Source organism: Ochotona princeps, chromosome 2 (genome assembly GCF_030435755.1).
Source record: "Ochotona princeps isolate mOchPri1 chromosome 2, mOchPri1.hap1, whole genome shotgun sequence".
Classification (NCBI taxonomy): domain Eukaryota; kingdom Metazoa; phylum Chordata; class Mammalia; order Lagomorpha; family Ochotonidae; genus Ochotona; species Ochotona princeps.
The window spans coordinates 13,522,658-14,069,463 of record NC_080833.1 but is presented as its reverse complement, the minus strand read 5'-3'; the positions used below and the strand labels follow the sequence as shown (position 1 = coordinate 14,069,463).

Here is a 546,806-nt window from a genome sequence, read left to right as displayed (position 1 = left end):
GAGGGAGCTGCCCAGGGGACCACACAGAGAGTCTGGGAGGGAGGAGGATTGGAATAGCGGCTGCCTGCCTCTGCTGTCTGGGCCAGGAGCAGTTTGTAACATGCCCTTAGGAGAATGCCCAAGCCTCATCCCAGGGCCAGATTTAGGCAGTTTGTCCTGCCCCAGCCCTGCTCCAATCTCACCCAGCCCTTATGCAACCTCCTTTGCTCTCAGTCCTCTCCCCTTCCCCAGGCTGTCTCTACCCCAACTACTTGCCCCCACCCACCCCTGCTCCTAGCCCTCCCCCAGCAGTCAGTCCTGTTTCCTGCACCTGGCCCAGAGCTTGTCCTCCAGCCCCAAGTACCCTGAGAGGAAGCCCCTGCCCCCACACAAAGGCCCAGGGAAGGAGCCCACCTCGGAAGCTGTCCAGCACATGCTGCCCCCATTTTGTCCTTTTTTTCTCCAGGGACTGGTGAGCCGGCTCCAAGCTGCAAGACAGAGCGTGTCGCTTCCTATGTTCGGCCCTGGAGGTGGCTGCAGGCCAAGGGGAAGGTCAAGACTGGCTGCTGGCAGCTAGATCCCATGGCCAGAGCTGACTCCTGCAGGCCCAACCTCAGCTGTCCTGTGGCCTTTGCTACAACAGAGGCAGGGAAGAAGTCATTCCTGAGAACCAGGACTGCAGCTTGGCAGTGCCCAGGGTGGCAGAGTGCTCTCCTGCATCCTCAGTGCACCTTTCTGCAACTTCATCCTTCCTCCTGCCGGGCCCTTGGTCTGTCCATTTCCCTGTCTCTCATGGATGCATCTGAGATGGGTCTTGGAGATCCCCTACTAGAGGACTGCACCCATTATTATTCAGTTAGAGGCAAATGCAGGTGCCTTCGGGTGTTTTAGAACTTGGGCAACGGCAGGCTAGTCTTGACCAACTATGGTTCTTGATTCTAGCAAGAACTTTAAAGACTTGAGGATGTCTGTTGCTTCCATGCAAATGTATGGATGGCCCAGGACCCAAAGTCAGCAACCTTGCCATATCTTTGTGCCCAGAGTATACCCTGGGATTGCCTCCTGACAGCTGGCCTTGGGCTCTGTGCTTGCCCTAGACCTGTGTTAACAGGTGGCCTTTTGGCAGGTCAAAGCCGCAGGCAAGGGCAGAGAGGTTCCACAAATTGGCCTCTTATTGCCTATAGACATCCCTGACAGGAATGGGAGGGGAGGATTTGGATGTTGTTTTCAGGAAGTGCTTGAGAGGGAACAAGGTCTTCAGTTTTATCTCCTGCCAAGTCTCCCCCTCCAGGCCTCTCTGCTTTTGCAAAACACAGGGTGGAGAATTCCGCTTTGGGAACAGGCATTGTGGTGAAAGTGTCATGGTTAAGTCACTGCTTGCAATATCTGCATTTATGTTGGGGTCCAGTTGAGTCCTGGCTGCTCCACTGAGAAAGCAGCAGAAAATGGCTTGAGTCCTTGGGCTCCTGCAACCACTTGTGAGGCATGGATGAAACTCTTGCCTCGTGGCTTCTGCCTGGTCCAGCCCCAGCCATTGCAGCTAAATTGGAGGAAAGAACCAACAAATGGAAGATTCATCTCTCTCTGTGTCTCTCTCTTTCTAACTCTGCCTTTTAAATGATTTTTTTTAAGTCATTTTAAAAAATCCTAATTTTTGGGCCAAATTCCTAAACTCACCATCCACTTGGGGGACAGGACCCAGGAATACAGCAATCTCACCCTCAGCAGAGCCCAGGTCCCGCCTCTTTCAAACGGGCCTGTGTCAAAGGAAGCAGTCTTCTTTCTCACAGGGATGTACTGCTGTCCTGAGAAGTGGCCAGCCAATCCTGAATGTTTCCCACGTGGCCTCCAGGACATATGGTTTGGACCCTAGACTCAATAAGGCTATGGTGTAGCTAAGTATTTCCTTGCCCATTCCCCAGCCAGGAACTGTGACCACCTTCATGTACCACCTCCTCAGCTTACAACCTCTCACTTCTGCTTCCAGTTTGTTCAACAGGTTGAAAGTTTCAAATAATCAAAAAGCCAACTTCTCAAGCTGGTTGAGAAAGGTAAAGGAGACAGGTGAGTATGTGGCAGCCTTTAAGACACCAGAACACCCTCTAGGTGTGCTTGGGTCCCAGTCCCAGCTCCACTTTGCATTGCAGCTTCCTGCTAACACTCCGGGGGAGGCCCAGGTGATGGCTCAGGTGCCTGAGTCCCTGCTGTTCACATGGGATGTGAAAGTTGCCTTCCTGACTCCTGACTTCTCCCTGGTCCAACCCTGACTGTTGCAGGCATTTGATGTGTGAACCAGTGGATGACAAGTATCTTTCTCTCTTTTTAAAAAAGATTTATTTTGCATCCAGCATGGTAGCCTAGTGGCTAAAGTCCTCACCTTGCATGCACCAGGATCCCATATGGGTTCTGATTTGTGTCCTGGCCGCCCTGCTTCCCATCCAGCTCCCTGCTTGTAGCCTGGGAAAGCAGTTGAGGACGGCCCAAAGCATTGGGACCCTCCACCCATGTGGGAGACCCGGAAGAGGTTCCTGGTTCCTGGCTTTAGATCGGCACAGCACCGGCTGTTGTGGTCACTTGGGGAGTGAATCATCGGATGGAAGATCTTCCTCTCTGTTTCTCCTCTCTGTATATCTGACTTTGTAATAAAAATAAAATCTTCAAAAAATTTTTTCAAAAAAGAGAGAATTACTTATTTTATTGGAAAGTCAGATAAAACAGAGAGGAAGATCTTCCATCCATTGATTCACTCCCCAAATGGCTGCAACAGCTGGAGCTGATCTGATCTGAAGCCAGGAGCCAAGAGCTTCTCTCAGGTCTGCCACATAGGTGCAGCGTCCCAAGGCTTTGGGCTGTCCTCAACTGCTTTCCCAGGCCACAAGCAGGGAGCTGGATGGGAAGTGGAGCTGCTGAGATTAGAACCGGCGCTTATATGGGATCCCGGGGCTTTTAAGGCGAGGACTTTAGCCGCTAGGCCATGCCACCGGGCCCAAATAATTCTTTTTTCAAAAAAAATATTTATTTTTATTTATATGAAAGGGGAGAAGAAATATAGATAAAGAGATGGAGAGAGAGCTTCTATTACCTAGTTTGCTTCCAAATGGCCATAACAGCCTAAGCTGAGCCGGGCAGAACCTAGAAGCAGGAAGCTTACACCAGATCTCCTACTCGAGTACAGGAGACAGCACTTGGACCATCCTTCACTGCTTTCCCAGACACATTGGCAGGGGGCTGGATCAGAAGTGAAGCAGCCAAGACTCAAACCAGCACCTATATGGGATGCAGACACCACAGGCAGTGGCTTTATCCACTAAATCACCATCTGTGCTGGCCCCATCTTGCTCTCTCTCATATCTTTCTGTATTTCAATAATATAAATAGATAATTTTTAAAAAGGGAGAGAAGGTAGCCTACTTGCTCTCACTGGGTAGAAAAAGCTACAGGTGCTCAGTGATGGCACCAGGGCACTTTCCATTTCTCAGCCCCTCTGCCTCCTTCTTGGATCCCTTCTCACCTTATTGAGTCCTCAAGCATAGGCACATCTTGGAACTGAACCAGGGAATAGGAGATCTCTCTGTCTCTTTCTCTCTTTTGCTCTCTGTAACTCCGCCTTTCAAATAAAAATACTCCCCAAGAAACTGTTGAATTTATCTGGACAATAAGATGCTGGACTCGATGCTTGGTATATGTTTGCAAAGAAAGAATCTTGACTTCATTTGAACTGTAATACTGCAACAAAGTGGAGGAATCCACCATGGGGGGAGGGCACGGGGAGGGGTTGGGGGGATCCCAGAGCCTATGAAACTGTGTCACATAATGCAACGTAATTAATAAAAAAAAATCAATCATGAAAGGGGGCCTTTTTGATGAGGTCTCCAGAAGACAACGAAGGCAGGGTTAGATCTGTCTTCAATCCAACCATTTCCTCTCTGAGTGTCTCTACACTTGCTTTTCTCTGCTCTCCCAGAGGCCCATGTTCTCCTCCTCTCGCCTTTGCAGCAAGATCTGGGCTCCCCGGGATTCCCAGAGCCAGAGGTACAAGGGGAATGCCATTGCAGTCCCCAGGAGACTTTGGACCAATCAGAGCACACATCCCACGCCTGGTCTAGTCAACCATGGATCGGGGCAGAGCATGTAGCGCCATTAGGGCACCTCCCACTGAGGAGGAGACATCCCTCTGCCTTCTGTTCCAAGCCACGTTTCTTTGATTGTCCATCTCATGCGCTCATCGTCACTCTGCCACATGGCTGACTGCGTCAGGTGCAGCTGGTCCTTAGACATGTCCCTGACCCCAAGAGTGGAGCTGGACCCATCAGAGCCCCAGTCCGAATCTGAACCGAGTGACTCTGGGGAACGGCAGTAGTTAGCCAGAAGGGGTGGAAAGTCAGGTTGTCCAGGGACCAATGAGAGCCAGGAAAAACCTTGGAGAAAGAAAGTGGCAAGAAGCTGGGCGGAGAGTGGCCTGCAGCCCAGAACAGATGTGGTAGCGTCCATCTCTCTTTCCAGCTCCCACTCGCGCTACAGGAGAGGCCTGATGGGGTTCAACTTTCCCGGATCAGTGAAGATCCCTGGAAATTCCCACTGCCGCCTCACAACTCTGCCATCCACATGTTGGGTGCACGTTGCCAAAAATGCAGCAAGAAGAAAAACTCACATTGCTGCTTCTCTCTAAAACAAACCACAAGGAACCCAGCTTCTTTCTCCATGGCCCCCGTGTCCCACCTCACTTCCACAGGCAGGTGTATGGTACCTGTAACCTGCAGAGTCATGTCCATTTAAGGGTACCTTGGCTCCTGGCTGACACCATGAGGCTCTCCTTGTTTTCTCATCACCTGGCCTCCGGCAGGAGCAAGAGAACACACAGCAACTCACCAAAAATGGCCTGTAGAAACAACCATTGTGGTCACAACCCAAGTTTGAGGGCCAGCATCTCCTGGGCAGAAAGGAACGGTGCACAGAACTGGCTGTAGGGGCTGGAGGAGGAGCCTTCTCCAGGCCTCAGAGCTGGGCTGGTCATAGCATGACCCATTGGCAGCCAGGTGGGAATCTCAGGGACACTTCCTCTGGTGAGCAGGCTCTGACATCTCTGAACTCTGCACACAGAGCAGAGGTGTGTCAGCATCTTGCACAAATGCAACTACTGGGTTCTGGTTCACCTCCACGACCCTGTTGAGCTGCTTGAGACCTGCCACCAGCCCCTTCTCTACCCTAGCAAATCTCCAGGAAATATTTGTTCTGATTCACTGAGGAGTTTTGTTTTGTTTTGTTTGTTTGCTTGGTTTTTTCGGGGGGGGGAGGGTGGGACGCACCTGCCACATTCCAGAATCTCCCATAGTTAAGTCACGAGCATATCCTGTCCCTCCCTTATAGGAATGAACAAGGGGAGTGTCCTTATTCATGAGACAACAGGGTTGGATCAGGCTGGTCTCGGGTCCGCCCTGCAGGTCCAGGAATGTATCTGGCTATACCTTTGTGTGTTCTGACAGCAGGTGGTGGGCTGTTCCATTCCCTACTCTTTCTTGGGCCACTTACCATAACTGCAAAGACACACAATGTTTCCTGGTCTTTTGTGTCACCGAGGCTGATAGTCACCTGCTTGAATGCGGTGGGTGTCACAGAGATGGTGTCAGCCTCTGGGGCTGATGGAGTGGGCAGTACCCAATGACCTGACAGTAATACATCCACATAGCTTCGAAGGCCAGCTGCTGCAGCAGCCCCTCAGCTAAGCCGGTTCACATGTCCACATCACCCTCCTTGGCTACAAGTGGTTATTCTAAAAAATTTTTTAAAAAAATGTGCCCAGTGTATATGGAAAATGCAAAAACCCTGAAAATCCAAAACAAAACCCAAGAACAAAAGTTCATCTTGACAACTCTATGTAGAATTTTGTAATCAGGAAATGTGTCAGAATAAGTTAGTTGTAATTTTGGCATCAGTGTTGGGTGTGTTTGGGATATAATCTTGTTTATATACTGGATTCCATAGGAAGGGATTGGTAAAGTGGCCCACTATGCTTGGAATATCTAGGACCTAAAGCAAACCCTATTTAGGGACTCAATCCCCAATGTTGAGACCAGTGTCCCCACATCAATGTATTTCTTTCTCTCTCTTCCCGCCCCTCACCGCAGGAAATCTTGTGTGTTTTATCACTGTCCCCTGAAATATCTCAAGCCCTTAGTTGCGAAACAATGTTAAACTCATCCAGCGTGCACTGAGCCCAAGCGATTTTGTTTATATTAATTTTTTTTCCCAGGAGGTGGAGTGGAAGGGAGGGACTCACCCCAAGCATCAAACAATACTCAAGTTGTTCCTTGTACTTTTATCCCAGGCAGGTCTTTTACCAGTTGATTCAGGATTGAAAGGAAAGTCCTCTAATCTTCATGGCATTTTGGAACTAGGTGGGACAGTGATTCCACCAGACAATTGCAAGTCTGTGGCGCCACCAGTGTGGGGGCAGTGTCTTTCTGCTTCTAGAGAGTTCTCTGAAGTCCAGTGGGAAAGCCACTTACCTCTACCGCAGCTGTCAGCATGCCTACCTCACCCCCGTATTATCACTTTTTCCGAATGCTTTTCTTAGCGGATGCATCTTTGTTTCTGAGCAGCAATCCATTTATTTCAGAATTAAACAGCTTAGATTTATTTTAGACCTTAATGGCTTAGATTTATTTTAGAATGCACTTGCTATCATAAATGGAAAACCAATCTCATTTGCCATACATAGAAAGGAAACACGACTGAAGGTTCCAATGAATACCAAATGCGTCACTAGATTTGAGCTTAAATCTGGTGCCTGCTGCAGACTTTACAAAGAGTAGCAAAGTGTGGAAGATTTATTGGCTCAGTGAGACGGCAGCAAAATGGAGACAAGAAAAGCTTCTCAGGGTGGGATGCGAGGTTCTTCAAAACCAGCTTCCCATGGAGGTGCTCAGATGGTTTTTTGCTGAGGAGCTCCCTACGGGATGGACACAGCCATATCTGCACCCTCACACCTTGCTGATGCCTTACATATTGAGCACCCAGCAAATACTGCCTGTTTCTGGCTGTTCTGTGCACAGGGGCTGCCTGCCAGGGTGTCACAGGCCTACATGGTTGCTGCCTCTTCCTGTGAGCAAAAGGAGAGACAGAGCCTTACAGTCTCAACATGCTCCCAGGCACTGGGGTCTCCCAAGCAGAGGGACCTATGGTGAGGCACCTGGAGACCGCCTCCCAGGAGAGGTGGGAAGGCCAACGTCTGCCCAGAGACAACCACGCCCCAGCACAGTACGTGTGCATATCTGCTGACAGCTTCGGTGTTTGTTTTCATTTCTTTTTAATTAATCCAAAAGCAGAAAGACAGGAGCTCCTATTTGCTGGGTCATTCCCCAAATACTTGAAACTCAATCCAAGTCTCCGACATGGGTGATGGGAAACTCAATTACGTTTTGAAATTGTATTGGTTTTTATTTTATTTGAAAGGCAAAGAGACAGAGATCTTCCACCTGCTGGTTCACTCCCCAAATGTCCATAGTAGCCAGGACTGGGTCAGGAACTCAATCCAGATCTCCTATTGGGTGGCACAGACCCAAGAATGTGAGCCATCATCTGCTATCTCTCAGGACACACATTAGCAGGACGCTGATCAGAAACAGGCAGGTCTCAAATCCAGAAACCTTGATATGGGATGCAGGCAGCCCAAGCAGCGCTTTAACCGCTTCCCTAGAGTCTTTCTCAATACTTGATTACAGCAGTCATTGTTGCTGCTCCCTGCTTAAGCAGGAAGCCGAGTCAGAAACCGGAGCTGGGAGTTGAACCCAGGCACTCTTACACGGAACATACATGGGCTCCTATCTTTTGCTGCTACGCCACAATGCTGATCCCTAGCTATCACTGCAATTCTAAGACTTTACCCAGGGCCCAGCCAGCTGTTGCTTTCCCTTCTGCCAACACTCACAGCTGCACAGCCTCTGGGGCAGGTGGCCAGGTGTCAGCCGGGGATGTGGTTATTGACCCCTGGCTCTTGGATTATATCCTTTCATCTCCAGGGATGAAGGGGGAGAGGCTTGGAATTTGAAATTTAGCTTTATCAATTAAATTTAGCTTTATCAGTTACAACAGCCTCAATTTCACTTCATTTCTGAGCCCCAGAGAGATTCAGAATGAACCTGGCCTCATTCCTATTGTGTATGAGATGGGGAGGGTTCAAGCTAAGGGGTCAGACAGGCTGGGGCTTGCCTCCTCATCTCTGCCACTTGCAAACTCTGTGCCCTTGGCATCCAGTGCCAGCTGCCTGCTCTATTTCGTCTCTGACTTTCTGCTAATGCACCTAGAAAGGTAGAGGATGATGGCTCAGGTACACGGGCCCATGTGGGAGACCAGAATGGAATTCCTGGCTTCTGGCTTCAGCCTGGCCTAGCCCTGGCTTTTGCGGTTGTTTGGGAGACTGAACCAGTGAGTGTAAGATTTCTATCTCTCTTTCTCTCAAATAAATAACTTTTTTAAAAAGGGTGGTGGATTGATTGGCTCTTCAAATCGGCTTTGCCTGGCACACAGTAGATCATTAAAAAAAAAAAGTTTACCTTCCCTTCCATTTTGCTGTGTAGCAGGAGGGAAGGGAAACGTGGCCAGTGTATCTGGGGTGGAGCAGAGATGGAGGAGAGAATGGTAAACCTGTGGCCCCCACCTCAGGCACAGCGCTGAGCACTGACTGTGAGCCTGGCCAGTCAGAGCGCCTGCCTGGCTGTGGCCCAGGAAGCTGGCGTGATCTCTGAAGATGGTTTTCTGGCTTCGTTCTTGCGGGCTCCTATCTTCCATATGGGGTGTGAAGTTCTGCAGAACACCCAGGCCGGATGTAACCAGACTTACAGCCGTGGAGCTGTTCTAAGCCCCACCCCCACAGCCCACTGGAAGTGTCTTGAGAGCAGCAGGTGTTCTGCACAGCATCCTTTCCTCCCACACTCATGGAGCTGCCTGGTGGCAACCAGCCACTTTACCTCAGAGGACCCCAGTTTCTTCAACTCAAAACGAAGATCATAGCACCTCACTTGGGCCCAAGTCCCTGGTCCTGGCTCCCCTGGGAGTCCCTCTCTGTCCATGACTCACCCCTGAAACCCAGGCATCTTCCTTGTCCTTCCTGTGTTTAGTCCACTCCCTATATTTTTTTCTTTTTTTTTTTAAGATTTATTTATTTTTATTACAAAGTCAGTTACACAGAGAGGAGGAGAGACAGAGGAAGATCTTCCGTCCAATGATTCACTCCCCAAGTGACCACAACGGCCGGAGCTGAGCCAATTCGAAGCCAGGAGCCAGGAGCTTCTTCTGGTTCTCCCACATGGGTGGAGGGTCCCAAAGCTTTGGGCCGTCCTTGACTGCTTTCCCAGGCCACAAGCAGTGAGCTGGATGGGAAGCAGAGCTGCTGGGATTAGAACTGGCACCCATATCCCATCCCGGTGTGTGCAAGGCGAGGACTATAGCCGCTAGGCCACGCCGCTGGGCCCCACTCCCTATATTTCTAAATTGGAACTGTTGCAGGGTGCGAGCGAGATCACACCAGACATGTCTAAGGCTTATTAAGGAGTCTTTATTAACCAAGCTTGGTGATAATAGAGCACAATAGCAAATCACAAGTCCATACGTCAACCCAACCGATCATAATCCAACCAATCATAATCCCAAAAGAAACAAGTGGTCATCATCCTTTTTTTTTTTTTTTTTTTTTTTTTAAGATTTTATTATTGGAAAGCCAGATATACAGAGAGGAGGAGAGAAAGAGAGGAAGATATTCCGTCCGATGATTCACTCCCCAAGTGAGCCGCAACGGGCTGGTGCGCGCCAATCTGATGCCGGGAACCTGGAACCTCTTCCAGGTCTCCCACACGGGTGCAGGGTCCCAAGGCTTTGGGCCGTCCTCGACTGCTTTCCCAGGCCACAAGCAGGGAGCTGGATGGGAAGTGGAGCTGCCGGGATTAGAACCGGTGCCCATAGGGGATCCCGGGGCGTTCAAGGTGAGGACCTTAGCCGCTAGGCCACGCCGCCGGGCCCAATGGTCATCATCCTGAAGTCCATCCATTAAGCTGAAGACCTATGTCCCAGCTTCCCCAGCAATATAAGTTATCCTAAGAGACATGCAGCAAATAACCGGGACACACTTACAAAGAACCTGGACACACTTACAAAGCTGCAGACATTCACCTTTCCCTGGCTTTTCTGCCAACATTCTACTACTGCTTGGTCTCATCCCTCGTGGAGCTCCAGATAGTACACAAAGCAGAAACAACATTATTATAACCATTGCCTCATTCAAGCAGTACACAGGGACCATGCTCAGCGGATTACCTGTCCTGGGTCAGCCAAGAGTCGAGGTGCTAGCGTAATAGAAGCACCTGGCCAGAGAGTGAGAGCCCCTGCTTCATAGGCCTTTTAAAGGGGCTTGTGAGGGGAGTGGTTACACAACAATGCAATACCGTCCCCTCTCAATTGATAGGTGAGTCACAGGTGGGCAGAAGCGAATACCTGAGTGATGTGGGCTAAGGAGTTGATTAGTGCTCGTTGGGTTGGCAGGAACAGGAATTGGGCTTGTAGCTAAAAACACCTGGACTAATTGGACTTCTAATATCCTGGCTCATTTAGGATGTGAGGAAAGTGGTTGAGGATGGAATTAACATTCCATTGCTATTAGGACCCACCTTCAGGACAGAGGATAGGGGACCCAGCCAAATTTCATTTGCCCACTGTCAATGGGTGCTGGCTATCACTGGCTGCACCCCATAACAGAACAAAGCCCCCATCTTCAGCACCCCTATCCTGGTCCAGGAACCAGCTGCCTACCCAGATGACAGCAAGGCTGCCAGGGGCTTCAGCATGACAGCTTTCTCTTCCAAGGACAGATATGATCAGGGCTGAACCCAACCCCACCCTGAGGAAGGACCACCTCTGCCTCCTCCTTGTTCTTGCTCTGCACACTTGATTCTCACCAAGGCTGACTGGGCCCTGCGAGCTCTCACCACCCTCAGACACATCTGCCCCTTGCTGTCCTGACCTGGGCTTTCCTTTAGTTCCTGAATGCACCATGTGGCCTTTTGCACATCCTGTCTCTTCTGTCTGGGAAACCCCTCTCTGTTCCCTCATTCTTTAACTCAGTTCTCAGCTAAAGAAGCACCTGTTCCCAGATGCCCTCCCTGATCAGCAGCCAGGAGAGAGGTGGAGCCCTTGTCTTTCCTCTCTCATCTTCCTACTTCCCTCTCTCTTTTTCTAATGTTTACATCGTTGAGAAAGATGTATGCCCATTGGACTCACTGATAGGTGGGAAGGGTCAAGGAATAGGGGAAAGTGATCAGACCATTGTCTCCAATTTTCTTTTTCCTCTTACTGTATCTGGGGCAGAGGGAGAGAGGGTGGAGGGCTGCTCCCAGCATCCTAACCACATCAGTTCCCAGGGATGTGAAACTGCCACTTGATGTAATCCCAGGGTCCCCGAGGTGGAACATATCCCGAGGGTACTGCTTAAGTGGTTTCAGTAGCTCTGAGATGTGGTTGATTTCATTGCTCCAAGTTTGAAGGACAAGAGCTGCCTGGCCTCTGGAGGCACATGGAAGAAGAGCTTCCCACTTCTCTTAACTGTAGCCTTCATGCAGGCAGGGCCCATGCCACTGTGACACAGAGTTCTCCTGGAACACTGTTGCTGTTCAACACGTCTGTTGCACACCCAAGTGCCTGATAAAGTGAACTTTGAGAGTAAAATAAGGAGGAAGAAGGAGAAAATGAGAAGGAGTTGATGTTGCTAGGTACCCACACAGTAGCAGGAACCTGAGAGAACTTGTTCTCATTTTAAATATTTATTTTATTTTTGATGATGTTTACATAGTTGATCAGGGTGGGAAAGGTTATGGATCAGGGGAAAATGGGTAAGACCATTGTTAACACTTTTTTTCTTCTTCCTGTATCTGGGGGAGGGGAGGATACAATGGGAGAGACCACTCCCAGCCACCCCAGTACCCAGTGTCATTCCAGGGTCCCCATTGTGGAGCATGTTGAGGGTTCCGTTCAACTGATTTAGACAGTTCTGAGATGCTGTTGATACTGCTGCTCCCAGGATGAGGAAATTCTTCCAAGGTCAGTTGGCTAACATAGTCCACCTCAGAGTCTTCATTCACCCAGAAGTTTGTTAAGTTTCTTTGGGGTAGTTGATCAGTTTGTTCTGCCTTCCTTTCTCTGCAAACCAAAAGGCAACATGGCCCAGCCCCATCCTGCCCACCACACACTCGGCCCTCACACACACCATGGGGAGCTGAAACCCCCACTGAACGCCCCCCCTCTCCAAACTCTGGCTCCTGTGCCTGCTAGCATGTACAGTGAACTGGTCCAGTCTGTCCCACATCCCATCCAGCTCTCGTAAACATCATTGGGCATTGAAGCTTAACTCAACCCAACCAACTCCACCCCCCAGCCCACACTTGTGCCAGTGGGTGGCATTACATGTCCAGCCAGGTCTTCCTCAAGTCCTAGTTCTCATACTTACCCAGTTGATCTGCCCCCAGTCTCAGCTCTTACGCTCATCAGCAGGAGCAGTGGCCCAGCAGAGTCCCCATTACTCCCCTACTAGGTTCTTATACCTCCCCCAAGTCTCACATGGGCTAGTGGGTGCTGTGGTCCAGTCTGGCATGGCCCATCTCACCTCAGCATTTCCCAGAAGGTGCTGTAGCCTAGCCCAGCCTGGTCTGCCCCCATTTCAGCTCACACTGGCAGGTGCTGCCGCCCAACCTGGCACAATCAGTCCTCAGTTCCAGCTCTAATGTGAACTAGCTAGTGATGTGACCAGACCCGGCCTGTCTTGCACTGCATCCTGGCTCTCAGATCTGCCAGTGGGTGTTATAAACTGGCCCAGCCTGACCCGCCCCCATACCTAAGCCACATGTATACCAACAGGTACTATAACCTGGTCTGGTCTGGGCTGCTCCTTGCCTTGGTTCTTGTGCTTCACCTGCAGAGACTGCACCCTGACAAAGAAGTTCCCCAAGCTCCTTATTGGGTCTCCTCCCTGTGGCAGATCTCGCACGTACTGGTGGGCCCAGACTAACTTAGTTCATCTCCTGTCCTGGCAGGAACAATTGCCTTGCCCAACTGGCCCTCTCCCAATCTCGTTCTTACTGTTGGATGTTGCAGCCAAGTCACACCTAGTCCACATCCTGACAGAGCTCTGACATGGCCCAGTTGGATTGTGCAGCCTGGCCCAATCCAGCCTGCCCTCAGTCCCAGCTCTCGCTGGCAAGTGCTACAGTCTGGCCCTGCCCATCTGCTTCCATCCCTGGCTCATGCAAACTGGTAGGTGTGATAGCCTAGCCCAGCGTGCCCCACTTTCCAGCCTGGCTCCTGCACTTGCTAATGAGCCTGGTCCTGCCTGGTCCACCCTCTTCCAAAACCAACCCACACACTGACTACAGGTGGAGCTATATTGGCAGTGAAAATCTGAGCAAGTGGAGACGCTAAAGTGGACTGTGTCAACAAGTGGATTCTGAAGAATTTTCATCATGCTTGAAGTGGTGAGACTGACAGCAATTCAGAAGAGCTGAACTATTGAAACCACTTGAGCAGTGCCCTCAGAGTGTGCCCCAGATCAGAGAACTGTATGATGGTTGGGAGGGTGAGTGTGGTTTTTACCTTTGTCTCTCCCCTTCCCCCAGAAATAGGAAGGAAAAAAAATGTGGAAACAATGGTCTTACCCACTTTCCTGTAGCCATTGACCCTTTGAGCCCTAATCAACTATGTAAAGATCATCAAAATATATTTTTAAAGAGCTACCTTATTTTATTGGAAAATCAGATATACAGACAGAAGGAGAGACAGAGAGGAAGATCTTCCCTCCAATGATTCACTCCCCAAGCGGCCACAATGGCCAGAGCTGTGCCGATCCGAAGCCGGGAACCCAGAGCTCCCCCCAGGTCTTCCACACGGGTGCAGGGTCTTGGGACCCTGGGCCGCCCTTGACTGCTTTCCCAGGCACAAGCAGGAAGCTGGATGGGAAATAGGGCTGCTAGGATTAGAACCGGCACCCATATGGTATCCTGGTGCATGCAAGGCAAGGTCTTCAGCCACTAGGCTATTGTGCTGGGCCCCTTGATGCACTCTTGTCTCCACATCACCTGGACTCCCCCAGGAGGTGGCCAGGCCCCTGGATAACAGTCTTCGCTGCTAAGTTTTCTAAAACTACCTCCTCCTTCTCCATGATTTTTCTTTTCTTGGGAAGTGTGCTTTGCAGAGCAAACATTCTTAACAAGGATTCTTAAAAGCATTGGAGATTTTTATTTCCTCTTGCATGAATCATATGTTTGCTATTGTTTCTAAACCATCAGAGGCACAGCTGGGGCAAGGCGGGGTCCAGGGACCTTGTGGAGCAGTGCAGTCCTCTGTCCTGGACATCCATGATGGGCTGGTGCTGTCCATGTCTGTGCGCATTTGTACCCAGAGCCCGCAGCACCTGGAGTAAACACCATGTAAATGATAGGCTTGGGGCGGTTTGCGTCACTGTGGGCTGCTGATCATGACAGCTTCCCGCCTGGTTAGGGATGTTGATGATGGAAAAGGTACTGTGGATGTGGGAGGGAGAGGGAGGGGAACGCAGTGTGCCCGCTCCTCACTGGGGCTGTGAGCTTGAAACGGCCCTAAAAAATAGTCTCATTTTTCAAAAAAGCAGAAAGGATATGACTAATTCAGTTTTCCAAGACAGAAAATCTCAACCTGAAAAAATAAATAGAATAGCAGGTGAGATACTCATATAGTAGAATATTAGTCAGTGATAAAAGTATAATGAACTGCCCGACATGGTAGCCTAGTGGCTAAAGTCCTCACCTTGCATGCACCAGGATCCCATGTAGGAACCTGTTTGTGTCCTGGCTGCTCCACTTACCTTCCAGCTCACTGCTTGTGGCCTGGGAAAGCAGTCGAGGATGGCCCAGGGCCTTGGGACCCTGCACCCACGTAGGAGACCTGGAGGAGCTCCTGGCTCCTGGCTTTAGAATGGCTCAGCTCCAGCTGTTGTGGCTGCTTGGGGAGTGAACCATCGGATGGAAGATCTCCCTCTCTGTCTCTCCTCCTCTCTGTATATCCACCTTTCCAATAAAAATAAATACATCTTAAAAAAAAAAAAAAAAAAGATGCCCGTGTCGGTGCTGATCCCAGGATAGACATGGTCTGCACCAGTTCAGACTCACCGGATCCAGTCCCCAGCATGACGACAACAAAATCTAGGTTTGCAAGCAGCATCCCTGGTGGTCCTATAGTCAGTGCAATTGCTGGGGCCTCATGCTTGCTACCACCACCCTGCAACTCCAGGCTGTCCTGCTTACAAGCACAGAGCCTCTGACACTGGGCCAGTGCCTGGCCTGGCACAACCTGGGATTCTTGTTAATGGCACAGGTCTTGGAGTGAGGCAGATGGAGGTGCAAATTTCAGCCTCTCTGCTTTCTTGCTTAGCTAATTGGATTACACAGTGCAAGATTGGTTTGCCATATTAAAAAATCAATCACCATAGTAATACAATGAAGGAAGAAGACTATCATTTCAATTGATGCAGAAAAATCATTTGAGAAGATCCCACATTCTGCCATAAGAAAAATGCTCACCAAGCTAGAAGGAGCAGTCAACTTTCTTCCACCTGCCACAGGGGAGCAGTTATGCCAGGTTCACAGCCAGCATTCTCCTGCCTGTCTTCCCCTCAAGTCAGGAATGATTCAGAGAGACTTGATCACCCCACTTCCATTCTATATAGTACTGCAGGCTCCAGGCACAGCACCCAGGTCAGAAAAAATGGGAGACAAATGGCACAGTGGCCTAGTAGCTAAAGTCCTTGCCTTGCATGCACCAGGATCCCATGTGGGCACTTGTTCTAATCCCGTCAGCCCTGCTTCCCATCCAGCTCCCTGCTTGTGACCTGGGAAAACAGTCGAGGATGGCCCAAAGCCTTGGGACCCTGCACCCGTGTTGGAGACCCTGGAGAGGCTCCTGGTTTCGGGTCAGCTCAGCTCTGGCCGTTGTGGACACTTGGAGAGTGAATCAACAGACGGAAGATCTTCCTCTCTGTCTCTCCTCCTCCTCGCTGTATATCTGCCTTTCCAATAAAAATAAACAAACCTGTGCCAATATAGGATGCCATCATTAAAGGAGGCAGCTTTGTATACCACGTCACAATGCTGGCTTCTTAAAAATGTTTATTGTTTTGCTTTGTTTTGTGTTATTTTACTAATTAAGATATTGACAGCAATGGGAAGTCTGAATATATTCCCATCTTCACAATGAATGATGTGGATATAATATGTTAAAAATCTGCCACAAATTACACTGCACTTTTTAACGTTTATGAAATGATTTACACAAAAACACTAAATTTCTGTAGTAGTAGTTCATATGTTTTCTGGTATAAATCCTGGGATCACTAAGAGAAGATATTGAACTGTCGCCAAAACAAACAACAAATCATTTTAAAATCGGTACTCGTCAAAATCAAATTTAGAAAAAGAAAAATTAAATGTGATAACATATATAATCATATTAATAAAATATATTTTTAAAAACAAACAAACAAAAAAAAAAGAAATTGGAGGCATCTAAGTTGGGAAGGAAGAAATGAGAGTTGATATGCAAATGATAGGATCTTGCACAGAAATTCCTAAGGAATCAACTAAAAGATCAGTACACAAAAGCTCAGCCAAGTTGTAAAGCCAACATACAGAAATAAATTGTTTTTATATACTAGCAATACATTCCCCAAACCATCTCATTATATTAGCCTCAAAAAGAATAAATTACTGTAGAATAAATATCAAGAAGGTACAAGACTTACACCTGAAACTATAAATCATAACAAATCTCCTTAAAGCAGAATAACAAGACGACTCACATTCACAGGTAGAGAGGGTGTTCAGAATAGATAAATTTCCGAAAGAAAGGACCACAACTTGTGAGCAGAAAAGGGAAGTCCATTATATCCACATGATGAACTGTTGTTCAGGATGAAGTATATGCCAACATATTGAAAAGTCCTGAGAACGCAATACTAAGCCGGAGAGGTCAAGTGTCACAGGCCACAGAGCCTATCCAGGACAGTCAAATCCAGGGTTGTGGTTGCCTAGGGCTGGAGTCGTGGGGAGGAGGTGGCACTGTTGGGTGGTACAGCGAGTCCTGGCGTCAACTAAATGACGGAAATGTTCGAGAACTGGACCTTTGTTATGCCATGGTTATGGTCTGAAAGTCAGTGTGCCCCAAGATCCCGATGTTGGAACCTAGGTGAGACCTTCGGAGTGGAGGGATCCCTCCGCCCTCACGTGGGGATGGAGGGACCCAGAGGCCCTAGATACCTACCAAGGACACAGGGGGTGACGGAGACAGAACCACACCTGACCCCAGCACTGCGGGACCTGATCGCCTGTGCCAAGGTGAGCAACCCATCTCTGTGGCTTGGGAATGACCCTGATATTTTCTCACAGCAGCAGGAATGGAAGATTCCTAGCCTCTCATGCCCTGCCCCTCTGTCCTTCAAGAAAAGGAATAAAATGTAGAAGTCGCCTAGGCCAGGTGTACCTCTCTGCTGGTGTTCAAATGTCTTTTGTTTCTGAAAAAAGATGGCATGAGAGCTCCTGTGCCCTCCGGTGGCAGTTTGGCATTGGTCTCTGTGTCTTTATTTATTTATTTTGAGTTGTTGCAGTCTGGGAAGCCCCAAATTTGGGAATCACTCACCCAAAAAGCACTTGGCAAAATGCCAAGCAGCCCAAGTCCCACACGAGCCAGCCAAGTCCAGGATTCCGTGAATTGAAATCTGGGACATTTGCATGTCTGGTACCTGTCAGTGCAGGCTCCCAGCACTGATTTGCATGTGGGAGGCAGTTCCTAGAAGGGCATTTGCATTATCTCCTGTTTATTTGTTGCAGTGAGTACTTCTCTGAAACTGGCATTTTCTTCTTTTATTCATCTGATCTGTTGGACCCAGACTTGGGACTGGAGAGGGGCAGGACTGGACCCCTGCCAGTGCTGGGTTGCCCTGTTTCCAAGGAGACTGCATGACAGCTCAGAATGCTACCCCCCATGTCCTTGCTGTGTGACCCAGGACAACTCACTTCATCTCTCCAAGTTCCTGTTCCCTTATCTGCTAGAATAATAATCACATTCCGAAGTCAGATAGTTCCTGTGTGTGTGTGTCTCTGTGTGTATATGTGTGTGTTTAAGATTTGCTTTATTTTTATTTGAAAGGCAAAGTTACAGAGAGATATTCCATCTGCTGGTCACTTCCCAAATGGCCACAATGGCCAGAGCTGAGCCAATCCAAAACCAGGAGCCAAGAGCCTCTTCCAGGTCTTCCATGTGAATGTAGGAGCCCAAGGATTCAGGCTTTCCCATGCTGCTTTTCCAGGACTTAAGAAGAGAGCTGGATCAAAAGTAGAGTAGCTGGAACATGAATTAGTGCCCATGTCAGATGCCAACACTGCAGGCAGACACTTAGCCTGATACACCACAGCACTGGTCCCTAGTTTCTGTTTTGATGGCCAAGTTTAAGGCTCAATTTTCTTGGACCAGTATGTCATACTTACCTTGTAACATGGGGGTGAGTATTAACACAAAATCCCTGGCACTGAGCTAGGAGCTTGGTGCGGCGCTGGCTAATGTTGGCCACTCCTTTTTATTTCAAAGCCACAGTCTCTGATCTGTGATCTGCAGTTCAGAACGTGCTGAAAAACAAAAGGCTTTTGTTAAACCTCAGTTAGTGGCAAAACTCAGCCTGAAATGATGCCAAGCTGTTTCCAACATTGTTTATGAACACATGGATGGGGAGTGGCCTACAATATGGACACATCACCTTTCCACAATCTGGAACATTCTCAATTTTGAGTCTCTCTAGTCCTAGAAAGTAAAAATATATGTATTTATTTTTATTTATTTGAATGGCAGAGTTATAGAGAAAGGGAGGGAAGGAGAAAGAAAGGAGAGAGAAAGAGATTTTGCATCTGCTTGCTCGTTCCCCAAATGTTGGCAACAGCCAGGACTGGGCCAGGCTAAAACCAGGAGCCTAGAATTCCATCTGGGTCTCTCCTGCAGGTGTAGGGGCCTCAAGCACTTGAGTCATCCTCTAATGCTTTCCCTGGCACATTAGCAGGAGCTAGCTCAGAAATGGAGCAACTGGGATTCAAACTGGCAATCATATGGGACACCCACACCATAAGCAGAGGTTTAACTTGCTGAGCCACAATGCCAGACCCTGACCCCAGGGGGGCTTTTTATATAAACTATATTTAATTTATAACGTCACTACAAATGGAAAGGAACTGCACAGCCATGTAGGCCACTGACCAGGTAAGAGAAGTGTCCCTGCCCTCACTCCTGTGTCCTGGGCGACTAAAGGGACAAGGACACGCCACTCCTTGCTGTCAGGCCACAGCAGGCCCAGGGAATGGAAAGAATGTCCTGGGAGTGTTATTTGAGTGGTAGGTAATTGACATGGACACAAGGGTGGGAAAGGTGTGACTTCCGGCTTTTGCCCACGTGTCCTGATTCTGACCCTCATCTAGTGAATTCCTGTAGCTGGCCAGAAACTTTCCCTCCAGGGGCGTGGCTGTGTCTCTCACATCAACCTGATTGGATTATTGGATTCATTGTACAAAAAGTGACAAACTTCATTTGTTCTCACACAGGCTCTTCGTGTTCTCCCTATATAAATTCTGAGGCCTGTTGGCTGTCCACATCTATCTCAGAGTGTCCACAGACTTGGGTGTTTGTTACAAAATTTGGCCTGAAATGTTCAAATCACCTGTCTTTCTTCCCCTTGGAGGGTATTTGAGGTCTTTCATTGGATTAGGTGAGCTATCTTTTTTATGTGCATCTAGGTGGGTTTTTTTAAGATTTATTTATTTTTATTGGAAAGGCGGATATACAGAGAGGAGGAGAGACAGAGAGGAAGATTTTCCATCTGATGGCTCACTCCCCAAGTGGCCACAACAGCCGGAGCTGAGCCAATCCGAAGCCAAGAGCCAGGAGCTTCCTCCAGGTCTCCCACACGGGTGCAGGGTCCCAAAGCTTTGGGCTGTCCTCAACTGCATTCCCAGGTCACAGGCAGGGAGCTGGATGGGAAGCAAGGCTTTTGGGATTAGAACCTGCACCCATATGGGATCCCAGCGTATTCAAGGTGAGGGCTTTAACCGCTACACTATCGCGCCAGGCCCTGGGTATGTTTTTGTTGTTGTTGTTGTTTTGTTTTGTTTTGTTTTTGTAAGATTTATTTATTTTTATACAAAGTCAGATATACAGAGAGGAGGAGAGACAGAGAGGAAGATTTTCCGTCTGATGGCTCACTCCCCAAGTGACCACAACAGCCGGAGCTGAGCCAATCCGAAGCCAAGAGCCAAGAGCTTCCTCCAGGTCTCCCACATGGGTGCAGGGTCCCAAGGCTTTGGGCTGTCCTCAACTGCTTTCCCAGGTCACAGGCAGGGAGCTGGATGGGAAGCAAGGCTTTTGGGATTAGAACCGGCACCCATATGGGATCCCAGCGTGTTCAAGGTGAGGACTTCAACCGCTACACTATCCCACCTGGCCCTGGGTATGTTTTTTTGTTGTTGTTGTTTTGCTTTTTTTTAAAGATTTATTTATTTTTATTACAAAGTCAGATATGCAGAGAGGAAGATCTTCCGTCTGATGATTCACTCCCCAAGTGAGTCGCAACAGCCGGTGCTGCGCCGATCCAAAGCCGGAAACCAGGAACCTCCTCCAGGTCTCCCATGTGGTTGCAGGGTCCCAAAGCTTTGGGCCATCCTCCACTGCTTTCCCAGGCCACAAGCAGGGAGCTGGTTGGGAAGTGGAGCTGCCGGGGTGAGAACCAGCGCCCACATAGCATCCCAGGGCATTCAAGGCGAGGACTTTAGCCACTAGGCCACGCCACTGGGCCCCCTGGGTATATTTTTTAACCTTGCACTGGAATCAGCAACAGAGGTGGCCCAGTTCTGCAACATGTGCTCTGAGACTGAACCACACATCCATGGAACGTTCCCTGATATCAGGGATCCTATTGGTCTAAGGGGAGCCCACACTCCTGGCCAGGCCACTTCACCCAGCCTATCTCTCATGCTCACCTGTGGCATCAGCAGCCTGACCTAGCCCACCCCCCATCCCATACCAGTGCAAGCTGCAAGACCGGGCTGAGTTCCCAGACCTGGCTTCCATATGAGTCAGGAGGTGCAACAGCCTGGCTGGCCTACCCCCCGTCCTGACTACTGAGTACATCAGTGGCTGCAATGGCCTGGATGGAGAAATCTCTAAGAAATCCTATTCGGCCAGTCCCCAGACCTAGCTCTTACTTGTAACAACAGGTACGGTAACTTGACCCAGCCTACCCAACAACCCTGGCTGGGTTCTGATATGGGGAGATGAGCAGGTGGTGGTAAGATATGATAAAGCCATATGATGAAATGGCCATGGCCAAAGCCAAGGAGTGTTGGGTACATAGGACCTACCTAGGGCATCTTGGTTACAGCAGAAATCAGCACTGGCTGAGATAGCCATGAGGGGACTTACTGGAAGTGTATTGGGTAAGTCCCAGAGCACTGATGCGGGGAGAACGAGACTCAAAAACCTCAGGGCTGGGCTCGGTGGTGTGGCCTAGCTGCTAAAGTCCTCGCCTTCAGCTCTGGGATCCCATATGGGCGCCGGTTCTAATCCCAGCAGCTCCACTTCCCATCCAGCTCCCTGCTTGTGGCCTGGGAAAGCAGTGGAGGACAACCCAAAGCCTCGGGACCCTGCAACCACATGGGAGACCTGGAAGAAGTTCCTGGTTTCCGGCTTTGGATTGGCGCAGCACCGGCTGTTGCGCTCACTTGGGGAGTGAATCATCGGACGGAAGATCTTCCTCTCTGTCTCTCCTTCTCTCTGCATATCTGACTTTGTAATAAAATAAATAAATCTTTTTTAAAAATTAATTAAAACATTGTTAAAGATTTATTTGTTTATTTGCATGAAAGGGAAAGAGAGTATGAGGGAGATCTTCTATCTGTTGATTCACTCCCCAGATGGCCACAGCAACCAGGGCTGGACCAAGATAAAGCCAGCAAACCAGAACTCTGTTCACATCTCTCATATGGGTGGCAAGAGGCCAAGTAGTTGGATCATTGTCTTTTGTTTTCTCAGGTACATATGTAGGAAGCTATATCCAAAGTGGGGCAGCCCAGGACTCAAACCAGTACTCTAACTTGGGATTCAGGCATCCCAAGTGTCATTTAACCCACAGTACCAGCCCCTGAAAAACTGCTTAAAGAAATGATCCAAACTATACTTTTTTTTAAGATTTATTTTATTTTTATTGCAAAGTCAGATATACAGAGAGGAGGAGAGACAGAGAGGAAGATCTTCCATCCAGTGATTCACTCCCCAGGTGACCACAACGGCTGGTGCTGTGCCGATCTGAAGCCAGGATCTAGGAACTTCTCCTAGGTCTTCCTCATGGGTGCAGGGTCCCAAGGCTTTGGGCCATCCCCAACTGCTTTCCCAGGCTACAGGCAGGCAGCTGTATAGGAAGCAAGGTATTTGGGATTAGAACCAGAGCCCATATGGGATCTCGGCGTATTCAAGGTGAGGACTTTTGCCGCTAGGCCACCGTGCCGGGCCCACAACTATACTCTTTGACAACAAAGGAACTGAAGGTAAAATGAAAAAAAAAATAAAAATTGGGATCAACTCCCCAATCTATACAGATATTAGCTTAGTAGTAAGCTTCCTGGATCATGGGATATGTGGGTGCTTGATTTCCTGGAAACATTGCCATGTTGTCACCCAGCTGGCAGTGCCAGGCTCCACCTACCTCCACCCCAACACAGCTTTGCTGAATCCTCATCCATGCTGAGCTCATTCATCAGCTCTGGGTTCTGCAAGCCTAGCCAGTGTGACATGGTATCTCTACCTTGCACACTGTGGGTTTCTGACCTCCTTCCTTCCCGTGAGTCATCTGGTCATACTCTTTGCTCATCTCTCCCTCACAGTTTTGACTTCTTTTCTTATTGATATAAGGAGGTCAGTGTATATTCTAGATATTGTTAATCTGTTGCCAGCTTTTGACATGGCAAACATCCTTTGCAAATCACTTTTCCATCTGTTCATTTTGTCTAAGGGTCCCACGCCGAACAGAAATATTTGATGTAATCAAACCCAGCATTTTGTTGAGCTTTGGAGGCCTAGTTGAAGAGGTATCTTCCCTGTCTCTACACCACGAAGATGTTCCACACTCTACATCTGGAGTTCACCTTGCATGCAGTCAAGGGTAGGGATTATGTTTCAGGATGTTTTTGCTTCCACGCAGTGAGTTGGTTTTCCCATTACCACTCTTGGTGTTTGGTGCTGCCTTCACTCTGTGTCCAATCCACCCATCTGGATTTACATCTATTTACCCATTTCTACATTTTGCTCTGATGACTTCTTCCACTGGATCTTTCTTCTGTACAGCTGACTGCTCTTTGTGGGACGGTTGAGAACAAGCAACTGACAACCTTACAATGTGAAACTGCCCTACCCATGAGCATGGGATGGGCACCTGTAAGGGCATCGCTAAGAGCTGGAGGAAAACGTGAAATGAAAACACAGATCCCTTCCTGCCTGCTCATCCTGGGACTGTGCTGCTATCTTCATTTCAAATTTGTCTCCACAATGTTCTTTTTATTTTGTTTTATTTTTATTGGAAAGCCAGATTTACAGGCAGAAAGATCTGCTGTCTGTTGGTTTACTCCCCAAGTAGCCACAATGGCAGAAACTGAGTTAATCTGAAGCCAGGAGCCAAGAGCTTCTTCCAGGTCTCCCATGTCAATACACGGTCTTAAGGCCTTAGGCCATCTTGTACTGCTTTCCCAGGGCATAAGCAGGGAGCTGGATGGGAAGTACAGCATCCAGGCCGTGAACCAGCACCCATATGGGACTCCAGTGCACACAAGGTGAAGATTTCAGCCACTGAGCCATCATACTGGGCCCTCCTTGATGTTCTTTACAGCAAAACAAATCACATGGGTTGTACTTAGGTTTTTGGGTCTTTTTGTCTCCTCTGATGCAGAACAATAGCTCCTCCATCTCTGACTTTATGACCTTCACACTTGAAGGTCATTCACAGGCCAGCTGTTTCTTGAATGTTCCTCGCTTTCGATCTGTCTGCTAATCCTCATGATTAGATTTGGGCCATGTGTCCTGGGGATGAGCGTCACAGAGGTGAGCGGCATTATCACTGCGACCTTATCTGATGGCCTGAGTCCTACAGCTGCCGCTGTTGGCTGGTGAGGCCGATAGGACCAGGTCTTGCCTCCCTGAAGGCTCTCCTTTTCCCTTGCAGTTAAAAGTATTTTCTGACGCTGTTCTTCAGCATTGTGTAAATACACCATTCCCCACGGCTATCCTGGCACATGATTTTGCCTTGTTTGGCCTCGTGCTGCCCTTATGGAAGCTGTACTCAGTGCCTCCCAGCGTGGTCCAGGGGCCGTCCTCTCAGCTGGAGGCATGCTGTGGGTTATCTCCAACATTCCCTGAGAACCTTCTGGCCGTATTTCTCTTCTACTGTCTCTGCTCCGATCCTGACATCAGTGCTTTGCCCAAGAGGCCAGATTCTTTGGAGACGAAGGTTCTCAGCAGCCTGCCAGACGTGCGTGCTCGCTGCCTCGGGCTCGCCCACCTCCAGGCTGTGTCTGTGGGCAAAGCTGAGCAGCACATACCGCCATGAGCACCCCATGTGGCTGCCCCTCTCCACGGGCACACACCTTGTGGCACTCCCACCAAATGGCTCTGAGGCAAAATTTTCAGACAGGAAAGGGAGACAGAGGACAAGGAAGAGGACTCGAATTCTGAGATCCTTTAATGTTGTGTTTTTGTTATTTTCCAGTTGGTTATTGCTGGCATGGAAAAATGTTATTAATTTTCATAGCTGGGTTTTTCGATGGTAATGATTGCATAGGTTTTGCTATGTTTGCGACTGTGTAATCTGTAAATAATAACCATTTTACCTCTTCCCTTCCACTCCTTGTACTTGTTTTCTTAGCAGTGTCAGCAAAAACTCCAGGGCTGCTAAATTGGAGCCATGAGGTCAGGCATCCCTGAGTTGTTTCTGAACTTGGAGGCACCTGAAGTTTGTCCTTTAACACTATATTTGCTAATAGGGATTATCATATGCAGATGTGAGGATACAATGCAGTGTGCATCTCTACTTCCAAATAAAAAATGGACTCCCAATGAAACTGTCAAATACATCTTGACAATAGGATGCTGGACTTTCTGCCATTGTCCATACCTACAATGTCAGAATAAAACTAAAGCGCAAAATGACAGACTTAAGACTGTTTATGAAGGACTATACTACTGTAATAATATGGGGGGGTCCGGGAGGGGGGAACTTGATGGGGGGGAAGAAATCCCAGAGCCTATGGAATTGTATCATAAAATAGTTTTTAATTAATTAATTTTTAAAAAGAATATGTTTGCCCCTGAGCAGGCATGATGGGGCTGGTATTGTGCCATAGTAGGTAGAGCTGTCACTTGTGACACCAGTATCCCATGTGGGCACCGGTTCAAGTCCCAACAGCTCCATTTCCTATCCAGCTCCCTGCTAATCGTCTGGGAAAAGCAGCAGAAGATGGCAAAGAGTTTGGGCCCCTGCCACCTTGGTGGAAGAGCTGGACGAAGCTGAGGGCTCTTGGCTTTGGCCTGGCCCAGCCGTGGCCCTTGTGGCCATCTGGGGAGTGAATCAGCAAATGAAGAGCTCCTTCTCTTTTTTTTTTCCCTCTATCTCCTCTCTCTCTGTAACTGCCTTTCAAATAAATAGTTCTTTAAAAAAAACCTCCACTTGGGACACTCTGATATATTGGAGTACCCAGGTTCGAGTCTTGGTTCCACTCCTGACTCTAGCTTCTTTTTAACATTCACCCAAGCAGCCTGTGAGTGACGGCCCTTGCCAGATGCGTGCCACTCACAGGGGGAGGTCCAGCCTGAGTTCCCAGCTCCCAGTTTCAGCCTGCCCCAGTCCAGATATGTGAGAAGAGAATCAGTGGATGAGTTCTCTCTCTCTCCTTCCTTTAAAAAAAAAAAAAAAAAAATGAAAAAAATTTTTTTCAAATGCTTGCCCTAAATTTTGGCTGGAAATTTCTCTCTGATCTTCTCATATGTTTTGGATTGCTAGTTTGCTGAGAACTGTACCATCACAGTCGTGACTGGATTTGTTAGAAGCCCTTTGTGTGCTGTATGTGAGCCTTTGGAGAAAAATCACATGATTTTTGCTTCAGTCCACTAATTAACGCAGAAATTTTGACAGGTGAATTTGATGATGGCTTATTCTCCATTCTTGTCTGGGATAAGCCCCATCTGGTTGTCATTTAGAGAAAAACAAGCAGAGGATTTAGCTAACCAGTCCTTTGTTTAAGATGTTCGCCTTTGTGTTCATAGGTGAAACAAACCTGTAATTTTCTCGTCTTGCTTTGGTTCTAGTTCTGAGAGTAAGATTATAGCACCTTGTGAAATGAGCTAAACAACCCCCTTTTGCCTTGTCTGATCTTTGCGGTTCAGAGCTGAGACATCAGGCTCAACGAATGTCGCACAGGGAGCTGGTAATGTTTTCTGTCCCAAAGGACCCATCTTGGAGCAGGCACTGCCCCTCCCCTGGCCGACATGAGCTCATCTGTGCTCCATGTTGCTGATCCCGGAGAGGAATTTCCCAGTTCCCAGGTTCCAGTCCTTCCTTTGCACAGGGTGTCACCTCCCTGACCTTGCATACCCGCTTCCTCCTCCGAAAAACAGAGTCACAGGATCTAGTGATGTTAAGGACTGTCCCAGTCCCGGCAATTCAGGCGTAGTAACTTTTGGATGCTTCAGGAGAAGTACCAGGGGTAAAAACAGGAAACAGTGAAGAAAAGACGTCTCTTCCCACCGGAGTTGTGGTGGGTTGGCTTCACCATGTGGGTGTCATTTTGAGTCCTAGCTGCTCTACTTCCAATCCAGCTTCCTGCTCACGTGCCAGCAAAGACAGCAGAGATGCCCCAGAGACTCGGGCCGCTGTACGTACGTAGGAGAAGGAATGAGTTCCTGGCTCCCAGCTTCGGCTTGCCCAGCTCTAGTCACTGGAGCCATTTGAGGAATGAAGTGAACTGTGGACTGAAGATCTCTGTCCTCTCTGGCAACTCTGCCTTCCAACTAAATTAAATACCAAAAAGAACAGGACATCTTAGTGGCAGAGACGGTGCTGTCCTCATGGTCAGTCATGGGTTTGTAATAGACTGGGCTGCATCTGCTACCTGGACCTCAGCAGAGAGGGGAGGTTCGGGCTTTGTGTCCTCTGAGACAATAGGCAAGGGCTAGAAGAGACAGAGGAGGGGAATGGAGGGGGAGAAGGAGGAGGAAGAAGCGGCCTTATTACCCCTGGCAAGGCAGGTGAGCCTGGTGGGTCACTGCCCCCACCCCAGGGTCTACCTGGCCCTTCAAAGGGTGTGGGGCCAGGAGGAACCCATTAGTGCTGCCTCCAGGACTCTGCCTCTGGGGCCCCAGCTTTCTTGGGTTGATTTTCCCCTTCAGCACCCACCCATTCCAAGGCTCCCAACTACTCTCCTTGCCTGGCCCAGCTCCACTTTCAAACTCCCAGTCCCCAAAGCCTCTTTTACTTTCCAGCTCCCAATTGCACATCCCAGGCTGAGCTCTGCCTTCCAACCTGAGCACATGACCCTGTCCCTGCCTGCTCTGCCCCAAGCAAGGCTCATTCTCTGTGCCCTTTGACCCACCACAGGACTCTGAGCTGGGCTGGAACATGATTTGCATTTGTGTCCCTCCTGGCTCATCCCAGGCTGCTGCTCCTCTCCCCTCCTAAAACAGGTGCATCCATTCCCACCCCCTCCATGAGCTTCCCCTGCAGCTCTCCATCCTTCCTGAGCACCCTGTACATGCCCAGCCCCATTTCCTGCCCAACTGGAGTTCCACGCAGTCCCTAGAGTACTGCAATCCCAAAGGTGGCCCAAAGTCCTTCCCTGGATGGATGTCTGCTTCCCCCTGCTGGCCAATTTGTTGTAAACCTCAGCGGTTTCCAGGTCCATGGATGTCATCTGACCCAACCAGTCCTTCCATTTTTACCCCCACTCTTTATCCTATTGGATCTACCCAGCAACTCCACCAGGTGGCCTTGATTATTGTCCCCATTTTGCAGATAGGAAACAGGTACTGAGACAGTCGCTTAACTAAGGGGTAGATCTGCTTTTGAATCCAATGCACTTGGTAATAAGAACAGAATTAGCAGACAAGAACCCAGCTCTACCTGAAGTTTCCAAAACTGGACTCCTCTTTTACACAATCCACTCTGGCTGCCCCACACCCACAACAGTTCTCCTGAGCACACACAACCTGCATGACCTCTCAGTAGCGGACTCTCAACCTGCCCACAACACAGGAAAACCTTTGCACCTGCCCCACTCTCTGTGCCCTAGTGCTCCAGGCACTTCAATCTTGAACTAGTCAGCCCTCTCTCCTGCACCCCCTAGCCCACTCTCACAATCAGACCTCTCCCACGGGCATTTTAAAAGCTTACTTGTTGTGGTATTGTGCTTACAGTGAGTTAAGTCGTGTACCTGCGATGACAGGATACCATAGGGGCACTGGTTCTTGTCGTGGCTTCTCCACTGCTGATCCAGCTCCCTGCTAATGCACCTAGGAGAATGTCCCAAGTGCTTGGGGTCCCTGCGCCTACACAAGAAACCAAGACACAGCTCCTGGCTCCTGGCTTTGATCTGTACCAGCCCTGACCTTTGCAGCCATTTGGGGGTTGAACAAGTGGATGGAAGATTCTCTTTCTCCCTCTTCTTTCTGTAACTCTGTTTTTCAGATAAATAAATCTTTAAGGGGAAAAAAAATAAGCAGGGTAGTTGGCCTGGTTCTTTCTTTTTTTTTTTAGATTTATTTATTTTTATTATAAAGTCAGATATACAGAGAGGAGGAGAGACAGAGAGGAAGATCTTCCGTCCGATGATTCACTCCCCAAGCGACCACAACGGCCAGTGCTGTGCCAATCCAAAGTCAGGAGCCAGGAGCTTCTTCTGGGTCTCCCAGGCAGGTGCAGGGTCCCAAATCTTTGGGCCATCCACAACTGCTTTCCCAGGCCACAAGCAGGGAGCTGGATGGGAAGTGGGGTCGCCGGGATTAGAACCGGCGACCATATGGAATCCCAGGGCATTCAAAGCGAGGACTTTTGCTGCTAGGCCACGCCGCTGGGCCCTGGCCTGGTTCTTAAAACGCTGCTTAAGGACACCTGAGCCCCATATTGAGGCGCCTGAGTTCAGTTCCCAGCTTCCTACTGACCAGGGAGCAAGTGGGGACAGCCACATAGTTGGGTTCCTGCCACCCACATGAGAGAAGTGGGTTGCGTTCTCAATGCCCAGCCCACTCCCTGGTACCGTGGCCATTTGGGGAATGAGCCAGAAGATAGAGTGCTCTCTCTTTCTGTTGCTTACTCTCTCAGCTTTTCAAATAAACAAATAAATAATCTTTTTAAAAATAAATAGGGCCCGGCGTGGTAGCCTAGCAGGTAAAGTCCTCGCCTTGTACATGCCAGGATCCCATATAGGCGCCAGTTCTAATTCCCGGTGGCCTCACTTCCCATGCAGCTCCCTGCTTGTGGCCTGGGAAAGCAGTCGAGGATGGCCCAAAGCCTTGGGACTCTATACCTGCGTGGGAGATCCGGGAGAGGTTCCAGGCTCCTGGCTTCAGATCAGCTCAGCTCTGGCCATTGTGGCTACTTGGGGAGTGAATCATCGGACGGAAGATCTTCCTCTCTGTCTCTCTGCCTCTCTGTGTATCTGACTTTCCAATAAAAGTAAATAAATCTTTAAAACAAAGTTTTAGGGCCCGGCGGCGTGGCCTAGCGGCTAAAGTCCTCACCTTGAATGCACTGGGATCCCATATGGGTGCCGGTTTTAACCCCGGCAGCTCTACTTCCCATCCAGTTCCCTGCTTGTGGCCTGGGAAAGCAGTCGAGGACAGCCCAATGCATTGGGACACTGCACCCGCGTGGGAGACCCGGAAGAGGTTCCAGGTTCCCGGCTTCGGATAGGCGCAGCACCGGCCTGTTGCGGCTCACTTGGGGAGTGAATCATCGGATGGAAGATCTTCCTCTCTGTCTCTCCTCCTCTCTCTGTATATCTGACTTTGTAATAAAAATAAATAAATCTTAAAAAAAAAGTTTTAAAAATAAACAACTCACCCCCACTAAACTCCTCTTTGTCCTCACAGCCCAGTTCCTGAAAGAGCCACCTGTACCCACTCACCTCCCCCTTACCAGGCTGCTTAGCCCCCAACATCCGGCCACTCCTCTCCAGAACCCCTGGCCATTCCACTCTCTTCGTGGTGCCAAGCCCAGCCACATTGCTCAGGCCAGGTGCTGGATTTCTTTATCGGCCACCATGTCTGGAGCCACCATGTCCCTCTCTCTTCCTTCCCTTCCCACCCCCCACCATGGGCTGGTCTGTCCTGCTCTATCTCCTTAACAGGCAGCTTGTCACTCACCCAGCCATGAGATGCATGCTCCCCAACACTTGCTCCTGGGTCCTCTCCTCTGCTTCTTGGGTGATCTCAGGCAAACCCACCACTGGCTCCCCAGTGAAGACCTGGGCCCAGGGGACACACAGCCTCACATGGAGACACTTGGAACTGTCACACTGGGGAGGGTGTTACTGGCACCGAGAGGCGAAGGCCAGGGCTGTTACTAAATGCCCCACAGTGCCCAGGACAACCCCCAACCCCACCCTACTGAAGAATCACATGGTCACAGTAAAGAGCCCAGCTCTGGTCCAACCTCTGTGCCATATCTCCACCTACAGGTTCTAAACGCTCCTCAAACTGAGGTTTGCCCAAGTCAAATTTACAAAGTCCCTGTCCTGGCTCCCCAAAAGGCATCCCTCCATTGTGCCAGTCCTGCTGCCTGAACCGTAAGACTGGGGTACCCTAGTTTCTGGGCTTCATCTACACCAGGCGTTGCCTGTACCAGGCATGTGATCCTGGTTGGCCTTGGCTTCTAGAACACCTGCCTGGGCCCCCAGCCCAGGCTCCAGGGCCCAGCAATCTGCTCACAGGGCCACAGCCAAGTGCTCCCTCAGATCATGACATCGGCCTGTTGGAAAGATTGGTGGTCTCCTTTGACCTTGGGGACAGATCCAGGTTGCTCATTCGTCCTGCAAGGCACCCGTGTCCTGGCCCCAGGCTGCTTCCCAGTTTGCTTACCCCTTCTCTGCACTCCAGCCCCCACGACCCTAATGTATAGTTTTCCTTATCTGCCAGGCTCCCTCCCACCCCAGAGCCTTTGCTTAGCCTGTCCCCAGGCTTGCAATCAGTCCCTTCACCTAGTGAACTGTAGGGAGGCCCTCCATGACCTCAGACTCCAGTGAGAGCTGAGAATCCCTCTGAAAGGATTCCCTCCCATAATCCATAGCTCACCTTATAAAGCCCCCGACTCATCCATGCCTTCAAGACGCAGCTCTGTGCCCTGTGGGATGGACCACGACTGTGCTGGCTCACCAGTCCCCACCAAAGGCCAGGCCCAAGGGATGCCCACTGCAGTCCTGAGGGGACAGAGTAAGGAGAAAACCGCCCTCTCCGCCAGCCACACTGGGAACCACACCAAGGAACAGCCTCTGAGTCACCCAGGCTTTCTTCTCCCCCACAAAGCATTTCTTCCACTCTTCCTCACCGCCAAAGCAGTCCATGTTTGTCACGGAAAAAAATCAGAAAACACAAACAAGCCAAAGGCTTGTTGTTTTTGCTATTTTGCACACAGCTTTCTTTGCAAAACATGAACAGTAAGTACAGTCTCAGCATGCGTCAGCAGCTGCGTCTCTGTCACGCTGTCCCTGCATGAACAGCCAAAGGAACATGCACACGCACACGTGTAATAGCTTGTTGTGCATCAGAGCAGACAGTCTTGTGACCAGCATGACAGCTCCAGTTAAGCCATTGCCAACACCATCATCCTATATCTGAGGTCTGCTCTACTTCCAATCCAGCTGTCTTCTAATGCACTTGAGAGAGCTGCAGAGGAGGGGCCAAACCTCGGGCCCCTGCCTCTCCTGTGGGAGACCCGGATGGAATTCTGGACTTTTGGTTTGAGGCTGGCCCAATCCCAGCCATCTAGGGATTGAACCGGGACATGGAAGATCTCTCCCTCTTTATCTATTCCTCTCTGTCACTAGCCTTTCTAATAAATAAACCTTTAATTAAACAAACATTTCAATCTCTCAATGAACCTGCTGCAGTTTGGTATCTGGGAAGCATTATAAAATGCAGATTTCTTTCTTTAAATAAAGATTTAGCTATTTTTATTGGAAAGGCAGATTTATAGAGAGAAGGAGAGAGAAAGAAAGATCTTCCATCCACTGATTCACTCCCCAAGTGGCCACAATGGCCAGCGCTAAGCTGATCTGAAAGCCAGGAGCCAGGAACTCCTTCCATGTCTTCCATGTGGGTACAGGGTCCCAAGGCTTTGGGCCATCCTCGACTGCTTTCCCAGGCCACAAGCAGGGAGCTGGATGGGAAATGGAGCAGCCAGGACATAAACTGGTGCCCAAATGGGATCCCAACACATCCAAAGTGAGGATTTAGCCACTAGGCCATCATGCTAGCCCTATAAAATTCAGATTTTGAGCCTGGGGGTTCTGAGTTGGAAAGAGCTGGGTGGGTCCCAAGCCCTGCTGCCCCATCTCCCCTAGAGATTCTGGTGGGTTTGCCAGGTTGGCCACCACTGAGAAAGCCAGTCCTCTTCTATTGGTCATGAGGGTGGGATCTGGCAGTTTTCATTTCAATTGTGCAGCAATTAGAAACCTGAGACCCCTCCTCCACTGGCTCAGAAAGGTGGTTCCCAGGGCTGGCTGTCACTCACTAAGGCTGACATCACAGGGTCAATTCCTCAAATTGTCTCTCTGCTTAATTAAGCTGTGATGGACTTCACCTGGGAGAGGTTAGGTGCGGCCCTGGAGTGAAGCATGGTTTTCTTCCATATCTATGCATTCTACCTTTTGAATGATTTGATCTTGTGCTGAATGGCAGGCATTACTTTTGTGATTAAAAAAGAAAAATGGGGTAAGAGGTGACACTGTGGCATAGTCAACTCAGCCTCTGCCTGTGGTACCAACATCCCATATAGGCACTGGTTTGAGACCCGGCTGCTCCACTTCTGGGCCAACTCCTTGTTAATGGAAGGCAGCAGAGAACGATCCAAGTGCTTGGGTCCCGGCAAGGAGGAGAGACTCCGGCTCCTGGCTGCAGACGAGAACAGCTTCTGGCATTGCAAACATTTGGGGAGTAAACTTACTGGTTCCCCCCCACTCACTCTCTGTAACTCTGACTTTCAAAACAAAACAAAACAAAATCTTGAAAAAAAAAAAAAAGAAGAAGAAAAAGTGAGGACAAAACCGCCACCACCTGTGCTCCTGGCATCACATATGGGTGTCGGTTCAAGCTCTGGCTGCTTCACTTCTGATCCAGCTTCCTAACTAGTATCTCTGGGAGGTCAGCAAAAGATGGTGCAAGTCCTTGGGCCCCTCTACCCACATGGGAGACCTGGAAGAAGCTCTTGGCTTTGACCTGGCCCAGCTCTGGCCATTTCAACCATTTAAACCAGCAGACAGAAGACCTCATTCTGTGCCTCTCCCTCCCTCTGTAACTCTGCATTTCAAAGAAATAAATCTTTAAAGGAGAGAAAGCTGGGGCCAGGCATTTGGCATAGCAGTCACGCGGCCAGTTAGAATGCCCACATCCCACATCAGGGACTGCGTATGAGTCCCAGCTCCATGTCTGATTCCAGCTTCCACCTAGGCAGACCCCGGGAGCAGCAGGAGATGGCTCAAGGAGCAGGATGGAGTTTTTCCTAGCTCCTGGGTCTGGCTGGGCCAGCCCTGCTCGTTATGGGAATTTGGGGAATGAATCAGCAGAATAGATCTCTCGTCTTCTCTCCCTGTCTCAGATAAATAAACAGAAGCCTTGAAAGAATGAAGAACTAACAGGCTATTGTGAAATGTTCAGTGGGCTCCTAGCCCAGATCTGTTTGCTGAGTTCAGATCCAGCTCTCTGTATCTTGTTTGACAAACCCCCTTAGCTATTGAACAGACATGAGTGGCCAGGGTGCACCCCATATCGGAGTTCCTGAGGTCCAGTCCCAACTCTGCCTCCATTTCTGATCCAGCTCCCTGCTAATGCTCCTGGGAAAGCAGCACAGGATGACCCAAGTCCTTGGGCCCCTCACCCACGTGGAAGACCCAGAAGACACCCCTGACTCCTGGTTTTGGACTGGCTGTTACAACCATTTGAGAAATAAATCAGCAAACTGAAGATCTCTTGCTTCCTCCCCCTCTCTCTCTCTCTCTCTCTCTCTACTTTTCTATGTATCTCTGCCTTTCAAATACACACAGAATGAATTTTAAAAAGGTGCCTTCCTGCAGCTAATTAAGCTGACCATCTCCCCTAGGCCATGGGCGCCTGGTGTGCAGTGGCTGCAGACAGCATTCTCCTTGGTAGTGTATGTAGCCTGTTCCTTGTACGGGTTGCTCTAAGGGACCTCGGAGACAGTCCTTCACAGTGGCCAAGCCTGCTTCTGACCTCATGCTGTTCCTCATCTAGGCTGCAGACAGGTATGCGGGGTGCTTTTGGAAAGCCCCAGGGCACAGTCGCCAGGGTTCACATTGGCCAAGTCATCATGTCCATCCGCACCAAGCTGCAGAACAAGGAACATGTGGTTGAGGCCCTATGCAGGGCCAAGTTCAAGTTTCCTGGTCGCCAGAAGATCCACATCTCCAAGAAGTGGGGCTTTACTAAGTTCAATGCAGATGAATTTGAAGACATGGTGGCCGAGAAGCGGCTCATCCCTGATGGCTGTGGGGTCAAATACATCCCGAACCGTGGTCCCTTGGACAAGTGGTGAGCTCTCCACTCGTGAGGCCTCTGCTGTTCTGTGCTCCTAAATCTGACCAAAATAAATCTTGATTGTTGATTTGAAAAAAAAAAAAAAAAAAAAGGTGCCTTAACGTGACAGTGAGAAGAATGTCTTCCCCCAAAAATCAAGTAAATAAATAAATCTTAATAAAAAGAAGCCTCAGATCAAATTTCAACCCCACTCAGGATCTTAGATAACTCCCTGTTGGGCAGTAGCCCGCCTCTCAATTGTAATTTCACTTCATGTGGTTTCAGAGATCTGTGGTCAAGTGTGGTACAAAACATTCAACATAAAATTCTGGAAATAAGCTTTAAACCATACGTAAGCTTTAAACCATCCCCCCTGGGAGTGGACTCAGCCTATATCCAGTAGCTCCACCCTGTATATGTTACTCTCTCGTTAATGACTTAGCTGGCTCACTTAACAGCAACATATATAAGGATTGTAGCTTCCAGTTACCACCTGCAACTTCCAACACCTAGGTACTTAGAATAAAGCCCAAAGACTTTGGAAAGATTTATTTATTTTGTTGAAAGTCAACATTACAGAGAGGGAGAGACAGGGAAAGAAAGAGATCTTTCATCTACCGTTTTACTTCCAAGATGTCAGCAACAGCCAGCGCTGGGCCAGACTCAAGTCAGGAGTCAGGAGCTTCTGAGTCTCCCGCAGGAGTCCAGACACTTAGACCGTCTTCTGCTACTTTTCCCAGGCTGTTAGCAGGGACTAGAAGTGAAGCAGCTGGGATGAGAACTGGCACTCATACGGGATATTGGTGTTGAGGCGTTGAGCTAAGTCATCACACCAGTGCTCAATCTCAATCTCAATCTTTTTTTTTTAAGATTTATTGATTTATTTTATTGGAAAGTTAGATGTACAGAAAGAAGGAGAGACAGAAAGAAAGATTTTTCCATCTGCTATTTCACTCCCCAAGTGGCTGCAACAGCTGGAGCTGAGCTCATCCAAAGCCAGGAACCAGGAGCTTCTTCCGGATTTCCCATGTGGGTACAGGGTCCCAAAGTTTTGGACCATCCTCAACTGCTTTCCCAGGCCACAAGCAGTGAGCTGGATGGGAAGTGGAGCAGCTGGGATTAGTACTGGAACCCACATGGGATCCCAGCAAATGCAGGGCAAGGACTTTAGCCATTAGGCTACCACACCGGCCCCCACCCAGCTTTTTTTTTTTTTTTTTTTTTTTTTTAAAGATTGATTTGCTTTGGACCCGGCAGCGTGGCCTAGCGGCTAAAGTCCTCACCTTGAACGCGCTGAGATCCCATATACGTGCTGATTCTAATCCAGGCAGCTCCACTTCCCATCCAGCTCCCTGCTTGTGGCCTGGGAAAGCAGTCGAGGATGGCACAATGCTTTGGGACCCTGCACCCATGTGGGAGACCTGGAGGAAGCTCCTGGCTTTGGATCGGCACAGCACCAGCCATTGCGCTCATTGGGGTGTGAACCATTGGACGGAAGAGCTTCTTGTCTCTCCTCCTCTCTGTATATCTGACTTTTTAATACAAATAAATCAATCTTTCAAAAAGATTGATTTATTTTTATTGGAAAGGCAGATTTTACAGAGAATAATAGAGAGAAAAGGTCTTCTATCCGCTGCTCACTCCTCAAATGGCCTCAGTGGCTAGGGCTGATCCAAAGCTGAGAGCCAGGAGTTTCTTCTGGGTCTCTCATGTGGATGCAGGGTTCCAAGGACTTGAGCCATCTTCTGCTGCTTTCCCAGGCCATAAATTGAGAGCTGGATCAGAAATAGAGCAGCAGGGACACAAACTGACACCAAGGGTAGAGGATTAGCCTGCTGCACTGCACCACTGCGCTGACTCCATGAAACCCCAATCTTAAAGATGTCCCATAGGCCCCCTGCATAAAATCTGGATTCTTCCCCTGCCCCCACTCAATTCCTTTCTCTGACCTTCATCTGGGCTGTAGCAGCCCTGGCCTGCAGGTGCTACAGAGCTCCATCCAGCTGTGCCTGCAAACTTCAAAAACATTCTCCCCTACACGACACTTCCCGAGGATGTCCTGTTGCTGAAGAGAGGTTCTCAAACCCAGTCTAGGCTAGGGTCCCCTCCATCCTGGCTCCCAGCCAGCCCTGTTGCCCCCCACCTTGATTTGTACCTGCAAGGCAGGGGCAGTGAAGACTTGCAGTTGCTGGGAGGGGTGCTCCATGGCGCTGTCCTCGGTACACAGCCAAGCTATTCTTCCACTTGTTCCCAAGGGAAACATAGAGGCCACAACACATAGTCGTTTGCCTCACATCACCCAACAAGCCATGGAGTTGCTGGGTCACCACGGGCCTGCCATGTACCTTTGCCATTCCTGTGGCCAGAAGATCTCCTAGGTGCTTTATCCACAGTGGCCATTCTGGAGGTGGACAAGACATTCTCCCTACATCAATGCACAGATAAGGGCACCCATCCGGACATGTCAGTCACATGACCCACCCTAGATCCCTGGATGGATAAAGTGGACACTGAGTTCATTCCTGGACTTCTCTAGTTTCTCTCCCTGTTTTTTTTAAGCAACTTGTATGTTTGCATGTATGTGTATATGCACACATACATGTATGCATGCAACTATGTATGTATTTGAGAGGGAGATGGAAAGCTCCCATCCACTTTCGAGTGTCCATAATGGCCAGGGCTGGGCTAGCCTGAAGCCAGGAGCCAGGAATTCCATCCAGGTCTCCCGCTAGGGTAGCGGGAGCCCAATGACTTGAGCTATCCCCTGCCACCTTCCAGTGTTTGTGTTAGCAGGAGGCTGGCATTGAATTTGGGGACTCAGATGTGGGACACAGGGCTCTTAACTACTGGGCCAAATATCCACCCCCTCTGTTCTTCCTACTTTAACTAACCACATGTTATAATTAACTTATTTTATTTGAAAGGGAGAGAGGTATACAGAGAGAGAAAGAGAGAAAGAAAGAGCACTCCCCAAATGGCCACAACAGTCAAGGCTGGGCCAGGCTGAAGCCAGGAGCCAAGAGCACCATCCAGCTGCCGACTCCAGGATGTACATTAGCAGGAAGTTGAAATTAGAGCTGAGCTGGGATTGGACCCAGGAACCCTGATACAGAGCGCAGGTGCCCCAAGCGGTGTCTGGATCACTCTGTCAAATACCTGCCCAGTCCCACAAGCTTTTAATAAGCACCTACTAAATGCCAGGCACTGAACTGGGGGCCAGGGAGGTAGAGGGGGCCGGCAGACATCTCAGCCAGCAGACAGGACGCCCACATGAATGCAGGAGGCAGACAGGAAACGGAGAGTCCAGCACAGTTGCAGTTTGGTATCAGCTTTGGAGGTGTGCCAAGCATCCCGGGGCCCCATCCCTGGCAGTGCCTGGTTTCCAGGAACACCTATGAGCTCCCTTCAGATTACCACTAGAGGGCTGCCACGCTCCGTGTCAGAGGGCTCTGCCTGCCTACCCAGTTTCTTCCTGTTTGCCCCCAGAATCTCATATCAGGAAGGGGAGAGAGGGGGATTTAAAGGAGATCCTGGTTGGTTCCCCAGCCGGGTGCCTTCAGGAATCAGCTCTGGCTAATATTTTGTTTTTTTTCCTATTTTGTCTTATGTTCCTTTGACTTACTTTTCAAAACAGCTTTATTGATCTATAATTCATGCCCCATGAAAGTCTGCCCTCTGAAAATGCACACCGGAAGACCCCTAGGATATTTGCAGAATTGTACAAACATGACCTGGTCCAAGTTCAGAGCATTTCCACCTCCAAGGGCAGTTGTGCCCACTAGCAGTCCCCCTGCTCACCACTCCCTTCCCGCCCAGCCCAAGGCCAGCATGCACCCCCCTTCCTACCCAACAGAGGTGCCAGCTCTGCACACACCCCACAGACAGCCTCTGTCACATAACACATACACCTCTTTATGGCTGGGTCATGCTCCATTGTGTGCATGGACCACATCTCATCCACTCATTAATCAGCCGCTGCACACTGGGCATGCTATTTCCACGCTTTGACTTTTACAAATAATGCTACTGTGAACACTGGTGTGTAAAGGCCTGTTTTTGTTTTGCTCTTACTTAAAAAAAACTTACCCTTAGCCTTTTGCCTTTCCAATGAGGCTCCCATTATATATTCACCAATCTGCAGTTGCTGCCACTAACTCCAGAACATTCCATCACCCCACAAGAATGGGACAGTACTCATTAGCACTCACTCCACTTCCCCCTCTGGCTCCTGGCAACCACTGATCTTGCTGCCTCTGGGGAGTTACCTGTTCTAGCCGTTTCACACCCAGGAGGTCATGCAGTATGTGGCCGTTGGGTCTTGCTCCTTCTTCAAAGAATGCTTTTGAGATTCAAAGAATGAGTTATTTTTCACTCATTTTTCTGGCTGAGCTTTGGAATAGCCCTGGATGTCCTTGATAGCTGGTAGACATTTCCCGTGTCAGCCATTAAGAAATGTGCACCTTGAGCACCCGTGAGCATCAATGCTGTGTGTACATAAGGCCTTGCTCCTCCTGGGTGTGAACCTAGGAATGCCATGGCTAGGTCACGTGTTAACCGCTTAACCCTTCAAGAAGGAGCCAAGGTCAGAGTGTCTGAGGTCTAATATCTGCTCATTCACTCCCAGAAGTCTGGAATTCCATCTGGATCTCCCATACAGATGCGGGAGCCTAAGCACTTAGGACATCATCTGTGGCCTTCCCAGGTACATTAGCAGGGAGCTGGGTCAGAATGCAGCAGCAATGGGGACTTCAGCTAGAGCTCCTATTGGATGCTGGCATCACAGACAATGGCTTAAGCCACTGTGCCACAATACTGGCCCCTAGCCCTACTCTGTACCACTTAGCCACACAACCAGCAATGCATGAAAGTCCAAACTCCTTCTCATCCTTACCTGTGTGACGAGGGTCATTCTAGTGGGTGCAAAGTGCCAGCTCATTGTTCCAGAAGTTTCCCCTAGGCACTTGCTCTGGGCCAGGCCCTGCTCTCCAAGTTAGGGGTTGAGCAGTGAGTGGGATGATGGCCCCTGCCTTTCTGAGGATGCAAAATCTATGCTAAGTGTAGACATTCCAGGGGAAAGAAACACGAGGACCAGCTCAGGAAGTGGTGAGTGCTGTGAAACTAAAATGGAGGGTCCCCTCTGGAAGATGATGTCCATGATGGATGTAGCTGGTCAGGAGGACATGGTGGCAAGGCTTTGATCCCAGAGTCCAGCACTTTGGTACTTCCTAGAAACCCCAGATCGCTGGAGCTCAGAGCATTAAGGGAGCAGGGAGGTGACAGAGGTGGCTGGCAGCAGGTCCCTGAGGCCCCCCGCAGGCTACAGGGAAGACTCAGAATTTGAATCTTCACTTAGCATGAAACCATTGAAGGGCTGCGAGTTGGAGACTTGTGCCTACCAGGATGGCCTGAATCCTGGACCCTGAGGAGCGGCAAGCAAGGACATGGAGCTGCCAAAATCTCGTTCCTGCTGGTGAGGATGCAAAATGGTGCAGTTACATTGGAAGAAAGGGTCATGGCGACTGGCTGGCAAGCAAGCCAGCCAAGACGCTCCTTGGTATCTCCCTGAGGGCAGTGAGGGCCCACGCCCACGCAGAGACCAACACCAAGATGCTCACAGAAGCTTTGGCCGCAGCGGAGAAGGGCTGGAAGCTTCAGCAGCGGCAAAAGGCAATAGGACCTCCCCACAGCGCGAGAGTATTCAGTGCCAAAGGAAAATGGGCTCTCCGGCCAGGAAAAGACGCGGAGCAAGGATACTTAAGACAAACTGAAATAAGAAATCTGAGAAGGTTGCACGCTGCAGGATTCCCATGATGTGGCATTCTGGCAAAGGCGAAACTGCCCACCGAAGGAAGCCGCAGACTGCCTGGGGAGGGAGCGGGGAGGGATGAAAAAGAACAGGGCACCGGGGACCCTAGGGGACAGAGAGAGGCCACTCAGGTGACATGGGAAGGGCCGCACAGGTCGCCCACCTGTCCCAGCCCCCATCCTGACGCAAGTTACAGACCCTGGTCACCACGAGTTGGTCAGTTCTAACAAGTGTGCCGCCCGCCTGCGGCTGTTGACACGTAGGAGGCTGTGCGAGACGGGATGAGGGCCTAAGGGAGATCTCATCTTCCTCGCAGTTTTGCTGTGAACCTAAAACTGCTCTAAAAATGTATTTTTTTTTTTTACCTCCGCCCCCGCCGCCCAAGTGCAAAAAATAAAACCTCCCTCTTGCTGTGAGCAGAAAAGGTGGAGCAGGGACAGGTGCGTGGCCGGCTGCTGCACAGCCAAGGAAGTGTGCAGCTGGGAGCAGGGGCCGGACCTAACAAAGTGTGGAGGATCTGACTTCCCAGGCATTGGAGCAGAGCGCTGAAGGGAGAAAAGCTTCTTCCCTTCACGGCCAGTGGATGTTTGGCTTTCTGATTCAGATGTTTGTGTTCCAGGGCTGGCTTTGTGGCATGAGTTAAACTGAGTACAACAGCATCCTACATGGGCACTGGCTGACATCCCAGCTGCTCCACTTCCCATCAAGGTCCCTGCTGCTGATCTGGGAAAGCAATGGAGAATGGTCCAAACACTTGGCCTCTGCACCTGTGTGAGAGACCTGGAAAAAGCTCCTGGCTCCTGGCTCCTGGCTCCTGGCTCCTGCCTTTGGCTCCTGGCCCCTGGCCCTTGGTCCCTGGCTCCTGGCTCCTGGCCCCTGGCTCGTGCCTTTGGCCTGGACCAGCCTTGGCAGTTGCAGCCATTTGGGAGTGAGCCAGTGGATGAAGATCTCTCTCTCTCGCTCGCTCTCCTCTCTGTTTCTAAATCAGCCTTTCCAATAGAATAAAATAAATCTTTTTTACTATTACTAAAGATTTGTTCATTTTTATTGGAAAGTTAGATTTACAGAGAGGAGAGACAAAGAAAGATCTTCCAGTCGCTGGTTTGCTCCCCAAGTGGCTGCAACGGCCAGAACTGAGCTGATCCAAAACCAGGAGCCAGCGGTCTTTTCTGGGTCTCTTATGCAGGTGCAGGGGCCCAAGGCTTTCCCAGGCCACAAGCAGGAAGCTGGATGGGAAGTGGAGCAAGTGATGACTCAATTACTTAGGTCCCTACCACCTATGTGGGAAGCCTAATTTGAGTTCCTGGCCTCTGGCTTTGGCCTGGCCTAACCCAGGCTGTTGCAGGCATTTGGGGAGTGAGCCAGTCAGATGGAAAAGATCCCTATTGGTCTCCTTGCTTTCAAAATAGATAAAAATGAATACATACATTTTAAACATTGTTAAAATATTTATTTATTTTTATTGCAAAGTCAGATATACAGAGAGGAGGAGAGACAGAGAGGAAGATCTTCCATCCAATGATTCACTCCCCAAGTGGCCACAACGGCCGGTGCTGTGCCGATCTGAAACCAGGAACCAGGAACTTCTTCCAGGTCTCCCACGTGGGTACAGGGTCCCAAGGCTTTGGGCCGTCCTCAACTGCTTTCCCAGGCCACAAGCAGGGAGCTGGATGGGAAGCGGGGCTGCCGAGATTAGAATTGGCTCCCACATGGGATCCCGGAGCGTTCAAAGTGAGGACTTTTGCCCCTAGGCCACAGTGCAGGGCCATTGCTATTTTTTTTAAATTATTACTTGAAAATCAGAGTTACAGAGAGAGGAAGTGAAGAGAGCAAGACAGAGTGGGAGAGAGAGAATCTCTCCTGGACAGAAACTTTCAGAGTGATGGCTAGTGTGTGGCACTGCCCTTGGCACTATGGGGACAAGGTGCCCCCTCACTGCCCACCCTCAGAAACTCAGTTCTCCTGCCCAGGGCCACTGCCAGTCAGCCTAGAACCCTTGACGTCTCCCCTAGCCCACCCAGTAGGCCCCTGATTAAGTTTCTCAAATATGAGTGACACAGCCAGGTTCTCGAAGGTTCTCCTGGCTGGAGAGTGTAGATGCCAACCTCTTGCATCATGCAACACCGTAAAACAAAGAGTGAGGGACCAACCCCTCAGATCCTCTACAACCAGAAGCTCGACTGAACAGTAAACCAGCAATGCCCTGTGGGCTGCATGTTGTTGACTCCTGGAAACAGAATCACACCCTTCAAGGGCTTCAGTGGCAGGGCCAGGGGACTCTTTTTTTTAAGTTTATATGTTTATTTTTATGTATTCCAAAGGCAGAGCAACAAGGAAAGATCGTGGAGGATCAAAGACAGCTATTGTCCACCCACTGGTTCACTCTCCAAATGACCACAAAGACCTAGACCAGGCCAAAGCCAGGAGCCAGGAGCTTCAGCCCTGTCTCCTTTGGAATGGCAGAGCCCAAACACCTGCTCCATCTTCACTGCCTCCCAGGGCATTAGGGTTAAAAGGAGAGAAGCCAGGGCTCGAACCAGCACTTGTCTGGGATGCCAGCATCACTGGCAGTGGTTTAACCCTCTGCATCTGAAAGCTAGTCCCCAGGGCTGCTAGCCAGGAGGCGCCGCTGCTACCTACAGCAAACATGTTGAAACATCCCCACACTGTATCTCACCATCTCTGGTTATGGGAAAACATTTGTTTTTATAATTTTGTGATTGACGTTATTGTGATTAACAGGGTGTGTGTGTGTGTTATTTTGGTGGGGGTGGGGCTGTTACTTGAGAGTAACAAATTCTTGGTTCAGACCCAAAATATCTCCCAGGTGCGTGGGCTGAGCTCATGGTGCTGGAGCACAAACCGCCAAGCGCAGGCCTGCCTCTTCCCTTCCGCATGCACCCCAGGCAGAGTGGGGCAACCAGCACCAGCCTGACAGGTACAAACCAACCAGGCTGCCAAGACTGGGGCGGGGGAGACAGCCCTGGGTCACGTGGCTGGGCCATTCAGAGGAGTCCCAATGTGCTGCTGTAATTGTTCGTAGATTATCATGCAAATGAAAACCTCAGATCAGGAAGATTTTTTTTTAATTAATTTATTTGGAAGTCAAAGTGATGGAATAGAGAGCCCGAGAGAGAGGGAGAGAGAGAGAGAGATCTTCCTTCTGCCATTCACCTTCTAAATGGCCACAATGGCTGAAACAATACTCTGGCAACAGCTAATGCTAGGTGGGGCCGAAGCCTGGAGGCTGGAATTACATCTGTCTCTCCGTAGGCAGCAGGAGTCCAAGCACTTGGGCCATCCTCCACTGCCTTCTAGGTGCGTGAGCAGGGAGCTAGATTCGAAGTGGGGCAGCTGAGGTTAGAACTGGGTCTCTGATTTGGAATGCCAGGTTGCGGGCAACAGCTTTGCTCACTGAACCAGATCCCCAGGCCCTCAAAACCTCAATCTAGAAAAATTCCAATGGGGTTAGGGACTTCAACTGGAGGAATGGATAGGGTTGGGTGTTCCCCCAAGAATGTAATGGGAGATTTGGTCCCTAAGGTGATGTCATGGGGGTGGGGGGAGACTGTGGACCCTGAAAGAGGTAAGACCTAGTGGGAGTCACCAATCTTCATGGAGGAAGGCCTTGTTCCTCATTTCTGCAATCCTCTCCGAGGCTGTCAGAAAAAGAACCACCCTGATCCACCCAGGGCCTCCTCCAGAGCCTGCACTCTGCTGCTTGCACTCCAGAATGATGATTTAAACTTTTTTTTTTTTATATATTTATTATTTAACTTCAGTAATTACATTGTATTATGTGACACAATTACATAGATACTTGGGTTCTCCCCAACCCTCCCCAAACCCTCCCACCATGGTGGATTCCTCCACCTTGTTGCATAACCACAGCTCAAGTTCAGTTGAGATTCCCCCATTGCAAGCGTATACCAAACATAGAGTCCAGCATCTTATTGTCCAGTCAAGTTCAACGGCTTCTTAGGTATATACCCTCTCTGGTCTGAAGACAGAGCCAGCAGACTATCATCCCAGTCAATTGAAAGCTCCAACATACCATCAGCACAAATTTACATCATTATGGAATTAATTGACATAGTAATGAGTAACCAATATGGTAAAAGTAAATGCGAGTTCTTAACCACCTTCTGTGACCACCTCATTGACATTTCAATTTTAGTTTATACACAACATATAACATACATAACATAACATGTTATACATAACATCATATCATCTTAAATTAAGGCAAACATGTGGTATTTAACCTTTTGGGATTGGCTCATTTCCCTTAGCATTATGGTTTCCAGTTTGGCCCATTTGGCCACAAAGAACTGCATTTTGTTTTTTTTAATAGCTGAGTAGTATTCCATGGAGTAGATGAACCATAGCTTTCTTATCCAATCTTCTGTTGATGGGCATTTTGGTTGCTTCCATGTTTTTGCAATTACTGATTGTGCTGCTATGAGCATAGGAGTGCATGTTGGTATGGAGAATATTCAAACAACTCAAATTCAACATACCGTATGATCCAGCAATAGCACTCCTAGGAATATATCCAGAACACTTGTTTTATGATAAACTTTTTTTTTTTAAAGATTTATTCATTTGTAAGTCAGTTAGAGAGGACGAAACGGAGATCTTCCATCTGCTGGTTCACTGCCCAGATGGGAGGGCTGAAGCTAGGCTCTGGATTGGAAGTGCTGCAGTTGGGGCATGAGCTGGTATCCATGCAGGATACTAGTGTCACAGCTTTACCCACTGTGCCACAGAGCCAGCACTCTTCCTGGGCCTTGCACTGGATCTTGCTGCACTTCAGTAACTCGCACAGTTCTGCACTTTGGGTGTGGCATTATGGTTTCTAAACACGTTCTTGTTGCTCCACATCTCCCCCCTTGGTTCGCTGATGTGCCAGGCATGGTTGATTCTGTGGAGTGGCAGGCTGAGCTCTTGATCCACTCCATTGATGACGAGCATTTGGGTGGTTTCTAACGCTTTGCTTTTGCAAACTGTGCTACAGAACATTCTGGCACAAGTCTTTTGCTACACAGCAGCAGTGGCATGGTTGCTGAGTGGTAGAGCACACACAGTTGAACAACCTTCCTTTTTTGCTGACTCTGCCTCAAATCAAGAGCATTTTTTCCACTCAATCAATTCACTGCGTCATTATGTTCCTAATGAGATAGGGATTCAGTCGATTTTTAAAACCTACTTATAACAGGTTTAATTAGTTTCTATTTTTTTTTCCTGTTAAAATCTACTCTGTGAGGTGGCTATCTTGGTAGATAAGTTTTTAAATCAAAACCTTTAATCATTGCTCTAGGGAGCATGCCACAGCAAAACTGGACTGAAGGGGATGGATTTTTTTAAATTTTTTTTTACATTTTATTATTATTGCCATCATTTTATGATACAGCTCCATATTCCCTTATCCCCTCCCCAATTCCCTCCCCCCCACCTAGTTCCTCTATATCATTACTAAGATATAGTTCTTCATACTCAGTCATATGTCCATCATTGCGGGCATGGACAAAGTCAGAGAGTCCAGAATCCTATTGTCAAGATATAGTAAACAGTTTCATTGTAAGTCCATCTTTGTCTGGAAGCAGAAATGCATACCACACTGTAGGGGATGGATCTTTTTAAGACCAGCTGCCCTGAAGCAAATATCCCTGAGCTTGCCTGCCTCGGAGCTGGCCACATACCTCCTTCCGTGTAAGCACTTGCCTCTAGGAATCTTTTAAAACATTTTAAAATTTATTGTATCTAGTTGAAAGACAGTAGGAAGGGATGGAGAGGACATGGAAAGAGACCCGCTCTTTATTCTACAAATACTTGCAACAGGTTGGACTGACCAGACAGAAGCCAGGAGCCAAGAAGCCAGTTAGGTCTCCCATGTGGGTGGCTGGGACCCAAGTACTTGAGCCATCACCTACTCTTCCCAGTGTGTACATTAGCAGGAAGCTGGAGTCCAGAGCCAGAGCCAGTACTCAGATATGGGAATGGAGGCAGGTGTCTTCACCATTAGGTTGCACACCTGCCCCCAAATGATGCTTTAATATCATAGCCCAGGCTCTCCTGCTAGGTGATGGAGGAATTAACCCAGGTAGAAGGGACTATCCATGTATTGTCTATAAAAGGTTGCTAAAGAGGTTATCTACACAGCTGTGCTCAAGTGACAAACCCTTTTCGTAGCTTAACACCAGAGCAAATGGTATTTCGCAAATAGCAATGGCCTTCATTCTTCAATCATGAGTCAGAGGCAGAACCTTGTGTGTTCCTTTTCACTTTGGCTGGGAGGATGCTCAGAGCAGTGTTAGCTGGCTATAAGGTCCTGGAAGGCAGGGGTTGGCATCCATCTCCCTCGACCTCCTGGGGCTAGTACAGTTCCTGCATGGCTTGTTGCTGTTCACCCAGAGGAGGGGCAGCCCCTAGGTGTCTCCTGTGGGGTTTCCCAGATGAGTGGCACAATATTTGCAAATTCATTAACTTTACTAAGTACTTTTCAAATGCCAGGCAATTAACTGAAATCCTGGGAACTCTTCAGTAAATAAAAGACATGCTGCTACTGCCTGTGTTTCTCCTGGGCCTGTAAGGTGTGACAAAAGCACACACTTAGTGTTCAACCCAGCAACCCCACTTCTGGGTATTTGGGTATCCACCCAGGGGAAATGAAAACACATGTGCTCACACAGCCAGGGTTGCAAATATTGACAGCAGCATTCATTCAGAGACAAAACCAGGAAGCAACCCCAAAATCCAAAAGGCAAACAGATGACAACACGCAGTGCAGCCATGTGCAAGATGTTCCTGGCAGGAAAGGGCAGGTCCAATGACAAGAACAAGAACCTGTGAGCTTCTGCTACGTGAAAGAAGCCAGACGCGCACAGGCACATACTGTGGAACCCTGTTTCTGGGAAGTGTCTAGAAAAGGTGATACTAGAGACAGAAAGCAGATCCCCGACTGTCTGGAGACTCAAGGGAAAGCAGGGAGGATCTGCCAACAGGGATGAGGGGTATTTCTGGAGGGATGAAAGTGTCCTGCGCCGGACTGGGGGGTGGCCACAGGGCTGTGAAGGTGCTGAGCATCACAGAGTCCCCCCGCTTCTGATGGGTGGATACTGTGGCGTAAGTTAGACCTCCATAAGGAGATGCACAGTGAACCCTGCAGTGCCATGGGTTCAGCTGATGCTTGGGACCCTATCAGGTGCTGGGTCCAGTCCCAACCACTCTGCCATTCCAGCTCTCTGCTAATGCAATGGGGGAAAGTAACACATGGTGGCTCACGCGTTTGGGTTCCCACACCCCATATGGGAGACGCAGGTAAAGTTCTGGGCTCCTGGCTTTGTCTTAACCTACCTCTGATGCTTGCAGTCATCGGAGGAGAAAAGTAGAGGATGAGAGATTGTCTCTTTCTGTCACTCTGCCCTTCAGATAAATAAATAAATAAATAAATAAATAAATAAATAAATATAAGTGAGCAAAAAAGATGTGGTGCCTACATTGGGAACCTCATGACTAACTGGGCTGAGAGACAATAGACAGGCCATTCAGCAATGAGGAATAGAATGGCCCATTCTGGGGCTCAGAGCCATGGCCTAGTGACTAAAGTCCTCATCTCACACATGCCAGGATCCCATATGGGTGCTGGTTCTAGTCCCAGCTGCTCCACTTTGCGTCCAACTCCCTGCTTGTGGCCTGAGAAAGCAGCAGAGGACAGCCCAAAGCCTTGAACCCTGCAGAAGCTCCTGTAGGTGTGCCAGAAGAAGCTCCTGGTTTCTGGTTTTAACCTGGCTCAGTCCTGGCCATTGTGGCTATTTGGGGAGTGAAGCAGCTGATAGAAGTCCTCTCTATCTCTCCTTCTGTCTCTATCTTTCCTAACTCTACCTTTAAAACAAAAATATAATAAATCTTTTTTTTTTTTTAAAGAATGGCTCATCCTAAAAAAAAAAAAAAAAAAAAAAAAAAAAAGAAGAAAAAGAAAAGAAAAAGAATGGTTCACCCTGAGTCCGATGAGGGCGATGGGTGGGGGAATGGGGATGGAAAAGCAAGAGAGCCTCCTTCGGGGGGGCCCAAGGAGGCCTTCAGGGAGTGACATCCAGACTGAGACTTAAAAGGAAGAGAGACAGGGACCAGTCCAGGGGAGGGGGATGGGACAGGTTGGTAGAAACTTGAATGTTCTAGAAGCTGATGAGCCAGACCCTGATGCCTTCAGAGAGGGGCAGGGACCTGCCCAAGACCACACACCAGTGCAGGAGCAATGGGGCCAGCCTTGGCAACAAGGGCTGTTGATGCTAGGAGTCGGCACCAACCCTCCTGCCAGTACAAGCTTGCAGCAAGTGCTGCCACTGTAATCACACACATGCTGGCTGCATGTTCACACTGGCCCGCCACTCACTGCCTGGGGCCTCGGGCATGTTGAGTAGTGGAGGCCCTTGGGCCCATGCTCAGCAAGAAGTCAACCAAGGTGAGGTGACTTCATGTTGTCCCGACACCTGCTGTCCAAACAGCATGAGTCACAGGCAAGGATGGCTGAGACTGGTCTTGCCCAGGCCTGGGCTGCCAGAAGATCCACAGAATGCAAGCAGTCCTGGCCCTGCCGCTCACATGTTCTGCCTTGTCTGGGGCCTCTCCCAAGGGGGCTACAGTTCCCCAGCGTGGCCAGGCCTCATATCGCTGCTCCCTCACTGCCTGAGCACTCAGGGAATGGAGCCTTGCTGGCAAAGATTGGGTTTTATTGACAAGGGGTGGGACCCAAGCATGGACACATTTTTTAACTATTTTGAAGAGATTTTCCATTCGTTGGTTCACTCCCCCAAATGCTTGCAAGGTCCTAGTCTCAGCCAGGCTGAAGCTAAGAGCCAGCTGCCAGAAATTCCATCTGGATCTCTCATGTGGGAGGCAGTAACTACTTGAGGTATCACCTGTTGCCTCCCAGGGAAGTTGATACCAGGAGGAGAGACAGGACCCAAACCCAGGCACTGCAACATAAGATGCAGGCACCTGAAGAACACTCTGACCGTGATGATAAACACCTGCTCCTGGCATTGGTACCTTTTAAAATCTCCCTGGGGCTGGCAATATGGCACAGTGGGTGGGCTAAGCCACTGCTAGTGTTGCTGGCATTCCATACAAGAGTGACTGCTTGAGTTGTTTCCTACCCAGCTCCCAGTAGGTCATGATCCATATACTTGGGTCCCTGTCCTGTCCCCTGTGTGGGACACTGGATGGAGTTCCTGGTTCCTGACTTCAGCCTGGCCCAGGCATTAGGGAATGAACCAGCTTATGGAAGATTATTGCTATGCTATGCTCTCTTTCTCTCTCTCTCTCTCTCTCTCCCTCCTTTTCCCCCATCCCCACCCCATGCTTTCCTTTTTTTTTTTTTAAGATTTATTTTATTTTTATTGGAAAGGTGGATATACAGAGAGGAGGAGAGACAGAGAGGAAGATCTTCAGTCCTATGATTCACTCCCCAAGTGACCATAACGGCCAGTGCTGTGCCGATCCAAAGCCAGGAGCCAGGAACTTTCTCTGGGTCTCCCATGTGGGTGCAGGGTCCCAAGGCTTTGGGCCATCCTCGACTGCTTTCCCAGGCCACAAGCAGGGAGCTGGATGGGAAGTGGGGATGCTGGGATTAGAAACGGCACCCATATGGGATCCCGGGCACGTTCGAGGCAAGTACTTTAGCTGCTAGACCACCTCGCCGGGCTCCATGCTTTGCTTTACCAATGCACCAGTTTTTTTTCTTTTTTTTTTTTTTTTAAGATTTATTCATTTTATTACAGTCAGATATACAGAGACAAGGAGAGACAGAGAGGAAGATCTTCCGTCTGATGGTTCACTCCCCAAGTGAGCCGCCACGGCCGGTGCGCCGATCCGAAGCCGGGAACCAGGAACCTCTTCCAGGTCTCCCACACAGGTGCAGGATCCCAAGGCATTGGGCCATCCTCAACTGCTTTCCCAGGCCACAAGCAGGGAGCTGGATGGGACGTGGAGCAGCCGGGATTAGAACCGGTGCCCATATGGGATCCCGGGGCATTCAAGGCGAGGACTTCAGCCACTAGCCCACGCCGCCGGGCCCATTGCACCAGTTTTATTTAGAGCAGTCCCCACATGTTCTGAATAAAGCAGCAGAGTTGAGGACTGCTGTTCCATCTGCTTCATTTAACAAAAGACGAGACTGAGACTTCGGAGATTCTGCCTGGTTCTCCCCGAGGCCAAGGTTGCTGCAGGTGCGGGCTGACTTCTCCCCTTCCCGGGAGAGAAGAAGCCTTAACAAAGAGCAGGAACCTTACACTCCCAGGTGCGGCGCTGTTTTGTGCAGGCTGTGTGACCTGTGGCAAGTTCCTTGGCCCCTCTGACCTTCAGGGTCATCACTAAAACAGAGGTCACGTGAAGTCCAGCACTGTAGGCAGAAAGCAGGCTCTTGAGAGACAGGCTGTTTCTTAGCCAGAGCCCGCCTCTGCAGGCTGATGGATGTTTGTGGAGCGTCATCCACGTGCTGATGCTGGATGGGAACTGGAGGATGGGAGCTAGGCAGGGCAGTGAACCCCCTGAGAATTGAACCTAGGGGGCGCAGATTGGGAAGCCCTTGTCACAACCTGGAGATGACGTGAGAAGCCCACGGGAAGCAGCCGACAGGCCAAGGAATGCATTTGAGGCAGGAAAGCCTGGGACGGGAAGACTTCCAGCACCAGTCCTCCTCGGCACGGAAAGTTTAGCCTCACCACAGGTAGGGCAGGTCCGAGTCTGTGCAGGCGTGGCTCAGGGACGTGCATTTACATGGGCCACATATTATATGGTCATGGGGCTTACGTTCCTTTAGGGTGGGGACCTTAGTGTTACAATGAAACAAAGGGGTTGGCAAGTACGTCTTAAAAAAAGTATTTATTTATTTAAAAGGCAACATCACACACACACACACACACACACACACACACACACGGATCTTCTACCCATTGGTTCACTCCCTAATATGGCTCTAACAGGTGTGCATGGGCCCACGCTGAGGCCAGGAGCATCTGGAACTGCGGCTTAACCTGCTGTGCTTCCCGCCCTTATATTGTTCATTTCACGGTGAGCATTGATGACCTTTGAAATAAAATGACATTTGAAAAAGGAAAGCTAAACATTTTTTTTCAGGTTATTTTTTTCATTATACGGGCAAGGACAGAGGTTTGAGCATCATTGCCTGCCTCCCAGGGTGTGCCTCAGCGGAATGCAAGAACTGAAGCTGGACTAGAACCCAGGCCTGCCCATCTGGGATATGGACACCCCAAAGGAGGCCTAACTTTTATTTGTTTCAAAATTAAGTAAGGAAATGATGGGAGGAAGACTCATACCAGGGGAAGGGAGCATCGAAGCCCAGTCCAGGGGTCATGCATTCAAATCATGTAATGTGCCCTGTGTGGGACCCAGGCAGCAACCATTGCTGGACAGAAAGGATTTCCTGTCCCCGCAGAAAGTCACCTGCTCCATTGAATCACAGTTGCAGGTGGCCCAAGGGGGATGCTAGAGGAGGGAGGGACTTGCTGGGCCTCACTCTCTTCACTCTCTCTGTGGCTGCCCAGGACAGGAGGCTGGATCTCCTGGGATTGTCATGAGTCAGGAAGTAACCAATAGGGTCTGACAAGCCGCCACTCCCAGGTCTTTGCCTGGTCTCTTTGTGGGCTCCTGCAGCGTGCTGGGGTGATTCCCCTGGGAACCCCAGGCTGAGGGTCCCGCCCAGTGATAGGAGAGGAGACATCTGTAATTCATCCCACTCACAGGCCCGGGGACTGCCCAGCTCTGTCTGACCTGGCACTTTGCATCAGTTCACAAGCAGATCAGCCAGTAGGAGGGGATGGTGTGGATACCTGCTGTGTGTCAGACATTGCAGAACATCTATCCCAGACAAGATGGGAAGGGCAGAGCTGAAGACACTTGGTGCCAATAACAGCAACTGCCACAAATTAGAAACCTGTGCCGAGTGAGTCTTGAGTCTGGGATGCCTGGGACTGAACCCACATTGGCACACCAGGTGCCTTGGGGTCTGTGGTCTGACTGGTCAGCACCAGTGGCTTTCAAGACTGGCAATGAGACTGAAGTACTCTCAGGGAAAGTCAGTCCATTTCTGCTGGAGTTGCTGAGAGTTTGATGCAAGTCTGGTACTTCTGGCAGCCATTTTGTCATCATGAGGAGCAACCAGCCCACACCATCAGACCAGCAGAAAGAGAAGCAATCTTGAGAGCTAGAGAGATGCTATTGGACCCTGATGACATCACCTGAGTATCTCAAGAAACCAGCTGTGTCTGAGGCTGCATTTGGCCTTGTTCTCAGGAGTGATATGCTGGGGTGCAGGGTTGTTCTTTTAGGTTCTGGTTAATGTAACTTGGCTTTTCTGTCAGATTGAACCCTGGTGCTCTGACCAGGCAATCTCTGTGCTAAGAGGCCTGGGTACTTGGAGGTCATGCCCCTTGACATCCCCTTCAGTCTCTAGGACTCTAACTTGCCACCTCAGAACCCACACCTGTGGCAGAGTGCACAGCGAGCCCACGCCTGCCTGAGAGGGAGCAGAATCCCCTCCCCCAAGAGGATCCCCGCCAAGGGGTTGGGCCTCCTCAAGCAGGTGGCCTCCCCTCTCTGAACATCCATGTTCTCACCTGTAGAATGGACTGGAAATGGGGTGGCAATCACAACCTCTAGCATACAAAACTCTGTGAATCACAAAGACAGCACCAACAAGTAACAGGCACAGTCTGTGCTGTGTGATACCCATTTCCATTACAAACTGGCAGTTCCCAGAAAGCTGTTCAGAGGAGGGAGTCTCTGAGGCTGCTGAAGGGATTGAAGGCTGGAGGCAGGACTGGCAGCAAGCTTCCTCGTTGGCTTCTCCTTTGCAGCACAGGACCAGGGGCTGTCTCTCACCAGGGCAGTGGGTAGTGCGCAGTATGCAGGCATCCCTTCTGCTGGAGACCTTGGTCCAGGCCAGGTCTGCCACCAGCCCAAAGTGGCTTCCTGCAGGCTTCCCTCATTTCTGCCAATGTGCCCCTTTCAGAAGCTTCCTCACCTTGTCCATGTCACATCCCCAGTACTCAATTCAGCGCCTGCCCTGATGACAGAACATTGCAGAACATGCATGTGTGTGTGAATAAAATGTGACCATGTTATCTGGCCTCTCGTATTTACTTTTGGAACTTATTTTTGGTGTGTATCAGACAGAAGAGCATATAAACCCCAAGGTGATTGATTTGTGATCTCTCACAAACTGAACACACTCCTGTGACTAAATAACCCAGAAGCTTCCCTAGTGTCTCCAGAAATTCCCTCTCCAGGGCCTGGCGTGGTAGCCTAGTAGTTAGAGTCCTTGCCTTTTATGCACCAGGATCCCAGGTAGGTGCTTGTTTGTGTCCTGGTTGTTACACCTCCTTTCTAGGTCCCTGCTTGTGGCCTGGGAAGGCAATAGAGGATGGTCCAAGGCCTTGGGACCCTGCACCTGTGGGGGAAGCCCAGAGGAGGCTCCTGGTTCCTGGCTCTTGGTTTTGAATCGACTCAGCTCCAGCCATTGTGGCCACAGGTGGAAAATCTTTCTGTCTTTCCTTGTCTCTGTAAATCTGCTTTTCCAATAAAAATAAATAAATCTTTAAAAATTAAAAAAAAATCCCTCTCCAAAGGTAATTTCAAGTCTGACTGCTTTCCTTTAAGGATTTATTTGTTTATTTGAAAATCAGAATTATAAACAGGGAGACAGAGGCAAACAAAGACAAAGAGAGATCTTTATCGAGATGGTTACAGTGGCAGGGGTTGGGCCAGGTTGAAGCCAGGCTCCAGGAGCTTCTTCCAGGTCTCCCGCACCGGTGCAGGGGCCCCAACACTTGAGCCACCTTCCTGTGCCTAGAGGTCCATGAGCTGGGAGCTAGATGGGAAGTGGAACAGCCCCAATTTGAACCTGTGCCCGTAAGGGATGCCGATATTGCAGGTGGCAACTTGCTACTCCACAGTGCTGGCACACAGGCCTGAACTTCAGGCTAATTTTGCTGAATTTTGAATCCATGTGGGAGACCTGCAGGGACTTCCTGGCTCCTGGCTCTGGCTTGGTGCAGCCCTGGTTGTGGCAGGCATTTGGGGAGTGAATCAGCAAGTAAAAAGTATTTGTCGTCTCTTTCTCTCTCTGCCTATCACATAAGATGAAAATAAAGACGTTAAGGAGTTCAAGAGAGGGGAGGAGGATGCCGCGGTCACAGTGCCAGCTGACAGACAAGATCACTGGGTTTCAGATCTGAATACTACCCCAGCCACCAGGTTACAGTTCTCAGGATGGGGCAGCCAATGGAGAGAGTGGGTTTGGACTCAGGGTCCAGTCTCCTGTGGTCCCCTCTTGCGTTTCCCTCAGAACAGAGGAATTGCAGGTGCTGTTGATCAGGAGGGCTGTGCCCACAGGGCTTCCTCCGCCTTCAGTTCCCACACACAGGCCTGGAGCTCATGGTCCCCTTTGGACCCTGGCTCCAGGTCTAGGCTTTTTTGCCCTCACGCCAGGGGCCACTGAGCCAGCAGCCGGACAGAGGCACTGCCAGGCACTCCCCTGAGATTCTCTTTCTCCAGATCCATTTGTGTCTCTTCCTAGTCTGTGCCTCTCTCTGGGTTAGCTAGCAGGCAGGGACCTTGGATCTTCCTTCCTCTAGTCTCCTTCCAATGTACATCCTAGTGCCTCCGGCAGGGAAGCCTTGGTCCCTCCTGCACCTGTTTGCCTTCCTGTAGTTTCTCAGCTCTGCACCAAGCATCACAAAAGCCACTCAACAAAGTCACACACTGAACACACACACTTCAAGGTTTCTCTCTTTCTTGAAAACTGGGTCACAGAGTTGTGCCAAGTCAGGTTGTGCCCAAGGAGGTTGGGTTGCATCCCCCTTCTGTGTGTACACACAACACAGGACACAGGGGTGCTCTCCTCCCTTGTCCACAAGAGACACACAGCTTCTCTGCTCTTCAGCAACTTGTGTGCACACAACACACACAGAGGACAGACGCAGAGGCACACACCACACAAAACCTCCTGGCACACACAGCTTTCTCTCACTTCCTCTTTCACTGACACTCACACAGGTCCCCGGGGGCGGGGAGACAGCCTCTCTCCTGCTTAGGTACCGGTTCAAGGCCAGAGCCACCACCTCCCAGTTCTGCCTCCCCCCTGCCCTCTTCCTTACCCTTCTCATGTGTAGGCACACAGAGCACCCAAATACAGTCAGCGTCCACACGTTGATTCTGCTTCCCTTTTCTGTGTCCTGTTGCCCCTCACTTGACACACACGCAGAATAAACACACACGCACATGTCTGCCTAGAACAGACACAATCATCCCATAAGCAACCAGCCACCCACAAATACACACAGTGCTCGCACACAGCACGCTAACGCTTGCAGGCGCCCGGCAGGAGACAAAGGTCGCCTAGGACCGAGTGCCAGCACCGGACGCAGCAGAACCTTCCCTCGGCTGGCCCCCTAAAGCCGATCGCCGCGTGGCCGGGACCTAGCATCTCAGATCCGCCCGCCCTCCCGGGGTCTCCGCGCAGCCCGGACCAAGAGCGTCAGGCGCGCCAAGAGTTAAAAAACCCGCGGGGCGGGATTGGCTGCACCGCCCCGGCCCACGCCCCCGTGCCCCGTGATTGGCCCACTGCGGGCCCCGCCCCCAGGCAGGGTCCCCCGAGCCGCGCGCCCGCCGGCCCGTGAGGAGCCGAGCGCGCCGCCGGGGCCGCAACCGCGCCGTCGGAGCAGCGCGCTGAGAGCGGGAACCCAAGCCGGAGCCGCCCGTGCCATCCGCCAGCAAGAGCCGGGCCGGGGCGGGACGAGCTATGGTGAGTCCCTCTCAGCCTCCGGGTAGTGCGAGCGGCGCCGCGGGTGGCACCTGGGGCGGCTCGGGCAGCTGGGGGGCTGGGCGCTGGCTCTCGGCTGGCAGGCGCGAGGCGGAGAGCGCCCGTCTGGGCTCGGCGCCCCGGCCACGCTGCCCTCGGGTCCGTGAGGGGGCGGCTGGCCGTGACTGGCTGTGGCTCGGGGTGGCCACTTCGGCCTGGGGACAGTCGGGTGTGCTCTGCCTTGGGGTATCCGGAAGTCCCCGGACCCGGCCTGGCGTGGACTCCCTGGGCAGCCAGGTTGGGTTGCATTCTCCAGGGCGTCTGGATGCACTGGAACCTGAGCGCCCCTGGACGCTGAGCTGAGTTCGGTCCGAGAGGCTGAGAAAGGAGCGTTGTGGATAGCCGGGAGTGCTGGGGCTGGGGGGAGGCTCTGAGGCACCGCTGTTCCCCGTCAGAGCTCAGGGGATACTTGGGGGCCCTACACCCAGAGAGCCCAGCTGCCCAGCATCTCCCAGGAGTGAGTCCTCAGGCTGGGATGGGCAGAGGTACCAGGGAGAAGGGGGAGTTGGAGAGGGGAGGATGGCAAGGTCTGTATAAGCCTCAGATAGCTTGATCCAGGCTGGGCTGTTTGGGGACCCAGGTCTCTGGTGCCTCCAGACCCTGTACTCACCGGCCTATTCCTGGGTGGAGGCAACTCCTGCTTTCCCCCAGGGACAGCACCCCTACCACTCAAAGTTGTTCTCTCTGTTAGTCCTGTGCAATGTCCTGTGTGATGGGTGTAGGCCATCAGGAGGACCTGAGGAGGGCGTGTGTCAATGATCTCTGTGCCTGCATGGGGACAGGGTGGGACTTCTTGGAGAGCTGACAAAAGTCCCCAGGGACTGCCTAGCAAACCCCTGCATGCTGTTGCATGGGGCAGGAGTCCCTTGCAACTTCCCTTTCTAGTACCTGCACCCCTCCCAAGCCCCACCCTTTTAAACAATCTGAGGGGCCAGATCTCACTTCCCACATACCAGCAACAAACAGGGCTGGGCCAAGCCAAAGCTAGAAAGCCAGCAGCCCTGTGCTGCTCTGCCATGTTGGTGGCCCTGGCTCCAGGACTTGGGCCATCTTCTTCTGCCTTTCCAGTTCCCTTAACTAGGAACTGGGTTGGAAGTGCAGCAGCTGGGACTTGAACTGCCACTCAGAAATGACATTCCAGCATCACCAACAGCAGCTTAATTTGTTGTGCCGCAATGACAACTCTTGCTTCTTACCCAGCTAGTATCTTCCACCCTTGGACCCTTCACTGGCCCTTCTAGAGTCAGAAGCATCCAAGGATGCTTCGAGACTGTCTGGGATGGGACCTGCCTCCTGGGTGATGCTCACCCTGGCATGCTTTCCTCGAATGTTCTGGGTGGCAAGCCACCACATGCTACCTGTTGTCCAGCGGCAGGCTTTGTGATTATGTCATCCACTGTCTCTCAGCCCAGCCTAGTCCATGTCATTCAGAGAGAACGTTTTCTTTCTCACCTTGGGCGGCACTTTTCAGAGCTTGCCAGCCCGAGAAGCCCCTCAGCCCACTGGGAGGACCTTTGGCATCAGACCGACTATGTTGGCATGGCAGCTGTTCCCTTTGGTCGAGGGGCCCTGTCTCCCTGAGCTCATTTCGGCCTCGGTGAGGTCTCCACACTCCTGCCCCAGGGAGGGTGAGCCGACTCCTGGGGTGCCTCAGAGAGCCTGTCTGTGCCGCTGAGAACAGCTGCTGCCTTTCTTTTGCAACCTTGAGCGCAAGGTGGGAAGGTCTTCCTGATGCCTGACCCATTTGCTAGTCTGGAAGGATTAAAGGTGGTCACTGTTGTAGGGGAAGCAGGGGACAGTTCAGCGGAGGTTTGCCGAGCACTTGCCATGTGGCAAACCTCAGGTGAGGGAAAAAGACAGAAGCACTGTGTGAAGGGGGCTTCCTGTGGTTCATGGTGTCCACTCTGGTCCTTGGGTGGGGTGGCCTGTCCCCAGGAGAGGCAGGGCTGTCCCACCACACAGGAGCACCCTCCTAGCTGCAGAGATGAGAAGTAGCTTCACAGAACAGATAGTGTCTGAGCCGGATAAAAAGGTCCGATGGGGAAGACCCAAGTGACAGAGGAGCAGAGGCTTGAGGACACAGAAAGTGCCCTTTGGAAGGCCACAGTGAGGCTGGCCTGTCGTCGGGGCAGGAGGAGAGCAGGGCAGAGGAGAGAGAGTGGGAGAGCAAGTGTCTTGGCAGGGCCAAGAGCACAGGCACGAGGCGGCTGGGTTGCTGTCCACTGTCCCTGCTGACGCACAGTGTGGGCGGGGTGGGGGCTGACGTCAGGCCTCCCTGGCCCCTGTCATTTTTGTTTCCCCTAAACACTGGTCCCTGGATGATTATCCTGAGATGGGGTGATCTGGGACCGCCAGCGTTGCTCCCCTGGATCTCATGCCTCGTGGGCTCCTGCTCCTCCAGTGTGGCCAAGCTGCCTCTCCACGGCCCCAAAGGGGGCTCTTTTGAAGACAGTGGGCTGCTTCCTGTTGTCCTGCAGAGTCTCCCTGCTGGAACCTGGCTCCCCCACCCAGGTCTCTCCCCCTTTGGCTGGACCTCAGGCTGCTCAGTGGCCCAGATGTCCCTGTTTCACGTGTCCTGCTTTGGCTTGTCCTCACACCACCCAACAACAGACACAGAACGGGGAGTGTTACAAAGTGAGAGCCTGAGCTGGCCCCCGGCTGACTGGCTAGCTGAGGAGTAAGCCAGGCACCCAAGTCGGGGTGGTCTGCAGTGCTGGTGCCTTGAGAATGTTCCTGCACATTCCAGGCTGGGGGCTGAGTTTAGGCTGGGAGGTGGGGGCTGGGAATGCCTTTTATTGTGCAGCCTTGGAATCCTGTGTGACCTTGGGTCAGCCATTTATACCGCGCTTTGCCTGCTCCCCAGGATAGCAGAGGGTCTGGAGGGTGTGGAAACATGCAGAGACTGCTAAGAAAGTAAGCAAGGTGTTCTTATTTTGGGATGGGACATAGCCAAGCAGGCCGCACCTCCCTGCTGCTCTATGACCTTGCCAGAACCTGCACTTTTTTTTTTTTTTTTGTAAGATTTTTTTTTTTAATTGGAAAGTCAGATATACAGAGAGGAGGAGAGACAGAAAGGAAGATCTTCCGTCCAATGATTCATTCCCCAAGCAGCCGTAACGGCTGGAGCTGCACCGATCCGAAGCCAGGAGTCAGGAGCCTCTTCTGGGTCTCCCACATGGGTGTATGGTCCCAAGACTTTGGGCCATCCTCAACTGCTTTCCCAGGCCACATGCAGAGAGCTGGATGGGAAGTGGGGCTGCCAAGATTAGAACTGGTGCCCATATGGGATCCTGGTGCGTGCAAGTCAAGGATTTTAGCCGCTAGGCTACTGCACTGGGCCCAGCTTGCACTTTCTGTGCTGGTAACTAATGAGTTACTTATGTTTCCTTGAATTGCTAGAGTTTTTTTTTTTTTTAAAACAAAGGTGTTGTTATTTTATTTTTATTTATTTGTTAAAGAATAAATGCTTTGCTTTCCAGACAGAAATTGTAGAGACCAGGCACTGTGAGAGAAACAAGATTTGACTGGGATTTTACTTGGGCCCTTACCAGCTCTCCTGCAGTGTACATTTTGGTGTCTGTGGTGAAGCAGGAACCATCAGCAGATATTTACAATTTTCTGTTCTTTTCAGTTCTCTCTTTTTAAATGATTAAGAGGGTCTTAATTTAATTTTCGTTTTTAAGTAAATTTGAGAGGCTTGGTCCTTGCAGAGATCTCCCCCAAATGCCAGTAGCAGCCCGTGCTGCGCCAGGCTGAAGCCAGGAGCTGCTGACTCCATCTGGATCTCCCGTGTGGGTGGCAGGGGTCCGGGGGCTTGGATCATCCCCTGCTGCCTCACAGTTACCTTAGCAGGCAGCTGGACTACATGCAGAGTAGCTGGGATTTGAGCTCTGATAATAGCAGGTGGTGTCTCAAGTGCCTGCTTAACCCCTTCTACCACAATACCTGCCCCACTTCTTTTCTCTTTAGTTGACTAAGGGAGCACCCTGCCATAGTTACAGTGCTTCATTCATTCATTCATTCATTCATTCACCAGGCAGTAGAGCATGAGCAATGCGAACCAGACTCACAGGTCTCCCTCCCGCAGCCTGATGGGCAGCAGATGCAGAGCAGAAAATTACAAGTATCATCACTGTTGCCTGGGAGACAGGGAGGCCACGGGAGCAGAGGGGAGCCCGGCCTGGGGATTGGAAAAGGTCCCCTGAGGACATGCCATTAAGCTGTGGACTCAACACGCTGAGGTGCCCGAAAGAACGGAAGAACGTGCGGGCCCCTGCAGGATGCGGGTTGGGCTGGTCTGGACGGCAGGGGAAGGTGCTGAGGCGGAAGCTGGTATGGGGGCCAGTGCACTTGGAAAGGGTTGTGTGAAGGGCCCTTCATCCTAAGGGCCAGGGTAACAGCCCAGGAGCTGGGTGGGAGCAAGGGCCGTGACTTGGTCAGGTTTGCCTTTTGAAATGTTGTAGGGGGCCTGGCGGCGTGGCCTAGTGGCTAAAGTCCTCGCCTTGAATGCCCCGGGATGCTTGTGGCCTGGGAAAGCAGTCGAGGACGGCCCAATGCCTTGGGATCCTGTACCTGCGTGGGAGACCTGGAAGAGGTTCCTGGTTTCCGGCTTCGGATCGGCGTGCACCGGCCGTTGCGCTCATTTAGGGAGTGAATCATCGGACGGAAGATCTTCCTCTCTGTCTCTCCTCCTCTATGTATATCTGACTTTGTAATAGAAATAAATAAATGTTGTAGGTTGTTCGGGAAGAAAGGGCAGGAGGAGAGAGACTGCAGGCAGGGCCCCAGTTAGAGGCAGCACCAGGAGAGGTGACTGTGGCCTTGACATTGACCACTGGCCTTCAGCCTCTCACCCCATTCCCTATTCCTTCCGGCCTCGAGGCTGTAGGATCCAACAGACAAGGAACGAGCAGTGACAGGTAGCAGCCTTGGTTGCGGTACCTGGCTGGGGACATGTTTCAGGATGGCTTCTGCAAGAGTTGGCGATACCTGGGGGAGGGACACATCTGAGGAAGAGCTGCTTGGTCCTTGCAGTTATAATGGGCATTGCACCACAAAGCTGAATGCTCAGACAGCGCCAGCCACACCTGCTGCCAGGGTGATGCGGGTGGCCAGCACTCGGTTCCTGCCCTTTCCCTGAGCTGGAGCTGCCCTTTCCCTGGCATCTAGGCTGTGCATGGGCTGTCTCATCCCACTGGTGAGTTTAAGGATTGCTGCCACCTCCACACAGGCTCCCAGGGTTTCTGAAGGAGGTTTAAACACAGGAGCACAGTTTTGGAACGCATTAGGCGATGTGAGGGTGCGAGAGGAGCTGGGCCTGCCTGCTGGACCCCACAGTCTCCACAGAGGCCTTTTGTTAAAGGGACCTCCAGCCCCTGCCTTGGTCTGGGTTGGCTGAGGGACCAAGTGAGTGGACACTGGAGCCCTGGCTCTGTCATGGGAGCTTTCTGATCTCCACTCACCCTGGAGTCATGAGATCCATGTTTTGAGTTGTGTATGCCAAGATCACTTATGAACCTAGAGACTGGGACTGGTAGGCCCCCTTCCTCAGGATTCTGGCCTCAGTCCCAAGCTGCCGCTCGTTGGGAGGAGAAAGCCGTCCCTCCTTGAAAGGCCCCCCGCCCTGTGGAGCCAGAGGCAGCAGGGGCTACCTGGGCTGGACCTCTGCCAGGCTGGGATTCTGCATCCTTACCTTGCACCTTGATGCAACACTTGACAGTGAGCATGGACTGCTAGTAAGTCCACTGCCAATCAGGGCAGAGCTAGCATTCAAACCCAGGCTGTGTACTACCAACCCATACCCTACTCAGACAGCTCTTCTGTGCCTTGTACTGCCCAGGAGCCCCCAGTTGGAGACAGCCCAGGCTTCCTGGCCAAGGCCCCTGTGAGCAAGGCCAGAAAGAACAACCTGGCTTAGGAGCCACTTTCCCTGCATCCTCCTAGCCCAGCCTCCACCACCCAGCTTCCTCCCCACTGGCTCCTTCCTTAGCTAGGGCAGCAGCCAGGGAGGAGTCGTGTTGCAGTGTAAACACAGTCCTGTCAATATTTACTTCTGCCTGGAACCTGAGCCTTCTCCCTCCCCATGCACCTGCACGTGGCCTGCCTGGCTTGTAATTGAAAGCAAGGCCAAGGGTAGAGCCTTGGCTTCCAGCCAAGCTCTGCCACTAACAGTTCATGTGGCCGCTCCCTCCCTCGGCCTCAGTCTTCCCATCTGTAAGAGGATGTGGGTGGAACAGGGGCCTCCAAGTGTTTCAGCCCTGGCCTGTAGGATGACCCATAGGACTCCAGGTCACACAGTCCTGGCTTTGTATCTCCATGCTGGAAGACTTTGCAGGCTTCAATTTCCACATCTGTGAGATGGGATCCTAGTGGGCTGTAAGGACTAATGAGATGACATTCACAGCACTCAGCATAGCTCTTGGCCCGGGATAATAACAGAATACATTATGTGTATGGAGGGGAGCGGGGTGGAAAGAAGAAGGCTGTTGTTCCAAATAAGTGCTTTCAGAGCCTTGGGATCCAGGCCACACACGGGTTGCATCATTTGGGGACTGGAGCCAAGGGTGGGGTTCTGGGCCCCCCCACCTTCCTGGCACCCTGAGGCCACAGCTGGGCTGGGGGAGCCCAAGGGTTGAGAAGGCCCCTTGGCCAGCTTTACACTCCCAGATGCCCAGCCTTTGGAGTCCCTTGTTCCTGGGCAGAGGTCCAGGCCTGTGGTGACCTCAGAGATGTGTGGCCGTGAGAGGGGTGAGGGAGGTCGGGAGGGGAGGAAGGACGCATTTCCTAGGCAGCTGTGTCGTAGAAACCCAGCCAGCATACGCAGGAGCTGTCTCCTCTGGCTCTGGCATGGGGTGTGACCAGGTCCATGCAGTGTGTGTGTGGGGGGGGCGGAGAGGGGGGTGGCGAGGACGCCAGAGTTTGTGGCTTCTCTCCATGGCAATATGCTGTCACCCCAGGTAGTAATCTCCTATAGAAAGGAAGAGCAAAATTTGGTTCTGTTAGGTGAAACCCAGCCCAGTACTGGCATGTCCAAGGCTCCATAGCTACCAGCGGCTTTGTGAGTGGGTGGGTGTTGTGGTGGTAGGGGAGACCATGCCCCAGAGGCCAGGCCTGTCCTGAGGGTGGGGGCGGGGGCTGTGCAGCTGATGACATAGATGAAGGTACATGCCTACAACAGCCTGGCGTTTACAGATGTGTGCACCTGCTCCCTCCCCCACCCCGAGCAAATGGAGAACATTTTCTCTCTTCCTCTGTCCCCGGTGCCCCTGCAGGAGGCATTTGCTCCCGTGCCTGTGTCCCTCCTGTGTGACCTGGCTGTGAACCTGATCTGCATGATTCATAGGCATGTATTTTGTTGGGTCAAGTTTCTGCCAGTTTCAGTCTGTTTTGATTGCTGTTGTTTTAAACTTTTAAAACTTAAATTTATTGTTTCTTTTCCTTGTAAGGCAGTGAGCAAAAGAGACAGAGAAAGAGGGAGAGGACTATACCATCGACTGGTTTACTCTCCAAATGCCTGCAGCAGCTGGAGTTGGGCCAGCCCCACATCAGAAGCCAGGAACTCCTCTTGGGCCATCCTCATCTGCTGTCTTCCCAGGCACATTAGCCAGTAGCTGGACTGAAAGTGTGAAGAAGCAGGGACTTGAATGTGGCACTGATGTGGAATGGGGCGGGGGGCTTCACCTGCTACACCCCAGCTGGCAGCTGCCCCCATGTGTCTCTGCAGCTCTAGGCCCTCGCCTGCTCTCAGGCACACCCTTGGAAGCTACATCTCAGGGTGCACCAGAGAATGCCTCTCAAAGGAGGTAAATGCAATGGCTCAGGCCCTCTCTGCTGCCCTGTCCCTCCCCCAGGACCTGGTAGCTTGGTGGCTGGCATCCTGCCTACACCCTAGACCCTGGACTCTGGACTTCACTTGGTGCTGCCTGGGGCAGGGCAGGGCTCCTGGGCTTGGAGACCCTGGTCATAAGCATCCATAAGGGGTTAGCTGGGTGACCTTAGGCAAGGTCCTTCCTTGCCTGTCACCCACGCTGAGGGGGTGTAGGCTCCAGCTCCCAGCACTTGGGGATTCCCGTTGTGGGTGCCTGTGGGTGCCGTTGCTCCCTGTAGCTTGAGCACCTCCAGGTGGTTCTGCCTCCCAGAACCATGCAGGAGGGCTATTGGGGTGGGAAAGGGAGGTTCCCTAGTCAGCCTTCCCTCCCTGCCATCTCCTTGTACATCAGACCTCCCTATGGAGACCTCCTCCCTACCCCCTTCATGGCAGCCTTCCCGCAGGGTGGTGTGGGGGGGTGGGGCACCGGTGCTTTAGGAAGGCCTCCCTCCATGGGAGGCAGAGCAAACCCGGCAGCCAAACTCCCACCTCAAGGAGTCATCCTCTAGGGAGGGAGCCAGACAGGAAGCCATGAAGCTAACAAATCAAGTAGCTGACCCAAAGAGAAACAAGAAGAGAAAATGGGGTGATTGCAAGGGTTGAGGAGCTGCTCCAGATGGGTGGCCAGGGAAGAACCAGCATCTGAGCAGGATCCTGAAGATTGCGTGGGGGGGCAACTGGGTGAAATTATGGGAGGGTGGAGTTCCTGGCAGAAAGGCCTGAGGCAGGAGTGAGCAAATTCCGGCGAGTTGCTGGCAGGAAGGGAGTCAGGGGAAAGGGGTTGTAGGGGGGAGTTGGTGTTTCATTGTGAGAGTGACTGGAAGCCTCTGGAAGCTCCCCGGGGCGGCTGGCACCCTGTGGTTTGGGTTTAGAAAGGCCCTGGTAGTTGTGTGCAGGATGGGCTGTAGAGGGCAGGAGTGAGGCACGAGGCCGGTACTTGGAGGGGGTGGGGCGGCTCAGTGTTAACCTGTGCTTGGGGGCAAGGAAGCGTGTGTTTCTCCATGATCTGCTTCAGGGGATGGGGGGAGGTTGCCCGGCATCCTGGATGCTTGGCATGCCTCTGGCCCAGGGCAGGTGGACCAGGAAGGCCTGTCCTTCATAGCACACATGAACTTGCCACTCAAGGTGAGCAGGGGTGTGTGTTCTTTGGGTCAGAGGGCACAGAGCTGGGGCATCCCTCTGAGTAGTGGAGCACAGGAAGTGGTGGCGCCAGGACCACCCTCACTGGGCCTCCCTTGAGGGAATTCTGTGGCTTTGTGGTTCTAGGAAGGTGACCTCACTGTCCCTTGCCCAAGTGTCCAGTGGTGATTACTCACATCCCACTGGGCTTCCGGTGTGGTGGGCAGGGGAGAAGCAGAGAGGGAGGGCATGAGAGTTCACTGTGGCTGGGTCTGAGTGGAAACAGGACTTCATGTTATCTAGACCAACTTCCTCATGAGGACACACAGAAAGGGAAAGAGACAGCTTGAGGCACCCAGCCAGCTTCAACATTGATCTGTGGACTCGGAATCCAGTGTCCTGGCATCCTATTTCGGTGCTGGTTGAGTCCTGGCTGCTCCACTTTGTATCCAACTGCCTGCTGATGTACCCGGGAAGACAGCAAATGAGCCAAGTGTTTTGGTCCTGCACCTACGTGGGAGACCCAGAAGTAGCTGTTGACTGGTGTTGGCTTGGCCCAACCCCCACTATTGCTGCCCTTTTGGGGGTGAACCAGTGGATGGAAGATTTTCTCTCTTTATCTAGCTCTGCCTTTCAAATAAAATTTTAAAAAGATTTATTTTTTTTTCTTGGAAAGTCAGATTTACAGAGGACGAGAGACAAAGATCTTCTGTCCACTGGTTCACTCCCCAAGTGGCTAGCTACAATGGCCAGAGCTCAGCCGATCTGAAGCCACAAACCAGGAGCTGCTTCTGGGTCTCCCATGTGGGTGCAGAGTCTCCCACTTGGACCATCCTCTTCTGCTTTCCCAGGCCACAGGCAGGGAGCTGGACAGGAACTGGAGCAGCCGGGATATGAACCAGTACCCATATGAGATTTTGGTGCATTCAAGGTGAGGACTTTAGCTACTAGGCTACTGCACCAGGCCCTCAAATAAATTTTAGAAGAAGATAATATATATTTTAAAAGTATATTTATTTTATTTTAAGTTTTTCGGCAGACTGTCCGAGACACATTCATTTCACTTCCCTGTTACAGTTTAGGCACTTTTTTTGTTCAGTGATTTATTTATTGAAAAGATAGATTTTTACAGAGGAAAGATTTTTATGGAGGACAGAGATTTTCCATCTGCTGGTTCATTCCACAAATGGCTGCAATGGCTGGAACTGAGCCAGTCCAAAGCCAGGAGCTGGGAGCTTTTTCTGGATCTCCCACATGGGTGCAGGGTCCCAAGGACTTGGGCCATCCTCCACTGTTTTCCCAGGCTGCAACCAGGATATTGGATGGGAAGTGGAGCCACGGGGACATGAACCAGCCCCCTTATGGCATCCTGACACTTGCAAAGAGAAATTAGCCAATTGAGTCACCATGCCGGGCCCGAGGCACCTTTTTACTGGGCCTTTGGTCACCACCAGCACCCATACTCACGCCCACACACAGCCCTGGTGAGCTAGCAGCTGGGTTGCCTGCCACCTGCCTGAGTGGGGGAGGGGGAGGAGGCCCAGGGTGAGACTCCACAGTTCCCCTCTTGCTCCCAGCAGTGCTTGTCCCAGCTGTGTGGCCCAGAGGCTGAGAGCAGGCAAGCTAGGACTGACGGAGTTTGAGCCCTGCATGCACCTTTAACAACTTCCTGGTTACAAAGTGCTTTTGAGCAGTGACTTCCTCTTGCAGGCTTGGGATTTCTTGCTGTGCAGCCAGGAGAGCCCTTCCCTTCCAGGTGATCCAGGTGTAACCCTGAGAGCAGGTGCCGCCGATGTTCGTTGCTGGAGGGAGAAATGGGCTGCACTGACAGGGGTATTGGCAGCCCTTCGCTCTCCCCTTGCCATCCCGTGTTCCCACAGCCCCTGTGCCTCCACCCTGGACCGCCTGACCTTGAGGTTGCCTGGGGCTGGAGTTTCTGTTCTTTCTCCTCTCCCTGCTCTGACACAGATCCAGAGCCCCAGGGCTGGCTCAGGCCACCTGGCATTCGGTTCCAGCTCTGCCATGTGCTTGAGCAGCCCTGGACACATGACTGAAATCACAGCCTCTGTTTCTGCATAAATAAAGTGGGTAGAGTGCTAGTGCCAGCCTGTCACAGGTGGCTTAAGTAAGCAGTGGGATTCTTGAGAAGGGCCAGGATCAGTGCCTGCCATACATTTAAGTGCCTTGGGGATTGTTGACTGATTTATTGCTGGAAAGAATCCCGCTGGAGCAAATGCCCTGCTTTTTTCTCTCTGCATTCCTGGCGGCATCTGACAGGGATGGCTTGGAGCATTCAGGCTCTCTGGGGATTTGTACCCTGGGCACTAGAGAGCTGCTTTTCTGCTGAAACAGGTGTCTGTGTGTGTGTACGCGTGCCTTGGTCCAGGCTGTGCTGTCAGCCTGTTTGGCACAGCGATAGTTGACAATGTGCCAGGTGGCAGAAGGCACAGAAGGTCTGCCCTCAGCAGGTGCAGTAGTCCATGGAAGAACTTAGGGAAAAATGGCCATGATGTTACTTTTATTTGGGATTTATTTTTATTTATTTATTTTTATTGGAAAGGCAGATATACAGAGAGAAGGAGAGACAGAAAGAAAGATCTTTCATCTGCTGGTTCATTCCCCAAGTGGCTGCAACAGCCAAAGCTGTTGAAACCAAAAAGCCAGGAACCAGGAAGTTCTTCCTGTTCTCCCATACAGGTGCAGGGTCCCAAGGCTTTGGGCCGTCCTCGACTGCTTTCCCAGGCCACAAGCAGGGAGCTGGAAGGGAAGTGGAGCACCTGGGATACAAACTCATACCCATATGGGATTCTGACAGATGCAAGGCGAGGATTAATCTACTAGGCTACCACACTGGGCCCAAATTTTTTTTTAAAGATTTATTTATTTTATTGGAAAGGCATATATACAGAGAGATGGAGAGACAGAGAGAAAGATCCTCTGTACTGATTCACTCCCTAAGTGACTACAATGGCCAGAGCTGAGCTGATCTGAAACCAGAAGCCAGGAACCTCCTCTGTACCTCCCACACAGGCACAGGGTCCCAAGACCCTGGGCCATCCTCAGCTACCTTCCCAGGCCATAAGCAGGGAGCTGGATAGGAAGTAGAGCAGCCAGGAAATGAACTGGCATCCACGTGGGATCCAGGTATATGCTAGGGAGGGGCTTTGGCCACTAAGCCACCACACCGGGTTCTGTGATGTTAAATTAAAAAAATATATATTTTTTAAAGCAGCAGGTATTGGTCCTGGTGTGGTGCCTCAGTGGCTAAATCCTTGCCTGACATGCGCCGGAATCCCATATGGGTGCTAGTTTATATCTCAGCTGATCTACTTCCCGTTTAGTTCCTTGCTTATGGCCTAAGAAATCAATAGAAGATGGTCCAAAGTCTTGGGAACCTACACCCTCTTGGGAGACCCAGAAGAAGTTCCTGGCTCCTGGGTTTGGACCGGCTCAGCTCTAGCCATTGTGGCCATTTGGGGAGTGGACCAGTGGATGAAAGAGCAAAGAGTCAGGTGTTTAGGCTAGCAGTTAAGATGCCTAAGTCTCACACTCGAACATGTGTTTGAGTCCCAGTTCTGGTTCCTGACTCTTAACACAGTCCCTGGGAGGCAGCGAGGGCAGCTCGAGGAGTTGGTGGAGACCTGCCGTTGTTCCCAGCTCCTGGCTCTGACCCCCTCAACCACTAAGGGCATGAAGGTATGAGCCAGCAGATGGGAGCTTGGCCTGTTTGTCACTCTGCCCCTCAAAGTAATTGCCTTTTTTTTAATGACCTTGATATTCCTTGAAAATGGCTAGCCTGGGGCTGGGCTAGTTGCTGCTTGAAGACTTCCTGAGACTGATGCTACTTGACTATTCCTGGGGGGAGAAATGATGCAATTTTTGATCTTTTGTTTCTGTTGTGTTTTCCATCTTAACTGTAATTTAGTAATAGTGGTGTTTATTGAGTGTTCACTGTGCTAGGGAGAATGCCAAATATTTTATGTTATAAATTCACTTAATCCTCACATCAGCCTCATGAGGTATTTATTACCCTAATATTCCTATCATACAGATGGGAAAGCTGAGGTACAGTGAATGGTAGAGCTAGCTTTGAACCCCAATAGTCTGGCCACTCCCAAGTTCTTACCACCACTTCCCTCCCCAGGCCACAGTGTTTCCTGTGCACAGCTCTCCCTCCACACACCCCCGCTTCCTCTGTCAGGGGCTCCAAGCACCTCACCTTCCCTGGGTGCCCACTGCAGCCAATAAAGATGAGGAAGCCACATGAGGTCTTTCTATGCAGCCTCCACCAACTTCAGTGCCAGGATGGGCAGGCGGGAATCTTCAGGAAGGGGAGTCTGGAAGTTTCACACCCCAGAAAACAAAGAGCCTGACCGAGGGGGAAGAACGGGACTGGTTGGGAGGCAGATGGCCAATGAGTTGGAGGTCAAGGTGAGCCAACCGCTTGTGAAGTCCATCTTCTGTGCTGGGCCTAGGGGCAGTGCCCTTCAGAAGCACCCAAGCCTGTGGGAGAGTAGACAGGTGAGCAGGTGAATCATGGGGCCCTTTAAGACCCAGAGGGATGGACAGTTAACTTGGCCCAGAGAAGGGTTGTTGGAGTTGGGTCTTGAAGGGGAGGTAGGAGTTTGCCAGCCAAGCAAAGCCAGGAGTGGTAGAATCGGAGCGGGATCCTGGGGAGGGGCGGCCAGTGGGAGGATGGGGAGATGTGGTGGTTCGGGTTCAGCTGTCACTGGGGGCATCCACACCCTCTGTCACGGTACCTGGCTGTACGCCTGATTGTGTTCTGCCCAGCTTCCTAGTAACGCTGACTGTGGGAGGCAACAGATCATGGCTCAAGTACTTGGACCTCTGCCACCTGTGTGGGAGACCTGGACTAAGTCCTGGGTTCCTGGTGTCAGCATGGTCTGGCCCTGGCTATTATGGGCTTTGGGGAGTGAACCAGCAAATGAATGTGTGTGCGTGTGTGTGCGCGTGTGTCTTGAAAATAAATGTGAAGGCCAACACATTGGCTGAACTGGCTAATCCTCCCTTTGCAAGTGCTGGGATCCCATATGGATGTCGGTTCATGTCCCCAGCTGCCCCGCTTCTTGTGGCCTGGGAAAGCAGTCTAGCATGGTCCAAAGCCTTGCGACCCTGCACCCATGTGGGAGACCGGGAGGAGGTTCCGGACCCCTGGCTTTGGACTGCCTCAGCTTCGGCTGTTGTGGCCACTTGAGAAGTTAACTAGCGGATTGAAGTTCTTTGTGTTTCCTTTTCCCTGTGAATCTGCCTTTCCAATAAAATAAATAAATCAAATGCTCTCCCCTGAATTAAAAAAAAAAAGTAGAAGAAAAATAAGGACAGCAATCCATTTAAGAAAGAGAGAACTCAACCCTGGGCCAACTGGCTCTGGAGTCTACGTGCTCCTGCTCCTGCTATGCTTGGCTGTGCCGCCTGCTGCCCTGCAAGGTCTGGCCTTGGCACATGCGCTTTGCTGGGCCCTGGTCTAGCAGTGTGAGCCCTGGACAGCTCTCCACTTTCTCCTCCATTCAGCTCATGCTTCTGTCACTCACAGACTCCACCGTGTACCCTGCTACAAGGATGTTTGGCAGTTGCCCAGGCTTGCAGCAAGGGCCTCCTCTGCCTGTCTGGGTGGCCGGGACTTGTAGGGTTGAGTGCACAGGAATTTCACTCCAGGTGTGCTTGTACCAGGCACAGGGAGACCGAGAGGCATTTCCTATGGGGTTTTTCAGTTGTCTTCCCCTGCCCCTCCATTCTTAGCACTTGGAACATGCTTTATATAAAGTACCTGCTCAGTCATTTCAACAGCCCCAGCAGGGAGAGATTGTTTATTGCCATTTTCAACATGAGGGAGTGAATCTTGCAGGTTGAGCCATGTGCTGCTAAGCAAGAAAGCAGAGAAGCTGAAATTTGCACCTCCATCTGCCTCACTCCAAGACCTGTGCCATTAACAAGAATCCCACGTTGTGACAGGCCAGGCACTGGCCCAGTGTCAGAGGCTCTGTACTTGTAAGCAGGACAGCCTGGAGTTGCAGGGTGGTGGTAGCAAGCATGAGGCCCCAGCAATTGCACTGACTATAGGACCACCAGGGATGCTGCTTGCAAACCTAGATTTCGTTGTCGTCATGCTGGGGACTGGATCCGGTGAGTCTGAACTGGTGCAGACCATGTCTATCCTGGGATCAGCACCGACACGGGCATCTTTTTTTTTTTTTTAAAGATTTATGTATATTTATTGGAAAGGTGGATATACAGAGAGGAGGAGAGACAGAGAGGGAGATCTTCCATCCGATGGTTCACTCCCCAAGCAGCCACAACAGCTGGAGCTGAGCCATTCCAAAGCCAGGAGCCAGGAGCTCCTCCAGGTCTCCTACGTGGGTGCAGGGTCCCAAGGCTCTGGGCCAGAAGCAGGGAGCTGGAAGGGAAGTTGGGCCGCCAGATTAGAACTGGCGCCCACATGGGATCCTGTGCATGCAAGGTGAGGACTTTAACCACTACGCTATTGCGCGGGGCCCGTGACACGGGCATCTTGTGTTGTTGCTTCAGCCATCAGGCTCTCGCCTGGGGTTGGGGTGGAGGGCAGTGGAATGGATGAGGAAGTAGGCAAGGGTCTCGAGAATGACTGGCACCGTCGTGATGAAGAGCTTGCAGCCAGGGTGGTTTAATGTTCACGTCGGCTGGGTGGGGAAGCTGAAGCTTAGAGAAGTCAGGCAGCTGTCCCAGAGCCAGTTTGTTGTGCCAGTGCTGGCGTTAGAACCCAGGGCCAGAGATGGCGGGGCTACAGATAACAAGGCTTGGTGAGGGCTTGGCAGGGGGTCGATCCTGAGGCTTTGACAGTGAGCACACAGAGCCCTGAAAGGTTGTATGAGCCATGCGGTCACACAGCCGAGCAGCTGTGTCCAGAGACCGTACGGTGCCAGGTGTCCAGTGCTCCAGCAGAACCCCAACCCAGCTCCCAAGCTCCTGGTAACTACCTCATTTCTGACGCCTGTCCCCCAGTGTCCAGTGTGTGGCTGCTTCCAGGGAGTGTCTGTCTTTGAAGCAGCCATGGAGGAAGGAAGACCCTTTGCCCTCCAGATTCTTTCCCTGTGACCTCTGACCTCAGAGAGCCCAGGGCCCTGGGGATCCTGTTGTCCCCTGGCTTTGACCAAGTTCCAGCGAAGTGGGGGTCACGACACACCATGGCCCCTCACTGGGCAGGAAGGAGGGAATTTCCCAGAATCTAAGGAGATGCCCCCACTATGGCCTGGCTCCTGTTTGGGGGGGTTGCTCTCCTAGGTCTCCCTCATCCCACTGTGCCCCTCCCCCAGAAGTGGAACTGATGTTTTTTTCCTTTCCCTGTGTGTTTGGGATGAGGGTGTCTGAAAGGCTCAGGTTGGACGGGGTTCAGCCCTGTCGCCTCCTGCCTCCCTCCTGGCCTCTCTGGCGCATGCCCTCCGGGTCTGGGGGAACTACACTTTCCTTTTAGGGAGCTCCCCCCTGCATCTCCGTCCCTATTTTCCTGAGCAAAGCTTTGGTTGTTTCCTTGGGACTAAAACCCCCTTTTCTGGTCCCTTGGATACAGGGCCTTCGCTTTCCTCAGGCCCCTTGCCCCTGGCTGTGGACACTGAACCTGAGCCCAGTCCTTCTCCATAGCCCTGGTTCTGGATGCTTTGGGTACATGAGCTAGGCTCAGGAAGTGACTATCTCATGGTGGGGTGCTCCATTGAGGAAACTCTTTTTTTTTTTTTAAACTTTATTTTTCCAGTAGCTGCTCTGTTCAGTTAAACAAATGATACTAACTTAAACTTATAATTACATTATCAGTAAGTTAATCCATTTAAGGAATCATTATGAGATATAATATACTTGTATATTTAGGTATACATTTGTAAAAAGGATAAAGGACTATATCAAAATTATCAAAGACTTGTATAAAGGAAAAGGCACTGTTACAGAGAGAGAGAGAGAAATAAAGGAAAATCTGGACCCTTAAACCACTCTTTAAAGATCTGAAATTAATAGTATTTCCTATAACATAATGAATTCGTACAACTTGGTAAGTGTAGAAGGATGGTAGAATGTTTTTTTTTTTAAACTGATGTGGTTAACTTTTATAAAATGTCAGACATACTTAAAGCTGGAACATATTCAATCTTTAGTGTTGAAGCTAGCAAGACCTTCCATAATAATGGAAATCCGGACAATCAATTCCATGTCTCAAAGACCAAGGTATAATATTTAAATAATTATCCATTAATTCAAGGGAAGCCAATCCTATTCTAATTATATTCTAAAAGCAGAACTGTATCACTTGAATGATTACACTGGGAAACCACCTGTGTCACTTTGCTTGGCGTTATTTTGCTCTACAGTGAGTAACCACGTGTTACAGCACAGTACGTTAAGCTGTCGCTTGTGATACCTGCTGACTTCCCATAGGTGCTCCAACCAGCTCAAGTTGTCTATGCTACTTCCAGTTCAGCTCCCTGAGCCTGGGAAAGCAGCAGATGAAGACCCATGTACTTGGGCCCCTGCCATCCACGTGAGAGCCCCAGTATAAGCTCCTGGTTTTGGCCAGACCCCGCTGCAGCGGTTGTGACCATCTGGGGTATGAACTAGGAGATAAAAGATCTCTTTCTCCCTCTCTCTGTAACTCTGCCTTTCAATAAACAAATACATACTTTTTTTTTTTAAAGATTTATTTTTCTTGGAAAGTCACATTTAGAGGAGATACAGAAAGATCCTCCATCTACTGGTTGACTCCCCAAGCAGCAGCAATGGCTGGTGCTGAGCTGATCCAAAGCCAGGAGCCAGGGGCATTTTCTAGGTCTCTCACGAGAGTTCAGAGTCCCAAGGCTTTGGGGCATCCTCCCCTTCTTTCCCAGGCCACAAGCAGGGAGCTGGATGGGAAGTGGAGCTGCCGGGATACGAACCGGCACCCATTTGGGATTCTAGCGTATACAAGGTGAGGGCTTTAGCCACTTGGCTATCGCGTTGGGCGCATATATAAATTTTTTTTTAACATTTATTTGTTTTTATTGGAAAGTCAGATACATAGAGGAGAGACAGAGAAAGAGCTTCCGTCTGATGATTCACTCCCCAAGTAGCTGCTTCAGCCAGAGCTGAGCCAATCTGAAGCCAGGAGCTTCTTCGGGGTCTCCCATGCGGGCACCAGGTCCCAGGGCCTTGGGCTGTCCTTGACTGCTTTCCCAGGCCACAAGCAGAGAGCTGGATGGGAGGTGGGGCAGCTGGGGGCATGCAAGGTGAGGATTTTAGACACTAGGCTGCTGTGTGGGGCCCATCTCATCCAAGATTTTTAAAATACTCACTCATTATATAGAAATACAGAAAGGCCATCACCACTGGCCAAATAGTATGTGAAAAACTGAACTGAAAATGAAGCCAGCAAATACATTGCCACACCCTGTACCAAGATACTTGGCACACATTTACTGGTACAAACTGCGGTTTCCAAGTAACTGATTTTATTAGGCTTTCAGAGGGCTCTACACATCTGCATGTTTCACAAGGACCCCAGATGGTTCTAGGTTGTAACTGTAAGCACAGTGTAAGAAAGTAATTTTAACATACATCACAAAAAATTAAATTATAAGTCATGTATTTGAGCAATTTCCTTTTATTAAGATACCTAAGTACAATATGATTTTTAAAGGGAAGTCATATGCAGTTCAAAAGGATAAGTATGCTACATCAGAAGCTGTACAACAAGGAGAAACATGTACAGCAAATCCAAGTACATTTGTGGACATTCCTTTCAACTGTCACGTTTTATTGAGCATCAAACCCACCAATCTTTTTGTCCTCTTCTTGTACGTGATTCTGTATCCACACTCCCTGCATCTGATTGGATCCCTGGATTTTATCTCATTTTCTGTGTGACATTCTCCATAAATGTAAATCGTTGGCTAATGCTTGGGGGTTGACCGTCCTTCTGGGTGTCCATTGTCCCTGTGAGGCAAGAATTAACCAGCATCTGACACAGGACTCACCACGTTTTGAGAGCGAGGAAACTTTTTTTTTTTTTAATTTTTTATTTATATTGTTGACAATCTTTACATAGTTAGTTATGGTAAAAAGGTTCAGGGGCTATAGGGAAGTGGGTAAGACTATTACGTCCATATTGTTTCCTTGTTGTATCTGAGGTAAAGGGGCATATTGAGGGAGAAGCCCCACCCAGTGTCCCACTCTCCCCAAGTCCTGGATGTGGGGCATGCTCTGAGATCCTTGCTCAAGTGGTTTTAATAGTTCACCAGTTATGAATCGCTGCCATTTTTGCCACTCCCAGCTCGGTGAGGTCGTTGAAGAATCCACTGATTGATAGAGTCTTCATTTGCCCAGTATTTTGCTGCCAACATATAGCTGAGGTGGTTGATTGACTTGTTCTTTCTTCTGTCTTTACTTGGCTGGGGTTCTGAGTCCAGCAGTTCCATTGGAGATATCCCCACAGAAACTTTGAGGTATTCCCAGACCAGATTCTTGTATGTTCTAGCAAGCACAGGACCCGGCACAGTCCATCTCCACGATCAGCTGGTGGTTGCAATTGCTGGGTTGGTTCTGGTTTCAGTCCCGACTTGTACTGGAACCAATGGGTGTTGCAGTCCAGCCTGGTTCTGCCCAGCTCGTACTTGGCCCTCACATCAACCAGTGGGAGCTGCAACCTGATTGGAGCGACCCACAATAACCCCCACCAGGCCCGCCCCCTACCCTGGTTTGCCAGTATGTGTAGCAGACTAGTCCAGTCTGTCCCACATCCCATTTGGCTCTCATACTTGTCAATGGGTATTAAAGCGTAGTTCCGTCTAACCAGCTCAACCATCCAGCCCTCATGAATGTTGTTGAGTGCCTCTCTGTCTAGCCACCCCAGCCCCCATCCTAGTTTTCATGCCCTTTCGTGGGAGTAGTAACCCAAGGAGGGGGGAGCCCACTATTTCCCTCCCATGTCTCTCTCAATCCCGGTTTATGCACTGTTCGGGTGGTTCTGTGGTTTGACTTGACAGAATTAGCCCCCAGTGCCAGCTTCTGCCATCTGATGCTGTGGCTAAGCCCAAACAGCCCTCACCCACTCTGATTTATGCTTGCACCAGTAGGAATAATCAGCCCAGCCTGGCTTTTCCCTGATCTAGTCCACGTGCGGCTTACAGGTGTTGTAGCCCTGCTTAGTCTGGTCTGTCCCCATCCCATCCCACGCTCTCCAGTGGGAGTAGCTGTCCGGTGAGGGAACCAGCCCCCTAATCCCCCTGCCGGCTCTGCCCCCTCCCTTCCTGGTTCTCACGCGTGCTGGTTGGGTGCTGCGGTCACATTCAGTACAGGCAATCTCACCCTGGCATTCCATATTGTGCACTGGGTTTTGTCGCGACCTAACCTGGCTCGACCCACACTCTGTTCTGGTGTCCGGATTTGCCAGTGGATAGATGACATGTACTGATTCAGCCTGGTCTGCCCCCGACCCATGCCACATGTATGCCAGTGGGAAACTTTCCATGGCCTATTCTGAGCTGTTTCCTATCATGCTTCTTGCGCTTACTTGCAGGGATTGTGTCCTGCCAGAGGAGTTGCCCATGCTCCTCCATTAGAACCCCTCCCAATGCCAGATTTCACGCATACCAGGGGATCCATGAGCCAGCCCTACTCAGTTCACCTCCTGTCCTAGCAGGGACAGTGGCTTTTCCTGCCTGGCCTTTAACCCAAACTGGCTCTTGTTGGATGTTGCAGCCCAGCAACAGCTCGTCCATACCCACATACAGCTCACACATGGCTCAGTAGGGGGTTGAGACCTAGCCTAGTCAGTCCCACATCCATCCTGGTTCTCCAGAACACCAGACGGTGTTGGAGTCTGGGCTGGCCTGGTGCATCCAATCCCAGTCCACACTAGTGCCACGGGAGACTACAACTACTTCCTAGTTAGAATGCAGCTCCTATTCCAGCACACGTGCCCCTGGGTGGGAACCTCAACCCAGTTAGGGTGTCCCCTTAGCTCCCCAACCAGGCCTGTTCCCAGCCATAGATCACGCGCATGCCAGTGGCTGCTCTGACTCAGCTTGGCTCAGTCCCTCACTTGTCCTGGCCTCTGCCTTAGACACTGTGGTTTAGCGTACTTGACTCACGTAGACCAGTAGGTGCAAGAGCCTAGCTCAGCATGACCTGTGCTCCATGCTGGTTTCTAGTTTTGCTTGTAGGCTAAGGTTTGCTCAGTCCTGCCCAGTACATCCCGTTCCATTACCAATTTACACATTAGCCAACTGTTGGAGCTACTTTGCCCAGCTTGTCCGACCCACAGGTCAGGAACAAATGTTCACCAGCAGGAGCTGTGACTCCCCAGGAGAGTTTCCCAAGTTCCTCCACTTGATCCACTCCCAGACTCAGTTCTCATATATGCCAATGGGTTTTAGGCCAGTGCCTTGCGCAGTCTGGCCTTTCATTTGGCCTTGTATGAGTTGGTGAATGTTGCAGGCCGGCCCACCCCACACCCTATTCAGGATGCACTTTCGGGTGCTGTTGCCTTGACAAGTCCAGACTGCTCAGGTTCCTTTACCTGTGATTGATGGCAGGCTCCTTGGTCACACCTAGCTTAATCCAAAACCACCCAAACTCTTGGGCTTACCAGTGGGGCTAGATTTGCCACAGGGTGTGGCCCACACATCCTGCACGGAATCTACCACCGGATATGGTTCTCCAGTGCTACTTAATGTTATGGCCCTGCCTAATGTGACCAGTCCTCTGATCCATCATCATGTCAGGTAAAAGGATATCCTGCTGGACAAGCCCCGAGCCTTAGCTTTTGCATGTGCTGGTGTTCACCGCTCAGCATTGTTATGGAATTACAAGTTTTTCAAAGGAAGATTTACTGCCATTGGGAATGTTTAGGATTGACTCAGATCCCAGAAGCACAGTGGGATCAACATGGAGCTACCTAAGCAGAGATTGAGACAACCAATACCCCAGAGCTCCCTGGCTGGGCGGCCAGCAGGCAGTGCCTGGCGCCAAATGGCGCACTGGCCTCCCAGGGACAGCTCACCACGTGCACATGGTGGCTGGAGTCGGGATCCGAGCAGGACACCCCTTCCTGGGGCCCACCAACAGCCTGCCGGCTGCCGGAGTTTACATCCCCAGGGCCAAGGTCGCGCCCCTCCCCAATCCCGTCCACTGCCCAATGAGGGCGGTGGGTGGGCCCCAGACCTACCCAGTCATGGAGACTTCCCCCCTCGGTGTACTCACCCCGAAAGGAAGCAGCCCCCAATTCCAGGCAGGCCCAGGCCCAGCTCATCATGAGCACATGGTGACTGGGGTTGGGATCCGAGCAAGATGCCCCCTCCTGCAGCCCCATCAAGGAAAGTCTTGTCTGAGGAAATGGGCAGCAAGTTTGGAGATCAGAGTGGGGGGCTAGCTGCGGGTGGCCTCATAAAGGAGCCAGGGTCCTCCGGAGCCTCAGGCTGACAGCAGGATGTGGAGCCACTCCACTTCCCTTTTCTGGTTTATCCATCATGACTTTGGAGCTGAGCCCAAGTCATGCACTAATGATGAGTCCTCTTGTGTCTCCATTTCCTAGATGAAGCTGAGGCTGAGCCAGAGGATGGATCAAGGTGTGTCATGCATCAGAGGCTAAAGGCTCCAGTAAAAGGCCATGTGTGGCCAAGAGGGAGGAAGTGGGAAGAGAGGGTGAAAAGAAGGTAGTGCTGGAACCAGGGGGCTGTGGGCAGCAGGTGGTAGAGACCCATTCAGAGCTGTGCAGACAGGGGGCTGGAACCAAGTTCGGAGGCGGACAAGGTGTTGGCTCTGTTCAGTCCTCCGAGCTCACAGTGACTTTTTCTGCCTGTCCCCCAGAGGAGAGCCCTGGCGAGCGGAGATGCCACTTGTTCCACAGAGGCTTTGGTAAGAACAGGGAGGTAGGAAAGCCAGCTTGGAGGCCCCAGAGCCCCTGTATTTAAAATGGTCATGGAGACATCTCTGGAAGTGTGCGCCATCAGCTCCTTCACAAATAAGAAGCAATATGCAAATGCAGCCTGCTCTGACCCCTCGATTGTGCAATGTGTTTCTTCAGAGAACAAAACCTGGGACACAGTGTCTGTGAGCTTTCTCCTGGCCATCCCGGCCCCGCTGTTATCCCTTGCTCAGTGATCTGTCTTCCTGCCGGCCTCAGGTGGCTGTACATCAGACACCAGGAATGCTGGTGACAGAGAGGGGCACAGCCCATAGGCTACTGATCCCTGCAACTCTGCCTCTTCTCTCCCTGCCTTCTTGAGGCCCAGGGCCACCCATCTGGAGCAGGGAGAGGACTAAATGGCTGAGGCCTCCTCCAGCCTGATTTGACCCAGCGGGCTCCTCTCTGGGGAAAATGAGTCATTCTGGCTATTCTGAGATGTGTCTCTGCATCTGGGACGAAGGGAGGGGGTGCAGCAGGGAGAGCCCCTCTGGCTCCCATCCATTCTCTAAGGGGCAACTAGGCACTCATGGAGGAGTTATAGAGTGCCCGTGGATAGGGAAACCAGCCCTGGCCTGTTGGTTTGGGGTCTCCTACACCCCAGAGCAGTGCTGGACTGGAATGATAGAGTGTCCCTTTGAGCCCCCAACTGGTGGACAGCTCCACCCCGTTACCATCACCCTCTTTCTCTGCCCACCCAGGGCCTCTTGGGTATGATCCATTTCACTCCTGTGAAACCTAATTCACTTACTAGGGTGTTTGGGAACAGGCATTTGCTACAGCCTGCTTGGAGTACCTGTATTCTATTTCCCAATGCCTGAGTTCAAGTCCCAGTTCTGATTCTAGCTTCCTGCTAAGTTGCACCCTTGGAGGCAGCAGATGATAGTCCAAGCACTTAGGTCCCTGCCAGCCACTGGAGAGAATTGGTGTGTCGCAGCCCCAACGGTTAGTAGACATTTGGGGAGTAAATTTGTGGGTGCAGGGGCCAGTATTGTGGCACAGTGGCTTAAGCCGTAGCTTGCAAGTCCCAGCTGCTGATCTAGCTCCCTGCTAATGTTCCTGGGAAAGCAGGGGGAAAAAAAGATGGCCTAAGTACTTGGGCACCTGCATGAGGGAGACCTGGATGGAGTTCCTGGCTCCTGGCTGTGACCCTTGCCCAGCTCCAGCCATTGTGACTATTTGGGGAATGAATCAGCAGATGAAAGATCTGTCTTGAACCTTGGTTTTCAGATAAATAACATTTTGGAAAAAGTAGCAGTGGGTGGGAGAGTTCTCTGCCTCTCTGTCTTTGTACTTTTACAAAGAAAAATGAAAATCACTAGTAAAATTTTAGCAAGGTTTCTAGCAGAGGGGAGCCAAGTCGTCCTGTTCCTTGCCGACACCCGCCCTCTGGCTATCTTCTCCAGCCAGGTCCCTCTGGGCTCCTGTCTGCCTTCCTTGGATTTTTGCAGGTCTGGTTTCCGTGAGGACAAGAGGACCCTGGCTTCAATCAGTCAGTGATGTCGGCTGGGCGGGATGGGGGTGGGAGTGCTCCTACTGTCTCCGCTGGAGACTGACTCTGTCCTGCCCTGAGTAAATGAGTAAATGGCTCTCCTGCCATGAGGCTCCCTCACTTTCCTCTGTCAAGCTGGAGCAGTAGCTAAGCACTCCCCACCCCCACCCCGTGGGTGGCGCTGCAGATGTGGCTTGGCTGACAGGCAGCCTGGCAGGGAGACCTTGCCACGCCCCCCACTCCACCCCCACCCCTGCCTCCTGTCTGCCTTCACGCCCCACCTCTCATCCCAGGCTCCAGAGCTGACTTGTTTGTCTTACTCTGTCTCCTCCTCCGTTAAGTTCCGCGAAGGCACACTCTGATTTTGTCTCTGCAATGTCTGCGCAGAGCAGTGCTGGAGTGGAGCAGCGCACAAATATTTATAGAAGATGTCCATGAGGGTGAGCAGTGCCAGGCAGAGGAACTGCGAGTGCTCTGCAGCGTGGGAGGTGCTGTCACTGCGACTTGCTGTTTGAAAAGAACCAGTCGAGAGGACTTTGGGGTTTCCAATGCTGTTCCCCTGATCTGAGTAGTCCACACTACATACATATACCCAGTACCTGTGTAGTCAGAATCAAGACTTAGAACAGGTGGAGGGATGCGTGTGAGCCGCTGCCAGAGAGACCCTCGCCACGTGAGAGGGTCCTTATGTTTCCCCTCCTTTTCTTCAACTGTCATTCTAGAAGGCTCTGCCTGGTTTCTGTCCACTTTCTCACTCAAGGTCACCTTATACTCTTGAGGTCTCTTGATTCATCTTTATATTTGGCCTTTTTGTCCCAGTGTATGAGATTGCCCTGGAGAATAGAATGGTACACTGTATTTTTCTTTTTTTTTTTTTTAAGATTTATTTATTTATTTTATTGGAAAGTCAAATATACAGAGAGGAGGAAAGACAGAGAGGAAGATCTTCCGTCCAATGAGTCACTCTCCAAGCGACTGCAACAGCCGGAACTGAGCTGATCCAAAGCCAGGAGCCAGGATCTTCTTCCAGGTCTCCCACATGGGTGCAGGGTCCTAAGGCTTTGGACCATCCTCGACTGCTTTCCCAGGCCACATGCAGGGAGCTGGATGGGAAGCGGGGCTGCCGGGATTAGAACTGGTGCCCGTATGGGATTGTAGCACATGCAAGGTGAGGACTTTAGCCACTATGCTATCGTGCCGGGCCTGGATACATTTTTTTAAAAAACACTATTTATCTGAAAAACAGTGTGACAGAGGTGGACACACAGACACAACACACACACATGCGTATGTTTAGGGGGTGGGGTTGCACTCCCTGTCTGCTGGTACTTTCTTTTGTTTTTTTAAAGATTTATTCAGTTTATTACAAAGTCAGATATACAGAGAGAGAGGAGGAGAGACAGAGAGGAAGATCCTCCGTTCGATGATTCACTCCCCAAGTGAGCCGCAACGGCCGGTGTGCGCCGATCCAAAGCTGGGAACCCGGAACCTCCTCCGGGTCTCCCACGCAGGTGCAGTATCCCAATGCATTGGGCCGTCCTCGACTGCTTTCCCAGGCCACAAGCAGGGAGCTGGATGGGAAGTGGAGCTGCCAGGATTAGAACCGGTGCCCATATGGGATCCCGGGGTGTTCAAAGCAAGGACTTTAGCTGCTAGGCCACGCCACTGGGCCCTGCTGGTACTTTCTTAGATACCACAGTAGGCACAGGTGAGGCTGGGAGCTGGTCATGCATTTCAGGTCTCCATACCTGGGTGCTAGGGACCCGACTACTTGAATCATCATCTGCTGCCTCCCAGGGTTGGCATTAGCAGGAAACTGGCATCAGAAACAGAGCCAAGCCTTAAACCCAAGTACTCCTGTGTGATGCATGGCTGTCTTAATTGGTGTCTTAACTGCCATCTCTGGCAGGAATTTTATTCGTCTATTTATTTGAAAGGAAGAGTTAGAGAGAGAGTTATCTTCCATTTGCTGATTCACTCCTACATAACATCTAGGGATGGTGAGGTGAAGTAAGGAACCTGGAACTCCAGGTGTCTCCCATGTGGGTGGCAGGGGCCCAAGGACGTGGACCATCCACTGCTGCTTTCCCAGGCTCCTGAGCAGGGAGCTGGATCTGAAGTCTCGCATCAAAACTCAAAGTGGCACTTTTGTGGGATCCTTGTGTTTCAGACTTAGACTTAATTTCCTGTACTACAATGCCGGCTCTTGGCAAGGATTTTTTAGGTGAAAAAAAAAAGAAGGAAGAAAGAAAGAAACAGAGAGAGAGAGAGAGAGGAAGAGAGAGAGAGAGAGGAAGGAAGGAAGGAAAGAAAAGAAAAAGAAAAGAAAAAAGAAAGAGAAAAGCAAAGCAAAGCAGAATACAGCAAGGGTCTCTAACGTTCTCAGACTGTCAGGGCACGCATTGGCTTATTCCCCTATGCTCTTAGGATGGGTGGGCAAAGTCGGAGGAGCCTTGATTTTGGAAATGACCCCGACCTCTGAGCGCCCAGGCTTGCCTAGATGTGCACAGCTTCAGCAGGTGCAGGTCCGTGCATAGCAGCACCAGACTGCCTGTTTCTCTCAGCAGAGTCAGTTCCTGGAACTGGTAATTCTATAGCTTTTTTTTTTCCCCTCTAAATAAGCTTCTAAATTCGAGAGTAATTTCAGGATTACAAAAAAGCTGCAAATCCGAAAGAGTTCCCGTTTCTCCTCATCCAGCTTCCCCCAATGCAATGTTCAGCATCTTATGTTAGCATAGAAGAGTTGTGGCTAAGAAGCCAGTGCTGGAAATGTCTGCTGAGCCCCTGCAGTCGATGTTACCCGTCTTCACACTGCTATCTCCTTCTGTTCCTGAAGCTCATTGAGGACATCATGTGGCATTCTCTTCACCTCCTTGGTTTGAAACATTCTCAGACTTGTTTCCATTCTCACATCCTTGGCAGTTTTTTGAATGCTGTTCAGGTATTTTGTAGAATGTCTTTCAACTGGGGCCTTTGCTTTGATACCACTTGCAACATGCACATCCCATTAGGAGCCGTGATTTGAGTCTCGGTTGCTCCACTTCTGACCCAGCTTCCTGCTGATGTGCCTGGGAAGGCAACAGATGGGAAACTCATGGAGTTCCTGACTCATGGCTTCAGATTGAATCAGCCACTGCAGCCATTTAAGGAGTAAACTGGTGAAAGGAAGATCTCTCTCTGTCTGTCCTTCCCTCTCTGTCAATCTGTCTTTGTTTTTTTAAATTTTTTTACATTTTATTATTATTGCTATCATTTTATGATACAGTTCCATATTCCCTTATCCCCTTCCCAATTCCTTCCCCCCCATCTAGTTCCTCTATATCATTACTAACATATAGTTCTTCATACTCAGTCATATGTCCATCATTGCGGGCATGGACAATGGCAGAGAGTCCAGAATCCTATTGTCAAGATATGGTAAACAGTTTCATTCTAAGTCCATCTTTGCCTGGAAGCAGAAATGCATACCACACTACATCCTCACATCTGGATGTTAGTCTCCATTTCACAGCTACTGTACATCCCCTTAAATGAAAAGTCATGATACAAAATCAACAATAGAAAGAAAAATAGAAATTTACACTGCCATGAAGTTAAGTGACATGTTACTAGATTTGACAGTCTCCATTAATTACACAACTACTGTACATCCCCTTAAATGAAAAGTCATGATATGAAATCAACAATTGAAAGAAAAATAGAAATTTACAATGCCCTGAAGTTACATGTTACTAGATATGACAGTCTCCATTACACAGCTACTATACATCCCCTTAAATGAAAAGCCACAAAACAAAATCAACATCCGGGAGAAAAAAGAAATTAACAACACTAAGAAGTTAAATAACATGCTATTAAATGACTAATGTGTAGCTGAAGAAATGAAAATCAAGAACCTTCTTGAAAAAAATGATGCCACTGCATGATCTACGAGTCATTGAATGACTTAATCAGAAAAAAAGTGTTTTGAAGAGATGAAACCAGTAGCAATCAACAAAACCTGTGTGATATAGTTTTGATCTCTGTGGAAGTGTGTCTCCTCCAGACAGTAAACAGATGGGTTTTGTTTTTCAATCCAGTCTACTAATCTATGACGTTTGATTGAGCTTAAGCCATTTACATTCAGGGTTAATATGTATGGGTGGTACTTTGGTCCTGTCATTTTAGGAATGGGTTGTTCATTGGTTTAGTCTTCTGTTGTCATTTTACTGGGATGTTCTTCCTGTTGGCCCTTGGTTTTGGTAGGTGCTATTCCTCTTCTCTGTGAAGAGAACATCTCGAAGTATCATTTGTGGGGCAGGTTTGGAAGAGGCAGATTCTTTTAGCTTTTCTTTACTGTGGAAGAATTTAATTTCATTTTCAAAGACAAAAGAAAGCTTTGCTGGATATGTTATCCTAGGCCAACAATTTTTTTCTTTTAGAATCTAGAATATGTTGCTCCATTCTCTTCTTGCCTGTAGAGTTTCCTGTGAGAGATCTCCTGTGAGTTTCATTGGCATTCCTTTATATGTCAATTGATTTTTTTCACGTGCACATTTAAGGATCTTTTCCTTATGTTTGATTGAAGAGAGCTTGATGACCATGTGTCTTGGTGAAGATTGCTTTTGGTCAAGCCTGTTGGGAGTTCTGTGCCCCTCTTGGATCTTGTTTCCCAATTCTTTCTCCAGATTAGGGAAATTTTCCTTTATTATTTCATTAAATACATTTGTAAACTCAGCTTCTCTTTCTGCACCTCCTGGGACTCCCATAACTCTTATATTTGGCCTCTTAATAGTGTCTTTCAATTCTTGAATACTTTTTTTGGCCTGATCCAACTCTGCTTCCAGCTTTTTGTTTGTTTCCCCCTGATGACAGGAAATATCTTCCAATTCTGAGATTCTTTCTTCTGCTTGCTTCATTCTGTTTTGGAGACTCTCCACTATACTTTTAATTTGCTCTACTGTGTTCTTAATTTCTGATATACCAGCCTTGATTTGTTTTATTGCTTCCTTAAATTCTTTGACCTCTTGCATGAGCTTCTCATTTTTGATCAGAATCTTTAAAATGAGTCTGTGTGCCCCATTTTCTCGATGTCTTCCTCAGTTAACTCTGAGGTTGGCGTAGGGTTTTGCTCCTTTGCAGGGGAGTTTTTGGTAATATTCATTGTGCCTTTGTGTCTTTTTTTGCTCTTGATCATTGTGCTTCTGGTTAGCAGAGTCTTCTCCTTGGGGCAGGTTTCTAAGCTCTGTCACCCACAGGTCTACAATGTGATTTTACTTATTGTGGTTGGTACACAACTTCTTGCTTGCAGCCACTTGTGCCACAACCTCCAGCGAGTTCCAGGTCTGGGTTATGTCAGATTTCCACCGTGGTCTCCACAGCCTAAGCTCTTGGCTCACCACTCTCCACCTCCTGTGATACCGTGCTGAGGCTGCACCGTTGTCTCTGCAACCTTTCTCCCACTTCCAGTTGGAGCAGGTCCCAGGATTGGAGAGACACCAGGTATCCTATATAGTTAGGTTGTTGGTGGCGCTGATCTTGCTGGAACCTGTTGGACGTTAGGTTTGGGTGCCACACGGACCTATTTTGACCTGTACGACGCCAAAGTCGGTATTATTTTCCTGCAGGACTAGTGCAATCCACGGACCTCAGCAAGTTCCCGCGAGATCAGTACATGCGCAGTTCACTGTTGTCCCCTCCAGTTCCAAAGCTATTGCCACAGTGTACAAAATGGCGCCTGACGCACCACCACTACAGTTCTTGATTTGCTCGCCGTCAGATCCGAGGGCTACCCTGACCTGCCCCGGGTGGAACTCGTAGAATGCCACGTCGTTGCAGTTCACCAAGTCAGAAATGAGCTCACGGGCCCGGCGGCGTGGCCTAGCGGCTAAAGTCCTTGCCTTGAAAGCCCCGGGATCCCATATGGGCGCCGGTTCTAATCCCGGCAGCTCCACTTCCCATCCAGCTCCCTGCTTGTGGCCTGGGAAAGCAGTCGAGGACGGCCCAAAGCTTTGGGACCCTGCATCCGCGTGGGAGACCCGGAAGAGGTTCCAGGTTCCCGGCTTAGGATCGGCGCGCATCGGCCCGTTGCGGCTCACTTGGGGAGTGAATCATCGGACGGAAGATCTTCCTCTCTGTCTCTCCTCTGTGTATATCTGGCTGTAATAAAATGAATAAATCTTTAAAAAAAAAAAAAGAAAAGAAAAGAAATGAGCTCACTCCCAGCTCAGCGCATGCTCAGTCCTTTCCCTTGTCCTTTCCTCCTTACGCAAAATGGCGCCCAGTTCAGCTCTGGGGGGCTGACTGGGCTATGAAATCCACTCTGTTCTCGCACTGCCCGTCTGAGATCTGCTGCTCTGTCTCTGCTCCTGGTCAAATCAAACGGACCAGCAGGACGGACAGTTCTTTCTCTGGGTTCACCTCCCAAGCTCCCAATGAAAGTCCCTTCCCACCTGGTTGCTGGTGGAGTTCAGATCACCGTGCTGGAGTATCAGTCACTGCAACACCACACCGTTGTGTCCACTGCTTTCCTGTGTCTGTCAGTCTCCAGATATCCCTCTGCTGTTGTTCTGTCCTCTTCTCTTTCTTGGAATGTGTCCTCTCTGCTTCATCCTGATTAAATGTTTTTCCGTCCGTTTAAACCTTACCCTATTCTGCCATCTTGATTCTCTCCCAGTCTGTCTGTTTTTTTTTTTTAAGATTTATTTATTTTATTACAAAGTCAGATATACATAGAGGAGGAGAGACAGAGAAGAAGGTCTTCCATCCGATGATTCACTCCCCAAGTGAGCCGCAACGGCCGGTGCGCACTGATCCGAACCTGGGAACCAGGAACCTCCTCCAGGTCTCCCACACAGGTGCAGGGTCCCAAAGCTTTGGGCCGTCCTCGACTGGCTGTCCTCGACTCGTCCCAGGCCACAAGTAGGGAGCTGGATGGGAAGTGGTGCTGCCGGGATTAGAACTGGTGCCCATATGGGATCCCGGTGTGTTCAAGGCGAGGACGTTAGCCGCTAGGCCACGCCGCCGGGCCCCCAGTCTGTCTTTCAAATGAATGAATAAGAATGTCCTTCAACTCAGGTTGCTCCCTGAGCTCTGAGCTGCATGGCCATTGCCTCCTCCCGCCCTAGACTCTGCCCGCTTCACTCCTCCTTGATGCAGGACACCTTGGTGTTCCCTCCTCCGGTTGCCAGATTGCAAGTGGAGAAGTGTCCCTGGACATCCCCCTGAGCCCTCCAGCCTTCACCAGGCCCTGTCAGTTCTGCCTCCTCTTTCTCTGCTCTCCACCGTTCACCTGGATGAAGGTGTGGCCTCCTCCAGCCTTTCCTCCTCCTGCAGCTCAGTGTCTTTCTGGAATGAGTGCAGCCAGGTCAGACCTGCCTCTACCTTGCCACAGCTCCCTGTGCTGGCAGCAAGGCCAGCTTCTCCACAGGAGCTGGGGGGGATTGCAGATTTCCATCTCCTCTCCTGCTAACCCCTTCCCTGCCCTGCCTCCATCAGCCACACGCAGCCCTCTCTCCTGCTCTGCGCCTTTGCATAGGCTGTGCCTTCTTCATGTCCTGCCCTTAGAATGGGAAATCTGTGAGTGTAGACCTTATCTGGCAGATGTGCCGCTGTTCCTGCAGTACCGTGGACAATGCCTGGTGCCTAGTAGATACACATAAATACCAGTCCCTCAAGGTGAAGAGAGCGTAGAGCCGAGAACATGTCTTTTCAAGACATCACAGACAAGTGTGAGACCCCTACAGCGATGTGCTGTGAAGACCGGCGTTCTGGCACTGCTTGTGTCTGTAATGGGATACTTGGCCTCAGCAGGGAGCTTGGGGAAAACTTGCCTGCAGGTGTGTGATCTGAAAGAGATGTTGACTAGGTGCGGAGGGAAGGAGATTTCAGGTGTAGGGAACAGTGTTTGCAGAGGCCTGGTAGTTTAATGGAATGTGGGAGAGGGCAGGCCACACTGGGAAATGTGGATGGACAGGTGGCAGGGCCAGGGCCTTAAGTTCCTGCAGCTAGGGGTTAGGGGCTCTATCTTTATCCTGGGAATAAGAGGCAGTCCCTAGATGGGGCTTTACAGGGAGAGGAAAAGAATCATGATTGTGTCCTAGCTGTGTGCCCCTGCTGGCCTGTGAAGCAGGCACTTGGCAGGGTTGTGTGGATACAGTAAAACAGAAAGCAAAGCACTTGGCCCTGTTGCACGGCCAGGTGCCTGGTGAGTGTCTGCATTCCTCCCTTCATGTCACCTGCCTCCCAGTCCCCTACAGCTGTCAACAGCCAAGAATCCTTACCGAGTCCCTGCGACAGCTGAGCTATCCTCGCCTCCTGGCTCAGGGCCCTTTTCCTTTTGTCTCCATCTTAGGAGCCTGGGGTCTGTGTCTGCTGTCACCATGGGACTGGATGCCAGGAGGGAGGACAGTGCCCAGCTGGCTGGGCTTCTAACCCAGATGAACTCCCATACCCAGCTGCTGCTTCAGCCAGCGAAACGCCTGCCTCTTCCTGAGTCCCACAGGAGCTGGCGTACTTGGGAGAGCAAGCTGCATGGACCAGCCCAGGCTGCATTGGGGTTAATATATCCAAGCTTGGAAGGGCTGTTCTGATAACTTGGAAGCACACCCTGCCCTGCCCTCCTGCCCATAATATGCCCTTGAGCACTGAGTGTCCTGCCAGGCACGAGGCACGGTCTTCATTGCTCAAACCTCTGTTATGGATGCTGTGTTGTCATCACCAGATGTAAGTTACAGTTCTGCAAGGAGTGAATCCATCTCCTCTTTCTACATATGGGGAGCAGAGGTACACAGTGGTGCTGGGCTGGGCTTGCAGAGGCCAGCACATCCTAGAGGATGTTGTTTATTCTTCTAGGCTTTGACCCATGCATTACAGGAAGTTAACGACTGTGGGCCCTGGAATTAAATGCTGTGACTTCCAGCCCTTTGTCAACCAAAGCAGAAATGGCCCTTCGAGACCTGTGGATAAGTCAGTGGACAGCCGTTCATGTTGAGACCAGTCAGTATATTCTCGGAGACCTTGCATAGGCTAATTACTTAATCAATATGCTTTTGATTATTCTAGATTTGGGTACCATTAACAGACTCATTTTTTTGGATTAGGAGATGGAGAGTCAGGAGAGGTTAGGCGGACTTGCAGAGCTTCAGTTTGAGCTCATGCCTTTGCTTTAAAGGTCCAGGACAGGTAGGTGAGTTGCACATGATCGGGGGCAATGAGTTCAGGGCCGGGCCTTGAACTCTGCACTGGAAGAACAGTGTTGCTTCCTTTCAGCATGATGCTTCCAAGGACAAGGATGGCCCCGAGGGCTGGCGGCTGGCAGAGGACCTCCTGGCCTGCGGCGGAGGGAGGGCTTGTGTTCCTGCAGCCTGGCTGCTTTGAGTTTTGCTCACACTCCACACTGGTCCTGTGTGCTTGCATCCCCGAGACACCCCCTCCTGCCTCTGCCCCTACCATGGCCCCTTCATGCCCTTGGCTGCTCCTTCACCACCCATTCCAGCCTCAGCTTCCCTCCTCCCTCTTGGGTATTTTCCATGGGTTTTGTGAGGCAGGCAGTTGAAAGTATCAGGTGGCCCAGCCCAGGGTGGCTGAGTGCTAGCTACAAGTGGGGCTTGTGCTGCAGGCTTGGGAAATGCTTGCTTCTGGACTCCCTTTTCCCTCTGTCCCTCTGTCCTATTTCTTTTCTTGGACCCTCTACTTGCCTGAGTTTTTCTGCCCTTCTTGCCTGGCTCAATATTGAATCCAACTTTCAATCTCTAAGGCCAAAGTGGTGGGTGACACCTCCCTGGTGTCCCTGCCGTCTCTGCCAGATGTGAGCCTGCCAGGTGCTTTGCACTGGCCAGGTGAGAGAGGCTGACTGGTCTCCTGCCTTCTGAGTATGCTCTTGTGTCTCCATGGCAACCAGACCCCTCCCCCCGCCCAGCAGCAATGGGAAGTGAAGCATTGCTGCCATGCCAGAGATGGGTAGCTGTGACCTGCCCCTAATGGGGAGTGAGGGAGTGCACAGTGGGCCCAAGTGGGGTGGGGCACACCTTGGTGTTATCCACATGCCACCCACTTCCCTGGGAAGCCTCCCTGTGGCTTCTCTCTTAGTTTCCCAATCTGTGAAGTGGGCCCCTAACACTGATCCCTTAGAGATTGTCCCAGCTATCTGTGTGAGCCACAGTTCTGGACTGGGAGGGGGCAGCAGTCAGGGAACCTCGGAGGAGGAGGAGGAGGAGGATGGAGGCGGGATGAGCACAGCAAGGGGTAACTTGAGGGCTTGCAAGTCAGGCATACCTGCCCCTCCCGCACAGAACCTCCCCCATCCCCAGCCATGTCAGTGTGTGTGTTGGGGGGTTCCTCTTGTGCTGTTCCCAGGCTGACTTTCAGGCAGGCCTAGCACCTGCTGTGTGCCCCAGCCCCTTGTCTGCCTGCCGTGAAGGTTCCTCTGGCTTTCTGCTTAGTATCAGAGTTGCTTCTGTCTTATCTCTTACTGGAGTCCGGGCAGCTTGGTGAGTGCCAGGATTGAGGACCCTGTGTTGGACACCCCCACCCTGCTGCTTGCTGCCTGTGGGGCCTCCCAGGGCCTCAGTTTTCCCCTCTAGTAAATGGGGTAGTAACAGCTATAGTATAGGACCTAGGAGACTCAGCGGTGTAGACCCTGTCACCCCACACCCAAGTCAGGCAGGAAGATCCCAAGCAAGTGAAGTGTCATTTGGCAGGGGTCAGGAGAGCCACACAGCTGAGACCCAGTGTTGATGGGGCCTAGAGGAGCCTCCCCAGAACTGGCGTGGGGGGAAATAAAGGCACCAAGGGGAGGCCCTGCATGAGGGTGGTGAGTGTGGAGGCTGAGCACCCAGGCTCAGAGCGCACCATGTGCACCTGCCACCTCAGTGAGAACTGTACAACCCTACGTGAGGAACTCACCTCTCCAAGCCTCAGTTCCCTACCTATGGGACTGCAACATAGTGTGATGAGGAGCTGTTGCGATAAAAAATGGAAAGTTGCTGGTGTGATCTGGCCAAGAAATGTATCTGTGTATTTGTTTCTTTCTTGAGAGGCAGAGATCAAGACAGAGTTCTATCTGATTCACGCCCCTAGGTACCCACAGTGACTGGGCCAGGGCCAGAACTGAAGTAGGGACCCAAAGCTGATATCCAGAATCCCTATCCAGGTCTCGCAGATGAGTGGCACAAACCCAGTGATGAGCCATCAATGCCATGTCCCGGGATTGGCATTGTCAGGAAGCTGGAGTCTAGAATCAAACCTAGGCACTCTGATATGGGGTGTATGCATCTTAGCCATGAGCCACAGTGCTGTTTCCTTTGGGATTTGCTCTTAGGATCCGTTCACTGACTTCTTACCCACAAAACAGTGATCAAAGCAATGCAAAAGCTCGTTTCTCCAGTGTTTGATAAGCCAGGTGGGGTGCCTAGTGCCTTCATCACGTCACCACAGGCAGCCTCATGTCCTCTATGGGCTTGGCCCTTTCATCATCTCCACGTCCTAAGGAAGGAGACCAAACCCTTGCAGATCAAAATCCATCCCTGACCATACAGCCGCTGGCTACAGGAGCCCAGCCCTGCTCACTTGGCCTTTTCTGAAGATTGCTATGAGTGGGGCCAGGTGCCAGCTGGGCACAACAGACCTCCGATGTCACCTGTGGGGAAGATTTGCAAGCATCTCAGGCATGGGATGAAGATAGCATGGGAGGTGAACAGTGTGTGGGAAGCCCGTGTCAGGAGCCGTGGGACCACATGTGTTTATTCAGCCTGTCCTGCTCCGACCGGCCAGTGTAAACATCCGGACAGCTTGTTGGCCCAGTGGGGGGCTGACACAAGCCAGGGAACCGACAGCAGAGCCTTCCGGTGCCTAGCTCGGTGCCAAGACGGCTCTGGAAGGTGGGAGAGGTCACAGCCAACATTCACGGAGCACCTGGTACCTGCCAGGCCATTTCTCCTCACAGCTGGACAGCACATCTGTGGTCTGGGTTGGTCGGTGTGGAGATGGAGCCTGATGGCTGTGCAGGCATAGCCCCATGGAAAGCCACAGATTTGGCTCCTTAGGTGTCTCGTCTGTATTCCGAGACTGTCCAGAGATACAGGAGTCTGGGCGTTCATGAACCAGGGAAGTTGTTTTTTGGCCCATGGTTCTGGAGGCTCAGATTTCCTAGCCCGATGTTAGCATTTGTCAACATCTGGTGACAGCATCCGACAGAGCCCATGTCTGTGTAAGGTCTCTCTTTCTTTCTTTTTAAAGGCTTATTCATTTTTTAAAAAGATTTATTTATTTTATTACAAAGTCAGATATACAGAGAGGAGGAGAGACAGAGAGGAAGATCTTCCGTCCGATGATTCACTCCCCAAGTGAGCCGCAACGGCTGGTGTGCGCTGATCCGAAGCCAGGAACTCGGAACCTCTTCCGGGTCTCCCACGCAGGTGCAGTGTCCCAATGCATTGGGCCGTCCTCGACTGCTTTCCCAGGCCACAAGCAGGGAGCTGGATGGGAAGTGGAGCTGCTGGGATTAGAACCGGCACCCATATGGGATCCCAGGGCTTTCAAGGCGAGGACTTTAGCCGCTAGGCCACCTCGCCGGGCCCAGCCCCTGTCCTTTTAAAGCCACTCATGCCATCATGGGAGCCCCACCCTCATGGCTTCATCTAATGTTAATTCCTTCCCGAAGGTCCCACCCACATCCAAGTAGCTTGTCATGAATTTGGGAACTGGCATTGTGATGCAGTGGGTTAGGCTGCCACCTGGGACTCCACATCCCATTCCCTTCCATATCTGAGTTGCCTGGGATCGAGTCCAGAGTCTGCTTCCTGCCACTGTGTGACTGTGTGCCTTGAGAGGCAGTGGTCATGGTTCGAGCGGTGGGGTCCCTGCCACCATATGGAAAGTCCACGTGGAGTTGCTGGTTCATGGTTTGAGCCTGTCCCAGCCTTGGCTGTTGGCTGGCATGTGTGGAATGAGCCAACTTATGGAAGTGCTCACTTGTGCTCACTCTTGCTCCCCTTCCTACTTTTAAGATAAATAAAAATAATTTGAAAAACATAAAAACGTATGAATTTAGGGATGCAGTTTCTAGCACGTGAGCTGGGGACATGTTCAGACTGTAGCAGAGTTTGTGGAGCTAGAGCTTGGCCTGTAGTGCTCTGTGTCTGCCTCTGCTGATTCCAGGTTTCCTGTGCAAACTTTGTCCTGACTTTGATTTTACTTCTGCCCTCCCGAGGTGTGTCTACCTGACAGCTGTAGTTCTTTCTTTGAGAGTGAGAGAGATACCAACAGAGCTTTCATCTGCTGGTTCACTCCCTGCATGGGTACAGTGACTGGGGCTGAGCCAGGAGCTGGAGACAAATCCAGGTCCCCCATGTGGGGGGTTGCAACCCTGTTTCTTGGTCATCACTGCCCCCTCCCAGGGTCTGCGTTGCCAGGAGGCTGGAGAGGAGCCAGAGCTGGGAATGAATCTGCTGAGAGATGCGGGCACCTCACTGCTGATCTGGTGCTCACGGCCAACAGCTAGGGCTCTTGCTGCCAGTTCCCTCCCTGGTCTACTTCTTGGCATGTCACCCTGCGTGAGACTGGCTGGCCTCCAGGGAGAGCTGCTCCGACCCAGCGCAGGTCTTCTGCCACCTCATCAGGGAGGAGGATGTGCAGTCCAGGCCTGTGGAGTGGACTAAGGCAGGCTTTCTGGTCCCAGATTTGGTAAGGTCTTAAATGTCATCCCACCCACTTGACAGATAGAAAAACTGGAGCAGACAGGCACAAACGTCTGCCCCAAAGACTCATATCTGTGGCCTGGGGCGGAACTAGAGCCGAGGTTTCCAGGGAGAACTCCCTTGGCCAGGTTGACCTTGGTCAGAGTCAGAGGTGGAGTGGGTGGAGCAAGGTTAGGAGAGGCTGGCAATGAAGTTCCCTGGAGTCAGCATGATCTGAAACCCAGTTCCATAGGTGCCCCCTCTCTGCTGCACCCCGGAAACGCCTTGGAGCACTCATGAGCTCTCATCAACTCCTGTTCCTTACTTCCCACCTCAGGCTCACCCTGTTGTCTCCCCAACTCTCTGTCATCGATGTTCTGCCACTGTACATCCTTGCGTGTCACATACTGGCCAAAGCTGGAAGGAGGTATGGGGACCCACGAGCAGCTGGAATGGGTGGCCTGCTGCCTTCAAGATACATGCTGTGCTGGACCCTGAGTTTCCCCATTGTGTCCGAAGAAGTGACTTCGTCCAGTGTGAGGTCATGGGGATCAAGAGATGGCACCTGGATCCTCTCCTGCTGATGTTGCAACCTGCACATGGCATCCAGAGGACATTTGGTCCCAAGGTCACTAAGACTGCTTGAGATGGGGGGACAGGGCCTCAGAGGGTCCAGGAAGGGGCCAGGCTTTCCTGCCTCACTCATGGCCAGGAGGGCAGAGCTTTTGGATGTGAGGGGCCCCTGGAAGGCTGGGGGCAGAGGGTCTGTACAGCGGTGAAAGGATCCCATTGGCCCAGCCCCCTGATTTTCTGTATCCTGATTGAGGGCCCCATGCTGGCCACTGCCCAGCTCCAGATGCGTCGCCCACCAAAGGGCAGCCTGGCCTTGTGACCAACAAACCTTCTCCCTCTTCTTTGGCAGTGTGGGGACCTCTGTGGACTGGCCCTTTCCCTCCATGTACTCACTTTGGGGGACTGTGGTGAGAATGTGGTGCGTGCCAGGCCTGTCTGGCTCTTGGAAGGGCCCCCCACTTCAGGCAGGAACGAGCAGCACTCGTTGCAAAGCTCGGGTCTGGCTTTTAGCCCAAGGCCAGCTCCAAAGCAAAACATTTTGAGATGTATGAAGAGCAGAGCACTCAATAAAAACAAACTCTGGCGTGGCAGCCTTGCAGTGCTGGGGATTAAACGTTCCACAGGCGGCCGAGTCCTCCCTGGTCCCTTCCCTGCCATTCCCTCTCCCCAGGAAATGAAATAAATATTTTTTAAACATTTGTATTTGAAAGGCGAGAGAGGCAGAGATAGAGAGAGTTCATATTTCTGTCCACTGGTTTACCCCATAATGCCAGGGGCTAGGCCAGTTTGGAGCTAGGAGCTTCTTTGGGGTCTTCCTGTGTGGGTGCAGGGGCTCAAGCACATGGGCTAACCTCCACTGCTTTCCCAGAGCATCCACAAGGAGCTGGATTGAAGTGGAACAGCTGAGACTCAAACCTGCACCCATGTGGGATGTGGATGTCAACACTGAAGGCAGTGACTTTATCCACTATGCTACAATGTCAGAGCCTTGATTTGATCTTGAGAGGATAGAGTGTAGTACACAGTGTTATTTATTAAAAAATAATGATAATAATAAAGGGGCCGGTGCAGTAGCCTAGCGGCTAAGGTCCTCACATTGCATGTGCCAGGATCCCATATGGACACTGGTTCTAATTCCAATGGCCCTGCTTCCCATCCAGCTCCCTGCTTGTGGTCTGGGAAAGCAATCGAGGATGGCCCAAAGTCTTGGGACGCTGAACCTGCATGGGAGACCCAGAAGAAGCTCCTGGCTCCTGACTTTGGATCAGCTCAGTTCAGTTCCAGTTGTGGCCACTTGGGGAGTGAATCAGAGAATGGAAGATCTTCCTCTCTGTCTCTCCTCCTCTCTTTTTATATCTGACTTTCTAATAAAAATAAATAAATCTTTAAAAATTTTCAGAACAAAGTATGTTAAAAATAATAAAATAAGGAAATGTGAGCTGCTCATAACAATTACAATTACACGGTCCTGTGAGACCGACACGGGCAAGGTACTGACTGGCTGGTGCTGGGCTCAGGATCAGGTGAAAGCTGTGGGCCTGGAAGTCTCCTTGCACAGGAGACAGGAGTCAGATGAGAAGGGAAGAGGGGCTGCCTGACCTTGAATGTCCTAGCTGGGGTCAGATCGTGGTTGGGTTCATGGGTTCGTGGGTTGGTTCTTGAGTTCCTGGGTTTGCTGTGTCCCTGTCCCAGGGCTTGGGTGGATCCCTCTCTTGGAAGTGATTGTTAATTGTGCAGTTGCAAATTGGCTCCCAAACTGAGCTGAAGAGAGCCAAGGCCCAGAGCCAGGATTTTGGGGCTCCCAGAGGGGGTTTGGGAATATCACAGTCTGAGTATCCTTGGCAGGAACACCTGCTCTCTCCCTGCCAGACCTACCACTCCCTCCCCCGACATTCTGCCTAAGGGTCAGCTGGACCCTAGGCAACCACAACCTGGTTATTCCCCCTCTGTGTTTCATGTCCACATCTTCCATCTAGGGCTGCAGGATGATGAAACTGGAAAATACATGTAGAGTGCTTAGCACAGGCTGTGGGGGCATCAGTGCCACTATGTCCTTTGCCTAGACCACAGCATTTCCAGGTTGGCCTTTAAGGTCCTTTCAGCTGCCTCTCGTTGGGGGCAGGATTTAAATTTCCCATGTGCCTTTTCATGGATTAGCTTCTACTCCTGTAAAGTGGGCTTACTTGTCCTTGTTTTATGCATGGGTGTGTATACTCAGAGAGGTTAAGGCAGCTTGCTCAGGGTACAACAGCAGTAAATTATAGATATTCAAGCCAAGATTTATCAGCTCTGAACTTTTGCTCTTCCTACCCCAAGATTAAGAGAACAGCTTGTTCCCATGAAACAAGCCCAGGACTCACCCTGCCCTGCCCCTGTGCCCCCATCTACCATGCCCCTTGTCCCCCCACCTCCCTGGCCTGGGTTCCTTCCTTTCCCCCAGGCAAGCAATCCATGGGCATGTTTTTTTCTGGGGGCGGTAATCACAGTGCCCAGATGGAAAGCTGAGCCTGGGCTGGGCTGGTGGGGCACACTCCTGGTCACCAAGGCAGTGCCAGCCCAGCAGCGCTGGGTGTGGCTAGGGCCAGGTTTTTGTCTGGGGAGTTAGCATAAGGCCTTGCTGTTGTGGCAGGTGGGGAAAAACACTGGCTGCTGAGACAGAGGTTAGAGCCCAGCACCCAGGAGGAGCTGATGGGGATAAAAGGGTGTAGAGAAGGCAGTTCAAAGTCAAGCAGACCTGGCGTCCTGTCCTGGCCCTGTCCAGCTGTGTGATCTCAGAAAGTCCCTTGTCCTTTCTGAGATGCAGGTTGACCTCTTGTAAGCTAGAGACAGTTACAGTATGGAGCTGACAGGTACATGAGGGGGTCAGTCCAAGCAGTGCCAGCTTATCCATATGCATTTGGATATGTTGCCTACTGCTCTGGCTAAGCCATTGAGGAGGCCCATTCTGACACATGCATTCCACGGTCAGACCACAGATCCTGCGTTTCGACGACCTCACCTATTGGAACCATGTGATTCTTGTGTTTGTGCAAGTGATCTCTTATCACCTCCGTTCCTCTGTTTCACTAATTAGTACACTGAGGCACAGGGGGCTGGAGTCCAGCAGGTCAGTAGGGTTTGGGGTTTCATGTGGCAGTGAACATATCTGCACTTCCCTTTTGATGCCTGGCTCCAGCTCCTGCTCCCAGCAGTGGTGATAGCTCACGTAGTTGGGCTCCTGCTGTCCACATCAGGAAGACGTGGATTGAGTTTGCTTTTCCAGCTCTGCCCAGCTCAGTACTGGAGGAGCAAACCAGCGGGTGGGAAGTCTTGCTCTATCTCTCTGTCACTCTGCCTTTCAAATTAAAACATGCATGTGTATGTGCACACACAAATACACACACACAGAACTGGGGCTTGAATGTGTGTGCTGCCTGGGGCCTGTGTCCCCCACACTGCCTGTGCACATGTCCCACCTCAGGGGCATGCATTGTGACAGCCGAGAACAGCCTGTGGGCTGGGCTTGCTGCTGCCTGTGCTGCTGGTGGTGAGAGGGCAGTGAAGTGGACAGAAGCTGTGGTGCCTCTTATACATCGGGCAAGGGAAAGGGCCCCCAGGCCCTACGGGGCAGGCAGCCAGGAAACCCCAGGGGCTTCCTGAGAGGGCCAGGAAGCCCAGCTATGAACAAGGCAGCCCTTGTTCACCAGGTCCTACTGTGTGCCACACACTGTGTTTTCTCATTTCATCCCCATAGCCACCCTGACTGCTCGTGGACCACAGAGGATGCCCGTGGAACTGGCTGGGTTGTACCTGGCTCCTGCTTTCCTCTCTGGGCATTGGGCGGGAACCATGTCTTAAGGATCAGGTGGCAATCTGCTGGCAGCTGGTTGTTGAGGATGATTTTAGTGGCTGTAGGCAGAGGAAGGCCAGGCGGGCAGGGCCTGGCCTCAGAGTTCTCCCACTGCCTGATCCTTGTGTCCCCTCCCCTTCTCAATCCCTCATTTTCTTTCCTGTTTTTTTTTTTTTTTTTAAGATTTATTTATGCAATCTTAATGCCCACTGATGTTTATGAGAGTTAATGGGATGTGGAACAGACTGGACCAGTCTGCTGTGCATACTGGCAAACACAGGAACCAGAGCCAAAGGCGGGCCTAGTAGGGATTACTGGGGGTCACCTCGACTAGGCCACAGCTCCCACTGGTATATGTGAGGATTGAGTGTGTGGTGGGCAGGGTTGGGCTGGGCTGCAGCACCCACTGGTTTATGTAAGAGATGGAGCTGAAGACAGAACTGATTCAGCTACTGCACCTACCACTGTGTGTGTAGGCTGATGTGGGTGACCAACAGAGCTGGACCCCATAGTGGTAAGCACACACAAGAGTCAGGTATGGGATCACTTCAGACAGGGTTTCTTTGGGGCCCCCTCCCACAAATAACCGCTGGACCCAGAACACCAACCATGGGGAGAATTGCAGGATCTGTGATCTGACCGTGGAGTGCATGTGTCAGAACTGGGCCTCCTCAGTGGCTTAGCTGGAGAGCAGTAGGCGACATATCCAAATGCACATGGAGGATATGGCAGTCTGATGGTGCCAGCAGAGGACATCTGGTACCATAGCAGAGGAAGGAGGGCAGAACAAATTGGTTAACTACCCCAGCCAGGCATTGACGGCAAATGTCTGGGCGAATGGAGACTCTAAAGTGGACTATGTGAACCAGTGGACTTTGGAATGATTTCTTCATCCTTGGATCAGCGACATCAACAGCATTTCATAACTATCAAAACTACCTGAGCAGAACCCTGAGAGCATGCCCCACATCAGCGACCCTAGGATGACATTGGGTGGCCATGCTCCCTCCCAGGGTACTGAGGCAGTTGGGAGGCTGGGTGTGGCTTATACCCTTATCTCTCCTTCCCCCAGAAAGTAGGAAGAAAAAGAAAATTTGGAAACAATGATCTCATTCACTTCCTTTCCACCTTAATTGACTATTTAAACATCATTATGCAAAAAAATGTTTATTTGGAAAATTAGAGTTGGGAAGGAAGTGAAAGCAAGGGAAATCTTCCATCCACCATTTCACTCCCCAGATGGCCACAATGGCCAAAGCTAGGAACTAGGACTTTTGTCTGGGTCTGCCACATGGGTAGCAGGGGCCTGAGTACCTGGGCCATCCTCTGCTGTTTTCCCAGGCACATTAGCAGGGAGCTGGATAGGAAGTAGAACAACTGGGACAGGAACAAGTTTCCATGTGGGATGCCAGCTCTGTAGGAAATAATTTTGTCCATTATGCCGGCCCAAATCCTCATTTTCTTCACTCATCAAAACTAGTTTGGTGTGGGGGAGGCAGGGAGCAGAGCTGAGTGTGGGGGAGCTGCAGTGCTAAGAACTTTTATTCTTCTAGACATGGACAATAGCAGGGGCAGCCACCCATACCTAGGCACTACCTGTGACACTCCCAGCAGCCCGTTGGGCCCGAGGAAGGCTGTGTAGAGGGAGGGCAGTGGTAGGCTGATGGGTTTCAGGGAGACTGTGTAGATGCAGGTTGCCTCTGTCAGGCCACCCTTCCACTTCTGCCACAGCAGCCCCTTCCTTGAGGAGCTGTTCTTCCTCCACTTTTTGTGATAGGCAGTAGGACTACCAATCACAACATCTGGCTCCACCTCCATGATAGCAAAGGGAGGGCATAGGAACCAGGTCTGGCCAATCAGAGCTCTTCTTTGAGACTTAAAATTCAATCAGGGAGAGGGAAGTTTTCTTCTAAGGTTTTCAGCTGCATTAGAGATCCTGGTGAAGTGAACCTGGTCTACGCTGGGTGTGATGTAGAGAGAGAAGGTGGCAGGCACATCAAGGGAGTCGGGAATGGTGACAGAAAGCAAAGAGAAACCCCCCAGCAACGTCCAAACTCTGGGATCTCATTCTGCCTGATCCTCCCTACCTCCCTTTCAGGCAGCTCATGCCAAGATGGTTACTTGGGTGTGAAGTTCTGCTGGTGTCTGTCCCTTCCAACTCTGAGGGGCCTGGGACTCTGAGGGTGGCATTGGGACTCGGTTGAAGGAGGTCTTGGGCCAACAGACATGGCAGGTGTGTTCAGCTGTACTTTATGTGTATGGCAGAGGGCCCTGGTGGGGCGGACATGAACTTGCCCTGCTTGGGCAGAGGCAGGGGTTGATGTCTGAGCAGATCGCAAAAAGCCGTGGAAGACTCCAGAACCTGGGCCTCGTCACTCATGCTCCCTGTCCCTCAGTCGGCTCCTCAGCACACCTGGGTGCTGGCCCAGACACTTCGTCATGGCCTAGTTATGTCTTCTGTACACCCCCGGGGGTTGGCTGCTGCTCCTTCACCACTTTACAGGTGAGAAAACAGAGGCCCAAGGTCACATAGTGGTAAATGACAGAGCCAGGGTTTGAACACAGCAGCCTGGCTCCAGAGTTTATGTTCTTTTTAAAAAATTTTCCAATTAATTAATTGAAAGGTTGAGTAGGTTGAATTATAGAGAGAGACAGTGTGCGGAGAGAAAGACAGATGGATCTTCTTTGTGCTTTTGACCACAGAGTGGGTGTGACAAGCACCTGCATCCAAATTTACATCCTCCTTGTGCGGGGTGAGGGGGTAACCCCAGAACCCTGGAGCCCCAGCATGGCCAGGTGATGGGCAAGGGAGAGAGGCAGGGTCCTGTGGATTCCACAGGAGAACATGAGGTCTGTCCTAGCCTAGCCTGGCCCAGGCTAGCAAGGAGGCAGGGCCAGCTTGCTGCCAGGTACCCTGCCGTGTATGCCTGTGTGCTGTGATAATCTCCAGAAGCAATGATGGACACATCCCACTAAGCCCTCTGCAGGAGACTGGCAACTTAAGAAGCTCTGGCCTGGAGCCTGGTGTGGGGAGTTTTCTGTCTGCTCTGGGCCAGGCGGGGGAAGCCCTGGGCAGGCAGGAGGGGAAGAGGTGCCCCGAACTGTGGCTTTTGAGAATAGAGCCCCAAAGCTCCTCCACTCCAGCCCACCCTTCCACACCTGTCTGTGGGCCCTTCCACCTTCCTGTAGGTGGGGAATGCTAGTCTGTTTCATGAGTGAGGGTAAGTGATTTCCCAGAGGCCTCTCCTGGGGCTGAGTCTGCAGAGCGGCCTCCCAGCCAAAGGTTTCTGAAACAGATGCCAGCGTTTCCTTCCACAACGCAACCCCTCTCCTGCTTCCCAGTTCGAGAGGGCACTTCCTTACTGAGAGTGCACCTTTCCATCAGGTGGTGTGTGTGTGTCCGGGTGGGGGGGTGATCCTGACCAAGTGGCCTCGGTGGCCAGGATGGAGACTTCAGCCATCCACCTGTGGCAATCTCTGGCAGCAGGAAGTCAGCCAGGCCTCAGGGCCTCAGCAAATGCTTATGAAATGGAAACCCTCTGAAGGAGTTGCTGAGTGGTTGGAGGCAAAGGAAATGCCATTTAGACAGAGCCTGTAAAAGTTGGTGAGGTTTTTCCAGGTGGAGGAGTGAGTCTCAGTGAGGCTCTGGGAGGGGCCAGGGTAACAGCAGGCATTTCCCCGGAAACTGGGGGGACCAGGCGGGTCTGTGCTTTCTGGAAATCACATAGTTCTGGACCTTCCAGCCCTCCTTCCTCCTAAGCGTGAGGAAACCCAGAATACTCTCCGGTCCTGTTCCCAATCTCTGCCCCCAGGATGCTCAAGGCGGGACTGGCTCCTGAGTGGGCGGCTCCCCTGAGCCTGGCTCCTTCCACCCCAGCTTATCTCTCCCTTCCCATTTCCTGTCTGGAACCCAGTGCCTGTAGCAGCAGCCCTGTGTGGGCACTCCCAGCAGTGTGCTCTCAACTGACGAGGCAGGCTCCTGCTTCTGACCTTCAGTTGCGTTCCTCAGAGGTATGGAGGACCCCCAACTCCAGATCTGGGTGGTGGAGGGGAACAGGTGGCTAGAATGGCCCCTGGAGGGCAAAGAAGTGTCTCCTTGATGCCCACATGCTGCCCACACTCTCTCAGCAGTGAGCGGAAGAGCAGTGTTCAGGATCTGCCAGCGCCGGTGTGCCTCATTGACACTTGTCACACTCAGTGGGGACACTACCGCCACCCTACCATGTGGAGGGAGGATGCTGATGGCTTCTGGGCAGCTGGGCTGAGTGTGTCTGGCTGCACAACTTCCCTTCCCATCCCTGGTGTGGTCATGCTGACTTGGCCTGCTCAGCATTGCCCAGAAAAGCAAAAGGGAAAGATAGGGATGCAGCTGGGCAAGTAGCCTGACCCAGTCCTGGGTAGAGGGGAATGCAGCAGGAGTGCTGAGTAGGGACCATGTGGGAACTGAGACACTCCTTCCTGGGAAGGCAGGGAGATGGCGGATGGAAGGAGACAGGGCACCCCTGTCTGACCTTGTCATCTTCTGCTGGGTGTGGCCCAGCTCCAGCGCCAGTCTCTAGGCCTTCTCGGCACAGGCATACAGGTTCAGGAGGAGCCAGAGGCTGGGAGGCCACTACCCGGTGTCTTGTCCAGGCTGTGTCCCTGGTTTTATTTCCCTGGGGGGATGTCCTTTCTCTGGGCCTCCGTTCATCTATAGAATGGTCTAGGGCTGGGGTGGATCACACGGGGCCCGCCTTTCTGCCTGCCGCATTAGCACTGCTCTTGCAAGGGCTCTGGTCATTCAGTTTTGGGTGCTGTGTAACCCACTCGCCGCGCCTTCCTGAAGCCCCAGAAGCTCTCCCGCCCCTGCTGACTGCCCTCTCCTTTCTCTTCTAATCACTGCATTAAGGCTGCTCAGGATCAGGGGCTCAGTCAAGTTGTCTGGGTTCAGACCCCAAACTCCACCACTGAGGGCATGAGCTTGCCCAAAGCCTTTCTTTTCCTCAGTTTCTGAAGATTTAAAATAAGGTAAAGTGACAAGTGTTTGACACAGAGGTCAAAATGCCCTTTTGGGACAGGCAGCTGTATCCCAGGATGCCTAGGATCAAATCTGGCTCCACTTCCCGTTCCAGCTGGGAGGCAGCAGTGATGACTCAAGTGCTTGAGTCCTCACCACCCATTTGGGAGAACTGGATGAAGATGCTGGCTCCTGACTTTAGCCTGGCTGAGCCCCAGCTATTGAGGGCATATGAGGAGTGAACTGGCAGATAGGAAATTCTGTCTCTCTGTCTCAAAAAAGGGAAACTAAGCAAATAAAATTTGAAAATCTATGATCAGTGCCATTACATGTATCGTGTTTTTAAGAATTAAATGGGGCGGGCCTGGCATGATAGCATAGTGGTTAAGGTCTTCGCCTTGCAAATGCTGGGATCCCATATGATCGCCATCCAGCTCCCTGCTTGTGGCCTGGGAAAGCAGTCGAGGACGGCCTAGGGCCTTGGGACCCTGCACCTGTGTGGGAGAACTGGAGGAGCTCCTGGCCCCTGGCTTTAGAATGGCTCAGCTCCAGCTGTTGCGGTCACTTGGGGAGTGAACCATCGGATGGAAGATATTCCTCTCTGTCTTACCTCCTCTCTGTAAATCTGCCTTTCCAATAAAAATAAATAAATCTTAAAAAAAAAAGAATTAAATGGGGCATAGCACAGTAGCCTAGTGGCTAAAGTCCTCGCCTTGCATGTGCTGGGATTCCATATGGGCACTGGTTCGTGTCCCAGGTGCTCCACTTCCCTTCCAGCTCCTTGCCTGTAGCCTGGGAAAGCAGCCGAGGACAGCCCAAAGCCTTGGGATCCTGCACCTGAATGGGAGACCCAGAGGAAGGCTCCTGGCTTCAGATTGGCTCAACTCTGGCCGATGTAGCCACTTGGGGAGTGAACCAACAGATGGATGGAAGAAATCTTCTCTGTCTCTCCTTCTCTCTGTAAATCTGCCTTTCCAATAAAAACAAATAAATCTTAAAAAAAAAAAAGAATAAAAGAATCAAATGATAGATGCACGAAAAAGCACTTAGCATCTAGTATTTGCCACACAGTAACCACTTGCTGTGTGTTGGATGATACTGTGATTGTCCTGGTATTGCAACACTGCTTACTGTCTCTCTCCTGTTCAGACAATTCAAGTCCTGAGAGCAAGGACTTGATCCATGATGTAGTCCTGGCACAGACAGTCAGTGTGTAATAAATATTTGTGGAATGAGACAGATGTTTGACCTAGTGATTAAGATGCTGGTTAAGGGGCCCTCAGCACATATGGCATGCCTGGGTTGGGCCTGGCCTTGTTCATGCCCTTCCAGCTTCCTGCTATTGTGGATAGAGGCAGCAGTGATGGCCCAGCCAGTTAGATCCCTGCCCCCGATGTGGGGGAGCAGGACTGAGTTCCTCGCTCCAAGTGTCAGCCCCAGCCCAGGGTTGTTGTGGGCCGCTGGAGAGTGAGCCACTGGGTAGGGGCTCTCTCTATCTCTGCCTCTCTAATTAATAAATAAGTAAAGGATAAACAAATATTTGTTTTGAATGAACAAATAACTGCACAAACAAGCAAGTGCTAACACGTCTGGCTCTGAGAAGCGGCAGGTGGCTAGCTGGATGGTGGGTAGATGTAGGAAGACAAAGCTGGCCCGGAGCCTTGCTCAGGTTCTGCTAGCCCCTGTGTGCCCTGCAGCCACTGGGACAAGCTATGTCCCAGTCTGACCGTTCTGGGAGGGGTCTGTGCCCTGCTAGGCAGGGGTTCTCCCTAAGGATGGAGGTGGCTCACTGCCCTGCCGCTGTGACCAGAGCGGTACTTGTGGCTGTGTGATGCTGTTTCCCAGCTTAAGCTCCAGCTGCCAGCCTGGGGCCTTTGTGTATGTGGATCCCCCCTCCAGAACCCCCAAGGCAGCCCAGCCTGCCTTGTCTTCATCACCCTGTTCACAGTGCTATGCCCCTCGGCCCCTCGCACCTCTCCCGTGCCTTCCTTCTGTCCTAAAAGTTTGAGGTAACCGCTTAGTTTTCCTACAGGTCTCCTCCAGGCCCCTGATTCTCTGGGCACACCTGAGAACACTGGCGGTGTGCCCAGTCCAGAGACTCAGGGAGGTAGCTCAGGAGGCAGCTCACAGACTCAGAGGCCACATTTGCAGGTGGCTCTGCAGCTGGCAAGAGCCAAGAGTTGGGGGGTTTCAGAATTGGGTCACAGGGTTTGTTCTTTCTACCCTCATTTGTTCATTCACTCAATTGCTCATTAATTGCTATCTGGCAGTGTTGTGCTGGCTGCTCTGTCCTGGGCTCCAGTAGCAGTTAGCATAGCTATGTAGATGGCAAATGTACCAGCGCCAGCCAGAACTTTCTGTACTAACATTTTTCTGGGGCCCTGAGCATTTGAAATGTGACTAGTGCAAGCAAGGCATTGGCTTCTTAAGTTTGTAAAAGGTTTCGTTTAGTTAAGGCATGGTGGGGGTGGTGGTGAGAGAGCCAAACAGTGAAATCTAACATATGCTGTTTACTTTTCAAATGACCACATTAGTCAGGGCAGGGCCAGGCCAGATTCAGGAGTTGGGAACTTCAACTAGGTCTCCCCCAAGGCTTCCAGGGACCCAACCATTGGAGCCATCACCTGCTGCCTTCCAGGCTCATCGGATCAGAAGTGGAGGAGCTGGGGCTTGAACCATGCACTCAGTGCAGGAGCACGGAGCTTCCCTCTAGACGTATCCTATGTTTTGTTGTCTTTCACAGTTACCAGTGTGATGGACTGGCAGGCATCTCCACACCCAGGGCAGTCAGTTTCTGCTTTCCTTGAAGCTAGAGCCTCTCCCGTCCATCTTTCAGTTTTCTTCCTTTAGAAGAAAAGATGTATTTATTGTTTTTATTGGAAAGGCAGAGTTACACAGAGAAGAGACAGAGAGACCTTCCTTCCACTGGTTCACTCCACAAATGGCTGCAGTGATTAGAGCTGAGCCAATCTGAAGCCAGGAGCCAGGAGCCTCTTCTGAGTTCCCCATGTGGGTGCAGAAAACTTGAGCTATCCTCTGCTAGTTTTCCAGGCCATAAGCAGGGAGCTGCATTTGAAGTGGAGCAGCCAGGACATGAACAGGCGCCCATTTGGAATGTCGGCGCCACAAGCAGACACATAGTTTGCTATGCCACGGTGCTTGCCTGTTTTTCTACATTTCTAATCCTATTCTACATGGAGCAGAATGCACAATTCAGAAGCTAATGGTAACCACAGTGGCATCAAGATGGAACACAGTTCCAGAACATTCTCACCTCTTAGAACATTCCCTCATGCCCTTTCCAGTAAACCCCGTGCTCAGAGTCAGCTGCTGTTTTGATGTGTGTCAAATAGATGAACTTGTCTTGCCTGGAAGCTTCGCATCAATCAGTTCCTCACATCTGAATGAGACAGGGTGCAAGAATTCTGTCTCCCACCTCCACGTTACCAGAAATGGCACTGGCATGACGAGGAGTGGCTGCCTCTTGGAGGAGAGGCCATGGTAGCCAGGAAACTTGCTGCCCATCCCCAGGGCCCACTCACTCTCTAGCTGCTGCCTAGGAGCCCAGCACCATTGGGACTTTTTTACTTTTTTTCAAAGGAAAGTCACAAATGTTGGCTTGCGTGTAAAATCTCCCAGATGAGGTAGTTCAAGAATCACAGCTCTTTCAGCAAATCATTCACATCTGCTTGGTCAGCCGGGTCTGAGACTCTGCCCCGGGCCCATTGGGCAGGCCGTGGTGACGACAGCTGCTGCTGGTGTTACTTCAGATCCTGTTCTGAGTGTTCTCTGCTATTCAGCCCACTAATCCCCCTAATGATTTATTAATAAATCCGTTTTATAGCCAAGTAAGCTGAACTCCAGATAGGGATTATGTGGCTTGCCCAGGGTTACCAAGAAGAACCTGGCAGAACAGGGATTTGAGCCTGACTGCCCTGGTTCCCAACCACTAGGTGGACTCCCCTGAGAGAGGGTGGGAGGGGAGGCTGCCTGGGGTGCCTGTTGCCACAGGCTGGGATGTATGGGGGGGAAGGTGCTGCTGTGCTTGCCACTCTGGGCATTGCCTCCTTGAACAAGGGACGAGAAGCACCTCAGCCTGCCCAGCTGGGCCTGTCTCTGCCCCCTGACTGGTGGCGCTCAGTTTAGGAAGCACCAGGAAGGCAGCCTGCAGCGGGATTAGGGGCTGGGAAGCTTGTCTGGTGAGGAGGCTTCCAGGGCATTAAGAGGCAGTAGGCAAGTAGGGACCAGGCAGCAGGAGAGAGGGGAGATGATGGGATTAGCCAGCCCGGCCCCAGGGCCAGGACAGACTGCTCTTGGGATCACAGCTCTTGGGAGCTGTGCAGACAAGCCCATCCCTTGGGAAAGGTGGGCAAGGGTAAGGTGAGGCCCACTAGGTAAATCAGTGCTGGGTTCCCAGCATCTCCTCCCAACTCCCAGAGGGGCAGAGGCCCAGGAGCACAGACCTGGGACCACGGTGGGGGAAAGGCGAGGAATTTAGCCATTAGGCTACTGTGCTGGACCCTAAAGTTGTTTTTTTTTTTTAAAGGAGATGATGATAAGAGGTCAGTGTGAGGTGAGCAGCCTGGGCTGCGATGTGGGGCTGCAGAGGTGCCCAGGTGGTGAGGGCCAGCAAGCAGGGCCGTGGCTGTGCCTCGTCCGCGCTGCCACCATAGCCGCCTGCACGTCTGCACCTGCCATCTCAGAGCCTGGAACACTGGGTCTAGAGAGATGCAGCTGAGTGTTTGTTGGTCAAATTCCATTCCTAGAACCCCTGAAGGAGAGCCACGTTCAAGGTCAAGAGCTAAGATCACAGAGTAAGTGGCAGCTCCACTTTTATCTGTTGTCCTGAGATTGCCATGTTGCAGTTTATTTATTTAAGATTTATTTGTTTATTTTGAAAGGGTTAGAGAGAGACACAGAGACACGGGGAGTCTTCCATCCACTGGTTTACTCCCCAGATGATCACAGTGGCTTGGGCTGAGCAAGACCAAGCTAGGAGTGTCTTCTGGGACTCCCAGGTGGATGCAGAGGGCCATCTCTGCTGCTTTCCCAGGTGCAATAGCAGGGAACCTGATTCAAAGTGTAGCAGCCAGGACAGGAACCAGTGTCCATATGGGAGGGATGCTGGCTTCACAGGTGGCAGCTTCACGTGCTACACAGCAATGCCAGCCAATCCGCCCTGGTAACACAAACACAAATTATAGCTGTTTCCACAAGCCGCTTCCTGCTGCAGCCTAATCACCAGCAGCTCATCAGCCCCATCATCAGTATCCCTAACAACATAGATTAACGCTCTCCTTGGTTCCTGCCATGAGATCAGCAAATTGGGCACTGGCACCCAGCCGGGCATCTTGCTGGGCTCACTAGGCACATGAGGGCTACTGGAGCTCCAGGGTGTGGAGACCCATGCAGCAACCCCTCTGCTCCTCTCGCCTCCCGAGTGAGGGCCAGTGGCAGATTTGGTCAGCCCTGAACTTGGTGTTCAGACAGGATTGGGGAGGGAACTTGGCCTGCAAGAGTGCAAGGGGAGACAGGTGGGGGAAAGGAGACCGTGGTCATAATGGAATAGCCACAAGCTCTGGGGACAGAAAGAAGCACTTGAGTTCAAATCCAGGCTTTGCTGTTGTTTTGCGCCGTGCAAAGCAGGATGACAACCATCAGTCTTCTCCCAATGTTTTGTCCCTGTTGTCTCTGGCCATTCTCAGTATTGGCCATTTTAGCACCCCCAACCACAAATGCTGACCTCCCTGCCTGACACGTCTCTGCTCAGCCCTGGGCAGAAGACTTTCTGTGTGTTCTAATTGTAGAAAACCTATGGAATTGGTGCCACATCATCCCTGTTAGATGGATGAGACCAAGGAACAGAAAGGTCAGTGACTCAGCCAAGGTCACATGGTTGCACTTGGCCTCCAGTCACTCTTAAAGGATGAGATGCTAGAGCCATACTTCTGGGGCACACAGGCTCAAGGCCACGGTGAAGACCCAAAAGGCTGCCTGGAGGAAATGGTGGCCAGAGGAAAAAGGCAGAGGGCAGTATGAAGGCCAGGAGCATAAAGTACAGGATTAGGGGCTAGCAGCAGGCTAAACCTGTGCCTGTAGGACTGGCATTCCGTATAGTTCAAATTCCAGTTTGAATCTTGGATGCTCCAGTTCCCATCCAGCTCCCTGCTTATGCCATGGGAAAGCAGTGGAGGATGGCCCAAGTCTTTGGGCTCCTGCATCCACTTGGGAGACCCAGAAAAAGATCGAGGCTCCTAGCTTTTGATGGGCTCAGTTCTAGCCATTGCAGCCATTTGGGTAGTGAATCAGCAGATGGAAGACTTTTCTGCTTCTCCTTTTCTCTGTATCTTTACCTTTCCAATAAAAAAAAATAAACAAATCTTGGGCCTGGCGCAATAGCATAGTGGCTAAAGTCCTTGCCTTGAATGTGCCAGGATCCCATATGGGCACCCGTTCTAATCCCGGCAGCCCTGCTTCCCATCCAGCTCCCTGTTTGTGGACTGGGAAAGCAGTCGAGGACGGCCTAAAGCTTTGGGACTCTGCATCCACGTGGGAGACCTGGAGGAGATTCCTGGCTCCTGGCTTCGGATCGGAGCAGCTCTGGCTGTTGCAGTCACTTGGGGATTGAATCATCGGACGGAAGAGCTTCCCCTCTGTCTCTCTTCTCTGTAAATCTGCCTTTCCAATAAAAATAAATACATCTTTAAAAAAATAGATCTAAAAAAATAAACAAATCTTTAAAAATAAGAAAAGCAAGCACACAGGGTGTTTAGGGGAATTAACTAGATATGTTTTGCTGTGGTTCAGTGTGTGTTGGATGAGGCAGTGTGAGGAGCCAGGAGTCAGGTCGTGGGGAGGCAAGGATGGAGGAAGTTGGAAGCAAGGCTGAGGCTGCTCAGTCCACCTGGGGCCAGCTAGGAGGCGAGGGACCAGAAGGAGCTGCAGTTGGAGGTCGAGGGCCCAACCAGTTGGCCATGGCAGGCATCCTGGCGAGCAGACACCTGACGGAGGCTCTCAGGTGGGTGGTGATGGGTGGTGGGCTGGGAAGAGTGAGCGACTGCTGGGCTGCTGAGGCTTGGGGATCGGCTGCTGCTCCATGGGCACTGAAGCAGCATGGTGCCGACACTGGGTAAGACTCTCCCTCTGTGGCCCCAGGCAAGTGAGTCAGGTCCAGGACAAGTGGGTGTGTGTTCCCAGCTCCCTGCATGTGTGGACCAGATCCGTCTCCTGCTGCCAGCGCTGGAGCCCAAGCCCAGCCCTGGGACTCAAGTCCAGCCCAGAGTGATTGACTCACTAGCTGGCTGGGCTGCTGGCTTCTCAGGAGGCAGTTAGCAGCCTTGATATTCCCATCCCCACCCTGATGCTCCGTGCCCTTGGCCTTCTAGTGTGTCCCTAAGGCTTCCTTTTACCTGCCCTGCTCCTCTGCGACTCCTGCCCACTCCCACCACCCACCATCCGACTGCTTGGTGGCACAAAGCCAGTGCCCCTTCTCCCACTTTCACCCTTCCCCACCATTTATATCCCTCCCTGGTTCCCACAGCCCAGGGGAGGTTGGCCTAGAGAGCCAGGTCCCTCTGGTAGACAGGGGGCACACGAGAAGGGAAAGCAGCCCTGAGAATGCCAGGAAGATCTGTGTTCAAATCTCAAGTCTGCTGCCTCAGTCTCTGTGTCTGTGAAATGGGCATGTCAGGGCCTACTCTACAGGGTTATCCTAAGATACAAAAAAGGCAGAGTACCTTGGGAACCGAGCAGTACAAGGGTCAACGATTGCACTTTCTGTGTGTGAGAATAACCAAATTTTGCTTTTTAAAATAAGCATGTTTGTTTTAGCACAGCTTGAGTGGCAGGAGATTGGCACGTTGGATTTGTACATATTTACGGGTACAGGGTAAACAGTAAAGGTCAGATCAGGGCAATTCGTATTACTGGCCCTTTCCTTAGAGACTCCATCCAGATCTCCTCTTCTGTGTTGAGCTCTGCAGTGCATTTTAAAGGCTGAGTTACAGAGAAGGGGGAGTGAGAGACCTTCCCCCTGCTGATTCACTCCCTGAATGGCTGCAATGGCTGGTGCTGGGCCAGGTCAAAGACAAGAGCCTGGCATTCCGTCCAGGTCTCCCACATGGATGGGAGGGGCTAAAGCACTTGGGCCATCTGCTGCTGCTTTCCCAGGTGCATTCGCGTGAGCTGGCTCGGAAGTGGAGCAGGCAAAACTTACACTGATGTTCATGTGGGACACTGGTGCTGCAGGCAGTGCGTGACCTGCTGTGTGACAGGCCCAGCATCTGCTTTTTGTCAGTGACAACCTGGGCTCGAGGTCGCTTGTCTTGGTTTCAGATTTCCTTACTGATGACCTACTGTCCTTTTTCCTTGGGACACTGTATCAGCCTAGATGCTTCTTGGTTACCAGCGTTCCTCTGATATTCCTACCTTTTGGTGATCTCCTTGGAATTTTGAGGAGTCCTAGTTAGGAGCCGCAGGAAGGACCTTCCCTGGACATGTCTGTTTCTGTTGTGATTAACCTTGAGTAATGTGCTTTCGGGATGGGGACCGCAGGTCGAGTCCCATTGTCACTGCCTGTTGGGGGTCCAGTGTTGGGCACTGCGTGGATAGAGGGGTAATAAAGTGACTGCTATCCACCTGCCCAGGGATAAAGACCTGATTGTAACACAGCTAGTGCGCTGTGACACACCACAACAAAGGCAGAAGAAAGGGCTTTGTGGAAGAAGAGGCAAGCTCCAGGTGGCAAGGAATAGTGAATATGGGCACTGGCCCAGTAGATGTACTGTATCAGTCACAGACCTCTCGAGAATGGGCCCTCTTCAAGGCTGCAACCCTTGCACAAGGCCTGGCCAGTGTCAAGGACAAGATACTCTGCTGTTGGGGGAGAGCACCTGCAGGGGTGGGACAAGGTCTGGGTGACAGTCACACACCTGAAGGACCATGTGCAGGACATACCTGGAGGGGTCAGTTTGGACCATTTGTGGCATCCAGCTTTCAACGTGCATGTGATGGGCATTGGCTGAAGGCTGCAGAACCCCGTGTTCCATAAACCCTGTGTCCACAGGCTCTGCACTCGCCAACACAGATTGAAAATAGGACAAATCATGTCTGTCTGGTCCACGTGCATAACAAGTGCTCACTCAGTACTGACATCTGGTTAGGGGCTCTGAGTCACGTGCAACTGATGTGGAGGACGTGTGCTAGTGACATGCAGACACCACACCATTTTACAGACAGGACTTGAGCACCCAAGGCTCTTGGTATCTTGCAGTGAGCCCTGGAACCACTCCTGCAGGAGGGCCCAGGGACCACTGACATGGCTAACACTGATGAACACTTCAGGGCTTTGTGCCCACGGCTGGTCTAAGCTGTCACAGGGACTTGGTGATATTTCCCGGCAGTCTGAGAGGGAGGTGGGGTGGTTACCAACCCCATTGTATGGATGAGACAGCTGAGGTGTACACACTCACACAGCTGGGAAGTAGCCAAGTGGAGATCTAAAGGTTTGAACCAGAGCCGTCACCTCCCACAGTCCCTCATCCGTGTATAGGGATGTAGCTGTCACATGGCAGGAGCACAAGGATCACATCTAGGGGCTTAGCAGATCTGGCCAGTCACCTCAGACCACAGTGATGGTCCCTGACCACAACAGCAGCAGCATTAATGAGGAAGGCTTGGAAATCAGATAAGGAGACAGCTTGGCAGGGATGGCCACTGGGTCTCGGGTCTCAGAACTTCACTTCAGGGCTGCCCTTTCCCACCCCTGCCCCTAAAGTAACCTGAAGCTCCCCTGCCTTGGTCATCCCAGGAGCCATCTGGTTGATGCAGTTGGCGGGTGACCAGGCTGCAAGGCTTTGTCCTCAGGAGGACATGAGCGTGCGTGAGGCTGCTAACCCTTTGATGTGCACAGGATGGGGTTTCCAGAGCTGGGAAACATCCTACCCTCATCTGGCTTTCATTTTCTCTATGCAGCTGTGGCTCTGGGGGCGAAGATAGAAAGTCCACAGAGCTCTGTGAGTTGAGTCCCCTTGCCGTTCTCGGTCATGGCCAAGTTCTTCCTCCGTGACTGTGCAGAGCCAACCGAGGCCGAGATGCCCCCAGAGCAGAGGCTGTGCTTTCCCTGTGCTCAGGGATGTGGCTCCCACACCCACAGAAGAGGAGAGGAAGGGGAATGTGTACCCCCTGCACACCCAGTACCTCAGCCACAGGAGGACCCCACCTGCAGCAGCAACCCCACCTTCCACAAGGAATGTGGGCCCAGGAGTTCAGGCCCCAGGTTAGAGGCTTCCTTGAAGGGTGGCTTGGGGCCACATGCTGCAGTATTTGTGGGTGGAACAGTTGTCTGATGGAGTCACCTCCTGGCTGCCTCGCTCCCCAACCAGGGGTCAAGTCCTGCCCCTCCTTGGTGGCTCCTATGTGTCTCATTTGTAAGGTGAAGGGGAGGATTCTCACCTTGCCAGGAGTGAGGCATTGTAGGGTTAGGAGACATCCTGTCACGTGGCACACAGCAGGTGTTCCATCAGTGCAGCTCCTTCCTGCTCCCTTGTCCCTGAAAAGTAGAGGCGATGCTTGCTGTGCCAGCCAGGCAACTTCTCTCTGATAGGAGCTATTTGGGAAGAAGGAGGTTTATTTCAGCTCACAGGTTTGGAACTGACAGTCCCCATTATTAGTCTGGTGTCAGATAAGGGCAGGGAGTGGGATCGTGTGGGCGTTCCTGGAAGCAGAGGTAGGGAGCAGTCTGTGATTCCATCATAGGCGCCACCCCAACAACCTAATCCAATCTAAGCGCTTCCCAAGGCTCATCCTTCAGACACCCTAATCAGATTAAATGCCATCCTTCATCCGCTCACACCAGGCTCTGGGGATCAAGTGAGGGACGCCCAATTCATTAACTAAGTCATCACATCTGCTGAAGCAGGCTGCAAGTGGGTGTGGGGCTGCATCCAGAGAGGGAAAGAGGACTCAGAGGGCTCAGGGCAGGCACGGAGACAGGGCTGCCCTGCAGCTGGACAGTCACTCACGGTCCAAGTCTTCCACATCCGAGGCAGGACCAGTCTCAGGTTCAGGTTCCCTGCAGGTGTTTCAGGGAGGGGTCCACATCTTTTGTGTACTGAAAAGTAATCAGCTCTCCATCTTGGCTTCTATTTGGGAAGTCTGTGAGCTTCCTGCGTTAGCCGCCCAGAGTGGGGCTGCAAAGGGGATGTGCCTCTGCAGGGACACAGAGCAGGGGACCCTGCCTGGGGTCTAGAGAGGGTGGGAGCCACTGTCAGCACGCACGCCAGGCCGTTTCCCTGAGCCACAATATTGTCTTCTGTAAAGGGGCCAGGAGTTGGACTTGCTGCTTCTGAGAGAAGGGTAAAAGGCAGAGTGAAGTGACGGGGTTTAGAGGAATTGGAAAATGCTCCTCATGCCCCATCCAGGGACCTGGGGAACTGAGCTCTTCTAAGGGTCATCTCCTCTGGTGACTGACACCTGTCACTTAGCAGAAAGCGCCCAGCTGTGGTCCTTCCATCTACTAGGAATGCAGCTGCCCAGCAGTCCTTTCCTTCTCCAGGGCGGGAACTTCCTCCACCCTTGAGGAAAAAGTTTCAAGTATTCTAATTCTTTCCAGGCACTCCACTTCCCCCAGGGCCTGACAGATCTGTTTCCTGTATCCTTAGATATCAGGAAGTTGATGCAGTTTCAAGGCACTTCCCCTCCACTTGTCTCAACATTCATTCCCACGCTGTACCTGCCAGGCAGTGGGCAGTTTGTGATGGGTAGGCCAGACAAGGCCCTAACCCTGATAAAGCTGACGACTCTTGGGGGATAGTCAAAAGCAACAAGCACTTTTGACTGCGGTAAATACTGTAAGAAAAAAAGGTGCCATCATAGGGAATTGGGGGCAACTTGGGGTGGTTGGGACACTCGAAAAGGTGACTTAAAAAACCTGAGGCAGGAGCTGGCCACGTGGGAGGAGGAGAGTGAGGAAAGAATGTTCCAGACAGTACTGCAGCTACAAAGCTCTTGGGGGAAACTTAAGGAGTTGGGGCCTCTGTGCCAGAGCTGAGGGGTAGCCCAAGTTGACGGCTGGGTAGGGGTCACAGTGCAGGGCTTGGTGCTCTAGAGGGTGACAGCATGATTGGCAAGGCCCTGCCCTCCTTCCTAAAGGCTGGCTCTAGCTGCTACCAAGTGGGCAGTGAGAGGGCAGGAGTGGAAACCAGCAGTCAGTGACCTTGACCGGTCATCTCACCTTTCTGAGCCTGTGCATTGACACACGTGGGTACACACGTGGAACTGGGAGAATCAGAGTCCAATTGGAAATACACAGAAATGCACTTGGCAAACTGAGACCCCCGTGTCTTCTCAGGAGCGGAGAGTCCTTTGGGACCGGCAGGGTGAGACCTTTCCGGGGTTCTTGGGTGGGAGGGAGGGTGCTGGGGCTGAGTCCCTCTCTGAGCACCCCTCATCCTACAGGTACAGGGGGTACCTGCTTGAGGCAGGTGGGGGGCTAGTTCCCTTCCCAGCTGCTGCCTTATCCCAGAGTCCTGCGGGAAAACCACCTGTTGGGGTTGGGGCAGGCACCAGGGTACCCTCAGCCACCCTAAAACACACACACACACACACACACACTTCCCCATTTCTTTTATCCCTTCCACCCCCACCAACCCACCCCAGGCTTCACAGCACTTAAGGGCTCCCCGTCAGGGAGGGACCCCATTTTCTTGGCTGGGGCCAAATTTGAGGCTCCTGCCTCACACCGGACTCTCAGTACCTGCCATGGGATACCCCATTATTGAAGGGAACTTAAGGAGGTAGCTGCCCTGAGGCTCTTGCCTGCCTAACTTAAGTTCAAACCCCCTCTTCCGACATCAGGGGAAGGACGGGTCCCCATCTACCCCAGGCCCTGGGGGTGTGGGGGTGGGATCTCCTGGGTATCGCTTGGCCTGGCGTCGAGACAAGGTTGCAGCACGCGGGTGTGTGGTCGCCTATGGCCAGACGCTGCCTGGGTGGGCGGGGCAGGGCGGAGGATGGAGGGGCGGGACCCCTGCCCGCCCCGGGCCGGTCCAGGGGCCGGTCTCGGTGCCCCGGCCGGCCGGGGCGGGGCACGGCACTGCAGCGGCGGCGCCCGGGGCTGCTTCCCCATTCGGGCGTGAGAGCCATGGAGGCGCTGAGGGAGTCCGTGCTGCACTTGGCCTTGCAGATGTCGACCTACAAGAGGGCTACGCTGGACGAAGAGGACCTGGTGGACTCGCTCTCCGAGGGTGAGGTGTACCCCAACGGCTTGCAGGTAAGCTCCCAGACCCCACCTCACGCAGTGGACTTCCCTTCCCAGCTGCGGTGGCCGGCAGGGCATGCGCACTGGCGCCGCCCCGCCCCCCACGCCGCCGGCCCAGGGGAGGGGGCTGCTGCTGCTGCCAAGGGTTGGGCGGGAGGCCGGGCCTCGCTCCAGCATCCGCCTGTCGCCTGCCAGCGCTTCCCCAGCTCCTCAAGCCACCTGCTTCTGATCCAGTTCCTCTGTGGAATAGGGAGTCCCAGGACTTGCCCAGGGTCTCTCAGCCCTTTATCCCTGCCATGCCTAAAAGCTTCCCTGTTGTAGCCTGGGAGAGTGACCCTGTGTGCCCAGCTTCACCCCTGCTTCCTCCCTGCGCTGCAACATTTGCATTTCCAGGAGTGGACTGTCCATGCTTTCCCCCTGCCCTCTGAAAGCCTGCCCAGGGACCCCAGTTCCTCCCCTCGCCAGCCGCTGCCCCTGTGGGAATCTGATGAACTCACTCTGAGCAAGGCTGCCTGTGCCTGCCTCAGCCCTCATTGGGATTGGTGCCAGGCAGGTGGGTGGGAAGGATCTGGAAATGCTGGGAACCCCCGCAGCGGGCTGGGATGCTGCTCCTGGGAACCCAGTGCAGAGCAAGGTCTGGGTGTCTCAGCCCAGGACAGCATGAGCCAGGTAAACCAAGGGAGATGTTAGGGCCTTGGACCCTTAGACTGGTAACACTGGAGCCCCCTTCCCCAGGCGAGAGAGAAAGCACAGGGCAGAACTGATCTGACCCCGGTGTCTACTTGCTGGGATACAGGTCTCACTTAGCCTCAGAACCAGCCTGGAAGTGGGTCAGGAATTCCTTCTATCACCTCTAGACAGTGAAACCATGTCAGTGAGAGGGAAGACAGCTTCCTGTAGAACACGGGGCTTAGGATCTGACAGGGCCAGAGCAGCCCAGGTTGTATGACACCTCTTCCCTGCGAACTCCCTCTTGAAGAGGTGAAATCCAGCAGGAAATGAGGTTTTGGTAGCAGGCACTTTCCACAGATGCAAACAATCTAATTGGCAACCCTCATGGTCTCATCTTCCACAGAAGGTTCTAAATATATCTTCGGCACAAAACATTTAGGATTTCGGTCCCGGCACGATAGCCTAGTGGCCTAAGTCCTCGCCTTGCACACACCAGGATCCCATATGGGTGCCAGTTCTAATCCCAGCAGCCCCATTCCCATCCAGCTCCCTGCTTGTGGCCTGGGAAGGCAGTCGAGGACGGCCCAAAGCCTTGGGATCCTGCACTTGCGTGGGAGACCCAGAACAAGCTCCTGGCTTCAGATTGGCTCAGCTCCAGCCATTGCGGCCGCTTGGGGAGTGAATTATTGGACAGAAGATCTTCCTCTCTGTCTCTGCTCCTCTTTATATCTGACTTTTAAATAACAATAAATAAATTTTTTTAAAAAGCCATTTAGGATTTCCACGAAGCGACATGTTGTGTTGGGACCCCGATGGCTGGCCCTAGTGGAACAGCCTTTTCCAGGGCCCAGTCTCTGGAGCCAGGGACCCATCTGTGAAATGGAAGAGCCTCAGATGCCATGCATCACTGGGCCTATTAGGTTATTGTTGTCTTAAGGAGCTGTGTGGGAAGGGCTGGAGGGACCCTGCTACACACGGCCAGGCAGAGGGAAAGCCAGAGGCTTGGCACATTCCTGTGGTCACATTGCTGCTGTGGGTTGAAGTTGGCTGTGGGTATCCCTCCACCAAGCTGCCCAGCTTCCCTGGGGGAAGAGGCAGAGGTTGGCTAGAGATAGTTCTGTGGGTACCCGACTTGGCTTCCTGGGCCTCCCTGGCGTCTCCAAAGCAAACATGAACTCGCCCATGCTGGCTTTTCCAGGAATCCAGGGCCCACCCGCCTCAGTTTACAAGACCTAGTTTCCTACAAATTGGATGTTTTCAATCACTGGGAAGTTGTTGTTGTTGTTTCAATAAAAGCTTTATGTGCCGATTTTCAAGGGAAAAAACTAGGGACGTATAAAGAATAGATTAAAAAGGAAGCAGTAATCCCACCGCTTTAACAGCTTCTAGCTCTTCAGTCTTGTTTGTACAAGAACTGTTTTAGGTTTTCTAAATAAGATCTGTTTATTTGAAAGGCAAAGTCACAGAGTGATTGGGGAAGACAGACAGAGAGAAATCTTCCATCTGCGGATTTGCTTCCCAAATGGCTGCCAGAAGGCTGGGCCAGATGTAAGCAAGGAGCCAGGACTTCTCCCAGGTGTCTCCTATGGGTGCAGGGGTCAAAGTACTTGCACCATCTTCTGCTGCATTTCCAGGAGCATTAGCAGGGAGCTTGATTGGAAGTGAAGCAGCCAGGAATTCAAATGGGCACCAGTATGAGATGCCTGCATCCTTGACAGTGCTTTTTACCTGCAATACCATGGTAGCCAGCCCCAGGACAATATATTTTATTTTGAAATATAGTTAATCTGACTTCACAGATACCGTGTTATATAATACAGTTTTTATTTTATTATTTTTTTTAAAGATTTTTTTGCATTTTTACTTGAAGGTCAGCATTAGAGGGAGAGACGTCTTATATCTGTGGCTCATTCCTGCAGGGACCAGAGCTGGGCCAGGCTGAAGCCAGGAGCTTCTTCTGGGTCTCTCACATGATTGGGTAGGGATTCAAGTTCTTGAGACATCACCTGCAGCCTGCCATGGTGTGCATTCAGAGGAAGCTGGACAGGAGGCACACCCGGACTTGAACCCAGGGACTCCGGCATGAGATGTGGGAATCCCAAGTGGGTCTTTCCCACTATACCAGATGCCCACCCCAGTGCACAAACATCTTAGTGATGTCTTCAGTGCATGCAGATTAAGCTTTCCCTCAGGAACCTCTGCCTCCCTGCCCCATTTCAGAGGCTTGCAAGGAAATTGCCCAGGTTACACCTGCAGCCTAAACTGGGGAACAGGGAGTTCCAGCTATCTGCCAGAACCTTTCCAACTTATCCCTTTAAAAATCTTAGTATAAAAAGGAAAACTGAAATTTAAGAAAATATACATATTTCTTTATTTACTTATTTGAAAGAGAGAATAACAGAGAGGGAGAAACAGGGATCTTCCATGTTCTGATTGATTCCTCAAATTTCCTGGCCAAGAACTCCATGCAGGCCTCCCGTGTGGGTGGCAGGGCCCAAGCACTTGAGAGCTGAGATATTAGTAGTGGTTTTCTCGGTTTTCTTATTCCCCCCCTCAATGCGCAGTCTTTGGAGACTGACCCCAGCACAAGGTGCACTCAGTAGTTCACTGAGGCATCTTGGAATAGATATCTTGGAACAACCTAGTGGTTGAAAATACCCACATCCCGTGTCGGAGTGCCTCCCGCCAGTGCACCCCTGGGAGGCAGCAGGGAAGGCTCAGATCCTTGGGTTCCTGCCCTCCACGTGGGAGGCCTGGATTGATTTCCAGCTTGCAGCTTCAGCTCCGGTGAGCCAGTGGGTGGGAGCTCTATTTGTCTCCCAAATAATTATATCCAAAATTTTAAATAAAGAATCTGTAAAAGTCTTCTGTGCTTCCCAAGAGATGTTGGCAACTCCACTCAGCTGTTGGAGCCTCAGACTCTTGGCCCTGCAGTTCTAGAATCTGAGATGGGCTCCTGTGGTAGCCAAGTGGACTGTAGCCCAGGGGCTGCCCAGACACATCTGGCCTTTGCCCTGGGACCCAGGTGGAAACCGCTACCTCCTAACTCTAGGCATTGATGCCTGTTTAAGACGTGTGACATCCCCTCTGTGTCAGTAGGTGATACTTGAATCTGTTACCTGGAACCTGCAGAAAGTCAGGTGTGGGGCATGGAACAGGTGGCGTTTGAGACCTCTGGCAGAGGATACCAGAGTTCTGCTCTGGGCTGACCCCCGTGGTCTGCAGTGGAAGTTTATTTCATGTGAAGAAGCTTCCCCAAACTGTGACAGCTCACAGAGGCAGGAGCCTCGCTGGGCTGGGCAGGGCTGTCACGGTCCACCTGCTCCAGCAGATTCCCTGCCAGCGCACACCACGGCTGGCCTTCTCATCAGGCCCTTGGCCAGATGGCTCCTGTTGGCTGCTCCGTGCAGTGCTGGCTGCTGCGGAGCTGGCAAGGGCTCAGCAGACAGAACCTCCTATCCCAGTCACCACCTCTGAAAACCCAGGTCTTACCCGCCCAGTGCTGCTGACTGAAATCCTGGGCCCGGATGGCAGTACCCCATCTTCACCTGCAGAACTTGTTCTTGCTCTAAGCCTGGGTGAGCCAGGCACTCACTTCTGTAACAGAATATTTATCCCCGATTAGGGCTTTGTTTCCTTAGCTGTGGAAACCCTGGGAACTCGTGAGTTGGAGAATTCAGCTCTGTCCTCTCCCGTCCTCCATTCCCCTCTTCCTCCATTCCCCCCTTTCTCTCTCCTGCTTGCCCTCTCTCTGACTCCCTCTTTCTCTCTTCTCTGTGGTGGGCACCCATGGCTCTGTATCTTACATTCTCTGCCTACCTTACCTGCTGGTAGATGGGATATTGAGTGCACCACAAGCAAGGCTGCTGCAGTACCTCTCTACTCCATCTTGCAAACATCAGCTCTGCTGCTTGGCTGATGAACTGGGCTGCTTTCCCTCCAGCATTCTGCAAAGTGGCTTCCGTTGACTGACATGGCCTCACTTCCAGAAGGAAAGTGAGAAGCCACTCCTATCTCGCCTTGCTGTGACCTCATCTCATGGGATCCTCTCTAACTCCGAAGAAGGACTGAGAGCAGGTGTGATGACTCAGAGAAGAGCCTGGGCTGAGACCAGGGCCGTTGGCAACATGGCAGGCCACTGTCTGGCAGCCCTGGACTGGCCATCCTCTCCAGGAAGTGCCTCCTGGGCCTGGCCCAGAGCTTCCAGGTGACACCTCCTGCCCCAGGTGGCACCTCTGGATCCCTTCTTGGAAACATGGTTTGTCCAGAAACCACAAGGCCCTCAGCCTGTCAAACAGAAAACATGATGGAAGTTAAAAATCCCTTTTCCAAATTCTGTTTGCCTCTCTGGCCTGGAAGTATGCATTTTAAATTTAATTTTGGCTGAGTTCTAATTTAATTTTGCAGTGAGCACCATCTGGTTAGATTCAGTACTTTGCTTGACACTGGAAAATGAGGCTCAGCTCAACTTAGCCCTCCTCAGGATGGGGGTGGGAGCAGCAAGCCACTGTGGCAAGAGGCAGCCAGGCCTGGAAAGAGGCATTATCCCAGCTCTTCCCGCTCCGGCCCCTGCCAACCTGAACCTCCACTCCTGTGTGCCCTTGGAGTGAATCCTTGGTCTCACACTCAGGAGTGCTGTGAGTGTAGGTGCTGGCAAGCATGCCAGTCTTTAACTGCCACTGCCTGACACCTCCCAGCCTCTGGGGTACCTCTATCTTCTCTCTCTTTACCTCCCCAGACATCTTTGCTTCTTGCTCCTGCTGTCTCCTTATTCCCCACAACCTGTCCTTGCTCTGTCCAAATAAGGCGAGGTGTTCCTGCTCCCCAGTGCCAGGCAGGGGTTCTCTGTTAAAATCTATGGAAAGCACAAGCTCATGAGTGACTTCTATTCACTGGTTCACTCTGCAGATGGCCACCATGGCTTGGACTGTTTGGGCCAAAGCCAGCAGCCAGAACCCAGTTCGGATGTTTCAGAAGCCCAGCTACTTGAGCCCTCATCTCTGTTTCTCAGGGTCCGCCTTGTAAGAAGCTGGAGTCGGGAGACAAAGCTGGGATTCTGAGGCTTCCACTGTGTGGCAGAGCAGGTTAAGATGCTGCCTGTGATGCTGGCAGCCCACATGAGCACCAGCTTGTGTCCTGGATATTCTGTTTCCCATCCAGATCCCTGCCAATGGCCTGTGAAAGCAGAAGGAGATTATCCAAGCTCTTGAGCTCCTGCCAGTCGAATGGAAGATCCAGATGGAGCTCCTGTCTCCTGGCTTTGTCCTGGCCCAGCAGCCGTCTGGTCAGTGAGCCAGTGAATGAAAGATCTCTCTGCTTCTCTGTGTGACTCTTGACTTTCAAGTAAATAAATAAATAAATCGTAAGAGAAATCTGGAAGTCCAGCCTGTATACTATAGAATGGGATGTGAGCATCTTAACCACTAGGCCCAACATCCTCTTCAGGTTCACCCCTTTAATATTTATTGATTGGGGCTGTCACTGTGGCATAGTATGCTAAGCCTCAGCCTGAGGTGCCAGTGTCCCATCTGGGTGCCTGCCTGTTGCACTTATGATCCAGCTCCCCGCTGGTGGCTTCAGAAAGCAGCAAACAATGGCCCTTGGGCTCCTGCCCCCAGGTGGAGACAAGGAGAAAGTTTCTAGCTCCCAGCTCTGGCTGTTGCAGCCATTTGGAGAGTGAACCAGCATTTTGAGCTCTCTCTCTGTAACTCTGCTTTTCAAATAAAAAAGTAGAAATAAATTTAGTGTGTTTATTTCAGAGATAGAGAAAGAAAGACACAGTGAGATCTTCCATATACTGCTTCACTCCCCCAATATGGCCACAACAGCCAGGCTTGAGCCAAGCTACAGCCAGGAACTGGCACTCACTCCAGGTCCCCCACATGGGTGGCGGGGACTCAGATACCTCAGCCGTCACCGGCTACCTTCCAGGGTGCACATCGGCAGGACATGCAGCCTGGATTTGAACTCGGGCCCTCCAGTTTGGGGTGTGGACATTCCAAATGACTTCTTAAGCACTGGCAGCCACCCACACCCAAGACACCTCTTCAACGAAGGTCCTGCTGCCCTTTTGATTCCTGCAGTTGAGCTGCGACCATGGGGTGCTTGGTTGGCTTCAAGGAGGAGGAAAGCTGGGAAAAGTCCAGGGACAGAGTCATAGCCAGGCAGGGTGCACGTGTGTCGAGCCACTTCAGGTCCTAGGGCCCTTGTGTGCCTGAGATGATTGCCATGCCATCTTAGAAAGCACAGTGTGAAACCCCCAGTGCACCTGTCAGCAGCATCCAGGCTGGCTATTTCTGCACCCATCCTTCTAACCTGAAGTTTCAGCCAGTCAGAGTATGTAGCCAGAGCCCTCACTTCTCACATGAAACAAGGCTTCCTCCAGAAGGCTGTGTCCCTCTTGTGACCTGACCCGGTGCAGCTTTGCGGCCTGGTTTTCCGCACTTCCTTGGAAGAGTCACCAAACCTTGGGGCTCCTTTTTACATTTTTCAAATGCATTTTTTCCCACAAAGTCTTCATATTCTGCTTTCTCTGGTGCAGCAATCCCCATTCATTTCTTTTCCCAGAAAGTACACAGCGATGGCCACACCTCATGATGCCCTTCCCTAAGGTGACCCATGATGGATCCCCATGTGCCCCGGTGGGACTTGCTTGGGGCTCTGGCTGGCTCCCGTGGTAGCCACCCCTTGACCATTGGTGGTACGAACAGGTCACATCTGGAGCTCCTCATGTTCCCTGGTGGCTCCCCATTCCCCAGCAAGCTGGGATGACTTCCTTAGGACTCTGTCTGCCCCCATGCCCATCCTCGCCAAGCCTTGTGCCCTCCACTGTGTCCTGCCCGAAGAGCAAGTCAAATCACACCTCTGCAGTCCTTGGGAGGAAATGCAAGTTTTCTTTTAACTTCCCAGGAACTAAGCCTTGGGCCTCTCACCCCCTCTTCGATCAGCAGACTGGTTCTTACTTGTTCTTAAGGTTCCAGCCCAGGCATTGCCCCCTCCAGGAAGCCTTCCCTGACTGAATCCCTGCACACCCCAGAGGGTTTGTGTATCTGCTTCCCTGCTGCACTGTGGACAACTAAAAGCAAGGGAGTCTCTCTTCCCTTGTGTGTTTTCCACCTAAGTTGGGGCAAAGCTCGCAGCATCAGGGTCATTGGATTGCACCTTTAGAGATCTTTCCCATTTTGTGGCCTTGCCTTTTGCAGGAAGCACATCTTGGAACAGAGGAGCTTCTGAGCTGGTCTTGGATGTGAGGGGCCCGAGCTGGGGGCTCTGACTGCTCTTGGCTAGCATGTGCCTCCTCGAACCACCAGGGCCCTGCCGCACCCGCTACTTCCTCTCATTGTGCCGCCCTTCCTGTTGAGCTAGACTGAGGCTGGGGACAGTTTTCCTCCCTTTGAGGATCAGCTGAATGGAACTACCTCCTTCAGTCTCTGGCTTGTGAATGGGCTCTGGGGTCCCAGACCAGGGTCCAAACGCAGCACTCCCCATTTACTATGTGTCAGAAGGGGAGAGTCCTACCTCCAGGCCTCAGTTTCCTTATTTGCAAAGTGAAACAAGAAGGCAGCTCCCACGGGATGGTGAGGGTTTCATGAGCAGGTGTCCCTTGCTTCTGGGCGGGGTGAGCTGAGCTATGTCACCCTTGTCCCTGGCCCTGTGGGTGTGGGGCTGTCAGGAGAGCCCAGCTGGCTGCTCACTGCATGCCTTTGAGTCCAAACATCCTGTTCTTTTTTTTTTGAACTCCTTACAGGAGAAACCGGGAAAAGCTTTAGTTTCTTTCCTCTTACCCATATCGGGTGACACAAAAACACAAGCCAGCCAGTTGGACTGCCCGCCTCCCCGATGGGTGGGAGTAAGTCTCGGCTGCTGAGCAGGGTGGTGGTTCCTTCCTTGAATTAGGGCTGATTTTGTGGGAACCGGACCACCCTGGAGGCCCGAGGGCAGTCCTAATGCCTCCCCGGGGCCTGGGCCTGCAACGGAGCCCCTTCCTCCTGGGGAGGGTGCGCCCTGAGCTCACAGCCTCCCCACCCCTCCTGCCCCATTCCCTGCAGGTGAACTTCCATGGCCCCCGGAGCAGCCTGCGGTGCTGGAGTGCACGGACCCAGGTGGAGAAGCGGCTGGTGGTACTGGTGGCATTCTTGGCGGCAGGACTGGTGGCGTGCCTAGCAGCGCTGGGTATCCAGTACCAGACAAGTAGGTACCTCCATGCTGTGAGCTTGATCTTGGCTGTGTCCGCCAGGGCTCCCCTGCCCTAGCTGGCACTAGTCTCCTGGACCAAGGGGAGAGTGAGGTCCAAAGGGCTTGGAGTGCTGAGACACTAAGATCTGGGTGACAGAAGGTCCCCATGGTATAAAGATTTTGGAGTCACAGACAATTCCACATTTTGACCCAGCAGCTTAGCTGTGTGTGACTTTGGACAAGTCACTCAATTTCCCAGAGCCTGAGTCCATGGGAACACCATGCCCAATTTGGTGATGGTGCTGAGGGTGCCTTGTAGCACTTCTTCTACCTTGACCTGTTCTTTGCAGTGCTGGGAGGTAGGCCGAATGGATGTGCAGGCTGATACCGGCTGTCATCCTGCGTCCGATAAAAGCAGCATGGCTTCTGTGCATCCAGGCAGGTTTCTTTACAGGGGTGATCACATCTCCTTCCAGCAGCCCTGCAAAGTGTGGCCCCTTTGGGCCCCCTTTTCTGCATCAGAAACCGGTACATGTAGATGGAGAGGCCAAGGTTACATGGCCAGTGGGGACAGGGTGGGGGCAGCTGGGTTCCACGGGACTCTGCCTCACCTTGTAGTCTCCCCATAGCAGATCAGCACCCCAGAAAAGCTGTCCTTTCACAGTCCACCTGTGTCTATGAGTGTGCTTGGCTGTCTGACCTGTGCTGAAAGGGTCTGCTTCGGGAGGGAGGGGTCTGACTGAGCAGTGAACCTCAGTCAGCGGCAGAGTCCAGGCCCTGGGAACCTGGAAAGGGCACCTCCCCATTCAAGACAGAGTAGGGCATCTTGCCAGTGCTGGGTCTCTCACCGTTGCCTGGCAGTCTCGCTCACTGAGCAGCCTCTGGAGTCCCACCCACTGACTTTGTCACGCAGCCTAGGGGAGGGAACCATGGTGGGATCTGAAGGTGTCCTGTCCAAATGGAGTTGAGCGTTTGTCACTGGCCTGTGAAGTTGGGTATGCCAGACTGAGCTGGGCGGAGCTTCGTGGTCTGAGTTATTGTAGTGTCCCCCTGTGTTGGCATACAACCACTCACACATTCCAGGGACATTTAATGAGTGCTTTCTCTGCGTCAGGCCCTGGGCCAGGCATCTAGGTGGTGCTTACGAAATAATTGCTTCATTATTTAACTGACTGTTTAATGGTTTATTGATGTTTTACCAAACTTGCCTGGCCCAGCAGGTGCTTGACGGAAATTAAATTAATTAATCTTAACCATATGTTAAGTCTGGTGCCTGCTTGCCTGCCTGCCAGGAGCGTGCACAAAGGCAAGTGGGGAATGAATGATGAAAGGCACAAGGGAGAGGAATGGAGGGCTGAGCTGGGAGTAGCCTTTCCCTGTGCGTGTGTGTCTGCAGGACTGTGTGTGCCTGCGTCCCCGCTGGTTCAGGAGCTGATCAGTCTTGTTCTGTAACTACTCTCTTGCCTCCTGCTAGCTCAGCTTCAGCTCAGATGATCTGGTTGTGGCTGTTTGGCCTGGCAGTGGTGATTTGGTTAAGACAGCTGCATCTCCCAGCAGAGTGCCTGGGTTTGATGCCCAGCTCCAGCCCCCTCCCCTGCTAAAGCAGACCCCAACAGCAGTAGCAGTGGTGACTGAGTGATTGGGTTTTTGCCGCCCACATGAGAGACCTAGATTGAATACTCAATCCCAAGATCTCTCTGTTTTTATACACAGTAACTCAATAATTTTTTTGAAGTTTTGAGATGTATTTGAATGACAGAGGGGGAAGTACTGCTGCTTCGTTCCTCAGACATCCACAACAGGTAGGGATAGGACCAGCTGAAGCCAGCAGCTCCGTGCAGGACTTTCCAGCCGGTGGCAGCATCGCACACAGCTGGGCCTTCCCAGGCTCTTCAGCAGGAAGCTGGGGCTCAGTCTAGTGTAATATGGAACGCAGGCCTCCCCTGCGGTGGTGTAACACATCGCACCACAACACCTGCCATGGTTTAGTGGTTTTATTGCAGTGTCACCTTGTTTTTGTTTTAAGATTTATTTATTTTTATTGGAAAGGCAGATATACACAGAGGAGGAGAGACAGAGAGGAAGATCTTCCGTCTGATGATTCAATCCCCAAGTGGCCACAATGTCCGGTGCTGCACCAATTAGAAGCCAGGAGCCAGGAACTTCCTCCAGGTCTCCTACACATGGGTGCAGGATCCCACTGCATTGGGCTGTCCTCGACTGCTTTCCCAGGCCACAAGCAGGGAGCTGGATGGGAAGTGGAGCTGCCGGGATTAGAACTGGTGCCCATATGGGTTCATGGCGCGTTCAAGGCGAGGACCTTAACTGCTACGCTATCATGCCGGGCCCCACCTTGGTTTTCTATCACACAGCTCCTCTGAACCCTTGGTGAGCTCAGCTAACTTTTGTCTGTCATCAACTGTTACTAAGGTTACTGGTGAGCTGCCCAGCTGGCACTGTGCTCCCAGTGAGGCCAAGGCTGTCCCTGCCAGCCATGTGTTCTGCTCTCCTAAGATACACTGAACTGTCAGACCTTTAGAGGGAGGAGGCTGAGCCCCGTTTCTGCCTTTGAGAACATTCTGTCACCACTTTGAAAGCAGTCCTGAGACAAGGTCGCTTACACAAGGCCTCAGAGGCAGAAGCAGAGAGCTAGGCTTTGAACCTGGATCTCAAGGCTGCCCTGTTCTCTCCTGCTATGACAGACAAGGGGCCCAGGCTGGCCTCAGCTTTCATGTGAGCTGATGACCCTGCTCCAGGCATTCAGAACCTGTTCCTCATCTTGGCACTTGGTGTCATGCCTATACCTGCTGCCAGGCATGAGGGGTGAAGGAGGCCACAAATATGTGTGTGTGTGTTATGCCTGTGGTCTGTCACCCCATCAAAAACCTTGTCACCAGATGATCAGGCTGGGCTGGGTTCTTCGGGCCTGCACAGTTGGCCTGGTTCTGCTGCCTTGGCATGGGTTCCTGTGGAGCTGCCCCACCGTGTGGGTGTTCTGGCTGCCAGCTGACAGATTTTCTAGGGTGGTTTAGGGTTTTCCACGCACCCAGGGATCCAGCGTGGTAACCCTTCGGCTTTGGGTACGAGAGTGATCGCTGGTGGGTCCCTTCCCTTTTTGGCTCATCTCTTCTCCTTCCTGTGTACTCTTCACCATGGCCCCCACACCACGCACTTGATGCAGCGAGGCTGTGGTTTGTTTTCTGGAGTGCATGGTGGGCATTTCTCCCTCTGTGGTTTTTGATTTTTCTTTGACACTGTTCATGTCCCCCAACAAAATTATTAGCTCTAAAGGAAAAAAATGTGTTGCCTTTTAAATGCCACATGTGTTTATACACAGAGAGACACACACACACCACCCCACTCAACAGAGAACCTGGAAGAAACTTGGTAATGATTTTGTTGGATAAGTGAATGCATGAATGACTAAATACATTTGTTGAGCTTCAGGGAATAGAAAATGCTGGTGAAAATTGTAGAGGGAGGGATGGAATAAAGCAACAAAATTCTGGGTCCTTTTTAAGCCCTGGAAAAGCTTCTGGGCAGCTAAGCAGACTAATTTTACAAACCATGAGAGTACAAACCCACTCAAGTCATTCTCACAGGAGTCCCATGGCCATCCAGGTCCAAATCTCAGTGCTCAGAGCCAGGACAGAGCTTGTCCCCTGCTGGGCCCCAGGCCACCTCCACTGGCCTCCTGCAGCCTCCTCTGTGCCCCTCTTCATTGGCTTTTTCTCCCTGACCCTCTCCAGGAAGCCCTCCGGTGTGCCTGAGTGAAGCCTGTGTCTCGGTGACCAGTTCCATCCTGAGCTCCATGGACCCCACAGTGGACCCGTGCCAGGACTTCTTCAGCTATGCCTGTGGTGGCTGGATCAAGGCCAACCCTGTGCCCGATGGCCATTCTCGCTGGGGAACCTTTAGCAACCTCTGGGAACACAACCAAGCCATCATCAAGCACCTGTTGGGTAAATACCTGGTTCAGACACCAAGGAATGTCCCTCACTGGGTGCTTGCCATGCCTGGGTGGAAAAGAGCTTGGTAGAGTGGGAGGACCATGGATCTGGAGTCCATGAGACTGAATTTAAACAAATGTCCCTTCACTAACTGTGCAATCCTAAGTAGGAGACTTACCTCAGAGCCTCAGTTTATTCATCTACACAATGGGCCTGACCACACTCAGACTGCAGAGTTTGAGCACTGGAGAGTGTATGTTTGAGCAGTAGCATGGTGTGTGTGGCTCAGGGTAGGTGTGCAGAGACTAAAGTCAGGGCTGTTATTTCTGCAGCTTTAAGCTACAGCTTAGCCTTTGCCTGCTGAAAGTGTAAGCCAAAAGACTGAAGGCTACACACAGTGGATCAGGCTTCAAGGTCATGCTTCCATGACGGTTGGGACCATAGCCTGTCAGGGAATTACTCAGAGTCGGCAGGACTCTCTCCCTTGAGCTTTTGGTACCCTGTCCTAGGTGGAAACCATCGGACGTGCCTTCTGGTCTTTGTAGCTTGCCGTACCTCAGCCCATCTGGTTGACCTTAGAAGTCGGTGGCCTTGTACATGGGTTGGAATCCCACCTGTCTTGATTGCAGCATATTCTGAGTAATGTCCGCTAAGTTCCCTTCTGCCTGGGGTGCATCACAGCCCTAGGCTGTCCCCATGGCACCTGGAACCCAGGCCCTCTCCCTGTCCTGCTATCTCTGCCCATCCTGGAACCCTGAATGCTTGGGAGATGCCTGATCGCCAAACCTCAGCCAACTCAGGGACGGAACTTAGGGCTGACAAATATTTATTACTGTTTCAAGAAGAGCTTCTAAGAAATGCTGTTGCTATGACAGTTACAGGCTGCAGACAGTGTGTCTTAGATGAAAAGGGAACAGACACTCTGTGCTGTGCAAGGTCAAGGGCAAGCAGCAGCAGCAACATCACAACCAGTGGCCAGCACTGCACGCCAGCCTTTGGCAGAGCCCAGGGGGCACTTGCTTGCTAGTGCTTAGGGCTCACGGGGAGGCACGGTTCCCATCAGATGATGGCCCTGGGCGTTTGTGCATTTTGGCTCAGGCGGCACAGTCATGGTGGAATCTGGAGTTGAAGGAACTTCACATTCGAGATGGCCAGCCTAGTCTGAGACACCTCCCTGCTTGCCTGGTGCCAACCAGGCCGCCTCTGAACAGGGCTACAGCCTCTCGTCCCAGAACTGGAGGCTTTGGAGGTAACAAGTGGAACCTGGAGGGTGCCGCTTCCCCAGATCCTGAAGACCCTGCCAAGCGAGGGAACCATGCAGGGAGTGTAGTGAAATGGGTGGCCCCCTGCCTTCAGGGACCCAAGCCTGCTTCGGAGCCTGACTCTGCCATTACCAGGGCATTGTGGATCAGGGATGTCACCTCCCTGGGATTGTCTTCCTGTTAATACAATGGGGACTGAACCTCCTCTGAGTTAGGAGGACTGAGTGAGAAGGCAAATCTGAAGGCTTCTCTTAGGGCTGACCGCTGTGGCTATTGCTCTCACTGGCCCTTGGCACAGCACTTCATGGTGTACAGAGCCCTTTGATCAGTGCCACCTGCCTGATCCAGTGTGGCTGGGTACACCCTGTTAGCCTAGAGCAGTGGCAGCAGAGGAAACTGAGGGACAAAGAGGTCCTTATGGTGAGCCGGTGCTGGCAGAGCTGGCACAGCCCAACTCCTGGTCGTGCATCCCATGTCATCTTCTTTCCGTTTTATAGAGGAGAGCAACCCTGCTGCCCTGCCCCCAGGTTGACGTGACCTTCCGCTCCTGTGTCACTTGAGGGTCAAGCAGGTGGGGAACTGCGTGGAACTGGGTCCATTCTAACTCTTGACCCCCAGGGTCAAGGTCTGGTAGTGGCAGGAGCCGCCTGCCTTAGCATGCTTGCTGGGCCAACTTTCAGTTACAGTGTCTATGAGATGGGCCTGGGGAAGCCAGGAAGTGCTGTGCTTGCTGACTCACAGGTTTGGAGTGTTTGGCACAAAGCTGGCACCTGGTGAGGACTCAGTGGGGTGTAGCTGTCCTTGCTGGAGGTAGTGGGTGAATTCTAGCCTGACCTTCTCCCTACCTATACCTGTGGCCGCAATGAGGCCACCAGTCCCTCAGCTCAGTGCTTCACCTAAAAAGCCGAGTGCCTCTGCCAAGGGTTAACTGCGTGGCCAAGGAGAAGGAGTCATGACTGCCTATTCCATTTCTCATAGCAACACTACTGTAGGCTCAGTCATTGGAGGAGGCAGCTCGGGACATAGCTGTGACATGTGGGCTCTTTAATTATTTGTTTCATGTTCATAGCATACCCAAGAAGAGTCTCTGTGTGTCTATTCTACAGATGAGACCAATAAACACAAAGGAAATACATTTCCCAGAAGTGGTGAGTTGGGATCCACACCCAGAGCCCCAAAGAAGGCCCCAAAGCCTGCCTTCTTTTTTTCCCCTCATCTAATTCCAGTCACTGTGGACACTACAGCGTGGGAGGAGATTGGCCTGGAAGGGTGGGTCTCCGGCCTTCTCTCCCCTGTGGTTGCTGGGCCAAGCTCTCCAGGCCCAGGGATGAGCTCAGCAGCTGGGGTTCCCCAGGTCAGGCTGAACAGGCACTTCCCTAGGAGGCACCTCGTGGGGTCCCTTCTGGCCTGCTCACTCATGGATCACAGTCTGGAAGTGGCCCCTCACATGTAGGCCTTGATACCTGGAAATTCCTGAGGAACAGGTGGCAGGTGTGTGGGCCAGTGCAATCCTGGACTGACGGCTGAGCTGGGTCCAGCTTCCCCTGCACGGAGGGGTAGCCAGCAGGCTCCTGAAGTAAGCCAGAGTGAGTGGGCCCTGGAACAGACAAGGGGTACCCAGATTGATTCCAGCTGGCCTGGGGTGGGCTTTTCTCCAGAGGAAAAGGCTTGGCTCAGTTGGAAGGCAGGACAGCTGTGACAGCTACTTGCCAAGGGACCTCAGGCATGTGTGTGGTGGGTGTGCCAAGACAGGCCAGGTGGCATCAGGGCATGGTGCTTGCCACCTGCGCCTCTGGCTGCAGGGAGGGTGAACTCAGCTGCAAGCGACACAGGTGTCTTCTGCCCACGCTGTGCCACCAACATGCAGCCAGGTGGCTGTTGGGCTTGTCACCCCATCCAGAGTGGCTGTACAGGCTCTCCAAACACATCAAGACTCATCCCAACTTGCTGGCTGCCTAGTGGCCTTGGCTGCAACTGTCCCCTATAGCATGTGCCTGTGCTGTTCATGCACTCTATTCTCTAAGAAGAACACCTGCAAATGGCAAAGTAATGCCTGATTATTGTAACAATTCCAGCAACAGACTGTGGAGGTTGTGAGCAGTTTCCCTTTTTTGTGTGTGTGTGTGTGGGGGGGTTTTAAAAAAATTTTTTTTTGAAGATATACTTATTGGGCCCAGTGTGATGGCCTAGTGGCTTAAGTTCTCGCCTTGCATGTGCCAGGATCCTATATGGGCGCCAGTTCTAATCCCAGTGGCCCCACTTCCCATCCAGCTCCCTGCTTGTGGCTTGGGAAAACAGTTGAGGATGGCCCAAATTTTTGGAAGGCAGCTATGCTCACCACTATACCACCAACGCAACCCAAGCCCAAATTTTTGGAACCCTGCACCCGCATGGGAGACCTGGAAGAGGTTCCAGACTCCTGGCTTCAGATTGGCTCAGCTCTGGCCATTGTGACCGCTTGGGGAGTGAATCATTGGGTGGAAGATCTTCTTTCTGTCTCTTCTCCTCTTCTCTGTATGTCTCACTTTCCAATAAAAATAAGTACATCTTTTCTAAAAAGGATATACTTAATTGTTTGGAAAGCAGAGCCGCAGAAAATGAAGAGAAAGAGATGGAGGCGGCAGGGGGATCTTCCATCTGCTGGTTCACTCCTAAAAGGCCAAAAGATCTAGGGATGGGCCAGGCCAGAGCCAGGAGCCAGGAGCCAGGAGCTTCCTCTGGGTCTGCCATGTGGGTGCAGGGGCCCAAGTTCTTTGTTCATCCTCCACTGCTTTCCCATTAGCAGGGAGTTGGCTACAAAGCAGAGCAGCTAGGACCTGCACCTGTATTCACATCTGATGTCGGCCTCGCAGGTAGTAAGCCACTGGACCACAGGGCTGGCCCAGTCTCCCTGAGAGATACACAGAATATCCCATGTGTATCCATGTTTGTGATTTAGTGATCAATTTAGTCTGTAACATCTCATACTTTTTTTGTTCATTTCCATTTATTTGAAAGGCAAAATGACAGAAAAAGATCTTCCATCCTCTGGTTCATTCCCCAAATAACCAGGACAAGGCCAAACCAAAGCCAGGAACCTAGCTCTCCATTCAGGTCTCCCACATAGATGGCCAGGAACCAGCTACTTGGGCATATTCTGTCACCCTCCAGGTGGTCAGCAGGGAGCTGGATCAGAAGCAGAGCACAGGGGCCTTGAACTGGCCCTCCAGCATGGGATGTCATAATCCCAAGCAGCAGCCTAACCCACTTCACCATAACAGCAGCCCCTCGTACTTTTCTTTTGATGTTCTCCCAATATTTACTGTCAAGTTCAGTTTCTCCAAAACTGCCCACTGTATGCTGGAGGAAGGCCTCTGCACACAGCTTCACAGCTACACAGCCTCATATTGGGCAGTGTTCACAGCCACACGGGCCTTTCCCTTTGCAAGTGGCTTGAGTGATTCATGTATTTAAGGACTCCCCAGGAACGGCTGGACCACTGGGGGCCCACCTCTGGTTCCCATCAGACCTACAAGAAAAAGCTGGAGGCCGAGCAGGGGCTCCAGTCCTGGCCACTGCCACCTGTGTGACCTTGGACAAGTGGCCCAGCCTCTCTGCTGTTCGTGTGGGGGATCATTAAGGAGGCACACCCATGGCCACACCCATGGCCGCACCCCTGTGCAGAGGCCGTAGGTCACTGGCTAAGGAAGCTACAGCTACCTGCTGGCTCTGCCTTCATGGCAAATGCCTTCACTCCCTGGGCCTCATTGCCCTTTTCTCAGGGTGTCTTGCCCCAGCCTGCAGCAGCTCCAGGAGTCACTCATGGTGTCCTGGCCTTTCATCCTGGTGAAAAAAGCGCCTCCTTTATCAGCAGCCACCGTCCCCCCGCCCCCCAATCTCCCCTCAAAGCAGGGGGCTCCAGAGGCCTGGGAAGAGTCTGAAGGGAGTGTTTGGTTTTATCTAGAGCAAATACTGGGTCTGCGCTGATGTGGAGTTGGACCCACACCCCTGGGAAGATGGAAGAGGAGGCGCTGAAGCTCCCTGTCCGGCAGCCACGGCTCTGCCCATCTGGGCATCACTTCCTCCCGACAGGGTGACATGGGAGAGGGCATTCCGCTAAAGGCTCACAGAGGAAAAAGTAGGCCAATTAAATAATGGTGTGTTGTCTTTCCTTTCTGCAGCTTTGGGGAAGTGACTGAGGAAGTTTCTGGAACTTGGGGGTTCCTAGAAGGAAATACCTGCTGCCTAGTTCAGGGCTGCCAAATGATTCACATACCATTAGGGCCTTGCAGGGGCCACTGTCTCCAAAGCATGCCCCCAACTCAGTGCCACGGATTGCTGTAGGGGCCATTGATTTAATCTTTGCCCTGTGGAATCTTCTGGAAAGTCAACATGAACAAGGAATCCTAAAGGAGATCATAATTTTGCTAACAAAGAAACGGTAGCTAATTCTACCTTGCAACCAGTCCCCTCCCTCGGGCAGAGTTAGGAGGGGATATGAATGCCAACTTCTGTCTCTGCCCTCACCTGCCCCATTTTCTCTCCATGCACGTCTGGGACAGGCACCCGGCCCCTTCCCCTTCTCACCCTCTGGATATGGTGTCCTGCTTCACAATGGCTGCTGGGCCCTGTTCACACATGCCAGAAAGGGCCCGCTCTGCCTGCTGGGACTGATCCTAGGAACCCAGGCACAACTAAATAGAATTGGGGGTGGGGGAAGCAGCCCCCCTCCACCAGCTCCACACTGAACTCATCCTGGAGCCTGTATCCTCAGGGAATTCCCCCACACCATCCACCCACTCCCACTGTCTGACGCCTTTGTGGTCAAGATGACAGGTTTTGAGGGGAGTGGTCTCAGGACCCTTACAGGCTGTAAGCAAGCCTTCCACAGGTAGGCAGATGTCCAGGTCACCTGGTCCGTCATTTGTACGGCTGCCAAGCTGTACAACTTCATAAACACTGGAAAATCTTGCTCTCCCACCCCATCCCCTGGGCCAGAGGAAGGAAGTTTAAGCAAGAAAACAGGAGGCTGTGCTTGCAGGAAGGCTCCTGCCCTCCGGGCCACCACTCAGGGTGGTGAAAGGGGGGCCCAGGTGGCCTTGAGCTGGAACTCCCTGTGATTAAAGGCAGCCAGGCTATTCCTGGAGCGCCTTTCTTCAGGACTCTTATCTCAGTAGCCTTGGGATGTAGGGGTTGGAAATGCCAGGCCTGCCCACTGGCCAGAGCACAGAACACCTCCCTGCCATATCGGCCTTGGCGTTTCAGGGTCGTAGCAGGAACCTGATGGGGGCCTATGAAACTGGGGAATAGTGAGGGGGTCCTGTGGCTACTTGAAGCTGCTGGGAAGTGCTGCCATGGAGACAACCCCACAGGGTGGGGAGCATTCCTATGTGTGGCCTCAGCTCTCCCTACTTCTGCCCTCCCTTAGTCCCTGGACGCCTCTTCTCACTGCTCCCCAGCTGTAGGCAACACACAGGTCCTACCAGCGCTTGGTGGTGCCATGGCTGGTGGTCTTCAGGGTGGTGGGTGCCCTCTGTGGGTCCCTGTCATTTGAAGGCCTGACTGCTATCTGTCTCGGGGGCTTCTGTCACTATTTGTCCCTGCACGCTGATCCCATCTCCTTCCCTGGGCTGGGAAGCTCACTGCCTGGCGAAAGCCAGGGTGCTGTTTACATTAAGAATCAGAAGGCATGGAGCCCCCTGGGGCTGGGGCTGCTGGTGAGGGACTGGGCAGAAAATGACTCGGCTGTCTTACGCCAACAGGTTGCACCAAGTGGGTCTCTCGACTCTGAAGAGCAGGCCCTTTGTGCCTCCCTGCTTGTCCCCATACTGTCCTGCTCTACCCCAGCCTTTTTCTGACCTTGTTACACCCTGCCAGAGGGAGTGACTTTCTCTGTGCCATTGACGTCACTCAAAGCGCTTTCATGCCCTCTGCCTAGTTCCTTGGAGACGGGGACAGGTCACAGGACTGCCAGTAGTCCTCATGCCAGGGGCCACAAAGTGCTTAGTGGGTTTCTTGGTTTTGTTTTTTTAATGTTAATTAATTGTCATTACTTGAGAGGCAAGAGTGGCAGAGGAGAGAGACTGAGGCATCTGCCATCTGCTAGTTGATCCCTCAGGAGCCTGCAAGAGCCAACATTGAGCCAGGTTGAAAACAAGGAACCCTGAACTCCAGCCAGGGGCCTCAGTGGATGGCAGGGGACCAGCGTTTGAGCCATCGTCTGCTGCCTCCCAGGATACATGGGAGCTAGATCAGAAGTAGAAGAGTCCAGAACCAACTGATCCTGCAGTGCGGTATCAGATGGCCCAAGTGGGAGCCCAACCCACTGTACCACAACAGCCATCCCTTCTGAAGCTTGAGCAATGGACAGCGAGAGTAGAGAGTGTCCAGCTGCTCTGGCAGGGAGAGAGATTAAGTCATCCCTTGTCTGCCATGGCCAGGTTGGGCCAAAGCTAGGAGCCAGGAGCTGGGGCAGATCTCAAAGTCTGGCACTGTGACGTCGGACTCAGGTACCTTAAACACTCAGCCAGACACCTGCCCCAGAGAGGGATGCCCTGGAAGACACTGCCTGGGGGAAGCCTTGTAGTTGAGTAGGTTTATCCAGGTTCTGTGCAGGAGCCTCGGGAAAGGGACGACAAGGGTAACATTTTTTTTGTGCATAGTGTATGGCACAGAAGCATCCAGTATTCATTTAGTTAATGGAGGGGTAAGATTCCAGCAGAAAAGTCTTCCTGGAGAGTGAGGTAGGCATTCGGCTTGGTGGTTGAGTTGCCCCCACTGGGATGCGCGCGTGCCTGGCTCTCAGGTTCCAGTTTCCGGCTCATGCAGGTGCTGGGAGACAGTGGTGAAGGCCCTAGTGCTTCGCCCCTGCCACTCACACAGGAGACCCAGAGACCCAGGTGGAGCTCCAGGCCCCTGGCTTTGATCTGGCCTAGCCCTAGCGGCTGCATCCCTTTAGGGGGTGACCCTGCAGATGGAAGCTATTTCTGTCGCTCTGCCACTCAAGTAAATAAATATAATGGCTGAAAAAGAAAAGTTGTCCTTGGAGATGGGTTTGGGAGTTTGAAGGAAGCAGAAGAAACGTTTTAGGATTAGAGAAACAGGAAGTGGGGAAAGAGGCGGAGGCAGTGAGGAGCAGGCAAGGCCCACAGGATGGGCGCTGGAAAGCAGGCACGTCTGGGCTGAGCTGAGGAGCCCAGCACACAGTAGGTGTTTGCTGGACCAAAGGCCAGAAAGCAGTCGCCTGAGCTGCTGTGGACGGGACCCTGCCTCACTGGTGCAAGGTGGGAGTGCTATGGCTCAGCACGAGGAGGGAAGCAGAGGCCCCAGGTGCCTGGAGAGGTCTGAGGAGCCACACAAGGTGGAGACCTGGACGGGAAAGTGGGAACGGGCCGTTCAGAGCAAGAAGGGAAGTACCAGTGCAGTCACAAGAAAGCTCCGAGATCTGAGCTGGGACCAGCCTCTGTTGCTGCAGCAATGGTGTGTGGACCCCAGGCAGGGAAGGACCACCCCAAGAGGCAGAGGTCAGCTCTATTCACAGTCAAGGACACCAAGGCCCTGAGAAGAACAAGTGGCCTTTGCAGGAGGCAAAACTGTGCTGTCTCTTGTCTTGCCAGAAAATTCCACGGCCAGCGTGAGTGAGGCCGAGAGGAAGGCCCAAGTGTACTACCGGGCGTGCATGAATGAAACCAGGATCGAGGAACTCCGGGCCAAGCCCTTGATGGAGCTGATTGAGAAGGTGAACCCCTGGGCGAGCCCCCGCCTCCTCCTGCCTGGCTACGTGTCAGCCCCTCTGGCATGCACCCCACCTCGGGTGCCACTGGGCCCGACCTCCTCCCATCTGCAGGCACCATACCCAGGTGGAGGGTAGCTCACACAAGCTTATTTGCCTCTGAGTGGGTGAAGATATCTACACACGTTTGTGCTCACATCTGTCATCTGTGTGTGGGAGTGGGACAGGCGCTGTCTTTATAGTGAGGGCAGATGTGCCCAGTGTGTTCAGATGGCATGTTTGTGTGTGCGCGAGCATGTGCTGCAGACACCAATGAAGAGATGTGGCTTGGAGCCGGGTCTCCCTCCTCCTGAGCAGGGGTGTGGGTCCTGCCGCCTGGGCACCTCCCTGCCAGCCATGGGGGTCTGAGGAGGGTGCCTGGGCAGACGGGGTGGCTGGGCATTTCTGATTGTAGAATGACGTGGGGAGGTTTAGTGCTGATAGACATGGGAGAACTGTCAAGGCACAGGCTGCACATTCAGCATGTGCCCAGCTAGGGAGAACCAAGACTATTTCTTTTCCTTTTTTTAAAGATTTATTTACTTTTGGGCCCGGCGACGTGGTCTAGTGGCTAAAGTCCTCGCCTTGAACGCCCCGCCTCGGGATCCCATTTGGGCGCTGGTTCTAATCCCAGCAGCTCCACTTCCCATCCAGCTCCCTGCTTGTGGCCTGGGAAGGCAGTCGAGGACGGCCCAAAGCTCTGGGACCCTGCACCTGCGTGGGAGACCTGGAAGAGGTTCCTGGTTGCCGGCTTTGGATCAGTGCGCACCGGCCGTTGTGGTCACTTGGGGAGTGAACCATCAGATGGAAGATCTTCCTCTCTGTCTCTCCTCCTCTCTGTATATCTGACTTTGTAATAAAAATAAATAAATCTTAAAAAAAGATTTATTTACTTTTATTGAAAAGACAGAACAAGAGGCGAAGATCTTCCATCCACTGGTTCATTCCCCAAATGGCTGAAACGGCTGGAGCTGAGCCAATCCAAAGGCAGGAGCCAGAGACCTCTGTGGATCTCCCATACAGGCACAGCGCCCTGAGGCTTCTTCGACTTGGGCCATCTTCAGCTGCTTTCCCAGGTCATAAGCAGGGAGCTGGACGGAAAATGCAGCAGCTGGAACATGGACCAGCACACATATGGCATCCTGGCACATGCAAGGTGAAGACTTTAGTCACTAGGCTACCAGGCCCAGGAATATTTTAAAATATGTGTTTGTTGGAAAGGCAGTGTGACACGGGGAATGAAAGAGAGAGAGGGGCCCGGCGGCGTGGCCTAGCGGCTAAAGTCCTCGCCTTGAACGCCCCAGGATCCCATATGGGCGCCGGTTCTAATCCCGGCAGCTCCACTTCCCATCCAGCTCCCTGCTTATGGCAAAGCAGTTGAGGACGGCCCAATGCATTGGGACACTGCACCCACGTGGGAGACCCGGAAGAAGCTCCAGGTTCCTGGCTTCGGATCGGCGCGCATCGGCCCGTTGCGGCTCACTTGGGGAGTGAATCATCGGACGGAAGATCTTCCTCTCTGTCTGTCCTCCTCTGTGTATATCTGGCTGTAATAAAATGAATAAATCTTTAAAAAAAAAAAAAAAGAGAGAGAGAGATGAGCTTGTCCAGCCGCTAGTTCACTGCCCAGTGACCGTGACAGCTGGGGCTGGGCCAGGCTGAAGCCAGGAACTCCATCTGGGTCTCCCATGAGAGTAGCAGGTGCCCACATCCCTGGACCATCTTCCACTGCTTTCTCAGGTGTGTTGGCAGGAAACTGGATTGGCAGCAAAGCATGTGGGACCTAAATTGGTACTCTGATGTGGGATGTCAGTGTTTCTGATGGAGGATTGATATGCCTCAATGCGAGCTCCTCTAGAATATGCTTTATTTTTTAAATTGACTTAGCATAATCAATCAATCTTAGCTTATCATGCTTTTTGAAATGTGGAGTACTTGTTTGTCCTTGGCTCAATTTAAAAAAAATTTTTTTTTATTTGCCTTCCCTGTGGTTCAGTATATTGGGAGATGATGCCTGCTTTTCTCTGGCTGGCCTGCCTGGGGGACACATCAAGAGCCTGTGTGTCCAGGGGGTCTTTAGTCTTTATAAAAAAAATTTTTTTTAATGTATTTGTATTGGAAAGGCAGATTTATAGAGATCAGGAGAGACAGAAAGATCTATCAGTTTACTGCTCAGGTGGCCAGAACAACTGAAGCTGAGCCAATATGAAGCCAGGAGCCAGGAACTTCTGGTTTTCTCATGTGGGTGCAGAGTCCCAAGGCTTTAGGCATCCCAGGAGGAGCCTTGGCCCTATTCATGAGTCGCCTTGGCTCCTGGATCAGAACCCCCAGTGAAGAGCATACCTGTCCTTTACTCTCAAAGCTCAGAGAGGTGGATGGCAGCTTCTCACCTCTCCATCCACTGTTCCTCCCTGCAGCTCGGAGGCTGGAACATCACGGGACCCTGGGCCAAGGACAACTTCCAGGATACCCTGCAGGTGGTCACCGCCCATTACCGCACTTCACCCTTCTTCTCTGTCTATGTCAGTGCCGACTCCAAGAACTCCAACAGCAACGTGATCCAGGTGAGCTAGACTGAGACTGAGAAGAGGAAGGGGCCTGGCCTCTTCCCGTTCAGAATCCATTGGGCACAGGGCTGAGGACAGCCCAGTCTGGGCAGGATCTCTGAGCCCAGGATGCTCCTGGAGTCCCTCCAGAGGTGACTTCAGTGGGCAAGCTGGGTTAAGGGTGGCAGGAGGGATGTCAATTTTGCACAACAGCAGAAGCCTTCTGCTGGCCACCCCACCCTACCTCCAGCCTCTGTCTTTCATGGCCTTGGTTAGAATGGTTTTGAGTTCATCTGTCTCTGCTGAGCTCATCTAGACTAAGTATCTGAGTGGCCAGGGGAATCCCAGGCTGCAGAACTATAGATAGAGTTCCCAGCCTATCTCTCACTATGTGAGGTTGGGCAGGTGGCTCACCCTCTCTGTGGTGCAGTTCCCTTGTCAATCATCATGACACCTGCTGAACCTTCAGTGCGACCAAGTGTGGTCAAAAGGCTCTAAGAGAACAGAGCTATCAGGAACTGAGCCCCTCCCACCTGCCCGGGGTACAGCAGGTGGTGTTACCTACTGTATTTCTCAGAATAGGATCCCAAGAATCAGAAGTGTTAAGTAACTTGGCCAAGGTTACTTAACTGGCAGGTGGCTCTTTGCCATTTGGGATGTGTAGGTGAGATGGGGTGCCTCGCCAAGGGTAGGGGCTATATAAAGTGGAGGCTGGCTCTGTCAGGCCCATCAGAGGGGCCTGAAAAAACAGCACAATGTCTGTGCTGTCCCTGGGTGGGCTCATGTGTGACTTCAGCTACCAGCTGAAGAACACAGCTGGCCTTTTGCTGCCTGTTGGCTCACTGTCCCTGGGACCATGGGGGATTCCCCTGTGACCCCTGCCTCTCTCCAGGTGGACCAGTCTGGCCTGGGCTTGCCCTCCAGAGACTATTACCTGAACAAGACTGAAAATGAGAAGGTGAGTGACCCCACCTCCAGCCCCCAGCCACATGTTTCTCCCCCTTGCCACCTCTCCCCAGCACAGGTGATTGAGGTTACAGGTGCACAGAGGGCTCAGGCAGTGGTAGCAAGGCAGGGATGCCCCAGGCATCACGTAACGGGCATGCTATAAGTGTCATCCTGATTGCAGAGACAGGTGGGGATGGCGCTGTGAGTGGTTGAGCTCTCACCCTACAGTACCTTCATGTACCACAACTGTCAAACAGTTGCTGGTGTTACCTTGGCTTTGGGGGAGGGCAGAAGGCCAAGACACTGTGTGACCTGCCCAGGGTCACACAGCCAGGAAGCAGTGAGGCTGAGTGACATCCAGGTCCACCTGCTGCAAAGCCCTATGCCTCATATGCCCCGGCCTGGCCAGCCTTTCACGATGCCCCAGGGACTCCCTGCCACAAGGCTCCCTCCTTTGTCTTTCCTTTAATCCACCCACACACACCAAGCAACAGCCTACAGACAGAGGAACTAATGCCAAGGTCAGAGCAGCAAAGGGGACCCACAGGGTGGCCATCCACAGAGCTCGAGAGCCAGTAACAGAAGTGGACAAGGTCAGGCATTGCCCTAAGGGGAGGGTGAGCAGGTTTCACACGGAGACCTAATTCAGATCTGCGGACAGGGATTCCCGGCAAGCAGGGAAGGGATGGCCTACATGGCACCAAGTGGGTGGTGCCAAGACCCTGGGGCTTTATCCCAAAGACTGTGAGGAGACAGTGTCACAGTCATCTCCAAGCCGTGTGTCCAGCAGGGTTAGCCAAATGAGGCACATGCTTCCCTGCGCTGGGCCAGGGCTGGCCCTGCCACGTCCTGCTCTGCCCTGAGCTAGTGGGCAGCCACTGACAGCTCAGGGGTGCTGGGCTCCACAGGTGCTGACCGCATACCTGAACTACATGGTGCAGCTGGGGAAGCTGCTGGGCGGGGGGGACGAGGACGCCATCCGGCCCCAGATGCAGCAGATCCTGGACTTTGAGACGGCCCTGGCCAACATCACCATCCCCCAGGAGAAGCGTCGGGATGAGGAGCTCATCTACCACAAGGTGACAGCGGCCGAGCTGCAGGTAACTTAGGCACCAGCTGCTGAGGGGGCCGGGGCAGCCACAGGGCTGGGCACTTTATCAAATGCTGGAAATAGCCAAGGAGTGATTGTCGTCAGCCCCATATCACAGATGGAAAGACTGAGGTTCAGAGAAGCAAAGTGGACTACTGAAGGCCACACTGCTCATGAGTGACCAGCTTCTAAGCTCAGTGCTTGCCCTGCCAGGCTGCTGTCTGTAGCATCCCTTCCGTGGGGACACTGGAACAAGGCCAGCACTGGCTCACCTGGACAGGGCCTCCCCTGCCTGCTGTGTGGCCTGTTCCTAGGCCCCAGGAGGCACGTAGGGACCAGCATGTAGGTCCTGCTGATCTCGGTTCCTTTCTCTTTTTCTTACAATTTCTTTTATTCATTTTGAGAGGTAGAGAGAGAGCGCTCTTTTCTGCTCATGTAGTCCCAGGTGCCTGCCAGGGCCTGCTGTAAAGCCAGAAGCTGTAACTCCAGCCTAGTCTCCCCCTCAGGTGGAGCAGCTCAGTTACCTGAGCCAACACCTCCTGCCCACAGGACGGCTTAGCTGGTGGCTGGAGTCAGGAGCAGAGCTGGGAAACAGACCAGGTGCTTCCGTGTGCAAGGTGGGCGTCTGACCCACTAGGTGGAATGCCTGGTCCTCAGGATCTGCTTCTCTTTTAAAAAAATACTTTTTAAAAAATGTGCTTCCTGTGTGGGAGACCTGGAAGAAGTTCCTGGTTCCCGGCTTCGGATTGGCAAGCACCGGCCCGTTGTGGTCACTTGGGGAGTGAATCATCGGACGGAAGATCTTCCTCTCTGTCTCTTCTCCTCTCTGTATATCTGACTTTGTAATGAAAATAAATAAATATTAAAAAAAAAATGTGCTTGAGAATCAGAGTTCCAGAGAGAGAAGGAGAGGTTGAGAGAGATCTTCCATCCCACAGTTCACTCCCCAAGGTGTGCCAATGACTAGAACTGTGCCCGGCTGCAGCCAGGAGCTAATTCCAGATATCCCACTTAGCTGCAAGGGCCTAATCACTTGGGCCTTCTTCCACTGCTTTTCCCAGCCAAGTAGAAGGGAGCTGGATTGGAAGTGGAGCAGCTGGGACTGGGAATAGAACAGCTGGGATATGACCTGGCACCCATTTGGGATGCGGGTATTGCAGGCAGTGGTTTACCCACTGTGCCACAATGCTAGTTCCTCAGGTCGTTTCTTGCTATCTCCTGGGTCTGATGACCTTGGCCGTCCCTGGAGAGGATGCCGTTCATGTGCCGGGGCACCATTAAAATGCTTTCCCTCTGCCGAGCTGAGTTCTGCCTGTCCATTCCTTCCAGAAGGCCCCTGGGCCCCTGCCTTCTCGTTCTCCGACTGACAGCTCTGACTCCTGGTTAATGGGAAACAGTCCCCCTCACATTGCTAAGTGTTTGGTCAAAAGAAGCAGGGCTATGGGCCTGGGGTGGCTAGAAGCTCCGGGAGGTTAGGGTCGCGATGGGCAGCCAGGCTCATGCAGTGTTGCACCTGGGGTGTGTGCAGCTGCGCCAAGGTGCCAAGCAGGTTGTTACGGAGAACAGCAGCCTGTGTTGGGCACCATCTGGAGCTGTTTTCCCACGCTGAGGCCAGGAGGTCGAAGGAGCATAATTTTGTTTGCTCCAGTTGCCCAGTTCTCGGCTGTGCCAGAGTCCCTGCAGCGGCCGTGCTGCCAGTGTCAGTGCTAAGTGTAGCAAGCCAGGCATGGCAGCTGTGAGCACCCAGCCCCGCATGGCCACTGTGTTCTGCCCCCAGGCGTCTTTTCCCCATCATGTTGCTGAGCCAGGGTGGGGACAGTTTTTGCACGGTTGTGGAATGTGCCCCTTTGGGCTTTGGTTTCCTTCCTGGTCGAAGAGGGCTTTGCTCTTTGGCTCCCAAGTCCTGGGTTCCTTTGAGAACCGATGGAAAACTACAGAATGTCTCCCGGAAGAAATGGTGTGTGGATATTATAAGCACAATTTAAGTCTAACATTGAAAGAAGTGCTGGGCCCCTGAAGCCTAGTGTCTTGGATGGGAATCCGCCTGGCCCATGTGTGGGTGATGAGAGATTAGCATAAGCCATGGGGTGGCAGTCTGCTGCTTGGGCTGCCGGTGTCCCAGATCAGGTGCCTGGTTCCAGCGTCATGCTGATGTGTACCTGGGAGGCTCTGACACCGGGGTCCCTGCCACCTGTGAGGGAGACCTGGATTGAGTTGTGGGCTCCTGACTTTGGCTTGGCCCAGCTTGGTCTGTTGCAGGCATTTGGGGAAGTGAAGTAGTGAGAGCTCAGGATCTCTCTACCTTTGAAATTTTTTTTTTTCTCAAAGATGAGGCCAAAGGTGAAGTTTAATCTTATGAACTGCTCTGCACAACCCAAGCATGACGCATTACCATCGTTATCATTGCTGTCCTTTGATTGTGCTCATATCTTGCAGCCCACAGCTCTGAAGCAGGTCGATCCATCCCATCCAGGGAAACAAAATGTTCTTGTTCCTCAGTAGCTGGAAATTTGGTTTGCCTCTGGTGCTCTGGGTGACTCAGAGCTGCGGTGGGGTTCCAGGCTAGCCCTGCTGGAGAGCAGAAATGTTCTAGACTAGCTCCCCACTGAGTGTGAGCAGTGCCACGGAACACACAGCCTGTGCTGCCTCTTGGGGCCTGCCCATTGCTTCCTGGGGTGAGTCCAGCCTCTCTCCTCTCTGCGTCTGAGAGGAAGGCTGAAGGCAGACTCCTCTTCGCATCCACTTTAAAGAGAGAGACTTATTGGAGAAGCAGAATCACAGTAAGAGAGTCACTCCCCAGAACGCCACAGCAGCCAGCCTGGGCCAGGCAGAAGCCACGAACGCCATCAGGGTCTCCCATGTGGGTGCTTTCCCAGGCGCACTGGCACGGAGCTGAATGGGCAGGAGAGCCACCAAGACTCAGATTGGCGCTGCGATGTGGAATGTCAGGATTGCTCACATCAGCGTAAGCTGTTGTGCCACAACCCTGGCCTGTGCCTGCTTTTCAAACCCGTTCAAGCTGCTTAGTTGGTGGCCAGCCATACTGCATGGCTGGGAGCTCCTCAGCGTGTCCCAGTGGGTTTGCATCTCAAGGAGTGTGCAATCATAACAGCTGTCTCCATGGAGATGGAGCAGGCGCACGTGTCTCTAAGTTCGTGGAAGCCACACAGGTGGCAAATGTGGGATCCTAGGATTCAGCATGCATCTCCTGCTCTCAGGGCTGGTGTCCACCGCGTGTGATACAGTCTGCTAGCCACTTCCCAGGACACAACTCCTGCAGGGGCTGCCCTTGCCGCCTCCCAGCTCCCCAAGCCTCGGCAGGCACCCTTAAAACCCACAGAGGTTAGCAAGCCTGGGTGTCGGACTGCACAGTCACCACTTAACTGGGTGGCCTCAGGAGAGTCACCTGAGCTCTAATCAGCACCCGTGTGTGAGGGTGGGTGTGACTGCTGCCCACTGAGGGTCCTATACGCGTTTCCATACCCCTTAGGTAACTGCATCGGCCCATATGGTCCTCCTGTGGCTCAAGTCCGGCCCTCCTGTGTGGATGTGAGGTGCCGGCTTCCTAAGCAGCGTCTGGACTGCCTGCTGCACCAGGCGCTTGCACCGAGTCTCACTTCTGCAAAGGGGCATCTGTGAGTGGACAGCAGGGATAGCAGCATAGGATGAGTAGCTTGAATGGCCCTGCAGTGTGCTCTTAGAAATGATTGCAGTGAGAGGCTGCTGTGGTGGCTCCGTTTCCCATCCAGCTCCCTGCTAATGCGCCTGGGAAGGCAGTGGAGGATAGCACAGGTGCTCAGACCCCTGCAGCCATGTGGGAAACCTGGACGAAGCTCCTGGCTCTGGCTTCAGCTGAGCCCAGCTCTGAGTGCGGCAGGCATTTTGGGGAATGGAAAATCTCTAGCTCTGCTTTCCAAACAAAAACAAATCTTTCAGAGAAAATTTGTGCACCAGAGTAAACTTGCCTTTTAATTCTGTTTTTCACACACGGCAGTGCTGAAAGTGGCCGCTCAGCGCACTTGCCTCCACCTCCTTTCTGAGCAGTGAGCTCTGTGGACCCACGCAGGTCATGCATGTGATGTCCGGCCCTGCCTCTGCTGCCACTGAGGGGCTCGTTGGTTCCGTAGAAGCCCGGGTGGAGGAGAGTAGCTGGCGTGTGCTCATGTGATCCTCTTGGTGGCCCAGTGCAGTGAGGTTCTGTTGAGGGTGACGCATTCAGTGCATGGGTTCCTGTCACCCACATGGGAGAGAGCTCGGTGGAGTCTCCGCCCCCGTGCTCCCCTGGCTTGACCTAACCCCCGCTTTCTGGGGCATGTGGGATATGAACCAATAGGTGGAAGCTCTCTCCCTGGCCTGGCCTCTCATATAAAGAAAAGTAATTGCATCACAGCATCTGTAACCGAAGTCAGCCAGCCTCCAGCTTGGAGGCTTCACCCAACACCCCGTCAACCTGCCAGCTCCTTCATTTGTCAAGGGGAGGGGAGATGGCGCCACCCCGAGCACACTCCGGAGACCTGGGCTGCCGGGAGCCAGCAGCTGGCGTCACGCTGTCACTTCCCTTGCAGACTTTGGCACCGGCCATCAACTGGCTACCTTTTCTCAACACCATCTTCTACCCTGTGGAGATCAATGAGTCCGAGCCCATCGTGGTCTACGACAAAGAGTACCTGGAGCAAGTCTCCACGCTCATCAACACCACTGATAAATGGTAGGGGCGCCCCCGGGAAGGGCGGGGCAGGGCAGTGTGGGCCCTGGCTGCGTTTCCTAAGAGACGGCCACCGTGCAGCCTGTCCCAGCTCCCTCCCTCCCTGGCAGCTCGGTAGCCCCAAGGCAAGCTTCTTATCTTTGTTCATGCTCAGGGTCCTGGACCACCGGAAAATGGGGAACATAGTAGCACCCGCCAATTTGGAGTCCTGTGAGAGTGCAAAAACACAATCTGTGGGCAGTGTTTCAGGTGGACGGGAATCTCTTCCCGACCTAGAGAATGGCAGTTGTTATTTTTATTTTGCACTAATATTTATGGTACCTTTAAAATTTTTAGAGACTTGTAGAGATGTTGAACACCACTGTTACTCTTCTGGTACGTGTATATGTATGTCCGTGTGAAAAACAAAGGTGTGGTGGGGGTACTCATCCGTCCCTGTGACTAGGAGTGTGATCTGCCTTTTCCTCATGTCATCCCAAGCCCTCCGAGGACTTTGTTTTTCTTGGTGGTGTAGTGTTCTGTTGAGTATAAATACAATTATTTATCCCACCCAGCGTGAGGGTCCAGGCAGCTATATCCAGACACTAAGGGGCTAAACAGCAGGCACTGGTCTTGCACTTGGGGGGGTGCACATGGCTGCACCAGGCACTGAGGGTTTTTCTGTGGTGGAGGACCCAGGATTGCGGTCAGCCAAGAGGTTGGATTCCCTGGGTTTATGGTATACGCTGGCCAAGCCAGGGCACGATGGAGCCCAAGTTCCTAAGACTGGATTGGAGAGCCCTCTGGTGGCAATCTGCGGAAGTGCAGCAGCTCTTCCCGTCCTGGGCTGTTCTGAGCCTGTCTTCGTGCCCTCTGCCTGCAGCCTACTTAACAACTACATGATCTGGAACCTGGTGCGGAAGACCAGCTCCTTCCTGGATCAGCGCTTTCAGGACGCCGACGAGAAGTTCATGGAAATCATGTATGGGACCAAGAAGGTGAGCCAGTTACTGGTCCATCCAGTGCACTTGCTGGGCACCTGCCATATGCCAGGCTGTGGACTGGAGATTGGCACAGCCATGGCACTTTCCCCATGGCCATGACACATGCGAAGGAGGCAGATGCCAAGGAAAAGAATGCAGAGGTCCCCTGGAGAGGTCTGCCCAGGTGTGTGTAGGAGACAAGGACCTGAGCCGGGGAGTTAAGCAGAAGTTTCCAGAAGGAAGTGGCTTGCCATATCAAAGGATGACAAGGAGTTCTGGCTACTCAGCTAATTCATAGCCAAAGATCCTCCCTGCCCTTGGAAGCCCCTTCTTGATGGTGATGGTGATAATGATTGGTTAAAGCAGGCCTCTGCTGGCGGAAATGAGACCTGCTCTGCTGGAGGCACTCCCCAGGGTTCCCCTGGATGTGCCCCTGTGCCACCCTGCCCTTGGGGGAAGAACAAGGATTCCCCTGGCTGACCCCTCCTGCTCCTCCCAGGCCTCCGTGGGACTAAATGGGAAGGGTCCCATTGGGAACCGGGACAGTGGTCCTAGAGCTAGATGTATGTGAGCAGTACTTAGAACACAGGCCAGAGGAGGAGACTGAGCCCCCCTCCACCACCACCACCACCAAGGCAGCAACCAGGGTCAGCCAGCGTGATGATGGCTGCTGGGCATGACTTTATAGCCCATCTCTTACCAGGTTCCTAGTACAGCCCTGGGGCCTGGGCCAGGCTCGTAATTTCACTCCCATTTTACAGAGGAAAAAACTGAGGCTCCAAGAGGGGACAGGACTTGTTCAGAGTTGCTCAAAGTGTGCAGGAGGCTGTCAGACCGAGCCATCTGACTTGCCACCTGTACCCTGGACTCCACACCGCTTGACCTCAGTACCTGTGCAGTAAAATGCACAGCACTCACAAAGTGTGTGGGTCAGTAAGCTTGGTCATGGAGCCCGTGCCTCCCAGCACTCCCTGAGCGCCCCCCAGGACCTTCACCCTGTGTCCCCGTGTCCCTTAGCAGTTTGCCCCTTTTTGTCACTAGCTGACATGTTGCTGTGCTTGCCGTCATCTGCAGAGGGCGCTGGCGTTCACAGTGTCGGGCGAGCCTGAGCACCAGTGGCTGCTGCCTCCTGGCAGGGTACAGGTGGCCTGACTTCCTCTACTGCCCCAGGATTGAAGTCAGGACAGGGTCGCCACACGTGGCCATTTGCTGGCTATCCGGTGACCTGGGCAGCTGGAAGGGGGCTCCCCTTAGTCCAGGCGTCCTGCCAGGTCCTGCCCCCTGCCAGCTACTGGGGTGTGGCAGAGGGGCCTGTGGAGAGAGGCAGTCAAGCAAGAAGTGACATATGCCTCCCGCAGAGCTGCTCTTCCCACTCTTGGGGCTTTTCTTGGGGTCTCGGCCTTCTGGGGAGCATCCTGATGTCAGGGCAGCCAGGAAGCTTCCCAGAATTCTTTGCTGTCCAGTCACTGATCTCCAGGAAGCAGGTTGAGGCAGCATAGGTTGAGGGAGTCTAGACTATGGGCTGTGCTTCCATCCCACAGCATTCTTCCTGCTGTAGGAACCCATGCCAGCCACCCCTCCAGCTGACCCACTCAGTGTCCATTGTCTGTGCATGTGCCACAGGGTCATCTCAATGCCACACGCAGAGCCTAGCACCTGTGAAATGGTCATTGTGGCCATGAGGGCACCCATGACCTCTGGGGCCAGTGCCTAACATAGCTTCCCCTGGGCCAGAGGTATCCTGAAAGTTCTGGAAGGAAAGGGCTGCATGGGAGGAGGCCTGGGCCGTGTGACCACCCACCTTGTGTTTTGCAGACATGCCTCCCTCGCTGGAAGTTCTGTGTGAGCGACACTGAGAACAACCTGGGCTTTGCCCTAGGTCCCATGTTTGTCAAGGCGACCTTTGCCGAGGACAGCAAGAACATAGTAAGTGGCTGGGGACAGAGATGTGACAGCCGCCTGCTGGCCCACACTGGTCCCTGCTGGGGACCTCTGTTGCCACGACCCCAGGGCTCTTACACCTGCCCCTCCCTGAGACCCTACAAGGCACTCACGGCTGTGCAGGGATCCAGAGAGATGGGGAAGGTCCTCCTTCCTCACTCCCGGGGGTGGGGGTGGGGGCGGGGCTGTCCTCCTGCAGGGAATTGAGTGAGCTGGGGACAACCCAGGTCATGTTGCATATATACAGTTCCTACCAAGTGGGCCAGCAAACAGAGCCCAACACGTGTTCCACGGTATGGCCAGGAGTCGGAATCAGGGTCAGGCCCTCAGCTCTCAGGATCGCACTGCCCTGCCTCCCCCATATCTGGAACCTTCTACGCTCTGGATTAGGCCTTGAGGCTACGCCATGACGTTCAGCCATGAGAGCCGCCATTTGTGTCCCTCCCAGGCCTGCATGCCAAAAACTACTCCTCACAGCTCAATGCTGCTGTCTGCTGAGTCACTTCCCAGATGCCCGCAGCACCTGCCACAGGGCCAGGAACTCAGCCCAGTTCTCCCATGCACGTGGCAGGAACCTGTCTCTGGGCTGCCTGCCAGACCCTGCATGAGCAGAAGCTGCAGTCGGGAGCTGCACCCAAGACCCCAGTCAGGCACTGGGCTGTGGCTTGCAGGCATCCTAACCAGCTGCTTATAAAAAAGGTCAGAAGTGGCAGAGCCAGGACTTGAACCAGAGTCCATATGGGATACCAGTACTGCAGTGGGGGCTTCATGCACTATGCCACATGCTGGCCCTAGATTTTAAAATTTATTCCATCAGAAAGGAGCTGTGTGGTCTGATCCATCTGGGTCGGGCTGTGTATCTTGCCTTCTCCAAAAGAATAATGCATGCTCCTATGCCGAAGGTTCTGGAAGGGGACAGGCAATGGCCCAACACCATAGGGCCTGAGCTTTGGACTCAGCCTTGTCCCATGCGGGGCCCAGAGCCTTACTGTGCAGCGTCTGTCCCTCAGGCCAGTGAGATCATCTTGGAGATCAAGAAGGCCTTCGAGGAGAGCCTGAGCACGCTGAAATGGATGGATGAGGATACCCGGAAGTCGGCCAAGGAAAAGGTGAGGCTGCAAGGGCACGAGGCTCATGGCCAGGGAGGGAGGGCGGCCATTGGGGGTCAGGGAGTCACTGTGTGCAGCAGGTGCTGGCACCGCCCCGGAAGTGCCCACAAGTGTCGTTCTGCCTCTGGGAACCAGCAGCTAAACGGAGCTGAGCGTTGGCAGGAGGCTCGCGACTGCGCACATAGCTGCAAAGCTGACCCTGCGCAGGATCAGGGGCAGAAGGACAGTGAGGGATTCGGTGGCCTGGGATCCTTGCTGCACTGCTTTCCTGGCATTCCCCAGGCTGGGGACTTGAAAGGAACAGAGATAGGTTTCTTGAGGCTGTCAGGGCTTGGAACTCTCAGACTGCGCGCTCCGGAGCAGACCCTTTGCTGTGTGGAAGGCAAGAGTACATGTGTGCTCACAGGGTGGGAGCCAGAGGGTGGGAGCAGCCCCGGAGCCAACCCCATCGGTGTCGGGAGCCCAAGCCAGTGATGACCACCCGAGCCAGTCACTGCTCAGGGTCCCCTGGGGACAGCACTGCCCCAGGATTCGGTTTCCAAAGCATGAGCTTTGGGGACATGTTCACTCTACAATAAGAGTCCCTTGGGAAGGTGACATGTAAGCAGCAACCCAAAGGACAAGTGGGAATGAGGTGAGGGGGTTTCCAGAAAGAAGCGTGCACCCCTGTGGGCGGGTGCCTGGTGCCAAGTGTCCTGGCCAGGGAGCCTGGGCTGGGCCTGCGCAGCAGCCACCACTCACTCCTGCACGTCCACAGGCCGATGCCATCTACAACATGATAGGCTACCCCAGCTTCATCATGGACCCCAAGGAGCTAGACAAGGTCTTCAATGACGTGAGTGGCCTCCAGCCCGCCCGTGTGTTTGTTCCCAGTGCCCACCTGGCAAGGGCCCAAGGCAGGGCTGGGACTGGGTGGGATGCATGGGTGGATGTGGGAGGCAGCATAGCTGCTGTAGCCCTGCGTGATGACATGGGGTGGCCAGGCTTGGGCAAGCCCGTTGGAGCCCCGTGATGTCCTGGGTCAGCTCACAGCCCTGCCTGCTTGGAACCACCTCAGCTGCCAGCAACAGTTAGCTGTAGCCCACGAGTGGGAAATAGGGGATCAAACAGTCAGGAAGCTTTGGGCCCTGAAACTACACAGGTGGAGTGCAAAACGGAGCCCCTGGAGGTGCCTCCAGTCCCAGAGAACCCTGTGATTTTGAGATGCTTCTGGGGTGGAGGGGTCCAGACACCTCTTGCATGCTCCAGGCTGACATAGGCACATGAGGGTCCTGCCACAGATGGCTGACATGCCACAGGGGGTCGCAATCCAAGCCCCCGGGCTCCCAGGTGTGCCCCTGGAGGGTGAAGGCCAAGGGCTGCCGGAAGCTGCTCGCAGCCTGGACACTCCCTGACCCCAGCACCTCTCCTCTCTCTTGCAGTACACTGCTGTCCCAGACCTGTACTTTGAGAACGCCATGCGCTTTTTCAACTTCTCCTGGAGGGTCACTGCCGACCAGCTCAGGAAAGCCCCCAACAGAGACCAGTGAGTCCCGGTGCCCTGCTCGGGGAACGTCCTGGCTGGGCTTGCCTCGCCACCTGCTCACTGTGTGCCAGATGCATCTGGCCTGGGAGGGAGGCGGCTGGGTGGGGGTGGCCCCCAGCCAGCGTCCCAGGTGCAGAGATCAAAGGCAAAGGGTAGCCACGCCATCTGTGTGTCCAGTGCCCAGCCTGGCCTCCATCAGAGCTTGCTAGGTTATGGAGCCCCTTGGCAGCGTCAAGGTGGAAGGGGGCCCCACTCCCCCACCAGCAGGAGGGGTGCTTCTTGGAGACTGACCCTCACCGAGGCTTGTAGAAGGTTGTGGATGCCCCATGGCTGTAGTTTTCAAGCCTCACTGTACATGAGAATTCTTTAGATCAAGAAGCAGCCTCCCCTCCTCTCTCTATAACCCTGCCTTTCCAATATCACTACTCCTAATAATAATTTTTAAAGATTTCTTTTTAAAAATCATCTCCGGGGGTGGGGCAGGGGACAGGTGGCATTTAGTGTGGTTTCTAGGTCATGGCTCAGAGCAGCCATAGTCGGTGCCCGGTTCAAGTCCTGCCTCCCCCACCCACAGTCCAGCTTCGGCTCTGCACACCCTGGGAGGCAGTGGTCACGGCTTAAGTACATGAGCCTCTATGGCTCACCTTACCACCCAGCCCCAGCTTTAGTGGACATTTGGGAAGTACGCTAGCAAAGTCACTTTGTCTCAGTGGGCCTGACAACTAAGGCACTCAAATTTCAGACCCACTAGGGCCCCTTCTAGACCAGGGTGCAGTGACAGCTCGTTTCTTTGCCTCTAGCACCCTCTAGTGGACAGCAGGAGTCCAAGCACTCACTAAATGTGCAGGGAGAGCTCTTACCTTCCATGCCTAGCACGGGCTGGTGTGGGTTTATATGAAGTCCTATCGTTTAGTTTAGAATTTCCTACTTTTCTTTACTACCCATGAATACACCCATGATTATTTGAAAGTAAAATAATTTAAAATTTCTTCTCTGTTTTTCCATGGTGTCCAAGTTCCCTGAACACATCTCCTTGGGGATACGCTCCTCACATGAGGACCTAGGTGGTTTTCAGAGTTCTTGGAGAAAGCACCATTTCACCCTCACCACATTTCTCACTGACCCTTCTGCTTTGCAGAATTACTGAGAAGGGGAATGGGGGCTGTTTGGCACAGCAGTTTAGTTCACCACATGCCAGGGCAGAGTGCCTGCATCCTGCCGCCCAAGTGGGACACCTGCAGCCTGACCGCAGCTGGAGGGCGCTTTGGGGCTGCATTTCAGATAAAATGAGAATAAGTACCTAGAAATTGTCAACTGTGTCCTGCATTTTAACCTTTTCTATCTCAGCGTCATTCTGTACTCTTACAAAATGACCGAGCCCTAAAAAAATTACTCATATATGTTATGTTGGTTTTTATTGAAATTTTTAATTTTTTTATTTCTTTTTGTTTGTTTGTTTTGAAATTTTTAATTATTAAAGATTTGTTTATGTGACAATTACAGACAGGAGGCCAGATGGCCTGAAGGACTGCGGGTGGGCCAGGCTAAGGGCAAGCGCCTGAAGCTGACAGTCTCGCCCATGGGTTGCAGGGCACCAAGCACTTGAGCCATCCTCCACTGCTTTTCCGGACACATTAGCAGGGAGCTGGATTTGAAGTAGAACAGGTGGAATTTACAACAGCACTCATACGGGATGCTGCTGTGACAGACAGTGGCTTACCCCACTGTGCCCTGATGCTGGCTTTGAGTTTCATGAAAAATAACTATTTTCCATTGAGATGAATTATAAGAAAGATGTTTTTGTAAATCTGTTTGCTATCTGGCATCACAGAAGGCAGTTAAAATCTGTTTTCTGCGTCTACATTACTTGGGTTGCAACGTGATTTTGAAATAGAGAAAACATCTCAAGATGTAAAAAAAAAAAAAAAAGAACATCTTGCCTCGCATTGATAGCTAGTTGGAAAAGAGTGATACTTTTACAAGATTTACTTTGTTCATTTGAGGGAGAGACAGATCTTCCACCTGCTGGTTCACTCCCTGAATGCCCTCAGTGGCCAAAAGCGGAAGCCACAGGCTTCTTCCGAGTCTCCCACATGAGTAGTGCGGGGTCCGAGCGCTTGGACTGCCTTCCTCTGTTTTTCAGGTGCACTAGCAGGGTGGTGGGTTGGAAGTGGAGCTGCCAGGACACAAGTTAGAGCCCGTGATGGATGCAGGCATTGCAGACAGAGGTTTTGTTTGCTATGACACAACTGTCTCCAAAGACAGGGTCTTTAATAATACTCTCTGATGTTTGTGCATATTCTTCTGATACCCATAAAGTTCAACAAATACTTTCTTTTACATTTTTACTTATTTGGAAGGCAGAATGACAGAGAGAAGGAGTGACAGAGAGTGAGAGAGGGTGATCTTCTCTACTGGTTCACTCCCTAAATGGCTACAATAGCTAGGACTTGGTCAAACAAAGCCAGGAGACCGATTCCTGGCCGCCTCCGTGGGTGGTAAGGCACAGCCCAGACCATCACCCACTGCTTTCCTAGGCACCTTGGCAGGAGGCTGAGTTGGAAGCAGAGGAGCCAGGGCTCTGACCTGGCATTCTGGTGTGGCATCCAGGTCACAAGTGGCAGCTTAACGTGCTGTGCCATTTCCAGCCACAGGTGGTAATTCCTTAGAGGTCAGCTGCAGTGCGGCATCTGAAACCACATCCAGGAACTTTTCATGCTTGGTTGTACTAACACCCACTGGTTGGTTTTGCACTTTGAACAGATCTTAACATCACGTGCTCATCATTTGGGAGATGTGGCTGGCTGTTTTACAGATCTGGTGTTTCCTGCTCCTGTACACCCTGGGAGGGGGCAGGTGAAGGCTCAGATAGTTGGGTCCTTGCCTGCTACTTGGGAATTCAGGATGAAGGTCCCAGCGCCTTGCATGTGGGGAGTGGTTTGACAGACAGTTGGTCTCTTTCTCTGTTTCTCTCTCTCTCTCTCTCTCTCTCTCTCTCTCTCAATGCCTCCTTCCATCCCTCTCTCCCTCTCTCCCTCTCTCCCTCCCTCCCTCTCTCTCATCTTTCCCTCCCTCCTTCCCTCTCTCTTTCTCCCATCTCTCGCTCCCTCCCTCCCTCTCCTTCCCTCTCTCCCTCTCTCTCTCCCTTCCTCCCTCCCTTTCTCCCTCCCTCCCTCCCTCCCTCTCTCCCTCCTTCCCTCTCTCCCTCCCTCCCTGTCTCTCTCCTTCTTGCAAGTGCTGTTCTATGAAGAAAGCAGAGTGCTTTATAGCTCCCACTTGGTCACAAAGCGCTTCAAAGACTGGGTTTAATTAAATGCTCAGGCGGCCACCTTCCCCAGGCCGAGCTAGTGAGGGGAGTCGGCTTGGGCTGGGAGTTTTTCTCGCTGCTTTCTGCCGTGAGCCCATGCCGAGGAAGGTGGCAGCGACCAGGGACTCTCGCCTGCGTGTGCCTAGGCGCCACAGCTGCAGCCCCACTGTGATTTTTGCGCCTGTTGGTGCCATGACCAAGCCAGAGTGTCCAGTAGTGTGACAGAAGTAGCTTTGCCTTCATGGACCCCCAGAAAGGGTCCTGGGGTCCTCCACAGGGTGCCCACAAACCCCACTTTGAGAACTGCTGGCAGATGGTGTTGTACCCAAGACAGTAGTGCTTGTAATGCTACCCTGGGGCCATTGGAGCCCACGTGATGTAGTCCATGGTATGGCTGCACATGCTAGGCCAAGCCCTTGCATACAGACGGGCATGTGGGTCCTCTCTTAGATCCACTGCTGCCTGTCCGTGTGCTGTGTGAGCTCAGGCTGGGGTCGGGGAGCCCCCGGCTACCTGCTCAAGCCTTGCACACACTGCCTGTAGGTGGAGCATGACCCCACCCATGGTGAACGCCTACTACTCACCCACCAAGAATGAGATTGTGTTTCCGGCCGGGATCCTGCAGGCGCCCTTCTACACTCGCTCCTCGCCCAAGTACGCTGCTGCCGCTGGCTTCCCACCCCATGATGAACCACCGTGGGAGCGGACACGTTTCCCCCCACCCGACCCTTGGGAGTCCCTGAGATCTCGAAGCCCCCCAGAGTAGGGGAGCCCCACGTAGGGAGACACTGCCCCATCCCCACCCATGACTTCCCCCACTCCAAGAGGAACCAGGAGTCGGGAGGGGTGGGCGCCCATCTCAGAAAGCCGCTCCCATGGTCCTGGGTCCTGGGGCGGTTGCTGATGACCGTGTGGTGCTTGGGTTTGCTCCCTGTGGAGCAGCTGATGTAGATCTGAGAGCACCCAGTACAGCCCCCAGCGGCCTCTGCCCAGGCCCTGCCTCACCCCAGCTCCAGGGACGGGCCCACTCTCCAGGCCCCAGAGGATTCTGCTGTATCTTGGACCCAGGATCACGGGTCTCATGACGAGGCTCAAGTTCTCTCTTTTGTCCTCCAGAGCCTTAAATTTTGGTGGCATCGGTGTCGTCGTGGGCCACGAGCTGACTCATGCTTTTGACGATCAAGGTTCGGGTTTCTTGGGGTCCCCTTTCCAGAGCCCAGTGGCTTCCCGTGCCCCTACTCCCGCTTGCTGCACATCTAAAGGTCTTCACCTTGGAGGTGGAAGACTTGGAGTTTGCATTGTGGCCCTGCCACCTGCTGGCTGTGTGGACTTCAGCCAGCCTCAGCATTTTTCCAGGCCTCTACTTCCTGGCCTGTAAAATGGGCTGACCCCAAGCTCTTGCGGTAGTTGAGGGGTGGGCTGTAAAATACACAGGAAAGTCCCGAGGACGGGGGTGTACCTTTTTCTTCCCTGCCCCGGACACGTCAGTGTCCAAGCCCTGGTGTGAGGAGGTGAAATTAGCATGTTAGCATGTGCTCCCCAGCCAGCGTCAGGGTCTCCGCTCTGGCCTCCTGCCCTGGGGACCCTACAGCCAAGGAGGGAGAGGCGGGAACCCTGGGCCTACGCCTGGGCCTGTGCTGTGACCCAGGTGCTCCCGGGTACTGGCATCCCTTCGTGGGTCACAGGTCCGGAGCCACTATTTGTACCAGCCTGCCCTCGGCACTGTGGGCATGGACCCTCACATTGGCTGGAGGATGGGGATAGATGGACAGACACCCCCAGCCGCCATTTCTTCCCGGAGGAGTGCCAGCAGCCCATTCCACTTGCCCGCAGGCCGTGAGTACGACAAGGATGGGAACCTGCGACCGTGGTGGAAGAACTCATCCGTGGAGGCCTTCAAGCAGCAGACCGAGTGCATGGTGCAGCAGTACAGCAACTACAGCGTGAACGGCGAGCCCGTGAATGGCCGGCATACCCTTGGCGAGAACATCGCCGACAACGGGGGCCTCAAGGCCGCCTATCGGGTGAGCCCCAGCCCGGTGTTAGTTTGCAGGGACCCAGGGCAACTGCAGCCACAGCCGCCCTCCCAGTTGCTCATCTGTGAAATGGGCTGCTGTAAGGATTTGCCAAGAAGGTCCTGGCAGAGCCTGGCACACACGTGGGTCACCTGCAGAGCCTGCCTGTTCTGACCACTGCAGGCCGAGGCACCAACACGCCAGGTGGTGGCGAGGGAGAGAAGGGAAGGGGCAGTAGAGCCAGTTACGAGCCCCAGCCCACCTCACTGTGCTTTGGCCATGAACACCTGATACTTGTGGGACCCCGGGTTGTTGGGAAGATGGAGTCGGATGGCTTGGACACAGCCTGGCACTTGGAGAAGTTAGCCAGGGAGATGCCAGCCAGGAAGCAGGGCACGTCCTGACCCCCAGGGGAGGGCGAGGGTTCCACGGGCACTCCTGTGACACACGGGCTGCAAGCACACCCCACCAGCTCAGCATCAGTGTCGGAGTCCTCCCTCGCTCAGGTGACAGCATGAAGCCTGGAAGCACCAGGTTACTTGTCCGCTCGGAAACAGGCACGGGGACCCTCTGCCCTCCATGTGTTGACTTTTAGACTAGGGGGTCGGAGGCAAGCAGACAGGTCTGCTGGCCTGGAAGCCTGCAGCAGAGGCGGGGAGGGGGGTGTGGGCAGAAGACCCCAGATGGGTAAGGTCGGACAGGTGGTGAGAAGATGAGGAACCCAGAAGAGGGGGCTGTGGGAGCGGTGCTCATGATGCTACGTCCCACGCTGAGTGCCTCAGCTCGGCTGCTTCCCCAGCTGCCAGCCTTGAAGAGCCTGGAGCAGCAGTGATGGTTACAGCTGCAGGGTCCTGCTGCATGGGGACCTGAGCTGATCCCCTGCTGCTGAGTTCACCCCAGCCATCGTGGGCGCTCGGGGAGGGAGCCACGAGATGGGAGCTCCTCTCCCTGTCTCTGAAATAAATTGACAATATTAAAATAGGACAAAGTAATGAACAGTGGGAGGAGGATGGCCAAGGCACGCCTTCTGGAAGGAATGAGAAGCAAGGATGAGCAAGAGGCAGGGTAAAGGTAGTTAAGCGGCCAATACTGTGGCACAGTGGGTGAAATTACCACCTGTGACAACCATATCTGATAAGTACCTATTTGGGTCCCAGCTGCTCCACTTCTAACCCAGCTTCTTGCTCTTGGGAAAGCAGCAGCAGATGACCCAAATACCTGGGTCCCTGCCCTCCATGTGGGAGACTCTGAGTTCCTGGCTCCTGGCTCTGACCTGGGCCCAGCCCCTGCCACTGGGCTGTGCTGGAAAGCCATGCAGGGTTTTTGAAACAGGAATGAGATGATCTAACTTTTTTTTTTTTTTTTTAGATTTATTTTTGTTGCAAAGTCAGATATACAGAGAGGAGGAGAGACAGAGAGGAAGATCTTCCATCCAATGATTCACTCACCAAGCGGCCGCAGCGGCTGGAGCTGAGCCAATCCGAAGCCAGGAGCCAGGAACCTCTACCAGGTCTCCCACACGGGTGCAGGGTCCCAAGGTTTTGGGCTGTCCTTGACTGCTTTCCAAGCCACAAGCAGGGAGGGAGCTGGATGGGAAGCAGGGCTGCCAGGATTAGAACTGGCACATGCAAGGCCACTAGGCTAGTGCATCAGGCCCGATCTAACTTATTCTTTAAAAAAAAAGTATGGGCTATATGGGCACCGGTTCGTAGCCGGCTGCTCCATTTTCCCTTCCAGCTCCCTACCTGTGGCCTGGAAAAGCTTAGAGAATGACCCAAAACCTTGGGGTCTTACACCCGCATGGGAGACCTGGAGGAAGCTCCTGGCTGCTGGCATCAGATTGGCTCAGCTCTGGCCATTGCAGCCACTTGGGGAGTGAATCAGCAGATGGAAGATCTTTCTGTCTTTCCTTCTCTCTGTAAATCTGCCTTTCCAATAAAAAAAAAATAATAAATCTTTATAAAATATATATCTATTTTTATTGGACAGACAGATTTACAGTGAAGAAGAGAGACAAAGACCAAAATTTACTGTTGCTGATTCACTCCCCAAATGGCCGCAACGGCCAGAGCTGCGCCCATCTGAGGCCAGGAGCTTCTTCCAGATCTCCCATCCAGGCGCAGAGTCCCAAGGCTTTAGGGCGTCCTTCACTGCTTTCCCAGGCCGTAAGCAGGGACCTGGATGAGAAGTGAGGCAGCCAGACACAAACTTGTGTCTGGAGAAGTATTAACCCGTTGAGCCTTCACCCTATCCCAGTCCAACTTATTCTTCAGAAGGATCGGCAAACGTGGAGCCCATGGGCCGGGCCAGATCTCTTTCTCAGCTGTTTTGTGAAGTTCTGGGGCGTCGCAGCCACACCCCTTGTTCCTGGGGGTTGGGGGCTGCTCAGCTTCTATGACTGTTTCCTCTCTGGCGCTTCCGGAAGTCACATGCTAATGCAGCGTTGCTCTGTAGGAGTCATGGAAGTGGAAGTAGAGGGAGAGTTGTTTATAAAGTCCCAAGGATGATTGTGGCTAAAGATGGGGTTCCAGCCCCCCAGGAGCCAGCCCTGGCCGACAGCTTGCACCCTGCCCTCCCCCACCGCGGGCAGGGCCGAGCTCCGTGTTCTTCCCCTTCCCCCCCCCCGCCAGGCCTACCAGAACTGGGTGAAGAAGAACGGGCCTGAGTATACCTTGCCCACCCTGGGCCTCACCAACGACCAGCTCTTCTTCCTGGGGTTTGCACAGGTGAGTTCTCCAGGACTGGCGTGGTCCACCCAGGGGATCCCAAGGGCTCTGGGAGCCAAAGGCAGGTCCGTCTGGCAGGGACTGTGGCCCTGGGCAGAGGGCAGTGAGGAGGGCCCCAGGCCCTTCCGGGGATCTCGGTGGACTGTCACTGAGAGGACCTGGTGATCGCTGTTTGTGGGTCTGGAGCGCTCCCAAGTTCCCTAAAACCCTGGGATGCCACCCAGCTGGTCCCTTGAGCTGGCATGCAGCCGACAGCCCCCAGGCCCCTAGAGGATGTGGGGAGATATTCAGAGCGCCCCCGAGGCAGTGCAGGAAGAGGCCACACTGGCTAAAGGAACCCGCTTTGCAGACACCTGCCTTAGAGGGTGTGGGCACAGGGGACTCCCAGCCCACCGTCCAGTCTTACCACCCAGGCCTGCACCTCAACTCACTCTCGCTGCTCTGGTGGGTGCAGTCCAAGGGCCTGAGGGCCCTGGGTGACCCCACCCTCTCCTTGTTGCCCCCACCAAGGTCTGGTGCTCAGTCCGCACGCCCGAGAGCTCCCACGAAGGCCTCATCACTGACCCGCACAGCCCCTCCCGCTTCCGGGTCATCGGGTCCCTGTCCAACTCCAAGGAGTTCTCCCAACACTTCCACTGCCCGTCTGGCTCGCCCATGAACCCTCAGCACAAATGTGAAGTCTGGTAAGGGCCGAAGCTGACAGCCACAGAGGAGGGCAGGGGCCAAGGACAAGCCGGCTCCTCCCACTGGCCTCCCCCAGGCCACCCTGGGGTCCCCGCCGGTGCCCGAGGCTTGGTTGCCAGCACTGGCTGCCCAGCGCTCAGCCTAACCTGAGAGCTGCCCTGTGACGGACTTGTCAGCCCAGGGGCATGGCCACCGTGCCAGTGGGCATTTGGCAACAGGCTGGTGGCTCGCTCAGCAGGCCTGGACCCAAAACGACATGGGCAGTGGGACGCAGCCCCGCCCACATCAAGCACCACAAAAACCACTGTGTCAAAGGCTTTAAACATATATTTTTGGGGAAACCATTTTGTACCATGTGGCAAACACTGGAAATCTTCAGGGAGAAAATGCATTTTAAATACTTTTTTTAAGGAAAGGATTGGAATATTTATTATGTTCTATCTTTCTAAGTAACCTGTGGACAGGGGAGGCCTCTCATCTGCCAGGCTGGGTTGGGGCAGGGACGTCCCCCCTGGCCCCTGAGGTCATCTTGTACAGTGGGAGGAGCCAGCTTGGCAGTGGCACTGGGCCGTGGGCACTGTCTCAGCTCAGCTTGCCTGCAGACTCTGACCCCAGAATCTGACAGTGGGAACTCCAGAAAGAGAGGTCTGCACCCCAAGATTGTGGCTGGGACCAATGGCCATCGCACAACGAGACCAAGTCAGGACCCTTGAATAGAGTCTGGGGGTATCCGGGTACCCTGATACAGACCCCATAAGCTACCAGGCTGAGACCTACCTGGTGGGTGTCCTTCTGGCCACCTCCAGCCCCCAGCCCCACCCACTGAGCTTGGTCCTCCATCACCGGCCTGGCCCTGGTGTCCAGGCCACATCTCTAGTGCCTTAGCTGAGGCCACAACCCATGTTACCCGAGGTGCCCTCAGTGGAGTCCCCAAGTGTCCTGAAACTCCCCAGGGCAGGTGAAGGGAGGCCCCTGCACCACCCCAGGCTGGGGCCCGCAGTGCCAGGGCCCCTCCCCAAGGCCAGGGCCCCAACTGCTGTCCTGGGAGGTGGGAGGAGCCCCAGACACTGAGGCCGGGGCGGCTGCAGCGTCTCGAGGTGCATCCCAGGCCGCTGCACGCCTCCCCGGGAAGCCGGGCCCTTCCTATCCAAGAGGAGCAGATGCTAGCTTGTCTTCTTGTCCCTGCTTGGCCCGGGACAGCCCATGACTGGGGCGGGGCTGCAGAGGAAGTCCAGTCCCCACACGTGGCAGGCCTGGCCACTAATCAGAGGAGGGGCTGTCGGACCAGTGCCATCGAGGTGGGCTTGTCCCAGCCCTGGGGTCCTCTCTGTGCCTCCTCTCCCCCTTCCGCCCTCCGCCCTCTGTCTTCCCACCTTCCCCCTGGAGTGAACCAGTCCTGGGCCTCTTGGGACGGAAGACTGCAGGCTGCACACGTTGCTTGGGGCAGCGCACTGGACGGTGTTGGCTTCTCTGCGGGTGCCTGCGAATCTATTTTTTGTATTATGTTCCGTGCTACTGTAGTTTCGGTGTGGCACTATTGTAATTGAAATAAAGTACTTGTACTGAGAATTATGCGTCTTGAGTGTTCTGGAGGAATGGGGCCATGGCTGGGTTGCCAGCAGCATAGAACTGCCCGCCCTACCCTCACCTGGTGGGCTGCAACCCCCAGGCTAATCAGGGCTGAGCCGGCTAGCCACGTGCCCGCTTCAGCATGTGTCTGTGAGCACCCCCTGCAGGTGAGAGTGGTACATAGCATCATCTTGGAACAAAGGCGTTTCTAGGTTTCAGCTGCTGAGACAGGACAAGCGGAGTAGGGACTGTCCAAGAACCTGGAATTTGCAGGTTCTTCGTTCTACTTGGAATGTGTTTCTCCTGACGTCTCTGCCCATTAAACTCCTATACATCCATCAGTGCCCAGCTTAGCATCACCTCTTCCAGGAAGCCCTTCCTCACCCGCCTCCTCCAACTCCAGATTGGAGCTGGGAGGTGTGTGACCTCCCCAGCTTCCCTCCCAGGTCCAAGTGCATTAGGCTGTGAGGGCTGCCCTAACACCACACCATACACCTGGTGGCTTACCCAGAGGAGAAGTGCCCAGTCTACCAGCGCTGGAGGCCCAATGCCCAAGACCGAGGTGTTGGCTGGGTTATTCCCTTCCAGGGTCTGGCAGGGGGCACCTTCTTCCCTGCTGCTGGCTTTGTGGCCCTGCGTGGTGCTCCCTGGCTGGTAGGACCATCACCACATCCCTGCTTGGTACCCCCTGGCTGGCTCCCTGCTTGGGTGTGTCTGTCCACTTTCTCCCATGTGAGGCACCTGCTGTGTTGGAGGAAAGCCATCAGCTCAGCTTCTGTGTTTCCAACCAAGGTCACGTTCTCAGTGCTGGGGGTCAGGACTTCACACATGTGCTGCCCCCAGAACGCCAGTACCCAGCCCACAACCATGGTAGGACTCAGTGAACAGCAAGGCCAGGTGGACAGCTCGCCACAGCAGCAGCAGTTCAAGGGAGAGGCTGGTGTGATCAGAGGATTGGGAACCACAACCGTTGGTGGGAGAGTAGGCGGGGCCAGGACCTGAGCAAACACCAGTTCAGGGACAGATCGCCCGCTGCTGCCCAGATCCTGCAAGTCCATTCCCACAGACCCGCTTTCCCAGGGAGCTCAATGCTGAGATCCCACAAAGGTTGGAGGGACAGTGATGTACTTTTTTTTTGAAGAGGCAGCTGATCTGCTGTCTGATGGTTCACTTCGCAAATGTTCACAGTAACTTGGGCTGGACCCCAGGCCAAAGGCCAATCATTCAATTCAGGAAGCCATGGCACAGTAGTTTAAACCTCTGACAGGGATGCAGGCATCCCACAAGAGCACTGGTTCAGGGTCAAATCCTAGCTGCTCCCGTGTGATCCGACTCCCTGTTAATGCTCCTGGGAAAGCAGTGGAGAATGGCCCAAGCGCTGGGACACCTGCCACCCACCTGGGAGACCCAGATGGACTTACTAGATCCTGGCTTCAACCTGGCCCAGTCCCAGCTATTGTGGCCATATTTGGAAGACAGAATCAGAGAGAAAGAAAGTTAGAGTTCTTCCATCTTCTGGTTCACTCCACAAATGGTTATAACAGCCAGCTTCCATCCACTGGCCCAAATGGCAAGAATAGCCATATCAGGGCCAGGCTGAAGCCAGGAACTTGGAATGTGTCCCAGTCTTTCCTGTGGGTGGCAAGGGCCCACGCACTTGGGCCACCCAGGCACGTTGTAGGAAGTTGGAGCAGAAGCGGAGTGGCCAGGCCTCAAACCAGCCGCTGTGGGTTCCTGGAGTCGCAAGTGGTGATACAGCCCCTGGCGTGTCATAGTTTTAAAGGCCTAACCTTGTGTGGAAGATGGCAGAGGCTTCGTTCCAGGAAATGAACTTGCAGCCAATTAATTTAGGAGCTTCAGCCAATCTAGCCAGAGGTGGTTCTAGTCTGGATTTTCTTATTGCCATTAGAAATATTGTATTACTGGCTTTTTTTTTAAATGATTATTTGCTTTGAAAGTCAGAGTTCCAGAGAAAGCAGGACATTTTCCATCTACTAGCTCGATATTCAGCTGGCAGAGAGCACCTGCCCAGGCTTGGAGTCAGGAGCTCCAGCTGGGTCTCCCACATAGGTACAGGGACCCAAAGACACGGCCATAAACAGGAAGCTGCGTGGGAAGTGGAACAGCCAGGACATGAACAGGTGCCCTCATGGGATGCTGGCGACAGAGAGAACCTTAGCCTACTATGCCAAGGCACCAATCCCCAAAAGATTTATATTTTTGTGGAGAGAGAGAGAAAAAAAAGGAGAAATGGAAGCCTTACAAGAAGTGTGTCCAAGATTACAGGAAATCAATCCAAGGCAAACTGGAAGAACAGAGACCACAAAGTCAGACCGTGGATGAGAGGAGGCTGCAGAATCGGGCAGGCACATCCTTGCTCATTTCAAAAACCACCAGCTCTACCTGGTGACAACAAGATTCCTGACAGCATGGCTGCCCTGCTGGACTCCCACAGGGGTGTGGCCCTACTGAAATCTTTCTTAATGACAGTTTAGAAATGGACAAATGTTCACACATCTGTCTACCACTCTGGGTCTGTCCACTTTTGCTGCTTGTCGTCTACCTGACAGCAGGTCTTGAAATAAATGAGACTGACATTAATGCTGAGCTTGCTGTTTGTCCCAATAATGATTTACTCAGAATGGAGGCAGTTTTTAAGGAGCAATACTGCCATGTAGGCTGTCTAAAAACAAAACTCACTGAAGAGACTGCCTCTTGGTTTAGTGTACACTTGAGCTTCATCCGTCCCGTGGTGTTCCCACTACCAGTGAGAGTGTTTTCAGATGACTTCCATCGGAAAGCTGCTGGGCCTCACCTCCTTCTGGCCTTTGTGGCCATTTGGGGAGTGAACCAAAGGATGGGAGACCACATTCTGCCTCTTTCTCGGTGTAACTTTACCTTTCAATAAAAAACAAAAACAAACAAAAAACATAAAAACAGAATGTAGGGGTCAGCATTTGGTGTTAGCTGCTAAGACTACCACCTACAATGCCAGTATCCCATATGGATGCTGCCTCATGTCCCAACTGCACCTGGGAAAGCAGCAGAGGACGGGCCCTGCAACCCATTCGGGGGACCTGGAAGATGTTCTGGGCTCCTGGTTTCAGCCTGGTCCAGAACTGGCCATTACTATCATCTGAGAAGTGAAGACCTCTCCCTCTTGGACTCTCCTCTCTATAGCTCTTTCAGAATACATTAATACTACTTTAGAATGAAAACAGAATTGATACAGTATGTCCTAGAAGGGAGTGCTTAATAAAGATGATTTTGTGTGGTTTTTTTTTTTATTCTTTTGCTCATTCATTCAACTATTGAGAACTTACTGTTGTCTAGTAATTGTGCTATGTGCTGGGAGGATGGCACTGAATAAGACAGATTTCTTATTCTTGGCTCTCAGGAATGCCAGTCACTGGCTGGGGGCGAGGCGGGCACTGTAGTGCCTGGGTTACCTCCAATTGCAATCCCACATCCCACACAAGAGTGCCCGGTTCAAGTCCTGTCAGCAACCTGCTGATGTGCCCAGAGCAGCAGAGGATGGCCCACATGCTTGGGTTCCTGCCTCACACATGGGAGAGCAGCATGGGCTCCTGCGTCCTGGCTTCGCCGCAGCCCTGGCTGTCGTGGACATTTGGGGAGTGAACCAGTGGTGAGATTTCTCCTTCTATCTCTGCAGCTCTACCTTTCACATAGATAAATAAATCTTAAAAAAAAAAAAAAAAAAAAAAAGATATGGCAGCACCTGGACAAGCCCAGAGAGCTCTGTAGCGCTGACTGTCACCGTGGATCTCTCGGAGGTGCCCCTGGGCAGAGAGTGAACCAGCAGCAGGTACTTGCCAGGTGTCTGGCAGGGTGTGTCAGGTAAAGGCAAGGCATGTGTGAAGACAAAGGGGAGGCAGGGAGGAAGGGCCACATTTGTGGCTGCATCCTGGGGGATGGGAAGGCCTGGGCTTTATCTTCAGATGGAAGAGGATCCGCAGGGAAGCAAATGATCAGCTTTGGGTTTAGAAAAAGCTGCGCTAGCGCAGCGTGGAGACTAGCCAGAAAGTGGAGAAATCTCACGCACCTGCGCCCTAGCTAGATTCCTTCCAGAGCTGTGAGGCAAACACGTGGACCTGGGCCAATGAGCTCCAGTCCGCGTCAGTTTTAAGCTACAACCACCAGAGGGCGCAAAAGCCAAAGAGAAGCTTGGAATTCGCCCTAAGTCCTGAGATTCAGAGGTAGCGATGGGATCGCCTCCTCTTGTCAGGAGGCCGATTCTGGAACGCATCAGGGCCAGCCTTGCTTTCCATGGGCGTCAGCAAAAGGATGATGAGGCATCTGAAGGAATCCTGCTCTGGGTCCCTGAAAAGTGGGCACTTGTCCCACAGTTTCCCATCTCGGGAGTCCTGTTACTCATGAGAACGGGGCCGACTTTCTGGGCCTCGTGTCATGGAGGGGCTCACACCTTGGTGCTGGAGCTACCTGGGTGTAAGTCCCATCCTCACCCGAAGCTAGCGCTGTGACCTTGGTCACGTGACTCCACCCCTGTGAGTGGGCAATCAGACACAGCCCCGGCATTCGGACAAGGTCCAGCCATTCTAAGCGTAGTTGTTGGCTCATGATAATGGCCCAATTCACATTTATATTTCAGATGGACATTTCGTTTGCATTTTTGAAGATCTTCATTAATTTCTCTAGTACTGAGCTCTGCTAGTAATTCCTCTTGGGACATTCAACTAGATTGTTTCCCTTTTCTTTTTCTTTCTTTTTAAGATTTATTTATTTGAAAGGCAGAGTGATCGAGAAGAGAGGCAGAAAGAGAAAGAGATTTTTCATTGGCTGGTTCACTTCCCAAATGGCTGCAGTGGCTGGGGCTGGGCCAGGCTGTAGTTGGGAGCTCAGGCCTCCCGTGTGGGAGGCAGGGTCCTTAGCCCCGGGGCCATCCGTTGCTGGTTTTTGAGAAGTATTAGTAGGAAGCTGAAGGAGAAGCAGAGCAGCCGCGACTCGAACAGTTGCTCCCATATGTATGTATGGGTTGCAAAAAGCAGCTTCGTCCTCTGCACCACAATGCTGGTCCCTCCTTCCTCAGTGTGTGTCGGGGTTGAAGAGAGCCCTCTGCCCCCCACAGCACAGGCTGTTTCCATTTTCCCTTCTCCCCAGCTACCCGTCATTTATCCGTTCTTCCAACAGCTCTGTGCCGAATGACGCCAGGTGCAGGAAACAAAGCAGACCCGCGTCAAAGCAGGTGTCAGTCATGGGCGCCAGTCCACCAAGCGGAAGCAGGTCTGCTCCAAGCCCTTCGCTCCCTCCTCCTCCGGTCCAACCTGGCAGGTTATTTTGTGTTTGGAATAGACAGGTGCCGGGAGTTTCTTTGCACGTATCTGTGTGTGGCCGTGTACTCACACAGGGGTGCACACACATTTATATATAACATTGCAGCAGCGTTGTCATGGGAACCGTTGTTTGGTGTCCTGTGAGTGGCAGAGCATTCATGGAATACCCCCTGCATGCCCTTTTGTCTGGCACAAAATCATTCCCCAAGAGCCATGGCTGGCCTTTTTTTCATCATTGCTATCTATTTTTCTCAGCAATCCTCTCAGCAACCAATGAACTTGACCAAGGGAGCTGAACATTGGTTTAGTGGATGGTGGAGTAAGATCTTCCAGGACATTCGCAAACCTGGTGACCCAGCTAGGTCGGCTAGGTCGGCGTGGGCTTTTGCCTTTCCCAGCCATTGATTTGGGAACGTTGAAGGGTGTGGGGACGATGCGGACAAAATGACAAAAGGCAGCCAGCAATGGGATTTTCATAAAGGGCAGCTGCAGCAGTGGAGTTTAAACTTAATGAGCCATACCAGGGCGGCAGAGGTGGGATGCCTGCAGGAAGCTGGGTGAGGAGTCTGTCCTCCGAGCACGTGCCTGCCCGGGGTGCCTGTCTGGGCCCTAAACCCACCCAGGGGCTCTGCCTCTGTCATTGCCACTGATCCTGAGCCAGCTCAGTGAGAGGGACACTGCTTTCGCCAGAGGGAGCCTGCGGAGGAGCCCGATGGGGAGTGGCGAGGCTGGGACAGGAGCGCAGGCAGGCCCGGCTCCAGAGCCCAGGCCTTCCCACTGACGGGCTCTGCTGTCTGCCCCAGTCCGAGTTCAAGCCAAGAGATCAAGTGTCATGGCTGTGCAGGCTGAGAAGTCGGCAAGCCTGGGACAGGGGTCTGCTGAGAGCCCCGTGCTGCCTGCTGGATCTTGTGGGTGCTGCGACAGTGCAGACCCGCTAACTCCCTCTTCTTATAAAGTGCCTCATGACATCCTAGCCCACCCCCTCACCTCCTCAAACCCTAATACTTTCCCGAAGTTTTCACTTCCAGACACCGTGGGGATTCAGTTTCCAACATGGTGGCTTTGGGGTACACAGTGAGAACATAGCACCACTTTCTATATCCTGGTCTCCCGTCACTTCTGGGACATTATGTAGGATGAGGACCAGTGAGGAGTGGCAGCCTGAGCTTCCACACATCCCAAATCCCAGGTGGTGGTGGCATGGATGGCTGTGAGGGTGACTGCTGCGCCCAGAGTAGGGCTGGGGTCTTGAGGATGTGCTGTGTACCTGGCACGTGGCCATTCACTTCCTGTGTTGTTGCTAGTACAGGGCTTCCTGCTGGCCCAGAGCAAGGTTTGGTCCCACAGCCTGTGTTCTCCGAGGGCCGTTGCTGGCTGAAACACGGGGAAGGGCCAAGGGAGGGGGCAGGGGGTCTCGCTTCTCGTTGCTCCATTTTCCCAGCTTGCAACTTGGCTGCAGCATCCACCCTCCTGTCATCTGGTTGGTGCAGATGGGTGAAACCAAAGCCCAGAGGATGCAGTGACTCCGTGAAGGTCTCAGCACCGGGATGGGAGCCAGGGCCTGCTGTTTTCCTGTGCTGCAGCAGGAGCACCGCACCGTCCTCCTCCCCCACCACACCAGGATGCAGGGTGCAGTGCCCAGGGGGAGGGCTCATGTGTTCTGGCAGCGGGGGCAGGGGCTCCCCCTCCCCAGGTAGACAAGTTCCCTAAGTCTGCTGCAGAGGAGCTGTCCTTGGCTGCTCAGCTATTTAGGGAGCACTTCTGCGTGCACCTCCTCCAAGCTGGGCACTCGGCAGTGTGTGAGCATGAAGGTCGCAGTGCCTGTCCCTGGATATTGGTGAATGAGTGGAGTGGCAGGAATCTGGGGTCTGGGACATGGGGCCCTGGTTGCAAGCTGATGCCTGCTGTGCATGTATGACATTCCCTTAAAGGTCAGGGGCCCGATGCTGCGCTCAGGTTTAAGAAGATCCAAAAGAAAACAGTACTCTTGGCCACCGCGGAAGCTCCGTGGCACAAATGAAAGAGGTTTCCATCTTCTCTTTACATGCAAAAGGCAAGGAGTAGTACTGTGCCCAGGCCCTCTCTGGCTTCATGACAAAGGCACCGAAGCAGATGTTTCTGGACTGACTGTGGACCGGGCACCAGCCTGCAGGTGCCCGTTATTAACATGGTGGAAGAGAATCATGAGAAGGGAGCAGTCCAGAAAGAACCAGCAGAAGGGACCAAGTGAAGGAATCAGGTCGGCGAGGGACGCTGGGGGCAGCCTGAGCTGGGGTCTAAGGACAAAGAGAACTCCCAGGCCAACTCCCAGGAGACACTCCAGATGGGAAACCTCAGGGACAGGAAAGGGCGTGGCAGCTCGGGGTGCTACAGAGACAGGCAGAGGTGACAAGCTGCAGGTGTTTTGCGGAGGGCCCTGCACTGCGCCCACTTTCCTAACACACAGGAAGAGAACTAGGCCTCCTCTTCAACTTCACTCAAATGGAACAGGCGTATAAGGAGGGCGGGAAAAAAAAAAGCAATGATTGTCAAATATGGGAAATGGAAAAAATGTTCGTGTGTAGAATTAATTCTGCATTGCTGCTATTTCCATTCTCACGCTGCTGGGAAAAGGGCACAGCACAGCAGCGGGCAGCCTCTTTCCAGGTGTCTGGAGTGCATGCATGCCAGCTCCCACGGAGATCATGGGAGCTGGCATGCAGCGTGGCGCCAGCTGTGGGCATCTGCAAATCCAGCTTCCTCTTCTAGCCATTAGATATGGGGTACATCAGAGCCCGGGATTTTCCCAAGGCAGCAGGCTTGGCAGGAGGTTTTAAATGGCCTCAGGCTCCAGCAGGGCCTGGGGAAGGCTGGGCCACCCAGGAGAGGATGAGGCTTCCAGATTCCAGATGGACTGTGTGAGTGACTGTGGGAAGGTGCTTCCCTGGAGGGTGCAGGGCCCGGCAGGGCAGGAGCTAACAGGATCCCCCTGGCCCAGGCCAGTGGAGGTCTGGCCTGATCTGACACTGAGCAGCCCAGCGGGTCTGGCGAGTGCGTGGGTCATGCTCAAATAGTTTAGCCTTGCCCCTAGGTGCCGCATCCAGCTCCTGGACATGCGGGGTGGGTAGCAGACGAGGGAGAGAGATGGTTTCTGCTATGTTCACTTCCTACATGCACCATCAGTGCTCAGGGTCACTGGCGTTTATCAGCAAGACACCCTCATGGTTGGCGTCCATTCGCTGGACACCGTTAGGAAGCAGGAAATTGACAAGCTTAAACATTTTTTGATTTACTTTTGAGAAGCATCCGCACAGAGAACGAGACAAAGAGAGAGACCTCCCCTCTGCCGGCTCACTCCCCTCTGCCGGCTCACTCCCCTCTGCCGGTTCACTCCCTGCAGTGGCCAGGACTGGGGTCGCAGGAAGCCAGAAGCCAAGAACCCAGTCCAAGCCTCACTCAACCACTTGAGCCATCACCTGCTGCCTCGCAGGGCGGCGTTACTAGTGCTGGCAGCTGGAAGGACATTGGGAGCAGAACCAGCGCTGGAACTCAGGTCTGGGAAAACAGCAGAGGATGCCAGAGTCCTTGGACCCTGGTTTCAGCCTGGCCCAGCCTGGTATAGCAACCATCATTCATCGGCTGGTTTACTCTCTAAATACTTACAATGGTTAGGGCTGGGCCAGGATGAAGCCAGGAGCCTAGAGCTCCGAGAGGGTCTCCTACATGGATGCAGGAGCCCAAGTACTTGGGAAATCCTCTCTGCTGCTTTCCCAGGCTCATTAGCAGGGAGCTGGATTGGAAGTGGAACACCCAGGCCTCAGATATTGGCCCTTATGAATGCTGGTGTTGCAGGCAGAGGCTTAACCAGCAGGGCCACAACACCAGTCCCTGCGATAATACTTTATGAAAAGCTGGGCTTGGCAGCGTGGCCTAGTGGCTAAGGTCCTGGTACTTGCCTTGATCCCATATGGCCGCTGGTTCTAATCCCGGCAGGTCCACTTCCTCTCTATCTCTCCTCCTCTCAGTATATCTGACTTTGTAATAAAAATAAAATAAATCTTAAAAAAAAAATACTTTATGAAAAGCTGTGGGGGGAGGCATTTAGTCCATAGTTAAGATGGCGGTGGCCCTTATCACAGTGCCTGGGTTACATAACGAAGAATATATTTCAGATGTCTCACTGCAAAAATGGTAAACGATGGGTACTTTGACTTGATCATCCTACATTATATACATGTACCTAAATTATATATATTGTATTTCATAAATGTATACAGCTATGGGAGTTGGCATCCCATTTGGGTGCTGGTGCATGTCCTGGCTGCTCCATTTGCAGTCCAGCTTCCTGCTTTTGCCCTAGAAAAGCAGTGGAGGCAAGTCCTTGGGTCCCTGTGCCCACGTAGAAGACACAGAAGAAGCTCCTGGTTGCTGGCTTTGGCTAGGCTTAGCTCTGGCTGCTGTGGCCACCTGGGTTGTGAACAAGTAGATGGAAGATCTCTGCCTCTCCTTCATTCTCTGTAACTCTTTCTAATAAAAATAATAAACTAAAAATAACTGCAGATGATCATTTGAAAAAAAAGATACAACTATGATTTGTCAAACACAGCAGTAGGGGAAGCTACCTGATCAGGTGGTCGGGGCAGCTGTTACACACCTGGATCCATCATGGCCTTCCTGGGTTTGGTGCCCAGCAGCGGCTTTCAATTCCAGTTTCTGGCTAATGATGACCCTGGAGACGACAGTGGTGACTCAAATAATTGGGTTCCTGCTGCTGCCCACTTGGGAGGCCAGGGCTGAGCGCCTGATCCTTCCCTTCTGTTCTGGCTGTTGTGGGCACCTGAGAAAGGAAGTAGCACATGGGGGACTATCTGGCTGTCCAACGCATCTTTCACAAAGTTAAGAAATTTTGTTAAAATACGCTTAGTAACATTTACTGTCTTTTAAAGTTGCTTTAGAAGATTCATTTATTTGAAAGGCAAAGTTATGGGGATGGAAGGGAGACAGATCTTCCATCTGCTGGTTCATTCCCCAAATGATTGCAACATCTGGGGCTGTACCGGGCTGAAGCCAGGACCCAGAAGCTTCTTCTGGGTCTCCTGTTTGGTTGCCAATGACCCAAGCACTTGAGCCATCTTGTGCTGCTTTCCCAGGACATTAAGCAGGGAGCTGGATTGAAAATGCAGCAGCCAGACCTTGAACTGCTACCCACATGGGATTCCTGAATTGAACTGGCAGCTTAATCCAGTGTGCCACAATGCTGGCTACTACTAGGCATCTTAAACGCTTTTTTTTTTTTTTTTTCATTTTATTTAACAGAGAGAGAGAATCTTCTATCTGTTGGTCCATTCCTACAATAGTGAGGGCTGTGTCAGGAGCTGGTCATTCAGTCTGGCCCTGCCACGCAGGTGCCAGGGGTATGAGCAGTTGTCTGCTGCTTCCTGGGATTGAATGAGGCAGAAGCTGGGTCAGAAGTGGAGGAGCTAGGTAGGATATTCCCACCTGGGATGCAGGTGCCCCAAGCTGTGACTGCTGGCCTCATCACCCACCCCCACACAGACTGCCTTAGCTTCTCCATAGTAATATTGTTTGTTCCTTCTCTCAGCCTGGGAAAGAGCTATCTGAAACTGTAGTGTATGGCAATGTTGTGGTCATCTCCAGGGGAAGAAGAGAACAGGAAGTCATTATGCAGTGTGGCCAGAGGGCTGGGCCAGGCTGGTCCCAGGAGAAGTGACAGCAACAGTGAATCAGAGCTGTGACAGGCCCTGAGGTTGCCTGGCTGCCTCCCTGGCCTGCGGCCCTGCTCCTGAGTTCCACAGACAGCTCCTGCAGTTCTTTAGTCCCTTCCAGGCAGACTTGTCATCTTGGCAAACAGCCCAGAGAAGTTAGGAAACTTGCTTAAGGTTGTGCAGCTCATCTGTAAGGGTAGCACCCAGATGCGTCTCCAAATCTCATGACCTCTGAAAGAAACCACTACAGTCACATGCCACCTGACCATTGGGCCATGGGGCATTCAGAAGGGCGTAACTCGACCAGAACTAGCATTGCAACCCATCATAAACATGTTTGCAGTACAGGGAGCAGGGCAAAGCAGTTATTTCCCTTCCTTTCCAGTGCATGTCAGATGAGAGTCACACGGCTTCTTCCTTTTGTTCTAAAGACTCTGGGTCTACTGAGGCCCTCTGCCCACATGACAGGTCTGGAGCATGCGTGCTCGGCTCAGGGTGATGCGCCTTATGGTGAAGAAACCCTGCATGTCTTTGCTGGAGGCTTCTTTGGGCTCTGGAAGAGCGACTGGCAGCTCCAAGATACTACTGTTTCGAGTCCTTTCCCCTCCCACAGCCCTGAGCAGTGAGACCCTGCCCTTGAGTGACTCAGGGGAATGCCAGATTCATGATTATTTGGTGATCCAGAAAACTTTATAAACTATTAAGGAGAGCTAAATACACAGGAGATTTTGTTCATGTTTATTTGGGAGGCATACACACACACCCCACAGAAAGCTTCCATCTGCTGGTTCACTCCCCAGATGCCAACAATGGCCAGTTAGGGTGCGGGGGAGCAAGTGGAGACCTGGAAATCAATCCACGTCTCCCTTGTGGAAGGCAGAACTCAATTTCTGCAGCCATTATTGCTGCCTCCCAGGCTATGCGACACCAGCAACGCTCAGGCCTGGAAATCAAGCCTAGGTACTGTAATGTGCAACTTTTTTTTCTTCACAAGTTATTTTGACAGGCAGTGAGACAGAACTTTTCCATCTGCTCATTTACTCCCCAAAATGCCACACTGCCAGGGATGCAGAGCCTGGAACTCCATCTGGTTCTCCCATTGTGTGGCGGGGGCCAGGCTGCCTTCCCAGGTGCTTCAGCAGGAAGCTAGATCAGAAGCAGAGCAGCTGGGACTCAAACTGGTGCTCAAATGGGATGAAGACATTACAGGCAGCAGCTTAATTTGCTATGCCACTGTACTGGTGTGTGCGTGTCTGTATTTTTACACACACACACACTTATATTTTCTACAACTTATTAATTTGAAAGGCAGAATGACGGAGATGGAAGAGACAGAGACCTTCCATCCCCTGGTTCACTCTCCAAATGCACGCAACAGCTGGGCTAAGCCAGGCCAGAGCTAGGAACTCCACCAGTGTCTCCTTTGCTAGACGGCAGAGACCTGGCACTTGGGCCAACATCTGCTGCCTCCCGGTCTAATTATCAGGAAACTGGATCCACAGAGCCAAGCAGCTGGCACTTGAAGCAGGCACGCAGGTGTGGGCATCACAAGTCATGGCTTAACCTGTTGTGCCATAACGCTAGTCAGTGTTAACTAGCATTTTAATGGCTATTCTCATGAAGATTATTTTAAATAACTAAGTAACGTTCTTGTGTAAATGAATAACAATAGCCAAAATACATCCCCAAATGACTATGAGCCAGGGACTGAACTAAATATATTATTTCTCATGATAATTAAGGAGATAGAATCTTTACAGAGGAAAAAAAAAAACACAGGCTTGGAGAGATTGAAAGTCTTCTGTAAGGTCAGACAGCTGACAAAATGGCAGGGTTGAGGTTCAAACTCCAGTCATTTGACTCCAGTGGCTGCACCTGAATTGCCCAACACTGAGAGTGACTACAGAGACAAGCATCCGGTGCCAAGGAGGCTTGGAAGAGCAGCGAGAGATGAGAGGCTGCCTGGAGGAGGTGATGCTTGAGTCACGTAGCAGGAAATGAGCCAACTGCTTCTTGGAGCGCCCCAGGAGGATCCAGTCAACAGCCATCCTTGCCAACACACTGTGGCGTGCCATCTTCCTTGCCAACACCCCATGGTGGCTGCAGCCCTGGAGTGCAGGTGAAGGGCAGCAGATAGGAAGCAGAGCCCACATCTTGAAGGATCTTGGATCCTGAAGAAATGGGGAGCCCTGCTCTTCACAGGAAAGCTAACCAGTTCAGCCTTTACAGACTGTGCTTCCTGCCGCAGGGAAGGCTGCTCTACAGGATGGTGGGGCAAATCAGAGCCCAGCTCAGATGCCTCGGGTTTGTTTTCCAGCACTTTCACTTTAAAAACCATACAGGTTGCTTCCTCACAACTTGAGATCTCAGTTTATTTGTAAACGAGATCTGATAATACCTTACAGAGTGGGTGGGAGGAATGAGTTCACTTCAGAAAAATGTCTAGCAGCACTGTAACCCAGCGTAGTGCGCGGGGCGGAGCGGGGCAGGGCCTGCTCTTCCATGATGACAGGACAGCAAGAGCGCCACCTTTTTGACTTCGCTCCCTACAAGCTTCCCGTTTGATTGCTTGAGGCCAGGATCTTATCAGAACTCTATTATTTTGCCCAAGGTCTATGTGTTTATCAAAGAGATAATGTTCATAAAGTGCTTAGCCAAGACCAGGCACACAGTAATTGCCTGATGCTTGTAGCTATTATTAAGTTAGAAAATGAAACCAGCTCAGAAAAGCATAACAATTAAGTAATTATCAGTCTGTTATCACCCTCCTGTAAATGAGGACTCAAATCTTTCTGCTTGGGAAGGCAGCCGATTTTGATTGGGATAAGGAAGTGTGGAGATTACAGGATGCCCAAGAAGAATCTAGAAAAGTGAAGGACCACTTTGACCTATTTTTCCCCCCCACCTGTAGGAAAAACTTCCAAAGTTAAACAGTCAGGTGTTCCAGGGAAGGTATGATGCCTGAGATTCAGTTGCCTCTGGGGACGCCAAGCTTTCCTGCAACGCCTGTCCGAGGGCCAGCTGGCCTCTGCTGGGGCCCCTGTGAAGGCAGTGCAAGCTGGCCCAACTGCTGCTCCCCCACATTGGAGACTCATGGCGACCGCCAGGCTCCTGCCTTCAGCCTGGCCCAGCTCTGGCTGTTGTGGGCATTTGGAAAAGAACAATCTCTCTTGCCTTCTCTCAAATTACAAAAAAAAAAAAATCTATAAAAAGATAATAATTGGCGGTTACAAGTTAACACAGCTTAGGATTGCAAAGGATGAAGTACTGCTGTTTCCTGCCCAGAGAAATGAGATGGCGTTTCCTTTGTAATGTCAGGAACTGTGGAACCCCAGCCAAAGGGAGACGGTTGCGAGTGTGCATGTGCGGTTTTGTCTTCTAGATTCTCTTTTGTGCCAAACAGAGGGAGCACTTGGCGCTCTTAAGGATTGTCAAGAAGTCTTCGTGAATTAAGCATTGTAAAAAGCAAAACCAAAAATCATAAAGGCAATGTGAGCCTCCAAGGCGCACCTGTGCCAATACACTGGCCATGTGACCCTGAGGGAGTCAGCTGTCCTTTGAGCCTCAATCTTCCTAGCTCTTGTAGACTGACAGCCTTGGAGCCTCAGCGTCTTGTCAAGTGAGCGCCACCTTCTTCATAGGCCAGGGTGACCGGCTGCTCCTCTTGCAAACCACTCCCGGAGGAAGCTCACTCCCCAAGGCTGGCGGTTGCTCCCCACCTAATGCTTTGGTGTTTGGGACCGGGCCCCACTCTGTTCGACGTGGGGCGTACGGCCATGGGATACCGTAGTATCCACCTGGGGAGAAACGGGGCCTTATCAACAAGTGCCACCCTGGCACAGAGCCACTGGGTCTTGGGGTGAGCCTGGCCAGCAGTCGGCACACAGAGGCCTCGGGCAAGGCAGCTGATAAGATATAAGGAGAGCCCCGATTGCGTCCCCAGGCAATCTGGGAGGCAGTAAGGCTGATCTTGCTGAAAGTGGAATTCAGGTTCAAGTCTGGCTCTGTGTGACCTTGGGCTAGTCACTTTCCCCCTCGGAGCCCCCAGGATCCCCTGAGGGAAGGGGTCTCCACATTCCATATCCCCGCTAGCTGCCGTGTCGACATAATGGACGCCGGGGCGTCGCTAAGGGCGGGCGAGAGGTGTTTGTTAGGCTACCACGCCCCCGCGGCAGGTCCCTACCCTCGGGTTTCCTTCTGCTTAAGCGGCTCCTTCCACACCCACCGAGACTTCTCGCCTCGCCGCCGCCTCTCCGCCCCTGCGGGCAGGGCTCTGCGGCCCACAGGCGCCCACGACCGTTACTATTGTTCTTCGACGCGGGGCCGCAGAAGAGGGTTCGCGAAGGCCAGGCCTCGCCTAGGGTCTCTCCTCCCGCCTCGCACCCCCGCCGCCGCGAGCCTCAGAAGCCCCTTTCGCCGATCTTTGCCGATAAAGGGAGACGGCACCAGAGCGCTCGCGAAAGGCGGCCGAAGACGCACCCGAGCGCTTCCGAAGACTCCCGACCGCTCACAGGCTCCGGAAAGAGCCGAAGGGACTTCCCACCCTCGGCCTCCCGAGCCCTTCCGGAAAAGGCCGAAGTTGTCCGAGCGGCCGTCCTGCCGGACTGCTGGAGGCGGCCGCAGCGCCATGTTGGATGCTCTGCTCGTTGAGTGAAGAAAATCCGGCGGCATCGCCTGAGCCCCGCTACCGAGAAGGGCGCCGCTTCCCCCGGGGAGGGGGATAAAGACCCCCCGCCGCCGGCCCATGAGGATATTATCGTGAAAGGTCCGGTCTCTCCGCCTCCTGCCCCCGCCGGGTCCGGCCCCCCCCCCGGGGTCGCGTTGTCACGGAGACCGGCAGCCGGTGGTGCTGGCCCGCGGGGCGGCTGCTGCTGCCGGCGGCGGCGGCGGCGGCGGCGGCGGCGGAGGGCGTGTGTGACCGGCCCCGGCCCCCTCCTCCTCCTCCTCCCAGCCTCCCCCCGGCCCCCCGCTCCCGCCGCCTCCCCGGGTCTGCCCCCATCCCGCCCCCCCGCTGCCCCCGGCCCCTGCACCCCGGCGCGCCCGGTCCCGCTCTGGGGGGGTTGGTGGCTTCGCTTTGCCATGAGTTTACCGCAGAAACCGGCTCTGAAATCAGGCTCAGCGGCTGCAGCAGGACCCGGACCCGGCACCGGAGCGGCGGCGGCGGCGGCGGCAGCAGCGGTACCGCCTCCTCACCCGGCGGCGGCGGCGGCGGCAGCGGCGGCGGCGGCAGCAGCAGCGGCGGCGGCGGCTCCTCCTCACCCGAACATCAGGGCCCTCCAGACCCAGGCGCCCCAACAGTATCCTTTTCACCTTCTTGCAGGCTCTGGTCGCCGCGGCGCGACCCTCCCGCTGGCCGGCAGCGGGTGTGCTGCGGTGAGCTCCCGTCCCGGGCTTGGCCGGAGCTTTCGGGGTCCCCCGGCAGCAGCGCTGCGGGGGACCCGGGGAGCGACCCCTCTCCGCAGGGCTCTGAGAAGTAGCATCCCTCAGCCAGGCTTTTTGCCAGCCCTGCCCTGTCCTGTCGCCGCCGCCTCCCCCACGTCCCTGGCCCCGCTTGATTGGGCCGAGTTGGCCGGTGCTCGGGACCTGCCCTGCGGGGAAGGCTTCCCTGCGATTGTTGTGCGGATTACCTCCTCCTCCTCCTCCTCCTCCTCCTCCTCCTCCTCCTCCTCCTCCTCCTCCTGGTTTCCCATCAGCCCCCCCCCCCCCCCCCCCGCAGCGGGGCATGGTGGGCTTCTCTCCTGATTATGATTAATACGTAATAAATTTCATTGGTAAATTTCCTGTTTGAAAGTAATCTGCTTGTTTCCGAGGTAAGTTGGCCTTTCCGTCTGGTGCAAATGTGCGGCCAGCGCTCCCTGTGGCTCATGTTTTTTTTCAGCGATTGGGGGGAGTTGTGATGTGGTTTGTGGTAGAATGCGATCTGAGGAGGAAATGTTTTGTGGGGGACGCTTCCCTGGCGCTGACCTTTCCAGAGGAAGAGGAAGTTAGCTGGCCTGGCCCGTCACCCCCCCAAAGTCTCACTTCATGAAAGGCTTGTGTTCTTGTGGACTGTTTGGAAAGGGCTGAAAGGGATTCTCTAGGTAGTTTTCGCTCTCGAGGGTCCCAGGGCTCTTGGCGAAAACTCCGGTGTTGAATGTGTCTGATGTGCTTAGCTCCGTTGTGGAATTTTGGGCAGATTGGATTGCCAGAGACTTGGTGATACGGGACGATTTAGTCAAAAATTAATCCGTAGCGATTTAGAAAAACTTGCCCGGAGAACATCGTTTCATCACGCACGCCCCTCCTCCCCACGCCCATTGTATTTGTGTAAACAAATAAATACTTCTTGGCTGTTAGATGTGTTGTGTTTTGTATTTGTGTCATCGTGTCTTTGACTTTGAGGGAGCGTAGGGTGTTGGAGCAAGCAAGCAGCTCTGAGGGCCACAGTTTCCCAGTGTGTGGATCGATTCCTCTGAAGGGAAGAGCGGCTGCCTTCTAGAGTCATCTCAGGTCATTGTTTGGTTTCTGTCAAGTGTCATTTTCCCTGTTCTTTAAATATCGTTAGTTCGCCTTTTTCAGTCCAGGCAGTGTGGCACAGAGGAAAGATAAATTCCACTGCAGCGTGTTGTGTGGCGTGCTTTCATGATTTTTTTTTTCCCTGCATGATTCTGTTCAATAAATAATTGTCCACCACCACCGAGGGGGTTTAGTGTTGTTTGTGAAGAAAAACCTGGCGAGTTTTGATCACTACCCCTGGTTTCTGTGCTGTGAAGGGAGAAGGTTCAGTAATTTGTCTGAAGAGTTGAGTGCTAAATCTCTTAAACATTTTCACCAAATACTTGAAGAGTTTAAATTCCTGTTTTTTGGTTTAAGATTTACTTCTTTAAAAGTTAGAGTTACAGAGAGAGAGAGGGATAGATAGAGATCTTCCCTCCCTTAGTTCAATGCCCAGATGGCTGCGACAGCCAGGACAAGCCAGGAGTGAGGGGCTTCATCCGGGTCTGCCACGTGGGTGGCAGCTCAGCCATCCTTGGCTCCTTTTTGCAAGCCATTAGCAAGGACCTGGATCGGCAGTGGAGCAGACAGGGTGTGAACTGGCGCCCAGCCGGCATGCTGCCTGTTGCAGGTAGTAGCCTCCTTTCTAATTTCAGCTTTTTTTTTTTTTTTTTACATTTACTGTTCTTGGATGGGACTGCAAGTTTCTGTACTGTCTCACTAAATACATCTTTGAGCTGTTTGGACAGTTGTCCAAAATGAAGCCTATAGGATATATTCTTGAGATATAATGGAGGGGCTGTGAGACAGTGTGACTTTCTTGAATTTGGTGACTTATTTGGACACACAAGAGCCATGACTGAAACATTTCAAGTGTGTTTTTCCTCAATGTGTTTTGCAAAGGAGGGACTTGTGAAAGCCCTGGGTTGGTTGCAATGTAAGAGTAGTGACTAGAGCTGCAGCTTATTATTATTATTATTTTTTTAATAAATAGTTGTTAAGGGGGGTAAATTTAAGATGTAAATTCCAGTTGAGGTCATTTCTACATCTATCTGCGGTAATAGAGGATAATTGGTTTTATATGACTTTTTTTTACCTCATGCCATTGAGGCTAAAATTAGTTTTCCTCTGGATATATTTCACAGCTCTGGCTATTTTCTCTGCTTTACACACTGAAGGGTTACAGTTGCTAAAATGCAAAAGCTTATGATGTAAGTAGTAGAAGCATAGAGGATAGATTTGTTACATTAGAACACACCAATGTTGAGATGTTAATGGCTAATGGGAAATTGGTTAAACATGGATTGAATTAGAGCAGTTTTGCTTTTGGACCCTGAGGGAGCACGGGAATGGGTGTTTGACCCATGGGGCCATCGTGTGGGATCCGTTGGAGTTGTTCATGGCTTGGGTAGATCTTCAGGTTCTCGGAATATACCAGTGTAGTTGTGTTTGCAATGAATTGGTATTTCAGATTTGTAAAGTTCTGTAAGGAGATTCTTTTGGCAAGGTGTCCATTTATGTTTAGTGTTCATATGATGAATGAGACATGAGGGAGACGTTAACAGTAAAGGGCAAGCTGGCAGCTGTTTAAGTGGCATGGATGTTACAGGGCAGGGCCTGCCAGGCCATCGGAAGTAGAGGCCTTTGACTGCAGTGGTGGAGTGGGCCAGGGTGGCTGGGACTAGAAGAGGGGAACCCCTGAGCTAAAAGGCGCTAAAGACAAAGGTGAAATATGCTTAAAACTTTTTGAAATATAATCCAGCATGAAGCTTACAGTTGATGAGATTGATACTTCAAAATATTTGTCTTACAGTAGATTCCAAGAGATTCTGCTGAGGATGTTAGTTAGTTAGTTGTTTCTTTTTTTTTTCCCTGACTTTTTTTTTTTTCCAACTCTGGTTCACTCTGCAGATGCTTGTGCTGGGTGAGTCAAGGCCAGGAGAGGGGAACTCAAGGCAGGTCTGCTATGTCCGTAGCAGGGACCCAACCAATTGAGCCATCACCTGGTTGGCCCTTTAATGGAAAGCTGGGGTGAGAACCTGAGCCAGGGATCTTAACCCACTAGACCCCCACACCATCGTCTAACAGTAATTCTTCTCTTTTTCTGTTTAAGATAATTGTGTAAACTTTGTCCGCAGAAAACTCGCATACGCAAAAAAATTTTCTTAAAATTTCAGGGGGTTATTGGACCACTGAAAACCTAGCTCATTAGGCTGAAATTGCTGATTCTTCAGATAATGCAAGTGAGTTTGATTTCAGGTGCCCAAACAATTCTGACTGAAACAAGAGTTTTTCAGTCTGTTTTGAATACACAGGGTTCTCCATATGGAAAGACTTCAGGGTGTAATTTCGCTCACGGCTGCTGACACTCTGGGGAGTCTAGTTACTGTTCTGGGGCAGCCAGTTTGGTTAAGAAAATCAGACAGTGGGTACTTTGCAGAAACTAAATTTGGTAAAAAACTTGTGTCGTCTGCAAAATGATCTGAGTCCTCAGCTGTTTCGTCGTAATTATATATACATGTATGTATATATATGTATGTATGTAGTGTGCTTTTCCTTTTTTCTAACAGCTTTTTAGTTTTATCTGATAGGGTGAAGCCAGTAACATTTACTGTTTTATTTATTAAGTGACAAGGTGATACACACACACACAAAACTTAGGTCCCCTGGTTTACTACTTGAATGTTTGAATGGCTGTAGTAGCCAGGACTGGGTCTGGCCCAAGACTGGAGCCAGAAATTCCGTCTTGTCTGCTGCATAGATGGCCAGGGCCCAGCTATTTGGTCTGTCTTCCACTGCCTCCTAGGCATATTAACAGAAAGCTGGATCCTAAGCAGAGCAGCTGGGACTTGAACTGGCACTCTGATATGGAATGCTGGTGTTAGAAGGCTTAATTGGCTGTACCACAATGCTGGTCTCTACTTCTGTTCTATTTCTCTACCAAAGCTAAATCTGAATAATGTTAATAATAGTACATATTTATTGAGTATTCTAGGAGCCATACATACATGATTTTATGTAATTCTTGTAAGAATTCTGAAAAGGTATGTATCGCTCCTGTTTTATAGATGAGGAAACTAAAGTGTAGACAAGGAATGCTTGTAAGATGATCTAACAGGTGGTGGCTTGCAACTTGGACTGTGATGACTGATTCCAAAATCTGTGAATACCTTTTTTTTGCTATGCTAGGTTGCTTCTTACCCAGAGTCACTGAACCTTAAAGCATAGAAACCCACATTTGATTCAGTTTATGCTTCTGCTTGTTTAGAAGTTAACAAGGAGGCCCGGCGGCGTGGCCTAGCGGCTAAAGTCCTCGCCTTGAACAAACCGGGATCCCATATGGGCGCCGGTTCTAATCCCGGCAGCTCTACTTCCCATCCAGCTCCCTGCTTGTGGCCTGGGAAATGACGGCCCAAAGCTTTGGGACCCTGCACCCGCGTGGGAGACCCGAAAGAGGTTCCTGGTTCCTGGCATCGGATCGGCGCGTATCGGCCTGTTGCGACTCACTTGGGGAGTGAAAACATCGGATGGAAGATCTTCCTCTCTGTCTCTCCTCCTCTCTGTATATCCAGCTTTCCAATAATAATAATAAAATCTTTAAAAAAAAAAAAAAGAAGTTAACAAGGAGTCCAACGGAAGACCATCTGACCAGCAACAAACATTAGATAGCTCCTGATCCTGAGCCTCACCATCCAGAATATATGTGTATATGTTAAAAGATTTGTTTGTTTTTATTTGAAAGGCAGAGTTATATGGAGAGGAGAGAAAGATCTTCCTTCTACGGGCTCACTTCCCAAACAGCCCAGCTGGATGGAGTTGGGCAGCTCTGAAGCCAGGAGTTGGGAGCTTCTTCAGGGTCTCCATGTTGGTGCAGGGGCCCAAGCACCTGGGTCATGTTCGGCTGGTGCTTCAAATGCATTAGAAGGGAGCTGGATTGGAAGTGGAGCTGGATTGGAAGTGGAGCAGCAGGGATTCAAACTGCTTCCCATATGGGACGCCAGTGGCGCAGGCAGAGGCTTAGGATGCTGCATGATGGTGCCAGTCCTAGGAGGTGTCTATTAGATACAGGTCTCTGATAGGAAGGAAAAGGATAGATGTGATGTGGGGATACAGGTGTAAGAACATTCAGGTAGCAAGCGTTTTGGCATACTGGTTAGGTTTCCACCTGTGATGCTGGCTCATGTCCTGAACCACTTCTGAACTAGCTCTGCTGATGACCTGGGGAAAGCAGTGGAACATGGCACAAGTGTCTGATCTCACCCACCCATGTAGGGGATCAGAATAAAACTACTGAGTGCTGGCTTTGGCCTGGTCATCTGGGGGAGTGAACCAGCAGATAAAGATCTCTGTAACTGTGACTTTCAAAAAAAATAAATAATTAAAAAAAAGATTTATTTATTTTTTATTACAAAGTCAGATATATCTAGAGAGGAGAGACAGAGAGGAAGATCTTCCATCCAATAATTCACTCCCCAAGTGACTGCAACAGCCGGAGCTATGCTGATCCAAAGCCAGGAGCCAGGAGTTCTGGGTCTCCCATGCAGGTGCAGGTTCCCAAAGCTTTGGACCATCCTCAGTTGCTTTCCCAGGCCACAAGCAGGGAGCTGGATAGAAAGTGGGGCTGCCGGGATTAGAACCAGCACCCATATGGGATCCCGGTGTGTTCAAGGCGAGGACTTTAGCCACTAGACCACTGCACTGGACCCAATAATCTTTTTTAAAAACTTGCACAGTACTTGGCTCCAGTTGTGCTGTGCTACTTTCTGTCCTAGGTTTACAGATTCCAAAATGAGGTATTTTCTGTTAAGCCTTGATTGTGTAAACCACTAGAGTATTGATGTGTTGGTATTCCCCATATTTGGGTTTCTGATAAGAGTTTTTAAAAGTGTAAAAAATGTTTGGAAACCATGTTCTAAAGCAGTGCAGAGTATTGCTGGATTTCAGTCATTGATATTAGTGCTTCAGTGGAAACGGCAAGTGTATAAATTCATTTGTTCATTTATTCATCACTTGCTGTGTGACACACACAGCTAGTCCAGGAAAACCTGAGATACAATCTTTGCCTTCAGAGAAGTTAGTCCAGACCTGTAGAAAGACAGGCTACCCTGAGCCGTGGACAGAGATAACTGCCGGAGTCTGCTCTGGAGGAGGGATGGGGCTCTTTAGATGCAGTTGAAATCTGGACCAAATTAGAAGAGAGAAAATTAACTTAGGTTTCCACCTGACAGAGGTCCTTATTTCTGTCCTTGCTACTGTTGCATGGAGTTTTTGTTTGTTTCTTAAAGATTTATGTATTTATTTTTAAAGATGTATTTATTTTTATTACAAAATCAGATATACAGAGAGGAGGAGAGACAGAGAGGAAGATCTTCCGTCCGATGATTCACTCCCCAAGTGACTACAACGGGCCGGTGCTGTGCCAATCCGAAGCTAGGAGCAAGGAACTTCCTCTAGGTCTCCCACACGGGTGAGGGTCCCAAGGCTTTGGGCCGTCCTCGACTGCTTTCCCAGGCCACAAGCAGGGAGCTGGATGGGAAGTGGAGCTGCCGGGATTAGAACCGGCGCCCATATGGGATCCCGGTTTGTTCAAGGCAAGGACTTTAGCTGATAGGCCACTGTGCCAGGCCCAAGATTTATTTATTTTGAAGGCAGAGTTCACACCACAAATGGCTGCAGTAGCCAAGGCTGGCCCAGGCAGAAGCCAGTAGCTTCATCCGTGTCTTCCCATATGGGTGCAGGGGCTCAAGCACTAATTTGGGCTTTCTTTGGCTTCTTTCTCTCGCAGGTTAGCAAGGAGCTGGATCAGAATTGGAGCAACTGGGACTAAAACTAATGCCCATATGTGAAATCTTGATGTAGGTGATAGGTGGTGGCTTAACCCAGTATGCCACAACGTTGGCCCCCTTGCATAGAACTTTAATAAATGAATTTTAGTCATATTTCTGATTTTTACTCCCAAAGAGAAGCCAGAGAAGGTACCAGGGAAAATGGCATTTAAAAACACAGTTGCTGCAGAGGCTTGTGATGTGTCTAAGTAAATAAAAAGGACAGCTTCTTCTTGAGCTCAAGCAAGAAAGCACCAAAAAAAAAAAAAAGGCACAATTGCTATAGAAGATTCAGAGTGTCTTCTGCATTGGAGTCTGAGCAGTTAGTGTATGAGAAGGAGGTACAGACTGATCTGGTCTGTGGTTGGTCCTTTTCTGGTCTCTTTCCCATTTAATTTTGTAATACTCTATTTGATTTGAATGTCTGGCTTGGAAGTACCGGTGAGTCTTAATATTGAAGCACATTTCTCCCTTGTCTTTAGCACTTTTTGTATCACAGGTTTTTCTTCCGGCCTAGTTTCCCCCCTCCTGGTTTGGTGTATTTGAGACATATACCTAATTTGAAGTAGAAAAATTGGAATTTGAGTTTAAGCCTTTCATTTTAATGGGTGCGTTTTCTGGGACAAATGAAACTTGTCCCAGTATAAGTTTTCCCATTTTTATAAGGTGGGAGTTTGACTTAGTTTTCAGTGATTTTGAATTATAGTGAGTATTGTTTTGCAGTTTGTGCTTTTATGTTTATTTTTCACAAAAGGAAGATTTATTGAAAAATGAATGGTTTTTTGGTGTGATTCTGTATGATAGCTTACTGATACTAGAGGCATGGATCTAGGCAGGCAGTTTGCTCATGGAAGAATTCTCTGGTTTTGGCTTATTAATGATGGATTTAGCCCAACCCTGCCTCTGTGACTTCAGCAGTGAAGATTATGCAGTCACTAGTGGGGTGGTTTGGGACCATAAGGTGAAGTTGCCATGGTTAGTTGTTGGGTTTCTCTGGGTGATGATGTATGAGGTATGAGGAAAAATAAATTCGAGAATAAATTCTTGTGATGAGGCATGGTCTATTTTTACTTTAGGAATACTACTTTGAACTAATATAATAGGAAACTATTTCCTGATTATTAGCCAGGCATATGACTTCAAGCAGTATATGAACTGCAGCTAAGATTTGCATGGATGAAATATTCCAGGATCCAAACTGCTTCTGAGTTCTCAGATGACTTTGGTTTACTGCCAGCCAGAAGAGCTCTCCACTATTCCATAGCCTCAGCTGAAATTTGAGATAAGCTCTTTTTAAGTGCATTTGAAAATTGTCAGTTTTATGACCTTTATTAACTAATGAAGTTGTTTTGTGCTCTTTGAGCCTAATGTATGTCGCCTGGCTTTTTTTGTTTCCAGTGTTTTTTAGAAGATTCATTTATTTTTATTAGAAACACAAACTTACAGAGAGAAGGAGACAGAAAGAGAAAGGTCTTCTATGTGCTAGTTCACCCCCTAAGTTACCGCACATCCAGAGCTGAGCTGATCTGAAGCTTCTTCCCAGTCTCTCATATGGGTGCTGGGTTCCAGGGCTTTGGACCAATTTCCACTGCTTTCCCAGGCCATAAACTGGGAGGTGGATGGGAAGCGGAGCAATTGGGACACAAATTGATACGCATATGGAATGCTGCGACTTGGCAGCTGGAGGATAAGCCACTAAGCCATCATGCTGGCCCCTTTACTATTTTTATGAATTTTTAAAAATTATTGTTTTCCAGGATACAGTTTATAAGTATTGGGTATAGAGATTACTTTCCCCCTCCTTCCATCCCCATATTTGCCTCCTCCCTTTGTCCCTATGTTATCACAATAGTATAGTCCCTTAATAAAAGTTACAAGTTTAACTTTGTGATACTTAAATGTATCATGATGTGGTAAGTATAGGCAACGGTAGGAAAGCTAGTATCATAACGTAAAGATACATGTATAGGTTTCATTGGGAGTCCTACTTTTAGTCAGGAGTAGAGGCTCATACTGTGTAGTACTTTTACTTTCTAGTCTCCCTTGCACAGACTATGGCTGTTTGGGAGGTAGAGTAGCTGTGATATGAACCTGTGGCTCATAGGGGATCCTGGTGCTTGAAGAGGGGGGATTAGCCAGTTGAACCAGTTGCCCCTGGCCGTTATATATATGTTCTTACATTTTGGCTGTCTTTATTTATTTATTTATTTATTTATTTAAGATTTGCTTGTGTTTTTTTACTGGAAAGGCAGATTTACAGAGGAGGAGACAACGTGTTTCTGCCACTGGTTCACTCCCAAAGTGGCTGCAGCTGATCAGACCCAAAGCCAGTAGCCAGGAACTTGAGAGCTTCTTCTGGATTTCCCATGTGGATGTGGAGTCCCAGGCTTTGGGGCCATCCTCTACTGCCCTCCCAGCCCACAGGCAGGGAGCTGGATGGGAGATGGAGAAACTGGTATCACGAAGGTCCTGGTGCATGCAAGGTGAGGATTTAGCCACTAGGCCATAGCATCAGGCCCATGTCTTATATCAGAGAGAATGTATGATATTTGTTGTTTGATCGCTTTCATCACTAAATGTAATGGCTTACAGCTGGGACCATTTTGTTGCAAACAGTAAAATTTCATTTTTTTAATGGCTGAGTAGTATTCCATAGAGTATATGTACCATACTTTCTTTATCTATTCCTAGATAAAGAATGGATGGGCATCTGGGTTGTTTCCAAGTCTTCACTATTGGGAATTGTGCTGCTAAAAACATGGAGTGGCAGGTTGCTCTGCAGGTTGCAGATTTCATTTTGTTTGGATATATTCCCTGGGTTGAGATGGCCGGGTCATACAGCAGGTCAATTCTCAGTTGTCTGAGAATTCTTCAGAGTGACTTCCATAATGGTTGCACTGTTTGTATTCTCATTTCAGTGGATTAGGATATCTTTTTTTCTCACATGCTCACCATCAGTTGTTTGTTGATTTTTAACATAAGCCATTCTCACAGGAGTTAGGTAGAAACTCGTTGTGGTCTTTGTTTGCATTTCCATAATAGCTGGAGAACCTGAACATTTTTTCTTGTGTCTGTTAGCCTTTCGAATTTTATCTTTGGAAAAATATCCATTTTTGTCCTTGGCCTGTTTCTTAACTGGATTGCTTGTTTTGCTGTTGTTAAGTTTTTGGAGTTTCTTGTGAATCCTGAGTATTAGTCCTTTATTTGTTGTGTAATTTGCAAATATTTTTCTTCCATTCGTTTGGTTGTCTATTTTGGCTGACTATTCCTGGCAGTACAGAAGCTTCTTAGCTTGATGTAGTCCTAGTTGATTTTTGCTGTAATTGCCTGTGCTTTTTGGGGTCTTCTCTAAGAATTATTTGCTTACACCTTTGTCTTTTTTTTTGTTGTTTATTTTGTGTGTGTGTGTGTGTGTGTGTGTGTGTGTGTGTGTGTGTGTGAAGACTTATTTTTATTGGAAAGGCAGATCAGATTTACAATAAGAGACAGAAAGATCTTCGTCTGGTGGTACACTCCCCAACTGGCCATAACAGCCAGAGCTGAGTTGATTCGAAACCAGGAGCTGGGAGCTACTTCCAGGACTCCCACTTGGGTACAGTGTCCCAAGGCTTTGGGGCCATGCTCTGCTTTGCCAGAGTGTAAGTGGGGAACGGGATGGAAAATGGAGGGTTGCACACACTAGTATCTTGCATACTGTTCCCAGTGTTTCCCTTCACTAATTTAAGCGTATCAGGGCATATGTTTAGATCCTTTAACTAGTTAGAATTGATTTTGGTAGAAGGTGAAAGATAGGGGGCTTGTTTCTTTATAGGCATATGTCCAGTTTTCCCAGCACCATTTGTCAAAGAGGCTCTGCTTGCTCCCAGTGTTGATTTTGGATCATTTATTGAAAGTTAGTTAGTTATAGATGTTTGGGTTCACTTATGGGATATCTGTTTTGTTCTGTTGATCTTCAGATGTGTTTTTGTGCCAGTACCAGACTCTTTTTAAAAAACATTTATTTTGATTGGAAATGCAGATTTACAGAGAGGAGAGACAAACATCTTCCATCTGCTGGTACACTGCCCAGATGGCCACAATGGCTGTAGCTGAATCAATCTGAAACCAGGAAGCAGGGGCCTCCTCTGGGTTTCCCATGTAGGTGCAGGGTCCTAAGGCTTTGGGCCATTTTTTGCTGCTTTCCCAGGCTATTAGCAGGGAGCTGGATGGATCCTGGAGCAGCAGGGACACCAGTTGGTGCCCATAAGGGATCCCAGTGCTTGCAAATGGAGGATTAGCCAGATTAAACTATTGCAGCCAGCCCCATTATAGGCTGTTTTGAATACTACAACACTGGTATTGTATCTCTAACTCTATTTTTCTCTTCTGATCTCATGTTTTCTCTCTTAGCATACCAAGGCCATTGATTTATGTCTGTTCATTTTGTATCCTGCAACCTTGCCAAACTTTCTGATAAATTCCTGTAGTTTCTTAGTTGAGTCTCTTGGTTCCCTCATACAGAAAATCATGTTATCTGCAACCAGGGATAATTTGACTTCCTCCTTTACGATTTAATTCCTTTGATTTCTTTTTCTTGCCTAGTAGCTCTGGCTAGTACTTTCAGTATTATGTTGAATAGCGGAGATGGGTGAGAGTGGGCATCCTTAGCTGGTTCTATATCTTAGTGAAAATGCCTGCAGCCTTTCCCCATTCAATATGATGCCGGCATTGGGCTTTTCATATATTGCCCTGATTCTGTTGAGGAATGATCTTTCTATGAGTAATTTTTTAAAAATGTTTAACACGTAAGGATGCTAAATTTTATTGAATGCTTTCTCCGCATCTATTGAGATAATCATGTGATTTTTTTTTGTTCGATTTGTTGATGTGGTGTGACCACTTACTGATTTGCATACCAGGGATAAGTCCCATCCTTTCTGGGTAGATGACCTTTCTGATGTATTGTTATATTTGATTGGGTGAGTTTTTATTGAGGATTTTTGCGTCTACATTCATCATGGGTGTTGGTTTATAGTTCTCTGTTGTATCTTTTTCTGGTTTAGGAGTTAAGGTGATGTTGGCCTCAAAAAAGAAATTTGGGAGGATTGCCTGCTTTTTTATTGCTTTGAATAGTTTGTGAAACATTGTAGTTAGTTCTTGAAAGGTTTGGTAGAATTCAGCAGTGAAACCATTCACTCCTGGACTTTTCTTTGTTGCAAGTCTTTATTATTCAAGATTCAGTTTCTGTAATAGTCATTGGTCTGTTTAGATCTTCTTCAGTGTCCTCGTGATTCAGTTTTGGTCAATTCTGTGTGTCTAGAAATTAATGCATTTCTTCCAGATTTTCAAATTTATTGGCATAAAGTTTGTATGATGATATTTGTGTATTTGTGGCATCTATTTTTAAAATTTTTTGATTTTTGATGTTATTTATATAGTTGACAAGAATGCAGGAGCATGAGACTGCTGAATAGGGTGGGGAAGATCGAGTTATTGAGGGGAAGGTAGGTGGGACAAATGTGTTCAATTTTTTTTCTTTTTCTCCTCTGTTGGTGGGGGCAGCCAAAGGGTGTTTCTCCCAGGCTACATCAGTACCCAGGAATGGGGATGTCCACTTACTGTCATCTTAGAAACCCCAGTGTGGAGAACAATGTTCTGTGGACATTGCTTAAGTGATTTTAATAGTTCTGTTGTGCTGTTGGTTTTGTGGCTGCAAGGTTAAGAAAATCCTTCCAAGATCATTGACAAAGAACCCACCATAGAGCATCCATTCTCACCCAGTTCCTTGCTGCCAAATCTTGGCCAGGGAGTTGTCCAGCCGTTCTGCCCTCCATATCCTTACATGGCATTTGACGTCCTCTGCTGGCCCCAGATGAGCTGACCATCATGTCCTCTCTTTGTAACTGGCTATGCTGTCAACTGCATAGACATCAGCAATCAAGGAGGCCCATTCCTGATGCACACAGGTTGGACCACGAATTGTATGATTCTCCCTGTGGCTGGAGTTTTGAATCCAGTGGTCCAGCTGGGGATTCCCGCAAAAAAACTCACCTGGGTGACCCCAAGCCTGACTCTTGCATGTGCCAGGTGGTACAGGGTCCTGTTCAGTCCATAACCCACATCAGCCTGTGCATGCAGTGATGATTGTAGTTGCCTGGTCAGTCTCATTCCCAACCCCATGTCACTTGCAAATTGATGGGTGTTGTGGCCCAGCCCAGCCCAGGGTGCCACAGACCTGGATTTTGTGCACAGCAGTGGGAACTGCAGCTTGGTTGGGATGATTCCCATTAACCTCACCAGGCTCACCTCAGCCCTGGTTCCTGTTCATTCCAGTGTGTGCGGTATACTATTCCAGCCTGTGCCACATCCCAGTTGGGCTCTTGTTTTTTTTTTTTTATTTATTTTATTACAAAGTCAGATATATAGAGAGGAGGAGAGACAGAGAGGAAGATCTTCCGTCCGATGTTTCACTCCCCAAGTGAGCCGCAACGGCTGGTGCTGTGCCAATCCGAAGCCAGGAACCAGGAACCTCTTCCGGGTCTCCCACACGGGTGCAGGGTCCCAAAGCATTGGGCCATCCTCAACTGCTTTCCCAGGCCACAAGCAGGGAGCTGGATGGGAAGTGGAGCTGCCGGGATTAGAACCGACGTCCATATGGGATCCTGGTGTGTTCAAGGCCAGGACTTTAGCTGCTAGGCCACGCCGCCGGGCCCCCAGTAGGGCTCTTGTATACACCTATGGGTATTGCAGCTTAACTCAGCCTACCTCACCCTGTGAACCAGTCCACATGTATGCGGATGGATGCTGCTGCCTTTTCTAGTCTTGCCCATTTCCAGCTCTGGCTCTCATGTACAAAAGCAGGAGCTACAGCCCAGCAGAGGAGTGCTCACTTTTTCCCTACTAGACCCAGTTCTGTCCTGTATCTTACACTTTTTTAAAAAAGATTTATTTATTTTATTACAAAGTCAGATATACAGAGAGGAGGAGAGACAGAGAGGAAGATCTTCCGTCCGATGATTCACTCCCCAAGTGAGCGCAATGGCCGGTGCTGTGCCGATCTGGGAACCAGGAACTTCTTCCGGGTCTCCCACACGGGTGCAGTGTCCCAAAGGTTTGGGCTGTCCTCAACTGCTTTCCCAGGCCACAAGCAGGGAGCTGGATGGGAAGCGGGGCTGCCGGGATTAGAACCGGCGCCCATATGGGATCCCGGGGCGTTCAAGGCGAGGACTTTAGCTGATAGGCCACGCCACCGGGCCCGTATCTTGCACTTTTTAGAGAGAGTTATGTGGTCCATTCTGACACAACTTGCCTCCTGTCCTGGCACTTGCTAGCAAATGCTGTGACAAAGCCCAACCAGTCAGCCCTTTGTCAGCAGATGCAGTGACCTGGTCTAGCGTGGCCCTCCCCCAAACCCAGCTCACATGCTGCATTGTAATCCTGCCCAAGATCTGTTGCAGCCTGGTCTGCCCCCAGTCCCAGCTCTCACACTCACCAGTGGGAGCAGTGGCCCAGAAGGGTAGCCCTCACAGCCCCACCTCCAGGTTTGTGCCTATCCTGAGGTATTGCATGTGCTAGTGGGTGCTGCAACCCAGTCTGGCATGAGCTGTATCACCTCAACATTCGCTGGCGGGTACTGCAGCTTGGCTCTGCCCAGTCTGCCCCCAGTCCCAGCTCAGACTGGGGAGTGCTGCAGCCTACCACAGCCTGGCCAGTCCTCACTCCCAGCCCTAATGTAAACTGGCAGGTGTTGTGTCCCAGCCTGGCCTGCACTTTGTCCTGACTCACTAATGCCAGTGAGTGTTGCAGACTAGTCCAGCCTGGCCCACCCCCAGACCTGACCCATATGTATTCTGATGGATAGTGCAGCCTGGCCCGCACTGCTCTCAGCCTCAGTTGTTAGGCTTACCAGCCTGGCCTGCTGCTTAACGGGATTTCCCCAAGCTTCTCTATCAGACCGGTCCTGGATCTCACACACATTGGTGGGTGTTTGGCTCAGCCTGACTTGGGACCACTTCCAGTCCTGACTTTGGCTGTCAGGTTTTGGCAGCCTTGTCAGACCAGCCCACACCCATCTGGCTCTCACTGGTGGGTGCTACAGCCCAGTTCTGCCTGACCCAGGTGTCCATTGTTGTTTTTCATTTCATCTCTGACTGTATTTAGTCTTCCCCATCTTTTTTTTTCTGCATTCCATAATTTTTTGCATAAATGTGTTGGTGTCTTCATTTTGGGGAATTTTTTTGATTTCCATGTTGATTTCTTCTACAGCCCACTGTTTGTTCAGAAGCATGTTGTTCAGCCTCTGAATATTTGCATGTTTTCTGAAGTTTCTTAACTTGCTGGTTTCCAGCATCAATCTCTGGTTGAAAAGATACATGTTATGACTTCTAAATTTGAATTTGCTGAGGCTTGTTTTGTGGCCTATTATGTGGCCTATCGTGGAGAAAGTTCCATGCACCAATGAAAAGAATGTGTATTCTGGGCCCGGTGCAGTAGCCTAGTGGTTAAAATCCTCACCTTGTACACGCCAGGATCCCATATAGGCACTAGTTCATGTCCCAGCATCCCTGCTTCCCATCCAGCTCCCTGCTTGTGGCCTGGAAAAGCAATGAAGGATGGCCCCAAAGGCTTGGGACTCTACACCTGAGTGGGAGACCCAGAAAGAGGCTTCTGGTTCCTGGCTTTGAATTGGCTCAGCTCCTGCTGTTGCGGCCACATGGGGAATGAATCAATGGATGGAAGATCTTCCTTTCTATGTCTCCTCCTCTCTGTATATCTGCCTTTCCAAAAAAAGAATGTATATTCTGCATCTGTAGGATCAAATGTTCAGTAGATATTAAGTTCATTTATCTGTGGTAAATGTTAGCTCTATTTTTTTAAGGCTTATTAATTTTTATTGGAAAGGCCGATTCACAGAGAGGAGAAACTCAGAAAGATCTTCTGTCTGCTGTTTACTCCCCAAGTGGCCACAGAGGCCGGAGTTAAGCCAGTCCGAAGCCAGGAGCCAGGAACTTGTTCTGGGTCTCTGATGCGAGTGCAGGGTCTCAGGGCCTTGGGCCATCCTGTGCTGCTTTTCCTAGGCCATAGCAGGTAGCTGAATGTGAAGTGGAGCAGCCAGGACATGAACCAGCGCCTATATGGGATCCCAGCACGTGCAAGGTGAGGACTTTTTAGCCAATAGGCTGCTGTGCCAGGCCCAGCTCTGTTTGTTAAGTTTCTATCTGGTCGGTCCGTGTGGTGGTGATAGTGGAGTGTTAGGATGCTCCACTCTGATTGTATTGGTGTCTTTCTCTCCTTTTGAATCTATTAGCTGTTTTTATAAACTAGGTGCCCTGTCATTGAGTTAATTCCTTGATCATTATGTAATGTTCTTATTTGTCTTTTAATTTTTGTTTTTAAGTTTGTTTTATCTGATTTGAGGATGGCTACATGAGCTTGTTTTTCCTTTCTATTAGCATGAAATATGTTTCTATCCTTTCACTTTCAGTCTGTGTATATCTTTATTGGTGAGGTGTGTTTCTTTTACGCAGTAAGTGGATGGATTTTGCTGTATTGTCCAGTCCACTAATCTATGTCTTTTGATTGAAGAGGTTAGGCCATTTGTGTATGGGGTTATTACCAAAAGATAGTGGTCTTATATTAGAAAATCAGATTTTCTTGTTGTTTTTTAAGTATTGTTTGTAGGGCTGGTTGGGTAAAGCCAAATTCTTTACATTTCTGTTTGCTTTGAAAGTTCCTTATTCCATTTTCACATAATTATGAAAGCTTTGCTTGGTTAAGTATTCTGGGTTAGCATTTTCTTTTGGGACCTGAATTATGGCTCTCTGTTTTTTCCGAGCCTTGTAGAAGTCAGCTGCGAGTCTGATTGGAGAATCCTCTATAGGTTATTAGATGTTTCTCAGTGTACATGTAAGTACTGGAACTTTGACTGCATTGTGCTGTGGTGAGAATCATTTCTGATTGTGTCTGTTTGGGGTCCTCTGCTTCTTGCCTTTTGATTTCCCTTTCTTTCTCTCTGTTAGGGAACTTTTATTATTTTATTGAATACAACTTTCAATCCAGCTTCTCTTTCCACACTTTCAGGAACTCCTAGTTCCCATATGTTTGGTTGTTTGATGGTGTCACTTAATTCTGGGGTGGTTTTCTTAAAATTACTAAATTCCTTTTCTACGTTTTTGACACTCTGGGCATTTTTGCATAAGTGATCATCTAACTGTGAGATTCTTCTGCTTTACTTCTGTTGTATTTTTGTGTTATTGAATTCTTCATTTCTAACAATTCAGTTTGATTTTGTTACAGTGTTTCTGTTTCTGTGTAACCTTTTCCTTGAGCTGTGATTCTCTTCTGTTTCTGAAGAGCTTTCTAACAATGTTTTTGAATTGTTTTTCCTGGCAGTTCCTCCCTGTTTTTGTCTTCCAGCTCTAGGATTGCAATCATCTTAGCTTCCTTTGAGGGTGAGATGTTGGTTTTCTCATTCATGATGCTTGTGAAATTTCTTTCACCTTTGGCCATTGTAATACAGATTAACAAATTTTCTCGCTAGGCAGGTTTTATCTGTAAGCTGTTATAGTCCATAGGTCTGTGGTCAGTCTTACCTGTTCCTGTTCAGTGCCTTGTTTCCTGTTTGTTCCTCTGTGTAGACTAGTTCAGTACAGATGGCAAAAACCTAGGTGGGGGGCAACCAGAGTTATTTTTGGACCGAACCTGTGAGATGCTAAGTTGGTGGCATTTTCCTGGTGTGAAATATCCAGCTAAATTCATTTGTGATAGCAAATTATATGAAGAACGGTGGAGAGCCAGATGTGAGTTCTCCCTTTGCTTGGTGTTATACCCAGATTGTTGTTTATCAAATGAAACAGTTCAGGAGTCTATTTTAAGATCAGTTTTAGAACTAGTATGGAAGGTATTGCAACTCACTTTTAGCAATCAGGGATGCCTTAGAATCATTTTATGCTGTTGTATAATGGAATAGAAAATAATTCTGTAATTTCCTTCAGGATGAAATAACACTGAGCTAGTTTGCAGTGACTGAGTTGTATTTGGAATATACTCACTAAGGATTAGGGTTGATATATACCGCAAAGAACAACAAATATGATCAAATTTTACTGTTACAACTTGTATGATGATTACAAGAGCAACATAATCAGGAAATTTAAAATGATGGAAGAAATGGTGCCTGTATCATGGCATAATAGACTAAGCTTCTGCCTGCAGTGTCGTTCTCCCAGGATCTGCATTCCTAGCAAATTCCTGGAGTCAGGAGCTGGAGCTGGGATTTGAACCTAGGCAGTGCAGTGAGAGATGCAGTTATCTTTTATCTGTTTTTAAGAGATTTATTTATTTTTATTGGAACGACAGCTTAGATTTATGGGGAAAAGGAGAGACAGAGATCTCCCATTCACTAGTTTATTCCGCAAGTGGCTGCAACGGCTGGTGCTAAGCCAATCTGAAGCCAGGAGCCAGAAACTTATGGGTGTCCCATGCAGGTGCAGGATCTCATATGGGACCCCAGTACTTGCAAGGCAATGATTTTGCCATTGAACCATTTCACAAGACTTGAGATGCAGTTGTCTTAGCAGTATCTTAACTGCCAGGCCAAATATCCACCCCAAAAACTCTGTGTGTGTGTGTGTGTTTGTGTGTGTGTGTGTGTGTGTGTGTGTGTGTGTGTGAGAGAGAGAGAGAGAGAGAGAGAGAGACTATATATGTTTAGTTCTTGGGTAAAGCTAGGAGTATAATTGCTGTGTTGCTATATGAGTTAACCATGTTTTAGCATTTAAACAAACTGTTAAGACTTTTTCAAAGTCATTATTCATTCCTACTGGCAGTGTATAAGGACTCTAATTTTACCTATTCTTGCCACTTCTTTTTGGATTAACCTGTCTTTTCTGTTGAGTGTGGAGTGGCGTCTTGTAGTTCTGAAAAAATATTTGTTTATATCATTTAATTGAAAAGCAGAGCAACAAAGAGACTGGGAGAGAGAAATGGAAGTCTTCTATCTGCTGGCTCATTTGCCAGATGTTCCCAACAGCCAGGACTAGGCCAGGTATAAGCAGGACCTGAAGCGCCATCTGGGTCTCTCCTGTGGGTGGCAGGGGCCCAAGCGCTTGAGGCATAGTCTGCTGGCTCCCAGGATGCGTTAGTAGGAAGATGTGCCAGAACTCCCAGCTGGCACCCTGCTATAGGATGTGGGTATTCTAGGCAGCAGTTCAGCCTTCAGTGCCACGGTGCCACCTCTTGTGGTTTTGATTTGCATTTCCCTGATGACTAAAGATGTTGGTCATCATTTCATGTGTGAATTGGCCATTTGCCAAATGTGAGAAATTATTTGTTCTAATCTCTAATCCTTTCCCAGGGTGGTGGATTTTTTTCTTTTTCTGCCACATACCTTTATTATTTGAAAGGTTAAGTGGCAAAGATTTGATTTTTTTCTCATTGTATTATAATCATCTCCTTTTGGCCTTTCATGTATGGAGTAATTTTGGATTATATCCTAGCATTGTAAATATTGTGTTCTGTAATATCTGGCCCCTTTGGAGATTTTTTTTTTTTAAAGGAAGAGGGGAAAGAGAGAGAGAGAGTGCGGCGAGCAAGCCAGGGGGCTGACTGTTGATTCACTCCCCAAATGGTTGTGAAAGACATGACTAGGCTATGTTGGAGTCAGGAGCCCCATCCTTGTCTCCCACATGAGTGGCAGTGGCCAAGTCCTTGGGCTGTCTTCTGCCTTCCCAGGCACAGTTGTAGGAATTGGAAGCAGAGTAGTGGGGACTGAAACCAGACCTCTAATATGGGCTAGAGTCATTACAAACAGCAGCTTAAACTCTACATTACAGCTCTGGCCCCCAGCAAAATATTTATATAGTGTTCAAGTTTATTTTGACTTAAAGATGTGTTGATTTTTTTTTGTAATTTTATTTTGACAATCTTTACATAGTTGATTAGAGCACAAAGGGTCAAGGTGTGCTCTTTTTTTTTTTTTTAATAGGGAGAGAAGGTCTTCACCTATTGGTTCACTCCCCAATTGGCTACAGTGGCCAGAACTGAGCTGAAGCTGGGAGCCCAGAGCCTCTTTCAGGTCTCCTACGTGGTGCAGAGTCGCATGGATTCAGGGGCCATCCCCTGCTGCTTTCCTCGGCTATAAGAATGGAGCTGGATTGGAAGTGGAGCAGCCAGGACACAAACTGGCACCCATATGGGATGCCGACGCCACAGAGTAGCCGTTGTGTAGCAGGTTGCTACCACTTGGGATACCTGCATTCCATAGCAGATTACCTGGTTTGAATCTCAGCTACTCTGCTTCTAATCCAGCTACCTGCTAATGTGCGCAGGAGGCTACAGATGATGGCTGCCATGTAATAGACCTGGCTGCGGTTCTTGCTTCTGGTTTCAGGCTGCTCTGGCACTGGATGTTGTGGACCTTTGGGGAGCAAACCAGCAGAGGGATGATCTCTTTCTGTCTCTCCCTGCTAGTCTGCTTTTCAAATAAATAAATAAATCTGAAAAAACTTTGAAATATTAAAATGTGGGAATGGGATTAATGATTTTCTAAGTTTATATATACTACTTAAGTTTTATAAATTATCCATATCTCTAGCTTAGCTCTTATCAAAATGCAGAGGAAGTGGGTCTTAACTAACCTTTAGAATTTTAATGACATTGAGTATCTGAATAGCATTTGTAGAATCTTTTAACCCAGTATAGTCAATTGATATAATATTGTTGATCTTTTGCAAAAACATTAAAATTTTAAACCAGTCCAGTCTCCTGAGGTAACTCCTATTTCAGAAGCAGAAAGCAGAATATTTGACCTTAGCTAATTGCTTTTTGTGTTGTGACTAGGTGGACGTTCTTGAATTTCAGGCAAAGCAAAGAAAGCTGAATACTGCTCTGGAAAGTTGATGATTTCATTCTTTTTTTTTTTTTAAATCATAGTTGAGGATATAAATAAAAGTGGGGCTTAGCTTATTTTCTCTCTACAGATAGGTTCTTGGCTCTTGGAAGAATTAAATAATGTGTTTGAAAGGTGATCCATGAACCATAGATTTTTCTTATCTTTTGTTTTTCCTTTGAGAGGCAGAAAGGGGGATATCTTCATCTGCTGGTTTACTCCTCAAATGGCTGCAGTGGCTGGGACTGAGCCAGGCCGAAGCCAGGAGCTCTAAATTCTGTCTGGATTTCTCACATGGATGATGGGCTCAGATACTTGGATCATCTTCTGCTCCTTTCCCAGGCTGTTTAACAGGGATCTGGATCAGAGGTAGAGCTGTTGGCACTCCAGTATGGTATGTTGGCATGCCAGCTGCTGTTTGAAACTCACAGCTGGTTATGAGAGACAATCCTGGCTGATTAGCTCCTCAAACATCTACAAAGGCTAGGGCAGAATTGGGGAGCCTAGAGTTCAGTCCTAGTATCTGTCACACGTGATTGACAGAAACCCAATTTCTTGAGCCATTATTTGTGTCACTTGAGTCCACATTCACAGGAAGCTGGACTCAGGAACCAGAGCCGAGAACTATGTTCCCAGGTGCCAGGTACACCAGTTGAGAATGTAGACCTCTGAACTACTAAACATCTAGCTCTCTTCCATTAAACTTTGTACTTCCACATCTCCACATTAATGAGTGATTTGAAATCCTTTGGCTCTAAAGTCATTCCTTTATTCCATACTGGGTGCTTTTTTAAAATTTTACTTCATTATTATTCTTATTATTCATACTGTGTCCTTAATTGCTTTTTAACTCATATTAAGTAGTTCAGGTGACTCGACTTATTTGATCTATTCAGTATCATTTTTGAGTCAAGAGAATAAAGAGAGAGTTACTTGGGTAATTAAAATCCCCATGTTTATAATTGTCTGCCTCAAAGGATTCTTCCTGGATAAAAATCACTTCAATGGAAAACTAACTACTCTAATTCACTTCTAAACAACTCCAGTTCTTTCCCAAAGTGATAATTAACAAACTGATACTGTTATAAATTGGTGTCACATTTATGTCAAACAAAAAGAACCAAAACAAAACCATGCTTTGGAATTTATTTATGAAAAGTTCAGTGCAACGTAAAGACTCAGAATAAGCAATATCATACAGACTCAGAATTAGCAGTTCAACTCACTGTCCAGTGCGAGTTTAGACAAGATACATCAAATAAATGAAACAATTCATATTAATTGTACATTAAGCAAACTATGCTGTACTAATAATACAAACAGCTATTTGTGGAAATTATATAAAATTATGTAAGGTATTTAACAAAGTGAAAACCAGACAAAAATGGTAAGCACAAAAAGTAAACCAGTAGGGGGGCTAACACCTGTTCTGAAAATGCCAGCTGGAACCTCTGTATTCTCTGTCCAAGTGGGTCCAGGCCTTGGCTCCATTCCTGATTCTGTCTTCCTGCTGATGCGTTTGTGGGGAGAGATAACTCAACTAGTTGGGTGTCTGACTTCCATGTGGGAAACTTGGCTTGAATTTCCTGCTCTAATGTTCAGCCTGGTCCAAATGACCACAGCATTAGAGCAACTGAAACAATTTGAGCAACAAAGTATATACTTTGGATTTCATGTAAGCATATTTTGTATTTTAGCCCAAAGTATGAAATACAACTCCAAGTGCATAATTATATGAATAATCAAATGTAGAAATGGAGAGAACTCTTGCTTGTAGAATTACAAATAATAGACATAAAGACAAAAAAAATAATCATAGTCAACTCCAGATGTAATAAATATTACAAACAAAATCCTCTGTTGATGAAATTGTTGGGACAGGGGCCAGCATTGTGATGCAGCTGATTAACATGCCATTTTCCAACACTGACATCTGCCTGCCCAATTCAAGTCCCAACTATTCCAGTTCCAATTCAAGTCCCTGCTAATTTGGGAAAGCAGCAGATTATGGCCCATTTAGCTCCTGGCTTTGGTTTAGCCCAGCCCCAATTGTAGCCATTTGGGGGGTGAACCAGCAGTTGGAAGATCTTCGTTTCTCTCCCTTGCCTCTTTCTCTCTGTGTAACTATGCCTCTCAAATAAATACAGACCTTAAAGACTGAATACGGTCTTTTTTTGTATGAAATAAAGGTTTGTTTACTTAATGAATACCGGTTTGAGTCCTGGCAATCCACTTCTGATCTACCTAGCTCCCTGCTATTAGCCTGGGGATATTTGTGTAACAGATCCATACCCAGGGATCCTCTAAAAGAACTAATCAACAATCATCAAGAGCATTAAGGCCATGACAGGGAAGGATTAAGGAATTGTTAGAAATAAAAAGTACAGTTAGGATACTAGAAAAATTGTCAAAATCAAGTAAAGTCTTTAGTTGTAGACGATATTGTATCAATGTTAACAGTGCTAACAATATTAAAAAGCTGTTTGGGGCAGGTATTTGGAAATAAGGACAAATATACGTATCCCATACGGGATGCTAGTGCCACAGACAGGAGAGGATTAGCTTCTGTACCAATTCCTTGAGCCCTGCATCTACATTTTTTACTGTGGAAATCCTTCAGTAAATGCACTTGTAAAAAAATGGTTCCAGCAATACTTCTGTTGTGTAAAGTTAGCTATGTCTACTGCAGATTTTAAAAGGATAAGACACTGATGGGGCCGGCCATGCATTTATGTATTTGAAATTCTTGATTTACCTGGATGAACTTACAGAGTGAATTGCTATAGTTTAAACACTGAATTTTGAGTCGTCCTTTTTTAGCTTTTTTTTTTTGTCCTTTTTTAGTTTTTAGGGTCCTAGATTGCAGGAGTTTGAAGGTAACTTAGAAACTATATGAACTACCTTATTGAATCCAGTCACCGTTTTTTTTTTTTTTTAAATCTCAAGTCATTTAAAGTAATACTTCAGAGATAGAATGCTGAAAGGAGGATTTGAGCTCTTGTATAACTGTGGAATTGTTTTTAAAATAAAAAAAAACATTGTTATAGAAGCTTGGGTAAGAAAAGAAATATCTTATGCATTGTCACTCTGACTTAGTAATACTGTATTTGCTTAGCTATTTTCTTAACCTGATGATGACTTCCATTTCCTTAGTAACATTTTTACTGGTTTTTACAGTTGAAGAATTCAAGTAAATAATTAGTTACGTTAGTATTTGTGATTCAGGATGTACTTTATTTTATTTATTTCTTTATTTTACTTTTTAAAAATTTTTTTCCACACTAATATAATTTTTCCCTCTGTATCTGGGGTCAGGGGAGAAACAAAGGGAAAAGCCCCACCCGGCCTCCCACCCATCCCAGGTCCCCGATGTGGGGCATGCTCTGAGGGTCCTGCTCAAGCAGTTTTTTTTTTTGTTTTGTTTTTTGTTTTTTTTTTAAAGATTTATTCATTTTATTACAGCCAGATATACACAGAGGAGAGACAGAGAGGAAGATCTTCCGTCCGATGATTCACTCCCCAAGTGAGCCGCAACGGGCCGATGAGCGCCTATCCGAAGCCGGGAACCTGGAACCTCTTCCGGGTCTCCCACGCGGGTGCAGTGTCCCAATGCATTGGTCAGTCCTCGACTGCTTTCCCAGGCCACAAGCAGGGAGCTGGATGGGAAGTGGAGCTGCCGGGATTAGAACCGGTGCCCATATGGGATCCTGGGGCTTTCAAGGCGAGGACTTTAGCCGCTAGGCCACGCTGCCGGGCCCAAGCAGTTTTGATAGTTCAACAGTTCTGAATTGCTGCCAATCACGCTGTTCCAAGCATGATGAAATCTATTCAGAATCCACTGGCTGACATAGTCTCTTCATGGCTGGGGTTGAGATCAGTAGTTCAGTTGGAGAGATCTCCAAGGAAACTTCGTCTGAGGTGATACCAGACCCAATTCTTGTGTGTGCTTGCCAGTACAGGGTCTGGCACCGTCCGTAACCCAGTCAGCTTATGCATGTGCTGGTTGTTGCAATCGCTGGGTCAGTTCTGTTTCCAGCCCTGTCTTCCTTGCAAACCAGTGGTTGTTGCAGTCCAGCCCGACCCTGCCCATTTCATACTCAGCCCTCAAGCAAACCAGTGGGAGCTGCAGCCTAGTTGGGGTGACTCCCCATAATTCCCACCAGGCCTGCCCCCTACCCTGGTTCCCATGCTTGCCACTATGTACCACAGACTTGTTCAATTTCTCCCACATAGCATTTAGCTCTCAGACATGTCAATGGGCATTGAAGCCTAGTTCAACTCAACCAACCCTATTATCCAGCCCCCACACATACTGGTGGGTGCCTTTCTGTCTAGCCACCCCTGCCCTGGTTTTCATGCTGTCCACTGGGAGTGGTAACCCAAGAGGAAGGTGACCACTGTTTCCCTACTAGGCCACTCCCATTCCCGGATTATGCACTCTCCAGGTGGTTCTGGAGTTTAACTTGACAGATTTAGCCCCCAGTGCCAGCCTCTTCCAGCAGATGCTGAAACAAAGCCCAACCAACCCTCACACACTCTAATTTTTGCTTGCACCAGTCGGAACAGTCAGCTCAACCTGACTTTTCCCTGATCTAGCTCACATGAGGCCCATAGGTGTTGTAGCCCTGCCTGGTCTGGTCTGCCCCCATCCCAACTCACGCTCTCCAGTGGGAGTGGTTGTCCAACAGGGGAGCCCACATTCCCTCCGTTGGTTTTGCCCTCTCCCTGGTTCTCATGTATTCTGTTTGAGCCCTGCGGCCTCATCCGGTATGGCTCACCTCACCTTGGCATTCCATAATGTACACTGGTTTGTGTTATGACCAAACCTGGGCCAACCCACACTCTATTCTGGTGCTCAGAACTGGTTCAGCCTGGTCTGCCCCCAACCTATGCCAAATGTATGCCGGTGGGTTCTTTCTCTGGCCTGGTCTGGGTTGCTCCCTATCATGGTTCTTGCATTCATCCGCAGGGACTGTGTCCCAACGGGAGTTTCCCAAGCTTCTCCATCAGAACCTCTTCCTACGGCAGATCTTGCGCATACCGGTGGGTCCATGGGCCAGCCCTCCTTGCTGGCCTTCAGTCCATTCCTGTTCTTACTGTTGGATGTTTCAGCCCAGCCAAGGCTTGTCCATACCCAGACACAGCTCACACATGGCTCAGAAGGGGCAGAGACCTAACCTAGTCTGTCCTATATCTGCCCAGGTTCTCCAGAGCACCAGATGGTGCTGGCATCTAGCCCGGCTAGTTGTACCCAGCCCCAGTTCACACTTGTGCCAAGGGAGAACGCAGCACCCACTCTGGTCCCTGCACTCTCCCATGGGAACCGCAACCCAGCAAGGGTGTACTCTCACAGCTCCCCAGTCGAGTCTATTCCCAACCCTAGATTATGTGCGTGCCAGTGGTTGCTCTGACCCAGTTGGCTTAGTCCTTCACCTGTCTCAGTGTTTGCCTTTGATGATGTGGCCTAGTATCGCTGGCTCATGCAGACCAGTTGGTGTAAGAGCCTAGCTCGGCATGACCTGTGCTCCATCCTGATTTCTGTTCCTTGTAAGTTAAGGTTTGCTCGGCCCTGCCTGGTCTGCCCTCTTCCAGTTGCAGCTCGGCCCACCCCACATCCAATTTTAGGATGCACATTCGAGTGCTGCTGCCTTGACCTGCCCAGACTGTTGTTGGTTCTTTTACCTGTGAGTGATGGCAGGTTCCATGGTCACACCTAGTTCAGCCCATCACCACTGCAGCTCGCGAGCTAACCAGCAGGACTTGTATTTCCACAGGGTTGCACCCACACTTCCCCCACAGAATCTACCCCCGGCCCTGGTTCTCTCGCATGTTGGTTAGTGTCTTGACTGCCAAGTGTGACCTGTCCCCTGTTCTACCACTCAGTCAAGTATTGGTACCTAACCCTGGCAGACAGACCCCCCATCCATTGCTTTCGTGTGGACTGGTGTGTGGCAGTCAGTGATGCTCTATGCTAACAGCCTATCTCAGAATTCCTAATTGGGCTGGTGAATCAGTCTGGCCCAGTAGATCTTACGGACTCTTGCTTCCAAACCACCAGGTCTCAGTCCCCACAAATCTGTGACCCCCTTTCCCCTCACCTACACTCACACTGACCTTAAGCATGGGTGTCCCTAGGCAGCAATTACATATCCTGAAAATCCCAGAGCTCGCTGCCGGGCAGCCAGCAGGCAGAGCCTCATGCCAAAGAAGTGCACTGGCTGCCCAAAGCCTAGGACTCGGTCACTGCCTGGTGGCAGTGACTTTGGCATGAGTCCCCAGCATTCGGTCCAGCCTGGCTGGGACAACCCCCACAGCTGCCACACTGCAGGGAGCTGCTTTTGCCCCAACCCCACGGCTGAACACTCCAGAATGTACTTTAAACATACACGAATTTACTGAAGACATTGGGATCATGGAAAAACAGAGTCTGAAACATTTTATGAATCTTGATTCAGCGAAGTTGTGTGATCAAGGGCATTCTCATGTCTTCTTTGAGCTCTGTTTTATTGAAAAATGGGTAAAGTAGTGTTTTGTGATAATGGTTAAATATAATAATGAGAAAATGCAAGGATATCCCAAAAAGTTCGAAACATTAAGTTAGAAGATAATATATATTTTCCACAAATTTGTTGAATCTCCCTTGTACTTTTTAATTGCTAGAGTGTTATGTTTTCTGTAAAGTGGTAGTCTTTCCTAGATGTTGACATTGTAAAGAAGAAACCTTATCTAATGATATTTGTCAAAATTTCTGATTTCTTAAGAAAGATTGATATATATATATATATATATATTTAAAGATTTATTTATTTTATTACAAAGTCAGATGTACAGAGAGAAGGAGAGACAGAGAGAGGTAGATCTTCCCTCATATGATTCACTTCCTAAGTGAGCCTCAACGGCTGGTGCTGCTCCGATCCGAAGCCAGGAACCAGGAACCTCTTCCGGATCTCCCATGTGGGTGCAGAGTCCCAATGCATTGGGCCGTCCTCGACTGCTTTCCCAGGCCACAAGCAGGGAGCTGGATGGGAAGTGGAGCTGCCGGGATTAGAACCAGCGCCCATATGGGATCCCGGGGCGTTCAAGGCGAGGACTTTAGCCGCTAGGCCATGCCGCCGGGCCCCAAAGATTGATATTTTTAACAGATTGACTTACTTTTATTTGAAAGGAAAAGTTACCGAGAGAGAGAGATCGAGCTTCCATCTGCTGGTTCACTCTGCAATGCAAATGGCTGTGATGGCCAGAGTCGGCTGGTTCAAGGCCAGGAGCCAGGAGATTTTTTAGAATCTCGATGTGAGTACAAGGACCCAAGCAATCCCAGGCAATTAGCAGGGACTTGGATCAGAAGTGGAGCATCCTGGATTTGAACTGGTATCCAATTGGGATGCCAGTGCCACAGGTGGAGCCTTAACTTGCTATACCACAGTGCCAGCCCCTAGTCCGGGCCAAGGCTAGGAGCCAGGGTCTCCCACTTGGGTGCAGGGCCTAAGCACTGGGTTTGTCCTCTGCTGCTTTCTCAGGTTCATTATCAGGGAGCTGGATCAAAAATGGAGCAGCTGGAACTGGAACTGGCACCCGTATGGGATGCCAGTGCTGCTGGTGGTTGCTTAACCTGCCTGACACAACACTAGTTCCTAATTCTGATTTTTTCACGTTTGTGTTCTCTTCCTAGTTTCCAGTGTGGGTTCAGGATATGGTAAGGATTGGCTAATACCTTAGTTTCTTTCTTTTTTTAATAAAGATTTATTTATTTTTATTACAAAGCCAGATATACAGAGAGGAGGAGAGACAGAGAGGAAGATCTGCCGTCCGATGTTTCACTCCCCAAGTGAGCCGCAACGGCCGGTGCTGTGCTGATCCGAAGCCAGGAACCAGGAACCTCTTCCAGGTCTCCCACACGGGTGCAGGGTCCCAAAGCTTTGGGCCATCCTCGACTGCTTTCCCAGGCTACAAGCAGGGAGCTGGATGGGAAGTGGAGCTGCTGGGATTAGAACCGGCACCCATATGGGATCCCGATGTGTTCAAGGCGAGGACTTTAGCCGCTAGGCCACGCTGCCGGGCCCCCTTAGTTTCTCAGGACTCATCTTTTTGGTGTGATTTAGAAAGGATTTTTAGGGCTGGTTTTGTGGTGCAACAGGTTAGCCACTGTGTGGGCTGCCAGCATCCCATATGAGCACCAGTTTGAGTACTGGCTCCTCCACTGCTGATTCATCTTGCTTAAAAGGCCTGAGAAGGCAGCAGAGGATGACCCAGGTATTTGGGCATAAGAACCCACCTGGGAGACTCAGGTGTGACCTGGGCCTGACCCAGACCCAAGTATGGAAATTTTACTGGTTAACCAGGTAATGCAAGATTCTTTGTCTTTGTTATCCTGCCTTCTCTTTGAGAAGGAAAGACCTAATGGAATCTCAAAAAAAGAGTATGAGAAGTAGAAAATAGAAAGGTAATATTGGCCATTGCTTAGTACTACAGGTTATGCTAACATAAATGTCTGAGCCTTGATATGAGTACAGGACCCAAGGGATCCCTGTAGACAGTTATTATTTAGTGACCCACAGAAGAAATGTATATGTACATTTGTTTGCATAAGTAATAGAATTTGGTATCTGTTGAAGAAGATAACTAAAGAACTCTGAAATGAGGTCTTTGATTCTTCGGTATGCCAATAGTTAAAAATTTTGAGCCTGGCGCGATAGCCAAGTGGCTAAACCCTCCCCTTGCATCTGCCAGGATCCGTTATAGGTGCCAGTTCATGTCGTGGCTGCTTCACTTCCCATGTAACTCCCTGCTCATGGCCTGGGAAAGCAGTCAAGGATGGCCTAAGGCCGTGGGTAGTTATACAGTTGAGGGAAATCTGGAGAAAGTTCCTGGCTCCTGGCTTTGGATCACCTCAGCTCTGGCCATTGGGACCACTTGGGGAGTGAACCATTGGAAGGAAGGTCTTTGTCTCTGTCTCTCCTTCTCTCTCTAAATCTGCCTTTCCAGCAAGAATAAGTAAATCTTTAAAAAAAAAAAAGGTGTTCTCTAATTGGATGTGGAAAATTAGAGTCTTAAAAATCCACAAGGACAACATAAATAAGAAGTAACATTTGGGAAAACTTAAGAGTTAAGAGGAAGTGCATCTACAATTGAGAGCTGTGAGAGGGAAGTCTTGGTCAGTAGCAAGGAAATGATGTGTGATGTGTTTGGGTCAAACACAGAGATCCACTTGGCAGCAGTGAATGTGTAATACATGTGATATAGTTTTGGATATTTAGTGTTATAAGCTGTAGTTTTAACCTGTAGCAAGTTTTTTTTAATTTTTAGTTTTTAATGAGCTGTTTGTTTATTTGAAAGGCAGAGTGACAAGAAGAGACAGTGAGATTTTCTATCTGCTGTTTCACTCCTCATATGTGACAGTAGCTACAGGTGGGTCAGGATGAAGTCAGGAACCAGCAACTCCATCTGCCTTCACATGGCTGGCAGGGTCCCGGGAGCTTGAGCCGTCTTGTGCTTCTTCAGTCCCATTTGTAGGGAGCTGGCTTCAAAGTGGAGCAGCCAGAACTCCATCTGATTCTCTGATATGGGAGCTGGTGTTGCAAGTGGTGGATTATTATCTGCTGTGTCCTAAAATTGACCCCAGGTGAAGGTTTTTGGAGGCTTAAAAATGGTTGTGCTGGGTGGACAGGAAGCATGAGAAGTACATGCTAGGCACTGGAAGTTTTCAGAAGCTTTACTGATGCACACCCAATTTAGAGGGAAGTGAAAAGAAAAGGATGAACTTGAGAGCCATCATAAATGAAGAAAGGTAGATATGTGAACATTTTTGATGACGAATGTTAAAACGCTTGGATTTTGAGACTGAAAAATAATGCTCTTACTGATGGAATAATAAAGATGCAGGATTAAATTTTTATAAGATTTATCATTTGAAAAGCAGAACTCTTGAGAGAAGGACAAACCTGAAGATCTTCCATTCATTCACTGGCTCACTCCCCAGATAACCACAGTGTCTGGAGCCTGACCAGTCTAAGAACCGCTGCTGGTTTCCTGTGTGAGTTCAGGGGCCCAAGTACTTGTGCTGGATCAGAAGTGGCACACGTGGGACTTGAACCATAGGTCATATGGGATGCTAGTATCACAAGTGGAGGATTAGTGGGCCACACCACCACTCTGGCCCCAGATATAGGATTAATTTTGTACTCTATTTTGTACTCTATTTTGAGAATAGGATGTGTTGAACTCAAAATGATTGGAACAAATGATTCATTTAACAAATACATGGAGATAATTGAAATTTTTTGAAAATGAACATGAATGGTGAGCAGAAAGAGTTGGAAAAAACAATTCGGAGATAACAGTAGCAAAAGAGAGTGAAGAGGAAAACAGAGATTCTTAGTAGGCCCTACAGGCGCAGGTTATGGGGTATGAGGAAGCTACAGAAAAGAAAATGAAGCTGTTGACGGAAAAGAGAAGCACTGAAGTACAGATTTCAGGCTTAAGGTTCCTGTGGAACTCTATGTAGTTGGGGACATTTGGTACTTGCCATGTGCTGCTTGAGTTGTGGCTCAACAGATTAAGCTGTCAGTAGGTACATCTACCTCCCATATTGGAGGGTGGTCCTTATTACTCTGCTTTTGATCTAGCTTCATAGCAGTGCACCTGCTGGGGAGGCACAAACGAGGACCCAAGTGCTGGGATTGCTTCCTCTCAGTTCAGAGGCCCTGAACTAGTTTGGGCATTTGGGCCAAGTGAACCAGCACATGGGTGTTGTTTCTCCTGATCGCTGTGCCTTTGCAATAAATGAATAAGTATTGTTAAAAAAAAAAAAAAACACTTGACAAGTAGCTCTTGATTTAAAACTTTTGAATTCTACCTAGTAGTAGTTACATTTAAGCAAGTTTGAGGACTGAGGAGGAATTCTTTCCAGAATTAACTTTAAAAGGCTTTGGTTTGGGCCCGGCGGCGTGGCCTAGCGGCTAAAGTCCTTGCCTTGAACACCCCGGGATTCCATATGGGCGCCGGTTCTAATCCAGGCGGCTCCACTTCCCATCCAGCTCCCTGCTTGTGGCCTGGGAAAGCAGTCAAGGACGGCCCAATGCATTGGGACACTGCACCCACGTGGGAGACCCGGAGGAGGTTCCAGGTTCCCAGCATCACTTGGGGAGTGAAACATCGGACGGCAGATCTTCCTCTCTGTCTCTCCTCCTCTGTGTATATCTGGCTGTAATAAAATAAATAAATCTTTAAAAAAAAAAAAGGCTTTGGTTTGGGTAGTTATGTTTAGTTCTATACTTGGCATCTTTTTTTTTTTGAATAATCACATATATTGTATTAAAAGACTATTTAGAAATAGTTATTTGAAAGAGTAACAGAGACAGACAGAGAGGAAGAGGAGGAATGGAGAGAGGGAGTGAAAGGCAAGCGAGCGGGCACCGGAGCCAGCATGCCATCACTGTCTGCTGTCTGTTGTCTCATCCGATGCTTATTTACCCAGCAGGTGACCACGAAACCCAGGGCTGGACAAGGCTGACGCTAGGAGCTTGGAACCGTGTCGGGTCTTCTACGTGGGTAGCAGGGTCCCAGCTTCTTGAGCCATTGCCTGTGAACTCTCAGGGTGTGGTTTAATAGGACCCTAGAATTGAGAATGGAGCACAAACTTAAACACAGGCACTTTGATATAGTTGACAGATTTTAAATAGAAGAAAAGGAATAGTTTTAGTTACCTAGTCTGAGTATTAATGTACAATTTCTTAGACTTCTTCAAATTGTGAAATTAGTGTGTGGATGATGATTTTGTGGGCCCAAAGAGTGATTCAGAACTGGGAAACTGCTTGGCTAATCCAAGTTTGGTACTAACTGGAAGTAGTGATTTATTGTGCAGATTGTGGGTACTCTCTCCATAGGTTCTAAAGTGGAATCTGCTCTCTTGCTTTGTGGCTTAGTCATTCGGATGATGGTTTTTGAACATTACTGTATTCTGAGATAAGCATTGGGGGTTTAGAAATAGTACTTGATCTTTACTGTCAGGAGATTTGTATTCCTGGTACAGGAGCGAGTAATGTGAGAAGGCACATTAACAGATCACTGAGAACAGGGCCTGGGCGGGGGGGCCCTCTGGAGGGTCCTTACACTTAGGGGATGCATGGGAGAGGATTGGGAGGAACAAAGACATTTGAAAACTTGCTGGAGAAAGAGGTACCTAATGTCCGAGTCTGGAAGGATGTATGCAGCATACAAGGGAAAAGGATTCCTGCCAGGGTTAGCACTTGCAGAGATTCAGGACCGTGATCCACCACTTGGTCTTTATTGTTAGAGAAAGTGTTTAGAGAACTTTTAAATATGTTGACCAGAGTTTTTCTTTTTTCAGATTTTCTTGAGGATGACATTTCAGCTTCTTTTTTAAATTTAAATTTATTTTTAAATGTTTGTTACATAGTTGAGGGCATTGACGATAGCCCATGCAGGTCTTTGGTTGGGATGGGAAGGTATGGGAGGGACTATGGATGAGGGAAAAGACACTGCCTGCCCTCCTGTGAGCGCAGTGGGATGTGAGGGATGCTACACTACTTGCTACAGATCACATCAGCGCCAGGGGATAGAGCCTGTTTACTTGAGTAGTCTTGATTGTTTTAAGATGGTGTTGGTTTTATTGAGCCAGGTATGAGGTACCACATCCCATACTCCCAGCTGCCTGTTTTGATGTGTTCATGTGGATGCTGTTTTGATGTGTTCATGGTGGAGAACTTGGCCTGTAGTGTTATTCAACCTGTTCTCTCTATCTTTTGGTGAGGCATCCAAGGTCCTCTGTTGAATCTAATGCCTCTGTTGAAGCACTCAAAGCTATTGTGTCTTTTGTATGCATCCCAGTATGTTTTCTTATGTAGAGTCAGCAACAGGGGTGGCCCAGTCCTACAACATGTGCTCCAAGGTCAGATCAGATGCTTGTGTGGTGTTCCTGAGGTTGGGGATCAGGTAGAGTGTACCCATTGGGCTGACTTCTCAGAGTCCCTACTGAATTGGTCCTTAGATCTGGCTCTTGTGTGCCAGTGGATGCTGCAGCCAGTCCAACCTGGTCAGACCCACCCCTAGACCCAGCCTCACTGGGTCTAGCAGTTGCTGTGGCCTGGTTGGGAGATCCCTCAGGACTCCTTCCATTCCTGCCCCCAGAACTGGCTCTCAAGTTTGCCAGTTAGTACTGTACCCTAACTTGGCCCAGCCGTCCCCCAGCCGTGACTTGCATGCACTGACAGTGCAGCCTGGTCAGAGTGACTCCGCAGAACCCCAACCAGGCCTGTGCCCAGATCCGTTCTCCACACATGCCAGTGGGTGCTGCAGCTCCAACCCAGCCCAGCCAGTCCCTAGTCCTGATGCCTGTGTGAACCAATGGATGCTGTGGCCTGGCCTGCCTCACTCCCAGACCTGGCACTTGTACTTATGGGTGTTGCATCCTAGTTGGGGAGACCCCTGAGGACCCTTCCAGGCCTGTACCCAGCCTAAAGCTCGCATGCGCTGGAGGGTACTTCAGCCTGATCAGGGTGAACACATTTCAGTTTCTTTAATATTTTGTCTATAATTTTAAAAATTTATGAAAAGTTTATAGGCTTTAAAAAAAATTTGTGGAAAATATATGGAAAAAGATGCATGAATTTCCAAAAATTCTTGCATCAGCATAAATTTATGCTTTAATTCCATTTTTCATGAACTGTTTGAAGTGCTTTTGTAGTAGGGAGGTAAGTTTGCAATGATGCTACTGTATGATCTATGAGTTATTGAAGAATTTGATCAGAAGAAAGTGTTTTGAAGAGATGAAACTAACAAAAAAAATCAAAATTCGTGAAATAAAGTTTCCAGTGATCATTGTTGGTGAAATGTGTCGCCTGTAGGCAAAAAATAGATGGATTTTGTTTTTTAATCCAGTCTCCTAATCTATGATGTTTGATTGATGAGTTTAAGTCACTTACACGCAGAATTAATACAAATAGGTGGCAATTTGGTCCTGTCATTTTAGCAATGGGTTGTTCATTGGTTTAGTCTTCTGTTGTTATTTTACAGGGATGTTCTTCTCATTTGCCTTTGGTTTTGGTCGGCGCTATTGCTCTTCTCTGTCAGGAGAACATCTTGAAGTATCATTTGTAGGGCAGGATTGGAAGAGGCATATTCTTTTAACTTTTCTTGACTGTGGAAGAATTTTATTTCATTTTCAAAGACAAAGGAAAGTTTTGCTGGGTACATTATCCTGGGCTGACAATTTTTTTCTTTTAGAATCTAGAATATGTTGCTCCATTCTCTTCTGGCCTGTAAAGTTTCCTGTGAGAGGTCTCCTGTGAGTTTCATTGGCATTCTTTTATATGTCAGCTGATTTTTTTCACATGCACATTTAAGGATCCTTTCCTTATGTTTGACTGAAGAGAGCTTGATGATCATGTGTCTTAGTGAAGATTGCTTTTGGTCAAGCCTGTTGGGAGTTCTATGCCCCTCCTGGATGTTGCTTCCCAATTCTTTCTCCAGATTAGGGAAATTTTCCTTTATTATTTCATTAAATACATTTGCAAACTCAGCTTCTCTTTCTGCACCTTCTGGGACTCCCATAACTCTTATATTTAGCTTTTTAATGGTGTCTTTCCATTCTTGAATAATTTTTTTTGGCCTGATCCAGCTCTGCTTCCAGCGTTTTGTTTGTTTCCCCCTGATGACAGGAAATATCTTCTAATTTTGAGATTTTTCTTCTGCCTCCTTCATTCTATTTTGGAGACTCTCCACTTACTTTTTTTTTTTCTTTTTAAAAAAATTAATTTTATTTTATTTTATTTATTTTTTTAAATAAAGCAAACATTTATTAAACTATAATAAAAACATTCGATCAAATTACAAAACCTGAGCAAGAAAAACAAACGGCACATGCTTAACTGTAGTTGACATTCAAATAAAATTTACATTCCCAAAATATTATACAGTAATTAGAAAATACCAGCCAAAGTAATATTAGGATACTTTTACGTGCGATCTCAACAAATTTGAACAGAAGCAAATTTTAACAAAGGTGAATTTTACGGTGAAACATAGCAGTAGATTAAGGATCTTAACATGTTTATTTTACTGCTGTTTGACACTATGATACAAAAATAAGAGGATTTACTTGACATTTTTAATAAATATCTCATGGGCTCACTTACTTTTAATTTTCTCCACTGTATTCTCATTTCTAACATATCAGCTTTCATTTGATTCATTTCCAGTGTGACATATTCCTTGAATTGCTTGAGTGCGTGCATTACATGCTTCTCATTGTTGATAAGAAGTTTATAACAATTGTTTTGAATTCTTCATCCCGCATTTTCTCGATGTCTTCCTCAGTGAACTTCTGGTTAGCAGAATCTTCTCCTTAGGTTTCTAAACTGTGTCACCCACAGGTCTACAATGTGATTTTACTTATTGCAGTTGGTACATGGCTCTTTGTTTGCAGTTACTTGTCCAACTCCCTCCAGCAAGTCCCGGGTCTGGGTTCTTAATGTTAAATTTCCACCATGGTCTCTATAGCCGCAGCTCCTGGCTCACCAGTCTCCACCTTCTGTGGTACCTTGCTGAGGCTGCGCTGTTGTGTGTACAACTTCTCTCCCACTTCTGGTTTGAGCATTTCCCAGGATAAGGGAGACTCTAGGTGTCCTGTATAGCTAGGTTGTTGGTGGTGCTAATCTGACAGGAACCTGTTGGCCGTTAAGTCTGAGGTTCCACATGGACCTATTTTGACCTGTTTGATGCCTAAGTCAGTATTATTTTCCTGTGGGACCAGAGCAGTGCTCTGAGCTCAGTGAATTCTCGCCAAGCTCAGTGCATGCACAGCTCACTGTTGTCCCTGCAGTCTGAAAGTTTTTCCACACTGTACAAAATGGTGCCTGATGTGCCATTAATAGAGTTCTTGATCTGCTGGCGGTCAGCTCTGAGGGCTACCCATACTATCTTGGGTGGAACATGTAGGATGCCACGTTGTTGCAGTTTGCTGAGCTAGAAATGAGTTTACTCCTAGCTCCATGTATGCGCAGTACTTTCCTTAGCCCTTGCCTCCCTAAACAAAATGGCTCTGCGGTGGGGGCGGACTGGATTGTTAAATCTACCCTGTTCCTGTACTGCCCATCTGGGATCTGCCGCTCTAATCCTGGTCAAATCAAACAGACCAGCAGGAGGGGCAGTTCTTTGGATTCACTTCCTGAACTCCTAGTGAAAGTCCCTTCCCACCTGGTTGATGGTGGAATTCTGGCTGCTGGTGGAGTTCAGACTGTAGCTTTCTGAATGCCCCTGGGGTATCACCAGGGTATCAGTCACTGCAAAACCACTCCATTGTTTTCGCTGCTTTCCTGTGTCTGTCTCCAGGTACCCCCCTGCTCTTGTTCTGGCGTCTCCTATTTCCTGGAATGTGCCCTCTCTGCTTTACACTGGCTAATATTTCTCTGTCTGTCTAAACGTGTCCTTACCTTATTCCACCATCTTGATTCTCCCAAGGTATGTTGTTCATGGGACACTTAATAAGATACTTACTTCTCAGAGGTTAGGACATTTTTTTGTCTTAATGCTAAGGGAACATGTAGATGTATATTTTGTTCAAGTACTTGTGGCTCCTTGTTAATTCAGCTAGGAGTTTGAAATATTAAGGTAATTTGGCTGGCTTAGAAATAGAAAAGGAAATCACCTAGGTGTTCTCAGGCTGTGATGCCTAGATTAATCAGAAAGTGCTAAGGAGATATTTTTCAGTACATTGCTTCATTAGCAATATAGATGGAAAAATATATGTAGGAGAGGATCCTCCCTATGATGAAAGGGATGAATCGCTTGTGTTGTTAAGAAGTGAGAATACTCAAAAGCAAAACAAGAGACAATTTGAGTGTTTAATGTTGCTTTGCTTTCTCATTCTCACCAAAAGACTAACAATTCAGTAGTTTTCATTTTCTTGTGTTTAGTTAATAGCATTGTGTATGATTTTTGTTATTGTAAATATGCCCATGACAATTTTTTGTTATTGGAAGTACTTTTCCTTGCCTGAGCATGTATAATGTTGTTGTCTATGTAGATACGCAGGTTATTGCAAACAGAGGTACATTCCTAGTTGCAAGAATGGGTTTGGAATGTTCAGTTCTCAGCTTCCTGGCTCAGATTATCTTTAGAAAATTAAATTCCATTAAAGCAGTAATCCTGATTTTGGTGGATAAGTGGTTAATGTTAGTTCTGCTTTGAGAAAAAGCGGTTGTTCACTGCTTTAGGAGCTGCTGGCTAAGTGTGATGCATCTTTTTTTTTTTTTTAAAGATTTATTCATTTTATCACAGCCAGGTATACACAGAGGAGGAGAGACAGAGAGGAAGATCTTCCGTCCAATGATTCACTCCCCAAGTGAGCCACAATGGCCGGTTCTGTGCTGATCCGAAGGCAGGAACCAGTAACCACCTCCAGGTCTCCCACACGGGTGCAGGGTCCCAATGCATTGGGCTGCCCTCAACTGCTTTCCCAGGCCACAAGCAGGGAGCTGGATGGGAAGTGGAGCTGCCGGGATTAGAACCGGCGCCCATATGGGATCCCGGGGCTTTCAAGGCGAGGACTTCAGCCGCTAGGCCACGTCGCCGGGCCCAGTGTGATGCATCTTAACTCTTAACTAAGAAAAGTGGGATTTGCTGACAATAGGTGGTTTTACGGGCCTGTGAAACCAGCAGTGTGTTCAGCAGTGTAAACAATGGCAGCTGTCTTTTGCTGGGTTCTCTGTTATTCAAAGTGTAATGAAATTGCTTCTCACAACTCTACGTGCTGACTCATCTACGAAACCCTAAACAACCATGATATCTAAAATGATATTTAATTCTGGGATTGAAAGTAAAAAGAATCAAAGTTTTAGAATGTGAGGTTTGGAATCGATCATAGAAATTGTGTAATTCAGTCTCAGATGGCCTCAGCAATAAAAAAAAAATGTTACTGTGGGCCCGTTGCAATGGCTCAATTGGCTGAACGCTCCCCCTTAAGCACTAGGACCCCCATATAGGCACTGGTTGGTGACCCAGCAGCTCCATGTCCAATCCAGCTCCCTGCTTGTGGCCTGGGAAATCAGGAGAGGATGGACCAATGCCTAGGTACCTTGCACCTTTGTTGGAGACCCAGAGGCTTCTGGCTCCTGGGTTCAGATCAGCTTAGCTCTGGCCATTGGGGCTGTTTGGGGAATAAACCAGCAGATGAAAGATCCCTCTCTCTGTTCTCTCTAGATTTGTCTTCCAATAAAAATAAATAAATCTTAAAAAAACATGTCACTGTGGCAGATGTGTTAGTTATTGTTAATTAGAGACACTGCTACTTGCAGTGCTATTACAGTCTTCTTAATGACGGATGCGTTTTTCTAGGTATGAGTCCTTAAGATAGCTTCCTTTCAAAAAAGGCCTGTAGGGCTTGGCAGCGTGGCCTAGTGGCTGGGGTCCTCGCCTTGATCCCATATGGCTGCTGGTTCTGGTCCCGGCAGCTCCACTTCCTCTCTATCTCTCCTCCTCTCAGTATACCTGACTTTGTAATAAAAATAAAATAAATCTTTAAAAAAAAAAAAAAAAAGGCCTGTATTCTGGAAGAGGCTGACAGTGCTGCAGGAGCAGCACAGTGCTGGCTACATGCTTCAGGAGGATTATCCAAAGGAGAAAGAGTGGTCAGTGGCCCTAAAAAGCTTCTAGCATAATAAGGAAAGAGTCAGTTTACTAGCAAGTGTATGATCTGATTCACCTTTACTTACATTCTAAAGAGGTCTAATTTATGTTCACTCCTAAACAAGGGGTTTAGATTTTTGCTGCAAAAGAGAAATACTTGCAGGATTTAAAATGTGTAGTAGATGTTAATTCTGAAAGAGGGAGTTGGGGGGGGGTGTCTAGGTATCTTTTTTTTTTTCCCCAAAGATTTATTTTTATTAGAAAGGTATATTTACAAAGAAGAAATAGAAAGATTTTATGTCCACTGGTTCACTCTTCAAGTGGACATAACAGTCCAAGCTGAGCTGATCCGAAGCCAGGAGTCGAGAGCTTATGGGTTTCTCCTGTGGGTGTGGGCTCCTAAGACCTTGGGCCATCCTTTACCGCTTTCCCAGGCCACGGAGCTGAATGGGAAGTGGAGCAGCCAGGACCTGCCTGAACTGGTGTCCACATGGGATGTTGGCACTTGAAGGTGGAGGATTAGTTGAGTCACAGTGTAGGCCCTCAAGTATCTGCATTTCAGTAGGCATTGTAGGAAACTGTGAATGTTCTACATTCAATACCATCAGACACTACAAAGAGTTTGACTGAATTAGTGAGTCTCATAGTTTTTTTTGTGGGAGATTTAAGGTTTCTTTCCATCGTGAAAAATTGTTGAGAATTTTAAAGCGGTATTATTATGTGGAATATAATATGGTGGAGAGATTTGCAGTGTTAAAAATTAAAGCAAATTTAGGGTCTGGCGCTATGGGCTAAAGTTCTTGCCTTTAACACACTGGAATCCCATATGAGAGCCAGTTCTAATCCCGACAGCCTCACTTCCCATCCAGCTCCCTGCTTGTGGCCTGGGAAAGCAGTTGAGGAAAGCTCAAAGCCTTGGGACCCTGCACCTGCATGGGAGACCTGAAAGAAGCTCCTGGCTCCTGGCTTTGGGTTAGTTCAGCTCCGGCCATTGTGGCCACTTAGGAAGTGAACCAGCAGATGGAAGAATTTGCTCTCTGTCATTCCTCCTCTCTGTGTATATGGCTTTCCAATAAAAATAAATAAATCTTTAAAAAACTTTTTTAAAGAAAAAACTAGCTATTTTCTACTAAGCTAGACATTAGAGGTTTATAAAAAGCTGTTTATGTTAACATCTTATGGGTTTATTGCTTTTTCTTAGTTGAATGAATATTTTTAAATTTGCTTTAATTTTTTTAAGGTTTATTAATTTATATTGGAAAATCAGATATACAGAGAAGAGGAGAGATAGAGAGAAAGATCTTCCGTCTGATAATTCACTCCCCAAGTGAGCTGCAATGGCCAGAGCTGAGCTGATCTGAAGCCAGGAGCCTGGAACTTCCTCCAGGTCTCCCACATGGGTGTAGGGCCAAGGCTTTGGCCACCTTCAGCTGCTTTTCCAGACCACAAGCAGGGAGCTAGAAGAGAGGTGAACAGCTGGAATTAGGACCGGCGCCTATACAGGATTCCGGCTCATGCAGGGTGAAGACTTTAGCCACTAGGCTACTGTGCTGGGCCCAGTTTTTTCGTTTAGAAAAAATTGTAACTGACACATAAAGTATTAATGGGATACTGGATAATGGTTCTATACATGTAAATGTTGTGTAATTTCCAGTCAGAGTAAATGTTTAATGTATCTCAAACATTTAATATTTCTTTATGAAGAAAGCAAAATTCTTTTCTTCTATGATTTTTCGCTTGTTTTAGAAAAATACATAGGTCGTTATCTGTGGTCATGCTATTGTGCAGTAGAGCTCCAGAAGTTCTTTCTTCTGTGTAACTATAGCTTACTGTAGTCGTAACTGTTGATCAAAAACTTCCTCGTGCTTCCTTCCCTCTACTCTTCTCATTCTCTACTAACCACTGGTTATTCTTTTATGAGTGGAATACACTTTTTGTATCTCACACACACACACACATGTGCGCGCACGTGCATATGACTTCTAACCATACTTGCCCTTCTGTGCTTGGCTTATTTTACTTAATGACCCGTCCATCTTAAGTTGTTGCAAATGAAAAGTTTTCATCCTCTTAATAGCATTTGCAGTATGTTACAAATCTACTTAAGAATAATCTGCACTCATTTTGTATATTTTTATTGTGTTTTCTTTACCCGTCTGTCAGTTGCTAGACACTTTGGTTTATTTTTTCTCTCCCTCCCTCCTTCCCTCCCTCCCCCCTGTGATTTGTTTTTTTACTTGCAATGCAGAGTTGTATATATAGGGAGGTGGAGAGTCAGAGAGGTCTTCCATTTCCTGGTTTACTCCTCAGATGGCTGCAGTGGCTGGAGCTGGGCCAGTCTGAAGCCAGGAGCCAGGAGATTCTTTTTGGTCTCCCACATACATGCAGGGTCCCAAGGACTTGGGCAATTTCTACTGCTTTCCTAGGTCATTAGCAGGAATTTGAATCAGAAGTGGAGCAGCAGGCACTCAAATGGCATCTCTATGAGGTGCCAGTGCTGCAGCCAGTGGCTTTACCTACATCTCAGTGTGGAAACGGCCCTGGTCAGTTTGTTTTTTGGCTAATGTGTAGTGCTGCAGTAAATATGGGAGGGCAGATATCTCAGCATTGTGATTTCATTTCCTTTGGCTGCATATCCAGCAAAGGAATTGCTGAATCAAGTGGTAGTTCTATTTTTAGTTTCTGAAGTAACCTCATGTTTCCCACACTGGGTGTGCTGACTTATATTCCGTCTATAAAGTAGCATCTCATATTTGCTTTTGCATTATTTCTGCTGTACCTGGTTTGTATTGAGGATAACGTGGTCTGGGAAGAGTGTTTTACTCTCCTCCTACAATTCTGAGTATCCTGTTACTACACCGGAATATTACTGGTGCTAATTTCTTATAGGTTAGTTTCAATTTGAACCTGAAACATATCCCTTTACTTTTCATGCAATTAAACATATTGGTCTGCCTTGCAGTTTGAATGAGAAAAATTGTTTGTAAGGTTGATATCTTTCATCCATGGTTCACTAAGTGCCTGAACTAGCTGGACACGGGCTAGGCCAGTGCTGAGGGCAGGAGCTCAGCCTGGCTCTCCTACTCCCGTGTCCGTGATCCAACCCCCTACGATGAATCACTTGCTGCCTCTCGGGGTGCTCACTACTGGGAAGGAGGAGTCAAAAGTGGAGCTGGGACTCAAACCTAGGCAGTCTGAGATGGGATACAGGTGTATAAGGAAGCATCTTAAACTGCTTCACAGGATGCCTGCCTCCCCTCTCTGTACTTCGAATGGTATCTTAATCTAATTTTTTAACAGCACGTATCAGTTCTTTGGAAGATAGTGGTTTGCTGAATTTTGCACGTTTTCCAAATGTTTTCGTAATATCATAATATCATCTTTTCATAATATGGCAATATAAAATCACATTAGTTAATATCACTACAGGGTTGGCATTGTGGCGTAGCATGCTGTGCCCCACATGTTGTGTCTCAGCCTGTGTGCCAGCATCATAAATGGACATGGATTTTGTTTGAGTCCTGGCCTCCACTTATTTTATTCTTGTTTAAAACTGATTAAAAATTTTAATGTTTACCACAAAGATGATGGGTTACAGGTGCATGTGGTTCTCTGGTTAGGTTTGGAGGAGGATGGGGGAGGCTGGTTAAGATCAATGCTTTAGTTTTCCCTCTGTGCGCATGGGGCTAGGGGCAGGATGAGGAATGGGGAAGAATAACTACACTGCTCTTTGCTGTCACACTGCAGCAGCAGCTGGAGACAGAGAGTCATTTGATGTTGCCTTGGAGGCCCCAGTGAGGGGAACAATGTTCTGAGGGTGTTATGTGAGTGGTCTTGATTGTTCTGAGAAGTTGTCAGCTTTGTTATTCCTAGGGCCATTTTGCCGTCCTCGTCCTCATCTATCTCAGTGTGCCCACAGACCTAGGTGCTTATTGTAGACCATGACCTTAGAGAGTTGTTCAGACTGTCCTTTCATCTTTTTTTTTTTTTTAAAGATTTTATTGTTATTGGAAAGCCGGATATACAGAGAGGAGGAGAGACAGAGAGGAAGATCTTCCATCCGATGTTTCACTCCCCAAGTGAGCCACAATGAGCCGGTGCGCGCTGATCCGGTGCTGGGAACCTGAAATCTCTTCCGGGTCTCCCACGCGGGTGCAGGGTCCCAAAGCTTTGGGCCGTCCTTGACTGCTTTCCCAGGCCACAAGCAGGGAGCTGGATGGGAAGTGGAGCTGCCGGGATTAGAATCGGCGCCCATATGGGATCCCAGGGCTTTCAAGGCGAGGACTTTTTAGCCGTTAGGCCACGCTGCCGGGCCCTCATCTTTTTTTAAAAAAAGGTTTATTTATTATGTTTACTGGAAAGTCAGATCTACGGAGAGGAGAGATAGAAAGATCTTCTGTCCCCTCGTTCACTCCCCAATTGGCCAGGACAGCTGTAGTTGAGCCGATCCGAAGCCAGGAGACAAGAGCTTCTTTTGGGTCTCTTGTACAGGTGCAGGGAGCCAAGACTTTGGGCCAACATCAGGAGCTGGATGGGAAGTGGGGCAGCTGGGATCCTGGTGCATGTAAGGCAAGGATTTAACCTATAAGGTATTGTGCCGGGCCTGGATTTTTTTTTTTTTATATTTCGATTTATTTCATTTTAAATATATTTATTTGAAAAATAATTTTGAAGGTAGAATTCTGTAGAAGTAAATGATCTAAAAAACATAGTTGATTTCAAAGTAATCCTTGAGAGTAAGTGTTGACATATGGCCCGGTGCAATAGCTTAGTGGCTAAATCTTTGCCTTGCATCTGCCAGGATCCCATAGGGGTGCCAGTTCGTGTCCCGGCTGCTCCGCTTTCCATGTAGTTCCTTGCTTGTGGCCTGGGAAAGCAGTAGAGGATGACCCAAAGCCTTGGGATCCTGCAGTTGTGTGGGAGATGAGAAGAAGCTGCTGGCCCCTGGCTTTGATTTTCTCAGCTCTGGCCACTTGGGAGTGAATCAGCAGATGGAATATCTTTCTCTCTAAATCTGCTTTTCCAATAAAAAAAATGTTGATATCGTATGTTACAATATCAGCAAAATATGATTAGTATTTCATTTCTGTTCAGGGTAAATAAAAAAAACATTCAGGCGTTAGCATTGTGGCTTAGTGAGTTGATCTGCCAGTCACAAGAATGTTGGCTACTTCCAGTCTAGCTGCATGCTAGCTGCTGAGCATCAGATAATTTCCAAGTGCTTGAGGCCCGGCCACCTACATAGGAACCTTGGGTGGAGTGCCCTGATTTTTTTTTTTTTTGCCCTGGCTCAGCTCTTCATTTACAGCCATCTGGCACATCTACCAGTGCATGGAAGATCTCTGTTCCCCCACCCACCCATGGTTGCTTTATCAGTCTTTCCCTCTGTTGAACTGGTGCTTGTATGGGATGCTGCCACTGCATGTGGAGGCTTAATGTGCTACACTGCATGTGGAGGCTTAATGTGCTACACTGCAGCACTGGATGAATCAAATTTTATTTTATAAAGCAAAAAAAATTAGTGTTATACAATATAGTTTATATGATTCTTTGGTTGCTGGTAAGATTTGGATTTTTATTATGTTTCTAACAATAAATGTTGTTAATTCTAGCTATATACTACTTTCATAATCTAAAAAATGTAGTTACTTTCCTTTAAGAAAAGGATTTATTTATTTTAAAGGAGGCATTAGCATACAAGAGAGGGAGAGACAGGAATCTTCCATCTGCTGGTTCCCTCTCCAAATGGCTGTAACATAGGGCTGGATTGGGCCAAAACCTGGAGGTAGGCTCCATCAGGGTCTCCCGAGTCAGTGTCCAGGGCCCAGACAGTTGGGCTATCTTTCGCTGCCTTCCAAGGTGCATCACCAGGGAGCGGGTTCAGAAGTGGAGCAGCTGAGACTCAGACCAGTGCCCTTATGCAGGTCACAGCTTGACCCGCTTTTATCACAGTGGTGGCTCCTAGCTACTTTTTTGGTGAAAAATGAAATCGGTGTAAAATTTGATTCCCTTAAACTTCCCCCTTTGGTCAATTTATGTGAAAATGCATCTTATGTTCAGACTTTGAAGATAATTGAAAGTATAATTTATAGGTTTTCAACATCAAAATTTAGGAGTTTTTGTTGTTTCTGTTAAATATACTAAGCATTGTGTTTTCCAAGGTTTTTGATTAATCTGTTTTGATATGATGTTCGTTCTAGTGCCTGTTTCACACTATCATGAGATTTCCTCAAATGTGTTATTTTAACAGTATGAAAAATAGTAAATGCCTGGATATAGGAGCCATTCAAGAATCATTGTTAATGGTGTAATATATCAGTGAATTTTTCATTATGCCTGCTCCATTGTTGGTTATTTTCAGCATTTGCTATTTACCATCCTTTGCTGTCTTGGCTGTCATCTGTGGGCTGCCTTAGGGCTGAGCCACTGCAGCTGGGGCAGGCAGAGTCTGGGGCTTGGCTGCTTTGGTTCCTGTGTGGGAGCAGGAGAACTTGGGGAAAGTGTCCCGAGTTCAAATACTCTTCATGGTGGTTGCCTCGAGGTAGCCTTTGCTTGTGGGGGGAGCTCTGTGTGTGTGTTCTTCCTTCAGGGATTGCCGCTGAGCAGTGAGCCTTTTGGTGTCCCCTGGACCTGCTCTGCTCTCTGCAGCAGTGGAAGGGCTAGCGTTTGCTGCCGCTCACTGAACAGGGTTGGCCTTTTACCTGTCAGCTGATGGTATAGAGGTGTTCAGACTATGATTTCTGATTTGGCGGGTGAATTACGGAAAGGGAAACCATCGCTCAGGAATGGAGTGGGTGGCAAGTAGCAGAGGATAAGAAGGTCTTCACCTCCGTGCTCCTGTGTGAGGTGTCCCATCACACAAGCCCACAGTGAAGATGAGAGAGCAGGGAAGTGGGTTGAGAATATGCAAGTTGCTGTCTATGCTGTTTAGGCCACTGCCCAGAGAGGATAACTTTTGGATGGGGGCTTGTTTGTGTCTGTCCTCTGGTCGTTTTTGCGTAAGACTGACATAGGTGTGATATAGGAACACCAGGACCTGTGGCTTAGCAGCCATTAAGATAGGGTGTTTCTGAGTGAGCCGTAACACACTTTTTCCTTCGTTTTCTTTCAGTGTGATGAAGAGAACACTTTTCTGATAAAAAATAGCTTTTTGCCGAGGCAAGCTATATATGATCATTTTAGAAAACACAGAAAAATTCATATAGCTCTACACATTATTGAATACTGTTAACATTTTGATAACAGCTTATAGGTTTTTGTTTTGTATGTAAGTCTACATATAGATGAAAATTTTGTGTCTTTTATTCCAAGGTTTTGTTTTCCTGCCCCCTGTGTTTACTAGCCTTATTTGCTGTTTTGAAAATTACCTGCTCACATTCTAGGCTCATGGATTGTTTTAGATATTGGTTTAGATTAAGAGCTTTAAAACAATGTTAATTTATTATAAAGGCTATACATTAAGCACATTTATACTTCTATATTATGTATTTTAAAATGTTAAAAGCTCGTATATGTCCATCATTAAAGTTTGACTGGACATGTGTTCTTACACCATTTTGTGTGCGTTTACACGTTATTACAGGGAGGAGGAAAGAGAAGCAGGGCTCTGTGGAGGATGAACTTTGTGCTAGACTTTGTATCCACTGGACACGGGAAGTGTGACCTTTGGCAGCTCAAGAGTTGCTTCTTTTCTTTGAATAATTGAGTTCATTTTATTTGTGATCTGGTTTCCTCAGATGTAGAGAGGGACAAAACTACCAAGGTTACTGAAGGATTAAATGAGTTAATACATTTCTAGTGTAAAATGGTTCCTGGAGTATTTGGTACAGTAGTTAGAATATTTGGGATGCTGCAACCTGTGTGCCAAGGTTTAAGTCCTTATTCTGCTTTCAGATTCAGCTTCCTGCTAAGGTGCACCCTTGGGGGCAGTGGTGATGGCTCTAGTGGTGGGACTGCTACCACCATCCTGGGAGACCAGGATGGATTTTGGAGTTTGGGGGTCTTGACTTTGGCCTGGCCGAACTCCAGCTGTGTGAGCATTTGAGGAGTGACCAGTGGGTGGGAAGTCTTTTACCATTTCTTGATTTCTATTTCTGTCTTTCAAGTAAATAAAAATAGGTAACAATGAAAAAATTAATAGTACCTGAGGCCTGCATGTGGTACCGTGAGTTAGTCTGCTGCTTGCAGTGCTGGCATCTTCGTCAGAGTCCTTGCTACTCTGCTTCTGTATGGCTCTCTGCTAATGCTCCTTGGAAAGCTCCAGAAGATAGCCCATACACATGGGTGCCTGCCAACCATGTGAGAAACCAGGAGCTGGCATTCCTGGCTTTGGTCTGGCTTAACCCTGGGTGTTACAGCCATTTGGGAAGTAAACCAGCAAATGGTTAAATTCTCTTCTTTCTCTCCTTCTTTGCTGTTCTTTCAAATGAATGAATGAATAAATAAATCTTAAATCCCAGGCTGATGTTATAGTATGGCACATTAAGCTGGCACTTGTATGCAGGTGTACCATATGGGTGTTGACTGAGGTCCCAGCTGCTCTGCTTTGCATCGGCTCTCTGCTGATGTGTCTGGGAAGGCAGTGGGCGATTGGTCCAAGTGCTTGGGACCTGCCCCCTCGTGAGAGATCCAGAGGGAGACCCTTGGTCCTGGCTCCAGCTTTTCCCAGACCCAGCTGTTGTTGCCTTTTAGGGAGTGAACCAGTAGACAGAAGATTCTATCTCATCTGCCTTTCAAATTAATAATCTTAATAAAATTGGAATAGCTATTTTAATACCAAGAACATTTAGTTTCTGGTACTTCTTTTGGGTAGTAGTTAGCCAGTTTTTTTTTTTTTTTATGATTACTGTCTTGAATCTTTTCAGAGACACTAATTTAAAAAGGTGGTTTTTTGGTTTCCTACAACATCTCTCTCTTTTAGGGGGCCAGCCTTGGAAATTATGTTTTTTTTTTAATTTATTTATTTTTGTTAAAAGGCAGATATATAGAGAGAAGGAGATACAGAGAGAAAGCTCTTGCATCCACTGGTTCACTCCCAAGTGGCTTCAGTGGCTGGAAGTGAGCCAATTCAAAGCTAGGAACCAGAAGCCTGTTCCGGGTCTCTCACGGGGGTGCAGGGTCCCAAGGCTTTAGGCTGTCCCCCATTGCTTTCCCAGGCCACAGGCAGGGAGCTGGATGGGAAGTAGTGTGATCGGAACATGAACCAGAGCACATGTGGGATCCTGGCGCGTTCAAGGCGAGAACTTTAGCCACTAGGCCATCGCACCGGGCCCAACACTATAATTTTTAAAGATTCTTTGGGCAAATTACAAAGCTCCTTGCAATTAGTAATTTTTCTGATTCTATTGACTCATCTAATATAATTTTATTTGAAATACTCTCAAGATAAAATTGCTGGGACTGGCACTTGGGTGTATGTGTATAAATAATAGGCTGTGCCTCTGCCTGTGGTACTGGTGTTTCATATGGGTGATGGCTTTGTGTCCTGGCTTCTGTGTTTGAATCCAGTTTTCTCTTCTTGGGAAGACAGAGGAGGATGGCTCAGGTCCTTGGGCCCCTGCATTCCTGTGGGTGACCTGGTAGACACTACTGGCTCCTGGCTTCAGGCTTCAGGTTGGTCCAGTTCCAGCCATTGTTGCCATTTAGGCAGTTATCGTAATGGATGGAAGCTGTGTCTGTCTGCCCTTCTCTCTGTAATTATACCTTTCAAATAAAAATAAGCTAAATCTTCAAAACAAGATAAGATTGTTGGGCCTGTCACAGTGGTCTCGCAGCTAAAGTCCTCGCCTTGAATGTGCTGTGATCCCATATGGGCGCCGGTTCTAATCCCGGTGGTCCCCCTTCCCATCCAGTTCCCTGTTTGTGGCCTGGGAAAGCAATCGAGGATGACCCAAAGCCTTGGGACTCTGCACTCGTGTAGGAGACCTGGAGGAAGTTCCTGGCTCCAGGCTTCAGATTGGCACAGCACCGGCTGTTGTGGCCACTTGGGGAGTGAATCATTGGATGGAAGATCTTCCTCTCTGTCTCTTCTCCTCTGTGTATATCTACCTTTCCAATAAGAGTAAATAAATCTTTAAAAAAAAAAAAGATAAAATTGCTTTTCTGATTTGTATATAATTAGCTATTGAACCAGTGCAGTCGTATGTCTGCCCTTCCTTTACTGACTTCCAGTGCTTTAGAATTCTGTGGCATTGAAGTGCAAATTATATGAATTGAATCAGGCCTGTTTCCTCATATCTAAAATAGCACTAAATATTGGCAGAATTTGAATGTTTGGGTCAGGTGAAACATGATATTACATTGCTGCCTTTTACACTTAATATATATGATTGGCATTAGCTGTAGTGGGCATTTTTTGGTCTTTTTTCTGTAAATGGCTACTTCATAATGGCAGAGATGTTGAGTTTTTTTTTCTCACTTAATTTTTACAATTCTAAATTCTGACTGGATTCCTTTTTTTCCCCTTACATTTTCCTGTTACATTTCTGAGTTGTTCTTACCTTTTCTGTAAATAAGAATTGATGACAGGAATTATTTGGACGATCAAGCCAGTTCATCTCTAGAAACACCCGGTGTTCTGTGTCTTACACAGTTGGTGCTCAAAAAATAGTGATATTATTCTAGCCAGTACTAAACAGAAACCATTTTTTAAAGACCTCAACTGTTTAACATGGTAAAATGCTTTTTAAACCTGTTTGCTACTCAAAGTATTCCAAGGTGCATTAATTTGAGGGTCCTATTATACTTTGTTTATAAAAGTGGTTGATGCAGGTACTGTAATTGTTGTAGTTGATATAGGATAGATGTCACGCTCATAGGTACCTTGGTTTAAATTTGGAGCTCTAGACGTGGGCATTTGGCCTGGTGGCTAGGCTGCTGGCTGAAATGCTTATATCTCAGCTTAGACTGTCTGGGTTTGATCCCTGGCCTGAGTTTCTGGTCTCAGCTTCCTGCTAGTGTGGACTATATGTAGCGTGATGGCACAGTTGATTGGATCCCTACCACCCATGTGGGAGACCTGTGCTGCAGGCAGAAGAGAAATGGGCTAGCCTCACTCCAGCTCCTGGTCTTCTACTTTCTTAAAGGTGTTTTGTATTAGACCCATTGTTTGACACAGAAACTAAGTCTCCTTTTGGGATGCTTGACATTCTGTTTCTGCTAATGTGTATCCTGTGAGGTAATGGGTGAGGCATGGTTGGGCCCCTGCTACTCATGTGCAAGATCCAGGCTGAGTTGTAGGCTCTTGGCTTTGGCCTGACCCAGCACTGGGTGTTGCAGGAATTTAGGAAGTGACCCAGTGGATGGGGAAGATCTATTTGTCTTTTTTCCTTTCATATGCAGTAAAAATAGTTAAACATGAATTAAAGGAAATTTTGTAGGGGCAGGTATTTGATCCACTGTCAAGATGCTACTTGGGACACGTACATCCCATATCAGAGTGCCTGGTTCAAGTCCCAGCTCTAGTTCTAATCCAGATTCCTGATAATGTGTATCCTCGAAGGCAACAGATGATGCTCTGATACTTGGTTCCCTGCCATCTTCATGGGAGACTTGAACTGGGTCCTTGATTTCTGATTTTGGCCTGACCCCAGCTGTTGTGGGTGTTTGGGGAGTGAACCTGCACATAGAGGATCTCTATCCCTATCTCTGTTTTTAAAATAAAATGAAAGCCATTAAAAATTAAAAGGAACATCGTATATGATTAATAAATAATATTTTCTACTAAAGTAGCAATAGACCTGGAGACCTGGGACAAGTGTTTCAAATTTTTTTTTTTCTCGGTGAGGGAGTGGTGGGGAGGTCACTCCCTGATCTCAAATCATTGGCACCCAGGGATGGGAAACAGTCATTTGATGTCTTAGAGACCCAGAGGTGGAAAAGAACGTTCCAAGGTGTTACTTGAGTGGTTGGGATAGTTCTGAGATGTTGTCGGCCTCAATGCATATTTTCGTTTTAAACTAAAACTGGATCATATCAAATATTCCATCTTACACCTTCTTTATTTATATGGTAGTCTCACCTTGTAATGGTAGTTCTGTGCCTTAAGATTTTTGTTCACTGTAGCCCATATATATTAAGCAGAAATTAGCTGCTTGTAAGGTTTTAAAAGTGATTTATTTATTTGAAAGAGTGATGAAGAGACAGGGAGAAATCTCTTCCACCTGCAGGTACACTCCCTACATGCCCCTGGTAGCCAGCTGAGGTAGGTTAGGCTAAAGCCAAGAGTCAGGAATTCTCTTTGGGTTTCCCAAGTGTGTGGCAGGCATACAAGTATTGGGCTGTAATCTGCTGCATCCCAGGTAGCAGTATCCTGGGTTGGAAATACGCAGTAGCCTGCATTTTAACCAGACACTCTTATAATTGCATCCCAGGCAGTGGCTTAACCAGTCCAAATATATAAGTTCTAAGTAACTGCTGAACAGTATGTTGTCTAAATTATAAACTTAACTATTGGTTATTTTTGTTAGTTTCTTACTGTGCCTAATGTATAAATTCAGTTTTAGTATGCATAAACGGGGAAAAGCATGCATGAGGGTACTTCAGATAGTTCATGGAAAATTAAAGTGAAAGGCAAGTTAAAATTAGTGTGGGGATCCATGCATGTGAAGAGGCATCTTGGCAAGATTTATGGAAAATGTCACACATAAAGATTGCTCATGAACTTCGGATTTGCTTTTTTGGGAGAGTAGTGTGGATTTGTGGAGTGTTCCTATCTGCTAGATTACTTTGTAAATCCTTACAACAGCCTGGGATATGTTGGGCTGAAGTCTGGATCTGCTTACTCAGTCAGGCATATATAGTGACAGAAATCCAGTAACTTGATCCAGTGTTGCTGCCGCTTAGTGTCTGCATTGGTATGAAGATTGAGTCAGGAGCCCAAGACGAGTACCAGACCCAGTTACTCTGAGACAGAGTGCCTTAACTGCTAAGCTAAATACTTGTCCTTCAGGAGGTTTTTTGCTTTGTTTTGTTTTTTAATTCCATTTTTTTCCTTTAACTTTTTGAAGTATCCTTATAAAGCTGTAGTTTTAGGTGTTTCCCGGAAATCTTGGAGAATTTTATTTTATTTTAGGATTTATTTTATTTATTTGAAAGATGGAGTTAGATACACATGGATGGATGGATGGATAGAAAGATAGATAGATAGATAGAGGTGGTTGTCATCTGCTGGTTCATTCCCCAGTGGCTGCAACAGCCAGGGTTGGGCCCAGTGGAAGCCAAGACCATGAGCTGCTTCTGGGTTTCCCACATAGGCACAGGAGTCCAAGCCCATGGGCTATCTGCTGCTTTTCCCAGGCTGTTGGAGGGAGCTGGATCAGAAGTGCAGTAGCCAGGACTCAGATTGGCACTCATAAGGCTGGCACTGTGGTATGGTGGGTAAAGCCTGTAGTGCTGACATCCATTTGGGTGCCAGTTCGAGCCCCAGGTTTTCCTCTTCTGCTGCAGCTCCCTGGAATTGGGCTTGGGAAAGCAACAAATTTCTGGCTCAGGTGTTTGGGCCCCTGCACCTACTTGGGAGTCCTGAGAGAAGATTCCGGCTCTTGATTTTGGCCCTGCCTAGCTGCATCTCTTGTGGCATATGGGGAGTAGACCAGCAGATGGAAGATCTCTTTGTCTCCCTCCTCCCCCCTTAACTCTACCTTTAAGATACATAGATAAATCTTTTTAAATTGAAATTTTTACATTTATTTATTTTTATTAGAAAGATTTACAGAGAGGAGAGACAGAGAGAAAGATCTTCCATTCGCTGGTTCACTCCCCAAGTGGCTGCAATGGCCAGAGCTTAGCCAATCTGAAGCCTAGCCGATCCAAAGCCAGGAACCTCTTCTAGGTCTCCCATGAAGGTGCAGGATCCCAAGGCTTTGGACCATTCTCTATTGCTTTCCCAGGGCACAAGCAGAGAGCTGGGAAGGGAAGTAGAGTAGCCAGGATATGAACTGGTACCCTTATGGGATCTGGGCACATGCAAGGTGCAGACTTTAGCCCCTAGGCTACCACACCAGGCCCTAATTAAATCTTTTAGAAGAAAAGAAGCTAATTAAACTGATCTTAAACTCACCAGTTTGAGTCAAATTCTCATCATATTACAGTTAGTGTGATGAAATAGAACATTCATAACATGACTTATATAACCCCACCCCCCCAAAAAAATCGGAACTCACATGATGCGAGCATTGCATGCGGAGGCTTTACCTGGTATGTCACATCTCTGAGGCACTGAGGATTTTCTTAATGACAGCTTGCTGTGCCAATGACAGGGAGATCTGGCTCCATTTGTTTGGAAATCACTTGAACCCCTTAGTATGAATGCTCCTTAATTCCAACCAATCTCTTTCAAACTATTTGCATTATTTGTATGCTCGTCTAAAATACATAAAGTAGCACTAAACATTTGCTTTAATTAAATATTTTTTAATTTACAAGGCAGATTTACAGAGAGGAGGAGAGACAGTGAGAGGATCTTCCATCTGCTGGTTTGCTTCCCAAATGGCAGCAACTGCTAGAGCTGAGCTAGTCCAAACCCAAGAGCTTTTTCTGGGTCTCCTATGTGGGTGCAGAAGCCCAAGCAATTGGGGCAGCCTTTACTGTTTCCTTAGGCCATCAGAAAAGGAGCTGGATCGGAAGTAGAGCCGCCGGGACCCAAATTGATACTCATATGGTATGCAGGTGCTGCAAGGTGGAGGAGTAGCCTGATAAGCCATCACAGTGACCCCTAACATTTTTTTTTCTAGTTTATTTTTTTCTTGAAAGTTGGAGTTAGACAGGGAGAAACAAGAGAATTAGCCTTCCTCATCACAGGGTCAGCTCCTGCACTAAACATTTTTATACTGTTTAATTTTCTTAATGATTATTTGAAAGGCAGAGTGTAGAGTGATAGACAGCAAGCTATCTTCCATCTGATGGTTCACAACCCAGATGACTGTCAGGAGCCTGGGAATGGGAATGTCACCTGGGTCTCTTGTGTGGCTGCAGGGGCCCAAGTACTTGGGCTGGTTTTTTTTTTTTTTTTTTTTTTTTTTTTACTACTTTCCCAGGTACTTTAGCCAGGAGGTGGGTTATAAGCGGATGTGGGGTATGAACTGGCACCCCTAATGCGATGGTGGCCTTGCCCATGGCAGCCAACTTGCTATGCGACAATTTCAGCCCCAAGCATAATCTTTTTCACGATTTTTTTTTTTTTTTTACTTGAAAGTCAAAATCACAGTGGTGAGAGAGAGAGAGAACTGATCTTCTGTCTTCTAGTTCACTCTCCAAAGGGCCTCAACAGCCAGAGCTGGGAGGTCCAAAGCTAGGGTCCAGGAGCTTCTTCTGGATTTCCCATGTGAGTGCAAGAATCCAAGGTTTTGGGCCACCCTCTGTTGCTTCCCCAGGCCAGCAGCAGGTAGCTGGCTTTGAAGCAGAACAGCTGGAATATGAACTGGTACCCATGTGGGACCTGCACCACAGGTGGATGATTCGCTTGCTACAACACTGCAGGGGCACCCCAAATAGAATCTTGTTTTTCTTTTTTCTATTCATAGGAAACAAATACTAATTTCTCATTTTCCTTTGTACATTCATAGGCACATGCATACACACATATAAACAGGTAAAGAAATAATTTACTTTCTCAAATGGAATTGGCAATGCACTATTCACACTCAAACTCTTCTGCAGTTTGCCAATCCGTTAGCAAAGAGAAAGAAGCCATGTGGTGAGTGCTTAAGACCCCATTGTTAGGTGTTGGATGGTTACAGTTGGATTCCATTTTTTTTTTAAAAAAAGATTTATTTTTATTAGGCAGACCAGATTTATGGAGAGAAGAGACAGAAAGATGTTCCATCTGCTGGTTCACTCCCCAAATAGCTAAAAGGCCTGAGCTGAGCTGATTGAAGCTGGGAGCTTCTTTTGGGTCTCCCACATGGGTGCAGGGTCTCAAGGACGTGGGCTCCTCTTCTGCTCTTCCAGGCCATAAGCAGAGAGGTGGAAGGGAAGTGGAGCAGCCGGGACACGAACCAGCACCCATGTGGGATCCTGGTGGGTGAAGATGGATTAGCCATTTGAGCCATTGCGCCAGATCTGTGACTGTTTTAAAATACTTTACTTTTCCCTGAATGTTTTTAAAGTGATAGTTGATTTTTGCGTTTGAAGTACTAACGACTGGTAATTTGTCATTTTGTTCAGCTCACTTGCTTAAATGAAGTCTCAAAATTTTATGTACTGTGAGAATAACTACTTACCTTTGTGTATCCTAACCTGGGATGCAGATTCTGTTTTGTTCAGTTTGCAGAGCATAGTTTCTGTTTCAAATGGTAGCTTTCAAGTCATCTCTTGGTAAAAACTGCTTGGTTTTATTTTAGTCTGTTTAAAAATTATTTATTTTATTTGAAAGTCAAATATAGAAAGGAGAGATGGAGTGAAAGATCTTCTATCTGCTGGTTCACTCACCAAATGGCTGCAGTGGCCAGCACTCAGCTGATCCAAAGCCTGGAGCCAGGAGCTTTTTTGAGTTCTCCCACATGGGTGCAGGGTCCCAAGCACTTGAGCCGTCCTCCACTGCTTTCCCAGGCCATAAGCAGGGAGCTGGATCAGAAGTGGAACAGCCAGGACATGAACCACTGGTGCCCATATGCAATGTAGATGCTTGCAGGTGGAGACTTAACCTGTTGAGTCATTTTTTTTTTATAGATTGTCCAAGCTGTTTCAAGTTTTGAATTCTAGTGAATAGAAGATTGTTTTGTTGTTGCTGTGCTGTTTTCGTTTATTGCCATCTTTCCAATTGGGAAAGATGTGTGATCCCAAATTTTGTCATTGTGTTGGTTGTTTACAAATGTGTATAGAACGCAGCACAATCAGTAATTGCAAAAACATGGAAGCAGCCAAAATGCCCATCAACAGAGGATTGGATAAGAAAGCTATGGTTCATCTACTCCATGGAATACTACTCAGCTATTAAAAAAAACAAAATGCAGTTCTTTGTGGCCAAATGGGCCAAACTGGAAACCATAATGCTAAGGGAAATGAGCCAATCCCAAAAGGTTAAATACCACATGTTTGCCTTAATTTAAGATGACACGATGTTATGTATAACAAGTTATGTTATGAATGTTATATGTTGTGTATAAACCAAAATTGAAATGTCAATGAGGTGGTCACAAAAGGTGGATAAGAAATCGCATTTACTTTTACCATATTGGTTACTCATTACTATGTCAATTAATTCCATAATGATGTAAATTTTTGCTGATGGTATGTTGGAGCTTTTAATTGATCGGGATGATACTCTGCTGGCTCTGTCATCAGACCAGAGAGGGTATACCTAAGAAGCCGTTGAACTTGACTAGACAATAAGATGCTGGACTCTGTGTTTGGTATACGCTTGCAATGGGGGAATCTCAACTGAACTTGAACTGTGGTTATGCAACAAGGTGGAGGAATCCACCATGGTGGGAGGGTTTGGGGAGGGGTGGGGAGAATCCCAGTACCTATGAAACTGTGTCACATAATACAATGTAATTAATGAATTTAAAATAAAATTAAAAAAAAAGAATCATGCTGGTAATGAAAAGTGCTTTAATTATGATGAACAAAATAAATTTGTGGTTCTGCTTTAAAAAAAAAAACAAATGTGTATAGAACATATTTTTATGATAAAGACATACTACAACAGCATCAATCAGGTTAACAGTGGTTCTATAAATATGAGAAATATTAATATATTCAGTTATTAGACTTTGGTAACTGGAGTAATCTTTTACTTTTTTTTTTTCCTGTTTTGTATGAACTGTTCTCATTAAGACATCCCTGATTTCCAGTGCTACTTTCACTAGTATAATTTGAGGGACCAAGATTATAGTACTAAATATTGGCAGCTCAATGGGATTTGTTGCAGCTTTATGTAGTATGTAGACCTGAATGAATAAGATTTTGCTGCAAGTACTTTAATATAAAACTGCAGTTAAGACCTCAGACCTTGAAGGTAAAATGGTCAGTTGTTAGCTTATGTAGGTTTGTTGTAAATCATTTATTATTTATTTTGTTTTTAAAAATATTTGCTTTTATTGGAAAACCAGTTTTACTAAGAGATGAGACAGATGGAAGTATCATCTGTTTGCTGGTTCACTTCCCAAGTGACTGCAACAGCTGGAACTGAGCCAATCAGAAGCCAGGAGCCAGGAAATTCTTCCTGGTCTCCCATGTGAGTGCAGGGTCCCAAGGCTTTGGGCCATCCTCTGCTGCTTTCCCAGGTTACAAGCAAGGAGCTGGATGGGAAATGGAGCAGCCAGGACACAAAGTGGCACCCGTATGGGATCCTGAAGTATGCAAGCTCCTGGCTCCTGTTTTTTTTGGCCTGGCTGCTACTATTGTAGCCATTTGGGAAGTAAAGCAGTGGATGGAATATGTCAGAATATGTCTCTATCTGTGTAACTGCTTGTCAAATAGATGTCTTAAAAAAGAGAAAGGATAGGGCTTGGCACAGCAGTGTAGCTGCTAAAGTCCTCACCTTGAATGCACCAGGATCCCGTATGGTTGCTGGTTCTAATCCCGGCGGCGCTGGTTCTAATCCCAGCAGCCCTGCTTCCCATCCAGCTGCCTGCCTGTGACCTGGGAAAGCAGTCAAGGACGGCCCAAATCTTTGGGACCGTGCACCTGCGCGGGAAACCCAGAAGAAGCTCCTGGCTCCTGGCTTCGGATTGGCTCAGCTCCAGCTGTTGCATTCACTTGGGGAGTGAATCATCGGATGGAAGATCTTCCTCTCTGTCTCTCCTTCTCTCTGTATATCTGCCTTTCCAATAAACATAAATAAAAGAGAGAGAAAGGATAGCACAACAGGAAGATGGAGAGGGCAAGAGAAAGTTTTCCACCTGCTGGTTTACTCAAATGGCTACAATGACTGGAGTTGGTTTTGTCCAAAGCCAGGAGTCAGGAATTCTATCTGTGTCTCGCATATGGGTGGTAGGAGTCCAGGTACTTTGGCCATCATGCGTTGCTTTCCCTGGTACATTAACAGGAAGTTATATTGGAAGTAGAATAATTGGGATTTAAACTGATACTCCATATATAGGATGCTGGCCTTCCTGACATACTTGTAGAATTTGAACTAATTTGTTACTAGGGTCTTAGCACTCACTGGGTATAATATCCTGGTAGATTATTAGAAACATTGGGAGTTTGTTTATTAAAAATTGTATGTGCTGCAGAAGTGAACGCAGTAATATTTTGAGGGCTGACAAAGTGGTATGGAAGGGAAGACCACCGTCTGCGGTGCTGGTGTTCCGTATGTGCATTAATTTGAGGCCTGACTGTTTCACTGCCAAATTAGCTCCCTGTGAATGCGCCTGAGCAGTTAGCAGAGGGAGGCCTAATGGCCCCTGCACCCATCTGGGAGACGGAAGAAGGCCCTTCTGCTGACTTCAGACAGCCCAGCTCCACATGTTACAGCCATTTGGGGAGTCTCTCTGTGTTAACTCTGTCTTTCAAATAAACAACTGTTTAAAAAATAAATAGATGTGAAAAAATGTTTTTTGACCGAAGAAGCATGTTATTAGGTCCTGGGCTTTATGGCACTTGGGAGTGTCAGTGGTGCAAGCTAGTTCCTTTCACAGCATGCCCTCTGTGGCCAGGAAAAGTTCACGACCTCACAGGGCAATTGTGTCTCTGACTCGATAGTAAATTAACCTTCTAGTTGGCAAGAAGAAGAGGGAGGACAGGGAGATACTGCTTTTCCTGAGGTCCACGCCAGGAAACTTGTAGAACACTGGTTATCTTTTCGAGGAGAGAGGGTGGAAGCAGAAGTTGGAGGGCAAATGTGAACTTCTCGCACGTGAAGTGTTTATGAGGTTGTACATAGTGGGTTCTTAATTTGACAACTGACATTTCAAAGTTAGCTTCTTTGAGTTCCTGCTGTTGGGGTAGTTCCTAGTTTCACTCTGTCTACTCTGGAGCTTTAAAGAGAGGGTGACAAAGTTTAAATCTTTCTACAAATGATCAGTGAAACAGTAAAATAGTAATTTATTAAAACTGAAATAAAAGAAATCTGGTGTATATTTGCTGTTGAAAAGGAAGATTGTGAATGAAGTAGGGTTTTTTTTTTTTCAGATGTAGTCTGAACTGAATGCTTCTTAAACTAGCCCACACTGCCACATATAAAAATAATTTAATAGGGTATAATTGAGTCATAACCCAAATAATAGAATTACATTTTGCTGAACTTTGGTACTTGCTAATTGACCAGCAAAATCTTCCTTAAAGGTCTGAAACAATGTTAAAAATCTGTACCGGTTAACTTAAAAAATAGTTAAAATGAATCTAAGACTGATTGTATACCCTTATACAAAATTATCATTTTGCTTCTCGTATACTTGATTTAAAAAGAAATCAGCATGCTGTGGCCAACATGGTGGCTCAACAGGCTAATTTTCCACCTTCCAGCGCTGGCATCCCCCACAGGAACCATTTTATGTCCCGGCTGTTCCACTTGCAGTTCATCTCTCTGTTTATCGCCTGGCAAAGCAGTGGTGGACAGCTGAAGTGCTTGGGATCCTGCACCCCTGTGGGAGACCCAGAAGAAGCCCCTGGCTCTTGACTTCAGGTTAGCTCAGTTGTGATCATTGCAGTCATCTGGGGAGTGAACCAGCAAAGATCTTTCTCTCTGGTTCTCATCCTCTCTGTAAATTTGCCTTTCCAATAAAAATAAATATGAATCTTTCAGTTTATTTGTTTATTTAAAAAGAGGATGGTAGCAAGTGGGCTCCAAGTGAATCCAATGGAATGGTCCTGTTCTGGAAGCTGAAGCTGGAAACCTGGAACTCCATGCAGGTCTCCCGTGTGGTGGGCAGGAACATGCTCACTTGCCGCACCAGTGTTGCTTTCTAAGGTCTGCACTAGTGAGAAGCAGAAGTCAGGACCAGCGCTGTGAGTTGAAGCTGGGCACTATTAAGTGTTTGCTGGTGCTTCAACTGGCCCTTTCACTGCTAGGTCAAATGTCCATCCCTTCATTCTTTAGCAAGCTAGTTTTTTTGTTGTTGTTTCAGTTTTTATTTAGATTTCAATGAATTGTGAAGTAGAAAGAGACACACAGAGAGCTCCCATCTGCTGGGTCGCTCTCCAGATGCCCACATTAGCTAGAGCTATCTCAGGACTCGGGCTTAGAAGCTGGGAGTGCAGCTCAGGCCTCCTGCCTAAGTGGGAGAGACCCAGCAACTTGCAGTGTCACAGCAGCCTCCCAGGGCCTGCATTTCCAGGAAGCTAGTCAGGAACTGGAGCCAGGTCTTGAAAGAAACTTCCTGATTGGTATGCAGCTATGTTAAAACATAAGTTAAATACCTACCACTGTTTAAAATGTCTAATTCGATAGGATTTGTGAAATGAATTGTGGGAATTAAAGATTTATTTTTATTGCAAAGTCAGATGTATAGAGAGGAGGAGAGACAAAGAGGAAGGTGACCACAGCTGCTGGTGCTGTGCTGATCTAAAGCCAGGAGCCAGGAACTTCCTCTAGGTCTCCCACGCAGGATCCCAAGGCTTTGGGCCGTCCTCAACTGCATTCCCAGGCCATCAGCAGGGAGCTGGATGGGAAGCAGGGGCTCCAGGATTAGAACCAATGCCCATATGGAATCCCGGTGTGTCCAAGGCGAGGACTTTAGCCGCTAGGCCACCGTGCCGGGCTCTGAGCCCTGGCATTTGAGTCTTGGTTGTTGCACTTCAGATCTAGCTGCCTGCTAAAGGTCTAGCAAAAGCAGTAGGCTTGTGTCCTTGTGACCGGAAGTGACCCAGAAGAAGCTCCTGGCTCCAGTCTGGCCCAGCTGCAGCCATTGTGGCCATTGGGAGTCTGAACTAATGGCTGGAAATCTGTTGTCTGTCTGTCTGTAAATGAGTTTCAAATAAATAAGTAAATCTTTAAAAATATTTTCATCATGCTAAATATTAATTCACCTCCTCCCCTTTAAAGATTCATTTGTTTGAAAGGTAGAGAGAGATCTTCTATCTACTGATTGTCTCATTCCAGCCAGACCTGGACCAGACCAAAGGCAGGAGCTGGTAATGCCCTTCTGGTGTCCCACATGAGTGGTAGCAGCCAGCTTGGACATATTCTGCTTCCTTCCCTGGCTCATTAGTAGGAAACTGAATTGAAACCATCTGGATGTTTCATAGGGATGGCCAAATGGGATGCTCATTTTTTGAAGTGTTACTTTTTCCTGTATGATAGTGGCTTGCATTGTGATGGAAAATGCTTCCTGCAACACCAGTATCCCACATAGGTACCAGTTTGTGTCCTGGCTGCTCTGCCTAGGGAACCAGCAGATGGGAACTCTCCGTGTGTGTGTCTATTTCACAGCTAATTGAAATTTAAATAAAAACTCCCGCCTCCCCCCCATAAGCTTTCTAAAGAATGAAGGGATGGACATTTGACCTAGCGGTGAAAGGGCCGGTTGAAACATTAGCAAACATAACCTGTCTTCATGTTTATGCACCTGTGAAGGCAGCAGAAGATGGCCCAGGTTCTTGGGCACTTGCATGCCCATGAGAGCTCCTGGCTTTGGACTGGCTGGACCCTTGTTATCATAGCCATTTGGTGAGTGAACCTGTGGATAAAAGATCTCTATTGTAACGCCTTTCTCTCTGTAACTCTGCCTTTCAAATAAGCAAAATTTCAAAAGTTAAAAAAAAAAGGATAGCACAATGCTAGTCCCCTTGTAATGTCATAGAATTTCTTGTTTTATTTGGCATGTTTATTGAGAAAAGATCTAGCGCTACACTTACTCTGCTTAATAATTGTTGAAGTTTAAGAATTAAGAGATTAGATGTATAAAATCCTTATAAAGGAGGGGATTTTGACAAACAGTGATATATTTACCTTAGAATTTGTGACTAAGGGCACCTCTCACTACCTGGTTGATATGTTCAGACAATCATGTGTCAGTCTTTGCTGTTTAACAAATTAGGATTTATTACTGAATTTGACCTTAACAGGTAGTAATAAGGACACTTAAATTATCTTTTTCATTCTGTTTATAGCTGATATGTTAAATGAAAATCTCTTAAGTAATACTTGTAATTTAGTTTTCATTCAGATAACATTTCAAGGTAATAAGGTGATTTCATTCTTATTAGACAAATTATTTTTCTTGCTTTAGTTCCGCTTAATATTTATGTTATATTCTAGCCTTGCTATTGAGGTTTTTTTTTTTGTTATTGGAAACAGTAAATGGTTCTGCTTGTAATTACTTGTCTTTGCTGCCTAACTGAATTCTATTTTGAAAATAGAAATAGATTCTGATGAATGTGAATAAATGAGATTATATTATGGCAAGGTATGTTATTAGAAAAGCATTTAATTAATAGTGTTTATAAGGAAAAACTTAAGATCTCTTACACAAGAAACATTTACCTTAGGGTACAGTTTCTTGATGTTTCAATGATACTATGCACTTTTTAAAGATACATTATTTTCACTTATTTATTTATTTTTAAATCTGGAATGCAAATTTGTGGAGAGAAGGAGAAACAGATCTCCTACCCTCTGGTTCACTTCCTAAATGGCTGCAGTGGCTGGAGCTCTGGTAATCTGAAGCCAGGAGCAAGGAACTTCTTCTGAGTCTGTCTTGTGGGTACAGGGGCCCAAGGATTTGAGCCACCCTCTGCTGCTTTCCCAAGTGATAAACAAAAGAGCTGGATGGGAAGTGGAGCAGCTGGGACACAAAACTCTGCCCATGTGGAATGTTGCTGCAGATGGAGGCTCTTGCCTGCTGTGCCATGGTGCCAGCTCCTATTCACTTTTTTTTTGAAGATTTATTTATTTTTCTTTTGAAAAGTCAGATATTACAGGGAGGAGGAGAGACAGAGATCTTTCATCCGCTGATTGATTCCACAAGTAGCCACAACAGCTGGTGCTGAGCCAACCCGAAGCCAGGAGCCCAGAGCCTTCTTCTGGGTCTCCCACGCAGGTGCAGGGTCCCAAGGCTTTGTGCCATCCTCAACTGCTTTCCCAGGCCACAAGCAGGGAGCTGGATGGGAAGTAGGGGCACCTGGATTGGAACCGGCGCCCATATGGGATCCCGATGCATGCACGGCTTGAACTTTAGCCACCAAGCTACCACGCTGGGGTTTCCCTTCTTCATTTTTAAACATAGAATATTCTGATATTTTTGGTTACCATTGTGTAATCTTGTGAAAAGTACAATTTTATTTTATATATATTTTAAAATTTGTTGTATGATACAGATTCATAGGCTGGAACTTTCCCTCTTCCCCTTCCTAACTCCCCAGCCCCACTGGTTCCCCTGCAATTTCACTATAGTATAGTCTATTTTATTTTATTTTTAATATTTTTTACATAGTTGAAAGGGAGCATGCTGCTTAGGGTGAGGATGGCTGAGGTATGGAGAAAGGAGGGTGGGACAGATGTTTCAGGTTTTTTTTTTTTTTTTTCCTGAGTCCATGGTGGGAAATACTATAATTCTTGACCATTTTTACATCCTGATTCCCACCCCTACTCCTGCCTTTCTTTCTGCTTGATCTGCTTTTCACATCTGTACTTCTCAGTGGGTTCATTCCGATTTTTGTTTATTGAGTGATTAAAGCAAATGGAATTGACACTGAGCTCGCTTTTGACCTCTGAATTTTATTAACTTGTGATTAGAGTAGAAATAATACTGTTAACCCTTTTCCCATGCTCCTGTAATAAGCGGACAGTCTCTTCTCCATCATTTATCACTCGTAGAAATAAGCCACAACCTTTTAATTACTAAGGGCTGTCTTTTAGGATTAATAAAGAAAGGATAAAAGAGTTGAAAGTCAAACATGCATGAACAAGGAATTATCAGAAAAACACTTAAAGGCACATAAAATTGATTTTAGAAACAGTCTTACAGAAGCACTATTTTACTTTGTGTTGCTTATTATTGGAATTTGACACATACTTTTTGCATTTTTTCTCTCCACATTTTCTGTCAGAACAATAATCCCGTTGGGAATGAAATATGCGTTAGGAAACTGCTCTGGTGCCTGCAGTCAGGGAGCACGTCAGAGCAGCATATCACAGCACAAGTGTTCTGCGTCTGCGTGCTCCTTAGAGCAGCCACATCCATTTGTGGTGATGAGCACTTGGGATAAGTGTGATTAAGAAACTTAATGTTGTTTAATTTTAATTATATTTAAATAGCCTTATGTTGGATAACCTGGCTCCAGATACTCATTCAGTCTGCAAAAAAAAAAAAAATTTTTTTTTTTTTTAGTATTTGACGGTGTGCATGCCATTGTGTTAGGCACCAGGGATGCTTGGAGTAGGCAGTGTGGGGAAGGGTATAATCCAAGGTAATCGAAATGCATGTTGTTTATTGCGCTGAAGAAAAGCGCAGGGTTGTGTAAGAGCGTGGAAATGGGTTGGTACTTCCATGTTGAGGTAAACTCACATGGAGAGTGATCTTACATCAAGGAAAGTCTGGTAAGAGAATAACCCTTTGTGTTTCACACTGCATGCACATCACTGCCATAGGGTGGGGAAACCACATGAACATTATTAGTCATTAGTCTTTGGAGTCAGTGCTGGTATTTTTCTGCCGTTGCTAGCCCTCCAGTAACATTTTTCTTGAGTAATGGAGAAATAGACTGTCTTGGTTTTGTGAGTAAATGTTATGGATCGCAGAGACCCTTATGGTTTGGTTCTTGGCTTTGAGACATGTTTATTATGAATATGAGGTTTAGAGAGCATCAACTGAGGGAAGCCTCTTCGGGCCTGACCTTCTTTCTAAGTCCTCAGAGGACATTGGCATGCCTTGTCATTTCATAGCTGCTGTCTATGTTGAGATACATTTGTATTCCTTATGGTTTGATCTGCAAATCACATTTTTGGTTATGTGAATCTCCTTGGTTTAGTGATGGAGTAATGCAGAAATTCTTTCTGCTTGCGATGAAGTTGTATATTATCTGCCGTTACTCTGGTCCTCATGTGACTCAGGTGCCCACATGAGTTAATTGTTACAGCTTTTCTCTAGATTGGAAGAGCAGGAGCTTTGACTTGCAGCTTCCTGTGATAGGTTCTAAACTGCACAGATTGTTTTTTTTAAAAAAGATTTATTTATTTATTTATTTTGGAAAATCAGGTATACAGAGAGGAAGATCTTCCATCCAGTGATTACTCCCCAACTGACCGCATCGGCTGGAGCCAGGAGACAGGAGTCTCTTGGGGATCTCCTGTGCAGGTGCAGGGTCCCAAGGCTTTGAGCCATCCTAGACTGCTTTTCCAGGCCACAAGTGAGGAGCTGAATGGGAAGCAGGGCTGCTGGGACACAAACTGGCACCCATAAGGCATCCGGGCATGAGCAAGGCAAGGACTTCAGGCGCTAGGCTACTGTACCTGGCCCAGAAAGATTTTTTTAATGGGTTGTATTCATTAGATGTCTTGAAGCTTATTTCCTTGTAATTATTCTATAAAACGGCTTTGGTTTTGATCCTGTGATCTGACTTTGATGAACTGTAGTGCATTGGTCTATTTCTAGTGTCTTTCAATGTGATACAAACAACATTTATGTTTATTAACCTTAAAAGTAGAATTATGATATTTGTTGGGTTAATGACTGTCATTATAAAGCCATAAACATACCCTTGGTAATTAGAATTTTGACAGTACAGGGGCCCGGTGCGATAGTGTGTAGTGGCTAAAGTCCTCGTCTTGAATGCGCTTGGAATCCCATATGGGCGGCGGGTCTAATCCCAGCGGCCCCACTTCCCATCCAGCTCCCTGCTTGTGGCCTGGGAATGCAGTCGAGGACGGCCCAAAGCCTTGGGACTCTGCACCCACGTGGGAGACCCAGAGGAAGCTGCTGGCTCCTGGCTTTGGATTGACTCAGCTCCAGCTGTTGTGGTCACTTGGGGAATGAACCATCGGATGGAAGATAATAAAAAAAAAAAAGGAATTTTGACAGTAAAGGTCTTAAAAAAATTTTTTTTTAATTGAGAGAAAGAGCAGAAGCATGTGCTGCTGTCAGTTGGGTCATTCCTTAAATGCTTGAACTGAAGTCGTGAGCCAGGAACTCAGTGCAGGCCTCCCAAGTGGTCAGCAGGGATCTAACAACTTAGACATCACTACTACCCGTGGATGTGTATTTTAGCAGGAACTGGAATTGGGAATAGAGCTAGATTGCAGCTGTTGTGTGTGTGTTTTTAAGGATTTGTTTTTATTTGAAAGTCAGATTTTATGGAGAAAGGAGACAGAGTTCTTGCATCTGTTGGTTTACTCCCCAAATGACCACAGCAGCCAGAGCTGAGCTAATCCAAGTCTGGGAGCCAGGAGCTTCCCATGTGGGAGCAGGGGCTTTCCCAGACCATAGGGGAGAGCTGGATTGAAGTGTAGCAGCTAGGACATAACCCGGTCCCATATGGGGTGCCAGTGCCGGAGGCAGAGCATTATCGCAGTGGCCTCCACCCCTTGTCTTAACTGCTAGGCCTGTTCTTCATACTTGGCCCTTGAAATATTAAATTTAATTACAGATTCCTTTAATAAGTTAATTTTTTTTTATTCTAGGAGTCCAATATAGGGATCCAATATAAATATAATCATCCATGTAATTCAAAATTTTCTAGTAACCACATTTAGAAAATAAGAAGTTATCCTTGGGCTCCTGCACCCACGTGGGAGAACTGGGAGAAGCTCCAGGCTTTGGATTGGCTCAGCCCTAACTGATGTGGCTATTTGGGGATTCAGCTAGCAGATAGAAGCTCTCTCTGTAAGTCTTTCAGTTTAAGCAAAAAAAGAAAATTTTTCGTAATACTGCCGTGGCTAAGGCACATGGCACTGAACTAATTGTGTAGATAATGAAAATGGGTAGTTTATCTTCTATTACAAAAAATACTTGTTACAAATGGAGTTAATAAGCTTAGTATATATGGTGGAGAATAGTACTGTGATGATTCTTTAAAGGTTTGCATTTGTGTTTAGGGATATGCTGAGTGATATATCTGATTTGAAAACTTTAAAAATAATGTCTTTCAAAAGCCTGCAGATAACGTTGGTACAAAACTATACTGTAATTTAGCAAACACATGTAGCCATCAGCTGACCCTCCTCAAAGCATTAGTTTAACTAAAGTCCTCGGAATGTTGTTCCCTTGGTAACTGTTCGGCTTTTTCGTTAGAAACAACTGTTCTGACTTGGGGCTGGATTTGCCCAGGGTCTTTCCTCCTATATTTTACCTACATGTATGTATTTGAACTTTTAGGATTTTCTGAATTTTGTTTCACCTGGAGAATCAGTAGAATTATGTTTTCTTTTCTGTGTAAAACTTTCATTATATAGAATTTCTTTTTTTTTTAAAGATTTATTCATTTTATTACAGCCAGATATACACAGAGGAGGAGAGACAGAGAGGAAGATCCTCCGTCCGATGATTCACTCCCCAAGTGAGCCGCAACGGGCCGGTGCTGCGCCGATCCGATGCCGGGAACCTGGAACCTCCTCCGGGTCTCCCACGCGGGTGCAGTGTCCCAAATCCTTGGGCCGTCCTCGACTGCTTTCCCAGGCCACAAGCAGGGAGCTGGATGGGAAGTGGAGCTGCCGGGATTAGGACCGGCGCCCATATGGGATCCTGGGGCGTTCAAGGTGAGGACTTTAGCCGCTAGGCCACGCTGCCAGGCCCCCATTATATAGAATTTCAAATACATAGAGAGGAAATAAGCCACTAAGACACATTATCCAGCACCAGTAATTAATAGCATTTTTCTTTTTTTAAATAATTTTTATTTTTCATGATATAGTTCCTTTAGGCTCAGGGATTTCCTTTCCCAGACTCTTCATCCATCCTTCCTTCCTTTTACTGTTTTCCTTTTTTTTTCACTGTTTTCCTCTTTATTATGACAATAATATAGTCACAAGTCACAAGTCCATCACTCTTCTCTTCTAGTTAAGTGTGTATCATGATATCGTAGATTTAGAAAATGGTAGAAAGTCCAGAATCCCATTGTGAAGATCTGTTTAACAGTTTTCATTGGGAACCCAACTTTTATTCAGAAGTAGAGATGCATACTGCAATATATCTTCACAATATACTTGCCTTTATTATACAGTTCGCCTAGATAAATATGTGTATACATATTCAGTGCGTCTGTAATTTTCTAGCTTTATTTTCTGAACTTCTAGTGTTGTGTTTCTTGATGGAGTTGCTAATTATTGATAGTTTTAGTGTTGAAAAATGGGAGGCATATTCTTGTAGTTAGTCTTTTGAAATTTTTTTTTGTAGGTTTCATTTATTCAAATGCCTGACTTGTCGCTCATCCCTGAGTCTAGTTAACTTAATTTTTCTTTTTCACTACAGGTTGTTTTTTTTTTATTGTCTGTTTTTATTGTTTTGAACATTATACAGAAAAATTGTAGACTGAAGAAAATAGTATTTATGCTTGGAATTAGGCTTTTTGGGGGGGGCATCAGTGTAGGATATTTAGTGATGTGTTGAGTTTGACAGTTTATTATTACCTTTGGTATGATACAGGCTTAAAGGTCTTGGAGTGGTGGCTCACTTACCCAAGTGGAGAACAGTGTTAGTGGTGCCTGATGCTGGCTTTGTGGTGGAGGCTTTCATCCTGATACAGCCTCAGTCATATTGAGAGCACCTGGGCCACTGGAGCCTCGGGGTGGGGTTTCCTACCTCCTGTTCAGTAGTGTATCAGTGTGATACTTAGGCCTAGGATGGTTTCTGTTCTTCTTCCTGGGGTAGGAGTGTTTTTTAGTTTCCTTATGCTGGCCATAGTAGAAAAGGGTTGTTGCCCTTTCTCTAGTAACTAAGGCCTTTGTTTTGTAGGAAAAAAAGATGGGGGAGGGGAATCAGGTGTGACTTTGTGTTTGGTATCAGCTGCATCTAATCACCTCCTCCCATGCATCTGCTGCTTTGAGTGGGTCCCTACATTCTTCTAGCATAAATCCTATCTGCTGTGAGCTTTTTGTGAAGTGTAGCAAGCAGCTTGCAAGTGAGTGTGGATTTTTGTTGTTTTGGATACCCAGTAAGAAACTGACAGGCTATCTCGCAATACCCTTTAGGAGTTTATTTAACTTTTATCAGATCATCATCTTGAGTTTAAATATACTTTTCTTTAGATAACCTGTATGGCAGTGTTGCTCCTTAAAAACTGCCTCCATTCTGAGTAAATCATTATTGGGACAAACAGCAAGCTCAGCATTAATGTCAGTCTCATTTATTTCAAGACCTGCTGTCAGGTAGACGACAAGCAGCAAAAGTGGACAGACCCAGAGTGGTAGACAGATGTGTGAACATTTGTCCATTTCTAAACTGTCATTAAGAAAGATTTCAGTAGGGCCACACCCCTGTGGGAGTCCAGCAGGGCAGCCATGCTGTCAGGAATCTTGTTGTCACCAGGTAGAGCTGGTGGTTTTTGAAATGAGCAAGGATGTGCCTGCCCGATTCTGCAGCCTCCTGTCATCCAAGGTGTGACTTTGTGGTCTCTGTTCTTCCAGTTTGCCTTGGATTGATTTCCTGTAATCTTGAACACACTTCTTGTAAAGCTGGTTTCCTACTAGTGATGGTCATGAAGATAACAGCCCTGTGATGGCTGGGGTTCAGAGCCTTCACCCTCAGGGTCTCTGGTGGAAATGTTTCCACTGAAGATACCCTTTGTCTCACTGACCACCTACCCCTCTGCCTCTGGACACAGCCTGCCCTTGATCTGGGTGACTAGCTCTTCTTTTGCTCTGGGAAAGAGAGACAGCTTTTCCTGTGCTGGCTGCTTCATATGGGCCTGCCCACTGCCTTTTTTCCCCTGATTTATTTATTTGAAAATCAAAGTTGAGAGCAAGAGATAGAGAGAGAGGGAGTGAGCAAGCACTCTTTGATCAGCTGGGTCACCTCCCAAATGGCTGCAATGGCCAAATTTCAGTTGCTCTGAAGCCAAGATCCAGGGGCTTCTTCTGAAGTCTCCCACAGGTGTGCAGGGCCTCTCCCAGGCACATCAGCATATGGCTGGGTCAAAAGTGGAGCAGCCGGTACTCTACCTGGCACCCATATGGGATGCCAGTGCCTCAGGCGGAGATTAATTTGCTGCACCACCATGCTAGCCCCCACCCCCTGCTTTTTTTCTTTTTAAAGAAGTAGTATATTTGAAAGGTAAATGACAGGAAAGAAATAAATGGAAGTGCAAGTGTCTTCCATGTGCTTTTTCACTCCCCAAATGATTGCAAAAGCCAAGTCTGACCCATGCATAAATCAGGAGCCAGAAACTTCACCCAGGTCTCCCACTGGGGTGCAGGGGTCAAAGTGCTTGGGTTTTTCCTTTCCCAGGTGCATGAGCAGGAAGCTGGATCAGAAGTGGAGTAGCTGGGACTTGAACCAGCACTGTGATGAGGAGGTGCTGTTTTTATTCAATGCACTGTGCCATAATGCAACCCCCAGATCTCATTTGTTGCTTCACAGCCTTCTCTTTGGCTTGTGTCTAACCACTTGTATTCTTCTTCTTTTTTTCAATTGCAGGACCTTGTCTTTATTTAGATTTCAGTTTTTTCCTTTTAACTTGGTGTACCTTGCAACTTTCTGTATCCTAAGCAGGATTAGAAATCTAATCATGATTTTTAGGGCTTATCTGTGTGAATCATTCCAAGAATGATTCCAAATTGCAATTGTTCCAAAGAGAATTACAAGAATATTTGAAATGTTGGGTGAAAAAAACCTGATCAGAAAATCAAGGTAAAGGAAACATCAGGATAATATTTTTTTTTAATTAAAAGCTACCTGTATAAAGTGTGAGTATTACGTAGAACAGTGCCAGGAGCCCTGGGTGGTTGCTCAATACTGGTTAGTTACAGTTCTGGAAAACTTTGCAAAATTTTGGGAAAGAGGGTTTTGGATGTTTAGGGTTCCTGGTTTCTACCTGGTCCATTCCCAACAGTTGCAGCTATTTGGGAATCAAACCAACATTTCTTTCTCAGGCCTGGGGCTGTGGCATAATGGGCAAAGCTACCCACCAATGGTGCCATCTTCCGTTGCTTTCCTGCTTTCCCATGTGCATTACCAGAGAGCTGGGGTTAAAACAGCATAGGGCACTCTGATATGGGATGCCAGTGTCCTGGAAGCAACTTAACTCACTGTGCCGAAAGATGAGCCCTGAAACATTTTTTTTAAGGTTGGTTGGTTTTTTTTTTTGTAAGGCAGAATTACAGAGGAGAGACAGAGAGAAAGAGAGATCTTCCATCTGCTGGTTTATTTCACAAGTGGCTACAATGGCCAGGACTGAGCCAGGTTGCAACCAGGATCCCAGAGCTGCTCCTGAGTCTCCCCCTGTGGGTGGGAGAGGAGTGTGCCCAGGGACCTGGGCAATCTACTTCTTTTGCAGGCTTTAGCAGGGTGATAGATCAAGCACGTAGCAGCTGGGTCTAGAACCTGTGCCCTTATGGAATACTTGCATTGCAGACAAACGTGCTTTGCCAAAGTGCTGGCCCTCAAGACATTTAGTTTTAACATACATATTATTTGTCTTTATTTACATTACTCCTTAAAGTGTGCAGTGTTTTCCTCACATTGTTCATTGGGGGATCTGGGCTGATTGCATGAATATTATTGCCTGATATTTGCAATGTAAGATGCTAGCTTTTTTGCAAATTGCATTATAATTGCTATTTGAATTTCAGAGTCCTAAAAACAATAAGCATATTTTTGCTAGGATGCCAGAATGACACATGTATAGGAAGGGTTAAGTAATGTAGTCATTTGTTTATTCAACAAACATTTATTGTTTGCCTGCTAGTATCAGACATTGTGCTAAGAGCTGAGGATGGAGCAGGGATTACAAGCAAGCCATCTTCTCATTGAACTTGTGTGGAGGTAGAAAGGTCATCCTTTAAAGTGTAATGCCAGATGGTGACCAGTGTTGTACTGGAGAATAATGCAAGGTATAAAGAATACAGGAACTGACGGACAGCTGGAGTTGTGCCTTTTCTAATTCGGAGATAAGGTTAAATGTGAGAACTTTCAGGTTTGTTGTAAATGAATTAACATGCATAAAACAGGGCCAGGTATTAGTGTATGTGCCAATAATGTTGTCTCTTCTTGTAATGTGGACTACAGAGCTGTAGAACTTTCATTTAAGGGCACTTTGTCATTGAGAAAGTGGATTGGTTTTTCAGCTGTTTCAGTAATGTTTTCAAAGACTGTTTCTAGAACCTCCCTATATTGGTTAAATAACTAACTTTGCCAGCAAGTGAATGATTTTGATGAAAGATGTTAACTCCTAGAAGATCATCAAGCTATATATATGGTTAGCTTTTCTTTTTTGAAGTGAACTGGTAACCATTAAGGTTTCAAGTGTTAGTATCTTTGTTAAATCTTGGCAGATTTTTCTGATATTGTGGAGATACTTTGTGCTTGAATAACTAATCTGCTTTTTTATAGAGACTAAAGAAGCATCTTAAATTACTTTTATGTTGGCATTAATCTAATTTTTGCAAAGCACTTAATTTTGTCATTGTATTATTATTTATTGTTCATTAATTTTCAAGCTTTGATACCATGAAATAAGCTCTAGATGTGTGATTATAGAAATATTTACCAGAAGTAGGATTCTTCAGGCATGAAGAGCAAGCATATTTTCATTTTTTAATATTCAGATGAATGCATTATATTCTCTAATTGTCTTTTTAAAAGCTATTCATATGATTTTAATACAGATTTGACCTTTCTACCCAATAGCTTTATAAAAGCTATAAAGTTATCGAGAAATCATTGACTTTAAATGAATATACTCTTAAAATGCATCTCTTGTTTCCCAGCTGATAGTGGTTGTGCCTGTGTGTGATTTTGGATAATGTGGGGGCAGGGTCACCTTGGTGAGGTCATGTAGAACTTACTTACAGTTGGAATAGTTAATTGATCTGGAGATAATTTTAGATTTACATGGCATTAAAGAAGGGCAGGCAGGAAACACTATTGTACTGGAAAAATCCTGATTGAAATGTTAAATCTCCCTCTCTTGCTGGTTAGTAGTAGAGAAGCTTTTAGTAGAGAGCTTTTAGTTTTAACAGTTTGAAATGGTTAGTCTTAGTCATCGTCTTTTTTTTTTTTTTGTGGTAAGATTTATTTGTTTACCTTGGAAAGGCAGATTTACAGAGAGGAAGAGAGAGAAACAGCTTCTATCTGCTGGCTCATTCCCCAAATGGCCTGTGACTGCCATAACTGAACTAATATGAAGCCAGGAGCTTCTTCCCAGTCTCCCGTGTGGGTGCAGGATCTCAAGGCTTTGGGCCCTTCTCTGCTGCTTTCCTAGGCCACAGGCAAGGAGCTGGATGGGAAATGGATCAGCTAGGACATGAACTGGCACCCATATAGCATCCTGGCACTTGCAGGTGGAAGATTAGCCAATTCAGCCATCATGCTGGGATGGTTAGTCTTAATCTTACTAAAATATTGCACCACTTAATTAATGACTTAGGAACATATTTTGGCAGGCGAAAGTAAGTGCCATTTTGAGCATTTGTTTTTAAAGATTTATTTATTTGAAAGAATTAGAGAAGGGGGTGGGGCAGAGGACAGAGAGGCTTTCCATTGCTTATTCACTGCCCATATGGCCGCAACAACCAGGGCTGGGCCAGGTTGAAGTCACCATTAATCTGTGCTCATTCGATATTACCTTGATTCCGCAGTGTTGAGCCCTTTGGTAGTCTTTTCTCAGAAACCGCTCTTCTCCCTGCTACCTCCAGTGTCTGTGTACCTTAATCTCTGTTCCCTCCTGCGTCTGTGTACCTTAATCTCTGGAGCTGTTAAAGTGGAGCAGTTAGCCTTTGATTTTATGGCTTAAGTACATGTTCTTATTGGGCCTCAATTTTAGAATGTGCAGCTTTTTTTTTTAAACATTTTTTAAGCAACTATTGAATAGAACTCCATAAGCATATTTTGCAGCAGTGTTCAAATTTCTAACTGTAGGGCCTGGCGCAATAGCGTAGTGGTTAAAGTCCTCTCCCTGAACATGCCAGAATCCCATATGGGCGCTGGTTCTAATCCCGGCAGCTCCACTTCCCATCCAGCTCCCTGCTTGTGGCCTGGGAAAGCAGTTGAGGATGTTCCAAAGCCTTGGGACCCTGCACCTTCGTGGGAGACCCAGAAGAAGGCTCTGGGCTCCTGTCTTTGGGTTGGTTCAGCTTTAGCCGTTGCAGCCACTTGGGGAGTGAACCATCAGATGAAAGATCTTCCTCCCTATCTCTCCTCTCTGTACATCTGCCTTTCCAATAAAAATAAATAAGTCTTTAAAAAAAGTTCTAACTGTCCAGTTAATTTATAACATTGAAAATAATGACATGTTATTTTTTTGTAGTATAGCTTGGAAAATAGGAAAATCAAATACATGGCTTGAATTAGCCATTTAGTTTTTTTTTTTTCTTGGTTTACCAGTATATGGACAAATAAAAATATCTCAATTGATAAGATTGGCAACCAATTCAAGGATCTTAATTAATGTCGCAATTTAAGCTACACTAGTGGACCTTTTTCATTTTTTCTGTTGATGTGATTATGATGCATAGATGTGATTATGAAGCACAGGGAAAGGGAATGGGGAAAGTTAAGGTTGAGTGCTGTTCCTGTGTGGCTTCTGGGTGACTTTAGGGGGAAACTACAGAGTCATGCTAGATGAAGGCCGTGTTTGAATTTGAGACAGTCAGGGGGACTAGATGAGGAGGCAGTAGATATATTATCACTTAACAACAATCTGGGCTAGTTATAGGGTTGTGAGTTGTAACAGAGAGGAAGATCCTCTGTCTGATGATTCACTCCCCAAGTGAGCCGCAACGGGCCGGTGCTGCGCCGATCCGATGCCGGGAACCTGGAACCTCCTCCGGGTCTCCCACGCGGGTGCAGTGTCCCAAATCCTTGGGCCGTCCTCGACTGCTTTCCCAGGCCACAAGCAGGGAGCTGGATGGGAAGTGGAGCTGCCGGGATTAGAACCAGCGCCCATATGGGATCCTGGGGCTTTCAAGGCCAGGGCTTTAGCAGCTAGGCCACGCCGCCAGGCCCCACAGTAAGCTTTGTGCATAACTGTGATAACCTAATAGTGACAGAGATTAGAAGGAAGTGAAATGGTATGTGATCATTTATGTGTACAGGTACCTTATAATTAGGAATCATGCTAATAGATTTTTCTACCGTCTTTTGTGATTTGAAAGATGAGTTGTGTCATAAAGCCATAAAGAAATTGAAAGTGTGTTCAGTTTTTATTAAAGATTTGTTTATTTAAAAGGCAAAGCTCCAGAGATTTTGATTACTGTAGGTTTGTAGACTATTTTGAAATCTGACATTGACACCTCCAGCTTGGCTTTTCTTTTTTTTTTTTTAAAGATTTATTTATTTTATTACAGTCAGATATACAGAGAGGAGGAGAGACAGAGAGGAAGATCTTCCATCTGTTGAATCTCTCCCCAAGTGAGTCGCAACGGCCGGTGCTGCGCCGATCCGAAGCCAGGAACCAGGAACCTCTTCGGGGTCTCCCACATGGGTGCAGAGTCCCAAGGTTTTGGGCTGTCCTCTATTGCTTTCCACAGGCAGGGAGCTGGATGGGAAGTGGAGCTGCCGGGATTAGAACCGGTGCCCATATGGGATCCCGGGGCGTTCAAGGCGAGGACTTTAGCCGCTAGGCCACACCACCAGGCCCGGCTTTTCTTGATCAGGATTGTTTTGCATATTTGGGGTCTTTTGTGATTCCATATGAATTTTTTAAAAAAAGGATGGTTTTAAAAAATATTGCACTATTTTTCTGTGACCTCTTATTTGGTACTATTTGTCAAATGTCTACAATGTGTTATGTTTGTTTTTTTTAAGATTTTTTTTTTAAATTGAAAAGTCAGATATAGAGAGAGAAGGAGATACAGAAAGATCTTTAGTCCGCTGGGTCACTCCCCAAGTGACCGCAACAGCCCAAGCTGAACTGATCCAAGGCCAGGAGCCAGGAGCTCATCCTGGTCTCCCTCACAAGTGCAGGGTCCCAAGGCTTTGGAACATCTTCAACTGCTTTCCCAGGCCACAAGCAGGGAGCTGGATGGGAAGTGGGACCGCTGGGACACAACCTGGGGCCCATATGGGATCACAATGTGTGCAAGGCAAAGACTTTAGGCACCAAGCTACTGTGCTGGGCTCCATGTGCTATGTTTCTTAATAATACCATTTTACAGGTTAGAAAACCAACCTTGGTATGGTTAACATGAGATTCCAACTCAAGTCTGATTAATTTTGATTTATTTGATCTGGAGAGAGAAACAGAAGCAGAATCAGTCAGGTGCAGAGAGGTCTCCCATTTGTGAGTTCACTCCCCAGTTGCAGGCAGGAGCTGCAGTTCACTCAAGCTGAGACCAGGAGTTCAGGAATTCAGTCCAGTCTCCATTGGGGTGACAGGGACCACAGCTTGAGCCATCACCTGCTGCCTCCCATGTTTGTGTTAGTACGAAGCTGGAATTGAGAGTACAGTCAGTACTCCAGCCTAGGTTCTGGAATATGAGATGCAGTTGTTGTGACATCTTACTGTTTCACAGAAAGTCTCTCTCCAAGTCTAACTTAAAATTATTTGAAGTGGCACAGTTAAGAGAAAGGGAGTGAGCCTGGCGCAGAACCCTAGTGGCTAAATTCCTTTCCTTGCATGCACTAGGATCCCGTATGGGCACTGGTTCATATCCTGGCTTGTCTGTTTCCCTTCTAGCTCACTGCTTCTGGCCTGGGAATGCAGTAGAGAATGGCCCAAAGCTTTGGGACCCTGTGTCCTCATGGGAGATCTGGAGGAGAGTCCTGGCTCCTGGCTTCAGATTGGCTCAGCTGCTGCCATTGCAAGCACTTGGGGAGTGAACCAGTGGATGGAAGATCTTTCTTTTTGTATCTCCTTCTCCGTAAATATGACTTTCCAATAAAAATAAATAAATAAATCTTAAAAAAGAGGAGGGGGGAGTACACAGATGTAAGGTGCGAGAAGAGCGAGATCGAGCAAGCGAGCGAGGGAAGGTGTCGTCTTTCATCTGTTTACCCCCCAAATTGCCACCGTCAGGGCTGAGCAGGCCAAAGACAGGAGCCAGGAGCTTTTTCCAGGTCTGTCATGCACGAGGACGGTACTCAAGTACTTGGGCCATCTGCTGCTGCTTTCCCAGTCTCGTTAGCAGAGAGCTGGATTAGCAGTAGAACAGCCCGGACAAAAACTAGGATTCTGTTAAAAGGTACCAGCATGGCCGATGGTGACTTATTCTCTGCACAGTGCTGGCTGCATGATCCAGCAACAGCTTAAAATGCAAGTGTCCGGCTTTGAGGTATGGTGTGTAATCCAGTGCCTTGATGCCAGCATTCCGGGTGAGATGCGTGTTGTAGTTCTGACTGCTACACTTCTGATTGGTTTCATGCTGGTGGCCTGGGGAAAGTAGCAGATGATGGCCCAAGTGCGTGGGCTGCTGCTCCCCACATGGGAGACCAAGACCAAGCTCCTGGCTCCTGCTTCAACCTGCTCCCACCCTGGCTGTTGGGACCCTTGGGGGAATAACCACCAGATAGAGGAGATCTCTCCCTCCTTCTCTCTGTCTGTATAACTCTGCCTTTCAAGCAAATAAATAAACCATTAAAATAAAATATACAAAAGATTGACTCCTAATGTGATGCATTATGGGTTATGAGAGTTTTTTTTAAGATTTATTTATTTTTATTACAAAGTCAGATATACAGAGAGGAGGAGGAGATAGAGAGGAAGATCCTCCATCCAATGATTCACTCTCCAAGTGAGCACAACGGCCAGTGCTGCGCTGATCCAGAGCCAGGAGCCAGGAACTTCCTCCAGGTGCAGGGTCCCAAAGCATTGGGCCATCCTCCACTGCCCTCCCAGGCCACAAGCAGGGAGCTGGATGGGAAGTGGAGCCGCTGGGACCAGAACCGGCACCCACATGGGATCCTGGTGCGCCCAAGGCGAGGACTTCAGCCACTCGGCCACGCCGCCAGGCCCGGGTTATGAGAGTTTTTAAGATTTATATTCAGTTTCTTAGTCTCCTTCCCTTCTGTAATCAGTTGGGATGTGTGTATTTAAAGCCTGTATCTTTGTCATGTATCTTTTAGAATATAGCTACTGAAGACTATATAGTATATCAGATTTTTATTTGTTGCTTATTTTCATAAGGAATTGGAGTTTAGTTGTATAACTGATAGAAAATAGAAGGACTGGTTAAACTACTGCTTGCAACTCTCGCCTCTCTTATGAGGATGCTGATTCAAGTCCTAGCTCCTCTGCTTCTTGGTAGTGTGTCTGGAAAGGCAGCAGAAGGTGAGGACCCTGTGCCGTGTGGTAGACCAGGATGTGGTTCGCAGCTGCTGGTGTCAGTCTGGCTCAGAACTGGCTATGGTGACCTTTTCAGTCAACTTGTTTATTAGCAACTTGGGACAGTATATATTGAGCTTATACATATTTTTATTTTATTTATTTGGAAGGCAGAGATAGAGGAAGAGTTCACTCCCCAAATGGCCACAGTGGCTGAGCTGGACCAGCTATAAGCCAGGAGCCAGAAATTTTTTCCAGGTCTCTGCTGTGTATTTAGGGAACCAAGGCCATTTTCTTTGTTATATATTCTTTCTTTTTTTTATTTTTAACATTTTTTAATATTAACTTTTAAAGTCTTTCTGGAAGGCAATTTGGTTCCTTTTTAAATTTTTTTTCAAGTTTTTTTTTAATTGGAAACTCAAATTTACAGAGAGGAGATGCAGAAAGATCGTCCGTCCATTGGTTCACTCCCCAAGTAGCTGCAACTGCCAGAGTAGAGCCGATCCGAAGCTACAAGCCAGGAGCTTCTTCCCTGTCTCCCATGTGGATACAGAGTCCCAAGGCTTTGGGCTGTCTTTGTTCTCCCAGGCTACAAGCAGGGAGAGGTGGATGGAAAGTAGAACAATGGGGACATGAAGTAATGTCCTTATGGGATCCTGGCGCTTACAAGGTGAGGATTTAGTCACTGAGCCATCATGCTAGGCCCAGGCTGTTTTCTACTGCTTTCGTTGTCACAATTGGAAAGGCAGCTTTAAGAGAGAAGGAGAGCAGAAAGATCTTCTGTCTGCTGGTTCATTCCCCAAATGGCTGCAATGGTTGATCCAGCACCAGGAGCCGGGAGTTCCTTCTGGGTCTCCCATGTGGGTGCAAGGTCCCATGGCTTTGGGCCATTCTCCATTGCTTTCCTAGGTCATAAACCAAGGAGCTGGCTGAGAAGTGGAGCACCTGGGACATGAACCTGTGTCCACATGGGATCTTGGTGCTTAGAGTGGGAGAATTTAGCTAATTGAGCCATGGCACCACGCCCCCAAAATCCTTTTTTTAAGACTTATTTTTTTTTTAAAGACAAATTTTACAGAGAAAGTGGGAGGGAGAGATGTTTTCATCTGCTGATTTGCTCCCTAAATGGAGCTGAGTTAATAGGAAGCAGGAGCCAGGAGCTTCTTCCGGATCACCCACATGGGTGCAGATGTCCAGGGACTTGGCCCACCCTCTGCTGCTTTCCCATTTCATTTATTTCAAAGACGAGAAAAAACAAAGAGGGAGGGAGGGAAAGAGGAATAAGCTATATTGCAAAGGTCAACTGAAATAGAAGTGTAATCTTTGGAATTTTGTTTAATATTAAGTGAGGTATAGTACATATGGAGTACAGGAATTTTTTTGTTTTTTAACTTGTTGATAGCCAGAAACTCAATAGCGTGCTTGGAGAGCTATGTCCACGCGGCCTCTGTCCTTATTGCAGCCAGGCAGCTGAGCGATAGCCCCTAAAAAAGCAGAGCTTGCCCTGCTCCCGCTGCTCCTCTTCCCCCACCCCATGCTGTGTGCTGGGCTGTGAATGGCCTGGCATTGAGCGGAAGGACAAAGCGTGCTTTCACCCTGGGGCTCTGGCCGGAGCCCTGTGCTGGGCCTCTGTTAGGGCTTGCACTAGCCCTCTCTCTCAGCACCAGGTCTCCTTGTTCATGTGGGGCAGTAGCAACTGTATCAGTTTGAATTTTATTTTTTTACCTCACTTAATAAAAAGTTAGAAAATATCAATTTTAATGAAAAGTATAAAGCAAAGGTTTTCTCTTTGTGTTTCTAAGTGCTGAAGATATGATTCATTTTGAATTTGTGTTTTTAAAAGGACAGAGTAAATGTCTGGTTATGTTTCATGTAATTCATGACTGGTGTTCTTTCATCAAAATCTGTAGTGTTAGATGGTTTTTAAACAGTGCCTTTTGCTTCAGTTTAAGTTAACATCTTCAGGTTACTAGTAGTAGTAGTATTACCTATATCCTGCTGTTTTTTTTTTAATATAGAATTAAGCCATCAAGGTGTGGAATAAGCAAGTCATGCTTTTTATGTGTGTGGCATATTTTTTGTTTTCAATAAGATTGTTTAAAGGCAGAATGGCAGGGTAAGTGAGATAGAGAGCAAGGAAGCGCTCGTGTGTGATATTATCCGTCAATTTGGTGTTCTCTCTAACTGCTGGGCAGAGCCGTATCTGGCTTGGGCTCTGTCTGTGTCTCCTGTGTAGGTGGCAGAGATGCAAGCACCTGACTGACCTCTTATTTGCTGAATCAAAGCCAAGAGCCAGGAGCCTCTTCTGGGTCTCCCAATCGGGTATAGGGTCCCAAGGCTTTGGGCCGTTCTCAGCTGCTTTCCCAGGCCACAAGCAGGGAGCTGGATGGGAAGTGGAGCAACTGGGACAGGAACTAGTGTCTATATGGGATCCCTGTGCATGTAAATCAAGGATTTAACCATTAGGCTTCCGCGACAGGGCCCCTGGGCCCCAGTATTTGTATTCTTTAGGGACATTATTGATCTGGCTTTGATGACACATGATTTTTTTTTCATCTTCACCTAAGAGAGTGATTTTTTTTTTTTTTTGGTGGAATAATTTGTACTCCAAAGACATGCACCAATACAAAAATAGAAACAAGCAGTTTTGGATTTCTGATTAGCTTTGGAGCCACAGGTATGTGCCGTATAATTCTATTTCAGTGAATGGCAGAGTGCTTATTCAGTAGTATTTCCATAGGATTATAATGGAGCTAAAAATTCCCTCCCCCTCCCCCTCCTTGCTGTTGCAACCTTGCTGATGCGGTGGCTCCGTATGTGTTGCTGCCGTGTTTCTGGTGGTGTCGTGTCAACACTCTGCAGTTGTCTCCCGGACAAGCACGCACGCAGCGGTGTTCAGGGGCAGCTCTGCATCGTGAAAAGCGATGGTATCACCAGCTTGTGTAGCTTCCGTGCTTTAGCGTCATAATTTTAGATTGTGTTCTTACTGGAAAAAAGAATGTGTTACCAAAATGCTTCTGTTTACCCTGCGTATTAATTGTGTCAGGATACCACTAAGATATTTACATAATTAATTCACTGATTGATACCTTGTGGAAAACATGTCCTCATTTCTTAAACAACATATGTGTATACTTTGATGCTAAAAATCTTTCTTGAAACTTAATTTTATTTTTTACTTGAAAGAAAAACGCAGTAAGACAGTGATAAAGAGGTCATTGATCTGCTGCTTTACTCTGAATTCCTGCAGTATCCAGGAGGGCCAGGCTGAAGCCAGGCGTGGGGGATCTCATTCTGGATTTCCTGTGGGCGCCAGAAACAACTTCTTGAACCAATGCCTGCTTCCTCCCAGGGTCTGTGTTAACAGACAACTGTAAGTGGAAGTGGAGCCAGGACTCTGACCGAGACAGTCTGGGTTGAAGGCATCCCAGCTGGTGTGTTAACAGGTGTACCAAGTGCCTGTCCTTTCTAGCAGTTCTTCCATTGGATCCTTCAAAAAATTCGTGGTGTATCTGGAACCAGGATATTTTTCTGTTTCCCTCTACAACACCTTTCATTTCATTCTGGCTTTTCTAACCTCTAGTGAATGAAGGTAGGAATACTCAGAGGTGCTTAGGGGGTGAATAGGATTCTAGAAGAGCTGTCTTGAATGTCTTGCCCTGTAGGCAGCCCGCAGAAAGGGAAACAAGGCGTAGTCCTCATGAAAGAGCTGTTTATAATAAATATTGTGTATCCTGTGCTTGATTCATCACAGACCTTATCCTCCCAACAGTCTCATGTGGTGCTGATGAGGAGAGTGAGTATGGGGGAGATCAAATGATTTTCCCAAAATTAGCTCGTTCATGGTGAGTCCAGAATTCAGATTTTGGCTTGCTCGGTTCTGAAGTCCTTGCCTTCCTAGAGTATCTCTTGTTTGTCAGAGCTAAATGGTTTGTATGACTAAATAGTTGGAGGATCTGAGTCATGTTTACTTGTAGGTAGGAGTAACGTTGTCTTGTCTTGTTTATTTAATCATCTTTATGTTTCGTACTCTTGAGATTGGTATTTGGCCTGGGTAGTTGGTTTGATTTACATCATTCCTTTGCCCTTTTACCCTCTTCTAAGGACCATGTGAACTCCTTAGTTAGATAATTATTTCAATTTATTTTAAACAATTTATTTATTTTGAAAAGAGTTATTTAATGAGAGGAAGAGATAAAAAGAGATAAAAGAGATGTGTCTTCCCTTTGCTTGTCCACTCTGCTAATGGCCAGCACTGGGCCAGGCCAATGCCAGGAACCAGAAACTATAGCAGAAGGGGCCCAGACACTTGGGCCATCGTATACTGCTTTTCCCAGGACATTGGTTAAGAAGCTGGATTAGAAGTGGAACATATGGAATATGAACTGGGTACCCATTTAGGATGCTGGTGTCATAGGCAATGGTATTACGTGCTGTGTCACAACAAGCCCATTAACTGTTGTATGAGCGAGGGTGAACCCAGATATACAGCGAGGAGAAGAGACAGGAAAAAAAAAAAGAGTGAAGGTGACTCTTGAAATTTGTTTGAAAAGCACAACTTGCTGAAACTGTATATACCTGAAGAAAATTGAGTGTAACTGTTACTCAGTTCCATTCTCTCTGAGGTAGGAAAACAGAAATCAATTGTTTCCTCTTTTAAATAGTTCTAACTTGGTATCTGTGATCATGCTTACGCTAATGCTGTGAATTGTTTCATTAACAACATTTTTTAGGGTTGAAGGGGGAAAAATTAACATTTTAATGGGATACCTGTCTTATTTTTTTTTCAAGATTTATTTATTTTTATTGGAAAGTCAGATATACAGAGAGGAAGATCTTCTGTCTGCTCGTTCACTCCCCAAGTGGCCTCAATGGCTGGAGCTCAGCTGATCCGAAGCCAGGAGCACGGAGTGTCTTTTGTGTCTCCCATGCGGTTGCAGGGTCCCAAGGCTTTGGACCATCCTCCACTGCTTTCCCAGGCCACAAGCAGGGCGCTGGATGGGAAGTGGGGCTGCCAAGATACAAACTAGCACCCAGCACATGCAAGGTGAGGTCTTTAGCCATTAGGCTACCATGTCCGGCCCCAGCATAACATTTTTAAAAGAGATGTTTATTTCTATTTGAAAGATTTAAATAGAATCAGTTCTACTCACTGATTTACTACCCAAACAGCTGCAGAAGGCTAGAGCAGAGCTGATCTTTTTCCTTCCTGTCTCCCACACGGGTACAGGGGTCCCAGGAATTGGACAATCCTCCGTTGCTTTTCCCAGGTCATAAGCAGAGAGGAGGATCAAAAATGGAGCAGCTGGGACATGATTTGGTGCTTATATGGGTTGCTGGCGCCGTAAGTGCAAGATTTGCCTATTATGCCATCATGCTGGCCCAATTAGTAACATCTTTTACATTTGACAGACAGTATACTAAGATTGTACATGCCTTGCTTTGGAATGAGAATTCAGTCTCTTAGCTAACAAGATGTTTTGATTTTAAACACTGAAGTATTTCAAAATTGAATCGTTTTTTAAAAAATTGTTGTGGTATCAAACATTTATTGAAATTTATGACAGTAGTGTTAAGGTCATTGTTACTTCAGTTTTTAAAAGTTTAAAATACTCATTTATTTGAGAGGAAATGAGATGGATCAAGAGACGGGAAGCTCACATCTGCTCATTCACTCTCCAGTGCCCCCAGAGGTTTGTGGCTGAATCTGGGAACTCAGTCCATGTTCCCGTATGGGTCGTAGAAATCTTACTACAAGAGTCATCATCATTGGTTCCTGGGGTCAGTAATTAGCGGGGAGCTGGAAGTTGGAGCTTGAGCTGATAGTTGAACCATCACACTCTGACATGCGATGAGGCACCCCAGTCAGTGTCTCTACTGCTAGATCAATGCCTGTCCTTATTTTGATACACATTTTTAAGTGCTGTAGAGATTTAGCAATACATTGCATACAAGATAATACCCCATGTCTTCTAAAATTTGATTCTCTGGCTTTCTGGTTGGAGAGTAGATTCTTGCCCTGGTGTCAGCAGTGGAGTGTAGAGGGAAGTGTTCCAGACACCAGATTGATTTCCTGGAATGATGATGTGATTCTTGCTACTTCAGCATTTGTGGTTTTCCTTCTACCTCAGTGGCCACTTCTGGACAGGATGCCTTGCTGATTTCCTTGCACCTTCACGCCTTTTTGCCTTTTATTTGTCTTTGAGTATTAAATACTGTGTTTAAGTTCATGGCTTTCAGATTTGTACTGATTTAGCCAAAATTGTGAATTTTTAGACTAAATTACATATTCATGTTTTGCAATCTAATTTGTGTAATTACACATTTCTACGGGTTTCTAATAGCCTTTTCAAAATTTATTTGTAGAAAACTTACAGTGCTTCAACCTGTTTGTTCCCACACTTGGCACATAGTATCATTGTCTACCAACCTGCTCACGAAAGTGTTCCTTTATATATGCACATAATTTTTATTTTGTATGATTGTATTTATTTATGAAATGCAATGAATTTTGATATATGATATGTAGTGGTCAAGTCACAGTAATTGGTATATACATCACCTCAATTTGTTAAAGAGTGCCAGAGAGAGTTGCCATCTGCTGGTTGATTCATTCTCCAGATGGCTGCGATAGCTAGGTGTGGGCCAGACCAAAACCAGGAGCCAGGAGCTTTCCCCAGGCCTCTCACAGAGTGGAAGGAACTCTCAGGAATCACCATCTTCCCAATAGCATTAGCAGGAAGCTGGAGTGGAGATGGAGCAGCCAGGACTTGAACTGGTACTCCGATGTGGGAATTCAGCACTGCTGGAATTCAACACTGGCCCCTCAACAGTAATTAATTTTTTTAATTGAAAGTAGTCAAAATCTTCTCTACTAGCAACTTGAAATATACAATATACGGGCTGTCAGCTGTAGTTATTGTATTATGCCATAGAATGTTAAATGTCTGTTGTGCTGTACCCTTATTCTCGATTATTCCTTTTCTTCATGCCTCTTCCCTTAGTTAGATGCCCACTATGATTTAAAAAAAAATACATATTTTTATTGGAAAGTTGGATTTACAGAGAGAAGGAGAGACAGAATTTCCATCTACTGGTTCATTCTCTAGGTGGCTGCAATGACTGGAGCTGAGCAAATCTTAAGCAAGGAGCCTGAAGCCAGGAGCCAGGAGCTCTTCCAGGTCTCCCTCACAGGTACAGAGTCCCAAGGCTTTGGGCTATCCTTCACTGCCCTCCTAGGCCACATGCAGGGAGCTGGATGGGAAGTGGAGCAGCCAGGATTAGAACCGGTGCCCATATGGGATCCTGGTGCATGCAAAGCTTTAGCCCCTAGGTACTGCACTGGGCCCCCAACTCTGGTTTTTTGAAACCATATTTTTACTATTTAAACTTGGCTCTGTGTCTCCATTTTTTGGTTTATCTCAGATTTTTGCCTGCGACTATCACATTTTGCTTACACAACGGTTGTCATCACTAACTAGTCCTTTTGTTTTCTAACATTTTCTAATTTATTCTTCATAAAATAGAATTATCCTTAAAGGTACTATCAGTATCATGTTCTTCCTTTATTTCAACCCTCCATCCTTGTCTGCCAATCTTAGAATGTTTACTGCTTAACACACCCTATAAACCTCCAAATGATGTCACATTTCTAACCTCAGTGATTGCTGTTGTCTGCATAGTTCCCTTCCCTCTGGCCTGTCTTGGGCTCCTTGAACGCATTACCCTCTTGCACACTTCTCAACCCTGGCTCCCACCGCCAACATACCTTTGCCCTTGATGATTCTTCCCTGTAGTGTTTTATGTCTGCCTGGAATTAGTTTATTTGTATCATTTAAATCTAAATATAGATATTACCTTTTTACCTAATTTTTTGAAAATTTGTTTCATTTTCATTGGAAAGGCAAATTTACAGAGAAGGAGAGACAAAAAGATCTTTCATTTGCTAGTTTACTCCCCTTGTGACTGCAACAGCTGTAGCTGAGCTGATTCTAACCAGGAGCCAGGAGCTTCTTCCGGGTCTCCCATGTGGGTACAAGGCCCTAAGGCTTTGGCCCATCTTCTACTGCATTCCCAGGCCAGAGGCAGGGAGGTGGTTGGGAAGTAGAGTAGCTGGGCCATGAACCAGCACCCATACTGGATACCAGCGCTTGCAGGTAGAGGATTAGTCAATTGAGCTATGGAACTGGGTCTTCACTTTTACCTTATTTAGAACGCATCGTTCCGAACATTTTCTTCATAACATTTTCACTATTTTATTTTTATGGTTTGTTTATTGAGTTGTGGTCCTGTTTAAATCCAGAAGCATGTTACAAGCATGGCAACTTTTTCTATCTAATATCATTTCAGCATAATCACTCATAAAGTCTTTATTGAGAATGGATGAATGAAGAGGATTTTGGCTGCTTTCAAGCAGATTTTTTAAAGTATTTGTACTTCTAGTACTACTCCCTTGGCCATGATTGTCTTATATTGCTTCTATTTTATGACCCAAAAGGAGGAGATTAACAGGGATTTGAATATGAAATACCAGGTACATAGTATTTCATGTATTGATGGTATTAATTCTCAGTAATTCACAGGTGTTTTGCTCTTGTTGTTTTGTAATGGAGGAACCTGATGCATAGAGGTCAGGAATGGCTACATAATTTAATAAAAACTAAAGCTAGAAATGGAACCCAAGACTAATCTGACTCCAAAATCATTGGGGCAGGGAAAGAATTCCTGTGGGGAAGCTACTGCTAGCTAGGAAAGCTGAAACTTGGTCATTTCAATAAAAGGGGAGCGGGATCTTGCATCTTTTCATTCTGATTTCTGCTGCTTTTTTAATCCTGCAAGCATATGCTTAAACTCACTATTTACACCTCCTTTAGATAAAATGAATTAATGATATTCTTTCCTTTGAAATTCATGTAACTTTTCTAAAACCTTATTAAGATAGGATTTATAGAAGTTAAATGATATGTATGGAGCAGCAAGAGGTTTATCCTGCCTGCTCGCCCATCCTGGGGTTCCCCCACCCCCACCAGGGTTTTTCCTTTTTTTTTTTTCCAGCTGCCTCCCTGTAACATTGGATGTAGGTGACTGGGTAGCTGATAGTAAGATCAGTGTGAAAGGGGGCAGAGAAGGTGATCAAAAGGCAAAACAAGGAGCAGCCATTTAGTGATTAAGATGCTTGCATCCTTTATCTGAATGCTTGGATTTGATGCCCAGTTCAGACTTCTGACTACATTTCCTGCTGATGCAGGTTCTTGGAGGCAACAGAGATGACTTGGCAAATTGGATTTGTATTTTTTAGATTGATTTTTATTTACTTGAAAGAATCAGAGGGGGGAGACAGAGATCTCCATCTGGGTGTTCACTGCCCAAATGACCACAGTAGTTGGGACTGGGCCAGCGCAAAGCCAAGAGTCAGGAGTTAGGAGCTTCATCCAGACGTCCTATGTGGGTGCAAGAGCTCAGTACTTGTGCCTTACTCTGCTGCTTTCCCAGGCACATTAAAAGGGAACTAAACTAGAACCAGCACATATGTGGAATGCTGTTGTTGCAAATAGTGGCTTAAGTTGCTAAGCCACATCGCTGGCCCCAGTAATTGGGTTTCTTTGTCGACATAACAGACCAAAGTTGTGTGTATTGCTACTCTTTTATATAGTTGCGAAACCAGAGCCAATCTTCAAGGCAAAGCATGTACAGATGAGCCACAAATGAAAGAAAAAAAAAACACAAAAAAAATGAGATAAACTCTGCTTTTTTGACCTTCACCAATTTACTTCTTTCTGCTATTCACCTGTATATTTTTTGAGCCCCCAGTTATGTTGCCTTTTTTTTTTTTAAGATTGACTTTTTTTCTCCCCCTTTGGAAAGGCAGACTTACAGAGAGGAAAGAAAGATCTTCCATTCACTGGTTCACTCCCTAAAAGGCTGCAATGGCTGAAGCTGAGCTGATTCTAACCAGGAGCCAGGAGCCTTTTCCAGGACTCCCATGTGCATGCAGGGATGCAAGCCCTCCTCTACTGCTTTTTCAGGCCACAAGCAGGAAGCTGTATGGGAGGGAGAAGGAGCAGTAGGGTCCCTATGCAGTATCAGCACTTGCGGGGGGAGGATTAGCTAACTGAGCCAGCATGTTGGCCTTCTATTGCCTTTTTAGTCTGGAGTTCATAGTTGTAATGAGAGAGATGATGAGAGAATAAGAGAGAAAGGAGAGGATTATCATAGGCTTATTGCTTATTTCCTGGATGAAGTGTCTCATATTAAAACCATTTTCATTTTGGGGTCCATTTTCATTTTCAGAGGGGTCCTCCCCCCTCTGAGGACCCCTTTTTGAGCAGTATAGTGAATGATTCAGTGTAGGTAAAGCTGTGGCTGTTTGATCAGTTACAGTTAAATTGGTTTTGATCACAAGGATATGAATTGGATGAGTGCATACTGGTGTATCAATGGTTTTTCTTTAGTCATAACTTAGTACTTTTGTCCTCGGTGATTTAAATTGAGTAAGATTTTCAACCTTATGCAGACTACTGGGAAACTAAGACAGTAAATATTAAGTGAATGATTAAATTTCAAGATGGAATGTATCATTGTCAGTGTGATAAAATTAAGTAGATACGAATGTGAGGTGTTTGTTTATATGTGCATGATTGATGACTCATGTACAGAATGGATAAAATATGAGTTAGTAAATTTAGATGAGAGAAAATACATGTAAGATAGTTTATTATAAAGAACTCAACTTAGCAAGCCAAGTCGTCAGGTTAAAAAAAAAAGTATAGTTATATCATTAATACTAAATTGTGTCTTCCACTTTACTCTGATATGACCATAGCACGCATTTAAAAAAAAATCTGTTTGAAAGGCCAAGTTTCAGAGAGAGAGAGAAATAGATCTTCCCTTCCATCCACTGGCTCACTTCCCAAGTAGCTGCAGGAGCAGGGCTGGGTCAGGCTGAAAACAGGAGCTTCATTGTGGTCCTCACTTGTGTAGCAGGAATCCGAGGACTGGTGTCATCATCTGCAGCATCCCAGGCTATGTATGAACAAGATGTTGAAGGTAGAAGCCGAGCTGAATCTTGAACCTAGCCAGGTTCTCCGGTTAAGGATGTGTTTGATCCAAAGGACACCTTAACTGCTGGGCTAAACATGCTCTCTTACTGTTATTAAAATACCTATACAGACAGAATGTTTTTGGGCAGACTTAATACATAACTGACTATAAATCAGTTTGCTGCTGTGTTGTGAATTGTGTTCTAGTTAGTAGAAAATGAGAACTAAATATTTTCTTGGTGAAGCACTTTGAGGCTGATGTTTCTGGATTTGCTGAAAATCTGGCATGATGGGGTTGATACTACTGCATAGCAATTAAAACACCATTTGCAGTGCCAGCATCCCATATAGATGTCAGTTTGAGTTCTGGCTGCTACACTTCCAGTCCAGCTCTCTGCTTATGGCCTGGGAAAGCATTGTAGGTTGGCCCAAGTGCTTGGGTCTATGTCCCCACATGAGGAACACACAAGATGTTCTGGGTTCCTGACTTTGGCCTGGCCCAGCTCCAGTTGTTGCGGCCATTTGGGGAGTGAACCATTGGATGGAAGATGTGTGTGTGTGTGTCTCCCTTTTCTGTAATTATGGCTTTCAAATTTTTTTTTGTGTAAATTAAAAAAAATATTTTTATTGGGTCAGATTTACAGAAAAAGACAGAGAAGAAAGGTCTTCTGTCTGCTTATTTACTCCCCAAGTGGCCACAAAGGCCAGAGCTGAGCCGATCCGAAGCCAGGAGCCAGGAGCTTCTTCTGGATCTCCCACGTGGGTGCAGCATCCCAAGGCTTTGGGCCGTCCTCCACTGCTTTCCCAGGCCACAAGCAGGGAGCTGGATGGAAAGTGGAGCAATTGGGATACAAACCAGTACCCATATGGGATCCTGATGGATGCAAGTCAAAGACTTTAACCACTAGGCTATTGTGCCAGACCCTAAATGTTTTTTATTTTTTAAATTAATATAATAGGATCTAGTAATTAATACTGAAATGGGAATTTCTAGAGAATGGGAAAGCAGGTATAACTGAAATTATGAATTCTAAAGAGTTTGGAAAATTCTTTCATTTTATAAACTTAAATTATTTCTGGAAAGATGTGCAGAAATTTGGATGTTCATGTATTTTGCAATAGAGATATTAATGTATTTAATAGGCTGTTACTTCATCCTGCTGAGGATGTTAAGTTATTGTATTAATAGTGTGAGAAAACTCAATTCCATTGTGGAATTTGAACTTGATTAAATACCTCAGCTATCTATCTATCTATCTATCTATTTGTTTATTGCAAAGATTTTATTAATTTTTCTTGGAAAGGTAAATTTTACAGAGAAAGAAAGATAAAAAATCTTCATCTGCTGGTTCACTGCCCAAGGGGCTGCAGTAGCCGGAGCTGAGCCAATCTGAAGCCAGGAGCCATGAGCTTCTTTCAGGTCTCCCACATAAGTGCAGGATTCCAGGGCTTTGAGCCATCCTTTCCTGCTTTCCCAGACCATAAGCAGGGTAAGGGGTTGGGGAGTGGAGTGGCCAGAACAGAAATTGGTGCCCATATGGGATCCCAGTGCATGCAAGGTGAGGATTTAGCCACTAGGCTGTCTTGTTGGGCCCCACAACTATTTATTGAAAGAAAGATTTGAAATAGACTGATTTCATCTTCTTGCAATTTTTAACACCCCAACAATTTATTGAAACAAAATTTATTTGAAAGGTTTAGTGATGTGGATAGGGTGGGTTCAGAGAGAGAGAGATTTTTCTATTGCTGGTTCACTTCCAAATGCACACAAGCAGCTGGGGCTCCCATCCGGGTGTTAGGGACCCGAGTGCTTGAGCCCTGTTCCTGCCATCGGCCACCCAGGCGCTTCAGGAATGGAATGTGTGCATCCCAAGGTGTCGCTCAACCCACTCTTCTGCAACCTGTGCCCCTAATTATAATAATCTTGTTAGTGAGTAAAATAAACAGTAGAAATGAAGAGTCCTAGTATTACCTTTGGAAAGTTAATTGGAGTGGCTCAGCTTTGTAGGAATAGTACTGGAAGCTCACTTGCGAGTTTAATCTCATTGTGAGAGTGCTGTGCGAAAAGCAGCATTGTCACTTTAGAAGAATACATGTATTTTGCAACAGTCACGTGGCTACAAGGCAGAACTGAAATGCAAAAAAGGTCTTGCTGCAGCAAAGGTTTAATCTTAGTTCTGGAAGAATTGACAAACTGGTATTAAGGATTTTTGTCTGAAAACCTGGCAGGTGTTTGTATTTGTGTTTGGAACCTGCCTGTGTGTAGTTTAGATGAAACAACTCTTTGATGAGAGGTTTTTGCTGTTATCTTTTCTCACTGCAGTTTTTAAAATGAGCTCCTTAGAGGGGATGGTGGTGATACTAAGCTTGCTAATTCGAAAGACTTATCCAGAGACTGGGTCAGTGTTACCAATTTTAATGACCAAAGCAGGGATTTTGTTTCATTTTCCTTTCCACATCAGCAATTTATGGCTACTTAGATATAAATAAGTCCATTGGCAACTTCTGGTCACTCTTTGAAACATATGATGTGCAGCTCTTGCTTTGTATTCCATTCAGTGTCCTTGAATTAAGAAGGGACATGATTTTGAGAAGTATTAAATATAAACATCTTTTATATTAAAGGAAGCATTCTCTCATTTTGGGTTTTCTACGTTTATGGTCATTTGTCAAAAGTGCATTTGAATCATATGAGCTGCTTATTATCCATTGTACACAAATACAGTTTATATGGGATCTTTGTTGTAGTGCAGCACCCGGGTTAAGCTGCTGCTTATGATGATCGCATTCCATATTGGACAGCTGGTTTGTGTCTGGCTGTTCTGCTTTGGATCTAGCTCCCTGCTCATGTGCCTGGGAAAGTAGCAGAAGATGATCTAAGTGCTTGGACCCCTGCTGCCCACATGGGAACCAGGATGGAGCTGCTGGTTTCAGCCTGGCCAGTCCTGGTCTTTGTGGCTATTTGGGAGAATGAACCAGTGGATGCCAGAACTCTATCTCTCCTTCTCTGTCCCTCTGCCTTTCAAATAAATAATATGAATCCTCTAAAACAAAGTATAGTTATGCAGAAATTACTGCTATTCAACTGCTGGTGTCAAGCTTTTTATCTTAATACTTTAAAAAGGTTTCATTTTGAAGCCCAGAGTTACAGAGAGGAGAAACAGAAGTATTCTATCTTCTGATTCATTCCCTAAATGACTGCAGTGGTTGGAGCTGAGCAGGTACAAAGCCAGGAACGAGGAGCTTCTTCTGGGTCTCTCTTTGAGTACAGGGGCCCATGGACTTGAACCATCCTCCCTTGCTTTTCCAGACCATAAGCAGAGAGCTGAATCAGAAGTGGAACAGCGGCGACATGAACTGGTGCCCATATGAGATGTTGGCACCTGCAAGCAGAGGCTTAAGTGGACTGCACCGTAGCACCAACCCCTGGTGCTTCTGGTTGTTGATATTAGGTCATGAGTGCACGAGTGCTTTGAGTTTCTAAAGAACCGCTACCAGATAGAAGAATTTATATCTTTTCGTTTCAAAGCTGAGTAGAAGGAAAATTTTGTCGCTTAACACAGTGTCCTGCTGATAATGCTGAAATATTTTAAATTAAGTTACGCTGGGTAGCCTCTGTAAAAATGAGGAGCTGGTGGATAAATATGGGGAAGTAGTAACTAAAATGAACGAGGAAACAATTGTATTTGCTACTCCTGTGTTGAAACGGACAGCCTGGGCCTTTGTCAGCAATTTCGTCTGGGTGATTTAGGTTTGTGTTTTGAGTATTCTGCTTAGACTTTGAGATTCCATGAAATACTTTTTGTACCCTGCTTCTACCCCTCCCCTACAATGGGAATCACTTTTAGAGAGGTTGATTTAATGACATTAAAATATGAAAAACTTCTGTTTTCCTTTTTTTTTTTTTGTCAAAGTGTACAATACTACTAGTTGCTGCAAGTGCTTGGATCATTGACAGTGTTTTATGGGATCAATTTTCTGTTACTGCTAAAACAATCCATTTTTGGGTCATCCTTAACTCAGTCTTGCAGAATTCCCAGAGGTCCTGTGCAGCAGCCCCTCGAGGATCGAATCTTCACTCCCACAGTCTCAGCAGTCTACAGCACGGTGAGTGTCTGAAGGATGTTTGTCATGTTGTGTTTCTGCATTTGCATTTAAACCCTTAGTATTATAGACAGAGTTTACATAAGTCACATATTAGGTTTTTTGTTAAAAAAAATTCAGTAGATCAGAAATAGAATTAGGTGTATATATTATAATAGACATTTTTCCTATTGATCTAAGAAATGAAGTGGAAACAAACGTTGTGTTCAGATATATTGGTGTTTGCAACTGTTGCCTTTTCCTTCTCCCAGCAAATTGAAAGAGCGTTTTTAGAAGCTTGAGAGACATCTCTGCTAGTTTACTTTCCAAATATCCACTGTAACCAGAAGCTGTGGATGTTTGAACATGCTTAAAATTAGGAGCTGGGAATTTAGTCAAGGTCTCCCTATGGGTGGCAGAAACCAAATTTATATATATATATATATTTTAAACCATATATATATTTAAAACCATATATATGTGGTTATATATATATAGCCATATATATATATTTAAAACCATATTTTTATGTATATATTTAAAGATTTATTTAATTTCATTGGAAAGGGAGATGTACAGAGAAAAGGAGATATAGAAAGATCTTCTGTCCTCTGGTTCACTCTCTAAGCAGCCACAGTGGCTGGAGCTGATCTGATCCAGCCAGGAGCCTGGAAACTCTTCTGGTTCTCCCACTCAGGTGCAGGGTGCCAAGACCTTGGGTCATCCTTGACTGCCTTCACAGACTGTAAGCAGGGAGCTAGAAGGGAAGTGGAGCAGCTGGGATTAGAACTGGTGCCCATATGAATTGCAAGGCGAGGGAGAACTTTAGCCACTAGGCCACCATGCCAGCCCCCATTTTATTTTGTTTTTAACATTGTTTACATAGTTAAGTGGATGTGTGCCCATATGGGCCTATTATTAGGGTAGGGAGAATTGAGGTATGGAGGCAGGTAGGTGATACAAGTGTTTTAGTACTTCTTTTTCTTCTTCTTGAATCTGTGACAGGTGGGGTGGGATAAGTTGAAGGCCTGGGGTGAGGTCCCCAGCCCTGGAGCTGTGACTTATGGGTCCCCTACCAGGCCTGCTCCTGACCATGGATGTTGTACTTGCTAGAGGGTGCTCCAATCCAGGCTAATGTGATTTACCCTAGTCCCATCACTTGCCAGTGAGTGCTGCAGCCTAGCCCAGCTAAGCCTGCCCCCAGACACAGCCCATACACATGTCGACATGTGCTGTTGCTCTTTCTGGCCTGGCCCACACCCAGTCCCAGCTCAGATTTACCAGTGGAAGCAGCAGCCTAGCAGGGGAGTCCCCAAAGTTCTCCTGTCAGGCCCGCTTCCAGCCTGGTGTGTCCTCCCCTCAGTCTAAGCAATTGCCAGCTGGTGTTGCAGTCTGGCTTAGCCCAGCCCACCCCCAGTCCCAGTTTCTGCTGGCAGATACAATAGCCTAGCCCAGCTTGGCCTGCCGCCAGTCTGGCACTCAAGTGAACTGGCAGATGTTACAGTCCAGCCCAGCCTGCCCTGTGCCCCATCGTGGTTCTCGTGCATGCCGGTGCTTTAGACCGGCCTGATCCAGCCCACCCTGAGCATATTGTTAGGTGCTGTAGCCCAGCCTTGCCTGGCCTGCCCCCCAGCACTGGCTGTAGTGCTCACCAGCATGAGCTATGGCCTAGCAGGAACTTCCCAAAGTTCCCTTACTAAACCAATTCTCTGGCCCAGATATGGGTGCCAGTGGATTTTGTGGTCTAGCCTGGCATGGTCCACCCACAGTCCAGTCTTTGTGTGTAGTACCAGCAGGTGCTGCAGCTTGGCTGCTCCCAGCCCTGGCTCCTGTGAGTGTGAGTTCTGTAGCCATGCCTGTCATCAACCCCCAAAAAGCCATACAGAATCTACCTCTGTCTCCAGTTACCTTATGCTCTGATGGGTTTTGCAGCCCAACTTGAAGCAGCCTGTCCCTGCTAGACATATCTTTTTGATGACTGAGAACATTATTTTCTTTTTGGATGTTGTATCTTAAGTCTTTGAAGTTTTACTAACTTCAACATTTTAAGCTCTTTAAGTCACTCACATTACCATATAAAAATTTGACTAGAATAATAAATACTTGTTTTAAGAAGAAGCTTAATTTTTTTTTTTTTTTTTTTTTTTAAGATTTATTCATTTTATTACAGCCAGATATATACAGAGGAGAGACAGAGAGGAAGATCTTCCATCCGATGATTCACTCCCCAAGTGAGCCGCAACGGGCCGGTGCGCGCCGATCCGATGCCGGGAACCCGGAACCTCTTCCGGGTCTCCCACGCGGGTGCAGTGTCCCAATGCATTGGGCCGTCCTCAACTGCTTTCCCAGGCCACAAGCAGGGAGCTGGATGGGAAGTGGAGCCGCCGGGATTAGAACCGGCGCCCATATGGGATCCCGGGGCTTTCAAGGCGAGGACTTTAGCCGCTAGGCCACGCCGCCGGGCCCGAAGCTTAATTTTTATATTAAATGATTGATTATAAGTTTACATGTAATAAAATTCAAAGCAAATTTTAAATTCCTGACAGTAACCCTAGGGGAATTTAGAGCATGTTCTGAGTTAAACCTTATTACTTTATTTTAAAAAGAATTAGAAAGGGAGAGACGGAGAAACAGTGACAGAAAGAGATCCTCCATCTACTGGTCCAATCCCCGACTGACAGCAATGGTTTGGGCTGTGACAAGCCAAAGCCAGGAGTCTGGAGTTTCCTCTGGGTCTCCCATGTGGGTGCACGGGCCCAAGTACTTGGGCCATTTTCCATAGCTTTTTCTAGGCCATTGTCAGGAAGCTGCATTTGACATGGCACAGTGATATTGGCTATAGAGTCTAGTCCCAGGTGGACAACGGGACAAAGTGTTGGAGGACTGAGAAGGTGGCCTCGATGGAACAGGGCCAGTCCAGAAGACAGTAAAACTAATAGGGGGGCAGGTGGCATTCGCTCTGGGGACATGCAGCTGTTAGCAAGTCCTGGGAATGGCCATGGCTGTGCTCTGCTCTGCACGCCTGTGACGTGAAACAACGTGCACTGATACCACAGGCAGTGGCTTAATGTGCTACTGCTCAGTACTGACCCCAAGCCTATCTTCTTCTTTTTTTTTTTTAGGATTTGTTTTTATAGGAAAGGCAGATTTACAGAGAGGAAAGAAACAAAGATATTCCACCCACAAGTTCACTACTCAAATGGCTGCAGTGGCTGGAACTGAGCTGATCTGAAGTCAGGAGACGGGAGCCTCCTCTAGGTCTCCCATGGGGATTGGCAGGGGCCTGAGGACTTGAGGCATCCTCTGCTACATTCGCAGGCTACAGCAGGGAGCTGGATGGGAAGTGGAGCAGCTGGAGCATGAACTTGTAGGCTGAAGATAAGCCTGTTGTGCCACTGGACCTTCCCTCCTTCCTCCACGTCCTCCCCCTCTCCTACCACAAGCCTGTTTTTCTAGTATTTGAGAGCCCCATTATTTATCATGGATGTACTGGCTGCTTTAATGAAACTTTAGGGATGGGCTTTTGCTGCAGTGATTTAAGTCACCATTTGGGATGCCTGCGCTCCATATCAGGGCATGTTGTTTATGTAGTGGCCAGGGGTGTATAACAAATGTGTTACAATTTTTAACCTGAAGTTAGGAGATAGGGTGGAGGCAAGTTTTTGAAGATGTTAAAAAGTAACCTTCAGGTCAGGTGTAGGATAATTTTCCCTGATTTGTGTGAAACTACTGCTAGGTTTATATGTATTGTTCAGGTTTATACATGTTGCACATCAGCTACTTATGAGCTATTTACTTTTGTAGCCTCTTTCATTCTGTGTTTTTAAATTTATTTGTTAGATCAATTTGATCTTTACTATAGAAAATTACTGTCACATATAAGTTTTTGATTAGTTCATGAAGTATATGTAAATGTTGTACCTATTCTGAGAGGACAAAGAATTTTAAATAGTATAAATGATCTTGAGTATGTTGTTCTCTGCTTTTAGTAAGCTATTTCTAGCCCTAGTTAAGTTTCTGTTTCACTTTGGCCATTTGGCGTGCATTCTTGGCTTAATTGGCAGGATAGTGGTTGAGGAGCTGCTTTCAACTCATTCCTCCTTTTCCTCAGCTCTGGAATTTTTTATTTATCTCTATTCCTCCAATGTCTAGGTTCATTACCATATTTTTTATGTCATAAAATAAAGGCTCATCTTTGGTTCACCTCCTGCTGCCTTGGCATGTCATGGCAATATGTCACTTTTGTGAAATTCTTTGAAAGGCAGTGAGACTTTTGGCCAGTCTAAGAATTCTTTCATGAAGGTTTTACTTTATTATGCCATTTACAGAGGCGCGTATATCAGACATTTTAGATAGGTTCTCTGCTAATAATCAAAGAAACATTACAAGATGGACTCCACTTTTAGAATTCCTTTTTTAAAATTTTGTTAAGACAAGTTTCTCTTTGGAACATTGATTGGAGACCAGAAGGCAGGATATGTCATGATTTATCATTAGCCATAATTAACAGTAGGGTGGTTAATCATAGAAATATGAAGGGAATCAAGGAAATATTTTACTTTTTTCTTAAAGGTTTATTTTTATTTGAAAACCTGATTTCAGAGAGAGAGGGAGAGAAAAAGAGAGAAAGAGATCTGCTATCTTCTGGTTCACTCCCCAAATGGCCGCAGTAGCTGGGATGCCCACATGGGATCCCAGTGGTTAAAGGGGAGGGATTTGAGCAGCTGTTCTGGGCCCTAACAAAATATTTTTCTAAACTTGAGTAAGAACAGCATGAATTATAGAGGAGAAATGTCAAAGTTAAAGATGCTCAAGTTAAATATATAGATAACTTAGGTTTGTGCATGTGTCTGTGATACAGTCTATGGAGTTTTACCGTTTTACAATTTTTAAAATGTTTATTTTTTATTGGAACGTTAGATATACAGAGAGGAGGAGAGACAGAGAGGAAGATCTTCTGTCTGATGATTCATTTCCCAAGTGGCTGCAATGGCCGGAGCCAAGCTGATCCGAAGCCAGGAGCCAGTCTCTCATGCAGGTGTAGGATGCCAAGGCTTTAGGCCATCCTCAACTGCCCTCCCAGGCCACAAGCAAGGAGCTGGATGGGAATTGGGCAGCTGGGACATGAGCTGGCATATATACAGGATCCCAACGCATGCAAGGCGTGGTCTTTAGCCATAAGGCTACCTCACCATGCCCCATTTTACAATTTTTTAAAATATATTTTGCTTATGGGAATTTAATTTTATTACCAGTTAGAACAATACACTTAATAATGACACTGTTAAAAGAAGCAGCAGTCTGTTTTGGAGGTGGTAATATTTCTTATTAATTTCATTTGAAAAAAACTTTTAAGATTTATTTGTTTTATTGGAAGTTAGATTTATACAGAGTGGGAGATACAGAGAGAAAAATCTTCCATTTTCTGGCTCACTCTGCAAGTGGCCACAACAGCGGAGCTGAGTCAGTCTGAAGCCAGGAGTCAGGAGCTTTGGAGATTCTTCCATGTCTTGCACGTGGATGCAGGGTTCCAAAGCTTTGAGACGTTCTTGACTGCTTTCCCAGGCCACAGGCAGGGAGCTAGATGGGAAGTGGTTGGATATAAACTGGTGCCCCAATGGGATGCCGGCACATGCAAGGCAAAGATTTAGCTGCTAGACTGCTGTGCCAGGCCCTTTCTTTTGAAAATTTTGGTTATTTAACTTGCTGTCTGACAAATAAATTACTGTTTAGTACTATAAAGTATCATGATTATTTTTAACTCATTTATGCTTTATAAAGTCTTTTTTGTTTCTGTAGCTTTATATAATCTAATTAGAAAATCAACCCACTGTCATCATTTCTATTCAATATAGATCTAGAAATCTCAGTTGCAGTTATTAGACAAGAAAAATAAATCATAGAGGTTATAAAAGGGAAAGGTGAGAGTCAAGTTATTTCTGTTTGTAGATGATGTGATTGCATACATTGGGGAACCAAAGATTCTGCTGAGATAATCTTGAAGCTCATAAGAGCATTTGTCAAAGTTTCAGGATATAAAATCAACATTCACAAGTTAGTAACCTTTGTATTACACAGACAGTGCTATGACTGAAAAAGGATTTGTAAGATCAGTCCCATTCACACAGCTACAAAAAATTTAAAGACATTGGGATAAATTAAAGCAAGGATGTAAAAGAACTTTACAGTGAAAATTCCAAAAAATATGGAAAGAAATGGATAACACCAAAAAAAGAGAAAATCTTCTATGTTCATCTATGAATGAATGAATATCATTAAAAATGTCCATACAACCCAAAACAATTTGTAGATTCAGCTTTCTCACAATTAAAGTATCAAGGATGTTCTTATATCTGGAAAAATGACCTTAAAATTCATACAGAATCATGAGACCCCAAATAGCTAACACAATCCTAAACAGTAAAAATAAAGCTGGAAGTTCACAATACCTGATTTTAAAGCGTATTACGCGGAAGTTATCAGAGCACTAGGTACTGGTATGAGACTAGACATGTTAACCACTGAGAGAGAATATAATCCCTGGGGATTAATATGTGCATCTGCAACCAGTGGCGTTTGTCAAACAAGCTAGTCACTCTGTAGAGAAATAATGGTCTCTTTAATAAATGGTGTCAGGAAAATTGGATCTCTGCCTGCAGAAATATGTACCTTACCTTATATAAAAATAAGCTTATAGGGCTAGTGTGATGGCTCAATGGCTAAATCCTTGCCTTGCATGTAACAGGATCTCATGTGAGCATCGGTACCTGTCCTGGCTGCTCCACTTCCCATCCAGCCCCCTCTTTGTGGCCTAGGAAAGCAGTTGCGGATGGGCGAAGGCCTTGGGATTCTGTATTCATGTGGGAGACTGAGAAAAAGGTCCTGGCTCCTGGCTTCAAATCGGCTCAGCTCTGACTGTTGCAGCCATTTGGGGAGTAAACCAATGGATGAAAGATCTTTCCTCTCTGATCTGATCTGTGTTTACAATAAAATAATAGTGGTAGTAGTAGTAGTAATATAATAAAATAAACTTACAGTGGATTAGGAATGTAAAATATAAAACCTAACACTGTTAAATGATTACATTTACCAAATGATAACATAGGGGAAACACTATATGTCAGTGGCATTGGCACAGACTTCTTGGAAAAGACCCAGTAGCACAGCTAATAAAGGCAAGAATTGACAAATAGTATTGTATCAAGCTAACACAGCAAGGGAAACAGCAAAGGGATAACTGATAGAATGGGAGAAACTATATATTTTTTTATATACAGAGAGAAGGAGTTACAGAGAGAAAGATGTTCCATTTGCTGGTTCACTCCCCAAGCAGCTGCAACAGCTAGAGCTGAGCCGATCTAAAGCCAGGAGGCAGCAGCTTCTTCCAGGTCTTCCCATGCGTGTGCTGCAGGGTCCCAAGGCTTTGGGATGTCTGCAGCTGCCCTCCCAGGCCACAAACAGAGAGAGTGGAAAAGCTGGGACATGGACCGGCACCCATATGATATCCCAGTGTGTGCAAGGCAAGGATTTTAGCCATGAGGCTAATGTGCTGGTCCCGGGAGAAAATATTTGCAAACTGTATATTTAGTAAAGGATTAATACCCAAAATATATAAGAAGCTCAAGAAATTCAATAATAACAAAACCAGAAATATAGTTATGAAATGAGTAAAGGGCATGCATAGGCATTTTTCAAAAGATTGCATAAAGACTATTTGAGAGACAGTTTGTCTCACTCTCTCTGACACTCACACACAATATCCTCCATCTGTTGGTTTTCTTCCTAAATGCCTGCAGTAGGTGGGGCTTTAGACAGAAACTTTATCTGGATCTCATGTGGTGGCAGGGTCTCAAGAACTTGAACCATTATGCATTGTCTTCAGAAATCTGGTTCAGAAATGGAGTGAATGGCTGGAACTTGAACTCCCTCTCTGATTTTGGATGTGAGCATCTCAATGGCAGATCGGGATAACCCACTACACCATAGTGCCTACTTCACTTTGTGTTTAAAATTTGTATTAACTTGTTATACTTGGGTACTTTATGGTGTCATGTTATTTTTTAATACTGTTGTCATGAACTTGAAGTCTTTCCTACTACCAAAAACTTAGCATGTCTGTCTTCTCCCAAACTCTCCTTCTGCCTTTTGAATTGTTTCCTTTTTATCTTCTTCCATCATTTAGCTACTTGTTGTCATGGATTTATATATACTTTTCTGATCTTTTTTTTTCTTTAAGATTTATTTTTTTTATAGCAAAGTCAGATATACGGAGGAGGAGAGACAGAGAGGAAGATCCTCCGTCCGATGATTCACTCCCCAAGTGAGCCATAACGGGTCGGTGCGCGCCGATCCGATGCCGGGAACCTGGAACCTCTTCCAGGTCTCCCACACGTATGCAGTGTCCCAATGCATTGGGCTGTCCTCAACTGCTTTCCCAGGCCACAAGCAGGGAGCTGGATGGGAAGTGGAGCTGCTGGGATCAGAACCGGCGCCCATATGGGATCCCGGGGCGTTCAAGGCAAGGACCTTAGCCGCTAGGCCACGCCGCCGGGCCCACTTTTCTGATCTTGATATAAAAAGAATCAAGCTATAATAATTTTGAGAGTTACAGGTTTCTGCTATCTCAGTGTTTTGTTCCTGAATGAAAATGTAAAATAATCCATCAGTCTGTTGTAGTTGTATTTTCTAGTGGACTGCCTCCCACACCTCACAGTAGGGTTTGATTTTTTATTAAATGTGATTTAAATCATAGCAGTTGTATTGAGTTTGGTAGTTTTGAAGAATTAACTTCCAACAATTTATTATTTTTGGAAGACAGAAATATCAACTGACTTACATCTTGCCTGCAGTTGGAAGTTGGTGCCCCAGTACAGGTCTTCCATGTGGGTTGGCATCCAGTATGTAACTGTTCGACTATTGTCTCCTTCCTGTAGACTGATGATCAGGATGGTGGAGTTAGGATTCGAACCCAGGCACTCTGATATTGGAGTTGTGCATCCCAGTAAGCTTCTTAGCCACTAGGTCAAATGCCCTCTGCCAAAGTTTTGTTTTTAAGTGTAACATTGTATAGTATGAATGGCTGTTATAGCATTCATAATCATAATTTGAACAACTTAAGTAGTTTCTCAAGGAAGTGAGCCATAATATATAAAGTATAAGTTTGTAGACGAGTTTTTGGCTTAAAGGGTCTGTCTCTTACATTTGTTATTTTAATAACGTATATATAAAATACATAGTATATATAAAATACATATTCACACATCTATGTATGTTTGTAGTTTTCTATGTTTTGAATAATTTCATTTGGTTAAGAGTCCAGAAGCAACATTAATGAGTTAAAATATATGTATAGGATTTGAACCACTTCGGTTTTCTCTACTTTATTGACACTGTGAAATTATGATAGCTTAACATTTGAGGCAAGAAGTACAAGAGTGTGGCCTTTCTGTTCTATCTTGACAATTTGAGATCTTACGTTTCTGCATTTTTTTGCTAGCTTGATAGATCAAAAATGGTATTTCATAATTTACAAAATAAGAAATAGCAGGTATATCACTGTGGAAGAATATTTATCTTTGATAAAATAATGATGTCATTTATTTTAATAAAATATTAAGTGCTGATTTCCTAATTCTGTAAGAATAGAATGAGAAATTTTTAAAGGTTTTTTGTAATGTGGATTTATTATTATTATTATTATTATTATTATTATTATTACATTTGGAAGGCAGATAGAGATCATTTGTCTGCAGGTTCACACCTCAGATGCTCCCTGTATTTTCAGAACTGAGCCAGTCCTAATCTGGGAACTGAGATCTTAATTGGGTCTTGAGCCATCTCTGTGTGCACCCTAGTGGAATATTATTGTTGTTCATTGTTATAGAGTTTAATTCACAGTTCTCCAATTTTGGATTACCTTGGTCAGTGGTTCTTTTTTTGTTTTTTTTAAAGATTTTTTTTTGTTATTTTTATTACAAAGTCAGATGTACTGAGAGGAGGAGAGATAGAGAGGAAGTGGAGCTGCGGGATTAGAACCAGCGGCCATATGGGATCACGGCGAGGACCTTAGCCACTAGGCAACGCTGCTGAGCCCGGTCAGTGGTTCTTGACTGGTGGTGATTTTTGGTCCTCTGGGAAATTGGCAGTGTCCTGAGAGGCATTTGGCATTGTTAGTGGTGGGGGTTTGGAATGCTAATGGCATGATTGGGTGGAGGCGGTGGATGCAGCCGAATGCTCAAAGTGCTCATGAAAGCTTCATAGCAACGTATCATCCAACCCAAAATGCTGAATATGCAGTATTCATTAACTCTAGTGTTGATTTTTCTTAAGTGGTAGGCAAAATTAAGGTTAGTTAACATTTATGGACATTTATTCAGGTAGTATTAAATACTTGTAATAGTTCTATACTAGGTACTGATAGAAAAACATTTGTATGATAGGAAACAGATAACTAATAGTAAGTGCTTATAACTGTTAAATCTGTGAAGATGGCATTTGAAGTGATTACTCAGCCATGAACAGCATTCAACTCTTCAGATAAGGAGAAATAACAGGAACCTTCCAAAGATGTGTTTCTATAGAAGTCTCAGAGCTTTCCCAGAGGAAGAGCCCTTCTAATGATGGGAGTTTCCTATTGCTGAAGCAGTTTGGAATTGGAGGCTCAGAAACAAGCTGATAGAAGCTTGCCTGGTGAGCACTTGAAGTGTGGCTAGTACCATTGAGGAACTGAATTTTAAATTTTATTGCATTTCCATTCATTTAAATGTATGTAGCTAAATGTGGCTGCTATTGTTGTAGAGGCTAAAATAGTGTAGGTCATATGAGTTATACAAGATTATGATAAGATACTTAGATTCTCCTTGATGTACACAAGGACAGGAGCTATGGAAATGATAAAAAATCTAAATTATGAAAGTATTGTGATTGATCAAATTGGATGGATTGGCGTTTGTATGCTCTATAGGAAGCAGAATGTTAAGAGTGGATCATAATGGTGCTTCCTCGTTCAGCTCTGCTTATTGTGGGACGAATTGCTTAGCATCTTTGCATCTCAATTTACTTGCTTATTAGTCAGACAGCTAATAGTACTGATCTACAAAGATCATTATGTAGACTGAATGAGAACTGCTAACGCCTGGTATGTTGTCGTCACTAAGATGTTTAGCAGCAGCTACTGACATCATCTCGTCTCTGTGTCCACTGCCCTTAAATGCAAGGTGCAAACTACTGTAATAAACAGTACTTTTAGATGATGAAACTAAATCTGAGTACATTTAATGCAGTGTTAAATAAAATGTTAATTTTTTAGTTTTTAAGAATGTTTCTTTGGAAGACAGAGCAACAGAAATGGATGGAGAGAAAGAAAGAAAACTAGTTCAAAGACAGTGAGCATGAGCACTATCCAGCATCTCCAGGTGGCCATGATGGCTGGGGCTGGTCCAGTGCAAGGCTAGCACCAGAAGCGCAGATTTCCACCTTGTTTCCCATGTAAGTGGCAAGGGCTCAAGTACTTAAATGATCTTCCCCTACTTCCACAAGCCCATTAACAGGGAGCTGGAACGGAAGCGAAGCTTCTGGAACCGAAACCATCCAATGTAGAATACTGGTGTTGCAAGGAGAGCTTTAACTCTGTTATGGCACAACAGTAGCACCACATTAAAACAGTATTTAAAAAAAAATATTATTTGGGGAGAATCAGATGGCGGAATAGGGTAAGGACACATTTAAACGGACGGAAAAACATCTAATCAGGATGAAGCAGAGAGGACATATTCCAGGAAATAGGAGAGGACAGAACAACAGCAGAGGGATACCTGGAGAATGACTGACAGACACAGGAAAGCAGCGGACACAACGGTGTGGTGTTGCAGTGACTGATACTCCAGCAGCATTCAGCTAACAGTGATCTGAACTCCACCAGCAGCCAGAACTCCACCAGCAACCAGGTGGGAAGGGACTTTCACTGGGAGATTGGGAGGTAAAGCCAGACAAAGAACTGTCTGTCCTGCTGGTCCGTTTGATTTGCCCTGGAGCAGAGACAGAGCAGCAGATCCCAGACAGACAATGCGAGAACAGGGTGGATTTCACAGCCCAGTCAGCCCCCTAGAGCTGCATTGGGCACCATTTTGTGTAAGGAGGCAAAGGCAAGGGAAAGGACTGAGCATGTGCTGAGCTGGGAGTGAGCTCATTTCTGACTCGGTGAACTGCATCAACGTGGCATTCTGCAGGTTCCACCCAAGACAGGTCTGGGTAGGCCTCAGACCTGATTGCTAGCAGATCAAGAGTTCTAGTAGTGGTACGTCAGGCACCATTTTGTACACTGTGGCAAGCGCTTTGGGACTGCAGGGGACAACAGTGAACTGCGCATGTGCTGAGCTTGCGAGAACTCACTGAGTTCAGTGGATTGCACTGGTCCCGTAGAAAAATAATACCGACTGTGGCATCGTAAAGGTCGAAGTAGGTCCGTGTGGCACCCAGACCTAACATCCAACAGGTTCCAGCAAGATCAGCGCCACCAACAACCTAACTATATAGGACACCTGGTGTCTCTCTAATCCTGGGACCTGCTCCAACTGAAAGTGGGAGAAAGGTTGCAGAGACAGTGGTGCAACCTCAGCAAGGTATCACAGGAGGTGGAGAGTGGTGAGCCAGGAGCTGGGGCTGTGGAGACCATGGTGGAAATCTGACATAACCCAGACCTGGAACTCACTGGAGGTTGTGGCACAAGTGGCTGCAAGCAAAAAGTTGTGTACCAACTGCAATAAGTAAAATCACATTGTAGACCTGTGGATAACAGAGCTTAGAAACCTGCCCCAAGGAGAAAACTCTGCTAATCAGAAGTGCAATGACCAAGAGCAAAAGAAGAGACAAAGGCACAATGAATATGACTGAAAACTCCCCTGCAAAGGAGCAAAAGCCTTTGCCAATCTCAGAGTTAACTGAGGAAGACATAGAGAAAATGGGGCATACAGAATCCATAAGACTCATTTTAAAGCTTCTGATCAACAATGAGAGACACATACAAGAGTTCAAAGAATTTAAGGAAGCAATAAAACAAATCAAGGCTGATATATCAGAAATTAAGAACACAGTAGAGCAAATTAAAAGTACAATGGAGAGTCTCCAAAATAAAATGAAGCAAGCAGAAGAAAGAATCTCAGAATTGGATGGTATTTCCTGTCATCAGGGAGAAGCAAACAAAAAGCTGGAAGCAGAGCTGGATCAGGCCAAAAAAAGTATTCAAGAACTGAAAGACACTATTAAGAGGCCAAATCTAAGAGTTATGGGAGTCCCAGAAGGTACAGGAAGAGAAGCTGAATTTGCAAATGTATTTAATGAAATAATAAAGGAAAATTTCCCTAATCTGGAGAAAGAATTGGGAAACAAGATCCAGGAGGGGCATAGAACTCCCAACAGGCTTGATCAAAAGCAGTCTTCACCAAGACACATGATCATCAAGCTCTCTTCAATCAAACATAAGGAAAAGATCCTGAAATGTGCATGTGAAAAAAATCAACTGACATATAAACGAATGCCAATGAAACTCACAGGAGACCTCTCACAGGAAACTCTACAGGCCAGAAGAGAATGGAGTGACAGATTCTAGATTCTAAAAGAAAAAAATTGTCAGCCTAGGATAACATATCCAGCAAAGCTTTCTTTTGTCTTTGAAAATGAAATAAAATTCTTCCACAGAAAAGTTATAAGAATTTGCCTCTTCCAAACCTGCCCCACAAATGATACTGAAAGATGTTCTGTTGACAGAGAAGTGGAATAGCACCCAATGAAACCAAAGACAAACAGGAAGCACATCCCTGTAAAATGACAACAGAAGACTAAACCAATGAACAACCCATTCTTAAAATGACAGGACCGAAGTACCATCCATACATGTTAAACTCTGAATGTAAATGGCCTAAGTTCAATCAAACGTCATGGATTAATAGAGTGGATTAAAAACAAAACAGCATCTGTTTATTGTCTAGAAGAGACATACTTCAACAAAAATCAGTGGAAAGTATATTGCATGGATTTTGTTGTTTTCTGTTAGTTTCATTTCTTCAAAACACTTCCTTCTGATTAAATCATTCAGTGACTCATAGATCATAGAGTAGCATCATTTTCTTCAAGAAGGTTCTTGATTTTCATCTCTTCAGCTACATGTTAGGCATTTAGTAGCATGTTATTTAACTTCTTGGTGTTGTTAATTTCTTTTTTCTCCTGGATGTTGATTTTGTTTTGTGGCTTTTCATTTAAGGGGATGTATAGTAGCTGTGTAATGGAGACTGTCATATCTAGTAACATGTTATTTAACTTCATGGCGTTGTAAATTTCTATTTTTCTTTTTATTGTTGATTTTGTATTATGACTTTTCATTAGAGGGGATGTACAGTAGCTGTAAATGGAGACTAAGATCCAGATGTGAGGATACAATGTAGTATTCATTTCTACTTCCAGACAAAGATGGACTTACAATGAAACTGTGTGCTATATCTTGATAATAGGATGCTGGACACTCTGCCATTGTCCATGCCCGCAATGATGGACATATGATTGTGTATGAAGAACTATATTTTAGTAATGATATAGGTGGATCTAGGCGGTGTGGGGAGGGAATTGGGGATGGGATAAGGGAAATGCCAGGAGCCTATGGAGCTGTATCATAAAATGATGATAATAATAATAAAATGTTAAAAAACTTTTATAGGCATTTGTTTCAAACTGGGTTTATCTTGGGTAATCTTGAAGTTGATGTTTTGTCTGAAACTGGATGAAATTTGAAACATTTTTGTACTTGCAAAATACCAAATTTTCTTACTACTATGTGTGTGTACTAACATACGTGATTAGAAAAATAAATCTCATATTCCACAAAAAAATATGATTTGTTTTTACCTAAGAGGGAGACACAGAGAGAGATAGATCCATCCAGTGGGTCACTCCCCAAATCCTGCTGGGCTAGTCAGAAGTCAGCAGCTATGAGTCCTCTGGATCTGCTGTGTGGGTATATTGGACTAATGTTTGGGACCTTCCTTTGCTACATTCCCAGGCTACAAGCAGGGAGCTGGATTGCAAGTGGAACAGCTGGGACCCACACCTGTGCCCTTATAGGGATGCAGGTGTGGCAGATGAAAGCTTAGCCTGCTTTGCCACAGTGCTGGCCCCACACATTTTAAATTTTTATTGGAAAGTCAGATTTCCAGAGAGAAGGAGAGAGAAGAGAGAGCTCTTCTATTCTCTGGTTCATTCCCGAAGTGGCCACAACGGCCGGAGCTGAGCTGAACCGAAGCCAGGAGCCAGGAACTTCTGGGTCTCCCACGTGGGTTCAGAGTCCCAAAAGGGCCATCCTCTACTGCTTTCCCAGGCCATGAGTAGGGAGATGGAAGGAAACTGGAACAGCCAGGATACGAACCAGCGACCATATGGAATCCCGGCACATGCGAGACAAGGATTCAGTCAGTAGGCTACCACGCTTGGTCCACATTTCCAATTTTTAATAAGATACTATTAATAGCTTGTGAAATAATGGTAAGTCTAACTATATTAAACAAAAAAATAGACTTAAATAGACTGGTAAGTATATAGGACAGAAAACTTAGAAAATTAAGTAATAGAAGATGGATACTATCAACCTCATGCTCTAAGTATTTGTTAACATTTTTTATAATTTTTAGCCATTGGTATGTTGATTCATTTTAAATAATTTCATCTAAAGCTTTTTTTGTAGGAATAATGCAATTTTAGCTGTATTGACCAGGTGTTAATATAGCAGTAGATTATTGTCACTTTATTCTTATAAATGATTTCCTTCTCCTTGACTTAAAGGAGGGAAAAGTAGCATTTGGAAAACAGCTCCAAATGCTTTCCAAATGCCGGGTTTTACAGATGGTATTTGTGGTTGCAATTACTCTCTGGGGAATCTTCTAAGGAAATGTCAGGAAAATTCTGGATCATATAGGATTTTTTTAGTTCTGTTATGTACTTTTGGTACGAAACTAAGCTAAAGTGAATTTTCTATATTTATATCTCTTGTCATTAACTAATATTTAAAAATTCATTACACCTATTATCTATAATTCTTTGACACTTTATTGAAGATTTAATCTGTTACTGGTGTTGGCTGGTTGGCCATGATTCTCTTTTGCTGATTATGTTCAGAAAGACGAAAGTAGGTATAATTAAGCAGAGTTCATTAAAATACATTCCAAGGGATTAATGGGCCAGGTGACAGAAAATGTGCTACCTTTCCTGGTTTGGAGTTTTAATCTTTAAAGCTCATAATTTACATTTGTGCTTAGGTAGTCAGCACATGTGGCTATAAATTAGACTTTTCTCATCTGGCTGAGCTTCCACTGTATCAGGATACTTTAAACAGAAGTTTGTGCTACAAAGTAGGCTGTCTGTGGTGGGCCCTGGCCCTGGTGCAGGGTCCTTGGTTTCATCCCTAGCTGAATGTTGTAGGGCCTGTTCCTCAATAGTGATTTGTGAAGTATTATTGTTTTGTCAGGCATCTTTTTAAAACATAGCTTTTATTTTATTTTTAATATTGTTTATATATTTGAGGTGCATCCCTCTGATTAAGGCATGGAGGATCAGGTGTGGAGGAAGGTGGGTGGGACAAATGTTGTTTATTTGTTTATTTTTTTTTAAGATTTATTATTATTGGAAAGCCGGATATACAGAGAGGAGGAGAGACAGAGAGGAAGATCCTCCGTCCGATGATTCACTCCCCAAGTGAGCCGCAACGGGCCGGTGCGCATCGATCCGATGCCGGGAACCAGGAACCTCTTCCGGATCTCCCACGTGGGTGCAGGGTCCCAAAGCCTTGGGCCGTCCTCAACTGCTTTCCCAGGCCACAAGCAGGGAGCTGGATGGGAAGTGGAGCTGCCGGGATTAGAACCAGTGCCCATATGGGATCCCGGGGCGTTCAAGGCAAGGACTTTAGCTGCTAGGCCACGCTGCCGGACCCTATTTGTTTATTGGTTTGTTTATTTATTTCTCCTCTGTTCATTTGGGGAGAATGAAAGAGGGCCATTCCTTGCTGTCAAATTTCAGCACCCGAGGAAGAGGGATGATCATTTGCTGATGCCTTAGAGATCCTGATGTTGGGAAGCGTATTCTATGGATGGGACTTGAGTGGTTTTGATAGTTCTGAGATGTTGCCAGCTTTGTTGCACCAGGGTCAGTCTATTGGCTGATCAGGTTCACTTTAGTGTGGTCACAGACTCAAACACTCGCCGAAAGGGTTGGCCAAGAGAGTTGTCCAATCTGTTCACCTTTGCATCCTCTGATGAGGCATTCTACATCCTCTACTGGCCAAATGGGCTGGCTCTCCTGTGCATCTAGGCATGCTGTCCACCCAGGCGTCAGCAACTGGGGAGGTCTTGTCTCAGCACATGCACTGCAAACTTGGACATCTTGTGATCCTCCCTGAGGCCAGAGTTTGAATCTGGCAATCCAGTGGGGTGGGAAGTGACCCAGGAAACCTCACCTGAGGTAACAGGCTGAGGTTACCTCAAACTTCACCCTTGTGTGTGCCAGCCAGTGCAGGGTCAGGTTTGGTCTGTCACCTACACCAATCTGTACACATACTGGTGAATGCAACTGCCTGATCATTTCCATCCCCAGCCTTATCTCTCATACAAACTGACAGGTGCTGTGGCCTAACCCAGCACAGCCCACTACAGGTCTTATCTTCAGGCTTATCAGTGGGTGACACAGCATAGTTGACTAGAGCCCCAGTAACCCTCACCAGGCTCTCCTCTATCCCCAGATTGTGTGTATGATGGCCTTTGTTGCAGCCTAGCCCTGCTCATCCCGCATCCCATTTGGCTCTTGTACATAATAGTACTATGGGTTAACTCAGTCCACTTCGCCCCCAGCCCTAGCCCACACATATGTTGGTGGGTGCTGCTGCTCTGTCCAGCTTGGCCCACCCCCAGCCCTACTACCTGTGCTCCTACCAGTTGGAGATCCAGTGGTATTGCAGCCTAACCCAGCCTGGCCCACCCCCAGACCCAGCCCACATGCCAGCTGACTTGTGCTGTAACCTTGCCCAGACTGGTCCACTCCTACTCCCAGCTCTCATACTCATCAGTGGAAGCAACAACTAAGCGGGGAGCCTCTGCAGTTGCTGTAACAGGCCTGCTCCCAGCCTGAGTCTTGTGCATGTCTTGGGTGCTGCAGCCCAGTCTGAGTTGTCCTGCCTGCAGTCTCAGCATTCAGCAGCAAGTGTTGCAGTCTGGCTCAGTCCAACCCGCCCCTATTCCCAGCAGGCACTGGCTGGTACAGCAGGCTATCCTAGCCTGGCCTGCCCCCAACCCTGGCCTCATGTGAACTAATGGATGTTGTGGTCCAACCTGGCCTGACCTGCACCTCATCCTGGCTCTCGCGCATGCCAAAGTGTTTTCTGGATTGACCCAACCCAACCCAGCCCATATGTATTGCAATGGGTGATCAACCCAGCCTTGCCTTGCCTACCCCAGCTTACCAATGGGAGCTCCGGCTTAGCAGTCTAGTTCACCAAGTTTCTGTGTCAGGCTGCACACAGGTTCTGATCTTTTGTGTAGTGGCAGGTACTGCAGCCCAGCCTGACATGGTCCAATTCCTGCTGTGACTGACACAGGTGCATACTGCAGCCTAGTTCAGCCGGGCATGCCCCCCAAACCCAGCTTGTGTGTGCGCTGGCATGTGATACTGCTTAGCTCAGCCCAGCTGTGAGTGTAATGGTCCAGTCTGTGGAAGCCCCCAGAAGTCACTCCTCACCTGGGAAATACACCGTCGGTATCCTCTGCTCCAACATGCTGCCAGATCCCCTTCCCAGGAAATCTGCAGTGCTCCCACTACCCAGGAGCAGAGTGTACCTGGGTGGGGGGGTGGCTGGGCAGTGTCCTCCACTATTCTTGCATATCTTTAAAAAAGATTTTTTAAAAAGCAGCTGTGCTGGGGTGTGGGACAGTAGCCTAGAGGCTAAAGTTTTTGCCTTGAATGCACCAGCAAGATCCCATATGGGCACTGGTTCAGATCCCAGCAGCCCCGTTTCCCATCCAGCTCCCTGCTTGTGGTCTGGGAAAGCAGTGGAGGATAGCCCAAAACCTTGGGACCCAGCACCTGTGTGGGAGACTCTGGAAGAAATTCCTGGCTCCTGGCTTAGGCCTGTCCCAGCCCTGGTTGTCAGTTTGTGGGAGTGACCCAGAGACAGATGGTTTTTCTAAATGAATCTTTTTGCCTTTCAAGTAAATAAATTTTTTTTAAAAAATGAGAAAATAGAATTACATGTATGCCATGAACTATTTTTGTTTTGAGGAAGAATGAATGGATGTTGACAGATAAGGACAAAAACATATCAAGATGACTATTATTGTGTTATTGGATTTATTTATAGGATAAGCATTTGTAAATATAGGGCATTTGTAAATATAGGGTTTGGAAGAATGGATACCAGCTTGTTTACCATTAGGGAGGAGGTCCGGTGGAGTGTAAAGGCTGAGGTGAACGCTGCCAGCTCTTTTGCTATTTTCTTTTTAAATAACAAATGGCATAGTTAGGCATTATTTCAGCAACTGGAAAACAAAGTGAGCATGAGGGTCACCCTTTCTGCCCGGTGTTTGTGTCAGTTTTCTGCTAACATGGGTCACTAGTATTTCCAGTGATTCGGTCAGTAGATGCAAATGACCTTTTTACAGTGGCCCTAAGAGTTTCCATGAAGATCCACAAACAATATTGAATTGGCACTAAAAATTGATTTGCAGTTTTACATTTTGAAAGGTGCAGTTTTCCATTTTACTAAGATTTTAATATAAGGCAATCAAGTAAGTTTTGCATTATGTTTGAAGGTTATCTTGGACTGAAATTTATAGAAATGTTTACAAAATATTGAGCTTGAATATATTCTTGTTTGATTCACTTTTTGCTTCTTCAGGAAGTTTAGAAAATCTCATTCTTAACCATCAGTTATATCATTAGACAGCCCTCACTGCCACGTCATCAAATATTTATGAAGCCCAGATGCTGTCGCATAATTTTTCTGGTCAAATTTCTGATAATTGGACTCAATCATTTTCTTAACTGCCTAAATAGAAAAATGATTTACTCTGTGGTGAGATTCTAAATTATCACAAATTTATCATTTAGAAAATAGAAGAACTGAAAAGGCTCTGGTTTCTTAGAGCTTTTGGCACCTAAACGTTAGAGAAGAGACAGAGTTATTAAGGATATTAAGATAAATTTAATTCTGTAAGTATTTATTCAATGTTAGTTAAGTGTTATGAAGTCAGGAGCGAGAAGCCTCCCCTGCATCCCCCAGGTGGGTGCAGGGCCTCAAGGACTTGGCCCGTCCTCCACTGTCTTCCCAGGAAACAAGCAGGGAGATGGACAGGAAGTGCAGCAGCGGGGACATTAATTGTTGCCCATATGGGATGCTGTCACCTGGTAGGCAGAAAATTAGACAGTTGAACCACCTCAATGGCCCCATTAACATATGTGTTTAAGTGTTAAGTGTTAAAAAGGGTCTGTCTTCCATGGCCACATGTTCTGAATCAGCAAATAATAGTAGAAAATATTAGAGAAAAATTTTCACATCTTCATGGAAGTTTTTGTGTTCTTTTTTTTCTTATTTATTCTCTAAGCAGTATTTTAACAGCTACATAGCTTTTACTGTGTTGGGTATTACAAGTAATGTAGGGATGATGTAAGTATATGGGAAGGTTATATAGCTGTTGTTTAAGTGTTTACCCTTTTATGTAAAGGATTTGAGAATCTACACATTTTGATGTTCTCTCTCTCTCAGGAGGCTTTGGTTGTTCTGGAACTGATTACCTGAAAAGAGTGACTGTGTTACTTGAACCATGTGGAATTGCTTAACTACAAACATACTTGAATATCTGGAGTGTCATATAGTTCACCTTGATAAATGCAGGCTGGAGGGGGGGAAACTTTTTTTTTTCCTTTGTGCTGAGTGGAAAATGATAATGGTGTGATCATTTGAGTGATGTCATGATGCTAAGTAAGGTTGCCTAGTAACCACAGTAGTGCTGCTTTTAGTTGAGTAAACCACCCTTTATTTATTTCCTAGTAGCTGTAGATTTGGGGAAGTAAATGAATTAAAGGAAGAATCAGGATGATATGAAAAACTAATAAATGAAAAAAACTTTATTCTGTTATTTAAGGAGTATAGGATATTGAACTTGCACAAGTAAGGAAAAATTTTGGGATCATTCCAGACTACCCCAAATTGAACTTAGTCATTTCCATGTGGGAGTTGCAGCTGTCGGAATCTTTTAGATGAGCTCACTAAGGAATATTTATCTTGTGATTAAAAAGTAAGGGATGACTTCACAAACATTAATCATATGCCTTTTACTGTTTAAACTTGGTTGCTAAATTTTTTTTTTTGAAAAATTGAGCTCAGAACAATGGCTCAGTAGGCTAATCTTCTGTAGCATGAGTATCCCAGGTGGATGCCAGTTTGAGTCACAGCTATTCTATTGCTGAGCTATCTCCCTTCCTATGGCCTAGAAAAGCCTCAGAGAATTGTGTAAGTTTTGGGTCCCTGTACCCATGTGGGAGACCTGTGACCTGTAAGAGGCTCCTGGTTCCTAGCTGCAGATCAGCTCCATTCTGGTTATTGCCATTTGGGGAGTGACCCAGCAGATGGAAGATTTTTTCTTTATAAATCTGGCTCTCAGCTGGTATATAAATCTTTTAAAAAGTTAAATTATAGATGTTAGCGTAGCAATTAGGTCAGATTTAAATTGTAGCTGTCCTCTCTCTGCCAACATTAGCTTTCTGCTAATGTAGTATTAAGGACTAGCAGTGATGGCTAATGTAATTCGATTGCTGCCATTAATGTGGGAGGTGTGCAGTGAATGCCCAATTCCTGGTTTTGACTGGTTGCTGTAACCTATTGTGGGCATTAGTGTAGAATCCAGCAAATATAAAAGTGTGCCTATTTGAATTACTCTGTTTTTATTAGACATATATGTGCAATAAGATGAGTCTTTGTCTAGTATTTAACTATTTATTTTTCTGTCAATGCCTTTGTGTTTAGAAGCTGGTCACAAGTCTGTATGTATAGAAATTTTATATTTGATTTTATTGTGAAATATCCATGTAACTATTTACACACTGACTTTCTGTGTTTGTTCATTTAAAAAATTGGGTTTTAAAAAATTTATTTTAGGATTTAATTATTGAAGGGGAGTGAAGAGGAAGAGGAGGGAGAGACTACACACAGAAAGGCATGTTCTATCCTCTGGGGATGGGCAAATTGGAGCCAGGAGCCAGGCGATCCATCCATGTCTCCCATGTTGATGGTAGAGGCCATCTTCTGTTTTCTTAGGCACATTAGCAGTGAGCTAGAATTCATATGGGATACTGGATTTATATGAAAGTGGTGGCTTAACCCCTGTGCCACACAGTATTACCCCTTTGTGTATTTAATATGAAGACATACTCTTTTTATGTTTTTGTTTTTTGTTTTGATTTTGTCTTTAGCTTGTCTGGTATTTTGGAAGTCAAAAAAATTTCATGTAGAACTGTTTCGTTTTTGCCTGTCTTGTCTTGAAAAGCTGGGAGGTACAGTGCGAGTCAGCCAGAATTTTTGCATAGCAGGGCTTGACTTCTGGCTGTAATATCTGAGTTTGGGAAGCTGGGAATATCTTCTCTCCAGTGCTCCATAGCTCTAATTTTTAGTATTTACACCTGTCCAATTTTCCTCGTGTATTTACTGAATGGTATTTCCATTGTTATGTGTAAGGAAAGAGCAATCATGCTCAGGGAACTTGATTTTTAATATTTTCTGTATGTAATTATTTGATAGGCAGAATGAGAATGAGAGCAAGAGACAGAGATAGCATGCTTCCGCAGGTTCCCTCTCCAGTGGCCAACATCAGCCAGGAGCCTAGAGCGCCATCCAGTTCTTTAATGTGGGTTGTGGAGACTCAAGCTTTTGAGCCATTTTACTTTTCCCTCCTAACAAGCTAGATCAGAAATGAAACTAGGGGCCCAGCACAATGGCCAAGTGGCCAGAGTCCTTGCCTTGAACACGCCAGGTTCCCGTAGGGGCACTAGTTCTAATTCCAGTGGCCCTGCTTCCCATCCAGCTCCCTGTTTGTGGCCTAAGAAAGCAGTAGAGGATGACCCAAAGCCTTGAGACCCTGCATTCATGTGGGAAACCGAAAAGAAGCTCCTGACTCCTGGCTTTTGATGAGCTCGGCTCTGGCCATTGTGGTTATTTGGAAAGTGAACCAGTGCCTGGAACATCTTTTTCTCTGTCTCTCCTTTTTTCTGTAAGTCTGCCTTTCCAGTAAAATAAATAAATCTAAGAAAGAAAGAAAGAGTGAGAGAGAGAGAAAAAAAAAGAAAGAAAATAAATAAATTAATAAATTGTGGTTGTAGAGGTCTTAATTGGCCAAAATATTTGACCATATCAGGTAAGTTAGTGTTTTATACCTAATATGTACTCTTAGTTTGCATGCTCTTTGTAATTTACCTTAAAATTTGTGAAGGACACATTGGTCAGAAACTACCAGAATATTACTGGTTTTTATAAAAAAAATTTGAAGTAGAGATCTTGAATGGTAGTTCAGCTCTGCAGACTATTCCAATCTCTGAACACATCACTGGTCAACTGGTGTTTTCACAAGTCTTAGTTTTTGATGTTTTCTTTTTGTAGCTGTAGTTTTTATGTTCTTTCTGCTTTGCACAATAGCATTCTGAAACCGTTGTAACTAGTACTTGGTTTTCAAGTACTTTGCTTATTTTTATTTATTATCTGTTTTGTTGATGGATGTGGTGGAAAGGAATAATGTTTAAGTCATTAAATTTATTTTTTTTAAAGATTTACTTATTTTATTACAAAGTCAGCTATACAGAGAGAAGGAGAGACAGAGAGGAAGATCCTCCGTCCGATGATTCACTCCCCAAGTGAGCTGCAACGGCCGGTGCTGCGCCAATCCGAAGCCAGGAACCAGGAGCCTCTACCAGGTCTCCCACACGGGTGCAGTGTCCCAATGCCTTGGGCCGTCCTCGACTGCTTTCCCAGGCCACAAGCAGGGAGCTGGATGGGAAGTAGAGCTGCCGGGATTAGAACCAGTGCCCATATGGGATCCCGGGATGTTCAAGGCGAGAACTTTAGCCGCTAGGCCACACCGCCGGGCCCTAATTTTGACAATCTTTACATAGTTAATTAGGGTAAAAAGGTTCAAGAGCTACAGGAAAATGGGTAAGACTGTTATTTCCATACTGTTTACTTCATAAATCTGAGGTAAAGGGGAATTTTAAGGGAGAAGCCCCACCCAGTCTCCCACACATCCCAGGTCCCGGTTGTGGGGTATGCTCCAAGGGTCTTGCTCAAGTGGTTTGGATAGTTCAGCCGTTATGAATTCTTGCCATTGTTGCCACTCCAAGTACAATGAGGTTGTTGAAAAATCCACTGATTGACATAGTCCATCTTAGAGTCTCTGTTTGTCCAGTTTTTCACTGTCAATATGTAGCTGAGGTGGTTGACTGACTTGTTCTGTCTTCTGTCTTTTCATGGTTAAGGTTCTGAGTCCAGCATTTCTATTGGGGGATCCCCAAAGAAACTTTGTCTGAGGTGTTCCCAGACCAGATTCTTGTATGTATTAGCAAGTACAGAACCTGGCACAGTGCATCGCCCCCATCAGCTGGTGGTTGCAATCGCTGGGTCGGCTCTGTTCCCAGCGCTGTCCTCCATGCAAACCAATGGGCGCTGCAGTCCAGCCTGGTTCTGCCCAGCACACACTCGGCCCTCACATAAACCAGTGGGAGCTGCAGCCTAGTCGGAGCGACCCGCAATAACCCCCACCAGGCCTGCCCGCTACCCTGGTTTGCCAGAACGTTTAGCAAACTAGTCCAGTCTGTCCCACGTCCCATTCAGCTCTCATACGTGTCAATGGGTATTAATGCTTAGTTCCATCTAACCAGCTCAACTATGCAGCCCTCACTGATGTTCTTGGGTGTTTCTCTGTCTAGCCAACACTGCTCCTGTCCTAGTTTTTGTGCCCTCCCGTGGAAGTGGTAACCCAAGAGGGAGGAGCCCACTAGTTCCCTCCCAGGCCTCTCCCACTCCTGGATTACGCGCTGTCCAGATGATTCTGTGGTTTAACTTGACAGAATTAGCACCCAATGCCAGCTTCTGCCAGCTGATGCTGTGGCTAAGCCCAAACAACCCTCACCCACTCTAATTGTAGTTTACACCAGTAGGAACAATCAGCACGGCCTGACTTTTCCCTGATTTAGCTCACATGAGGCTCACAGGTATTGTAGCCCTGCCTAGTCTGGTCTGCCCCATCCCAGCTCACGCTCTCCAGTGGGAGTTCTGTGGTGGTCTTTACAGGTAGAATCATACTATAAATATTCTTTTATGCTAGGTTTCACTCAGTAACTATGTAGATTCATAGTTTTTTTTAAATTATTTTCATAGGGAAACCATTTCACCATTGATCCATTATTTAATAGTTTAGTTTTTCTACCCAGTTTGGGATTATTCAGAAAAATACCAACTGTGAATGTTTATACACATGTACACATTTGCATTAATTTTTCATGACTGTATACCTAAGTAATAGAAAAGCTGAATCATAACAGGACTAATTTCAAGTGTGCTCGCTAATGCCAAATTTTTTCCCAAAGTAATTTTACCAGTTTACATTTCTACCAGTATTGAGAGTTCTGGAAGCTTCATATTATATATAGCCAATGCCAGAACAAAGTATCTGTAAGAAATAAAAGTGTGTCTTTTTTTTTAATTTAAATGATACATTTCCACAGGCACAGGGATTCCCCCTCTACCTACCATTCCCCCCCACAGTTCCCCCATATTATTACAATTGTATAGTCCTTCAGCAACAGTCACAAGTCTAGCACTCTGCTGTTTAGTGTATCATGGCATTGTAGGTGTAGACAGTGGCAATACTCTTGTATCCTGTTGTCAGTGTATTTTTAATAGTTCCATTTGGGAGTTCCCCTTTTGTTCCTGGGGCGGGGGTGTTGCCTACTGCATCTGAGCATTCTGCGTAGTGACTTCCATAGTGGTTGCACTAGTCTACACTCCCATCAGGAGTGGAGTTAGGGCATCTTTCCCGCCCGCATCCTGGCTAGTAGGTATTACATTTCTGTATGTAGACTATTTTTACTAGTGCTAGGTGGAATCTCAGTGTGGTTTTTATTCGTATTTCCATAATAACTAGGGAATCTAAGTATTTTTTTTCATGTCTGTTAACCATTTGTTTTTAAGATTTTTAAAATTACTTGTATTATTTTCCTTCATACATTTTTGTAGGTATGGGAATTGCCCCCCTGCTCTCCCCTTTCTCCCATTCTGCTTTCCTCTTCTCCCATTTTCCCTTCCACTATTTCCCCCCATATTATTAGAGTAGTATAGTCCTTTAGTAGCATGCAAGTTTAATGTTCCACTATTTAAGTACATCAAGAATGGCAGCTATAGCCAATGCTAGAAAATCTAATACATTGTCAAAGTATATTGAACAGTTTCATTGGGAGACCTCCCTTTATTTGGGAGTATTAATGTATCCTATAATATATCTGACCAGTATGCTAGTCTACATTTAACAGTTCATCTTTGAGAATATATGCATATTTACCTATACATCTGTTTATTTGGTATTTTGCATGGTGTTTGCCTTCATATCAGAAAGAACATATTTGTCCTGTTGAGATTAGTTTATATCAAGAGCATAATGGTCTTTAGTTGTGACCATTTTGTTTCAAATGTTAGAATGTCATTCTTTATAATGATAGAGTAGTAGTCTGTGGAGTGGATGAAGAAACTGTAGTTTAGTTCTTCATTCCTCTTCAAACAGCGTCTGAGTTGCTTCCATGTCTTTGCTGTTATAAGTTGTGCTGCTCTAAATATAGGGTTACAGGTCACTTTTTCATATGCAGATTTTGCTTCTTTTGAATATACGCTCAGGAGTGGGATAACTGGGTCATATGATAATTTTCAGTTGTTTTGTTACTCTCCGTGCTGACTTCCACAGTGACTGTACTGTACCACACCCCTACTTTCAGTAGGGTACCTTTTCCCCCACATCCACACCAGCAGGCGCTGTTAGTAGATTTCCAAATGTAGGCCAATCGCATTAGTGTTAAGTGGACCCTCAGTGTAGTTTTTATTTGTTTTTCTCTAATAGCTATGCAGCCTGAACATTTTTTCATATATCTATTAGCCATTTAAATTTGTTCATTTGAAAAATGCTTGCTCATTTCCTTTGCCCATTTCTTCATAGTATTGTTTTCACAGTGTTGTTTGTTTTGCTGTCATTGAGTTTTTGAAGCTCTTTGTAAATCCTGGATATTAGTCTGCTATCTGTTGTGTAGTATGCAAAGATTTTCTCCCATTCTGTTGGTTGCTTCTCTGCTTTGTCAATGGTTTTCTTTGCTGAAAAGAAGCTTCTTAGTTTGATGTAGTCCCGTTAGTTTATTTTGGCTTTGACTGCCTGAGCTTTGTGTGATTTTTCTAAGAAGTTTTTACCAGTGCCTATATCTTGTAGAGTACAAACATTGCTTTAAAATGTGTTACATGGGGCCTGGCACAGTAGCTTAATGATTAAGGTCCGCACGTTACACACCGGGATCACATATGGGCATCAGTTCTAATCCTGGTGGCCCCGCTTCCCATCCAACTCATGTTTGTGGCCTCGGAAAGCAATGGAGGATGGCCCAAAACCTTGGAACCTTACATCCGTGTGGGAGATCCGGAAGAGGCTTTAGGCTCCCAGCTTCGGATCAGCTCAGCTCTGACTGTGGTGACCGCTTGTGGAGTGAATCATCAGATAGAAGATCTTCCTCTCTGTTTCTCCTCTCTGTATATCTGCCTTTCCAGTAGAAATTAACAAATCTTTTAAAAAAATGTGTTACAGACAGAAAGAATAGCACCTTCCAAATCCAAAGGCAAACTTGCAGAACATATGAATAAAATAACAAAAAAACCCAAAATCAACCAACTAGAAATCCATTGCTAAAATGACAGGATCAAATCACTACCTGTTGACATTAATGCTGAATGTAGATGGTTTAAGCTTATCAATGAAAAGACTTAGATCAGTGACTAGATCAAAAACAGGATCCATCTATCTGTTGCCTACAGGCGACACATCTCACCAACAACAAAGATCAGTGGAAACTCTATTTCATGGATTTTGATGTTTTTGTTTTTATTTTCATGTCTTCAAAACAGTGTTTTTCTTATTGATTCATGGTCGTACAATAGCATCATATTTTTCAAGAAGGTTCTTGATTTTAATTTCTTAGCAATACATTAGTCATTCAGTAGCATGTTTTTTGACTTCATGTGTTGTAAATTTCAATTTTTCTTCCTGTTGTTGAGTTTGTTTTGTGGCTTTTCATTTAAGGGGATGTATAGTAACTGCAGTAGAGTGTCATATGCAGATGTGAAGATACAATGCAGTGTGTATCTCTACTTCTAGACAAAGATGGACTCCCAGTGAAACTGAGTACTATATCTTGACAATAGGATGCTTGACTGTCTGCCACTGTCCATGCCCGCAGTACCAGGATACACTTAAATAGCAGAATAATGAATTTATGACTATTATGAAAAATTACAGTATTCTAATAATAGAAGGGAAAGCACTGGGATGGAGTGATATGAGGAGGGGTTAAGGGAAATCCCAGACCCTGTGGAAGTATCGTAAAATAATAAAGTGGAAAAAAAAAGCAACACCACAACATATTGAAACGTGTGGGACATGATCACGGCAGTGTTAAGAGGAAAGGTCATTGCATTAGTGCTCATGTCATGAAATTAGAAAGGCACCAGGTAGTCCTGGCATGGTAAGCCTAGTGGCTAAAGTCCTCACCTTACATGTGCTGGGATTCCATATGGGCAACAGTTCTTATCCTGGCTGCTCCACTTCCCTTCCAGCCCCCTACATGTTGGCTGGGAAAGAGTCGAGGATGGCCAGAAGCCTTGGGACCCTGCACCCATGTGGGAGACCCGGAAGAAGCTCCTGGTTCCTGGCTTTGGGATCAGCTCAGCTCTGGCCATTGAGGCCACTTGGGGAGTGAACTAGTAAAGGAAGATCTGTCTCTCCTTCTCTAAGTCTGACTTTCCAATAATAAAAGTAAATAATAATAAATTATAAAAAAGACAAAAGAAAGGCACCAGGTAAACTGGCTAAGCATATATAAGGAGCTAGAAAAACAGCAGCAATATAATCTCAAGATTAGCAGAAAAAAAAAATTAAAATAAACCATATAGAGACCAAAAGAATAATGCACAGATCAATGAATTGAAGGGCTGGTTCTTTGAGAAAATCAACAAAATAAATTCCCTAGTAACTAAACTAATAATCAAAAAAAGATACGAGTCAGTAGAATCAGAGATGAAAAATAAACTGTAGCAACAGATATCTCAGATATACATAGGATAATTAAGAATTACTTCAAGCAGCTATGTGTCAACAAACCAGAAGATCTAGAAGAAATGGATAGATTTCTGTACATGGCATTTACTAAAACTGAATCATGAAGTAATTGAAAAATCTAAATAGCCCTATAGCCAGGATGAAGATTGAATCAGTAATTAAATCTCTCCCAAAAAAGAAAAGTCCAGACAGAACGTTCCAAGAACTACTTACTCAAATCCTCCACAAGCTTTTCAAAACAACGAAAAGGGAGGCAGTCCTTCCAAGCTGTTTATATGAAGCCAACATCACCTTACACCAAAGTCAGATAGATACAACAGAGAAACAGAAAAGAGAGCAATAGACCATTGTTCCTGATGAACATAGATGCAAAAATCCTCAACAAAATACTAGCCAACAGGATCCAACAGTACCTAAGACAGATCATTCCTCTGAGCCAGGTGGGATTCATCCCAAGCATGCAGGGACGGTTCAACAAATTGAAGAAAAAAAAAAACCATACGGTCGTCTGCAAAGAAGGCATTTGGTAAAATCCAATACTACATCATGCTAACCTTAAGCAAGGTAGACACAAAAGGAACATTCTATTACACCATCAAGGCAATGTGTGGAAACCCAAATGCCTGTGTCATTATGAACAGGGAAAGACTGGTAGCTTTTCCACCAAGATCAAAAACTGGATAAGGATGCCCACTTTCACTGTTACTGTTTGACATACTTTTGCTATTAGGCCCCCCCCAAAAAAAAATTGTAGACAAGGAATGATCTCTTTCATGACCTCTTTGCAGATGACATATTCTATACATAGGAGAATAAAAATTAAATCTGTTGGAACTCGGGCCAGCATGGTAGCCTAGTGACTAAAGTCCTCACCTTGCACAAACCAAGATCCCATATGGGTGGCTGCTTCTCCCATCCAAGTACTAATCAGGCCTGACCCTGCTTAGCTTCTGAGATCAGACGGGATTTGGCGCATTCAGGGTGGTATAGCTTATAGACGGCCCTGCTTCTCATTCAGCTCCCTGCCCAGGGCCTGGGAAAGCAGTCGGGAATGGCCCAAAGCCTTGGGACCCTGCACCCACGTGAGAGACCTGGAAGGAGCCCTGGTTTTGGTTTGGCTCAGCTCCTGCTGTTGCGGCCACTTGGGGGGAGTGAATCAACAGAGGGAAGATCTTCTTCTCTACCTCTTTTCCTCTCTGTAATTTGAGTCCGCTGGTTCATTCCCCAAATGGCTGAAAAGGAGCCGAAGCCAGGAACCAGGGCTGCTTCTGGGTGTCCCTCACGGGTGCAGTGTCCCAAGGCTTTGGGCTGTCCTCACCTGCTTTCCCAGGCCACAAGCAGGGAGCTGGATGGGAAGTGGAGCTGCCGGGATTAGAACCGGCACCCATATGGGATTCCAGCACGTTCAAGGTAAGGATTTTAGCTGCTAGGCCACTGTGCCAGGCCTTGTAGTAACATTTTTTCACATATCAAGAAAACATAGTTTTTATTTCCTTGTATGAAGCTTCCTTGAATTGCTTCTCAAGCAGGTGGATTTTACAACAGTATGATCTGAATCAAAGCAACCTGAGAGAGAAGTAAAAGAGGCAGCTTCTTGAATAAGTTGTTCTGCTTTGAAGTATGCATCTGTGAAAAATCAGTGAAAATGTCACCTAGGGCCTATGTGCAGGACAGGTCATCCAGAGAGAAGATTCAGCGGTTAGGAATATTTTATGGGAGTTACTCAAATTTTATTTTAAATTTGGCTTCTATTCACAGTAAATTCATTGTTGCTTGTGCCAGCCATGTGTTTAGAATACAGTTCTGTTATCTTCCTCTTCTGTGTGGTTTACCTTTTTCTCCTGGCATAACATTTCAGCTATATAATATAGCATCAGATAGTATGATACTCAAAAATTAATATATAGTGCCCCATGCAGTTTGGGCACTATTATTAAACTGAATATAGTACAGTGAAACTCAGAAATGCTCATTTCATGTATCAGCCTGTTCTGGGATGACCATTTTTGTAAATTCTAATTTTTCTATGATTTTGATACAGATTGTTTTCTTTCGACTACTTTTATTAGTAGAAATTCCCATATTTGAAAAGTCTAATAGGTTGCCCAGTACAAAAGGAATCCTGTGTAACTGTTTAGGTGGACTGGATGATGCATACCTCAAGAATATGCATTTTAAAATTGTTTTTCCTTGAGGTTATCCTCAAGGAAGATTTCTTTATAGCAAGAACAAAGTACTTTTGGCTTCACAAAAGTGACTTTTTTTCTCATCCAAGCATTGTGTTTATGGACCAATCTAGTACTTGCTGTTTTCAGATAAGCTTATCCGATGATTGCTAATCTTCATCTAGAGTAATTTATAAAATTTTCATTCTTTGTTGGTTTGTAGAAATCCTTTTTTAAAGTTGTAAAAAAAATTTTTGTTCCTGATTTCAAATATTAATGTCTGTTGATGCAAGGTAATGTCTTACTTACATTCCTGAAAATCCAACATTGGATTTTGTCTTTCATTTATTTGAGTGATGAATGCCTCTGATTTTTTTTAATTAATTTTTTGAAAAAGTAGAGAGAGATCTTTCATCCACTGGTTCTCTGTCCAAGCGGCTGCTGCTGGTGGTGGTGGGCCAGGCTGAAGCCCAGAGTCTTGAATTCCATTCAGATCTTCATGTGGGTGACAGTGGTCCAAACCCAGACTTGTAGGCCATCTTTTACAGTCCCCCGTGCCCCCACCAGATACATGAACAGGATGCTAGAACGAAGTGGCACAGCTAGGACTTAAGCCAGCAGTTTGTTATTGAATGCCAATGTTATAGATGTGGCTTAACTTGTTGTGCAGCACCATTGGCCCTTAGTTCTTATTTTTAAGGACTAATAAAGAGCACATGTCATTACATAAAGAATTTATTTTAATACTTTATGCCAGTTGTGACTGAATTTATGATGGAGTTATATAGGTTGAAAATGTGTATTGAAAATGTGTTAAGATATTGAACATCAAAGCTTAGCATATCTGCCTAAAAAGTACTCAGAACATGCTTACATTATCTTACAGTTGGACAAAATCACCTGACACAAAGTCTGCTTTATTAATATAGTAAGGAATAGCTCAATAAATTTAAAGAACAGAACATTAAAAATAGGATGGTTGCTTTGGTGTGCTTTGATGTTGTAAAACAACATCACAAGTTGAAAACTTCTATCAAACCAGTATAAACTGGGAATTATGTATAATTTTTATGATTATTCTGTACATTTTATGCATTTAAAACTATGATTCTAAGAAGATATTTGCTTTTTAATAGGTTGCCAAAGGTTTCATGGCCTCCTAACATTAAAGAAATTTGCTTTAAGGAGGACAGAGTTGCCTACTGTCTGTGAAGGATAGAGAAGGGTGGGTTGTCTAGCATTGATTGGGTAGGTCCTGGGTAGATACTGAGTGAACTGATTTCATATTAGTCATGGGCTCATAGAAAACTTATTTCCAACTTATTTCCAACAAAAGGAGAAAATACATTTTTTTGTTAAATAAAAGCATTCTAATAGTTTTCTGTAGTAGCAATTCATGACTAGTATATTGGGGAATGTAAATAAGAAAGATATTTGTAATAGTTTTTGTTCATCTTAAAATACATATATATATTTATATTATTCTTACATATACACAAAGACATGTAGATAGAAACCTACACATGTCATGTACATGCTTATTTAGATACACTTTTTCCTTTTAAAGAAGATGATTTATTTGAATAGCAGGATGATACATTTAGGCAGGGTGTGACACTAAATGATGAGGAGTATTCTTGGAGGTCCGGGAAAAACTGGCAAAAGCGGCTGCGTTTTAAAACCTTTTCTCCGCTGCTCCTGTCCCCGTCTAAGCTTTCCTACCCGCTTCTTCGCCACCCTTCCTCCCGTTTTCCACTACCCTTCTTCCCAATTCTTCCCGTCTCTTTATTCCCCCCGTAAGGGCCACCAGAATGTCACGAACCAAAAAGGAGAGACAAAACCAAAACGAGAGGGCGAACCAAAAAAGGCCGTTTATTGCCGAAAGTGAACTGTTTATATACAGTTCTTCCACCAATCGCTTCTGCACGGGGTCTACGGGTCGCTATCTGATAGGCCAGCAATCGCAGCCAGAGAGAATTAGCTTATCCTTGTGACTTCCTGCCTGCCCAACTGGCGGGACAAGTCCCACCTCCTGGCACTTGGCCAGCCGCCATCTTGAAACCTCTCATCCGTGTGGGGTCGGCCGCTCCCCACAGCAGGGAGTGGAGAGAAAGAGCGAGGGGGAGAAAGAGCGAGGGGGAGAAAGAGCGAGAGAGAGAAATGGAAGTGAGGAAAATATTGTACATTTACTGGTTTCCTCCCCAAATATGTACAACAGCCAGGGCTGTGCCAGGCTCAATCCAGGAGCCAGAAAGTCCACCTAGTTTCACATATTGGTGTTAGGGGCTCAAATACTTTCTTCGTCCGTCTTCTGTTACTTTCTTAGATGCATCAACAGTGAGCTTAATTAGAAGCAGGGCAGGAGACAGAAACTGGTGCTTTGATTATGGAATGCTGGCATTGCAGATAGCAGCTTAACTGGGTGTGTTGTAGTATCACCTCCTAGGTGTACTTTTTAAGGACCTTAATGTAATTATTTGTTCTCTTAAGACTTTTGCCTGTTTGGGGGTTAGAATTTATTTGGGTATGACAGATAAACTTTTTTCCCTTTTTTTGTCAAGTGTATTAATTCCAAGTCTTGAGAAACACAGGCCAGGTACTTGCTGGTATAGTCAACATACAGGAAAGTTACATCACTCTAGAATTCTGTGCCCCATTTCGGTCACCCCTCCCCGGAATCATTTATCTGATTTCTAATATGTAAAGTGGCATCGTATAGTGAATAGTTTCTAGTCTGTCTTTCACTTGGCTTTTTTTTTCTTTAAGGTTTTTGGTTTAGATTTGATGCTTCAACAATCTTTTATCATGAACAGGTGTTTTGGGAAGTGCCTGGGTTTGAGGTCTGCCCTGCTTCCTAGTTCAGCTTCCTACTAGAGTACACTGGGGATTTGGCAGGTGATGGCTCAAGGTCTTGAGTTCCTGGCACATGGGAGAACAAGTTCCTTGATCCTTGGGTTTGGCCTGGCTCAGCCTCAGCTTCTGGCAAGTGAACCAGGATATGGGAGATCTCTCTCTGTCTCACTCCTACTCGCTGACTCTCTGCCTCTCTGTAAATTTCATAGAAATACATTTTTAAAAAGTAAATCTTTTGTTAATTTGGTAGAAATACTTATGGCACCTTCTTTCCATTTTAGAAATGTAATCCTTTATTCTGATACTTGTTATGGCATAAATTTTAAGACAGAAAAATGTGATTTTCTGAAATGAGTTTCTCAGTTTAGCTATATTAAGGTTGAGTTACTAGGATACAGCTCTTACTGAATTCTGATTTCCTTACAGGTAACACAAGTCGCAAGACAGCAGGGGCCCCCAACCCCTTCCCCTTATTCAGCACATGAGATAAACAAGGGGCATCCAAATCTTGCGGCAACGCCCCCGGGACATGCATCGTCCCCTGGACTCTCTCAAGTAAGAACAGCTCCCCTGCCCCCTTGACTGTTCATGTAAAAGGAGTACTTATTTTTTATGAAAACAGTCTTTAAAACAGATGTTTGGGTGTTAACATAGACCCGGTGCTGGAAGTATAATTTTTATTCTCTGTGGCCACCCTTCTAATAATGAGGTCTGGTTACAGTTTCATCCATTTAATTCTGGAATCATTTGTTTTGAACATTTATTAGTTTTTGTTGGAAAAGCAGAGTTACATAGAGAGTAGGAGAGAGGGATAGAAGGAAAAATATCTCGCTTCCACTGGTTCATTCCCCAAATGGCTGCAGCAGCTTAAGCTGGGCAAATCAAAAGCCAGGAGTCAGGAGCTTCTTCTAGGTCTCCTACATGGGTTTAGGAGACTAAATACTTTGTCCATCCTCACCTGCTTTGCCTGATGCATTAACAGGGAGCTGGCTTGGAAGTGGAGCAGCTGGGATACAAACCAGTGACATATGGGATGCTGGTGCCATACATAGGTGGCAGCTTGCTATTCCTGTCGGTTGCCTCCATTTTGGAATCATTAAACATTATTTTCAGTGTTGTATTGTTTTTCTTTGTTGTTGTTGTTGTTGTTTTAATAATTAGAATGTGATTCTAAAGTCCATTAAAAGTTTTTTTCAGGAACAGGCATTGATCATGATAGTTTGGGAGTCTGCATCCACATCCCACTCCAGAATACCTCCATGTTATTCCTTGCTCCAGATCTTAACTCCAGCTGCCTGTTGTTGGAGATGCTTCGCGTGATATTTCTGCTTGAGTGATGTGTTTCCACTTAAGAGACTTGGGTGCCAGATTATTAACAACTGTTGCTAGCATTTGGAGAGTTAGTCTACAAAGGAGAGCTGTTTGTCTCTCTGCCTCTGAAAATAGATGAGTGAATGAATGAATGAATGAACAGATAGTGAAATTATGAAAACCCAGAAAGCACTGATTTAGTTTTCAGGATGTCATCTACCACTGTCTTCTACTCTCTTTTCTGGTGGAGTGTGGGTTATTTTCTACTTCTGTGAAAAATGGAGCTTTTCTGCTCTTTAGTAACTTCATCAGTATTTTTAGTTTGTTGGTTTCTTTGTTAATTATTTTTTGTTTATTTTATTTGAACAATAGACAGCCAGACTTCCCATCCCTTGGTTCATTCCCCAAATGTCTGGGAACCAGCCCCTAAGTAGGGGACAAGGACGTGACTCCTTGGGCCCTCACCTGCTGCCTCCTAGCGTGCACACAGCCGGAAACTGGACTGAGGAGCAGAGCTGGGACTTGAACCCTGACCTTCAAATATGGAATGTAGCTGCTTCTTAACTGCTGTGTCATGTATTTTATGATTATTAGTTACATCTAGATGATTAGATTTTGATAGATTTAAATTTCTGTTGAACGGTTAATAAATTATGAATTCCTTAGTGGATTTCTGCTTAATAGATCTAACAGACAGACCGTGTTTTTTTTTTTTTTTAAGATTTTTTTTTTGAAAGGCAGATATACAGAGAAAAGGAGACAAAGATCTCTTTCATTCACTGGTTCACTTCCCAAATGGCTGCAAGCATCCAGAGTTGAGCTGATCTGAAATCATGAACCAGCAGCTTCTTCTGGGTCTGCCACTTGGGTGCAGAGTCTCAAGGACTTGGCCATCCTCCGCTGCTTTGCCAGACCATAAGCAGGAAACTTGGCTGGAAGTAGAGCAGCTGGGACATGAACCAATGCCCATACGGGATGCCAGTGCCAAAGGTGGAAGAGTAGCGTACTATGCCAATGATGCTAGCCCCCTAACAGTGTTTTAGAGGCTTCTTTGATTCTCTTTCGTTTTAAGATTTTTCCAAGGATATTGTTGAACTTGATATTGCATGTTTGTTGAAGTTTCCTTGTAGGTAATTGCTAGCTGTAGTTCCAGTAGCTTATTGGAAAAGAGTGAGGAGTCAAGCCAATAACCTTTTTAAGATTTATTTATTTTTAATAGATTTATTTATTTTTTATTGCAAAGTCAGATATACAGAGGAAGATCTTCCGTCCGATGACTCACTGCCAAAGTAGCCTCAATGGCTGGAGCTGCGCCGATCTGAAGCCAGGAGCCTGGAGCCTCTTCCAGGTCTCCCATGTTGGTGCAGGATCCCAAAGCTTTGGACTGTCCTCAACTGCTTTCCCAGACCACAGGCAGGGAGCTGGAAGGGAAGCAGAGCCACAAGGATATGAATTGGTACCCATTTGGGATCCCAGCATATGCAAAGCAAGGACCTTAGCCACTAGGCTGCCATGCTGGGCCTGCAAATAACATTGATACATTCTATTTCAGGTCATTGGTATTTGCATGTGTATCAACATTACCCTTTCAGTGTTGGCCTTGGCGTTTTAGGACATTTTTGCACTTGAATAATAAGAAATGTAAGGAATTACTATGAATAATGCTAAAGCAGAAGCTGATTAATGATATTTTAGAACATTTGAGAAAGAATTTCAAATTTGCCATGCCATAATTAAAATAGTCCTACTTAGACATGTATAAATTAATTTATCCTGGATTTAGTGCTGTTGGTTAAACTTGATATAAATCATTCTGATATGTTTGTGAATTTTAACTATTGGAAGCAAAACAAAATTAACTCTTGTTGGTTTTCATAGTACCAAAGAGAACTACCTAAGCTATAATTACTGTGTATTGGTCAGACTCTAATCTGAAGAGAAAAATTATGCTATGATTCAAATAAGGCAAGTTTCATAGGAAGGATTATTAAGTACCTCATAAGTATTGAAGCAGGGAGAGAATGGCTAGTTAGAACTCTCAGAAATTCAAGTAGTAGATGCAAGGAGCAGTAAATATTCTTAGGGCAGAGGTGAGCGTACATGGTGCAGCTCCTCCTGAGCTGACACACTGTCACTGTGGGACTAGGATCTTGCTGAACATCCTACCTCTGAAAATTGTTGGAAATTTTGCTTACCAGTGTAAGGAAAAGCTTCTTTTACCCTGTGTCTGAAGCCTAGGCTCCTGTAGTGCACACTGGATGAAGGCTTCTGAGGACATCTCTGCTCCAGCAGTTCAAGTACGGTTTAATGTGCTTATGTCACGAGTCTCCAGAGCTGGAGTCCCTGCTGCTGAAGCCTGTCCTTGCTGCAGAGCTTTCTTTTGCTCTGTTCCTCACTCAGAATTGCAAATGTCCCCAATGACTTTGAGGTCAGTTGAGCCAGTAAGCATAGTATACATTGCCTCCCAAATCCCAAAATGTCAAAAAGGCATACCAAGTTTGTACCTGTTTTCTCATGACTCTGAGTGTTAGGCAAGATATTGCTTCCGCTTTTCTGGACTGGGATCTAGAACTTGTCTAGAGGGGGGCATGGTGTGACTTGTCAGCAGGCAGTGCTGTCATTACCATTACTCAGAATTTTCCCACTACAGAAAAGAGGGAAAGATGTTCCTAAGAACAGACATTCAGTTGAAAATCAGAGGGTTAGCTGTAGGTTGCTGGTTGCTTCTCTGTGCTGCAGCAGTCTTGTCTCTGAAGAGGCTGTGCGTTCAGGGGCGCTGGTCACTGGAGAAACCAAATTTTACCCTTCTGCCTAGTGTAGCAGATGGCTGCCACCAAGCCCAGAGGCTCCAGAAAGCACACACACCCTTTGTCCTGTAAGCCTCTAGTGCCCTCTACTGACAAGCTGTAGCAACATTTTGCCATCTTAAACACTTGGCGAGCACAAATCCATTTTCACATTACAGGTAATCAGGGTGAATTCTCAGCTAAGAGGCAAGCAGTTGATATCTGGCATATAGAAAAAAGGTGCTTGGTTTTCCATTGTAAGTTCTTATGTTTTCAGATTGTGGTTTGACAAAATCAGTCACATGAGGGCTGCTTGTGACTACATTCTGTAAATGCCACTCCTCTTTTATCAGAGGTCTGACCTAGAGGGTCTGAACACTGGGGTGGAGGTCTCCAGGGATAATCTGGTGTTTATTTGTGCTCTGTTTGGCTCCCATTTTGATGAATCTGATGATGAGCCCAGAGAATAACCTGCCCTTCTTTTTCCTTAGAAGGAGACTGATGAACTTAACCTGTCTTGTAACAATATCTTAATATTTGTTGATAGGATAAGGAAGTTTCCCTAAATTGATACACTGGGAAATTTGGAGAATTAGTGCAATATTCAGTCTCCATAGATTTAACAATGAAAAATATGAATTTTAAACAGTTATGGCTTTGAAAATAGAGCTTTTGGGCCTGGCGCGATAATGTAGTGGTTAAGGTCCTCACCTCACGCACCGAGATCCCTTATGGGTGCTAGTTCTAATCCCAGCAGCCCCACTTCCCATCCAGCTCCCTGCTTGTAGTCTGGGAAAGCAGCCGAGGACGGCCCAAAGCCTTGGACCCTGCACCCACGTGGGAGACCCTGAAGAAGCTCCTGGCATCGGATCGGCGCGCATCGGCCCGTTGCGGCTCACCTGGGGAGTGAATCATCGGACAGAGGATCTTCCTCTCTGTCTCTCTTCCTCTCTGTATATTTGCCTTTCCAATAAAAAAGTAAATAAATATTTTTTTTGTAAAACAAGAGAAAGTAGAGCTTTAAAAATAGAGAACTTTTTAAAATTTTTTCTGAACTTTATAAAAATGTGGTACTTCAGCAATATTTGATGGAGTATTTCCTTTTTTCTGAGCTTTATATAAATGTGATAATGCAGGGCCCAGCACAGTGACCTAGCGACTAAAGTCCTCACCTTGAATGCACTGGGATCCCGTATGGGCGCCGGTTCTAATCCCGGCAGCCCCGCTTCCCATCCAGCTCCCTGCTTGTGGCCTGGGAAAGCAGTCGAGGATGGCCCAAAGCTTTGAGACCCTGTACCCGCGAGGGAGACCCAGAGGAAGTTCCTGGCTCCTGGCTTTGGATTGGGCAGCACTGGGCCTTGCAGTCACTTGGGGAGTGAATCATTGGACGGGAGATCTTCCTCTCTGTCTCTCCTCCTCCTCTCTGTATATCTGACTTTGTAATAAAAGTAAATAAATCTTTAAAAAATGTGATAATGCAGCAATATTTAACTTGATATTTTCTTTTTTTCTGAACTTTATATTTATAGGCTTTGAATCAAAGAGACCTAAATTCTAGGGCTTAGTCTTTCACTTTTTAGTTCAATTTCGTTAGGTAAATTAATATCTCTGGCTCATTCTGTAAGTAACCTTAGGTGATAAGTTATAATGGCTTGCTACTCACTTGTGTAAATCATTGAAATAGTAGAGTCGGTAGGTGTGTCCAGAGCAAGCAATGGGTTGGACATAGAGTTGATAGCCTCCAAAGAGTACTGAGTTTCTGTTGCACAAACTTAAAAATTCAGAGTGGGAAGCTGAGTTTGGGTGTTGGGCCTAGCACGGTGGCCTAGCGATTAAAGTCCTCACCTTGAACGTGCTGGAATCCCATATGGGCACCAGTTCTAATCCCAGCAGCTCCACCTCCCATCCAGATCCCTGCTTGTGGCCTGGGAAAGCAGTCGAGGACGGCCCAAAGCCTTGGGACCCTGCATCCGTGTGGGAGACCTGGAGGAAATTCCTTACTCCTGGCTTTGGATTGGGCAGCTCCGGCTGTTACGGTCACCTGGGGAGTAAATCATCAGACGGAAGATCTGTCTCTCCTCCTCTATATATATATGTCTGACTTTGACCCAAGCCAAAGCCAGAAGCTTGGAACTCCATCCGTGTCTCCTATGTGGATGACGGGTCCAAGCACTCGAGTTACTGTCTACTGCCTTCCCGGTGCATTATCAGGGAGTTCGATTGGAAGTAAAGCAACCAGAGGAGGAACAAACGCTCTAGTTGTAATGCCGATATCACAAGAGGTGGCTTAACGTGGCTTTACCACAATGCTGGCCCTGAGAGCTTGTGTATATAGTGATTAACTGTCTTTGTAATATCATCAGCTTTGACCTGGTCAACTTGAATCCATTGGCATTCATATTATGTTCATGTTAATAAAAGCCTAATTGCTAGTGGTATTAAAAAATTCATCATAAAGGACACATTTCCCCTTCGTTCCCCCAGGTTGGTAGAAAGGGTTCATTGCCTAAGAGTGGAATTTAGGTGAATATTAAGATCCCTAATAATATTGATAACTTTAAGAACTGTGAGTGTTCCAGTTTATGGCTCACTCAATTGATGTATATCAGTTATCTTAATGTTGATATAACAAACTATCTAAGTTGTGCTTTACAGAAGAAAAGGTTATTTAGGGTGGTCAGTGCAACATGCAGCAGGCTGATCCTCTGCCCTGGCGTACCAGCATCCTGTGTGAGCACTAGATTGTATATTAGCTGTTCCACTTCCAGTCCAGCTCCCTGCTGATGGCCTGGGAAAGCAGCAGAGGAAGGCCCAAGTGCTTGGAGCCCTGCACCTGCATGGGAGTCCCAGAAGCAGCTCCTGGCTCCTGGTTTCACATCACCTCAGCTCCAGCCTCTGTGGCTGTTTGAGGAGTGAACCAATAGATGGAAGATCTTTCTCTGTCTCTCCTCTCTGTAAAGCTGCCTTTCAAAAAACTTTTTTTTAAATTTTATTTTCCTTAATAGTTTTAAAGGCTAAAAGGCATGGCATCTTTCATTAGCTCGGTTCTGGTGAGGATGACCGTTGGATAAATGATGGATAGCTGTGACCAGAGTGTTTGATATAGTAAGTATGAGCAGAAGAGTTACAGGGAATAGACAAGATCAAGTTTGTTCCTTAAATAACAGCCTCTTTGGGAGAAACACTACTGAAGTTCAGCGAGAACTACTGTCCAAGGGCATGTCCCCTGAGACCTAAGGAACTCCCCATATTCCTCAATTCCTAAAGTTTCTACCACTTCTTAGTAGTGCCACCCTTGAAACCAGGCCCTCAACATGAACCTAGTTATAGCTATGAGATTACCAGTAGTTAGACCATAGCAGAAGGGCTGAGTATCTGGTGCTGTGTTGTATTAGTGGAAAAGGGTGGGACAGGCCATTGTCCTCGTGCAGGAAAGAATTCCAAGATGAGATAGAGAGCAAGGTTTGATGAGGTGCAACATCTGTCAGCCTGGACAAGCACCTCTCCACACAGAGAGTGTCTAATCACTCCGACTGGCTTAGTGGCGCGCATACAGCTCAGGGAAAGCTGTGCTCAGACTGGGGCTTATCAAAGAATCGGTGCTGTTCTTCTGGCCAGTCTGCCGTTTTTCTTCCTCCTCTTCCACCCTCTTCTCCAGGACAAAGGATTTGCTGAGTGTGGATTAGGTAAAATTCTCCAAAAGTTTAGTATGTAGTGCAGTCAGATGGGAGCTCACCTGGTCGCAGAGGAGTTTTCCTGAAGGTAACTTCCTTGAGAGAAGGGTTTGAAAGTTTTGTTGTGCAGTTTATCAGGCTGAGTAACCAGTTTGCTGATAAGAGGAGTCTCCAGGGGAGTTTCTTTCATGGGAGGAAGGCAGGGGCACCTATGGATCTGTTGGGGGCTGGGCAAGACTTTGTAGTATAAAACCCTAGACTGCTTTCAATGTGTGCTTCCTAGTTTCCGATGTTTTGTTTTCCTCAGGCCCCTTTCAACACATGGGCTAATTTTTAACTTAGTATAGAACAGTTGGAATGCCCTCTGGTCACATCAGCTATTTGAGCCAACCTCTGCTGCTTCACAGGGTGTGCACTAGCAGAAAGCTGGAATCAGGAGCAGAACTAGGACTGGAACCTATCCAGGCTTTCTGCTGGCACACACCCTTGTTGGCTCAGATAGTTTAGTGCTTGTCGACTGTATGAGAAATCTTGCTTCGTGCTAATGTGCCTGGAAATGCAACAGAAGAGGGCTTAAGACCTTGGCTCCTGCATCCATAAGGGAGACTCTAATGATGCTCTTGTTTCCTGCCTTCGACCTGACCCAGCCTTGGCTGTTGTGGCCATTTGGGGAGTAAACCAACAGATGGAAGATACCTGTCTCTCTCCCTTGCTCTCTCTCTTTTTATTAAAAAAGGCTTATTTTTATTGGAAAGGCAAATTTAAAGAGAGGAGAGACAGAAAGATTTGCCACCCGCTGGTTTACTCCCCAGGTGGCTGCAATGGCCGAAGCTGAGCCAATCCAAAGCCAGGAGCCAGGAGTTTCTTCCAGTTCTCCCATGTGGGCGCAGGGTCCCAAGGCCTTGGACTGTCCTAGACTGCTTTCCCATGCCACAGGCAGGGAGCTGCATGGGAAGTGGAGCAGCGGTGATTAGAACCTGCACCCATATGAGATCCCAGTGCTTGAAGGCTAGAATTTAGCCACTGGGCCATTGTGTTGGGCCCCTCTCCCAGCACGGTAGCCTAGTGGCTAAAGTTCTCGCCTTGTATGTGCTGGGATCCTATATGGACACCTGTTCTAATCTCAATAGCCCTGTTTCCCATCCAGCTCCCTGCCTGTGACTTGGGGAAGCAGTGGAGGAAGGCCCAAAGCCTTGGGATCCTGCACCTGAGTGACCTGGAGGAGGTTCTGGGCTCCTGGCTTCAGATTAGCTCAACTCCGGCTGTTGTGGCCAGTTGGGGAGTGAATCATCAGATGGAAGATCTTCCTCTGTCTCTCCTCCTCTCTGTATGTCTGACTTTCCAGTAAATAAATAAATAGATAGATGGATAAAAAAGATCTATGAGAAAAAGCACATAATTTTTGTCTGTTCATTTTAATTTGTTTTTGGAAACTGAAATGCCAGATGGGAAAATTTTAAAATGTGTTTTCTGGTGAGCTCTGAGCTTCCTTTGAGACTTTTTTTTTGTAAATCAGAACCCAAAAATCTTGTATAAGATTTAAAGTGAATTTTAGCATCAGTATGTAAAGCTTCCTAAATATTCCTTCATACGAAATATATTCCCTTCTATTTGCCAATCCAGAAGTCAAAATGTTTGATTCCTCTTGACTAGAATTCTAGATTTTTCTTTAGTATGAGATGTCTTTTTTATAATCCAGTCTGTTCTGTTAGTCTTAGAGGCACATGAGTTTGATTTTGTGGCATGCCATGAAGTCCACACGCTCCAAAGTTCTTGAGCTTGGTGTATCTTTAGAGCATTGGGCTATGATTCTCTTTTGAGCAGTCGTTTTAAGGGAAGATGTGAAGTGATTCAGCAGTTAATTTCTTTGCAGTGAAAACTGTAGAGTAGCTGTTGCATATTTTAGCATCTTAACATTTTATACACATGGAGATTTTCTTCTTTTAGAAAACAGAAGCAGGTTTAGAGAAAAAATATTTTGGTTTATCAGTTGGACAAGAGATAAGAAAATCTGTATGGGATACACAACTGCCAAAACATTGTAGTGAAAAAAAAAATTCAAGTCCAGCTGTCAGGTTTAGGAAGTCACTGGAAAAATTTCCAGACCTATTAAGGGTTCATGGTTGGTGAAGTGTATGAGACTTACTTTGGGAGTTAGAGAAGTTGGATACTAAAGTGATGACTCAGAAGCCAGCTGGCTTATTTACATGACCATTTGGTGATTAAGGAGGGCGGGAAGTAACAGGATACTGGAGAGTGGCCACAGGCAGATAACAAGTATCCTTGGCCTCAAAGACACTACTGTTTCCTCTGTAGATTTGATTCTGTCTTAACTAAAGCCTCAATAAAGCTAGAACAATAAAAGTGGAAGAAGAAAACATTGCTGAAATCAGTAATAGACAGATGAAAGCTATCTGAAAATTGAATCTATAGGAGAGGCATGCTTCACTAAATTTCTTGTCGTCTGCTTAATTTGACTTAATTAAAAGGTGTTAATTAAAAAAAGATTATTTGAAAGGCAGAGTTATGGGGGTGGGCAGTGGTGGAAGTGGGTACAGAAAGAGATTCATTGGTTTTTCCAGCCACTGGTTCACTCCCTAGATGTCTGCAATAGCCAGGGCTGGGCCAGACTAATGTCAGTAGCTAGAAACCTAATCAGAGTCTCCCGTGTGGTAGCAGGAGCACACGTGCATGTGCCATCGCCCGCTGCTTTCCCAGGCTCATTAGTGGGAAGCTAGATTGAAGTAAAGCATCTGGGTCTTGAATTGATGCCTATATGGGATACCAGGGTTGCAGACAACCACTTGGTCACAATGCTTTGCTTCTTGTGTTTCTGTTTTGAAACATCCTGAGGCAAGTTTGGCCAACATAATTTTGAAATTTGGCTTCTTTAAAAATTTCATTCCTATTCTGTTGTTTTTTTTTGTTTTTTAGTTGGAAATGCAGAGTTACACAGGGAGAAGGAGAGACAGAGTGCTGGTTCACTCCTCAAATGGCTGCAAAGGTCAAAGCTGAACCAGTCTGAAGCCAGGAGCCAGGAGCTTCTTCCAGGTCTCCGATGTGGGTGCAGAGGCCCAAAGAATTGGGTCATTCTTGACTGCTTTTCTAGCTCATAAGGAGGGAGCTAGATAAGAAGTGGAGCAGCCAGGCAGAAACTGGCACCCATATGGAATGCCTGCATTTCACATGGAGACTTGAGCTACTACTCCACAGTCCTGGTTTTTCAGATTTCTGGATGTTAAATGTAGAACCACACATATTAATTTGAACTTAAAGAAATTAGTGGCGATGGAGATGGTCTTAACAGGAAAGCAGCAGGATTTGGAGTGAAGATGATGTCTAGTATGGCAAATGAATGAAAATTCTGACTTGGAATGCTTCAAATGACAAAGAGAAACTGACAAGTAAGCATATAAATAAAGATTGGGGGGATATAGGGAGAAAAAGAGTGGAAATGCTTGCGCTGGCCGTCAATAGAGGATAGGAAAGGCAGTGAATAGGGCTACAGAAGATGTAAGCAAAGAGGCAGCAATGGCAGAGTGATTAGGAAACAGCCACCTCATTTTACTATGTTTCACTTGACTGTACTTATCACATACTACATTTTTAAAAAAATAATTGTTTCGCTTTAACAAGGTTGTCAGCATCATTTTCCAATATTATGTTCACTTTTGTGTCTATTATGTTGTAATTCTTTCAAGTTAAAACCTTTTAGTATTATAATGTCATTTATGGTAATATATAATCAATAATTATTGATATTTTTGATAGTACTGCCCTGATTGTTTTGTGTCCTCATAGATCATATCTGTGTATGATTGTGAACTTAACTGACTTTTCCATTAACTGGCACTTCTTCTGTCTCCTTTCCTGCCTTGGAGCCTCCCAGGATCTGGAGACAAAACAATATTGAAATTAGACCAGTTGATAATTATACAGTGGCCTGTAAATGCTCAGGGGAAAGTTAAAGTTACACATCTCTTGCTTTAGATCAAAAGCTAGAAATGATTAGGTTTAGTGAAGAAGTTATGTTGAAAACCATGACTGGCTAAAAGCTAGGTCTCTTTCATTCAGATAAAGCAAATTGTGAAAGCAAAGGAAAAATTCTTGAAAGGAATTAAAAGCAAAAATCCAGAAAACACCTGAACGATAAGAATGTGAAATAGTTATCTTGAGGATGTTGGACAAAAGGATTCCATTAGCCATAGCATTCCCTTAAACCAGGGCCATGTGTCAAGATGGCTTTAGGCTTCTTTAATTCTTTGGAGGATGTGAGAAATGAAGACATCATAGGAGGAAATAAGTTAGCATAGGTTGTTTCATGAGTTCTTAGGCTGGAAGCTGTCTATTACATAAAAAACAATGGTTGAAGCTACAACGAGTTATCCAGCATATCAAATGAAGAAGTAGGTAGCTATGATAACCAACAGACTTTCAGTGCAATTGAAATAGCCTGTTTACAAGATGCCGTACCTAGACAGACATTGGTGCTTGGCTTCAAAGTACAAGCTGACTGTCTTATTAATAGCTAATGTTTGGGAGAATCAAGATGGTGGAATAGGGTAAGGACACATTTAAACGGCTGGAAAAACATTTAATCAGGATGAAGCAGAGAGGACATATTCCAGGAAATAGGAGAGGACAGAACAACAGCAGAGGGATACCTGGAGAATGACTGACAGACACAGGAAAGCAGCGGACACAACGGTGTGGTGTTGCAGTGACTGATACTCCAGCAGCATTCAGCTAACAGTGATCTGAACTCCACCAGCAGCCAGAACTCCACCAGCAACCAGGTGGGAAGGGACTTTCACTGGGAGATTGGGAGGTAAAGCCAGACAAAGAACTGTCTGTCCTGCTGGTCCGTTTGATTTGCCCTGGAGCAGAGACAGAGCAGTAGATCCCAGACAGACAGTGCGAGAACAGGGTGGATTTCACAGCCCAGTCAGCCCCCTAGAGCTACATTGGGCACCATTTTGTGTAAGGAGGCAAAGGCAAGGGAAAGGACTGAGCATGTGCTGAGCTGGGAGTGAGCTCATTTCTGACTCGGTGAACTGCATCAACGTGGCATTCTGCAGGTTCCACCCAAGACAGGTCTGGGTAGGCCTCAGACCTGATTGCTAGCAGATCAAGAATTCTAGTAGTGGTACGTCAGGCACCATTTTGTACACTGTGGCAAGTGCTTTGGGACTGCAGGGGACAACAGTGAACTGCGCATGTGCTGAGCTTGCGAGAACTCACTGAGTTCAGTGGATTGCACTGGTCCCGTAGAAAAATAATACCGACTGTGGCATCGTAAAGGTCAAAATAGGTCCGTGTGGCACCCAGACCTAACATTCAACAGGTTCCAACAAGATCAGCGCCACCAACAACCTAACTATATAGGACACCTGGTGTCTCTCTAATCCTGGAACCTGCTCCAACTGAAAGTGGGAGAAAGGTTGCAGAGACAGTGGTGCAACCTCAGCAAGGTATCACAGGAGGTGGAGAGTGGTGAGCCAGGAGCTGGGGCTGTGGAGACCATGGTGGAAATCTGACATAACCCAGACCTGGAACTCACTGGAGGTTGTGGCATAAGTGGCTGCAAGGAAAAAGTTGTGTAACAACCTCAGTAAATAAAATCACATTGTAGACCTGTGGATAACAGAGCTTAGAAACCTGCCCAAGGAGAAAACTCTGCTAACCAGAAGTGCAATGACCAAGAGCAAAAGAAGAGACAAAGGCACAATGAATATGACTGAAAACTCCCCTGCAAAGGAGCAAAAGCCTTTGCCAATCTCAGAGTTAACTGAGGAAGACATAGAGAAAATGGGGCATACAGAATCCATAAGACTCATTTTAAAGCTTCTGATCAACAATGAGAGACACATACAAGAGTTCAAAGAATTTAAGGAAGCAATAAAACAAATCAAGGCTGATATATCAGAAATTAAGAACACAGTAGAGCAAATTAAAAGTACAATGGAGAGTCTCCAAAGTAAAATGAAGCAAGCAGAAGAAAGAATCTCAGAATTGGAAGATATTTCCTGTCATCAGGGAGAAGCAAACAAAAAGCTGGAAGCAGAGCTGGATCAGGCCAAAAAAAGTATTCAAGAATTGAAAGACACTATTAAGAGGCCAAATCTAAGAGTTATGGGAGTCCCAGAAGGTGCAGAAAGAGAAGCTGAGTTTGCAAATGTATTTAATGAAATAATAAAGGAAAATTTCCCTAATCTGGAGAAAGAATTGGGAAACAAGATCCAGGAGGGGCATAGAACTCCCAACAGGCTTGATCAAAAGCAATCTTCACCAAGACACATGATCATCAAGCTCTCTTCAATCAAACATAAGGAAAAGATCCTGAAATGTGCATGTGAAAAAAATCAACTGACATATAAACGAATGCCAATGAAACTCACAGGAGACCTCTCACAGGAAACTCTACAGGCCAGAAGAGAATGGAGTGACATATTCCAGATTCTAAAAGAAAAAAATTGTCGGCCTAAGATAACAACCAATGAACAACCCATTCCTAAAATGACAGGACCAAAGTAGCATCCATACATGTTAAACTCTGAATGTAAATGGGCTAAGTTCAATCAAACGTCATGGATTAATAGAGTGGATTTAAAACAAAACAACATTTATTTGTTGTCAAGAAGAGACATACTTCACCAACAAAAATCCGTGGAAACTATAATGCATGGATTTTGTTGTTTTCTGTTAGTTTCAAAACACTTTCTTCTGATTACATCATTCAGTGACTCGTAGATCATAGAGTAGCATCATTTCCTTGAAGAAGGTTCTTGATTTTCATCTCTTCAGCTACATGTTAGGCATTTAGTAGCATGTTATTTAACTTCTTGGTGTTGTTAATTTCTTTTTTCTCCCTGATGTTGCTTTTGTTTTGTGGCTCTTCATTTAAGGGGATGTATAGTAGCTGTGTAATGGAGACTGTCATATCTAGTAACATGTTATTTAACTTCAGGCATTGTAAATGTCTATTTTTCTTTTTATTGTTGATTTTGTATTATGACTTTTCATTAGAGGGGATGTACAGTAGCTGTAAATGGAGACTAAGATCCAGATGTGAGGATACAATGTAGTATTCGTTTCTACTTCCAGACAAAGATGGACTTATAATGAAACTGTGTGCTATATTTTGACAATAGGATGCTGGACACTCTGCCATTGTCCATGCCCGCAATGATGGACATATGATTGTGTATGAAGAACTATATTTTAGTAATGATACAGGGGATCTAGGCGGTGAGGGGGAGGGAATTGGGGATGGGATAAGGGAAATGCCAGGGAGCCTATGGAGCTGTATCATAAAACTATAATAATAATAATAAAATGTTAAAAAAATAGCTAATGTTCATCTGTCACTCCAAAAAATCCTAGAACTCTCTAAGAATTTTACCAAGTCTATTCTGCGTAGGCTCTATAGATGCAACGTGAAGAGTTTTCTTTTTCATTAACCATGTGCCTTATTAGTCAGGGAGATGGACAATTTGATTAATGTTTTTTTCCCCTATGCCTACCAATACAACATGTGTTCTGTAGCCTATGGATCATGGAATCATTTCAATTTTCAAGTCTTAATAGTCTTAATTGTTTAAGAAATACAGTTTTGCAAGGCCATAGCTGCCATAGTGATTTCTCTGGAGGGTCTGGGCAGACTAAATTAAAAACCTTCTGGAAATTATTCATGACTCTAGTTGCTGTTAGGAGCATTTGTGCATCATGGGATGTGGTAAAAATATTTGCTCTAATAAAAGTTTCAAGGAAATTGATGCTAACTCTCATTGGTGAGTTTGGAGGATTGAAGAGCTTAATGGAGACATAACTACATATGTGTAAATAGCAAGAGAACTAGGTGAAGCAGATCCTGCAGTTGTGGCTGTATTGCTACAAAAGTAACATAAGAAATAACTTTTTATTAAAAAATGATGTATTTGAAAGGGCAGAATGACAGTGTTGCTTTACACACTGTCTTTTTTTTTTCCTTCACTCTCTTTAAGTGGTCCCAGCAGCCAGTCCAAAACCAGGGTCTTTACAGGAGTGATAGGGTCCTAAATACTTGAGCCGTTTTTGGTTGCCACCCCAGGTCCATTAGCAGGACACTAGAGTAGAGGTGCTGTGGCTGGGTGTTGAGCTGGCATTCTTAGATGTGATATGGTCACATAAGCTACCTCACAGCACTGCCTCACCCTACACTGATTTTTCTTCTAATTAAAAAGCAGAGAAAGAGAGATCTTTTATCCACTGATTGATTCCTGAAGTGCCCACAACAGTCAGAGTTAGACCTGGCCAGTTCCAGGAGCCAGAAACTCTATCCTGGAACTGCATGTGAATAGCAGGAACCCAGATACTTCAACCATCATTCACTGTTTTAGCAGGAAGATGGATTGGCAGTTAAGGCTAGACTTGATCCAAGACCCTCTGACAGGGACACGGACAGGGACATCTCAAGTGATGTTTTATCTCAGTGCCCCATCTAAAACCACTGCAGTTAAATGAAGTTCAGAACAGTATTTTACTGCTGCATGTAATATCATTGATGAGTGATTCTCAATCCTGTTTCCCTATTACAATCAAAATACTGGGTCCTGTTTTTCATAGATTTCTCATTTAATTGCTTGGAATAGGTGATTTTGTTTTTTAAAGTTTTGTTTATTTGTAGAAAGACCAAGATCAAAAGCTCTAGTTCAGTGCTCAACAAGTACCTCCAATAATTGGGACTTTTCCAGGGTTAAAGCTTGGAACCAGAAGTATATCCAGGTTTCCAATATGAGTGGCAGGAATGTTACTACTTGGTTATCACTGTTGTCCCCCAGGATCTGCATTGGCACGAAGGTGGAGTCAGGAGCTAGAGCCAGGAATTCAGATGCTGTGATGTGACCTTCAGGTTTGTTAACTGATAGGCCAACTTCATGACCTTGGGCTTGGGTAATTCTAATGTATACACCCTGGGCAGAGAACAAAGCTGTGAAATGGTACTTTGGAGACCTACTCTCCCTAAATGAGGCTTCCATGAGTCTCTACTTCCATGAGTCTTCCATGAGTCTTTCCAGTGAAAGCAGGAGAAAATATTCACGTTTTTAGACTAAATGAATAAGATTTCATAAAGAGTCTAAAAAAAGTTAATGCACATTTCACTTCACCTTTTTTGGTCTTTAAAAGAATTTTGTTTATTTGAGAGGCAGAGTTACTAAAGTCAGAGTGGTGGGGTGGAGAAGAGACAGAGCTTCCATCCACTGATTCATTCTCCATGTGTCTGCAGCAGCCAGGGCAGGGCCAGGCTGAAGCCGTGCACCAAGAACTTCTTCAGTTCGTCTGTGTGGGTTCAGGTACTCGAGCTCTTGAACCACTGTTGCTTATCCAGGGGCATTAGTAGGGAGCTGGATCGTAAATGCAGCAGCTGGCACTCGAGCCAGTGCCCAGATCAGATGCTGACAGAGGAGGCAGTGGCTTTACAACTGTGCTTGACTCAAATGCCAGCCCTTTCCCTCACCATTTAGTGCTCTCTTTCATACTTACTGATGTGTTTCATTTCTTAACGTAGAAAGATTAGTTTTGGTTCTTGAGAAGCCATTGCTGTCTAGTTAGCTATAAAATACTGTTACAACTTCTTTTATTCCTCAAATTTGATTTTAATAACAGAAACACATACACACACTTTTCAGAGACAGAGAAACAAAGAGATCTTCTGTCTACTGGTTGACTCCCCAAATGCTGTGAACACCTGGAGCTGGACTAAGCTGAAGCCAGAAACCTGGAACTTAATTTGGGTCTTCTGTAAGAGTAGCGGATATCCAGGCACTGGAGCTGTCAGCAATTGCAAGCAGAGCAGGACTTGAATCCAAGCACTTTCACATGGGGTTCACAAGTGACACCTCTGCTGTACAAATTGCCTGCCCCTGTTACAACCTCTTACAGAAAACTTAGAGTATTGGTCTGTACTGAAATATATTTTTAGAAATTTTTGACACACACACACATTTGGCTGAAGGTATAGAGTGCTCCCTCATCAGCTAGTTCATACACCTGCAATGTTTGAAGCTGAGCAGATCTAAAGTTGGTGGCAAGGAACTCAATCCATAGTTTCCTTGTAGGTGGCAGAAAATTAATTACTTGGCCCATCACTACTGCCTTCCAGGTTGTTCATTTTTTTTTACTGTTTTTTTAAATTAATTATTTTAAATTCATTAATTACATTGTATTATGTGACACAGTTTCATAGATACTTGGATTCTCCCCACCCCTCCCCAAACCCTCCCACCATGGTGGATTCCTCCACCTTGTTGCATAACCACAGCTCAAGTTCAGTTGAGATTCCCCTGTTGCAAGCATATACCATAGAGTCCAGCATCTTATTGTCCAGTCAAGTTCAACGGCTTCTTAGGTATACCCTCTCTGGTCTGAAGGCAGAGCCAGCAGAGTATCATCCCGATCAATTAAAAGCTCCAACATACCATCAGCAAAAATTTACATCATTATGGAATTAATTGACATAGTAATGAGTTAACCAATATGCTAAAAATAAATGCGAGTTCTTAACCACCTTCTGTGACCACCTCATTGACATTTCAATTTTAGTTTATACACAACATATAACATACATAACATAACTTGTTATACATAATATCATATCATCTTAAATTAAGGCAAACATGTGGTATTTAACCTTTTGGGATTGGCTCATTTCCCTTAGCATTATGGTTTCCAGTTTGGCCCATTTGGCCACAAAGAACTGCATTTTGTTTTTTTTTAATAGCTGAGTAGTATTCCATGGAGTAGATGAACCATAGCTTTCTTATCCAATCCTCTGCTGATGGGCATTTTGGCTGCTTCCATGTTTTTGCAATTACTGATTGTGCTGCTATGAACATACAAGTTCCCTGGCAATAAGGGAAATCCAAATTAAAACATCAATGAGGTACCACCTAGCGCCAGTAAGACTGGCCCACATGAATAAAAGCACCAACAACATTTGTTGGCAAGGTTGCGGGGAAAAGGGAACCCTACTCCACTGCTGGTGGGGCTGCAGGCTGGTACAGCCTCTATGGAAATCAGTATGGAGAACATTCAAACAACTCAAAATCAACATACCGTATGATCCAGCAATAGCACTCCTAGGAATATATCCAGAACGCTTGTTTTATGAGAAACCAACAGGTTGTTCAGTTGTAAGATGAGATCAGCAGCCACTGTTGGGTATTCAGTCCAGATTCTTGGACATGGAAGTTGGGCTTCATAATCACTAAATTATATTCCTGCCCCCGCATAGGTCTTAGAGTATTGATGATGTTTACCAATTAATTTAGATAATATAAAAGTATATCATGATAGGTGCTATAGGATTGACTCTTCTGATTCAAGCCAGGTAAAATCAGGGTGGTTGTGAGTACTTCCTTGTTATCATGTTTTCCTCAGAATAAAACCCATTGTGCAGTTCTTTTCTCTCTCTTTTTTTTTTAAAGATTCATTTATTTTTCTTGGAAAGGCAGATTTACAGAGAGAAGGATAAAGAGAAAGATCTTCCATCAGCTGGTTTACTCCCCAAATGGCTGCAACAGCGGAGCTGAGCTGGTCTGAAGCCAGGAACCACACACGAGTGCAGGGTCCTAAGGCTTTGGGCCATCCTTGACGGCTTTCCCAGTCCACAAGCAGGGAGTTGATAGGGAAGTGGAGCAGCCAGGATATGAACCAGTGCCCATATGGGATCCTGGCACATGCAAGGCTAGGACTTTAGCCACTAGGCTGTCATGCCATGCCCGCGCATTGCTTTTCAAACTTGTTAGAATAGCAGCAGTTTTTGCACTCATACAACTAGCAGTGTCTGATTCAGAGTAAATTCAGAGTAAATGAAAAGTAGGTCTAAGTAAAAACTCCCAAGATTGTTCCTTTTGGCCCTCATTCCAGGTGGGAGTGTCAGTTCAAGTCTGCTCTGCTTTCATTCTGGCTTCCCACTAATAAGGCTGGGAGGTAGGGGGTGATGACGTAAGTGCTGATGCTCCCGCTGTGCATGTGCCAGATGATGGAGTTCCAGACTCCTGTCTTAACTCAGGGTTAGGGTCCTATACAGTTGCCTAGTGGCTAAAGTCCTTGCTTTACATGTGCGGGGATCCCATATGGGTGCCAGTTTGTATGTATCCCAAGTGCTCCATTTCCCTTCCAGCTCCCTTCCAGCTGTTTGTTGCCCTGGAAGGCAGTGGAGGTTAGTCCAAGGCCTTGGGATCCTGCATCCTGTGGGAGACCCAGAAGAGTCTCCTGACTCCTGGCTTTGGATCGGCTCAGCTCTGGTTCTTGCGTCCACTTGAGGAGTGAAGCAGTGAATGGAAAATCTTTGTCTGTCTCTCCTTCTCTCTGTAAATCTCCCTTTCCAATAAAAATAGAAAAATAAATCTTAAAAAACAAACCCTCAGGATGACCTCAGGCTTGACTTTTGTGAACACTTGGTGATTGAATCAATGGTTACGTTCTACACTCTCCTCCCCCCTAATTTTATTGTATTTTGATTTTTTTTCTCCCCACTCATTTAAAAAAACAAGTGCATTTCAGCCTTTGTAAGGCAATAATGTTCATTAAATATCTTTTCTGAAGTAAGAAAGAATAATTAGGTAGTCCGAATGTAGGATAAAATTGTGAATGACCGACTTGCCTAAAACATTGACTTAGAAATTTCCAAAAGCTGCAATTAAGAGTAGTATTTTTCAATAACTTTAAAATATACTCCTTTTTAAAAAAATATAGTCCTTTTAATTTTCTAGTAGTAATAGTAATAGCAACAGAAGTAGTATTCTTGGTGTTGAGTTCCCATTCAGAAATGAATAACCTTTCTAGAACACTTGGCAGAGGCCTGAGTACAACCCAACACTTGAATTGTAATCAAGTCCCAGTAAAATGGGCTTGGTGGTACAGTATCTCTGAGGCAATGTGTTTTACCCCTAGCTATAAACCATGAAATAAGTACTCTGTTTGCTACAGTACAAAGACTGCACTGTAGGAGGTGAACTTTGCTTTAATTTTTTTCTATTTTTATTTATTTGAGTACTCAGCCTTTTTATTCAGATTCTGAGTATTTTGATGTGTAAGTGTAAAAGAAGTCAATTTTGAAACTATGACATTTATTTATTAAGACTATGTTAATACTTTAAACAGCTGTTCATGGGCCTGGCCGCGTGGCCTAGTGGCTAAAGTCCTCACCTTGAACGCCCCGGGATCCCATATGGGCGCTGGTTCTAATCCTGGCAGCTCCACTTCCCATCCAGCTCCCTGCTTGTGGCCTGGGAAAGCAGTCGAGGACGGCCCAATGCATTGGGACCCTGCACCTGTGTGGGAGACCCGGAAGAGGTTCCTGGTTCCCGGCATCGGATCGGCGCGCACCGGCCGTTGCAGCTCACTTGGGGAGTGAATCATCGGACGGAAGATCTTCCTCTGTGTCTCTCCTCCTCTTTGTATATCTGACTTTGTAATAAAAATAAATAAATCTTCAAAAAAAAATCTGTTCATAAAAAGATAGGACACATTTATAGAACTGCTGCTCAGGCCAGATCCCTCCCTGCAGAGGGAGTTCTCAGCCTAAAGTCATTCTTTGAGGACGAGAAAAATCCTGGTTTGAGCTCACCCACTTCTTGACTTGGCCAGCAGGCTCAGCAGCACTTGCAGATGGTTCCCTTCTGTTATGAAAGTGAACATCAGTTGTGTGTGAGCTTTCTCCTGCTCTCTCTTTCTCTAGTTACGTATTTGAAAGAGCTTCACGAAGTTTCCCTCCCTTGGTTGACTCCGCAGATACCTGCAACAGTCAGGGCTGAGCCAGGTATTGTAGACAGTGGGTTTATCCACTCTGCTGTTGTATTGACCCTCCAAGTTGTCTGTTTTTAGAGCCCTTACCTTCTTCCTTTGCTAGTGGCAGGAGGAGGACTCGGGTCACTTAGAGGATTGATTTGAGGAACATTTCCTGGAACATTGATTTCAGAATCAAATGACTTTCTTCCTCTTTCCACGTACTGCAGAAGCAGTCTGGAAAAGCAAAGCCACACACCTCGCTGTTCCCCAGGGGAAAAAAAAAATGTCTCATCAAAGATAATTTCCATGGGAACTGACTGGCTATTCAGTACTTGTCCATCTGAGACATCTTTGCTTCCGTCCTTTGCTCTGTAGTGCCTGGGCTGAATTTTCTTTTTAAAAATAAAGTGGTATGCTGTGGGTGCTTAAGTCACCTGCAATTCTGACGTCACATGTTGGAGCTCAGGTTCAGGTCCCTGCTGTTCTGCTTGTAATACAGCTGCCTGGTAACGCACTTGGGAAGGCAGCATCTGATGCTGCTGATACTCAAGTGAGAGTGGAATTACTGGCTCACTCCTGCCTTCATCTGGCTCAACCCTCAATTTTTCAGCCATTTGGGGAGTGAACTAGTAGATGGAAGATCTCTGTATCTTTTCTTCTTTCTATGCCATTCTGCTTTTTAAACATATAAGAATAAATAAATTTTGATGAAATGTAAAAAAATTTAAAAAGCTGCTTATGAATCCCAGTCCTACCACATCTTTTTTTTTTTTAAAGACTGTAAGCCTCCTGAGGCCTTTCTCTTTTTTTTTTTTTTAAGATTTTTTTTTTTTATTATTATTGAAAAGCCAGATATACAGATAGGAGAGACAGAGAGGAAAATCTTCTGTCCGATGATTCACTCCCCAGGTGAGCCGCAACGGGCCGATGCACGCCGATCCGATGCCGGGAACCAGGAATCTCTTCCGGGTCTCCCACATGGGTGCAGGGTCCCAATGCATTGGGCCGTCCTCGACTGCTTTCCCAGGCCACAAGCAGGGAGCTGGATGGGAAGTGGAGCTGCCGGGATTAGAACCGGCGCCCATATGGGATCTCGGGGCATTCAAGGCGAGGACTTTAGCCACTAGGCCACGCCGCCGGGCCTCCCTACCACATCTTAATTGTGAGATCTTGAATGAGTTAAACTTTCCTCCACATGGAAGTTTTACTGTTCACCTATATCAAGGATAGTGTAAAAATTAAGTTAGAAAGCAAGTGCAAATATCTCGCCAAATGGTAGACTCTCAGAGATATATTGGATTTCTTTTTAAATAATAATAATGTAGAATTTTTTTTAAGTACGGAATTCTTAGAAATGAATTGTTTGCTGCGTCATTCTGTTTCACTGTCATATTTCAGGGACTTTTGCTTATCTCTTCAATATTAACTCATGCTTTAATCATCATTAAGAGAAAAACAGACCTTTACTAATAATCATTTTATGCCATTGACTATTATTGCCTAATGTTGAAAGATTTTATTAGTTTTACTCTCTGTATTATGTGTATTTTATTTCTCTTTTTTTTTCTTTCTTCTTTTTTTTTTTTAAAGATTTATTCATTTTTTATTACAAAGTCAGATATACAGAGAGGAGGAGAGACAGAGAGGAAGATCTTCTGTCTGATGATTCACTCCCCAAGTGAGCCGCAATGGGCCGATGCGCGCCGATCCAAAGCCGGGAACCTGGAACCTCTTCCGGGTCTCCCACACGGGTACAGGGTCCCAAAGCTTTGGGCCATCCTCAACTGCTTTCCCAGGCCACAAGCAGGGAGCTGGATGGGAAGTGGAGCTGCCGGGATTAGAACCGGCGTCCATATGGGATCCCGGGGTGCGTACAAGGCGAGGACTTTAGCTGCCAGGCCACGCTGCCAGGCCCGTTTTTTTTTTCTTAAAGCTGCTGGTTTTTTTTTTTTTTTTTTCCATAAAAGCTGATTTATAGAGTACTATAGAAATCCTAGGGCAGCTATCCAGAAAGACATGGCAGTGACTTTGTCATCTGGATCACTGTGAGGTCAATCTGTAAACTTTGCTAAAAATTATTCACAAGTGTTTGCTTTCAACTAAACATTTCAGCCCAGAAAAGAAAAATTCTGGCTAGTGGGTACTTTGTTACTTCCTGCAGGTAACAAGAACAAAGCAGTCTTCACTATGCTATAATAGATTTGAAGAAAAAAAAAGTACAAGCATCAAAATAGGAGGTTTCTGGTTTATGCCTGCAGACATTAATTTTGTGGGTTAGTTGCAGTCTTATTGGTCTTCTCTAACATATTTCATTTCTTTCTTTTATTTTTTAATCAATGTGTCTAGTGGCCCCAAAAAAGATTTGAGAAAAATCTGGTTAGTTGGTGTTACTTCTTCAAATAGAATTCAGTATGAAAAGGTTTGAAAATCATATTTGAAATGATAAGTTGACATTTCTGAAAAGTTTGTTTATTTTTGGCCTCTTAATGAGGTAGTACCATAAATCATTTTTTTGAACAGCTGAAGCATTTTTTTTTTCTCAATTAAATTTAGAATTTGGGGCTGGCACCATGGCATAGTAGGTCCTGGCATTCTATTTACTTTCCTAAAATGACTGTCAGTTCAAATCTGGCTGTTCCACTTCTATTCCAATTTCCTGATAATGTGCCACCCACCTGGAGAGCTGGCTTCAGACTGGCCCAGCCCTGGCAGTTGCAATTATTTGGGGAGTGAATCAGTGGGTGGAAGATTTCTCTCTCTCTCTTTGTAAATCTACCTTTCAAATATACATAAATGAATCTTTAAAAAAAAAACTTGGAGTTTTCTGTTTCAAGATCAAAACAGGGAAGTACATGGGGAGTGTTTACACTGTTAGTATTTAGCTAGATTAATTATATTTTATTTTTGCTGCAGTGTGATTCAAATTTATCCAAAATCACCCATTAGTGGTTTGCTTAGGACTAGAAGGCTTTGATTTATAACATATATATATTTAAAAAAATTTTTTTAAGATTTTTATTACAAAGTCAGATATACTGAGAGGAGGAGAGATAGAGAGGAAGTGGAGCTGCCGGGATTAGAACCAGCGTCCATATGGGATCAAGGCGAGGATCTTAGCCACTAGGCCATGCCGCCGAGCCCAACATACATATTTTTTAAGTTATTAGCTGAGCCATGTCATGAGAAATGAACAGTTCTGCCAGTAATAGCTAGTAATAAGACAAATGAGAATTTATGCAGAGAAAGAAATACTGCTTTCATCCTTCATGTATATTTTTTACTTTTTCTAAAAAACAAGAATAAAAAGTTTCAAGTGGTTGATTCTTCTTCAAGGAAACACTTGTGTTATATTTGCAGTGAGGTTAGATACAGCAAAGAGCATTGGGAGTGACTTAATAAAGGAGTCCATACAGATTTGCTGAATGTATGTGTTGTTTTGTTGAAGAGACCTTCCTTCTTCTCATCAGAATTTACTTTTATTAAAGTAAATAGTAAGATTCCTTTAGAATGTCATTATTCTCACAAATATTTGAATGGCAGAGCTCTGTAAAATACATGGTACCAAGCTGGTTTATGTGGAAGAGGCCACCCTGTGAACTTTAAGCCGCATAGTTATTTTTCTTATAAACTGCCAACTATGTATTTAAACATTTATTTCTCTGAGATTAACATATTCCAAAGTTTACGTGACTCTGCATTTTGAACTTCAGTGAAAGCTTAGTCCAGGAATTAGGAAATTTGTCTGCCTTATTTGTTTGTTAACTGCATAAACTTTTCTTATGGTGGTTAAGTTGCTTGTAAAATCTCTCTGCTGACATATGTTTACTAGGCCTCCTAGGAAACCTATTCCATTGTCAGTCTTTCTTAGGCACCCTTTCCTTGAACTGTGTTCCTGCATCTTTCTCTTTGGTTTGTAGAAATTAAGGCAGCAGTGCTTTCTTAGCGATCTTTCCAAGTATGTGTTCTTTGATTTCTTATATTGTCTATAAACAGAAGTGCTCAGTCTTGCTCTGGTCCCGTAATTCACCCTAATGCAGTAAATGAATATACCCTTTGTTGTCGTCATCCTTTGTTTTCCTGAACAAAGCTTGTTTGAGAATTCTAGCTTCTGCCTTAGAATTCTCCGTGTTACTACCTACCATGCACTGAGAGGACTTTTAGGGTTTGTTGTTGCTCTATCTGTTTCCTCTGCACTCCTGTATATGCTCTTCTTTCCCTTCTTCACCTCCCAAGCATATACCCAGCAACCTGTAGGGACATAGTCTGGACCTGCTGTGTGCAGTATCGTAGCCCCTCAGGCCACCTGTGGCTTTTGAGCAGTCAAAATATAGCAGGTATGAGATATGCTAAAACGCAAAGTGTTACCAGAAGTTGAAGCTTATTTCAAGAAAAAACAATGAAATACCTTGAAAATTTTATATTGGTTGCAGTATTAAATTTCAGCTATATCTTGTTCAATAACATTACTAATATTAATTTTACCTGTTCAAAATAACTGTGTATCAGAAAATTTTAAGTTACTTAAATGGCTTCTACAGTATTTTTAGTATTTTTTTAAAAAACACTTTATTTTACTTGAAAGTCAGAGTTACAGAGAAAGGGAGATCTTTCATCTGCTGCCTCACTCCCCAGTTGGCCACAGTGGCCAGAGCTGGGCTGGTCTGAAGCTAGGAATAAAGAGCTTCTTCCAGGTCTCCTGTGTGAGTACAAGGGCCCAAAGTCTTGGGCCATCCTCTGCTGCTTTCCCAGGCCTTCAGCAGACAGCTGGATCTGAAGTAGAGCAACCTGGACTTGAGCCAGCACCCATATGGAATGCTGGCATTCCAGTGATGGATAAGTGATTAGCCTGTAAGGCCACTGTGCTGGCTCCTGCTGTATCATTTTAAAAATGATTTCATCACAGTGGTTTTGAATTAAGTAGAAATGAATCTAGCCAGAAACACTCTGAATAAAGGTAGTTTATTTATCCATTCTTTGAAACTTTCAGTCTTTTTACTTTCATGGTAATTTTTCTTCTGCCCATCTCAACAATATTTGTTTCAAATAACTTGTGATAATTTGGTCCCTTAAGTGATTTCACTTATGCTCAGTGGCAAGGACTGTTGGTTACATGCTACTGATTCTTGGACTACATCTCTGCTTGACTTTACTTCTCCACATGTGTTGATTGCTCTGTAGATTTTGTACCTGGAAGGTTCTCTATCAGGTAAAGATTTACATATTTACATAAGTAAGTCAAATTACCTCTTCTAAATTCAAAGCAGAGAAAATAACTTCTATAAAAGCCTTAAGAGCGATTTGGCTTTAGGGAGGTAAGTAAGGCTAATACAGTGTTACAGTAATTATATGAGTTGAGAAATGGAGGAAGTCGGGGGCCCATTGTTATGATCTCTGTCAGCATTCTTATCCACCTAACCTTGGAACATCAGCTTTCTATACCTTGTATTTGATTTCTAACTGTACATTTCCCAAATGTCACTTCTCATCCAGATTGACTGTGGTGGATTAGTCCTTTCTGTCATGTGCCTGATTAATAGCTCCCTACCTGGCATCTTGACACCAGTGTCTTCTTTACCACTTTGTGGCATTGTAATACTTATTGAGGAAATATGATCACATCACCAGGTCTGTGGGTGGGCCGGGCCAAGCTAGCTTGTAGTACCCACTGTTGACAACTGGTATGGGTGTAGGCTGGTTTGGCTAGACCACAGGACCCGCCAGCAAGTGTTGGAACTAGGGGCAGGTCATGTCACCCTGGGCCTCGTCACCCACCAGCATATATGTGGGCTGAAATTGAGGGCAGAGTGGGCTGGGCTATGCTGCAGTACCTGCTAGTACACACAAGAGCCAATGCAGGATTCAGGCCAGGCCTGTCTGGGCTGCAACACCCACCGTTCACATAAGGGTGGGCCAGGCTAGTACATATCCTAGCACCCACTGGCACTCATGAGATCAGAAGGAGTACAGGATGGGCTGGGCAGGTTTGCAGCACCCATCAGCATGTGTATTGGCAGGATCTGCGGGTGGGTCGGGCTAAGGTAAACTACAGCACTCATGGGTTTGCATGAGAGCTGGAGGGTGTGCAGGCTAGGCCAGGCTTGGCCATAGCACTGGCTGACATGCAGACTTGGGGCAGGTGTGATGCGGGTTTTGGGGAATTTCCCTGACTAAGCCATAGCATCTGTTGGTTTGCATGAGGGCATTTGGCAAGCTGGGCTAGGCTAGGGTTAGGGTTTGGGTGAGAGCTGGGACTGGAGGCAGAAATGACCAGGCAGCTGCATCCACTGGTATGTGCACTAGGTGGTACACACAAGTCACATCTGAGGTTCTCCCTAGGCAAGGTTTCTTGGGGGATTCCCCAACTGGAATGCTAGACTCAAATCCTGGTCTCAGGGTAAATCACAAAATATGTGGTCTCAACTTAGAATGCATGTATTGGGACTGGTTCTCCTCAGATACTGAAACCCGTGCAATAGAGAACAGACCCAAATACACATGAAGACATGGCAGACAGTTCATCTAAGTCAAGTATCTCAACAAAAGATAGAAAGCAGAGCAGGTTAAACAACTTTCTTGGCCAGTCTTTGCAACAAATATCTGGGTCATTGGATATACCAAAATAGATCTGTTCAAACAGTAGACCCTGTAGAAAGATTTTCTTAACCCTGGTGCAGAGATGCAATGCTACCAACATCTCAGAACTAAGAGCCCTCAGAACATTTTCCCCCACATCGGGGTTTCTAAGGTGACCATCTCCACCCCTAATGCTGATAGAGTTTGACAGCAAGGAACAGGCTTCCCCTTCCAACACTCCTCCACCCCCTGCAGACACAGGAGGAAGAAAAGGAAAGGAAGGAAAAAGATCTGAACCATTTATCTCACCCATCCTCCTCTGTACCTCAGTCCTCCCCGTCCTGATCAGAGGCCCATGTGGACATGCAGCCCTTTCAACAATATTTAAAATAAGGGGAAAAATACATCTTAAAATAAAAGATTGGCCCAAATTAAAATGTATTATCCATTTTATATTAAAATGTAAATATGATGATACTGCTGCTCTATTTACCATCTCCTAAGTATTTCTGTGATAAAGTCATTGTGAGATAAATCTCAGTCTGACCCAAAGTCTGTGACCTCTGCTTTTCTTCTGTTTGCTTCTGTGGTCTGGCTTTCCTCACCTGTTTGTGATTGAGTAGACATGTCTGCCATTTTCAGATCTTTATACTTGTGTTTGCCTGCACATGTTGCCTGTCTCCTCTCAGGATCCAGTGGAAGCTTACCAGCCATCACTTGTTGAGATCTCACTTATGTAGTCTGCTTGGAAATCTGCCGGGAAGGTTAAACTCATTTCTGCTTCCATAATTCTTTATATGTTTGCATTTTCTTTATCACCTTACAATTGTTAAGTTGCAGATGCTGCACAGGAATCACTTCTTTTGCAGCTCTATTTCCATGTCTTTCAGTAGATACTGCACCTACAAGTTCGTAAATTTGTTGGTTGCTGCATGTTAAGTGTAGTTTGAGAGATTTTTTTGAAAAACTTAAGAATCTTGTTTTGAAGCCTTGTTAACCCTAAAAGTCAAAAGAGTATTGACCATGCCATTCAGGGATTCTTAAGAAAACCCTTGGTGAGTGGGGTTGAGGGAAGAACAGCACAAGTTCCGTGGACAATGTGGTGATACTGCATTCACCGCCCGATCAACTGGAGAGGCTGTGTTTTCTTCAAAATAGACTTGGCCTAATTATGATGATGTTTGTCAGCCTAATTAGCCTCTGGTTTTGCTTGCCTTTGTTTTTTTCTTTTTTTAAAGATTTATTTTATTTTATTACAGCCAGATATACAGAGAGGAGGAGAGACAGAGAGGAAGATCTTCTGTCTGATGATTCACTCCCCAAGTGAGCCGCAATGGGCCGGTGCGCCCCAATCCGAAGCCGGGAACCTGGAACCTCTTCCGGGTCTCCCATGCAGGTGCAGTGTCCCAATGCATTGGGCCATCTTCAACTGCTTTCCCAAGCAGGGAACTGGATGGGAAGTGGAGCTGCCGGGATTAGAACCGGCGCCCATATGGGATCCCGGGGCTTTCAAGGCGAGGACTTTAGCTGCTAGGCCATGCCGCCGGGCCCTTGCCTTTGTTTTTGTATTGTCAGGAATTTGGTATGTCTGCTTGGTGGGGGTGGAACCATGGTGTTGCCTAAATTGAGTTTTATCATAAACCGGTTAGTGTTATTGATGGGAAGTTTTTAGGAAATTGTTAATTTATTGGTAGGAATGGGAGAAAACGTCAGGTGTTCTGAGACAGAAATTTCTGCTGAGTTACTGGTAACAGGAAGTGAAGGGCCATTGATGGATGACTCAGCTGTTCTCTGGGCCTGTCTCATGTGATTGAGCGTGTATGATGTCTGTTTATTCCTAAGTACTATGGGAGTCACATTACAAAACCAGCTTAATGTTTATTTAGCTAGCTGAGTGATATCTAAAAATAACTTGTGGAGGTTTGTGTTTTTGTACTATATTTGCCATCATTAGATATGGAAATCATAATGGAGACCCATCATTTGAGTGTTTTCTAAGCAATTTTGAGTGTGGAGTGACCAGTACAGTTTCAGTGTAAAGGTAAAAGCTTTAGTATTTGAAGAAGGAAAAGATGATAGCTTCCTAATTCTCAAAAGCTAATTCTGTACTATTTTATTTTCATCTATATTGTAGACGTTCTTGCATTTTGTGTGTGTCAGGTTGCCATTGAGGTATTTATGTGCTAAAATTTTTATATAGAAACTTTTCCCTCTTATTGTGAAGTTATAATAAAACGTCTTTTGAGATGCAAATAGTGTTATATATTTACTGATTCTATCTTAATGTGAAATTCTAGCAATACTTCTTTTTTTAATTTACTCAGCTTGGACTAAAGGTTTTGCTGCTGCTTACTATAATTGAGACTTCAGTGTGTTCAACTGGGATTATTATGCTGGGCAACTATTTATATTCTTGGCTCTGAAGGGAGAGTCCTTGGAAGTCTGAGCATACATAATCTTAGTTTTCTGGGAAGCAGTGAGTCATTTCAATGTATTCCTTTTGACATTTGAATGTTCTTACTCTTTGAGGTTCAGCATATGCAGCATATCAACTTGAATCTGAGATTCTTTCAAAAGAAAAAGGGAAAGATGAGTCATTAAGAAGAAAGAAATATCAGCATTCTGTTTTCAGTAATGCTTTCCTTAGTGGGAATATTTGATTACTTTAGTCTTTAGAATTATTTATTCTAAAGTTGATGCTACAGATAACAGAAGGTCAGATGATTTAAAAAAAAACCAAATAAACGTAAATGTGCAATGTCTTAAGTTTTGTTTGTTTAGAATGTTAACCTGGGCAGGTGTTTGAGATTGTGGTTAATGATGAAGATGCCGTCTAGGATATCTGCATTCACGTTGATTCTAGTTTCCTACTGATGTGCACCTGGACAGACAGTATCTGGGTCCCTGTTACCTATGTGGGACACTTGGATTGACTTCCAGGCTGCTGAGTTTGACTTAGCCTGGCCCCAGTTGTAGTCATCTGGGGAGTACATCAACAGATAGGATATAACAGGTAGGAGGTACGTGTCTCCTGATTCTCTTCATGTAAATGAGATGCACCCTGAACATCATCTTAAAGGAATTCCACCAATTGTACTGTGGATTTATCCCATATGCCCTTATCCAAGTAAACATAGAGCACATTGGTAATTTCTGACTGTTATAGTTACCTGTGCCTGACAACCTAGATTCACCGTACTGCTTAGGCATATTACCGAAATCAAATAGACTCAATTATTCCACAAGGAATAAATTCAGATTTGGGAAAAAAGGATGTGGTTCCTTAGTTTCGATTAGAATGAAAGTTGTCATAGATCTCACTGAACCCTGATTTTTATGCAGACACAATGCTTTGCTTTGTGAAGAAGACATTATTATAAAAGTAATACCTTTTGGGCCTGGCGGCATGGCCTAGCAGCTAAAGTCCTCGCCTTGTACGCGCCCTGGGATCCCATATGGGCGCCGGTTCTAATCCCGGCAGCTCCAGTTCACATCCAGCTCCCTGCTTGTGGCCTGGGAAAGCAGTCGAGGATGGCCCAGTGCTTTGGGACACTGCACCTGCATGGGAGACCCGGAAGAGGTTCCAGGTTCCGGGCTTTGGATCGGCACGCACCGGCCGTTGTGCTCACTTGGGGAGTGAATCATCAGACAGAAGATCTTCCTCTCTGTCTCTCCTCCTCTCTGTATATCCAGCTGTCCAATAATAATAAATCTTAAAAAAAAAGTAATACCTTTTGCTTTCATAGTTGGGAAAATATTTGTTCTCCCTGGATTATTCTTGCTCTTGTATTTTTTTTTTCTTCTCACTTCACTGAAATCTGTCAAAGGTATTCTGTTTTGTGTAGATGATTAAATGTTGAATTTAAAAATCTGAGTTGGAGACAGGTATTTGACCTGGTAGTTCAGATGGCTCTGAGCCTGTGTCTATCCGAGTCCCTGGGTTTGGTTCCTGGCTCAGGCTCTGTTAGTGTGGCCCTTGAAAGCTGCAGTGGTAGCCTAAGCAATAAGGATTCTGTCTCCCATGTGGGCTATCCAAGTTGGTCTCCTGGCTCCTGATTTTGGGTACCCTGCTGTTGGAGGCATTTGGAACCCAGTAGATGGTGCGAGGGTTTTTTTTTTTTTACAATGCTAGTGGCTTTGTATAGGTATCTACCATTTATCAGTTTCATGTTAGACAGCTCTGCTTTATCAGATACAGCTTAAAATTAAACAAGAACCAAGCAGTAGCGTATTAGAATATATGTTCAAATAGTATTTATCAGTTAACTATTGAAGTTGAATAAAAGCTATTGAAACTAACTTTTAAAATTATTTTATTATGGCATATTAATGCTTTAAAGTGTTTTTCTAACTGTGGAGCACAAAAGACTATCTTAACCATTTTTAGGTATGTATGTCTTCTTGTGCATCTGCAAACACAGTGTTATCTCCATCTTCGAAAATGAAGCTGCCTCTTAAATAACTTCCTCCTTTCCCATCTCCTGACAACCTGAACTTTACTTTTTCCCTCTGTGAATTTGGTTTATTTATATTACCTTCTAAAAGTATTTGTTTTCTTGTTTAGAAAGAAGTCTGTCTTAATTGTAGTTTATACCCTTAGGGTTCGTGCATGTTCATGTGTCAGAATTCCTTTGTTTAGGCAGAATAATATTATATTGTATCTGGAGATGAATCTCAAGATCTTGTATGAGCTGAGTGACTTCCACTGTCTTGCTTTCGTCATTGTTATTGTTTGCCCCCCTTTTTTTTTGCAGTTATCACTATGCATCTTTTTGTAAATTTGTGTGTTTTTTTCTGCTAAGGGTTCACTGAGTTTCTTATTTTTGTATATATATGTTTTTTTGTAAAAAATTTGTACATTTCTGCCATTTATTGTGAAATAAACTTTCTACCCATTTTATTCTATTTTTTCTCTAATGTGAATTTTTATTTACTTTGCAGTGTTACATAAATCTCTTAAGGTTTTTATTTTTCTTTATCTTTTTCTTGGATTAGGTCATTTGAAATAACTACTGTGCAAGATGGTTATGTTTTTGGCTATTCACATCTGCTGTTGAGCCTCTAGTAAAATCCTTGAATTTAGTTAAAATTTTAAGCTTAATTTCTAGTTGATTCTTTTTTTTTTCAACTTTATACTCCTGTCAGTATTCTCCTTGTCTTGTTCCTTTTTACCTGATTTCTTCTGCTTGCTGTCCTTATTTTCCTTTAGATTCCTATAGAGCCTATTAAGTCAGTTGTTTTTAAATATCCTTATCTTAGAATTGCACATTTAAAGTATGTTAAATGTGTTCTATTCGTGTAATAAATTAAGAAAAATAAGGTATTTCAAATGTTTCCTTAGTGTCAGCTTGAATGTTTGTTTTGTAATTTGGAATGGGTCAGGTTTGTCTACATCTTACAGTGTTTTTTGAAAGTTGGACACTTGAGGGTCGGTGCGCGCCATGCAGGCTTCAGCATCTACCCCCCACTTCCGGGGCAGGAGAGCTCCCTGAGGTGGGCAGGAAAGAAATTTGAGGAGATCCCGATTGCACACATCAAGGCATCCTATAACAACACACAGATCCAGGTCGTATCTGCCACCAACCAATCACTCGCCCGCACATCCTGTGGCACAGAGGGGTTTCGGAATGCCAAGAAGGCCACCGGTGTCGCCGCACAGACGGCAGCCATAGCTGCAGCGGCAAAAGCCTCAGGGAAGGGGGTGACACACGTCTGCGTGGTGGTGAAGGGCCTGGGGCCAGGGCGCCTGTCTGCCATCAAGGGGCTGACCATGGGGGGCCTGGAAGTGATCTCCATCACAGATAACACCCCTATCCCGCACAACGGCTGCCGCCCCAAGAAGGCCAGGAGGCTGTGAGGGAGGCCAACTCCAGGGAGCAGTCAGTGAGTGGCTGCAGTCTAGATGGGCATGTTGGGCAATGTGGCCTGGCCTCAGCCTTCCCCTCAGAATAAAGCACTGTGTGGCCACCACAAAAAAAAAAAAAAAAAAAAAAAAAAACGAAAGTTGGACACTTGAAACAGTAGCCTCCTCTTCTGGGTTTTCTGCATCCGCTTGTTTCCTTGGCTAAAGGTCTTCCAGCTCCATCCGTGTAATCACACATGACAGGATTTGTTTTAAATGGCTAAAATATATTTCAAAGGTGTATGTGTATCGCACTTTGCCTTTTGATGCGTCTGCTGATGGCAACCTAGGGTTTCTGCACTAATGCTTGTACTGTGTGTTAAATCTGTCCCTTAGTGACTACTTAAATTTGTTTCAAGGGTACTTAAAATGTATGCACACTGAAATTGAGTCATAATTTCAGGTTTACAAGATGAAAATATTCTAGAGATCTTCTGCACAATTTTAGAACTATGCTGTACACATAGGTAGTCAAAATGACATATACTTTTTTTAAAATATATTTGAAAGGCAGTTATAGGCAGAGAAGGAGAGAGAGAGATCTTCACCCTCTGGTTCACTCCCCAAGTGAACCATAACAACCAGAGAAGGACCTGTCTGAAGCCAGAAACTTCATCGAGATCTCCCATGTGGGCAGGGGCTCGAGCACATCCCCTGGCTTCTGTAGCTTTCCTAAGCCATTACTAGAAGTTGGATCAGGAGTAGAGTATCGAGGCTTGAAATAGTGCCCATCTGGGATGCTGACACCACAGGGGGAGACTTAGCCTGTTATGCCACAGTGCTTGCCCCAAGTTACATGTTTTCTAAAAATTCTGGATTTCTGGGTCTGGTACGGGAGCCTAGTAGTTAAAGTCCAAGCTTTGCATGAGCCAGGATCCCATGTGGGTGCCAGTTCATGTCTCAGCTGCTCCACTTCCCATTCAGCTCCCTTTTTATGGCCTGGGACAGCTTAAATCCTTGGGACCCTGCACTCCTGGGGGCGACGCAGAAGAAGCTCTGCAGCTCCTGGCTCCTGGCTTCAGTTCAGCTCAGCTCAGTTCAGTTTGGCTCCAGACATTGCAGCTACTTAGGGAGTGAGCCAGCAGATGGAAGATCTTTCTCTGTCTCTTCTTCTCTCTGTAGATCTGCCATGTCAATAAAAATAAATAAGAAAGAAATCTTTTTTAAAAATTCCAAATTTCTAAAAATTTAGAATTCATTTAACCTAAAAAATTATCTTCTCAATGGTTTTGAGCATAGTTCAAGTTTTTGATAATCATGTTTCAGACAGTGTAATTGAGGTCTGTTAGAATGATTGAATAGTTCTCAAGAGGCTGAAGGGGCCTGAAAGCGAGGTCAAGTGCTCATCTGGACTTGATGGTACTGCCATTGTTTCTCTTGCCAGATTTAAGTCAAACATTTTTAGGTAAAAAGAGTTTGTTGATATTAATTGATATCCTATATCTACTGAATAAGTAAATACACATGTATTTACAATATATGAGGGTTCTTGAAAACATGTGGATATTTTTATTACGGAAAAATAGGTATGGATTTCAGTTCGTTTTGTACCAATAGAAACTTAATTCCATTTTAACTTTTAGAATAGTCTCAGATTCATATGCTTATAAAAATACAGCAAATTAACAAAATGTATAAACTATAGGGCCACCCTTGTGGTGCATCAGCCTAAGATGCCATGTGCAATGCCAGCATCCCGCATAAGCAAGTGTCTAAGTCCCAGCTACTCTGCTTCCAGTCGAGCTCTCTACTGAAGCACCTGCAAAAGCAGAGGAAGATGGCCTCTGACACGCACAGTTCAGGGAGATAGAAATGGAGTTCTAGGCCCCTGGTTCCAGACCCTGGCCATCTGAGGAGTGTATCTGCAGGTAAAAGATACTCTCATTCTGTCTCTCCCTTTGTACCTCTGGCTTTCAAGTAAATATAAAAATACATAAATAATTTTTAAATGTACAAATGAATGATAAATAACGGCTTATTTCTTTAAGTTACTGGTGGTAAAGCTGGATAGTTTTTTTGGGGGGTGGGGGTGGTAGGGCAAGATAAATGAAAGCTCTCCTTTTTTGGTTCTTTCTAAATCTACCTGAGTTCCAGAGCCGGGTTTCCCGTGTGGGTATCAGGTACATCATCACTTCAGTTATCATCTGTTGCTTCCCAAGGATGTCATTTTCTAGAAGTTGGAATTGTTAGCAAGAGGTGGGAATTATGTGCCCATTTCAACCATCATCTTAACTGCAAGCTGGACATCTGCCCCAGTGCATTCTTTTTACTTAGATTTTAGAAGGCTTTCCCAATTTTATATCTATAGAGATTTTAATCTAGCATCTTTATAGCTTCAAATTTTAAATTTAAATATTTTAGTGAAGTAGAATTTCTTTTTTGTATGAGTGGATCAGAGTGATTAACCACCTTTCTCACTGAGTGATTATCCAGTCTTCCCAACACAAATGTTTGATTTTGGTATTTCCTTCAGCTTTGAAATTCTGCCAGTGTATTTTTTGTATCTATTTGGAGTGGGGAGTTTATCTCAGCAGGTGCTACAGCCTAGCTCAGCCTGGCCCACCCCCATTCCCAGCTTTTGCTGGCAGGCACATCAGCTTGGTCCATCGCAAGCCCCCATGTAAACTTGGTGGGTATTATGCTCCCACCCGCCTGGCCTGCACCCCATCCTCACAGTTGCTTGACCAGTGTTTGCTGTGAACTCCTCTTGCCCTGCCCACCCACAGATCGGCCTCACACATATGCCAACAGGTGGTGCAGCCCAGCCCAGGAGTTCCCCTACATGGCCCACTCCCAGCCCTGGATCTTGCATGTTCTGGCAGACACTTTGGCATTATCTGATATGGCCAGCCCCCAGTCCTGGCATTCAACAGTGATATTGTGGCCTAGTCCAACTGGACTGTGCCCTTTCTGGCTTATTGCATGTGGGTGCTACAGCATAGCCCAACATGACCTACATCTAGACTCAGCTCTCATGTGAACCCATGGGTGAGTCAGCCTAGCCCAGCCTGTCCCACATTCATTCTGGCTCTTGCAAGCACCAGCAGGTGCTGCAATCTTGCCCAGCCTGGCCAATCCCAAGCCCCATCTCTTGTACTCATTGGTGGGAGCCACAGCCTAGCAAGGGGATCCCTTAAGTTCCCCCTACCAGCCTGTCCCCAACTCCAGAACTTGTCCATGCTGGCACATGCTTCAGTCTAGCCTGGCATGGCCCACCCGCATTCTCATCTCTTGCTGGTGGGTATTGAATCCAAGCCCAATTAGGTGTGGCCTACACCCTGTTCTGGCTCTCATACTTGCCAGAAGGTGCTGAAGACTTCCCCAGCCCAGCCCCTTCCCACCTTCAGTTTTGCAAGTGTCAGGTGTGTTCCGTGGTCCATCCTGGTTCAGCTTGTCACCAGCTCCAGCTGTTCTTGTAAACCGGCAGTGCTGCAGTCCCACAGAGGCAAGCCCACAAGTCCCCTACAGAATCTCCCCCAGATCCATTTCTCTTGTGTTCTGGTGGTTGCTGAGGTCCAGCCTGTCATGGCCTACCCCCGATCCAACTCTTGTAGGTGGTTACTGTGTTCTAGCCCAGCCAGGCATGCCCCCAAACCCCAGCTTTTGCATGTGCAAGTGGACATTGGAAGATACTATTTAGCCTAGCCTAGGTCTCCTGCGTGGGCAGGTACCTTGGCCTGACCCAGACATGCCCCGCCCAGAGAAGCCCCCTTATAAACCTCTCTGTCCCAGCTCCCTTCTCTAACTGCGGTTACAGTGGCCTTGTCCATGGAAATCCCCAGAAGTCATTTCTGCGCTCTGACATGCCCTCAGCCATTCCCATTCCAAGACATCCCTGTATGTATCCCTGTTTGTATCCCTGAGTACTCAGCAGCCCCCAACCCTTAACCCCGGGCTGGTGCGTCCCAGCTTGGCATTCATCTTCCCTCCATATCTTTGGAACACAAGAAAATAGATAATTATGCTGGCACATTGGTATAATTAACACAAATTTGGCGTTAGCTAGGCCCAGAATGCCCACCAACTATTTACTGCTTTTCTTTGAGCAGTGGAAGACTTGCCTACATACAAGATAACCTAGGCAGTTGCCTACAGCTGGGAGAGTTTTCATTATCTTTAAGTTATGATGTTTTTAAATTTTTATTTTAAAATTAGTAGTATCAGCTATACTTCATTAAATGATAAGCAAATCTTAGAAGTTGTAGAAACTTTTCCTTTTAAGCAAGTTACAATATTTTCCAGATGTTTCATTTACTTTAGTTGTCTTAGGTGCAATATTGAGTAAAGAGGATTGCATATTTATTTTAGCTCATTTGAAACATTGCCTGTAAATTATGTTGTGTTCTTATTTTCTGTTTGTGGAAGGAAATACATCACTTCAAGAGTCAACAGTAGTGGCGGTTAAAATTTGAATCCAAATTCTGTGATTTTTTTTTCTTATTTTTTTCCCAACAGTTTCTCTTAAGCATGTTACAATAGTATATAATTTTAAAAAATTTATTAGTTTATAATATATTAGTCTATAACATTTAATATGGATTCATCGTGAATAAATTTGCATTGTTTTCAGGAAATCTATGCTAAGTTAGTATCTGTATTGTATTATATTACTACTCACTCCATGCTTTTATATAAAGTTCTTGTTGACTTGATTTTTATGGGATCATATAAAAGGATTAAGGTGTATAACCATTGGCAAGAGAGACGTAGCAATTGTGATGCGGTGGCATCTTCCTCCAGGGCCACCTTTACCTGAGAAATCTGAACAGCACGCTACCTCAGTAACAGATTGTCTCAGCTGTCTCATTGTGTTTGTGTTTTGGACTGTCATTTTTAGAAACTGGTGACAGTGAGTTCTGACACCTAGGTTTTTGGTTGCTGTTTATTCCCTTGTCAGGAAGATTATAGTAACTTTTAAAAAAACCTTGCAGTGATTATAAGTTGAAGGCAGCAGCATCTTCGTACAGTGAAGACAATGCAGGGAACACAGCCATAGCAAAGGAAGGGTAGCCTCAGCCAGTGATGAGGACTCACTACATGAGGGTCAGGACAACTGCAGACAAGCTTAGGGCCACAGGCCAGAGGTTGCAGCAGCCCCGCCCTGTGTGCTCCCTGCCTACCACTCGGTAACACACAGGACATTGTTCCTCCATTGAGGAAGCATCTAGAGATCATCTTGGTTCCCACCCCACCCCACCCCTATTGTGTACACAGTTCTGTCATCCCCTCACTTCCATCCTTACCAGTGGTCCATATGGGTCTTCAGTCCCTATGCTGTCACCTTTGTAATGGATGCTTAAAAATTAAATTTAAAAAATCTGCACTGATTTTTGATTTGCTAAATACTATGTTAAAGTTATATATTAAAAATGCACAAGTACAAATCACATTAATAAACTCAGTTTTTGCATTTTGAGTTTGAGTTGCCATACCATATTTTTTAAGGTGAGCTGTTGTTTCTGTTTTTCTTGGACAGAGCCCTTATCCCTCTGGACAGAATGCAGGTCCAACCACGTTGGTATACCCTCAAGCCCCTCAGACAATGAATTCACAACCTCAGACCCGTTCTCCGGTAAGTGAGCAGAGGCTTGTCCTTGATAACATTCTTTAGCTAAGCTTGTTTGTGTGGTTATTTGGGTTCCGTTGAAAAATACTTTCACTGGATTTTGAAAGTTTGTTCCAATGATGATTGATCATTACTGTTACTATTGTTGCATTATTTAGCATTGCTTTTTCAAAACTAACTATTTGGAATAAGTGGAAAAACAAGAAATGGGACTTTATGAGTTTTTTATTTTATTTTTTTTGCTTGTTTGTTTTAACCTTTATGGCATTTTTTAAAGTCATTATCATCAAGTTTACTCTTTTTTTCTGTAGTTGTATTGTTGAAAATTCAGAACAGTGTAATGATTTTTAAGCAAACTGAATTGTACTGACTAAGTTCTCAAATTCCAATGATTTGGGAAGTAAGTCTTCTGAATCAGTGTTACTACATCAGTTCTAACCATTTGACAGTGTGTACATGAGCATGACATGGCCCAGTGGGGACACTTGCTTCTTCATATGGTAAATAAGCTGTCACAGAATTCTAAATGCTGTCATCCTCTTTGTTCATCCTTTACATGGATTACTATAAGTACCACAGAGACTGAGGATTTTCTCAAGGTTCAGCCTCCTGAACGTTGGTGTCCTAGCCTGCATGATCAGCTTTGGCCAGAAGATGCTTCTGTAACATCTCACCTTCCCCTTTGTGTCTGAGCTGTATATATTCCTAGAATACAGGGATCTTCTTTCTGTCCTCCACGCCCATCTTTTTTGCCTGGAATAGAGGAATGCTTCATTGCATTAGCTGCTATTCATTCGATTTTTTGCATGACTTCTGGATTGTTGAAATCTACTAAGGGTTTATTCAGCTAACTAGGAGAGCACAGACTGTACCATAATGTGATCTCTTTCTTACCCTCTTCTTTTTCCCTGTTACCCTCTTTTCCAATACCTGTTCTCAGATCCTGGTTTTCCCAGTATTTGAAGAACCATTCTAAAGAGGTTTAACCTTGGTCCTACCTGCCTGTTTGCTTGTCCACCTGTCTACCTTTTTATTTTTTATTTTTTCTGAAATGGTTAGCAAGATACCTGATAGATTTTGTTCTGAGAGTGGTTTGGGCATGTGACTACCTGGAGTCTGCCTGCGATATCACCAGATCGGTTTAGATAGGTCTTGGTTTGTTAAGCATTAGACATGGTGGTAAGCTGTCACTGCAAGAAGTTCTCTGACCCTCTTCCCCTACCCCTTTTTCTAATTATTAAAAAAAAAGAAAAAAGAATTAAATTTGCGTGGTTAGAATTGGCGCAAAACCTGACTGAAGAGCTGCATCTCTAAACCAGTTTTCTTGACAGCCCAGCAGAACAGTGCCAATACATTGCACAGACAACTGGAAGAGGAGGAAGGTTTTGGAACAGACTCCCGTTTACAGGTCCCTGGCTGGAAGAGGCTGGATAAAATACTGCATTGTAAGCAATATAACAAACTGTACTTCCTGCAGGCAGTGCTGCTTCTGGCACTCATGTTTTTTGACCACATCTATTTATTGGCTGATGCACAGAAATGCATTGATTACTCTTTTCTTAAAGACTGATCTAGCGTGGCAGTTTCTGCCAGGCATAGTAGGGGAAAGAGCAACAAATTGGGTGGGTTTTCAACTTTTGGAAATTAGATAGAACAATTTGGAGTTTATATGTTTTCTATTTTGAAGTGGAATATCCATTATAGATAAATTTGAATTTAAAAGGTAAATTTCAAAACTTCCTTTTCTCCCTTTCCATTTTTAAATTCAGTATAAAGGGGGAAATTGTAGGTGTCAGCCATTTATTTTACTGTGGTCATAAACTCTTCAGATATTCCTCTATGCAATTTTGCCATCTGCTCTGCTAGTGACCATTACCATCACCATTACTAAAAACCACACACATAGTGTTCCATTGCATACCCCAAAACAAGTGCAAGATTAGCAGACCCCAGACTATTCTTGCTTGTTGTTTTGGGTCTGATTTTCTTTGTTTCATTTGTGTTGGTGCTGGGAGGGTGAAGTTGGGGTATGAACTTTGATAGGACTGCATTTTCTGTTTACATCACAAGTTGCAATAGTGTAGTCTCATCCATCCCACAGCTGTCCCAACTTGTGAGGAGAGGTAAGGTGTTGCTCTGAGGAAGGATGCCTTCCCATGGCTTTGTAGAGCAGCTCAAACTTACTCCATTCTATTTCTGCATTAATAGGCCATTGGCAATTGCACAGTTTAGGCTTTTCTGTTCTTCCCTGGACAGCAGCCTTTGCAATCCAACTGGCTTCGAATGGCCCCCCTCCATCCTTCAGGTTATTTTTGTGTCTGTATTTCTAATTTATACTTTGTGTCTCAGTTAAATTCACAATATGAAAAGTCTTAATAAAAATTACTGAGAAGCTAACTATTTGTTGCATTTTTGCGTGTCCTGGCACTCTTTAACAATTTATTTTCAAATAATATGACAAAAATCATCAAGCTATTGAATGCTTAGGTGGGAGAGGGGACAGTTTGGCTTTTGCAGTAACCGGTAACCAGTGGTTGGTTTTCTATTTCTTGATACCGAGTGCCAAAGTTAAATCAGCGTTCTTTTGGCCATGCCCAGTCCCAACTGTACACAGAAGGGTGAGTGAGTGATGGGTGGGTGGCATTTACATTGGATCCAAGTTCACAGGAGGCTATTTTCCTTTATCTCTACAATCATCATCTTAAAGACCTCTCTTAAAAAGAAAAGTGAAACAAAAGCCAGCAGTGACTACAGTTTGTTCTGTTGCTTACAGCTACTCATAGGATGAAGACTATTGTCATTCCAAATGAAAATCTCAATAGCCAATGGTGACTAGTGCAAAATAGACTAGGGTACTTTCCCAGAGTATTTTCTCACCAACTTAAGTTGCATTTTCTCTTTCTTTTTTAGTATCTAATTTTTAATAAGATAATACTCTTGTTCATAAAGTTCTCTTTTGACTGGAACATTCAAAATATATGAAGTTTTGACTTTTTTGTTAAAATATCAAAAATGGGAACTTTGTGTGGAACAGTGATAAGACAGGTACTGCTGTACTTAGATTAATTTTTTAACAAAACCCCCTTTTCCCATTTTCTTCAGAAGTATCATGAAGAAACATTTTACTTCACCCTTACTTTGATACCACACAGTGGTCTTGCTCATACTTGAAGTTTGATGTTTATAGTAGAGGGATAATCTGTTCTCATAATTGGAAAACTGAAAATACAAGATCTCAGTTTCTTTGAAAATTTTCTGTAAGAACAGCAACTGCTGATGATACCTTTCTGAAAAATTCTGTTACATTAATTAGCCAGATATCATGAGTTACCTACATACCCTATGTGTAGAGGTCGTTAGGATTGTTTTCAATACTTGACCAATAAATGACATTTGGCTTCTAAAATCAGTTGTTGTTGATAGCACTCTCTACAGTGGCCTGAAATTTTAAAATATATGATCATTGTTGTTGGGGAAATAATTGCAAATCTCCTATTGGTTATTATTGCACATAATTTAAATTCTGAGTGTGAGAGATGCTTTCTTAATCTTTGGTCTAATTCATCTGGAGTAAGAAGCTGACAGAAGGAAGACTTCATTTAAGAAGGAAAACACTTAAAGATGCATAATTTAGCTCCTTAAATACATTAAATAGAAACTCTGTGGTTAACATTCAAAACTTGGTTTCTGTATGTTTTATTTTCAGTATTTAAAAGGGTAGTTAATGTGTAATTATGCTGTAAGTAGGTCGCATATGGTTCTGTATGCTCTAATATTTCTCTTCATCTTTTTAAGTTTCATAAAATGTACCAGAAGCCAAAATTTTCTCTGACTTGATCTTTGAGATATAGTGTTAAAAATTTCATGATTCAAAGCCCTTTTCTTATATTCTAAGTTAGGAAACAAGGTAGAATGAGCCCCGTCCAGATATTCTAAGATTTGGCTAAAATGTTTCTTTTTCTTTTACCTTCAGTATCAGATGCCAGTAGGTACCTATGTATATCTTTTATGGTTGTCTAGAAATAGAGAGATTTAATTTCTTAATTCTTTTTTCTTCTTTAACATGTAGCAGTAATTCACCACCTGCTTGCCTTAAAATGCTTAGTATTCAGTTTTACTGGTTACTACATTTAAACATATATAAAATCATATGTAAACATATATCTAATAAATATATAGTGATATGTATAATCATAAAAACTCATTCTTGAGCTCCAAGAAATTAAAAGGGATGTTCAAATTTCTGTTTCATAGAAGATGCCTTATTTATCTTAAGATAATTCGCCAACATTTCTGTTACATTCTTTATTTCCTTCTTAACAGTCTAAATGCCTCCTGGCTATTGTAATATAGAAATAATTTTCATTTCCTTCAACTATAGCAGTTGCATTTTTATATTTATCTTATTATAACCACTTAGTGTTTAATCTTTCTTAGCCTTACTGTAGATGTTTGTTATTTGTTTTCTTTTAATCAGAGAGCATCTTAGTTGCGTAAGAGCTTAGTGTAGATGTTTCTCTCCTCTCTGATCAGTGACAAACTCTCCTGGTAGACATGTTAACCTGTTGAATCTTGGTACCTGTCTGTCACTGTCCTGCAGCAAAGCTTTGACTGTTTTGTGTGTTTTTTGTTTGTTTGTTTGTTTTTAAATTTTGGGTTTTTCCTTTGGCAATTGTGTGACATTTTGGTTTTGTTGTGGTGTTTCTGACTCTTTGTGCCTTTCCTTTTGTGTTTGTTTTCCTTCCTTTTCTCAGTTTGCAGCGGGGCCTCGACCTGCCCATCATCAGGTACTGTACCCTCACCCCTTCACTATCGCTCTTACCTAACAGGTGGGGGCTCTAGTCGCTGTGGACTCTTAGAATGCTGCCATTCCATTAAAGCACTCAAACTGCTCTTTCTAAGAGTAACTTATGATATAATATGGTTGGTTCTGTCTGTCACTAGTTTCACTACATTTTCTCATTCGCTTCTGTTCATGGCACATAATTTTAAAATAAGCTTTTTTTCTTACGAATAAAAGGATTACTTAGAATTGATACAACCTAGAAAAACTTCAGATATGTTGTGAATGTCTGTATTAAGTCTCAACTAAATGGAACAAGCAACATTCTAAGGGTTTTTGTTAACATTCTGATATAACCTGTATTGATGTGCATTGATAGTTCTAAAACCACTTAATCTCAGTTACTAACTCAGACCCAGTAACATGTTGATAAACAATAATACATATTCTTGTACAATTATCTTTCTTAGGATACATAGAAAATAGATGCTTTATTTATATTTTTGTACTATTATTGGTTGAATTTATAAAGTGAAATAATAATGAAATTTGAAAAATGTATATGCCAACAGTGTATTGTTTAGTAGGAATCCACTAAAGGTGGCAGTAGGGGAGAAACAGGAAGATATGTGGTGTCCCTCCCAAAAGCTCCTCATGTTCTAGGACTTTTTCTTCTTCTGTAGCAGAAACAGGCCATGTTTAGAGTCTGACTAATCTGAGTTCATAGTGCCAGCTGTGCTCTGTAACCAGCTGTGTTAAGCCTTTTTCTGAGTCTCAGTTTTCTCATATATAGTCACAAAATAGGGACAGTTACCTTCGATATTAGCGATAATATATGTTAGCTGTTTGATGCAGAGTAAGTTGTCAGTAAGCGGTACTGTTTTTAATATTTTGTAACTTAGTACTGATCTCTAAAATGAAAGAAGTATTAGCAGTAGTTTACTTGTATCCTTTTGGAATTCTTACTGCTGAGTAAATGGAAATTCTTTATTAAGCTTGCATTGTATTATGATTTCATAGAATGCTGTGTTTTTGAAAATGTAGTTCTTCTAATTTAAAGCCCAAGCAAATTGTGAGGTATTAACATTACTTTACAGGAAAACTAGCAGATAATTCTATGTGGAGTGGCTGGCTTTTCTCTGAACTTTGTTAAACAATAAAACTCAAGATCATTTGTTATTGTCAAGACACAGTATCAACGTGTGCTTTAGCGAGCCCTGGTTTTGATTCCTCCTTATCATTATTACTGTACTCAAACACCATTTTCTCATATATAAAATAGAACTAGTAACACTGTGTCAACAATAAAATGGGGAATAAAGGAGGTGATGGATGTAAAATGATGAACAGAGGAACATCTTGAAGGCAATAGTAGGTGAAAGGGTGATTATATTTAGTCAAGGGCTATGGAAGCATGGCTTCAATTTTTGTTTAAGGTTAAGCCAAAAAAAAAAAAAAAGAACTTGTTTGAGAGAAAAATTCGGACTACTGAAGTGGGGTGGAAAATTATTTATGAGTTAAGTAGACAGAGGAATTGGGATAAGAGTTTCTGAGTTCCTAGACACAAGGCACTCTTTACTTTACTTTTTTGAGAGAGAGAGAGAGAGAGAGAGAGAGAGAGAGAGAGAGAGAGAGAGAGAGAATGAGAGAGAATTTATTTGAAAAGCAAAGAGAGAGAGATGGACTCTGTCCTGATCCTCTGATCACTCTTCAAATACCTGCCGTAGTGGGGTTAGGTTAAGCCAAAGCCAAAGTGGAAACAGATCCAGGTCTTCTGTGGGGGAGACAGGGACCCAAGTCCTTGAACCATTGCCTGCTGCCTCCCCGAATGCATGTTAGCAGGAAACTGTAATTGACAGCAGAGCCAAGATTGGAACTCAGACAACCTGATGGAGTGTGAGTGTCCAGGTGGCATCCTGACTGTTGAACCACACACCTGCTGCACATGTTTATGGGTGCTTTCAGGCCTTTCCTTCCTCCCTCCCTCTGTCCCTCTCTCCCTAGCTCCTTCATTCTCTATCTCCCTGCCTCCTTCCCTCTCTCCCTCCTTCTCTCCCTGCCTCCCTCATTCCCTCCCTTATTCCCTTCCTTTCATCTTCCCTTCCTCCCTCCATCCTTCCCTTCCCTTCCTTCCCTCCTCTCTCTTTTTTTCTGATTTATTTGTTTTTATTGAAAGACAGATTTACAGAGAGAAGGAGACGGAGAGAAAGATCTTACCGTCTGCTGAATCACTCCCCAATGGCCAGATCTGAATGCAAGAACCAGGAACTTCTTCCGGGTCTCCCATGCAGGTGCAGGATCCAAAGGCTCTGGGCCATCCTCTACTGCTTTCCCAGGCCATAAACAAGGAGCTAGATGGGAAGTGAAACACCTGGGCCATGAACCGGTGCCCGTATGGGATCGTGGCACATATAAGGCGAGGGTTTAGCTACTAGGCCATCGCACCAGCCAGACTTTTGTGTCCTTCTTAAGTAATTTCACAGTGTTACAGCAGACTGTGTGTAGAAGGGATTAGCATTATTTTTGCCTGCTGTCATTGTGCTGAACTCTGCAGTGTGAAATGCAAGACTGATACTACTACTTCTGTTCAACAGCATTGGTGCTTAAATTTCACGTTTTATTTAAGCATTTATAAGTTGGTCAATTTGGGGGAATTCTGTTTTCTAAACTTTATAATGGCAGTAGAAGCAAGTGATGTATTTTTGTTGAAAATTTTCCTTGAATATCAGAAAATGTTTGTGAGAAAGATTTGTTTGAGCCCTATTTTTTCCTTTGTAATATAACTTGATAAAACAGCTTTGGCTTGGGCGTAGCACAGTAGGTAGCCTAGCAGCTAAAGTCCTTGCCTTATATGCGCCAGCATCCCAACCCCGAAGACTCCCAGATCTTCACCAAGGACTATTAGTACGAGCAACGAGGACTACATCCCTACTGCCAAGGAGACCACGGGGAAATGGAGTGCCTTCAGAGGCCAAGAACTCTGAGGTCACCCACCCCCATTTGGATCTACCACATGGGATGGAAGAAGCCCAAATCCTGCCTTGCTTCCCATTGAGCTCCCTGCTTGTGGCCCGGGAAAGCAGTCGAGAATGGCCCAAAGCTTTGATCCTGCATCCATATGGGAGACCTGGAAGAGGCTCGTGGCTCCTAGTTTCAGATTGGCACAGTTCTGGCCGTTGCAACTGCTTGGGGAGTGAATCAGTGAACGGAAGATCTTCCTCTCTGTGTATCTGACTCTGCAATAAAAATAAATAAATCTTACAAAGAAAAGCTTTGGCTTGTTGATTTTCTTTTAGCTGTAAAGTGATATACATTAAGGTACATACATTATTGTTGATTCATTAGCAGGAAAAGTAGTCACTTTCTGTTAGTAGTTCCTGAAGGTGAATTCTTAAGATGTCACAGGAAATTCGCAGCCTTGCTTTTGAAAGGGTAAGGTAGCTGGCAGCCTTTTCTTTGGCAGCTTCCCTTGTAAGCAACAGAAAAGTTCTTTGCACCAAACCACAGAGAATTATCTGTACAAGTACATGCCTTGGTTCAAGCGGCAGCAACGGGAGTTACCTGAGAAAAATAAAGGAGGAGAGGGATGTATGAAGCGGCACTGGTGAGCAGGCAGTACCCTGTACAGGGGGGAGTTTGGAAAGAATTTGTGGTTCCACATACTTAGGCAGTGGTAGGCCAATTAGATTTGCATCACTGTGGAGTTGGTGATTGATTGCCTTTTTGTGTGGGATAACCGATTAAGAAAAACTGTCTTATAAATAAGGCTTCAGTTAGCAATCTTTGGGCTCCATATGCCCATCAGATTTCCCCAAAGACAATTAGAAAACAAAAGAGAAAGCACCTTTGTGCATTTCTGGATGGCCTCTATGGAGGGGATTCCTTTTCTTATTGGAGAATCTCTGATTGAACCTACATTTCAGAAGATCCTCTCAACCTAATTCCCTGGAGGTTCATGAAGAAATAGATGCTCATAATGATAATGCATAAGAGGACAGTCTTGCAGAAGTGAGAGCTCCACAGGCAGTAATAAAGATCGTCAATATACAGGACACCTTCTTAAAGGGGACACATCCATGCTGAGGTGTTTTGGGTTTCGTGTGTGTGTGTGTGTGTGTTCCTACCTATTGGTGTTTGTTTTAGCCAGAAGTAATTAAGTTAGAATGAATTATTCTTGAGATTAATGAATTGATTTCTCTTTTCTCCCTCTTAGCATTTATTACTCACCAGTGGCTACCTTTCAGATCACTTGTTCTCGTCCTTGCTTTGGTCTTACTTTTTTGTAAAAGGAACTTATTTTGGGTGATAGTTTTCTTGTTGCTTAAAAATACATTTGCAAATATTTTTGTATTAATTGGTTCTATAAATATATTAACTACTAACTGTATTAGGGTATTTAGAGGCAATTGCTTATGAGAAGAAAGCATCCAGTATAGTAATTTAAATCCTGTATATTTTTCTGTGTAAAAAAAAGTTATCTGAATTGAGGTGAAGTCAATAAGATATTTTTATCTGAGATGCAGGATGTGTTTATTGGAACAAGATGTGTGCATGAGAGAGCTACCTTTGTTTGGAAGATTGCTCACTGTGTTTGGAGAGTTGGAGTTCTTTCTGAGTCCCTGCAAGTCAGCCAGAAATAGCATGCTCCAGTTGGGTTTGCAAAGCCACATGTTCTGGTACCATTCGTTTTTGTTTTTTTGGAGGGGATTAGTTACATTAATAAGGATGTTCTATTCTTGCATTTCATAATTTGAAGAACTTACAGAACATTTGTTTCTTCAAAGGTGAAAAAAAATGCTAAGTCATTTCAAACACAATGCATTCTTGGCTTTAGAAATAGTGTCAACTGTTTTTATACTGATGTTTGAAAAATCCCAGAGTGATTAGAAACTGAAGGAACAGAAAGTACACTCCAGATTAAAACAGATCATTCGGTATAATTTAGAGTCTGTTTCATGTTGTCTACTTGGTATCATTGAAAATTGTATAGTTATGGTTTAATGTTAGTTATGTGACTGTCCTTATTTCACTTTTGACTTTGAAATTACCATCAAGTATTGGTTGTGCACTCTAATTGAGCCTTATTATGAGAAAGACTAGGGAATTGGTATTTGAAAGTATTCAGAGCAAAAAAAAATGTAGCTTGTTGATATTTTAGTAAACATAATATTCACAAATGTTGAATAATATGCCAAACTCAAAGCCATTGGAGTTAGCATTAAAAATTAGATTCTTAATGAGATTTAACAGTATGTGTCATTAAAGTATCTGTTACCTCATGGCAAGCATTGGAACTGCATATTTTCTTGTTGTAGATTGATTCATTTTGCCAAAAAGAGTTGATTTTATTCAATTTAGTTATTTAATGCAATAACCATTACAACGCGGGAGTGTTTTCTTCACTGAGTGTTGTGGTCTTACACTCCTGGTTGGAATATGCTTGCTGCAGCAGACCAGGCTCCTCAGGTTTTGCTGGATCTGAGCAAGGCCAGGTCAAGCATCTGTAGCGTCCAGTTGCCAAAGCTTTTTTTTTTTTTTTATCAGTTTGCTGGTTGGTATAAGTAAGGCAGTTTTATCTATTTTGTTTTTACTGCATGTGGCAGCATTAATGGTGAAAAAATATATATTTTGGGTCAGAAAAGCTAAGATTCAATCTCAGTTTTACTGTGAATTTTCCTTGGACCTCAACTTTCTTATCTGCAAAATGGACACAATAGGCACAAATAATACAATACAGAATCTATTTCCTACAGGACAGTTCTGGCACCTAGTAGATTCTTGGAATTCCATTTAGTAGTGAAAAAAGCATGACTTTTCTTGTTTCTGACGTATTTTTAATCTGTGAATGAGATGTTCTGTAGTGGTGCTCATTTCCTGGACTCTTGTGATCTAAGAGAACCAGCTATTGTGCCTGACACAGTCCTTATCTTTTGTCCAACGCACATAATCCATGGGGCAGCACTGTGTATCAGAGCTTTGTGTGAAGGTGGAAATATTCTACAGTGTTCACTCCTGTAGCTGTGAGGCATGTGTGACTGTTGAGCATGTTAGCTGTGGGTAATGCATTTTAAGCACTCTACTTCTAAGTAGTCAGATCTGGCTAGTGGCTGCTGCATTGTATGGATCAGTTCCAGGGCTTATGTCTGCTGATTCTGAGTGAGACCTCAGTTGTGTTATGCTGACCATGGGAAGGGAAATACTGGAAGGATTTAGACTGAAATATCCTTCATTAAAAAGTGTTCCAAGTCAGCAGAAAATCAAATCGATACCCAGGTTATATGGAGACGCTTCACTGCCTGTCTCCCACATTCCCCTGACCCCACCTCCACCGCCTTTTCCCTCAAGCCATCTTTCTTTGAAAGGCAGAATTGCACAGAGTGCGGGAAAGAGAGTCTTCCATCTACTAGTTCACTTTTCTGGATAACCACAACATCCAGGGCTGGGCCAGGCCAAGCCAGGACAGTATCTCTATCCTAGTCTTCCAGGTGCTGACAAGGACCCGAGTACTTGGACCATTATTCACTGTTTTCGTAGCCATGTTAGTAGGAAGGGAAGTGGCATAACTGGAGATTCAGGTCAGCACTGTGATGTGGGTTGGCAGCATTCTTGTTAGCGGCTTAGCCCACTGCACCACAATGCCAGCATCGGCTTGTGCTTTTCTGGACTTGTCAAGATCGTAACACTATCATTGGACTTTTTAAAGATAGTAACCAAAAGACAAAACTCTTAATTATAGGCCTCTCTATTGATTCTCCTAGTAAGCTACCCAGAGACTACCCACAAGCTAGGTATATCAGAAGGATACTTTTGATATATCTTTTTTATTGCTTTTCCAATTAATAAGTACTTACTATTTCCCCCCCGTATGGGAGGAACTAAGGTGATTCAATAGGATTTTTTTGGTTGCTGAGATGGATGGTTTTCATAGAATTTCTAATTGTGCACCTTGTTAGTGTGCTTTGTCTTACAATGCTTCCAGTGAGTACGGTAATGAAAAGTGATGTGATTTACCCTCATTTTCAAAACCACATTTGTTCCTAGTTTTGCTGGCCAGGAAGCATGATAGGATGAATTCCTGCATTTTTAGAAGGACTTTCTGAGAGGAAACATTTTCCTTCTGGCTTCTGGAGTGTTTCTGATAAAGTAAGCAGCCATGAATAACGTACTGTGTAAATGTATTCTGTCTATGGACATGCCCAAATGCCCAAACACTACTATAAGAGCTGTCGCCTTCCTCTGCGCTTCTGGTGTATTGGTAAACCATTTGTATCAGTTTTTCATAAAGAAAAGAACATGACACAAGATATTTAGAAAAAAATGCTACATATTTAGCTCACAATTTTGAAAAATCACAGTCAAATCAGCATGGCTGAAATGTAGGCTCAGCTGCTGGCAAGTGGCCGGTGAAGGAAAGCTCACAGGTGAGATGGAAAGCAGAGAGGATGGGCAGGTGCAGGCTTGCTCCTTGCCAAACAACATAGACACAGACCTCAGAACTTGACCTCGGTGACCTAGGCCCTCTCCCCAGGCTCTACCTCTTAAGGATTCCAGAACCACTCCAGAGCAGCCACCCGGTGGCCAAGCCTCCAAGCAGTCAGTGGCTCGTTAGCGGACAGTTATAGCATGTCCAAGCCGTAACATTATTGAAAAGAAAGACTTTAAACACACTGAAAATGACATTGAAGAGAGGATTCTTTTGTTGTACATACTTTGCTCAGCCCTTCTCACCAGTGACGTACATGCCCGTCAAATTTTGTGATAGTCATGTAGTTTGAGATTACAATTACCACCACAATCTAAAAGGACAATCTGTAAATCAAATACAGTGGGTTGAATGTAGCTAGAATAATACTCAAAGTGATGAGATATAGAATTTCCTATATGAGATTTAAAACACAGCTGTACACACAGTACACATAGAGGGAAAGGTGTTGTGGCAGAGTAGGTTAGGCCTCTGTGTGTAATGCTGGCATCCCAAATGGATGGAAGTCTGGCTGCTCCACTTCTCATCCATCTCCCTGCCAGTGTGCCTGAGAAAAAGCAGAGATGATCTACATTTTTGGGCCCCTGCATCCATGTGGAAGACCTAGAAGTTCCTGCCTCCTCGCTTTGCTCTGATGCAGCCATTTGAGGGAGTGAATCAGTGGGTGGAAGAATCCGTCTCTCCCTCCCTTCCTCCTCCCTGCCTCTCTTCTTCCTGCCCTTCCTGTCCCTTGCTCTCTGTAGCTCTGCCTTTCATATACATATTTTTAAAAAGCCCCACTTTTAGCCCGGCGTGGCCTAGCGGCTAAAGTCCTCGCCTTGCACACGCCGGGATCTCTTATGGGCACCGGTTCTAATCCCGGCAGCTCCACTTCCCATCCAGCTCCCTGCTTGTGGCCTGGGAAAGCAGTTGAGGACGGCCCAATGCATTGGGATACTGCACCCGTGTGGGAGACCCAGAAGAGGTTCCAGGTTCCTGGCTTCGGATCGGCGCAGCATCAGCCCGTTGCGGCTCACTTGGGGAGTGAATCATCGGACGGAGGATCTTCCTCTCTGTCTCTCCTCCTCTCTGTATATCTGGCTGTAATAAAATGAATAAATCTTTAAAAACAAAAGCCGCACTTTTAGCAGCACACAATTTATTCTTTACAAATTTTAGAGACAAACCAGTGCTACTTATGAGTATTCCTATGAGGCTGAAAAACAGCAAAATACAAGTATTGTATTGAGAAATACAAGTGTCCCAGTAGGCGACTACCGCAATTTGTTATACAAATTTATACTAACGTAAGAGGGAGGCATAATTTTTTTTTTACAGATGTGTGTGTTTTCTTTCTGACCTTCAGGGCTTGTTCACTTGCCTGTGTTTCATTGGGGCATGGCAGGAGCTGAAATTAAAGTTCCCTTTGCCCATGCGATTATGTGGACTAGTCTTCCTTTCTGTAAAGTTAGTTGTTGGTATTGAAGTCATCTTTGGTTCCTGGTAAATTATGACTGTTTAGTCATGCTAATTCCCAGGGTCTTGTCATGCTTTACTGTATGAGGACTGCTTTTGTTTCTTTCTTTTTTTTTTTTTTTAAAGATTTATTCATTTTATTACAGCCAGATATACACAGAGGAGGAGAGACAGAGAGGAAGATCTTCCGTCCAATGATTCACTCCCCAAGTGAGCCGCAATGGGCCGATGCGCGCCGATCCGATGCCGGGAACCTGGAACCTCTTCCGGGTCTCCCACGCGGGTGCAGTGTCCCAAAGCATTGGGCCGTCCTCAACTGCTTTCCCAGGCCACAAGCAGGGAGCTGGATGGGAAGTGGAGCTGCCGGGATTAGAACCGGCGCCCATATGGGATCCCGGGGCTTTCAAGGCGAGGACTTTAGCCGCTAGACCACGCCGCCGGGCCCTGCTTTTGTTTCTTGAAAAACAGATTTATTTATTATTTTTTTCACCTTAATTATTATTGAGTATTGTGCCAAAGTGATTGTGTTTAACATGTGAGTAGACTGTTCAATTGATTTATAATAAATTTCAGATAACTGCAAAGTAGTTGGGATTCAAAATACTGCTAATAAATCCTTCAACAATCTTTTTAAAAAAGGTGTGAATATAAAGGCAAAGGGCATGGCTTATTGCCAGCTTTTGTATAAAGAAAATTGTTTCCTATAGTAATAAAGTGTACTTGACAGTAATACTACTATGATTCCTGGTTTCCTAAATGGAATCATAGTTAGCAATAAGAGGAGCATATAGTCCTTTAATTTGGCAGCAAATAATTTTTGAGGGAGTACCAAGTATGTTCCAGGCAGAACCCACCTGGCTATTTTTGTTTTGTTCTCCAGTTGGAGAGATGTTGAGCCATAGGACCAGATTGAGAGAAATAGACAAGCTGGTCAGAGTTATGAATGATGGGTGGAGGAAGTTGGCTGTTGGGTTGGAATTTGAACAGTGTTGTGAAAGTTGCCAGTGATGGAAGTCTTTAGGTAAGGAAGTATGACACGTTGGGGGAAGATTTGTACTGGCTTTAGGATAGACATTTGATGAGTGAATAGGTAACATACAGAGAGAAGACTGGGGCCAGTGCAGTGTAAGGATTCCATTGACTTGTGAAAAGGAGTTGTCTCTTCCTTTGTCCAAGTTTCATAACCACGAGGGCATGTTATAGAAGACATTCAGACTTCAGGTGTATGGTTAAACTCAGCAGCGTGACCTGTGTTTGTACCCAGGACAGTCTGATTTCTCTAGTGAGTCTTCATCACTTGGCTGAGAAGTAGAGGGATGTAAAAGGATAGCAACAGGTTTGGAAAAGTCCATGCATACATTCTATTTGATAACCTGGGGCTTTCTGTCATGTCCACCCATAATTCTTTAAAGACTTATTTATTTTTATTGGAAAGTCAGATACACAGAAAGGAGGAGAGACAGAGAGGAAGATCTTCCATCCGTTGACTCACTCTCCAAGTGGTTGTATGGCTGGAGCTGAGCCTATCTAAAACCAGCAGCCAGGAGCCTCTTCCAGCTCTCCCACATGGGTGCAGGGTCCCAAAACTTTGGGCCATCCTCAACTGGTTTCCCAGGCCACAAGCAGGGAGCTGGATGGGAAGTGGGACCACTGGGATTAGAACCAGCGCCCACATGGGATCCTGGCACATTCAAGGTGAGGACTTCAGCTGCTAGGCTATCGCACTGGGGACCTGCACTTTTTTTTTAATTTATTATTATTTTTTTAAAGATTTATTTGTTTTTATTACAAAGTCAGATATACAGAGAGGAAGATCTTCCGTCCAATGATTCACTCCCCAAGTGACCGCAACGGCCGGTGCTGCGCCGATCTGAAGCCAGGAACCTGGAACCTCTTCCGGGTCTCCCACGCGGGTGCAGGGTCCCAAAGCTTTGGGCCGTCTTCGACGACTGCTTTCCCAGGCCACAAGCAGGGAGCCGGATGGGAAGTGGAGCTACCGGGAACCAGAACCGGCACCCATATGGGATCCCGGCGTGTTCAAGGCGAGGACTTTAGCCGCTAGGCCACGCCGCCGGGCCCCCCATAATTTATTTTTTATTTGGAAGTCAGATTTACAGAGAGGAGGAGAGACAGAAAGATCTTTTGTACACTGGTTAGGCTCCCTTGCCAGGCCTGTATTGCTATATATTTAAGAATAAAAGGCAAACCGTGATAGCCTGTCTGAACAGTCAGTACAGCAAAGTTGAGCAAAACTGGGTCTATAAAATGGTGTGCTAAGGATCTAGAGGCACATGAACAACTTAGAGTTAATTTGGGAGAATTTATTTTATAGGTCAAAGAAAATTGTTTTCTTGATTGATATACTTGAATTTTATGAAGCAATATATGGAATATTTTATAACCGGAATCATTTATGGCTGAGCAATGTGGCAATTATTAGTATAGCTGGCTAAGGTTCCTACCACCTTGCTTCAGCCTTTTAAGAGCCCTGTTTTTTCTGTCTGATCACGCTGCATTTAATGAGAGATAGTGTGTACAAGAGTCCTAGAGCCTGTGTTTAGATAACAAATGGAGGATTTAGTAGATTATTTAACTTCCTGTATCCCTCATATCCACACACATTTGACAGGATGTTCGAATTAATCAAAGCTCTGTTGTGAGGTTGTGTTGATACATATTTAAAGTGTCTAGGTAGTGTCCTGTAACTCATTAGAGGACATATCAAAAGCAGAAACTTCAGCATTTAAATCATAGTAGAACAAAAACATTTTGGGTTTAACTCATTCAGTGCTGTGTTTTTCATTAGAAAAAGGGTCTCAGAATCATCCAAAAAAGAGTCTTAAGATTATCCATAAACTTGAATGTGTGCTGTTTAGATGATCTGGTTAAAAAGTGCTTCAGAGCAGTGATTAAATAGTGATAAGGAAAGTCGTCCAGTATGAGCCATTAGGACAGTGGGAGAACTTTGTCCCTAGCTGTCTTCTTACTCTGCCTCAGGCAGTGGGTTCGTTTTTGGTATTTTCCTTGCCAGTGCTAACAACTTGGCCCGTCAGGTAGTATCTGAGTGTTTGATATAATTTGATAACATAATCAAAGTAGATAATCCCCTCTGCCTGTTTGGTGCTCTCCTTGTCTTGGCTGCCCTCTGGAGTTGGTGGGAAAGGGTCTTACAGTATTGATGTTTCTGTGCTGTCTGACACGTAGCCGTTGCTCAGTAAGGCAAGCGGATGAGTGCATCTTCCCTGCTGGAGGCTGATGACATTTTTCTGACTCCCAGTCAGTTATACCATAAAAATGCTTGAGGTGTTTTTTGACATATTTTTATAACTCACATATATTGATGTATAATGCATTTTGTTTGCTACATGCTCACTAGAAGTGCAGTGTAGTGTTGGAAGGTTCACTGTGTCAGTTTGGTTTGGAGCTGACATGCGCTGTATCCATCCCCAAGGCTATGTCGGTGAGGATTGCTCACACTTGTGGAGCTGTGGCCAGCCCAGGTGCCATGTTCTTAACTGCATATTGAGTTTTTTTTTTTTCCATCTCTATTAAGTACTCTCCTGCATTCTTCTGCTATAACTTTTCTGTCTGTTTTTTTTTTTTTTTCTTTGACTTAGCCCCTTGCCGTGAGGCATGAAGGTTGAGTGGGAGTGAGCTTCAGGCATTAGATCTCAGTTCTCTCATTTCAGCAACAGATAAATAATCTCTTAAACTATCTATGATTGTAAGATGCTGAAGAGTAGAATGAGTAAGACCTGAATAGGTCCAAATATCAAGCTTAACTTTATTTGGGCATGAGGAACATTCATGCCTGAAATTAAAGCAGTTCATGAAATTTTGAAGTTTGACTACATTTTGAAATTGTTACTATAATTCTCCAATCTAGGGCTGTAAAGGGCCTTTTAAATGTGCCTGATAAATTGAAGAGTATGTTTTCCATAAAGATAGAACAAGCTTCAAAAATAACAAGTGACATTTTCAACTATTATCCCCACTCAGTGTGGAGAGTAGAAAGTGAGAAGCCCACGGAAAGGCAGATGAAGCCGTCGGCGTCGGTGATAGTGATCAGTCACCCAGGCTGCACTGATGCCACCAAGCACATCTTGCTTTAGAGCTGATAAACTGGGATTGCTATTAGAACATTTGCCACCAAGTTAATTTATCTAATTCCATGTGTGCTTAAATTCTCAGTTGAGAATTGTCATTCTGATATTTTCTCCTCTGTTATTACTAAGTACAAAGATATTTTTGTTGAGCTGCATGCTAAGTCCTACCCTTCCTACTGATCTGTAAGCTTTTCCATTGGCTTTCTTTCTGTTTCCTGCTGCTTTCTTGCTTCATTGTTGAAGGGAGGATTCAGACCCATCCAGGTAACAAATTACTGCTTGTGCATGGCCTCTTTATTACTCTGTCCCTGTTACTACAATGAAGTTGATTGACTAATTGATTGATGGTGACTAGAAGCTTTCACGGTGGAAAGTTATAAAGCTTGCAGTGAAAACCGTAACTAATTATAGGTGCAAGTTGCTTTTTGAGAGACTTCAGCTGTGTTCATTCCGGACTGTTGTGAGGCCTTCTAGATTCTCCACTTCCATTGCAAGCTTTGTAGAAAGCAACAGTGGGTTCTGTTTAGTATGGATTGTGCAACCTTTTTTGAGGAGGGTAGGAGTAAAAAATGTTGAGTCCAGCATGTGGTTTTATTTGACCTTGATGGACTGGAATGAAGATTGTTATATTCAGACATTCCTTATTGTTTAAATATTTTTTTGTCATTTCAGGTCATTTACAAAATGTAATTTTTTATATTACTGTTTCCTACATTTTGTAACAAAATGTAAGAAACAGTAGTTTCTTAGAAAACTATTTTTAATTTGAACAAGTTGATTATGAACCACTTTTTTAATGAAAAGGTTAATGCTTTTATATAGTAAAACTACTTTTACACAGCCACCAATTACCCCTTTTTTGTTGCACTAATACTAACTACCCCTTTTGTTGTATTTCATTATACATTATAAAATTAATACTAATGTATAAGATTTTTATTTTAAGATAGATGAAACGTAAAAGTTGAAGCCTCCCTGTTTTTGAATGAGTGTTATCGTTGATCAGAACTGGACTCAGTGTGAAGTACTTTTTATGAGCCTACCCAGAAGCATTATCTTTTCTTCAAAATAAGTTGATTAGGTTTATGTTGGGGGAGGCAGGGACAGAAAATTTGAGATACCAAAGTTTAGATATGCCTCTTTATTAATTTTTTTCCTGTCTGTTCCTTTTCCAGTTTTTCCAGAGGCCTCAAATACAGCCTCCTAGAGCTACCATCCCGAATAGCAGTCCTTCCATTCGTCCTGGTGCACAGACACCCACCGCTGTGTATCAGGCCAATCAGCACATCATGATGGTTAACCATCTGCCCATGCCATACCCAGTTCCCCAAGGTCCGCAGTACTGTATACCACAGGTAGAGTATCTCCTGGCCTAGCTAGTCCAGGGGTAGAGTAGAAATGAACTCATAAGATGGAGCAAGGAGCAAGGGTGAAAGCATTTGATTTTTGGTATTGTGTGAATTCTTTTCTCGATTATAAGTCTAGTCATTTAATCATTGTGCATGATGCTGTAAGAAAATAATTTTATATCTCCTTTAAGATTTTCTAAAATAGTGGAGAAATTGTTTTTAAACTCATAACTTTGTCCCATCCCTTTCCCCAAAACAAAAATGAACTCACTAATTAGTAAGACTGTTTATGTGATGCTGTTTAAAGTTACTGAAAGCTACCAGTCTGAAAGCATTTGACGGTAAACTGCTGGCTAGCTGTGCATCAAAGTACTGGATGCCTCGACTGGAGAAACACCCTTCTCTCATCCTAGGTGTATCCTGATGGCAAGCAAGCATTGAATGTGCTTGTGTCTTTTCATGAGTTAAATGATTCTCTATCATTTATGCTGAGAGCTGAATTTTTCTGTAGTGAATTATTTTCGTGTTGTTTAAAAATGGCTGTATTTTCTGTCTTGTAGTACCGTCATAGTGGCCCTCCTTATGTTGGACCCCCACAGCAGTATCCTGTTCAACCACCTGGGCCAGGCCCTTTCTATCCTGGACCAGGACCTGGTGACTTCCCCAGTGCTTATGGTAAGTTGAAAAGTCAGGAATTTTCTGCTGACTTGTGAGTTTTATTTTATTTTGTTGTTTGGGAAGGATTTTAAGTACAAGTTGAAGGACCAGTGTTTTGACCCACCAGGCAAAGCCATTGCTTATGACAATAGTATCTCTTATGAGTACCAGCTCAAGTGCTGGATGCACCATTTCCCATCTAGCTCCCTGCTAATGTACCTGGAAAACCAGCAGAAAGTGGCCTAAGTGCTTGGGCCCCTGGTACACAATTTGGGAGATCTGGAAGAAGCTCCAGGCTTATGTAGAGGGTGAACCAGCAAATAGAAGATCACTGTGTCTTTATCTTCTCTCTCTCTCACACATAAATAAATAAATAGGACCCGGTGTGGTAGCCTAGTGGCTAAAGTATTCGCCTTGCATGCACTAGGATCCCTTATGGGCGCCGGTTCTAATCCCGGCAGCTCCACTTCCCATCCAGCTCCCTGCTTGTGGCCTGGGAAAGCAGTCGAGGACGGCCCAATGCCTTGGGACCCTGCAGCATGTGGGAGATCCAGAAGTGGATCCTGGCTTCAATCAGCACAGCTCCAGTTGTTGTGGCCACTTGGAGAGTGAATCCACGGACGGAAGATCTTCTTCTTTGTCTCTCCACCTCTCTGTATATCTGATTTTCTAATAAAAATAAATAAGTCTTTTTAAAATAAATAAATAAGTACTGAAATAACTAAAAGCCTGGCATGGTGGCACAATGGGCTAATCTTCAGCCTGTAGTGCTGGTATCCTGTATGGATGCTGGTTTGTGTCCCAGCTTCTCCACTTCCCATCCAGCTTCCTGCTTGTGGTCTGGGAAAACAGTGCAGAGTGGCCCAAAGCATTGGGACTCTGTGCCCATGTGGGAGCCCCAGAAGAAGCTCTTGGCTCCTTGCTTCGGATTGGCTCAGCTCTAGCCATTGTGGTCATTTAGAGAATGGACCAGTAAATGGAAGATCTTTTTGTCTCCCTCTGAAATCTATCTTTCCAATATAAAGAATAAAATAAATTTAAAAAAACGGAAAGTAATTTGGATTTGAACAGCACCCACTTTTTTAGATGATGTTTGCAGAAGTGTTTTATGTGAGTTAATATATTGATAACACCTTCTGAAGGAGCTGGTAGTTCTGTAGCAAGAACCTGTGCATCAGCTTCCCAAGATTTACTGCCAGCTTACTATTTACCTAGCTTTTTACTGAGGTCATAAGTATTATTTATTTGTCTTTCAGTATTTCTTTTCTCTAAGTGTTTACCTTACTTCTTGGAGAGTTTATTAATAACTCTTTTTTTCCACTGTAACATAATGTCCATTTTTGTTTGGTATTATAGCCATGGTACTCAAAACAATGACCAGCAGGCACTTCAAAGATATACATTAGGTGATTTAGAGAGAGGTATATGAATTATGAAATAATGAAAGGAACATCTTACATTTTTACTGAATGCTCTTTTTAATTTATAGAAAGTGAGGTATAAATGATTTAAAATTCAGAGAACAATAGCAAATGAAGCTTTAAGATTCAGTAAGCTTTATCTCTTTCACTATGAAGGAAAGTACAGACAGGTTAAAAGTTTAACTAGTTTAGGGTGCTAATCTATCCATTAGCCAAGTTTCTAACACTGGGACTTAGTGACTCAGTTAAGGATCTTTATAGCAGAATTCATTTGTATTAGGTTAGTCCGAGAATGCTTTAATATTTTGAAATGAAACAAGCAAAGCAACAAAGTATTACCTGGATTTAATTCTTTCTGAAAACATAGCAGCTGTCTTTTACCCAAGTCAGTATTGCCTTCTGAAATGCCGGAAATACATGTGTTTATTTAATTTAGCTTGGTTAAATTGTATAACTATGAAATATTTGACATTTTCAGGGTAATATATTGCATATATGTGAGGTTTTTTTAAGATTTATTATTTTTATTGGAAAGGCGGATGTATATAGAGGAGGAGAGACAGAAAGGAAGAGCTTCCATCCATTGATTCACTCCCCAAGTGAGCCGCAACAGCCGGTGCTGCACCAATCCGAAGCCAGGAACCTGGAACCTCCTCCAGGTCTCCCACGTGGGTGCAGGAACCCAAAGCTTTGGGCCGTCCTCAACTGCTTTCCCAGGCCACAAGCAGGGAGCTGGATGGGAAGTGGAGCTGCCGGGATTAGAACGGGTGCCCATATGGGATCCCGGCGCGTTCAGGGCAAGGACTTTTAGACGCTAGGCCATGCCGCCGGGCCCCATATATGTGAGTTTTAAAATAAAATAACATGTGTTTCTCACCCAGTCTTGATGGTTGTTGTCAGTGCTCTTGACAGCACTTGTCATCGTGGTGGCGAAAGCTGTCTTGATATTAATGTCATTACTGCTGAAGCATTCCCTGTGTATTCCTTGAATTTAGCTTGAAGTTACAGTCTTCATACAGTGTCATAGCCCTTATCTGCAGTCTGAAATCCAAGTAAAATTTTTAAGTTTATTTGCTTCTACTTTAAAGACAGAATGACGGAAAGACATCTTCCATCTGCTGATTCACTCCCCAAATGCTAGAAGTGGCCAGTGCTTGGCCAGATGGTTGTTTGGTGTCCTGCATGAGCGGCAGGGGCCCAGGCACTTGAGCTGTCATCTACTCTCTCTCAAGATACATTAGCAGGAAGCAAACTCAGATCACGCCAGCGTGAGTTGTAGGTGTCTCAAGCCAAAGCTTACTTCACTGCCTGCACAACTCCCAGTTCTAGTAAAATTTTTAAAAGATTTATTTATTTATTTTTATTACACAGTCATATATACAGAGAAAGAGAGGAAGGTCTTCCTTCCGCTGGTTCACTCCCCATGTAGTTGTAATGGCTAGAGCTGAGCCCATCCAATACAAAGCCAGGAGCCGAAAGCTTCTTCCGAGTCTCCCATGTGGGTGCAGAGTCCCAAGGCTTTGGGCTGCCCTCTACTGCTTTCCCAGGCCACAGCAGGGAGCTGGATGGGAAGCAGGGCCACGGGATTAAAACCAGCACCCCTATAGAATCTCAGAGCGTGCAAGGTAAAGACTTTAACTGCTAGGTTACCGCACCAGGCCCTGGAAATATTTTTTTTAATTTAAAAATTCATTTATTTATTAGGAAGATACAGATTTTTACATCTGCTAATTCACTCCCAAATAGTCCCAACATGTATGACTTGCGCAGGCTGAAGTCAGGAGCTGGAACTCCATTCACATCTCCCAAATCGGTGGCAGTGGCCCAAGTATACCACCAGGGTCACCGTGCTCTCACCATGTAGCATCGGAGAGTTTCTGTCCTAGACTTTACAGGCTATGTCGTCTCTATTGAAACTGCCTTGCTACGGTGAAATCAACAACAGACAATATGAAAAGTACAGTTGTTGGTGTCTTCCAATACAACTTTATGTGGAAAATAAATGGTGCATAGATAGCATTTGATAGACCTGTGATCTAGACAAATCTGCCTCATCCAGTGCCTAAGAAACTAAGGTCCAAGAACATGAAATAACTTGATATAAGTAGTTTGCAAGAGTTATCAGTGTTTTTAATAGAATGTAAAGGGTTTTTTTACATGTCCCTGACTGTGTAAGGTGTCAAACCAATTTATAAAAAAACTGGTGAAATAGATTTCCGTTGCTGCTAAAATTCAGAAGTGAAAAGAAAAGGATTTAATGTGTTTCTTTTATTTTTAAAAATGTCATTTCAGAGGTAGAGAGACAGAGCCAATTTCCTTATGTTGCCTTACTCTCCAGATACCTGCAATACATTCTCCTGCCCTGCCACTCCCCCACTGAATCCAGGGGCCAGTCACTCATCCAAATTTTCCTCACAAAAATTGCAGGGACCCAATTCCTTGTTGCCTCCAATTTGTGCATGAGTTTAAAGCTAGAATGGAAAGTGAGCTGAAACTTTAGTTCAGGCGCTGCAGGTTGGGGTGGGTGATTCCCAAGCTGTGTTGTGCTCATATTTTACTAATTGTGTTTCGCTTCAATATATTGGTTATCCTCTTTTGCCATCTGTATTCATCAGCTGTTATTGGATGTGTGCGATATGCTAGCCTCTTCTTCATCATGCTTTCATGAGAAGTCTTGTAAAGAAATGGTTCACCTTTGGGATCTTACTTCTCTCAGCTTGAAGATACAGTATAGTGAACAGACTACATTGCTTGTCTAGCAGCTGAGCCAATCTGAAACCCGCAGCCAGGAGCTTCTTCTGGGGCTCCCACATGGGTGCAGGGTCCCAAGACTTTGGGGCTGTGCTTGACTGCTTTCCCAGGCCACAGGCAGGGGGCTGGATGGGAAGTGGAGCAACTGGGATAAGAACCGGTGCCCGTATGAGATCCCGATATATGCAAGGTGAGGACTTTAGCCACTAGACTACTGCAGCAGAACCCTAAACATCAACCTCTTCACTCTCTGTTCTTGAGTTGTCCAGTCTCATGGCTTAAATGTGGTTCATATTCTAATAATTTTAACATGGATAACTTCAGCTCATATTTATCCTTTGCCTCTCTGATTGTATACATCTCTCCTTACCGGATTTCCCCATTAAAAGGCTCAATAACCATTTTAGATTTTTCAAGTCCAAAATGGAGACTTCAATTTTTCTATCCAAAGCTCTGCTTGTCTTCTCTCAGCTCAGTAAATAGCACCTCTGTTCTTCACTTGTGCAAGTAAACCTTATGAATTCCCTTTTGAGTTCTGTTTCCCTACTCTGCATCAAATTTGCCAGTAAATCTCTAGGCTCTACCTTGCAGTGTCTATTCCATTCTGTTTAGCTCTACTCTGTGTACTCAGGTATAATATTAATAATAAAAGTTTGGGGAGTCAAAAACATTCATCAGGAGTATTAGGGATGGGGTAAGAAGATAATTTCAGGCAGATGGGCTATAGGTACAGCAAAGTTGTGGTGTTAAGAAACGACAGAAAGTCTAGTTTGGATCTTTGATTCTTTGTGTGTGGATTATTTTCTTTTGGCTGCTTATGTGCAGGGTTGTACCCATTTCAACACAAGGACACTTGCCGGATTTGTTGTTGTTGTTGTTTTTAAGATTTACTTATATATTTGAAAGGCAAGGGGAAGGAGAGAAAGGAGAGAAGGGAGGGTGAGAGAGAGAGCGAGATCTTCATTTGTCCACTGGTTCATGTCTCACCTGCCTGCACCAGCCTGAACTGGTCCTGGTCGAAATGAGAAACCAGGAGCTCCATCTGGGTTTCCCACGTGGGTAGCAGGGAACAAAGTATTTGGGCTGTCATTGCTGCCTTCCCAGGCACTGTAGAAGGAAGGCAGATCCTGATACAGGATGCAGGCAAGCAGTACTTAACCTGCATTGTTATGACTCCAACTTCTGCAGTTAATTTATTAATGTATGTCAATGGTATTCTGTTTAAAAAAAAAAGTTAGACTTGGACTGGTGCTCTAGGAGTTAAGTCTGCCACCTTTGGCTTCAGCATCTCATATGTGGCACCAGTTCTAGTCCTGGTTGCTCCACTTTGATCCATCTCTCTGCTAAGATGCCTGGGGGCCCTTGTATCCCTGTGGGAGACGTGAAGACGCTCCAGGCTCCTTGCTTCAGACTGACCCAGCCTATCTCCAGCTGTTGTGGCCATTTGCAGAGTGAACCAGCTGATGAAGATCTCTGTCCGTCTCTCCTTTAAGTGTAAATCTGCCTTTTAAATGAATAAAAATTAGATCACTTCCACAACATAAAATGATCAGAGTATCTACCTGCTACTGACCAACCTTCATGCAGGCCCTTGTTTGGGGTTACTGTTTGAAGTAGTAGGCCATGAAAATAAACCTCAAAAAAATAATACAGTAGTAGGGCCCAGAATATGGTCTAAAAAGGTTTTTTTTTTTTTTTAAGATTTATTTATTTTTTATTACAAAGTCAGATGTACAGAGAGGAGGAGAGACAGAGAGGAAGATCTTCCATCCAATGATTCACTCCCCAAGTGAGCTGCAACGGCCGGTGCTGCGCCGATCCGAAGCCGGGAACCTGGAACCTCCTCAGGGTCTCCCACACGGGTGCAGGGTCCCAAAGCTTTGGGCCGTCCTCGACGACTGCTTTCCCAGGCCACAAGCAGGGAGCTGGATGGGAAGTGGAGCTGCCGGGATTAGAACTGGTGCCCATATGGGATCCCAGTTTGTTCAAGGAGAGGACTTTAGCCACTAGGCCACACCGCTGGGCCCAAAGGTTTGTTTTTATTGGAAAGGCATATTTATAGAGAGAAGGAGAGACAGAGAGATAGATCCTCCATCTGCTTGTTTTCTCCCCAGATGGCCACGACAGCTGGAGCTGAGCCAAATCTGAAGCCAGGAGCTGGTTACTTCTGCCAGGCCTCCCACACAGCTGCAGGGTCCCAAGTCTGGTCCAGCCTTCACTGCTTTCCCACACTATAAGCAGGAAACTGGATGGGAAGGGGAGCAGCTGGGACATTAACTGATTAACTGGTGCTCATATGGGATCCTGGCATTTAGCAAGGGGATAATTAGACAATTGAGCCATTGCATTGGGCTAGTGGGTTTTTTGGTGTGTTTTTTTGTTGTTTGTTTGTTTTTAAAAGGTAGTTCTGGTGTGAATATGTAGGAATTAGATGCTGTTTTTATATCAGTTGCTTATAAATATTTGAAGATATATGTTTTAAAAATAATTTCTTTATCTCTGGAAGAGAACTAGCGATAGAACACAATTATAAAGAAGGCAAAATCTGACATTTTTTACTTTTGTAGGGGATGGTATAGAGACAAGAGATAATGCCATTGCTAATCCTATAGAATTTAACAAATAATGGTTTATTTGCTTTTTTCTAATTCTTTAGGAACACCTTTTTATCCAAGTCAACCAGTGTATCAGTCAGCACCTATTATTGTGCCTACGCAGCAACAGCCTCCTCCAACCAAGAGAGAGAAAAAAACTGTAAGAAGTATCTTATTATTTTTCTTAATTTACATTTGGCTATCTCTTATCAAATAAATCTGCACAATTATTATTCATGTTAATTCACAACTGACCGTACGATTTGTTATTCCCCTGTATTCTCAACACTTGACCTGGAGGATTTGTGTGGGCGTTTGATTAGAAGGTGTACATACCATTTGCTCAGTATTAACTTCTAGTGTTTATTGAGCTAGGTGTGCTGTATGTCAGCATTCTCTCCAGCTTTAGAAACAGGACAGTGTAGTGTACTGGAGGGTTGTGCACGGAGCTTGAGTTCTGTTCTCACAAATGGGTGTTTTTTAACATTAGTCTAGTTAGCTCTCTATTCAAGTATAAGTTGACAGAGGGGAAAAAAATAGCGCAGAGAAATGGATTCAAGTATTAAGGACAGCAAGAAAAAAATCCTTTGTGGAATGGGTTTATTTTAAGTAGCCTTAATAATCTTGTTCTAATTATTTTAATAATTATAGGCACATGCTTCTGTGTTTGAAGACAGGCCCAAGAAATCAGGTAGTAGTAATATAAAAATCCAAGTCTAGAGCAGTTTATCTGTCAGATAACACAAAACGTGAGATATTACTTTTTTTTAAGATTTTACTTATTTTTATTGGAAAGTCAGATTTTACAAAGAGGAGAAGACACAGGAAGATCTTCCATCCGCTGCTGGTTCACTCACCAAGTGGACACAGTGACCGGAGCTAAGCTAGTCGGAAACCAGGAAACCAGGAGCCAGGAGCTTCTTCTGGGGCTCCACGTGGGTGCAGGATCACAAGACTTTGGGCCATCCTCGACTGCTTTCCCAGGCTACAGGCAGGGAGCTGGATGGGAAGTGGGGCCACCGGGATTAGAACCAGCACTCATATGGGGTCCCTGGTGTACAAGGTGAAGACATTAGCCACTAAGCTACCATACTGAGCCCCAGGAGGTGTTTTTAATTAGGAGAGACTTTTACATCTGTCCTGGATACGATAGGTGGATTACTGTTAAAGCAATATTCTTTTTTTTTTTAAAGCAATATTCTTTTAAAAATATTTATTTATTTGAAAGGCAGAGTAGGAGAGAACGAAAGTGAGAGAGAGCAAGCGAGCGAGAGAAAGAAATCTTTCATCTGCTGATTCACTTCCCAAATGGCTGCATTAGCCAATGTTGGGCCATGCTGAAATCAGAAGACAGGAGTTTCTTCAGGTCTCCTATGTAGTTGTAGGGGCCCAGCCTTGGCACTTTGGCCTTCCTCCACTGCTTCCCCAGGCAGATGAGCAGGGAGCTGGATTTGAAGTAAAACAGCTGGGACTCAAACCAGCATACCTTTGTTGTTGCCAGTATTACAGGTTATGCCGCATTGCTAACCTCCTTCTTGAAAGATTCTAATAATAACTAACTAATGAGATTCAGATATTTCTGCTGCATCATTGAAATGACATTTCGTGTCATCATAAACCATAAATAATAAACCATAAATAATAAACCATAAATAATAAACCATAAATAAACCATAAATAAACCATAAATCATAAACCTGACACTAATGGTTGAAAACCTGTGTTTTGGACTATGTGTGAGTCAACATGGTAATAATTGGATGTGAACAGATCTCTCAGAATACAGAAAAATAAAAAAAAAAAGAAAATTAAAGCAGTAATACATGTTACTGAAAGTAAAACAAATTAAAGCGATACTTAAAGCTGTAGCCACAATAACTTTTTATATTTGAAAAAGAAACATCTAAAGACATTTTTATTATTATTATTTAATTTGAGAGGCAGAGAGAAGAGATAGGGAACAGACAATGTGCCAGTTCACTCTAAATGCCCTCAACAACCAGGAGAAGCCAAGAACCAGAAACTCATTGCAGCTCTGCTTTGTGGGTAACAGAGACTCATTTACTGCAGGCATTACCACTGCCTGTTCCAAGGGTCCTGTTAGGAGGAAGATGGGATGAGGAGCTGAGAGCAGTAGTGTCACTTCTGAACTGGCCTAATTCCTACTCTGAACACCAGCTCCAATATTAGAAATCTTCATTGAAGAAATGGTCTTTATTAATGAATCCCTTGAAAATCTCAAGAAGCCAGCTCTACCTTAATTAAACCAGCACAGTAAGAATAGCAGCACTGTTTTTTCACACTGTTCTAGCAGGGTGTGCTTAGACACAGTTTCTGTTTGTCTATTATGTCCCCATCCCATTGACATCTATAAGGAGAGAGAGCTTGTAAAGAAATGAAGAGATCACCGTACACACTCGTGCTTATCATCTCTTACTCACTTACCAGCACATCTTGATGGCCTTTTCCTGTGAATATGAATGCATAAAGATTTGCTTCTTACTGCCTGTTTGGAATTTAGTTTGTAGAGATAAAGGATAATTTTTAACTATTTTGTACTGGAGAAGTCTTTAGGAAGTTTCTTTGTTTTTACCAGGAAACACACTACCGTTGTGAGTCTCCTTCCATACATAAATACTGTTATTTTCAGGACAAATTTCCATTCTCAAGTCCTAGAATGTGTACAACTTTTGATTTTATCCTTTAGAAACTATCTTTATGGCATTTAAAACTTAGTTTACGCAGTTACTTCTACATATTAAAGTGTTTTATGAAACTTGATTTACACCAAGCATTGAAAATAAAATCGATCTATTTCTTAGAGCCTAGAAAATAGGCATAAATGCTTTGCCTTTTTGACCTAGAAATTCATCCAAGTAGGTCCTATTTTAGCATGTTACTCCAATTAGCTCATGTCAAAGCTAATGGCCTGAATTTCCTTGAGTGACCCCATATGGTTCTGTGATTGAAATTAAGTCAAATGTGATGATTGTCAACTTCAGTATTTGACACATTTCCCAGTTAGCATTTTTAACACATCATATGCCTATAAAACTACCACATGGTCATCATAAACCATTTTATTTAACCTTATAGATAAGAATTCGGGATCCAAACCAGGGAGGTAAAGATATAACAGAGGAGATTATGTCTGGAGGTGGCAGCAGAAACCCTACTCCACCCATAGGAAGACCCACAACCACACCCACTCCTCCTCAGGTAAGAAAGTGTGTGAGCGGTGATGGGTGACAGTGTTTGTTCGTTCACTAACCTCTATTGAATTCTTTGTTCTATAGCTGTTTTCTGTACTTCTGTTTCCATCAGTTGTCTCATAGCCTCGAATATCTAAATGGCATTTAAACAGATGTGTTATTTCTCATTGCAAATTATTATAGCTCCAAAATTGTATTGGTAACATTGTTATGTATTGTCTTCACATTCAGAGCGCAGCTGCTGCCACTCTTCTTAATGAACTCTTGCATGATACCAAAAGGAGCTGCTTTTCCTTGGAAACCTCATCATTAAATGAGTATTTTATGTTTTCACTATGGGACCTTAGGAATTAAATGCTGCACACTATGTGAATGCAAACAGTAATGTTGAGAATTTAAACATTTTTGCCAGACAGTTTTATGTGAGATGATTGCCTGTGTCATTCAGAGCATAGCTGGAGATGTAACAGGAACACTTTATAGCTTTAGGAATACATAAGTGAACCTCAGCAAGTGATGGCTCCTTTCTTAAATTATTTATGAGTCATTAATAAGTTCTGTCAGGTACTTTCTTTGTTCCTGATGAACAGTATAGTTAATATTCTTGTATGTAGAAATTAACACATTTGAGAAAGAGCTAGATATTAGGAAATGTTTGATAAATGATTCACATGTGAAGTAATTTTCACATCCTAAAAAGTTATGTGAAAGTGAGAACCCAGCACACAGAAGCAACTAAGGGCAAAATTGTTATGGAATAGAAGGCTGTTTATTTTCCCTTTCACAGCAGATGTTTGATTGATGGACAAGTGCTATGGATAATTCCAATACAAGGCATTAGTTTTCTTTTTAATTTCCACAGTAGTTTTATAGGTATAGAAGTTCTTCCCTTCCCCTTCTCTTCCTTCCTCCCCTATTTTCCTCTGCATAATCACAGTAGTGTAGTACTTCCATAATAGTTACAGGTTTAACTTTCTGCCATTTAAATGTAACATGGCATGATAGCTATAGACAAAGTAGAAAATCTGTCATCATACTATAACGGTATATTTAACATTACATCGGTAGTCCTACTTTTATTCTGGGGTAAAGGCGTTGTACTTTACCATTCCTTTACTTTGTGGTATGCCAGTCTCCATTATACAATTCATCTATATATATTTTCATATGTGTATAGTTTTATCTATTCATACAGTTCATCTATGCGAATATATAAGAATATGTTCCCATATGTATATAGTTTTATCTATTCATTTTGTGCTCTGCATAAAGACTTTCTTGTATCAGAACAGAAGATATTTGTCCTTTTAGGACTGGCTTACTTCACTAAGCATAATGGTTTCTAATTGTGATCATTTTATTGCAAATGCTAGGATTTTATTCTTTTTGATGGCCGAGTAGTGTTCCTTAGAGTAGATATACCACAGTTTCTTTATCCGTTTATATGTTGACTGTCATCTGTGTTGTTTCCATGTCTTCACTATTGTAAATTGTGCTGCTGTAAGTACAGGGTTGCAGGTTACTTTCTTGTATGTAGAATTCATTTCATTTGGATATATTCCCAGGTGTGGGATAACTGGGTCATATGGTAGATCAATTCTTAGTTGTCTGAGCACTTTTCATACTGACTTCCATAGTGGCTGCACTAGTTTTGTGTGTGTGTGTGTGTGTGTTCTTTTTTTCTTTTAATTATTTATTATTTTACTTCATTAATTACATTGTATTATGTGACATAGTTACATAGGTACTTGGGTTCTCCCCACCCCTCCCCAAACCCTCCCACCATGGTGGATTCCTCCACCTTGTTGCATAACCACAGCTCAAGTTCAGTTAGATTCCCCCATTGCAAGCGTATACCAAACATAGAGTCCAGCATCTTATTGTCCAGTCAAGTTCAACGGCTTCTTAGGTATACCCTCTCTGGTCTGAAGACAGAGCCAACAGAGTATCATCCCAGTCAATTGAAAGCTCCAACATACCAACAGCAAAAATTTACATCATTATGGAATTAATTGACATAGTAATGAGTAACCAATATGTTAAAAGTAAATGCGAGTTCCCAGCCACCTTCTGTGACCACCTCACCTACATGCTGCACTAGTTTCTATCCTCCACCAATCCACCATGGATAAGAGTTCCTTTCCCCACATTTTCATCAGCAGTTGTTGTTTGTTAATGTTTATATGTAGACCATTGTCCCTGGAGTTAGGTGGAATCTCAGTGTGGTTTTTATATTTGCTTTTCCCTAATAGCTAGGGAGACTGAGCATTTTTTTCACTTGTCTGTCAGACATTGTCTACTTACGTGTTCATTTAGATTTAGGAGTGCTAGCTCATTTATTTTCTGTATGTATTTTTAAACCTTAGTTAAAAGGTTATTACTAACAAGCCCTAAATTTGAAACCTGCTTGATGATTTGTGTTTAAATTCTCAACTTGAACACTTGCATGTCTTTTTCATCTCCATTCCCTGTGAGATTTTTCTTTAATCTTCTAAGCTTGTGTATGCCCTCTTCTTGTTATTCCTTTGTCCTCAGTCACAGAAATTCTTTTTCTGTGTTATCCTTTCACAGGGACCGTAGACCGGAATGAATGTATGTGTCTCAGTGAATATACACTTTGAGCTAATGCAGACCATTAATCACAATTGTAATGCTAGTTCTTTTTCAGAAGTGTTTAGTTTTATATCAGGCATATGGTTATTTTATTAATTGATTTGCATTTAAATCCATACTCAATCTATCATCTTTTCAAATGTATAAACTTCATAGAGCACACAGATTGCATTGCAACAGACACATGTACTAGTAATATTTCATTTCTCTTCAAAAAAAGCACAAGAATGATGCTGGCAACTGTCATTTCCTTGTATTTTCTGGAAGATCACGGGAAGTGGTAATGTAGAGAGTGGGTGAGAGCATCCTCGTTAAGAGCATTACTGATAAATATGTTGTGTCAAAATGTTGTTCCAGTAGTCCAGAAGAAGCTTAGACAACTTTGGTTATGTAAAACTGTGAGTTTTTAAATGTTGGCAAATAAATTTCATTATTAAATACCATTGTGCCAACCAAAGAAAGCCCATTAGATTTAGCCTATTGGCTACTTTTGCAGTTTTAACATAATTCTAGATAAATATCGACTCACATTCTGTTTAGAAGACAGCAGATAGGACAGTGTTTGGCATTAAAAGTTACTGTTTTTGTCCTGACAGAGTACCTGCTTTGAACTACATATACTTGGATGTGCTGCAGAAAGCAGCTTTATCACTGAAGACAGATCCCAGGCTCTTTCAGGGGAGACAGAGAGCCAGTGACTGACACCTGACTGGTTCTCCTGTGCGGTACAGAAAGAGCCATGAAAGCACAGCGGTGACTAAGAGAGGGGAGAATTGCAGCACAGGTCGAAAAATGTGCGGTCATAAAGATCCATTCCTGGTGGTAGAGGTGGGATTGCACAGGGGAGATGCAAAGCTTCGGATTAGAGTTAGGCATTGAGATTGCGGGAACTATTTCTCTACTTAGTTTTGTAACATTAGCCAGGTTTCTTTTTGCTAAATCTTTTCTGGCATATGTGCTGCCAAAGTGAGCACTTTGCTAGATCCTTAATTTCCACATTTAAAAATAAAACCCTGGTCTGGCATTGTGGCACCGTAGCTTAAGCTGTTATCTGCCATGCTGACATCCCAGATGAGTGCCAGTTCAAAAATAAAACCGTGTAGTATAATTATATGGCTTAAAGGAGATAAGATACTTTAATATACTTTAATTTGCTTAAGCTTAGGACCAGGTGCATAATGAGTATTCAATATATATTTCCAGAGTTACAGAGGATCACTATAAAAGCCTGGGAAGGTATCACAGCAGAGATGCCATTTGAAACTCAAATGCTGTTTACCAAATGGGAAGAGAAAGGTTATTCCACATAGAGGGACAGTATGTACAGAAGTGTGATATAGATGGAGGGAGGCTAGTGTTACATTTTAGGTGAGACATTAGTGCTGTCAGGTGAAACAGAAGAAGCCAGTTGGAGAGATGATTAGCAACTTTTAAAATAAATAGATAAGGTTAAGAAAAATAATGACCATACAGTTTACCATCTGAGTTGAGTCAGTTTTAGAAATCAATGGCAGTACCATGCAATGCCATTAATCATTATCCAGACACACCAGGCATAAACCAGTACTCTGCAGGTAAGTAGGGATGAATGGCTTCCTTACATGTTAATAAAGCAAAGAGTAGCTCTTCAAACTTCAAGTGCCTGCTTTCTTAGAAAAACATGACAGTATTTATGGAGAAGTGTGAAAAGGAACATAATTTCATTGTGGTAAGCAGTCATGCTGTTGTAGTTATTTTTCTAATTTGGTGTCAAGGTCTCATTCTCCAAAGTGGCCGTAATCCACAGATGGCAACCCTCCAGGAGAACCTCTATTGGTGAAAAAGGTTTGCAGGCAATATTCATATCAGACATAGTAAGAACATGGAACCAAAATGAATGGATCAGAAGAACTTACTTTCAGAGCCAGAAAAAGTCAGAGATGCCAATGGGAGGCCAGTAGAAAGACGAGAGAGAGGCCCGAAACAGCTCGACCAGCAGATAGGGAGAAGGAAAGATGGGATGTGGTGAGCAAGAGAATCAGCACTATGAGGCTGTGGCTGCACTAAAGGCCCATGGCATCAGGAAGGGTTTGCCATGTGGCTAGATGGCCTAGCTTCAAGAAAGCACCTGTGAAGGTGAAGTTTTGGGCCTGTGTCTCATATTAAGTTTTGTCTTGGTTAGCAGCTATGGGACATGTTGAGTTTTGAGTCAGTGAGATGAGGATTAAACGGTTTCTATCGCAAGCAGACATACACGAAGATAAGACTGGTTTCGAATAACTGTTAGGCCTGTGAATGGATGCTGAGGCAACGGTTATACTCAGCAGGCTAAGCATTAATTTAAGGAAGCTTTGTTGAGTTTATGCAAGGAGAATGGAAAGAATAAACAGAATTTTTGCTCCTGTTGCTTTTGCCTCAGTACAAGTATGTAGAATTTGACACCGTCCTTCTTCATAGCTTTAAAATTACTTATGGGGATAACTCCTAGGGATTTTCTGTCTCACATATGCAGAAAATATGCATGTGTGTGTACCCACACACACAGCCATAGTGGATAGCAGGTATGTTTGTGGCCGGACGTCATGGGGTGCTTAAAGCAATCGTTGCTGGCTCCCCCTTGTCAGCTGGATTTATGACCCTGAGTCAGAATGTTAAGCTGGCTAAACCCTTTCTGTTTCTTCAGTATGAAGTGAGAATTTGTACTAAATCGTTTCAGTTCTTAAGTATTAAAATGCAGAGAAAAAATTTTGTTACTTTCTATCAATCCATGAAATGTTTCAGCTCTTGATTCTGTCAGAAAGATGCAAGGAACATTCCTGTGTTCAAAAATTGTGCTAGCTTGCTTACAGTCTTTATGTGCCTTTTAGAATGAAAACAAATAACCTGATGTTGTCTTTGAAGAACTTGCGAAATTTTGTGCTTTCAAAGGGATGGCTGGTGCTGTGTCAGAATTTCTTGGTTTTTCTTTTCAAACTATGTAGCATACTTTTCTCTCCCTTCTCTCTCTCTCTCTCTCTCTCTCTCACTCACTCTTTTTCACTTGTTCTTTTTTAATAGAATTGCTCTTTTTTTTTTCTTATTTATTTGAAAGAGTCATGGGAGGAGAGAGTGAGAATTTTCTATCTGCTGGTTTACTCCCCAAATGGTCACAATGATTGGCTAGGCTGTCAGGTTCCAGTACCCTCTTGCAGGTCTCCTGCATGGTTACAGAGGCCCAAGCACCTTGGGCCATCTTCTACTGCTTTCCTGGGCACATTCACAGGAAGCTGGGTCAGAAGTGAAGCAACTGGGACTCAAAGCAGCACCCCACAGGCACCACAGGCAGCACCTTTACTCACTATACCATAGTGGCAGCCCATAGAATCACTCTACTAGAGAAGTACAGTTATAACTTGGGAGAGAGTCTTACGCCACAGTGCATAGGCACAGACAAAAGGAGACTGCTGACTGCTGCCATCTCTTAGGAAAGGTAGCACTCCTGCTGTTGAAGATTTCCCATAAGCTTCATTTGGAAACCAGTAGAACACGTATGGTTTGTTTTTTAAGATTTATTTTATTTTTGTTACAAAGTCAGATATACAGAGAGGAAGAGAGACAGGAAGATCTTCCGTCCAATGATTCACTCCCCAAGTGAGCGGAACAGCTGGTGCTGCACTGATCCGAAGCCAGAATGCAGGAACTTCTTCCAGGTCTCCCACGCAGGTGCAGGGTCCCAAGACTTTGGGCCATCCTTGACTGCTTTCCCAGGCCACAAGCAGGGAGGTAGATGGGAAGTGGGGCTGCCGGGATTAGAACCAGCGCCCATATGGGATCCCGGCGTGTTAAAGGTGAGGATTTTAGCCGCTAGGCCACGCCGCCGGGCCCAGAACAAGTATGTTTTAAAGTTGTTTGAGAGACCTAATCAGTCCAGTTAACAAAGTGAAACTGTGTATTGCTTTTTACTTGAACTATTTTTTTCATGTTTCCTTATCATTATATGAAAGCTTTTGCTTTTCTACTGGTATGATTTTAGATGCTATAAATTGAAACTTAAATTAAGTGAATTGGATTGCTGCATGTATAATTCTACTTCCTTACCACTGATTTGCAGTCAGACATGGAACATTGATACTGGAAGTTGTAATCATCAGATAATTGTGGTATTTATACTTTCACATAGAAAAATGTCTTAATATAAAAATGGCTTCTTAAGTGTTTTATCTATTATTTAAAGCATTTCCAAAATTGAAATAATTTTGTCTGCAAGTATGTGCACCTATGTGTATAATTTATCTAAGTTCATAGAATGAACTTTGTAACTTCCACATGTTTGTAACTTCCACATGTTGCTCATGTTTATAGGTAAAAGTTATTTTAATTTTTAGTAGTTTCAGGGTGTTCTTTGAGGATTCAGTAGTATATTTATTTGAGGGCTATTTTTTGCTACTTACCATTAATATTAACAATGCTGCGATGAAAAACTTGGTGTGTTTAGTCTTAGATATTAGTCTTATGTCCTCACCCCAGAAATAATCTGTTTAAATCTACTGCCAGCAGTATAAAACAATACTCTTTGCTCTATATTATTGGTTATCTGACAGATTTAGCAAGAAAACAAAGCAAAAACTTGCTAAATATTTGTGAAGGTACAGTTTTACTTATTTTAAACTTTTTAAGGATTTATTTTACTTGAAATTCAGAGTTACGAGGGAGGGAGAGACAGACAGAGCTTCCATCTGTGGTTCTCTCCCCAAATGGCCATGATGGCAGGACGTGGCTAATTAAAAGCTGGGATCCAAGAGCTTCTTCTGGGTCTCCCAGGTGGATGCAAAACCAAGGCCTTGGGCTATTCTCTGCTGCTTTCCTAGTCCAATAGCAGGGAGCCGGATTAAAAGTGGAGCAGCTGGGATTGGAGCCAGTGCTCATATGAGATGTCAGCACCGCATGAAAGGATTAACCTATTATGCCACTGTGCCAGTCCCAGAAGTACAAATTTTATGTTCACAGATTATTAGGCGGATGTGAGTTTTATCCGTATTTTGTATGTATTCCTTTAGTGAGCAAATTTTTTTTAAAGACTTGTTTATTTTTATTGAAAAGGCAGATTTACAGAGAAAAGGAGAGACAGAGAGAAAGATATTCCATTCGATGGTACATTCCCCAAGTGACCCCAATGGCTGGAGCTAAGCCAATCCCAAACCAGGAGGTTCCCTGGGGTCTCCCACAAGGGTTTGGGCCATCCTCAGCTCCTTTCCCAGGCCGCAAACAGGAAGTTGGAATGGAAATGGAGCAGCTGGGACACGAACTGGTGCCCATATGGGATCTCAGTGTGCATAAGTGAGGACTTTAGTTTGACCACTGTGCCTTGCCAGGGAGCAGAGGGGTAATTTTTTTATCTTAACCTTTTTATAAGAAATTTTTAACCTGCTAAGGAAACCCTCTGACATACACTTCATATCCTGTTTGCTGCTGCTATAAGCAGAATGCCACAATCTAGGAAATTTGTAAAACAGAAGCTTATTTGGTACTCAGTTCTGGGGTCTGGGAAGTCTGAGTGCAGCTTCTGCTGAGGGTTTCGTGGTGTCCTTGACTGCTTTCCCAGGCCACAAACAGGGAGCTGGATGTGAACTGGAGCTGCCGGGATTAGAACCGGCGCCCATATGGGATCCTGGCGTGTGCAAGGCGAGGACTTTAGCTGCTAGGCCACACTGCTGGGCCCCTGAATTACCTTTTTTTTTTTTTTTTTTAAAGATTTTATTATTACTGAAAAGCCGGATATACAGAGAGGAGGAGAGACAGAGAGGAAGATCTTCCATCCGATGTTTCACTCCCCAAGTGAGCCGCAACGGGCGGTACGCGCCAAACCGATGCCGGGACCAGGAACCTCTTCCAGGTCTCCCACGCGGGTGCAGGGTCCCAAAGCTTAGCAGGGAGCTGGATGGGAAGTGGAGCTGCCGGGATTAGAACCGGCGCCCATATGGGATCCCGGGGCTTTCAAGGCGAGGGCTTTAGCCGCTAGACCACGCCGCCGGGCCCCTGAATTACCTTTTAAACACAAATCTAATTGTTGCACTGCTGCTTTTAACCTGTCCATGCTTGCCTTGTGGAGATTAAGGACAAAAGCATGGGTGTGGTTTACATCACCCTGATTTGAACCCCTGCTGCCTTCACTTCATATTTAGCTCCCCAGCTCTTCCTGTAGCTTTTTACCTTGTAGGGACTGGCTGACCATATAATGATCCTCTGCCATCAGATTTCTTCAAACATGCTATTCCTTCTACTTGAACAGCTTCCTCCTACATGCCTTCCAGTTACCTGCATTTACATTGCCTCTTTGTAATTCAGCCAAAATACTGCTCCACAGAAACCCCTCCTACAGGCGGTGTTTGATTTCTGCTTGGGATGCCAGTGTCCCTTGTATCAGAGTGCCTGGGTTCACTTCTTGTCTTTGGCTCCTGATTCCATCTTTCTGCCAGTGCAGACCATTGGAGGCCGTGGTGAAAGCACATGTTACTGGGTCTTTACCACTCATGTAAGACATCTAGACTGTATTCCCAGCCCAGTCCATCTTGGGAATGTAGGCATTTGGAGAGTAACGTAATGATTGAAAGTTTCTCTGTCTCTTGCGTCAGTCTTAATCTCTCTCTCTCCCTCTGTCTATCTCTGTTCTTTGAATGTAAGGAAATAAAATTCTAACATGCACAAAATCAGAACCCAGGGTGTAAGGTTTCTCTATATGTTTACTGCTCCATTATAGCATTTATAGCTATTCTAATGAAATTATTAATTTTGTGATTTATTTATTGTTTTTTATCCTTTAATGCAGCATAAGATCCATAAAGCTAAGAATTTTGTCTTAGTAGTCTGTGAGTTCTCAGAATTTTGTAATGTGATAAGCATTACAAAGAAACATACATACACCTTTCTAATGATTGAATGTGAGAAATCATCTCCCACTAAACAAAAGAAAAATGTTTGGATCCTTTCCTTGTGTATCATTGCATTTTTTAAAAATATTTATTTGAAAGGTAGAGTTACAGAGAATATCCACAGCAGCTGGGACTGGGCCCCTACTCTGGTTCCCGTGCATGCCAGTATGTGCAGCATACTGGTCTAGTCTCTCCCACATCCTATTCAGCTCTCATACATGTCAGTGGGCATTGAAGCCTAGTTCAACCCAACCAGCCCCACTATGCAGCCCAAACACATGCCGGTGGGTGCCACACTCTGTCTAGCTATGCTTGCCCCAGTCCTGGTTTTCATGCTCACCAGTGGGAGTGGCAACCCAAGAGGGAGGTGCCCGCTGTTTCCCTATGGGGCCCACTCCCACTCATGGATGTTGCACTCTCCAGATGGTTCTGTAGTTTACTTGACAGAATTTGCTCCCCGTGCCAGCATTTGCCAGCTGATGCCATAGCAAAGCCAAACCAACCCCCACACACTCTGACTTATGCATGTACCAGTAGGAACAGTCAACCCAGCCTGGCTTTTCCCTCCTAATCCAGCTCATATGAGGTGAACAGGTCTGGTCTACTGCCATCGCAACTCGCTCTCCAGTGGAAGTGGTGATACAGCAGGGGAGCCCTCCATATTCCCCCACCAGCTTTGCCCCCTCTCCCTACCCCCCAGGTCTCATGTGTGTTGGTTGGGTGCTTCAGCCCAGTCTGGCATGGTCCACCCCCAGTTCCAACTCACACTTGTTGGGGCTGCAGCCAGTGTGGCCCCCAGTCCTGGCCCTCATGTGAACTGGCTTGTGTTGTGACCCAGTCCAGCCTGATCCACATACCATTCTGGTACTTGGATTCACCAGAGGGGGATATGAACTGGCCTAGCCTGGTTCACCCTCAACCTGCACTAAATGTATGACAGTGGGTACCGTTCCTTGGACTGATCCAGGCTGCTCCCTATTATGGTTCTGGTGCTCACCTCAAGGACTGTGTCCTGACAGAGGAGTTGCCCTCCATCAAAACCTCTCCCAATGCCAGATCTTGTGCACACTTGTGGGTCCATGGGCCAGCCCTACTTAGTTCACTTCCTATCCTAGCAGGAGCAGTGGCCTTTCCTGACCAGGCTTCACCCATTCAGGTTTTTATTGTTGAGTGCTACAGCCCAGCCAAGCATGGTCCATACCCAGCTCACGCATGGCTCTTTAGGGATAGAGACCTAGCCAAGCCCAGTCTGGTACATCCCAACTCAGCCAACACTTGTGCCGGGGGATACTGCTGCTATGCCTAGACTAGATAGCAGCCCCCACTCTGGCCCTCACACTTACTCAGTGGGAACCACGACCCAGCCATGGCATCCATCCCCTTGCTCCCCAACCAGGCCCCAACCAGGCCTCAACCAGACACAGATTTCATGCATCCCAGTGGTTGCTCTGACTCAACTTAGCATAACCCCTCACCTGTCTTGGCCTTTGCCTTTGAATGCTGTAGCCTGGCCTGACCTGGCCTGCGCCCTGTCCCAACTCTTACTGATGGGTACTGCAACCTGACCCTGCTCAGCCTGCTCCCATCCCTGGCTCATGCAAACTGGTGGGGTGACAGCCTAGCCAAGTATGACCTGTATCCAGCCTGGTTTCTGCACTTGCCAACCCACACATTAGGCAACAGTTGGAGCTACTTTGCCCAGCCTGCCCAACTCCCAGGCCAGACCACATGCTCACCAGGGGAAGCAAGTTCCCCTACTCAGCCCATTTCTAGACCCAGATCTCACACATGTCAGTGGGTGCTAGGCCCTTCTCCGTCATAGTGTGCTCCTCCATCTTGGCCTAGTATGAGCTAGAGGATGTTGCGTCCTGGCCCAACCCACACATGCTAGTGCTGCAGCCTGGACCTGCCCAGAAAGTTCTTGGTCCCTATACCCATGAGTGTTGGCAAGTTCCATGATGACACCTAGCTCAGCCCATCACCACCCAAACTCTTGAGCTTACCAGAGGGACTTGTATTTCCACAGGGTTTGGCCCACATATCCCCCACAGAACCTACCCCTGGACTTGATTCTCTTGTGTGCTGGATAGTGTCGTGGCCCAGCCTAATGTAAACTGTCCCCTGTTCCGACAGTCAGGTACTGGGATCTAGTCCTGTTAGATAGATCCCCAAGCCCTAGCTTTCACGTGGACTGGTGTGTGGTGGTCAGCAATGTTCCTTGCTAACAAGTCCAACTCTGGGTTCCCATGTGGGCTGGTGCATGAGTCTGACCCAAACAGATCTTCCAGTCTCTCCCCTACAAACCACTAGGTCTCAGTCCCCTCACTTGCCTGCAAGTACAGTGGCCCTGTTGTTGAGTGTCCCTCAGGATTCATTCCTCACCTACGTGTACTGTGGCCTCATCCATGGTTGTCCCTAGGCATTAATTCCAGACCCCAGAGCTTGCTGCCAGGCAGCCAGGGGCCAAGTCCAGGTCCATTGTTGCTCTGGCCACCCACAAGCCCAGGATTCAACCACCACTTGGCAGTGGTAGATGGGGAGCTAGGATCCCCAGCAGGAAGCCTGACTTGGCTCAGGTTCTCCCAGCCACAGCCACACCTTTCAGCTCACTGCCTTGTTAGGAGTTTTTATATGGAAATTCTTCCTAGGAGTTTGTGAACTTTTACATGCACGTGTTGTTGTATCTGTTTTGTATGACTGAAGTTGTTTTGGATTGAAAACCCCTCAGTTCTTTACAAGTTTATGGTTATCAGTAGCTCTTCACTGTCTTACACAATTTACTATGTCCATGGATTTTTGTTATTGTTACTAACTTTCCAGGAAGTTGGTTTAGTTAATATTTTCATTCTTTTTAATAAATGATAAAATTTGTACGTCTTTGCTTGGGAAATGTTGATAGCTGTTTAATATGTGCCAAATAATAGACTTATTTTCAGATTCTGCTTTTATTATAAATCTGTTTCTAGTCAGTTGCGTTAAACGCAGTCTTTGTTTTTAGTTTTACTTATGAATCCCTCCTAAATTAGGCTTCATTTAGAAGTAATTGTAGAATAAACGGTAAGATTATAGCATTTCCTGGATACTGTTATTTTTCATAATGTGATGTGATCAAATATAAATTGCTTGTACTTTCCAAAAAATGTTGTTACTTAAATGGTGTCTTCATCAATAAATTTGTGTCCATTTCATTCTCTATTCCCACTTTGCCACACTGCTTTCAAAATACTTTTCATTCATCCTTACTTTTAAGTGGCCGTAACCACCTAGACTTAGCCACATCATAATCTCCCTGTTCTTCTCTGTTACTCCTTCCTCCACCAAAGACAAGAGAATTTTTCATGGAGCTCTGCTCTGATAGTACTTACAGAATCAATGTAGGAGATTACAGATGCCAAAAAGCTCGGCTTAGATTTCCGAGGAGAGACACTGCTTTGGTTTGTGGCTTTGTGTTACCCTAAAATTAAGAATGAATACCGCCCGGAATGTGATGTAGAATGATTGCTGTTGTCTTTTGTGTAATTCTGTTCCCTCTAAGTAGAACAGTGGCTGCAGTTTTCTCAATTGTACTCGGATTTCAATTGGCATTTTTCATTCTGATACAATGGCTGAGTTGGAAATAGCAGTTTCACTCAGAACTTCTAAAAGCCAGATATTTCACTCAGATTTCTGATTCAGAAAAGATGCCATCTTTGATCCATAACCTAAAAATATTATGGTGCAAGTGCACTTAGATATCTTTGCAGGTTGCATTTCATCTCTATGATGATATGGACAAATTATGGGAGTCACAGTCCGTCGGTTTTGTAGTCTTGAATCAGTAATTGTCTACATCCTGTTTTTGTCAGTTACTTTGCCAGATAATTTATAAATGACTTGACCAAATCCTTCTGTTGTTTAGGAGAATATTGAATTCCTTCTCAGGTTAAAACCTATTGTTAGCTTAAGAAGTCAACTTGTCCTTAGAAGGAACACTGGAGAATGAATTGTATTAATGATTGTTGTGCTGTCTTCTCTTGCCGTGGTTAATAGTAATCATCTCTTTTCCTTCCCCTCTTTCCTGCTGCCTCTTTCCTTTTATCCCTGTCTTTCCATGTAATTTTGAATTTATTAAATTGGCCTTTATATATTTTTCCTTGCTTTCCTTTTTTTTGATTTTGTAACCCCTTGCTGTACTCTCTCTGTCTTCCCCACTTGCTTGGGTTCCATGTTGCTAGTTTTTATGTTCGCACGCTCATTATCACCCTTTTTTGTACTTCAAATCCCAGCAGCTGCCCAGCCAGGTCCCCGAGCACAGCCCTGTGGTTTATGGGACTGTGGAGAGCGCTCATCTTGCTGCCAGCACCCCTGTCACTGCAGCTAGCGACCAGAAGCAAGGTTTGTGTATGACTGTTTTCCTCCCTGTTATCTTTAGTCTTTTAGAATTAACTATCTTGCCCTTGAATTCAAGCGTAAGCGCCAAACCTCTGAGCGTTATTTAGAAACTCACTTTCACAGAAAGCTTTGAGGAAGAAAATCATAGAAGTATTTTACCTCTAAGGAACTAAAGAATAATTTTCAGTACTTTATTAATACCTCATGTTCAATGTCTGTAGGTAAGGACTTAGCTGTTTCATTTTGTTAGCAAAGCGCGGGGCAGAAGAATGTTGAAACATGTTACATTGCAAGAATAACACAATTAATATATCAAACATGTCCCTGTTTGTCTTGCTATTTTCAAGAAGATGGATTTTTTTTTCTTATATTGACCTTTAGGTCAAGGTGGGAGTATGATGCTAATTGAAATCCTGGCTCATCATGGGTTAGCTATTTTATCTTGATTGAGTTACTTACCCCCTGTGTCTTGCCTTCTTTGCTGACAAATAGTTGAAGACCTACCTTACCAGATTGTTGTGGAGACATATTTAGCACATGAAATGAGCTTGGTGAGAAATAGCCATTATTTTTGGTGCAGGAATTACACTAAAGTCTCCACTTGTGTTGAACTTGCACATGAAGTGTTGCATCTTTTAAAAAAAATAAATATGTATAGTGTCTTGTTGAGTATAGATGCAAAGATTTCAAGGAATACTCAAGCCAGGAAGTGGGCCATCATCGCCTCTCTTTCCTGTCTAGTTGGGCTGTAGCTTGACTTCATGTAGATAGATCTCAGCAAACACAAAAGAAACAGCAAGTAACTTTGACCAAGCTTTATAGTAGTCCTGACTTTATCCTAAAGTTGATTGGAAAGCATATGTTATGAATTTTATCAAATTACTCATTTTCCAACTCTTACTGTTTGTAGCTAGCTGTTATTAAATATGCTTTCTGAAAATTATTCTTTAAATAAATTTGAAAATGACTCAATAAGTGGAAGTGTTCCTTTTTGAATGTTTTTGACTATATTGATAAAGTTAATCACAGAATTCTGCAAGATGAACTTTTCTCTATTTCTCACCTCAAGTGAAGAGAATAATGTGGAGTTTTAAAAGCACAAATTTTGGGACAGACATTTGAAGTAGTGAAGCTGTTGGTTGAGATAACTCTTCTGGAATACTGGGATTTGATATTTTGAGCTCCTGACTCCAGTTTTCTGCTCATGTAGATCCTGAGAGACAACAGTGATTGCTCTAGGTTCCTTGCAGGGATAGAGTAGGATGCTTTGTGCCTTGATTATTGAGAGGTTTAGTAAATCTGAGAAGAGGTATGTTCTGTATTATATTTAATATACAAGATTGTTTGAAGCCAGAGTAAGGTCATAAGCTCTAATCCAGTATGTTTCTAAAAGTTGTACTGTCACATTTATCTTCTCAACAGTGTTTGGAATTAAAGGAGAATTCAGGCATTCTTAAAGTTAAATGTTTTACTATTCAGCCATTTACCTGGGACAAGTGTAGTCCGTAGGAATTGTGGTACACTATTTCTTACCCCAATGACAATAGTTTTAGATCAGAATTCAGCATGTTTTGAATCTTGGTGAAGAATAATTTTGAACATACTCCCTTCAAAATTTTCCAAACTTTACCTCTTTGCATTTTGGCATGATTGTAACTGATTTATCTAATTAGTGTAAGCTTACTGAATACTTTTCATGCAAAGAAGCCCTTCTCAATATAGATATATCACAGGAACTTAAGAATTTTTAGATCCTAACTACCCTCATGCTGTGAGTCTGAGGTAACTAAGGACAGTTTTGCCTCTTCCCGTTGTCTTTTGAAAAAGAATGCTGAGATGTTCACATTATCAGAGTCTTGCATTTTTTTTCATTTTTAGGTCTAGGTTTCCAGAATAGGGAAATGCAGGTTTCTGGTTTCCTTTGTGTTTTATTAATTTTTATTTAAAGGAAATTTAAATAATAAAATTAGCATTTCAGAACAATTTGGAATACAATGAAGGGTGAATTGAACAATGTTTTAGGTTACCTTGATGGGACTTCTAATATTTTTATGTATGTTTCATAGGATTTGTAAAAGTAATTCCTTGGGGCTACTGATATCTTCCTTTTATTACCAACTGTTTAGGACAAAATGCTTGCTTTTTGCTTCTACCACTGTACAGAACAGCTTTCAGAAATGTTATCTAAGCCAAATTTGTAATTCAAATAATATTAGAAAGAAATCACCAGTTTTTTCAAGAATTATTTCGTTCTTTGTTCTTAATAAACTTTGGAACTTAAGTGTAGAATTCTTTGGGAAAAAGTAGGATATAAAAATTCAGTATTTTTGAAGATTAGTATATGACTTGGTGTGTACAGTTGACAGGTCAGTTTTTGTCTCAGTGGAAGTGTCATTACTAGATTTGTATCAGGTAACAGAATCTTAACGTAGCTCCAAAGCCTCTCCCTGCTGCATTCACTTAAGTACTTTGTCTTCATAAGATTTTCCCCTTATGAGTTACAAGAATGTGGATTTGGAAATTATTCTCAGGCTGGAGCATTTGCTAGTTATAAGATCTTTGACCTATTGTTAATTTCTAAAATTTTCCATTTCCTTACCTGTGACATGGAAAATTTCTATCCCAGTAATGGTTGTGAGAATTAGACAATGGTGTTATGTATTATATTTGACCCTAATCCCTAACACGTTGTGTTTAATAAATGTTTGCTGCCATTATTAAGCTTGTGGTTTCTCAGTTTTTGACATCAGCAGCTGGAATGATGAACACAAAGACCAGAATCCAGACAAGTCATGTTTTTTACCATTTGTTTGGTAATTTATGATGACACAAGAGATCGATTGGTTTGGATAGACTTCCGATTGAATTAAAGCCTTTGCTTGGTATTGACGGTTTATAGACATAGCTGAGATGATTGCTGTTCTCCAAGGAAAATGTGTGTTTAATCCAGTGTGCTGAGGCCATGGTTTGGATAATTAACATAAACAGGAGTCAGCATTTACATTATTGTGCGTGCCTGGTCAAAGTACCTATTGTAGCCAGAGGCTGGCCTTCTGTTTTAATCCAACTGTTTATAGCAGTATTACTTCAATGGGACCCTTCTGGTATTTGGTTGTCAAGTGAATGTCCCTCAAATTGTGGGGTGCTGATTAGCATTCTTGGTCTCTCTTAAAGGGCAGGACCTTCATCATTGTGAGACTTGTGGCAAACAGAATGCACTTATTTAGGCCATTGGTTCTACCAACATAGTACACGGGAGCAGTTTTATCATTCTTGTAAATAATACATGTTTATTATAAAAACTGTGGATACACAAAGTGAATTTAAAAATTTCACTGTTCAGAACTGTTGTTATGAAACCTACTTTGCCCTGTGCACATGTTAATATTGTGGGTTTTTTTTTTTAAGTGACCAAATTGAGTTTAAACATCAGAGTTCTGTGCCCAGCTTTTAAAATGTGTTTTAACAATTCCTGTCTCATTAATACTCTTTCAAAAGCCTGTATTAGGAGCAGGTGTTGGGCACAACACTTAAAGGCAGTGTTTGGGATGCCTGTATCCCGCATCATAGTACCTGGGTGTGAGTGCTGGTCTGTTTCCAATGTTAGCTTCTTGCTGATGTGAAGGGCACCCCAGGAGGCAGCCAGTGATGACTCTCATACTTGGGGCCTTGCCACCTGTGTGGGAGACCTGGCTTGAATCTGGGCAGGCTCCTGGCTTCTTGGTGGACATTTGGGGAGTAAATCAGCAGATGGAAGATCTCTGTTTTTATCTCTCTGCTTGTCAAATAAGTAAAAGAAATAAATTTTAACTTAAAGAAATGAAAACATATCTTATGTATTGCATGTAACCATTATGTGCCCATATAATGATTTCTTTAATGATTCTTTTGTTATTGGACATTTAATTTCCCTTTTCTATTAAATACAGTTTTAATTTTTATTTAATATTTTTATCTACTTGAAAACCAAGGAAGCAAAAATGGAGGTGGGTGAGGGAGATCCTCCATCCACTCATTCACTCCCTTATTAGAAGTATTCTCAACATCTGGCTTTGCTCATTCTTATATGATTATTAGGGAAAAAATACTTAAAATGGAATTCCTACATATTTCTAAAGCTGGCCAAATTCTTAATAACAAATAAAAATGTTGAGAAAAATAAACTAGATATTCTGTGTTTAGATAGATTGTATTCCACTTCTCAGGTTTCTATATCTTAGCCTTGATGAATAAGGGTTTTTTATTTCAGAATAAGCTTTTAAAATAACTACCTTTTCTTTGTTCCTAGTTTTCTTTATACTATATTTTACTCAAGAGTGTATTATGTGAAAGTTTTTCAGCCCTAGACCTACTTTTGCTTAAATTTTTACTCTCAAAAATTTCATAGACCCAAATATATAAACACTGAGTTGACTTTCACTTGCTAGATTGTTTGCTCATTCGTGTTATGTTTGTTTATTCTTAAACTTACTGTATTTAGGTTTCAGTGAGTACTAATAAAGAATGTTATTCTGATGTGCCGTCACAGGATTCTCATATAATCTAGTTGACCCATAGCAGTTACTCCAGTGAGTTGGAAATTATTTCTGTCAGAGATAGTTTAATAAGTCTACATTAATTATATATGGTTCACATAAAACATATATGAACTTAAGACATTTTTCAGAAATATTTTTATATCTTACCTTGGCAGCTTAGCCTGAAAAATTTGGCAGTGAACGTCTTTTGATTTTAACATAAGAGTAAATAAATTTTAGAGGCACTAGTTTCTTATGCCCCAAATTAAATTTTATGTCTAGTAAATGGAATTACGGTGAAGAAATTAGTTAGCACCTTAATGGTTGTACTCATCTGAATAATAGAACATTTTCTGATTTACAGACATAGCTATAGTTTATCATAAGGACTTAATCCCACTGATGCATAACAAATCCTAGGGCAGAAAGTCAAGTATCTTGCAATTTAAGATTATTATTATTAAACAGTTCTTAAAGTTTTAGTCAACATTTGACAATAATACTCTTTATCTGTTTTTTAACAAAGCCAGTTTACTTTGTTAAACACATGTAAGACTCAAAGCCAGGGTTTTCTTTAGTTCCATCTTTTCAAGGATGAACTGTTTGTCAGTTTATCTGGAATTTTAGACATTTCTTTTATTTTTCTGGTACTCTCGTGGTCATCAGATTGTCAGCATCATTCTCCGTATGTCTTTACACAGACTAATATTTCATATGCAATTCTAAAGTATTGCAGATGTATATATGTTGTGATCTTTTTTATTGATTTGTTTATCTGAATATTTACTTTGGTTTCTCCTTAACATTTTTTTCACATGTGAAGATAATGTTTCCATTTTCCTTCCTTATGGTATTTCTGGCTATGCATTTATTTAAAGAAATAAAAGTTTAGTAAATTTTTAAACACACACAGTTTATGTTCAGGAAAATTATTTCACTGGAAATATACTTCATCAATAAGAAATAACACTATGCTGGTTAATGTTAAAACACAAGATTTTTGAACGAATAATATATGTTTTTATAGAATTCAATCAATTGATAAATATTCAGAATAAAACACAGCATCAGTTTCTCATACATAATAATTTAATTTCTAGTATTTGTCCTTGATAATGCCCCACTGTAGTGTATCCTAGATAGAAAGGTTTTCCCCAGGGAACAAGGCATAGGATACTGTTCCTGACCCAAGAATGGCTTAGCCTCTGTTTTGATAAGTTTTTCTGGTTTTCTCTTGACATAATTATTTAGTGATTGATTCCTTCTCCTATTTCAAAATAAGCCTTTATGTATTATAAACCAAGTGATAGTAGTATAACTAGAAAACAACATTTGCTTTTTTAGTCCCACTTAAGTCTCATATTTTGTTCTCTAATGTGATTTGGGTTAGAGGTTAAAAGAATTATCTCAGCAATCTCTGATGCAAGAGTTATTCCTAAAAGTCTGTTATGTTTTTCTTCCCCAGAAGAGAAGCCAAAACCAGATGCACTGTTAAAGTCTCCCTCCGCAGTTTGTAGGCTCGTCCTCAGTGGGGAAAAGAAAGAACAAACAGGCCAGACATCAGAACCCACTGCTGTAGAGTCCGGACCTGAGCTTTCTCTGCCTCCATCACCTACCACTGTTCCTCCAGTTGCTCGAAGCACAATTGCTTCTCCCAGTTCCGCTGCTCTTAGTAGCCAGCCATTATTCACTACTGCTGTAGATGACAGATGTGAACTCTCTTCCTCAAAAGAAGACACAGCCCCTACACCTAGCTCCACGTCTTGCACAGAAACATCAGACCCTTCACCAACAGATGAGGCTGACAGTGATATATGCAAGAAACCTTGTAGTTCAGCCCTTAATGATATTCCACTGATTTCTAATACTAACGTAATTAATGAGATGAATGGAGTTAGTGAGAAATTGCCAGCTGCAGAAAGCATTGTGGAAATAGTGAAAAAGGAAGTGTTACCATTGACACTCGAATTGGAAATTTTGGAAAATCCTCCAGAAGATATGAAAATGGAATGTATCCCAGCTCCCATCACCCCTTCTGCAGTTCCTTCCTTTTCTCCAGCTCCTCCAACTCCTCCAGCTTCCCCTCCTCCGACTCCAGTCTTCCTTCCTGCTGCAGCCACGACGTTCAGTGCTCCCACCGCAGTCCAGAGGGTCTTAGAAGAAGAAGAGAGCATGAGAACTTGTCTTAGTGAAGACTCAAAAGAGACTCAAAACAAAATAGAGTTAGAAGCAGATGGGCAAACAGAAGAGATTATGGATTCTCAGAACTTAAATGCAAGAAAGAGCCCTGCCTCAGGTAAGCTATTCTGCCGTTAATAATCTTACGCTTACTGAACAACAAGATGAGACAGGGTTTGAGTTTTTTTTAATTGGCCACTTTCCTTGACTTCCAAAAACATCCAGTGAATGCTGATATTCCTAGTCTGATTTCCTCAACGATATGTTTGTGCTTTAATACAGACTGCAAAAGATTAATCCATTGTCTAAAAATGCAAATGAGAATTTCCAAATATACAAATGCCTCCCAGGTGTATGTCACTATACATGTTTGATTCCTGTTTCGTCTTTTCGTTTTGGGGGGATTTTTTTTTTTTTGCCTTGTTTGAATGAATCGGTTTCTCAGTGGTTGATTGTGTTAATTTATACTTGGAAACCAACTGAAACATGGTTCATAATACTGTCATCTCAGAATTCAGAAACTTGGTCCATCAAGCATAAGTTTAAAGTACCCTCTTTATGCATGGCTTCTTTTTTCATCTTTCTAACAAAATAGCATTCAGAACATACTGTTTTATTACTACTTTTGAAAATTTTTTCAAAGGATTTTTAGGGTCTGGAGAAATGACTCCCCACTTTAAATGCCAGAATCCCATATGGGTGCCAGTTCATATCCTGGCTCCTCCACTTCCCATCCAGCTTCTGCTTGGCCTGGGAAAGCAGCAGAGGATGGCCCAAAGCTTTGGGACCCTGTGCCTATGTGGGAGACCCAGAAGAAGCTCCTGGCTGCTGGCTTCTAAACAACTCAGCTTTGGCCCTTGCATCCATTTGGGGAGTAAACCAGTGGCTAGAAAAACTTTGTCTCTCCTTCTATTAATCTGCCTTTCCAGTAAAAATAAATAAATCCTTTCATAAAAATAAAATTATTTTAAAATATACTTGAAAGGCAGTTACAGAGAGAGAGGAATCTATCTGTTGGTTCACTGCACAGATGGCCACAAAAGCCAAGCAAGGGTCAGGGCTAACTGGGGAGTCTGGAACTTCATGCTGGCCTCCCACACAGGTAACAGGAGCCCAAGTCCTTGGGTTGTCTTCTGCAGCTTCCCAGGCACATTAACAGGGAAGTAGATAAAAAACACAGCAACCAAAACTTGACCTGGGGTCGTAGGTGGCAGCTTAACCCACAATGCCAGCTGTTACCTGTGAAAATTAAAGATCTTTCTCTGATTAACTCACAGATATGTTGAATGATCTTCTAATTTTTTTTTTGGAAATTTTTATTGTCAGTTTTTATGTGATCCTTCATAATTTTCAACTGTTATATTCTTTTCAGTTACGTTATTTTTAATATATCAACACCTAAGATCTTAGGAATTGACTGTAGGATTGTGTGTTCTTTAATCAAAGTTTAACTGTGGTCTGATTCTGGAGTGAGCAGCCCAGTGGTGTTAACAAACCAGCACAGCCCATCTTGTGCAACATTGTTCTGTGCTCCTTGGTTTGCTCTTGGTATACTACCTGCAGATTAATTAATGCTTTTGTAAATTGAGTACTTTAACAAATGCATATACCCTCAGTGGTAGTTTCTAGATAGGCAGTGGGAAAGTTTTGGTCCCTGATATCTTCAGTGTTTGTCTAGTTTCATCTGTGTAAGAAATTGGAGGGGCTGGCACAATGGCTGAATGGCTAATCCCTGACTTCAAGTGCTAGCATTTCATATGGACTCTGGTTCATGTCCTGGCTGTTCCACTTCCCATCCGACTCCCTGCTTATGGCCTGGGAAAGTAGAGGAGGACTGCCCAAACAAAGCCTTGGGACCCTGCACCCATGTGGAAGACCAGAAGAAGCTCCTGGAGGGAACCAGCAAATGGAAGATCTTTCACTTTGTTTCTCCTTCTCTCTCTGAATATGGCTTTCCATTAAGGAGTATATCTAAAAAAAAAAAAAAGAGAGAGAGAGAAAAGGTGGGAGGGAGTGAGGGAGGGAGGGAGGGAGAGAGAGAGAGAGAGAAAGAAAGAGAAAGAAAGAAAGAAAAACTGAGGCCTGACGCAGTCACCTAGTGGCTAAAGTCCTCGCCTTGAAAGCACTGGGATCCCATTTGGGTGCTGGTTCTAATCCCAGAAGCCCACTTCCCATCCAGCTCCGTGCTTGTGTCCTGGGAAAGCAGTCGAGGACGGGCCAAAGCTTTGGGACCCTGCACCTGTGAGGGAGACCCAAAAGAAGGTGGTTACAGAGAGACGGAAAGACAGAGATTCCATCCGCTGGTTCACTCCCAGATGGCTGCGATGGCTGGAGCTTAACCTGTCTGATCCGAGGCCAGGAGCCTCTTCTAGGTTTCACACATGGATATGGGGACCCAAGGATTTGGGCCATCCTCCACTTCTTTCCTATTAGCAGGACTTCATAATATGGCTTCCTGCCAGATTGTAAACATCTTGGTTTGTTTTTGTTTGTTTTTTTGCTCTTTGTCTTCTTTGAGTCTAGATCCTGGATTATTTGAGCACTAGATGATGACCTCAGCCAAGGTTGGCATTGTTAACTTTTGGAGTGTTGTCATTGTTTCAGTATTAGTGGGGGGCCCATGCTAGGTTTGTTCCAAATCTGTAGTTATGTTATTCAGAGTGAACCTCAGGCTCTGTCTGAGGCCTTGGGCTTCATCATCTCCCTATGACAGACTGCTTAAACACCTCAGCAAAGTCTGTGCTGATTTTAATCCTACTCTTCAGCACCTGGAGTTTGAAGGAGGGGGCTGATCAAGATGATCCCTTTGCTGTGTGACTGAGGAGGATCCAGAGTCCCCTAGCTGCAGGCTCTGTGGGGCTCAACAGTGATAAGCCAAAACTTCCCCCTCTCTATCTTAGACAAGAGACATGTTTGGAAAGAGTGAGACAACTCTTTCTAACCTTCCTTCTTCAAAATGTCTTTTAAAAAATTATTATTATATTAGCATCAGGTACTATGGTCTTATGTCTGGCTTCCTTAATTTTTAGCTTGTGGCATGAATAGCTGTTCAGATTGGTGTCTCTGTGGGGAATTTCTCCCTCCGGTTATTACTCAATTGTTATATCTTATTTGAGAAATGAATAAATCATAACAATTTAGTTTAGCTATCAGTCTTTTGGTGTTGTCTTTAGAGAACAATTCTGTCTTAAGGATGAAAGACATCAAAACTGACAGAAACCATTTGCTTTTACAAATAGGTACAATATGTAAATGACCCATATAATACTCAACAGTTAATATAGAGATACTTAGTGAAGTTTGACAAGTGGGATATATTGTAATCATTTTCTTGCAGTAGGATAGATCTTATTCCTGTGTGAATCAGTGATTTTGGGTATCAGGAACTAAAGAATATGTCATTTAAAATGAGAGCTACATGCATGTGTATCTTCAGTGAATTGTCAAAGCCTCAGATTGGAGAGACATTTGACTACTTACTTGTTCTATGTGATCATTTCAGTTTTTGTGTATTTTAGTTTTTGTTTTAATTTATTTGAAAAACAGAGTGAGGTCTTCTACCCACATTCATCCTCCATCCTCTGTCCCCCCAAGTGACTGCAACAGCCAGATATGGGCTAAGCAGAAGTTAGAAACCAGAAACTTTATCAGGTCTCCTACATGAATGGCAGAGACCAAAGTGTTTGGTCATCTTCCTTAGTCTTCACAGGCACACCGGCAGGAAGCTGGATTGAAAATGTAGCAGCAGGGCTTAAATCGACACTCTAGTGTGGATTGCTGCTATCACATGGGTCCCTTAAGTTGTACCACAATGCCGGCCTTTATCACGTAAATACTTAAAAATGCAAAACTGTATTAATTGGCAATTTCTTAAAGTCTTAGGAATTCTTATGATTTCTATAACCTTTTTACATTTTTAAATTATTTTAATATTGATTAATAAGTGAAGGAGTGGGCCCCTGATTAGGGTGAAGTGGGTCAAGATAGGGGAAAAGGAGGATAAAACATCTTTCAATCTTTTCTCCCATGTCTGAGAGGAGAGGTTGGGTGGGAGGTGCCACTCCTTGCTGTCAAACTGCATCAGGACTCGGGGAAAGAGACGGTTGTTTAATTGGAGATCCCAATGTCAGTAAGACTGTTCAGAGGGTATTACTTGAGTGGTCTTGATTATTTCAGAAGTTGTTGACTTCCATATACCGGAGTTGAGAAACTGTAAGGTCTGTTTGCTGATCATGTCCACAGACCTAGGTACTTACTGTAGAGCCTGGCCTGGAGTGTTGTTCAACCTCTCCTGTTTTCCATCTTTTGATGAGGTACTCAAGTCTTGTGTTGACTTAGATGAGCTGGCTACCTTGTCCTTTGTGTGCATCTGGGTAACCTCTCTATTCTTAGGTGGAAGTCAGCAGCCGAGGTGGTCCGAATCCTGCAACATGTGCTCTGAGTTCGGACCACATGTCCTTGTGATTTTCCCTGAGTTTGGGATTTGAACATAGTAGCCCAATTGAAGAGCCCCCTAAGAAATATCACCTATGAGGCACTCAGAGCTGACTCTCATGTGCCAGTTGGTGCAGGTGCAGGGTTAGGTTCAGTCGGTCCGAAGCCCACACATGTGCCAGTGGAGTACAGCCGGCCTGATCAGTCCTGCCATAAGTCTCAGCTTTTGAGCGCACCAGTGGGTACTGCAATCTAGCAAGGACACCCCCAAAGATTCCCTACTGGCCTTTCCACTAGGCCTGGTTTTGGCATGTGCCAAATGTAGCCCAGCCCAGCATGACCCAGCCCCCCACCCCAACACTCAGTAGTGGGTGCTGTGTTGTAGTCCAGCCCAGCCCAGCCCAGCCTAGCCTACCCCTAGTCTCAGCTTTTACTGGTAAGTGCTGTAGCCTAGTTTAGCCTAACCTTCCCCCCCAGATCCTGCTCTTGTGTGCGCCTATGGGTGTTGCAGTCAGGCCCAAGCCTTCTTGTCCCCAGCCCTAGTTCTCACACACATCAGTGGGTGCTGCAATCTAGTAGGGGGCTTCTCTGAAGATTCCCTACCAGACCCGCTGGCAGATACTGTGGTCTAGCTCAACCCAGACTGCCCCTCATGTGTGCCAATGAGTGTTACATTGTGACCTGACTCAGCTTTCCATATTGGATGCTTTGGCCTAGCCAATCACCAGCTTTCACATCACCAGCAGGTGCTACAGCCTAATTAGAACCATCCCAAAGAACTACCAGACCCACTCACCAGCCCAGCTTTCAATTCCAGTGTGTGCTGCAGTCTGGCCTGGCCCATCTGCTCCCAGTCACAGCATGAGAGTGCACTTGGGCAGGTAGATTTTCTAGATTCCCCCTTCTAATCCACGCTGCCAACTTGATTAACTGCATTTGCAGTGGGCTGGTCAGTAGAAGCTCCTGTAAGTCATTTTGTACATGTCAAATGAGCCTTCAATAGCTCCTATTCTTTGTTTAAAGATTTTTTTATTGAAAAGTTAGATTTACAGAGAGAATGAGATACAGAGAGAAAGATCTTGCATCTATTGGTTTATTCCCCAAGTAGCTGCAACGGCTGGAGCTGAGCTGATCTGAATCCAGCAGCCAGAAGCTTCTTCCAGGTCTCCCACATAGGTACAGAGTCCCAAGTCCTTGAAACATCATTTGCTGCTTTCCCAGGCCATAAGCAGGGAGCTCGAAGGGAAGTAGAACTGCCTGGATGCAAACCGATGTCCATATGGGATCCTGGCATATGCAAGGTGAGGACTTTAGCCACTAGGCTACCTCACTGGGCCCAATAGCTCCTATTCTGATTTGCCATCAGACCCCTTTGCTGGGCAGTGTGCTTCCCCTCCATCTCCATGGTGCATGCTGGCACCAGTGGAACTTTGGGCAGATGGCTGACCCCAGCAGCATAGCACCTGACCTCCAGTTTCTGTAACCTTTGAGGAAAATAAAATAAGATTTTGAACTTGTGGAAGAACATTCTCTCTGCTTCATCTAGGATTTTTCTATGCAGCCCTTAGAATGGAGATGATATATATACTATGTGACACTGCTTTCCCAGGCCACAAGCAGGGAGTTGGATGGGAAATAGAGCAACCCAGGACATGAACCGGCACCCTTATAGGATACCAGTACTTGCAGATGGATGATTAAGCAAGGACTGGCCAAAGAGAAAATCTTTTCTAGTCTATTGACTGACCAAGTCCACCTCATCGTGCATCCATACACCCAGACACTTGCTGCAAAACTTGTCTAGGAGAGTTGCCCAATTTGTCCTGTGTTCCATCCTCTGACAAGGCCTAGATGAGCTGTCAGTCATATCCCCTGTGTGTGTCTAGGCATGCTGTCCATTGCACAGAAATTAGCAACTTTAGTAGGCCCAGGCCTGATGCAGCCGTTCCAAGGCTAGACCATATATATTATGATTTTTCTGTACGACCAGGGTTCAAGTCCAGATATCTAGTTGGAAGACCCTCAAGACCTCACCTGGGGTGAGTTCAGACTTTATACTTGTTTGTACCAGCTAGTTCAGGGTAATGGTTAGTCCATCACCTACCCCAGCCAGTGCACATACCTGCTCCCTGAGTCAGTTGCACCCCCCAGCCCCATATCTCATATAAGCTAACAAATTCTGCAACCTAGCTCAGCCCAGCCTAGTGCAGGCCCTGTCCTTATGCATACCAGTGTGTGCTGTGGCCTAGTCAGGGCAACTCTAATAACCTGCCCCACACACCAACAGGCCTACTCCATCTGCAGTTTTCATGTATGTTGACCTGTTCTGTGGCCAAGCCTGGCTCAGCCCACATCACAGCCAGCTGTTATGCACACCTTGGGTGCTGTGGCTTAGCTTAGCCCAATTTTAGCCCAGATCCAGCCCACACAATGGTGAGGAGTATAGCAGCCTAGTCCAGCCTGACCTACCCTGTCCTGTCCAGCAGGACAGTCAACGGGGTCTCAGCCACCTAGGAGAGAATGAAGGGACAAGAGACACAAAGAATGGACAGCAAGACAGTAGGTCTGATCAAGCTGTCAGTTTATTGATTTCAACTGAGGGTTTTTATATTCTTCAGTAACTAAGGCTCAGGGAAAGAGAAGCTGGGATGCAAGCCATGGTCTCAAGACCGATTGTTCTTGAGCAGCCACCATATCAACAATAGTAACCAACATATCGACAATAGCGTAGGTAATCAGTAACAAGATGTTGGTAAGTACAGCATCAATCACATTCTGAAACAGTTGCTAGGAACAATTCAAGCTAAGCGTGTGATTAGTTTCATAACTTCTTTCCCAAGCTTCTAGCCAACCGGGGGGTTTCCACTGTCCCATAGGTCTATATTCAAAATGGCTTCAGTGTGGCTATAGTGCACGGCTCCTGACACCACCCTGAAGCCCACCCCTAATGTGACCTGGCAGGTGTTGTGGCCAAACCTGGCCTGACATGTACTCTATCCTGGCTCTTGCTTATGCCAGCATGTGCTGTGGACTGACCCAGCCCAGCCTGCTGCTAGTCCTGGCCCACACATATGCCGATAGGTGCTACAGCCCAGCCTGGTCTAGCCTGTCCCCAGCTCCAGCTTTTATACGTAGGAGCTGCAGCTTAGCAATGGGGTTGCCCAAGTTCCCTAACAGGCTCGTACCCAATCACAGATCTTACATGTGCCAATGGGAGCTGCAGCCCAGCCTGATGTGGCCCACCCCCAGACCCAACTGAAATGTAAACTGGCACGTGCCACTGCCTAGCCCAGCCCATCACATACCCATTCTGGCTCTCCTGAACACCAGCAGGTGCTGGAGTCTAGCCCAGTATAGCCCACCCTGAGCCTAGCTACACACATGCCAATGGGTGCTGCAAACTTGACCCACCCAGTGCACCCCCAGCCCTGGCTCTTACACTCACTAGTGGAAGCTTCAGCCTAGCAAGTGAGTCCTCAAAGTTCTCCTGCCAAAGTCGTTCCCTGCCTTGGGTCTTATACATGTTGGTGGATACTACGACCCATCCTAACTTGGCCTGCCTGCAGTCCTAGCTCCCATCAGCAAGTGATGCAGTCTATCCCAGCTGGCCTGCCTGCAGCCCTGGCTCCTGTGTGAACTGGCAATTGCTGCAGCTTGTCCCCTCCTGCACCACACCCTGTCCTGACTTATGTATGCCAATGTTAGTTGCAGCGTGGCTCAACCTGACCTGCTCCCAGACCTGGTCTCCGTACATTCCAATTAGTACTACAGTCTTGCCTGGCCTGGCCTACCCCTAGTGCCTGCTCTCATGCTCTCCAGTGAGAGCTGTGACCTAGCAGGGGAGTTCTCCAAGTTTTCCTACAAGTCTTGTTCCCAGCCCTGGATCTTACACATAAAAGTAGGTGCCATAGCCCTGCTTGGCATTGTCTAACTGCAGTCCTGGCCTTTGCATGTATGAGTGGGTACTACAGCCTAGCCCAGCCCAGTCTCCTCCCAGCCCCAGCTCCCACAGATGTCAGTGAGTTAGTTACACAGTCCAGCCTGACTCAGCCCCATCTCAGTCCCCAGTTCTCACACAAACCAGTAGGTGCTTCTGATTCATAGAGAAGAGCCTACAAATCCCCCAAGAATCTGCCCAGATTTAGTTCTCTTACATTCCAGTGGGTGCCACAGCCTAGCCTGACATGTCCCACTCATTACCCCAAAACGTATGGGTGAGTACTGTGGCCTAGCCCAGCCAGTCATGACCCCCACACAACCTCAGCTTTCACATGTATCAGTGGAATGAAGTACCCCAGCCCAGATCTCCCACCGAGGTAGATTTTTGACCTGATCCAGACATCCCCTCCATTTTCCCCCCTTTAAGCCACCCAGGGTTTTTCCCTTGCCTACCTGTGAGCACAGTGGCCTGATCTACGGGAGTCCCCCTGTAAGCCACTCTTCACATGTAAAACATGCCCTCGGCAACTCCCACTCCAGCACATCCCAGGCTACCTTCCCCAGGTAATCTACAGCTTTCCTCTACCCCCCGGGCCATGTGTGGCTTGTCCCAGCCTAGCATTCCCTGCTGTGCATATATCGTTAAAATGAAAAAATAAAAGTAGAATAAGCAACTGTCTTGATACACTGGTATAATTAACACAGTTTGGGGATGAACCAGGCCCAGAATACCTACTAACAATTGACTACTTTTCTCCTAGCAGTGTGACACTTGCTTAGGTAAAAGGCAAAGTAGGCAGTTGCTTGCAGCTGGGTTTTTTTGTTTGTTTAAGATTTATTTCTGTTTGAAAGGCAGAGTTAAAGAGAAGGAGAGCCAGAGAGAACGCTTCCATCTTCTGGTTCAATCCCTAAATGGCCACAGTGGCTGGAGCTGGGTCTGTCTGAAGCCAGAAGTCAGGAACTTCTTCCAGGTATCTCACACGGGTGAAGGGCCGAAGCACTTGGGCCATCCTGTACTGCTTTTGCACTGGTCCATTTTTGTTTAGAACACTTAGAACATATTTTTCAACCCAAAACTCACCTAGTCCTACAATATCCATTTAGCTACCACCTTAAACTTAATATTCCTCTTCTATTCCAAGCTTCTCAAGAGCAAGCTAACAGTTCTAATAATCTGTTCACTTTTCACATAATAGAAGCTCAAATATAATTAAAGATAATGAACTCTTTGCATGAATTTTATGAGGTGTCCTCATGCATTCTAATATATGTTCCCAGGGTGTTAGTTGAACCTCCTCCCTCTTCAGAGTCAACAATAGATTATCTTACTGGTCTTTTTCCCTCATTTAATTCTATTGGTTATTCTCAACTTAGATCCTTTTTTAGAGGGAAAAAAGCTCTAAAGGATTTAATTTATATGAAAAGCAGAGTTACAGATTTACTGAGCCATAGTGATCAAAGCTGTGCCAGGGTGAAACCAGGAGCCACAAACTTTTTTGAGTCTCCCATGTGGGAGCAGGGGCCCAGCCACTTGAGCCATCGCTGCTTTTCCAGATGCATTATCAGGAAGCTGGACTGGATGTGGGGTAGCCAGGACACCAGGTGGTGTCCATATGCGATGTCAGTGCTCTAGGAAGGGCTTTATTTAGCCTTTATGCCAGAACGTTGGCCCCTGGTGAAGTTTACTGAATGTAGGTTATACTCATATTGCAATAAAAGCTCACTCTCGTTAGCACTCATTTTTGTGTTTTCACAAAAATACAAATGGCATACAATCACCACCACAAATATGAAACTTTTTTGTTAACTGAAACAGTTCTTATTTTGTCCACATTTGTTATTCTATACATTCTGCATAGATAATCTCATCTACTGCAAGAATACCTGGCTTTCATTAATAACTTCAAAATTTATATATTCATCCCAGCTTCTCTAAGCTGCAGTATTTGTCTGCAAATACCTCCTTTTTTAAAAAAAATTATTTATTTTCATTGGAAAGGTAGATATACAGAGAGTAGGAGAGAACAGAAAGGAAGATCTACCATCCAGTGGTTCACACCCCAAGCGGCCGCAACAGCTGGAGCTGAGCCATTCTGAAGCCAGGAGCCAGGAGTTCTTCCAGGTCTCCCACGCAGGTGCAGGATCCCAAGGCTTTGGGCTATCCTCAACTGCCTTCCCAGGCCACAAGCAGGGAGCTGGGTGGGAAGCAGGGCTGCCGGGATTAGAACCGGCGCTCACATGGGATCCCGGAGCGTGCAAGGTGAGGACTTTAACGACTATGCTATCGCGCCGGACCCAAATACCTGCATTTTTAAATCTCAGTTACCTTGAATTAAACACATTCGAAACTGTTATTAATCACCTATTTCCATAAACTCTTCCATAATCTTAATTTGTGGCATGGCATTTTAATTAACTAAAACCCTATAGTCACTGATGATGAACTTCATCATTGAGTTCCTTTTCTTTTTCTTCAAGTTTACCAAAGTTTGCTGGTTTTGTCCTATATATTTGTTAATTTTATAAGCCAGTGTCCCTTCACCCCCATTTCCTTCCACTACTACCTTAGACCTGCACTTCTGCATGGATGTCAGTCATTTCTCTGGCCCTTGCATCCCATCCTACTTCACCACTTAAAAAATAAAAATAGAAGTTGTCATTTATGAACTTGCTTTCATTATTTAATGAGATATTTTGTAGCATCCTGAAACTGCTGTGGCTTTTGCAACCTAATTCTATCATTAATAGTTGTCATTCATTCAACAGATAATTACTCAATACTGAAACTCATAATTTTGCTGTCATTAACATAGAATCTAAAAAAGATTTGAGTTGAGTGACATTGAGATATTTAAATCATCATGTCAGTACATAGAGAAAAATCCTTTGAAAGGTGATCTTATACATAGATGTTTCATAAATTGTGGAAATCATATTTAAGTCATAACCTCTGAAAACATGGTTTTCCTATATAAGTTTATAAATCATTTCTTAATTATAAAAACACAGCAGAGTACCAAAGAGTGTGAGTTTTAGGATGAAAAAGGCAAAGCTGTTTGTTTACATTCACATTATAATATGCAATCGCCAGTGCTGAGCCAACCTGAAGCCAGGAGCCAGCTCTTCGAGGTCTCCCACGCAGGTGCAGGGTCCCAAGGCTTTGGGCTATCCTCAACTGCCTTCCCAGGCCACAAGCAGGGAGCTGGGTGGGAAGTGGAGCTGCCGGGTTTACAATCAGTGCCTATATGGGATCCCAGAGCGTTCAAGGCGAGGACTTTAACCACTAGGCTACCGCAACGGGCCCGAAGTATGGGAAAGTTAACCACATTGATTTTTCCAGTGTGTTGAGTTTATAATATATACAAGTGTAAAAATATTTGACAAGATGATCCAGAATTATTTTGTTTCTTCAGTCAGTGTTAATTTATACCTGTTTTATGACCTGTTATGTGACTTTGGAAAAATAGGTTTGTTTATTTATTGATTTTTACTCACTTGTAAGGTGAAGTGACAGAGGCTTGGGAAGGGAGACAGAGATCTTCTCATTCATTCCTACCATGCCGACAGGAGCTTCTGGCCATGCAAAAGTTAGGAATTCTGTCTAGATTCCCCCATGTGGGCCGCAGAAACCAAGGGTCTTTGTTTGCTTTGTTTTTTTTTTTAAGATTTATTTACTTTTATTACAAAGTCAGATATACAGAGAGGAGGAGAGACAGAGAGGAAGATCTTCCGTCCAATGATTCACTCCCCAAGTGAGCGCAATGGCCGTACTATGCCAATCCAAAGCCAGGAGCCAGGAACTTCCTTCCAGGTCTCCCATGCAGGTGCAAGATCCCAAGGCTTTGGGCCGTCCTCGACTGCTTTCCCAGGCCACAAGCAGGGAGCTGGATGGGAAGTGGAGCTGCCGGGATTAGAACCGGCGCCCATATGGGATCCCGGCGCGTTCAAGGCGAGGACTTTAACCACTAGACCACGCCACCAGGCCCTGCTTTGTTTTGTTTTTGCCATAGTCTGCCTCCCATGTGCCTTAGGAAGGACCTGAATGGAAAAGGGAAGTGAGGCTCCAGCTGGATGTATGGGCATCCTGAGCCCATTGTGTCGCAGTACCCATCCCTATGCGTCTCTTGACCTCCAAGCCCACAGAGATGAACTGAGACAGAATCTCTTAGTAACAAGAACTCAGTGAACAAATACCAGGAAGGGTAAGGGAGTAAAGAGAGAGTAAATAACTGCCTCTGTGAAGACGTACATTTATTTATTACACAGGATGGTTTCCACAGATTGAGGAGACGGCAAACTTCCCTAAACTTTGCGAACCAATGGTAATGTGGCTTCATTGATACTGAGATGAAAGGTGGTTTTATTCCCATCTGGGTTTATAGATTCCAAGCAGCAAATGACAGTGCTTTATTCAAAACTGAAGATCATTAAGTAGATAACCTCCTGTGTTGTCTTCTCTAATCACATCCTTTATTTGTGCTATAATGGTTCTACAGCTGTACTAAGATTGACCTTGAAATAAACCATAGCCTTTTTTTGATGGCGATGAAAGTGGTACAAAAGCATTCATTAAAGTTGAAAAACATTTAAGAGGCTACAGAAAGGACTGTAAAATATGATAGAGGGACCTGACAAACATGCTAATACTTCCACTGAAGTCATCTTTGTTGTTAACTCCCAATAGAACTGTATATTGGACCATTCTCTGCTGAGCTTTTTGGACTGAAACTTGAACTTAAGAGTAGCTTTACCAGTATATATATGTATATAGACAAACTGTACACCATGCTCTGTCCTCCCTTGCTAAACTTCTTTCCTGCTCTCAAAACAATATACAATGAAAACAAATAAATTCAGATTGAGAAACATGGTATTGTTTGAAAAAAACTAGACATTTTTAAAAGCAAAATTAATTGAAAGGCAAGGGGAGAGATCTTCCATCTTGTGGCTGTTTCCTCAACTGCCTGCAACAGCTGGGGCTGGGAAGCCTGAAGCAAGGATCCCAGAACTTCGTCCAAGCCTCATGTGGAACCCAATGCATAGATCATCACCTACTGCCTCCTAGGCACATTAACAAGACACTGAATTACAAGTGGTGTTGAGGCTCAGTCCCATCACTGCAGTATAGGATGCAGGTCTCCCAAGTAGTGCTTAACTCGTAGTAATATGAGTCACCTTCCACCCCAGTGACTATCTTTTAAAAAATATTCATTGATCCATTCATTTGGAAGGCAGAGTCACAGAGAGATTCATTCTTTCCCACACCAACCAGGGCTGGGGCAAAACAATGCCAGGAGCCATCTGGGTTAACCACATGGCTGCCCGAGGTCCAAGTATTTTGGACCATCCTCTGCTACTGCTTCTGGGGATTCAGCTGGGCCCTGCCCCTGTGTTGTGGCCACTTGGGGAGTGGGATTAGCAGATGGGTGATAGCTCACTCTTTCTCTCTCCTCTGACCCACCCATTCATGCTTATCTATATGTACATTTATCTTTCCAAATATATAAATGAGGGGAATGCCTTGTGGCATAAGTTAATCCTCCATGTGTGATGCCTGCATCCCATTTGGGTGTCCATTCAAGTTCCAGCTGCTCTATTTCCAATCCAGCTCCCTGATAATGTGCCTGAGAAGGCAGTAAGAGGTGCCCCTAGTCCTTGAGCCTCTGCACCTTGAGGCTCCTGATTTCAGGCCAGCTCTGCTCCAGCCACTGTGGCCATTTGGAGATTGAATCACTGAATGAAAGATCTCTCTCTCTTCCTCTCCCTCTGCTACTCTGCTTTTCAGATCTCTCTCTCTCTCTGTGTGTATCCTATATAAATTCATATAATCATATAAATTATGTATCAATGTGTTGATAAAGTTTTACACACACACATACATATATAGTTAGTTGATCTGGCATTTAACATACTGGTTGGGATGTGTGTGCCCAACATTGGAGTTCAGGTCCTGGTTCCACTCCAGATTGCAACTTCCTAATGTGCACTCTGGGAAGCACAGTTAGTGGGTAAAGTACTTGCATCTGCTACCCTGGTGGGAAGTGAGGATTGAATGGCAAAACCAGGACTGAAGTCCAAGCCCTGAGCTTCAGCCTGGCCTTGGCCTGGCTTATCTGGGCATTTTGGGAATGAACTACTACATGGGACTAGGTATGCTCTCTGATTCTGTTTTGCTTTTTCTCTTTCAAATAACTTTTTATTAAAACACTGTATTTTAATTGGAAATGTTTTGAAAATAATATTGTAACTTTAATTTTCTTCACTAAGAATTCATTGGTAGTGATCATGAAACCATTCTAAAATAGAATTCCGGAGAGTACCCAGACAGAACAAAAATGTCCAAGTGCATGTTTAACTCTCCGCTGTTCGTCAGAGTTTGGAGGTTTATAGGAGGGGAAGCCCTAGGAATCCAGTCCAAGCTTTAAATAGAGCAGAAAGTGAAATAAAATATAGAATATGAACTAAATGATTTTGACTGGTAAGGGAATCTACCTTATAAGTTATAAGAATCTCAAAGCCTTGGGTTACTGCCCCAGGGCGTGCCACAATCCTGAGTGAGGTTAGAAGCAAACTCCACCCACCTCTGCTTCCCATCTTAACCATCATTGACATGCGGTTCATAATGGCAAATTCGTAGAAGATGAAGAATAGCCAATAATAAAATGAAAAAGCACTGTCTTTATTGAATGAAGGAATACCATTTTTAAGCTGTCAGTTTAGCAGATGCCACATCAGGTGCTAAAAAAGTGAATTACTTCTAGCCTTTTTTGGAACTATATCTTTTTTTTTATTGTATTTTTGTTGACAATCTTTACATAGTTAATTATGGTAAAAAAAAAAAAGGTTCAGGGGGTATAGAGAAGTGGGTAATAGTATTGTGTCCATATTGTTTCCATCGTGTATCTGAGGTAAAGGGGGATATCGACGGAGAAGCCCCACCCAGTTTCCCACTCACCCCAAGTCCCGGATGTGGGGCATGCTCTGAGATCCTTGCTTCAAATGGTTTTAATAGTTTTCCAGTTATGAATCGTTGCCAGTTTCACTCGATGAGGTCGTCCACTGATTGACACGGTCCATCATAGAGTCTTCATTTGCCCAGTATTTCGCTACCAACATATAGCTGAGGTGGTTGATTGACTTGCTCTGTCCTCTGTCTTTTCTTGGCTAGGGTTCTGAGTCCAGCAGTTCGATTGGGGAGATCTCCAAAGAAACTTTGAGGTATTCCCAGACCAGATTCTAGTATGCTCTAGCAAGCACAGGGCCCAGCACAGTCCGTCACCACGATCAGCTGGTGGTTTCAATTGCTGGGTTGGTTCTGTTTTCAGTCCCAATTTCCACTGGAACCAATGGGTGTTGCAGTCCAGCCTGGCTCTGCCCAGCACACACTCGGCCCTTGCATCAACCAGTGAGAGCTGCAGCCTAGTTGGGGCGACCCCCACCAGGCCTGCCCCCTACCCTGGTTTGCCAGTATGTATAACAGACTAGTTCAGTCTGTCCCACATCCTATTTGGCTCTTGTACTTGTCAGTGGGTATTAAAGCTTAGTTCCATCTAAACAACTCAACTCTCCAGCCCACACGGATGTTGTTGAGTGCCTCTCTGTCTAGCCACCCCAGCCCCTGTCTAAGTTTTCATGCCCTCCCGCGGGAGTAGTGACCCAAGAAGGGGGAACCCACTATTTCCCTCCCAGGTCTCTCTCACTCCCAGTTTATGCACTCTTCGGGTGGTTCTGTGATTTGACTTGACAGAATTCGTCCCCAGTGCCAACTTCTGCCAGTTGATGCTGTGGCTAAGCCCAAACATCCCTCACCCACTCTAATTTATGCTTGCACCAGCAGGAATAATCCGCCCAGCCTGGCTTTTTCCTGATCTAGTCCACGTGCAGCGCACAGGTGTTGTAGCCTTGTTTAGTCTGGTCGGTCCCCATCCCAGCCCAAGCTCTCCAGTGGGAGTAGCTGTCTGGCGAGGGGACCAGCCCCTTAATCCCCCCGCCGGCTCTGGCCCTCCCTTCCTGGATCTCGCGCGTGCTGGTTGGGTGCTGCAGTCAAATCCAGTACAGGCAACCTCACCCTAGCGTTCCATAGTGTGCACTGGTTTTGTCCCGACCAGTCCTGGCTCAACCCACACTCTGTTCTGGTGTTCAGATTTACCAGTGTATGACATGAACTGATTCAGCCTGGTCTGCCCCTGATCCATGCCACATGTATGCCAGTGGGAAACTTTCCATGGCCTATTCTGGGCTGTTTCCTATCATGCTTCTTGCGCTTACCTGCGGGGTCTGTGTCCTGCCGGAGGAGTTGCCCAGGCTCCTCCATCAGAACCCCTCCCAATGCCAGATTTTGCGCATACCAGGGGGTCCTTGAGCCAGCCCTATTCAGTTCACCTCCTGTCCTAGCAGGAACAGTGGCTTTTCCTGGCTTGCTTCCACCCCATCCTGGTTCTTATTGTTGGATGTTTCAGCCCAGCCATGGCTCGTCCATACCCACATACAGCTCACACATGGCTCAGAAGGGGAGTGAGACCCAGCCTAGTCATTCCCACATCCACCCTGGTTCTCCAGGACACCAGATGATGTTGGGGTCTGGCCTGGCCTGGTGCATCCAATCCCAGTCCACACTAGTGCCTCGGGAGATTGCAACTATTTCCTAGATAGAACGCAACCCCATTCCAGCACACGTGCCCCTTGGTGGGAACCTCAACCCAGTTAGGGTGTCCCCTTACCTCCCCAACTGGGCCTGTTCCTAGCCATAAATCATGCGCCTGCCAGTGGTTGCTCTGACTCAGCTTGTCTCAGTCCCTCACTTGTCCTGGCCTCTGCCTTAGACTGTGTGACTTAGTGTCCTTGACTCAAGTAGACCAGTAGGTGCCAGAGCATGGCTCGGCATGACCTGTGCTCCATGCTGGTTTCTAGTTTTGCTTGTAGGCTAAGGTTTGCTCAGTCCTGCCCAGTACATTCTGTTCTGTTACCAATTTCTTCAAAGGAGGAGTTACTGCCTTTGGGAATGTTAAGGATTGACTGAGATCCCAGAAGCACAGTGGGATCAACCTGGAGCTACCTAAGCAGCGATTCAGACAACCAATACCCCAGAGCTCCCTGGCTGGGCGGCCAGTGCGCCATTTGGCGCCAGGCACCGCCTGCTGACCGCCCTTGGGGAGGCTGAGGACTTGTTCACTGCCTTGCAGCAGTGTCTTTGGCGTGAGCCCCCAGCATTGGGTCCGACCCGGCAGGGGCATCCCCCACAGCCGCCACACTGTGAGGAGCGGCACTTGCCCCCAAACCCAAGACCCGAACCCCTTGGAACTAAATCTTACCAGTATCTATTAAATTAAATTTTGTGTGTGTGTGTGTGTGTGTGTGTGTGTGTGTGTGTGTGTGTTTACTTTCTTGGGACAGTTTTAGAAATAAAAGTACCTATAGATAAGGATGTATTTAAAGATGACTTTTGTGGCAAGAAAAACTGCTAACAGTGTTTTCAAAGAAAACTGGTCATGCCTACTACGGAATATTGTACAACAGGTAAGAGACCGGAATATGTGCAGGAGGGGATTTTATGATAAATTCAAAAAATATGTCTCCTTTTATTTAAATTACACATGCATTTTGGTTGTGATTCTTTGTGTGAGCGATAGGATATGGAAGACAGTGTGCCCCAAAGAATTTTAACCTGTTGAAGCAAGATTAATGTAAGGATATTACTACTGTATCTCTATTTCAATTGATACGTTTTTCTGTAAAAAAAAAAAAACTACTGGATATACAGATACATGTTTCTTTTCATGAGTGGAAAAATATTATAAATGTTATTTCAAGCTATGTAAAACACTACAAATGTCATAGGTTGTCAATAAGCATACATTATGTAAGTACATACTGGATCAGTAGATATGCTGCTTAAACTACTTAAAAAACCCAGACCACTTTGAACACTTATATTTAATTGATAAAAGATTAAAATAGTTTTAGCATATTTAAGGTATTTCATGATTTTTCACGTCTACATACTGTACATAGAAGCACATAAAAGTACATAGAAGTATCAGTTCATTAAGTTAGTGAACACAGTTAGCCCCTCCCTGAAGGTTGCTGTTCATAAATCTCTCCTTTCTGAGAACCCTTACTCCATCCCTACGTAAGCATTGATTTGCTTTCTGTCATCACAGGTTATTTTCTTGGGTTTTTTGAAATATCGTATAAGTGAAAGTATGAATTCATTTTGTCTGACATCTCTCTCAAATGATTGATCCATGCTGTGGGGTTTGTTGGTAACTCATTAAAAAATTAATGAGTATGAATTTCCTGTGGCTTATTTGTTCACCAGTTAATGGACAGTTTAGTCATTCTACGTCGGGGCTGTCACAAAGAATATTGCTGTGCACTTCTGCATCCAAGGTTTTGCATGTGTATGTGCTGTAGCTCTACTGGGTAAATACACATAGATAAACATGTTATTAGTTAACACTTCATCAGTCATTTCTAGCATACTTATAACATTTTATATCCCTTACCACCAGTGTATGAAGATTTTAAGCTGTGCATTTTCCAAAAGTAGTGTGTATATGTATCGTGGGTATGTTTCTCGATTATCTGTTAGCTTTCTATAAATTACCTTTTTCTGTTTATCTGGTTGCATTTCTTGAGGCCAGTATTACACCATAGTCATCAGTGAAGCTTTGTAATCAGTTTTGAAAAATAACATTGTCATTCCTTTTGAAAATTATTTCAGCCAAGCGAGGTCCATTGCTTTTTCATATTGATTTAGAATCAGTTTTTCTAATTTTTTCCTATAGATTTAAAGTTTTAGTGAGAATATAAACAGAACTAATATCTCATAGTATTTAATATTGTGATTCATGAACTTAATGCTATGTTTTTTGCCTTTAATTTTCTTGGCAATATTTTGAATACAGTCATGTATATACAGGTGATACTTTTTATCTGTTTGATACTATTAGTAATGATATTTTTAAATTATTTGTTCATTGCTCTATGGAAATATAATACCTTTTTCTATTCCACGCTCATATCCTACTAACTTGCTAAGTTTATCCAGTTTACTAGTGTTACTAGATTTTAAAAAAATTTTTTTTTTAATTTTTTAAAATTATATTTTGGCAATCTTTACATTGTTAATTAGGGTAAAAAGGTACAAGGGCTATGGGAAAGTGAGTAAGACCACAATTTCCCTATTGTTTCCTTCATATATCCAAGGTAAAGGGAATATTGAGGGAGAAGCCCCACCCAGTCTCCCACCCACCCCAGGTCCCAGATGTAGGGCACGCTCTGAGATCCTTGCTCAAGTGGTTCCGATAGTTCACCAGTCATTTTTCACTGCCAATCTCGCCATTCCAGGTACGATGAGCCTGTTGAAGAATCCACTGATTGACATAGTCCTTCTAAGAGTCTCCCCTTGTCCGGTATTTCGCTGCCAACATATAGCTGAGATGGTTGGTTGACCTGCTCCGTCTTCCATCTTTTCTTGGTTAATGTTCTGAGTCCACCTTTTCGATTGAGGGAATCCCCAAAGAAACTTTGAGGTGTTCCCAGACCAGATTCCTATATGTACTAGCAAGTACAGGGCCTGGCACAGTCCATCACCCCGATCTCTTTACTCTCACAGCTATTGCCACAGTGTACATACATGGCACTGGTGGAGTTCTTGATCTACTGACTGTTAAGTCTGGGGGTTACCCAGACCTATTTTGAGTGGAAACTGTAGAATGCCACATCGGTGCAATGCACTGAACCAGAGATCTGTTTTCTCTTATGTTAGTGCATGCACAGTCCCTTGTTACAACCTTTGCCTCCCTACAAAAAATGGCACCTGGTGCAGCTCTGGCTGGGCCTCCACTATAAAAACCACCCTGTTCCTGCACCGCCTGTTTGGAGTCTACTGCTCTGTCTCTGTTCTTGGTCGAACCAGACAAATTAGCAGGATAGGTTGTTCTCTGCCTAGGTTCACTTCCTGAGCTACTGATGAAATTTGGTTTCCATGTGTTATCTCTGCTTCCTTCCTGGCTTCAGATGAATCTCCAATTACCTGTGGAGCTCAAATCACTGCTCACTGCTTGCCGGTGGGGTGTCTTGGCACTTCTGCGCTACACCATTGTCTTTATGCTTTTCATTGTCTGTCAGTCTCCAGGTGCCCCTCTGCCATTGGCCTGTCCTCTGGAATGTGCCCTCTCTGCATGACCCTGACTAGTGACGCTCCATATGTTTCAACATGTCCTATTGTGCCACAGTGATTCTCTCAAGGAATTTCTTTATATTTCTAGTTTGCCAAGAGATTTCTTAGTCAGACATATACAGATATATTGGATTTTGTTCAATATTTTTTTTGCATCCACGAATAGAATCATGTGGTCTTCTTTTTTTGTTATTTGTTAGCTAATAATGTTGTATTAATTAGTACTGTAATATTATACCAACTTTGCTTTTCTTTGCTGAAGCTTGATCAAAGTATATATTTTTTTAATTATTTATTATTTAACTTCAGTAATTACATTGTATTATGTGACACAATTACATAGATACTTGGGTTCTCCCCACCCCTCCCCAAACCCTCCCACCATGGTGGATTCCTCCACCTAGTTGCATAACCACAGCTCAAGTTCAGTTGAGATTCCCCCATTGCAAGCGTATACCAAACATAGAGTCCAGCATCTTATTGTCCAGTCAAGTTCAACGGCTTCTTAGGTATACCCTCTCTGGTCTGAAGACAGAGCCAACAGAGTATCATCCCAGTCAATTGAAAGCTCCAACATACCATCAGCAAAAATTTACATCATTATGGAATTAATTGACATAGTAATGAGTAACCAATATGTTAAAAGTAAATGCGAGTTCCCAGTCACCTTCTGTGACCACCTTACCTATACTTCAATTTTAGTTTATACACAACATATAACATTCAAAACATAACATGTTATACATAACATCATATCATCTTAAATTAAGGCAAACATGTGGTATTTAACCTTTTGGGATTGGCTCATTTCCCTTAGCATTATGGTTTCCAGTTTGGCCCATTTGGCCACAAAGAACTGCATTTTGTTTTTTTTAATAGCTGAGTAGTATTCCATGGAGTAGATGAACCATAGCTTTCTTTTTTTTTTTTTTTTTTTTTGTCTCTTAGGTTCGGTTTTTATTTGACTGGTGAAAATGTCATATCATGAATACAGAACAGTGAATACCAGTAGCCTAGTGTCAGATGGCAGAAGCTAAAAACAGCAAAACATCCATTTGCCTTTGGGTAGATTTTATCCATTAAATCATCCTAGATTCAGGGGTCTTTTTGTACAAGTTAACTTGTGTAAAAGAACAGAATAAATATCAAATTTTAAATCAAAAAGTGAATCTGCTCATTATTTTACTTATTACAAAATACAATAAGTCCCCTAGGTCTACAAGCAAACATGTCATGTTGATGAAGGTAGCAATGTCCTCCCCAGCAACCAAAGGCAAATTCATAATGGTGTTTGCTGAAGTGTGCTATAATTAGAAAAATCAAGTCCAGTGGAGCTTGGCTTTCGAAGCCGCTTGATCCTCCCTTTCATTGCTGTGCAGTGTAGAGTGAACCATAGCTTTCTTATCCAATCCTCTGTTGATGGGCATTTTGGTTGCTTCCATGTTTTTGCCATTACTGATTGTGCTGCTATGAGCATAGGAGTGCATGTTGGTTTCTCATAAAACAAGTGTTCTGGATATATTCCTAGGAGTGCTATTGCTGGATCATACGGTATGTTGAATTTGAGTTGTTTGAATATTCTCCATACTGATTTCCATAGAGGCTGTACCAGCCTGCAGCCCCACCAGCAGTGGAGTAGGGATCCCTTTTCCCCGCAACCTCGCCAACAAGTGTTGTTGGTGCTTTTATTCATGTGGGCCAGTCTTACTGGCGTTAGGTGGTACCTCATTGATGTTTTAATTTGGATTTCCCTTATTGCCAGGGAACTTGAGCATTTTTTCATGTTTATTTGCCATTTGGGTTTGTTCCTTTGTGAAGTGTTTGCCCATTTCCTGTACCCATTTCTTGAGTGGCTTGTTTGTTTTGACATTTTGGTTGTTTTGTAGCTCTTTGTATATTCTGGATATTAGCCCTCTATCACCTATGTCGTGTGCGAAGATCTTCTCCCATTCTGTGGGTTGCCTTTTTACTTTGTTGATTGTTTCTCTAGCTGTACAGAAGCTTCTTAGTTTGATGAGGTCCCAATTGTTTATTTTGGTCCTGATTTCTACTGCATTTGGAGTCTTTTTTAGGAAGTGAGGGCCTACCCCTAAGTGTTCCAGTGTGTTTCCAACATTTTCTTCCAAAAGTTTGAAGGTTTCTGGATGTAGGTTTAGATCTGTTATCCATTTAGATCTGATCTTAGTGTATGGTGAGAGATGTGGATCTATTTTTTTGTTTCTGCAGGCTATCAACCAGTTGTCCCAACAGCATTTATTGAACAGACCTTCCCATTTGCTTGGATGGTCGTTTGTCTTTTTGTCAAAGATTACTTGGCTGTATCTGTGTGGGTTTCCTTCTGGTGTTTCTATTCTGCTCCATTGATCTTCCTCTCTATCTTTGTGCCAGTACCACGCTGTTTTGATAACCACTGCCCTATAGTATGTCCAGAGGTCCGGAACTTTGATTCCCCCTGCTAACTTCCTGTTATTCAGGATGGTTCTAGCTATCTGTGGTTTTTTGTGCTTCCAGATGAACCTTTGGATCATTGTTTCCAGTTCCATGAAGAATGTTTTGGGCAATTTGATTGGGATTGCGTTGAATGTATATATTGCTTTTGGCAGTATAGACATTTTAATGATATTGATTTTACCTATCCAGGAGCATGGGATGTTACTCCATCTTTTGAGGTCTTGTTCAATTTCTTTTTTAAGTAGTTTGTAGTTTTCTTCAAATAAGTCTCCTACATTTTTGGTTAGATTTATTCCCAGGTATTTCATACTTTTCTCTGTTATTTTGAATGGTATCTTGCTGGTTAAGTCTTTTTCCATCTTGGGGCTGTTCGCATACACTATGGCTGTTGATTTTTGTTCATTAATTTTGTACCCTGCCACTCTACCAAACTCTCGTACAAGTTCTAGCAGTCTCTGTATTGAGTCTCTTGGCTCTTCTACGTAAAGAATCATATCATCTGCGTATAGTGAGAGTTTGACTTCTTCGTTTCCCATTTGGATTCCTCTGATTTCTTTTTCTTGTCTTATGGCCTCAGCGAGTACCTCTAGGACTATGTTGAATAGTAGTGGAGAAAGTGGACATCCCTGTCTTGTTCCAGATCTCAGTGGGAAGGGTTCCAGTTTTTCTCCATTCAGTATGATGCTGGCGTTGGGTTTTTCATATATGGCTTTAATTATGTTGTGGATTTTTCCATCTGTGCCTACCTTGGTTAGGGTTTTTAGTAGGAAGTGGTGTTGGATTTTGTCGAAAGCTTTTTCTGCATCTATTGATACTATCATGTGATTCTTGTTTTTCAGTTTTTGGATGTGGTGTATCACATTTATGGATTTCCGAATGTTGAACCATCCCTGCATTCCAGGGATGAATCCTACTTGATCTGGATGAACGATCTGTCTGATGTGTTTTTGAATTCTGTTGGCTAGGATTTTGTTGAGAATCTTAGCATCAATGTTCATCAAAGAGATAGGTCTGTAGTTTTCCTTCTCTGTTAGTTCTCTGTCTGGTTTTGGGATTAAGGTAATGTTGGCTTCATAGAATGAGTTTGGAAGGGTTGCCTCTTTTTCTATTGTTTTGAAGAGTTTCTAGAGGATTGGGGTCAGTTCTGTTCGGAATGTTTTGTAGAATTCTGTAGTGAAGCCGTCTGGGCCTGGGCGTTTCTTTGTTGGGAGGTCTTTAATCACTGATTCAATCTCTACTTCAGTTATGGGTTTGTTCAGGTCGTTTGTTGCCTCTGGGCTAAGTTTTGGCAGGTGGTAGAAGTCTAAGAACTTTTCCATTTCTTGGTGATCTTCTGATTTGTTGGAGTACAGTGCTTTGTAATAATTCCTAATTATGGCCTTAATGGATGCGGTGTCTGTTGTTATGTTGCCTTTTTCATCTTTGATGCTGTTAATTCTTGCCTTCTCTTGTTTTTTCTTTGTCAGTCGGGCCAGTGGGGTGTCTATCTTGTTTATCTTCTCAAAAAACCAGCTTTTTGATTCATTGATTTTGTGTATGGTTTTTTTTTATTTCTATCTGGTTGATTTCCTCCCTTGTTTTGATGATTTCTATTTCCTATTGTGTGGGGGCCTCTTCTGCTGTTGTTTTTCCAATTCCTGGAGGTGTGTGTTTAGTTCCTGTATTTGGCGCCTCTCTTGGGCCTTGACATGAGCTCCAATTGCGATGAGTTTACCCCGTAGCACTGCTTTGGCAGTGTCCCACAAATTTTGGAATGTTGTGTCAGAGTTTTCATTGGTTTCCATAAATTTTTTGATCTCATCTTTAATTTCTTCTCTGATCCATTGTTCGTTTAATAGCATATTGTTCAGCCTCCAAGAGTTTCTGTATTTCCTGGGACATTTTGAATTGCTGATTTCCAGCTTCATTCCGTGGTGGTCTGAGAGGGTACATGGTATGATTCCTATCTTTTTGAAGTTATTTAGGTTTGCTTTGTGTCCTATCATGTGGTCGATCCTGGAGAAGGTGCCATGCACTGCTGAAAAAAATGTATAATCTGTGGCCTTAGGGTAAAAAATTCTATAGATGTCAACCAAGTCCAGTTGTTCTATTGTTTGTATGAGCTCTGTTGTTTCTTTGTTGAGTTTTTGTTTTGTTGATCTGTCTATAGTTGTTAGTGGGGTGTTAAGATCACCCACTATTATTGTGTGCATATCTATGTCTCCCCTTAAGTCCGTGAGTAATTGCTTCACGTAGCTAGGTGCGTTTGAATTTGGTGCATATATGTTCACAATGGTAATTACTTCCTGATGGATCAGTCCCTTCACCAATATATAATGTCCTTCCCTGTCCATTTTGATGTGTGTCAGATTGAATTCCACATCATCTGAAATTAAGACAGCTACCCCAGCCTTTTTTTCTCGTCCATTGGCATGAAATATCTGTTTCCAACCTTTCACTTTCAGCTTCTTCGAATCTCTTCTGGTTAGATGTGTCTCTTGTAGGCAACAGATAGTTGGGTGCTGTTTGATAATCCATTCTGTTAATCTATGCCTTTTGATTGGTGAGTTCAGGCCATTTGTGTTAAGAGTTAAAATTGAGAGGTTGTGATTTTGCCCTGCCATACTTGTTTTTGTGGGTGTTGATATCTGTGTAATTGCCCTTCCTTGTGTGGACTTTAGTGGGGAGATCTTCCTGTTTGCCATCTTTGCTTATGATTCACCTCCTTTTTTTCTGGATTTCGTGCATTTCTAAGGAGATTTTGTAGAGCTGGTTTTGTGCTGGCATATTCTTCTAATTTCTCTTTGCGGTGCAAGTATTTGATTTCGTTCTCAAATACGAATGAGATCTTTGCTGGGTACAATATTCTTGGTTGACAGTTGTTCTGATTCAGGATTTGGAAGATCTTTGTCCATTCTCTTCTTGCTTGTAAAGTCTCTTCAGAGAAGTCAGCATTGATCCTGATTGGTTTTCCCCGGTATGTGATCTTTTCTCTGCTTCGTACTTGTCTTAGGATTCTTTCTTTGTCTTCGTTGGAGTGGAACTTGAGCACCATATGTCTGGGTGAAGATTGCTTTGGGTCATATCTGCTGGGAGTCCTCTGACCATCCTGGATTTGGGCTGGGTTCATGTTCCAAGTGTTTTGAAAGTTTTCCTGTATAATTTCGTCGAGCACCATTTGCATTCCTGACTCTTTTTCCGCTCCTTCAGGAAGGCCAATAATCCTAATATTCGATTTTCTGAGGTTGTCTTTCATTTCTTGTATGGTCTTATTGGCTTTGTTCAGACTTGTCTCCAGCTGTTTGATGAACTGGGTATGTTCGTTTTGTGTGTCTTCCGTTTCAGAGATCCTCTCTTCTGCTGTATTTGTTCTGTTGGTTAGGCTCTCAATTTTGTGCTCTAAGTCAAGGATTTTACTTTTCATTTGTTGTATTTCTGAGGCTATGTGGTTCTTGAATTCCTTGAAGTCCTCCCAATTCTTCTCATTGTCTCTGACATATTTTAACATTATTTTTTTGAATTCCTTGTCTGGTAGATCTTCTATGTCTTCATCTCGCATCTCCGAAATAGACATTGGCTTTCGATCCTTTATTGGTAGGGTGTTGGCACTCTCATCTGGATCATTACCTTTTCTGGTATTTCTTCCCATTGTGTTAGTGTTTCTTTTTTGAGAGACCTAGGCACCAGTGTGCTGAGGGGTCTCCAAGCACTATCCTGTAGAGATCGGAGTCTGCAGGCGTGGAGTAGCAGGGTGTGGGAATTTTCAAGGCACTTTTGGTGCGTCTCCAGAACACTGGACCTCAGGGCGCCACTTCCAGGGCCCAGCGGATTCAAAGCGCACTCTCAGCTCGTCCCCTACAGGTATGCTACCACAGGGCGTGGGGGAGTGAAGGCACTCTCTGTGCGCGCCCCCTGTGCGCGGGATCACAGGGCCCGGAGCACGGGACTATAGGGCGTGGGGTGTTCCAGGTGCTCTCTGGAAGCGCCTCCTGCGCAGGCCCGCCCACCCCAGCGCTAGCACGGGACTGCCCAGCCCAGAGGCGTGCTTGGGTTCCTGTGGGATAGCACCGCCCAGCTGAGTGCCAGACTGCAAAGGCACGGGGGAGTATCCAGTGTGCCTTTTGCCTTTCTCCCAGACACAGTTTTGGCAGTTGCAAGGCACTCTCCCTGTGTCTCTAGACGCTGGAGTCTCGGGGGGGGGGAGGGGCGGGGAGACGAGCACCAATTGTGTTCAGGCTCTGTGCATGCCCCTGGGGGGCCAACTCCCGAAGCCTCCAACCCACCACTGTCCCCACCCAACTCACTCAAACCTCACGTTCTTGCAGTCTGCCTCTTCCTCTGGTGGGAATCCTCGCCGCAGGTGCGTCTCCCGACTGCTGTGTCTGTTGCTGGTGGCGGCGGGTGCAGGCGGCTGGAACCTGGAGGCTGTGGCTGGGGCAGGTCCCGGCGGGGCTTGGCGACCAGGGTGGGCGGATACCAGCGGGTCCCGGTGATTCAATCACCGCTGGTCCTCACGGCCACTGCGTCTGCGGGTCGGTCTGCTGATCGGTCTGCTGATCGGTCTGCGGCTTTCAGTGTCTGCACTCAGAGGTGACTCAGCAGGTCAGGAGCGGAAAGTCGTCTCCCCTGCCCTTTGTTTTGTTTTTCCCTGGTTGCTCTTCCGAGTTGTGTGGATTTTTTTGGTTCCACACTGTCCAGGGAACTTCACGTTCTTCTCCCTGTAGTTCTATGCTGCTCCACTTACGCTTTTGTCGCGTTCTAGCCCTCTCTGTCTGTGAGCTCTCTCACAGTCTTCCTCCTATGTCGGCCATCTTGCGAGTCCTCGATCAAAGTATACTTTTAAATAATATTTAGCTTGGGTTTTTTGTTCTTTTAAGCATGTAAGTTTATTAGGAATATAAACCTTTGATTTTCTGTCAATTCTCACGTTAAGGTCTCTGCGTAAAACTGACCTCATAGGTTGAGTATGCAAGATTCCCCTTTAGTTCTGTATTCTGAAGTTGATATTGTTTCCTCCTCAGCTACTTGGAGGAATTCACAAGGTGAACAATAAACAAAAATGGTCTATACTAAGAAGAAAACAAACCAATTGAAACCGAGTTACAATTCACATAGTTTATAGAATTAGCAAAAAATCATAATTTTTAAGTGTAGTAACCTTTCTGTATATTCTCAAGTAGAGATCAGTAATGAACATGAATTGAATTGACAGAATTTTGGGACCAGAGTAGTATAATAGGCAATCCTCTGTGCCTTTGCTGTCATCCCATGAGTGCCCATTCTAGTCCCAGCTGCTCCACTTAGGAACCAGCTTCCTGCTTATGACTTGGGAAAGCGACAGTGGATGACTCAATTCCTTTAGCCGCTTTACCCACGAGGGAAATCCTGAGGAAGATCCTGGCGTCAGATCAACTCAGCTTTAGCCATTAAGGCCATCTGGGGAGTGGACCAATGGATGAAGACCTCTGTCTGTCCCATCTCTCTCTTTAGTAATCTGCCTTTCAAATAAAAATAGCATTTAAAAATGCAGTTCATAGGCCTAATAGCAAATGAGTAAGATTACAGAAAGTTGGAACAGTATGGTTAATTTTGCCTAAGTGGCATTTAACTAACAGACACCAGTGTGTTGTTTTCAAATGCCCATGGTGGACTTACTAAGACAAACCATGCAATTGGTGTTACCAACTTTAAAAGGATTCAGATCAAAGTAGGTCCTGTGATAAAAATGCAGTGAAGGGCCACAGCGCAACAGCCTAGTAGCAAAATTCTTGCCTTGCATGTGCCGGGATCCTACCTGGGCTCTGGTTTGTGTCCCAGCTGCTCTACTTTCAATCCAGCTCCCTGCCTAAAGCCTGGGAAAGCAGTCAAAGACAACCCAAAGCTTTGTGTCAGTGCACCCATGTGGGAGACCCCGAGGAAGCTCCTCGCTCCTGGCTCCTGGCTTCAGATCGGCTCAGCTTTAGCAATTGCAGCCACTTGGGGAGTAAACCAAGGGATGGAGAAACTTTCTCCCTGTCTTTCCTCTATCTATAAATCTGACTTTCCCATAAAAATAAATAAATATTTTTTTAAAATGCAGTGAAATTAAAACTCAATGGAAAAATTCCAGAAAACCATCCACAGTATTTAGAAACTAAGAACACAGTTCTAGTTCACTAATTTAACAAGACAGAAATCAAAAAAGAATTTGTAAAGCATCTTTGACTCAATTAAAATGAAAACCTAAAATGCCAAAATCTGTCAGATATTTCTTACATTACGAGGACTTGGACTGTCTTTCACTGTTTCCCCGGGTGCATTAGCAGGAAGGTGGATGGTTAGAAGAGCAGCCAGGACTTTCAACTGGTACTCAACATGAGATGCTGTTGGCACAAATGGTGGCTTAAAGCATCGCCCCACAACTGTGTCTCCAGAAAGTCTGCTTTCAAGTTAAAGTGGGAAGCACATACTGTACCCAATTTACATTTCAAACAGCAACCCCTGAGAGCTGCTGGGGAAAATCAGACAAACTTCATCTCTAGTGTCTGAGTTATCCAGCATTCTAGTGTATTTTATCACTGTCAGTACTTCATTTGCATCTTCATTGTAAAATTTGCCCTTTCTCCCTTGAATTTCTTCCTCATGCTGCTTCAGTTTCTTAGGGAAATCATCACATTTATCCTAAATTTTCATGAATTGAAAGTTTAAAGGCAGAGGGTGGGCCAATGGCATAGAAATATTAGAGAGACAAAATTCTTGAACATAATGCAATCAAAATAGTGTGGTGCCAGTTTTTAAGATCTTGATGAGGAAATAGCAGAAAAGATGCAGTAAAAATGTTGAAAATGAGAAGGAGTGAAGACTGGGTATTAAAGCTGAGAACCTTTAATCAAAGTTCCATTGCTGGAACATTCTGCTCTGTTTATGGTTAATCCCATGACAATGGTTTTGGGGTCCTCCCCTTAGCAACAGTGAAGTGCCTGTCCTTTACAGCTTTAGCTGGGGTGGATGACACTTTGTTGGTTTGGATTCCAGACACCCATACTATGAACACATTAATAGGGAAATCAGAATTTCATGTTGTATTCCAAAACAATGGAAAGTTAGAGGGCGACTTTATAATCATGGGTCCCTTACCTGCCGTTTATGCCACCAGATCTTCAGCTAATCTTCTCACGTGGGCATTTCCAAGCAATCCTACCTAATAGTTGGATAAAGAAACTTAAGTAACGGGGCCAACATGATAGCTGTAACTGGCTAATTCTCCGTTTGTAGTCACTGACATCTCATATGGAATCAATTCGTGTGCTGGCTGCTCTGCTTCGCATCTAGCTCCCTGCTTATGACCTAGGAAAGCAGCAAAAGATGGCCCAAACATCCTTCACTTCACTGGGGAGTGAACCAGCAGATGGAGGAGCTCTCTGTAAATCTGCCTTTCAAATAAAAGTAACTCTTAAAAAGAAATCTGCCGGGCTCGGCAGCGTGGCCTGGTGGCTGGGGTCCTCGCCTTGATCCCATATGGCCGCTGGTTCTAGTCCCGGCAGCTCCGCTTCCTCTCTATCTCTCCTCCTCTCAGTATATCTGACTTTGTAATAAAAATAAAAAAAAAAATTAAAAAAAAGAAATCTGCCAACCAAGAGAATTCCAAAATGTAGAAAAAAAAAGTTTTATTATTGAATTAACATTAACAAACTGCAATGAGCACAATAAAGTTCACTAATAATTCCTTATGTCATTCTTAGAGATCAATTTGTTAACACATGTGTTCTTAATGTAATTATAAGTCTTTTCTTCTTGATTTAGGTAACCATTTGTGTTAGGTTAATTTAAATGAAAAGTGAAGTTTCTCATATGTTGGAGACAACAGGTTATTAGCAGGAGTCAGGTGCATGTGTGGCATTATCTGGATGACCGGGAAACTTGAATCGATACTCCATTATGGAACGTGGGCATCCTAATCAAGGCCTTAATGTGCTATACCACAGCACATGCCCCTTAATGTCTCTTTCAAAAATCCTCATGTTACAGAGCAAGGTAGGTAGATTCCATACCTGTTGCTCCCTATCACATTCTGTGATCTGGTCCTGTGATAGGAGCAAGGTTTTATTACTGACCAGTTATGGGCAGGAGTAATAGCTCTGATCTGCCTCCCCATGCAGGGTTTTGCATGTAAATTGTCAGGTCAGCATGCAGGGAGATTGTTCAGGCAAGTTCTGATTGGAGGGCCTTGGAATCAATTAGGCTAGCACCAAGCTACCACATTCAGTAACTTTGCTAAGAAAATAATTTAAAGAAGCAGTTGGCAAGCACTAATTGGATCTGATTGGGCTGGCAACAAATCCTTTCTGCTTGAAGTAGCTTATAGGAGTCCATGCAGTGACTTGGCTCTTGTTGCTACATGTTAAACTGTACCAGTTTAACTTCACATCAATGAGGAATTCTTAAAGATCAGATGAGAAGGTCATTGTTTCTGTTCCTATTTACTCTTGACTAAATCTATTTAATTTTCAAAATCAAGTGTTTCTCTCTTGTAATAGTTCACCACCTATTCTTTTTTAATTTAATTATCTCCCCATGGGACAACAGTGAACTGCGCATGTGCTGAGCTCACGAGAACTCACTGAGTTGCGTGGATTGCACCTGTCCCATAGAAAAATAATACTGACTGTGGCATCGTACAGGTCAAAATAGGTCCATGTGGCACCCAGACCTAATGTCCAACAGGATCCAGCAAGATCAGCGCCACCAACAACCTAGCTATATAGGACACCTGGGGTCTCTCCAATCCTAGAACCTGCTCCAACCAGAAGTGGGAGAAAGGTTGCAGAGACAACGGTGCAACCTCAGCACAATAACACAGGAGGTAGCGATTGGTGAGCCAGGAGTTGGGGCTGTGGAGACCATGGTGGAAATCTAACATAAGAACCCAGGCCTGGAACTCACTGGAGGGAGTGGCACAAGTGGCTGCAAGCAAAGAGCTGTATATCAATGGCAATAAGTAAAATTGCATTGTAGACCTGTGGGTGACACAGCTTAGAATCCTGCCCCAAGGAGAAGACTCTGCTAACGAGAAGTACAATGATCAAGAGCAAAAGAAGAGACAAAGACACAATGAATATTACTGCAGACTCCCCTGCAAAGGAGAAAAACCCTATGCCAATCTCAGAGTTAACTGAGGAAGACATCGAGAAAATGGGGCTTACAGAATTCAGAAAACTCATTTTAAAGCTTCTGATAAAAAATGAGAAGCACATACAAGAGTTCAAAGAATTTAAGGAAGCAATAAAGCAAATCAAGGCTGGTATATCAGAAATTAAGAACACAGTAAAGCAAATTAAAAGTACAGGACAGTGGAGAATCTCCAAAGTAGAATGAAACAAGCAGAAGAAAGAATCTCAGAATTGGCAGATATTTCCTATCATCAGGGAGAAGCAAACAAAAAGCTGGAAGCAGAGTTGAATCAGGCCAAAAAAAGTATTCAAGAACTGATAGACGCTATTAAGAGGCCAAATCTAAGAGTTATGGGAGTCCCAGAAGGTGCAGAAAGAGAATCTGGTTTTACAAATATATTTAATGAAATAATAAAGGAAAATTTCCCTAATCTAGAGAAAGAATTGGGAAACAACATCCAGGAGGGGCACAGAACTCCCAACAGGCTTGATCAAAAGAGATCTTCACCAAGACACATTATCATCAAGCTCTCTTCAATCAAACATAAGGAAAAGATCCTGAAATGTGCATGTGAAAAAAATCAACTGACATATAAAGGAATGCCAATTAAACTCACAGGAGACCTCTCACAGGAAACTCTACAGTCAAGAAGAGAATGGAGTGACGTATTCCAGATTCTAAAAGAAAAAAATCGTCGGCCTAGGAGAACATATCCAGCAAAGCTTTCTTTTGTCTTTGAAAATGAAATAAAATTCTTCCACAGTCAAGAAAAGCTAAAAGAATTTGCCTCTTCCAAACCTGCCCTACAAATGATACTTCAGGATGTTCTCCTGACAGAGAAGAGGAATAGCACCAAACAAAAACAAAGGCAAATGTGAAGAACATCCCAGTAAAATGACAACAGAAGACTAAACCAATGAACAACCCATTCCTAAAATGACAGGACCAAAATACCACCCATAATATTAACCTTGAAAGTAATTGGCTTAAGCTCAATCAAACATCATAGATTGATAGACTGGATTAAAAAACAAAACTCATCTATTTGTTGTCTAGAAGAGGCACACTTCACCAACAAAAATCAGTGGAATCTATATCTCATGGGTTTTGTTGTTTTCGGTTAGTTTCATCTCTTCAAAACACTTTCTTCTGATTAAATCATTCAATGACTTATAGATCATAGAGTAGCATCATTTTCTTCAAGAAGGTTCTTGATTTTCATCTCTTCAGCTACATGTTAGGCATTTAGTAACATGTTATTTAACTTCTTGGTGTTGTTAATTTCTTTTTTCTCCCCAATGTTGATTTTGTTTTGTGGCTCTTCATTTAAGGGGATGTATAGTAGCTGTGTAATAGAGACTGTCATATCTAGTAACATGTTGACTTCATGGCATTGTAAATTTCTATTTTTCTTTTTATTGTTGATTTTGTATTATGACTTTTCATTAGAGGGGATGTACAGTAGCTGTAAATGGAGACTAAGATCCAGATGTGAGGATACAATGTAGTATGCATTTCTACTTCCAGACAAAGATGGACTTGCAATGAGACTGTGTGCTATATTTTGACAATAGGATGCTGGACTCTCTGCCATTGTCCATGCCTGAAATGATGGACATATGACTGTGTATGAAGAACTATATTTTAGTAATGATATAGGGGATCTAGGCAGTGGGGGAGAGGGAATTGGGGATGGGATAAGGGAAATACCAGGAGCGTATGTAACTATCATAACATAATAATAATAAAATGTAAAAAAAAAGTATCTCCCCATGACTTACTTGTTTTCGAGTTATTTTCAAAATATTGATCATGCAGTTTTAGCAGCTCAATCAAAATGTAGCATTTTGGTTGAATTTTTACTAAGTTGATTTGTTCGGATAATTCCTACTATAAAAGGAAAATAACAGTTAAGTTTTAGCTTCTTACTTGCATCTTAATGAAAAAAGTACAAAATATGACAGAATCTGTAATAATATTTTTTCCAAATTGATATGATAGTCATTTAGTGAAAAAATATAAGTATGTGGGGAAACAAGTAATTTTTTGTAGTAATGTAAACATTCACAAAGATCATGAAATCAGTATTGTATTTCTTGCTTGTGTTTACTTATCACTTTATATTTCAATATAATAGAATTAAATATGTCTGTAAGGTTTCTGCTGTTGCTAAGAGGAGGGATATTCAGGCAGGATTAAAATCACAAGCAATATGGAGATTGCATGATGCAATCACAAAATGTACCTAGTTAGTAGAAGTCTGTGAGGCTCTACATAACAGATGTAAACCCCTGCAATGTCTGTGCATTATTATAATGGCTTGGCTTGAGCAGACTGCCAGACTAGAAGTCTCCTGTGGTCTTTTTTGTTATAGTCCATGAGAGCAAAGATAAAAAGAGAAGAGCAGAATAGTTTTGGGGAGTGTATGTGTGTGTGTGTGTGTGTGTGTGACGGATATGTATTTTTTTAACAGTGGTGCTGTAATTTGAAAAGGAAATTGTTAAGCATCTCCTTTTCCTTACTTCCAAAACCTCTCCATATGTTTACATTCTAACATTCTACCAAAACTGACTTCACATTGTACCAGTCTTAATAATAATTAGTAATCTTACATTTCTTCAAGAAATTCGACTTCATGTTATTTACTTTTGTAAATGTCTCTGTTAAGTAAACTTCACCAAGTTCACCCAACCTGTAATATCTCACACCTGTATGTTGACCTATAAGTTGTCTTCTTTAATAGTTTTTGTTAGCTAACCAGTAGCTAAGTGATCTTTAAATTGTATATCTAAGTGTTGAATGATTTCATAAAATGATAATGCAGGTTAATTTTAAATCCTTTGTAAGCTTAATTTGCATCTATAATTTCTTACAATAGAATAATCAAATCAAAGTTGCATATTTTCTTTCTTAATTTTCTGCTGCTGTATGAGAAACTAGGCAGGCCAGTTTTAATCTGAGGTGAATACTAAATGTTATAGAATTGCTAGCTGAAAGTGAAACCCCTGAAGTGCTCTTTTCTTGTCCAGAAAGATTTAAATAACTGAATCTTGAATACTGTCTCTTTACCAGCTAAAGGAATTGCAGAAAACTGGTCTCATTATTGTAGTATATATTTAAGTAATGGAAGGTCCTAAGAAATGCGGCTTGATTAAGATCACGTAGTTGGTTTTACTAGAGGTTGGGAACTGACCCGCATTACACTTTCTTATGTAGATACCCATACAAGTGGGAAGTGCCTGATCAGAAATGCTTCCAGGGGTATTTCAGATTTCAGAGTTTTTCAGATATTGGGTATTTCCATAGTTTTTTTCCCATTTTTTTTTTAAAATCAGTTGAGTGTCTTACCTGAAAATCCAAAATAAAGTAAAATATCCTAAATTTTGCATTTTCAGTGGATTTTCAGATTAGGGATGACTTTGCCATGAAAATAGAGGAAATCTTGGCTACTCGTTAGAAAACTGAGTTTGTGCCCAAGATGTCTGCTAGAGCAATCTCTGAGCTGTAACTATACAATAACTGACTTGATCATCTGTGTCCTTGGTCTAGGTGAAGTCTTTCCTTCTACTGGATTCAAATACACGAATCCTTTAGATCTAATATTTCCTATATGATTTTTGCAGTGGCAAATAATGGACCTCATTTTGTATTTCAGCTCAGACAGCTATAACTACACCAAAGACATGGAAGAAACCAAAAGATCGGACCCAAACCACTGAAGAGGTGTTAGAGGCAGATTTGGAGGTAAGGAAGAACAAATAAATCTCTTTTAGCTCATCTTCAGAGCAGTGCTGCCATTTGATAAGGTATATGTGGTTCATACCTCTCTTAAGATCTATTTTAGAAGTTTTGTGCTTAAAAATTCCACTTCGTGTAATTAATAAAAAAATTTTAAAAAAAATTCCACTTCTGAAGGGCAAAGCTTTAATTAGCCCTCCTCATTCCAAATTTTGTTGTTGTTATTCTTGCTATTATTCTTATAGGAAAACTAACCTAGTAAACGAAAGTGAAGAATGAATGAATTTTATAAGATACCATTAATAATTCTGGTAGAAATCACAGTACTTAGAATTTGTCCTGTTTTGTCTGCATCTCTGTGATGTAACTTTTCCACATACAGATTATCCATCACAAAATAAACCACATCCGGTTTTTCTATGGTTTAAAGCATCCCAAGTCCAAGAGATAAGAAGGAACAAATTCAGAACTAAGGATTGCTGGAATGATGTTTGTTCTCTCAGCCTCGTTACTAGTATGTACTAAAGGCTGCAGATGGAGACTAGTATAAACATGCTATGCCCAACTTTTTTTCCTTTTTTATAGCTACTTTGTTAGTACAGTTTTTACTCAAGGTTTAAAATGGTAACATTAAAGTATAAAAATTACCGTATAGTAACATTAAATGTATTTACTTCACAAAACTTTTCTAGCTAGTTACATTCTTACCCTCTGCAGGCAGCAGGTGGTAGTATTCCTTTCTTACTTCCTCTGTCCTGTTAATGCTGTTACCTGATGCTGTGTTGATGTCACAGTTAGTCCCATAGCAACCGTTCAGATGTATTCTTAGTATGATTTCATTTAGCTTTTCTGGGGAAGTTATTGATCATAAATAGAAGTCCAAATAGTTCCTGCACTCAGAGAATAAAATAATCTTCCAGAGGCAAGGAAATCACACACAATCCTGGTATGGCTTTAAGAGCTTCCCAAAGTGATTTCTCTTTAGATTCAGCTTGGTTTTTATTATTATTATTATTATTACTATTACTGGCTTTCTTCTGTGACATTCATGTTTTGTTGTACTGGGCTAGATTCCTCAATACTGTTCAGTGATAAACAAATAGCCCACCATTCCTGAACTTAAAATATTTAGGGGTCATCAAATTTCATATGAAAGTTCTGGTAGATAATTGGCTGTGTCATTTGTGTCACAGTGCCTCAACTCTGCCACCATAGCCCAAATCTGTAAATGAAAGTATGGCTATTTTCCAGTAGAATATTTTGAATACATGTTAAAATATGAATTCCTATGTCATATATATTCTTCCTAACTGGTTTTACCTAACAAGAAATATCCTTACCTTGCATGCTGTACATAAGCAGATAATGAACGAGCATTGGCCATTGCGCTACACAATTTGTTATCAACATGTGTTAACCAGTTATTCCCTAAACATGAAAACTGATCCATTTTGAAGTAGTTATTTCTTTTCTTAGAATTACAATTTTAAAATAAAATACTTAGTTCTTTGAGCAAAGACTTCGTTCCAAAATCCTGCTTTGCTCCCTTGTCTTTACTAAAATTGAGCATTTGCTAGAGTCATCTGATAAATATTGGATGCCATTGCCTTCATCTCTATCATTCAAGCCTGTTCCCTTTCTTAGCATTATTTTCTCGGCCTTAAAAATATGTGATTCAGCTCCAGACTCCTGGCTTTTGATCACCTCATCTCCTGCTTTTGCGGCCCCTTGGGGAGTGAACCAGTGAACAGAAGATCTTTCTCTGTCTCTATTTTTCTCCGTAGCTCTGCCTTTCCAAATAAATAAATCTTTTTTAAAAATATGTGATGAAGGGCCCGGCGGCGTAGCCTAGCGGCTAAAGTCCTCGCCTTGAACGCCCCGGGATCCCATATGGGCGCCGGTTCTAATCCCGGTAGCTCCACTTCTCGTTCAGCTCCCTGCTTGTGGCCTGGGAAAGCAGTTGAGGATGGCCCAAACCTTTGGGACCCTGCATCCATGTGGGAGACCTGGAAGAGGTTCCAGTTTCCCGGCATCGGATTGGCGCGTACCAGCCCGTTGCGGCTCACTTGGGGAGTGAAACATCGGATGGAAGATCTTTCTCTCTGTCTCTCCTCCTCTCTGTATATCCGGCTTTCCAATAATAATAAATCTTTTAAAAATAAAAAGAAAAAAGATCTAACTTTCCAATAAAAATAATAAATAAATCTTTTAAAAAAAATATGTGATGAAGTATCAGTCTGTTTTGGAATGTATATTGGATTGGTAAATCCATACTACTCTTATCAAATTCTTTAAGTTATAGTCTAGATCAGTAACATGCAAGGTTATTTATCTTAAAACTGCTAGTCAACACATTTTTTTTAAAGATTTATTTTATTTTTATTACAAAGTCAGATATACCGAGAGGAGGAGAGACAGAGAAGAAGTGGAGCTGCCGGGATTAGAACCAGCGGCCATATGGGATCAAGGCGAGGACCTTAGCCACTAGGCCACGCTGCCGCGCCCGTCAACACATTTTTTAAAAATTGGTTAAAAATTGTGGAACATTTCAGCAATCATACCTGCGTGTAGTTGTCAACCTAATTTTATTCCTTTTTGTTTGTTTATTTTTAAGATTTACTTACTTATTTGAAAGTCACAGTCACAAACTGAGAGAGAATCTTTCTGTGGTTCATCCTCCAAATGGCTGAACGGCCAGAGCTGGCCAAACTGAATCCAGGAGCCAGTGACTTCATCTGGATTTCCCACATGGGTGCAAGGACCCAAGTATTTGGTCTGTCTTCTGCCATTCTTCATGTGTGTTAGCAGAGAGCTGAATTGGAAGTGGAGCAGCCAGGGCATAAGCCAGCACCCATATGGGATGCTGGCAGCACAGGTGGTACCTTCACTCACTGCACCACAACTCAATCACAATGCACTCATGATATAAGACAGGCACTTTGGTCAGACAAATTCTTTTTTTAGATTTATTTTATTTTACTTGAAATCAGAGTTAGAGAGAGAGAGATCTTCCATCCACTGCCTTACTGCCCAAATGAATGCAACAGCCAAAGCTGAGCTGTCCAGAGCTGGAGCCAGGAAATTCTTCCAGGTCTTCCACCTGGTACACAGGTCCAAGGTCTTGGGCCATCCTTCTCTGCTTTCCCAGACCACAGTCTGTGAGCTGGATTGGAACTAAAGCACTGTTATAGAAACCAGTGCCCATATGGGATCCCAGCACCACAGGTGGAAGCTCAGTATGCTATGCCACTGTGCCAGCCCCAAGCAAATTCTTCTTTTGAAAGGTTCACATTTGAGCATCTAGCCAAGAAGTTATTCCTCTTTTTCTTCATCCTAGTTTTGTTTTCAGTAAACAAAACTGTTGGAAACCTATAGACTAACGCAATAGGATTTCAGCCTGTTGAAATAAAAGTAGTATCCATGATAATGGATACTACATGGATACAGCAGCTCTTTTTATTAAATCCTTTTCTGTATGTTTTGGTTTGTTGTTTATGGAGGATGAGTCTTCTTACTTTCCAAATAGAGATTGAATTCCCATGCAATACAGCCTCTGCATATATTCAATAAATTATTTTGGGGGAGTTTTAATATACTGAAGACAACCAATATATTCTCTAGCATAATTTTTTTCACACTTTGAAAGCTCTAAAATAAGAACTCTATGATTGTATAATTCAGTTACCCCGTTCCCTAATATCATATGTATATGTATATGTATGTATATATATATATATATATATATATATATATATATATAAATACATGCATATTCTTGAGGAATTATAAAACGTGCTTGATAGCCTGTACATAATTATAAGATAATATTTTAAAGATGTTGGAAGTTAATTTAGAAAACAGTAGAATATTTATTTTTTTAAGAATATGGAATTTTTAAAAGTGAGGCTGGGAGCTGACAGGTGACAGAGCAGGTGGAGTCACCGTTTGTGACACCTGCTCCCACGTGGGCATCAGTTCATGTCTTGGCTGCTCCACTTGTGATGCAGCTCCGCACTGATTGCTTAAGGAACCCAACAGAAGATGACCCAAACACTTGGCCCCTGCTACCTGTGTGGGAGAACTGAATGGAGTGAACTAGTAGGTTTCTCTCCCTCCATCTCTCTAGTTTGCTCTGACTTTCAAATAAACAAATAAATGATTTTTTAAAGTGAAGCTGCTTGCTGATTGCAATTTTATAGAACTATTTCTGTCACGGTTTAAAAAATGCCGCTTGTGAGACTTCACCTCTGCTCATTACATAGCCCTGATGCCACAGGGAAAACATTACTGATGGGGCAGCCTGCAAGTTCCACACAAAATAGGTCTGGGTAGCCCCCAGACTTAACAGCCAGCAGATCAAGAACTCCACCAGTGCCATGTCAGGTACCACTCTGTGTACTTTGGCAAAAGCTGTGAGAGTAAAGAGACAACACTGAGCAGTGCATACGCTAAGCTGGGAGCAAACTCACTTCTGGCTCACTGGATTGCACTGGTCCCACAGGGAAAATAATACCAACTTTGGAATCCAGTGGGTCCCACACAAAATAGATCTGGGTGGCCTTAAGACAAAATGCCCAGGAGTTTTCAGTAAGATCAGCGCCACAACAACCTATTATTTAGGACACTAGAGTCTCCCTAGTCCTGGGACCTGCTCGAACCAGAAGTGGGATAAAGGTTGTATGGGCAATGGTGCAGACACAGCACAGGATGATCACAGGAGGGGAGAGTGGTGAGCCAGGAGCTGGGGCTATGGAGACCATGATGGAAGCCTAACACAAGAACCCAGACCTGGAACTCACTGGAGGGAGTGGCACGAGAGACTGCAAACAAAGAACCAGGTACCAAATGCAGTAAGTAACATTGTACTGTAGACCTGAGGGTGATAACAGCTTAGAAAACGGCCCTAAGGAGAAGAATTTGCTGACCAGAAGCATAGTGACCAAGAGCATAAGAAGAGACAGAGGCACAATGAATATTACTGCAGACTTCCCTGCAAAAGAGCAAAAGCCTTTGCCAATCTCAGAGTTAACCGAGGAAGACATCGAGAAAATGAGGATAAAGAAGTTTCAAAAACTTTTTACAAAGTTTATTATCAACAATGAGAAGCACATGCAGCAAATTAAGGACTATGTCACAGAAGGAAGTAGCAACACTGAAACAAAATCAAGTAGAATTATTAGGAATGGAGCACACAGTGGAGCCAATTAAAAAATAGTAGAAAGTCTCAGTAGTGAAATGAATGTGGCAGAGGAAAGAATCACAGAATTCAAAGATCTTCCTTGCCACAGTGGTGAAACAAAAAAAGTTGGAAGAGGAGCTGAATCAAACTAGGAGAAGTATTCAAGAATTAAGGTACACTATTAAAAGTCCAAAATAAGAGTTATGGGAGTTCCAGAAGGTGCAGAAAGAGAAGCTGGGTACTTGCCAAGTACACACAGGAATCTGGTCTGGGTTGACCTCAGACAAAGTTTCTTTAGGGATCCCCTCAATCTAACTGCCAGACTCAGATTCCTAACCGTGAAAAGACAGAAGACAGAACAAATCAACTACCCCAGCCATATGTTGGCAGTGAAAAATAGGGCAAACAGAGACTCTTAGATGGACATTGTCAACCAGTGGATTCTGCAGCGATTTCTTTGTGCTTGGAGTGGCAAGATTGGCAGCAATTCATAACTGTTGAACTATCAAAACCACTTGAGCAAGACCCTCGGAGCATTTCCCACATCGGGGACCTGGGATGGGTGGGAGACTGGGTGAAGCTTCTCCCTTTACCTCCCCCTTTACCCCAGATATAGAAAAAATGTGTGGAAATGATAGTCTTACCCACTTTTCTGTAGCCCTTGAACCTTTGTGCCCTAATTAACTATGTAAAGATTGTAAAAAAATATAATAAAAAAATGGAAAAATGTATTCAATGAAATGATAAAGGAAAACTTCCTCAATCTGGAAAAAGAACTGGGAACAGAATACAGAAGTCAACCAGCAGGGTTGACCAAAAGGAGCTTCACCATGACACATGATAATCAAACTCTCTTCACTCAGACATAAGGACAAGATCCTTAAATGTGCAAGTGAAAAAATCCATTGACATACAGAGGAATGGCAATCAGACTCACAGCTGACCTCTGCCTGAAAACTCTACAGGCCACACGAGAATGGAGCAACGTATTCCAGATTCTAAAAGAATAAAATTGTTGGCCTAGGATAACATATCCAGCAAAGCTTTCTTTTGTCTTTGAAAATGAAATGAAATTCTCCCACAGTAAAAAACTCAAACAACATGCCTCTTCCAGACTTGCCCAACAAATGATATTTAAAGATATTGACAGAGAAAAGGTGTGACACCCACCAAAATCAAAGGCAAATGTGAAGAACATCCCAGTGAAATGACAACAGAAGACTAAATCAAACAGTGAACAATCCATTGCAAATTGCCACCTCTTCATAGTAATCTTGAATCTAAATGGCTTACACTCATTGATCAAACATCAAGGATTAGTAGACTGGATTAAAACACAATACCCATGTATCTGTTGCGTATAGGACCTACAAAGATCAACAGAAACTATATCTCCTGGACTTTGATGTTTTTATTTTCATTTCTTCAAAACGCAGCTTTTATTCTCATATTAAATTCTTCACTGACTCACGAATCATACTGTAGCGTCATTTTCTTGAAGAAGAATCTTGATTTTGTTTTTCATTTCTTCAGTGACACATTAGTCATTCGGTAGCATGTTATTTAACTTCAGGCATTATAAATTCCTGTTTTTCTTCCTGCTGCTGATTTTGTTTCGTGGCTTTTCATTGAAGGAGATGTACAGTAACTGTGTAATGGAAACTATCATATCCAGATGTGAGGATACAATGTAGTAGGTATCTCTACTTCCAGATCAGAGATGGACTCCCCATGAAACTGTTAACTGTATCTTGACAATAGGATGCTGGACTCTCTGCCACTTTTCATGCCTGCAATGTCATGAAACACTTAAATAGCAGAATGATGGACTTATGATCGTTTATGAAGAACAATACTATTGTGATAATATAAGTGAAATCAGTGAGAGTCAAGAGGTATTTGGGATGGAGTAAGGCAAATCCCAGAGCCTATGGAATTGTAGCATAAAATAATAAGAAAAAAATGAAAAATAAAAAAGTCGGGTCTGGCATGGCCTAGCTGCTAAAGTCCTCGCCTTGAACGTACCAGGATCCCATATGGGCGCCGGTTCTAATCCCAGCAGCTCCACTTCTCATCCAGCTCCCTGCTTGGCCTGGGAAAGCAGTTGAGGACAGCCCCAAACCTTGGGACTCTGCACCCTTGTGGGAGACCTGGAAGAAGTTCCTGGCTCCTGGCTTTGGATCGGCATAGCATCGGCTGTTGCGCTTACTTGGGGAGTGAATCATCGGACAGAAGATCTTCCTCTCTATCTCTCCTCTCTGTATATCTGACTTTCCAATAAAAATAAATAAATCTTTTAAAAAAATAAAAATAAAAAGTCATGGGTGAGATTTTGGCAGTTTAGATAGCTGCACCAGATATTGTAGTGCCTAGACGTGATGTTCGGCTCCGTGTCCAGACTACAGCTTCCTGCTACAGTGATGGCCCCAGTGTGCCTGCCACCCCTGAGGGAAACTTGCCTTGATTGTCTGTCTCCTGGTTCCAGCTGTCAGTGTGAATCAGGAGATGGGAGCACTCTCACCTTTTGTCTGTCTTTCTCTCTCACAAAGATGTTCTTAAAGTGTGTATTTCTAACATATCTCACCCATATAAAGAAACTCTATCTGGAACTACTCACAGGGTAATAATAAAATAAATTCAAAAAGGGGAAATGATATCTGCCTTCTGCCATTTTTAATAAGGAATCATTTCTACATTTCATTTTTTTAACTTTCTATTTAATTCCATGTTTTATTTCCACTTTTGTATAAGAGCCGAAAATGCATGTTTCTGTTAGAACAGAAAATGGAGAAAATGCACTTCTCTTACATGCCAAAGTAGAATTTGTTTCTCAAGTAATTGAGCCCCAAGGATACAAAGTCCGGAGTGGCCCGAGTCTCTGGCCCAGGACTCTTGTCCCACACCTGTGTTGTAGGTGCCAGGTCCATGAGCTCTGGGAATGGAGCATCTAGTAGGGCCTGGGTGGCCTGGTCATGGTCCTTGGGTCTGCCTGTGCAGTGGGTACTGGATATGTGACCCCCAGGGGTAGGAGGTCCAGCAAGGCCTGGGTCCCCTAGCTTAGGTCCCTGGGCCCACCTACATGGTGGGTGTCAGGTCTGTGAGCCCCAGGCATGGGGTTTCCAGCAGGTCCTGGGTTGCATGGCCTAGGCCTTGGTCTGCCTGCACAGTGGATGTTGGGTCTAAGAGCCCAAGGGTGAGGTGTCTGGTGGGGCCTGGGTCATCTAGCCCAACTCCTTGGGTCTGCGTGCATGGTGGGTGCTGGATCTGTGAGCCCCAGGTATGTGGGTCCGGAAGTGTCTGGGTGTCCTGGCCCTGGTCCTCAGGCCCACCTGTATGGTGGGTGTCTGGTCTGTGAGCCCCCAGGTATGGAGGGTCCAGTGGGATCTAGATTGCCTGGCTTGGGTCTTTGATCCCACCTGTGCAGTGAGCACTGAATCTCTGAGCCCCAGGGATGGGGGTTTGCTTGGTCCAGGTTGCCTGGCCCTAGGCATGGGCCCACCTATGAGAACTGGTCCTCCTCAATGTAAAAGATGGAGTGCTGGAAGGCAGACTATGGTGCACATAAAGGATATAGTTGCCCATTTGGTCCTGCACAGGACATCTGGTACCATAGCAGAGAATGGAGAACAGAACATACGGAGAACAACCCCTCCCTAATGATGACAATAAATATCTGGGCAAATGGAGACTCTAAGGTCGACTGTGTCAGCCAGTGGACATTAGAAGGCATTCCACGTGTAAAAATTGGCAATATTGACAGCATTTCAGAACTATTGCATCCATCTAGGCAGAACCCTCAAGCATGCACCACATTGTGACCGTGGGTTGATATCAGGTGGCCATTCCCATCCTCGGGTAGTGGGATGGTTGGGAGGTTGAGTATGGCCTTTCCCCTTATCTCTCCCCTCCCCCCCACAACTGAGAAGAAATAGGAAGTTTGGAAACAATGATCACACACACTTCTCCTTAACTCTAGATCCTTTCCACCCTGATCAACTGTGTAAAACGTCATCTAAAACAATAAAAAGTTAAAAATGTTCAAAGGGATTGTTCTCCATAAATCAACTAGAGTAGGCACTTTCTTAACACTTTTTTAGGTATAATTTATTGTTAAATGTTAAACCAGTCTCAGTGTTTGACTGTTGTATGGCAGATATCAGTCAGATGCCTCTTTGCTGTGAGTTCTCAGTCTAGGAAATGGTTTTCAAAACCTCTTATCCTTCATGGCGAAGAAAGAGTGGTGATGTTCAGGATTTTCCCTCGTTAATAATGGTGACTCAGAAGGACCAACGAGACCCATCTGACACCTTGAGGGCCAGAACTAATCTGGATAACTGATTGTTTCTTGGACTTTTATAAATCGACTCAATACTCCAGAATCCAGATTTCTCCCTGGAGTTGAATGCTCTGAGCATTTTTCTGTATTTGATAAGATTTTTGTATATTTGGCCTAAGCCTCAGGAAGTCTTGAGAATTGTAAACAAAATGAACTAACACATGCCTTGCTTGTGAAATGAAATACCATCAGCTTTATAGGATTTAGATGCTTGATGCTGTTCACTGAACTTTGCATTTTACAGCCGGAGAACAGCATATAAATACACTACAATGTTTCTTTTTGTATTTGCTGAGCTTTTGGCAAAAGTAGCAGTGCTTGTTTTAGAGTCCTGACTAGGATTCTTGCACACTCATCAAGTTCCAAGGATTTTATTAGTCTTATATTAAAGTATTTCAGTAGCAATTCAATTGTTTGCCTTATCATAGGTGCTGAAATGAGACAAGCATCTTTTAAAATCTATTTTAGAACCATATCCCAATGCAAATATTTTTATTTTGATGTTTTTCTCTGCTTTCTGAGGGGAGTAGGTATAGATCTTTAAGTACATTTATTCACACAAAAATAACTTCTGTGTTCACTTAATTTAGCCTAAAGCTGAAGAGGAGCTTTCAGCTGACAAAGTACTTGAATCTGAACAGGATCAAATGAGCCACGGGTTTCATCCTGAAAGAGATCCCTCTGACTTAAAATCACTGAAAGCTGTGGAAGAAAATGGAGAAGAAGTGGAGCCTATACGTAATGGTGCTGAGAGTACTTCTGAGGGTGAAGGAGCAGACGCTCACTCAGGCTCCGCTGATAGTTCTGGTGATGGGGTCACATTCCCGTTTAAACCAGGTATGTTGATCCCTGCCTTCACATTCTCATGTATCCTTAAAGAATATGAGTGTAACCTCTTCAGAGAGAGTAATAGCATAGAACAGAGAAGCTAATCACAGTGTAATAGACAAACATATCCATGTAGGGGAAATATCTGATGCTGGTAGTCCATTTCTACTGGCATGGAGCACAGCTGGCCAAGATAGCCAGTGCTAGGCTCATGGAATCCAGTAGAACAATGTTAATTGTATTCATCGTAACTGAAAATAGTATTTCATATATGACCAGACAGTACCATCAATGTGCTAAACTTCTGTCCTAATACCATATAAAAAATTGCTGATTTGAGATTTATGCAGAGATTTGGTGTAGCTATGTGGAGAAAGGCAGTTCCATTGACAACAGTGATGGTTCAAGAATTGATCTCACTTATGCAGGAGAACTGGAATAAGTATACAGCTAGTTTGACCTCATCCTTGGAGGGCATTTGGGGAATAAATCAGTGGATGGGAGAGCTTGTGTACTCGCTCGCTGTCTCTCTTTCTCTGAAATTAAATAAATATATATGGACAAATAGATAAGTTTCCTTAATTTGCCAAATCTTAGGTAAAACTTGCACTAATCAGTTTTTGATATTAAGTACCAGCCATTAACTATAGTCTGGATCAGCGTTTCTCAAGTTTTTGACTTTAGTATAGTTAATAGGTTGTGAAATTAATTTAATGGCTTATGATCAATGTTTTTTAGGAGGAAAATACATTTGAAAATGTTTGCAGGAAGTAAAAGTGTCATTTGGAAAAATTTTGTTATTCAAGGAGTCTAAAAAGTACACGAAAAACATGTATCATGAAAAAATTGCATTTCAAAGAATTTCTGTATCAAAATAAATAGAATTTCTCATTTAATTTTATTTTTCTACAAACTTCTTAAAGCACCCTATATATGTGTTTTTCTTGTGTTTTGACATCATTGTAGTTCTTATCATGAGTTGTAGTAAAAAAAAATCATTCACCTTGTTTCACTCTTATTAAAAATAAAGATGTTAATATGCCTTATAAAATTGTAAAGCTATAGTATATAAAACTTTTGTTTCAGACTCAGTGATCTAAAATTCTTCTGATGATCTAGGTTTATACCAGTTCTTCAAGCACTTGTAGCTGCCAGTCTTTCTTACTTGTAGAAACTGATGCACTATGGTTTCTTGTAAGACTGTTAAGTCATATCTGTATACCTTAGTTTTATAAGCAAAAAGCACATAATTGCCATCACAGGCTATAATTGGTTAACTTCCTTTTGCTCATCATAAAAGCTTCGACAGCAATAATAGTGTTTAGCATTTAGGTTGCATGACTCTGTAATTTTAAAAATAAGAGAATAAGATGGACACATTTGCAGAGTTCTTGAAGACTATTATTGAGTCTATAAGCTACATGTTAGGAAACTATCCTAAGGATTTGGAGCCCAGCATTTGTGGTATAGTGGTAAAGCTATCATTTGCAAAGCTGAAATCTCATGTGGTTACCAGTTCAAGTCCCTGCTGCTCCGTGATAATGTGCCTGGAAAAGCAATGAAAGGATGCCCAAGTGCTGGAGTCCCTACACTCAGAAGCAGCTCCAGGTTCCTGGCTTCAGCCTGGCTCAGCCCCAGCCATTGCAGCCATTTGGGAAGTGAGCCAGCCAATGGGAGATCTCTCCTTCTGTCTCCCTACAGCTTTGCTTTCAAGTGACTGAATAAATCTTTAGAAAAAGAAAAAGAGAAAAGAAGCTATTGACCATCATTCAGCAGTCCTCATATATGACTATTGGCTCATTGCACCAAGTTTGCTCATAAACAGTGACTTGAAAGCAGATAGAAAGTGCAACCAATGGGGACTCCCACAAAAAGAGGTGAAAAAAATAAACCTACAGGGCCTGGCGGCGTGGCCTAGTGGCTAAGGTCCTCACCAGGATCCCATATGGTCGCCGGTTCTAATCCCGGCAGCTTCACTTCCTCTCTGTCTCTCCTCCTCTCTGTATATCTGACTTTGTAATAAAAAAGTAAAATGAAAAAAATCTAAAAAAAAAAATAAATAAATAAAATAAGCCTACACCACAAAGCATCCGTACGAGGCCCTCCCACTCCAGCATCCCCTCCTCTTGGACCATCACCTGCTCTGCCTTCACGATCTTCTAGAACCCTACTGGCCTTGTTGCTAGTTCACCTCCAGGGATTCCACCATTCCTGAGAGCACCTGGAATGCCAGGACTCTGTGTGCCTTTACCCTGACATTTACCCCTGGATCCACTTCCAGGGTCTTGCCCTAGTCCTTCTGCCACGAGGACCACCTATAAAGGCTAAACCTCTCCCTGCAAAAAACAAAGAAAAGGTAGGATCCAGTCTGTTCTCATGAAGTTCCGGGGCCTTCCTAATTTTCATAAGACTTTTGTTAATTTAATTTTATTACCCAGTAAAATTTGTGTAAAAAATTTCCACTTTTGGTCCCGGCACGATGGCCTAACAGCTAAAGTCCTCGCCTTAAACGTGCCAGGAGCCCATATGGGCACCGGTTCTAGTCCCAGCAGCTCCTCTTCCCATCCAGCTCTCTGCTTGTGGCCTGGGAAAGCAGTTGAGGACGGCCCAAAGCCTTGGAACCCTGCACCCATGTGGGAGACCCGGAGGAAGTTCCTGGCTTCTGGCTTTGGATCAGCGCAGCACCGGCCATTACGCTCACTTGAGTGAATCATGAGACAGAAGATCCTCCTCTCTGTATATCTGACTTTCCAATAAAAATAATAAATAAATCTTTAAAAAGAAAAAAATCCACTTTTATGTAATGCATGTGAGATTGAGTAGTGAGAGCTATAACTGTAACAACAAAGTAAGGGCTATGACAAAATAATGCTTATACTTTATTTGAAAAGCATAAAAACAGTTTGGAATGTTTTTGGATGATGTATTCCAAGTTTAATTGGATCAGCAAGCAGACTTGTTTTCTGAAGATTAAAGTGTAAACAGATATGAGAATTCTATATGTAGATGCTTAAGGCTTTTTGTATCATGTCAGTTGGTTTTATGATTTATGTCCTTTCACCTTTTTTTTCTCTAAAATACCATTATCCAATGAGCAACCAAATTATTCCGCATTTCAGCAAGCCAAGGGTATTAGCATATTTCTTATTTCCAAGATATTACCAAAATAAGGCTTGATAATATATTTAATATGAAAAAAATTATATGATATTGAGCCCAGGCCCAGGTTTGGTGGCTAAATCCTGCTCTTGCAAACACCAGGATCCTTATGGGTGCTGGTTTATGTTCTAGCTACTCCTTTTCCCATCCAGCTCCCTGCTTGTAGCCTGGGAAAGCAGTCAAGGATGGCCCACAGCCTTGAGACCCTGCACCCATGTAGGATATCCAGAAAAATCTCTTGGCTCCTGGATTTAGATCAGCTCAGCTCTGGCCATATCAGCCATTTGGGGAGTGACCCAGTGGATGGAAGATCTTTCTCTCTCTTTCTTTCTACATCTAATCTGCCTCTCCAATAAAAAGGAATCAATTTTAAAAAATGAAAATATATGTCCTTGTAGCCAGAGATTGTTTGAAGTTATATGAAGTTGTTTCTACTTGCTTCAAGTATCCAGAATGATAAATACAAATGGTAGTTTAAAATCTTCCTATGAGATTTTCTGATCAGTGTCTCTTTAATCAGTTTGTCTTGTGAGGTTAAACTGAATATAAGAATCTGCTCTGTGTTTTTATGGTGTGAATACATATATGTGTGTATGTATGCACATTTCCATAATGTATGCAGTTCCCTGCAGTCATCTGTTTACATCTCTTCCTAGAAATCTGGAAGCCTGCTGATACTGAAGGAAAGAAGCAGTATGACAGGGAGTTTCTGCTGGACTTCCAGTTCATGCCAGCCTGTATACAGAAGCCAGAGGGTCTGCCTCCCATCAGTGATGTGGTTCTGGACAAGGTAGGCTGCTTCCTCCAACCAAGGGAGATCTTGTTTTGTACAAATTGATTTTACTTGTTAGTACAGATGTGTAGACTATTAACAATTTTTAGAATGCTTAGACTAAATGTTATTTGAATAAAAGTGTTCCATAATCAGTGTTGGATTTTAAGATTTGTTTATCTGAAAAAGCAAAATTACAGAAAGATGGCTTGTATTTACTGTTTTACTCCCCAAAATGAACTCCCAAAGCTGGGCTAAGCCAGACCTAAACTAGCAGTCTAGAACTCTGTCCAAGTCTCACATATGGGTGACAGGGGTTCAAGCACTCAGGCGGTCTTCCACTGCCTTCCTTGGCACATGAGCATAGAGCTGGATTACAAGAGGAGTGGCCGGGACTTGAAATGCAACTCATATGGGATGCTAGCATTGCAGATGGTGACTTAACTTTCCTGTAGACTTAAGTAAACTTCATGTTATGTTTGTTTCCTAGGGATGTGATTTTTAAAAATGTGTGTTTACTAGGGGAAAAACACAACTAAACTGATATGGAGCTTTTTCACTGTTGTTCTGAAATTTTGTGATAGAATTCTAGTGATTCAGTGCATATCAGAAACCAAGGAAATATTTGGCAGGTCAAACCTAAGTAAGAATCCATATAATTCAAATAATGTGTATCTTAAAATTTCCTTAATAGGTACTTCTAGGGATTGAAGTCCCCAGTCCATGCAGAGGTCAACATCTTTCTCTTTACAATGATCTAACAGTACACTCAGAAAATGAGTACACTTAGTGTCCATCTGCTCCATAAATTCAAGGAGGAAGGTCAGCTGTATGTCTGCTCCAGTAATTTCTTGTAAATAAAGGATGAACAATGTTGAATAATCTTGATCATTTTTGTTTTGAAGAGCAGTTGTTTTATTCTCACTGAAACATAGATGTTCAGTATGTAATAGAATGAGATATCTACCTGTTAGATTTCAGCAGACATATCCATGTTTCATATATATACTTACTTCCTTATAGCAATATTATTTTTCTTGACATATTTAAGTAGGTTAACTGAATAACTGAATGATTGATTCATCATACCAATCCACTTCAGTACTTCAGAGGTCAATTATTATAGCCAATAAAGTAGATTACCCTCTTACAAAATATTTCGGGAAGCTTAGTAGCTTAAGTCTCTACCTGTGTCCTTGCCATCCCATATGAGTGCCAGTTCAAGACCCAGCTGCTCCACTTTGGATCCAGCTGCCTACTAATGCGTCTGGGAAAGCAACAGGAGATGACTCAAGTCTTGGGCTCCTACACCCTTGTGGGAGACCCAGAAAAGGCTCCAGTCTCCTGGCTGTGAACTGACTTAGTTCTGGCCTTTGTGCCCATTGGGGGACTGAACCAGTGTATGAGAGATCTCTTTCTGACTCTCTTTCTTTCTCTGTAATTCTATGTTTCAAAAAAAATTAATCTTAAAAATAAAAAGACCAATGTTGTGACATGTTTGGCTAAGCCTCTGCCTGTGCCACTGGTACCCTGTATGGGTGCTGATTCATTTTTCAGCTGTTCCACTTCGAGTCCAGCTCCCTACTTATGGCCTGGGAAGCAGCCAAAAAGAGTCTGAGACCTTGGGCCCTGCATTCATGTGGGACTACTGGAAGAGGCTTTGGGCTCCTAGCTTCAGAATGGCCCAAACTCCAACCAATGAAACTCTGTGGGGGGTGAACCAGTAGATGAAAAATCTGTCTCTCCCACCCTGTGTAACTCACCTTTCAAATAAAATAATTTTTTTAAAGTTAAAAAAAAAAGTACCTGGCACAATAGCCTAGTGGCTAAAGTCCTTGCCTTGCATACGCCGGTATCTCTTATGGGTACTGATTTGTATCTTGGCCACTCCACTTCCCACCCAGCTCCTTGCTTATGGCCTGGGAAAGCAGTGGAAGATGGCCCAGAGTCTTGGGACCCTGTCCTCTTCTCTTTAGGTCTGACTTTCTAATAAAAATAAATAAATTACACACACACACACACACACACACACACACACATATACTGGGATCCCATATGGGTCCTGGTTCTAATCCCGGTGGCCCCACTTCCCATCCAGCTCCCTGCTTATGACCTGGGAAAGCAATCAAGGGCGACCCAAAGTCTTGGGACTTGCATCCATTTGGGAGACCTGAAAGAAACTCCTCGCTCCTTGCCTCAGATTGGCTCAGCTCCGGCTGTTACGGCCACTTGGGGAGTGAATCAGTGAAGGAAGATCTTCCTCTCTCTTCTTTCTGTATATCTGACTTTTCAATAAAAAATCTTTAAAAAAAAAAAAAAGTAGCGGTCCGGCGGCATGGCCTAGCGGCTAAAGTCCTCTCCTTGAACGCCCCGGGATCCCATATGGACGCCGGTTCTAATTCCGGCAGCTCCACTTCCCATCCAGCTCCCTGCTTGTGGCCTGGGAAAGCAGTCGAGGATGGCCCAAAGCTTTGGGACTCTGCACCCGCGTGGGAGACCTGGAAGAGGTTCCTGGTTCCCGGCTTCGGATCGGCACGCATCGGCCCGTTGCGGCTCACTTGGGGAGTGAATCATCGGATGGAAGTTCTTCCTCTCTGTCTCTCCTCCTCTCTGTATATCCGGCTTTCCAATAACAATAAATCTTTAAAAAAAAAAAAAGATAAAAAAAGAAAAACTGAAAAAGAAAAAATGTCTGCCAGTCTTGTGTTTCTTTCTGACTTTGAATGTCTTTTAGCTGATTTTTTCCTGAACTGAGAGTTCTTAAATTACATGATTACACCGAGTTCTTAGCTTAATAAAGTATAATTGTGAATGGTTCATATTATATGAAATATACTACCTGAGACTTAATGTTCATTTAGCATGCATGCTTTACTAACTGTAAGTTGATAGCTTTGAAACAAATGAGGAGCAGCAGGATTCCTACAGGCAAGTGTACTAGTATCCTGGTAAAAAATTCTAGAACAAAAAATATCTAAAATGTGTTCCTACTTCAGAAAATCTTAAAGGTAGTGTATCATAGGCTATTTTGGTCCTAAGTCAGTTCAAATTGTATGTGTGTCTGCCATTGGGAATTGAAGGCTGAATTGGTTCTACTGTGTCTAAAAAGCACTGTTGTCTAATGACTAAGGTGAGCCCAGGAGAAGCTGCCATGAGTCATATTGGATTTCTCCTGGAACAGAAGCCAGAACTTACTTTTTCAGCTGACAGAAATTTTCATTCACTTTTTTATCTGAGTCCAGCATTGTAGTACAATTGGTCGTGCAATATCAGCAGGCCGTATCTGAGTGCTGGTTCAAGCCTCTGCCCCTTTGCTTTTGATCTGGTTCCACACTAATGCACCTGGGGAAGCAGGAGCAAGCCCAGATCCTTGTGGCCCTGCTGTCTACTGGAGAGATGAGGATGTAGCCTCAGGCTCCCAGCCACATCCAGCCTTTCAGCAATTTAGAGAGTGAGCCCACAATTGAAAGATCTTTATATCTCTCATCTTTGTCATTCTGCCTTTTGAATAAATATGTCTCCCCTCACGCACAAAGTTTGTGTTTTAATTGTCTTTGTGGCATGTGCTAAGCTTTCCAATTCCTCTTCATGCAGATCAATCAACCTAAATTGCCAATGCGAACTCTGGATCCTCGGATTTTGCCTCGAGGACCAGACTTTACTCCAGCCTTTGCAGATTTTGGAAGGCAGACACCTGGTGGAAGAGGTGTACCTGTAAGTGCGTGTTTCCTATAACCCACTAAATCAAAAACTGTCAGACTCGCTGGTGCTTTGTCTGATGGCAAGAAAGCAGTGTTTGCTGTTTCCTCCAATTAAAAAGACGTAGTAGAAGACTTGCAGTCTGCCATTTTCATGCTAATATAAAAGTAAATAAAAAGTACATTTGGGTTGTTTTTACTTGAAAGAAATGGGTGTGCATTATAATCAGGTCAAGAATTTTTTCAGTATTTTTCAGTTAAGAGGACATGGTCAATAGATTCTAAAATAGAACTGATGTTGGGATTCTTGCTTTAAGGTGCCGTGATATGCTAATGATCTCTGATGACATTCAGCTAATGATCATCTCTTTGTCTTTGTTTCTACAGATTTGCAAAGTGCAGAGCAGGCAAGGATTGCCAATTCTGGAACAGAGCAAAGCCCCTACTTGTACTCCACTGGCGATGTCGCATCCACCCCTGAAGAGCCTGCCTCTAGGGGTGCGCTGAATCCTTTTTTAAAAAAAATAATTATTTATGGTATTATGATATTTTGTGGTTTACTTATTTACTGTAGGTTATGAAATCAGAATGTGGACAAATGACATGTACTAACGAGTGCGGTACTGGTGAACTTCAGATGGCCATTACACCCCCAGTGGCAGGCTCTTCAGCGGTGGAAGTGGCATCACCAATGGAGTTATGCTGGGGCACTGTACTGTGCAGAATTTGGCAGGCTCTGCCTACTCCATGCTTTGTAAATTTGTAGAAAGCATGGGGGAAGTTGCCAACAGTGTGAATATCTCTTTCCCCCTGAGTTAGAATGGCACGAAGCATGCTTAATCTGTTGTTCTGGAGAAGCTTCGGGTTTGGTGTATCTTTGCAGATCACTCTGTTAAGACTGCTTTATTTGATGCTTGTGAAAATATTTCTGTGTAAGATGGCCCTTTTTTATTTTCCTATCACTCTTTTTTTTTTAGATTTTTGGAATGGCAACTTTTGAAACCTGCTTTGAAAAAAGACTATCTAAATACAAATGTCACTTTGTAGAAGTACTTTATTTGTTGATTTGCCTGTAGCTAGACAATTACTAAAAATATATGAGGGCTTTCTAAAACCTGTAGTAACCTCCTGAAGTTGAGGCATGTTGTATTTTTGGCATTACCGTCTTACAGACTTGTTATGTGGGACACTGTTCTCATAGGTTTGAACTCTACATCTGTTTTCTCTAAAACTTGAGGTAATTTTTCTAATATTTAAATTAATACCAAAAAGTCTTAGAAAACAGCTTTCTAGAAATATATGATACCTTTTTTTCTTTTAGCATTATTCCCTTTTTTGATGGCTTAATTTTACATTTGTATTGCTTTTAATTTTGGTTATGGTTTATATCTTTTTTGAGTGAGCAAGTTGAAATAATTCTTATGTTATTATGATTACTCTAATAACATTTATAGTTGCTATGTTGTTCATGTGTTATTCATAGACAATGTGAATTATTTCTTTATGTACATATTTTATTTCAATACATTGTTCTGTATTATTGCTAATAATTAGTTATAGCAAGAAGAAAATGTCTTGAGTGCAGAATAAGCTCTACCTCTTAAGTTACTGAAAATTGAAAAGAAATTTTATAAGGATGTCAACTTGCCTCTATATCTGCATTCATCAGATACATATGTTATTTTAATAAACTCAAAGTAATATGACTAGAAATGAAACATTAGATAATGAGTTTTTAATGTCTAAGCAATTTTTTCATGTGTCAGAACCTACGTGTTAAATGAGGTTATGTTAGATGGTAATATAAATAATTATTTGATTAACCTTTCCTGTATTATAGACAGTCTCCACTTAGCTTTGGAGTTTTGATACATACAGGAAGCATTGTCATGAGACAAAGCTATCTGTTTATATATATATACAAACAGAATTTGTAAGAAGAGTACCCACCACTCCTGGGAGAGACGTGGACTAAGTCCCTGATCGCAGCTTTGGCTGGCCCAGCCTAGAGTGTTGGAGGCTTTTGGCATGTGACCCAGTAGATGGAAGATAGCTGTTTGTTTAACTCTTTTCTTCTCCCTCTTTCTCTATTTTCTCCCTCCTTCACTTTTCTTCTCTCTGCCTTTCAAATAAATAATTATTTTTTAAAAGAGAGTATCATTGTGCCACTAGATTAATAGTAACTTGCCACTCATGTGCATTTTAGCTAACTTTGAGGTCAGCTGATCTGTTAAAAATTTTAGGAGCAAGGTTATTTCCTGAGTTCATCTTCCCCTACTTTGCTTAAATGAACACTTGATTGTTTCTTCTTGAAAATTTCTAGGATAAATATTGGTTTTCTTTTATCTAATTAACTAGGTTAATAAGTTATAATTTCTAAATGAGATAGGAGAGTTGAATGTAAATTCACAAGCAGAAATAGGCGTAATTATTCATTTAATGCATTTCCAACAAATGAGAGTGGTTAGAAAACCTAACTTTCCAGTCGTGTAAAAACACCTGGAGCTTACTGGACAATTACCTCTAACTTGTGCTATTTTCTTTTAGTTTTGACTTTGTCAGCTCTGAGCACAGTCTCCACTGAAGTTGTACTCTTGTCAGTAATCAGGGCTGTCTTTCAAGCAAGGAGGCCATGCTTTGTTTCTTTTGTGTACCCCATACCTCTCAGTTTAGGATCCTGCTTTTTTTTTTTCCTCCAGTAATTGAGTCATTCGTGAGATGCTGCAATTGCTGAAGGCTATTTAGAAATTCAACCACTTGTATAAAGTTTTTCACACATGAAAAGTCATGAAATACTAAACCTACATGTTCTGTTTAATAACTTCTTTTTATCTTTCATATGGATGAGTCCTCACATAATTTGTAAGACCTATTTTATAGAGTCCTGTGATTCCCCACTGTAGCTGCTGTGGCTGAGTGGGCCTTTGTTCACATGAGAAAGGCTACATTCGACAAAGTTGAGAGACGTGATCACAATAACTTTTGCTTGTAAGTGGAAGATTTGGACTCAAGGCCAGTCCTTTTGTCTCCTAGGTAAGCCTCTTGCCTTCGTTGTGCCACAGTCCTTTCAGATAAATGTTTCAGACAGTGGCTTCATTCACAGAGTATAAATGTGAGTATATTAGAGGCTGCTTCATTGAGTATATTAAGGATTTATAAAAACAGTAAAGTTATTAGGGACTCGAGTATTTGAGTATAAGTTTATGAATAGTTTTTATCTTATGTGCATAGAAACAGAATGGTGTTCATCATTATGAAAGAATATAAAAGCAGAGAATTTACTAGTAAAGGTACAAAGGAAATCCAACGCAAACAATATTTATGGAAAAATGATAAAATCAAAGCATTACTTCTCAATCATAGCCTTGCATGTAAATGGCCTAAGTCCTCCGATTAGTACATACAGACTGGCTGAATGTCTTAAAATACAAGGCCCATTTATTTGCTGCTTTTAAGAGCCATACCTCCCCAAACAAAGATAGACACAGACTGAAGCCAAAAAAAATGGGGAAAGTGACTGGATGCTAATGGAACAGAAAAGCAAGCAAGTGTAGCCATGCTAATATCCGAAAAAATAGATTTCAGCACAAAAACCTGTTAAAAGAGACAAAGAAGGGAATTACATATGCTTAAGGGACCAATTTAACATGAAGATGTGACTGTAGTAAATGTGTATGTTCCCAATACCAGCATAGTTGGATATTTAAAACAAGAGTTAATGCATCTAAAGGAAAACATGAATTCCAATATGTAATGGGGGCTTCATTCCATTTTTATCAGTGGTTAGATCAACTAGACAGAAAAATTAACAATAACAACAACAACAACAACAAAAACAGCAGACCTTATCTACACTAGGACCAAATTGACCTGATAGTTATGTAGTTGTATAATGTACTTTTTAATCTATAATTTTATTTTATTTTTAATATTGATTACATAGGTGAGAGAGTTGCATATCCATGTGGGCCTCTGATTAGAGTAGGGAGGGTCAGGAAGATGGATGAGATAAAAGTTTCAGTTCTTTTCATCCTGTATCCACCAAGATAGGGAGGAGGGAAAAGGAAGAACCTTTGGTGTGAAACTGCATCAGCGCCCAGGAGTGGAGATGATCAGTTCATGTTGCTTTAGAGACCCCAGTGTGGGGAAGGATGTTCTGAGGGTGTGACCTGAGTGATTTTGATAGTTCTGAGAAGTTGTTGGCTTCATTGTGCCAGAAATGACCAGATCTTTTCCATGTGATTAGTTCAATAGATGAATGGGAAGCATTGGATAAAACTTATCCATTCATGATAAAAACCTGAAGTAGTTTGGGTATAAGAAGGAACATTCCAGAGAATCAAGATGGCGGAATGTGATAAGGACACATTTCAACGGATGGAGAAACATTTAATCAGGATGAAGAAGAGAGGACACATTTCCTGGAAATAGGAGAGGACAGAACAACAGCAGAGGAGTACCTGGAGACTAAGAGACACAGGAAAGCAGCAATGGTGCTGCTTTCACAGGAAAACAATGGTGTGGTGTTGCAGTGACTGATAATCCAGCGGCATTCAGCTAATGGCAGTCTGAGCTCCACCAGCAACCAGGTGGAAAGGGACTTTCAATGGGAGCTTGGGAGGTGAACCCAAACAAAGAACCGTCTGTCCTGCTAGTCTGTTTGATTTGACCAGGAGCAGACTGAGTGGCAGATCCCAGATGGGTCGTGCAGTAGTGCAAGAAAAGGGTGGGTTTCACAGCCCAGTCAACCCCCTAAAGCCCCTAGAGCCGAATTGGGCGCCATTTTGCCTAAGGAGGCAAAGGCAAGGGAAAGGACTGAGCATAAACTGAGTCCAGAGTGAACTCATTTTTGACTCAGTGAACTGCAGCAACGTGGCATTCTACAGGTTCCACCTAAGACAGGTATTGGTACCCCTCAGAGCTGATGGCCAGCAGGTCAAGAATTCTAGTAATGACACATCAAGCGCCATTTTGTACACTGTGACAAACGCTTTAGGACTGCAGGGGACAACAGTGAACTGCGCATGTGCTGAGCTCACGAGAACTCACTGAGTTCCATGGATTGCACTGGTCCTGCAGGAAAATTGCCAACTGTGGCATTGTATGGGTCAAAATAGGTCCATGTGGCACCCAGACCTAATGTCCAACAGGTTCCAGCAAGATCAGCACCACCAACAACCTAGCTATATAGGACACCTGGGGTCTCTTTAATCCTGGAACCTGCTCCAACCAGAACTGGGAGAAAGGTTGCAGAGACAACAGTACAACCTCAGCACAATAACACAGGAGGTAGCGATTGGTGAGCCAGGAGTTGGGGCTGTGGAGACCATGGTGGAAATCTAACATAAGAACCCAGGCCTGGAACTCACTGGAGGGAGTGGCACAAGTGGCTGCAAGCAAAGAGCTGTATATCAATGGCAATAAGTAAAATTGCATTGTAGACCTGGGGGTGACACAGCTTAGAAGCCTGCCCCAAGGAGAATAATCTGATAACTAGAAGTACAATGATCAAGAGCAAAAGAAGAGACAAAGGCACAATGAATATTGCTGCAGACTCCCCTGCAAAGGAGAAAAACCCTATGCCAATCTCAGAGTTAACTGAGGAAGACATCGAGAAAATGGGGCTTACAGAATTCAGAAAACTCATTTTAAAGCTTCTGATCAACAATGTGAAACACATACAAGAGTTCAAAGAATTTAAGGAATATGTTACACAAGAAATAGCAGCAATAAAGCAAATCAAGGCTGATATATCAGAAATTAAGAACACAGTGAAGCAAATTAAAAGTACAGTGGAGAATCTTCAAAGTAGAATGAAGCAAGCAGAAGAAAGAATCTCAGAATTGGCAGGTATTTCCTGTCATCAGGGAGAAGCAAACAAAAAGCTGGAAGCAGAGTTGGATCAGGCCTAATGTAAGAGTTATGGGAGTCCCAGAAGGTGCAGAAAGAGAATCTGGTTTTACAAATATATTTAATGAAATAATAAAGGAAAATTTCCCTAATCTAGAGAAAGAATTGGGAAACAACATCCAGGAGGGGCACAGAACTCCCAACAGGCTTGATCAAAAGAGATCTTCACCAAGACACATTATCATCAAGCTCTCTTCAATCAGACATAAGGAAAAGATCCTTAAATGTGCAAGTGAAAAAAATCAACTGACATATAAAGGAATGCCAATTAAACTCACAGGAGACCTCTCACAGGAAACTCTACAGTCAAGAAGAGAATGGAGTGATGTATTCCAGATTCTAAAAGAAAAAAATCGTCGGCCTAGGAGAACATATCCAGCAAAGCTTTCTTTTGTCTTTGAAAATGAAATAAAATTCTTCCACAGTCAAGAAAAGTTAAAAGAATTTGCCTCTTCCAAACCTGCCCTACAAATGATACTTCAGGATGTTCTCTTGACAGAGAAGAGGAATAGCACCAAACAAAAACAAAGGCAAATGTGAAGAACATCCCAGTAAAATGACAACAGAAGACTAAACCAATGAACAACCCATTCCTAAAGTGGCAGGACCAAATTACCGCCCATACATATTAACCCTGAAAGTAATTGGCTTAAGCTCAATCAAACGTCATAGATTGATAGACTGGATTAAAAAACAAAACTCATCTATTTGTTGTCTAGAAGAGATACATTTCACCAACAAAAATCAGCGGAAGCTATATCTCATGGGATTTTGATGTTTTTGTTTTTGTTAGTTTTATCTCTTCAAAAGTTTCTCATGATTAATTATTCAATGACTTATAGATCATGCAGTAGCATCATTTTCTTCAATAAGGTTCTTGATTTTCATTTCTTTAGCAACACATTAATCATTCAGGGGCATGTTATTTAACTTCTTGGTGGTGTTAATTTCGTTTTTCTCCCCGATGTTGATTTTGTTTTGTGGCTTTTCATTTAAGGAGATGTATAATAGCTGTGTAATGGAGACTGTCATATCTAGTAACATGTTGACTTCATGGCATTGTAAATTTCTATTTTTCTTTTTATTGTTGATTTTGTATTATGACTTTTCATTAGAGGGGATGTACAGTAACTGTGAAATGGAGACTAACATATCCAGATGTGAGGATACAATGCAGTATGCATTTCTACTTCCAGACAAAGATGGACTTACAATGAGATTGTTTACAATATCTTGACAATAGAATGCTGGACTCTCTTCCATTGTCCATGCCCGCAATCATGGTCATATGATTATGTATGAAGAACTATACTTTAGTAATGAAATAGAGGAACTAAGTGTCAGGGGAATTGGGGAGGGGATAAGGGAAATACCAGGAGCCTATGGAACTGTATCATAAAATAATGATAATAATAATAAAAATAATAAAATTTAAAAATGAAAAGAAAGAGAAGGAACATTCCTCAATGCAGTCAAGATAATCTATGACAAACCCACAGCCAGTATCATTTTGAGCAAAGAAAGTTGGAAGCATTTCCAACTGAGATCCAGACAAGGATACCTATTTTCACAATTTTTTTATTCAATCAAGTTCTGCAAGTTTTAACAAAAGCACTAGGTAAGAAAAAGAAATGAAAGGAATACAAATTGGAAAGAATGAATTCAAATTATCCCTGTTTGCAGGTTACATAATTCTGTATATGGGCAACCAAAAGACTCCACTGAAAGACTATTGGAACTTACAAGAAAATTCAGTAAACTTACAGGATATGAAAAATCAGCGTATAAATATCAATAACCTTCGTATACAACGATGCAGATAATGACAATGGATAAAAAGAACTTGTAAGGCCAATCACATTCAAAAGGCTACCCCCCACCAAGTTAAAGACCTTGGAATGTGTTTAACCAAGGAAATGGAAGATCTCTACATTGAAAACCACAAAATGTTAAAACTACACAAGAAAAAGGAAAAAAGTCTTCCGTATTCATGAATTGCAAGAATTATCATCCAAATCAATTTACAGATTCGATCCAATCCCAATCAAGATGCCATTGATGTTCCTCACAGATATGGGGGAAAAAGAACTGCTCAAGTCCATACGAAACACAGGAGACCCTGAATAGCTGAAGCAGCCTTAAACAAACCAAACAGAATTCACAATACCAGACTTCAGGTTGTCTGACAATGGAGTTATAATCAAAGCAGCCTGTTACTAACACAAAATAGAAATGTAGACCAGTGGACAGAATAGAAACCGCAGAAACATCTACATATCTCCAACTAATCTATGACAGATACACTGAAACCCTTCTCTGGAAAAAGCACAGGCTCTTCAACAAATGGCACTGGAAAAAAATGGATCCTCGTGTGCAAAAGTATGAAACGAGATCCCTGCTTTACACCTTATACATTATCCAGCTCATAGTGGATCAAGGATACGAATCAACTGATACCTTAAAATACTGGATGGAAACATTGAAGAAACTAAGATAGATGTTGGTGTCACTAGTCATCATGGAAATGCAAGTTAAAAACTGCAGTGAAAGTTCACCTCACCCCAATTAGAATCACTGTCATTCAAAAACTAAGAAATATAAATTCTGGAGGAAAACATTCCCTAATCCACTGCTGGTGGGATTAATAAAGTAGTTGTAAAACAAGTACAACTATTATAAAAGAGAGTTTGAAATTCCTCAGAGATCTGAAAATATATTTACCATATGATGTAACTCTCCCACTTCTGATAATACACCCAAACAAAATGAAGTCAGTACAAGAGAGTGATTTGTAAACCCTTCACTCCCATGTTTTTCTTTTTTTTTTTTTAATTATTTATTATTTAACTTCATTAATTACCACTCCCATGTTTTTCTGCTCTATTGGCAAAAGCTAAGATACAGAATCATCCCAGATGTCCACTGATGTCAACCGATGACTGGCTAAAGGAAGTGTATATATACACTAGGGAATACTACTCATTCTTAAAATGAAATAGAATCCTGCCGTTTACCATAAAATGGATGCAACTAAAAATCATTTTGGTTAATGAAACCAAAAAGACAAATAGGCTTCCTCTGGTATGTGGCAGCTAATACAGAATACAAATTAAAATGTGTAGGAATAAAATGGTCACTTTGTGATGTGAATATCATTTTTAGCCCATATTTATACATCTGTGGAACCATGATATTCCTCCTTTTTATTTGTTGAACATTATGGTTAGTGGCAAATTAAACCTGTGGATTTAGAATGAATTAAAATTATGTGTTTGTAAAGTCTGATAAGAGACATAGGGAAGAGCGCAGTATTGCCAGAGACCAGAGCAGGGAAGTGAGGCAAATGTGATTGTCTTCTCAGAAATGTTCTTCTGGAATGCATAAATCTGTTAAAAAATGGTAAAAATTGTTGAATGTGTTGCTCCTGTATTTCTACTTGTGACATGATTTCCGAGCATTTAAGACAGTAACTATGAATAATATTTTAATACACAAAATGCAACTTTAAGCTTGATATCTCTTGCTGTAATAGTACTTAAGGTAGTGAACTCTTGGGCCATGACAACATATATAGTTTCAGCAAAGTTCAGTGGGCATCTAAGCAGATTATTTCCTACTTGTTAATGCTTTTCACTCTTTCGTTGCTCATTTGGAATCTATATCCTGTGGCAGGTGGAGAGCTATAGTACACATCGTATCTGTCTCAAGACCTCTGCATTAGCATTTGCAATAGTTTTAGAAAGTGTAAGTTTTCTCTCTGTCTCCAAAGATGTGTACTCTAGTTTTATATGATTTTTGCATAATTTCCTTTCATTGCCTGCACCCCAACCTACTCGTTCCTGACAAATTTTTATGTGCGAATACGTGAATTAAGTATCCTGTGATATAATGGTTAACTTTTTTTGTATCCAAGTGGTGAAGAGAAGGTATTGATTCACTCAGGTAAACCTTTAGAACACAGTCTTAATTATCAATACCAAGTAATATTTTATTTATTGTAGTTTTCTTAACTGGAATGTCGAATGACAGAGAGATAGCAACACAGTGAGATCTTCCTGCCATTTTACTGCTCAAATGCCACAAGAGCCCAGACTGAACCAGAAAAAAGTCAGAAACTAAGAACTGAACTTGAGTGTGAAATGGCTGGCAGGACCCAACTTCTGCCTCTTAGGGTGTGCAATGCTACGAAGCTAGACTCAGGAGGAAAGCACCTCTGTAGCCAAGGCCCCCCCCCCATCCCACAATGTAAGATACAGACAGCCCAGGAAGTGTCTTAACTGCTGAGCAAATATCCACCCTAGTGCTGCCATCTCCAGTCTGGAGAGTAGTGAACCATGAGAGGAAAAGTCTAAGATAAACATATGTGTAAATGCTCATCAAAATACCTCTTTGTAAGCTTATTAGTGTAGGCTTAGACCACATCTCTCAAAAGAAGCTGTCTTTTTGTGCAAAGCGTATTTAAGTCTTTACTTCTTCACTGAAGCTTTGTATGAATTCAGAATGGCACTGTTAGCAGTCAAGTGAGGGATTATTTTGATCTATTTGTCTTGCAGGAAGTTTTTGTTTTCTTTCCTCTTGAAATCTGATGGCAGTATTTGCTCAGCGTTTAAAGAATGGGTGTCAGAGAAAGTGAAGATTGTCAACAGGTAGCAAGCAAGAAATTAGTAGAGCTTAGTATCAATCTAATATTGAATCCTCAAAATGATTGCCAGGCGTTTAAGATGACAGCTATAGTGAAGGTTTTACTACACAAAGCATCTTTTAACTTGCCTGTTATTTCTTGCAATAGCAGTAGTAGTTTGGTGACCACCATGACATGGTCAATGGTGACCATCATGACAATTAACTTTAACAGTGAGTTAAAATCAGGAATTCGGGAATCACCAATAGAAAGAGATAGTTTTTGGGGGAGTAATTTAGTTTGACTCTTATTGATAAAAGATGAACTTGTTTAATATGTTTTTTTAGCTGATGAAATAATTTATCATTTTCCATGATGCATATTTTGTAGGTATGGGGATCCCTTCCTTCCCTTTTCTTTCCTTCTTCCTTCCCTATGTTAACCTCCTGCCATTTTGCCCCGTATTGTCACAATAGTATAGTCCTTTGTATTTCTGATCCAACTAGTTTAAAGGAGTCTTACGATCTGCTGCAGGCTAGGTATCCATGGAGAATTTTTTTTTTATTGGAAAGGCAGATATACAGAGAGGAGGAGAGACAGAGAGGAAAGATCTTTCATCCGATGATTCACTCCCCGAGTGACCGCAACGGCCGGTGCTGCGCCAATCCCAAGCCAGGAGCCAGGAACTTCCTCCAGGTCTCCCACGCGGGTGCAGGGTCCCAAGGCTTTGGGCCGTCCTCGACTGCTTTCCCAGGCCACAAGCAGGAAGCTGGAAGGAAAGCAGGGCTGCCAGGATTAGAACCGACAGCCATATGGGATCCCGGGCATGCAAGGCGAGGACTTTAACCACTGCACTACCGTGCCAGGCCCTCCATGGAGAATCTTAATGATGATTTTATTTGCATTTTCCTCTGAAATTATAGAAATCCTTCAATTCTGAAGCAGATGTGTAATTATAATTATTACCTGTGAGTCTTTATAGTTTTAGAAGTAACCAGTCTCATGTTACACACATTTAGTACACTGTAGCATTTCAGTTAGGAGTAGACTTTCTTGTTTAAAAAAAAAAGCTTTATTATCAAACATCATTTTCCATCACTTTGTCTCATTTAGGACATGAAGATCAAAAATGGTAGTGGTGGAGAAAACTATGTCGATGGTATTCTGAGGTTATTTTTCTTCCTTCCCCAAAAGAGATCACACATCTAATTGAGTGCCTAATACCAGTCTTTGCATCTAGAAATGTTTGATATGCACATCAGGCTTGACTTGAACAGCACAGCGGAGACAGTAAATTGTAAGTAATCTGAATAAATATAATGTTCTTGTCCTAGCTGTTGAACATTGGCACACGGAGATCTCAGCCTGGCCAAAGGAGAGAGCCCAGAAAGATCATCACCGTGTCTGTAAAAGAAGATGTTCACCTGAAAAAGGCAGAGAATGCCTGGAAGCCCAGCCAGAAGCGTGACAGCCAAGCTGAGGATCCTGAAAACATTAAAACTCAGGTGAGAACATGGCACGTCCTAATGTTGCTTTGGATTTATAATGCTATTGTTTACCCTCTCCTCCAGCCCAAAATTTTATTTCTTTTTCTTCATTTTACTTGAGGAAACAGAGTTCTCCCATGTACTAGTTCATTCCTCAAATGCCTGAAATTGCCAGGGCTGGACCAAGATGAACTCAATCCAGGTCTCCCACGTGGCTGCAGGGACACAACTGCTGCTTCCTAGGGTGTACATTGGTAGGATGCTAGTTTAGAAGCAAAATCAGCACTCAAAGCCAAACACTCTTATATGGGGTGCAAGTGTCCCAAATGACACTTAAATTACTAAACCAAATTCCAGCCACTTACTATGCCTTGTTCCCTGCCACACACCTCATTGGTATATGTAGAGATATCAGACTAATACTTAATAGTCTTTTTCTTTAAAAGCGTTACTCTAAAAACCATGACACTAATTACTGTTTTCTCTTGAAATTGCTTCTTCAATGTTCCTACTTTGACTAAATTGTTTATATATTATACATGTCCGTCACTCAGGCTTTTACTAATATTTCATTTTCTCTGCAATACATTTTTATATTCTCTGTAGTTATCCTTTTTCTTTTTATCCTATGCTAATATAACTTTTGAAGATTTTTTTATTTATTTGACAGTTACAGAGAATGGAAGAATGACAAAGAGAATCTTTTTTTTAAATTGTGTTTTTGATGAGGGGTAAATATGTTAATTTTTTATTTTTTTGGAAAGGCAGACTTGCAGAAAGAAGGAGAGACAGACAGAAAGATCTTCTGTCCAGTAGTTCACTCCCCAAGTGACCACAACAGCCGGAGCTGAGCCAATCCAAAGCCAGGAACCAGGACCTCTTCCGGGTCTCCCACACAGATGCAGGGTCCCAAGGCTTTGGGCCATCCTCGACTGCTTTCCCAGACCACAAGCAGGGAGCTGGTTAGGAAGTGGATAGCCAGGACATCAACCATATGGGAGCCTGGTGCTTGCAAGGGGAGGATTAACCAGAAGAGCCATAATGCTGGGCCCGAGAGAGAATCTCTATTGGTTTACTCCACGGGAGGCTGAAACCACAGAACTTGACCATGCCCAAACCCAAAACCCAGAATTTCTTCTTCATCTCCCACGCAGGGCCCCAATCACTTGGGCCATCTGCTGCTGCTTCCCTCAGCGCATGAGCAGGGTGCTAGATGGGAAATGGAACGGCCAGTGCTCCAGCTGATGCACAGTTGGGTTGCTGATTTTGCAGATGAGAGCTTTACTGCTCTACCACAATGTTGCGCCTGCTAATCTAACGTGTATGCTGCTTTATATCTCCCTATTAGGCATGCATTTTCAGTAAGCTACGATTTAAAGACATTACCCTGTACAAACTTTTTGAGTAAAATTGAATTGTTAGTATATTTTGTGCATATTCTCTCCCTCACAACTCCTTATAGTATATTGAATGAATTGCTTTCATTAATGCACACAAGATTAATTTTTGTGAAATTATAGAAAATATTATTCATTTATTGTTAAACAAACAGTTCCAGTTCCCACCTCTAGATTACCTTTTGTAGTGCCTCTATTTTTGCATCCAGTCATCTAAACTAGAATCTCATATAAATTTGTATCAGAACCCAGGCATCACAGCTCACATGGCAGCTTCTCAGAGTTTCCTTAGATATCTTTCTCACCATAACAGTTGAGTGTAGCAGTTGACAAGTTCAGCCCTGGAGGCAGACGCCTGACTGTGTTAGGGATGTTCTTAGTCTCAGCTATGAAATATAGATACTAATAATGAGTACCTCATTAGAATAGTGTGAATATTTAACAAAGTGATAAAAAAGAACTTTCAACATGATTCCTGGATCCTGTAAGTGCTTAGTGGGATGATGTTTCTGGGATGAGAATGAAACTTAGCTATCCTTTGATTCCTCACTAATATAAAACCTCATACACAGTAGATATTCAACAAATAACTTGTTAAATGAATGAACCAACAAACACAAACAAACACAAGTGCATGGTGAACTGATACATCAAAAAGCTACACTGTGAAACCATAATTAGCTGCCTGCCTTTGTTAGTAGATTGTCCCACATGTTACCAGAAATGCCCGGTGGGTTCTTTCCTTAGCTTAGTATAGAAATAAAAAGCCGGGAATTTGTTGCAAACAGGTAAGTCTATTTGTGAAGGGACCAGATGAGCAGGGAAGGGAGAGGAAGGGGAAAGCACCTCCGAAAAGCTGGGAGGTGGGGTGCCTCTCGAAAGAGGAAGGAGAGAGAGACACCAAAGGGGTCTTTGGAAGTGTCTCAGGATTTTAAGCATTCCCTGACCCCTCCTAGTTGGGCGGGAACCTACAGGTAAGATGTTCCCCATTGGTGGTCTCTTAATTAATTAGAAAATGGGTGGGCAATGCTGGTGCCGCCCACCTGAAGGTGTGGCTAAGACCTCAGAAGACCTGGATGGTCTCACCACACATGTACCATCCAGCTTCTCTGGATTTAGTGAAATATCCCTGTCTCATCTTGACATATCTAAGCATTACAAAAAATACAGCAATGCGGACCTCGCAGTGAAGATGTCAGGTGCCTGATGTTAGAGTGCCTGATGTTAGAGTGCCTGAGTCAGAATCCCTGCTCTAGTCCCAATTCCAGCTTCGTGCTACCCTAGAAGACAGCAGGTCATGACCCACGTAGTTGGGTTTCTGCCACATAGGTGGGAGAGACTGGAAATCAGTTTCTGGCTTCTGGCTTTGGATTGGCCCAGCATTAGCCATTTCAGGTGTTTGAGGAACAAAGCAGTGAATGGGAGCTCTTTCTATGTTTATGTGTCTTGCTGTTTATCTGTCTCTCCGTCACAAATAAGTAACATTTTAAAAAACACTCTTATCTCTGTTCCTCCATTCTCCCAAGCAATGTGATTCTAAGCAGCTTATAGATATAGTTTAGAATTCCTTACGAGTCATTATCCTTGAAGGTGAGGATGTCTTGGTTCCCTAACGAGTCATTATCCTTGAAGGTGAGGATGTCTTGGTTCCGTAAAGAGTCATTATCCTTGAAGGTGAGGATGTCTTGGTTCCGTAGTTGAGGTGCTTGCATTTGTGCCTTCCTGCATTAGATTCTTATTACACCTATAAAGGGAAAATACATTTCATTGTTCTTTTGCCATATGAAGAAGCTGAAGCATCTGCAGAGGTAAGTCGGTTATGGACAGCGTTGTAGCTGCCGACCAGTGCCGTCGCCGTGATTTGTAACCTACCTCTCCGTATGCTGTAACAGAGCAATTTTTGTTAAGTTTTATGTAGAATAATTACATTGACATGAGGTATCATTAATTAATTAAGAATTCTTACTTGAATAGATGAAGACTTTATACTTTGTGTTCAGAGCCAGTCCTTTGTCTTGATATTTCTAAATGTGGAATGTCTTTGTTCCCTTCCCCCTCTTGTTTTTGCTGTTTGTTCTGTGCTGCACAGCTGTACCCCATGTTGGCCTGTTGTTTCTGGTCTTCTCTTTCCTTCTATTCTGTCAAAATAATGGTTTTATTGTTGCCCTCACTAGCAAAAAAAAAAAAAAAAAAAAACCTCCCTCCCTCTGGCCTGCAGTCATTATCAGTGACTGCCAATGACCTGATTCCCTCCATGCCGTAAAAGATCATCTTGTTGATCACTCCCAGAGAGTCACTGCCTCAGGCCGTGCCTGGACTGTGTGCCGTTCTGGGCTTGCTGGGAAGTTGCACTGCAAGCTCCTGCCGTTAGCTGCCTTCGTTGTCTTCTGTGCTGCATGCTCCCTGATCCTGCTGGTGCTGTATGATGCACCTACCTGAGTGACTCAATTATTTTCATCTGAGTGTTGTAGACTCTAATTAATACGCAGTTTTCTCTCAAAATGAAGGAACACTAGTTCTCTGATATTTCCACATTGTCCTGTCTACTCCCAAAATGGAAAATCCTCAGGACAGTCCTTTTCTAAAATGTTTCTCATTTCCTAAAATATTTCTCCCTTTCTTTTAACTTCATCAGTGTTTTGCTGTTCTTCATCATGTGGCCCAATTCTCATTTCCTCTTAAGGACATTCCCTTACTACTTCAGTGCTTTTGACCTCACATACATAAGCCACCTCTATGGTTAAAATTCACCATAGTAATCTTCATTCATAAATATCTTCTCCCTGCAACTAGATTTTGATTGTGGCAGGCTTTGCACTTCTGCTTCTAGTGAGTAAATGATTTTTGTATTTTTCTAGTCTTGAATTATCGTCTAAATTATTTTTATGTAAAACAAAATTAACATTTGAAACTAAAAGATGCTGGATCTGCACATTGTGGCAAATGCTAACATCAGAGTAGTGGTCCAACTTCCAGGTCCTCCACATCTGATCCAGCTCCTTGCTAATGCACCTGGGAAAGGAGGGGAAGATGGCCTGAGTGCTGGGGTTTGTGCCACCCGTGAACGCGATCCAGGTGCAGTTCCATACTACTGGCTCTGACCTGGCCCATCCCTATCTGTCGCAAACATTTTGGGAATAAATAAGTAAATGGAAGAGCGCTCTCTCTATTTTCTCTGTCACTATGCCTTTCATATAGATAAATAGATCATCTTAAGGGGAATAAACCTAGAAGATACTATATAGGTGATATATGCAATAGAAGGGGTTGCAGTGGCGTCTCCCTCCCATCCTTGTTAAACTTTCTTTGCTTGTTTTTAATCTTCTTTTCTTCCTTTCTTTCTTCCTTCCTTTCTCTCTTTTCTTCCTTTCTTTTTCCTTCCTTCCTACCTTCCTTCCTTTTTTTTTTCCTTCCTACCTTCATTCCTTTCTTTTTTCTTTCTTTTTTTCTTCCTTTTTTTAAAAAAAGGCTTATTTATTTGAGAGACACAGAATTTCCTTCCACTGATTCACTACCCAGATGCCCATAACAGCTGGGATTGGGCCAGGAGTAAACTCCAGTTCTCCCATGTGGGTGAAAGAACTAAATTATTTGAGCTGTTGCTGCTGCCTCCCAGAGTCTGCTTTAGCAGGAAGTTGAAGTCAAACCAGAGCTGGGAATTGAATTAGGTACTGTAGTATGAAATGCAGACAATCTTAAGTACTAGACTAATTATTTGCTCTCTTTAATAAACTTTAATTTTTTTTTCTTGTAAAAGCAGTGCTGACTGACTCATTGCTGAAGAACTTGACAAAATGATTTTTAAAAATTTTAAGATGTACTATTTCCTGTTGTTATATTCATACAATCTAGAAATAATTTTATTTATTTGAAATAAATGTTAGAGAGGTCTTCTATCCCCTGTTTCACTGCCCAATTCTTGAAACAGATAGGACTGGACCAAGAGAAAGCCAGGAACCTAAAACTCCATCTGGATTTTTCTCTTGGATGGCAGAAACCTAGGTGCTTGGGCCATCATCTACTGCCTCCTAAGTACAGTAACAAGCAGCTGGGTCAGAAGCAAGAAGCAGTTGGGACTAAAACCAAGAATTCAGATGCAAGGTGCAGGCCTTCCAATCTGCAGCTTTAGCTACTATACCATGTTCCTTCACCAGAGATAGAAATTTTCAAAGGAGTTAACTCTTTGACATTTTTAATCAAATTTCTTATATTATCCTGTTTCATTTTTGTGAGAAAATTTACTACAGAGTAAAACTTAGCTTTGGTGTGCAGTTCTTTAAATCTAACAAAAACACAGAATCGTATAACTGTCATAATCAAGATATAAAACGTTTTCATCAACTTCCCAATATCCTTTTGTACTGCTTTATCCCATCGTTTTCCCCCATGGCCACCCCTGGCAATCACTTTATCTCTAACATACTGCTTTTTCCAGAAAAATCACGTATTTTCTTTCTTTCTTTCACTTGGCATGACTTCTTCCATTTGGCATAGGTATTTTAGATTCATGTATATTATTATACATATGATCAGTTAGATTTTAATTGTCAGCAATATTTTGTTATTTAATTATTTTAAACTTTTTATTATACTTATTGCGTTGCAAATGGATGAAAAGTCTTTTCTATTCCTACCTAATCTGATGAGTTTCTGCAGGCTTGTTTTAGAAGACAGCTACATTGTATTGCTTACCATAATTATGTTAGATCATCATTTAGACAAATTCCTGTTTTTGAATATTGAAATCAGTTTTTCTAGAGGGTTAGGATAGAAGTTATTATAACCAAAATCTTTTTATTTATTCCTAAATATGAATAATGTTTTAGTAGTAAAACTACTCGGTCAAAGGGTACATCCATACTTTTAAAGCTTTCAGTACACATTGGCAGAGTACTACACCCAGTTTCTAGATTTCTCATCAGTAGTAAAAAGAAGGTGCTATACTCTTCCCCTAATTAACCCACAATCATCATAACTTGGGAAGTTTCATTTAAGTTATTAGAAAAAAATGAATCCAGTATTACATTGTCACAATTACTCTAATGCTTTTCTCTTTTATGTGGTCTTCTAGGAGCTTTTTAGAAAAGTTCGAAGTATATTAAATAAATTGACACCACAGATGTTCAACCAGCTGATGAAGCAAGTGTCAGGTCTTACTGTTGACACAGAGGAGCGGCTGAAAGGAGTCATTGACCTGGTGTTCGAGAAGGCTATTGATGAACCCAGTTTCTCTGTGGCTTACGCAAACATGTGTCGATGTCTAGTAACGGTAAGAAGAGAGGAAGGAGTAAAAGCAGAAATCGCCAAGAGGTATATTCTCCCCTCACTACACATTCTTCCCAGAAGTCTCATTGGGGCAATGTAAAGGGGAGAATATATTTTTAGCACTTACTGGTATAATATGACTGTATAAAGAAAATCTTGCTTTACAAAATGTATACTCACTTTCTAGAAGGGATATGGAGACCAAATTGAAATGAGCATGAGATGATCTCCACCTTCTGGAACAAGCTGTAATAACACAAACAGTTGTCATGAGCATCCAGTTTGTCCTGATGTATCTTACAGAAATAAAGCACATGCTTGCTTTTACCCTTAATTTTGACATTAAAAAGCAAGTTGTTTTTAATTCTAACTTCTATGGAAATGAAAGTAGAGCTGTCCTGTAATCACAATGCTTTGCATCTGTGAAAAAAAATTGTATTTCTTTCTGTCTAGATTGTCCATAGCCATTTAATTTCCACAGCCTGTCAAATCTAGAGCAAGACAGAATGAAGACCAGATACTTTCTTCTTTACTACTCATTGCCCTCTTGTGTTCTGCAGTCATAAAACTGCCATTTACTCTATGGGTTTCCCTTCCTGTTACTGTCGCCAAGGTACTTCTGTCAGAAATGTATGACCTTTATAATATTTGAGCTTTTTCCTAAATTACTACAACTCATTGTCATCATGCCTCACTTCTTAGAAACAAGCTATGAAAATGCAAAATTCTATCATTCTACAAATCCTTTTGAGTACAAATGTCAAAGGCAGGTAAGTCTGTTAGTGGTTAGAATAGTCACATCTCCCATTTTAAGTCCCTAAAGTCCATATTGAAAATAAATACATAATATAGTAGAGTGTTGCTGTTTGAATTAGTGGTTTAAACCTAAACCATATTGGAAGAAGAAGAAGCTAGGCATATTGGTTTGAGAGTTGCAGATTTTTGTGGAGCAAATACACTTTCAGTTGGGCCTGGAATCATGATAAATGCAAGTAGAGAGATGAAAGAAAGAAGTCCTGATACATTCAAGTCTAAAACATCAAGCATGGCACAATGGTTACAATTCGGGCTTAGAAATCTCATAATCTTGGGTTTAATATTTAAACTTTACAAATAATTTCACATTCCTACTTTACTACTTGCAAAATTTATAACCCTAGAATAATTTACCAAGCTCAGCTTTTAATATATAAAGTAAATTCAATTGACATAAGATAAAATGTGTAATATTTATATTATGAGGATAAATTCAATGAGATTATGTTAAGCTCTTGACTTAGTATTATTTTCCCTGTAGTAAACCATAAATACGTTGAAATCAGGCTAGTGATTGATAATAGGGAAACTCCTTGAAATGCTAGCTGTGGAATGAGGATTATTATAATAGAAACCATCCATGTGTTGTTTTTAACAATTATTATAACCCAGAATGTTGTGGACAACAGAGCAGTGAAGCAGCCATTGGAAGAGCATTCTTCATATATCTGTGTCTCTCTGCTTTTTAAATCTGATTAAAAAGAAAATAAGTAAATAGGGGACCAGCATGCTAAGGATACCTTTCTGAGTCCTGGCTTCTCCACTTGAGATCCAGTTCCCTGCTGATGTACACATGGATGGTTACTCTAAAGTGATTATCTAGGTAAATCTTTTTTTTTTCATGAAGTGTTAAAGAGAATAGATATTTTTATTTGTATGATTTTTAAATATTTGTTTTTACTTGGAAGAGTTACAGAGAGAGAAGGAGAAACAAAAATCTCCTGGTCCACTCGCCAAATGACTGCAAAGGCTGGATCTGGGCCTGTCTGAATTGGCTCTTCTGGGTTCTCCACATGGGTGCTTTAGACTTGGGTCACCCTTCACTCCTTTCTTTTTTTTTTTCTATTAAAGATTTATTTATTTTATTGGAAAGGCAGATGTACAGAGAAGAAGAGAGACAGAAAGATCTTCCATCCGATGATTCACTCCCCAAGTGGCCTCAACGGCTGGAGCTGAGCCAATCCGAAGCCAGGAGCCAGGAACTTCTTTCTGGGTCTCCCACACGGGTGCAGGGTCCCAAGGCTTTGGGCTGTCCTAGACTGCTTTCCCAGGCCACAAGCAGGGAGCTGGATGGGAAGTGGAGCTACCGGGATTAGAACCGGTGCCCATATGGGATCCTGGCGTGTTCAAGGCGAGGACGTTAACCACTATGCTATCATGCCAGGCCCCCTTCACTCCTTTCACAGGCATATCAGCAGGGAGCTGGATTGGAAGTGAAGCAGCTGGCACACAAACTGGCATCCATATAAGATACCAGTGCTAGAGGTGGCAGCTTTACCTGCAATGCCACAGCACTGGCTTCTTATTTACTTTTTTTTTTTTTTTTACGTTATTTGAAGAGCAGAAAGACACAGATGTACAGAAAGTTAACTTCTGTTCACTGGTTCATTGCCCCAATGCCCGCAACATTTTGAGTTATAGCAATTGCTAAAAAATAATACATAGGTGGTTTCTGTTATAATTATCTTCCTATGTTATTATCTTCCTATTATTACAGCATGATATGATTAAGCTTCTGTTTAAAGCACTGGTTCCAGGAGACTAGAAGGTGCACATTTAAGAAAGACCACAAGCATTTGCCTAACAATTAAGACACTAAAATGCTCAGTGCCTGGGTTTAAGTCCCAGCTCCACTTCTGATTCCAGCTTCCTGCTAATGCAGATTCCTGCTGGGTACAATAGTGATGGCTGAAATAATTGGGGTTTTGCCCACCAGGTGGGAGAACTGGCTCCAGCCTTTTATCACTGTGGTCATTTGGGGACTACATCTATAAGGGCTCACTCTTTCTGTCTCCTTGCCTCTGAAGAGAGATTTACAGAGGTGAATGAAACATACTGGGCTTTCTCAAGTCGCTCTGAAAATGACATACATAGGGACTGGCAGTGTGGTTCAACAGGCTAATTCTCAACCTTCAGGTGTCAGCATCCCGTATGGATGCCAGTTTGTGTTCCACTTCTCACCCAGCTCCTTGCGTATGGCATGGGAAAGCAGCAGACAATGACCCAAGTGCTTGAGACCCTGCACCTACATGGGAGACCCAAAAGAGACTTCTGGCTGCAGACTGGCCTGGCTCTGGTTGTTGCTGCCATTGGGGGATGAACCAGTGAATGGAAGATCTTTATCTGTCTCTGCTCCTTTCTGTAAATCTGCCTTTCAAATAAGAATACATTTTAAAAACAAAGAAAAACTGACATATATTAGACGTATAGACTGTTGCCCGTAACATCAAGCTGTAGTGTGGCAAGGCTTAAGGGGATTTCTTTTTTTAAAAGTTCATAAACCTTGTTCTTTTGTTTCTGTACTCAAGAGTACACTCTAGTCTTTATGTCTGTAGCATCTACAGAGCATCTCTGGGCCTTCCAGATGTTTCCTGGTGCTTTTTTCATTTTTCTGTGTTATTTTTTGAGAGGCAGATAGGAAGCATAGAGGGAGAAACAGAAAGCATTCTTGTCTGTGGCTTACCCCTCAGGTGCTGGTAATGGCCGGGGCTCTGGAGCGCACCACTTCTGTTAGCTCAACTGGGAATGACAGGAGGAGTCTGCAACATACCGCTTTCATGAATAACAAAGTGTTTAGCTAGAATTTTACACTTATTTGAGAAGGAGGACATTGAATGGCAAATGGAGAAAAATGGACAAGAGAAATATCCTTCCTTTAAATTTGAATTTTAAAATATTTGATGTTATTGAAATGTTAAATTGTTGTAGTTTTGTTTTACTCGTAATACAGTGAATATCTCTGTCTCAGAAACCTCTAGAATTTAAACTCCTAAGGATAGGGACCTTTTTCTACTGTAGTCACTGCTCTTTTCCAGTGCCCAGAGTGGTTCCTTATACATAATAAACTTGTTGGAAGCTGCTGTGAGCAGATGCCAGAAGGAAAGAATAACCAGCTTCAAACAGTGTATTATAATATGCCCTGAGACTACTTCTGCTACTTTTTCCTCTGTTCTGGTAGCTGTACCTCAGCTACAAAGACTAACACTAAGGATAGTGGGGTTTTTGGTCCTTTATTCTGTGTTTTGTGTTACTAGACCCAGAATTTATATGTTGCCACTTTAAGCACTTAAAAGGAACATGAGGAAAAAATGACAGGACTGAAAATAGGAAGAGACACTGTGCACAAGGGACACAGATGAATCTCCTCAGAAATCAAACCTGGGATTGCAGACTTGGAAAGTCAGCTTGGGCAGCAGCAAGTGGGTAAGGGCAGCTGGAGGAGGAGGGTTTGCATAGCTTACCTGATGAAAGATGACAAATGCATTGATGTAAAAAATGGAGCAGAAATTATCTACCCCATCACAGCTGCATGCACTTTTAACTCTCATGGTAGTCCGTCAGTGTTACCTAACTCTTCAGATGTATCTAACAGTGTATTTTGATAGGTTATGTTCCTAATATACATGGCATGTTACATGCATTTTCAGCAGATGACTTACTAAGGTCAGGACCATAACCACTAGTAGAGTGTCACTCTTGACTCAAGTTACATTTAAATTTTATTGCTTTATTCCTATTACCATGTAAGAGCTAGCCTCTAGAAACAGTAGTTTTAGAATTAGTATAGAAATTGCATTTGTTTACATGATACTCAACATTTAGAATAGCTTACCTGTCCAGCACATGCCCTGGGGGCAAAATGATTACTGGGCCATGAGGTTATCAGCAGGTTCTGTCCTGACACAGCATTGAAAATCCTGAGCATGCTAAGCCATGCAAAGTCCTATCCTTCTGCTTTCTGTTCTGCTTGACTACCATGATTGCTGCATAGCTGTTATTCCTTGATGACTTCTTCGGCAGTTTATTTCTCTTGGAGAAGACATACATGTGCCCTCAGTGCTAACAGATACGCCGGCAGTATGAGTCTTGATACTTAGAGAAAATTACTACATGACACTGACAACATTCACATCCTGTGGTAACCAAAAAAGAGGGGTTTGGAGGGAGCCAGTGCTTTCTGCTGAATCCCCTACTTAAGCTAAAATATTCCTACTGACTCGCTTGCTCCCCAATAAAAAGAAACCATCTCATAATCCATTTAAAGCACAAATACATCCTTGTTTTGATAACCACTTGCTATTAATGAGAATTGTAGTTGCTAAATAATCCCTTTTCTGACATGCATACTCCAGGGCACAGACAACAGATACATTTCAGAACTTCAAGAATCCACTTCATGAATCCAGAAAAGCGGTTTTGCCATTTTATATGGTAGTGCTCAGTAGAGATTTCCGCTTTAAAGTAAATAAAACATATGTTTGGCCACAAGTAACCTTAAAAATGTGAGCAATTGCATTTTCTCGATATCAATCATTATATCTGGATGGAAACCTTGTGAACCTCCAAATGTCACTGCTGCTTCACACTGAATCTTTCTGTGTGAAAGTATCATGAGATACTGGCCATTTGTTAGGCCAAACTTCTGAACAATTAATACCTTGTTTTGGTGCATGTGTAATAATCAGTAAATATACTGCTAGACATTGATAATCAGAAAGTACTAACAGTATAGCACTGTGACATTCCCTTAAAGAAGAGATGTCCTGAAAGTCCTCAACTATCCTGACATCTTCTGTTTTCTGAAATTAGATTTTACCTGCTACAGTAGCTCTAATTATCTCCTAACTTTTGTCATTTCTATTTGTTCCATTAAATTAAAATACTTGACAATGGTAATTTTTAAAAGTGTAGTAATAGAGGTAAATCAAAATATATAGGGACTATAGATATATACTATTGATACATGGCTATAATATCATAATATCATTATGTTGATTTCTAATTCAACAAAAAGCACAGCTATTAAAAATATGAGAATAATATGTATCTTACCACTCAAGACATCTTACTGTTGAATCATGAAATGTTTGAAACTTTCTACTAAATTGTAGAAAGTCTGCCTGTTTTTTAGTTCACATTATGTTGCACAATGATTAAAGTAGATACCCTGAATGTCTTTAATCTTGCTACTTTTACATTTTCCTATCTGCATGCAGCTGAAAGTACCCATGGCAGACAAGCCTGGGAACACAGTAAACTTTCGAAAATTGCTGCTGAATCGTTGCCAGAAGGAATTTGAAAAAGATAAAGCAGATGATGATGTTTTTGAGAAGAAGCAGAAAGAGCTCGAGGCTGCCAGTGCTGTAAGTATGCCAACAGGACGGTGTTCGTGCACGGGCTGTCTGGTACACGGAAGGCCTCGGACAGCATCTCCCTGCTTCCCCAGGAGGGGCTGCTTTGCCCCTGTTAGTGCCGGAACAACTCAGCCCTCTATACCAGGATTCAGTCCAAGCCTAGGCGAGGTCACTGGGTTCTGGAGTTTTGAAGTGGATGTGGTCTTTTGGGGTATAGTTCTGGGTTTTATGGAGTAAGTCCAAAGTCACTCTCAGATTCTCAAAGGGCATCTGACTCTCAGAGTGTGGACCATGAATCCTTTGTGCCTGCTGCTGTACAGTACAGCTTTCATGAGGATGTTCTTGTTCCTTGTCACACAACAGCCAGAGGAGAGGACAAGGCTTCATGATGAACTGGAAGAAGCCAAGGACAAAGCCCGACGAAGATCCATTGGTAACATCAAGTTTATTGGAGAACTCTTTAAACTCAAAATGCTGACAGAAGCCATCATGCATGACTGTGTGGTGAAGCTGCTGAAGCACCATGATGAGGAATCCCTGGAGTGCCTGTGTCGCCTGCTCACCACTATTGGCAAGGACTTGGACTTTGAGAAAGCAAAGGTAAAAGTCCAGAAACTCAAGAACCTTCCACAGAGGCTCTGTCCAGTGCAAAAGTGCTCCATCTCTCTCCCACAGTCTAGGCTGTTAATGTCTCTCCTTTGTCTAAGCTTGGCTGGTTGACCAGCGTTATCATTATCTTATATCATTTGCATCAGTGTCAGAGATGGCAAGTGTCAAATTGTACAGAAGACAATTGTTCGTGTTGTTCATCACCTCTTTCTTTTCTTCCTCCATATCTATTAATAGGGCCATTTATTTGTATAACAAATTGTGAGCTGAAATAGAAAAAGAAATGGGTCAAGCCCAAGGATGATGCAGAAATGTGGAAAACCCAGTAGTTTTCTTTAAGTTTATGCTCTGATTAATGGCACAGCTGTCATAATAAAATAATTCATTAAATATACTATCATTCAAACAAAACATAGTGCATGCCAGGGAGGGAATCTGGAAATTAGAAGTGCTTCAAACAGATAATATCAGAACTGTTCTGTAACATTGGAATCGGATAGAATTATGTTTGGCAGTAACAGAAAAATCCCAAATATTGGTGTTTTCTGTAATATTGAAGTTTCTCACTTGGGCAAAATTCAGAAATATAAGTCCTATTAAATGTTTTGTGTTGCTAATGTGGAACTATTGTCCTATTGACTCTCAGGAAAATTACAAAGCATACCATTCCCTGTCTCTTTAAGATGGTTCCAGGGATCTGTAAAGTAGCTTTTTCATTTATATTCTGGCCTATAATAAATGCTGTGATCAAAGCCATCTGCCTGAAAGTCTGAAAAGTGTAGTGTTTATTTTGGGTAGTCATACAATTAAAAATCCTGCCTTGGGACCTGGCGCAACAGCCTGGTTGCTAAATCTTCACCTTGAATCCACCAGGATCCCATATGGGTGCCAGTTAATGTCCTAGCTGCTCCTCTTCCCATCCAGTTCCCTGCTTGTGGCCTGGGAAGGCAATGGAGTATGGCCCAAAGCCTTGGGAGCCTGCACCTGCATGGGAGACCCAGAAGAATCTCCTGGCTCCTTACTTCATATTGACTCAGCTCTGGCCATTGCCACCACTTGGAGAGAACCAGTGGGTGGAAGATCTTTCTCTCATTCTGCTTCTCTCTGTAAATCTGAGTTTCCAATAAGAGTAAATAACATCTTTACCCAAAAAAATCTTGCTTTGTTATTCCTTAAATATTGAAAAGTTCTTTATAAAGAAAACAGGTACATGATAAAATTGTATTTGAATCCCTTAGCCAAAAATACTAATGATCTTCTTTCTTGCAGCCACGTATGGACCAGTACTTTAATCAAATGGAAAAAATTGTGAAGGAAAGAAAAACTTCATCTAGAATTCGATTCATGCTGCAAGATGTGATAGACTTAAGACTGGTAAGTAGAAAAGAAGAAAAATACCCTACTAGTTCACCGTATTCTTAATGAACTGAATAGAAGGATAACTAATATTAACATGTAAAAAAGCTTACTAATTGTGACGAAGTTGCCACCTGTAACACCAGCATCCCAGCACTAATTTGAATCTGGTTGGTTAGAAGCTGTTTCATTTCTAACCCAGCACCCTGCTAATGTGGCTGGAAAAACAGCGGAAGATGGACAGCCCAAGGACTTGGGCCCTGTCACCCTTGTGCAAGACCCGGATGGAGCTTAAAGCTAGAGGCTTAGGCTCATTTGTGACCATTTGGGAAGTAAACTAGGATTTAGAAGATTCTCTTCTCTCACTCTTTCAATTAAACAAAATATATTTTAAAATCAAATAAGTAAACAATGCTTTTTGCTTTCAAACTCTTTGAACTTGAGTTGACACATTAGTAAGAGAATTGGGTAAAGGACTGAAGATCTCTTGCCTGCTGGGCGTTTCTGTTCCTCACTCTGATTATCAAACTACACTGCACTTTTGAAATAAGCAGTTCTGGGGCAGGCACTGTACTGTAGCGGGAAAAGCCACTACCTGTAACGCCGGCATCCTGTATGGGTGCCCACTCATGTCCAGCTGCTCCACTCGTGGTTCAGCCCCCTGCTGCTGATGGCCTGAGAAAAGCAATGGAGGATGACTGATGTGCTTGAGCTCCCACCACCTGAGAAGAAGCACCTTGCACATGCCTTCAGTCTGGCCCAGCCCCAGCTGTTGCAGCCATCTGGGAAGCGAACAAGTAGATGAAAGATCTCTTTCTCTCTTCTTTCCCTCTCTTTCTCTGTAATTCTAACTTTCCAATAATTTTTTAAATATTTAAATAAATAATAAGCAGTTCTGAATTGACTATTTTCAATGAAATTTAGTTTTTCTAAGCTAAATAATCAGAAAGTGTTATCTTCACAATGAATATTTTGACTTAGTTGAGCCTCATAGTTGATCTCTTAAATGAGGATATTGTCCACCTTGAAAATTTACTGTAAAGATTTAGTGAGATCATTACATAAGGAGCCTACATGTTGATGTTTTCTTCTCTGTTGTTTTTCTTGCGGACTCTATAATATTCTTTCTTAATAATACTTTCCTCTCTTTTCCTGTGTCAGATACTGTTTTTAGTCACTAAAACCTGGTTGTTTTTTCTCTCTCTTAGTTAACCTCTACAACAATACAGTGCATCCCATCCTAAACTAGAGAAAGGGAATACAGGGCACACCCCTTTCCTGTTCTGTGTCCAATGTTATTGACAGATATTTGTCTTAATAAAGCCCAGGCATGACCTTGGGATCTCTCCTCTTACCAAAGCCACTGCCAGTTGGTTGGAAGTTGTGTACTGATTAAACCTGCTTGCCGTTCTTGCCTCTTTCTAATAAGTATAAAATACTTCCCCAGCTGTGTCTTTGGCTCCTTATGCTTACATCAGGTAGTGGAGTATTAGGGAAGAGGGAAATGTGAAGAGACAACTTCTGTGCTTAGCAGAAAGGATAATCACAGGACACGGTGGTGTCACACTTTGTGTACAATACCAGAACTTTCACACTGGAGGAAGAAAAATGCTAGTCATCCTCTGATTTGAACCCCTGTAGAGTGTGATATGAGCCAACAGTATCCCTAGATTCAGGTAGTGCCAAGGGATCCTCTTCCTTCCTGATTCCTTTTCTATTTCCTCCTTTCAAATGTGCAAATTAATGATAAAATACATCTGGGGCAATCTTTCCTTCTTTTTTACCCCTAAATTTGCTATTGTATGAAAAGCTGCTATAATTTCAGATTTTGCAGGTGTTTTATGATTTCTCAATAGTGAAAAACTTCCCATTTATTTTTATTTTCACTATCTGGCTGATAACCTGATTTCCTACTTTTGTAGTGTAATTGGGTGTCTCGAAGAGCAGATCAAGGGCCTAAAACTATTGAGCAGATTCACAAAGAAGCTAAAATAGAAGAGCAAGAAGAACAGAGGAAGGTCCAGCAGCTCATGACCAAGGAGAAAAGAAGACCAGGTAGGACTCCACCAGGCTTTAGAGAACTTGGGAACTCAGGGAAAGGTATTGAATTCTCCCAGGAGGGGGCATTTGGCACAGTGATTAAGATGCCAATTGAAATATTAGCGTCCCATATGGGAAGGCCTGGTTTGAGTAACAGCTCCACCTCTGGTCCAACTCTTTGCTGATCTCTGATCCAGCTCTTTGCTGATTTGCCTTGAGGAGCAACAACAGATGGCCTAAATTTTTGTGAACCTGTACTCAGTGGGAGACGGGGATGAAGCTCCTGGATTCTGGTTTCAGTCTAGTCCAGTCCAGGTTATTGTGGCCTTTTGAAGAATGGACTGGAACCACTGCCCATATAGGAAACCAGCATTACAGGCAGTGGCTTAACCCATTCCACTACAACACTGGGCCCTGGAAGAAATCTTTCTTTGAAGAAGGCACACTTAAACCTGAGTCTTAGTGGTAGATTCAGTTTATTTATAAGGTTAAAATAAACATGTAAAAAGGAGTAAATAGACTTGACTGAAGCAAAATTTAAGTGTTCAAGAGGAGTGGAAAATGTTGACCTGAAAAAGTGAAGCCAGATAAAGAACTTTTAATATGTGTGTGTGTGTGTGTGTGTGTGTGTAAATTTTTTTAAAGATTATTTTTTTTTAAAGGCAGAGTTAGAAAAAGGAATACTAATTGGAAGTGGAGCAGCTGTAACATGAACCATTGTCTGTATGGGATGCTGGCGTTGGAGACAGTGGCTTAACCCACTGAATGCCTACAAGATTAAGAACTTTTTTTACATGATTTGGCAGATACTGAAGAGCCACTAAAAAAAGGAATTATGTCATGGTAGAGATACATAATTAGAATCTATCTATTGCTCTTTACCTGGGAGTACACTGAATTCGACTAAATTGTGGTTGCTCAGTCTTACTTGTAAACAAGTGAGACTTCATTGCAACAGGAATAGAAAGGAAGAGATATATATGCAAGAAGTATGAAAGATAAATAGAAGACATTTTACACCTGAAAAAAGCAGTCCATTGGGGATGCAAAACCTTTTTAGAAGACAAATTGTGGCATCTGGCACTGCAGTGTAGCAAGTTAAGCTGCCCATGACACTGGCAAGTCATGAGTGTCAGTTGTGTCCCATTTGCTTTGCTTCCGGTCCAGCTTCCTGTTGATGTATCTGGGAAGGATACATCAAGATAGCCCAAGTACTTGGAGACCAATAGAATTCCAGGCTCCTGGCTGCATTCTGGCCTAGTCTTGTCCTCTGCAGCCATTTTGGGAGTAAATCAGCCGATGAAAGCTCTCTCTGTCTTTCTTTAACTTCCTTTCAGATAAGTAAATCTGAAAGAGACGTTATCAATTTTTTGGTGCTTGGTCTTTCCAGAAGACTGTACATGGGAATGCTCATCAGTGCACTACGCAGTAGTCAGGGTAATGACTTGGGTCATTTGATAAAGTTGTTGAAATTATAGATGGAGCCTGTCCAGCTTTCAATTTCAGCTCTTCTATTTTATAGATATGTAGCATTGGAAAACAAAGCCATAACAGCATAGAATTTTTGTGAGAATCAAATTTTGTAAAACATTAAATGTTATTGTACCTAGTTCATATTGTATTATTTTCTAACTCAGCCCATACTCAGTTGCTATTTTTTTTTAATTTTAAAGATAGATTTTATTTATTTGAAATGTGGAGTTACAGAGACAGTAGGAGAAACAGAGAGGAATCATCTGTCTGCTGATGCACTATACAAATGACCACAACAGCCACGGTTGGACCAGACTGAGGCCCAGAACTTAGGGATTCATTTCAACCTCTCACATGATTTCAGTGAGTTAACACAGAGAAAATAAAAACATGTTCACAAATAAGAATCAGAAAATCTTTTGGATAGACAGTTTGGTGATCCCTCATTTGTTTATTCAATGAATATTTATTGAATACCTGTCAGTTAACAAGTCATGCAAAGTCAAGTCATGTGCCTTGTATCTTATATAATGTTACTATAAACCTAAGTAAAATAACAGTTTGTGAATTTTTTTCTATGGAAAAATTAAGTATTAAACAAATATGGAGAGTAAAAGGTTTAGTAATTATTTACTAAGGTTGCAATTGTAAGTAGGGAGGTTGCAGAACCTGGGAAAGTTGATGTTGTTTAGGGCCTGGTGCAATGAATGGTTCAATGGCTAAATGCTCACCTTGCAAGTGCTAGGATCCATATGGGCACTGGTTCGTGTCCCGGCTGGTCTCCTTCCCTTGCAGCTCCCTGCTTGTGACCTGGGAAAGCAGTTGAGGATGGCCCTTGGGATTCTGCACCTATGTGGGAGACCCAGAAGAAGCTCCTGGTTCCTAGCTTTGGATCAACTTAGCTCCAGCAGTTGCAGCTACTTTGGAAGGGAACCAGCAAATGGACTATCTTTTTCTCTCTCTTTCTGTCTGTTGATCTAACTTTCCAATAAATATAAATGAATCTTAAAAAAGAAAAAAAAAGTTGATGCTGTTTGAGCATAGATCCAAAGCAAATTTTATTTTATGTGGGTACTTGGGGAAAGGAGTCTTAGGCAACAGGAAGAAGAAGAACTTGAACAGTATATTTCACGAAAAGCAAGGAGAGTTAGAGTGTGAGGGTCCTACAGAGGAAAGTAGGAGACGGTCGGGACTGAGAGGGAATGGGGTCATATTACTGAGAGCATGGCAGGCCATCTAAGGAATCTCGTCTCTGTGACTGAGGTGGAAAGATAGAACAAGTATTTTGAACAAAATAATAGCAGATTCTGCCGTATACTTTACTGGGATCATACTGGCAGTCGTGACAAACAAGGGTGGAAACAGGGAAACCAATGGGGTCTGTTTAGTAATCTGTGACAGACTGCTAAGAGGGTAATAGTTAGAAGGGCTAGATTCTGAGAACATTGTAATATGTTGTGAAGGTTACTATGAAGTAAGAAAGAAAAGAGGAACACCTGAACTGATGAAATTTAGGAGAAGCAACTTTGGGGAAAGATCAAAGCATGCTCATGTCACCTGACACCAGCAGGTGCAATCAGTCCCATGTGACCGGTTTGAAGTATTCTGGTTGTGAGCTCTCTCAACAGTAGTTTGGTCCTGCTTTGTCCAGTGCTGAATGTTCTTTGTGTCTCTTGGTTTCTCATAGGTTAGTAAGCATGTTTTTCGTAGGATCCCCAGTGTAAGCAGTACTTTGGCTTCATACTTTTTTTAAATATTTATTTATTTTTATTGGAAAGAGGAGATATCAAGAGAAAGATTTTTTTTTTAAAGATTTATTTTATTTTTATTACAAAGTCAGATGCACTGAGAGGAGGAGAGATAGAGAGGAAGTGGAGCTGCCGGGATTAGAACCAGCGGCCATATGGGATCAAGGCGAGGACCCTAGCCACTAAGCCACACTGCCGAGCCCGGCTTCATATTTTTAAGCTGTGGATTTAACAAGTTGGCAGCAACACTTCAACAGCCTTTTGTTCATTTCCTTGGTTTTGCTCGGAGTGGCTGGCTCATGAACATTGCTCTCTCTCCCCATGTCCTCCTGACTTGAGGAGTTGAGTCACTGCCCCTTTCTGTTCCTCCTGCAGGTGTCCAGAGAGTGGATGAAGGTGGGTGGAACACTGTACAAGGGGCCAAGAACAGTCGGGTTCTAGACCCCTCAAAATTCCTGAAAATCACCAAGGTAAGTCTGACATTTAAACACAACTTACCACATTCCCATTACAACTCTTTCTCAGAAAGTAGTTCCTACTCATATAAAATAGCCATATGACATATTTGAATAATTTGGTTTTTGTTTTTGCTGTAGATACATTTTCTACATTGGTCAGCATGTTCTTGTGGTAACAGTACTCCTTTGGGTTTATGTGTGAGTTTACTAAGCAGGAAGTACCTAGCTCAATTCTTAGAATTATGAAATGTTTATTACAATAGAGAGAATGGTAAATAATTCTTGAGCCATCTTTAGTTGCAAGCTTTCATGCATTGTGGTGTTAGCTCTAGGGGGAAAAGCAGTTATCTGTTTAATTTAACCATGAAAGGAACAAATACGTTTCCATATACAAGGCCTAAAAGAAAAAGAGGACCTCCCAAAAAATCTTCTCTGTAATAAAAATTTTTGAGAGTCCATGAGCATTAACAGGAGAAAATTTCTTTAGAGATGCCTTCAGTAGACTGCTCACTGTAAGTAACTTGAAGAACTTCAGAGAATCCAAAGAATAAAATCAAATTTACTGAAAGTAGGTTTGGCACATCATTTGTAAATCTAGTTTGACCCTTACTTGTTATACACTTTCCATAGATCTGAAAATTGACAATCTGCCAGCAAAAAGTAAGGCTTTGATAAAAAATGAAATAAGTGAACTAGGTCATTTGTATCTTCATTCACTTTGTGTTTTTTGTTTTTTAATTTTACAATTTTACTTAAATATTTATTACAAAGGTGAGGAAGTTGCAGACCCATGTGGCCTCTGATTAGTATGGCGAGGGCTGAGGGTTGAGAGAAGGTGTGTGAGATAAATCGTTCAGTTTTCCCCCCGTGTCAGGGTTTGAGGGGCAGGGAGCTCTTTGCTATCAAACTACATTAGTGCCCTGATAGAAACAGTTGTTTGATGTCATTTTTGAAGCCCCAGTATTGGAAAAGAATGTTTCAAAGTGTTACTTGAGTGGTCTTTATTGTTCTGAGAAGTTGTCAGCTTCTTTACACCAAAAGTCAGAAATTCTTACACATGTTTGCTGCTTGTCTACCTCAGTGTGACCACAGACCTAGATGCTTGTTGTAGAGCCTGGCCTGGAGTGTTGTTCAACCTGTCCTTCTTTCCATCATTTGATGAGGTACTCAAAGTCTTCCATTGGCTTAGATGAAGATGGCTATCTTGGCCTTTTGTGTTCTTCTGAGTGTGTTCTCCACTCTTGCATGGGGGTCAGCCACTGAAATGGCCCAATCCTGCACATGTACCCTGGATTGGCCCCATGTCTATATGATTTTCCCAGAGGTTGGGATCAAGTGCAGCAGTTTGGTTGGGAAGCTCCCCAAGAAACCTCCCCTGTGAATTTCTCAGACCTTGCTCTCAAGTGCTTTAGCTGGTGCAGAGTTGGGCTCAGTCTGTACATACCAGTGGGTGCAGCTTTCTAGTCAGTCCTGCTCGCAGCCCTGACCTCTCATCAAACCAGTGAGTGCTGTAATCTAGTCCAGCATAGCTCATCCCCAGGCTGGCTCTCTTGTGCATACCAGTGCGTGCTGCAACCTAAACCAGCCTGGCTAACCCTCATCCCCAGTTCATGTGCACACACAAGTGCTGCAGTATAGACATGCCAGCAGATGCTACAGCCTAGGCCAGGCTGATCTGTGCCCAGCCTCGGCTCTTGTGTGCAGTAACAAGTGCTATGATCTAGCAAGAATGTCCCCAAATCTCCTGCCAGACCTGCCCCCAGCTTTGGTTCTAAATCAGCATCTGCTGGCAGGTGCTACAGTCCACCCTAGCCTGACCTATCTTCAGCCCTGGCAATTGTTGGCGGGCACTGCAGCATTGCTTGGTCTAGCCCACCCCAGTCCCAGCTCTTGCTGGCAGGTATTGTGGCCTAACCTGGCCCAGCTCACCCCTGACCTTGGCTTTCATGTGCTGTGGTCTATTCAGGGCAACCCAAAAGAATCTCTGTCAGACCTGCTCCAAACATGGCTCTTGCAAGCATCAACCCCCAGTCCCAGCTCTTGTGCATACATACAGGTGCTTTGGCCTGACCCAGGGAAACCCTCTGGTTTCCACCACCCCATTTCTTTTCTTTTCCATTCTTTTTCCTTTTTCTTTTATGTGTGTGTGTGTTATTATTTTTTTTCTTTTTTTAAATTATTATTATTATTATTATTATTATTATTATTTTGACAATCTTTACATAGTTAATTTGGCTAAAAAGGTTCAAGGGCTATAGGAAAGTGGGTAAGACTATTATTTCCATATTGTTTCCTTCATGTATCTGAGGTAAAGGGGGATATTGAGGGAGAAGCCCCACCCAGTTTCCCACCTACCCCAAGTCCCGGATGTGGGGCATGTTCTGAGATCCTTGCTCAAGTGGTTTTGATAGTTCACCAGGTATGAATCACTGCCAGTCTCGCCGCTCCAAGCACGATGAGGTCTTTGAAGAATCCACTGATTGACATAGTCCATCATAGAGTCTCCATTTGCCCAGTATTTTGCTGCCAACATATAGCTGAGGTGGTTGATTGACCTGTTCTTTCCTCTGTCTTTTCTTGGTTAGGGTTCTGAGTCCGGCAGTTCAATTGGGGAGATCCCCAAAGAAACTTTGTCTGAGGTGTTCCCAGACCAGATTCTTGTATGTACTTGCAAGTACAGGGCCCGGCACAGTCCATTGCCCCAATCAGCTGGTGGTTGCAATTGCTGGGTTGGTTCTGTTTTCAGCCCCGACTTCCACTGGAGCCAATGGGTGTTACAGTCCAGCCTGGTTCTGTCCAACGCATACTCGGCCCTCACATAAACCAGTGGGAGCTGCAGCCTAGTCAGAGTGACCCACAATAACCCCCACCAGGCCTGCCCCCTACCCTGGTTTGCCAGTATGTGTAGCAGACTAGTCCAGTCTGTCCCACATCCCATTTGGCTCTCGTACATGTTGATGGGTATTGAAGCTTAGTTCCATCTAACCAGCTAAACATGTGTGTGTTATTATAGACACATTTAATCAGAGAAAGTGACACCCAATTTGTTGTAAAACACATAAATAAGCTACCCCATTTCAGCTCACTCGATTAACTGTGAGTGCAGTGGAAGCCCCAAGTAATTTTATAGGTGTCAAAACAAGCCCTCAGGTACCCCATTCCAACCCATCCCCAATGTCCAAGTCCCTGGCAACAAATGCCCCGACCATGCAATTATGCGGTGGTGATGATGGCAGTTGGGTAGCCATGTGCACCTATGGTACCACCGCAGGCACTCTGCCACCTTCCCTCCAGATATTTGAAAGAAAGTAGAATAGGCAACTATGGTAGCACACTTAACCCAAATTTGGCATTAAGAGGCCCACGATAACTGCTGGCTATTGGCTGCTTTTCTCCCAGCAGTGTACACTTGCCTAAATACAGAGCAACCTAGGTAATTACCTGCAGCTGGAGACCCTCATGCATTTTGTTAAGCTGAATATTCCCCACCTCTGGATCTCTCTCTATGATAATCTAGGATCCTATTTCCAGAGTTCTTGTATGTTCTAGTTGTTTATGTGTCAGAGCAGGTATTACACTAATATAAATGGGTTCCTGTCCACCTCCATTTCTACCAGGAGCTAGTTTTAATACAACCTCAACATCTGTGAATAATATACCAAAGTTTAATATAATATTGGTGTTCCTAAAATATTAAGTAATATTTATGCATGTATAGGATGCATATTCAGTTTATGTAACAAAGAACAGCAGGGCCAGTGTTGTGGTGTACTCCATAGAGCTGCCACCTGTGCTGCCAACACTGCATCCCATGTGAGTGCCAGCTCGTGTCCCTGCTGACTCAGTTTTAATTAAGCTCCCTGACCTTGGCTTTGGGATAACATTGGAAAGTGACCCTGGTGTTTGGGCTCCTGCCACTCATGTTGGGGTCCAGGACGAAGCTCCAGGCTCCAGCTTTGAACTGGTCCAGCACTGGCTATTGCAGCCATCTGGGAAATGAATCAGCAGATGGAAGATCTTTGTCTCTCCCTGCCTTTCTGTTAACTCAGCTTTCAATTAAATAAGTACATCTTTAAGAAAGAAAAAAGTAATAGTGTCAAGCCTACAATATTACTACCTTAATACTTTGGAAGGTGTGTAAATTGTTAGTAAACTTTATGTGTTCAGGTAGTTAGACTGTAGTTTCTCTAGATATTGTAGAAAAGCTTAAAACCGGTAAACATGTTCATTGAATGCTAATGTTCCAGCCACCATCCCCAAACTAACATAAAATGTTTGTGTCTATTGGCCTTGTTTTCTGAATTAATATTGTAGTATTTGAGCGGAGTTTTTTTTGTTTTTGTTTTTGTTTTTAGTTACTAGGCAATATTCTACAAGAGGAAATCTTAGAAGCTTATCTTTTGCTTGCCTTCTTAAGTAGAAGAAAGGATCTAAATGAATACTGTATATGAGTGCCTTCAAACTGTGTTTTATAGAAACTGCAAGGAGGTCCCAGAAGCCAAAAGGATCTCATGTGAATGAGAACAGCTCCATTTTATGTTTCTTAAATTGGTGTTCCAAACAACATTTTGTTAGTAAAATTGATTCTGTTACACTGAAGAAGAAAAAGAGAAAGAATGTCTGTTCTGCAATAACTTGTGTAATTGATTGGTGGTCACTTATGTTACAGCCCACAATTGATGAGAAAATCCAGCTGGTCCCCAAAGCACAGCTGGGAAGCTGGGGTAAAGGCAGCAGTGGTGGCGCAAAGGCAAGCGAGACTGGTAGGTATGGAACACTGCTCTTGGTCACAGGTGTGGCAGCCATAGTTTGCTTTTCAGCGTGTGCAGTCACTGCCTAGCAGTTTTAGGGAAAAGTCTACAGACTAATCATGCCCAAAATTTCATTGATAACCCTCTCTCATTAATATAACTAAAGAGCTTCCTCTTCCAAAGGCTGTTACATATTTGAAGTTTTTCTTTTTTTTTTTTTAATTTTTTTCAGTTGAGGGGTGGGGGTTGGTGACACTGCAGGTTAACCTGCTACTTGGGACCCCCACATCCCAGAGTAGGATGTCAGTTCAAGTTCAAGATGCCTCACTTCTGACTCAGTTCCCTACTGCTACACCTGGGAAACCAAGATGATGGCTCAGGTACCTGAGTCCCGGCCCCTCTGTGGGCTACCCAAATGGAGTTCCTGGCTGCAGGCTCTGACTTGCCCCAGCCTTAACTGTCAGGAACATTTGGGAAATGAACCACTGAATGAAAAATCCCTCTCCCTTTCTTCTCCCTTACCCCCATCACACTGCCTTCAAAGTAAACAGATCTTGATAATTTTTTTTTCAGTTGAACTAGATTATATAAGATCTTAATCTTTTGGATTCCTTTGTTATTGATCTGAGATTCGAAATACAGAAATTACTGTGACTAAGTTAAAAGGGAAAAATATTGAGGAAAAAGCCAAGGAGTTATAAAAAGAATAAAAATTAAATAGAAACACGATTAATCTCTTTCCAGTATCTGCCCTCTACTAAGTAATTTCTGGTTTTTAAAAAATTTTTTTAAATGTTATTATTCACTTGAATCCACATGTATATTTTTGCATAAATGAAATCAGAGCATTTATATTGGTTAGCTTCATTAAAGTGTAACAGTTTGTCTGGCTTGGCTGGCTTCTGTCCTGTTTAGTATTCCTATCCCTTGCACACTATACAGGATAATTAATTAAGATTTTAGAGCATCAAATGGTTGTAATGAGCAAATGTCTAAACTCTGTGCTGTATGCAGTGTTCCTCTAATGCTTTGCTTCCCCAGGTGAGGGAGCTAGATTGAGACTGGTACCACCTGAGCTTGTTAGCCTGGTTTCAGTCCGGCCTGGGGAGACAGCTGCATGAGTGTCTGCACTTGAGTTGTGTGACTTTTTTTTTTTAATCCTCAATACCTGTAGATGCCTTACGGTCAAGTGCTTCCAGTTTAAACAGATTCTCTGCTCTGCAACCAGCTCCCTCAGGGTCCACATCGTCCACACCGTTAGAGTTTGACTCCCGAAGGACCTTAACCAGGTAAGTCACCAACTACATCCTTACTGAGTGTATCCGGCTTAGCAATGTATGTTTCTTTCATTTTCTCTCTCTTCTTCTCTTACACACACACACACACTCACATTTCATCCCTAAAGTCGATTTCCTTCTTTAATATTTACACATTGTATTTTATATGGTAGGGGCATCTTAAAATGATGTTTAAGGGAAAAGCAGGTTTTCTAGCAAATGGGTAAGATCCAGGGCCATGCTGTGGATACAGTGGATTAAGCTTCTGCCTGATGGCATCCCATATCAGAATGCCGGTTAAAGTCTCTGCTGCTCTGCTTCCACTCCAGCTCCCTGCTCCAGAAGATAGTGGAAGATTGCCCAAGTACCTGGGGCCCTGTCACTTACATGGGAGGCGCAGATGGAGTTCCAAGCTCCTGCCTTTGGCCAGGCCCAGCCTGACTATTGTAGCCATTGGGGGAGTGAGCCAGCAGACGGAAAATCTCTTGCTCTCTCTGTTTCTCTATGTGTGTGCAACTCTGGCCTAAGTAAATAAGATAAATCTCAACAGAGAAGAAGAAAGATAAGAAAAAAGAGGGGCAGCAATATAGGATAGCCTGTAAAGCCTCTGCCTGCAATGCTGGCATTCCATAGAGGCACTGGTTTGATTCCCAGCTGCTCTACTTCTGGTCCAGCTCCATGCTAACGGCCTGGGAAAGCAGCAGTAGATGGCCTGAGTGCTTTGGCCACATCATGCACGTGGGGGACATGGATGAAGCTCTTAGCTCCTGTATTGTGCCAGACCTAGCCACTGCCATTGTAGCCATGTGGAGAGTGAACCAGTAGATGGAATATTTGTTTGTCTTTCCTCCCTCTCTGTAATTCTACCTTTCAAAGAAACAAATAATAATTTTTAAAAACAAATTGTTTTAAGAGATAAGAGAAAGAAATGAGCCAAGGAAGCAAGAGAGAAAAGGAAAGGCAGGAAGAAAAGAGAGGAGAGGAGAGGAGAAGATGGGAAGTCAGGCCCACCTAGAGTATTGGAGACATGTCTGGGCATGCCTTAGCATCCTTAGCATGCTCTGCAATAACTGAGCCTTCTCGAGTATGTGAATTAAAGAAGCTGACAGCCCCAGTATATTTCGCTGTCACTTGGTTCGAGTTATATTTGAGGTTTTCGTTTTATTGAACAATGTTTAAGCAATTTTGTACTTCAGTGTCAGCTTTGGTGATAAAATTCCCAAAGCAGCTAATTTACAAAGGGTAAAGGTTTAGCTGGGTCACAGTTAGTGAAGTGTAAAGTCCAAACAGCATCACACAGGCTTTGGCTCTGGTGAGGGGTGTGGAGACCCAAGGACTTGGACCACTTTCCTCTGCTTTTCCAGGCCATAACTAGAGAACTATATGGGAAGTGGAACACCCAGTACATGAACTAGCACCCCTGATCCATGTGGGAGACCCAGAGGAAGATCCAGTCTCTTGGCTTTGAATTGGTTCAGTTCTGGTCTTTGCAGCCATCTTTGGAATAAACCAGCAAATGGAAGATATCTCTTTGTAAACCTGCCTTTCAAATAAAAATAGCTTTTAAAAATATTTTAAAGGGCCCAGCGCAGTTGCCTAATGGCTAAAGTCCTAACCTTGCATGCACTGGGATCCCATATGGAAGCCAGTTCATGTCCTGGCTGTTCTACTCCCCATCCGGCCCCCTCTTGTGTGTGAAAGCAGTCGAAAATGGCCCAAAGCCTTGGAGCCCTGCAGCCATGTGGGAGACCTAGAAGAAATTCCTGGCTCCTGTCTTCAGATTGGCTTGGACTCCAGCCACTGCGGCTACTTGGGGAGTGAACCAGCAGACAGAAGACCTCTGTCTCTCCTCGCTGTAGATCTGACTCTCACATTAAAATAAATAGATAAATCTTTAAAAAAAATTTTTAATTAAAAAAAAGCTGTGAAATTTCTTTGGCAGTCATTGTAGCCTAGAGGTTAAAGCCATGGCCGTGACACCGGCCGCCCTCCACTCTGGGCACTGATTAATGTCTGGGTTGCTCCACTTGTGTTCTGGCTCCACCTGATGGACTGGGAAAGCAGTGAAAGATGACCAGTGCTTGGGTCCTGCCGCCCACGTGGAGGCCAGACTGAAGCTCCTGCCTTTGGCCTTTCCTGGTGGCTGAGTGTTTCAGCCGTCTGGGGAGTGAGCCAGCAGATAGAAGAATCTGTCTGTGTCTCTCACTGCCCCTCTCCCTCTTGCTTTGTTGCTTTTTCAAAATAAATAAACAGTTGTGAAAACAATCCTGAAGTTTATCAATAGCATGTCATTGTACAGTTTCTATTAAACTGTTTTATTTATTTATTTGAGAGCATGCGATGGTGGTGAAAGAGGGTGCTTTTACATATGCTGGTTTGCTTCTCAAGTGCCTACATCCGGGTCTCCGTCAAGGACAGCAGGGACCCAAGCCGTGGGCCATCCTCCCCTGCCTTCCAGCTGCATGACAGGAAGCTGAATGGAAAGCTGAAGAGCCAGAGCTCAGCCCAACTCTCTGACATGAGATGTGGCTGTGCCGAGTGGCCGCAGGACTTCCCGGGTTATAACTTCTAAGTTAGTGATAGCATGCTCTTGTGTTTGTTTCCCTTTCATTTATTTGGTAATTTTTTATCACTTTTTTCTAAAAGCAAATAGTATTACCATCAACATTTAGAAATGTTTAGTGTCCCTTTTGCCACTAGAGAAAAAAATGTAAAATATCCAAATAAATATTCCTTTCAAAGCACTCTAATTATAGCTGTTTACCTGGATAATTATGCTTTGAAGTAGAATTGGTACCTCATATATCTAATCTTGCTGTTAGAAAATCTTAATGTTGTTTCTTTCAAAAATGTGTTTTGTTTTGTTTTGTTTTGTCTTTTAAGTCGTGGAAGTATGGGCCGGGAGAAGAATGACAAAGCCCTTGCCTCTGCCACCGTGCGTCCAAACACCTTCATGAGGGGAGGCAGCAGTAAAGACCTGCTGGACAATCAGTCTCAGGAAGAACAGAGGAGGGAGATGCTGGAGACAGTGAAGCAGCTCACCGGAGGCGCAGACGCCGAGGCGGAGCGCAGCAAGGCACGGGAGTCAGGTGAGGCTGCGGCAGCGCGCACAGACGCTCACCCTTCCACCTGCAAGGGCTGAGATTTTACACCTCTTGGGATGAATTTCAGAGTCATCCCATGATAGTAGCTTATATAATGGTGCCTTAAAAGTTCAAAAAAAAAAGCTGCATAATTTTGTGTGCCTTTGCTCAGCAATTAGTACATTTCCTGGTTTCTCTATTGATTCTTGTGGTGAGCTCCTCTTGCTATGTAAAACAATTCAGATTTTTTTTACAGACTCCTTTGACACCCTTATTTAGGTTGACGATTGAATGCGTATGCTGTGGAGAGCCCTGTTAAAGTTTGAAAATCCTCACGTTTTAAACAGTGTATTTAAATTTAATCTACTTCAAAGAATGAAGGAGAAATCTACACATATTGAACTGTTGCAAGAAAACCAGCAGGAGGCTGTCAGGTTGTCTTCTGTGGCCTTCTGCTCCCCGGGTGTGTGTGTGTGTGTGTGTGTGTGTGTGCATATTGACAAAGGAGCCTCTCAGAGAGTGCTTCACAATGACCTCCATGTTTAGCCTATCTGTCTGAGTTTCTTCATTTGTTATGTGGGGAGAAGCACACCTTCCTATAAGGCCATTATTTTTCAGTTTGCTGTTGCCTTCCAGGCCTGTGTTTGTGAATCAAATTAAAATCATCTCATTGTGAAAATTAGAGAGAGAGAAGAGGATGGGTCAGGAATGAGGGCAGTGCTCCTAAATCTCTTTTGTGAATTACATGAAATTTGTCCACATTATATAACTTGTTGATTTAAAAGTGTTAGCCACAATCGTTCAAAATATTTTTTTTTTAAGTTATAGAATAAGACAGAAAAATCCATTTTCTAGTTCACTCCCCAAATAACCACAAGTCTGGAGATGGGCCAGGTAGAAGCCAAAAGTCTGAACCTTCATCCAGTTTCCCACAAGGAATACAGGGCTCCAGCTGCTTAGGCCATCCTCTGCTGCTTCTCCAGGTGCACTGGAGCGAGTGGAAGCAGAGGAGCACTCTGATACGGTATGCTGCTGTTGCAGGTGGCAGCCCAAACCCGCGAGCCACAGCACCAGCCCCCACAAGATTGTTATGAATGAGAAGTTGGTTACATATAAATGCTCAGAACATTACCTGATAAATATAAAGGTTTCAGCAGGTACTATATATCATCTTGATGATACCGGTAGTAATGAGTGATAAAAAAGTTTAAGGAATTTCACCATCTTTAAGTTTTGAAAGGTAGTGTATCAGAGAAGGAGAGTGAGTGGGATCATCATCCCCCTGTGGATTCGGTCCCCAGGTGCAAATAGCCAAGTCTGAACCAGTAGAAGCCAAGAAAGCCCAGAATTTAGGCCATCATCTGTTTCCCAGGTGTGTTAGCAGGAAGCTGGAGCCGAAGTACTGAGTGCCTTAGACTCCACAGGTACCAGGGGTATGCCCAGTGGTGGCTTTACCGGTGAAGCCCCCACTCCCTTTAAATCCTAGTCATAAAGTAATATAGATTGTTCATGATATTTATATACTTTTCAAATTCTTGCAACCACAGTCACTAAATAAACTTCTGAGATAAACTGAGGTATCTTTTGCCAAATGACATATACCTCAGATCATGTGGTTTTAGGGATATGTGCATTCCCTGTATGGGTTAGGGCCTTTTGGAATATTTGCATAGGATATGCAAATAAGATATGCAAATATCTCTGTAGAGTGTAGGATAGCACAGCTGCTCTCTGTATATTTATTGTCTAGGTGTATTCATCATTGGTAAGTATTAAGTATTTGATCTCTTTTTTTCTGTGAGTCAACAAAATCTTTACCTAGTAATTTCACAAAAGATTTAAACTGCAAAGAATGCTTAAGAGGAGCAGAAATTAGTTCTAAGAGTATTTAACAAAGGAAGTTTCTTGAATTGGGGACCAGGGTATGGAGGGGCTATCACTGTCCTTATCTTCGTATCATCATGGTGTCTGATATCTTTTGAAAGCTTGGTGTTTATTAGGTAATTGGGTATTTCATAGGGTTAATTTCTCACCACAATGGCCTTATAGGATGGTAGATACACTTACCCAAGATAACAAATGAGAACATGGAAGTGCAGATTAAATATGGGGCAATTTTTAAAGCATGATCTGATCAGATCCTCTAATAACATACACGTTAATAAAAATGGGTAGGTTTGCAGGAGGGAGCAGATATGGAGTAGAGAGGAATCGCATTTCGGAGACAGCAGAGATCATAGCATATTTAAACACCTATCACAACTAGTCAGCAGGGCCCTGACCTGGGAGGACTGTGAACTCTTCAGGTTCTCTTCATCAAAATCCAACTATCATAGTTCATCATGTTCTGAAGCTTTGTTAATGGTTACTATAGGTTTTGAAGGTACTTAGTACTATTCTAAAATAAAGTTTCTGTGTCCTGCTTTTAGGTCTTGCTTCATAAAACTTATATTTGTTAAATATTTTTACTTAAAAAAAAATGAAGAAACACCTGTATACTAGCAATCACAATCCCACCATTTTAGTGATAACTTTTGTCATTTTTCATCCTCTCATTATTTTTTAATGTCTCTAGTAATGAAACCAGAAACTTCAGCAATGTCGGTCCCTGAGAAGCCTGCATTTTCAGAAGATGAGATGGAGAGAAAGTCCAAATCTATCATTGATGAGTTTCTACACATTAATGATTTTAAGGTAAATAAATAGGAATTACCAACAATGCAGAAGGGAGGAATGATAGTTTTGTTCTGTTCTAAAATCAGTGTCATCATGAGCTGATACAAATCCTATATGTATCAGGTCCTACATAATTTGCATTGTTTCATAATATAATTTGCTGTATTGAATGAAGAGAAAAGAGAATGTGTGCTCACCCATCCCCACCAAGGGAAAAACAAGTTGGCTTTGATAAATAGTTTTCAAAGTTTTGTTCATATATTTATTTGAAAGGCACTGTTGTATGTATAGAAAAAGATAGAGATCTTTGATCCACAGATTACTCACCAAATGCCCACAATAACCAATGTGAAGCAGACTGAAGCCAGGAGTCTGGAACTCTCGAGGTCTCCTGCATGGGTGACAGAGACCCAAACACCGAAGCCATCATGTGCTGCCTCCCACGTTAACAAGGAGCTGGAACCTTCCTCCACATCCCAACTGGGAAGTGGGGATTCCAGTGACATCAGCTGTGCTATATGCCTACCCCTGATTTTGATATTAATGAACAAAAAATAACATGATGAAGAGGCACTCTGGGCACTCTATAAAAATCTGTCATAGTCTTTGCATCCATTTTGTTATTTTCATATTAGCATTTGGAGTGTGACTGGCATTACTTTTTCTTTATTTCATAGATGGAAAACTCATTGTGCCAGGATCAGACAGCCTAAGTGAGAACTGTGTAGGACGTGGCATTAAATTTGCCCTCTTAATGTTTTTCGTCTTGAACCTAATTTTTAGATGATAGTGAATAAGATAGACTTGCTTCCTGTTGTCATGAGCCCTGCAGTCCAGAAGCAGTGATCAAGTGTAAACAGATACATTAGCAAAAAGTTACTAGTATTATAGTTAGAATGATGCTACTATATCACTGGAACCTTAAGGGAGATTATTTAGCAGGATCATATCATTTAAAATTGTCTTAATATATTTGTCAGATATTTTAACTACTTTTTATTAGACATTATTAAGAATTCCTGAGCCCAGTGCAATACCCTAGTAGCTAAAGTCCTCTCCTTGCATGTGCCAAGATCCCATATGGGTGCCAGTTTGTATCCTGACTGCTCCACTTCCCTTCCAGCTCCCTGAAAGTGGTCTGGTAAGGCAGTAGAGGATGGTCTGGGGCCCTGGGATCCGAACCCACGTGGGAGACCCAGAAGAAGCTCCTAGCTCCTGGCTTCAGACTGGCTAAGCTCTGGCCATTGTGGCTACTTGGGGAATGAGCCAACATATAGAAAATCTTTTTTTTTTTTTCTGTCTCTCCTTCTCTCTGTAAATCTAACTTTCTAATAAAAAATAACAATTTAATAAGTTATTTAAAAATTCCTTCAGTGTTGCAGATACAGTGTCCTCAGTGGCTAAAGTCCTTGCCTTGCATGTTCTGCAATCCCATGTGGATGCTGGTTCGTGTCCCCGCTGCTCCACTTCCTTTCCAGCTCCATGAAAATGGCGTGAAAAGGCAGGGGAGGACGGCCCGGAGCTTAGGGCCCAGTACCCACGTGAAGACCTGGAAGAAGTTCCTGGCTCGGCTCAGCTTCGGCCGTTGTGGCCACTTGGGGAGTGAACCAGAGGACAGAGGATCTTTCTGTCTCCTCTCTATAAATCTGACTTTCTAATAAAAATAAATAAACCTTAAAAAAATAAGAATTCCTTCAAAATCACTTGTTTTTTGACAACCTAACCATTATCTGCTTTTGACATACACAGTTGCCTTAATTAGGCCAACCTTTTGAAATCTTCATGCTTGTGAAACTGTCTAAAATTCAGAAAAATATACTGAGAAATTTTTGATGATGAATGATGTAGATAAGAGTGCTTTGGAGAAACCCTTGAAAATGCAGCAAAATAAATAGTTAACATTAACTTGGAAATTACCAAAGAATATACTTACTATAATGAAATCCATTTGTTAAGAATACTGGAAAATCGGAGTTCTCGTAAATGGACAATTCAGCTTGGTTGGGGTTAGGTAGCATGGATGAAGGGAGCTGTGAAAAATTCATGAGATGGTTCAAGAATTGAGAATACTGAAAATCAGTAAGGAAAAAAGTTAAGAATTGGTTTCAGACATAGTTTGGAGGCTGTGTAAAGTTAATGTGTGAAAAAACTCTTTGAAGGAGAAAAATGTGATCCTGTGATGAGCTGGAGTAAGGGAGGAAAAAAGCATAGTGATGCTGAAGTGCTGTGGGAAAGCCCTCAGGAGGACCGTGAGGCCAAGCCTGCACCGTGGGGCAGTCAGCTAACGGCCATAGGGCTCCACGGTGCAGGGTACAGGGCTGCTGTGCTTGCCAAACCCATAAAACAACCAAGTAGCTGTCGGAGAGCTTACCATGTGCTTGGCTCTGTTCTGTGTATTTTATGTTTTAGCTCATGAAAGCCTTATCACATCCATTTGAAGTTGATACTGCAAAGATTTTTACAAATCAAGAAATTGAGATGCAAAGATGTAGAGTAACTTGCTCAGTACAATATAGTTCATAAGTGGCAAGTTCAGAATTCAAAGTAACTCATTCAGCTTCTGAGCAGACTTATGCTTTCTATCCTTATTTTCAGGATATCTGTGTGTCATGCTAAAGACTTATAGACCTATCCTGGTGGAGGAGCTTTCCAACACTATAGTAGCCACTATTGTTATTAAAAGTAATAGCATGTATTTACAGAACATCTTACTTTACCTGCCAATAGACCAAATGCTTCATTATTTTTTTAATATACATTTCTCACAGTGGCCCTATATTAGGAAGCCTAGGCTGAAAAGTTAAATTCTGTTCTGAAACTTTCACATTACTCCAGTATTCAGTCTGCATCTGACTCAGCTGTTTTTAGCCTCAGTATTGTAATTGAATGCCTAAACTGTGCTGGCCATATTTTAGGGATAGTCCTGCATATGCCACATAATGTAGCCTGCTGCAGTTTATGGTCTAATGGAAAGATACAGACAAGCCTGGCCCTGAAGATACTTAGTCGGTAAACAAGCAACAGAAAGGAAAGAAATGTTTCATTGCAAAGAGAAAAATTAGGGGATATGATAACTAGTAACAGGACAGAGAAGACATCAGGAGGCCTCACTTCAACTGAAAACCCAAGGATAAGCAAAAGCAATCATGAGAAAATCAAGCAGGACAAAATGATGTTAGAAATATTACGGTGTATTTAGTTGACCTTGTCTGCAGACACGGTGAGTTAATTCCTGGTTAAAAAAATACCTAATCACTCCATATTAAATATTGAAGATTAAATACTTAACGTTTCTTCCCTCCTAAAAGTTCAATAATGTCAGTGCACTGAAAATGAAGTTAAAAACCCAAAAAGATATGGGACCAGTGCTGTGTTATAGTAAATTGATCCAGAGCTTGTAGCATCAGCATGCCATGAGTGCTAATTCCAGTCCCAGCTGCTCCATTTCCAATTCAGTTACCTGCTAATGTGCCTGGAAAAGCAATGGAACATAGCCCAAAGCCTTGGGCCCCTCACCACAAAGGGGACCCTGAAGAAGTTGCAGGCTCCTGGCTTCAGACTGGCCCAGCTCTGGCCATTGTGGTGATTTAAGGAGTGAACCAGCAAGTAGAAGATCTCTCTCTGTTTCTCCTTCTCTCTGTAATTCTGCCTTTCTAATAAAAAACATAAATCTTTTTAGGCCCGGTGCAGTAGCCTACTAGCTAAAGTCGTCACCTTGCATGTGCCAGGATCCCATTTGGGTGCCAGTTTGTACCCTGGCTGCTCCACTTCCCATCCAGCTCCCTGCTTGTGGCCTAGGAAAGCAGTCAAGGACGGCCCAAAGCCTTGGGACCCTGCATCTGCACAGGAGACCCAGAAGAGGCTCCAGGCTCCTGGTTTCAGATCGATGCAGCTCTGGCCTTTGCAGATCTTCCTTTCTGTCTCTCTTTTTATATCTGACTTTCCAATAAAAATAAAATGAATCTTTAAAAATAAATAAATCTTTTTTAAGAGAAAGTTAAAGAGCATAGAAATAGAAGTAACATGATAGCTGGCTGAATGTTTAAAAAATGCCGGTGTGAAAAGACAAGAGAAAGCCAACTGTTGTTTTATTTAATTATTATTTTTTTAATTTTTATCAGCTTTAAATGCAGAGCAACAGAAAGAGATAGATCTTTTATTCGCTAGTTACTCCCCTGATGCCCGTAAGAGTCGAGTCTAGGGCAGACCAAAACAGGCCTGGAGCCCTACCTAGGCCTCAGATGAGTAGCATGGACCCAAACACTTGAGCCGTCATCTGATGCTTCCCACAATGTATTAGCTGGAAGCAGTGTTGAAAATTGTGCAACTTGAACTTGAATCTGCACTCTGATATGGGATATAAGAAGCCCTAGCTGAACTTTAACCTGTTGTTAGAAACACAACACTAGTTGACTATTTTAGATTAAAGGAGACAAAAGAGATATCACAACATGTCCTGTCATATCCCAGTCTCATTTGTAGTCAACAATAGTGAGAAGCTACTTTGGATATTTGAGAATAATTTTAAAAATTTGAGTATGTACTGTCTATCACCTAACATGTTTGCATTTTTTATTTTAGAAAAAATTGGGAAGAAAGATAATTCCCAATCGCTGGTTCACTCTCCAAATGCCCATGACATATGACCAGAGCCAGAGTTGAGAGCTGGGGCCCCAATCTCTACCTTCCGCATTTATGGCAGGGAACCCAGTTACTTGAGCCATCACGGCAGCTGCTTCTGAGTTTTGTATTACCAGGAATCTGGAACTGGAGCCAGGATTGGACCCAGTCACTGCAATATGGCACATGGAAGTTCTAACCAACATTTTATATATATTTGAAAGGCAGGGGAATAAATTTCTATTTAAATAAAAAATTATTCATTCATTCGTTTGAAAGGCAGAGTTAGGGAGAGAGAGGTGGTTCATCTGCTGATTGACTCCCCAGATGTCTGCCAGGAGTGGGCCAGGCCAGAGCAGGATCCAGGAACTCGGTCTAGGTCTCCCCATGGGTGACAAGGATGCAACCACTTTGAGCCATTGCCTGCTGCCTCGCTGGGTGTGAACCTCATCGCCAAGCTGGGATGGAGAGCAGAGCTGTGGCTCCAAGTCGGGGATCCCTAGTGGTGTCTTTAACTTTTGCACTAAGGCAGTTACTGAACCCTATACCACAAGGACTGCTTAATCATATTACTGAAGTTTAACTTTACCATACAGGAAGACTTTGGAAGTCATTGAATTGGACAGACAGAATAAACTCAGTTGCCACATTAAGGTTTTTGAATCATGACATTGAATTTCTAATTTATAAAATACATTTTAGTTTTTTAAATAATTAAAGTGGATTACCATTAAGTGTATTTTGACTCTAGTCCTTTAGATTATCTTTACTAAGCTTATTAGCCCATTAAAGAAATACCATTCTTTTTTAACATGACTACTATTGTCCATATCAGCTTACATTTTACTGAACTATATTTTGTTAAACAAAAACTTGGAAATGATAACTATCTTCATGGAAGTTTCTAAGTTTGTCATTAAGTTTTAAAAATGTAACATTTTTCTTAATGCTGGATTTTGGAATAAGCCTTTCTTTACTGTTTGAACAGGAAGCCATGCAGTGTGTGGAAGAGCTGAATGCCCACGAGCTGCTACATGTTTTTGTGAGAGTGGGAGTGGAGTCCACTCTGGAAAGGAGCCAGATCACCAGGGATCACATGGGCCAGTTACTCCATCAACTGGTGCAGTCAGGCAAGCTCAGCAAACACAACTATTTCAAAGGGTCAGTGCCCTCCTGCAGAATGCTCTTCAGTTCCTGGGCTCTTAAGATGAAAATTGTGTCCTTTGTAATATATTCATGTGCTATAATTCTCATGCATTGATGATATGCTGGATGGTGTGATGGCATTTTATGGACTGCGCTGGGAAATAAGGTTTTCTTCTAAATTTCTGTGTATTGCTACACCTGTATCATGATGTTTGTACAGAAAAAGGAAACCCTTAGTCTTTGGGAAACTCTGAGGCCTTCATCAGCTCACTTACATGTAAACCTTTGCATGTTTTTTCAGGAAAATTAATCTTTTTGATAAACCGTACACATTTGGACCAGAGTACACTTGTCTGTCTACCCAAACCCCATTGATAGATAGATGGATACATACGTAACACACTTGCATACATACACATACACGTACATACATACATATTGGCTTTGTGGTGCTCTTAGTGGCTGGTTGGGGAGATCTAGCTCTCATTGGTGGTGTATCCATTTCTGTCAGGTTCTTAACATATTTGCCATCATCATAAGTACATGAATCAGATTCTTTGAGATATAACAACAGAATCTTACCAGACTTCTAACACAACCAGGTTCTAAACTCAATGCTTAAGGTAAAAGTTACATACAGTAAAAATTTTGTTTTAGGAGCCTCATTGTACCAACTGCAAAATAGAACCACACCCAGGACTGACAGGTGCCCATTCTGTCCTAAAGAACTGAGGTCTTCTAAGGTCTAGACATCAAAATTGCAGTATGCTCATCCTCATTTGAGTATATACTTAACTATGTATGCATTGAGTCAAATGATGTAAGAATTATTTTTATTATTTGAAGTTTTATTTTCTCTTTGTAAATATTTCCTCCCAAGTTCATATTCTTAACAAAGTAATTATGCATTGATGAAATACCATCATGTATCTTTATGTAGTGTATCATTTAAGATATGGCAATCTTCTAAAATACTACACTGGTTAAATACCATAATTGTACCTAGGAGTAAACATTATTCATTCAGTTTTGCAAGAAATGATGACACTACCTTCAAACTCCTGCACAATGTATAGTTGTCCCCAAGAACATTAAAAGCTTTTTCAGCAATAAACCTCATTTCTCTGAAAATAGCAAGACTTGCTGTGGTTGCTGACCTTAAAGCCAGCATCATTTCCTAGTTTAAAAGGAAAACCTACAGTTCATTCAGGTAAAGAGAGTGAGAGCAAATGAGCTTACCGACATAGACCTTCACTGTCAATCACATGGGCTTACCGATAGAGACCAACACTATCAATCAAATAGACATCTGCCCTCGGCCCGCTTGAAACTGCAAGTCCCTAGAAGCTATCATTGAAGTAGTTATTATTCCAGTTTATATCTGTTTTGTGTGCATGATACATTCTCCATAAAATTCTGGAAATAAAAAACAGTACATTACTATTTAGCACTTCAGGTGTCTTCAAACCACTCAGAAGTTGATTTGTATCTAGAAAGACCCAAGGAAAACTAATTCATTGGCTCATTGAATTTGTGAGGTACTTGCTGGGTTTTAGGTACCTCGAACATTTATATTCCCTTTTGTGTGATTCTTTGAAGCAAACATGTCGTATCCAGACATGGTCGCTGCCCTTTCATTGTTGGTAGTAGTTTTACTGCTGCTGGCAGTGACCAAAATTGTACCATTTTGTTTAGTTAGAAATGAAATGAACACTTTTGTATCTTAGCAATTATTTCATCTTTCTTTAACCCAGCTTCTTTTTGCAGCAAACAGACATTGCAGCAGTTCTAGAGCTCTTTTTGGATTGAGACTTGCCCCGGCCATCTTAAAACTACAAACTGTAAAATTGTACACTATAGCTTTCTGAATGAATAGTCCTGATAATTAAATACCCACTTGTTTCTAACATGGAAATAAGAAGTCTGTGCAAATAGATCAAGATTTATCAATTCCTTCTAAATAAAGTAATGCGGGTTGTTTAGAGAGGCCATTTCCTTGGAGCCACAGAAGTACCCTGGTCTTTTGTCTCTTTAATTCCAATTTGCAATGTGGCCCGGCTAGCTCAGTCGGTAGAGCATGAGACTCTTAATTCCAATTTGCAGAGGTTTCTTTCCTTGTGTGATACTGTAGAATATCTGAAATCAGCTTGTGTGGGTGCTGCTGGTGCTCACATACCAACCTCTTATTTGCTGGAGAAGCAGTTTGTCCCAGCTCCCTAAGCTAGTGATGATTCAGGGAAACAGAAAAAGTGGGAGACTTCCAGGAGATCCCCATGAGCCACCTGTTAATATTTCTCCCTACAGTTCCCTTTAGCACTGCTGCTACTAAGTAATAAAGCAAGCAAATTTCAAATGGACTTTACAGAGAAGTTTAGATCCTTTGGAATTGTCATAAGCATAACAGTTGATACAGATTTATGCACACGCGTACACCTCTACAAAGACATCAAGCAATTCTCGAAATTTTCAGTACTTGAATAGCCTATAACTTAAATTAGGTAGGGAGGTAGAAACATTGTTGTGTAGGTAGGTACATTTCGAACTCTGTTAATAGAGTCATTTTAAATAATGATTGCTGAAAACATTTTAAAAGCTCTCTAGTAGAAGTGGTTGAGACCTGGGATGGGTGGGAGGGTGGGTGGGGCTTCTCTCTTTGTTTCTTCCCTGATCCCAGATACAGGGGGGCAAATGATAATATTAGTGTGGAAATAATGGTCTTCCCCACTTACCTGTAGCCCTTGACCCTTTGTACCCTAATCAACTATGTAAGATTATTTGGAAAAAAAAATCAAAATCCATGAAAAAAAAAAGTGGTTGAGTGTAGTTCACTATTAAGTGACATTGAGATGACTTTGAGAATGAAGACAGTGAAAATCACAGCTAACAGTAGACAGGAAATGTGTACCCTTTGGGAAGCGTGACATGTTAATGTTCCACTTTGGTTTTTTGTTTTATTATCATTCTTATTTTCCATTATACCATTTGTTAGGTATAGGACTTCCCCCTCTCTTCCCCGTCTCCCCTCTCTGTCGTCCCCTGTATTTTACGGTAATACAGTCCTTCAGCTGTAATCTCAAATCCAGCTTTCTGTTCTTTACATGTGTTGTGACATGGTACATGTAAGCAATGATACTCTAGTATCTTGTTGTCAGGGTATATTTAATGGTTATATTGGGGCCTTCTTTTATTCTGGAGTAGAGATGTTTATTGCAGTTCTTTATTTACTAATATTCTAGTCTTCATTACACTATTCATTTATGAGATTGCAAGTGTATCCTTGCTTATCTATTTATCTTTTTGTTGTGTATTTCAGATGAAAGTTGTCTTATATCAGAGAGAACAGACTGTATTTGTCCTTTCAGGATTGGCTTATTTCACTGAGTATAATGGTCTCCAATTGGAACTGCTTTGTTGCAAGTGTTATAATTTCATTCTTTTTAATGGCTGAATAGTATTCCATCAAGTAAATGTATTACAGTTTCTTTATCCAATCCTCCTTCAGTGGGCATCTAGGTTGTTTTCATGTCATTGTTATTATGGATTGTGTTGCTGTGAATACAGGGGTGCAAGTTGCTTTCTCAAATGTAGGTGTCACTTCTTATGGATATAGTCCCAGAAGTGAAATTTCTGGATCATACAGTAGATGAATTTTCAGTTGTCTGAGCACTTTCCATACTGACTTCCATAGTGGCTGCACAAGTCTACAGTATCACCAGCAGTGGAATAGAGTACCTTTTCCCCAACGTTCTCACCAGTAGGTGTTATTAGAGTTCTGTAAGTAGGAAGTTCTCACTTAAACCTCAGTGTGGTTTTCATTTATATTTCCCTTATTGCTAGGGAGCATGAACATTTTTTCATATTTGTTAGCCATTTAAGTTCGTTCCTTTGAAAAATGCCTGTTCATTTCCTTAGCCCATTGCTAAACTGGTTGGTTTGTCTTGCTGTTGCTGTGTTTCTGGAGCTCTTTGTATATCCAGAGTGTTAGTCCCCCATCATTGCATAGTGTGCGAAGATTTCCCCCAGAAGGTTGCCTCTTCACTTTGTTGACCATTTCCTTTTGCTGTATGGAAGCTTCTTAGTTTGATGTAAACCCATTTGTTTATTTTGGCCTTGACTGCCTGTGCTTTCTAGGAAGTCTTTGCCTATGCCTGTGTCTTATAGAGATTTCCATGTTTTCTTCTAATAGTTTGATGGTTTCTGGGTAAAAATTTAGATGGAAATCCTGTTTCTTCTGCGTGTGACTATCCAATTGCCCCAACATTTGTTGAAGGTAGCCTTTTCCCTTGGGTTATTTTCTGTTCTCTTGTCAAAGGTTAGTGGGATATACATGTGTGGGCTCTCTTCTGGGGTTTCTGTTCTGTTCCATTGATCTTCTCTGTTTCTGTACCAGTACCAGATGCTTTTGATAACCACTGTCCTGTGATATGTCTTAAGGTCTAGAACTGTGATTCCTCCAGCTTGATTTTTATTCTTCAAGGTAGCTTTGGCTATCTGTGGTATCTTGTGTTTCCCATAACTTTGTATCATTTTGTCCAGCTCTGTGAAGAATGTTATTGGGAATTTGATTGGGATTGCATGAAAATCTATATATTACTTTTGGTAATATGGACATTTGGATGGTGTTGATTCTACCAATCAAGGAATGTGGTAAATTTCTCCAACTTTCAAAGTCTTACTCTATTTCTTTTTTTAATGTTTTGTAATTTTCCTCAGGGATCTTCAACAGCTTTGGTTAGGTTTATTCCAAAGTATCTTAAGGTTCTTCTTCAGTGTTTTAAAAGGAACTGTTCTAACTGGTTCTTTTTCAGCCCAGGAGTTGTTTTTGCATAGTAGGCCATCAAATTATGTTCATTTATTTCATACCATTCCCCCTTACCAGACACTCTCATAAGTTGTAATAGTCTCTATATTGAGCCTTTTCATTCTCCTGGGTATAGAATCATGTGATGTACAAACAGATAATTTGACTTCCTATTTTCAAATTTGAATTCCTTTAATTTTTTTCTTGCCTCATAGTGCTAATGAGAACGTCCAGAACTTTGTTGGATAGCAGTGGTGATAGTGCACATCCTTTTCTAGTTCTAAATGTTAGTGGAAAAGCTTCCAGTCTGTCCCCATTCAATGTGGGGCTAGCATTGGGTTTGATCGTGTTATAGAATGTTTCTTGTGTGCCTATCTTATTTAAAATTTTTAGTATGAAGTGGTGTTGGATTTTATCAAATGCTTTCTCTACATCTGTTTAGACAATCATTTGGTTTTTGTTCTTCATTTTGTTGATATGATTTATCGTGTTTATTGATTTGCATATATTAAACTGTCCCTGCATGCCAGGGATAAATCCCTTGTGGTCCAGTGAGTGAGCAGTCTGATATATTGTTGAATTCTATTGGCTAGTATTTTGTTGAAGATTTTTGCATCTTTGTTCATCATGTAGTTCTCTTTTATCTGTTGTCTCTTTTATCTGTTATCTTTTATCTAGTTTTGATACTGTAGTGATGTTGGCTTCATAGAAAGACTTTGGAAGTCTTACCCCTCTTTTTCATTTGTTTTGCATAGATTGTGGAGTGTTGGTATCAATTCTTCTTGGAATGTTTGGTAGATTTCAGCAGTGAAGCCTCTGGTCCTGGCTTTTCTTTGTTGGAAGGGATTTAATTACTGATTCAATCTCCATTTTGATTATAAGTTTATTTAGATTTTCTGCTGCTTCATGGTTCAGTTTTGGTAAATAGTACGTGTTCATGTGCCCACTTCTTGAAGGTCTTCTGATTTGTTGGCATATAGTTGCTTGTAGTATACTGTTCCTGATTATTCTGTGTATAGTCATTGGGGATGGCTAGTGCCTTTTTTTCTCTCTCTCTCTTTGTGTTTTTGAGACACATTTGTAGGGATGGTCTAATAGTAGTGAAGTCTTTCAGCTTTATTTGCTTTGGAAGTATTACATTTTGAAACACAAATGAGAGCTTTACTGAATATGTTATTCTGGGCTGACAGTTTTTGTTTTAGAATCTGGAATATGTCACTCCATTGTCTGCTGTCCTGAAGAGTCTCCTCTGAGAAGTCTGCAGTGAGTCTGATTGGTGTTCTATATGTTAAATGATGCCTGTTTCAGTATTTTTTCTGTGTGTTCAACTGAAGGGAGCTTGATAATAATATGTCTGGGTAAAGATCATTAAATCAAATCTGTTTGGGGTTCTCTGCCTTTCCTGTATTTGGCTTCCCCTAGTATTCCCAATGTTTGGAAAGTTCTCTTTTATAATTTTATTGAATACATCCTGCAATCCTTCTTCTCTTTCCACTCCTCCAGAAACTCCTATCACCCTTATATTTGATCTTGTGATGGTGCCATTCAGTTCTTTCATTTGAGAGGCAGATTTTACAGAGAGGGTAGGAGAGACAGACAGAAGTCTTCCATCTGCTAGTTCATCCCCCTAAATGACCACAATAGCCAGAGCTGAGCCAATCCGAAACCAGGAGCCAGTGCATCTTCCAGGACTCCCACATGGGTGCAGGGTCCCAAAGCTTTGGGCCATCCTCTGCTGCTTTCTCAGGCCACAATCAAGTTGGGAAATGGAGCAGCCAGGACGCAAACTGGTGCCCAAGTAAGATGCTGGCACTGCAGCTGGAGGATGAGACTGCTGTACCACCATGCTGCCCTTTAATGTATATTTTTAAACATTTAAAAATTTTATTTATTGGACTCATAGAAAGAGAGTTCCTGTCTGCTGGTTTAGTCTACAAGTATCCCCTGGGACTGGGCCAAGACCTTTCTAAGTCTTGCACATGGGTGGCAGGAACTCCGTTACGTGAGCCAGCATTGTTCCTTCCATGGTCTGCATTCCCAGGAAGCTGGAGTGAGGAGGCAGAACTGAGAATCAGTTCAGGTACTCCAGTGTGGGATACTGGTGTCTTAACTGCAAGACCAAAAACTCCCAATATTATATTTAATTGACACATCCTAATCTATACAATTATGAGATACAACGTGATGTTTTGATGCATGTATACAATGTGGGATAATTAAGTCAAGCAATCATTTCATTTACCATATTTGTGGTGCCACATTTGAAATGTATTACTCATTATTATTAAATATGTAATAACATTGTTATGGCTTACAGTGAATTTGCTATGTATGTGGTAGTCAACTTTTCATAATTATAACAAAATCTATGAGACAGGCTACCTTGATAGAGAAAGGAGATTTATTTTGGCTTGCAGTTCACAGACTTGAGATTGGGCAAGGCTTTGGTTCAGCCTCTGGTGATGGCTTCTTCCTGCACAGTTCCTGAGGTGGCACAGGGCACTGCGTGGCAGTAGACTGGGAAAATGAGTGTCTGTACTCTGTCATTCTCTGGTCTGTCAAGCCGGCATGAGAATCATGGAGATCCCACCACCCTAATGACCTCATCTGATCTCAATCACCTCAAAAAATCTACAATTGGCTTAATTTTCTGTCCTGTTAGTAACATTAATTTATGACATTAGGTTTTAAACTTCTGTGTTTATTTGGGGGTCAAATATTCAAGCAGTATCAGTGCAATAGACTCAAAACTGATACCCCCCTCATCTGAATGTTTTGGCACTAACTAAAACCCTCTTTCAGCCCTCTACACTCTGAGCTCCTTGGCATCAGACAACCATCATTCTTTTCTCCACTTTTTAAAGTGAGATCATTTGTCCTGTCTAACTTATTTCACTTACCCTGATATCCTCCAGATTTAAACACAGAAATGATAGAATTTCCTTATTTCAGAGGTCCAGTTATAATCTGTTGTGTGTATATGCTCCACACTTTCTTAATGTGTTCATCTGCTGATGGACACTTTGATTTTTTTTCTTTATTTTTGACTATCTTTATATGATTAATTAGGGCACAAAGGTTCAAGGGCTACAGGAAAGTGGGTAAGACTATTATTTTCACATTCTCTTTTTTTGTATCTAGGGTAAAGGAGGAGATAAAGGAAGAAGCCCCACCCAGCCTCCCACCCATGCCCCTGATGTGGGGCATGCTCCACGGGTCTTACTCAAGTGGTTTGGATAGTTCAACAGTTATGAATTGCTGCCAATCTCACCATTCCAAGCACGATGAAGTCGCTGCAGAATCCACTGATTGACATAGTCCATCTTAGAGTCTCCATTTGCCTAGTTTTTCACTGCCAACATATGGCTGGGGTAGTTGATTGATTTGTTCTGTCCTCTGTTGTGGTGCCAGGTGTCCTCTGCAGGTTCTGATAGACTGCCATATCCTCCATGCGCACCTGATTGTGCTGTCCAATGCTCCGTCTGAGTCTCTGAGGAGACTTAGCTCTGGCATTTGTACTCCATGGCAGACCTAGTCCTAGGCTACATAGTGTTGGGAAGTCATAAAGACAAGCACCTTCTGCACAGCTAGTAGATATTTTTTTAATATCATGCAACAGATTTAAGAATTGTGAACTTTTTAAAATTCAGTCTCCTTGGAGGCTTGCTCTGCAGTGTCCTCACATGAATTGACTGACCAAGAAGTAGAAAAGCAAGGCAAAACTATGTGTTTATCTTTCATTGTAGTGCAAGATGAAAATAACACATGCATGACGGTAAGACCAGAAAAGCCACTGTTGTCTCTAAGATCATTAAACAGATTAATACGTGCCACTGACCTACGGAAATGAACTGGGAGAAGCAGATGATTAACGCCAAAATCTTGGAGTGCACCCAAATTGTCTGCCTTCAGTGGCACGCTGAGCTGAGAGTGTGCACATAGTCAGAGGAGAGTCAAATGTGTGCAGTATAGCAAACATATCAAATTAGTTTTCAAGCTGTAAGGTCAGAATGTTAGCTTTAAGGATTTATGGTAGAATTAGATAATGTAATGAAGCTGCAAACTGTTGTGAAATGGCAGCTTTAGAGAGTGACCTTCACCTGACGGTGGCAGCTCTTAGTAGGTTACCAGTAGTCATGAAACGTAGGCCTCTTACCAGGGTGGCACACTCTAGCTGGAGCCTTTGCTGGAATAGCACTTATTTTCCAAATGTGATGTTCTGAAAGGATTTTAATACAAACACCACCGGCTTTTTATGCCATCCTTTGTTTCTGTGTAGTTCTCATTCATTCCCTGCTAGCAGTGCCAAGTGTTTGTTTCATGTACCTGTTGAGCATCTGTGTCTCTTCTTTTGAGAAATGGCTGTTCAGGTTCTTTGACCATTTTTTTAGATTTTTTTTTTTTTTTTTGAAAGTCAGTTCTGCAGAGGGGAGGAGAGACATACAGAAATATCTTCCATCCACTGATTCACTCCCCACAACAGCCAGAGCTGAGCTGATCCAAAGCCAGGAGCCTGGAGCCTCTTCCAGGTCTCCCACACAGGTGCAGGGTCCCAAGGCTGCTTTCCTCTAATGCTTTCCCAGGACACAAGCAGGGAGCTGGAGGGGAAGTGGGGTCACCATGATTAGAACTGGTGCCCATATGGGATCCTGCTGCATGCAAATTGAGGACTTTAGCCACTAGGCTACCGCTCCAGGTCCCTTTGCCCATTTTTTAAATCAGATTTTTTTCTTTCTTTTGAGTTGTTTGACTTGAAATTGTTTGTTTCAAATACTTCAATTAATATTTTTATACTTTTCATATTTTTGAAGATTTATTTGTATTTGAAAGGCAGAATAACAGAGAGAGAGGCAGAGGTGGAGATCTGTGTACTGGTTCACTCCCCAAATGTCCACAATGGTCAGAGCTGGGTCAGTCTGAAACCAGGAATCGGGAGCTTCTTTTGAGTCTCCCATGTGGGTGCAAAAGCCCAAGGATTTGGACTGTTCTTCACTGCTTTTCCAGGCACATTAACTGGGAACTGGATTGGAAGTGGAACTGCCAGGACTTGAGCTGGTGCCCATATGGGATGCTGTCACATCGACGGAGGCTTACCTTACTAGGCCATGACTCCAGTCCCATGTTTTTGTTCTAATATGTTATATGTGGGAGTAAATAGCAAAGTCTTAAAATGTTTGCTTATAATTTTTTTGAAGATTTACTTATTTGAAAGGGCAGAGCAAACAGAAAAAAATCAGAGTCTGCTGATTCATTCCCCCAGATAGTTGCAACAGCCAAAACTGAGCCAGCTGAAGCCAGGAGCAAAAATTCCATCAAGATCTTCCAAGGGCTCCAGCAGCTGCTGGCTTCCTGGGCACATGAACGTGAAGCTCCATCAGAAAGGGACTAGCTTAGGCTTGGACCAGCATCCCGTCTGGGATGCCACTCTGCCACACAGTGGCTTAAGCCTCTCGTTTGTACTTTAGAGTGAATAATTGTGGCTTTTCACCCTTAATAAAACTGTGCAGATATTTTTTACTTCTCTTTTCTAAGTTTTATATTTTAATTCCTAAACTTCACATTGAGAAATACTTGATAGCACAAACACCTGAAAGCATGCACTCTTCTTTAGAGGTGTACTAGTTTGTAACAGTGATAATGGCAGTAATAATATGTCAACCTGTTTTATGTCATTCCAGTTTGTTTCTGTGCTGTAAGGTCATTAAGAATGAGTATTTTTGTCTTTTTGTTCTTTGTTTTATTTTTATTTTATTTGAAAAGCATACATAGAAGCAGAGTACTTTCATCTATTGACCTAATCCCCAAATACCTGCAATAGCTGGGGTTGGCTGGGGTTGGGCCAGGTTGACATTTGGAGCCAGGAGCTCCATCCAGGTCCCTCCAACATGGATGGCAGGGGCCTAACCACATGAGCCATCACCTGCCAGTTCCCAAAATTTCGATTTGTGGGTCGCTGGAGTTAGGAACAGAATTGGGTTAAAAAATGCAGATTCTGGCATGCCGTACGGGTGTCTTAACCAGTAATCCATCTGCTTGGCCAAACACTTGCTACTCTTTTTCTCTTTGTTTCTGCTGTGTCGTGTAAGTGCATTGTATTGTGAATTCTTTATAGAGTAGGAGTAAAGTGTGGTCGCCATTCCCCAGACCTTTACATGTCTGTTTCATTTGCATCATTTAACCTTTTCAAAGGTCACTTCCATACAGAGGTATTTTCTGACTGCCCTCTAGTCCCATGGTTTATATTCTTCAGAGTGTTGCTGTTTATTCTACTTACTCTCTTTTTCCACTAGGCTGATATAAACTTTTAAGAGAATGGTTGTTTATTCACCAGTTGCCTAGGCATGTGCCTACCATAGCAGATGCTTAATATACTTTGGTCACTTAATTTTTAGTGTCTCTGTTTAATCTTTTTAATTATATTTTACAAACTAATTTTTTCCTCCTATATTTCAGGTTCTCAGAAACCTTAGAATTAGCAGACGACATGGCCATTGATATTCCCCATATTTGGTTGTACCTTGCTGAACTGGTTACTCCCATGTTAAAAGAAGGCGGAATCTCCATGAGAGAACTTATCATGTAAGTTGTCATTGATGGATTTGTATCAGGCTCATCTGACATAAAACTCATCAACCAGCTCTATTACAATGCCTCCTCCGGTACTGCCTTTGGAAGCTTGTGTCTGTGGCCCAAGACTTTCAGATTTCTAATTTTAGTGTACAGATGTCACATTTTACTAAAGCTATAGTGAAGATCATTTGACAACATGATAACCCTGTGGTCTATTGATGATAGCGGTAATTATAGAAAAGGCCCCAGGAGCATGTAACTGGAAGGTGATTGCTTCTGGAAATTTAATGTTAATCTGACTTTTGTACCTGTACTCCAATGTTATAAGAAGTAATATCCTCACAGTGCAACCTGTCAGACTGTGGCATCCACTTAACTAAACACTCATGGTTGGAATAAAAGGCTTCCTAGATTTGGACATAAGTGGGAAACTGATGCTACCTTGTATAGAACAGTAGCTCTCACACTTTGTGAGAATTATATTTATATACTAATTTTTCCCTGCTACTTTTCTGCTTCTCAGAAACCTTAGAATTAGCAGATTAATTAACACATTAATGTCTACTCCCAAAAACGGTTTATGTAGTCAGGTTCTGCACACTACTGTGTTCCTTTTTCTATGAAATTCACAAAACATTCTGCAGAACATTAAAGATTATGAAAATCTTATGGGAAAATAAAGCAACAAATGTAAAATCTGGAATTGAAAGTCTGCTTTTAGCTTCTCTGTGAAGCCTAAGACCAGCTGCAAGTTCTGAACTCCTCATCCTAAGAACAACTTGGACCAGGTCCTGGAGCTTTGACCTGCCCCAGACTGTTGAGGTTACACAGTAGGGGCTTTTTTGCTATGGGGTGGGAGAAACAGGAAGGGTAGTGAGGAGCGTATATTATTTGCCTGCTGTTCTACAGCAGAGAAGTTCAGGAGTAATATTCACTGTTCCTTTCTTTCACAGAGAATTTAGCAAACCTTTACTTCCTGTTGGAAGAGCAGGGGTCTTGCTTTCTGAAATATTGCACCTTCTATGCAAGCAAATGGTGAGTGTTAAAACTGAGTGTCAGACTCAGGAGCTTGTTATGAAGGGCAGTGATCTTGATCTTGGACCATCTGTGAACAGCATAAGTCTCAGTGTGCAAGTAATTTCATTTCCTTTTATCCTTTGAAGAAAAGAGTAAGATCTCGGCTTCAACCTAGTTTCCTTCTTAAGTGTATTTGTCCTTCTGCTGATTGATACCTTGGCAAAGAACTCTAAACTAAACTTGGTAAATTCTAAATAATCTCAAAGTATATTTTATTTATTGTTAGCAATTTTGTCTTCCCTTGAAACTTTGCATTTCTTGCCCTTGAAACATTTCTCATTCCTGCATAACAAGCAATAAGGAACCTTAAGCATTCTTACCTTGGGCAGTGCAGTCATGATCTGCTGTGGAGATGGATGCCAGAGAGGCTGTTGAGTAACACAGCAGATACATACAGAGCTATTTAGGAAAAGAGACAACTGTTACATTTATGAACTCTGTGTATAATGGTGATTTTATTTGTAAATGGTTTATAATTTCTGCCAATCATCTGGTAAATGGATTACTGAACCTTATGCAGCTCAACGTAAGTCATTCACCACTATATTTACATACATTCAGACACTTCAGTTTGATAGTCAAGATCCCCAAGAGATTAATCCCATATCAGCAAATAAAATTAGTGTTATAGGGTCTGTACTTTTGACTTCAAGCAGACCTTCTTTTCTTCTTCTTCCGATGTAAAAGTAAATGGATTGGACTTGTCTTTGTTTTAGAGCCATAAGAAAGTGGGAGTCTTGTGGAGGGAAGCTGACCTGAACTGGAAGGACTTTTTACCAGAAGGGGAAGATGTACATAATTTTCTCCTGGAGAAGGTAATTGAGAACAAGGTTCACATTCTTCTGTTTAATAGAAATTGGTCTATTTTATGAGAAGAAATGAAAACAATTTCATTGGTATTCCAGTCATTAACATTCTATCAAAATTGACTGTTGGTCCAGGGTGTCATTTTATGTCTGTGGTTTGGTTTGCAGATTTTGGGTGAGGGGATGAATTGGGGTTATATTTGATTTGAGAGAGAGCAAGCACTTTCATCCACTGTTCATTACCTAGATAACTGCAATGGTTAGGTCTGGATAAGGGCTAAAGCTAGGAGGCAGGAGCTCAATACAGGTTTCCCATGCAAATGACAGGGACCCATTTACTTGAACCAACACTCCCTTCCATGATCTGCCTCAGTGGGAAGCTGGTGTCAGGAACCAGATCACTGCAGTATGAGACTGAAGCGTCTTAACGACCAAACCAAACACGTTGCCTCAGTGTTTATGCTTTTAGCCAATCCAACTACCCAGTCTTTGGAGGTAGGTTAAAAATGAAAGAAAGGGCTAGCATTTCATGGCAGCAATTTAAGCCATTGCTTCTAATAGCAGTGTCCCATAATGGCATACCAGTTGCTCTGCTTCTGATCCAGCTTGCTTCCAGTGTGCCTGGGAAGCAGCAGATGATGACTCAAGTAACTGACACCCATGTGAGAGACCTCGTTGGAGTTCCTGGCTTCAAACTTCAGCTTGGCCTAGCCCTGACTGCTGGCAGCCATTTGGGGAGTGAACCAACAGTTAGGCATCTCTCCCTCTATTACTCTGCCTTTCAAGTAAATAAGGCTTTTTATTTAAAGTAAGTTGTTTAAAATGTTTAAGTAATTTTAAATGTAAAAATAATTTAAAACAAAGCTGGTATTGTGACATCATGGGTAAACTACCACTTGAGTGTTCATCATCCTATATGGGCACCTGTTCAGGTCCTGAGTGCTCAAATTCTGAACCCAGCTTGCTGGTAGTGCACCCAGAAAAGCAGTAGAAGATGACCCAATTGCTTGGGTGCTTGAACTCACATGGGAGACCCAGAAAAAGCTGGCTACAGTTCCTGACTTGAGTCTGGCCCAGCTGTAGCTGTTGCTGCCATTTGGGGAGTGAATCAATAGATATCTCTCTCTGTAATTTTATCTTTGAAATAAATTTTAAAAAGTTTTTAAAGAAACTTTAAAAGAGTTAACCACATTTTAACAACCAGTTTGGTGTCAGTGAACCAAAAGTAAAATCATTAAGGCAGGACAATAGGACCAAAGTTGTAAGTCTTCTCCTCTGTGAGTCTGAAAACACACAGAAGCAACAAGAAGTTACTCTGTGGTATAAAGGAAGCTCAGATGCCCAGTATAGGGTAGAGGATTAAAGACAAGTTTACTGTTTAAAACTGCAGATACATGAGCACATGGAAGTAGACAGTTTTATAGACTGATCTTAGCTAGCCTGCCTATTATGTTGGTAATTAGAGCCTGAAGTCCAGAAAGCAGAAGATAACAGTTTGATCCTAAACACACAATTATGGGGAACTCGGTTAGAGCAAATCATAAAACTATCAATCTGAGAAAAATGGCAAAACTTTGAAAATGACCCTGTTAGCCCGGCAGTGTGGCCTAGCGGCTAAAGTCCTCACCTTGAATGCCCCGGGATCCCATATGGGCGCTGGTTCTAATCCCGGAGGCTCCACTTCCCATCCAGTTCCCTGCTTGTGGCCTGGGAAAGCAGTCAAGGACGGCCCAAGGCCTTGGGACCCTGCACCCACATGAGAGACCTGGAGGAGGTTCCTGGTTCCTGGCTTCGGATCAGTGCAGCTCCAGCCGTTGCGCTCACTTGGGGAGTGAATCATTGGATGGAAGATCTTGCTCTCTGTCTCTCCTCTCTGTATATCTGACTTTGTAATAAAAATAAATAAATCTTTTTGAAAAAAGAAAATGACCCTGTTAAATCGAAATTCTAAAATAGAGGCAAAACTGAAGCCAAGATTACCAACAAAATTAGTAGTAAGGAGGAAAAATGACTTGGTAAAAGGTGAAAAGAATCTAAAAATGATTTTTTTAAAATAATTTTTTTGTTTTTAATTGCAGCATGACAAAGAAGGAGACATTCCATCCTCTGGTTCATTCCCCACATTTTTGTAACAACTGGGGCTGGAGCCAGGAGCCAAAAACTCTATTTGGGTCTCCCACATGGGTGACAGGGACCCAAGCACTTGGGCCATCTTCCACTGCCTTCACAGACACATTAGTACAGAATTGGATCAGAAATAGAGCAAGGTAGAGTTAAACTATCATCCTGTATAATACATTGGTGCCACAAGTGGCAGCTTAACTCACTGTGCCATAGTGCCATTCCCTAAAAATGACTTTTAAGTTTATTGTTCTGAATAAAGACTTAGATTTGTTTTCTGCATATTTTAGGGGAACTTGGGGAATTCCCCTGCTAGACTGTAGATGCTGCTGGTGAGCACAAGGGCTAGGGCTAGAGGCAGCCCAACCGGGCTGCTGCATCTGTTGGCATACATGTGAGCCAAATCTGGGGGAAGGCCAGGCTAGACCAGTCCATAACAAACACTGACTCAAGCAAGAGCCAGGACAGGGCATAGGCCAGGCCAGATTGGATCACATCACCCACCAGTTCACATGAGGCCTGGTGAGCCTGAGTAATGGGCTGGCTGGGCTTGAGGGCCAGAACTGACCAGGTAGCTACATCCACCAATATATGTTTTGGCTGGTACAGATGACAGATTGCACCATACCCTGCAATGGCTGACACATAAAAGAATCAAGTCTGAGGTCAATCCAGGCAAAGTTTCTTGGGGGACTCCCGAATTAGATTGCTAGACTCAGACCCCAAGGTTCAACCTTGGATTGCATGTATAAGGACTGGGCCTCCTCAGTGCCATTGCCTGTGCAGTGAAAAGTATGCCCACATGCACACAGGAAACTTGACAGCCAGCTCATCTAGGCCAGCAGAGAACATTGAGTGCCTCATTAGAGGATGAAAAGCAGAACAGGTTGGACAATACTGGCCAAGTTTTACAACATATTCCTGGGTGTGTGGATGTACTAAGGTGGACTTTTTCAACCAATAAACCTTGGAAAGATTTTCTCATCCCTGGAGTAACAAAGGTAGCAACTTCTCAGAACTTCTTTGGCCATTTGACGAGTGAACCAGCAGATGGATGGTTTTTCTGTCTTTCCTTCTCTCTGAGAATCTGCCTTTCAAAAACAAAAGGCTTTAAAAAATATGTAACTACCACCCATGCATTTGTAAATATAACCTAAATCTCTCCCCCCACAAAAAAAGATATAATTTATGATAGAAGCAACAGATAGTTGTTCATATGGTTACCATATGACTCAACAATTCTACTTATGGGTGTATATTCAAGAAAATGAAACTATATAACACCCTGAGTTAATGTTAAATAAAGGTAGATTTAGATTTCAGTTTTCTACTACCTAAAATGTGACTTGAACCAGAGTCTTAGGCCGACATGGGCGTTTACAGATGGTGTCCCTGGCTCCTGCCTTCTAAGCCTGGCAAGCATATGGAGAGAGAACAGCAGATGGGAATTGTTTGTCTCTTTGTTTGTGTGTGTGTGTGTGTGTGTATGTGTGTTTGCCTCTCAAAAATCTTAAGTTATGCTTGTAGTTGTTTAACAGTTTTTGAAAGAACAATGCAATATATTACATTCTAGAAAACCTAGACTTACATAACCTAACTTGATGTCATTTTTGTAGGAATCCAAAATTATTATGCAAGAATTGGGGAAAACTTTTGGTGTTTAGATCAGATAACTTCTGTAAAAACACGGGGAAGGGGCCTGGCTTAATAGCTTAGTGGCTAAAGTCCTCGCCTTACACACGCTGCAATCCCGTATAGGTGCTGGTTTGTGTCCCGGTTATCCCAATTCCCTTCCAGCTCCCTGCTTGTGGCCTGGGAAAGCAGTCGAGGACGGCCCAAAACCTTGGGACCCTGCACCCATGTGGGAGATCCAGAAGAAGCTCCTGGCTTCTGATCAGCTCAGCTCTGACTGTTGCGGCCACTTGGGAAGTGAATAAGTGGATGGAAGATCTTTCTTTCTGTGTCTCTTTCTGTCTGTGTATCTGTTTTTCCAATAAAAATAAATAAATCTTAAAAACTCAGGGGGTTTGTGGAATATTCTAATCAATTTCAGCAACCAATAGGAACTTGAGAGCTCGACACTAACTCCTTTGACAATGGCAAAGGCTTTCATTCAATTTCTTGTCATATTTTATGAACAATGTGCATCATTTTGTTAATTGCTCACAAGTTATTTTCGTAGAGTGGGGTAAGTTAAACGACTGTATTATGTAGGTTTCATACCACCTGAATGTGTTAGAATTCACTTGGAGTATGTTACAGATTGTGAAAACTGCCTGGTCGCCAGAGTTTACAGCCATTGTATCATGCTTCGGTGTGTACGTTAGAACACAAGGAGCAACCAGTTTAATTTACTAAAACTCAATCAGAATAATTGTAATATTAAACTGTTTCTGAAACACAGGCTTTATTTTAAATATTTGTCAAATGAATTGATAGGAGCTATATACTACTGCCATTTTATTGATTTTCATGACTTTTAAAATTTACTTAATATGAGATTAAGCACCTTTTCCTTTGACTATTGTTTTTAACCGTTGACTGTTTCTCTAGTGGACTATGTTCCTTTTACATTTTATTTGTTGTACTCTTATTTTGTGAGACCATTAAGTCTTTCATTATGATATCAATGTAAAATGTTTCTTCAAAAATAATGAATAAAATATTAAATTAATTCTAAATCTGTACAGGGAAACATTAGTTAGAAGATATTATATAAGAGACAGAAGCAAAAGAGTGCAATACAAAGAATTAAAGTGTCTTTTCCTTTGTTGATTGAGGGTGCAACATAGGAATATATCAGTTTGAGAAGTGTTGGATAAAATTTATGTGAATCATTTAATATTTTATTTATAATTTTTCATAGTGAAATTTGATAAAGCATACCTATATACCTATTGTAAAATACCCATGAAATTGGGCCCAGCAGCATGGCCTAGCGGCTAAAGTCCATATGGGCACCGGTTCTAATCCGGCAGCTCCACTTCCCATCTAGCTCCCTGCTTGTGGCCTGGGAAAGCAGCCAAGGATGGCCCAAAGCCTTGAGACCCTGCGCCCCCATGGGAGGCCCGGAAGAGGTTCCCGGTTCCTGGCTTCGGATCGGCACAACACCAGTTGTTGCGGTCACTTGGGGAGTGAATCATTGGATGGAAGATCTTCCTTTCTGTCTCTCCTCCTCTCTGTATATCTGACTTTGTAATAAAAATAAATAAATCTTAAAAAAAAATACCCATGAAACTTACTGATTGTTTTGATTTCTAGATATTTTTAAAGATTTATTTATTTTTATTGGAAAGGCAGATTTACACAGAGAAAGAGAAAAATATCTTCTATTCCCTGGTTCATTGCCCCAGATGGCCACAAACGGCCAGAGATGAGCTGATCCAGAGCCAGGAACCAAGAGTTTTTGGGTTCCCGTTGTGGGTGCAGGGCCACAAGGCTTTGGGCTATTCTCTGCTGCTTTCCCAGGCCACAAGCAGGGAGCTGGATGGGAAGTGGAGCAGCACAGACATGAACCAGTGCCTATATGGGATGCCAGCACTTACAACTGGAGAGTTAGGCACTGAGCCATCATGCTGATCCTGGATTTATAGATTTTTAAACTAGTGTATAAAAGTCAAAACAATTTTAGCATTATTTGTCATAGTTGGATTAAGATTGATGATTTGATATATGAAAGACTTAACAAAGCCAAAATTTTTGCAATGCTGACAGCTGTTTTATGGTGAGTCTAATATCAACTCATAGTTTACAGAAAGGGATTTAAATTGTACCTTTGGCTAGGGCTCTTCTGCAGCCTGAAGGCCTGGGTCATGACTGAAACCCACACTGGAGCTCAGAATGACTTGGAGGTAATCCTACCCACAGAGAGGCTTGTTTTGTTTTGTTGTTTGGTTTTTTTTTTCTGCTTTATAAAGAGAATCAGAAAGATACCTAGAATGTAAAGATGGAGAGCTATTCAGAAGGATAAAAAGAGTGGCAGTCTTTCAAAACTCGCTTTGCAGATCATTGTAAAATCGAAGACATAGCCTGTGACTTTGATTTCCACTGAGGAGGAGGAGGATGTTGTTGTATCCATGTGTTAATGTTTTGTGTTTCAGAAGTTGGACTTCATAGAGTCTGATAGTTCCTGTTCCTCCGAAGCACTTTCAAAGAAAGAACTCTCAGCTGAAGAACTCTCCAAGCGACTCGAGAAGCTCATTGTTGAGGACAAAGCAAACGACGAGCAGATCTTTGACTGGGTAGAGGTACAGAGCCCCCGTCACCCACCCTGAGCGCTCTACAAGAAAACACTCCAGTGGGCACTTGTTCAGTCACCTGTCCTCTCCTTGCAGAGTTAAAAGTTACATTTGCTTCTTACATTTCCATGTGCTTGGAATTCTAAGGCTATTTTACTACTTTTGTGAGATTCACAGGCTTTCTTAAGTTATTCAAAATATAAGCCACCCCACTAATTTTTTTTTTTTTAGTACAGCTTTTGCACTATACTAAACAGTTACTCTCTCAGTCAGGCAGTACCTGTTCTTTTATATTCTGTAGTTTCTCCATTTTTCTCTCATCCTGAATTTATTTGTTGAACAACAAAAAAAAATTAACATTTGTTTCTATGTATTTGTCTTAAATTAGAAGCTGTTTTAGTCTCCGGGAATATATTGGGTCCAAGTGGATTTTAACATTCACTTTCCATCTTTTCTCACTTTGCATAAGCCTTGTATTTCGTAACATACCAACCTTGACCTCACCCGGTTTATAGGTGTGAATGTGTGAATTGGTAGGACCAAGGACAGAGCAGCGTGCCTTCAGGGACCAGCACAGCCTGACCTCTGTGGACGATTGGTGTCACTCTGCTGTCTCATCCTCCTTTTCACCCTGCCTGCAGGGGTATCTGTTGCTAGAGAATCTGTCAAGTACTTAACTGCAGTCCAGCAGAATTCTATCTAAGCTGTCCTGCGATGATTTAGTCAAAATGAGAGGATTAGTTTGCCATGACTTAGTTTTCTAGAGTAGCCATCTCTTTCCTAAAATTTCTAAGCCATTTATTCTATAGTTTGTTCTAGAATTTAGGACAGAAATTACTATCAGACTTTCTGGCTTATTAATGATATCATATGTGTTCTGTTTGGGAACTTAAGCTTGCCTGTTCTACATGGTTCTCTTTCTCCATAATTTTTCATAGATCACCATCCTTTCAGTACTTTTGTCCTTTCTTTTCTCATTGATTGCAAATTACTGCTGTTTTTACCTCTTTTTCTGTATTAGATTTTTTTTAAAATCATTAATTTCTCTGCACAGTGAATACCAATAGTTCCTTGTCCTTAAAGAGAAGACAGAGGGAGAATTTTCCTGGAAATAAAGTCTACCTAATAAAGATGACTTAAAAAAAATACAAGACAGACACAAAAAAAGATAAAAACAGTATCAGGGTTCACCATATATAAAGACATGTTTTCTAATACCAGCATTCGTTAAGTAGGACTTTGCTTATCTCTCCAAATTAGCATATCAAATTTCCTTCCTTTTCATACTCACTTTTGCCAACAACTGTATATATTAACCTGTATTTGTTTCAGTTTGGGAGAGTGAGAGCACATACATACACGCAGTACAGTGCACTGATTTGCTCCCCAGTGCCGTGCCTGCAATCACTAGGGTTGGGCGTGGGCAGAAACCAAGAGCCAGGAAGGAAATCCAGGCCTCCCGTCTAGATGGCAGAGACTGAATTATTTGAGCTTTCCAGAGTCTGCATTAGCAGAAAGCTGCAGCTGGAAATCAAACTCAGGGCATTGCTGTGTGGAAAGTGGATGTCTTAACCTATAGGTTACATACCCACTTCCTGTTGTACTTCTGGATACTAGAATTAAAAATGTTTAACTTGGGCCCAGCATGATAGATAGTGGTTAAAGTCCTCACCTTGCACGCGCTGGGATCCCATATGGGCTCTGGTTATAATGCCGGTGGCTCCACTTCCGGTCCAGCTCCCTGCTTGTGGCCTGGGAAAGCAGTTGAGGACAGCCCAAGGCCTTGGGACCCTGCACCCACGCAGGAGACCTGGAAGAGGTCCTGGCTCCTGGCTTCGGATTGGCTCAGCTCCAGCCGTTGTGGTCACTTGGGAAGTGAATCATCAGACGGAGGATCTTCCTCTCTGTCTCTCCTCCTCTCTGTATATCTGCCTTTCCAATAAAAAAAAAAAAAAAAAGTTGAACTCAGAGGCTGCCACCGTGGCTTAGCAAGTTAAAGCCTTCGCCTTCAGTGCCAGCCTCCCATATGGGCTTGCTGCATTGTCGCTGCAGCTCCTTGCTTATTGCCCGGAAAAGCAGTGAAGGATGGCTCTCCCCTGAGCCCGTATGAATGAATTGGGAGAAGCTCTTGGCTCCTGGCTTCAGATCAGCACAAGCCTGGCCATTGTGGCCATCTGGGGAATGAACTAGCTGATGGAAAATACATACCTTTTTCCGTTTCTCCTCTGTAGCACTGTATTTCCAATAAAAATAAATAAATCTTTCAGAAAAACATGTTGAACTCTGGAGAAAGAAATATGAAGTTTATTTCTTAAGAAACATATTGTTTGGAATTCTTGTTTTCTAATTACATTTAGGTAATTTGTTTATTTTTCTCAGACTGTACTAAGAAAAAAATATATAATCCCTTGAGGATTTCCATAGATATCCAGTACTTTAAATAGCTCTGTCAATTTGTTTATTAATTATTGTTGAGCAAATAGTGATATGGTATTATTCTTTTATTCTTCAAAAATAATTGTTCAAACTTTGTGGAAGGAACTTCTCAGGGCTAGACCACCCTACGTTCATCCTAAAACAAGTATTTTTAAAAAGGCATTAAGCAGTGCATGACTGTAGCACCAAGTCATCACGAAACCTTCCATGTATGATCCTTGGCACAAACCCCGACCTCAGCTATCAGCTGTGCTGCTGCGTGGCTAGCATCCTTAAGAAAAATACATTTGAAGTACGCTAATAAAATTTGGGCTGCTACATAGCCCTTCACATTGAGCTTTACTGAGAGCCCACAGGCATGATTCTACCAACCGTAACTCACTCAAGAACCTGCCAGTTCCTGCTAAATGATGTGCCAGGTTAGACAGTCAACAGAAAGAGCGCTACTAGTTTATCTACCATAGTTCCAAAATTCATCAGCTTGAAACCCATTTACTCAACATCTCTAGATAGATTCTTTTTCTTGCCATTCTTAGGAAAGACTAATAATTTTCTCACTTCTTGAAGGGTTCGTTTGAGCCAATGCCTAAGATTAATCTTTCATTGATATTAAAATGAAGATGAAAAACCAGTGTTCCTATCTATATGACTAGTTGCACACTCCTGAGAAAAGTGTGGTCTTTAAAACACACTGCAAGAGCCTTGTACAATGGCTCATGACTAAGTCCTCACCTTGCACACACCAAGGTCCCGTATGGATGCCAGTTCGTGTCCCAGCTGCTTCACTTCCCATCTAGCTCCCGGCTTGAGGCCTGGGGAAGCAGTAAAGGATGACTCAAGTCCTTGAAACTTTCAGTGTAGGAGACCCAGAGGAAGCTCCTGGGTCCTAGCTTCAGATCAGCTCATCTTCGGCCATTGCAACCACTTGAGGAGTGAACCAGTGGATGGAAAATCTTTCCGTCTGTCTCTCCTTCTCTCTGTAAATCTCCTTTTCCAATAAAAATAAATAAATAAAAATAAATCTTTAAAACACACTGCAAGAGCAGAGATTTGACCTGATGCTCAAGATGCCCCCCCCCCGCCCCGTGCTTTGTGAGAGTCCCTGAGAGTGATGCCCAGCTCCACTCTTGAGTCTAGCTGCCTACTAATTCAGAACCCGTGTGAAACAAGTGAGCATTCCCGCAATGGAGTCCCTGCCACCCAGGCAAGAGGCTCCCAGCTTTACCCCAGACATAAGCCATTTCAGAACCTGGTAAGTGAATCAGAGGATGAAGGCCTTCTCTGTCTCTCAAATAAATACTTTATTTAATTTAAGTACATTGAAAATACAGTATGGTTCTGTTAAATATGAATTATGTTAACTTTATATGGATTGTATTAAGGAATGTTTTTAAAAAGATGTTATCTGGAAACTGCTATTTTTAGAACATGTTCACATAGAATTGGTGGTGATTACACTGATTTTCGGTGAATTAGTGTGTAAGAAATGTGGCTCTTTCTACCTTAGTACCAAGTCAGCCCTCATTTAGGGAAAATGCTTCTGTTGTGCAAGGGTTTTCTATTTTTTCTAGAAATTTATTTGGTTTTATCGGAAAGTCAGAGACAGAAAGGAGAGATAGAGCCCGGCATGGTGGCGTAGTAGCTAAAGTCCTCCCCTCGAACGTGCCAGGATCCTATATGGTCGCTAGTTCTAATACCGGCAGCCCCACTTCCCATCCAGCTCCCTGCTTGTGGCCTGGGAAAGCAATGAAGGATGGCCTAAAGCCTTGGGCCCTTGCACCTGTGTGGGAGACCCGGAAGAGGTCCTGGTTCCTGGCTTTGGGTCAGCGCAGTACCGGCCGTTGCGCTCACTTGGGAAGTGAATCAGTGGAAGGAAGATCTTTCTGTCTCTCCTTCTCTCTGTATGTCTGACTTTGCAATAAAGATAAATAAATCTTTTTTAAAAAAGAAAGAAAGGAGAGGAAGAAAGGAGAGACAAAGAGAGATCTCTGATCCACTAGTTCACTCCCTAAATGGCTGCAAGGGCTAGAGGTGGGCCAATCCGAAGCCAGGATCCAGAGTCTCCTCTAGGTCTCTCATGTGGGTATAGCGTCCAAAGCACCTGGACCATCCTCTGCTGTTTTCCCAGGCCATAAGCAAGGAGCTGGATGGGAAGTGGAGCATCCAGGACTCAAATTGGTACCCATATGGCATGCTGGCTATGAAGGCAAGCATTAGTGCCACAGTGCCAGCCCCACAAGGCTCTTTTTAATGTTTCATTTGTTTCTGGTTTTTTTTGTTGTTGTTGTTTATTTTTTACTTCAGGCTAACCTGGATGAAAGCCAGATGAGCTCACCAACATTCCTTCGAGCTTTAATGACGGCCGTTTGTAAAGCAGCAATTATTGGTAAGTGACATTTCTCAAGGCAGCTCTTAACACCCGAAATTCATACTATATCAACTACTGATGATATGGTCTTCACATCTTGCCCTGCACAGGCCAGGCTCTGGGCAAGCAGGCACCGTTTATCTGCAGTGCCTGGCTGTCTCTTCCAGAGAACCCGGATTTGAGCAACTGCAGCATACCTGGTGTTCCAAGTTCCACAAAAGTGCCTGCTCCTGGGCCTGTCCTCTACACTGCTCACATTTTACCTCCAGCGTCTAAAACACCTTACATTTTAGAAAACAATTTCTTGCAACTTGATCTAGGTTCAGAACTATAAAGATTTTCTGTCAGATTTTTTCAATGTTAGTTGTTTAACAAGGTAAACGACAAACTAAGGAGAAAGTCTTCATATAATTTTTAAAGATCACCTCTGTGTCATTGGAACCATAACAATGATATTTTAAAAATCAAGATTGGAAAGTGCAAAAAACTGCTTTAAAATCAGAATTTTGTCTCAGTGCTAATTTACAGGCAACGTAAGACCTCTGCTTCAAGGCCTGGAAGTTGCTTTCTTTGGTGCTATGTTATATCTTTATTTCAGAAGACTTTGGGTGTGTTGCTTACCACTATCTACTTATCTTTTGAAAAAAAATTTGCACTAACTTCAGTTTGTTAATGTTGTTTTTTAAGTAATCTTTTTTAAGTTCTGTTTTATAGTATTATTTATAGATAAATTGTTGCTCATATTTATGAGGCAGAGTGATGTTTTATGTGGGATGATTAATTCATCCAACAACACACCTATCTATGATTTTGTATGGTAAGACAATTTTATTAATGTTACTTTGTCAGTTTATGAGGAAAAACACAGCTATTGTTTCATTGTAAGTAACGATAAATAATTGGATGCATGACTTTGAGAGAAAGCAGCACTCAGAATGCACCTTGCCTCATTGTCTGTCACTTCCTAGGGAAGCCTTGGCTTGGGCCTCCTTGGCTGTCATGTGGGTTAGCCCCTTCAGTGCTAGGTCTTCTTGTTCTCTCTAGCTGACTGCTCTACTTTCCGGGTGGACACTGCTGTTATCAAGCAGAGAGTGCCGATCTTACTCAAGTACCTGGACTCAGACACGGAGAAGGAGCTGCAAGCACTTTATGCACTACAAGCATCAATAGTAAAACTTGATCAACCAGCCAGTAAGTGTACCTCTTATTACAATTAACACATTCCATAGTTTAGTTTTATTCAAAGCAAGACTTCAGAGGTGTTTTGGTTTTGGAAAGAGGACAGTAGAAGTGTCTCTAGTAACTAACTAACAAACTAAATAAATAAATAAATAACCAACACCTTTAATGAATCTGAATTTTTACAAAGAAGTTTTGTTAAGAGAGAGACCAGTGCTGTGGTGTAGTAAGCTAAGCCTTCACCTGCAGTGCCAGCCTTCCATATTGGCACTGTTCCACTTCCCATCAAGCTACCTGCTTATGACCTGGGATAGCAACAGAGGATGGCCCAAGGCCTTGAGCCCCTGCACCCTTGCAGGACATCCTGGAGAAATTTCTGGCTCCTAGCTTCAGATTTTCCCTGTTTAGGCCATTGTGGACATTTGGAGAGTGAACCCACAAGTGGAAGATCTGTCTCTCTGTTTCTCCTTTTCTGTGCAATACTTCCTTTCAAATAAAAATAAATTTTAAAGAGAGAGAGAGAGAGAATAAAAAGAAATACAGAGTCCCCGTCTCCTGCTTCACTTGCCAGTGCTCACAGTGGCCAGGGCCAGAAGCCAGGAAGGCAGTCCAGGTGACGGGAACCTAAAGACGAGCCATTCATTATCCCTGCTTCCAGGGCTCCGCAGTGGCAAAAAGCTATATTCAAGAGTTTCAGCCAGGAATCAAACTCAGATCCTCCGATGATGTATAGCTCTTAAGCACTGGGTTAAATGCTGTTCCTGAATGTCAGGTTTATGGTAACGATCTAATTCTCATTCTCAGTATATCCAAAGAAATTTTCTGCAATAAAGGAAGTATATTTGTACCTTCCAATGTAAATGATACTTGTGAACTAACTGTATTTGGCAGTTACACTGTTAAATATGGTTGTTCTTGTAAACTGAAAGTTTCACTTTTTTTGTTGCTGTTGTTTGGTAAAGTTAAATAGCCACATATGGAATAGGCATTGTGGCGCAGCTTATTAAAGCACTGCTCAGCATACCTACATCCTATATGGACTGCCTGGTTCAAGTCTGAGCTATTGCCTGCGTCTGGCCCAGCTTCCTGTTAATAACCCTGGAAGCCAGCAGATGATGGCCCAAGGACTTGGGTTCCTGGCACTCATTGTAAGAGACCAGAGGACTCTGGGATTTGGGTTGTCTTCGTCCTGGCTTTGTGGACATGTGGAGAATGACTCTGAATACAAAGATCTCTTTCTGTCTCCCCTGCCCTGTCAGTCTGCCATTCAAGCAAATAAAGTTAAAAATAAATAGGCACATGTGACTAGTGACTGCCATACTGAACAGTATAAGTGTAGGGCATGAAATGGTTAACAATCTTTAGGATGATACTTTTTTTTACATGATGTTTGCATAAGTTAATCAGGGTGGAAAGGATCACAGTTAGGAAAAAGTGGGCATGATCACTGTTTTCAAATTTTTTATTTCTTCTTCTTGTTTCTGGGGGAAGGGGGAGATAAGAATAGAAGCCATACCCAGCCTCCCAACTACTCCAGTACCCAGGGATGGGGAATGACCATGTAATAGCAACCCAGGGTCCCAATGTGGCACATGCTACAAGGGTTCTGCCCAGGTGGTTGTGATAGTTCCAAAATGCTGTCAATCTCGCTGATCCATGGATGAGGAAACCCCCTATTGTCCATTGGCTAACACAGTCTACCTTAGAATCTCTATTCTCCCAGTTATTTGCTGTCATCGTTTGGCTGCAGCAGCTGTCCAGTTTGTTCTGTTCTCCTTCCTCTGTTCTGGTACCAGATGTCCTCTGCAGGCCCCAGTGTGCTGCCAAATAGGATGGTACTCTTAAGCCTCCTAAGGTATCCATCAAAGGCCTTACGTGTGGTTACCAAAGATTATAAGATAGTTAAGAGTTGTGAATAATTCTCTACTAACCAGACAGTAAGGTATATCCAAGTCTTGATAGTACAGGTTAATTAACTAATTCTGTTAAATCATGAACATTCAGTTAAAAAATTAGGAGTGGGTAGGACACCTGCATCCCCATCTTGGAGTGTCTGGGTTCAGTCGCACTCCTGCTTCTCGCTTTGGCTTGCTACTGTGGTGAACCCTGGGAGGCAGCAGCGATGTCCACAGTAGGACCACCCACATGGTCAACATGGACTGAGCTCCAGGCTTCTGGTTTCTGCCTTTATGGCCATTTGGGAACTAAACCAATGGGATCCAAAGCTCCCTCTCATGCTTGCTCTCTCTTGTTTGTGTTCTCTCTCTTATTTATTTTTGCCTAAAAATCACGAGTTTGTGGAGAGCAAGGACCAAAAGAGATCTTCCAGCTGCTGGTTAACTCCCTAGATGGCCATTACAGCCAGAGCTGGACTGGTCCAAAGCCAGGGAACAGGTTTTTCCAGGTCTCCCACATGGGTGCAAGGGCCCAAAGCATTGGGCCATCTTGCATGCTTTCCCAGGCCATTCGCAGAAAGCTAGATCAGAAATGGAGCAGTTGGGATACAAACCAGTGCCCAGATGGGATGCTAGTGCCACAGGTGAAGGGTTAGCCTGCTATACCACCTCGCTAGCCCTGCTCTCTCTTTTTAGAACTCTATTAATTAAGGTTTAATATCTTTTTTGAACAATAAGCCATATTTCCATAGTAAGAATGAAACAATTAAAAATTATCCAAATGCTTTGGATATTTAAAACAATAAGTCACTGCTTCAGTTTGGATAAAATCCAGATTAAATAGGTTTTGTCTGTGTTTTCCATGTGAACAATCACCCTTTTCGTTAACACTTCAGCAAGGCCAGATACAGTCCAAGCTGACAAGCTACACTTTGCAATGTTGTATCACTGGTGGCATCCCATATTGATTGCTGGATCAAGTCCCAGCTGCCCCACTTCCAATCCAGATTCCTGCTGATGCACCTGCAGAGAGCAGTGTAAGGTGATCCAAGGGCTTGGGCCCCACCCAGTGGAGCACTAGCATAACTGCTGGCTTTGTCCTTGCTGATTCCTGGCCACTGCAGCCATTTGGGATGTGTACCTAAAGGTAGTTTCTCCCATCCTTTTTTCTTCCCTCTTTCAAATAAATAAATCCATAAACACACACATATATTAGGAGGAAAGACTCTCTTAACATTTCTCCTCAGAATCTTGTAAGACCCTACTATAAAGCTGTCAAGCAGTGTCGATTTTTCAAAATCTCTAGGTTGGGAATTCTGTGATTACAAAGAAAGAAACAGCTTTTCCTCCATCTGAAAGTAGTTGAAGCTGAGAAAAAAAAAAAATGGGAGTGAGCTTAGACTAGTTAGATCGTCTTGTCCTCTCCATTAGGCAAGTGGTAGTAGAGGGCTGTTGGCCGGGCGCTCGCTGGCTTGCTGCCTTTCCTCCCAGCTGCCCTGCCGCGGCCCTGACATCTCTCCCCCACCTTGCAGATCTGCTCCGGATGTTTTTTGACTGCCTGTATGATGAGGAGGTGATCTCGGAAGACGCGTTTTACAGGTGGGAAAGCAGCAAGGACCCTGCCGAGCAGCACGGGAAGGGCGTCGCACTGAAATCGGTCACCGCCTTCTTCACGTGGCTGCGGGAAGCAGAGGAGGAGTCCGAGGACAACTGACACTTCAAATACACGAAAGGAAATGAAAGAAACAATTTAAGTATTTTTTTAAAAAAAAAAAGTTTCACGTCTTCGCCAATCACAGTGCAGCAAGGCCAATTCTCGCAGAGCCCCCAACACGTGCACGAGTGGGGGAGGGAAGGAGCAGGGGTGACCCTGGAGCAGACAGGTGCTGCAGCCTGCAGCCTGAGGGCGGGAGCACTAAAACCAAAACCCACCCATTATTTATAGAGAATATTTTCTGTTTTAATCTTTCTTTTTAAACAAGGACTCATACTTTAAAAAAAAAAGTTTAGCAGACAAAAAAAGTTGAGGACTTTTAATTTATTTTAAGGACTGCTGCAAATGCCAGTGTAATTTTTTAATTTGCAGTTTCTGTAAACAACTTGTATAATAGAAGCGCAGAGAAACAAACGTTCCCTGGGCCTCCTCCCCCCGCCCCAGACGCACCACGCGTTTGTTTTAAGGCCTAGTGCTTAGTTGAGTTAAGATGGTTTGGGGTGAACAAGGTCAGAAAGATTGTTTTGGGTTTGGTGGTTTCTTTTTTTTTTTTTCGGCATCAAATCTTTCTGCCTGCCTCTCAGCTTGCTTCAGAAAATTATAAAAAAAAAAAAATCACAATAGTAATCAAAAACATACATAACCTTGGAACAGAAGGAAATGCTGTGGACCAGAGAACTCCAAGAATTGTTCGAAAGAAAAAGTGCTACCCTGGGAAAAGTACTCTTAATACTTTTGAAATCTTTAGAGCAACTTTAAGGCTTGTAAATACATAGAACAAATATTTAAAAAGCAAAAAGAAATTGACTCAATACTATTTCTTTTCACTTTCGAAATATAAAGAACAAAATAAAGACAAACATTGCAAGTTTAAAAGAAAGTAAAACGACTTCTCCTTTCAGCAGCTGCTGCACATGCGCCCCTCCCTTGAAGGTGCAGTGTGGCTGTGCAGATTGTTGGGGGTGTCGGCCAGGGCAGGAATGCGTGCGCCGCGCCTCTGTGTGTGTGTGTGTGTGTGTGTGTGTGTGTGTGTGTGTCTGCAGTCAGCCAGGGCAAGCTACTTTGTGGGTGGGTGGGGATGGATTGGGTTTGATTGGTAACTTCTTCCCAATACCATTTAGGGTGCTGGCATACCTAAGGGCAACTTTTTCTTTTCTTTTTTAATTTCTTTGGGAGGTGCAGAGAGAGAGAAAAAGAGGTCTCCTCTACTGGTTCAATCTCCAAAGGGCTCCAGCAGCCAAAGTGGGGCCTGGGTAGGGCTGAACTCAGAGTCAAGAAGGCAGTGCCACTCCCCCATCACAGGGCCGAGACCCTGTCCTGGAACCCCAGCACGATCTGATCTCTCGACGTCTATGGTGCAGGGGAGCTGGGGCCAGAGCCAGCACCAGAAATGGAGGCCTGGCCCACCCGTGTGAGACGTGACCTCTGAACCCGGGGCTAAGCTTTACTTTTCCCCCAGGAGCGGCTGTTGCCATTCGTGCATCAGAGCTCGGAGTAGCGACTCACTTTGAGACTGCCGTTACCACTGATTTTTAAAAATTTTGGATCAGTTGTGAGGTACAAAGGTGTCTTCTAAAGAAAAAAAGGGCAAGGGTGAGCACTAAATTATGCTTTTTAAAAAGTTACACGGAGAGTGTAAAACCCAGCCAGCATTGGCTGTCAACACTGGGTGCTCCCTGTCTCCAGCTTTGTCCAAGCCTCCTGGTGAGTGTACAGCCAGCTGTGGCCTCCAGCTGGGTCCCATGGCTACTACAGAGACTAGGTACCTGTCCCTTTCCCCCTCCTTTCATGAGGTTATGGCTTCTTCTGTTTCCCTGATTAATGTGCCTTCATCTTTCACAACCTATTTATGAAGAAAGCCAGGTGGCCCCTACATGAACAATCTATATTTTATATCTGGATAACAGAAGATTTCTGTGAGCTTCTATCTGTTAAGAAAATGTCCATATTGGAAGACCTGGTAAGACTTGCAGAACACAGGACAAAACTTTCCCCGTGTGAAAAGTGTTCCCTAGATATGGTGGAACATAATATGAGGCCCTTTTCTGTGGACTCAATGGTGGAAAGTGGTTCTGTTTTCAAGATTTATCCATTTTGTAGGACAGGGTAAGAGAGGGAGATCTCCCATCCTATCATTCACTCCCCAAATGGCTGCAATGGCCAGACCTAGGCAAACAAGAAGCCAAGTGCTTCTTCCACATCTCCAGAGTGGTGCAGGGGCCCAAGCACTTGGGCTGTCCTCTGCTGCTTTTCCAGGCCCAATAGCAGAGAGACAGATCAGAAGTGGAGCAGCCGGGACTGAACCTATGCTTGCTTGGGTGACTTTACCCATTATGCCAGAGGGCTGGCTCTGGAAAAGCTGTTCTTGAACTCAGTCCTCAAACTCTCTTGGCAGGAGTGTGACAGCATCTGCTACAAGAGAAAAGACCAGGAAAGCTGTTTCTGGGATCTGCTACAGGCCTGGTCTGGGAATCTTCTTTAGGAGACGCCATTGTATTGTTCTGCAATACATTGGGTTTTAACAACAATTAGAAATGGTGGTGGTTCTCAACCAGAAATCTATGAGTTCTGCAAGGTTTTTTATTATTATTATTATTATTATTATTAATTGGAAAGTCAAATATAGAAAGAGGAGGAAAGACAGAGAGGAAGATCTTCCATCTGCTAATTCACTCCCAAAGCGGCTGCAATGACCAAAGCTGAGCTGATCTGAAGCCAGGAGCCTCTTCCAGGTCTCCCATGCAGGTGCAGGGTCCCAAGGCTTTGGGCTATCCTCATCTTCTTTCCTAGGCTACAAGCAGAGAGCTGGATAGGAAGTGGAACTGCCAGGATACAAACTGGCGCCCATATGGGATCCTGACGCATGCAATGTGAGGACCTTAGCTGCTAGGCCACCACACTGGGCCGTGCATGGTTTTTAAAGTGATTAACCACACTCCCAGGGCCTGAGGGATAAGTACTGTGAGAAGGCCTGGGTAGTGTTTGCAGTGGTCTCGTCAGCAAGGAATTTCAAGTGGAGGTGACCTGTTCATACAGTCATATGTCACTGGACCATGGCAATAAACTTCTAAGAAGCATGTTGGGCAGCTAGCTGCTTCATACAAACATGAAGGAGTAGACTTCATACAAAGTAGAAGCACAGGACAATTATGGTTACTGCTTAATACACTAAGAGATGAGCTAAACACAGCACTTAAGAATCTGCAGCTGAGGTAATGTCCCATACCAGTTTCAATAAACTGAAGTATACACAGGAATAACAGTACAGTTAGAACGTAAACCAGTGACACACGAACTGCTATCCAGTACTATGTGCTGTATGTAATTTTATGCACCATTCTTTCGCATGGCCGGCAACAAGTACAGTGGGATTCCTTAGAGCAGCACCACCACCTGCACTCTGGTGTTCAGGGCTGTGTCACTAGACAAGAGCAGGTTTTCCTCTGTGCCATCATAAACTGAAGCATGTGGTACATGGCTGTTTTTTATTAAAAGAATTTGAGGGCCCAGCATGATAGCGTAGTAGTGAAAGTCCTCACCTTGCATGCACCAGGCTCCCATATGATCACCGGTTCTAATCCCGGTGGTCCTGCTTCCATACAGCTCCCTGTTTGTGGCCTGAGAAAGCAGTCGAGGACGACCCAAAGCCTTGGGACCCTGCACCGGCACAGGAGACCCAGAAGAGGTCCTGGCTCCTGGCTTTGGATTGGCTCAGCTCCAGCCGTTGTGATCACTTGGGGAGTGAATCACTGGATGGAAGATCTTCCTCTCTGTCTCTCCTCCTCTATATATCTGCCTTTCCAATGAAAATGGATAAATCTTAAAAAAAAAAAAAAAAAGAATTTGAGGGGCCAGCACTTTAACATGGTAGGTAAAACAGCCTGTGGGCCCAGCGCAATAGCCTAGCAGCTAACGTTCTTCCTTGAATGCGCCCAGATCCCATATGAGCACTGGGATCCCATATGGGTGCCTGTTCTAGTCCCGACAGCTCCACTTCCCATCCAGCTCCCTGTTTGTGGCCTGGGAAAGCAGTCGAGGACGGCCCAAAGCCTTGGAACCCTGCACTCTTGTGGGAGACCTGGAGGAAGTTTCTGGCTCCTGACTTCGGATAGGCGCAGCACTGGCCACTGCAGTCACTTGGGGAGTGAATCATCAGACGAAGATCTTTCTGTCTCTCCTCCTCTCTGGACACCAGTTTGAATCCCACCTGTTCTGCTTCCAATCCAGCTGCTAGTGCTCCTGGAAGAGCACTCACACTCACGAGGGAGACCTAAAGGTTAGCTCTTGCCTCCTGGTTTCTACTTGACCCAGCCCCAGTTGTTGCAGCCATTTGGGCAGTGAACCGAAAACGTGGAAAACCTTATTTATTTATCTAAATATAAGAAGCAGACAGAAGTACAGAGAGATCTCCCATTCATTGGTTTGCTTCCCCCAATACCTGCAGCAAAAAGGGCTGGATCAGGCCAAAGCCAGGAGTCAGAAACTAATTCTAGCTCTCCCACGTTGGGGTTGGGGGAACCCAACTTGTTGGTCCATTCCTTGCTGCCTCCTGGGATGTCTTGTTCACACTGCCGGACGGGATTAGCAGCATTACCTAACGGCACAGTGAGAGCAAGGTAAGATTGCTGCCGATAGCGACACACCACTGTGTGCCTCCTCACAGCCCTCTGGCGGGAAAGCAGGGTTTGATGGGTATGTTTCAAGGTGCTGTGCAGCATTGTCAGCACTGACATACCCGCAGTCCTAAGCCATGGCAAAAGCCCTTTCGCTCATTTCAACTCAAAACTATTGCACTACCTTTTCCAGTCCGTTAAGTTACTTGTGCGCATACACATAGTCAATGCAATTAATTCACAGCTCTTTAGTAACTGAAATGAAAGCGTTCTCATTTCTAGTAAAGAGACATGACACAACTTTAAAAATAAACTCGTTTTTAGATTTTTTGGTCAGCAAGCCAGTTCACAGTAGCATCCTGTGCTTGTCTCATTTACAAGTATTTGCCAAATGTCTGCGATATGCGAAGCAGAGGCTAACAGCGACTGGAATCATCTTTCTTCTTGTGGGATCTTACGTTCTTCATGAAAAAAACGGGATGTGGATCAAGTTGGCCAATTTCAACCCATCATTGGCACTTGGCACCTGTGTTCCAATTTTTTTAAAGATTTATTCACTTTATTACAAAGTCAGATATACAGAGAGGAGGAGATACAGAGAGGAAGATCTTCCGTCCGATGATTCACTCCCCAAGTGAGCCGCAATGGGCCGGTGCGCACTGATCCTAAGCCGGGAACCTGGAACCTCCTCCAGGTCTCCCACGCGGGTGCAGGGTCCCAAGTCCTTGGGCCGTCCTCGACTGCTTTCCCAGGCCACAAGCAGGGAGCTGGATGGGAAGTGGAGCTGCCGGGATTAGAACCGGCGCCCATATGGGATCCCGGGGCTTTCAAGGTGAGGACTTTAGCCGCTAGGCCACGCCGCCGGGCCGTGAACCAATCTTAAACCAGGAGTCAGAAGCTGCTTCTGGGTCTCCCACACGGGTGCAGGGTCCCAAAGCTTTGGGCTGTCCTCGACTGCTTTCCCAGGCCACAAGCAGGGAGCTGGATGGGAAGTGGCGCAGTCAGGACACAAACTGGTGCCCATGTGGGATACAACATTTGAGGGTGGAGGATTAGCCAGTTGCCGGGATCCCATATGGGCATTGGTTTGTGTCCTGGCTGCTCTACTTCCCGTTCAGCTCCATGCTTGTGGCCTGGGAAGATTTGATGCGTCTGACCTGAATTATGTGATTCCTTTGCCCTAGAAACTAAGTACTGTTTGTTTCTTGGTCTCATTTCATGCTACTCGAGTATCTTTCCTTAGAACTATAATTTTTTTAAGATTTTTTTTAATTTCGTTTTATTGGAAAGTCAGATATACAGAGAGGAAGATCTTCCATCCACTGGTTCACTCCCCAAGTGGCAGCAACAGCCAGAGCTAAGCTGATCTGAAGCCAGGAGCCAAGAGCTTCCTCTGGGCCTCCCACATGGATGCAGGGTCCCAAGGTTAGGGGCATCCTCTACTGCTTTCCCAGGCCACAAGCAGGGAGCTAACTGAACGGGAAATGGGGCTACCAGGACACAAACCGGCACCCATATGGGATCCTGGCACATGCAAGGCAAGGACCTTATCCACCAGGTCACCATGCCCAGAACTACAATTCTTGAATGAATTAAAAGTTACCTTGGCAGAGAGGGACCCAGAGTGATGGCTCAGTGGCTAAATCCTGGCCTTGCAACCACCGGGATCCCATATGGGCACCAGTTTGTGTCCCAGCTGCTTCCAGTGAACAGAATCTTTGTCTCTGTCTCTCCTTCTTTCTGTAAATTTACCTTTCCAATACAAATTAAAAAAACTTTTAAAAATAAGCAAAATTTATTCTGGAAAAATTGTCTCAGCAAAGTGAACATGTAGCTAGTGGCTTATCTTCTGCCTTGAGGCACAGTTGGATGTAGTGTCGATTTATTCAGACTCAGACTGCTTTTTTGGTCGTGAGAGTAAAACCTCAATCAGGAATCAGAATGCCTTTAGACAGCCTCTACCATGTGTTGGTCCCAGCTGAACAGTTCTAAGATGCCTTTCCATTCAGTAAGGCTAAGCTGTAGCTCCCGGTACCCTCTGCGAGGTTTAAAGAGAGATGTATTCACATGCTCACTGGCTTCGAATATTACATTCATTCTTCAAGGGGAAATCGGGCATCTATTACATATGGAACCCCAAAATAAGCAGAAATGTTAGTAGTTGTTACTAAAACAAAGTGATTTACTCACCAAAATATTAGCTTATAGAAAAAATGTGCCAAATGATTTTTTGTGTTTTCATTTGAAATAATTTTAGGCTTCAATTTGATACACTTTGCAGTTTTACCTCCTCCTCCACAGTCCTCCCCAGTTTTCCCATTGCCAGCCTCACATCCTTCCATAGAGCATTGATCCAAGCCAAGAAACCCATGTCAGTGTGTGCTTTCAGCTGAACGTCAGGCCGTGTAGTTTTCCCTGGATCGGGTGCAGTCCAGGTTAGCCATGCTGCCTGCATGGTGTCCTCTGCCCTCTGACCACTTTTTGATCTTTTTTTGTTTCTCAAACTCTTGACAGTTTTGAGTGGTGATAAAGTTATGGAACAATTTTGGTTTGAGGTTTTTCTCATGTTAAACTAGGGTAGTAGTTTTTGGGTAAAAAGAAGTATTCATCTCCTTATTGTCAGCTGTTATCCGCCACCCATATGACATCACTGGTGATGTTAACTTTGACCTCAACTTAGCGAAGGTGCTGCTTGCCAGATTTTTCCACTCTAAAAGTTACTATTTGTTGCCCCTTTCTTTCTGTAGTCTGTCTGAAAGTCAGTCACTAGATACAGCTCACACGGGGTGGGCCAAGAAGGTGGGAACAGGAAAGAGTTAAACTCCTGTCATTTCTTGGAGGAGAAACTTAAATTATTTGAAGTTCTCCTGCAAGGCAAATGTGTCTCCTCTCACCTTTGGTTCTTTATTCATGGATACATCAGTGTTTATTTTAGACATCAAGTTATAATTCAATATAGCATTGTTTTATTGCTCAAGTTGTTCCAGCATTGGCTGTTGGCAGCATTCCCTGCGTCTCCTTCATTGCTTTCAGAGCACTGCCCTTCAGATATCACACAATGCCACAAGCAGATATGTTTTCCTTATCTAGCTGGGAATGAACCACTTTTCCCAGGATCCTTGCTTACTTTCAGGAGAATATTTTAGAGTTTATTGCTGTTGGGGGCTCCTCAGCCATTTGAACTGCAATTACATTCCTTCTGTTTCTGAGATGAGGTCTTGCCAGACGAGTAAGCCATTTTTGCACATAACACAAAGTTGGCTCTTGAGAAAACAGTGCGTTTCTATTGCTGTGACTGTGTAAAACGCTCCTGCCTGCTCTTTTTTCACTGGAGAGTCAGGGAGCTCCCATCCACTGGTTCACTTCCCAGGTGCCCACAGCAACTAGGACAGGGCCAGGGTCAGAGCCAGGATTGGCAATCCAGTCTCCCCTATGGAAGGCAGGAGCTCACTGCTGCCTCGTTGGGGCCTCACAAGCAGGAAGCCAGAGTCCAGAGCTGGAACCCGGAGTCAAATCCAAGCATTCATATATGGGATGCAGGTATCTTTAAAAAAAAAAAAAAAAAAAAAAACTCTGATGAATTAGAGAGAGAGGAGTCTTTCACCTGCTGGTTCACTCCCCAAATGGTTACCACAACCAGAGCGGAGCCAGTCCAAGTTGGGAAGCAGGTGCTGCTTCCATGTTTCCCACATTGTTGCAGGGGCCGAGGACTTACACTATCCTTTGCTCCTTCCCCAGACCACAAGCAGGGAGCTTGGTGGGAAATAGAACAACTTGGACACAAGCCAGCATCCACATGGGATGCCAGTGCCATAGGCAGCAGCTTCCTTCATATGTGCTTTGGGAAGGCAGTGGAGTATGGTCAAGTGCTTGAGCCCCTGCCACCCACAGGAAGGCTCCGGGCTGTGGCCTAGCCCAGGCCTGCTTGTTGGCAGCCATTTGGGGAGTGAATCAGTGGTTGGAGGATCTCTCTCCATCTCTCCCTGACTCACTCTCCAACATGCTCCTTTTGAAATAAATAAATCTTAAAAAAGAAAACCAAAAAACAAAACTTGAGATGCTACTAAAGTAATACTTTCAGATAAATGGATTCTTAAGTGCATTGATTTAGGAAACAGCAAAGATGCCTTTCACTATCTTTTTACCCTTTTTCTGACTGTTTGTTTAAATGTTAATGCAATACTGATACAAAGAGAAGAGATTCCATGTAGTTCATAGATAGAATTCTAAGAATATAAGTGGGGGCCAGTGCTGTGGTGTAGTGAGTTAACTAGCCAGTTACAGCACCAGTATCCCATACAGGTACCCATTCAAGTCCCAGATGCTCAACTTCCCATCCAGTTCCCTGTTAATATGCCTGGGAAAGCATCAGAGGCTGGTTCAAGTCCTTGGGCCTCTACGCCCATGTGAGAAACCTGGAAGAAGCTCCCGGCTTCCAGCTTTGTCCTGGGCCACCCCTAGCTGATTTCCCAGGCCACAACCAGGGAGCTGGATGGGAAGCAGGGCTGTTGGGACACGAACCAGCGCCAATATGGGATCCCAGCGCATGTAAAGGACTTAGCCTTTGAGCCATTGTGCTGGGTCAGAGATAACAAAATTTAATTAACATTACAGTCAAGGACTTAAAGTTCCAGTAAATAGCCAATAAGTAAAAAGACTAGTTTTGAGAAGGCAATCAGAGGAACTGATGGGAGAAAACCCTGCCTGGGCAGGTGTCAGGAGCCAATACAGAAAATGCCGTGCTGTGTGGAAAGTGGTGCAGAGCAGAACTTGAGGGAAAAAGTGTGTAGTCACATAGTTGACGCCATTTACTGGGTATGTGACCGCCCATATGTGTGACCTCGCACAACCCATATGAGCGTGTTCAGAATTGCTTTACATACTGCTTCCTAAGTTTAACAAAGAAGTGAGCTCTTGGTGAGAATGGGACAGTAAACTGATAAAAAGTTTATCTGAAAGACAGACACCTCCCTTCTGCTGGTTCATTCCCCCAAACAGCTGCAGCACTTGGGGCTAAGCCAGGCTGAAGCCAGAAGCATGGAACTGTACCAGGTGGGTGGCCGGGCCGTGACTGCTGAGCCTGCTGCTTGCGAGGGTATGCATTAGCGGGCAGCTGGAGTCATAAGCAGAGCCCAGTCCTGCAGCTGATTTCCATTATGATGTGTCTGCCCATATTTGTCCTTTCACCTGAAGTCCTAGGAACTAGGCCAGTTCAAACAGCTGCCTCCTTGGCTTCCCCTTAGAGGGCAGTGAGGGGCAGTGATGCCCAGCATTTGCTGCCTACAGGAGTCATGTGGAGAGCCTGGGCAAGGACAGAGTCCAGGGCTCCACCCCCCACTGCTTATTTCCTAATCCTGAGACCCACCCTAGGTATCAGCGATGCTTGGTTCTTTTTAAATTCCCCCACGTTGTAATTTGACACAGGGTTTAAGACCTCTTTGGAATGGTGAAACCTGACTTAATTAACACTTTGGAGCACAGTATATATTTTCAGATTTTTAAAACTACGTTTTGGAGCAGGTGTTGTGGCAGAGCAAGTAAAGGCACCACTTGGAATGCCCATATTCCATTTGGAGTGCCAGCTTGGGTTCCAACTGCTCCTCTTCTAGTCTAGCTCTCTACTGATGTGCCTAGAAAACGGAAGATGCTGTCTCAGGTGCTTTCAACTCTGCCCAGCTTCTGGGAAGCCAGGCCGGGTTCTGGTGTTAGCTAGGCGCAGCCCTGACTGTTAGGGCCAGGCCGGGTTCTGGTGTTAGCTAGGCGCAGCCCTGACTGTTAGGGCCAGGCCGGGTTCTGGTGTTAGCTAGGCGCAGCCCTGACTGTTAGGGCCAGGCCGGGTTCTGGTGTTAGCTAGGCGCAGCCCTGACTGTTAGGGCCGTTGGGGTAATGCACTGGTGCATAGATTTTCTCGCTCGCTCTCTGTCTCCCTCCCTCCCTCCCTCCCTCCCTCCCTCCCTCCCTCCTTCCCTCCTTCTCTGCCTCTTCCCCTCTCAGTCTCTCTCCCTTTTCCCTCCCTCCCTCTTTTCCTCTATGTGTGTGTGTGTGTGTGACTCTGCTCTTCAATGAATAAATCTCAGAAAATGTTTTGACTGCAAGGTGCTGGATGCACAAATCTGGAATTGCGATGGTGCTTTTTGGAGAGTGCAGTGCTGTGAGAGCTCAGCAGTGGAGAGCCCATGGAAGCGGGGACTAGGAGATGCTCCTCGGGAGGAGAATTTTAAATGGAAAAACCTGAAGAGCTTAATAACCTAAGGAATGGACTCAGGGGCGCTTGTCTGTGCGGAGGCTCCGAGGCAGGGGATGCGAGGAGTGGGAAGCAGTGGGTGGAGAAGTCAGCCGCTTCAAGAAAGCTTGTTCTGAGGTGCCCTCTGATGAGCTCTCCCTGGCTAAACTGAAGCCCAGAACTTTGTAAAAGTTGCCTTCTATTCTCACTTAATAGAACTCACTAGAAACCAACTTTATTTGACATTTTAAAAAACTGACTCTTCATGGAGGGTACTGCTGTGGTTTAATAGGCTAAGCCTTCACCTACAGTGCTGGCATCCCACATAGACGCAGGTCAGAGTCCCAACTGCTCCACTTCTGACCCAGCTTCCTGCTTGTGACCTGGGGAGGTAGTGGAGGATGGTCCAAAGCCTTGTGACCCTGCACGCACATGGGAGACCTGGAGAAGCTTCTAGCTCCTGACTTCAGAACGGCTCTGATCTGTTGCGGCCACTTGGGCAATGAACCAGCAGATGAAAGATCTTTTCTCTGTCTTCTCCTTCTCTGTTAACTCTGCCTTTCCAATAAAAATAAGTAAGTATTTAAAAACAAGAATGAGTTTTCATTCAGCAGAAGGGGTGACTGTACTTCTAACAGCTTCTGGTCCACAAGACTAGCCACGCCATCTGTTCATGGACGGCGGGCCCTGTGGAGTGGGCCTTGTCCACCACGTGTCCTGGCAGCAGCAGGCAAACCCGTGAGCTCGTGGAACATGCAGGTTCACAGAGCCCAGCCTACCAAGACAGAACCTGAAGGAGCTCGAAAAACTGCTTTTTCTTAAAATAAATACATATAACCAACTAAAACTGTTTATTTGGAAAGAAACAGCCAGAGGTAGGAGCATTCACACCCACTCCTTCACTTCCCAGTTGCCTGGGGCAGCCAGAAAGCAAAAGCCAGGAACCAGACCAGGTCTCCCATGTGAGTGGTGAGGGCCCAATTGCTTGAGTCATCAGCTGCCTCTCCTAGGGGCACTTATTAACAGGAAGCTAGAATTGAGGGTAGAGTCGAACTCGAACTCGCCCACCACAATGATGTGCTGAGTTCCAGATGGAGCTGAAACCACCCAGCCACATACCCAGCCCCCACGAGCCTGCTTTGAAGCAGCACCTCAGATGACTCAGCCTGCCAGGGTTTTAAGAACCACTGTCTGGCAGTGTGTCACTCCCTGCCACAGCAGACAAAGCACTCGGTTCAGAAGACCAGCTAACTGCCGGGAGTGCCTCACAGCCCTTAGGCTTTCGGATTCTGCTCCATAACCCAAACCGTCAGCCCTTCCTGCAGTCCACAAGACAGCACTCGGCATGCAGGCGCTTTGCGAGGTGGTTTCTAAGCAATGCATTTACTGAGACAGCATCTACCTTGTTAACCTGCTGCCTTTCACCAAGCAGGGATTGAGTCCTATAGAAGTCACGTGCCTGGCCACTGTCAGAGCTGAGACTTGAACTTGGAGATAGGGTTTTCCGAAAACTACTGTTTCACCAACCAATAGTCTTTAAAAATATCTATTTATTTTTATTTGGAAGGCAGGATTACAGTGAGAAGAAATAGGAAGAAATCTTCCATCTGCTTGTTCACTCCCCAGATGGCCACAACAGCCAGAGCTGAGCTGATCCAAAGCCAGGAGCCAGAAACTTCTGGGTCTCCCACATGGGTGCAGAGACCCAAGGGCTTGGGCCCCTTTCCTTGACTTTTCCGGTCCGTAAGTAGGGAGCTGTGTGAGGAGTGGAACACCAGGGTACATGAGCCAGCGCCCACACGGCTGAGCTGGCTGTGCCACGGCACCAGCCCCGCTAAGGGTCTTTGTAAGGCCCAGCTGGGATGGGTGAGGGGCAGCTCAGGAGGAGGATGAGAAAGGTGGCTGATAAGGCGGGGCCCAAAGGATGCAGCCCCCTCCTCCACCAAGCAGTGATGTATGGATTCACCAAGATGGAAAGGAACCTACAGCATCCCATAGCACCGTATGAGGAGCATCCCTTTGGCCCCTAAGCCGCACCTGTACAGCCCCCTGATAAAAAATAAATAAACAAATAAACACGACCCCTCATGTCTCCCACGAGCAAATTCTCTGGGCCGCTACTATGCTGGACCAGTGAACCCCACCCGGGAGCGCTCCCCATAAAGCTTGTTCTAAGCTAAACTTTATTCTGTGTGGATTTCTGGTTCTGAACATGAACTCAGGCCTTGCAGTCTTCATTCCACACTTTGAGAGGAGGAAGTGGACAGGCCTCGCCTGGGTTATTTAGACCAGTTTCCACACTGTAGTCAGCAACATCCACCTCACGGGACTGTCAGGAGGACAAAGGGAACCGGAGAGCCCCGGGATTTTCCTGTGTGCATTGTTGCTTTTCTGCCATGCGCAGCCCCATTAGTTGCACACATGAGAGCATCTTCAGCGGCAGTGGGGAGCCCTTCTGCTGTTTGGGTAAGTAGAACATCATTCACGGGCCCTGCAAGATTCTCAACTTGAAACTTAGGCGGCTACACAGAGGTACTGAATTTCGAGTTTAACCTGCAATTATCCTGGCAGGCTCCGACCGAAGGACTCCACAGGCTTTATCTGGCTAGAGGGCGAGTGCTCCCCACTCCAAGAGAGGCCGTGGTTTGTCTCTCCGCATTTCTTGAATATTCTCTGTATTTTATTTGATTTTGTTTCTCTTGTTCTGTCTTTTTTTAATTATTATTATTATTAGTGGAAAGCCGGATATACACAGAGGAGGAGAGACAGAGAGGAAGATCTTCCATCTGATGTTTCACTCCCCAAGTGCGCTGCAACGGCTGATGCGCACCGATCCGAAGCCAGGAACCGGGAACCAGGAACCTCTTCCAGGTCTCCCACGCGGATGCAGGGTCCCAAATCCTTGGGCCATCCTCAACTGCTTTCCCAGGCCACAGGCAGGGAGCTGGATGGGAAGTGGAGCTGCCGGGATTAGAACCGGCACCCATATGGGATCCCGGGGCGTTCAAGGTGAGGACTTTAGCCACTAGGCCACGCCGCCGGGCCCTCTTGTTCTGTCTTACTGTGACGTCTCAGGCTTCTGTTCATTTATCTCATGTTGACAACCCCCATGGGCAGATTCACTCCCCGCTGCTGTGCCGGAAACCACAGGACTCAGGCCAAACAGGAAACTCATTCCAGGCCTCCCACCTGGGCGGCAGGGACCAAATTACTGGAGTCAGCAACACTGCCTCCCTGGGTCATGTCTGCAGGAGCCTGTGACTTCCGGGACCCAGTGATCCGGTCTGCACCTTAACCACTGTCCTAAGCGTCTGCCCCCACAGTCTCCATCCTGCCTATGACAGATCAGGGGAGGCTGTCACCCCCATCTGTCCTGGGATTCATTGAGGGGTGACAAGGTGCCCTGCCCTTGTCTTCCCTCCAAAAATTAATACTGTTTTTCAAACAGTATGCTGCCCCACCCAGCAAGGAAATGAATTGTTTTCGCTGCAAAACTCTCAGAGGCTCTTAAAATTATCAGATACTTAGCAACATACACTGTGTCACATGTAGCTCTGGCCTTGTTCCCAATGTAGGCGATGGGACCACTTTGAGTAGAGACCCAGCTGTGCCCCAGGAGATTCCTTGAAGGTTAGATACTCATGTTTTCTTACTCAGTATTAAAGACCAGCAGGGGCCCCAGCATGGTAGCCTGGCACAGTAGCTTGGCAGCTAAAGTCCTCAATTTGCATGCAGTGGGATATGGGCCCTGGTTCTAATCCTGGCAGCCCCGCTTCCCATCCAGCTCCCTGCCTGTGACATGGGAAGGCAGTTGAGGATGACCCAAAGCCTTGGGAACCTGCATCTATGTGGTAGGCCCAGAAGATGCTCCAGGTTCCTGGCCCAGAAGATGCTCCAGGTTCCTGGCTTCGGATCAGTGCAGCTCCAGCCGTTGCAGCTGCTTGGGGAGTAAATCAGCGGATGGAAGATCTTCCTCTCTCTCTCTCCTCCTCTCTGTATGTCTGACTTTCCAGTGAAAATAAATAAATAAATGAAAGACCAGCAGG

The 546,806-nt window shown here is 45.2% G+C and overlaps 4 protein-coding genes, 1 long non-coding RNA gene and 1 other non-coding gene across 19 annotated transcripts; 5 read left to right on the top strand and 1 right to left on the bottom strand.

Moving 5' to 3' along the window:
* Positions 1-34,391: 34,391 nt before the first annotated feature.
* LOC131479711 (small nucleolar RNA SNORA70) lies at positions 34,392-34,526 on the top strand. The gene has a single exon (XR_009245062.1). It is a non-coding gene; the product is annotated as a small nucleolar RNA SNORA70 (small nucleolar RNA).
* On the top strand, positions 34,437-34,945 carry LOC131479552 (large ribosomal subunit protein uL16-like). Its single transcript, XM_058660793.1, has one exon. The coding sequence runs from the start codon at positions 34,589-34,591 to the stop codon at positions 34,874-34,876; it is 288 nt and encodes a 95-aa protein (XP_058516776.1). The 5' UTR covers positions 34,437-34,588; the 3' UTR covers positions 34,877-34,945.
* Positions 34,946-56,334: 21,389 nt separating this feature from the next.
* On the top strand, positions 56,335-163,028 carry ECE1 (endothelin converting enzyme 1). Of its 3 annotated transcripts, none has more exons than XM_058676398.1 (19): positions 56,335-56,489; positions 117,182-117,268; positions 125,977-126,118; positions 129,853-130,065; positions 138,911-139,032; positions 141,483-141,629; positions 142,504-142,569; positions 143,468-143,659; positions 148,215-148,357; positions 149,217-149,331; positions 151,132-151,242; positions 152,268-152,366; positions 153,124-153,201; positions 153,788-153,891; positions 157,742-157,852; positions 158,315-158,382; positions 159,032-159,222; positions 161,844-161,939; positions 162,450-163,028. In XM_058676398.1, exons 1-19 carry the CDS (start codon positions 56,487-56,489, stop codon positions 162,624-162,626), a joined length of 2,265 nt encoding a protein of 754 aa, XP_058532381.1. In that variant the 5' UTR covers positions 56,335-56,486; the 3' UTR covers positions 162,627-163,028. The 3 variants fall into 3 exon arrangements, with proteins under 3 accessions (XP_058532381.1, XP_058532368.1, XP_058532376.1); XM_058676385.1 differs by lacking the exon at positions 56,335-56,489 and adding an exon at positions 102,956-103,013; XM_058676393.1 differs by lacking the exon at positions 56,335-56,489 and having other exon boundaries at positions 117,140-117,268.
* Positions 111,589-114,623, bottom strand: LOC131482419 (uncharacterized). The gene is made up of 3 exons (XR_009246980.1): positions 114,451-114,623; positions 112,426-112,596; positions 111,589-111,974 (listed from the first exon to the last, which is right to left on the bottom strand). It is a non-coding gene; the product is annotated as an uncharacterized LOC131482419 (long non-coding RNA).
* A 17,151-nt stretch (positions 163,029-180,179) lies between the features above and the next one.
* EIF4G3 (eukaryotic translation initiation factor 4 gamma 3) lies at positions 180,180-532,800 on the top strand. 12 transcript variants are annotated; one of them, XM_058676302.1, is made up of 36 exons: positions 180,180-180,506; positions 274,325-274,400; positions 309,250-309,378; positions 348,319-348,414; positions 349,740-349,853; positions 353,163-353,195; positions 367,411-367,590; positions 368,145-368,259; positions 375,070-375,167; positions 378,104-378,226; positions 391,985-392,093; positions 398,073-398,903; positions 434,578-434,666; positions 444,766-445,012; positions 448,819-448,952; positions 452,529-452,648; positions 453,020-453,130; positions 464,498-464,668; positions 471,119-471,316; positions 477,345-477,491; positions 477,846-478,082; positions 479,361-479,465; positions 481,370-481,502; positions 485,084-485,178; positions 489,836-489,929; positions 491,092-491,206; positions 494,078-494,283; positions 496,853-496,971; positions 502,562-502,734; positions 513,974-514,099; positions 515,044-515,125; positions 515,884-515,982; positions 522,195-522,341; positions 527,073-527,154; positions 528,181-528,327; positions 531,743-532,800. In XM_058676302.1, the coding sequence occupies exons 1-36, from the start codon at positions 180,289-180,291 to the stop codon at positions 531,922-531,924; spliced, it is 5,481 nt and encodes a 1,826-aa protein (XP_058532285.1). In that variant the 5' UTR covers positions 180,180-180,288; the 3' UTR covers positions 531,925-532,800. The 12 variants fall into 12 exon arrangements, with proteins under 12 accessions (XP_058532285.1, XP_058532289.1, XP_058532296.1 ...); XM_058676306.1 differs by lacking the exon at positions 353,163-353,195; XM_058676313.1 differs by lacking the exon at positions 453,020-453,130 and having other exon boundaries at positions 180,181-180,506; positions 391,988-392,093.
* On the top strand, positions 328,575-342,798 carry LOC118758093 (small ribosomal subunit protein uS11m-like). The gene is made up of 2 exons (XM_058660853.1): positions 328,575-328,579; positions 342,323-342,798. The coding sequence occupies exons 1-2, from the start codon at positions 328,575-328,577 to the stop codon at positions 342,795-342,797; spliced, it is 480 nt and encodes a 159-aa protein (XP_058516836.1). The 3' UTR covers position 342,798.
* Positions 532,801-546,806: the final 14,006 nt, after the last annotated feature.

Coding starts and splice junctions, on each gene's coding strand:
- ECE1 (XM_058676393.1), top strand. CDS start 117,140: ATGGAGGCGCTGAGGGAGTCCGTGCTGCACTTGGCCTTGCAGATGTCG. Junction 153,202..153,787: donor TAGACAAGGTCTTCAATGAC/GTGAGTGGCCTC, acceptor TCTCTCTTGCAG/TACACTGCTGTCCCAGACCT. Junction 153,892..157,741: donor AAAGCCCCCAACAGAGACCA/GTGAGTCCCGGT, acceptor CACTGCCTGTAG/GTGGAGCATGACCCCACCCA.
- EIF4G3 (XM_058676302.1), top strand. CDS start 180,289: ATGAGTTTACCGCAGAAACCGGCTCTGAAATCAGGCTCAGCGGCTGCA. Junction 514,100..515,043: donor TCCATGAGAGAACTTATCAT/GTAAGTTGTCAT, acceptor TTTCTTTCACAG/AGAATTTAGCAAACCTTTAC. Junction 515,126..515,883: donor ACCTTCTATGCAAGCAAATG/GTGAGTGTTAAA, acceptor TCTTTGTTTTAG/AGCCATAAGAAAGTGGGAGT.
- LOC131479552 (XM_058660793.1), top strand. CDS start 34,589: ATGCGGGGTGCTTTTGGAAAGCCCCAGGGCACAGTCGCCAGGGTTCAC.